The 576716-nt window shown below is 44.1% G+C and overlaps 2 protein-coding genes across 6 annotated transcripts; one reads left to right on the plus strand and one right to left on the minus strand.

The window, feature by feature from the left end:
- Window positions 1–35727: 35727 nt before the first annotated feature.
- On the minus strand, window positions 35728–434096 carry PDE1C (phosphodiesterase 1C). Of its 5 annotated transcripts, none has more exons than XM_062179213.1 (18): window positions 335944–336060; window positions 315781–315807; window positions 152804–152917; window positions 150243–150425; window positions 148904–148970; window positions 143703–143819; window positions 139754–139894; window positions 127746–127846; window positions 124774–124902; window positions 116775–116876; window positions 116093–116213; window positions 104161–104242; window positions 101248–101368; window positions 98679–98851; window positions 89880–90110; window positions 84240–84317; window positions 59000–59068; window positions 35728–37782 (listed from the first exon to the last, which is right to left on the minus strand). In XM_062179213.1, the coding sequence occupies exons 1-18, from the start codon at window positions 336042–336044 to the stop codon at window positions 37613–37615; spliced, it is 2127 nt and encodes a 708-aa protein (XP_062035197.1). In that variant the 5' UTR covers window positions 336045–336060; the 3' UTR covers window positions 35728–37612. The 5 variants fall into 5 exon arrangements, with proteins under 5 accessions (XP_062035197.1, XP_062035196.1, XP_062035195.1 ...); XM_062179209.1 differs by lacking the exon at window positions 35728–37782 and adding an exon at window positions 49476–49554; XM_062179212.1 differs by lacking the exons at window positions 315781–315807; window positions 335944–336060 and adding an exon at window positions 434006–434096.
- Window positions 289763–290157, plus strand: LOC133749944 (small nuclear ribonucleoprotein Sm D2-like). Its single transcript, XM_062179321.1, has one exon. The coding sequence runs from the start codon at window positions 289792–289794 to the stop codon at window positions 290155–290157; it is 366 nt and encodes a 121-aa protein (XP_062035305.1). The 5' UTR covers window positions 289763–289791.
- Window positions 434097–576716: the final 142620 nt, after the last annotated feature.

Below are 576716 nucleotides of genomic sequence, written 5' to 3' on the forward strand. Positions count from 1 at the left end.
GACCTTAACAAAGTACCCGAGGCAGGCTGACTTATTAATGGAAAGTGATTCACTTTGACTCCTGGGTTAGTTCCCAGTCCAAGATCAGGCAGGCTGCATAGGTGTGACCTCTGGGGATGGCATCCTCTGAAGGCAGTGCAAAGTCTCACTTGGCAACCAAGGGTGTGCACTTGTTTGCCTGTGTCTCTGTGGTCTCAGAAGGCCACCAGGATTTATCATGGAGGTCCCACTCTAATAGCCCAGTTCTGTCCAATCACCTCCCCAAGGCCCCAACCTCCAAACATCATACTGCCCTCTTAGTATCATTAACAGAAGACTTTGGATATCAAAGCTCTGAGTTTAAGGAGACAAATATTCACACCGTAGTGCCCCTCCTGGAGTATTCGCCCATTGACTTCACCCTCCAGGCTGCAGCTCCCATAGTGAAAACCCATCGCGTGTTCCCACAGACCTCTTGTGCCATTCCCAAGGCTTCAACCACAGCTTGTGGGAAGGGGAATAAGATGGTGAGCAGCTAGCTGGTTGAGCCATACATGGTGCAACAGGCCACCACATAGTCTTTAGGAAGCCAAAAGCAGCTCCAGGTTTGAGGCTAACAGGATTGTATCACCACCAAAAGCAATTTTTGCCAAGGGATCGTCACTCAGAAAACATAGCTGCACTCTGATTCTACGAGTTTCAGGATAAACATGGGCTACACCTGCAAACATGCCCACAGTGTGTGTTCAATAAACTGTCTTCTCTGGAAAGCCTTCACCATTTCTGACTTCCTCGGGTTGGGGTAGGAAGCAGATGGGCTGCAATAGAAACCACACCCCGACTGCGTGACGTGGATAAAGTCACTAGCACTCCGAGTCCGGGGTCTTTATTTTAACTCCTACTTTGTCTTCTCCATAGTCTGAGAATTAAATGAGATAAGGTATGGCATGGGGCTGTGTAAACTAAAATGCCTTGTCCAGCTATCACATCGGCTAAAGTTAAGATGCACTTGGAGGAAGTAGGCCTTTTCAACTCACACCCCGATCCCATGGGTGTGGAACAGGTAGCAATTACACGGCATCAGTGCACAGCCTCTGAAGGGCTTCAAGGAGGGAGACCCCATCACTTGCATAGCCATGACTCAAAGACCAGATTTCATTCCCTGGAAAAAATGGCCTCAAAGGTTCCTGCTCGGAATGGTGAGAGGCAAAACCAACCAAACATAACAGACCCTGGGGTGATCTGGATTGGAGTCAAACTTCCCTCATTTCTTTTGCCCCGTGTAGCCCTTTTCTGGGAAGGTAGAGATTTAACCATGAAGATTACCTTCAGATTGAAATGGTTCTCGGTACAATGTGAACAGCTTCCCTCCAACCAAACAGTAGTTCTAGCACAGAGATCAAAGGTGTCACATGGTAGCCCACTCAGGAAGAAGACTCAAAGCCGCCCCAGCAGAACTGGTGAAGTAGGTGGGCATTTGGTCATTCTGAAGGCATCACCCCCTGGGGCCAGGTCACCTGGGAGGAGGTGGCGCTGCATGTGACACACTTAGCTCTCTTCCAAAAGCCCCACACGGGGCCTTTCTTCCAGCCCAGACACCCTTTAAGAGCTGTTGCTGAGATCACACAGCCCACTTCCCATAACTAATTATCACTTGTAGAGGCAGAAACCAGGTGATGAGGATTGAGATAGGACCATAAAGAACTCAAGCAGGGTTTCCTTTTAAATACAATTGTTAGGTAGGAAGTCAGTTATGAGCTTATGTGTGTGTGACAGGCCTAAACAGAAGACATCTATATGCATCTGCATCTCAAAGTCATCCTAACAATGTTTCAGGGGAAGCCCAGATTTCGCATCCTGCCTGCCCTGCCCCCTTCTACCTGATAACCTGCCAGGTGGAGGCCCTCACCCCTCCTGCTTCCTGCCTGATAAATCTTCCACAATCTCCCAGGTGCAGCCCAGTATCTGCATCTCAAACACCCTGCTCCCTTCCTCAGGTCTGATAATATTTGCATCCATAAAGTCCTTTGTGTCAGACCTTCAAGAGAAGTTTTTCTATTTACATCCAAAAAGCCCTTTGTTCCAAGAGGAGCAGAGGTGGGGAAGCAAGACCCATCTCCTTAAAAACCCCCAGCCTCAACTGGACTGTGCGCTCAGCTCTCTGCATCTTTGCTGAGCCGCCCGCCTGGCCTGGCCTGGCCTGGCCTGGCCTGGCCTGGCCAGGCCTGGCCAGGTGTACTCTCCACTCACCCATGCAGCCCCGCTCTCCCCCAGTCTGAGCGACTGGGCACTCTCTCTCAGGCTCTGTCTGGAGAGGTGCCCATCCGTCCTTACAGATGTTCCTTCCTAATAAACCTTGCTGTTTTACCTCCCACTACTCTCTGTCTCACGCCTGAATTCTTTCTTGCGCGAAGACAAGAACCCTGCAATTCCTCCAGTAACACAATTAGTTGAATTCTCTCTCCCCAGCCTGTGTTGTCTTAAAACACGGGGTGACAGAGATACCATGTGGTTGTGAAAATCACTTCAGAGCAATTATTTTTGCTAGCTGAGAATCAGAGGCTAGTAACATGACGAACTAGATTCGGTCATTTTGTGTACGTGAGGCTCCCTTGCCACTCATAATTTGTAAGTGTGAAAGTGTTACCCACAAAGCTCCCACTGCAGTGAGTGAACGCACGGGCAATGCATGAACTGAGGGTATCTCCTCTGGGTCTCCTGCACACAGCCCGGCCTTCCAGTTGGTCATCACGCGTGAGCTCTGCAGAGGCTCGGAACACCACAATGACCATCACTCTTGGCTCAGAAATCCGGACAGAGGCGTCTCTACAGGCCAGTGTACTTGGGAAAAATCAGCTCTGCACTGCAAAAGCCAGAACAGCTTACCTCTCTCGAGAGGACAATGGGTAACTCCTGGCCTGGAGTAGCAGGTCCTTCCAGCCACAGGAGATTCCTCCAGGGAAACTGCAGGAGACTTCCTGGGAAGGAACCACAGACCGTTGCTCTTAGCCTAACCCAAGTGAGGCCAGGTATGTGCTTTGAGGGTTGAGTTAAAACAGTAAACCACAGATCATGTCCTAATCATTGCCACGTGAGAGCAGACAGAAAGCAAGTTTATTTTTAGTATTTATCAATACTATATATACAAATACTATTTGTATAACACTAAATATACTAATTCTCTACTATAATACTAAATATTTTAATCATGTATTAATTGTATTTTAAATTGTATTTATCACAATCACTGCCTAATAATGCCCTCCAGGAAAGGAAAAGTGTGCTCTGAGCCCTTGGGTTTTCTGGTCTTACGCCCATATCATCTCATTTAATCCTGAGAAGCAACCCTAGGAAAGCCAAGTATCCAGGAAGACTGAGTTGGAAGTGAAGACAGGATCCCAGCTAAGCTCACCGAAAGCTGTTTATACACGCATCACATAGAACTGTTCTGAAAATCCTCCTGGAAGCAGAGTCCAAGAACAGGGAATACTAAGTCCAAGTACAGGCAAGTTTCCTTTCAGTGATCTAGAAAGGGGTAAATTATTTAAAAGTGGTTTCTAACACCCTTTTATCTCAATTTTTGAGTCAGTATATAAACAAATCATCCAACTTTTCAACACTCCAAATTTAATCACTGCAACCAGGCTCAGTGGTTTGGGGAGGTGAGGGTATTATTTTTGTCTTCCCACTCTACTTAAGCTTCCATATTATCCATTCTCTACTTTGCAGCTAAGTGGCCATTGTCAAACACAAAGGACACAATTTCAGACTCCTCCTTCGTGTCTCCATCTCACTAAGAATACATGCAGAGACCTCAAGCATGGCCCTGGCCCCCCAGCATCCTCTGGCCTCCAGTGACACTGGCCTATACCAGGACTCTCCTCTCCCTTCCCTCCCAGCCTGTCCCCAGCCTCTGGCCCCTTACAGCCCTGTGAAGTCCTGCTTACCCTCCGGAGCTCAATAAACTGCCCCTCCCTCCTCTTTTTGCCCAGGTCAATTTCCTTCATTAGATCAGACCTCCACCTTACCTCATTAATCATTTGCATTCGTCACTGACTGTTCCCATAAGTCTTTGGGGACCAAGTTCATGGGCCTTTGGGGCTGTCCAAACTATTGTTCAAACCAAAAAACTGAAAGTGAGTTGAAGTCTAAAACAGGTAGAGCAATCAAAGACAGCCAACTATGGGCATAATGACAGTCACCATTGCTAGCTTCTACATGTACAGAGAAACTCAGTGAAGTCCACCTTCCTGACATACACAGGGAACGCGGGCATGACAAGAAGGATGAACACGTCCCGGGGGGGGCAGTAAGCCAACAGTAACTTCACATTAAAACAACTCTTGGAGGTACTTCCTGCCATTGTAGTGCAAAGGATCAAGTCTTAGAGACTGATCCACACTTAGAAACTTGATTCACCAAGGCATAGGAAGGTCACTCTGTATTGTTGAGTCTTTTGATAAGAGACAAATGCTTTTCAGACTCTTCTTGTTCATATTATTTTTTGGCAAAGAAAACAATCCAATGTCTTAAATTGTAAATTATAAAATACTGTATTCATTTTACTATATTTTTATTTCTCTATATATTTATAACCAGTGGTTAAGCCACTACCTTTGAAGCTGGTATCCCATATGGGCGGTGGTTCACATCCCGGCTGCTCCACTTCTATCCCACTCCCCCACTCCCCGCTAATGTGTCTGGGAAAGTAGTGGAAGATGCTCCAAGTACTTGGGCCCCTGCTTTACCCTTGGGAAACCGGATGAAGTTCCTGGCTCCTGGCTTCGGTGTGGCTCAGTCCCAGCTATTGTGGCCATTTGGGGAGTGAACCCGAGGATGGAAGATTGATCTCTCTCATGCTCTCCCACACCTTCTCTATAATTCTACCTTTAAATAAGTAAATATTTTAAAAATGCTTGAAGGGTAAAGAGCAATGGTAAATTTTCCCCTAGATTATTAAGATTACTGTGCACTGTCTCGGCTTGCCTGGTCATTTTTATCCCAAACTACCATAAAAAGTAAAGATTGCCTATCTTTAGATATTGGGGCCAAGCCAAAATATGTGAATGTGTGCTGCCTAGGGTAGGGACGGGAGAAGGGAAGGTAGGCAGATTCACTTATTACCAGTTCACAGAAATTCCAGAAAGCAGGAAGAGATATTAATTAAATTCAGAGAATAGAGCTCCAAGTCCAAAACCAGGAAGTTAACTAATCATTCTAGAGGACTATGCAGGAAAACAAGGCCTAAAATGAATAGGTTATCAATAGCAAGAACACCAAAAAATGCAGCAGGTTCTCAATGTAGATACCCAGTTCTGGACCAAAACATGTTTTCATTTACAGTAGCAGATGCTTTCCTGGTACAGTGTCAGATCCTTAAAGGGTCTAGACGTTTTCAGGAGCTCAGTCTATTTTAAACCTTAAGCAAGAGAGAAAGTGGTCTAGGCCCTGGGCCAGTGGTCTTGGGACCTGAAATGAATGCCAGCATCTTTACGACTGACCAGGGTCTGCACTCTATGGAGCAAAACGAGAAGCAAAGGGAAGAAATGCCACAAATTGCTTTCAGAAATGATGATCTAATGCAAAGATAAGAGAGAAGGTAAGAGCAGGCGGCATGGCCTTCTGAACTGTGTAGTCTAAGGTTCCAGGACCTGACTCATGGGAGTCATAGCACCAGCCTTGGGCTCACCGAGTACTCTTGCCTGGTAGGAGCTTGGTCTCCAGGCACCAGATGCACTGCCTGGTTGCACATGTGGTGGGGACAGAGGAGACTTCCCCACCCAACAGTGGAGGTGACAGCTCCATGGGCATATCTTAGGCCAGAACCTCTGCAGCAGAGATGGCATGGCATTAATTTTGGGAGGAAAGCTTAGTCAATGGAGAGGAAATAACAGGTCCTCCAGGAGCTCAAACTGGGGGGACTGAGGACCACGGGGCAGGCAGGAACAGGATCATGAACACCATGGCTCTCTGCTGCCGTGCCTGTGTCCATGGACAGGGACAGAAGACACAGGGAAGAGAATACCCTGGCCCTGTTAAAAAAAAAAAAAGAAAAAAACATAGAATTTTGTGACTCCCAACTGAGTGAAAATCTACAAAGTCCCTTCTCCCTGAAGTTTTGGGCTAATGGTTCAACCATATCCAAAGGGAAAGGAGTGCAGAGTTTCAGGCTGCTGGCAACCTGTCTCTGGATATGCGAGCATCAGTTTCAGAGTGCTGGGAACTGGGCACATGGGGGCCCAAGTCATATGTTCCTGTTGCAGGCAAGCATTGTGGAAAGAAGAGGAGGAATCCCCGCCCTGTACCAACTGCCTTTCAGCGTGAACTGATATGGGAATCATTATGCATTGCTGTCAAGTGTCTCAGAAAGAAGGAACCACAACCCATCCCACTCTTTCCCAGTCCTTCTACCCCACAGGAAATCTTATTTGCATTGTCCAATGCTTGGGGGAGCTTTTTGTTCAATAGAACTCAGAAATGTGTAGAGTGCATAAGAAATGAGGTGCTGAGTTGGAGGGTAGGTCGTCCCAAGCCTGTCCTGCACATCTCGGTTTCTACCCAGTAAACCTAGTGACCTTGAAGGCAACTCCTAGAACTTTTCTGATGAAGGTGAGAAAGCACAGAGCTAGGTAGTAAGGCAGCTCTGGGCTCTCCTTCAACTGCCTCCCACGTGAGCATCCTTGGATCACACTCTATGGAGAGGGATACAGGCTTTCATTGTGTATGTAATGGATGAGTTTTAATATACAAGTTTGCAGTCTCTGTCTTTGCTATACCCTGTGCATTTCTGAACAGGAACAATGTCCCTGGCGACTCCTCACTCTAAGCAGCAGCCAGATCTGCAGCCAGTCTCCTATAGAGCAATGCAAGAAGCCAACACTAAAAAAACTAAATAGCAAATCAACAGGGTGTAGTTCTGGAACAAACACACATCCATAACTTGTAACTGCGTCCTTATAAATCCCCTCCCAGAGCTTCGCTCTAGCGACTCAAAGCAGAGAGGGAGCTTTTAGTTTTTTCTCCATTTATGTATTTGCTGAAGGAGCCATGTACTTTTGCCAACAGTACAAATATTTATACTTTTTAGTACCTGAAAGCATTACCTGCATGTAGTGGAGTTACAAAGAATCAGTTATTGACTTTAGCAAACCCTGACTCTGAAATAAAATCCCTATCAGCCCCAGACACAATTTTGGAGAAGAAAGAGAATACCTGAGTATGGCAGCAAGAGGTTTAGAGATGCAAGCTGGGTCAACAAGTACTCAGTTGCATGGTTGTGTGTGTGCGTAGATGCATATAAAGCTGAGCCCCTAATGGCCTTTCCAGCCACTTCCATGCACAATGCACTTAACAAAAGGGAGAAGATTCTGGGGCTTTTTGTTTATAAGCTCGGCTCTGATGGATGTGGTACAGGAGGAGCAGAGATCACGTTCCCCACTCAGAGATGACTGGCTCTCAGCAAGAGTACCTCCTATCACAGGGCTTAAGTTGCCAAAGGACATCCACTTACGTGGACTAGCACTGACCAGTAGAATTCCCTGTGGTAATGGAAACAGTTTAGGTCTGTACTGTCCAGTATGGCCGGCACCATGGCTTCCTGTGTACTCACAAGGTAGCTAGTGAAACCTAGGAGCTCAAGGTTGGATTTTACTTCATTTTAATTAATGTAAAGAGCCACAGGTGGGTACTCGCTAGTGTATTGAGCAGCACAGGTTTAGGATGTTAAGTTCCCTAATTTGGGAGGCTGTAGTTGGAGAAAGAAACAGCCATCCTAGCAATAGGTCTGAATATCTAGAAACAAGGGACTTCTAGTTGGAAGATATTGTCATGCCTTCCTGCAGCAGAGACATTAGGATTTAGGAACTTCATAAAATTACAGCAATGGAGTGTGATAGGAAGAACAGCAATGCTTGAGAAGTTATCATCTGACAGCTCCAGCCCATTTCTGAGTACACACCGAGAGGCTCTGGGTCTGAAGAGAGCCAGACTAAATTCTAGAACAATTCTGCAGGTGCACAAAGCTGAACTAAAGAAGGATGAAAAGAAAATTCAAAGGCATTTCCAAAAGATCATGGGAAAATGGAATTAGAGGTTTATTTTCATGCAAAAAAATTTAAATCTATGTGTAGATTTTTCATATATATTGTCCACGACCTTTTTGAAGATCGCCATATACTATTCCCTGAATACCTGCCCCATGCCAGATGCTGCAACAGTGTTCTCTCACATCACCATCACAACAATCCTACTCCCAACAAAGAGAAAAAGTCTCAAAAAATAAGTATCTAAGGCCTACGTGGAGAAGAAGCACAGTACTTGGGAAGCAAACTCTGGTCACCTGCACCAAAACTCCTGGAAAAGTTCTGTGTCTTCTAATAAGAGACCCAGTGTTCTTATAAGACACAGTTCTAATAAGAGACTCTCGTGGGCTGCTTTTGTATTTGGCTCTCTTCTCTCTTCCCTCAATTTCTCATCCCCTCTCAGTAAGCCCCAGCCTCGCCCCATGTGAGCTTGGCTGTCCTATTTCTCTCCAGCTCCTCCACCCCAACCCCAAATTTTCAGTGGTTACTGTGGGTATCTTGCTCTCACTTCACGCTCAAGGTGTTAGTGATATGGATAGGAAAGTAGCTAACACCTGTGCTGCAGACCCTCGTGCACCAAACCTCACCCCTCCCACACAGACCACAGCTGCTGGGGCTTTGCTGCTTAAGACCTGGCCCCAGTTTAAAAATAACCAATACTGAAAGGAAAGGCCACCATCAAACACACCATACACTGGAGTAGGGCAGAAGGTTTATTATTGGGTGGGGGAACCCAACAGGCTGCAGCCCAGTACAGGAGAGAACCAACAGCCTGTACTGGAAGAACAGGTCTTATATAACTTTGCAGCCATAAGGAAGTGGGAACAGCAAACCTTGCTATGGTGGGGGTGGAGCTGATGCTTGTGATTGGGCCACCTGGTCACCTGACTTCTAGTAAGCCAGGCTGGCCTTAGGAAGAAGGTACAATTTTACTAATGGATATAGCTGTCGGCTGCATCCCCACAATGAACTTTAGTTCATTATAATCTCATTATAATAAAATTACAAATGATTTAGTTCATTATAATGAAGTCACCACGGCCACCACTCTTATTCCCAACACGAACCAGACGGTGTGACTCTTCTATTTCTAACAAAGGGTAAGGAAATGGGTGGCCCTCAAGCCCTGCCCCAAGCCCCTCCCTCTCACCCCAGGTGCCATGCCATGCTCCCCCATCAAATAAAAGGAGGGCCATCCCATTGTTACCTGTGGCTCTTTCCCTCTGAGCTCAACAAAATGAAAGCCTAGAACTAAGCTTAGCCAGGGGCTACCCCTATAGCCTTTGTTCTGGAGCTAAGGTCTCATCAACCTCACTTCTTTTAAGCTAAGTTTTCTTGGGTTTTAAAATGCTAACAGCCTCCTTTGTCCAACAAATACTTTCAGGCAGTTGGAAAAACAATATCGCAGAACTGGGTCTACTGAGCTGGATGGGTAACAAGCAGTAAAGTAACAAGAGCCCTGCCTGACCTGCCTGGAGGGTGAATGGGGCAGTCCGGGGAAGAGAAGTTGGCAGAGTGGCCCCAGGTGGTGGGAAGGGTGGGTGATCCCCGGGAATGATCAAGGCTTCCTAAAGGAACTGGGCACAGGATGCAAAAACCAAGGGGACAACGATAAGGCAGGAGTGTCTTTAAGGCTCCTACTCCTTGTTTCTAAGCCCTCGGCCCCCACCTGCTCTTCTCCTTTCTGGGACTTCCAGTACAAAAACACGAATGGCTCTTCTCTATCGGTGTGGAAGGTTTTCCCACATCTCCTTCTTGTTCTGCCTGCCTGGGGAACTCGACTGGAGCTTTCGGTCAATAACTCCTCTGCCTTTATCTGTTCTCATCGGCTTGCACACAGCGTTCTCTCAGCCAACTATCCTACTTTTCTCGGCTACTAAACAAAACTTGAGAGGTAATGGATTTGGACTGGGCAATATGCTGAGCCCAACAGACCAAACCAATGTAGCCTAACGTCAGAAACTAAGCTCTGGTTGGTCACCCCAGCTAAAGCACTTAACCGGTTACAGGGCCTCCTATAAACTAGTGGATTGCCTAAGCCATAGCTTATTAAGTTCTCGTCAGGACCACACTTCTATTATCCTAGAAATGCTATCAAATCTGAGTGCTCTGTTCTGATTCTGGGAGATGTACAACTCACAAGTCATGTGTTGTCCTCTCCTTAAACTCTACTCGACACCGTTGCCTAAGAAACGGTCCCTTCTAACATACCCAGCCGCTGTAACTGCACTTTAATGCTTTGTGCTCCTGCCCTCCTGTTTCTGGAAGGCAATTATGCTTGTTTCAAAGTCAGGTTCTATCTACACCACTAGATTGGCTTGACCTGTGTGAGCTTTCCAGCCTGACATCCTTCTGTTGGTTGCTTTGCTCACCTTTTTCTGTGGCTGAGCTCACGTTGTCTGGGGGCATAAACAGCCAGCTTAGCTAAGAACTTAGACCTAGGGAACTACTTGAGCCCCAGCTTATCTGGCCTCCTCCTGCTGACTTGGGGGAAGCAGAGGGCCTCTGCCAGCCTCGTCCTGGGTTCTGCATGTTGCCCCTCTCCTGACAACTGTCCTGGAAGCCCTGTATCTACAATGGCTGTCCCTCCCACCCCACCCCCATCCCGGTACCTATTATGCCCCGATGGCGGCCGCTCCTGGCTGGGGAAGGAGCTGTAGCCTAAGGAAGGTAGATGAATCCACAGCTGGTCTCTGTGCCCTGCTCCAGCCAGGCTTGAGCACGGCTGCATCTTCCCACTATGTCAGTCAATGTCTTCTGTCGACCACAAAAGGCTATGGAGCCGTCAGTTGCTCACATAGGAGACTAGATGTGGGGGCAGGGGAGAGGGGGAGCCCAGGTAAGCTCTTCTCATCCTGCCTTCCCTGGCTACTGCTTTCTGAGCCCTTGCACTCAAAATCTGCATGCTGGCTAGTCTCGCTTCACCCTCTTAAGTGCTTCTTCCAGGATCCTTAAAATTTCAGGGCTGTCTTTAAAAAAGTTAAAGAGATATGGAAGGTGGGGGCGAGCTCCTCACCTGCTGGCTCACTCCCTAAATGGTCACAATAGCCAATGCTAGGAGCCAGGAATTCCATCTGGGTCTCCAACATGGGTGGCAGGGGCACAAGGACTTTGAGCACCTGTTTTCTCAAGCATATTGGTAAAGGAGCGGCACTGGAACTGGAGCAGCAGGGACTGGAGCCCATGCTTGTATGGGTTACTGACATCACAGGCAGCTTCTTAACCTATCATACACAATCGTAATTCCTCTGTCATATAGCGTCTTCAGTTTCATGTTCAGTAGGGGGAGCCAAAATCCCAAGGTAGATTGCTCTCTTACTACTGTCTTGTCTTAAAGTTTCACAGGAAAGACGGTTAATGGAAGGGAAAAGAGTAAACAGGGATGAGGGCCAGAGCTGTCATCCACTGGCTCAATCCCAAACACAACCCAGAATAGGTCAGGCTGAAGCCAGGAGCCTGGAACTCTGTCTGGGTTTCCCACATGAGTGGCAAAGATCCAAGCACTTGTGTCATCTGTGTTTCCTGGCACGTTAGCAGGAAGCTGAATCAAACGAAAGAGCTGGGACCCAAACCGGCACTCAGATACAGAATACTGCATTGCAAGCAGTGATTTAACCCATCAGCCCCCTGAGTCGCAACACCCATCCCTGGTAGCCTGTCTCCCCCAAGTAACTCCTAGCAAACAGAGCTCAGTGGATACAGACACAATTTAAGACTTATTTTACTTATTTGAAAGAATTAGATAGACAGAGGTCTTCCATCCGCTGGTTCACTCCCCAGATGGCCGCAACAGCCAGAGTAGTGCTGATCCAAAGCCAGGAGCCAGGAGCTTCCCCCAGGTCTCCCACATGGGTGCAGGGGCCCAAGGACCTGGGCCATCTTCCAGTGCTTTCCCAGGCCATAGCTGAGAGCTGGATCAGAAGAGGAGCAGCCGGGACTAGAACCGGCACCCATATGGGATGCTGGCACTGCAGGCCAGAGCTTTAACCCACTGTGCCACAGCACTGACCCCAGACACAACTTTCTACCCCACCTCTGTTTTTAAATGTGCTCTGCCTTGTGTCTCCTCACCTTAGTTTGGGAGATGTCCTGACTGTCCAGGCACCTCTGCTTACAAACGCATTGAGGTGGCAACGGAGGCTCACTTTCGGGCATTAAAATGGTCAAACAGTCAAAATTCTATCCTGGCAGCGGCCATACACATCTCTCCCCTGCTGTGGCCTCTGCAGGGGAAAGCATGGACAATCTCCTCGCTCTCTCGGCTACTCTCTGCTTGGCTCCAGCACATCACAGGCTGAGTCCTGATTCCTCCCAAAAACTATGAGAGGCTTCTCCAGGGAAAACTTTTGAGAAAGCTGAAACTTCTATTGCACAGTTCACAGTACTGACAGGAAATGGCAGCTCTAAGCATCTGCCACACAGCAGCTTCAAACCTTAGTTTTCCTCAGCAGATTTCTCTAATAGACCTCTTCTTCGTCACCCTCTACTTTACCCTTTGCTGTCCTTATACGTGAGGGATGGACTGATACGTATAAAACCTAAGTTTTTTAGATAGCCTTTTCTTAATTTTTTGAGAGAATTAGACAGTGAGAGGGAAAAAACAAGAGTCCTCCATCCATTGGTTCACTCCCCAAATGGCCACAATGGCCGGAGCTGTGCCGATCGGGAGCCAGCAGCCTCCTCCTGGTCTCCCATGTGGGTTCAGGGGCCCAAGCACTTGTGCCATCCTCCACTGCTCTCCCAGGCCATGGCAGAGAGCTGGATTAGATTAGGAGCAGCTGGGGCTAGAACCGGTGCCCATATGGGATGCCGGTGCTGCAGGTGGAGGATTAACCTGTGCCATGGAGCCGGCCCCCTAGATAGCCTTTTTAAAAAACTTACTTGAAAGGCAGAGGGATACAGCTCTCCAATCAGCTGGCTTATTCTACAAATGGCAACAATGGCTGCACCTGGGCTAGACTGAAGCTAGAAGCCAGGAGCCCCATCATGGTCTCTCACGGGTATGGCAGGGGCTCAAGTATGTGGGCTGCCATTGCTTTTCCAAGCACACAAATGGGAAGCTAGATCATAAGTAATGCAGCCAGGAGTTGAACCGGCACTCTGGGATGCTGGCATTGCAAGCAGTAGGTAGCTTAACCAGCTGTGCCATAACTGGGTAACTTTTTGAAAGCCTTATACTAGTGAACTTATACTCCAGAACGTGAGTAAATTTCACTTTGCCTACCTGATGGAACCTCAGCCCAGGCAGAAAGGAAAACGCCATCTTCAAATCCTCCGCATAAAGCACAGGGCACTGTGGGTGACCCTGTGCCTGGCTGGGAGACCGCCTGCCTGGCCCACGCAGGAGGTTAAGAGGGCATGGCACATCATGCCTCCCCGGAAGGACCCCACGACCTGACTGCTGGTGGGAGGCAGGAGCCCCAGGCACATTTCCCCCACCCCTGCTTCCTGTTGAAGGGCCTTGTAACTGTCAATCAGGTAAACAGCTCCCCAGTGTGGCCAGGCCCATTAGGACCACCTGGAAGGCTATGTGGGCTACATGACCTTCAAGCTGATTGGAGAAGCATAGTGGTGCCAGTATCGGCTGTATCCTATAGAGTTAGTGTTGCCCTGACCTAGCCTCGCCCCCTCTGCCTGCTCTTTAAAAGCCTGTGCCTGACTGTTAATAAACAGACATGTTCACGGAAACTTGTCTCCAGTGCTTCTTGTTGAAGCCTGCTGTCGCCCGCCATCCCAGCAGTGCAGGCCTCGCAGGACGAGCCCACAGGGCACACACTTCAGGCCCCCCTTCCATCCTTTGGTCCTCCAGCGTGGCACATAGACTAGTCTGTGGGGAGGGGTTTAGGCCTTGCCACCCTTGCACAGTACAAGTGGCAAATGCAGCAACCTCATCTCTCCAGACCCATGGGAGTCCCTGGGCCAACACAAAGGCGGCCAATTTCCCTGATCAGTAGTAGATACTGTTAGAGACCTAAGACAGCTAAATGCCACATTCCTTAACAGGAGGGGAGCTACAGCTGGAATTCCCAAACTCCTCCCAAACTCCCAGGGCTGTTGACCCTTCACTACTGAGTTACTGAAAGCTAGTCAATGCCTTGCCAGCTTAGTTCTAAGAACTGTCCATCAAAAATGAAGGAATGTCCTTCAACAATCACGTTGAGGTCAAAGGACTGAACTACACCAATGCTAACTTCCTAAGGGTAACTTCCTGTGGTTGTGCAAGATGTTTGCACTGGGGGAAAGGGGACAAAGGGTCCCTGGGTGCTCTCAGTCTTGCCTCTTAGAACTGTGTGAATCTGAAATGCCCATAAGTAACAGCTTAAAAGGGGATAGGAGATCAGGACTCCTATTTTCATATACCTGTTCTTACTGTGTCTTCCAGAAGCAAAGTCAGATTAATCCTAAAGAAACCAGGCCAGACTGTCTATTCACACCTCACAAGTTTGGTGCACATGTTGTGAATTGCTTATGCCTTTCAAAGTTAAACTGTTGCATTCTGAATACTCGAATCTTGTATCATGCTCTGAAGACTGAGAAAGGGGGAAAGTGACTCCTTGAACAGCAAAGCTAGCCCTTGGAATTTTTTTTTGACAGGTAGAGATAGAGAAAGGTCTTCCTTCCATTGGTTCATTCCCCAAATGGCCGTTAAAGTCGGTGCTGTGCCGATCTGGAGCCAGGAGCCAGGTGCTTCCGCCTGGTCTCCCATGCAGGTGCAGGTGCCTAAACACTTGGGCTGTCCTCCACTGCCTTTCCGGGCCACAGCAGAGAGCTGGACTGGAAGAGAAGCACCGTGACTAGAACCCAGCGCCCATGTGGGATGCTGGTGCCACAGGTGGAGGATTAGCCAAGTGAGTCACGGCGCCAGCCCCGCCCTTGGCATTTTCAACACAAGGGACTCTACAACACAGGACTATGGAGCAAGGACACTTTATGATCTGAACAAAAACAAGACCTCTAGTCCTGTCTGGTTATCTTGTTGTCTGAAAGTGTTTTGTCCAAAACAGCCCTCTTGTTAGCTAATAGGCGTGACTACTGATTCTCTGCTAACACAACTTTGACTTCAGTCTGGCCTTGCCTTCTCAATAAGGCTTACTAAGACATCCAGTCCTAGAACTCGCCTCCTGGCAGCACCCAATCCAGAGCTAGTTTGTTTCCCCCAAACTCTCTTCTGATCCCATAAGTCTTCTCACCCCTTACTGAGATGCTCTGGTCTCATGGGGTGCATCCTCACTACAGGCAATGGGTCCAGCTTATTCAGTGGTGGGGATGTTGCTGGTGGAGGGTGTGGGTCTATCACTCAGCTGGCTTGTCATGCCTGCTGCTTGGCCTCCTCGGCATGTCTTTATGATCCATTCAATGAGGGTATCCTAGGTAACTTGAACCTGATGGTGCACCTTTACATTCCTGGTTCTCCACCTTATTAACCTCCCTAAAGGTGCTGCAAACTCCCCCTAGCAAGACCTAGGAGCTTTGGGGACAGGGGGCTCACCAGCCTGTCCCTCCAACTGACAAGGATTATCCCAGGCCAACCACATCCCCAAAGTAGATAGACGAAGCCTGTCTTATCCAGCTCTGGTTTGCTTACTCTAGAAGTTATTTCATAATAACTTCAGTTCTAGAACTCATTCAATCATGTATTTCCTCATTCACATATTTAACTCGGTTTCATCTCTGAATTCAGTACCTAGGGCAAGACCCGATCCCCAGCTCCTCGGACTGCACACCATTGTGGATGAGGCCCCCATGCAAGAATGCTGTTGGCCCACTACGTGTGATGCTGAGCGTCGGCTCTGCAACCTGCAAGGGAGGGGTGAAGGTGGGGCTAAAGTGACATCAGGAGGATTCTGGAGGAATTGCCAGGAAGTGAGACTTGAGCTGGGTTTAAATCACTTGGTAGAAGAGTGGGGAAGTAAGGATCCCTTCAAACCTAAAAGCTGAGAGGAAGCAGAGAAGATGCTTGGCAGCCTAGGGCCTAAATCCTTGCAGTCCAGAGCCTGGAGTTCAGTCTCTAATCCGGTAGCCTTGGTTCAGTTTTGGGTTTTTTTTTTTTTTTAACTTTTATTTAATGAATATAAATTTCCAGTGTACAGCTTATGGATTACAATGGCTTCCCCCTCCCATAACTTCCCTCCCACCCGCAACCCTCCCCTCTCCCGATCCCTCTCCCCTTCCATTTGCATCAAGATTCATTTTCAATTCTCTTTATATACAGAAGATCAATTTAGTATAAAGATTTCAACAGTTTGCACCCACATAGAAACACAAAGTGAAACATACTGTTGGAGTACTAGTTATAGCATTAAATCACAATGTACAGCACATTAAGGACAGAGATCCCACATGAGGAGCAAGTGCACAGTGGCTCCTGTTGTTGACCCAACAAATTGACACTCTAGTTTATGGCGCCAGTAACCATCCTAGGCTGTCGTCATGAGTTGCCAAGGCTATGGAAGCCTTCCAAGTTTGCCGGCTCTGATCATATTTAGACAAGGTCATAAAAGACAGAGTGAGGATAGTAACCAATGATCCTAAGAGTGGCATTTACCAGGTTTGAACAATTATACAGCATTAAGTGGGGAAGAGGACCAGTTTTGGGTTCTACACTGTTGACTTGAGATCTGACCTGAACCATGTGTCTTTGCTTTTGGGGGATCTTCCTTGCTCACGTGAAAAAGTAAATGACCAATGCAGCCTCCACTGAATTTGTCTAAGGGCTACATATGCGTCTTTAAGTTTCCAGTACTGATCATGGCAAAGAGGCACAAAATCAACAATAGAAGTCTTGAGGCTGAGGGGGGCTCTCCATCCCAAAGGACAAAGGGCATCTCCCAGTTAAGCTTCTCTAAATGACGGCTGTCCAGTATGAAAGCCATGTGGCCAGGCCTGGCCTGGGAAAGCTTAGGTTGAATGGATTTCCAATAGGCTCTTGGGACCTAATGGAGGAAGAAAACGTGCACTTTCAATACAGTGCATATCCTCTAAGATTCAACAGTAGTAAACTGATCTGTCAACTGAGTCCTCGGTACTCAGTAGGTGACTCGCCTGCCTCACACCAAGTGTGCCTGAGTTAGGCTGCAGCCCTGCCTTTCTGAATCACAACCAGAATGGTGATGGAGGAGGCAGGTTCCAAACCCTCCACTTGGTCTGGTGAGAAATAATGGGGCCAGGTCAATGAAGGGTACTTCCACTGGACCTTGGTATATCTTGTAATCCAGGATGCTTAGCTACATGATGGGGCAAGTTTTCCTGACTGAGGTCACTTTGGGACACAAGACATGCTAAACTGTCCTCAACTCTTCCAAATAGAGCATAACCTAATTGGAGAGCACAAACACACACCTAGGGGAGGGGCTTCTGGCGTGAGACTCCTGTGGTGCAACAGCCCCGTCATTAGCTATGCCTCCAGTGGCAACTTAACCTCTTAGCTTCAGTGTCTTCATCTATAAAAGTAAACAACCTCACCTGGCTCAGACAAGTATCTAAGGCCATGCACTTAAAGCCTCTGGATCTGGAGTAGGTATTTAGCTTGTAGGGGTAAAACATGCTCATCTCATATCAGAGTGCTTGGGTTTAATTCCTGGCTCTGGCTCCTGAATTGACTCCAGCTTCCAGTGAGTGGAGACCCTGGAAGGCAGTGATGGAGGCCAAAGTGATGGGGTTTCTGCCACCGACATGGGAGACATGACTGGCCCCTTCACAACTTTAGCTTGAGCATTTAGGGAATAATCCTATGCTTAGGATCTCTGCTCCTTATTCAAAATCAAAACAAAACTTAAAGCATCTGGTTCCTTTACATGTTAATTTTATGTTACTTCACCTCCCCACTCTTGTCACAACCTTGACAAGAGTTCACCAGTACTTCGTGCAAACTCGCCTGTGTACACACACTAAGATGCAGACTTTTGGCTTAAACACATCAGGAATGTTTATCTCCAACCTCCGTTTTGAGGTCATTTCTGCTATTCCACTGCCCACCCCCTTCCCCAACTCTCTTCACCAGGCTGCCAGAGCCACTCTTCGCACTATGCTGATGCTCTAGCCACAGCCTTCCCATGTTACTCCCGCTCCATCACTCCTCAGCCATTAACCTCTAAGCTGTGACTAGACCAAGGTGAACGTTTGAACCTGAGCCCTTCCACCTCTACAGTGTAGGACAAAGGAACTACTCTCTGATCAACTGGGCTACATATTGACTAAGTACCCCCTTGTTTCTGCTGGAAAGTGAGTACCTACACGGTGCTGAACACTTCATTACCTACTGCAGATGTGTAGGTTGAATCATTGCTGTCCTTGATGAGCGAGGAAAAACAGTAATGTGAGTAAAGTCCTTGTAATAAAGACAAGCACCTGAGACATGGAGCATGTATAGAAGAGGGCTGAGTCTACACTGCCTGGGAAGAAGTGAGTAGATGGCAAAATCTTAGAGGATACGTGGAAAACCCAAAAGTGGGAAGGAAAGGGGAAAGGACACTGTATGGGGAGGGAATGACAAAGGGGACATAAAAACGGCCTAACAGATGAGACAATCTAACCCCTACGTCAAACGAGAGGAAGCTCAAACCAGAAAACCCAGGGTGTCCTTGGCTACAGCTGAGGAAGTTGCCCTTGACCAACTAGGGACCATTGAATAGCATGAGAGGAAGGAATGCCATTGTGACTTCAGACTCCCCATAGGTGGGGTGAGGTGGGGGTGGATTGATTGGGATCAAACATGGGGCAGGAGGAGGGGTTGATGGGGGGAGTAGGACAAGGAAACTGGGGAAACACAATTTGCCCAGCACACAGAGGCTGCCAGACCCAGGTAGGAAAGCAAGGTTGAGGATCAATGGGTCAGGGATTTATTTTGTCTTAAGAGCCCCGACCAATCAATGGATGGGAAATTACCTAGATGTTAATTTTTTAAGACTTACTTGAAAGGGGAAGAGCTTTCCATATGCTGGTTCACTCCCCAAAATGGCCACAACAGCTAGAGCTGGGCTAGTCCAGAGCCAGGAGCTTCTTTCGGGTCTTCTGTGTGGGTACAGGGGTCCAAGGACTTGGGCCATCCTCTGTCTTCCCAGGTACACTAGCAGGGAGCTGGATCGGAAGTGGAGCAGCCGGGACTTGAACTAGTGCCCATGTGAGATGCCAGCACTATAGATGACAGTTTAACCTGCTACACCACAGCACTGGCCCCAGATGTTAATTTTAATACCACTAAGTATAACATCTGGGGGTAGAAAACTGGCACTTCCCAGACAATATCCCCAGGAGTGCCTCACTCACCGGTTCTGGTGCCAACCCTTCTCCAAGTTACCCTCTTGCTACGGGGCTGACCTGGTCCATGTTTCGCTGGAAGAACGGGGGAGAGTTGAGGAGGGAAGATACTCCTTGCCCCAAATGACTTTCTGCCTGTTTTCCCACTGCTCTTCACTTCTTCCCATTCTGAGATTGACAAAGCACAGTGTTGCTGAGAAGGGACGTGCCCAGGTGTGGACGAGGAAAGCCTTATAACGTGCATCTGCTCAAAGACTGGCCTTCTGGGGGTCACCAGCAGGCAGATGTTCCCACTCCCTCTCAGATGTTACCATTCTCAGTACAGGGGCCCAGGCATGAGTGGTGGAGGAGGAGCTCTGATGCTTCATTTTCCTAAGACACTTGGCAAGACTCATCCTTCCTGAGTCTTCACTGCCACGCAACCTCACCCAGCCTGTGGTGGTACCAGTTGTGATAAATAGGTCATCTTGGTGACTTCATTTAAAGGTAGACAGATGGGTCTTCCATCCACTGAATTCCCAAATGCTCAAAACAGCCAGGTCTGGGTTAAATCAAAGTTGAGAGCCAGAAAGTCCCATCTGGGTCTCACCCACCTATATGGCAGGAATTCAAGCATTTAAGCCAGTCACAAGCTGCCTCCCAGGGTGTGCATTATCGGGAAGCTGGAATTGGAAGCGGAGCTGGGACTCGAACCAATATAGCATGTGGGCATCTAGAGCAGCATCTTGACTGCGTGCTAAATGTTCTAAGTAGTTAATCTAATGCTTGACCAGCCTGTGGCACCAGTAATCTGGTTGTCTAGATGCTATGTTGTAGGTATTACGTAGATGTAACTGACCTCTCGATCAGATTCGAGTAAGCATTATGAGTGTGCTCTCATTAAGAAAGTGGCCTGAGATTCGGGGAACCCAAGTTCTCTGAGGTAGGCAGTAACTTCCCTACAACAAAACTAAGGCTCTGGCCCTGTAATCCTCATTCCTGGTCACTGAATTTCCTACACTTCTGTAATTCGGTGATAAAAATGTCTCATGTACTTCCCAAATTGCTAAAATCTTGGCCACTAAGTTGCTTTTCTCATGTATGAAACCATCTGGTATACAATAGAACCTTCCCCTCTCCAATCATTGGAAATGAAGACCTTTTCAGGGGGCTTTCCTAACACAGGGCTTCCCTGAACAAGGGCTGTGAGGAAGGCACAGTGGGGCACAAAACTGATCATGGCATAGCTCCTGCCATTTAAGAGCTCAACTCCGGGGGAAGCCAGGGCCTGTTACAGAACGTCAGCATCATCGATGTGATGTCTGAATGGTCGGAAAAGCTGGGTAACATGGTTCCCCTTGACTTGGAGAAATGGCCCAAGATACTGGCCAACCAGTAATTTGACTGTTGGATTCTCCAGTCCAAACCCTATTCTTGTTGCTCTACCTTAATACCAGTCAGAGTGCCTAGGAGCCAGTTTCCAAACTGGGGACCAAGGAACTCTGGTATACCACTAGATACTGCAGACTTCTAAGGGAAAACGTAGCAGGAATCCAGGGAGGTTTCTGTCCAATTCCACGACAACTTCTCCTTCCAGGTAGTTCTTCACTTCACCACTCACACAATTCTTCCTGATGATCTATCTCCTCACAACTGGGTTTTCAGCTTTTACCAGGTTAAAAAGCAAGTATCTCTCACACACACACACACACACATACCATAGGGTGGTGGTGCCCAATCTGATTCCAGGATTCAAGATGTGCCTGTATCCCTCAGTAACTGTACACAAATTCAACAATACTTAGTAGCCATTTTAAGAAAAACACCATGTGACTAGAACATAAATACTCATGTGTTTTGGACCTAACAGCTTAAAGTAGAACAAACAGGACTGCTTGGCACAGTGAGTTGAGGAGCCTCTGCAGACAGAAGTCTGGCTGTTCAGTGTGGTCCCCCAGCCAGCACCTTCACATCCTGATGCTTGCTTAGAGGTTCTGAATCCCCACCCAAGCGAAGCTGCATCTTCCCAAGAGCCCAAGGTGAGCTGTACACATAAATGCCAGTTTTCCAACATCCAATATCTCAAAGCAAGTGTCCAGGCCTGCCACTGATCCACACCACAAACAGTGTAGGTGACAGTCAAACTTCAGATTCTGCCCTGGACACACTTATAATGGACCTTGAATAATTTTGGGAACTTTGAATACTTGTCACCTGCCAAATCAGAATGGCTATTCCCAGTTCTTCGGGGTGGCATACAAAGTTGAAATGAGACGGCCTTTAGGCTTTGCCCTGGAGCAGATGGCCAGCCCAATAAGCAAGCTTCCTTTTCCTCTCTGCATCTCTGGCTCTACAACAGAGATTTTGAATTGGTTGTAGAAAAGGAATTTTATATACAACTGTTGTCAAGACAAACCTACAATGCCAAGCAAATGCAAACATATATACTTAAAAGATCTTATACCAAGGGTGCTGCCTACAAATGTAACGGTTTGCCATGGGGGTTTGTGTCCCCACAACCAGGGTAAACACGGAAGGTCCATGTGTAGAGAACTAAATATGAGGCTGGATGTGAGGTTGGCTCTGATTTTTCTTTTTCCAAGATCAACATGGATCATTCTCTTAAGGGTCTCCCAGCTGGGGGTACTCGGTCTTAACTCTTCCTGCATCCATCATATGCCTAAGGCAGTGTGTGATGCATAAAAGGGCTCACATCATGTTTGTTGACGCAAGTGCAAGGTACCAAGTTAGCCTCCTTGCCTCATCATCCCGTCCCTAAGAGTGGCTTCTCTTCCTATACACCACTGCCACCTGCTGGGACCACTGTCACATTGCAGTTGCCGGCTAACTGATTAGATTACTGGACAAGCAGCAGCAGACCCTGTGTCCTCTGTGTGGGAATCCTCCAAGTAAGGTTGAGGCTTATTTTGCTGCTAAAAGTTCTTCTAGGAAAAAAAAATGACTAACGTTCTAAGTGCACGAGATAGTCATATGTAAAGAGCATGGTGACACTATAAACAGCCACTTGTATGTGGAACATGGCAAAGTGTCAGCCACAAGAACTGAGACAGAGGCCAAAACAGGTTGGCCTTCAAGTATGTTTAAAGTGAGCACATAATGCATCTGGTGTTCTAATTATAAATTAATTAATTATAAATTAACTATCTATAGCTGCATGAAATACAATACCACTACCATTGACCTAGTTTGGGCTCTGCCTTTATAACTTTTCAAACCTGGAATCAAGAACTTAGCTGGCTGGTGCCGCAGCTCAATAGGCTAATCCTCTGCCTGCAGCACTGGCAGGTTCTAGTCCAGGTTCTAGTCCTGCTCGGGGCGCTGGATTCTGTCCCGGTTGCTCCTCTTCTGGTCTAGCTCTCTGCTGTGGCCCAGGAAGGCAGTGGAGGATGGCCCAAGTCCTTGGCCCTGCACCCACATTAGGAGACCAGGAGGAAGCACCTGGCTCCTGGCTTTGGATCGGCATGGCATGCCGGCCGTGGTGCGCCAGCCACAGCGGCCATTGAGAGGTGAACCAACGGAAAAGGAAGACCTTTCTCTCTCTCACTGTCCACTCTGCCTGTCAAAAAAAAAAATTGGCCCTTAGTGTGTGCAGGCTGACCACCTGATGTGATAGTTCACTCATGGATGTCATGGAGCAGGAATGACAAGTCTAAAACCTAAACTCACACCTACTTCTGCCATAGTCGCTCAAATACTGATCTTGCTGCTCGTTTGAGGCAAGAGCAGGAAGCTTGAGTCTTGCTCACCAGAGGGTCATCATAGGTTAGTGAGATAACATGAGTTCTGAAAGGCACCTCAGATGGTTACCAGACTTCTCTCCTTTCTCATTGGGCTGGACTTCCTCTTCCTGGCCCTGTCCTGGCCTCGTCTCTCCACCCTATCCACCTTGCCTACCCTAGGTGATGGGGTCAGCTCTAGTGGGTTTTCAGTTCTCTCCTCCTAGCTACTCAACTGAGCAGCAACCCGGGAAAGGATGTGTGGAAGAAAAAGGATGAACGTTACTTCACCTGGCACAGGTGTTGCTTAGAAGCCACAGTTGGGACAGGTGGTTCTGAGAGGCCATGCTGAGACGGTTTCCCTGTGGCAAGTACTCCAGAGGCCAGCAGCCCACCAGTTCCTTGGGGCCGTGGCAAGAAAAAATCAAGGGCTTGGGACTCAAGGACCTTGGTTCAATTAAACTGCTCCCAGCTGTGTAGCTTCATGCAGGGCACAGAACTCCTCAGCCTCCATCTTTGTCCTGTGTAGACCTGGGAAGTCACTCCTGCCTTGGGCTGTGGTGAGGACATGATGGACTGACATGGAAAGCCTGCAACACAGAGCGTGCCCCACTGGTGATGCTCAGAACGTGGTGCTCCTTGGGGTACACCAGGTTCCCCTCTTGCTCGCCTCCCCTGCTTCCCTGGGCCAGGTACATACACACACACCTCATCCACACACCTACAGACGGCCCCACCTGCTTGTTTCTACCCTCAACTCCTTGGCCTCGAAACCCAGTGATGGATTTCTACTTGGGCTATACCAATACCTACTGATCTTTCCACAGGGTTCACCATGACCTCTTGTCCACTGATGTTGGCAAATGGCACAGTCATTAAGTCTTAAACACATACATGTGCACATGCTATTTCTAGAGCAAATCTTACTGGTGATCTCATCAATGGATAAGGTCTCAGTTCTGCACCAGACAGCCCAAGGGAAAGTTAAGACAGAGCAAAACAGCCTTTCCAGGAACCCTAGAAAGTTACGCTGTGGGTGAGAGGATGTCCTTGTTTTTTGACAGAGTTAGACAGTGAGAGACAGATCTTCCTTCCGTTGTTTCACCCCCCAAATGGCTGCTAAGGCCGGCCCTGCGCTGATCCGAAGCCAGAAGCCAGGTGCTTCCTCCTGGTCTCCCATGAGGGTGCAGGGCCCAAGCACTTGGGCCATCCTCCACTACACTCCCAGAATAATTAAGGAATGTTCCTTCCATACCCAGTTTGCTTAGAGTTTTCATCATGAAAGGGTGTTGTATTTTATCAAATGCTTTCTCTGCGTCTATTGAGAGAATCATATGGTTTTTCTTCTGCAGTCTGTTAATGTAGTGTATTACGTTGATTGTTTTGCGAATGTTGAACCATCCCTGCATACCGGGGATGAATCCCACTTGGTCTGGGTGGATGATCAATGTGAACACTAATAAGCCTGCTTCTCCATCCACACAAAAATAAACCTAAAGCATAACCCCAACCCAAGTCCTCTTGAACTCCCTATGTGTTGTTCCCATGGGACTCCTTGCAAGGCAACAGGTTTTTACTATTATATGGGGGATATGGGCAATGAACTAACATTACCCTGCGCTCTACTGTTGTAATGCTTTGTCAATGTTTTCATTCTTCAACTAACTTACCAAGTGGTGAATGACTATGATACTAAAATCACCTTTCACTACTCTAAGTTAAGCTTCATAGTGTGTGTTGCAGTTGGGATGTGGCCTATCCCCCAAGGGTTAATTTGTTGGAAGGTTGGCCTACAGGTCATCATGTTTTGAGACAGGACTAAGTGGAAGGTGTTAACTAGCTCCACTCCTCTCCTGCAGCTCCTAGCAGAGGGCATCAGTGATAGGAGGTCCTTGTCAAAGTTGGCATCATCCCTTCCTTCAGCTTGGAATTTTGAGCTAAATAAAATACACATCAAGGACCCAGCCTCTGGTATTTCATTACAGTAATAGAAAAAAAGATGTGGTCTACTTCAAAAACAACTCAAATGTCTGGGTTGAAAGTCTTTCTCCAACTTAAGTAGCTTCCATTTCTTTGCTTAGAATAAAATTGAAATAGGATCTACTTAAGCTGTCATAGTTCCTGATTACTATGTGCTTATTTTTGGCACACTACCAGAAAAGAGTGCAAAGATCTAAGGAACACTACTATCCATTTCCATAACCTTATTTATGTGCAACAGTTGGCTGAATGCTAAAAACAAAACATGATATTCTTCTAGAAGTGAGTGATAATGGATCCATGAACTAATCGTGGGGAAAGGCCTCTCTAAGATGAATTTCTATTAACATGCTGTGATTTTGTTTAATATATCAAAATGGATAACTTTACCTTCATAATTAGGTAATCTCTGTTAGATTCCAGGACCAAGTCTTTTTAATCTTAGATCTCCTGGTACTATGACATCTTACCTTTTATTCCATTTTTCTCTTGCCTAGGTATGCGATGCTTGGAGATCACATAAGGTGACTTAACTAGACTTAACTGGATTTCTTATTTTACATCTTTAAATTCTAGAATCTTTCCCCATCAGCTCTCAGTCCTTCGTCACCCCTTCCTGCAGTCATCTGCTGGTGGTGGTTGAGCCACTGCAGCTTTCCTTTTAATAGGCTCAAATTCCTGGTAAGTTGAGGCTTTTAAGGTTACATTTTTAACTGAATTCAAATAGCAGTTTCCTAGTAACCCTCCAATAAAATGTGGCACAGATGTACAGTTCCTCTACAATATAAGATCCCTGCTTTCAAAGCTTAATTTCAGTCTTGGAGCATCAAAGACAATGCTCTAACTTGTGTCCTTCTGAGCTCCTGACTAGGAAATCAAACTGCCAGTTAATTATTATAAATTCCCCAAGTGCTAAAAAGAACAAATGACTTGCATACTTACTTATACACTCTCCTTCCCCAAAACATCCCCCATCCCAGTGGCTAGTGCCTTCACTTACCTTGATTTGGGCAACCACTGTGGAGTTGCCATTGACCCTTGGCCCTCACGCCCCATCTAAGTTGTTGATTATACTTCGCAGGTTCATGGCCGAATCTGCCCTCCCCAATGCGCCCTCATCTGGCCTCAATTCCTCTTCCTTGCTATGGTCTCCTTATTGGATTCTTGGTTTCCCTTCTCTACCCATTTCTACCCACTCTCTGCTTGCAGCCATAATGACTCCTGTAAAATATGAATTTTAACCTGTTGGCTAAACTTCTTGTTAGTCTTTCAATCACATCTTGCATCAAACTTCTCACCCCAAACGACCTCCCTAAGGCACTGTGTGATTCAGCATGTGTCTGTCCTGAGGGGCTCCTCCTACGCCCATCTCCTGGTTGTTGACTGCTCCTGTATTATGGGTGCTGTTCAAGTTGCCACATGTGTGCTCTCTGCTCATGTTCTTTCCCTCCTTCAAATGTGCCTGAGGCTGCCTCCTGCAGCGACGAAATGAGGGTCGGCAGGAGTGTAAAGATAGCCCGACAGCGTGCTCTGAGTGTTACAAACTTGATGTCAACTGAGGTACCCATATCTGCTTCAGTTTGACTTGGAGACCCAGTTTATGAACTGGGATGCACTTGCATCTCAACTCTAGCCTGAAAAGAAGGCAAAGCTAGAGGCAGCCACTTAGGCATCATAACCAGCATCTTGCACTAGGCTGTGTCCCACATCCGACTGCTGACATTGAATTCCTGGCTCCAGCTTCTGAATCCAGATTCCTGCTAATAGAGAGCACTAAGGGCTCAGGTGTCTGGGTTCCTGCCACCTCTGGGGGATCTGAATTTGAGTTCCCAGCTCTAGGCTTTGGCCCCAGCCACTAAAGGCATCTGGGGATAGAACCAGCAGCTGGGAGCTCTTTCTGCCCCCCCCCCCTTTTCTTTTTAACTACCATGTAAACACCTTCACTGACACTCCCATGAAGCGGGACCCTATACTTGAGGACTGACTTCCAGGATCAAAAGAAATAGTAACTTAATGGCAACCTAAAGGGGTAGGGCTCATTTCTCTCATGCACATCTAAGAATTCAACGCAAGGCTGACAAGATGGTTCAGCAATACAACCTGGGATCTGGGCCCTGTGTATCTTCTCGGCTACATCTGGCAAGCTGGGTTCCTTTTCCCTACTTGTCACTGTCTGGGTGCCTACCCCAGGTAGGCAAAGAAGAGCTGGAGGAGAAATCGTGTCATTACTCGGGGCTGTGCCTTGTGGCTGCTCCCAGATGTAGGACAACTTAGGAGAACCAGTACTTAGCCCTAATGGCTTTCTTTTTTTATTGTATTATTTATTTATTTATTTTTGACAAAGCAGAGTGGACAGTGAGAGAGAGAGACAGAAAGGTCTTCCTTTATCATTGGTTCACCCCCTAATGGCCGCTGCAGCCAGCGCACCGAGCTGATCTGAAGCCAGGAGCCAGGTGCTTCTCCTGGTCTCCCATGCGGGTGCAGGGCCATCCTCCACTGCTGGCCGCTAATGACTTTCTTAAAACAAGCAAGGGACTGACACCGCAGCTCACTAGGCTAATCCTCTGCCTGCGGCACCGGCACACCAGATTCTAGTCCCGGTCGGGGCACCGGATTCTGTCCCAGTTGCCCCTCTTCCAGGCCAGCTCTCTGCTGTGGCCCGGGAGTGCAGTGGAGGATGGTCCAAGTGCTTGGGCCCTGCACCCGCATGGGAGACCTGGAGAAGCACCTGGCTCCTGGCTTCGGATCAGCTCGGTGCGCCGGCCGCAGTGTGCCAGCCACAACGGCCACTGGGGGGTGAACCAATGTAAAGGAAGACCTTTCTCTCTGTCTCTCTCTCTGTCTAGCTCTGCCTGTCCAAAAGAAAAAAAAAAAGGCAATGGGAAAAATCCTGGAACCAGAGGCTGGGTCAGAAGGTTGGCACACTGGGAGTGATGAAATTAGTGTTGACAAAGTTTGAGCCAAATATAAAAGGCATGGTCATCCTTACTTGGAGCTATTATTTGCTATTGCGTTTGTCTCCCAGTATCTCCCCAAACCATCCTTATCAGTTAGCTCCTAAGTGTGCATACATGTTAACTACAGGACTAAGAACCTAAGTCCTGCCTTTGTCAGAGGAACAAACCTGTATGGAATACAGTGGCTCTACTATCCTTGGGAATGCAAAGCTGCACAGCCTGCTTACCTTCTTGAAATCTAAGAAGATTCAGCACTTAACCAGCTAGAAGCACCATGAAGATCCTCTGAAACTCCTGCCTCTCAAGGACACCAGGAGGCAGTGCAACCTCATAAGTGACTGATGTATTGAAGTTCTGTGTGTATCTCGGTTCTGTAACTCAAACCAGTAGGACTCAAGCGTGTATTTCACCCAAGTTCTGGAGTCTGTCATCCTGAGCTCAACCTCATTTCCAGAAACCAGTAAGGCATGATGTCCTTCCAGTGGCACCTGACTTATTTGACTAAACAACATTCATATTCTTTTCAGATGGGAAGCTGTATACTGAAAACACACCTGTGTTGCCTAACAAAACATCACCCAAAGCATTGTCGGCCTATTTTGGGAAATGATGGGATCACACTGATACTTATTCCCAAAATTCTGCATGATTGTGAGATCTCCAAGGTCGAAGTATTTGTGGGCAGAGTAGCTTAGATAAATTGCCTACCCTTGAGCTTTGGGGGGTGGTGTTCAGTTTGTGGGAAAATGAAATTGATAGGCTAAGCGTCCACTCTGAGCTGATCAGTTAAGATGCTTGTGTCTTACGTCAGTATCTGGGTTCAGTTCCCAGTTCTGGCTCTGGACTACAGCTTCCAGCTAATGTGGGCTGTGGGAGGCAGTGGTAATGGTTCAAGTGATTGGGTTCCTGCCACCTTCTGGGAAACTGGGTGGTTTCCAGCTTCTGGTTTTGGCTCTGGCCACTGCAGGCATTTAAGGAGCAAACCAATGGATGTAAACAGTGTCTCAAGTACCTCAGTTTTTAAAACAAGTTTATTCTGGTGCCAAAAAACTAAACCATGAAAACCTTAATACCTATCTTCCATAAATGTTCTGATACTCATATATTCCTTTATTCTCTAGAAACTGCGTTGTATAAAGAGTAGGGACTTTTGAAGAAAGCAGCAATTTTAAGAAAACAATAGCATTGAAGCACTTCTGAATCAACTGAAGTTTCAACAGTGAAAAAAGTTTAATTGCAACTAATTAAGATAAAGGTAGAATAGGATGCTAACTGACCTTAGCAGAATGACAACTCCAGTGGGTTGGAACCGATGGCATGGAGCTCTGTGTTGAAGGCTCCTGAGATTACTTCTGGGGTTGGCGAGAAAATTGATGGTTTTCTGTGAGATGAGGACTGGTGATGTCTTCTACATGTTTACATGCTTATTTCTTACTCCCATTATTGAAGATCTGCTCTATAAAGTACTGACCACTGATAACTAAGGTCATGAACATGAAAGAAATGGGGCTGTCCCTGCTCTCCAGGAAACAATGGGGAAAACTGACTTGAGTGCCACCAAACACTGGCAACAGGACATCAAGGACTAATAGCGCAAAAGACCACTTTTCCTCAAAGTTCATGTCCCAGAGAAAGTGAAATCTGCTATACCTTGGAGAACTAGGATTTCAGACAAATGTGGAGAAGGAAAGCTATGAAAATGGAGTCATATGATCAAAACAGATTAGACTTGCCTCAGACATGTGAAGGTGGGTGATATGAGACAGCACTGACGGTAGAAAATGCATTGCTTCATGAGGAACCTTATCCCCTGGATAAAGGCAGTTAACCTATACCCCCCACACACACATACACACATGTTCATTAAAGAGAATTTCCCCAGGAACATCTACATGCTTCCATGGCTTAGAATGTTAGAATTCAAATGTTTAGGCACTTGTTGGCCCTTCCTGCAGAGCATAGTGGGGACAAGAAAGGTCTCCTGTAATGGGAATGCCTAGGTCTGTCTAGTCTTGGGAGCTCACCTACAGGTGCTGAATCTCAATCTGCAGGGGAGCCCACTAGATGAGACAACAGCAGGCAAACTCCTCTCGGGAGAATGCACATATCAGCATACTTGTTGTTCGTGTTTCTCTTGATGTCTACTGCTGGCCATTGGAAATGCGATTTCTGGTTCTCGGATCTGATGGGGGATCTTGGTATTCCCTCCCACACCTGTAATGGAAAGTCCTAATTCTAGAGGAAGGTACCAGGATGTGGCAGAGCCCCAGAATAACATGTAAAAAAAACCATGAAGGCTGGTTTAGACAAACGATCAGCAACTTTGAGGATGGGGAACTAAAAAAATAATAAATAATATAAATAATAAAATAAATAAATAAAAATAAAAAAATAGTGATAATAGAAACCTAAGTCGAGACTTATGGCACCTCCAAGACAGCCAGATAACAGTGAGTTGGGAGTGCAAATACAGGATGGAGAGTAATAGCAAGAGAATGCATTCAGAAGTTGAGCTGATTAAAATAGGTGACTAAAATCCTGAGGGGGAAATAACTTCTGGGGAGAAACTTAAGACCCTAATGGCATGATTGTGGGCAAAGTGTTGTCAGGAGTAGAAGTGGGAGACACCAGCAAGGCAAGGAGATGGGAGATGGATCAGGAGGCAAATGGTAGGAAGCTCCCAGGTGAGACCTGGTGAACCTTCTGTTGGCTTCAGGAATTTCAAGGGCTGATATGGGCCTCCTTGGAATCTCTTCTGTATCTTCTCTGACCAATTCTGCAAACCCTTTATGAAGATGTAATCACTTTGAGTCTCTACTAATCGGTAATAGTGAAGTCTTCCCACACAGACTTATTCTAAAAGTTAAAAACCTATCATGGCACCTAGAATCTGACGGATTCTCAGTCTTCACTGAACTTTAATGTCTATTGTATTGGATCAACTTTTTTTAAAAAAGACTTGAAAGGCAGAGGTGGAGAGAAGTCTTCCATCCACTGGTCCACCCGCCAAATGGCCGTGACAACTAGAGCTGTCAATCCAAAGCCAGGAGCTTCCTCCGGGTCTGCCACTCAGGTGTAGGGGCCCAAGGGCTTGGGTCATCCTCCACTGCCCTCCCAGGCCATAGCAGAGAGCTGGATAGGAAGTGGAGCAGCTAGGTCTTGAACTGGCACCCACATGTAATGCTGGTACTGCAGGCAGGCGGCAGTTTCACCTGCTAGGCCAGAGTGCTGGCCCCAGGATCAGTATTCTTTAATTTCAAATTTTCAGCTACTTTGTATGCGTCTCATCTGCTCAGTATCCTTCCTACATTCTATGACTTTGTTTAGAATATTCCTTACCCAGTGATAAGAGTAAAAAACACTTAGTTGAGTGTACAAAGCAAAACATGTCAAAAACCAAAGAACCCAAGTTGAACACTAACATCTGCAGATGAGAAGAACATTCTGTAACTATCTTCTGTTCTCCAAAACCAGCTTTTCCTGTTTCTCTAAAAAGCACACAACATCCTCAAGTCTCTTAGACCATGCTTAAAATATCTGAACCAGCAAACGGACTCTCTCCACTTGTGGTACACAGCCTTCTCTGCTAGGCTGGCCTGACTGGAGGCTGTGTTAGGTCCAAGCCTGGAAATGGAGTCCTCTCTCCTTCATGGCCCCAAACTGCGAGCTCTACACATCCTGGCTTCCAACTTGGCAGCCAACAGGAAAAATGGAACCTTGCAAATGACTTAAGTGGCCTTCCGTCTGTCTTAGGGACAGGGCTTTAAGTGCAGATCCTGGACTGAAAAAAAGGTGATCTCTACTCTTCCCCCACAGGGGGAGAAGGGCCCAATGCCAATAACAGCAGGAATGCTGGAGTGACTTTGTTATTGCTGAAGTTCAGTGGATGTGCTTGTGTAAGGACAAGCTTGTGGCAGGAAGTGAGGAGTGGCATTCTACATACCTGTGAGTGATGATCTTGGTTCTACCCTTGAAGATGGTGCTATGATTAGATGAGGGGGAGAAAACCAGCAACCAAGAATCCTGGGCAGCTGGTGATGGAAGAGATACTTAGACTAATTCCTTTCCTGCAGGGATTGCTCCTGCCTAATCATTGGATTGTGTTAAACAAGATGTTCTTTCAAGGCTGCTCTGGGGCCTTTGTGCTTAGAGGAGTGGACTGTTGTCTGGCAGAATGAGTTCATATGCTTTGAATATGCCCAGAACTTGTATGGTGAGGTGAGAAACTGATACTCGATACAACGTTAGGAACTTAAAGAACAATGGGGAAGAGAAAGTTCTGGTAGAAGTCTACACTGGGGTGCTTTTTTCAAAAATTTGAATATCTGCTGCTCATAAAACTAAAGCGTTGTTGGTTCTGTGTTTAGCTGTCCTCCTATAGGTTCCTATGGACTCTTTCCAGCCACTTTTATTGTATTCAGTACTTTGGGATGGCTCTGTAAACAGATGAAGCCAATAATGTATTAACAGTACCAACTGAGAGAAAGTATGGTTAACTGAGGTTACTAAAAAGAAAAAGCAATTCAAATCAATTGGCAATCTACAAAAAGAGTTAAAGATTTTAAAAGCTATTATTAAAATTGCTATATTGGTCTATTATGCTATATTATATGTGTGTACATATTGTATGTCCACATGGGGAAATTTTATTAAGAGTTTTATTTTAAATGGCTTATAGATAAGATTGTCCATAAATTTAAGCTGCTAAAATCAATCAAAGATACATTTTAATTTGTGGGACCTGAATCTGTGTATCATATGTTTTAGACTTGTTGGTAGAAAGAAACTAGAAACATTTTAGATGGTTGTGCTTAAGTTTACTGGCTAAACAAACTACACCATGTTAGATATTTAAGAGGTGTTTTCAAATACATGATTCTTAAAATTTATAGAAGGCATTGGACCTTCTGGTAAATGTTTTCTTAAGTTGTTATCTAATGGTTGAAACGGTTTGCTAAGTATTCATGTGATATTGCTATTGTCAGCAAGCGATCTAGGACTTGCTCCCTCATTTCTCTATTCTAAGCCCAACTTGTTCTTTCATTTCTCTATTCTCTTCAAGGTAGGAAACTAATTCTATTATGAAGGAATCTGTAGGATGCACAATTTAATCTTTAGACCTTATAAAAGAGATGGCTAACATTTTTCTGCAATAGCATAGCCAAAATAAGAATTCAAATAATAATCTCATAGCTAGATTCACTTCGCCATCAGTGAAGTATACAGTAAGTAGAAAAAACCTCCCTTTCAGACCAAAGGGAAAGAAAGTTTTAAAGTGAGAATATAATTTTCCTCATGGGCATTGTCTACCTTAGAAAAACTACTACAGAACATGCCTGTGACTATAGACTTGTAGTTCAGGCCACCGAAGATTAGAGATGGGAAACGGGCACTCCCTTGACTTGCATCCTCTGGTCTGCTTTAACACAAACCAGGAGGAAAAGAAAGCTAGGCATCAGAAGCAATGGGTGGCAGGCCTATTAATGGCTGATCTGTACAGTGATCTGCCCTCAAGGAGACCCAACAGGCCAGTCCACTGCAGTGGCTTTCAATGTGGTAAGCCTGGGCTTCAGCAGAAGTCAGCTTGTGAAGAGCCCTGGCAGCTCTGCCAAGAGTTGGATCACTGGAAATGGACCTGCCCTGGAGTCGAAGGATGCCCAGGTCAGAGCCACAGATCTTATTGGCTCTAAGCTGAAAAGCCCTTCACTCAGCCCAACTTCCAAAGTGACCACTGCAGCTGAGGGGATGGTCAAGTAGGGTCAGCAACATTGCAGGCAGAACTGTAAATTTCTTGTTAGAGATGCCACCTGCCTTTACCTGGCCAGCTCTCCTCCCAGCCCAGCCAAGTAATGAAAGTCAACAGAGTGCCTTCCCCTAGGAGGTTCACACCTCCCTTAGGATATACCCCATGTGAAGAGATAGATAGGTCTGGGCCTCTTAACTTACAAGGCCTAAAGCCCACCAGATTATTATCAAGCCCCTTCTATCAGGTTCTATTTGCCTCTCAATCAGAAAAATTACTTGTAGCTTAGACAGCACCTTTCTTAGCTCCTCTAATAATGACTCTGTCCTTTGTTCTAGGCCCTGTCTAGTGCACTTGGGCCTCATTCCTTTGTAATCATAACCTCTACTCTACCACCAATGGCTCTACTCCCAACCTGTGTGTACTGATGGTCCTCTTCCCCACTTAATGCTGTGTAATTGTTCAAACCTGATAAATGCCACTCTTAGGATCATTGGTTACTATCCTCACTCTGTCTTTTATGACCTTGTCTAAATATGATCAGAGTTGGTGAACTTGGAAGGCTTCCATAGCCTTGGCAACTCATGACGACAGCCTAGGATGGTTACTGGCGCCATAAACTAGAGTGTCAATTTGTTGGGTCAACAACAGGAGCCACTGTGCACTTGCTCCTCATGTGGGATCTCTGTCCTTAATGTACTGTACATTGTGATTTAATGCTATAACTAGTACTCAAACAGTATGTTTCACTTTGTGTTTCTATGTGGGTGCAAACTGTTGAAATCTTTATACTAAATTGATCTTCTGTATATAAAGAGAATTGAAAATGAATCTTGATGCAAATGGAAGGGGAGAGGGAGCGGGAGGGGGGAGGGTTGCGGGTGGGAGGGAAGTTATTGGGGGGGGGAAGCCATTGTAATCCATAAGCTGTACACTGGAAATTTATATTCATTAAATAAAAGTTAAAAAAAAAAAAAAGAAGTCTACACTGGGGAAGATCTGTGCTTTAAGTAGCTGCAGCCAGTGAGAAATCCTGCAGAGAGCAGCTGCCTCATAGGGGGCTGCTGCTACTGCCTTACTTTGAATCTAAGTAGTTGCTTTATGCTGTGCTGTCATCCTAAACCTTCAGAAACAGTCTGCTCTATATACCTGTTGTCGGAACTTTGGAAAAGTAATGCAAGTGAGTGTGGAGAATATATAGGGTAAAAGACGGCTCTGCAGGAAGTAAGATTCAGGGAGTGGTACGGGGTGTAGGGCATGAGAGCGAGAGGTGGCCGTGATAGCTGGAAGGCTGAGAGCCCCAGGAGTATGGGGACACAGTCAAGAGGGAGTGTTGGGAAAGGGGGATGTCAGTTTTCCTCATGAATACAAAAACACACTATACAGTACAGAGTGACGTAGAAACCGGGTGCTATGGTGTCCGACTACAAACTTTAAGCTATTTATCTGAAGTTTAAGATTTAACTAGGTGTTCTAGAACTACTGACACTGCTCTCTAACTCAAGACTATTTACTGCACTCTACAAGAAATTGTAGCTAACAGTTGAGTCCTTACTATAGACCCAGCCCTCTGCTACGCTGAGTTGGGTATGACTCTTACTTTATAGCTGAGGAAACTAGAGAGACTACATATGATTCATGCAGCCAGGGTTTAATTGTAAGTTTTCTAATTCCCAAATCCAAGTTCTTAACTCCTAGGTGTACAGCTTAGTGTGGAATGATTTGAACTGGGTTGACAACACAAGTGTTAATTTGATGAGCCCTTGTTATGGCTTATTCCTATCAGCAAACTTGTTGGGGCTCTAGGCAGGAGAAAGTTACAAAAGCTATCGCCAGAATCAGAAAATGGGCAAGAATAAGTTTATACCACTCACCTTGATGAGCTATTCAGGGCTGAATAGGGCCAAACTTAGGGGAAATGCAACTTAAAAATACCAGAATTCCAAAGATGACTCAGTCTTTTTAAAATATCTTTTAATGTACTGTCAGAATATAATCAGCATGTATACATAATCTATTAGGCAAAAATAAGCATTTTACAAGTAGAGTGTTAACATTCATACACTTAAGTGTTAGCAAAGGTTGGAAACCAGAGCAAAGAATGCAGCAGAAAGGACCTTCCCAAGCAAAGTGCCTTCACCATTAGGCAGCACAGCTACCCTGACGCATCACATAAAAGTGCTGAGAAACAGATGGGGGTAGTGGCCTCATCCGATGATGTTCCCCGTGGGCCTCCTTGGGTAGCCAAATGGCTCAGCACAGCAAGCACAACATCCTCTCTAGGCAAACAGTAAATTCCTGTTGCGTTACCTTAGATCCACTAGCCTGCAGAGGGGTTTTCTGCCCAGTTACCAGGCAGGGAATTAAGAATTACAAACGGTCTCACTTAACATAGTCACAGTGGGAATTCCTTTGGTATAGCAACTATACTCCCCTGAAGTACCATCACAAACCCCAATACATAAACTGATCGGAGGCATGCTGACTAGTGAACACTGGGGTTTGTGCAACCTGAATCACTGCAGCTCATTGGCAATGAACCTCTTGCATTCAAGTCCTGAAGGTTAGCCATCAGAAGAGCTTCTTTATGGGACTACTTGGGAGTGTTGCCCTGAACACGGGATCTTTGCTGCTTCCGTATATGTATGTTACTCACCAGGCTCAGCAACTGCAGTCAAAGCCTACATGATGATGCAAAATGCATATAGGAACCTCACTTCCTAGCTAAGCAAACTGAGGGGTGTGTGTGTGTGTGTGTTTAAAGAATTATGCCATTAAACCATGGAACACATTTAAATGAAGCCAGAGTAGGATGAGGGTTAGGCCTACTGACAAACGCCTAGGTTTCCTGGTAAACCAGGCCATTTCTGAAGGGATTGAATGTTGTCCTGGCCTTGAACGTTTCCTTCACTTCTGTGACTTTTTCTCAAGTGAAAACTCCATGGAGACACACAGAAGGGATAAAGATGCCACCATGAAGGAAGTGTCCTAAAGACCATTACTCCACCAGCTGTGAGCAATTGGGATCCCAAAGAGCTTCAGAAACGCTGCCTACTAGAAGATGCAACATCTAACTTAAAGGTATTTCTGGTCTTCTGGAAGAAAGCCTACAAACAAGGAGTAACTAGGATCGTTATTTTACATTCTCTTGCCCCAGGACCACAGAACCAAGCTAATATCCCTGTGAATCTGAAATATGGGGTCTTGCAGACATAGGTCATTGAATTCTAGCATTGTCTACTGTGGGTAGAAATTATAGGAAAACCAAACCAAATATGTTCCATGTAAACTCAAATCCATAAAGGTATACTGAGACTATTGGGTATGAGATGTGATGAAAAATTAAATCTTAAACTTAGATCTGCTTTTGTAAAAATCTGAATTTTGAAATACCTGTAAACCTAATTCATAACTGGTCTCTAAGATTGCTCCACTCAGAACCACAAATCTTTTTGAATGCCCTTTGAAAGTTACATACTTGAATTTTGAGTCTAACAATTATGTATACTCTAAAGATTTTTAAAGTGCATTTCTTAAATACATCAATTAAGTCAGTATTGGGAAAGTCAGATTTTAGTTAATATGGCAATTTCACTTTTCCAAGCAGGTCTCATTGTATCTTGGTCCCACTTGGACTTTGAAATGCATTGAAAATAGCCCTTTTTACTAGCTTGTTTCTGGAATCTGATTAACACCCCCTCCTCCCAGTCAATGATCAGGTCTATAAGGGAATGACAAAACTGAACATCACATACAGCCTTCATGTCGCCTTAATGCAGTCAACGTGACAGTACCAGCTCCAACTGGTTCCAAGGGTGTTGCAGGTGTGTATCACTAAGTCCAGTGACTGCTAAGAGGCAGATGGACGAGCCCTTCTTCACTCCCTCTTATCTCCTTGACTTATTTTCTGTTCCAGTTATGGGAGATGTTCTGAATCTTTTTCAGTTTGATTCTCTGATCTAGCATCTTGTACCTTGCAGGATGCTCGTCAGTCTTCTTTGGGACTGAAGGTGCGTAGGAGCTGGATGCATAAGCAGGGCGTTTAAAGTGACGCAGAGGAGGCTTGATGACTGGATACCACAGAAAGAAAGACAAAAAAACCATTAGCCTCAGCAATGACATGGCATGACTTAAGAATTTTGGGCAACTTCCTCTTTTCTTAAACAGTGGTTATTGAATTACCAATAGATGAATAAGCCCACTATCGCCTCAGTCAGTTAAAGACAACAAATGGCCGCATACATAGCATAGAAAGGGTTAAGGAAGCGCGATGTGACACTAGGGTCACCTCTGGGACCTGTAAAGCAAAATGGAGTCCTCCGTCATGGTTAGCACTTGGCATCACGTGTAGGAACTTGGGGTTTTGGATAGTGGTGCTCAATCTGAGTGACAAGGATATCACTGAATTTTCAAGACCCATCTAAAACAACTCTGAAACCAATGCATACACGGGTCAAAGATCAACATGTCAAGCACAGGATAAGATACCCAACAATTTTTATCATTGTGGAATTGTGAACTAGATCAACAATGATACTGATATTCCTATACAAAGCTAAAATTGGAAAAACAAGGGCCAGTGTTGTGCCGTAGTGAGTTAAGCTGTCACCTGTGATGTTGGCATCCCATATGGGTACTGGCTTGAGTCCCGGGTGCTCTACATCCAATCCAGCACCCTGCTAATGGCCTGGGAAAGCAGTGGAGGAAAGTACTTGGGCCATTGTACACACAATGGTAGCAGGGACTCGAGCACTTGGGCCATCTTATGCCTTCCTAGACACATTGGCAGGGAGCTAGACTTGAAACAGAGCATCTGGGACTCTAATTGGCCCTCTAATAGGAAATACTGGCATCATATGAAATGCTGGCATTGCAGGTAGCAGTTTAATCAGCTATGCCACTCTGCCAGCCCCAGAGTTCAAATCCGTATGTTCTAGGGTTTTTTAACCCCACAAACTCATTAGAGCCCCATCCTACTAAGTGAAAGAGGTCAGTCTGTAAAGGTTACATAACATATGATTACATTTATGTGGCACTTAAATTCTTAGAGGTAGAGTCACAGATGAGACAGAAGTCTCCCATCCACTGGTTTACACCCTGAATGGCTGCAATGGCCAGAGCTGGGCTGATCTGAAGCCAGGAGCTTCTTTCAGGTCTCCCACACAGGTTACAGGGATCTAAACACTTGAGCCATCTTCTGTTTTCCCAGGCCATAGGAGAGAGCTGGGTCCTAAGCAGAGCAGCTGGGACCTGAACTGGCAACCATATGGGATGCTGGGGCTTAGCCTACTATACCACAGCACCAGCCCCCAAAGCTTCTATTTTTTTCTTATTTGAAAGGGAGTTAGAGAGACAGAGCTTCATCCACTGGTTCACACCTCAAATGACTACAACAGCTGGTGCTGGGCCAGTCCAAATCCGGGAGCTTCTGGGTTTCCCATGTGGGTTGCAGGGGGCCCAAGGACTTGTCCTGCTTTCCCAGAACATTATCGGGAAGCTAGATTGAAAGTGGAGTAGCTGGTATAACTAGTACTCCAACAGTATTTTTTTTTCACTTTGTGTTGCTATATGGGGGCAAACTGTTGAAATCGTTACCTAATATATACTAAACTGATCTTTTGTATATAAAGAGAATTGAAAATGAATCATGATGTGATTGGAAGGGGAGAGGGAGTGGGAAAGGGGAGGGTTGTGGGTGGGAGGGAAGTTTTGGGAGGGGGAAGCCATTGTAACCCATAAGCTGTAGTTTGGAAATTTATATTCATTAAATAAAAGTTTAATTAAAAAAAAAAGAAAGTGGAGTAGCTGGGACTTGAGCTAGCACCCATATAGGATAATGGTGTTGCAGGCGGCGGCTTAACCCACTATTCCACAAGGCCAGCCCCTGTGTGATGCTCTTGAAAGGACAAAGATTATAGGATGACAAGACAAAAGATGGTGACCTCTAGGGTTTTGGATGAAGGAAGAATGCTTAAATATAAGTGTACTTCAAGATTTTTATGGAAAATAGAACTAAGATGTTTGTAAGCAAAACAAAAGTATGTATACAAGGAGATCTCAAATATTCATGACTAATGCATAATATGAAAAATACGCACTTAAAACTTTTTTCATCAGAATCAACTTTCATAATGGATTTTCTGATGTATCCTTGCAGGTGATAGAGGCTTTGTAGAGCACTCAAACTATTCCATATGATACCATAGTGGTAGATACACAGCACTACACACCTCAAAATCCATATGCCTTTGTAGCACAAGGAGGGATTCTTAATGAACAGAAATAAAACACTATTTAGGAGGTCCTAGAAATACCAGAATTCAAAATGGCTAAAACACAACCAAACTGCATCACAAATAGAGGAAAGGACCTCCCGGAGGAAGGTGGTGCAATGGTCACCTAAGTAACTCTGGAATCTGTAAGTCAGGGGGAAAACTCTGCACACAGAATAGTGTACTATAATTGATCAAGTTGTTTCGGGGGGGTACAGCTTAAGAATTCTAACTCCACTCTACATACACTGGAATTGATCAAGAATGTAAGTGGAGAGTTGATGGTAAGAATGATGGGCATGGGAGTATAGATACAGAGGAGGCTGGAATAAGCTGTGGTACTGGATTAGACTTGGAGTTGGATGGATTCACCTATAGCTTAACAGATAGATGGTTATACAAATACTTAGTGATGCACACATTAGCATACACACACTTCCTTGTTCTGTCTGCTGAAGTGGTCTCAAAGCGAGGAAATGATTATAGCCTCAGAAGCTTCAATAGCAATAAGCATACCTAATGACAAGTTACTTAATACCACTCCAATAAAAGGAAATGGGCATGGGGCCAGCCTCATAGTGGGTAAAGCTGCCACCTATGGTGCTGGCATCCTATATGGGTGCCAGTTTGAGTCCCAGCTGCACCACTTCCAATCCAGCTCTCTGCCGTGGCCTGGGAAAGCAGTGGAAGATGGCCCAAGTCCTTGGGCCCCTGCAATCACGTGGGAGACCCAGAAGAAGCTCCTGGCTCCTGGCTTTGGGTTGGCGCAGCTCTGGCCACTGTAGCCAAGTAGAGTGAGCCAGCAGGTGAAGGACCCCCCCCCCCCGACCCTGCCCTGTGTAACTCCAACTTTCATATATTTTTAGGAAATGGGGCTCCTTGTAAGAATGACTGACTCTAGGACTAAAGTACAAAATACACAAAAGTACTAAAAAGCAAACACATGTACACAATGATAAATGAATCCTGAATAAAGAACTGAAAAGCCGAAGCTAGGACAACTTGAGCAATAAGATAAATCAGGCAGTGTTGGATTATAAGCCAAAGTATAAAATATCCATGAGTCCATCCTGATATCAGTGAGTGAATGTGGCATAATAGACAAGCTACCTGGAATTCTGCATAAGAGACCTACATATTTGTACCTTCTTCAAGGAAGGAGGAGCCCTTAGCATGAGCTGGTTGTAATAATATCCTTCCAAAGAAGTATCTCTGAGAATGAAGCAAGAGAGTAGCTTACAGTGAAAGAATCAACACGACCCCACCCAGGAGCCCAAGGTTGACATCAAAAGTGTTGGTAGGACGTACCTTGGATAGTACTGATGAAAACTAACATTTACCTCTGTGGTCTCTGTACAACATACAACCTCACTATAATATCACATATATCCCAGTTGAAGGGCATTCCTCAAGGTCATCAAAAACAAGGGATGACTGGGCAACCATCACAGCCAAAGGGGACCTAGGGGGATCACTATGAAGTGACGCTGGAAGGGAAAGTCACAAGGCAACAACTGGGATATCTGACTACAAGTAGGAACTTCAGGAAACCATGTGTGTATCATCTGTCTTCTGCCCACAGAAGTGCAGGTTGAAGACCAGCTAACTCCTCCTCCCTCCAGTACTCCTGCTGTAGACCTGCACCAGCTCTCCTGTTCAGTGAGAGGATATAAATAGGAATAAAGATCCACAACCGGTTACAACACATGGAAGATAGAGCAGATGTAACTAGGTGAAAGCTGTGACAGAGCCATGATAGGGTTGACTAGTTACCCCAACACTAGCTCTTGCTGGAGACCATGCCATGTAAAAAGTTAAGGAAGGATGGTGATGCACAAATGGGCCAGTTGGACAGATGGGTCAAATCCCTGAGGCTACCTTTGTGGAAAAAAAAATCTTCCAATGGTGCATTTAAGCATAGTGTCCATGATAAAGCAAAACATTAGGAACAACTTAAATACACAATCATATAAGAATAAATTAATTTGGGGTACATTCTTAAAATATAGACCTGACACTATAGATGGTATAGATATCAACAAAGTTGTATAATACTATTAAAAGCAGTACATATGATCATTACTATAAATAAGCACATGTATAGGAAAACCTGAAATACTTTCGTAAGCACAGCAGTGGTTACTTCTGAGTAGCATAAACATTTTCTTTTGGTTGTCTATACTCTAATTTTTCTATGATCATTTTAAGTATGCAATTCTCTAAGGATCACTGGAACTATTCTACAAATCACACCTAATAATTGGTAGAATTGTTCCTTTTGTGTTAATCTAGACATCTAAATAGCAGAATACTTTTTTACAGCCTCCAGACTAATAGGCATATGTATTCATTGACTTTGAATACCTGCTGGGTACTGCTGAGCTAGCATTGAAGGGAGCAAATTCTTGTCCTAGTGAGGTTACTATTCTAGTAATACCCTCAAATTTGTGAATCGCTTGAAGAAACATTTTCATGTGTAAGATGTGCTATGACTACAAGCTCTTTAATACCCACACCAACTTGGCCTTCTAACGTCCCAAAGTGCAGTAAACACATTCAACAAAAGGCCCTATTTTGACTTTGTATATATTCTATAACTCAGGAGAACAGAGTTGAAGATCTGGGGGTACCTAATTGGGGTTTCTTCTAGGTAAACAAGAGATCATGGCACAAAACTCTTTAGGAATAAACACTACTGTTACCTGGATATAGTGAGGAGAGAGCACACTTCAGATGAAAGATTGTTGGAATTGCCCGGGCTACCTGATTTACTGCTCTTCAAAGTCAGTCCCTCTCCATATTCATTCTATTTTCTCTACTCAGCATGAATCCAGCCAAAGTATTATTGAATTCCTCACATCTCAGCATGAAGAAACATTTGCCATTTGCTTAGAATCCTGACTGTCAGAATAGAAACTCTCCTTGCCATTGGAGATGCTGCAAATAGAGTTGAACCTGCTGATAGAGACCCGCTCCCCAGTGAGATGGTGGGAATAGTTATACACCTGCTGTCACTCTTGCTCAAAACATGGGAAAAGGGAAAATTTCATACAGTGCTACTCTGTATGCATTCCTGGCCTCTCCCATCTAGAGGAGAATGTGCTGTGATGACGGGGCACAACAGCAGAGCCAGGAAGAAGGCACCATCTTGAACTTAATGTGGACCTTTCTTTTAGGGTACAGGTGTGAACTTCTGGGGTACTCCTGTTTGCCCTCTGGTAATTCCTGATGTATTGGATCTCGGCCTCCTGACAATGAATGGGTACTACTCACAGCCAGGCCCAACCAGTAGTACAACTTCCCTCCCTGGTGTAGAACAACCAAGCTAGGACAGGGCCCTGAGCCCCTACCCCATACTTATCAAGTTGAACACTTCTTCCCTTTGAAGACACGTTCAACAGGTCTGTCTCATCTCGGTGATTGACTGGAGACAATCTATTTAGCTAATGAAGACTTTGACTAAGGCACTATTTCCGCCTAGAAACTGAACTTGGGAAAATCATTATCAAATATGACTAGGAAAAGACAGCTCAAGACAAATTAATACATCATTGTATCCTTATAACTATATGCAATTTTTAAAGTAAAAGATATCCTAAGAGTTCTCATCTACTTACACTCATCACTTTCATGAATTGCCATTATTCCTGACTCTCTGCCCCTTCTCCTGTTACCACCAACTTGAATTTCTTTTACTCCCTTGTACTTGATGGCTGCTTTTTCTAGGCATGGGAAAATATTATACAGAGTTATCTTTCTCCAGAAAAATTGTTACTCAACAAACTAATACAATTGTTAGTTGTGTTTGGGTATTCTAACATAAATGAGGGGTTCAAAAGTTTTGTTTATGATTTATCAGTCTGTTTCCCAAAGCACTCTTGAATAAAGTGTGCAATAGATTTGAGGAGAGGGAGAGCTTCCAGTCTCGAGTTGAACTGAGTTCAAGTTAAATTAGGATCTTCTCACCAGAACTTGATGCCTTAGATGATGGTGATCTACATTGTGAGTCCCTGAGAACAGCCGATAGACTGTAGCTTTTCTCAATTTTATTTGAAGAGTCCCTTTATCAGTAGCATTCAATAGTGTTCAACAGAAAACACTATGGTATCTGATGTAATTTATTGTTTTTCCAAATCCTAAGCCATCCTCTCAATATACCCTTGTTCTTACCCAAGAGCAAGACTGAGGAGTCACTAGTTCCCATCCACATTTGAATCTGGCCTAATTCCCTGAAGTTAAATGTGACTTCTAGTTCTTTGAAAGAACTTCAAGGTGATTGTTTGAACCACCAAGCCGAAGTGCAATGGCATATTCAAGTAGTGAACTTCTCAATCTCTAACACGGCATCCCCTCAAATGGCAACATCTTGGCCTATGGTTAGCTTCTGAATAAATGCTAATAGTAGCACCTTAAAAAAGTGTTGGGCATCTGTTCATTCAAATATAGCATCATGAAATGTGACCTTTTGAAAACATTTCCATCAATAGCTATTTTCTATCTGTACAGACACTAAACAAGATAATTTATTGCTACTTAAATGTTTCATATGAATAAGAAATATTCCTGTCATTTATGCCTAAAATCTGCTAAAACCAGTATCTACTTGTGATATTGGCCTAATCGTGAGGAGAGCCCTTGTAAAAATGCACAGACGTCACCTAAGTTCTGCAAGGAATTCCAATGTTAACCTCAGTGCCATTGAGGACAGAACATAAGAACTGAACCCTGTGGTTTTCATTTCAGGATCCACTATGGTCGCTTAAAAAAATGCATTGTGTACTAGGTACAAGGCTAAGAATTTAAGGTGAACTAGCACTTAATCACTATGCTCCTGCAACACAAGCATTACTATGACCCCATTTCTGGGTGAGGAAATGGGCTGAGTTGAAGTAATGACTTTGTGGTAATGACTCAGGAAAAAACAAGTGTCCTATTAGAAGGTCTGTTAAATTACTGCCTTCATATCTTCACTGATCTGGGCCAACCTGGAATGCTAACAGGTATTCCAAAAGTCTAGGTGATGGAGAAGAGAGACACTCAAGACTGAACTCAAGGAATTTAGGTGAAAATGTTATTAAAGTGATCATCAACCCTGCCTTCAATAAGATCTGAGAACCATGCAGGGAGTTCTTAAATCCTGTTGTGCAAGTTTTATCTCAGAGCATTGACAGTAGAACCTGTGGGGATGGGATTGAGACCACACGAGTTCTTAAAGCTCACCAGATAATTCCACCATGCCAGATAGAGTGCTTCAACCTCTAAACCTCTTCCTCATCTTCAATCCATTATCTTGGGTGCAGTTCCCACCATCCTTGGAACATAGCCAGATTGAGTTCTAGCTGTCATTTTACATGGGTACCTCATTTCAGTTCCTGTCTTTAAAAATGTAGATAATGGCCGTCGCAGCGGCTCACTAGGCTAATCCTCCGCCTTGCGGCGCCGGCACACCAGGTTCTAGTCCCGGTCGGGGCGCCGGATTCTATCCCGGTTGCCCCTCTTCCAGGCCAGCTCTCTGCTGTGGCCAGGGAGTGCAGTGGAGGATGGCCCAAGTGCTTGGGTCCTGCACCCCATGGGAGACCAGGAGAAGCACCTGGCTCCTGCCATCGGATCAGCGTGGTGCACCAGCTGCAGCGCGCTACCGCGGCGGCCATTGGAGGGTGAACCAATGGCAAAAGGAAGACGAAGACCTTTCTCTCTGTCTCTCTCTCACTGTCCACTCTGCCTGTCAAAAATAAATAAATAAATAAATAAAAATGTAGATAATGACACCCCCTTCAAAGGTCTGTAGTGAGAATGAAAACTTATGCCTGTGAAAGCAGCCAGCACATTGCTTGGCACATAGTAGTGCTCACTCAATATAGTGTCATCCCTTTGCTGAGATGAAGACCCTGTGTTTTGGGAATAATTTGGGAGATTTGCAACTGCCAGAACAATTCAGTAGCAGCATCCTTTTCCAACTATGGAATTCATTTGTTCCCCTGAAAGGCAAAAAACATTAATGAAGTCATGTTGATAGGAATCCCTTCCTTTGTAGAAGCATGACTTGGCAACGTTTGCCGAACCAGAAAATTACTCTTAAACCATGCACATTAGATGTAAGGTTGTCTAAGGTGATAAATCTAGCTTTAAAATCTTCAAGATGTGTTTCATATTAAAACCTGAAATGATTAAGTCCATTATCTATATCTTAAAGATGGCTCTTCAAGAAGATACCTCTACAGTTTCCACCTTTTCATCTCAGTACAAAGTTCAAGGGCTGGAAGTAGGAAGCAGGCAGCCTACACTCTGAGCTTGACCAACAGGAGCCCAGTTGACTGAGCTTGAACCAAGCCACCATTGGTCTGGTATGGAAAGATCACCTGGGTAGCACTTCCAGATCCCCTTGAAAATGTGTCTGTAAATAAACCATACAGTTCTGTCCTTAATCCACCTCAACCATCTACCTGTAAGTACCAGCCCTGAATGCACATGGGATCATCCAGGGAGACTTACAAAGTACTGATGCCCAGGCTATTCACCTAAAAGTGTCTGAACTAACTAGTCATTTTGGAGAGGAGCCCAAGCACTAGTATGTTTGAAATACGACTGATCCTAACTGTGCTTGGGATTGAGAACCACTATGTTGGAATGAGTTTGTGAATGAGTTGGCTTACAGTACAGTCACATGCCACATATCTGGGTCACTGACAAACTATGATAGCAAACAACATACAGTCTAGATGTATAGCAGGTTAAACCATCTAGGTTTGTACAAGTGCTATCTATAATGATTGTATAATGATGGAATCAACTAATGTATCTCAGAACATATCCCCATTATTAAATGACACATGATTATATAGGTTTACAGGAATGCCTGAAGCTGCTGATAATGGGTTCTGGTCAGTGTGTTCAGACCTGCTCCTTTACCTGTTGGCTAAGAGTTACCAACCCTTGGCCATGTACCAAAATCTGACAGATAAAAGTAAACATTCATAGGCTCTCCTGAGCGAGGCAGGTGGTGGTATGACGAGACAGGGGCTGTGCTATTACCCGCTGTGAGCACTAGGTAAATGAGTAATCCACACTGGCACTCAATGTCTGTCTTCCTTTTGTATAATGGGGAAGATAGTAACCTGCGTGGTGGTTGTAAAGACCTTTAATGGCTCACAGATGAGAAAATGTGTCTGGTACATTATGTGGTGTCCAGTATGTCACAGGTACTTGGAATACCATGACTGTAACAAAGTGCAGGAAGATGAGACGTCATTACAAATGCCTTGTAGTGGTGCCCTGTCTATAGGCTTTATGTCATGCAAAGTCATGTAATTCCCCACATAACTGAATTTTTACTACATGAAAGATTTCGCCATACAACTAAGATGAACTTAGATTTACTTGTCAATATTTGGCAGAGAACATACTACTTTGATTCACAAAGACTAATTATCCAAAGTGTATATTTCTGGAAAACCATAAAGATAAATTTTTCACACTTAAGCTATTTTATGGATCCATTTCACTGAAGTCAAGTGCCTTCCTAAGCAGAACGCAAACATTCTTTGTTCTGAATGATGCAAATGATGTGAAAATACGGGCATTCAGTCACCTTGAGCCATGCCATGAGACAGAAGAGCACTAGAAATCCCAACAGGAAGTGTGACTTGCACAACAAACCATGATAGGAGTTACAGTCCCTGAATTCTAACCTGAAAGTAATTGGGAAACTGTAAGTAGATCGGAAAAATCCCAAGGATAGTTCTGCTTAAGGCTCTGGCTTTCACTTTGCAAGGCATAGTAACTGGAGTCACTTTGGAAACTATTCTTGAACCTTTGGTTCCCTGGTCTTATAGATACATCTGCTTTGTGACTTACTACATGGAAAATTCTTAAAATGTCACAAGAACAGGAACAGTGTATATGCACACTTACAACCTCAGAACTTGAGCACAGTACTGGCAACAGGTGGTGCTGAGAAATATTTAAATGAATGAACAAACTACATCACTCTAGGTAACCTTCATAAACCTCCCATTTACTAAAGAACAAGTGAATCACTTAATATATATACTAGCTGGCAGAATTGACTGGAATCTTCCAAGCCAAATTTTTAAGAGATTTATTTACTTGAAACTCAGAGTTACACAGAGAGAAAGAGGCACAGAGAGGTCTTCCATCCACTGGTTCACTCCCCAGTTGGCTGCAACAGCCAGAGCTGCACCGATCTGAAGCCACAGGTCTCCCACATGGATGCAGGGGCACAAGAACTTGGGCCATCTTCTACTGCTTTCCCAGGCCATAGCAGAGAGCTGGATCAGAAGAGGAGCAGCTGGGACACAAACCGGCACCCATGTGGGATGCTGGCACTGCAGGTGGTGGCTTTACCTGCTACTCCAGAGCACCGGTCTCCAAATACTTCTCCTGTTTCAGCAGCAACATCTTGATAACTAGACTTGCTGCCCTTGTTTAAGAATGTCGGCAAGTCCCTTTCCTCAAGTCGGGGCCTGAGCAGATCTTTGTTCTTATTGAAACATGATGACCTTAGCTCACTTCTGCATGCTTCCCAACAGAGGCACTGAGGTAGGGTTCTGCCTTCCCTGAGTATGAGACAGGGAAAAGAGACAACCTAATGAAACCAAAAAAATCAGCTCTCTACTTGGTCAGGTGTCTGGGACCCGAGCGCCTAATACTGAGGAAATGAAGAATGAAAAATATTCCTCTTTTGTATTATAGTTTATAGTTCTCATTCTATCTGCCCTGGCCTGCCTAAACTGCGTGCTTCATGCTGGTTCAATGGAGAACAGTCTGAAATGACAGCAAGTTAAGTCTGGTGCTGGCTTGGTCTCATCTGCATGTGCATCTTCCCATGTGGGCACGTGAAGACTAGAAGCTTAGGCTACTCAGTAGTCTACACTAACGGGGACCATTATCACTAGAGGCCTGTGAAGATCAGTTCCTCCGGGTTAGAGCCCTGCAGGGTGCTAAGTCAAAGAGCAGCAAATAAGCTTTGAGCCAGTTCTGAGTAGGCGAAGCCTGCCATCCCTGAGACGGAGACAATGCTGAAAGACTGCAGACCGGGCAGAGCCCCTCCACACCCCGACTGTGCTTGAAGCTGGTGCTTGGGGAGCTGAGCTCATCCCCAAGCAGAAAACAGGAGTGAAGCTGCAGCACGGACTCTTCTGCTTCATTCTTTACTCACTGGTAATGAATCGCGCAGAAAATGGCACAGACCTGTCACCTGCTATCTGCCAATTTAGAGGAAGCCATTGATCTGTTCATGCCTCGACTTCCTAATTGACGAAATGGAGGTAATAGTATCTTCCTTTGAAAGTTGCTGTGAGGATTCAATGAGACAATGTTTAAGAGCCTAGCATCTCCCCTGATGTTCATAGACACGCAGTTTACATCAAGGTATCTGCTAAAACCCCACATTAAGGAGAATCAAAATCCTCAGTTTAGAGGTTAATCACTTAAGATACACATAATCTTTTACAAAAACCAACATAAGCTTCCTAAAATGTCTTCTGAACTTGGAGTTGATCAGTTTTCTTCTGAGGAGTCCTCTGGATGGATTCTCTTATCCGTGGTCTCCTAAAACAGGACACAAAAACAAGGTCATTGTGAGCTAGCTGGTATCGGAATGCACACGCACTTTCTACAGCAGGCAGTGTAATTCAGAAGCCGAGCGCATCTACTGCCAACACTACCGTGCACGCCAGCAACTGTGCGCAGGGAGCAGCAATTGGCTACATCTGCATCACTATGTGACTATGGCACTGTACCTTTCCATCTAAGATCATTTTCAACCAAGTGATGTGACAGGTGCCCTGGGGAATCCCCTCAGAGGTGCATCACTGGCCAATCTTCATCGTTAGCAGTTGTGACTGTCAGTGGTGCTGGGGCTCTCGGCTACTCCTCAGGTGAAAGCCGGCGTCTCCAGCTTTCCATCACTGATGGCCCACCTAGGGAGTGTGACTGGTGCACAGGTCCCATAGGGCAACAGGTGACAGTGGCTCTAGGAAAAAATGGCTGCAGGTGCTCTCACATTACCACTCAAGAGGCACGGACGTGTAAGGAAGCTGGGTGATGCCCCCCAGAGCTCCAGGATGACCACCTCGGGAAATTCCAGAAACCACAGAAGCAATTCTTAAATTCTTAAATGGTCCCTAGTGGCTTCTGGAGTCAAGTGATTGGCAGAACTTTCATCACACCAGAATCCTCAAATTGCCAACACCTATCGCGCTGAACGCGTTACAGAGAAAACATTTCACTTCGTGGAAATGTGTATAAAATGTTCGTGAAAACCAAAGTTGTCACAGAAAATAGCTACAGATTTCTCAATGCTCTAATGTAACATGCTTTAAACATACAGAGAAATGCCAAGCACCACACTCTGAATACAATTTAAACAAATCTTAACATTTCCCATATTTGCTCAAATACTTTGAGATTAAATAACTGGCATTGAAATGCCCAAAATACACCCTCTGATACTTCTCTCTCCCCCCCAAATTCTGATAGAATTTTGGTATCATTCTATAAATACATGCATGAGATTGTATTTTTATCCATAAATTACTGTTTTAAAATAAGGTAGTAAATACTGTTGGAATTTGCTTTATATATTTAATATATTCATATATATTTATATTTAATATATTTATATTATTTGCTCAATAAGCATTTGCAACAGCAAAAATTGGAAAATAGGAAACTTGTACAATAGAATGCTATACAGGTATTAAAACAGATGAAGTTTTTCAAAGAACTAGCTCTATATTTTGCAAGAAACTTCTGCTATCCTTAAAAGTGTTTAAAAAGGTGCCCCTTGCAAGGACTGTTGCTTTTTGTTCAAAGCAAACTTAAGTAGTTTACTCACCCCCCATTCTATTTCTGGTATTTGGGGACTGGCTGCTATTTTGTCTTTCATTCTTCATCTTTGTCTTCCCCAAGTTGACCTTGATACACCTTCCTTGTTCACCTGGGAATTTAGCAGCTTAGGCTGGTGTAACATACTGTGATACTGAGGCTTATAAACAAGCTTATTGAGGTTCTGTAGGCTATAGTACAAGATCAGGGTGCCAGCATGGTTGGGCTCTGGTGAGGGCCCTCTTCCTCGCTCAGTTCAGACTGCCAACTTCACTGTTCATGTCACTCTCCATTCCCAAGCCTCTGAGAATCGCTACTCCATCTTCCATCTCTATGGGTTAGTCTCCTCTGGATATTTTATATAATGAAATTATGACATAGCTTTGTGCCTGGCTGCTTCGGAGCCAAAAATTCTTCAAATTTCACCAGTGCTGAAGATTGTATCAGTTCTGCATGTGTGTGAAGATTCCAATTTCAACCTAAATCTCAATACTCATCATTGTCCATCTTTGCATGTGAAGAAACCTCATGGTAGTCCTGACCTGCATTTCCCTAAGGGCCTATGCACACTTTTTTCTACAGATTATTGACCATGTGTCAATCTTCTTTGGAGAAATCTCTTCTGGACCTTTGCTCACTTTTTATTCAGGGTTTTGCCTTATTGTGATTGAGCTGTTGGGGCACTTTATGTATACTAGATATTAACCCATAGTTAGATTCATCATTTATAAATATTTCCTCCCATCATATGCATTGCCTTCTCACTGTATTGGTGAGGTCTTCTGATACACAACAGTTCATTTTTTTCTTAAAGTATTTGAGAGAATTAGAGAAAGGTCTATCCACTGATTCACTCCCCTAATGGTTGGAGCTGGGCAGACCAGAACCCAGGAGTTTCTTTTGGGTCTCCCATGTGGGTGCAGGGGCCCAAGTACTTGGGCAATCTTCAACTGCTTTCCCAGGCCATTAGCAAAGAGCTGGATCAGAACAGGAACAGCTGAGACACAAACTGGTGCCCATATGGGATACTGGCACAGCAGGTGGAGGCTTAGCCTACTATACCACAGCACCAGCCCTCTAGTTCTTCACTTTGTTGGAGTCTAATTTATCTATTGCTTACTTTACTTGGCCTAATGAGTTTTATAGTTATTGCAACCTGATCCCTTCAACTTTCACAATCAGGACTTATAATGACACTTTTGTCTGCTCCATGATCATATTGGGGATGTTATGACCTTGATTACAAGGTTGGTTTGGCCTGGTGGAAAAACTGTCGATGTACTTGGACCTGTAGGCTGGCAGCTTCCTGTGAAGATGAAGCTGTAGCTCTCGGCATCAGGTCAGCAGGAGTTAGTTCAGCCCCTCTGCCTCATGCTATATATCCAGGCTGTGTGTCTAACTCTGTCTCCCTGTGTTCCTCAAGCACATCTAGTGCTTTGTTCTTTCCCGACTCCCCTCAATCTGAGCCCAGCTGTCCCATGGCTTGATCCTGTGTGGTCTTTTGCAAGCGTTCTTCCAAACATTTTAACTTTCCCCATCCTTGAATGTGTCTAGAAGAATGTGTATCAAAGAACGAATGCCTTGGGACATGCTGACTGGAGTTCACAGCTCTTAGCAGCTGAATTTGATTAGACTGACTACACACTAGATCTGAACATGCAGATGGTATGGAAAACATAAGCCTGACATTTGCCAAACCAGGTCCATTGGCTGTGAAATCGAAGGTTTTATAAGGCTATTTACTTATGGTAGTTAAAGTCTCTCATACAGCTGTGTTATCAATACAAGCTCCTCTGGGTGGTATCGTGTGTGGGAGCCAGCCAGGTATGGGAAGAGGGCTGCAGGGGCATCAGAGTCACAGGGAGGCAACATGTGATGCTCCTGGGGGAGCAGGGAGGAGTACAGAGCTGGCTGTCGGAGCAAGCAAGGTGAACAGTGTCTGCTAGCAGTGCATGTTTGGTTACATCAGAACCTCCCCCTTCACTCGACTTGGGACTTCACTCCCCTCAACTTGAGGTAGTCAGAACTCAACCTTATATGCAAATGAGGGTCAAAGACAAGGTGGCCAGGAATTGCTCAACGGCCATAGCAGTCCAGCCCTAGGTGTGCATTGGCAGTGGGAACCAAGGCAGTTCTGCAGATCTTTGTATGTGACCAAAGATTCATTGAAGACGCCACCTGATCAAGAAGTATGACATCAGGAGATGCACACATCAGCACTTTACAGTGGGTTCTTCCAACGCTCTAGAAATAAGTACAATAACCACTGCAGGGGCAAGATGAAGGGGGCCTCCAGAGACCACAGAGCAAGGTCTACTCGGTACTTCAAAGCAAGTTGGGGTAGGTGGAGCAAGTCCAAATTCTAAGTGAACCATTTTTTTTTTTTTGAGAATGGTTCCTTTATGTATAGTCATAAACTAAGAAACTGCTCACTCACAAAGCCCTGTACCCAGCCTTAGAAACATCACTGAGCACCTGACAATGCACAGCACCTTGCTGTACTGGGAGAAAGGAATGATAGTCTCCACTCTGGAAAAAGCCACTTACCAGTAGGTACAATGACACAAATTGCTGTGATGCAATATTAATTCCACCTTGATCTGTGAGAGCTGCGAAGAAGTATTAGCCAAGGAAAACAAGTTCCAGGCAGTCAGAGGTAAAACTTGAGGGCCACTGAGCAGAACAATGAGTCCACTTGTTGGACTTGGGTAGGAGAGCCATGGAAATGGAGCTTGAGAAAGCAGGTAGACATCGACTATGTCTCACCAAAGTTAGTATACCACTGATACTAAAAACTACTGCGTGTACAAATGAGGGAGGGAAATGATATCAATTAAATCATGGCGTTAGTGGCATTCCAATTTCAGAGGAGTTGCAAAGCAATGTGACTCACAGAATGGGAGAAATTGGGCAATTTCCAGGAGAAACTTTAAAAGATGACGGAGCCAAGATGACTAACTTCAGTCACAGAAAAATACGAGAAAACGAAGGACCACGTTTGCAGCAGACTGAAAATTTTCAGTGGTGAAGGAACATGACGGATCGGTAGGTAGGAGAGTGAGGCATGCTGCCATCTGCCGTGCCGCCAGCCACTCCTGTAGCTACGTGACTGGCTCCCAATTAAGAAGTGCCATCTCGCCAGGGCAAGGGAGAACTTCTGAGTCCCCACAGGCTTCAAGTCTGACCAGGGAGCTGGTAAGGGTCTGGGAGACTACATTAATTGCTCCCCTCCCACTTCCATCTTCCTCCAAAGTGGCAGACTGAGTTGGCTGTGGTGGAGTTTCAGCTGAACTTCATTGACTTGGAACAGTAGGCAGTTCTGCTGCTGACAGAGGCTGCCAGGCACAGGACAGCTCACAGGGAAAAGAGCTGACCCCTTGTGCTCATGACTGTTGGGTCACAGAGCTGAGAGAGTTATGGGCTACAGCTGGGTTCCCACATATCCACCAGAGCTCCCTGCATACAGGGCACAGGTCTCGGTGAAGAGACCAACTGCAGAGTGGACTGGTGTCCTGGACAGTGCATGCACCTGGCTAAGTTGAGGTATGCTGGCACCATGAGCTCACTCTAAACTCTGAATTGCTGGTTCACTCTGGCACACAGAAGAGCTGGGACTGAACATACTGGCCAGCTCCAACATCCTCCCCTTCTGACTGTAGGCAGAAGTGCTCTACTTGCCCATCTTGGGTGTAGCTCTGGACCCTTGCCCCATCCAGAGCTCCCTGGCTTCACCCAGCACACCTGGAAATCAAGTATAAGCAGTAAGCACTCCACCAAGCCTCACGGGCACATTTCCAGGAATGAAGCCTTCAGTTAAAAACTCATCTTCCAGAAGAGATTTTGATCAGATTCCCCAGATTTGCGCTATCAATGTAGAAACACAAGAAACACGAACAAGGAAGGCAATGTGCCTCCCCAAAGGAACACACTGATATATTAACACTAGGTTGAGATTGATAAATACCTGAAGAATTCATAAACAATGATCATACCTTTACTTAAAACATTAAAAAGAAACAAGAATCTGTACCTGACATGGAAAATCCTGCAAAGAGATGCTGGGGCCAGGGGATGGCAGAAATACTGAAATACTAAAAATGAAGTATTCAATAAGCACAACTTAAAGGCAGTAGACACCCTTAATAGACTTGGAAAGGCAAAAGAAATATCCAATCTAGAAGATCTTCTGAAATATCTTAGACAAAAAAGACAGTGTTTTGGAATCTATAGGATACCATAAAAAAGCCAAGCCAAACTCCAAGTTGAAAGAAATAAAAACTAGGGAAGAAATGAACAAAATAGAAGTCAAACTATACAAATGATCAGTAAAGGGAAAAGCTGTCTTCCTGGAAGGGGTGTGGGAATTGAACCAAAATCAATAAAAACAACAGAAGAAATGTTACTGATAACACATACAAAGCATTGGTAAGCATTATTATAAACAGCTATATAAACTAGAAAACCTAGAAATTGATGGATTTCTAGACACATAATTCACTAAAACTGAGGCAAGAAAATAGAAAACCAAAATAAACCAATAATCCAGATAGAGATTAAATCAGCAAGAGTCTCCCAACAAAGAAAAGCCCAGGAATGGATGGCTTCACTGTTAATTCTTCCTTAAAAGTGTGGTAGAACTCAAGTTAAACTATTCAAACAATTTGTTTGGAAGGGTTCCCTCCCTTTATTATGAGGCCACCATTATGTTAATTCCAAAAGCAGAGAAAGATACAACCTAAAAATTGAGACTAGTATCCCTGATGAGCATAGAAGGAAAAATCCTCAACAAGATACTAGTAAATTGAATCCAACATTTAAAAGATAATTCACACAGGCCAAACAACATTTATTCCAGGGATGGTTCAACATAAGCAAATCAACGAACATGACTCAGATGGAAAGAAAGCACTTGATAAAAAGCAACATTCTTTTAGGATTAAAAAAAGAACACTGTGTATAGAAAGAACATACCTCAACATAATTACAGCAATATATGACAAACTCAGTCAGCATTATGTTGGATGGGGGAAAGCTAGAAGCATTTCCACTAACATCCAAAACCAGATTAAAAAAGGCCTATTCTTGCAACTATTATCCAATACAGTTCTAGAAACTAAGCAGAACCATTAGGCAAGAAAGGGATACCAATTTGAAAGGAGAAAGTCAAATTATCCCAGATGACATGATTCTTTATATAGCAGAACCAAAAGATTCCACTTAAGATTACTAGAACTTAGGATCTGACAAGGTTGCAGGATATACAAACAGCATTCTTAAATACCAACAATGCTCTGCCTGAGAAAGAAGTTAAAAGTGAGTCACATTCAGAATACCCACAAAAGTTAAATAACTTGGAAATAATTTAAGATGAATGTAATCAAGGATATAAAAGCTCTACAATGAAAATTACAAAACATTAAACACCAACATGGAAAAACTTTATATGTTGATGGACTAGAAGAACTAATATAGACATGTCCATACTATCCAAAGCCATTTGGACTCGATGTGATTCCAAGGACTTTCTATAAAAGACCTAAAAAACAAAAATCCTAAAATTCATATGGAAACACAAAAGGCCCCAAATAACCAAAGCAATCTTAAGCAATAAAAACAATGCTGGAGGCACCACAATACCAGATCTCAAGACATAGTACAGGGTTGTTAAAATCAAAAAGCCTGATATTGGCACAAAAATACATGTAGACAAATGGACTGGAGCAGAAACCCTAGGCATTAATCCACACATCTACAGCCAACTAATCTTTGACAAATGAGTTAAAGTCATCTCTTGTAGCAAGAATCTCTTCAACAACTGGTGTTGGGAAAATTGGATTTCCATACACAGAAATCTGAAACAAGACCCTTTCTTTACACCCCATACAAAAGTCAGCTCATAATGGATCAAGGATCTAAACTTAAGACCTGAAGGCATCAAAGTACTAGAGGAAAACATAGGGGAGATACTGTAAGACACTGGTCTAGGCAAAGACTACCTGGATAAAACCCCAGCAACACAGGTAATAAAAGCAGAAACCAACATGATTACATCAAGCTAATATGATTCTGTGTAGCAAAGGAAACAAAGAAGCAACTGGCACAATGGGAGAAAATATTTGCAACTGATACATCTGATCAGAGATGAATACCCAGAATACATAAGGAGACCACACTACACAATGACAACTCGGTTAACAAACAGGCAAAGGATATAAACTGGCATTTCTTTTTTCCAAAGGATTAACTAGAAATGGCTAACAGACATGTGGAAAAACTCAGGCTCACTAGCCATCAGGGAAATACAAATAAAAACCACAATGAGGTATTACCTCACCCCAGTTGGAATGCTTATCCAATAATCAAAATAACAAATGTTTGCAAGAATGTTGGGGGAGGTACCCCAATTTACTGGTGGGGAAAACATTGGTACAAGCATTATGGAATAATGGTATGGAGATCGTTCAGAAAACCAAAAGTCTCCCATATGACCCAGCTGTCCTTCTCTTGTTAACATATCCAATGAAAATGGCCTATGAAAGTTACCTGCACTCCCATGTTTATAGCAGCTCAATTCACAATAGCATATATATGGAATCAACCTAGATGGCCATCAAATGATCACTAGATAAAATGTGAATATGGCTGAGTAATATTCCATCATGTATAAAGAATAGAATCCTGACATTTGCAAAAAGATGAAACTGGAGACTATGCTAAATGAAATAAGCCAGACCCCAAGAGACAAATATCATGTTTTCTCTAATTTGTGTTAGCTTATATAGAACATAAAAAACGTGTCAACATCAGAAAATAGGGTTTTCTTAAGTGGTGCCTTACTTGGTTTATGTGTATCACATGGGTTAATGTCTTTTAGAAGTGTTTGGCATTAGCAAGAGTGAAATGAGGATACATACTAGAGGAATAACTCGATATTCTCTATGGAAATAACTTTGACCATAGTGTTCCAAAACCTAAGTGCATACATGTTCCTTGAGCCACTAATCGATAGGATAGAGTCTTGCAGATGGAATTGAGATTTCTAACTCCTTACAGATGCAAAAGACTGATATATTTTCATAAGTATTCTTACTTTATAAGCTATATAAATGGCAAGTTAGGAATGAATAATGTGTCAGAATCATAGACACTTTAGAGTAACCTGAAATGCTTAAGTTTTCTAGTACGTATTAGGTGGAAACCCCTATAGGTCACACGCTGCTTCCATAGTTCCCAGAAGGTTGGCTGTGATTACCTGCTGTGTGTCAGGATGAGGCTAAACTTACAAGCATTAATGGGGGGGGCGGGACTTCAGAAAGTTGATGGACATGCTCACAAATCTCCACACTAAATTTCATAAATCTCTTGAAGCCCCTTCATATTTCTGTTCTTTATTCCCCAAACATGAGAAACCAGAAGCCCTAAGAAGTTGAAGTATGTATTCACACAGCTTGAAAATGGAAAAGTTGGAATTTGAACCCTAGTTTCTGAGCACAGACTCGCCCTCCTTCCCTTGTACCAACTGCTCCTCAATGGCAAAAACAAGGGACTTCAAGAAAATCATAGAAAATGGAATAAAAATATAAGTTTAGGAGCAGGTGCCTAGCCTTGTGGTTAACATGCCCATGTTATACATCAAAGCACCTGGGTTAAATTCCTGGCTCCAGCTTCCTGTCATTGCAGACCCTGGGAGGCAGAGGTGTTGGCTCAAGGCAGTGGTTTCCTGCCACCCACATGAGAGACCTGGACTGTGTTCCTGGCTTCCAGCTTTGGCTCCAATGCAGCCCCAGACATTGCAGGCATTTGCGGAGTGAGTCATCAGGGAACCTCTACCTCTTGTCCCCTCAAATATTTTAAAGATGGTCATTTTAGTTAAAAGTATAGGCTTTTCATAATGCCTATTCATGAACTTTCTAGAGATTGCATATTTCTATAGCAAGTACATAAAAAAAGAGCAAGGTTCTACTCTTTGGGAGAGAATGTGTACCTCGACTGAAATATGTCCATTTCTGGTAGAACCTTTATAAACATGGATATCAGACCATGTTCTGGAATAGACTGGATAAGTATGGGGTCAAATTCTGCTTACCACTGCTACCCTCAACTCCTAAAAACCAATCCTTTCCAGTGTCTGGTTACTAAGACAATGATGGGATGTCTCTTTACCCACCTGGCAAGGTGAGACGACTTGTGGAGTTAGTGCTTGGGGCTGGTGAGCCATGAGAATGCCGCTTTATTCCTGTAAAGAGGGGAGAAAGGGTGAGGAAAAATAGGATCATAGACAGGTAGATGCTCATGTGAAATGTTACCAAGTGATCCAATGGTTTAGAAGAAGACCGGGTGAGGATGTGGGGATGGGGCATATTCTATGGTCCAGAAAAGCCAGGGACACTGTCATAACCTTTATGCTTACGGTCTGTGATTGGCAGGTGGGTATGTTGAATGCCAACACACCAAGTGGGGCTGTATCTTGGCTGTACCTTGGCATCAAAGCTTTCCAAATATGCAGTGCCTGGGTAATCTTCTGCCCTACCTAGGCACCCAGAGGAGCCTTGTCTGCACCCAGGTGGAGAGCTGGTAGCTGAAAGAGGGCACCCTCTGTATTCAGAGTAGAGGACTCGGGTTCTGTCTCCATCTTGTTCCTCTAAGATCTCATGTGCTACAGGGCCTCAAACACTGAGCTGGCTGGCTCAGTCTTGGATTCCCATCTACGATATGAGTGAAGATGCAATTCCATCAGTGTTCTGGTGAGGATTGAAGGAAGCAGGGCACTTCCTGGTACCTGGAAACCATGAGTGACTGCACCAATAACGAGATCTGGCTCTCCTAGCTGCTGGCAACAGAATTCCTAGTAGGAAGGGATTATCTTTGTATAAAGAGTTCAATTTTCATGAGGGAATGAAAAGGCAGACCCTAGGGTGGGATCAGTAAAGGGAGGGTAGAATAAAGGGAAGGCAGCATTCTTCTGTGAAAGAACATGTACTTCTGGGGCCAGCGCTGTGGTATAGTAGGTAAAGCTGCCACCTCCAGGGCTGGCATCCCATGTGGGTGCCGGTTCTAGTCCCAGCTGCCCCTCTTCTGATCAGCTCTCCACTACAGTCTGGGAAAGCAGTAGAAGATGGCCCAAGTCCTTGGGCCCCTGCACCTGCGTGGGAGACCTGGAAGAAGCTCCTGGCTTTGGATTGGCACAGCTCTGGTCATTGTGGCCAATTTGGGAGTGATCCAGCAGATAGACCTCTCTCTCTGCCTCTCTATGTAACTCTGACTTTCAAATAAATCTTTAAAAGAATGTACTTCTTACCCACAAATGTATGTATACCCACTACATGCAAACATGTACACATGTATATATGTGCATACTATATAACATGTATACATAAATGTATAGACACATAAAAATGCATATGTAACACATGTATATACACATGTGCTATATTCGCACATAGGTGTTTAGGAGAAGATAGTGTACATATAAGCATCATTCGCTCATCTGGCCAGCCAGAGTGGGGAGAAAGTCCCAGGAGCCCAAAGCCAGCCACGTGGTAGATGCTGCAGTGTGAGGTGGCAGGCAGAGTCCTAGCACAGCATATGCATGAGTCCTCTCAACCTCCCCACACTTCTACGAAAGCCTGCTTTGCACGCAAAGGCTGGTGGGAGTAGATCACCCTCTCATGGAGTAAACTGTCTGCCAGTACCATGGCTGGGCATGGGTAAGAAGATAATTCACAGGCTGGACAGCATCAGGGGAGCAGGCAAGTGGTGAGCATTGCTAGAACTGCTGTGAGAATGGGTGAAATACAATGGGGATGGGGCCAACGCTGTGGCTCACTTGGCTAATTCTCCGCCTGTAGCACCGGCAGCCCATATGGGCACCGGGTTCTAGTCTCGGTTGCTCCTCTTCCAGTCCAGCTCTCTGTTGTAGCCCGGGAGGGCAGTAGAGGATGGCCCAAGTGCTTGGGCCCCTGCACCCGCATGGAAGACCAGGAAGAAGTACCTGGCTCCTGGCTTCGGATCAGCACAGTGCGCCGGCCGCAGCGCGCCAGCTGTAACAGCCATTTGGGGAGTGAACCAACGGAAGGAAGACCTTTCTGTCTCTCTCTCACTGTCTGTAACTCTACCTGTCTAATAAAAAAAAATAATAAAGTATCAGTCCTGACATCCTGTGTTACCACTTCTATTGGCAATGGTAGGAATAGCATTAATAGCCATGGTAAGGACTGAAACCCAAATGTCTTGGACTTACACAAGTTTAACTTGCAAACAGTGAGGCTGGCTCTGAAAGGACTTCATTGCTGCATCTTCTTGGGTCTGATGGATCCCTGAATGTCAGAGTTAAGGGAACTTAAACCTGACTAACATTGGTTTAGAATCCCCTGAGAGCAAATCTTCCAGGGTCCTTCTGTGGACCCTGAAGCAGAACCTCCAGGCAATAGACCCAAAGCTTGTCTAATGACTAGCTGTCTAGGACACTTGGATGGGAAAGACTTAGCCAAAGTGGCTCCCGAGTTGGGGCTGCCTGACTGCACAACTCTAGCGAGTATCATTCACACTGTAGCCCTCACAGAGGGTGGCAGAAGCTTCTATGCAGCAAGCCAGCCCTGACCAGGAGCAGTATTGAGCTGTGAATCTGTGCCTCTGACCTCATGGTTCAGAGCTGTTCCAGCTTCAGAAAGGCCCAGGGCCCCTGTACCCACGTCTGCTCTGGAGTCAGCAGTGACTTGTGTGCGTCCTTCCAGGATGAGGCTTTCGACTTGTCTCGGAGGGTTTCTCAGTGGCACTGCTGTGACCCTTGTTGCACATAATTCCTTCTAGTAGGGGCTGCCTTGTGTGCTATAGGACATTTAACAGCCTCCCAGCTTTGGTCTGCTGGATGTCAGTAGCATCTTCCCGAACATGACAATGGAGATGTCCTCTGGATTGTGACAAACGACCTCCAAGGGTATAATGGTCCTCAGCTGAGAATTGCTGTCTTGGCATAGAGACATGACTTGGGTCTCCTACTCAGAGCAAGGACTCTTGTTACCATGAGCTAGGCCTGGTGAAATGTCCCTGTGTCGTCATCTGACACTAACACTCTGACAACAAGGACACTCCCATATTCAGGATTTGGAGATGGAGGTGTAATCTGTACCAAGTTGCCCAGTGCTGGGGAGGGGAGACGAGATGTAAGCCCGGACCTCATCTGAGTTTAAACCTGGAGAAACTTCTCCCCGTGACTCCTGCTGCTGCTTGACCAACCCAGTACCTGGGGTGCCTTCAAGTCTGTCTCCCAAGGATGAGAAAAATAGAGTATTTTAATAACAACAAAAGGCCTCGCCAAGCCCTAGAGAGCTGGCATTTCCAGGGGGGAGGCCCACAGACCTGGATATTCTGAGTTCCCCAGGTACTGCCCTCCTCAGACTAGGAAGCCCTGGTGAAGCAGAAATTGGGCACTCTGCCTTCCAGGGGTACTGTTGTGACCTGGAAAAAGCAAGCTTCGGTTGCCTATGAGTACTTCAGAGATGGCAAAGCACTCACGACAACAGGCTCTGTTATGAACTGTACAAAGCACTTATGACTACAGGCTGTTATGAACTGTACAGACAGCTCAGTGCTGCAGATTGTCTGACCAACTTCTCATGCCTTTTCTTATAAAACCTGTGATCTTCCAAGAGCCCACCTACAGCTCTGGTGATCCTTTGAGGGAGCTTTCCCTTCCTGGGGGTGCAGATACCTATGATGTAGGACCCCTGGGAGCCTTGGGACAGTGAGAAGGGAGAACTTCAAGGCCTCCTAGAAATGCCATTCTTGTCTCTGTAGCATTGATACATCGGGAACCTAGTGCAACCATCCCCACTTCTAACTATGAAGCAAACGGGTAGCTGGCAGTAATGCCTAAAATCAACCTGATGGACCTCTGGGAGGAAGGGGAGAGGAAGTTCTGAGTTCACCTGCTATTGGCTCCCAGTTCACTGGGATCCTTTCCCTGAAATGCTTTTCCGCTCCATAGCCAAATCACGTAGCACTGGCCCTTCACCTAGAGATGCTACTCCATGGGTTGGGGTATGGCCTGGGCATGGGATCTGCAGCCCTGAGGGAGAAGCACTGTAGGCAATGAGGAGCTGGCGAGAGATGTTCTTTCAGCTGTTGGGGGGAGAGCAGCCTTCTTTAATAACCAGTATACTTTATCTCCCTGAACAATGTGACTCTCACAGTGGCTTCTTTCCACTTTTCATTTTGGTTTCTGGGAAACTCGCATTCAATGCATGACTGGATTCTTGCAACTCCGGAGGCTGCCTTAGCATGTGTACATGTGTGCAAATGCTCAAAACAGTTTGCTGTGTCTACTGGCTCCCCTTTATACCTCTGGTCTTACTCTGCTTTCTTAATGAAAAGATCTAGAATCTGTCTTCAGAGCTCTGAAATACTTTATAAATGCAGTTAAAAATTAAACTACATCAGTGCTGACAACTGCATTTCATAAATTTTAACATTTCAGAACAAAGTATACATATTGAAAGTACTTTACAAAGTGAAATAATACTCATATTAGGAAGAAAGGGGTGGGTGAGTAGCTGATACATCATCTTTGGGAAGCAAGCACTGTAAGGGAAAATACTTTATCTTTGACCCACAGTGCGTGTTGATCTTTTATTTTTTTATTTATTTATTTATTTTTTTGACAGGCAGAGTGGACAGAGAGAGAGAGACATAGAGAAAGGTCTTCCTTTTGCCGTTGGTTCACCCTCCAATGGCCACCGCGGTAGCGCGCTGCGGCGGGTGCACCGCGCTGATCCGCGATGGCAGGAGCCAGGTGCTTCTCCTGGTCTCCCATGGGGTGCAGGGCCCAAGGACTTGGGCCATCCTCCACTGCACTCCCTGGCCACAGCAGAGAGCTGGCCTGGAAGAGGGGCAACCGGGACAGGATCGGTGCCCCGACCGGGACTAGAACCCGGTGTGCTGGCGCCGCAAGGCGGAGGATTAGCCTAGTGAGCCGCGGCGCCGGCTTTTTTTTTTTTTTAATCTTTTATTTTTTTTATTTTTTTTTATTTTTGACAGGCAGAGTGGACAGAGAGAGAGAGACAGAGAGAAACACAGTGCGTGTTGAAACTATAAACAACCCAACTGGGGACAGGGATGTGTGACTGGTATCTTGTGACAAGTGACTAGCTTCTTGGGTTATTTCAAACTAATGTCCTTGACTGGTTCAGCTGAAGGGTAATGAATCCAATTCATCTTCCGTGAGGGGAAGTGACACCCAGGCCTTCCCAGCCTTGGGAAAAACACACATCCCTATGCCTCAGGACATCTTGAGGTTATCGCAAAACCCCAGAGACTTGCAACTTACCCTCAATTAGTCATTTCCCTTCCACAGAATGGGATGAGCATGGCCAACTCAAGCTTGCTGGGAAAAGGGTGACTGAAGAGCCCCTGAGACCAAATATCACCATTATTAATGGTCTCACATACTAAAGCTGTTGCAACAGATTCCACAGCGAATAGGCAGAGATTAAACTGCATTAGGAGATTTTCTGTTGACCTATTCTACATTCTCCATCTCTTAGCATTTTGCAAGTACTTGCCTTTTATGATACCACACACCCCTCTGATCACTGTCGCTAAGCATCTCTGCCAACATACGCTTTGTGTTCCATGTAGGCTATGGCAGAGGGCAACATGTCACTGCCTGCTGCTCAGAGCAAATCAGGACATTTGCCCCTTTACAACCTTGAAGAGCGAGCACAATTCTGTGGTCTGTGTCTCGGGCAGTGGCTTAACCCACTGTGTCACGTGCCTGTCTTCAAACTATGCTGTCTTTCTATCTGAATATACTTTGGAATTGGTCATACAAATGAGGATCCCTCAAAGTTTCATAACTTTGACCCAGTAACTACATTTAGAAACTTATCCAATGTAGATATTCAGAAATTGGACAGAGATCCATTGTTATTAATAAACAGAAAAGATAGCAGCATATATCCTCATCCAGTAGTAGAGAGGTAGTTAAATTGTGCTGGAGCCATAGCAAAAGTCCCTAAGGAAATGCAACAAAATATTGGCAGTGATGGGATAGGGGGATAATTACAAGTGACTACTTCTCATTGTACTTTCTCTACTTTCCAAAATAAGTTCTATTTTCTATTTTAGAAATAACTTAGGAAATGTCTCTTGAGTGCAGCCACTCTGGAGGAACATCACACTTCCCGTTGTCAGGGTCCCTTGGCAGGAACAATACTGCAAGGTGGGGCCAGTACAGAGTGTAGTACTTGTGTGATTCTCATCACCCCTAGGGGGAATCTCTCAGCGAAAGGTTTGCAGGAGCTAGGCTAGATGCCACACAGAACCTAAACCACTTGTATCCCCACTAACAGGGCTGTGTGAGTGCCTATTCCCAAGGCAAATGCCTATGTTCATGGCTTGAGAGCAGGAAAATACTGACAAAACTAGCCCTTTCAAAAGGAGAAAGTGTGGAATTCAAAAGCCAGCTTCTTAAATCAAACACACGAAAGCAATGCTAAAGCCAGGAACACAGATTTTTCTAGACCTCCAAGGAACTTATAACCCAGCTACTTATTCCTCATAGTCAAAGACGACAGGAAAGTGCTACAACCATCCTCTGAGTACTCCTCAGTGCAGAGGAACTTGGTGTCTGGTACTGTATGGTGTTTGGCGGGGAACACAAAGAGGCAGATGGCTTAGATGGGACAGAACATGGACAAACAATGAAAAACACTAAATAAACAGACTTCTCATTTTTCAAGTTCCAACAAAGAGGTTAACTCATTGTTTATTTGGTAATCAAAAGATCACACAAGTATTCATTACTAGATGCTAGGGAGAAATTATACATTGAAGGACTGGTAGGCTCATTTGTGCAATGAAGATTTACAATAAACACATCTCTAACTTCTTGAGCAGCTTAGCACACTGTTCTACCTGAATCCACAGGACTTCAGTTTGCATTTGGAGATCTGATGCTATGGCATTTGAATAGGCTATTTTAATACTCAGCAGCATCATAGGGAACAGAATGCTTCCTGATAATAGATGGTCATTCTCTTCCCCTTCTGTACAAATGCAAATTGCACCTGCATTTTATCTGGCAGAAGATTTTACATCCTGGAGGTACATTCTACCACAGCTGTAAAATGAAGACAAGTCCAGGTTTTTTCTTAAGAGCATTCTCAGAACACACCAAGATCCCTTTTCCTTCTCTGGGTTGAGGTTTGGGGTTTTGAATCTGCTTGCCTCTTTTGATTCTTAACATTCTTGACATTCAGACACTTCCCATCAGCTGACCAGCAGCAAAATCTAAGGCTGAGGAAATGAGTGGGGTGTTGCATTAGCATATGACTTTGCCCTTATCAGCAGGTGGTCTATAGATACACAGCGAGAGCATAGCATCCTAAGGAGAAAAACCCTATGACAGCAAAAATTGCTCACGCTAAAGGAAGGTAATGACACCATTAGCCTCAAAGAGACCTACTTTGCCTTGGGTCATTGATCCCCTATATTCTTCCTTTCCCCAATCCATGTCCTCTGTTGCCTCCACTCTCACTCCTCACCCCCATCCCCAGCCCATTCATGGCATCCAATACTTCCTCAAGTGGATTACACTGCAACAAGCTTCCTTTGTTTTTCCTTTTTTTTTTGCTTCTCTGTGCTAAAATGATACTGCAAACAAAATGGCTTACCTGGACAGAAGCAAAAGAAGGGACTTGGGAAAGATCGAAAAGAATGGGAGAAGAGAAGCAGGGGAAGGCAAAGAAAAGGATGAGTATAGTTAAATCAGATAGGGTGGGTGCAGATCTGGCTGTACAATGGGTACAAGAGTGGCTAAAAATCTGAGCTCTACTAATGAAAGTAGCAAATATTTTTATTTTTAAAAATCTTACAGCATATAAAACTGTATAAAAATATCAGCAAGAAAAGGAAAAAAAATGTGTACTCTATAATTCTCTGTAGTATCAGCTACCAGACAATGCCTATGGCTGTGTTTACTATAAATTGATGTACATTGTTGTTATTTCTATGCGATCACATATATGGTTGTGCACAAATCCCTACCCGGAGATGGATCATGATGGAGAAGCAAAGATACTTCAGGAAGTACCAGTAGGGTAGGGCAATCTCCCTAAATCATCCCATACTCTTTAGGTTGTAATGGGCTTTTAGTTCCAATGAGCTACTATGCACCATAAATTGAAAAATGCTTCTATAGGTTTAGGAGTCAGTTCCATGAAGAACGCATGGATGGGACTTGAGTCACAGGGGACTTGATCAAAGCTGAGAGGGTGGGTTCTCTTGTTATCAACTCTGACCTGTCACAGCCAGCACTTAACCCTGGATGGAGCTAAGTCCACACATGGGATGCTGAGCAAGTATGCCCTGAATGAGCTCCTTACTTCCCCAGGTGACCAAGGCTGGGTCCAGGTTCCTTTCGAGAAGTCCATCATTGCTGCTGTTAATCCACTTCTGCTTGGCAACAGAAGCCAGAGCAAATCTGAACTTGTCTCAAATACGTCTGCTGATATTTTAAAGATTAAGTAGGATGGGAGTATTATTTAAGAAAATAAGAGGTTGAACTGGACATGTACAACCCTTTCAGTCCAGGTCTCCAATTGGACTTCCATCCCTGTAAATTCTTCTTGCTTGCTTTCCCTGAGGAGCAATTGTTTCTAGAAGTGACTGGTGAATGCCCAGATGCCTACTTCCCATTCTTCCAAACTCTGAGTCTAAGCTCACTTATCAGATTAACTGTCTGATGTTGATGGCTCTGGTGCCCTTCTAATTCTAGGATCACCTCCTCATCCATCAGTGTCCTTAATGAGGGCAAACCTCGAAGACACAGCCTTGGCAGGTGACGTGTCTCTTAGTTTCCAGGAGATGTCTCATAGGAATACTGTCACTGCACAAGTTTTATCAAGCTCATTTTCTAAGTAGTAAAGCCTTTAATCATAAATCACTGAAGTACAAGTATCATTTTACAAGTATCATTTTACACTCATTCACAAATAAGGACCAAGACAGAATCGTTGTGGCAACATCACTTTCTTGACTGTTGAACTTGGCCATAGCTGGGTGCCATCAGTCCTAAGGGTGGTAGGGCAGAACGGAGAACTGCTTCCTTAACTGCACCTAGAGGATTTCCTATCTGCTCCTATGGAGTTTTCATTTTTAAAACTTCAGCACAGCTTCTAATTCCAGAGGTGTTTCCTGTACCCTGATGTCACTCCTTTAGGCAGAGCGTTCTCAGGCAAATCCTGACTGGGTATGATTCTTTTTCTTAAGGTAGAGAATTCAGACTTCACTCTGACAAGTGTCCCCTAAGTTACCTGCAATTTCCCATCTCTTAAAAGCTCGTGTGGTGAGGGTATGACTGTACACAGCTAGAATATAAGCCTTGTCAAAAGTGATGTGCTTGGTATATGGGCGAAGCTGGACACGTTTTCAGGAACTGAACTTTTTATTCCTAGGTGGGTAGTGGCACTCCATTGAACAACTCTGCATGTGTTTCCAGAGGCTGGCTCTGTGCCAGGCACAGTGGTGGGCCAGTACTGCAACTCATGTCAGGCATATGGGCATTTAAAAATTAAGAGAACAAAGTTTCCAACTGGGGGGAAAAATGTTGGCCTGAATTCCCTAAATCTGCTTTGAGAAACAATATTGCATACATAGGTTTCCAACCTCAGAATCTTCCTTCTCTTGAGAAAGGTTCTGTGTGTTTTTTCTTGTTTCCCCATACTCCACAGGGAATGTTACAAAGTGATTTCTGTCATAGAAGTCTCTGCAGCTGTCAAGAAAACACTACATATCCTTATCTACTTAAGATCGTTCTACCTGCCTACATAATCTAGCTAAACAAAAGTGATCCAAGAGCATAGAAGACTTTTATTCCCAAAATGCAGATCATAAGACTGCTCTCCAGTGTCTTGTCTGTTCTCGTATCCTGTGACACATGGTTCTGAACTTCTCGCTTTCAGTTCCTAAAATCATGTATCCAGAAGGAACGTATAATGGCTTAAATTCTACAAGTGAAATGAACACGTCCATCAGGCAATTTGGCTTTTAGATGTCTAGATACTTTATTTAAATATGCTAGATCAATAATGGATCCTCCTTGATAGCCTTTAAAGGTCTCGATGAAATGGACAGTAGGGGAAAAGTCATAAAATTAGAATTTTATGGGTTAGAAATGAGTTTCTTGTCTGCCGCCATAATTACTTGGGCTCAGAACCTAAGAAAAGTTGGCAGGAATTAAAAAATGGGACAGAGGCTTCTGCAAGGCTACAACTTGACTATAGAGCTATTCGGTGATGCTGGGACCCAAACTCAAGGGCTGACTCCATTTGTCCCTTTTGAAGCATCTACGTATAAAAGAACCCATGGTTCAGCAGTAGTCGGGACTGTCCCAATACATGGGGCAATTCTTAAATCAGGTGTGGAAGCCCAAACTTTGTAAACCAGTGTAAAAAGCCCTCAGCGCAGTGGAATGATGTCTGTCCCATGTTGTTAGTCAACTGGAAGAAAGGTATTCCAAGAGAACAAAGACCACAGAAAAACAAGCTAGAGCTTTGGAAATATTCTTCTGGGCAATACTGACTCGAAATGATCACTTCACTGTTTTATTAGCTCCACCATCAATCCATAGCTCAATCACATTTTCTATTTGACTAAAAAAGTCAGGTCTATTTTTTTAACGTCTCTTGAAACACTTAAGGATTTACAACTTAGAATGGGTGACTGGGAGCTTTCACTTCTTGTCACCGAATGGTCTTGGCTGACTTCGAATACTGAATGGAATGCTCTTCCCATTCTTTTCCCACTAATTAATGACAGAAAGCAAAGGAGAGCTATTTCCATCTTTATTGGTACTAGGAAAAATGGCTATATTCCTGTTTCTTTTCAAAACACTTTTAGTGTTGCTGACAGATTATAAAATGGAAGCTGTAGAATCCATTCTGGCCAAAAAGCTCCTGCTACAAAAATACAGATTACAAATGAGGTAAAAGTTCTGTGCTTCAAGGTCAAGAACTGAATATACCTGGTTTCACTGATGTCTGAAAAGTGTTACTGAGACTGAAAAAAGCTTACTGATAATTGAACAGTTTTCAGACTGATGTCCATGGGTTGACTGCAGTTCATAGACATGTTTGATCGACCAGCACAGTGTATGTTTGAGTTGGTTGCCAGTATGTGAAAATCTAGAGGTGGTTTACATAAAATCCTAGGTATCTAGGATCCCCATCCCTATGGAGCATAAACCCAGCAGCTGACTACCAAGTGCCCCCTTTTGAAAGTACCCACTCACTCCAACTCTCGCCAGTTCTTCACAGTACTCGCTGCTTCTCTCTTCCTAACACTAAAGTCTGCTATGAATTGCCACCTCTCGTAACAGTGACATTACATGTCTCACTTTACTTATTTACTTGATGTGCTAGGCTCCTGGAGTCATTTGAATGTGTGACCAGATCTACTGTGGTCACTGGTAGGAAAGCAGAAAGGGCAACAGAAAACTGGTATTACAAGGCAAAGAATAAATCAGACAGAACAAATCTGCTCAATTATCAGTATGTTACTAGACATTCTATACAACAAAGTTCTTCAAATCTTTGGCGAACATTTCAGCAAGCCGAAAGGCCTTATAGATTCTGTAACTGTCTCTTCAAAAACATCAATATTTTAAAACATCTATTTTCTTTTTAATCTAGAAATTAAATCTGCAATGGGTAATTCACTTAAGACTACTGCCTTGCTCACTTCCTAGTATTAATCCCACTTCATAGCATCGTCACACAATTTGCTCTTGGGAAGAACCTGAAGACTCCTTAGTGACCCATAACCACTTGAAGAATCTTTTATCCAATCAAGCCGTTTAGACTCACAAAGTCACCGTATGCTTGCATACCACTGGATTTCACTTTTAATCCGATCTCACAGGTTGTGTCTCTATCCTCTTTCCACACCACACCTACTACTTTCCATTTGTGCTATCAATCAGCTCCTTCTGGTATTTTTAATGACTCATGAAACGAAATGAATTACTGGCATAGCTCCCTGGTACCAGTTCCATTAGCACATCCCTGAATAAAGAACGACAGTCGATCTACAAGTACCCAGTAGAAGAGGAATAGCCAGTGGTCAAAATTTCAGTAACCATTTAGCTATGAATACTACCCAAGGAAAACAATGGGGTTCTTGCCTGAACTGTATGATCATCAGCTGAAACATTCAGATTTATATTAATGCACAGGTAAAATAAGCATCAAGTAAAGAATTGTTTAAGGTCATATCCTCTTAAAAAAAAAAACAACACAGAATTTCATAGTATACAAATAGGAAAACACAGGAGCATGTCTAAATCTGGAAAGAAAGGGAAGAAAATGAATGATCCTGATTCAGGAAAAGAACCAGACATTAAAATCATCTTAGCTTTGATGAAGGCCAGTGTGGCTAAATCCATCATCAGTAGCCAGTGTAAAAATAACACTTAACGTAACGGCATTGACAGTAATAAAACGGCAGTTACTGTGTCGGTGGCTTTTCCAGGCCTCTCTCAGCACATCCAGGATGTCCATTCTCATCAGGCCAGACAGGTGCCTTGAAAGCCAGGCCACCAGCAAAGGATTTTCAGGAGGTCCCTTCACGGTGTATCTCTGTGCAAAAAATCTCAAGTTGTTTTGTTTGCTTAGGGGGAAATCCCCCAGAGTTCTAAAACCTCAAACCAACTCCCAGAGTCCTCCCCTGGGAGGAGATGCATGAGAGAAGGCCAAGTGTCGGGGGCTTGCTTTTGGTCTCTGTGGAAGAGGGAGAATGAAGAAGCTCAGCTAAAATGACGAGGGGCATTGGAAGCCTCTTTCTAGTGTGTATGAGGTCTGTTTTACTCTTCTGAATCTGAAAAAAAGAAAAAGAAAAAGAAAAGTGTCAATGCTGCCTTGCCCCCCCCCTTCCAATTCCACCCTTCAAGTCTGAGAAAATTTGGGGGAACAAAAAACGTGGGATCAAGTAAACATTTCAACCCTGATAGTGGCTGGCTGTCTCTTGCAGTTCAGCCCACAAAACTTCAGTGTAGAACTTTGAACACAGTTATGCATAATCTTTCCAGTGGCTCCAAATAAGATTATGAACACTTGGTAGTGCCACGTAGGTGTTAAACCACCTCACTTTGTAACTGAGATGACTGTGTCCCCAAATCTAATCGAATTGTTTCAGGGGTCAGTGGGGATGAAACAAACCAGATTCATGAAAACCTGACTATTTCCATACTAAAAGGAAGTATTGCTTCTGGGCTACCTGGCCTCGAAGCTTTCCAAAGGTACTCAAACAAAATATGTCCCAGCCAAAATCATTGTGCAGATGGTTAAATCGCCTGACCACTCCACTAGGACCAGAAATGAAAGGGATAGGAGAAGACAAAGATGGAAATGTGACTAAGCCAATGGAAATAGTTCTGGAAGTTTTTCACCTAGCATGCTCTACCCTGTGTTATCTTGGTCTTGGATAGAATGTGAAACTACTCCAGTTTGTTATTCTCATTAGTGTTGCACACTCTGCTACCTCTCAGGCTCTATCCTTTGTCCCCTCCCTTTGCCTTCCCCCCTCCCTGACTCCAAAGGGATAGGAGAACCTGGGTTAGACTTAACCTTGGGTTACACCATCATCTAACATGCGAGGAGTTACCTCACAACAATGAAAGTTTCTCATTGAGTTTTAAAGACTGATATTCTCCTCAAGACTTGGCTAAAATCAGGCAGAAAACTAGTTAGGAGAGCCCCTTCTGATCTACTGTAATGACCATCCTCAATTTTCAAAGGCTACTGATCCAGGCCTCCCACTGTTCCTCTATGGCTATTCTGGTCCCAATACCTTATTACACCTATCCTCCATTAGCACCTTCACCATCAGATAGAGAAAAGCCCTGACCAATCTCTTCACTGTCATACAGCCCTAAAAACTTGCACTTGGGGAAGGAGGTGAAACAAAACTGAGCCCTAGAAGTTCTCCATCAGTTCTGAGAGTCTGCGCAGTTCAGTCTACACAGGAGTTGCAGGACAGGACATCCTCCTTAGTGGCCTTGCCATTATCAACCTGAAGTCCTATGGAATGAGAATCTTCCAGATACTCATCGTGGTAGTGACTGCCCTTAGTGATGCCTCCAGGTCCTCAAATACAGATGCAGATCTGTTAAAATATGAGGCTGAACTTTGTTTTTCTGGCAACCCATTGGTTGGAAGGGAAGCTCAAGTGATAAGTAACAAGGACTATTGTTCGTTAATGCGTAACAGTCGACAAGGAGAGTAATGCACTTGCTGTCCTAGGAAGCCTGGCTTCAATTGCTGTACAGACTGCTGAGCCATAGACGGAAAGGGGTCCATTGAGAACAAAACTACTGAGAGTAGATCTTTCTCCCTTTCTAAGAACTGCTATTGGGTAAGACGATGGAGGCTGGAAGGATGGGTGGGTTTATGAACCCTCTGGTGTGGATCTCCAAATCGCTCTCCACTCCTGGGTAAAGAGATAGAGGCAAGGAGCTAGTCAAGGGGTGGAGAGACAGGGTAAGTAAAAGAAATGCGTGTTACTTATGCCTGTGTATGTTGTCATTAAGTACAACCAACAGCAAAATAACAAGAGGCACACATTCTAGATTTGTGACCCACTGATCACCTTTCCCAACAAAGGCTTTCTTAAAGCACCTGAATCCCCTGGGGCAGCTAAGTGATGCTAGGCTCCCTCCGGCATCTGAGGGATGGTGTGCCCCACCCCAGACTGCTGACTCCGGGCAGCGGGAACAGCTCAAAAGGTCGTTCATCTTTCTCCTACTTTTTGCATACAGTGCAATACCTGACACATGGCATATATGCTCAACAAATAGTTTTTTTTTTTAAATCAAAAGGAAGCAGATTGAATACACATGAAATGAGTAGGATAGATAAAAATATAGTAAAATAAGAAGTTTCCCTCCGTTTCTCCTAATTTTGACTTCCAAAGCAGGAGACAAAAGTTTTAAAGCCATAAAGAAGATGACTATTATGTTTTAATCAATGTCAAAATGACAAACTATCTTCCCTGTGAAGAAGCTTATGAATGGCTTACTGCAGGAATCAAATCCCAGAGGCTCAAATGCTGTGCACTTCTCTGCACTACATGTCCTACATTTGCTTTGTGTCTTAAGTCTTGTATTTGTTTCCAATTTAGAATTTAAACTGAAGTTGACTAAGCATCACTAAGACTACAAAGTCTATGAAAATGAGGACCATGAAGACAAAGTGTATGGGGCAACTCAGACACACAACTGTCTTTATGACTTCTTTGAAATCCACTGATTATAAAAGGTGGCTTTCTAGATTGCCACAAAGAGTAGTTCAATTAACTTAAAGAGTGACTTATTAACTGAAACAAATGACCCTGTCCAGTCCTAAGTGAATTCAAGAAAACGTCTAAGTTCCATTCCATTATTCCCCTCTAGAGTCAAGACTGACACTTCACAAGTGACTCAATCTGGAAGCACAATGCATGGGGCACGAAATCCCAGAAATGTATGTACTCTAAGCATAACAGACTGTTGGAGTAATGCCATCTAGAAATGGGAGATGCACTTAAGGCGGTCTGACCTTGCGTATTCCCATGCTTCCCATGTGACGCCTGCAGGTAAGCAGAGTTGCTGCAGGTGGATCTTAGAGAACTGTTTTAAGAGGCTTAGGGTTAACATGACTTGACTAAAAATGCATGTAGTCATCACAGTACTTATTCCTGAATCATAAATGGAGTGTCAGTGACTCAGCTCTCATTAGAATCTGGCACTGGGCCTCAGTTATTACACATTTTGTCTCATTTTTCTTGGGTTTGATTTGTTTTTTCTATGACTTAATCACCCAAACTCAAAGAAGTAACTGATTTGGCTAAGAATGGAGTTGGTATTCAAAACCAGAATTTCAAGTACTGGGAACTCTACCGCAGCTGCCTGCCAACATACTCAGCTTTCTATGAGAAAGTGATGCATTAAACAACTGAACAAATCGTAAGTTCTTTAATAGAAAAATAAGCAGAATAAACCTAGTGAAACCATATCCAATTGTAAATTTCAAGTAGCATTCAGACATACGAATGGATCCTGGTCTTGTTTAATAATACTAAAAATATTTACAGGGCCATCATTGTGGTGCCGTGGGCTGAGCCACCACTTGTGACACAGGCATCCCACATTGCAGTACAAGAGTCCCAGCTGATGCAGTTCCAATCTCGCTCCCTGTTGACGTTCCTGAGAAGGCAGAGAATGATGGCTCAATTACGTGGGCCTCTGCCACCCATGTGGGAAACTTGGATAGAGTTCCTGGCTATTTCTGGAGAATGAACCAGTGAATGGAACCTCTTTTTTTTCTCTCTCCACCTTTCAAATACACATTACAGGTCACTTTTTTATTCTAGGCAAAGATCATAGACTTCTGTACTAAGTACATGGCAGCTATTTTAAATTGCCATCTTTAATGCGTACATGGTTTCTCCTTGCCCTAAACAAGAGAATGTAATTACAGGATTACTTTGTATTTAATATCATAGCAATGCTACAGTTCTTAAAGCACTCTGCTAATCTCAGCATAGATAAATAAATAGACGAGATTTGTTTGAATAAAAATTGGGAAAATTTTGTGCTATTGTCCTACTAAAACTTGATACAAAGACTACGAACACTAGAAAGGTTGGTAGTTCTTAGGTTTGGCTCTGTCCTCTTTCTTGCCCTTTGCTTTTGATCTGTGACATCTGTGCTATCACTGAGAATAATGATGGCACTAACTTTTCTTGAATAAGTTTACAAAGAAAGGGCATAAAGCATATGAATAACTGTCTCTGCTTTTCTGTTCTACACTGCCCAAGATATCTTACTTCTAGTACTACTTCAAGAACCAATACACTAACACTATCAAGTGCCCGGGGCCTGGCCCATTGTCACGGGTAAGGAGACCATCGGCAACTCTGACAAGTGGGCAACCGTGACTCACAGAACAGGTGAGGGTATAGTTAAGCAGCCTGTCTCCATGCAAGAGTTCTGTTTTGGATCAGTCTGAATCTGTGAAGCCATGAAGAAGCCAAGGAAAGAGACTAAGAAAGGCGTTCCAACAAGAGAGGCTTGGCTTTCATCTTGACACATTCTGGTTGCTCCACGTGGGTTTCTGTCATCTTAATTAGTTCAGGAAAAGTGGCAAGAGCTTCAGAATGAAAAAGCATCATGTTTTCACTGTGGCCCCAAGGTGTAGGAAAAATGGCGCATACTGTGAGGTTCTAAACTTATGAAACGGACGTTGTCACTTATGGACCATGATGACCTTTGATGCAGAATGCTAAGAATAAATACACAGGAGGAATGTTTGAATACTTATGGGACATTTTTAACAACTCTTACAAGCATGGAGCTGTCCAGACAAGAAATGGCATGAACAATGTAGATAGTACTAGTCCTGGTTTTGGCACTTATTTCAACGTGAACTAAAGATCTAAATCTACGACCTGACACCATCAAATTACTAGAGAACATCTGAGAAAACCTGCAAGATATTGGCACAGGCAAAGACTTATTGGAAAAAACCGCACAGGCAGCCAAAGCCAAAATTAACAACTGGGATTGCATCAAATTGAGAAATTTCTGTACTGAAAAAGAAACAAAGTGAAGAAACAACTGACAGAATGGGAAAAATTACTTGCAAACTATGCAACTGATAAAGGATTAATAACCAGAATCTACAAAGAGATCAAGAAACTCCACAACAAAACAAACAACCCACTTAAGAAACGGGTCAAAGGCCTAAACAGACATTTTTCAAAAGAGGAAATCCAAATGGCCAACAGACACATGAAAAAATATTCAGGATCACTAGCCATCAGGGAAATGCAAATCAAAATTACAGCAAGTGTTGTTTTAAAGAATCTTTTGTCAACCTAATTGTTTATTTTGACATGTATTATTTTTCTACCCTTGCATGAAATCGGACAAATCAGATTTTCTAGAGAACATTTCAAGATTACTAAAGATTTTAAGTCTTGAATATCAGTATCAAGGAAAACAGTTTTCCCTTATAGCTTCAACATCTTAATCCTCTGTAGAACTGATTCCTTAAACACTGCAATGGTACATTACTAGTGTAATGAGATGTCTAGAAGATTAAGTGTAACAACAAAACCTTATATACCAATAATTACATTGGAAAAGTTGTTTCAAATGATTAATTTTATCATTAACAAAGAATGCATGATGTATTCTACTTGACATTTCTACTCTGTAGCTATTAAATTTGCAGGGATTGAAAGGATGATTGTAAAAAGTATGAATTGACATTAGAAGTTTTCCTTAGTTTAATAATTCAAGACCACCTATCTTATGTATATATCAAATTTTTGTTGCTATTTTGGTAAAACTATGAATTTCTACACAGGGGCTGTGGTGTTCAGTGTTGCCTCATTCCCTTAGAACCCACCATGAGGATATCTATTATAGGCACCCATTGTAAATCAATGAAATTCACTAAACTGAAAATAATTTTTAAAAATGCCTTGGTTTGAAATAGATGTTTGTAAGCAAAAGAGCTAACTTTTATGATTCACTATGACTCATCAACACTGCTGGGACCATGAATAAGTAACAGACTTTGTACTTCCATGCTCTGTGCTCCCCAGTGGATAAGTCAAAAGGAACAATGAGGTTTTCCAGGTTCACCCATTTTACTACTTCTCAACACATCATGGGTTGAATGACTTCCCTCCAAATCAATCCAACAAACCAATTAGATTGTATTTCAGCATCACTGAATTCACAGAAACTTATTGTTGAATTAACATAAAATCTTCCCAAATTAACTAGAAAATGACGAATATATGAATCAATGTTTAAGCAGCAAAAAGTCTAATTAGGCACATAAGAGACTCCTAAACATATTAAACTCACTCCTGTTAATTTGCTATTTGTTAATTTTCCTTTGACAGGGGCACTGGAGTGGAGGGTTTAGATACTTTGCAAACTACCTGACAGTTGTAAAAGGCTTAAAAAATATCATGACTGTTTGTGCTGACCCAAGACTTGAGTATTGTTGATGTTCCACGTATTAAGGCAAATACAAATGTTAAGTAAACGAATTCTGGGAGTTTTTGTGAACAAATAGCTAAAGGAAATGGTATGTTAATCAGACTGTGTTATGACTTAATCGGCACCAAGAGCATCTCTCGGATGTTTGGTTCCTTTACATTTAAGGAAAATAACCCACAAGATGCTGGATTGTCTTGTCAAAGGCACAAGAATTTTACTAAGGGAATAAGCCCAATTTTTGTCAACATAGTACAACACAGTGAGATACCTTCCAGAAGTGGGAAATGTTATTCCCTGAGGTGGGAGGGGGGAAGAAAGCATGAAACCCAAAGGATGGGTTTAACTGTAGAAAGTATGTCATCAGCAGACGTTAGTCATCAAACATCCTCTGATGGCCACATTTATTGTTGGGGTCTTAAGCCTGAGGCTGGCCCCTGACCAGCATGGAACAGTACAAGCACTCCCCGACAAGGTGAACGGGAAAGGTAAGGTCGACTGGTCAAGAACACAGCAAGCACCTGTGAGTTCTGTCAAAGCAGGAACTACTTTATTGAGGAAGTGTGCAGGCTTATACGGCTTACAAAAGACATGCGCAGCAGGGGAGCCAATCAGTGAAAAGGTCATGCAGGCATGGGTGGACCACGCACAGGGGCACCTTAAGCAAAGTATAGGGATCATGCACTGTACACATGTCCAGAACCAAAGCAGACCTATCCCTGCTGGTGGTCTGATCTTACATGGCTTAACCACAGCAGCCGCAGACACACCCCTTGAAAATCCGCCAGGCGCCATATTGTAATGGAGGTTTTAGGCAATGCCCAACAAGTTTATTGGGAAATCATCACTAAAAAGTTAAGCACTGCTATTCTAAATTCATTTAAAGTAAGTATCTACAAGGATTGAAGGATATTTTCTGTGACTACACTGTCCTCAATGTGAGAAAAGAACAGATAACCAGTGCACCTGGAACTTGTCTCCATCCTTGGCCTGTTTTGTACAACATATGGTCATGGCATACCTTTGGGAGTATACTGAATCTGAAAACCTGGTCGGTTAAGGTGGACCAAAGATGAGGATGAAAATGTTGATCACTTGCCTTAAAGATAACAAGGTTTTTGTCAAGGAAATGGTATCCAAAGTGTAATCGAGGATGACTGAAAGTGAACAAAAACAATCTACTCCAAGGTATCAACATATTTAGGTGATTGTGTGGATAAAATGAGCTCAGAAGGGACCAAAGAGGTTTGCCTCTTGCACTGTCATGATAACAGGACACATAAGGTGACCGATCACCATTGTTCCTGCAGGTCCTTCTCAATGGTAGAGACTGGATATTCTACCTCAGAGTTGATCAACAAACTCCTCTTACATTATCAGCATGGCAAACAAGTTTCTGATAAGATTTGACTTCCTAGTGTGATTACCTTCAGGGAAGAAGCCAACTGAGCATGTGGGCACACAGGTGACACACTTTATAGTATACCTCAATAAACCAGCAATCGCTCTACGCATCAGTCATAGGTATTCACTTTGGTGCCAACCAATCTTCTGCAGAGTCATCAACTCTGCACTTATTATCCGTGTGCACCTCCTTATTCTGCCTCTGTACAGAGCTCTTCCTGCTGATGGTTACACACATGCTAACCTCTCCAGAGGAAGGAAATGTGTCCCATGAGATAGTTGTATATACTGAACAATGACTGACCCACAGATTGAATTTCACTCAGTAATCCCAAGCCAAGAAGTTCAAGGTGCCACAATTTCTTCTAAAGTTTTTTGTTTTTTTAAATTTGATAGGTAGAGTTATAGACAGTGAGAGAGAGACAGAGAGAAAGGTCTTCCTTCCGTTGGGCCACTCCCCCCACCCCAAATGGCCGCTCCAGCTGGGGCTTCACCGATCTGAAGCCAGGAGCCAGGTGCTACTTCCTGGTCTCTCATGCGGGTGCAGGAGCCCAAACATTTGGGGCATCCTCCTCTGCCCTCTTGGGCCACAGCAGAGAGCTGGACTGGAAGAGGAGCAACCAGGACTAGAACTGGCACCCATATGGGATGCCGGCACTGCAGGCAGAGGATTAACCAAGTGAGCCATGGTGTTGGCCCTCTATTAAGGTTCTTAAATGTGGTATCCACAACCTAAACTGGGCTAGAAGTTTGAAATAAAATGCCCATGAAGACCACTGTCCTCTATGAATTATGAGCCCCTTAGAATTCTAACAAATCATATTGACTGCTCCTTAGAAACTGGTTTTTCCAAAATTAGGAAATGGATCAAATGAGTGCAAAATGCCCTGTAAAGTCTCCATGTGTGGCGAATGAGACCAACTCAAGTCTGAGTGTAGTCAGGGTGATCACTGTGTTCTAGTGTTGTGGCTCTGCAGGGAGCCAGGCACAGGGAACAACTACAGGTGACTACAGGAAGCCCTGTGGGAAGAAATAGAAACTGGAACAATGTAGTAATAGAAACAGGCATCAACCACAAGAAAGGTTTTGGGGAGTCTGAAATAGGGGCAGTTTCTTGTTCTGGTATATGACAGCCTAAGGCTATTATCCTGAGTAGCATGGGGGAAAATATTTGGAAGAAAGAATGAGGCAGGTTTTGATTCCAAAATGAGACAACTGTAACACAGGTGTTGGTGGAGCTGTGAACATGGACAATGGTCTCAGTGTCTATACAATCAATGAACACTGCCTCCTGAGTAATGCAGTGTGCCAACACATTTCCCATTTCTCAAGTCTCTGCACGTGAACCTAAGATAATGTCTGAAGACCTACAGGTGTCTTAATTCTACCTGCAACCTGCTGTTGGCTCCCTCCTTGGATCTGTAGAGCAGGGTATAACCCTGCATTTGCCCAGACCCCATCGATCTCTCACTGCATAGAAAGATGTGATTCCCCAGCCTTCAGGCAATGAACATTTCTCATTAAAACACAACGAACAGTAACTTGGTAAATGATTAAAACAAAGGATACCTAACAAACGCAATCATTCATCCCAAATTTACTCATAAACCATCAATCCTCCATAAATACAGGTTCTGCATCTGTGGATTCAACCATGAATTGAAGAAACTTGAAGAAAAATTGCATTTGTATTGAACACAGACTGAGTCTTATATTATTCCCCAAGCAATATAATAACCATGTGTGTGGTGTTTGCATTGTATTAGGTAATGAAATTAATGATTCAACATGTGGAAGGATATGTGTATGTTATATGCAAATACTATGCCATTCTGTATAGAAGACTTGAGCACCTTTGGATTTTGTAATCTATGGGTCAGGGAGGGGGCCTGGAACCAATCCTGTTTTAATACTGAGGGACCATTGTACTCCATTCCAAACTAACTTGTTAGAAATCGGTTCTACATAAAACAAAATGCTCATTTCTCCAGGTGACTCTTGTGAGCCCTGTAGTAAGTTGTCAGCATAAGATAACAGGCTTGTTAAGAACCAAACCATAGACAAATTTTTCTAATACATACAAGAAACCTTTTGATCACAACTCGTTTTTCCATGTATCTAATAAGAATATTGGCTCTACTGCTGCCTCCATTTTTCCTATACTGAGATCCTAAGGAGGAAAACATGACCCTATTAATAACAGTCAAGTGTGGCTACAAGAAAGACCAATTCTTAGCTGACAAAGGTGTATCCTAACAGCCACAGTAAAGTACTGAGGCAAGGCAAGAAATTAGGCAAATACACAAATATAAAACCTTCTTATATGAGCTTTATCTTGCTTTCTCTCAATGTTTTTAATTAAGCTTTTACTGTGAATTTACCAAATGATGTCAAGGATGTTCTAATGTGTTCATATGTGAATGGTGGATCTTTGCAGTGTTCAAACACTTGCATATTTTTAATTGTTTTTATTTCTTGTTGACTTATTTTTTTGAAGCCGGTCAGAAAATGAGTGCTGCAGGGTGCTACACAGTGCTTCAGTAGGCTCACAGAGATCATGGGCAACTGCAATGTGTTCATTCTGCCAGGACAGAATTGACCATTTCAAGTGTCCCCTGTTTCCCTCTGGGCATGGCCAGGCTCATGGAGGTTGGGAATAACCAACTGGGGTCCTGGTGCCATGGGAATTTGGTCTGAATGTTTACACTGTTATAACTATAAACCATGGTGGGTTGGAGCACCCTGGGTGTACACTGCTCCAGGACACTCCCTCTCAAGAATCAAAGCTAGTCACCAGTGACACTGAGGTTGAATTGAGGGTAGGGTCATTAAAAATAATTAAATTGACTCTGCCCTGGTCATCGGACATAACAGGAACCACTAAAAGGAAATGTTGCAAATGTATCTGGTCATTTCTATGTTTTTAAAACAAAATCAGAATATGCACAAATATGCATATTCCCTTTTTAAAGTTTTTCTTCAAAGAGCTTTAATGACAAAAAGGAAGGAGTAAATGAGACTGATCAAATTCTTTGCTACTTCATGTTGCCAAGAATTAGCTTTTAGTCTTTAAAAAGAAAAATCGGAGTTAGAGGGAGAGACAGAACTTTAGTCTTGGTAATGGTTTTAGATTAAAATCCTGCAAGTCAATGAAGCTCAGTGCTCTAAGTTCTGCTGACATCAAACCAGTGATGACTGATGTCATGTTAGTTCACCAGTGAGGTTCACAAAGTTGACGTAAGTCTAAAAACCATGCCCATGCTCCCCGGAAGCAGAAGACTGGGTTATGGAGGAGAAAGGGAGTGGGAGGCAAGAATGTTTCTCCGCTTACTGAAGCCCATCCAACACCAACCGAGAATCAGAATCCTGCTCACTAAACAATATTTATATAAGAGAATTAGGATAAACATTATTAACAGAACATGTAATAGAATCAACTTCAACTTTCTCTCAAACTAATTTGTTTTAAATACTTAGGACTAACTCACTTTAAAAGGAGCAGATAAAAAGGACTTTATGAAGGTCTTAAAACTTAACAATGTCCACCTGACAACATTCCAGCAGTTATTTGTAGCACTACATTAAAAAGCAACAAGAGTCAATATTCCATATTAAAAACATGAGACTTGATTTACTTGGGGCTTTTATGCTGTAGAAATTGGAGAGCAATGGCCAGCTGCTGGATGCAGAATGGGGCAGGTGTTAAGGTGCTGGGTTTCTAGCTGACGCTGTTCATTCACCATGCATTTCCTGGCTTGGGTTGCCTTGGTATGGGTCCAGTGAGATCTAGCAAAAAGCCTCTGGTATCTGAACAACCCATAACAGAAACTAGAAGAGGAATTGCCACTGGGAATTCCATTTTATCTCTAATTCACTTTTTAGTCACAACTACTCAATGAGGGCATGCTTATTAGGTGAGTGGTTTATATTTGTATAAGCAAGTTAGTGACAAATTGCAGGTTTGTGTTCCCCACATACTATTTAAGACGCCTGGAGCATTACTTGAATAGGTCTTAAAAGTTTGGAAAAGTGATTTCATGCCTGCATGTAGAAAGAATGTCATAACAGCTTAGAGCTGAAACCCAAAGGGGTTGCTTCCTTTTTAATAGCTGTGTAAGCAGTTGTATGCAAATCCTTCCTGCTCCTCAACCTGATTACCCAGCATTTGTTTTTCAATGGTATTTTACCCAAACCACTCAAAGAATAGCTTCGCATAAAATGTGATGTCTCCTGGGAAACAGGATTCAAAGAGACTCTGGGACTCTAACAAAGCACTCCCTGGCAATTTTCACCATAACTCAATACCATGTCCATGTATGGAGGATAACTAAGAATAAGCCCATGTTATAACTGAAACAATGAGGTTTGTATAATTGGTGAAGACTGGCTTCTCAATGAGGGTCATGAACTTTCAAGTTTCAAAAACAGAATATTTATGCAAAACAAAACAATGTTCACAAAGCACATTACAGTGTAGCGCCACACTAACTTTGAGAATGGACAATACTGCCCTTAAGACTTATTTTTCTGGCCCAATTATATTCTATGACCATATATGATGTCTCCCAACATAGCAAACAGGTTTTTGCTTTCACCAAAAGTAATAGCTCATTCAAGATTAAAAGTGAAAAACATTGAATGCTTTCTACTTATGCTGCACAACTAACAATCAAAAATTCATACATTAGTGGTGTGTGCTATTGCATTCCATCACAACCAGCATGTCCAATGTGAACTTTTTAATGACATTTAGGATGGAAAAATTAAAGTAGGAAAAAACATTAAACATTTGTAATGAAGAAAGTATAATAGATGAAACTGTAAATCATTGAAAAATAGTACTCTTTACTTGTGAACTGTGTGTTTTCAGGATTATAAGACTATTTTAACCGTATTTGTTCTAGCTTGCATTAACTTCACATCTTAGGGAAAAACGTAATAGAAGTGATACTCTTACCATCTGTTTTCTTTGAATCATTTCCGACGGTGGAGTGATCCTTCTTCTCTGTCTTATTTTTACTGTCTTTCAAGTCACCTGAAAATAATAAACAAGACAAACAGTACATGTATGCACCTGGTGGGGGGAGTTAAATACATTTGAACCTGTCGCAGTCCCCCCAAGATCTTAGTCACGAGGGAGTACATGTTTGAGTGTAAGTATCTTCTGTAACCACATGGTAGATGCCAGGGGTTGGACTAGATTGTGATCAGAAATTCAGACTTAACTACAACCCTGTTCTACAGGAACTTCAAGTCAATGATGTTTATCCTACTGGAAACCTTTCTTGTGAAGCTGTGGAGTGAGGACAACTCTGGGTTAAATGTAAGCTCTACCATTTACCAGCTTCTCAACTGCTCTGTGCCTCGGTTTTATTATCTGAAAAGTAGGGGTAATATCTACTTTATGGGTATGTTATAAGGGTAAATGCATTCTAAGCACATAAGTATTGAACATGGCATACTTCATTCAATGACAAGTATTGCTATTTTTTGTCAGTTACAGAGAGATCTTCCATTTGCTAGCTTACTCCCCAGATGGCCACAATAGCCAGGGCTAGGCCAGGACAAAGCCAGGAACTTCATCCATATCTCTTATATAGGTGGTAGGGTTACAAGCACTTGGCCCATTTTCCACTGCTTTCCCAGGCTATTAGAAGGAGCTGGATCAGAAGCAGAGCAGCTGGGACACAAACCAGTACCCTTATGGGATTATACATGCTATGCCATATAGACTGGCCCCAGGTGCTGCTATTCCATAGAGCTATAAGTGGTAACCTAATGAGCTTGTCAAAGTATAATTTGTAAAAGTTAAAGCATTATTTACAAATGTAGAATGAACACATGCCAAAATGTGTTTATTTCACCATCTCCTTCATAAATGAGTTAATCAGAGTGGTTCTAGGCACACTTAAGGAAGTAGGTATTAAGATTGTTAAACAAAATTAGTTACATTCCACAAGACAATCACACCCTGTTCGCCAAGAGCAGGGATTGCCAAGTTATTGCCCATAGGCCCATCTACCTGCCACCTGTTTTGGTAAGTAGAGCCTGACTGGCATAGAGCTGTGCCCACTCATTTACAAATCTATGGTTGCCTTCTTACTGGAACTACGGTGTTAAATAGTTGCAACAGAGATCCTGCAAAGCCAGAAATATTTCCCATCTGACCTTTTACAGAAAAAAATGTGCTGCTCCTAAGATAGTCTCATATTCCCTGGGCTTCTTTTCATTCTTAATTCTGGAATGGGATGATCTATCTAGAAGGATTAAAGAGAAATTTGGGCCAGGATCTAAACAGGAGAGTTGAAGTAGAGGACATGGGTACCACCTTATACCACCAATGTCTAAAAGAGAAGCACGCTTTCAGAGGACCCATAGAACAGCCTCAACACGAACTTTTCCTGCCAGGAATAAATTGAAGCGTGTACCACCCTGTAGTCCAATGAGTTCCCTACACACAGAAAAATGGTCCTTCCCTAACTGAACCTTCACAATCCTAACGCACTCTACCCTCACTCTTTCAGGTTGCTCTAAACAGGAGCTTCACCCACAAATGTAGAAAGATCAGGATGGCTTTCAAAAGTTGGCAGAAATGGTGTGATTGGCTGTATGCTAGCCAGCAGCCCCTGGCAGCCTGGCCTCTCAGCCAGAACTGGGAAGGCTGTGGGAGGAAGGTGCCTTGATGGAGACCAAGCCTTACAGATCCTACAATAGCCAGCAGGGAACCAGTTCTAGAACCTCTCTAACCTGAAACATATCTTGGGCAACACACACAGAAGGGGGCGGGGAGAGTGACACAAGCTTCTGTGGCGATCCTTGAATAGAATTCCCACTAGGTAACTTCCCATGGGTTGGATATGCAGTAATGGCCGATGGGTGCTGTTACTCAATAAACAAGGGGGAACAAAAGAGCCTTTCTGGACAGTTATAAATCATCTTAATTAGGCTGCAAACCACCATTATCCTTCTTTATTGTTTTAAATTGATTGCTTTTCCCACCTCTCATTTAATACTTAAGGAAAAGGATAGACTGTTGTTTGCTTTGGGGAAATCTACACAAGTACAAAATCGAGGGGGCCCCATTGAAGACTCAGGCTTCTGCCTTTCAGGATCACCCCAGAATTACCTCCAACATAAGTGATTGACACCTCTGCCCTGCAGAACTTCTGTTTCAGCCCTTTTGTAAAATTTGTCCTGTCCTGTGACTGCCTTGCTTGCTCATTGGTTTCTCTCGCTGATTAGATGAGAAATTGGCAAACCAGGTCCCCTGGACCAAACCTAGCTCAACTCCATGCTTTTGTGAGATCTCTATACCCTAAGAATGGGTTTTACAGTTTTAAAAGTTTGAAGATAAGAGATGAATATTTTGTGATGTGAAAACTACCCAGAATTCAAGTTTTTCATTTCTAATCATTCTATTGAAACGGTCTTGCTCACTTGTGAATATATTACCTTTAGCTTCTACACTGGAATGGTAGAATCAAATAATTACAACAGTGGTCATACGGACCTCAACGCATAAGATATTTACTATCTGGCTCATTTAAGAAAAAGCATGCCAACTCCTGGAATAGAAGGCCATCACTGCTGTTCCCAAGGTGCTTGTGATCTATTTCTGATTCCCCCCATTTCCCTGACTGTACAGACTCCTGCCAACAGTATGGGCATGCTACTACAAAACAAGACTGACACTCACATAGGCATGAGTTGAGCCTGAGAACTCTACATAATGTTTTCTGCATATCAAGCAGGTGATTCAACTCCTGAGTCTCAATCTCCCAGTCTACAAAATGGGAATGAGTGTCTCCACCTCACAGTTGTTAAAACTCTGAAATGACTTCATATAGATAAAATTTCAAATCTGCCTGACACATGTTACACATTCAATATTTCTGTTAAGAGAAAATATTGGCTCACTTTACTCAAAAAGAAGAAATCCATCCTGCCTCTCCAACCTCCCCGTCTGTGCTCCCCTCTAAGAGCAGCAATCTGTTGAGGAGGAACTGGGTATTCTAAAGTGAGTCCAACCACCCATTTTAATCCGTCATTGAGACGTGTTTTCCACAAGAGATGTCTTTTCTGTCATCCCAGAATGAACTTGATGATGCATTGGGGCAAGACACATCCTGCACCTGCCTGGCTTCACCAGTGTCTGGCAGGGTAAGCTCATTTCAGGGCAGATGTATAAAGAAGCCCAGGTGCTCAGCAGAGCAAGTCTGTGTCTTCCAATTCAACTCTGGCTTCAGCGGATTGTACATCTGCACCACCGTCTTTCTCATGTTGGCATCTATCTCTCCGTTGGTTCAAAACTCAAGACAGGAATTAAGGGCTGGTTTGTACTCAAACTTCAACTGGTGTACCATAATTTTTTTTTTGGACAGGCAGAGTTAGAGAAAGAGACAGAGGTCTTCCTTTTTCTGTTGGTTCATCCCCCCAAATGGCTGCTATGACCAGTGTGCTGTGCCGATCCAAAACCAGGAGCCAGGTGCTTCCTCCTGGTGCAGGGCCCAAGCACTTGGGCCATCCTCCACTGCCTTCCCAGGCCACAGAAAGCTGGACTGGAAGAGGAGCAACCAGGACAGAACCAATGCCCCAATTTGTGTACCTTAAATCTTAATTAAATTGAACATTTTTTCTAGACCCAGATGCACTTGCATATGAAGAAAACTAGTCAAGAGTAGATTCTAGGTCCATGTCTGGTTGGGACAATGCCCTTTCCTACATCCTAAGGTAGTCATGGGTTAACTGAGATAAGTTAACTGTAAAAATACTTGGAGGGTGTTGTGCTATACATGTTCTACATATTTCTCATTTACCTAGACTCTTGGGCATAATAGCTCCAGGTTGAATACACAGGATGCCTGGCCTCCAGGCAAGTGAAGGAATGACTATGCAAAGAGAACTCAAAATGACATCTGATATGCAGTCAGTATGGTACTGCCCTCTTAGCCATGGCTTTCTTTTCAGTGGCTTCTTAGCCATGGTCAATTGTGGTCCAAAATTATTAAATGAAAAAATTCCAGAAATATTTATAAGTCTTAAATTGTGTGCCATTCTGAGTAGTATGATGAAATCTCACTCCATCCTGCTCAGGAGATGAGTCATCCCTTCGCCCAGCTTATCCACGCTGTATATGCTATGCTACCCAGTCATTAACCTAGTAGCCATCTTGGTTATGGCATCAACTGTCATGGTCTTGGTATCCCAGTAATTTCATTCAAATTTCACTTTACTTTAAAATTTCCACAAAGTGCAAGAGTAGTGCTACAAAGAAGGCATCTGGGCATAAAACTGGAAATAACTGGTACCATGTGGCAATGCTGCAGGGCACATGGAAAACACAGCATACATGAGGTTTGGTACTAACCAATTTGGGGCATCAGCTGGGGTTTTAGGGCCTATACCCTGTGGCTAAGGAGATCTACCTTGAACACTATGTCATCTTCACTATCTGTGTGCCTGCACTGATGATTAAAGGCTAGGAAGAGGCCCATGGTGTGAGCAAGTGTTATACAGACACAGTGTATCCAGTCAATAAGATGGTGTTACCTGGCGCAGGCCACTGAGAGTGGAGAAGCACAGCTACGACCTGAGCTCAGGTCTACTGTCAGGATACCTAGCTATCTGGTCACAACCTTGTACTTGGAAGCTCCAGACTCCAACCTTCTGGCCCTTCCTGAAACAAGGGAACCAATTCCACACCACTGTGCATTCATCCTCTCATTCTCCCTGGCTGAAAACTCTGACAACTGACCAGCAAACTTCATTTAAATCCAAGCTTGGACACCACATGAAACCTTCTCTGACGTCTTTAGTGCCAACACAGCTAATGTTTTTAGGCACACTCTCCTTGGGCATCTTCTCCCATGCCAGTAAGGTTACTTGTCTGTGTGTCCCTACAGTTACTGGTGAAGATGTCTACGCACCTAGGAGATCATGGGCTTTCTATGGCTTTTCCATTTCAGAATCTGCACTTCCAAGCACCAGGCTTGGCACATAGCTCATCCCTAAACATCTATAGCAGTAGGTATAAGAAAGCATGAACTACCAGCACACTGTGGCGACCAGCTCACTCCAGTTTGCCTGTGACTTTTCTGGCTTTAAAGCAGAAAGCACTGTGTCCCAGAGAGCCTCGAGTCCCAGGCAACCTGCAGGGCTTGGTCCCCCTAGCCTACACACTCATACACATATACACACATACAGACTTAAGACCTGGTCCTCCGGAAGTAGAGAGGGGCTAAAACATGAAAAACTGAGTTTCTCCATTCTCCCCGGTGGGCAGCAAGCCCTTAGGCCGGGGCAGGGGTTACTGACTGTAACTTCTTTCAGATGAGGAGACAAGCATGGCCTCATGTCTCCACGACAGCTGGGAAAGGGCCAGAAAAGTATAAATCCCGCTACAGAGTGGCACAAGGGAGGGGGTGGCTGCTTCTGATGGGATCCCGAGGGTCCCGAGGCCCAGTGCAGTGCAATGCGGGGAGCTGGAGGACCAGGAAGCCGTGCTCAGTGAGCACTCCCTGGGAGAACTGGCTTTTCCAGTGCCCCCTGTAACACTGGTACCACATAGAAAGCCTGTCACCAGGGCACCTGTGCTCACCGTTCTGTGCCTTTTCTCCAGAGGCCTTCTCAGCTTTGGCATTCTTGCCACGAGGGTTGTCAGTTTTGTTTGCACGAGTTCCATTGCCTTGATTCTTGGCATCCCCAGATGTCTTTTTCTCTGCTTTGCCAGATGCGCCCTCTTCAGCCTGGCCTTTGGCTTCCATTTCCTTCTGCTTCTCCTCAGCAGCCAGGCGAGCCTTTTCCTCTGCTTCCTTCTTGGCCTTCTCCTCTGTGTCCATGCAAATAGGGAGGGCAGAGAAAAGAACATCGGACACATCATTAGCAGAAATGTCTCTGAGAATCATTTTGTTCCAGGAACTCATACCCCAAGATAACCTAAGGTCTTTACTGAATGTGGGGTTATATTTTTGGTTATTTCAAGTCAGAATGGATTAGTATGGATATCTAGGAAATCAACAAAATAGGTTAACAACGCCATCATTTCTGAAAATAAGTTAGAGGGGGCAGGACCAAAATAAACCAATATTATAATAGGCAACACGATTAATAGCTTCTGTTAAATACATCTCCCATACCTAGTGGTTGGATAAATGTTTTTCAAGGATTATTTCTTTCCATCATTATCTCCTGCTACTGTGACCCTACTTTACAAGTGTGGAAACTGAGGCTCGGGGTGCCAGCACTGGTTTAGTGGGTAAAGCTGCCACCTGAGATGCCAGCATCCCAAATGAGAACCAATTCATATCCAGACTGCTCTACTTCTGATCCAGCTCCCTGCTAATGACCTGGGAAAAGCAGCAGAAGATGACCCAAGTGTTTGGTCCCCTGCTACCCACATGGGAGTCACAGATGGAGCTCCTGGCTTTGGCTGGCCCAGCCCTGGCCATTGCAGTTATTTGGGAGAAATGAGCCAGTGTATAGAAGATCTGTCTTTCCCTCCCTGTGTAACGCCGACTTTCAAATAAACATTTTTAAAGACATGGAGACTTGGACAGATTGGCCCACTTCACCAAGGCTGCAGCAAACGTAGCTTTATGTAGGTGTGGTTAGGATTGTGAGCTAAAACACGATCCTAAGTTGAAAAACACAAGTTCAGGGAACATAACCACCACTAGAACAGTACATCTTCAGGTCACTGTAAAAGAAGGAAGAGAGTGAGCGCCTATGGGAAAAGTGTGGTTGTCAACTGTCCACAAGATGAGCAGTGACCTCTAGTTTGGTCAGGTACCTGGTCCCTGTCCTCCACTTGAGCCAAAAGCGTTAATTATGTCATTTCCAAACCTGAATGTTGCATTTGGCTGAAATAAGTGATTGGCTTTGTGCTTAACTAAACACAGCAAACTTGGAATAGCAATTATGAAAAGATTGGTTAATTTATTCAACTAATATTTGAATAACTGCACAGTTAAGCACTACTTTAAGTATTGGGAATCAAGCAGCAAGGAATACAGACTTAGAGAAGCCCATCATTCAGGAAACGAATGAGCCCATTCTGGTGGTGAAGTGTTCGCAAAAGCAGAGCAGTAATGATGGGGCGTGACCACCACAGGAGAGGGAGGTGACATTAAGGAAGAGAAGCCTTTTTTGTGAGAAGGTGACGTTTGACCAAGTCTCAAGTGATGGAAGAGCTTGCCATCCAGTCATCTGGAGAAACAGCATTTCAGGGAGAAGAGCTAAAACATGCAAAGGCCATTGAATTACCCAGGATGGCTAAGGTAAACTTGGCAAGGAGTTAGTGATGCATGATAGGCCAAATGATCAAGGGGCAGGAGAGGCTGAGATCTTGCAAAGCCTTGAAGGCAGTGAGATTAAAGCTGAGCTGCAGAGCTGACATAGACCTGACAGGGATCAATTCTCCTTAAGACACAGATTTAGTCTGCATAGCATTGGATTCAGTCAAAAGGTCTTCCACACCGTGCCATCCAGCTCTGTGATGGAAAGCATGGCTGCATTTGTCTAGATGTGCAGAAACCTGCCACATCGCATTCTCAGCAGTCTCTTTACTTCCCTTGTGCTAGTCTTGGTCCTGAAAACAGTCAGCTTTCAGACTATAGCTTCATCTTTGACGGCAACCAGAGGTTGATGCATTCTACGGCTTCCTCTATTGCCGCTGCTAAGGTGCCCCCAGTCCAAACCGGTCTAGGTTCATGCATTCCCAAGGCTTGAGCATGTACTGTGGATGCCCATCCTGTCTGTCTGCATCTTAACTTCTCTTGCGTTTGTAGTTGCTTACCTGAAATGCCTGCCTTAGTATACCATGAAATTTTCATTCTTCCATTGACTATCCATGCCTCCACCCAAACCAATGCCCTGTCCTCACCCCCAAGAAAATCAGATTCTGGAGAGAAGGGGCCAAAAATAAGGTATGCAGTGTTTCCCAGGTGACTTTAACATGCAATCATGGCTGAGAAGCATAAGCACTGATCTAAATGCTAACTCTTGGCCACTCAGTATTCCATGACATTCTCCTTCCCAACAGGATGTACTTCTAATTTACATTGGAAAGATGAGGAAAGATTTCCTTACCAGTAACATAACTCTGCGTATATTATAGATAGTCTGACTTTTATCAAAAAGTATAACTGAAGAATGAAGAACTCCCTTACAAAGAAGGTGGCAAAACAGCACTTGCAGCAGACTCTGGGGCTTCACAAGGTCTCTAGGTTCTCTTCCAGACTTTCTTCCTTCCTTCTTTAGTGTCCACCCCTGAATTCCATGCTTGGCAGAGCAACTGGCACACAAAACACAGCCATGAAGTCTGTGTTGACTATGGAGTGACTTAGCCTTTCTGCCAATGTGACCTTAACTGGAGATACCTCTTTTTCAGCAGTCTGCACCAGCATAAAATATAGAACTTACACAAACTCTCAGGTCTGTTCTGAAAGAGTAAACCATCAATAAATGATAGTCTCTTTAACTGATAGTGTAGGTGAATAAAAAGCTCTTCTGATTACAGAGAGGGAAATCAAGGCAAGGAGGAGGAGAATGCATTCATATTCAAAACTTGCTGTTGGGGAGAATGATGGCTAATACCTTCACAGAATTCCAACTGAATCCATGGCAAGCTTTCAACATTCAAAATAGCTCCACGTTAAAAACAACTAGCATAAAAACTGAAGCCGTTAAATTCTGGTTTGCTACAAAAGAGCATAAAATGATCTGAGCAAGAAGAATTTATCTGACAACTGAGTCAGACCAATTTTCCACAGGGAATCTGGAAAAAAAAAAACAACCCTGGGGGGGGGTAATATTTCAGAAACAAATTTGATTTTGTTCAGTTGCACTGATACCAGGCAATTAATGTTTAAATGAGTGACAGTTCTGATGGCATCATGATCCAGTCCTACACAAGCCTGCCTTGCTGGCTGAATCCTTTTTTTGCAATAGTCACACTACAGCAGGTGGTTCTGCAATGTTCTTCAACTTGACTTCCACCTCTACCTTGTATCTCTGAAGTGGCTGACCCAAGTGTGATCAACCAGCCAATACCCAAAGAGGTACCACTCTAAACAAGTAGACAAAGAGAAATCTGTCAACAAGAAGTAGGTCTTTTCCAGTAGAATCAGATTTCCTTATGCTTTCAGGGTGATGTTATTAGCACAGATACAATTTTCCTCCAGTGAGGAAAAAGCAGGTGAGAACAACTAACTTGGACATGCTAATAATGGCACGTCCACTGAAGATCAACCTTTTGGGTCTTTGGTTTAGCATCTTTGGCACTTGCAGGATAGTAGAAAGCAAATACTATGGTACAATTCTATGACATTTTGATTCTCATTTCAAACTACCCATAGTGATACAACTCAATATGAAAATGGCCAATAGCAAGCAGAAGAGTTAGGGTGGAGTAGAGGCCTCGCAGCCTACAAATTGTATTCCTCCTAGTAAAACCTTGGTTCTGTCCCACATTGCATATGTGTATAGTCTCAGAAATGCATTGATTTCATCACTAATTTGAAACCATAGGCTCCTAGTCAAAAGTGGCATTGACCTGTTATTCCTTGATAAAACTTTCTGAAATGTCTACTTAAATACCTCCTGGGGAACATGGAGTGGTGAAGAGAAAAAGAAACTGGGGTAAAAAATATTACACACGAATTTTGAATAGGCAAGTCTCAAACTAGAATGATAGAAGGCGTTTCTAGTTAAGGTGTTCGACAGAAACTTAACATTTTAAAGTAGTGGTCCAGCTGACTAAAAGTTAATATTAAAAGCTTGAGGCTAGCATTATAGTGTGAGTTAAGCTGCCAACTGTGACACCAGCATCCCATATTGGAGTGCCAATTCAAATCCCAGTTGCTCTGCTTGCAATCCACTTGGGAAGGCAGCAGAAGATGACCCAAGTCATTGGACCCCTACCGCTCATGTTGGGAAACCAGGATGGAGTTCCTCACTCCTGGCTTCAGCCTGGACCAGACTTAGCTGTTGTGGCCATTTGGATGGAAGATCTCTGTCGCCGTCTCTCTGTTGCTGTGCCTTTCATATCTTAAGACGTAAATGAATCCAGTAGTTGTATGATGAAGTAGAGTAGGGTAGAAATTATAAGATATTTTGAAGAATTAGCATCATCAATAAAGGATTATTATGAATTACCACCAAGAAGGTAAATATCTTCATGGAGAAAATGGAGGCAATCACTGAATGGAAAATGGATCAACTCATTACATTTCTGAGAGAAGATTGGGTAAACAATGTTCTCAGAATCCTGTGTGTTCCCTGATGGCACACATCAAAGATTTTGTTTTCATGTTGACTGATGAAGGAACTCTACAGCTAGGGAACGGAAGTTAGGCTCAAAGATTTTTCCAACTTACAAGTTCACAACACCATGCAATAATGAAGGCCCAGATGTCTAAATGCTCAGTAATAGAATGGTTCAAATATGTATTCCCTAAAACTTAAATCAGAGTATTCAGTATCAGGCTAAAGTGTTTAAAGAGGAAATAGAAAAGTAGAATAAGACATTATGACACTAACTTATGGGGAAATTTTTACTTCTACATATGTTTAGTAAAGCACATTAAAAAGAATAACAGTTTCATTAGTTCTGCATTGCTGGAGAGGCCATGAGTGATTTTTACTCTTCACACATTATATTTCAGCATTAATAACACAAATGTAAATGCTGAAAATACTGAATGAAAATAGATCAGTATTGATCAGACTTGCACATTTTTATATAGAGATAATATAGGAATAATATTCCTAAAAGCTATTCTAAAATATTTAGTCTCCCCTAAGCATAGGTTCTGACCTAGCTAGCTTTGTATATCAGGTTGGTTATAGACATTTGAATTGATTGCATTTCCAGTGGGTGTAATAACAATGCATGTTCAGGTGCCTCATAGAGAGCAAGTTTGCTTGAAATAAAGAGCAATGAGCAAAACAGCCTGAGGTCATCTAATCAAACTGACCACTGATGGTGACACAAATGCATAACAGGTTTCTCATTAACACCAGTCAACATTATTCCTGGGAGACTCTCTCTGCCATGGACCATGGCTGGAGGTACAGGTGCTGCCCAGGGGTCCCCTCTCTTCCTCCTCCCCTCTACCCTTCAGGCACTCCTCTGACCCAATCATGATGAATTTTTCTCAGAAAACCCACATTCACACATGTTTGTAGGCCGTCTCTCAGCTAAATATACCCTGTTCCTATTTGTGTGCCTGTTAATGTCTGCACTTAGAAGGCTTATCTTTGTGTGAGGCAAGAACCCAGAATAATGATCAATACAGCCTTGCCTACACCACAACCTCTAATCTTCTCCTCCAATTAGTTGCAGTAGTAGTAACTATTTATCAGGAACTCAGTGTGTGCAGGCTCTGTTTCCAGTGCCTTATCCATGAGGGTAGTTCCAAAAGTGTGTGGGAAAATAGAATTAAATAATAAGTTTATTTTGGTGCAAAAAAAAAATCCATGCATATGGTTTCATAATAGGTATTCTCCACAAACTTTGAAGACCCTTCCTAGGCATAGAATTCATTTTTTTTCATAACAAAATAAGCTTATCTTTAAATTCCATGTCCACAAACTTTTTTTTGAAGTACTCACATGTATTACTTCTGGTCTTCACATCCACTTGGTTATATGTATTAGCATTTCAAAACTGGAGTCTCAAAGACTTGACTTGATTTTGCCAAAGAATATCTTGCAACTTGAGATTTATTTCTCCCTTTTGCCACTAACCGAAATTTGCCTTGATAACCAAATTATCCTCACACAAAATATGCGTAAGTCAGGCTCTGTGCCTTGGTCCTATTCCCATTCCCAAGTCATCATCTTCAGGGGTCAACATTGGGCATCCTTCGAGCCCTGGCTGCAGGATGCCTGCCCAAACACCCCAAGCAGGACTTGGGCAAGTCCTTTTATGCTTCTGGAATAGCTTAAGCACAACAGTATCCACATAGGAAATACTTCAACATTATTAGTTTGTCCTTTTTAAAGCATAAATCTTCACTTAGTAAAGGAACCCTCTAACGCTTCCCTGGGTTCTTGGTTTCAGAAGATAATTTTAGGAAGCCAAATAATTGCAAACAAATTATTCTGAAGTACCTCTTTAAATTGCATGTTGTCAGGACTCGGGTTTTCAAATGTAATGAGCATAATTGATGATAAGTGTGCTGCTTTTGAGATGATGAAGTAGCTGCCACTGCTGCTTGCAATGCCTGCCAACGGGGAGGATTTAAATGTTTTAAGCATTTGAATGGACTGTGAGAGTTTGCACTCAAAATACAGAAGAGGTGTTGGCTCCCTCCATGGCCCAGGGTGCAACATCTGTCCTGAAATGATAAGCGTCCAGTTATGCCCCAAGAGTATCATCAACCTAAATCCTTCGACTCGCCTGGAGAGAACAGCTGCTTGGATAGGAGTTTGTGGACCACTCACAATGACATTTCTCTGAATAGCCCCAACAACGAGGCTGCATCTCCTGCACAAGAAGCAGACGCCCACGTACACGGTCCCAGACTGCCAGCCCATGCCCTTCTCCCCGCCCTTGGATGTGAACCCCAGACTTCATGTGTGGGGAAACTTCATCCCCAAATTCACACTTAGGTTGTTGGTAGACACTCTGCGAGGTAATGAGGACTAGAAAAGATCAGCAGGGAGCAGCAGAGGGTTGGGGAGGGGAGGTGGGGTCCATGGCTTTATAAGAAGGAACACACACTTGCACTCTGGCCAGGGGATGCCCTCTGCCATGACAGGAAGGCCCCGAGCTGATGCTACCACCACGCTCTTGAGTGTCCCAGACTGCAGGACCAGAGGCAAAAGTAAAGTAGATCTTCTATATCAAGTATCTGGCTCAGGAATTTAGTTAGAGCAATAGAAAACAGACTGCCCACTCTACCATTTCCACCTGTCCGACACCAGGAAGTTGAAAGTATACGGCTTTATGTTTTGGGAGAAAGTCCCTTTTGCCTCTGTGTGTGGGGCTCAGGGCTGCTTGGGCTGCTAACAAGTACAAGACCTGGAGTGAATGCTTATTCTTTGAATGAGTCTCTAGTAATGTATCACCTCCTACTACAAGAGTGAGCTGGGAGGAGGATGTCTGTTACTTACTCTCTGTGCCCCGTGCTGAGGATCGAGAACTGTAAGAATGGGCCTGTGACAGATATTATCAAAAGCCGATGGTTACTGCAGTCTCGCCTCTAGATCCTCTGGGATCAGTTTCCTCACTGAGCCCCAAGGCCACCCACATCTGTGTCCCTCCCTGGAAACAGGTATCACAGCCTCATACCTCTTATCTCAGGTTCATGCTACCTGTATGTGTTGTCTCTCTACCTAAAACACAAATACGGTCGTGTAGTATGTTCTCTCTCTCTCTCTCTCTCTCTCTCTCTCTCTCTCTCTCTCTTTTTGACTGGCAGAGTTAGACAGTGAGAGAGAGAGACAAGAGAGAAAGGTCTTCCTTCCGTTGGGTCACCCCCCAAATGGCCACTATGGCCGGTGCACTGTGCTGATCTGAAGCCAGGACCCAGGTGCTTCCTCTTTGCCTCACATGCGGGTGCAGGGGCCCAAGCACTTGGGCCATCCTCCACTGCCCTCCCGGGCCACAGCAGAGAGCTGGACTGGAAGAGGAGCAACCAGGACAGAACCCGGCGCCCATATAGGATGCCGGCACCACAGGCGGAGGATTAACCAAGTGAGCCATGGCACCGACCCCAGCGTAGTATGTTCTGATCATGTTATACACACCCAATAAATGCATGAATGGATGAACAAATGAGTTTGTTTCCAAGAAACAAGATTTCCATCTCTTTCTGTTTATAGCACCAAGAGCCATGACTTGTCTGAAAACCAGAAAATGCTCGCTTCAGGGAATTTCATGTTTTACTTGGAAGTTAGAATTAACTCACAAGATCAGTTCCATGGTCCAAACAATGAGTGACAGGAAATTGTGACTATGAAGGGAAGATAAAAGTGCAAGAAAGGAAGTAGGTCCTTGTATTCCAACGTAATAGCTAAGGTGGCTATTGGCAGGCTTTACTTAGGTGGAAGAAGAAATCAATGCCTCACAGCTATACCACATGACATAAGGTCATCTAGCAGAAGCCAAGAAAGAGTCATCCCAACACCCTGCAGAATCCTCGCAGTGGAAGCACAGTCACGCAGCACAAAGGGAAGAAGCCCGGAGGGCTGCCAGATTCTGCCATGCACTGCGTATCAGATACATGAGGATCAAAGGATGGCAGATTCCAGTGTTCAGCCATTAAAATCTGCATCCGCAGCAACTGTCCGATTTGCAACACCTACAAATTGGAAAGCAATCCCTCATTTTATGAATGATGGTTGAGTTGCCCTGGACAAGTCTCTGGAAGACCCCAATAGTACAGATTACCTTTGGGCACCTTGGCCCTCCATCGCTCCCGATTGATGTGCACCACTTCCGTCCAAGTGGCTTTAAAGCTCTTATAGTCGACAGGGATGACAGAACTGTTGATGGGGGCACTTCCTTCTGACCCGGAGCTCTTCACGGCTGATCGCTTTGCATCTGAGCTGATGCTGTTTAAACTAGAGGGAAAAGAAATCATTCCAAAAGGGAAAGTTAGTCTTAGCAAAATGTTGGCCAACGAGCAAGTCCCTGAGAGGAGTGCTTAGTACTCATCAGGTTATTATGAAACTCCTGGGTCTTGCATTTATAATTATCCTATCTTCCATATGTCACAGGTGGAAAATTCTATATCCTCAGTAGGAAAATTATCACAATTGTAGCCTGTATTCCTTATATTGTTCCAAGACTTAGAATCCCCTCATGTGAATGTTCTAGTCTCTGAAACTAATGAATTTGAACTTGGACTTCTACTTGTTTCACAGAACACCTACCTGTTCCTACACTGACCATCTTGCCAAGTTGCCCAGCAACTTGATTCTCTTTCTCTCCAGTTCCACCTTCCCTCTGAACCTAAGCTCCCTAAATGCAAGAGAGGTAGTGTTTACTTAAAACTTGCTGGGGCAAAATGGATGCAACTGGAAACCATTATAATTAGTGAAATAAGCCAATCCCAAAAGGACAAATAACATATGTCCCCCCTGATCTGCGGTAACTAATAGAGTACCTAAAAGGTAATGTAGGGGCCGGTGCTGTGGCATAGCAGGTAAAAGCTGCTGCCTGCAGTACCAGCATCCCATATGGGCACTGGTTTAGTCCCAGTTTCTCCACTTCCAATCCAGCTCTCTGCTGTGGCCTGGGAAAGCAATAGAACATGGCCCATGTCCTTGGGCCCCTACACCCACATGGGAGACCCGTAAGAAGTTCCTGGCTTTGGATCAGCTCAGCTCTGATTGCTCTGGTTGTTGTGGTCAACTGGAGAGTGAACTACCAGATGGAAGACCTCTCTCTCTCTCTCTCTCTCTCTCTCTCTGCCTCTCCTTCTCTGTGTAACTCTTAACTTTCAAATAAATAAATCTTAAAGTAATGTATAGAAGTGAAATTGACACTTTACGATGCAGTGAGTTTGAACAGCCCTTGTCTGGTCTGTTGAAGTTTTCTTCTATACTATTTGTTGAACACTTTACTTAGTATAGGACTAATCTTATGTGTATAAAGTTAATTGAAAAACAGGTCTCAGTAAAAAAACATATGAATGGGAATAGGAGAGGGAGGAGGAAGAAGGATGGGAGGGCAGGTAGGGTAGAAAGAATCACTATGTTGCTAAATTTGTGTCTATGAAATTTGAATGCCTTAAAGGTTTCTGGTGGGGGGGTGGTTGCTGGGGGAAGGTGGAAAAGTACAGCTAGCTTGAAGATCAGGTGATGCCAAAGATACTACTTCATGTGAATACTGCTTTATGCTTCAAACATGGGCAACTGCTAATACCAGAAAATACCATCCTCATTGACAAAGTGTCTCAGGCTTCTACAGGCTTCAGTGACTGACATGAATGAAAATCCACAGACCAGGAAGGCAACAAGGCAAGAGCTTTGGGGTGGTGGAATTTGGGCAGGGGGCTTCTGTTTTCTTCACAAGCAATCTCAAGGGTCCATCCATCTTTAGCATCCCTGGGGTGTCACTGTCCTAACGTTCTTCTTGCTTTCCCTTCTCTCTCCACTGTTTGCTTCTCTTTCATCTTCCTGCATTCTTTCTCCTTCATGACAAAGACCAAGGTTTTGCATGAATGACGACTAGTAATAATAATAACAGTAGTAGTGGCAGTAATAGTAGCAGAGTTAGCAATAGTTGTAATAATACTGATAGTAGCAAAGCAATAGTATTACTAATATACTAACAAACACCATGTGCCAGGTTTATTTAGCCTTCCTCTATGCCAGACCTTGTTCTAAGGGTTTTTATATACTGAATAACTCACCTAAGCCTCCCAGCAACCTATGTGTATACAGTGCACACTTTCTCAGAGGGCTAACTGAGGAAGTTTGCTGCAGACGCACAGTTAGCAAATGAGGGCTCAGGATTTTTCACGCTGGCAGTCTGGCTCCAGAGCCTGAACTCCTTATTGATCTAGGCTCAATACAGTGATGGCAACAACAAAAAGTGATCAACATTCAGGTTCACTTTTCTTTCATTCTCTTTGGTAACCTAAAAATGCAAGATGCATTTCCTGTACTAATTCTTAGCGGTGTTGTCTTTTTTGTAGATTTGGGAGCAGGGACCATCACGGGGGGTAAATGGGAAGAGACTGGCATTGCTGTAAGCAAAGCCTAGGAGAGAACGGGGTGGAGAGGTGGGAGGGCACCAGGCACACACAGGGCATGATTTGGACTCTGTGTTCCCCATATTCCCAGCCTGTAGAGTCCAGATAGTACAACTTCAATTCCTCTAAGGAGAGACAGACTAGTCTCATACGAAGGAAGAAAGAAAGTACCAGTGTGAAACCTACCCCCGATCCCCACCAAGAGAATTCTATCCTCACACACAGACCCATCTCTAGCCATCAGGCTCTTCCACTGACCTTGAACGTCTCTGTCCCGTCCCACTGGTTTGGGACGTCTCATCAATTAACGGACTCACAATCTTCTCGGTCATGTCTGTGAGCACAGTGAAGGTGGGCTCCACGATGAAGTCGATGAAACCTGAAGATAAACAAATACGGCTCGACTGGGCCTGTACATATATCCCCATTAAACACCAGTGGGGCTCTTCTTCCTTTTAAAATCCACCTGCACAGGCACTCCAGGCCAGACTCTGACAGTCGTACTCAGTTAGCACATTCTCTGATACAGACATCATGAATTGGCTCAGTGTCTTAGGTGACTCTTCAATAGCTAACTCAATGAAGTGTTTAAAAGACACATGTGTAACCCTCACTAGGTAACCATGAAAGGACCTGGCTATGACTAAAATTACTAAAACACCTTGCCTGCCTACAGGAGAGATGAAGTGATCACGAAATGACACCTGGAGCACATGGAAGGCCAGAGCAGCCCAAGGAGGCCACAGGAAGCTCGATGAGAATATTTCCCTCCACTGAGAGGCCACTGCACAGATGAATGGTGACTGTGATGTTCGAATGAGCCCCCGGGGCATGGGTAGAGAAGACATCTCTCTCTGGGGGAAGGACATGGACTAAGTGAAATGAGAGATGGGAAACAACAAGATGTCTCAGCAATGACTAGGGCTAAGGGTTCTTCTGGACTCTGGGAGAGTTTAAGAAGGCAGATCACCACTGCAGCTCAGGGAGTGATGTTCCTAAGCACCATGCTAAGGAGTTAGAGCTTAGAAAAGCACTAGGGGCTTCTGAGGATGTCTGGGAAGCATTGTAATTTTTTAATGTTCTTTAAGAAAGCTAATCTGGAAAGATATATGGGAAAGGAGGAAGCAGGAGGGATTAAAGATGGAAAAACCAAGTTATTGCAATAGCCAAAAGGAAGGGGGTGGGGACTAGCACTAAGGGTAAGTCAGGTGGGAATGCAAATGAGACACAGATATCTATGAAACAGGGGTGGGGCTGCCTCTTAGTGAGCTATGTCGGAAGCTCCAACAACAAACTGGGAAAATGTGGCAGGGGGAAAGGAGATGAACTGAGTTTTCGATATGCTGACTGGAGACACAACCAGGTAGGAAAGGCACACAAAATTGGAGGAAAAAGATTGGATACTGGGAGAGGACTTGTATCTGGAACTATCCCTTTATGACATCCCCAGAGATAAAGCTGAAGGTGGGCTAGAGTGAGTTTCTCTTGTGTGAAACAATAAGCAAAAATGAGCGAGAAGAAGTTCCTGGGGATTGGTGGTAGCTGATTGCATGGCAACAAGAAAGTTGGAAGCTAAATACCAAAGGAAGTACTGTCTACCCCTATCAGAAGGCTGTTTGGAAACCTATGAACACATATTTGGTTTGCTTTCACAACAAGTAGGTGGGCTGATAGTAACATTTAATGCAGTGAAGGATGTGAAATTACACAGGAGTTGACAAAACAAGAACTGTCTCAACCAGAACACCAATGGTAAGGGAAATAGTGATTGTCAAGATTGTTGGGAGGATAATTGCAGTATAATTCTGAGCTGGAACTAAGTGTTGACACCATCTTCACCTTTTTCTCTCCCAAGGTAAAGTTAACACATCCAAACCAGAACTAACTCATCAGTCCTACCCACAATTCTTATAAATGGGATCCTGACCCAACCTCTTAATCTAAATTCCTGCCTTGACCTTTCCTTTGCAGCCTGCCAAATCCTTCATACCTTCCATGCCCTCCTCCCTCCTGGAGCGTGTCTGCTGCTGTCTTGGCTCTGACATTTGCTGTCTTTTCCCTGGAATCCCTCAGGACTCACCCAGCTGGATTCCTTGACTCTCCAGTCAATCCCCATAGCCACCAGCATAGAAATCTTTTCTACGGGGGTAGAAAACTTTGATGTAAAGGATCTCATAGTTATTTTAGACTCTGCAGGTCACTTTGCCACTATCAGATGACTCTGTTCCAATGCAAGAGCAACCATAGACAACATGGAAATGAATGGACTTACTTGTGTTCTAGCAAACTTTACAAGAACAGGTGGTGGCTACTACTGAGCCCACAGGCTAAAAAGTGAATTCATGTTTTCCAGCCTTGCACAAAATTCTTCATGTGTCTCATTTCCTTCAGGGAAATAGAAATTCATTCTACTAACACAACATAAAATCTAGGTCTGATTTTCCTCTTTGAGAAATGTCTCATCACATCCTGTTCCTGCCATACAAAATTCCTTAGAATTCCCTGACCATATGAGGCAATTTTTAAATTTCCCCACTTTGCTTTTGCCTCCCGTTCTGCCTGGTGTGCTGTTCCATCCAAAAGCAAACAAAACTATGGCAGAAAAATCAAATCCTTACTAATATGAATAATTTCAGAGTCTTTAAAGATGGAGATCACTGATACTGAACTGTGACATTGTACCCCCATAGCCTTGGATTTCTGCAATGCATATATATTACTGTAATTGGCAAAAAGTTATTGCCCCCTAAAAAGTCTTTTAGAATGTTTCCTTCATTTTTAAAAGAGCCAATCCTGAAAGTAGGGTCATCCTGGAAATGAGCTGTCCTGAAAACAGGGCTAAGAGGCATCAACAAGGAGAAATGCCATGGCAACTGCTGAATATGCCACACAGAATGGAAAATTTGAACCAGAACATGCATACTACCAAGAGTACTTGTCATCTTAGAAAGCTGAGACGCTGTCTTCTTTCAGCAGGGAATGATGGGCAACCTTCTCACAAACCAGCCATATCAGGAAGAATGGAGAGTGTGACTCTATCAACCCAATGGGCCAAAGCTATGAGCACAGTTTGGAGCCAGTTTCCCAGGCAAACAGTCATTGAGAGCATCTGAGCTTGCGTCTACAGACTTCCCATCCAGCAGCCCAGCTCAGGGGTTGGCAAACACATACCTACTTGTGACTGAGCAACCATGGTCGACTTCCGGTCACACAGAGGAGAAAAGGGCAGCCCCAGCTCAGCTTCTCTGTCACCCTAGAAAAACAGGAAATCACAGTAAATTAAGGAACAGCAAGCTGAGCCACCCAGCTCTTAACAACCTCAGCTGCCACAACAGCCACTGGTCTTTATTTTAATTACTATTATATTATGCAATAAATCCTATGGGGCCTGCTCCTCTGTGTTTATATATATATATATATATAGAGAGAGAGAGAGAGAGAGAGAGATTAGATATATAAAAAAGGCTGAAATCCTGGAGTCCAATTATTCTAACTGCAAAGGCCCATGTTGCTGTAAAGAAAGCTTCACTGGGCATCACTAACAATTGTCACGGAATATAAGGCAATAGGAATTGTCCTGTAGGTTAGAGCCAACACTGTAGCCAGAATCGGCATTCTCTCAAGTTGGCCTGGGACAACCAGTGGCCCTCCTCTAGCCAGCGAACTCTCCCCATGGTGGGCAGTTCCAAAACTGTAATCTATCTTCTTGAGTCACCTAAAGCCATACACAACTAGAATGTTTTTCAGTTGTAATTCAGTCCATAATGAAAAATGGATCAAAAAGAGCCACAATAAATTTCTTGTCTATCCAGTTGGACAATACAGCATGATTGGTCACTGAGATCCTCTGAAAAGGCATTGTTATAATAGGCAAGTACTTTGGAAAGTATAAATAGTGATGGAAATGAGTTTTGGAAACCTGAATCACCACTTCAGTCACACACCTAGAGGGAAGATCTGTCACTCTTCCAGCGCTGAAGCTGTGTTCGCTCATCTCGCTGGGAAAGAACCTGCTCAGGAGGATGGCCACTGACATATGCTTGAGTACTTCTTCCTCATTCGAGATCTATAATCATAGGAAAGCTACTGTCTCTTCCTTACATTTGTTTTATCATCTGCGAAATATGCAAAATAGCCCTATCTCATAGGAGTACAATGAGGAGAAAACTATAAAAGTGCACATACACACATGTAATGGTTCATTTAAAGAACTGTTATTTCAGGGCCAGCACTGTGATACAGTGGGTTAATGCCCTGGCCTGAAGCGCCAGCATCCCATATGAGCACTGGTTTGAGACCCAGCTGCTCCACTTTTGATCCAGCTCTTTGCTAAGGCCTGGGAAAGCAGCAGAGGATGACCCAAGTCCTTGGGCCCCTGCACCCGCATGGGAGACCCAGAAGAATCTCCTGGCTTCAGATTGGTGCAGTTCCAGCCGTTGTGGCCAATTGGGGACTAAACCATCGGATGGAAGACCTTTCTCTCTCTCTCTCTGCCTCTCCTTTCTCTGTGTAACTCTGACTTTCAAATAAACAAATCTTTAAAAAAAATAAAACTGTTGTTTCCAAACAGGTAGCTCTTAATATTTAGAAAAACATTTAGTGAATTTATCATCTATACATTCTGAGTGTAACAAAAGTTAACAGTAAGCAAAAAGTAGTAACTTGCAGCTAGGCTTAGTTGAAAACTGAATTCTGATTTCTAAGGCAGGCCATCAAAGTGAAAGTTGGCCATCTCACAGGGGCACAGAAAAGGAATGGGTGTTAGAGGAAGCAGAACAGGGGGCCATGATGGGAGCTGGGGATGCCCAGGGGTCACAGGGACAGTTGTGGAGTGCTGGGTTCTTTCTGCACCCTCTTCCTGCATAGACATCCATGGAACACAATGGCTTCCTAGTTCCCGAGGAAGCCCTGCTCAGTGCTACTCAGTCTCGCAAGGGCACTGATAGAAACAGTTCCTCCTGAGCTACTTCTCCCTGGCCAGGACAAAGAGAACTTTAGCGTGCTGATGATGCAGATTCTAATGGAATAGTGGGCTAGCTCAGCTCAAATAAACCTTTCTTATTCCATATGTAACAGTGCTACCTGCTGTTTTATAAGTTCATCATAATGGGAGGGGGTGAAAAGAAGTGGCTGGATGCCCTTCACTTAACTACTAAGATGTAAGTATTAATTTGGATTTCATTACTGAGAAATTTGATATTAAACAACTTCTGATTCCATGTACTTGGCCATACCCAAATCTACACATCATTTACATCTACTGGATTTAATTAAACTTGATAGACTCATATATTAAGAGTATTTTTGTACTTCAAAAGAAATAGGAAAGTGAAGAGGCAACCAACAGAATGGGAAAAATATTTGCAAATTATGCAACTGATAAAGGATTAATAACCAGAATCTACAAAGAGATCAAGAAACTCCACAACAAAACAAACAACCCACTTAAGAGATGGGCCAAGGACCTAAACACACATTTTTCAAAAGAGGAAATCCAAATGGCCAACAGACACATGAAAAAATGTTCAGGATCACTAGTCGTCAGAGAAATGCAAATCAAAACCAAAATGAGGTTTTACCTCATCCCGGTTAGAATGGTTTTCATACAGAAATCAACCAACAGATGCTGGCAAGGATGTGGGGGAAAAGGCACACTAATCCAATGTTGGTGGGAATGCAAACTGGTAAAGCCACTATGGAAGATAGTTTGGAGATACCTCAGAAATCTGAATATAGCCCTACCATATGACCCAGCCATCCCTCTCCTTGGAATTTACCCAAGGGAAAATAAATTGGCAAATAAAAGAGCTATCTGCACCTCAATGTTTATTGCAGCTCAATTTATAATAGCTAAGACATGGAATCAACATAAATGCCCATAAATGGAAGACTGGATAAAGAAATTATGGACTACTACACAGTGGTTAAAAAAAAAAATGAAATCTGGTCATTTGCAACAAAATGGAGAAACCTGGAAAATATCTCGCTGAGTGAACTAAGCCAGTCCCATACAAATATCATATGTTCTCCTTGATCTGTGACAACTAACTGAGCACCTAAAAGGAAACCTGTTAAGTGAAACTGACACTATGAGAAGCAATGACTTGATCAGCCCTTGTCCTGACTGTCGAACAGCTTACTACTTTATTAGTATTTTCTTTTTATACTCAATACCATTGGTTGAACTCTAACACAGAATTATTCTTAGGTGTTTAAATCCAACTGAAAATTGATCCCTGTTAAAAATAAGAGTGGAGGGGCCGGCGCTGTGGCACAGCGGGTTAATGTCCTGGCCTGAAGTACCAGCATCCCATATAGGCACCAGTTCTAGTCCCGGCTGCTCCTCTTCCCATCCAGCTCTCTGCTATAGCCTGGGAAAGCAGTAGAGGATGGCCCAAGTCCTTGGGCCCCCGCACACACGTGGGAGACCCAGAAGAAGCTCCTGGCTCCTGGCTTTGGATTGGTGCAGCTCCGGACATTGTGGCTAACTGGGGAGTGATCCATTGGATGGAAGACTCTCTCTCTCTCTCTCTCTCTCTCTCTCTCTCTCTGCCTAACTGACTTTCAAATAAATAAATCTTTAAAAAAAATAAGAGTGGAATAGAGAGGGAGATGTACAGTTCAGCATACATTCCCTCGGACTTACCCCTAAGGGTAAAGCTAAAAACTTGCCATGGAACTGCAAATCCCATTAAGTTGGCAGGTACCAATGCCATCTTACTAGTTAAGCGATCAGTTTAAGTTCATAACTGATCATAAATATAGGATTGTCAAAGGAATCACATAAACAAGACCAACGTCTGCTCATAATAATTGATAGAATTAAAAAGAAGAGAATGATTCGACATGGGAAGCAGGCTATACAGCCCACTCATAGAATGGCAGATGCCCTAAACAGCACTCTGGCCTCAGAATCAGCCCAGATCTGGCTAAAAAGCCCTTGAGAGCATTTCAGGCATGGAAAGCCAAGACACTATGGCAAAAAGTGACCTAAATGAAAGATCTCTGAGTGAGATCCTCTTGGAAAGAAGGGGCCATCAAAGAAGGAGGTACCTTTCTCTGAAGGGAGGTGAGAACTTCCACTTTGATTATGGCCTTGTCTAAATAAGGTTGGAGTTTGTGGAGTCAAGAGGCTTCCATAGTCTTGGCAGCTCATGATAAGACCTCAGGTGATCACTGACATCATAAATAAGAGTGTCAATTGCTAAATCCAACAGGAGTCACTGTGCACTTGCTTCCCATGTAGGACCTCTGTCCTTAATGTGTTGTACTGAGAATTAATGGTAATACTAGTCTTCAAACAGTACTTTATACTTTGTGTGTCTGTGTAGGTGCAAACTTTTAAAAATCTTTACTTTATATACAGAAGATCAACTCTATACTAAGATAATTGAAAATGAATTTTAATGAAGAATGGGATGGGAGATGGAGTAGGAGGTGGGACGGTTTGGGGGTGTGAGGGTGGGTACATGGGGAAGAACCTCTATAATCCAAAAGTTGTACTTAAGAAATTTATATTTATTAAATGAAAGCTTTCCATAAAAAAGTACTTTGAAATATTAGTCATTGAATTTCCGTTGGAGGACAGATACACTTAAGAATTGAGAAAAGAGGCCGGTGCCATGGTTCACTTGGTTAATCCTCTGCCAGCATCCCATATGGGCGCCGGTTCTGTCCTGGTTGCTCCTCTTCCAGTCCAGCTCTCTGCTGTGGCCCAGGAAGGCAGTGGAGAATGGCCCAAGTCCTTGGGCCCTGCACCCACATGAGAGACCAGGAAGAAGCACCTGGCTCCTGGCTTCGGATCAGTGTAGCTCTGGCCGTAGCAGTCATTTGAGGGGTGAACCAATGGAAGGAAGACCTTTCTCTCTCTTTCTCTCTCACTGTCTAACTCTATCTGTCAAATAAAAAATTGAGAAAAAAAATTGTGCCGTAAGTAATGTGAGAAATAGGCTTCCCCTGGTGAACCCTACTTGACTAATGACATGGTCTGACTGTAAACTCCAGGCTGTTGGAAGATGATACACATACTTTCCTCTTTACTAAAGAGGTTGTCCTTTTTAAAAAAGGATAAAAGTTTCAGTTGTCACTAAGGATTCTGCTTAACTAGTTCATTTTATTTTCTTTCAGCACCGATCAGAAAAATAACACCCAGTGGTATGGGTTAAGATAATCCCAGCTGATGAAGCCAGGTAGCTGATAGGCATAAAGGAAGTTAATATGCATTGAGTGAATGGAAAGACTAATTCAGAAATACTCAAGTTCCTTTGGCCACTCAGATATGACAGACAGCTAAAGAGCAATTAGAGTTTTTGTCAAAGGCCATCTTCATTTCCTGTCCACACAGTTGGACTACATTGCCTAGAATCTCTGCTAGTTAAGTAGTGCTAAACAACAGAACAAGGGAAGGAATGTATTTCCACCACAGTTCTAATGTATAAAATCCTCCGTGCCTATAGCTCCAAGCTCTTCTGCCTTTTGCTAGTTTGCTGTAGACAAGTACCCTTGGATGATAGACCATGGGTCTAAAATCACTATCGTAGAATTGCACACCATTAAACACTTGTCCTAAACTTCACATGAGTTAAGTGACAAGCTTCCATTTATGAGTGCTGTCACATGTTTGAGGATTTGTTAGAGCCGCTTGATGGAAGCAGCAAACCAATCAAAAGAAACAAGGCATTTGTCATATCAAAAAATTTTTGAAAGTCTTACTTGTACTTAAGTTTACAAACGAAGATGGCATCTCAATCCAAGAACTCAAGGTTATAGAGGTAGAACATCCCTAGTCCAAAAATCCATAATCTGAAGTGTTCCAAAATCAAACTTTCTGAGAACAGGCACGTCATAAGCGAGAAAGCTACCCATATGGCTTCATCAGACAGGTAGCAGTAAAAATGCAGGTGCACTAAAAATATAACACCACTTGGGCTATGTTTGTAAGGTATTTATGAAATATAAATGAAATACATGTTTAGATATGGGTCCCACCCCAATACTTCTCATTAGGCATATGCAGAAATATTCCAAAATCTGAAAAATGCTGAAACTTGAAACACTTCTAGTCTCAAGCACTTGATCTTAGCCAAAAGGCCGAGAAGTGATAGTCTGAAGCATCTGAAATGCATAATATGGAATACTTAACCTTCACCTCAAGTGAATTTCTTCAGATGAAGTAAAGAAAATTTTGAGAGAGGCAAGAAAAGCAACAAACTGAACCAAATGCAGCAATGTACATTCCCCTTTCCCAGGGGAGGAAGGCACACATGTTAGAAGAAAAGTGATTTTTGGATTTAAGATAGAACAGTAAAATTTGAGCCCTTATAAATTATTACCTCAAAACTATGGAGATGGGTAGGTGTCATGGCACAGTGGGTTAGGTCACTACTTGGGACGTCTGCATCCCATGTTGAATGCTGGTCCAAGTCCTGGCTGCTCAGCTCCACCTCCAGCTTCCTGCAAATGTACCTGGAAGATCTGGGCCTGGCTCCCATGTGGGAGACCTCCACTGAGATCCTGACTCCTGGTCTTGCCCTAGTCCAGATCTGGCTACTCCAGCCATCTGGGGAGTGAACCAGCAGATGAGTGATCTCTCTGTGACCCCCTTTCCTGCACTCACACCACTATTCCTCTTGTTCTCTGTTGCTCTTCCTTTAAGAATCTCTCAAAAATGTGGAGACTGAGAAATGCAGCCACAAATACTAGGAAAAAAAATCTAATCTCAAATCAAAACTACTTGAGTAAGGGTTGTCAACTGCTGTGGGTGTCATAGATGAGGCCAGACACTAAGAGGCTGGGTGAAGGACAGAGTGAGTGGCATGGCCAGTGCTACCTACTGTTGCCTTGGAAAAAGCAAAGGGACAGACACATGCCGCTTCATAGGAGCCCTATAATAAACCAGGGATATTCCAAGGGAACTTGGCTGGCTAATGGTCTGGCTTCTTCCTGGTACAAGTCTCCTGCGAATAGTTCTTCCAAAGAGAATGCAATTCACTTGAAGATGGTAAATAATAATGAAGAAAGAAGGGAGAAGGAGATGGAAAGAGGAAATGTGTGAGGAAGTGGAGAGGGAAGAAGATTAGGAAAGTGAGAGATGGTGGGGGCACTGGAGAGTATCACCACTAACAGTCGCAGTAAAAACAAAAACCTTATAGAAAAGATACTTGGACTAAAGGAACAGGTGAAAAGTTATACGGGGAACACTTATAAGAGAACTGATAACACCAAGAAAAGACCAAACATATCTCTGTGACCAAGAAGAAGTTCCTGCAGTAAGCAAGAGCCAGGGCTCAGGGGAACGAGCCAGCAGCACATGGGAAGAGAAGCTTTGCAGTAGCTTCAGGGAAGCTCACACTGGGAGTAGCACAAAGGCCCACCTGTCCTTGAGGAAGACACATGAAGGGACAAGGAATCGGGAATGAAAAAGGCAGAAAACAAAGTCGGTTACACAAATGCCATTCTCAGTCAACCTTGACCCATGGTATACCAGCAGTAGAAAAGCTGACAAGCTTACAAAATGGGGATCCCATTCGTGCTTCTAGAAGGAGCCACTGGAGGAACAACTTTGTCCAGACCCAAGCAGGGGTGGTCAACCAGGACCACAGAGCCAGCACTGAGCAGGGCCAAGACCAGGGCTGTCAAGGTGTGCCTTTGCCAGACACGTTTCTTTTCTACTTTGAGAAAGAGGCTTTGAGAGTGCCCCTATAAACAGCCCACGGTTCGTGAAGTAGAATGCTCATTTGAAAACTCCGGACAAAAAAGAAACAATACAACCAATACAGTTACAAGGAGTTAAGTTGAGAATGGAAAGGAGGAAAGGGTGAGAAGGCAATGAATAAACACTGAGTTCCTTATCTTTTTATAGATGGGGTATAAACATGTCACTTGAATCTAATATTTAGAGTAGTAGAGTAATACAGTAACATTTAGTGATATTTAAATAGAATTTAATATTAAAACCAATACAAGACTAAATGAGTTAATAAAGCCACCTTAAAATCAGGTGTTGGGAAGAATGTTTGGAAAGGTAGAAGTTCACTGATTCTTTTGGCAGGAAGTCAATTGATAGTTCTTGCATAAAGAAATCAGAATTGGTGTTTGGAGTAGCAGCTAAGATGCCACTTGGGAGGCCTGCATCCCACATCCAAGTGACTGGTTTGAGTCTGGGCTCCACTTTTGGTTTCAGCTTCCTGCTGACGCACATGCTAGGGGAAAGCAGATGAAGGTTCAAGTACATGGGTCTCTGCCACCTGTGTAGGAGACTTGGAGTTCCTGGCTTCAGCAACTTCCAGCCCTAGCTGCTGCATGCATTTGGGGAGTACCACTGGAGGAGAGATCAGTTTATCTGTCTCTGCCTCTCAATAAAATGAAGTAGATGAAACCATTAAATCCTCTATTTAATTCTCAAGTTAACCATTAGAAAAACTAAAAACATAAAATTTCCAGATCATCAGAAGATAGCAAAATAGGAAAGCAGATGACAAAAACGACATAGTGAACTACTCCAAAAGAAACGCACAAAAACAAAGCATGATACAAAATGATTGTACCTAAGGCAAATGTCCTCATTTCAAAATGCTAATATTGCCAATTTCAAATAATAAAGAAAAAGAACCTTAGACTAGCTCATTAATAAATCTCAATTTCAGTTGGTTTTCCATATAGCTGGTCTGCATTTATAGATTCAACCAATCATACAACAAAAATACTTTCTTAAAACCTGCATCTATACTGCATATGCACAGACCTTTTCCTTGTCCCTGAACAATGCAGTATGATAACTACGAGGTTTTAAGAAATCTAGAGATGACTTACAGTACATGGTAAGCTGTACAGTATATTTGCAAATATACCATTTTATATGAGGGGCTGGAGCATATTCAGATTCTGGTATCTGAAGGGAGTCCTGGAATCAATCTCATAGACATTGAGACAACTCAGCACACAGTGTTTAAATTAGACACACCCAAGCCAGTGTCTATGGAATATTAAAAGGTGATGCAAATACAATGTCAACAGGAGTTAAATCTGAAGTTAGTGAATTGACCATCCAAGTTAGAGTTGAGAAAAGAACAAAATAAACTCCAGCAGAAGAAATAAAAATAAAACTGAAAACAAATTAAGACAGTATAAAACAAAACAAAACTAAATACAAGTGCAAAACTTCAAAGGGAGAAAAGAATACAATATGAGAGACTCTAGAAAGTTTGTGGAATTAAGACTGTTGTGAAAAACTAGAATTCAGTTTTTTTTTTTTAAAAAAATTATTTATTTGAAAGACAGTTACAGACAAGGAGAGGCAGAGAAAGATCTTCCATGCGCTGGTTCAGTTCTCAAAGGGCCATAATGACCAGAGCTGGGCCAGGCTGAAGCCAGGAGCTTAATCCAGGTCTCCCATGTAGATGCAGGGGCCCAAGGCCTTGGTCCATCTTCTGCTTTCCCAGGCACGTTAGCAGGAAGCTGGCACCCATATGGGATGCTAGCACTGCAAGTGGCGGCTTTTATCTGCTATGCCACAGCACCAGCCTCTGAATTCAGCTTATATGCATTTTCCATCATCTTTTTGTCAATCCATAGTATATAAAGTAAAAAATAAAAATGGGGAAATAACCATCGGCAGAGAAATTTAAAAATAATTGGAAAATGTGTGCAAAATATAAAAATACACAGCAATACAAAGGAAATGAACCTCTAGGCTTTTATAACCAAGGATGGAAATTTATACTTTAATGTCAGTATTTCATTGAGAATTACCCTGGGGTAGTGACTTGAATTTTATAAAATATGGTCATAAAACCGAGGATATAACTTAGTGTTTTAGGTAGGCATGGAAGATCTGGTTCATTGGCATTGGCGGTTATGCCCTTATTTTGAAATATCACCTGACTTTCCAAATGTCACTTCTTAAAAGTCTCTACCAGACTTCCCATTTGAACCGTCCAAATTAAAATCTACAATGAAGATCCAAGGCAATATTTCTTCTATATGGGTTACTTACTATGGCTTATGGCATCTGGGTTAAAATATTGAGCCAATAAAAATAATTTGTGGAATTATAATTACTAAAAAAATAGTTCCAGTCCAGTGAGCTAACATTCTGTTCCCAATAGGCGAAAAATTCAATATGGTTATTTTCACAGTGCCTCTAGCACATTTTCATTCAATTTAAGCATATGTGTATGCAAACAAGGTTTCCCTTATGAGGAAAATTGTTCACATATATAAGCAATCCATATTCTATCGTAATTAAAAACAAAGGATCATTTCAATACCATAAGCTTACATGAGCTGGCTATGAACTATCCTTTGACCACAGACTAAACAATCTTAGTACTTTGTAATAACATCCACTCACAGCTATCAAAGGAAACATCTGATGAGGAGAATGGCTATTTGGGTAAAGTCTTCTCACTAGTATTAGGAAAACAGAATTTGGGAAAATGGCCCCAAACAAGCCCTCAGTGAAAGGTGATTTTGTAGTCAGTTTTGTAGATAGAACAAGATCACTCCTCTACAGCCATGGGTCTCCCAGCCCCCACCAGAGTACTGGGTTCCCTTGGAGAAAGGCAGTCCTGTCTCAGTGTCCACAGGGGATTGGACCCCTTGCTGATAGAACCTGCAGGTGTTCAAGTCCCTCCTATAAAATGGTGTGCTATTTGCATAGAGCCTACGCCCATCCACCCAGATACTTTGTCATTTCTAGATTGCTTAGAATACCTATATAAATACTGTCATATATGTTTAAGAAATAACGAGCAAGCCAAACATGTTCAGTACAGGTGCAATTTTCCTGATTTAAGGTTGGATGAATCTGAGGGTGCAGAACCCAGATTTTCAGAGCAAACTGTACTCTGAAAGGCCAAGAGATGACTTTCCAACTGGTAGATGACCACGTGCTGAGCAGAGTACTTGATGTTATAGGCATTTAACAGGGGTGCAGGTGTTGATGGGTATCCACAGACAGGGTGAGACAATCACAGGGCATTTACTGTTGGAATGGAACAACCTTACCATAAATCACTCTCCCTCCAGGAAACAAATCAGACATGCCCGTAGGGAATTAGAGTGGTGATCTGATTGGTCCAGGTCACAAACGTGGTATAATAGAAACCCCTATTAAGGTCTTATGGCCTGTGTTTGATACACTGTTAATTCCAGCCCTACTTCATGGCCAATATGCACAGCTGCCAAAGGATAAAGCAAACACAGGTGTCTTTGATTATGCCCACACCCGAATCCTAGGAGCACGAATCATCACGACAGTAGATCTCTTGTAAAAATCTATGTAGCCAATGTAGGAGCCTGTTTGTTGTCAACTTAGGGGGATGAAGTTGAGACTAGAGTTAATAAGTAGTGTGTTATGCAATACTGGCAGTCTCTGAATCGATGCTATCAAACCCCCTTCTTTAATGAACAAGAATTAAGGGTATTAACTATAATTTAGATCTCATAGATCACGCCTTCAATCCCAGGCCCTCACGTCTCGAACCTGTCTGAACAGCAGCTCTTCTAGAGGTGATGTTCGTGTGTGCTGGGATTTGAGATTGCCATGCTGTTGCTATGCTCTTATGTCCCTTTCTATTGTTCTACTTAATTTTTGTTTATTTGTTCTAAAGCAACATGTATTTGTTAAAGACTCTGCCTATCCTTGTAGACAGCATGATTCTGGATCCTAGGATGCACTGAAGTTTAATTTGGATAGTCTAGTGACTTCCTGACACCAAATTGCCACATTAGAATTTGATCTCATGGGCTTGCCTACTTTAATGAAACACCCCAACCAATTATAACAGACCAGGATTAAAGGCTAACACTCAAATCCCACAGTCTCAGAGGGTGATGCCAAGGTAACCACCATCTTGTTAACCCATTAGAAAAAAAAGGCCTCCCGAAACGACATTTTGACAAGAGACTGCCGCGAGGAAACACTTTATTTCCAAACAGAAATGCACAGGATAAAAATACCATAATGGCCTGAGTATCACAATCTAAGATTAAACCTTACATGATCAGGAGGCACAGAAAGCTGTGGCGCCCTCCTTCTCCAGGCAAACTGGAATGCACAACTCTTAAGACAGCCCGTGAGGACGACACAGCAGGACAGTACCTGTCTGAAGAACTCCTCCAGAAGGGACATTGTCCAGCGATGGTGCAGGTCCCAGGCTTTCGCGGGATGGCTGATATCCGCCGTGTGCAGCATCAGGGATAAGGCCTTTGGTTTTTCAATCCTGTAACCCAAAGCATCCAAACATGAGGAGCACACTCCTCAGAGCCTCAATAAGAGTTTTAAAAAGTCATTTTTTTTTTCTTTTTAATCCCTCCCATTCCAAATCAAACTGTACTTCAGCTAAACAGAAGGAAAGGTACCATTTCATCCTACAACTGGAATTCCATCAGCTTGGTCTCCATGTTGACTGAACTGGATACTTGTGACTCAAACTCCCTTACAGAATGATGATATCGGTCAAAAAACAGCACGAATCCAAGTGCCACTGACTCTTATCTGCTGCCTTGGCATTTAGTACATCTTTGAAAATGTAGTTTTCCACAGGGAAATTTTTCAACTTCTGATTGGGACAAACTAATGAGCACTAGTATTTATTTCAGTTCCGATAAAACACATGAAAGAGTGGCACAGACAAGTTCCACGCTGTGTTCTGCAAACATCACCATTCTGTGGTGACCACTCAACAAAGTTACACTGAAGGAGACATGCTTTAACAAGCGCAAGAGCGTGAACAAGTTCCGGTCCCAACATCTTTGAAAACACATGCCCCAGGCCCACTTACGCTTCTGGCTGCTGCAGGGCAGTCTTCATGGCTTTGATTTGTTGGAAATGACAAGACATATCAGTGGCCATCACCATCTCGATGACCAAGGTCCGAAACTCCCTTTCAGGGACACCCATGAAGAAAAAGGATTGAAGCAAAAAAAAAAAAAAAAAAAAAAAAAAAGCAAAGTAAAAATGAGTAGAGACTCTTGCCACTTCTAATCAAGCTCAGCTGATTTTTTAATTTTATTTTTGAGAAGACATTTTAATCTGCATTATAGTCAATAAAAAGTTCAACAAAAGGTAAAAAGATAGTATAACAGGAAAATAGGCAAGGGCTATTAAAAAAAATGAAAACCTACCAATTTCACTCAGACTACATTGTAAAACAGTCACAAATCAGTAAAACTACAGTAATATATACCTCCTATGAGTTTGACAAAGATCTAAAACAGTTGAATAAAACACTGTACTTGGAGCTAAACTGATACAAGGTCATTGCTTGAGTTTTTTGTTTTTTTTTTTTACAGCTCTCACATATAAAGTAGGACATGTTGTATTTGTCTTTCTGTGTCTGACTGATCTCACTCAATTCTAACCATTTTGATGCAAATGATACTTTGTTTTTTTACATCTGAATAATCTATGTATGTATATACATTTTTAAATTTACTGGATGATGAACATCATGGTTGATTCCATATCTGGCTATTGCAGACAATGCTGTTATAAACACAGTGGAGCAGGTATCTCTTGGATACAATGAGTTCATGTCTTTTGGGTATATACCCGGTACTGGAATTGCTGGATCATATGGCAGATGTATTTCTAACTTAAAGAAATCTCCAGGGCCAGCGCTGGGGTGTACTAGGTAAAAGCTGCTGCCTGCAGTGCTGGCATTCATATGGGTGCTGGTTCAAGTTCCAGTTGTTCCATTTCCCATCCAGCTCTCTGCTATCTAGCTCTTTTCTACTGGGAAGGCAGTGAATGATAGCCCAAGTCCTTAGGCCCCTGCATCTGCTTGGGAGACCTGGAGGCAGCTCCTCGCTTCAGATCCGGACCCGGCTGTTGGAGCCAATTGGGGAATGAACCTGTGAATAGAAGATCAATCTCTCTCTGCCTCTGCCTCTATGTAACTTTTTTTTTAAGAAATGCAAACTGAGGCTGGCACTGTGGCACAGTGGATTAAAGCCCCAGCCTGCAGTGCCAGAATCCCACATGGGCACCAGTTCAAGTCCCAGCTGCTCCTTTTTGATCCAGCTCTCTGCTATGGCCTGGGAAAGCAGTAGAAGATGGCCCAAGTTCTTGCACCCACGTGGGAGACCAGGCGGAAGCTCCTGGCTTCAGATCAGCTCAGCTCTGGCTGAGCTGGGGTCACTGGGGAGTGAACCAACAGAATGGAAGACCTCTCTCCCTGGCTCTACCTCTCTCTGTAACGAAATAATTCTTCAAAATTTATAAAAAAAGAAATGCAAACTCCCCACACCATTTCCCTCAGTAATTTACATTCCTCCCAACAGTGTATAAGAGTTTCCCTTTCTCCACGTCCTCACCAGCAACTGTTGCTCTCTTGTGGAAAACAACCTTCCTGCATGCAGTGAGGTGATAGCTCATTGTGGTCCTCTTTTGTATTTCCTTAATGGCTAATGATATTGAGCATTTTTTTCATATCTAAAATCAGTTAATTATTATTATTTTTTTTTGACAGGCAGAGTGGACAGTAGAGGGAGACAGAGAGAAAGGTCTTCCTTTTTGCCATTGGTTCACCCTCCAATGGCCTCCGCGGTAGGCGCGCTGCGGCCGGCGCACCGCGCCGTTCCGATGGCAGGAACCAGGTGCTTATCCTGGTCTCCCATGGGGTGCAGGACCCAAGCACTTGGGCCATCCTCCACTGCACTCCCTGGCCACAGCAGAGAGCTGGCCTGGAAGAGGGGCAACCAGGACAGGATCGGTGCCCCGACCGGGACTAGAACCCAGTGTGCCGGCGCCGCAAGGCGGAGGATTAGCCTGTTAAGCCACGGCGCTGGCAGTTAATTATTTCTAACACTTCTAGTCTACCTTGACTGTTTTAGGTGGGCTTGAATAAGAAATACATGAAACTTCAGGAATAAGGAACTTGGTTGTTACGTGGCACAGTGGGTTAAGCCTCCTCCTACAACACCAACAGCCCAGATGGGCAGTGGTTTGAGTCCTGACTGCTCCGCTCTCAATCCAGCTCCCTGGCTTAGGAAAAGCAGCGATATATGTCCCAAGTGTTTGGGCCCTGCCACCCCTGTGGGAGACCTGGAGGAAGCTCTAGGCTTTGGCTGGGCCCAGTCCTGGCTGTTGTGGCCATCTGGGAAGTGAACAGGTGAGTGGAAGACATGTCTGTCTCTATCTTCTCCCTCCCCCCTTAATTCTGACTTACAAATCTTTAAAAAAAAATCCATGGGATACACACATCATTTGGGAAATGGACTCATAGGGAAAAACCCCAATGAAACCGAAAAGTGTAAAAGTACACACATTTCAACTGAATTCAAAAGTTTGGAGACATAATCACATGAAAATAATTCTAGTAGGTAGACTGATAATTGACATTACAAATTTTGAGTATAAATATTCCACCTATTAAAAAGATAAGACTTTAGTTTTAGGGCAGTTTTGGGTTTAGAGAGAAATCAAGCAGAGCACAGAATTCCCATATTCCTTGTCTCCATTGCAGTTTTCCTTATTAACAATTTGCATGAGTATAGTGGCTTTGTTACAACCAGTGAGCCAATACTGATACAGTAACTACAGGCTACAGTTTGTATTAGGGTTAACTCGTCATGGGGTGCAGTTCAATGGTTTTTGACAGCACATGATGCCAAGAATCCACTATGCAGTAACATATAAGATAGTTTCTGTACCCTAAAATCCAACGTGCTCTACCATACTTGCCCCACTTTCCTTTCCCCTGAAATCCCAATTTTTTAAATCTCAAGTTTATTGATGTCTAGTTTACTTAGAATATTCTATTTCCATATAAAATATACAATTCAGTGAACTATTAATTGAATAAACTTTTGAAGATATCATGCAATCCTGAAACCAAATACTTCCTGTCACCCTCAAGCCAAGCCCCCAGTTTGATTTCTCCCTAAAATAGCTGACATTTTCTAACTTTGTATATTTGAGGATATAGGAATATAACAATATACATATACTCACATACTACATGTAACAGACACTAGATACATACATACACGTTCACATGTAGGTGTGTGCACAACAAAATACAGCATGTAACCTTTGTTTGACATCTTTACTTGCCATGATGACTTGCCATTTACCCACGTGGTGGCTTGTCAACAGCACATTTGCTCTATTGTACCCCAACGTATGGGTAGACCATGACTTGTTAACCACTACCAACTAACAGACATTTGGGTTCTAGGATTCTAGTGTGGGGCTATCATACAGAAAGCTGTCCTAAGTCTTTATTCATGCACAAGTCTTTTTGTGAGCACATGTATTCATCTCTGGGGCAGATACTTAGAAGTACAATGGCTGACTTATAAGTTAGTTGCATTTAACTTCAAAAGAAATTGTCAAACATTTTTCAAAGTGACTGTGTCACTTTATATTTTAACCAGCAATGTGTGAAAGTTGGCTTTTCTGTACCAATTATTGTCAGTCTTCAATTTAAGCCATTCTAATAGGTAACAGTATCTCATCACTGGTTTTAATTTTGCATTTCTTTGATTAATCATGGCATGTATCTTTTCATGCACTTTTATTTGTGCAACTTTTTTTTTAGGGGAAACTATTGTTTCAAACTCCCCCTTTTATAAATTACTTTGTCATTTTATTTCTAAGTTGTAAAAATGTATAATGGGTCTTCAAAAGCCCATGGAAAATGCATATTATGGAAAAAACCATGCATGGATTTCAGAAACTTTTTTGCACCAAAATAATTCTAACTTCTATTTTTAAAATTTATTAGAAAAGCTAGTTACAGATTTTCCATCTGCTGGTTCAATCCAAAAATGGCCACAATGGCTGAAGACAGGAGCCAGGAACTTCATCTGGATCTCGTACATGGGTGGCAGGGGTGCAAATACTTGAGCCATCTTTCACTGCTGTCCTTGGTGCATCACCAGGGCACTGGATCCGAAGTGGAGCAGCCAGGACTCCAACCAGCACCCATATGGGATGCTGGCATCACAAGTAGTGGCTTAACCTGTGCCACAAGGCTGATCCTTTAATTCTAATTTCTATGAAGTTTTCGAAAGATTTGTGTAAAGAATATATAAAAGTAGATGTAAGATATATGTGTTGTGAATAATTTTTCCAATATCTTGGCATGCTTTTTTCCCAGTGTCTTCCAAGGGGCAAAGGATTCTAAGACTTTAATTAGTAAACTTCTATTTTTTTTTAAGATTTTATTTTTTATTTGACAGGTAGAATTACAGACAGTGAGAGAGAGAAACAGAGAAAGGTCTTCCTTCCATTGGTTCACCCCCAAAATGGCCGCCACGGCCGAAGCTACGCCAATCCAAAGCCAGGAGCCAGGTGCTTCCTCCTGGTCTCCCACGGGGGTGCAGACACCCAAGCACTTGGGCCATCCTCCACTGCCCTCCCGGGCCATAGCAGAGAGCTGGACTGGAAGAGGAGCAATCAAGATTAGAACCTGGCGCCCATATGGGATGCCGGCGTCTCAGGCAGAGGATTAGCCAAGTGAGCCACGGCAGCAGCCCCAGTAAACTTCTATTTATAACTTCTTAAATGTTCCAAGAGTTTTGAGTCCTGAGCCCCTTCCAACCACTGCCCAGGACTTTGATACATTTTCTTCTGGAAGTCTTGCCATTTACCTTTGACCTTTAGGTCTATGATCAAGTTTGAGTTCATTTTTAAGTACAGCGTAAGGTGAAGTCAAAAAAAATTTTTCCATATGGATATCCAGTTCCAACAACACTTATTGAAGAGATTTTCCTTTCCCCATTGAATTGCCTTGGCAACTCTGTTGTACCTCAATGGATGAGTCAATTTCCAAACTCTGAGTTCTGCTCCACAGTTATCTGTTCTTTCATCAGTGAAACACTGTCTGGATTACTGTAACTTCATAATATGTTTTGAAGTTGAGTAGTGTCAGTCCACAAAACCTTGTTCTTCTCAAAAATAATGTGTCTACCTTTCTGTATACTTTGTAGAATAACCTTGACCTATTAACATTCTGACATTTTTATTGGAATTGTGTTCAATCTATAGATACAGTTTGGAAGATATACTTAAAATAATGTTCTACATGACAAGAATACAACTCTAAATTTATTAAGGTCCTCTTTAATAACCAAGGTTAGATAATTTTTAGTGAATAGGAGCTGCATTTAATATTTATGTTAAATATTTCATTTTTGTGATACTCTAAAATTTTTATTTTATAATAGTTTGCTGTTAGTCTATAATTTCATATTTGAGTTTATCCAATTTTAGGTTTGCTGAGATTAAATCTATAAACTTACATATGTATGACCATATTTAAGAAATTTCAGTGTTATCTCTTTAAATATTTCCCTCTGTTTCACCATTTCTCTCTCTCTCTCTCTCTCTCGCTCTCTCCTGAGATTCCAGTTGCCATATGAAATTGTTTCAAAAAAACTGAAATGTTTTGGGAGCCTATGAAAGATTTATCTTATTTGAAAGAGTTAGAGACAGGGAGAGAGAGACATCTTTGATTTGCTAGTTCACCCCCAGGAGTCGGGTGCTTCATCCAGGTCTCCCATGTAGGTGGCAGGGCCGTGTGGGCCATTTTCCACTGCTTTTCCCAGGCCATGAGCAGGGAGCTGGGTCGGAAGTGGAGCAGCCAGGAAACCATGAACTGGCACCCATATGGGATGCTGGCATCACAGGAGGCAGCTTTACCCACTATACAACACCAGCCCCCAGAAGCCCTTGTTATCCCAGGCCCCCACCTAGGGTTCTAGCTGGAGCTCTGGTGTTGCCTTCAACCCTCTAATTTACCCTATCCTGTCACTCCGCAGACTCTGACATCCCTCCCACATCTACTGATGTTATTCACCCTCAAATCATTTTTAAAAATATTTTGCCTATAATTTATAACTGCCATTTGTAAGAAGACTGGTTTGTTAGCAGCTCTTCTGGTCTGCCAAAGTAGAATTTCATGTTATTTCAAGTTGAATGAAATAAATATCTGGTAATATTTATTTATAAAGTTACTAAAGTCTAATGCACTTAAAAATCAAAACAGGACAGATTACCTATTAAAACCGCCTCCTTACAGAGACACAGGATACTTACATAAAATGGTTTATGGATACTGTTAAATAGTAACTTACTAGTTAACAATACTTATGTCTTAAGGCAGTATATCTAAAAATTAAGGGTATTTAAAAATATTAGGTAAATATAGTAGAGCACTAAATTTACACAATTAAAAAGTCATTTGCTATAATTTTTGCTTTAAAGTATAGAATTCCAAAATATAAGTAGAAACAAAACATGGTGCAATGGGCTATAAAAATTTCCACTGAATCATGACTTTACTGAGATATTTATATTTCATTCTTGGAGATAATGAAGATTGTGCTGAATATATAAATGCTAGTAAAGTATTGAAATATATAAGGCTAACACACAAGTAGGTTTCATTAAGCTGAATTTTCAAGTGGTATTTGATATTTTTTCTTTTTACTAAATGCACCTATGTGCTGAATCGTATAATAACTTGCCTTGATCACAGGCAATATTCAAACCACTCAAAACTGGGACTTCATGAATACCCATAATTAGGAACACAGAGTTGGAGATAACAAAACTGGTTGCATTGCCATGTGCCAGGGTATTCCAATAGGTTCTGGCTTACACCTGGTGATTGTGGGGTTAGATACCGCCCATGCCAGGCTTGCTATCCCAGTTGTAGACTGAAAGAGTAAGTGAAGCTTAGGAATGTAACAGAATGAAAACACAAATAATAGAGCTAAATTTCTAACAAAACTAGTAGGTAAACTGGGGCAGGTGAATGGCCTAGCAACTACAATATCAGGTAAGACACATCCCACAACCGAGTGGCTGGGGTTGATACCTGACTCTGGCTTCTGACCCCAGCTTTCTGCTGCTGTAAACTTTGAGAGTCAGCAATGCTAGCTGAAGAAATGGAGCTCCTGCCACCCAGTAGGAGCCCAGGATTGTGTTCCCAGCTCCCAAGCTTGGGGCCCCTGCTGTGACAGGCATTTGAGGCATGAACAAGCTTATTGCATATGCCCCCAAAATGTGCTAAGTATTCGTAATCGATTACTTATTATCATCTTAACCATATTGCAGAGTAAATGCCATCTATTTTCCAGGGATGGAATCTGAAAAAGTTATAGGAGGCTGAGTGACTCCCCCAGTGTCACACAACCAGTAACTGTATTTGCATTCAAACCCTGGACTGCCTGTAGCTAAAGATACACAGTGGTACTTAGGGAACAGAATTAAGTACTCAAGATTACTTTTTTAAGCATCAAAAGAATTTCTCTAGAAGACTTCAAAATATTCTTGAAGTCCAAATCAATATTGGAAGAAAATATTAAATGATAAAACTCAGGTTTAGGAAGGTCAGCTAAAAGCACCACAAGCTACTCAGGATAGTGAACACCACATGTTTCTGACATGCCCTCAGAAGGACACTGCCTCTCTTTCAAACTTCCTTGAGAATTCGTAGCATGATAGTGAATTTCTTGACCTAAACTGGATCCATTACTCAACTCATTACTGGAAATGATCTGTGAAGATGGAAAAGTAAAAATATAATTGGAACCTAATCTTAATATTTTACAACCCGTATTACAAACATCTGAATATTTATACCAAGAAAAATCGAGAAAAGGCGAGGCACCCACAAAGAGGGCATGGGAGATCGCACACTCAGGGAGGAGGTGTGGGGGGGTGGAGGGAGACAGAAATAGAATTCCAAGCAGGATGATATTTCTCCTGCAGCAGGAAACTTCCCCTGCCCTCAGTTCTGCCTAGCCTCCAAACCTCCCCATCTGTACCTCCAGTCGTCTTTGGAGAGGTTGATCAGGATATTCATCTCCTCGTCCTCTTGCAGGAGGCGGTAGGCTGCACTCAAGTGGTGGTTCTCCAGCACCGATCTGTCATTGTAGAGGATGGCGGGGTCAGACCTGAGCACAAAGCAGCAAAAGCATGGAGGAAGTGAAACAGGTGAGATTTCTGGGAGCATTCTCACGGGCTGGGAGTCACTTTTCATCGCTTTTTCCCATGCTGAGAAATTATCTTTGCCTTAGGCCATTCTTATTAACCAAAAGCTTGAATGAACACTATGAATTATCAGATGTATGGGGGCCATTGTGCTATCAACATATGGACGTGAAATATGTGACATTGAGCCTGAGACCTCTCTGAAAACTGGCCTTTTTAAATTTTTTTTTAACTTTTATTTAATGAATATAAATTTCCAAAGTACAGCTTATGGATTACAATGGCTTCCCTCCCCCATAACTTCCCTCCCACCCACAACCCTCCCCTCTCCCGATCCCTCGTCCCTTCCATTCACATCAAGATTCATTGAAAACTGGCTTATATCCAGAACTCGATGACCTATACTAGTGACAAAACAGATTTTTAAAATGTAGATTACATCAAACTTTATGCATTCTGGAAAGGCATTAATTTTTCATTTTATTCAGTGAATACATTGTTTTATTCTAGTTGTAATTCTCTGAACATCCTACCTGGTGGGTACTGTCTACAAGCTGCCTCTAGTAATAACTTGATCTTAAAACTTTTCAATGCAAAAATACAGACAAAATTGAAAGTAAGTCAGAAATATCAGACTGAACATTGCGGCACAGTAGGCTAAGACATCTGCATCCCAAATCAGAATGCCAGTGGGAATCCCAGCTGCTCTGCTTCTGATCCAGCTTCCTACTAATGCATCCTGGGATGCAGTGGCTGATGGCCCAAATACTTGGGTCCCTGCCACCCACATAGAATTCTTGGTTCCTGGATTTGGCCTGGCATAGCCACAGCTTCTGCAAGCATTTGGAAAGCCAGCAGGTAGAAGATCTTTCTCTGTCACCCTGCCTTGCAAATAAATGATTGGCTCTCTTAAACAGAATATAAAGACTATATAACAATTGTCACTTTTCCAAAGACCATTCTATAATGGAATACAAGTATTTTAATACTTTAATGAGAAACAGATGAGCTTTTGTTAAAGAAGTTGAATACCAGAGATGTAAAGTAACAGCTTAGAGCCCACAGTGGCTACATGAGTGGCTGGGAAAGGGAGTGAGGTCTTCTGACCCAAGATAACTGCCTCTGTCATTGGCCAAACCCTGGGGAACTTCTGAAATACCTTAGAAGTGTTAGGCTCAACATTTTGTCCATAGGAGGATAAGGAGCTGGGCACAGACATAGATTTCTGATCAGGGGTCATGGGTCTAAGATGCTCGGATAAAGTTCAGTTGAAGAAGAACAATGTTTAATTTCTAAACCAAGCATAACTGAACTCACTGGAATTTTCCTACTCCTTTGGAAATAACAAAAACATTCACGTCTCAAAGTAAGGGATCTGCTCTTAGACCTGTTGAATAAACTAGGTACCCAGTGATGAGCATTTTGTGGCTCTAAGATAACTTTCCACCTCCTATAACTGAACCGTGCACCTCTGGGCTGTAACTGGCTTGGGTACTGGTTATCCACAGCTCTGCTCCCTCTCCTCCTTGGACTGGTGCTATTCAGTGTTTCCAGCCTCAGAGCAAAGGTCCTCTCCACAGACCCACATTAGCAGCTACTCCAGAGTTTCCTGTATTTAAAAACCTTGGAACAAAACCACAAAGGGCTACTTCCCACAGCTAAGAATGCTGTCTGAGAAGGCAGGAGGTGGGGACTAAAGCGAGCAGCCTAAGCCCTTTTGTCTGCTTCTATTCCACTGACATTTCCCTCCTGAACAGATCAGACCACATTGTTTTCTTTTGTGTACTCCATAATTAAATGTTGAGTTCATTAAATGCATATAGACTATTTAAAGAACACAAACCTATCTGGAGGATGCACCTGCTCTTTCAAGTGAGATCTCCAAGTTTTTACTGGATGTTAAACTCCTCCTCCTCCCACTACATTTTTTCTCTTGGCCTTACCACCTTTCCTCAGGTCCTGGCTTCTTTTTAGTCTTATATCAAGACCCAATTAACCCTACAGCCAGACACTCACTAGTTCCATGTCTCTTTTAAGAGACAAGATAAGGTTTCACCCTAAGCAGAAATGTTAATGCACTGGGTGGGACTGCTTGTCTGGAATTCTGTGCTGAGAGGAATACTAAGGATAAATTCATAGCCTGATAAGGAAGAAAATGCTAGATCAATGAGTGATGTCTGACAGATCGGGAGGGTCAGTGTGGGGCCTTGGACCTGTGTTGAACATCCCCTAGAGAGGTCTGTGTCTACCCCAGCAGTTAACAAAGAAGGTTGTACATGCTGCCCAAGGTGAAGGTGGCCTACAGGAGAAGACATGGCTCCTCCAGCCCCATGTCAGGAAGCGTGCAAGCACTGAACAGATAGCGGAGATGAAATCGGAGAGGATGAGAAGGGTATCTCGCCAGAACCTAGAGAACAAGGAGGCTTGGCTACAGTTAACGTCAACCAATACCTACCATCTCTATTGACTAAGTCTGCACAGCACCTGAGCTTTCATGTAAACTGCCTCAGCGTCTACAAGAAATTGGTAAAGTAGTCGTAGGACACTAATTAGCAGCCAGCATTGCAACGGAGAAGAAACTGACATCAAAATCGGATCCTAACAGAACAGGAGTTTCAGTAGCACACTGCTTCCTAAACTCCGTCTTGACTGAAGCTGACCAGGCAGATTTCTCATTTACAAGTTCATACGCAGAAAATCAAAGTAGAGTAACCATGCAAAAGGCAGGTGACTAACACCTTTCTTACTTCTGCACTTCTACCCCTGATCCCTGGTGCTGCCTGCCCCAGAGTGTCACCCTGCTCACCGAGTCTGGATGTGGAAGTTATTCGTGGTTCCAGTATGCTCATAGTCATGGATGGCAGCTGAGAAGATGATAGCGAAGATCTCCAGCTCCGTCAGCCAGTTCTGAAAGGGAGATTACAGAGCAATCAGATGATCTGTCTTTCTCAGATGAAGTCCTCCGCTTGCTAACAACACATCACACGTCTGCCTTCCCACCCTGCAGCTGGCTAGCTGTTGCCAAACGTGTTTTGACACACAGAAAAGTTTTTGGTTTTTTTTATCTGTGAAGAGATTGGGGTATTTGTGATTTTAAAAAAAGGCATGCCAAGCAAGGTGGAAAAAGCTGGTTTTCTGGAAAAGAAAATAATAAATAAAATAATAAATAAAAATAATAGAAGACATTAAAAGCCTATAGTACATCCTCCCCCAATTTTCAAATAAAGTTCCTAGGTAAACTCACACATATACAATGTAAAATTCCAACATAACATCAAGAACTTAGAGCTAACCTTGGCAGGCATATTCACTATAGAGTGAGATAAGATAAACTGAGAAATAACACTTTACTTTCCACCCTACGCATGCTGATTTGTTATGGGGCATGTCCCGCATACACACACACACACACACAGACACAAATGTTGGCTGTGGGTCAGTGGTATGGCAAGTATGTCTCTTGAACTAGCAGAAATTAGCATGACATGGGAACTTATTAGGAACACCAACAAATCTTCAGCATACCCCAATGTCAAAGTATCAGAACGAGGGAGAAGCCCAGCAATCTGTTTTACCAAGCCATCCTGCTAGTGATAATGCATGTGAGAGTCTGGGAACCGCTGCCATGCTGGGAGCTCCCTCCCTTGACCACTGTCTAACGGACTCTGCATTCACTGAGGCTTCCTATCCCTCTGCAAACCGCACTGTCTGACGCCCCCACAATGGACCATTCGTGACTCCTGGGCCACCCTTTGCTACACTCTGCTCACTTTGCTTAGTACATGACTGATCCTTATAAGATTCAATATGGTTTATTCCAAACCCTGAACTATGAAATACATCAATAAGGTATGAACATAAAACTGGGTTTTTCTATAGAACCTAAGCTCCACACTTTAAACACTCATTGTGAAAGAACTGTTGTCAAAATATGTGTGACCACTATGAAATAGTTAAAAATCAGTAAAAACAGAGATTCTGGAAAAATCAGTAAAACCTAGAGAGATTCTGTACTCAGTTTGCTTCATGAGTTTCAGTTCTCATTTCATCCTAAGGCAACAAAACTGGAAAGCTGTAATGGGGTAGGGTTGATGCAAGACAAATACTAGTATCCAAACTGATTAATTCAGACTCCAGGCTCTTTTCTGAGTTCAAAGATTAGTGTATAGAATGTACTTACATTTTAATCATTTTATATTAAATTACATACATTTTATGACTTTACACTTTAATAATTTATTTCAATTAACCACTAATCTTGGTCCTCATCTAGGAAACTTTCCCAGAATTATTACCTTCTTTGAGAAAGGAAGGGGAAAATGAATAACCTTATAAGAAAGCTCTCATAAGCAAAGCATGAGCACAAAGATAACCTGAAAACAACTATACTTCTGAAAGTGATTTCTAGAAGAATCCACAATGGGATGTTAGAAAATTGTGGACATCCTCAACAATATAACTCAAATACAAACTAAGGGCAAGAAGCAGAAAGATATAAAAAAAAAAAACAGACCAAGATGGAAATCAATAAAATCAGATGGAAAAAAAAATAAAGCAGAAGATAAGGAGAGGGTACAAGAAAATTGAAGCTGCAAAACCTGAGGTCCTCATCAGCCCCCTCACTGTTGGGGGACCACACTGTGGCAGCCATTGTTATAGGTGCTTTTTACATAACCCTAAGATGGGAACTTCAGATGGGCACTGACAATTGCACAGACCAAGGAATGCAGGTGGGCATTTACAGAAGAATGAACAAAATGAGCAAGTCCCAGTAGCAAAACCTTAGTCATGTGAAGTAAGGAAATGCCTTTGACTGGAGTGGGAGTTTGGGTTGAATAGGGCCCTATGATGTCAGAGTGATATAAACTCATTCAATAAGCCGTGGAAATTAGAGCTAAACTGACGCATACTGCTTCAGAAAGGATGTTTGGTAGAAGCAGAAAAATGTGAGTTGTGTTTTCTTTTTGGAAAGTTTCTATAGGATGTATAGACCCTATGGAGGTCCAATCCACAGAATTTGGGGTAAGGAGAGACAATGTTCGTGGAGAACAATGAGATGATTCGACGCTAGTGGTTGAGTGGTTAAAGCACTCTCAGTGGCATTCGACACCATTATTTCATAGAAACAGAAGGTGGGAGCAGCTATCAGGAGGGAAAGTGAGCTTCCTATCTTCATGTGGCTCAGATGTCCTAACTTTTCCCAAATTACTGTAAATGCAGAAAGTTTTATGTCAACCCACAAGAAGTCAGCAAGTTAAGCCCTGTGGGTATTTTATTTCAGAATTAGCACCCGGGACAAGGTCCAAGTCACAGATCCTACCAGTGTTTGCTTATCTACAAAATGAATGTCACAACTCATTGACAGGGACGCCTTGGCAACTGAGTCTTGCTGTGTGTGATGCAGAAGACTTAGCTGTGGTAGGGAAGGAGAAGGGAGGGGAGAGGAGAGGAGGGACCTAACAGGCCAGAGGAAACCTGAGGGACGAGGACATGAGCAATGCCCTATGGCTAGAGAAGACTGTATTAAGCTGTGACTTGGATATAGGAATAGTAGTTTCTTTAGTCATATTCTTCCAATCCGTATTAATTTTCCACTGTTACATTAGCAAATTACCACAAATTTAGAGGCTTAAAGAATACCTCCTATCTCGTGATACACAGTTCTGTAGGTCAGAAGTCCAGCACAGCATGGCTGGATTCTGAAATCATGAAATGGGCAGGGTGGCAATCCTTTCTAGCGACTCTGAGACAAATCTACTTCCAGGAGTACTCGGGGAATGGGCATAATTCATTTCCTTTGCTATGTTTCCCACTTGGCTCCCCACCCAACCCCCCATACTACCGCCTTGAAGCTGGAAATGGCTGGTTGAGTCCTTTTCACAGGAGGAACCCCTCTGACTACTTCTGCCATACCTCTCTGATTTGGATCGACTTGGGTATTACAACGGCCTACCTGGAAAATCTAGGATAACCTCTGTTTAAGATCTGGTCATTAACCTTACTGGTGCTGGTAGAGTCTGCTACACATGCCATCGAATGCAACATACAGTGGAGGTGACTCATTTCTAATAATCATAGCCCCTAATAAGATTATTTTGCAGTCTTCAGGATGTCATTTGTTGATTGCATTTACAACCAAAGGAACAAGCACAGCTTCAAGCTTCTGGGAGAAAAAAAAAGGCAAGGCAAACGTGAATGGCACCTCACCTGACAAAAAGCAATGGAAATGGCCAACAGGTGGCTTTAGAGTTCGGGATATTTTGACCTAAATTAAAAGCAGATGGAGCTCAGAGTCTAATACCTATCCCATCAATAACAGCTCTTCAGTCTAATTCTATTCAAGGGCTTCCTCTAAGAAATGAGCAAAATAACTCTGGAAGGGTTCAAGCATCTTCCAGGCACTTAAGTTAAACAGTAATGAATAATACAGATTACAATGAGTAATACTGTTGATGTTGAAACTCCAACATCACTTTATCAATGGGATGTTTTGATTCTCTATGTGTCTTATGGTTTATAAAACTGAGGTGATTTAAAGTGTTTCTCCCCCCTGGTTTGAAATGAAAGGTTAGAGTAACAACATGTTCTCCATTCATCAGATGCTCCCCACTGGTTTTGTGAGCTCATGATGAAAGACATTTGTTTTGAGATGTTTTTCCAAGGGAGAGTGGGTGGGAAATAGCTTCTATATTTAAAAATTATTCTGAATATGGCCTGGATGTACAATGAAAACTCAATAGCAAATGGCAAATGAGATAATTTAAGAACAGTGAGTAGTATGTCACGATCATTGGCTGCTAGGATACAACATTTGTTAATGATAATTTGCATCAGCACAAATACTTGGGAATTTATCTTCAGAGCTAAACAAGCTGTGTATGATTCACTTTTATATCCACATAATATACTATGCACAAGAGGTATTAAAATTAAATATATGGTGAATAGATTAGCTCCAAGTGCATTTTTTATTCCACTCCTAACCATAATACCTTGCATAAGTATACATAAGGATAATAAGTTATAAGGGATATCTTTTGGCCAAAGGCAGTACAGAATTATGGTTAAAGCAAGAATTTATCTGTATCCTAACTCTTAAGACCTATCCCTATGACTCCATTTTACTTTGGCTACTTCTTTAATATAAATTAATTTTTAAAAATCTGAAAATGCACTCATTCTGAGGTATTGAGAGTTGGGATTTCAACATATGAATTGGGTGGGGGGCAACGAAATGTAAGTGAACATTGTGCACTGGATGTCAGGATGACTCTTTAAAAGTGGTCCAGGGTGTTTGGTTTGCATCTCTTAGGTATTCTCCCTTTCTACTCCTCCTTGAATTTGCAAAGGTACATTTCAGCTATTTTACAAGCACAAAAACAAAAGCCACAGGGCAAAAAGGGAGATGAGTGGAAAGGAAACTGAGTGGCCTGTTGCTGCTGAGGCTCCTTGAACCATCCCTGGAGGGCTCTGTGGACTGTCCACACACATGCAGGGGACACCCAGCGCACCAGCCCTTCTAATTAGCCTGGATGCTCATTTGTACACATTCTCCAACAACCAGAGGTGGCTGGATAATTCAAAGAAAAAAACCAATGATATAACAAAGATTCTCAAAAACAAAAACACCTTTTTCATTACCTAATAGAGATTACAACACTAAATTCAAAAACAAGCATGTAAATATATTCATAACTATCTAAGGCTGCTAAAATGAAACAAATCAAGAACAGAGCTCCAGGTATTTAAAAAATTAGCTAACTAAAAGATAAGCTGAATAACCAGAAAAATCTGAAGGCCAAATTGGTAACCTATAAAATACAGTTGAGGACATCTCTTGGGAGATAACATTAAAAGACTAAAAGATAGGGGAAAAATGAGAAGAGATGTGAATATGAAGTCAGATGGCATAACACAAGTTCCAAAAGCAGGCAAAGAAATAACACTAAGAAATATTCAAAGAAACAATAAAATTTTTTCTATTTATACCATAGGACTAGACTGGCTAGTTCCTGTGTGGGTTGGGAGGGAGCTTGTGACTCACTTTGGTCAGCAGAAATGATGAGCAGAGTTCTGGAGTCGTAGAATTTAAGTGCGAATACAGAGTTCTTTTCTGTCTGCTATGAAAATGGACACGAGGGATGGGAGCTGTAGAATAAGCCGAGGCCCTGGAGTGAGGGAGAGGAAGCACATCCCTCAATTTGTCCTTGGGCGGGGGCTGGGGGCAGATTCAGCCTTTGCTATTTTTAATGCTCTGATACCTGGAGACTGTTTGGTCTAACCACCCTAATATAGTCCAGATGAAAGAAAATCTTGAGTGGGGAAGATATTCTCCCTCTAATATGTAACCCTATGTTTCTTAAGAGTCTATATACAAGGTCATAAAATGAAAAAGATAATAACAAAATTAAATATTTCTATATTTGATAGTAGTATTAGTCATTTTTATTACTCATGTTTAATAACTACCATTACTGATACTTGTCCACATGTGAGGTAAACATTTTCATAAAGAAATTCCAAACATTTTGAGCAAAATATTAAGCTCAATTAATATTTGGTTAGATGAGTCATAACAAAGAAAAGTGACTAGAATATATGAGAAAATGTTTAATATTATCAGTCTTAATAAAAAGTAAAGCATATATACACGCATGAAATGAATGGAAAAATATTACTGTGCAAGGGAGCAAATCCAAAGTATCATTTAGTAGTGAAACAATACAAAAAACTCTTTAATATTTATTATTATATGTGCTTAAAGATTTCTTACAGTCTAGGGAGAGGATCATAGTATATGATTAATTGATGTAGGGTAAATAACTACATAAATATCCTAATTTTATATATGCATGGACTTCAATGCTTATGAAAAAATGGAAGTAAAAGATTATCTTGGGGCCGGCACCGTGGCACAGTGGGTTAAGCTGCTGCCTGCAGTGCTGGCATCCCATATGGGTGCCAGTTCAAGACCCGGCTGTTCCACTTATGATCCAGCTCTCTGCTACAGCCTGGGGAAGCAGTGGAAGATGGTCCAAGTCCTTGGGCCCTAGCACCCACATTGGAGACCGGACGATGCTTCTGGCTCCTGGCTTCAGGTGGGTGTAGCTCCAGTCATTGCAGCCAACTGGGAAGTGAACCAGCAGATGGAATACCTCTCTCTCTCTCTCTCTCTCTGCCTCTCCTCCTCTCTGTGTAAATCTGACTTTCAAATAAACAAATCTTTAAAAAATCATCTTGCTACAAAAATTTTTTGAAATTCACGCATAGTTTTCATAACATGTATTCTCCAATAACATTTTGAAGACTGCTCATATATGTAAGAAATCGAAGATTTTCAGTGAAAGAATTACCCTCAGTAATAGTCTGTTTAGAAGTAATTTTTCTAGGGCCTGGCACTGTGGCTCACTTGGTTAATCCTCTGCCTGCAGCACCGGCATCCCATATGGGCGCCGGGTTCTAGTCCCGGTTGCTCCTCTTCCAGGCCAGCTCTCTGCTGTGGCCCGGGAAGGCAGTGGAGGATGACCCAAATGCTTGGGCCCCTGCCACTTGCATGGGATACCAAGAGGAAGCATCTGGCTCCTGGCCTCAGATCGGCATAGCTCCAGCCACAGTGGCCATTTTGGGGGTGAACCAACGGAAGAAAGACCTTTCTCTCCCTCTCTCTCTCTCACTGTCTAACTCTGTCAAATAAATAAAAAAATTTTTTTCCTTATATTTTATCTGGATTATTTTATATCATGCCTTTCCAAATACTTTCAAAGTATCATAGACTATTTTTCTTTGAGTTTTAATTATAAAAGCTTTATTTCTATAAGTAAATTAATGCAGATATAAAGTTATGTTTGTCTTACACAATGCTTTCTTGTAGACACTTGCAAGTGATAGAGCATTGGTATGCATATTTTTCCTTATACTAACTACATCAATACTAACTACATTCAATGACTACTCCCGTGTTACACTCCCATGAGTAGCATATAATTTCCTTTACATTAGTGGGTTCTAAACCTGGTGCAACTGTCCCCATTACCACCACTCTGGATTTATGTTTCCAGAACTGGAGATATTTTCAATAGCTACAACTGAAAGTGGGGATAGTGCTAGTGGTATCCAGTGGGTGGAGGCCACTAGTTAACTAATGCTAATTATTCTACAATGCATAGAACAAAGAATTATCCAGACCAACACAGCAACAGTGCTGAGTTTGAGAAACCCTGCTGTAAATCTTAAGAACAACTAGCAAGTTTTCAACCTTTCTCCATATGTATATGATGAAGGAAAACAGGTTATCTTGTTCATACACATTTGGATAATAAAGAGTTGTATACATTCTCATATTTCATTTATTGATCAAACACATTACTTCTCTTAATTGTTCATATTCTTTGTCTACTAAACCTGTATAATTTTGTTGACTTATTTATATCATCTGAATCTTTGCTGTCCATGTATTTTCTCCTAGGGCTTACTTCATTATTTTGTCTTTCATCCTACACTTTAACCTTAATGCACACCAAAGAGTCAATATTGTGTTCTACAGCTTCTATGTTTTAAGGCTTACTTAAGAAAGAAGTTCCTTTTTCAAAAATATATATACTCATATTTCCTTCTAGTATGATCAAATTTTAATTTTTGCACTTACATCTTTAATTCATTTGTCAGGTTTTTTTGGTGAATGAAGAACAAAAACATTCTGTTTCCTTCAAATGAACAACTGTTCCAAAACATTTTTGTGAACTGACTAAATTTCCCCACAACGTTGCTGTCCATGGACATGTTCTTACATTTTCACCTCTGATTCTTGCTCAATTACACACTAGACAGTGTTCCATTCTAATCAAACCACTGAGACTGTGCATCTCAAGGTCAACAATGCCTTTCATATTTCCAAGGCCAATGGTCACTTCTCCAGCCATACCATTCCCAAACCTCCACGTGTCCCACCTTCTTAAAGCACTTTCTCCTTGGTTTCCATGGACATTGTCCCACTGTCATCAGCTACTCCTTGTTAGTTACTGTTGTTGATTCTATGTTTTGCCTTTGTTTTAAACTTCCAGATGCTCCCAGGATCACGTCAGAACCCCTTCTACTTTACTGTCACTAGCTTTCCTTCCACAGTCCCGTCTGGTTGCGCATCTCTCCCTAGCCCATGTGTCCACCCGACCTGTTCCAGAAATCCGGGTTCCTTTCATTTCCTTCCTGCTTGACAGCTCCTCATGGAAGTCTGATAGGGATCTTGGACTCTTTATCTAAGTCAAAAATTGATTGCCTTACCCTCAAAATATGCCCTCTCACCAGGCCTGTGTATCAAGCCAACAATCTAAGAAGTGCTCTCGAATCTTCATTTAGTTATTCCAAATCCCAGCTACCACCTAGTCCTTATCACTCTACACAGAAGCAGAATTTTCTTCTCTCCATTCCAGCAAAGCTCTTCATAGCTCTCACAGCCACTGTGTCTCACTAGACTTTGCCAGTACTCTCCCAGTAGGCTACCCCAAAAGCCATTCTCCGTAGCAATCCTCTTATCATAACCAGATCACATCGTTCCCCTGTCTAGAACCCTTTTTTCCATTGCATTTAGAATAAAATTGGAACTCATTACCAGGCCCATAAAGCCAGACTTGGTCTGGTTCCTGCCACCTTCTCCCATCTCCTCTTGCAGCACCGTCTCCCCGTGTGCCATTCTTGCCACGCTTGCCTTATTTCTGCTCTGTAAATCCAGCCAAGCTGTTCTCACACTAAGGCCTTTGGACCAACTCTGCACTAACTGGTGACAATCTCCAGCACTCGGCAGGGCTACAGCCTCAAATCACAACCAACTCAGTTTAAATACTGCCTCTGGAGAGCTTTCCCTGGGTAGCTTCTCTATTTTAATTCTCAGCAGAGTATTAGTGGTACTTATTACTTTTTTCACCGATTTCTTCTATCTGCAACCTCCTGCTAGAAAGTAAGTTCTACAAGAATACTGATGTAACCTCACCCTATGTCTGTCTGTCTGAGCTGTTACGACTGAATGCTATAGACAGATAGTTTATGAATACTGGAAATTAACTTCTCACAGTTCTTGAATCAAGATTCCATCAAATCCAGTGTCTAGCATAGACTCACTTCCTGGCTCACCAACTAAACCTGGCTGTGCCCTCACACAGCTGCAGAGGGGGAATGTGGCTCTCTGCGGCCACCTTTATAAGGCACTAATTCATTCATGAAGGTCAACCTCCGTGACCTAGTCACCTCCCGAAGTCCACATGTCCTAATAGCATCACATTAGGGGTTAGGATTTCAACATAGGAAATTTGGATGGACACAAACATTTAGCCTATAGCATCCTGGAAAAAAAGATACCCTAGCACATAATAAGTATACAATCAATACTTGAGTTCATTTTTTACACTAATCAGTTGCACTGATAAATTTGTTTTCACAAATACCACATGTAACTGTAACTTCAGTAGATATTTCAATTTGTACAGTAAGAAATACCTTCCCATATTAAATACATTCCCACATATTAAAAATTAAAATTAAATTATCCTCTAAGGTTGTGAAATACGTTACATGAATTCCAGACCCAGGCTATGTTTGTTAAATCCTGTTGGACATTTGACTGGTATTGTGTTTTGAATTTATAGATTAGTTTGAGGGAAATTGACAATTATACAGCACTGAGGCTTCACTTTAAAACTATGGTTTTTTCTCATTTAAATGGAGACCTTTTAGTTTTTAGAGTTTCCTTTTTATCAGTTTTGAAATTCTTTATATATTCCTACATTTAAAATATAGATATATAGATATATAGATATATTTACAACTATAAACTTCCTATATCAAGAATAGCTTTTTTTAACTTAAATTTTATTGGTCTTTTATTTGATCTCAGAAAAAAAAATCTAAATTAGATCTAGATATCATATTGTATTACCTGAGACCTCAGAGAAATATCAATAACAGAATTAATTGTTAATTATTTTCTTGAAAAGTAGAGATGGAGATGGACCACCTCCAGTTCATTCCCCAAATGCCTCTACAGTGGCTGGAGCTGGGCTAGGAGCCCAGGAGCTCAGTCCAGGCCTCCCATGTGCATGGCAGGAGCCACATACTTGAGCCATCACATGTTGTTTCTCCCTACAGCCCACGTCAGCATGCCTCAGTAGAAAGCTGGGGGCAGAAGTGAGCCAGGACCTGAACCGAGACCCTCTATTATGGGATGTGGGTATGTCCCAGTTGGTGTGCCAAACACCCACCCCTGAAAAGCAGCGTTAATGTGGACCTCTTTATTCTACTCTGTGCTTTCACAGAACTACCATTACATGTGACATTTGCTCTAAGTTCCTGATATAAAGCCCTTAGCAAGCTAACCAGGTTTCCCTTGTAGTGCTTTATGTAATTGTTTACTTATTTATTTACTTATTTGAAAGGCAGAGTGACAGAGATGGAGAGAAGGAAAGAGAAATCTTTCATATGCTGTCCTGAGTGTCAGCCAGGTCTCCCATATGAGGGCAGCAAGGGCCCAAGGACTTAGACCATCATTTCCTGCCTTCCCTGGCACATTGGCAGGACAATGCATCAGAAGCAGAGCAGCTGAAACTCCAATACCAGAATACAAGCATTGCAAGTGGCAGCTTAACCCACTGCGCCACAATCCTAGCCCCGTGTTTGTATAATTCTAAAAATTCCTTTATAAATATTTGTAAGAAATAAGTTCTTAATAGTGAAGAACTGAAAAGATAGAGGTTTTGGGAAAAGTCTTCAATGTTTTCATAACAATAATTCCAACTGAAGCAGAGTATTTAATACTTTTGGTACTTTATTCCTAATCATCAAATATCCTAATCATCAAAGCACTTCTGTAAGTTGAAATGCTTTTCACCATTTTAAAAATGAGAATCTTGACTCAGAGCTCAAGTAATTTATCATAGGTCACAAAATCTAAAGTAATTAAGCAGGGATTTAGATCCACCATATCTAGCTCCAAAGCCCTCACTCCTCCCACCATTTTCTATTTTCAATCCAGTGAGATATGAGACAGTCCTTCAACACTCCCTAGTGGAAAAGATAACAAATGGGCCTTGGGCTTATAGGCTAATTGATAACCATTCACAGACTGTCTCTCTGGATGTCCACTCTGAAGGAGACTTCAAAATATCATAGAGACCTGTTCTTGTCAGTGGAAACTTTGTTTTTTAAAATGAGTGACTTATATCTGGGCCAAGAAGGTATTGGCACAGATAAGAGTTGGACAGACCAGCTGATAACATGGACTACAGAACAGAAGCACAAAACATCTTGAGCTGAAATGTTGGGACAGAGCAGGGAAGAAAGGAATCAAATGGTTAGAAGTAAAGATGAAGCCTGAGCTTAAAATATACCAAATTCATATAAATAAAGTGTGAATAAATAAAATGTATAGTGGTTTAAGACAAAAACTCACTTTATGTAACATAGTTGCCATGTCTACTTGGTACAATTTCAGTAGTTGTGAATGCCATTGTTAGTATAGCAGAGGCTAAGAGAACCACTCTCCAGATCTGGAAACATGTATTTGGCTTAGCTTCTGTAATTTTATTTTAATAAGGTATAACCTAGTGAGGATATGAGTCATAACCAGATAACGATTTCATTAAATAGGATAGAGAATATTCCAGAGGCAATAGGGAATTCCAAGTTCTCCATTAAGGATAAATAACCCTTGGAAATAGGAAGTCCACAGGACAACATTCTCTTGGGGGCTCAACCTCATCAGGACGGGAACATCTACGATTTCCATCATGACACCTTTTGCATATTCTAAGAGTCCCCGGCTGTACTCACCGCTACTCCTGTCTTGTAGAGGAGGTAGTGCACAGTCTGCGTCACGTCAGCCGCGTGCATCAGGTTATGGTAAGGATTTTTATGCTTGCTGTATCCCACTTCTAGGGCTTCCACAAACGAGACAAGGGCAGAAATGGGGATCTGAAAGACAGCAGCAAGGGTAATTCACTACAGACCCAAAAGATGTGAACTCACTGTGTCAGACACTTGCTCTACCATGTTCACAATAGCCAAAACATGGAATTAACCAAGGTATCCATCATCAGATGAGTGGATAAAGAATATATATATATATATATATAATATACATACACATATATTGTATTTATATATGTATATACATATATGTACATATATTATATATGTGGAATATTATTCAGCCGTAAAAAAATAATGAAATTCTATCATTGTGGCAAAATGTTTGGAACTAGAGGGCATGTTGAGTGAAAAAAGCTAGATGTGGAAAGACAAATACAAGATGTTCTCCCTTATATGTAGGAGCTAATTTTTTAATTGCCTGTCATATTTCAGTTTTACTGCAAATATAGTATCTCCTCAAGTCTTGTTTTAAATCTTTATCAAACAAACTGATACAAATTACAGACTACCATACTTTAAATGCTCTGTGGTTATTTTAAAATGTATGAGTGAAGTTGAGCACCTTTTCATTTGATTGTTTATAGCCCTTGCCTATTTTCTTGCTGGGCTATGGTGTTCTTACTTTTCATTTGTTATATTCTTTATTTAGTAGAGTATTAAGCCTTTGACTATAATGTAAATAAAAAATGTTATCTCAAAAGATAAATAAGATATGAAGTTTTAAAAAGATTCTATGGCACATTGACTGCGCCTTTCGAGAGGCACAGTCTATCAATTAGGACTTCACACAGTTAATGCAAATCACTGGGGAAATTATCAGATCATCTGAAAACTGAACAAGAAGCCCCAGATTCAGGAATAGTCAACTCTGAAAACTGTTCTTTGTTCTGCAGTTCAGAGACCTGGGGGAATGACACACAATCGGCTCAAAAACATTGACATGCAAAGCCATGGTTTTGGAGGCACACTTTTGTTGGGGACTATGCTACTTATACTTCTTGGTCCACATCTCCCCACAAATACTCTTCTCACCTAATCCCAGGGAGAAGAGGTGGTACACAGGACACCAAAGAGTTATAAACAATACCGAGGAACCTAGAAACAACACTAAGAATTAGCACCAGTTTATGGAATCACTTACTATTTCTGATGTAGTATCAGTGAAATGAGAGCTTCCCAACTGCGAGTCGCCAATAATGAATTGCAAAGTAATAAACATTAAGAACATAGCTTGTTCCTATTTCCTTATATAACAGACTATCTCATTATGATTTGGAGTTTTAAGGCTTTTTTTCTTTTTCATTTCTTTTTTTCTTTTTCATTTCTGTTTTTCATGTGACCAATACATTCAACTTACATTTTTTTGTGTGTTTTAAGATTGACTTATTTGAAAGGGAGAATAAAAGAAGAAATCATCCATCCACTGGTTCGCTCCCCAGGTGCCCCCAAAAGTCAGGGCTGGGCCAGGAGGAGCCTGAAACTCCATCCAGATCGCCCACATGAAGGGCATGAACACAGATGCTTGAGCTACCATCCACTGCCTCTGCAGGCACCTGAGCAGGAAGCTGTGTGGGCGGCAGAACAGCCAGTACTTGAACCAGGCACTCTGAAACAAGATGCAGGTGGCACAGGGGACAGCTTACCCCGCGGGATCACAACACCTGCTCCCAACCGGTCCTTTTAAAGGACATGGTTTTCAGAAAGTCAATTTTTCTATCAATACTGGGGGCATCTTGTGCCTGTTTTATAATTTCATACTTTAAGATATTTGTATACTTTCTTTCTCCACACAAAGGAGATATGCTGCATAGTATATGTTCATTCATTTCCCAAGGAATAAAAGATGTGGAGCTATCAGAAAGTCAGGATAATATCTCCAACTAGCCTAATGGTTTTTTCACCTCAAATACATAAAGTATACTTGGCTTCCTCTTCTATGTGGCAGAGAGTGAAGAACAATTGCAAAAGGCAGAACAAAATAACGGGAGCCTGGAAAATGCATTGTCCTCGTCTCCTGGATCAATTCCAGGGTTTAGGGTAGGTTGTCTCATTTAAAGCTGGGAGAAAAGGAGACTAACAATGACCCTGGTAAGAAAAACAAGGGCAATGCTTCCAAGATTCCATGACTGTTTCCTTGGGCACGTTCTTCCAGGATTTCCATTTGTGGATTTAAAAAAAGTTAAATTTTGACATGTAAACACTGTACATATTTACAGAGTACTCTGATGTTTCAGTACATGTATATGTTGTCTAATGTTCAATCAGGATAAATAAATTTATTTCTTCAATCATTGAACCTCTCTTTATAGTAACATTCAAAATCCTATCTTCTACATAGAAGATTATCTGTAGTCACTCTACTGTGCAAGGAAATCCCAAAACTTCTCACTCCTATCTAGCTACACCCTAGTGTCCATCAATTAACCTTTCCCCACCATTTTATATTTCCTCAACCATTTCCTCACCATTATATATTTCTTTAAGATTTTATTTTTGAAGTCAGAGTTACAGAAAGGGAGAGATACAGAATTTTCATCTGCTGGTTTACTTCCCAGATAGCTACAACAGCCAGCCCTAGGCCAGGCCAAAACCAACAGTTTCTTCTAGGTCTCCCATGTGGAAGGGAAGAGCCCAAACACTTGAGCTGTCTTTTGCTGCTTTCCCAGGCCATTAGCAGGGAGCTGGATCAGAGGTGGCGCAGCTGGGACACAACAAGGCACCCATGTGGGATGCTGGCCTCACAGGCACCACACTGGCTCCTTCACCATTATACTTTTAACTTTGGTGGGATCACTTTTCTTTTTAGACTCTACATATGAAGGAGATTGTGTGATACTTTTCATTCTGTGCTTAAAAAAATTAAATATAATCTTTAAGGACTCAAAGACAAACCCATCACTTTTAAAATGAAGATTCAATGAACACGGGCATCTTGAATTCTTGGGAGGAACACAGGCAGTGAGAGGGCTGTGTGTGCACAGGAGCATTGCAAACGCAGGTGCAAAGGGCCCCCAGCAGCTGCTGAATTCTCACACAGGCTCTGATGCAAAACAAATGAAGGACTTCAGGATCCTATCCGGAAAATCTGCATGGTCATTTAAGACATACATATCCAAACCCACAGCCCTAGGAAAATGTTAAAGAACCTTGCTGTCCAGATAAATGAGTATGTTGTAGAGGAAAAAGCCTGCATTTTCCAGATGCTCATCTCTCTGATGTGAGAAGTGAGGAGCTGAGCCATCAGAGGTAGGCAGATGGATACACAGGTCAGCTTGAGAACCTGGCTCAACTTCAAGAGGCTGCAGTGTTAGAAGGTCGAGGGGCTGAACGTGGGAGGTGATCTGTGCTCTTTAAAGTTGAAGAGTTAATCAGAGCATGAGTAGCTGAGAAACACCAGTGATCTCTGAGATGCTAAAACAGTATTTGTTTGAATGAGCCAGGCGGTAGGAAAATGAGTTTACAGAGCCAGTGGGTACTTGCTCTGCCCCCATTACTGTGTCTCTGGCAGCAGTGGTCCATACTGCACACGGTCAGATGGAAACGGGACTTGTGGCAGCAGCTTCAGGGTAGCAGGCCTGTTTCAAGTCTGGGAATGCACTTTCAGGAAGACAGGGATCCACATGGGCTCCGCAGACTCTCCTCTGCCAGGAAGACCCACCACCAACGGTATAGCAAACAGCACCCCTGATGCGGGAACTCACAGCAATGGCTGTCCGTACTGTGCTCCCCGAGTTACCCAGGCCAGTTTTCAGACCACATGAAACAATTCTCTGGGTCACAGCCTAAATGTGGCGTGAGGATAGGCAAAGCTGAATAGTATACTTCTTTACCTGTTGAGTTAGATACTGACCTTGAAACGGCTAATCAGGTCATAGCGTGTGAGTAATTCATAGAAAATGAATTTCAGTGCATGATCTCCACTGGCCTCATTGAGGGAAAAGACATCAAAGGACCACTTGTCCACATCCTGCAGACCATGGGCAGGAGAAAGAACACATTAGCCCCCACTGAGTTAGACAGCCATCAGACTCCCCCCCAACTCCCACCCCACAGCCCTCCCCAAAGGATTTCACAGCCCAAGACTCCAACGCCCTTTCCATCACACACAATTTTTTTTTTTCAATCTGGCAGTCCTCCATAGCATTTACCATAAAAAAAAAAAAAAAACAACTAAACAGACTTCTAATAATAGTCTTAATTTACTGAGAGCCTACTCTACAGAAGACATTATGACTGGTGATAAAGATGCAATTTTCTGAAAAGAAGTGGTAGGTATTAGTCACATTCTATAGACGAGAAGTGGTTGCTATGTACTTTCCATAAGACCCATCATGAGTAAGTACTAGGAGAGCAAGTGGGAGCAAAACACACACTTGCTCACTCTCACTTAACTTAAAGCCAAGCTCGGGCTTTCCATAAAGCCCACCAGCTACAGCTGCTTACCAATCAGAGCCCAGTGTACTTCCCGACCCCTGACACCAGTCAATGTGTTCCTCTTGGTCTACAGTTAAGAATATCAACTCCTTTCAAAGAGTTCAGAAGTGTGCATCAAATAGAACACAAAACAAGAGGCCAATTCTGTCTAAACTGCTGGAGTGTTCATTTCATGTGACAGAAAAAAGGCTACCACTTCTAGAGTCACCAGTCCAATCTAGTCCTCAGATCTGTAAGTCACTTGACCAAAAAAAAGGTAAAAGTCAAAGTAAGACTGAACATGCACCTTCTACATGAGCCATCAAGTTCTTTTGTCCACAAACAGCTACTCCAAAAATAGAAGCATTTTTGGTGCCTTTTACTTATTCTGCATTACTAGCTGCTGGTGGAAGTAGCAAACAACAGTATGTTGCAGCAACAGCTAAAAAACACTTAGTTTTTCATCTTGAGTCTCATTTTCGGAAATTAAAGATAAAAAGATGTTTTGGGGCAGGAATTAGCCCAGCACATAAGGTGCCCATGTCCCATAACAGAGTATTTGGTTTTAGTACTAGTTCCAGGGGCAGGTGCTGTGGCATACAAGGTTAAGCCGCCTCCTGTAGTGCCAGCATCCTGTATGGACACTGGTTCGAGTTCCTGCTGTTCCACTTCTGATCTGATCCAGCTCTCTGCTAACGCACCTTGGAAAGCAGCAAAACATGGCTCAAGCACCACTCTTGTGGGAGACCCTGAAGAAGCTCCTGGCTTCAGCCTGGCCCAGCCCAGCGGAGGCCATTGTGGCTATCTGGGGAGTGAACAAGTAGTCTCTTTCTCTCTCCCTCTCCCTCTCCCTCTCAAAAAAAAAAAAAAAAAAAAATACTGGCTCCATCTCCCAGCATCACCCAAGCATCCTGCTAATACAGACCCTAGGGAACAGGGGTGATGGCTCATGCATGAGGGGTCAGGAATGAGTCCTCGATTCCCCGGCTTCACCAGGGCCCACACTCAGCTACTGCAGGAATTTGGGAAGCAAACCAGCAGGGAGGGGGTAGAGGGGATCATGTTCTCTCATTCTTGTTCACATACTCTCTCTCTTTCTCTGCCCATCTCAAGTAAATAAAAATATTTCTTTTTTCTTTTCTTTTTTTTTTTTTTTTTTTTTTTTTTGACATGCAGAGTTAGACAGTGAGAGACAGAGACAGACAGAAAGTCTTCCTTTTTCCATTGGTTCAGCCCCCAAGTGGCCACTATGGCTGGCGCTGCACCAATCCGAAGCCAGGAGCCAGGTGCTTCTTCCTGGTCTCCTTGCACCCTGCAGGTGCAGGGCCCAAGCACTTGGGCCATCCTCCACTGCCTTCCCGGGCCACAGCAGAGAGCTGGACTGGAAGAGGAGCAACCGGGACAGAATCCGGCGCCCCGACCGGGACTAGAACCTGGGGTGCCGGCACCACAGGCAGATGATTAGCCAAGTGAGCCATGGCACTGGCCAAATAAAAATATTTCTTAAACATGAAAGATGATTTAATGTTCCTAAGACTTTCACAGACTATTTCGGGTTAAATCATGAAAAGGAATGCCACTTTGGAGTAGGTGCTGTGCAACATGAATTTACTGGTTAAATGAGAATTATCATAAGTTACACTGAAGCATTGGACAGGGATAAGGAACACGTATTGACCCAAGGCTGACAACGAGGATCTGTGTAAGAATGCACTGACTGAATGCAGGGTGTCCCAAGGTGCCCTGCAGAGATGCTGGCATCACTGACTCCCACTGCATCCCAGCATGATCCATCCACCCCAATCCAGTTCCCCTCTACATATTCAAGCTGTCAAAATCATTCAAGGCCAGTAAGAGTCTTCCTCCCAAATCTAATGCCACTTGGTGGTAGATCCAAATAACAACCCCATGGACAGCTCCGAGTGATCCTACTGCCAATACATGGCACTGTAGCTCAGTGACTCAAATCTCGCCACTGAAGACCCTGCTAGGGCCAGACCAGAGTCAGCAAGGCCAGTGAAGATTAACCTGAGCCTGATGCTTTGCCTCGGTTACTGCAATCGGCTCTGCCATGACTCTTGGCCATGTCTGAAACTTAGCCCTGGGAGAGGCCACTGACAACTCGAATCTCCAGAATGAGTAATAAGGATAACAGCTCTATCTCTGAACATGTGAATGCTTTCAAAGTAAAAACAAGTTCTATTCTGATATCAGGACTTGAAATGGGAACATAAATAAGACAGTGAGACACGTGTCCTCTTTGGATCCTCATCTTGGGGAAAGCTCAACGGACCCTCAAATTTTAATGTTTTTCAGAAGTCAGTTGGAAGGCTCAGTAGAACATGGATTCTCCAATGGAGAGCTCTGAATAGCACTGGCATGGGACCCTAGAATCAGCATCTAACTGGCCTCAGACTAGTCTTTAACTTTAACCAAATTTTGTCCAAAGCAAATCCCATTGGAAAAACCACATGAGCTTCCTGTTCATCCGAGCTAAAGGAGGCCGGAACCTCCTCACTTCCTCTCCCTGTCAGCCTGGAGTCTGTCCAAGGTGGCACTTCTGAGTCACAGCACATGACAGACGCCCTCTGGAGCAGGGAGCATCCTGGCATGTCCAGTAAACCCAGCCCAGAAGGCCGGAGACAAACACCTCAAACTGTAAACTCATATGTATCAAACAAGAAAAATAGAACAAGATACAATATATTCCAAACCTAGAGATGAATAGTGGCTAATGATTCTGACTCAAATGTCATTTTTGGCCATGTTCATATATTAACCACAAGTGAACATGTCAGTAGCGTAACGGTTATTTTAGTGAATTATATTCTTTGTCTTTGGGGAAATTTTCTGTAATAGAACAAAACAGTAGTGATCCCACAAACTGCTGGAAGTGGGGTTCAAATAACCTTTTTTCTAGCAGGTACTTCATACAAAGAGGGAAAAAGAAATCTCTGATCTCTTCAATTCACCTCCAAACCATTGCAAATAAAACCAGAGTCTGGGGAAATGAAAAAAATATTACATTGTACTTTAAACTTCCTCAGTAAAAGAAGTAGCAGCTTTAGCCTCAATGCACATATCGGGGAAGAGAAGCAACTTCCAGACACAGAACATAGTGCTTGTCTGGATCATCCAAGTCCCCTTCCCTCCCTCAGGATGCGTGCATCTGAGAAGTCCTTGTCCCTAAGTATAAAATGACAATGTGTGCATTGTTCCATATTCTGCACAGAAAAAAGTCTTCGCTTAGGAAGAGACTGTCAAAATGTTTACATCAGTATACCCATCTGCATTTATGTTCACGATAAAGGAACAAATTAAAGATAAAAGATGCCATTTAATGTTTCTAAGAAATGCACTGAACATTTCAGCTTCAATCACAAAAAGCAACGCAACTTCCTACTGAGTGTTGAGAAACATCAGGTCTCACGAAGAGAATCCATCAAGTAAATGGGAAATACTGCAATAAACTACACTGATGTATTGGGCATTGGAGCGGGGGTTAAACGGGAGTGTTTTAAAGCATGGGTCTTCTCACTGTTTCCTTTCTGAGTATCCTTTCTGCTTTTAAGATGAGTTAAGAAGAAGCAGAAAATGTAGACAGAAAAAGAGGTGAAAATGGGTATATATTTGGTCTTTCAAATTCAGCTAAAGAATGTCTGAGACAAGAAAAAGGATGATGAACTGATGATCCTAAGGGGCTCGTTCCTGATAGCACACTAATCAAGAAGCACTCCTACCACCAATTGAGTGAATAGGTAACTATGTTCTGAAAATAACCTTAGATAATAAATTTTTCAGGTTTTAGTGAAAGACACAGCTTTAGCAAGGGTCAAAGAACACAACGCGTGAGTGAATGGCCAACTGCACGTGTAGGCACTATCCACACACAGCCTCACCCTGGAATTCAGGAGCCAGATCAGTCAGCACCTCTGGAGTACACCCAGATCACCTGATCTGAATGAACGCTTGCTCAGAGCTATGCCTCTGCCTTGAGCAATAGTCTGTACAACTCCAAGAACTTGCCTGACCACAGAGTGACTCTGTCGAATTTAGCCCATTCAAACTGAAACAGCTCTGGCTTCCACAGAAATATTTGACTGGCTGGAAGTTTCGGGAAAACAGAAGGGTACAAGGTCTCTGGGTCCTGCGTTCATACCGTGAAACGTCAGCATTTACTATGTGCTGCACATTTCAATATCAAACCTTAGCTCTGTCTAGAACTAACTGTCTTTAATAAAAAAAAAAGTACCTTGCTAAGAGTTTCTATAAAATAGACTTGAACTAGGTAGTCACATAATGATACAACCACCAGAGATCTTCCAAATGTTGAATATTTCTATCTATAACACGTTTGAATGCCTATGGCCAAAGTCAGATGAATTTCATAATACCAGATCACTGTAAAAAGCTTAAACTATTCCAGGGAGTAGAAGGGAATGAAACAGAATTTGATTTTTAAAATACTAGGAAGATGAAGGCTAAAAAGACAGTAATATCATTTAAAAAGAAAATAATTAAAGAATAAGGAATAACTGGGAAAAGTACTATACATGAAAACCTCTTTTATAACAACAAATTTAACTGCCCTCCTTATGAAGAACCACACACACTGTAAAATCTTCTCACTGGTGTTACCTTTAATGCTTCAATAACTGCTGGTGGGTAGCTCAGTCCAACCATGTTTGATGTCCGTCTATACATTCTGGAAAAAATCAAAAGGAAAAAGATTTAACATGGCATTTTACCAATCAAGATCAGCAGCGTGCAGACTCACGCTGAGCACTGGGGAACAGGGAAAGTCATGGCTACTGGTGTCCCAAGGAACCTAAAACTCCTTTGGCATTTTTCATAGTCAATTACATGGCCGATCCGTTAAACTTAAAAAATAATTAAAGCAACCATAAACACATAAACCATTGGGAACAAAACAATAAGATTATGTGCCCCAGATTAGAAATCACATTATTAAAGGAAGTCATTTCAGCTACTGGAGAGAATCATAATATGGCATGGGCAGAACACAGCACCTGAGTGTGAATGAAGACCTCTGAACAACTTCAGAAAAGCCTGTTCATAGGAGAAGTTAAAAATGAGTAAGAAAACAGTCCTGGGTAATCGGTGAATTCATCAAGGCATTTCTAAAGCCAGTAATTGTGCCATAAGGGTCATAACCTAGTTTTGGAAGATATTTCAGAATAAAGGGTATAATTCCAATTCAAACAACCAAACAGGTAACAAAATTGAAGTCCCATGGGGAATTTGAATGCTTTGAATTCCTGGATCAGCAACCTGAAAACAGCCCCAATGTGTTCTACATACAGACACCATAGACACATCTCAAAGCACTTTGTATGACGATTTCCTTATTTCAAAATTAGACTGGGTGTGAGATTTAGTCGAAGATGCAGATGAAGTGCTCATGTCCCACACTGGAGTAGCTGGGATGATACCTGACTCCAGTTTCCTGCTAACACAGACTCTGGGAGGTGACAGTGACAGACAGCTCATGTAATTGGGTCCTACTCCCCGTATTATGAGCTGTAGACTGATTTCCCATCTTCTGGCTTTGGCCTCACCCAGCCCCAGTTAATGAAGGCATTTGGGGAGTGAGCCAGTGGATGGAATCTCAGAATCAATCCATCCATCCACCTCTTTCTCGTTCTCTTTTTCTCTCTATCCCCTTGCCCCCTCCCCATATCTGCCTCTCAAATCAATATTTTATATAAATAGAAACTGAACTTAAATCTTTTCTGTTTAATAAATTCTGAGCAAAGCCCAAGGCTTGTAATAATGATGCTACAGAGATTAAGAGATGTCTTCTTGCCATTTATCATACAAGACTGCATTTCCACCCAAAGTTCAGAGTGTTCACAAAGCTACCCAAACTACACACTGGAGCAAAGCTTCCAGCTGCCAAGCTCTCACGTGACTTTTGCTGATGGCACTGCTGAATGGCCATGAATGACCCTCTTACCTCTCCACAAATATCCCAGCCTGCACTGCGTGGACGATGCTCTTGAACCTGGGCTTCTCCTCACTCCTTCTGAGCATCATGCCCATCTGCCGGGTGAAGGTGGAGGCCAGCCAGTCTCGGACCTCAGAAGGCACGGCATCCGACTGGATGTCACTGAGCTCATCCTCTGTATCCAGGAGTCGCCTGAGCACAGGAAACAGAACCAGGGTGCACGTTCAACCCGAGGCCGGAGTCTCACTGAAAAGAGCTGCTCCTCTCTACCCCAGCTGCACACACAGGCACAAAGCACCAAATTAGGTGACACCCCCAAAACACAATGCCTTGTTGGTCAAGCTTATTCCTACTGCTGATATTTCAAGATGGCTCCCTCTACACGCTGAACAGAGGAACGAGGAGACCAGAGAAGGCAAGTCTATAAGCGGCGCGGGCTCCAAGGGCACCCAGCATCTTTATTTCTAGAATATCTGTGGTATTTGAGGTGAATTTAACCCTTCCACTTACAAAATGCATTGAGGGGGCATGTGTGTGACCTAAATGTCAGTTAAGACTGCTTCCTGTACCTCAGTGCCTAGGCTTTGATACCTGCCTCTGGTTCCTGGCGGCAGCTTCCTGCTAATGCAAACATGATGACTCTGGTTTCTGGGTCTCTGTCACCCATATGGGACACCTGCATTGATTTCCAGCTTGGGGCTTCAGGTGCACCCAGGCAGGTATTAGCAGGGTAAATCAACAGAAGGGAACATTGTCTCTCTCTTTCAACCTCTCAATTGCTGTGTGTGTCTGTGTCTATGTCTTAAATTTTTTCAAATGTATTCAGAAGGGGCCTATAATTAATGCTACAGGGCCCACTTATATATTAAGTTATTTTTGGGTGTTCTGGCACAGCAGGTTAAGCCATTGCTGGGGTTACAAGGCATCTCCTATGGGTGTGCCAGTTTGAGTTCCAGCTACTGCACTTCTAATCCAGCTCCCTGTTAATGTACCTTGAAAGCAGTAGATGATCCTGCTACCCACCTGGGAGATCTGGGTGAAGTTTTAGCTTCAGCCTGGCCCAGCCCTGGCTATTGCTGTCATTTGGGGAGTAAACCAGCTGATAGACAATCTAACTCCCCTCCCAACTCTGCTTTTCAAGTAAGTAAATAAATATTTAATAAAGGATACTTAAAGAATTTGCAAAGTACTATCCTAATCACAGCGACTCACTTCTCTGAAGTAATGAAAACAAGTAATGTCAAATTTCTAGTTTTCTGGGATGTTACGGAAACTTAACAGTCTAAATTCAAGCAAAATTTCCAAAATACTGCAGCTCTATATTTGAGCACAATAGTTTCAGTCCTCTGATAGCTGTGTTCATAAAATAAAACATCAATTTTTAAAAAAATTATTTGAAAGTCAGATTTACAGAGAGTAGTAGAGAGGGAGATTCATCCGGGTCTCCCACATGGGTGCAGGAGCCCAAACACTTGGGCCATCTCCTGCTTTCTAGGCCATTAGCAGAGAGCTGATCAGAATAGAGCAGCCAGGACACGAACTGGAGCCCATAGGGGATGCTGGCACCACAGGCAGCAGTTTTACCCACTGCACCACAATGCAGCCCTCTAAAATCAAGGCTTATACTTTTACTAAATCCTACTAAGAATAAACAATAAACAACAAAAGCAGGTGTCAGTGTAAAAGTGATTTCCCCCTTAGATATACTGACTGGAGGAAAGGGAAGAAAACCTAACATTTGGGGGAAAATGTGACATCAAATTTCTTTAAATTATGAACAAAACATATCACAAAATAAGAAGAAAAAGAAAAGAACCCTACAATTCTTAGTTTCCAGTGAAATACTTGCAGATTGGAATTGGGCAAAGCAAAGTAAGACATCATAAATACTGACAAAGAAACTTGTCTCATAAAAAATTATGTTAGCTCTTTCATATTCAACATTTGAATATTTTTTCAAAAGTAATTTTGTCACTTTCAAATGTGTTCCATACCTGACACCACTTTAATACTCTAAGATAATCCAAGCAGCAAAAGTGTTCTAGAAAACTGACAGTGCACATAAGACCGGGGGAAAAGCCATTATAATCCATAAACTGTACTTTGGAAATTCATATTTACTAAATAAAAAAAAATTAAAAAAAATTTTTAAAAAAGACTGCAGAAGGAAAGCTGTGAGCTTAAGAGCACACGTGCTTCTCCCTCTACTCCGGGGCCTCCACTATGAGACGGATGGCGTGAATTAAAACATAGACATAACCTGCAGACTGACACTAACAACGTCCTGTAACGATAGCAGAACTCTACCCTGGGTAAAAACGGTACCAGATTTTTAAAAGTGACTTGTTCTTTTACATCCCCTCACTTCCTAGTCAAGGGCCACATGAGAGAAACTCTGGAGGAGAGGAAGTTCAGCGGGTGAGGGACTCATTCAGCTCCATTCCCTCTGGTTGCTGAAACTCAAGACGAGCGGTCTGAGTGGGAACCCCTCCTAGTCACAGGAGGCAATTTGGAAAGCCACTGGGCAGGAAACACAGCCTCCCTGCACCGACCCCTTGTCCTCAGCCCACCTGGTTTCATCGATGTACACAGATTCCAGCACTGTGGCTGCATATTCCAGATTCTTCTTCAGATCCACCACGGAGGCCTCCCCCCTTTCCAGCTGTTTCACCAGAGACCGTAACCTAGGAGGAAAAATGACTGTGTTAAAACTCAAAAAGTGAACAATGACCCTGTAGTGGTAGTGACCCGTCTTGTAGTCACCACAGGGTTTTATTTATTCTAATACATTTGAAAAAAAAAAAAGTTACAGGGACAAGGAAGCAAGTGACAAACCCAATACATATACTTTTGTCACTGTTAAATCAGAAAGCATTTTTCTCCTGTGCCCAGGCATTGACCATCTGCCACACATTCACCAGTGTGAGTTTCTAAATGATCAATCATTGTGCCCTTTTTCCAGACTTCTAACTGGTTGTAGTAAAGGATGGCCAGCAGCAACATCACCAACACCTCCTGAGCTTCTGCTCTGTGGAAGGCGCTCTGTCCGGCAATGGCCACAGATGTTCCAAGACAGGTGAGAAGACTGAGACCTCTCATGCTACCCTAGAGAACTAACAGATGACAGCTCAGTATTCTGGACAGGAAGCCTCTCCCTAAAAGCAGATAAATACCCTCACTAAAGCAAATGATGACAGACAATAAACGGAGTCACAGACACTCCAAGAGAAAGCAAACGTTCTTAGGTTTATATGAACATTACCTGCACAGAGAAGGACTTAGCATACATGGGAGCGGGCAAAGGCCTACAGATCATCACAGTGTTAGTCATTGCCCCATGGGTATCGTGGCACAGTGAGTTAAAGTGCCATTTGGACACCTTCATCCCATATCGGAGAGCCTGGCTTGAGTCTCTGACCCAGCTTCCTACTAATGCCTCTGGGAGGTAGCAGATGATGGCCTAAGAACTTGGGTTCCTGCACCCACACGGGAAACCCTGATGGAGTTCCAGATTCATGGCTGCAGCCTGGCCCAGCCACAGCTGTTGAAGGCATTTGGGAGTTGAACCAGCAGATGAAAGATTTCTCTGTTTCTCTGTCACTCTGCTTTTCAAATAAATCCTGTTTGTAAAAACTGTAATAACAGTTAACATAGTAAATACCACATAGATTTGGAGACTGTAACTCCTCAGGCTCTCTGACAGCCAACAAACAGACCTGGAACACAAACAGGTTTAACTCGCACTTTTCAATGTATCATCTATAAAATGAAGAACCAAACACCAAATTTCCCCAGATGATATAAACATTAAATGAAATCAATAGAACATGGGACTCATGGTGGTTTTCTAAAAAGGCAGTTGTTACAATTAAGGTCCTTGTTCTTCGATGACCTTGATCATCACTGGTAACCACACTGCAAAATTTTAGTGGGATCTTAGAATTGTTGTCAAGTCTGTTTCCCATTGACTTATACAATCCGTTCACCCCTTCTCCTGACTTCCAAATATCCCCAGAGTTGCTTTCATGTGACATACTAGGATTACTTGCAATGTATAAACGATGCCTCTCCTGATCTCTTTGAAAATAACCGACAATAAAGACTGAGGAAAAAACCCTGGGTCAACCTTTAAAAGTTGTCAAGTGGGTACACCATAGAGAAGAAATCCCAGGCAATTCAATGATGTAAAATACAGATGAGGGGACTGACAAGTCCGGTAGAGGCAAACTTCAATCTTCAACAAGCAAAAAGGAAATGTGTCAAGGGGAAAAACAGAGATCCCTGCAGGTTTGGGGGCCGTGGGCACCCTGCGATGCCGTCATCAGCCCTCGGAAGTTGCCTGGATTTCAGAGGCAGCACAGGACAGGGAGTTGGCAGGGAAGGGACCGCCAGTCACTCTCATAGCGGACAGTCAGCCTGCCAAAGGAGGGGGAGATGGCAGCAGTGAGCCCTGTCTGCTGTTCCGAATAAAGACTGGAGCTCTTTAGCAAAACACATTCCTGGCTAAATCTGCCTCCAGTCCTGACTCTCACCTCAAGGGGCCCACCTACCCCCTTAGGCTGCCTGAGCTCTCGATTGGCAAAGTAAAATGAGAATACATTTAAACTGTTAGGAAATTTTTCTCTTCATTTGAGGCTTAGAGATTCTACCAGGAATTGTAATGAATCTCTAACATGACTCATTATAATTCTTAAAACTTTAGAAGAAAGGATGAGCCAGAAAAAAGAGTGAAAATATAAGACCAACAGAAGTCGGAACAGAAGACCCCAACGAAGTGTAATAATAGCTTCCAGAAGAAAACCAAAAGGAGCAGCTCTATTAAAGGAGTTTTGCTGGCCCAGACATAAGCCGCTGTAAATTTTTATTTCAAAGGAAGAATGTGAACATCTTTAGGAAAAGGAAACATATTGCTTACAAAATAGCAAAAACTCAGTTTGGCCATAGACTTGTACCATGCCAATCACCAGAAGGTAATTGAATAACTGTCAATTTTTGAGAATAATAATGGTGCAATTCAAGATATTTGTCTATTCATAGAGCTGCCAAGATATGTGAAGCCAATGAAGACATTCTCGGGTATCAACGAATTCAAAATGTTATCACTTGTTTGCTTTCCAGAAAACAAAACAAAAAACTTGAAGGCATATTCTAGCACAGTGTTCTTCCATGGACTCATAAGTCGAATGGTTCATTGATTTAGAAAGCCAACCTTCCAACATGTACATAGTTTAGAGATTGCTGGATGAAGTGGCAGCTGAAATGTAATGTTAACAGTTCAAGAACTAAATATAACAATGAGTTGATTCTTCTTTTCCTAAGACAAGTTAATAACTGTTTTATTTCTTATTTTTTAAAGATTTATCTATTTGGAAGGCAGATTTAGAGAGGCAGTGGCTGGGCCAAGCTGAAGCCAGGAACTCAGAATTCCATCCAGGTCTCCCGTGTGAGTGGCAAGGGCCCAGGTACTTGGGCCATCTTCTGCTTTCCCAAGCACATCATCAGAGAGCTGAATAAGATGTCAAAGCACCCTTGAACAGGACTTGAACTGTTGCTCATATGGTATACCTCACAGGAGGCAGCTTATCCCACTGCACGATCACACTGGCCACAAGGTCTTATTTCTAGTATTAGTCCAATGTCACTTTTGTGAACTAAAAACTAGTTGTAGCCGGTCAGAAAACAAGTGAGGGTCAAGCACTGTGGTGTAGTGGGTTAAACCGCTGTCTGTGGTGCCAGCATCCCATATGAGTGCTGGTTCAAGTCCTGGCTGTTCCACTTCTGACCAAGCTCTCTGCTAATGTGCCTGGGAAAGCAGAGGAAGATGGCCCTAGTACTTGTGCCCCTGAACACATTTGGGAGATCCAGAGAACGCTCCTGGCTTCAGCTTTGCTCAGTTCCGCCACTGAGGCCATTTAGGGTGTGAACCAGCAGATGGAAAACCAGTCTCTTTCTCTAACTCTGCCTTACAAATAAATAAATCTTAAGGGCCTGGTGCTGTGGGGTAGTAGGTTAATCCTCCACCTGCCGTGCAGGCAACCTATATGGGGGGGTTCGAGTCCCAGCTGTTCCTCTTCCTATCCAGCTCTCTACTATGGCCTAGGAAAGCAGTAGAAGATGGCCCAAGTGCTTGGGCCTCTACACCCACAAGGGAGACCCGGAAAGAAGCTCCTGGCTTCAGATCAGCTCGGTTCCAGCCGTTGCAGCCATTTGGGGAGTGAACCAGCAGATGAAAGACTTTATCTATCTCTCCTTCTTACTGTCTGTAACTCTAACTCTCAAATAAATAAAATCTTCTAAAAAATCTTAAAAAATTGAAGCTAAGAACATTAAATGGACTATGGGTTTGTATCCATACTAGTTAACCATGCCCACTGCTGGGAAAGTAAAGCATCAAGGGAACCAGGATGTGAGAGCCTCACCTCCTCTTTCAGTCCAAGAGCAGGAAGCTCAGGAAGGAGGCACGGTGCTCCCTGGGAAAGCACCACGTGACATTCTTCTCAGCAGCACAGATCAGCAGCACTGAGAGTCAGCTCCCCAGACAGCACGCTGGGGGTTTCTCCTGGTGCAGTAAACAGCAGCGCCAGGCAGACACTGGGCAGTCACATCTATGTATTCACTGTGACAGTCCCACCCAACAGGAAGCTCTAAGCAGAGTGGCTTCAATAAAACCAGGAAAGGAATGAGATCTTGAGATACATGAGATACATGAGAGGTACCAAAATTTATACCAACCCATGCCTTTCTAGTTCATGAGATGAGCAGAAAATCCTACCATCATCCACAACATCCAGGCACAGAGTGAGGGGAGCCAGGACCACTGTCCCTCCCTCCTGCCCCCAAACTCACTCTGTTCATGGGAAACACACAGATAGCATTCACCTCTCCCTTTCTGAAGGATGAGTAAACATTAAAAAAAATCCATGAAAGAAATTCAGCAATAAAGAAAAGAATACAGCACTCAAAGTGCAAGGAAAGAACTCACTTTGGGGGAAAACACTAAGTAATGGAAACAAGTAAAGTTTAGGGGGCATCTGTGTGTTCAATATAAGATCTGGGCACCAAACATGAGCCAATTGAGAGAAGAAATTAGACACAAAGCATGACAATAGAAAAATGGCGAGAGCTTTTTTAAAAGGCAGTAAATGGAGACCAGCTCTCTAAGCCTAATGCCCACATCAGACACAATCAGATACAGCTGTGAAGGTCCTGTGTTCTGTTGCTACCACACAACCCCTAGAATTCCAGATGTGCTTTTTGCCCAATAGTGTTGAGCTTTACCATAATGCCCAGGGCCTTGCTGCTCCACTGGCTCCTCAGTCCTGCCAACCTCCGCCTCCTTATCCTTTCACATGGAACTCCTGCCCTGCCCCACCTCCCCCGACCCACCTCTTGGTGAAATTGCAATTTCAAATGAGTTCTTTTTTACCACTTGCCAATTAACAGCCGCCAGTCTCAAAATTCCTGATGCTCCTAGCAATAAAGACCCTTCTTTATGATCCTTCATAGTGCACCTTTCCCTAGATCTGAATCCATCTTAAGGAGGGTCGCTAAGGGCGAGCATTGAGGGCAGCAGCGGAGGCACCTGCGTCTGAGCAGTGGCTCCATTCTCTGTGCTGGATATGTGCACCCTGAGAGGTGGCAGATATTGGCTCAACTGGGTCCCTAACACACATGTGATAATGCTGGCTTGAGTTCCAGCCCGCCCCCCCACCCCCAGCTTCATTCACCCTGGCCTGTTACTGACATTTGGGGAATGAATCAGCAGAAGGGAGTGCTCTGTCTCTCGGGTGTGTGTGTGTGTGTGTATATATATAAATTTTATATTTATGAATATATTGTAATTATACATTTTATAACTACATAATTTTGAAGAAAAAAAATATAGAGAGAGAATTTTAAAGTGGGTTGTCTGGAAAGTAGCCAGGTTGCCTTTGATACCTATATTACAAAGGATTGTTAAACTTGGATAGACTAGCTAGGGCAGGAAGGCTCAGTTGCTTCCTCTGTTTTCCTAGTACAGTGTGTCTGAATAATTTTCCTTGTGAATTCATTCCACCTAAAAGGCCAGTGTCTCCAAGGGCCAAGTCCAACAGTGGTAGCCTGTGTTTTGGGGAGGATGGCTATCTGGCTTTTTAATACTTCTCAAAAGGATATTTAGTCTAGGTACCTAACAGCTTATTTCACGAGCATTCAAAATAGATGCACAAGGAAGGAAGGGAAGAAGAGGAGGCGGGAGGAAATCTACAACAACAAAAGTAATAAAAATAAAGATCCTCTCCTGAGTGAGTGTTCGCGGTTTCCAGCACTCCATCCATTTCTGCCACTGTGGCTGCCAGATAACAGTCTCAGGATAGAAGTGCAGCACCATTTTAGGAATAGCTTATGCTTTGAACGTTGGCAACACGCCTTTGTGTAGGCAGTGCAGAATCTCCCTGTGGATGAACCCACTGCAGTTTGACAGAACTCCTTGTTCTCGATGCACTTCTTTGCTGCGAGACAAGTAATGAAATGTGGCATCGCCTCTGTCCATCACTAGTCCTGACATGGAGCTCCCCCCAAACCCATGCCAACAAAGGTACCAGAAGAGGGAAGACCCAGCTGCTATATTTTGGAATGTGAAATGCTGTTAGGATGAGAGAGAAGTGTTTTCTTTCTCCTAAAGAGATAAGCCCTGGGACCCACAGGGTGGACTTCGTCAGGAAGCAACTTAGTGGCTCAATTTTGTAACTCAGAAAGCTGCCCGACACTGGGCCTTGCATTGTCCTCTATCAGGGTGAAGTCGCCGAAAACCCTTCACTAGGAGGTACTTCTAGGACAGCGCCAGGAAAGCACAAGCAAAAATCAAATGGAACAGGAAAGTGTTGCAACAGAAACACACTTTCTGTATCTGTATGTTCTGCTCCTACCCATGGTTATCCCTCTGAGGATGGATAAGCAGCTCCTAAAATGTCTGTGTGGCCAACCACGGCTGTTGTCTGAGACAGGCTTTGCTCAGTTTGAAAGAACACAAAAGGGAACTGGATCTTCTACAGCACTTCCCCTGCGTGGCCTGAACAATCAGGAGCTCTGATGTCACACTTGAGTAAAACCCTCTCCGTTTCAGTTTCTCCCATCCAGGGGTTTGTCGGAAACCTGCCTCCCCCTGCGTCAGTCCCATCCTCCGCCTGCCATTCCCTAAAGGCCAAGGCGAATAACTTACAGCTCTTCCAAACGGAATGCCCAAAGTGACGTTCAGGCTTAACGTCACAGCCACCTAGTGCTGCTATCGCAGCGATCTCCTGGTTATCTGTCTGTTTCTATAATCAATGCTAACTAGCGAAGACGGCTGCACTGGATAGGAGCACTCGGCATTCACTGAGGGCTTCCTGTGTGCAGGCACCGAGATAGCTCCAGCAAACCAAAGTGGGAAACGCAGTGCCTCCTCAACTAGGAAAGACGGAGGGTTCATCAGCACCCACAGGGCAGCCCCAGCAGCTAATGGCAGAGGTACGACAGGGCTGCGATAGCACCAGCGAAAGCCATCTGCACCTGGCCAGAGCCTCCCCAGAGGTGGTACCAGAGCTGACGTCGAGGCCAGCCAGACCCCTGAAATGGGATGGAGGGGAGGGAGAGGCTAGACTGAGAGCAGCCTGAACCCTGGCCTGCTTAGGGGATCCCCTGGGTGTCTGGAACTCGGGGGCATGTTGAGATGGAACTTCTGAACAAGGCAGCAGCCACCCCATGGCAGGCACAGTGCACCAAACCACAAAACCCATCTTCTCCTGGAGGTAAAGGAAAACCCACAAAGCATTTTCTAAAGCGAAGGAAGAGAGGGCTGTGATAGAATCTGCAGGGAGAAGGAGCCATGACAGAGTTTGCCCTTGAGGAACATCAGTCTAGCATCAGAGAGCAGGAGCACAGGGAGGGAGTGACCGGGAATCCTCGTCATTACCGTGAGGCTCAGAAGACCCTGAGCAGGACAGTGCCCGCTCCCCTCCACATGATGGCATGTGCACAGGAGCTGTGTGGGTTGGCTGGGAGCACGGATGTTGCTTTCATGAATTTTAGGAAGAACTTGTTTTAGAGTATGTGGCTCCTCATTTAGCAACAACAATAATGACAGGCAAGAATAGCTGACTTACGTAGCTTTTACCTTTTGTTAATGCCTTAAATAAAACAAAGTTGCATTTCTACAGTTCCCATTTGCACTTGCTTAAAGCAGGTGTACAATGTGAAATTATTAAACTAATTACTTAACAAGAATGCAGTACCTAGGTTCACTTCTATATTTTCGCATACTTCTGTTAACTTATTAATAAGTGAAAAGATCAGTAAAGCTACAGACAATTTTGAATAATATCATTAACAAAATTAACCTAGTGGGGAGCTAGTGAACACTACACTCAACAGCTACAGAACACACCATTTCTCCCAATATACATATGCATACATATATGCACACATATTTACATGCACACATATGTATGGGTATCTGTATGCATCGGTATATACATCTCCCAGTATATAATTCTCCCAGTACACATGCAGCAGGTATCTGAATTGACAAGGTGCTGGATCGCAGAAGTCTCAAATTTCAGTTAACCCCAACAGTGGAACTGACCTTGAAGTCAAGAACAAAATGACTGAAAATATTCCAAATATTGGAACATTTAGGAATATATTTCTAAATAACCCATGGGTCGAAATCTAAATCATAAAATCTTTTTAATTAAACTTATATATTTACTTTAAAGGGAATCAGAGGGAGACACAACAGAGACAGACAGAGATACATAGGTATGTAGATATTGATTGATTTATCTTCCAACCATTGGTTCACTCCCCAAACACCCGCAACCCTTGGGGCTGGTTCAGGCCAAAGTCAGGGGCCTAGAACTCATGACCCGCTTCCCACATGGATGGCAGTGACCCAAATACTTGAGCAATAACTCACTGCCTTCCAGGGTACACATTAACAGGAAAACGGAATCAGAAGCAGAGCTGGGATTTGAACCCAGGCTTTCTGATACAGGATGTGGGCTTCCCAAGCAGCGTCTTAACCACAGTGTCAGATGCCCACTGTGGAAAATAATTCAACCGGATGCTAATGAAACTATGACTCATCAAAATTTGTAACATGCAGGTACAGTGAGGGAGAAATGTATAACCCTAAAGGTATCCACAAGAAAAAGAAATCTGAAAATAAATGATCTCATTATCCATCTCAAATTAGAAAAAGAACAAGTTAACACAAAGCAAAATATAAGCAGAAAATAGCAGAAATGATGAAGAAAGGCAAAAGCTGGTTACCTGAAAAATTTAATAAAATTGATAAGCAAAAAAAGAAAAAAATACCAACATCAAGAATGAAAAAGAATATTATTACAGATTCTACAGGTATTTAAAGGAATATCCTAAATACTTTTCAGATACACTTAAAATTCAGATAAAAGAGGAAAATTCTATAAAAGTTTAATCTGTTGAAACTGATTCAAGAAAAAAAAATCGGGGCTGATGCTGTGGTATAGCAGGTAAAGCCACCACCTACAGTGCAGGCAACCCATATGGGCACTGGTTCGAGTCCTCACTGTTGCTCTTCCAATCCAGCTCTCTGCTATGGCCAGGAAATGCAGTAGAAGATGGCCCAGGTCCTTGGGCCTCTGCACCCGTGTAGGAGACCCAGAAGCAGCTCCTGGCTTTGGATCGGCCCAGCTCTCTCCGTTGCAGCCATTTGGGGAGTGAACCAGTGGATGGAAGACCGCTCTCTGCCTCTCCTTCTCTCTTTGTGTAACTGACTTTCAAATAAATAAATCTTTAACAAAATTATGAATAGATCTGTATCAAAGAAACTGAATTAATATTTTCTCACATAGAAAACTACAGTCCTAAATCATTTTACCATCAACTTCACCTAAACAACTGAGGGAAAAACAATAGTCTTATAGTCTTCCCAGGAACAGTCAAAGAGGAAACCATTTCCAACTTATTTGACGAGTCCAGAATATTCTTGATTTCAGAAGCAAGGACATTGTAAGGAAAGAATTGTAGGACAACATCTTTCATGAACAAAAACGCAAAAGTCCTAAGCAAAAAATAAAGAAGATAGCAAATACTGAGCAAACTTTCAAAAACATGCAGAATTCAGGAATTTATAATTAGTGAATAAATATAATTCAATATTTTACCAGGAACCAAAGAGAAAAATTATATGATCATTTTGATAGTCAAGAGAATTTTAGAAAACACCTGTGTAATATAAATCATAGCAAAGAAGAAACAAAAGTGACTTTCCTAACAACGTCAACAAAACATCAATATCAGATAATAGTTTCACTGTAGTAATCTTTTCACCATGTATAAGTATAGCAAGATAAGTACATGAAAATATGCTGTACAGTTTAAATATATGCAATAATAAAAATATAGTAGGCTAAAAATAAGTTTCCTAAATGCGATATTGAGTCTTTGAAAAGCCACTGCAAGCACACACAGAGATATAAAAGGCTTTCCTAGGGAGCTCGATAATAACATAGGATGCCTACTTCTATTAAAAGATCATGTGGAGAGTATTTGCCAGTTCAATAATGAAAGAAGAAATGGAAGACATAGGATTGGAAAAAAAATACCACTGTCACAACAGATGAAATAATGCATAGACCAGGTTTCTAAAAGAATTTGCAAGTAAGTTATAATGAAGAAAGATGTTCACTTCATAAGCTCCCTGGATATAGAACCATAAACAACTAGAAAAGTTACCATTTACAAAAGTATTAAAAGTAGAAAACTTGCATAGAAAGCCATAGATATTAGAATTTTAAATGACTTAAATGGAGGGATAACCTATATACATAAGGCCCAACATCTTGCAAGTATGAATTCTCTCTATAAATTCAACCAAATCTCAAATTCTTCATAGATCATTTGGGGGAAATTGACAAGCTAATTCTAAAATTTACTTGAAAATAGGAAAAATAAAATATAGCCAATATGGCTTTGATTAAAAAATGTAAAGAACAAAACTGAAGGATTTATATCCTCAAATATCTGGGTTTATTACAAATACTTAATTCTGGGCTTGCATTCCTCTACCACAACACTTGGGGCTGGGTCAGGCCAAAGTCAGGAGCCTGGAACTCATGCCTCGTTTCCCGCACAGATGGCAGTGACCCAAATACTTGAGCAATAACCCACTGCCTTGTAGGGCGCAAGATAGCAGGAACATGGAATCACAAGCGGAGCTGGGATTTGAACCCAGGCATTCTGACACAGGATGCAGGCTTCCCAAGCAGTATCTTAACCACCATGTCAGATGCCCACCTTACAACCCCAGGTCTCTTCCTCTCAACATCCAACTCGCAGGTGCAAGGCCATGAACATAGATTTTTTTTTTTTTTTACTAATGTAAGCATAACAAAAGTAGATAAGGAAATCTGCTTTAAGAAAAGAGCCAATTACAAAGTGCTTTTGGGTACCCTATTCTACAGGAGACTTCCATGCATTAGCCTGGGCCCCTTCTTTGGTTGTGCAGTGGAGGGTATTGCTATACCTTCTTGGTTGCTATGGATTTTCTGATGTTCACTTTCCCCTGTTTTCCTGAGGCTATGCCATGGAGCAGCTCTGCACAGTCTGCCAGCTTCTGCCCCACAGACTGAATCCTACGTGTGTATGTGTGTGCACGAGCGAGGAAGCAGGGAACTGGATGCACACGCAGGCCAGCTCGCTGAATGTGAGCACTAGACAGAGGCATTGCTTGCTCCAAGAAAAGCCTTGTGTTTTGACAATATTCTAAGATGCTATGATCCAAGGTTGCATTTTTAATCCATTTTTAGTTTATGATATTGATTTTGTTTCGCTGGCCTCCTTGTAGAAATATAATGCCATGCTTTAGAAAAGGGACACCTCCCAGTCATTCCTGGCCTTATAAAGAACTATTTTTTTAAAGGCCAGGTTGCCCTAAACTGGTTTTACTGCCTATTTTTACTGCCACTCAACTCACACGTTTAAAAGGAAAGCCTGTTTCGAAAGAAAGTGAGATTCACAATTCTGCTACAAAAATCATCCCTGAAGGGAGACCTTGTCTCTGCAAAATTTGACTTTGGGTGGGTAGAGCTTTTGGGGAAAGATGTCTAAATAAGAGTGAACCACCTTTATTGACCATTGTTCAATAAAAATAAAAAGAATGAAAAAGAAATCCTAGCACATCATTCAGAACCCAGCATGGGCTACGCTGAGGACTTGGAAGGGAGGATGGGGGAGCCCTGAAGAGGGACACCCCAGAAGTCACTCCTCACATGCAGCTGGTTGCACAGAAAGAATCCCCCTCACTTTGCTGATCAATGCGCCACTTCAACAGCGTCTGTCTTCATAGGCCAAAGACACGGAAAGAAAAACACTTCGAATAGCGGTAATGAGGAAAGGAAGGTGAGCAGAAACAAGAAGGGTTTGCAAGATTTAGGACAGTGGTAATTCATGTGCAGACACACAGACACATCTCTGCAGGTCCAACAGTCAACCCAGCCCACAGAGCCTTAATTTCCTTCCCTAACTCGGCTCCTTTCTGCATCTGGATTGTATCTTATTGATAGGATTATCAAGAGGCGCTACAGCTCGCTCACCCAGCAAAACCACAGGACTGGCACCGCACTAAGCTATGGCATGGTTCAGTAAGATCAACCAAAGTCACCTTTGTCCCTCTTGAGATTTTTTTTTCATAGTAACAGAAATAAAATTAATGGATTAAAACCTTTCAAATAGTGTCTAACAAGATGTCAAATTAGCACAGTACATGTCCTCGAAATTCATTTGAGAAAATTACAGAAAGAAAAAGCCACAACTCAAAGACAATAATGAGAAATGTTGAAGGTGACTTGAAGCTGCCTTTGTGAACACGGGAGCCCACGGATCCACTAGTTCAATGTGGGTTTCTGAGACATCACAGAACGAAACCACGTGTGGAAGGACATGCATGGAGCCCTTAGAGGAACCGGACTAGAATTAGAACTTATGCTCTGGCTACCTCCCATTCTCTAGCATCTGGTCATATGGACACACCTTTAGAAGAAAGCTGATGGAAGATGTACTCCAGCTGCAGGCCTGAGAGAGGGAAGAAGTCAACCCCTGCCCCATCTCCAAAATGTGACCTAGCCTCAATACTCGTTTTATCTGCTAAATCCTTACTCACTTTCCTGATGAGGTCAAAGAGAATATTGCATATTAAGGTGGCTTAACTTTATAATCCTATTAAATTAAGTCATAATCATATTCATTATGAGAAGTTCCCAAATATTCTGATAAAAATGAGACTTCTCAAGGAAACTGTGCTGATTGGAAAAAGTCAAATCCAAACCACTATACAGGATAGGGTGCCATGTACATAATGCTCTGGGATGGCAGAATTATGTAGGACAGAGGAGTAGTTCCCAGGGTTGGTGCAAGAATTATGGGAGGGGGCTGTGTGTAGAAGCCCAACCAATACCGGGAGCCTAGTGGCAGTGAAATTATTCTGCACTTTGACTGGAGTAGTGGATGCACAAACCCACATCAGTAAAACTGCACAGAACTCAACACACACACATGTGAATGAGTACAGGAAACTGGAGGAAACAAAATGTGTGGATTGTGCTATGTCTCTGTCATGGTTAGGAAATCATGGTAGTTTTCCAAGATGTTTCTACTGCAGGAAATGGGGTAAGACCCGTGTGAGTATTTCTCTGTATTGCTTCTTGTAATAATGTTAATCTACACTTAAAAGCACGTTCTGCATAACAATGCTTCTGCCAACAGACAGCTCACAACTCTGACAGTCTATCTACTGGTTATGCCACAGCCGTCTTACTTTGTATAGGTTCATGCTAGGATGCTTGTACTACACAGTAGCCAAGCAAGTCACTTGGTAACAGCTTTGGAGTAGGAGATGGGTGGGGATCTGACCTGGTGGTACACTATCATTCATGGCCTTCTCTAGTGCATTCTTTTTTTTTTTTTTTTTAAAGATTATTTATTTATTTGACAGGTAGAGTTACAGACAGTGAGAGGGAGAGACAGAGAGAAAGGTCTTCCTTCTTTTGGTTCAATCCCCAAATGGCCGCTATGGCCGGAGCTACGCCGATCTGAAACCAGGAAGCCAGGCGCCTCCCCCTGGTCTCCCATGCGGGTGCAGGGGCCCAAGAACTCGGGCCATCCTTCATTGCCTTCCTGGGCCACAGCAGAGAGCTGGACTGGAAGAGGAGCAACTGGGACTAGAACCCGGCGCCCATATGGGATGCCAGCACCACAGGCAGAGGATTAACCAAGTGAGCCACGGCGCCGGCCCCTTCTCTAGTACATTCTGATAACTATGTCAGAAGCACACAACTTTTCTGTTTTTCTACATATTAATAGAAAAGGAAAATTAAAGCTGGAGATATTTCATCCAGGCATTACCACCTCCATCACCAGTGCTGCCTTCCTTTCTTGGTAGGTGAGGAACGGGACTGGTTTCACTTTTCATTCTATTAAAAGAACTCACCCCCTCTTTAGTTAGAAACACACAAGCTTGAAGAGAGCTCAGGTAGCCAAACAAGGTAAATGCTAACATAGGACCCAATTCCTACAGCTATTTGGGAACAAACTCCTCCCTAGTTAGCTATCGACTGACTGTCAGATGTTCCAGGCGTGCCGATTTACAGAGGAATTAGCAGTAATAGGAGCAAACCCTGATGAAGCAAGATGGGCAAAGCACTCCACGTGCCCCTCGTCAACTACTCCTCATTGTTCACAATGGTGACTTTTGCCGTTTAGAAATATTATCAGGTGCTCTGGTTTCTGTCCCAGGTGAGCAGCGAGAGTCTCCATTGCAGTAAGACCTCCTCATTTAGCATTTTTAAAACCTCCTAAATCTCAGCACACATTCTATAAGAATATTTTAATGACATTTGAACCTACATGGTGTCATAATATATTCTATTATTGCCTGTAAAAAGAGGAATTCTTTCCAGAAGAGCTTTGTTGAGCTTTAGGTGCTGGCCTGGGGATTAGAAAACGGAAGAAACAATTCCTTCAAGTGATTCCCTGTTAGAGGCAAAGGAGACAGCAAGGGAATCACCAAATGTTCAACACTTGCTATTGACGCTGGAAGTGTGCAGATTTGTGAAATCTCAAGGAGAGAGTGGAGGTAGGGCTCACACCTACGCCATCCGGTGTTTGCCGAGAGGACGGGTTCTTGCTGTACACCCCTCCCCCTTGTCCCAGGCTGTGACCGCGAATGACAGGGCTCAGCAATGCCCCCGACCTGGCTTCCCAGAGGGGCACCTGTGCTGTGCATGGCCTGATGGAGCCAAGGGCCAACTGGAGAGGGTTTGACATCCGATGATGACAGGGCTTTCCACGGAGCCTAAAAAATGGCTGAGCTTGGTTCAGCCACGGTGTGAAATGAGAACAAGACGAGCATTGAGCATTTCCTGGAGTCAGGGCTGGTCGTTAAATTTTAGTCTCCACAAACAGCCCAAGCCACTTCTGTATGTGACTTTCAGCTCCGGGCTGTCTACTACCACTGACTGCGGACTAGGCGTGGATTCCCTCCTCCAGTTTTTCTTAGCACCCACGCTCATTTTTTTCCCCAGAAAAACAGATGCCACTGACACTGGAATTGGAACACTCAAACCTGTGGCCTGGGTGATCTTCCATTTTTTTACTTCCCTCACCTAAAACCCTGGTTTTTCCCAGTTCAGGAATCTGTACCATTTGAACACATGGAGGTGCCCCAGGGAACAGTATTTGGTGTTTCCGTTCCCCCGCCCCCACCACCAACTGCCATTCCCACCACGACATCCCCAGGGAAGCAGCAGAAAGAGGAATCTCAGGACAGAGCCATCTGTGACATGAGCCAGTGTCTAGGTCACAGTACTGAGGTAGGAGATCATGAGACGGACTGACAGGAGAGTAGGGGTGGAAGGATTTTGCTCCGTTCTTTTTTTGAATTCAAGGAGATGACCTCACAGGGGACTCTGAGCACCCCAAAGCACTGTCCCAGGGATGCTACATCAGTGTAGAAGCAGCTGTTATGTGAGACAAGCTCCAGTCTTAGGTTCCTGAGTCTTGGTTCCTGGGCCAGGAGCAAGAAGGCATCGAGAAGCCCCATGCCCTGCAGAGGAGGCGTGGGAAGCCACTGCTAGTGCTGACTAGGGACCATGCTGATTGGGACTATCATGGACACCACCACAGCTGAGGACCAGAGGGTCATCCTGCCTTGCCCAGAACCAAATAGGAGTTACAGCCAGACCTCCGTAGGAACCACGGTGCCAGGAGAGGCTGAGCAGGACTAAGCTGACAGGATACAAAGACTGGCTACAGATAACATTTCCTGAGACCTAGAAGTTAGGATGCATCACTATGGAAATGAGAGGTGCCAGAGGATAATACAAGACCTATGTCCTGATGGAGAGTGAAAGGTAAAGAAATAAGAAAATCTGAAAGTCTAGGCAGAAAAGAAAATTGAACCAGTTATCAAAAATGATTTCGAATTATTAGATTGAATGGGGTTTCATGAACTAGATTATACCAAAAAAGGCTCATTACAGACCCAGATTCAGAAAAGTAGGGCTGCCCACTGAGACCCCCAGAGATAAGGCACTGGTGTACAGCATCTCTCTGCTGTGGAGTCCGGCCAGCAGGTGCCATGTTCCTGAAATCCACAGGTCCAGGCAGTAAATTCAGCAAACCAAAGATGAAATGACCATTGGAAATAGAAATGAGACCATCTTCTCCCCATTTTAGTGCTCAACATATTGCTACACATTAAGATACAAAGGGAAAGGGCAGATGACACAGAAGACTGTCCATTCATGGAAAAAGAGTAGTAAACCATGGCATGTGACCACCACCGAAGGTTTTCTGCTTTATGAACACTTCATTAGTTTCTTTGATTCTCTCCTTTTGCCAGTTTTGTGAATTCTTACATCACTTATCTAGAGTTTCGTAAGTGAAATGAGATAATCTCGGATAACTTGTTGTACTTCATTTTTACCTCTGCACTGATGGAAAGGTTTTTAAGTATATTTCTCTTGACTCTGAGTAGTGCCTTTCTATAATAAGTTTTCTTTCTCTCTGGACACTCTGATGACCACTCAACAAAATTTACGAGGACAAACTGGCCTAGGAGGGGGTTGCCAAATCGCAAGCATGCAGTTCCATGCTTGGAACACTGTCCATGAGTTAGTAAGCACAGACCTATCGCAACCCAGAAATTCTTTCACATTCACAGGCTTTCAGTTGGAAGAATTTCTGATCAAGGTGACAAATTGCCTTCCATGTATTCATTTTCTAATTCTTTCTGGTACTCAGAGAATCAATGCGTTGTTTATCCACCTTGGAGCCTTCTCACCCACCATGCTGCTGTGTAATTTCTCTTGGGTTTTATTTAGCACGTCTCCTAACGTCCTTCTAGGAAACGGAGGGTTTGTTGTGGTTTTCTGCTGTTAGCATGCAGAGTGTGACACGAAAATAAAGTCTGCTTTGGTTCATGTTCTTTTAAAAGTATTAGAAGATTCTAAATAAACTGAGCATCTCACAAATAAAAAGTGTGCTGTCACTGGCGTTTCCTTTTATAGATTTTCTTGAATTTTAAAAGTCTTCACTTTATTTATATCTCAAAACGAATCTATGGTTACTGTTGGAAATTCATAAAATAACTATTAGAAAATAAGAAAAATATCAAATTGTATCATCTAGAAATAACAATTACTATATCAATATATACTTAACACTGTACATAGGTGCACAGATTTTTTAAGTGATGACTTTCTAAAACCTTCCCTACAAAATTACCTGAGAATAGAATTTAATACTTTATGAATCTTTTTCCATGGTTTTAAATGTTTTTCTTCAATGTACCTTTTAAAGCACAACCCACTAATACAAGACATTTGGGTCGTTTCAAGGTTTTGCTATTATCAACTTTAAGAGAAATTTTTATAACTACTTCTTGTGTACTTTTTCTGCTTTTTAATTAGGACAACTTAGGAGTCTTATCAGAAATAGAGGCAGTGAAGCTTCATTTTTGATGCATCTTGTTAAGTTTCTGAAAATGTCTATCAACCTCTTCTTTTTCATCAACCAACTAAACATGAGCACATGCACTTCTCCAAATATTTGTAGAAACATAGTAAGACTAATCAAAAGAAAAATGTTGCATTGGTACACATATTTGTCTTTTTCTTTTATCCCTTGGATTCTTAAAGGAAATTCTGGAAGTGGTTAAACAAAGGCTTTAGATAAGAGAATTATTGCTACCTAAATAAATGGTTCCCTCCTTCTAAATATATTTTAACAGACAAAGCTGTTTACATTTCTAATATATAGCAGTAAAGGCACCTCCTAGCCCTCTGCCCCTGTCTGGATCTCTAACTTCCCATCCTCTGTGTGGTCCAGCTTCCTGCCAGGATGCCCCAAGCAGAGCTTTCGGTTCTAGTCCTTACCCCGAGCATGGACTCCCACTTACACCAGTCAGTCTGACTGCAGACAACACAGCACAAAGCATCAGTGAATACTGACAGTCCTAGGAGATCCCAAAACATGCAGTTATTAACAGAAGTATTGAAAAATAAGAGCATCAGAGATCTCATTTCATGTGTAATAGAGGCATTGAGACCCAGAGAATAAAGAGAGGAGGTGAGAAGGTCAGGGAAAGGCAGAGGCAGCGAGAGATGGAGTGATGCAGATATGTGAACTGTCACAGTGAGTAGGCATGCGTTCCTCTCAGTAGAGCAAGGAAGTGGATGAACCTATTTCCTATTTCATTTTGCCCAACGGTTCCAGGCTAAATCAGCTCTGGAATATGTTCATCGTTGCTGTCTAATCCTCAGGCAGTTTTTGTCTCCCACACCAAATGAGCAGTGTCTGGAGACATTCTGGTTCTAACACTAGGAGGGTGCTACTGGCATCTGGTGGGTGGGGGCCAGAGTCACTGCTGACCATCCCACAGTGCACAGGGAGCCCCCACACAATGAAGGATGACCTGCTATGCCAGAAAGCTTTACTCCAAGAAAAGTCAAAGTTCAGTTATCCATTTTCAATGGAGACAAGATATGCATAAAAAAAATCCCAATGATAAGTTTAAAAACAGAAAATCTCTAGCAGTTCACAGGTACTCTATCTCCACCCACTTGTATCAATTACAGACATGCTGCAAATTCTCTTACCAAATGCTTATTCTTCCTTATCTGAAATATACTGTTTTTTTAAAACATTTTTCTATCTATTTGTTTGAAAGGCAGAATTAGAGGCAAAGGCAGAGAGACTTCCATCCACTGGTTCATTTCCCAGATGGCCGCAACAGCCAGAGCTGTGCCAATCTGGAGCCAGGAGCTTCTTCCATGTCTACCATGCAGGTACAGGACCCAAGGATTTGGGCCATCTTTTTCTGCTTTCCTATGCCATAGCAGAGAGTTGGATCGGAAGTGGAGCAGCCAAGACTCGAATCAGTGCCCATATGGAATGTCAGTGCCGCAGGTGGCGGCTTTACCCTCTATGTCACAGTGCTGGCCCCAAAATATACTGTTCTTAAAGTTACGTCTCTGCTCCCTTCAGAGAAAGGTACCTCCTTCTTTGATGGCCCCTTCTTTCCACTGGAATCTCACAGAGATCTTTCATTTAGGTCATTTTTTGCCACAGTGTCTTGGCTTTCCATACCTGAAATGCTCTTACGGGGTTTTTAACCAGATCCAAATGCCTTAAGGGCTGATTCTGAGGCCATAGTACTGTTTAGGCTATTGGTCATTCTATGAGTCTGCTGTGTATCCCACTTCCCATGTTGGATCATTCTCTCCTTTTTAATTCTATTATTATTAGCAGACATTTGGTTATGGCCCTGTCTAAATAATGTCAGAGTTTGTGAACTCAAGAGGCTTCCATAGCCTTGGCAGCTCACGACAAGAACCTCAGGTGATCACTGATGTCATAAATAAGTGTGTCAACTGTTAAATCAACAACTGTGTAACTGTGCACTTGCTCCCCAGGTAGGACCTCTGTCCTTAATGTGTTGTCCTATGAGAATTAATGTTAAAACTAGTCTTCAAACAGTACTTTATACTGTGTGTGTGTGTGTGTTGGTGCAAATTGTTGAAATCTTTACTTAGTATACAGTTGATCTTCTGTGTATATTCTTTTATATTTATATTCTTTTATATTTATATTATATTTTTATATTTATATTATATTTTATATTTATATTCTTCTTTTATATTAATAGTAAGCTACAATTTACCATTGAAACATAACTATCAAATAATAAGTATGTAAATACAACATCTAACTGGAATGTACCGGGGCCAATATCATACAACTTATTTTTTATACTTCCATTTTTTTCTTTTTTCATTGACTACAATTTCTAAACATTTTTTTCCTAACAATAGTGCTACTAGAGGGGGTCCTAGTCATAGTCTATTCCTTAAAATGTTTATTTATATAAAGTGAAGAAATCACATATATACAGTTAAGAGTATAATGACACTTCCTCATTGCATATATCTTTGGATACTTTTCTGTTTTCTATGAAAGATTTTAGTTTAGCACTTTGACACAAATATATATACATAGAATCCCATGACCCCACTATCTGCAAAACCTTCAATTTCTTTTCAAAAAGTTCATTTCTCTTGGGGAATTTTTTAAATGGTTTCATAAAAAAACACAGTTCATTATTAGTGCTTCAATTGAGTTAATGACTACTTTAACTTTTGCACTAACATTAGTTAATGAGATGACACTTCTCCCTCACTCCTACCCTCATTTATTCCTTATTTTTCTTTTAATTTTTACAATGACACAGTTTCAATCTACTTTATAATCACAAGCTTAACCTTCCACTAAATAATTAAACAGGTAGTAAGTAGAAAACTCACTGTTCCTTGAGAGTATAGGCAAGGGTTTTAAACAATTTCAAAATGTTAATTTTTGCCTTGTTCATGAAATATAATCAGCTATTGTTTGAGGTATAAATTGTTAATTTAAAACTCATTAAATTATTAGTTTATTATGATGTTTTAAATTATCTGCTTCAGGGTCTGATTTTCAGTTTTAAAAATCTAAAAATGAACTTTTTTAGTGATTCCATTGTTTAGCAAGTTCTAAAGATGCATTTCCAAGCATAGTTTGAAATCTTAAAATCTATTAATGCAACCAATAAGTAAATCAGAGGACAAATCCTAAATGATTGTTCTGATATATGCTAAAGAGAAATTTTATAGAGTTCAGTATTTTTCCTGATTTAAAAAAATAAACATCTCATTAACTAATGTTAATGCAAAAGTTAAAGTAGTCATTAACTCAAGTGAAGCAATAATAATGAACTGATATTTTTATGGAACCATTTAAAAATTTTCCTAAGAGAAATGAACTTTTTAAAAAAACTGAAGCTTTTGCAGATAGTGGGGTCATGGGATACTATGTATAAATAAATTGTGTCAAAATGCTAAAATAAAATGCTTCATAGAAAACAGAAAAGTATCTGAAGATGTATGCAATGATCAACATGTTTTAATAAATTCTAATTTCTTTCTTGCTATTAACTAGGTTCAAGAAACGTACTTTAACAAATAAGCCAAAAGTGCAAAGAAAAAAAATGCTGTAATTTATGGGCAGAATTGTTTAATCCAACCAGTAAAGGATTCCAAATATCCAATGTTTTCATCCGTCACTACCCCAGTGGATTGCAAATTTCACGAAAGACCATAGGGTCAGGTTTTTAAATCAATCCCTACATTAATATTTGTTATACAATCTGTCAGTATTTAAGCACTAAGTATATATTATGATCAGCCTATAGAAGTAGCAGAAATTTAAGAACTTCAACATCAGGATAGACCATTCATTGGCCAAAACTTCAAAGTGAGAAACTTGGAATGGCAAAATTTCCTTAAGGGTGATTTCTCCAAAGATAGCAGCCTAAATCAAACAGGAAAACAGTAGGTCAAATTCATTTATTACAATCTAATCATATTTTACAGCTGCCCAGGGATGTCTAGGAAATTACATTTACAATTTTAATCAAAGGGCCAACAGTAATGCTTATTTAATGATCAGTTCTTTAGTTATCTCTATCATTGAGATAAATATGATTGAGATAAGGCAGGAAGTGGTCATTTCCCCCATAAACTTATTCTGACCTTCAATCTTGCTTTCCCTAATTATAACTGCACATCCATAAATAGAGCAGTGATCTTAGGCTCATCAGAAAGTTCAGAAACAGTAAAGATTTTTATTGTTCATGGGCTACTTTCTGAGTACACAAAAACATACAAGGATCTTTTGTCACCCTAGCACCACATCAACCCAAGAGAGAAGCTGAACTGACAAAATAACCCAGCCTGGATTGACAAGACTGGGCAATAGGAAGAGAAGCCATTTTAACTCTTAACTTGATAAGCAACAAAGAGAACCACAAAACAAAAGGAAAGAGCAAGAGAGACAATTTTTAAAAATGAGTAGTACTAAGGAAATCTTGATTAAATCATATGGTTTTGTTGGTTTTGGTTTGAATTGTTTGAAGGACACCACTTAGGTGAGACAGATTAAAATGGATCTTAGAGACTTTACTCATTAGGTACAACAATGACTCTGGATTTGGAGATATTGCTCTTGCAATGTGCAATTTGCAAGCAAATAACTGACAGAAAAAAAAAAAAACTATAGCCACTTGAAGAAATCTCTTATATGTAGGGGCCATGACAACTGTTAATTGTGAATATTCTTCAGATTTTCCAAAATGGAGATAATCACATCTCCAGTCGCTTTCATCCAAATCCTGTGCATCCAGACACTTAAAACAAGGAGCAAGGTTTAATATAGAATTATTCTCTTACTGATCATGCTAAGTTCTACTTCAGTTGACTGCAGAAACTGCTAAGAACAGATAAATTTTGTTGTACTTAATTACTAACAGCATGCTAACATTTTTGCGTTACAGTGGAAGTTTATGCTCAGACTATGGTCAATCTGTAATTCTCATGCCTTTTCCTTTGCTTTAAATAAACGAGCTGTACTGTGAAACATTTTCAACAGAAACCCCCATGTCTTTGGCTAACTGTACTGTTGAGTCAACATTTGTTGTTGCCAAATCCATGGAAGGTGCTACCTGAGACAGGAAAGAAGCAAGAAGCTCACATCTGGGTGAAGAAGACAGGTGTTGAGTGACAGAAGGGGTAGCCAACCCTCGAGGGTGTCACTTTGAACCTTAAGGCCTTCCGTTCCAAAGTCTCACTGCATCATTTACTAGTTGTATGACCTTGGATTACTTTTTAGACTTCTCATTATCTCCATTTTTCCTTTGGTAAAACAGGGATAAGAAAAGCGCTCTCATAGATGTGGTGGTAACTGCATGAACTAGCGCCTGTAGAGAGGTTAGCACAGTCCTAAGTCGTCGGAACTGCTGTGTGTATAAAGGTACATATGCAGATATATGCTTTGTGCCAGGTACTCTGCTTGCTCTATAAATACCCATGCTGCAAGGCAGAATGAGCAAAAATTAACTGAAGGACAAGGACAGACACTGAAAATGAGCCAACCACCTTCAGATATGGGGTGCTAGTGTGTGAGTGGGTTGCACTGCTTATTTCACAGAAATAATTTTAGAGGGTGGAAAGTTCTGAACCTACAGACAGGAGCAAGATAAATTCCCTTGTCCAAGGAAGTAAAGAGTCAGAGAAATGCGATCTAAAATCTATTACATGGAAATCCTGCCGCCTCATCTGAAACCCTGTGCCAGACCCCTTCCTTCCCAAAACATACCACCTCCACAGGCATGGCACGCTGTCACTCCCAGCTCTATACAGAGACTACCACCAAGAAAAACCAGCAAGTGTAAGGTTTTTAATAAATGAGAACCTACAAAACTTTATGGGAAGCAGGTGTTTGAATCCCATTTTATGAAACATGAGCCTAATGAAAAGGGTGATACGAACTTCTGAGATGTTGTACTGCCTTTGAACAATGATGGGAATGTAATTACATATCCCACAAACTAAATTAAAAGTCTCCTGTTAGCATAAAGCTATTTATACATTTATTTATATCCATCCCTTTCATTTCACTCTTCATTGAAAGTTAATGTATTGCAACTCATCAAAAGGCAATTTATTTGAGGGTGAAAAGTAACATAATAAAAGAAACAATAAAATCCATGAATGTGAAAAATATCCCAAAGATCCAAGCAGATTTATTATACATGGTTGCAGAATATGTCCTCCATGATGGCATTCACAAAGTGAGTTCTCTGTGCAGAAGTTCTTTGGAAATATATTTGTGTAGAGTCATTTACTTTCAATGTCAGAAATCCTTTGGGAAAATTACTAGTTCAAGTCAAGAAGTATTTACATGCCACCAAATAACAGAAGCAAAATAAAACATTATAGGAGAAACAGATGGTATAATGAAAAAAAGAGGAGGCAAAGACAGAAAAATACATAAAACACTAAAAACAGTGAAAATGAACCCAGTATGCACAGGATGATTGAGGAACAGGGCACATATCTTGCTTTCATTTAGCAACTCTCAGTAGGGAAACCTGTAACAAAGTGACACGCAATCATTAATAATACTGTTCTATTACCTAGGTATTGTTCTTCAGGTTCTTTCCATTGTGAAAAGATTCAGTAGTGTTTTAAAGCTGTCACTTGTTGATGGAAGAGTTTCTCTTTAATTGCATCATTAATCTCAATGTTGAGTTTTGAAGGTGATGTGCAAGCTCATTATCTAGGTGGGCAGTGGAAGGCCAAAATGCCTCCCACTTGGCCTCACACACACAGGAAGCGTGAGTGCTTCCATTCAGTGTGCACATTGCATTTCTCACCGTTCAGGGCACCAGTCGGTATGCCTTTATCCGTGGCAGTACTGTGCCAACACTCATAAACAAGGGAATGCATGCTCACAACACCAGGAGTAAACACTCTAGTTTTGCTTGGATAACCTCATTAAGTCCTCAAAAACAAATCTACTCTTAATAGCATTATTCTCATTTCACAATTGCATAAATTGGCTTAAAGACTTCACACAACATTCAGAGGGTCATAAACCTAGAAAGTGAGGGCATTTGATTCCAGAGCAGTTATCTGGCAAATAACACAGAATGGATGAATTAACAAATGACTGCAAATGAGAAATAAGGCACGCTACAACAAATGAGACACCATGATCATATTTCTGGTCAACCTTCTAGTTTGAGAAAGAATAGTCTTAAATTTCAGTCTGTAAATTTCCCACATTACAATTAGATCCCAACAACCATGTCTGGTGTTATGGACACTGTCACTCAATAGATAAGCTGAGGTGACAGCATTGTATCATGGTAGCCTAAGCCTCTACCTGCAGTGCAGGCATCCCATATGGATGCCAGTTTGAGTCCTGGCTGCTCCACTTCCAATCCAGCTCCCTGCTAATGGCCTGGGAAAGCAGTAGAGCATGGCCCAAATGCTTGGGTCTCTGCATGCACATGAGAGACCTGGAAGAAGCTCCTGGCTCCCAGCTTTGGATTGGCCCTGCTCCAGCTAGTGAGGTCATTTGGGGAGTGAACCAGCAGGCAGATGGAAGAAGTCTGTCTGTCTGTCTCTCTCTCTCTCTCCCCCCCCCCACCTCTCAAATAAACAAATATATCTTTAATAAAAAGTAGATAATGTGAAATGATCAAGAGAAAAATCAGTGCAGACTGTTTACTAAGGACATTACACACTGGGAGCCTTAGTTTGCAAACTGATCAAGTTAACCCCAAAATGATTGAATTATTTTATTTCATTGATTCTATTTTCATGACACGTTGTAAATACAGGCCAATAAGGTAATAATGTCAAAATTCTATCTGACAAGTAATAGATGGAGATACTATGGCCATTGTGTCACCATAAAAACAAATTGCAGCAAATTTCTCTCAAATGTTACCATAACGCTCTTTTGGATGTGTCCCCTTGGCTAGGGTACTGTCCCCAGTAGTTCAGCAGACACTGCTCCAGGTGTTGAAGTGAGGGTATTTTGTAGATGTGATCAAAGCCTACAACCAGGTGACTTTAAATAAAGATGATGCTAGGGACTGTGGGTGGCCCGTTAGGAGCAGCGGCCTCCCTAAAGAAGAGGAAGTCCTGCCTGTGGAAGGGAGCTTCGGCTCTGCCTGACGGTCCGTGGTGCCTTCCCGAAGGCTTCCCTGCAGCGTGCAGAACCCCTGTTTCCTGCAATAATCCTCTTGCTGCCCATCACACACTGGCTCTGCTGTCCTGGGTGAGACCTGCCTGATATGATTGCTCTTGTATCTTTGGTGCTGAAGAGCGGTGGCGAATTGAGTCAGTACATCAGCCTCTCCTCAAATACACGCGTGTGGAAATAATACAAAACCCAGCCCCAGTTAGCACTTCCACCCACAACTTTCATGAAAATCAATTGAAAAAATAACGAGACACAGAGAAGTGAATCTTTAGCATTTTCATGGGAAATGTGTCTTATGAAAAACCATGCAAAGATTTCAAAAATTTCGCAAAATATACATGTCTTTAAATTCCATTTCTCATGAACTGCTGAATACTCTTGCTTATAGTCTTAATAAACACCCTAAATTCTTCTCTTTTTTTCCTTTTTTTAAATATTTATTTACTTGAAAGTCAGTTACACAGAGAGAAGGAGAGGCAGAGAGAGAGAGAGAGAGATTGAGAGAGAGAGGTCTTCCATCTGCTGATTCACTCCCCAATTGGCCACAATGGCCAGAGCCAAGAGCCAGGAGCTTCCTCCAGGTCTCCCAAGCAGGTGAAGGAGCCCAAGGACTTGGGCCATCTTCTACTGCTTTCCCAGGCCATAGCAGAGAGCTGAATCAGAAGTGGAGCAGCCAGGATTCGAACTGGTACCCATATGGGACGCTGGCACTGCAGGCAGCGGCTTTACCTGCTACGCCACAGCGTAGGCCCCAGTTCTTATCTCTTTAACTCCAGTGACTGTCAGGTAGTAGAAGGTCAAACAAATGTCTTACTAGGGAATGAATGAACGGGTTGATTTTTGTCTTGTGCTTTATCTCGCATAGTCACCACTGCAATCTTTGAGGGCAAAGTATAAAACATAGAGTTCCTGAGAAGTAGCCCCTTGAGAATCTTGGATCCTTCATAAGTTTCACATGAACTTTGCATTTTTATGATAGTAATTTGCACCCACAAATTCTGTAACTCTCCCACTCAGACCTCTGTTAGAATAAACCCTGAACTAGAAAAATATCGATATCAACAAGAAGGAGAATAAGCCAAGGATAATTTTTGAAAAATGTGACCTAAGTCATTGGTCGGTTACTCAGACGTCAGTTTCTGATTATAACTAGGTAAGTGGATGGATTGGGTCATCATGGCTGTTCCCACACACTGGCGATCGGAGACTTAAATCACTGTTGGAGAAAACAACAGCTTTTTTTTTTTTTTTTTTTTTTTTTTGACAGGCAGAGTGGACAGTGAGAGAGAGAGACAGAGAGACAGGTCTTCCTTTACCGTTGGTTCACCCTCCAATGGCCGCTGCGGCTGGCACACCACACTGATCCGAAGGCAGGAGCCAGGTGCTTCTCCTGGTCTCCCATGAGGGTGCAGGGCCCAAGCACTTGGGCCATCCTCCACTGCACTCCCGGGCCACAGCAGAGAGCTGGACTGGAAGAAGTGCAACCGGGACAGAATCTGGCGCCCCGACCGGGACTAGAACCTGGTGTGCCAGTACCGCAAGGCAGAGGATTAGCCTATTGAGCCGCGGCACCAGCCAAACAACAGCTTCTTAGACATCCTCCAATATCACAAGTGAGCCAAAGGGACTCTCTGAAGGAGACTCCAAACCTTTGACCCTAACTGCCTAAACTGTGTTTGACTTCAGGGCTTGTTCTCTGATTCTGCTCCACCTGGGGAGGTCATGGGGACTCAGCACAAGCTCTGATTTGGATAAATCCCCTAGGGTGTTGACTCCTCCAGTTCATTAACATCAAAGGGGACCCGAGAGGGAAGAAGGAAAAGAAAGTCCTCTTCACTCTCAACTGAAGCATTCATTGAATCCTTGCAACCCTATGAAATAGGTCACGCCATATATGATCAGTTCTAAGACATTTAATTTTCACATTCTAATATCTGTGAAATTAAAGCACATTGTATATTTCATAGACTATCAGAGCTTCTGTGGCATTGGACTAGCTTTCTTGGAAGTTCATGAACATGCACGGTGCGTTTGACAACAGCATCATATGTTTTAACTGAAATGCGATGTTAGCACTCCACTGTGCAGACAGGAAAGCGACACACAGAGCATCTTTCCTCAGCTCACACAGTGAGTGACAAGTCAGGATCTGAACCCCAGCTGTGTGGCTCAGGAGCAAGGTTTCTCAAAACTGGCACTGTTAATGTTTTGAACTGGAATGTTTGACAGTGTCCTGGCTTTGAGATGCCAGTAGCACCATCCCCAAGGTGCAACTACCAAAAATGTCTCCGGACCTTGCACAGTGTCTCCTGCAGGGCAAATCACTCTCAGCTGAGACCTGCTTCTCTACGAACCAACAATCTCTATGCAATCCACACACACACACACACACACATACATATATATAGATATGTAGATAGATATAGATATATATATGTATGTATGTGTGTGTGTGTGTATATATATATATGTGATTTCTTTAATATTGGAAGCATGTCCAAAGTAATTTCACCGCAGTCAGAAACAAGCTGGGTCCTCCACTGAAATCAGAAATATTTCTTAGTTTAACTTTCCCCTTGGAATGGACCTTTCCAATTCCTGCTTTTTTTCTTAGCACCATCCTTTAGGTAGCATTCTTCCCATCTGCTTGCCATGTCCCATTTCTGTTCATTTTGTCTACATTTTTAATTTCAGGGGACTGCTATGGAAGTGCTGATGGCATTGAGTCTCCTGTCCCCTTGGTGCTGCCTTGTACCATCTCCACCCCGCACCCCAGGTGACAGGTGATGAGAGCTGCTTACCTACTCCAGCTTCGTCCAAATTAGAAAACCAAGCAGGGACTTCTCAAAAGCTGGTAGCAGGGTGTAGTCTAGGAAACTAAAGGAAATTGTGTGACGTACTTAGGGCCTGATAACAGGACTGATGATCTAGTCTCGGGAGTGCAGGAGTGGAGAAGCTGTGTATGCGGTGGGCGAGGACCTGGCTTCCAGAGTCAAGGGCCCTGGCTTTCAGTCTCAACTCTGATTATTGTTCAGTAACTGTAGGGCTTCAGCTACTTGATCTTTCTCTGTCTCAGGTTTCTCCTCTGTCAAAGGGGAAAGTAAAGCCACATCCCATAGCAGCTATACGGAATAAGTGAGCAAAGAACCTGGGGGTGGGGCAGGTGTTATGGTACAGTGGGTGGGGACCCTGGGATTCCCACATCCTATGTCAGAGAGCCTGGGATCAAGTCCCACCTCCGTTTCTGAGTCAGCTTCCTGCTAATGCACACCCTGGGAGGCAGTGGATGATGGCTCAAGTTTTTGGATCTCTACCACCCGTGTGGGAGACCCTACCTCCTGGTTTTAGCCTGGCCCAACCCCAGCTGTTGTGGGCATTTGGGGAGTAAACCAGCAGATAGATGATTCTCCTGTCTCTCCCACACTCCACTTCCCACCCTCTTTCTTTCTCTATTCCGTTGTTAAAAAATTAACATAAGGGCCAGCATTGTGGCACAGTCAGTACAGCAGGAACTGAAGGGTTACTGAAGAGGTAGAAGCGATAACAGACAAAAATATATAAATGTAAATGTCACCATGATCAGTATCAAGAATAAAAATCGATGAAGCCTCTTAATTCTGAAGCAACAATGAGAAGAAAGAACTCTAGTTAAAATCAAATTTATCTTATGATTTCAGAGTCTTGGTTGCTACACAATTATTACCACCACGAATATTCAGAATATCTTCATTTGAGAGCAGAGGCAAAAGTAGAATTACTGTGGAGGAAGTAATGGTGTATTAAAATTTAGAATTTCAATACAAAACAAACCGATTTGGTTTAAACATCCCTATTGAACAGCAGAATTCATCTGAGAGACTGTTCTTGAGAAAGATAAGAATTAGCTGGCTAGAAATTCTATGGAAAAGATGTTAGTGGGTTTTCTATTTTTCTTGATGGGCAAAACATGTTTAACAGGTAATAACTGATGACAGCCTGTTTCCCAGATAAACACAATTAGGGGAGGCTGTTGCTTGGGATGGAGCTCCTGCACTAGGCACCAGCAGATCAGACCTAAACAAGATGGAGTGGCTCATGCTAAATGGCACATGAACAATCTCAAACTGGAAGGAACCAGATCTCCAAATAGATCAACTTTTCCTGAAAACAGGAGATTTCAGTCTACCTGAGTCAGGGTCATAATAAAGAAACCCTTACCAAAAAAGTAATCCGAGATACCCTGATGTGAACCAATCTGATGTTTGTTCTCATTGTTCTACTATCACCCAATGGGAATTCTCATTCTGTTTCATAGAAGGGAGCATGTCCAATATGATTCATGAATTACAAATAAAAGCCAATTAGGCCTACAACGACATTTGTTGTAATTTTGTCTTCTGACAGTTACTCGTGTTTGCCCACACAGTTGGGCCCAATTTTTATCATCTTGATTCCACATGACTGGCTATCCAGGTGTTTCACATTTCAACCTGTAGTTTGGATGATCAAGAGACACTGGGGCTCTGGAACTGAGAACTCTTCCCAGCTCTGCTGACTGAACAAGTGAATCCCAGGATGCCAGCTCACCGGACCTCAACCTTCTTCCCTGTAAAGGAGTGGAAAGGGCTCCTCATCTTCCTTGCAATGTAAGAATGCAAGAATTTGGGCTACCCTTTGTCTCACATTATTAATAAGGCAATAGCCCAGTTTTGAGTTCACTCACTTTAGTACACCATGAATCACATGAATTTCCAATGAACATTTTTCACAGGAATCTTGACACTGCTTAAAAGAAAATTCCCAAAGTATAAAGCAATGCTTTGAGACAGTTGTGTCTGGCTCCATTTTATTAGGGAGTGAAGTGGGGAAAATCACATCAATAATATACTGTGGCTTGTTTGGGTCATGTAACAGGAGGGAGGTTAACAGTAACCTTCAACATTGGGCCAGAAAGACAAAAGCCAAAATCTGGAGTCGGGGGTGGGGTGGGGTGGGCAGTGGTTGCACAGAAAGTGTGAAGTTAAAGACGTGACGATGGATGAGCCTGGAAACAGCAGACCAATGACAACAAACCATGGAGAGGGCAAGAGTGGAGGGACTGGAGGTTTAAAAGCAACTCAAGTAATCAAGTCTGGGACCACAAGAGCAGCAGTCTGGGGCAGGTCCAAGAGGTGGTGCTACCAACCTGCTTTGCAGGATCAAGGACACACTGGCACGGGCTTCACAGAGCTCTCCAATCTGGGGTCATAAAACCAGTTCAGCTGGGGCTGGGCAGCAGCTCTTATGTGCTGTCTTCTGTCTCTTTTCTTGAACACAAAGAAGTATTTTGAAAAAGAACCCGCAGAGTCCACTTCAGCGTTCTACTGTCTGCCTACAGCTCAGGGCTCTATGCCAGCTACAGACACAGCAGGTATATTTTTAATTCATCAATTATCCTCATTCCTGTTCATGGACACACCACACAGTTAATTTGGTTTGGTGCCAAGGCAAAAAAAGAAAAGGGAGTTGGGGGAAGGGAGAAAGGAAGAGAAGCAGCAAATAAAAATACATACACTAGCTAAAAGAAATGCACACAAATGTAACTTGGCCTGGCTCAAAATCTCTCAAATGACTTTTAAGCAGCCCCAATCCAATTTACAGGTTAGATTCCAAGTTAGTTCTGTATTAAATAGGAAGGAATTACACAAACATTTCCAAAACAACTTTAAAAGAAGTTAAAGACCAAGATGTTAATTAAAATACTATTTAGAGATGGTAGAAAGTATCAATAGAAACCCCACCACAAAAAGACTATCTAAATACACCAAAAGTTGTACTTTTGAAATTTATCTATTAAGTAAAAGTTTTCTTAAGTAAATAAAAATAAAAAATAAAAGACTATAAATACAAACACAGACTGAGAACTTTGTGACAGGTACTTCAGGGAAGAATTTGGCAATGGTACATCAACTTTAGTCATCTCTATCCAAATGTCAACATGCACCTTGCCTCTTCTGTTTATTAAACGTGAATGATACACTGCAGATAAGAATGAGAACCCAGTGAAGCCAACAGCAGCCCTAACGTAGTATGTCTTGTTTAGCTGTAGTCACTCCTCTAAAGACCTATGTTCAAAGCGAGGCTTTGGGGATAGGCAGACTGAGTCTTCTTTCCCTGTTATCAGCCGTCCTCTGCAATCATCACACAGGTTGAACAAGCTACCAAATGCATTGGTAAGAAACTGCCTCAAGAACAACTTTGCAGCCAGCGCCGTGCCTTAACAGGCTAATCCTCCTCCTTGCGGCGCTGGCACACCGGGTTCTAGTCCCGGTTGGGGCGCCGGATTCTATCCCGGTTGCCCCTCTTCCAGGCCAGCTCTCTGCTGTGGCCCGGGAAGGCAGTGGAGGATGGCCCAAGTGCTTGGGCCCTGCACCCGCATGGGAGACCAGGAGAAGCTCCTGGCTTCAGATCAGCGCGATGAGCCGGCCGCAGCGGCCATTGGAGGGTGAACCAACGGCAAAAAGGAAGACCTTTCTCTCTGTCTCTCTCTCTCACTATCCACTCTGCCTGTAAAAAAAAAAAAAAAAAAAAAAAAAAAAAAAAAAAAACTTTGCTAAAATATGTAGAATGTGATTACCTCAAGTTTTTCTTCTATTTTAAATGCTGCCTTCAGCATTTGTGCCAGTGAAAACTGCAGTTAGAGAGGATTCCAGTTTAATTAGGAAGGGCGTCACTATTTCTCTGAAGCTGTGAGAGAGCCTGCTGGAGAATGAACACATTCGCAGAGAAGAACCACTAGTGTGGCAATGATGCGTCTGCCCGGCCCAGGTGTCTCCACTTCTCCTAGTTCCGCCCACTTAACCTCACCGAGATACAGGATCTGAAAGTGCTGGACACATTGCCTGACCTAGAAGGCAGACAACAATGTCCATTAATTCGATTCAAATATTCCCTCACTCTATTATCTCTCTGGAGCCAATCGACTTACTATGACGGTGAGATTTAAGATGCTCAAGCCCTCCAATAAAAAGTCAGCCTCATCACCCTGTAGATTCTGATCTGTGGGTGCTGGGCCTGTCCTCTAATAAGATCCTGCTTCAAGCAACAGAAGCTGTGTTTTCCTGACCCAACTTCTGCCAGAGTAGCTCAACCTAAATGCTCCCCCGCAGCCTCAGACCCAAGTTTGACCTTGATCTCCAGGGTTCCTAACACTCAGGTTCCTACTTCCGAGGCAGTTTTTGCACCTGCTTGCCAAAATATTGCTACATCTTCCTAAAAATCACTGCCTGTCCAGAGGGCCAAATCGCCTCACTGTGAAAATCTGCCCAACTACCACTTTTACTTTTGATCAAATTGGCCTAGACTGATCTAATTAAGCGCTTCCTGGAGTAATGATGTCTTTGTATGCTTCACATTTCTTTGCATCCAAAGACTAAGTTCTCTAGACCTGATCGGCCTTAAATATCTACACTAACTCCTCTGTATCTAAGTTCCTAACCTGTAAAAGAATAATCTCATTTTCCACTACAGAGGATACAATGAATATTACATGTATCTCTAAGACACATCACTGTCTGACAGCTAACAAATGCCGTGTGAGTGCTGTCAGTATTTGTTGGGGACAAGAAATATCTTTGATTCACATCATAGTTATGTGGATGAGATAGATTAACAAGAGAAAATTGACACAATTTATTTTTTACAGGAAATGGAGCCTTTCGAAATGAAGAGCCAAAGAAATGAGGGGCTGGCACTGACACAGAGGTTAAAGCCCTGGCCTGAAGCGCTGGCATCTCATATGGGGGCTGTTTCTAGTCCTGGCTGCTTCACTTCTGATTCAGCTCTCTGCCTTGGCCTGGAAAAGCAGTAGAAGATGGCCTAAGTCCTTGGCCCCTGCACCCATGTGGGAGACCCAGAAGAAGCTCCAGGCTCCTGGCTTTGGATCGGCGCAGCTCCGGCCGTTGCGGCCATCTGGGGAGTGAACCAGCAGATGGAAGACTTCTCTCTTTGTCTCTACCTCTCTCTGTAACTCACTATCAAATAAATAAAATAAATATTAAAAAATCCAAAGAAACGAGTAAGTATACATATTTTATGCTTAGATTTCACAAAGACTAGAGTCACACAGGATACGATGTCGTGATCACCAGCTGGGGTTGTGGGAGATTTAGCGAGGCCTGTTCAGTCAGGTTCTTCTCTCTGACCCCAGGTCCCATGTGAATGGGAGGGAAAATCTTCAATGAGGGCCTCATGACCTACTCAAGCATAGAAGAGTGGGACAAAATCACACAAGAACCTTTGCATACCTGCTGTTTGCTCATATGCCATCATTCTGGGACAGTGTGTCCTGAATCACATCGTATTATTACTAACATTACTGACTTCCTGCAGTACATATGTTAAAGAATCCCTGAAGGTGGAAACTGCCTATCTGATCTCTAAAACCTCTCAGACTGGAGTTGTTGTTGTGGTACAGTGGGTCAAGCATCCCACAGCAGAGTACAGGTTCAAGTCCTAGCTACTCTGCTTCATGTTCTGCTTCCTGTTAATGCAGAGTATGGCCCAGGTACTTGGGTCTCTGACTCCCACTTGGGAGACCCAGGGCTCTTGGCTTTGGCTTGGTCCAGATTCAGTTGTTGCAGGTATGTGAGGAGTGAACAGGCACATGGAATCTCTCTTTCAAATAAATAAATAAATCTTAAAAAAAAAAAAAAAAAAAAAACCTCCAGGCCTACATGGTGATTTTTATACCTCCAATCATACTTGTTGAATAAAATGGAACTACTGAGTATTTTTAAAAGTTATCTATAAATACTGTGATACTCTTGCACAGCTGTAGAAAGGATGAGTATATAAATCAAGATACCTAATAAGGACATAGAATTACTTTCAAAGCCAGGAATTCAAGAATCTCAAGCCCACACTGCAGGTGCCAAGGGCCATCTTCCTGCCAGGCTGTTTTCCTGATAGGAAAATGGACCATCCACTCTGACCTCATGTCATGTAAACTCTGACCTCATGTCATGTGAATTTACTTCTCCCCTGGCAAGGTGTGGGGAAGTCTGGCATTGTCCATTCATTCCCCCATTGAGCAGCCCTGTGCTACACTGTGTTAGAGTAGGGAGACCACTGTAAATCAGACAAAAAGCATTCCCTGACACAGCTTTCAAATGGGAGATCAGGACAATAAACAAGATTGCTTCACATTAGATTGTGTAAGTGTGAAGTTGAGGGGCAGTTGCATCATGTGCCCTCCAAGGACAGTGTCAGCTCCTGCCCCATTCATTCCTACCTCTCTCTGGAGCCACTGGGCCCATGTTCCCCATGACTTGACCACTGAAGGGAAACATACAGATTCTTGGCTGCGAGAGGTGTGACAGTTATTCTGCTGCTAATTCCCATGTGAAAAATACATACCCAACGGCCTTCCTGGGAAAGAATCCTACTACCAAGTGTGGACAGAAACTTAAAACAGTCCTTAGGAGGCCCAGCAGCTCCCAGTGAGGCAGCATCCTAGATACAGGTAGAGAGGTACCTGTCTACAGGTAAAGAGCCCCAATCTTGAAACCAGTTCCATCTCAAATACAACCACAACATAAACAGAGGCCTAAATCTGCTAGAGACAATGATCTTCTATGCAGACAGAAGATCCACTCGATGATGTGCTCTAAATCCTCAGGGCCAGTTCTAGAGTAAAGGAGCATTTTTATTGCCGTCAACTTCACTTTAAGGTTTTGAGGCCCCTTCAAGACTTTATGACTTTTTGCCAATGCAGCACAGATGGGCATTGCTCTTTAAGGCAATTAGCGTCACCCTGAGTATGAATGAGTGAGACCTGAGAGCCTCTGAGCATGCTGTTCCATTATGCTGCCGCCACCAAGCCTTTGCACACAAGTCACAAAGTTCTGGCTCTGTGAATAAGCCCACTGAAGAGACATTTTACTTAATGACATTCATTGTCTTGAGATTGGATTTGGGTAAGTTGCTTTTCCACGTAGCAATCAAGAGGAGAAAAACCAACCATGACAAGAGACGTGAAAAGTCACAGAAATCAATCAATAGTGCTTTTCCCCCCAAAACTACTATATTAAACCTTCGTTAAGGAGACCTAGTGAGCTATTGATCTACATTCACAATTCTCCATGTTCTTTTCAAACAGTCACACTCTACAGTAAAATATTCCTCTTCCATCATGATGTTTGGTAATCGATTCACCTTATGAAATGATCTATTAAAATATATAGACCTGTTCTGTGAAATACCCTGTGAGAAATGACATATTAAGTAGTTTAGATTCAAATCACTGCCTGAATTAAACCATACAGAAATAATAATAATGTGTAGTAAATAACATCAAGTGCCACCCACAACTGCATATATTAAGAACTGTCAAAGATATGTAATATCGAAGGCCCTTCTAATCAATACCAAGCTGCAGGAGATTTGCAAGAGGTCAAGGTGATTAGCCTTCCTTAATTAAAATACAAATACATTTATTGATTCATTGTATTAAATAAATCCTTGAAGAGCCACTGATTTTTTAAAAATACTTTCATTTTCTGTATCAATGACAAATATCAATTAAATGTTAATCAGAACTCCCCACCTCACTGTAGTGGTTTCAATGTTCTAAGGTTCATGTAAGGATGGCAAGGACATTCTATGCACAACTTTATCCTGTCCTGGCTTCAGTGTTTTGGAACTAGAACACCTCTCACTAAACAAGCAAAATTTGTCATAAACCACCAACTGAGGCAAAAGATTCTATATTTATGTATAGGTACATATCAATGGATGGACACCCCGGCCAGTTCTACAGCCCCAAGAAAACCCAAGCAGTTTCTCCTTATCCACTGTAAAGAGAAAGAGTTGCTTAGCTGTGCATGTTGGGAAGGGGGTCTGGAGCTCTAACTCTTCTTTTGAAGACACTGAACCAGTCCCTCAGGTTTCTTCATGGCTTCAACTTCCATACCCTTCTGTTGTTCTGGGGCAGGAATGAGCTTGCCTATGCTCCCTCCCTCCTGGAAGTCAGCACCCTGCTGTCTTTCCAGCTTCAGATTGTTGACAACATCTGTTTTCTTCTGTCATTTCACATTCCCTTTTGTCCTTGTGCACTTAAGCCTTCCTAACTGCCTTAATATCTCATAGAAGGGTTTCATGAAGGAGCAGAGGTAGACCCATGTGTTGAATCTGTCATATTTAGCCAGAAGTTTCCGCTCTACCATATTATACTACTCCAACCCAAATATATTTCAGCCAAAGTAGCTAATGTCCAAGATGGAAAAGGCTGACATGAATTAAAGTGAATGCCATTTGCTTTTCTTCTTTCCGGTTCCTCTGCATCCATGTATCAGGTCATATACAAATAATAATAATCAGCATAGCTGTAAGTAAATCACACTAGGGAGCTTACAGATAAATTCCAGTGCAAATTTTAATATCTGGCCATTTTATTATCTTATTAAAATATTTAAATAGGAAACTAACAGTGCAATAGCAACAGTTGAGTCATGGTATCCAGGTCAGAGCGAATATGGTAGCCAGGCATGGTTGTTAGAGAGCACACAACCAGAACCATGCTGCTTGGGTTCCAATTCTGCCTCTACCACTCACTCGCCACCTAACTTAGGACAAGTTATGCTTTGTGTGCTCAGCAGCCACACCTGAAAATAGGAAAAAAAAATAATGCTTCAAATGGTGCACTAAGCAGTAAGATAATATCTGTTAACCACTTAGAATACCATCTGGAACGTGGTAAATACTGCATGAGTAGTTTAGGAAATGAATGAATATAAATAGCAAATAGTTTTCTGCCTGAGAGGTAAACAGATCCTGTCCCTACTCCACACTTTTTAAACCAGGAATTAGCTCCATGACCCTAAGAAAATGAGACGAAACCACAAGGTAAAAAGAAACAAAAGGAGTAAAATCTGTGATTCTAAGCATCCAGGAAATTGGGCTTGATGACTTACCAACACTGTGAGAGCTTTAAAGGGAAACTTTGGACTAAACACTGGACTGTTACCTTAATTTAACTTAAAACCCAACACTTGCCTAGGCACAAGTCCACTCCACCTGCTTGGGGGCTGGCTTTGCAGGGCTCCATGGGGTAATGGGTGAAAATCCTAGTCGCTCGGTGAACTGGGGCAGCCAGCTCCAGTCCCCCAAGCTCCACACAGTGGGCACAGGTTGGGTTTTCCACACTGCTCTGGCCAAGTGCATTTCCTGCAAACCAGGTTCTCTCCTGCTTGTCTGGAGGAAGATTCCTGTAAGATAACTGCTCTCGCTCTCTCGCTCGCTCACTCATGCTCTCTCTCCAATGCCCTCTGACCTCTTCTACTCTTCACTTTCTCAAATGGGATCTGTCCTGAAAAGCCCAAAGCCTAACCCGGAAATGGACCATATTTTCTGGTCAGCCATTCAGACCAGGGCTAGGACTGGCAGCCTGTGTGGGGCTCCACGGCCCACCCCACACCCTGAGACCCTGCTTCCCTCTAAATCCCTGGCACTAGCACTTCCTCTGCTACAGGATACCCATGGCAGCAGCTGAATCCCAACCCTCTAGAGAAACAAATAATCCAGGATGCTCTCTGAACGCTTTCTCAACACCTTTTCTTACTTTTCTCCCCCTCCCCCTAAACCAGGGGACTCCTGGTCTCTGTTCAGCAAAGTCTCCCCCTCAGAACCAATTGCTCCCTGTACCCTCAGCACAGCAAACCTGTGCTCTTCAGGAGTGAGGCTGGGATGGCTTGTGGAAAATTCTCCTGAGATAGAGAAAACCAAAGGAGATCTAGCTCAGGGTACAACAATCCTGTTAAGTCTCTTTTTTTAAAGTACCATTATTAAGAAATATTTCATGCATATAAAATAATATGAAAATATATGCAATTATAAAGAAAAATAATCACCCAGCTTAAGAGAATATAGCAACAATTAAAAGTTTCTCCCCCAGTTATATACATGGTCCTGACTCCTCCAAAACTATCATCATCCCTAATGAACTCTTCTTGGAATCCAACATGAGAGCCATAGCACAGCCTCTCCAGAAAACCTGAGATGATACTGCTCTGATTGTGTTTGTCATATTCCTTGACATCCTGCCCAGCAGAAAACTGAACCAGGCAAGGTTCAGTCCAGCAAATACATTAACCCTTCTTGGGAGTGTGATTTCTTATCTCCATCCATTTAATTAACTCATGTATACACGTGTCCTTGATTGGGTTTTCAATAGAGTAAAATCACTCAAGGAATCAAATCCACTTAGAAATGCTCTCGCAAAGCCTCAATGAACTAAAACTACGAAGACTCACTGTCCAAGTCACGCAGTGATGTTGATAAGCTCTCGCCTGCCATCCAACCCCCTTCTCATGCACCTTTGGGAACTGATCAGGCTGGGAGACATGAAGTACATTCTCTAGACTCTCTGGAAACAAGAGTTCTGGATGTGATTTAGTTGCCTCTAAACAGACATTCTTATGTGAGATGTGAATTCCAAACTGAGTGATAGCGAGAATGGATGTTGAAGCCAGGTGAGTGCTTGGAGTTAGCCTTCCTGATAGCAATTTCCTGCTCTCTAGGGAGTGAAGTGAGGCGATCCTGAGGTCAGGAGTTGGAACAGCGGCTTCCTGATTCCCCCTCTTTTTGTGTGTGGTGCAGGGAGTCATGCTCTTAAGGGTCAGCTCTGATATTCTATCAGGAATCAGCCCTGCAAGCAATGCCAAGAATTCACCCTGCCTATCCATCCAACCATTCTGTAAACATCCAACTCCTCATTTTAAAACATTCTATGCTCAAAATAAATACAGGCTTTTCTCCTGCATTCAACTTGATTCTAGCAGACATGTGGAGTAACGAGTGGGAGGTTGACAGAGTAAAGCCGACGTGACAACGAAACACCATTTCAAGCTTTCATCAAGAAAACAAGCAGAACCACATATCTGTTTTTTTGTTTTGTTTTGTTTTTTGTTTTTTGGTTTTTTCTTTTTTGTTTTTTTTTTTGTTTGTTTGTTTTTGTTGTTGTTTTTTTGACAGGCAGAGTGGACAGTGAGAGAGAGAGACAGAGAGAAAGGTCTTCCTTTTCCGTTGGTTCACCCTCCAATGGCCACTGCAGCCGGTGCACTGCAGCCGGCGCACCACGCTAATCTGAAGCCAGGAGCCAGGTGCCTCTCCCAAGGGCTTGTGCCATCCTCCACTGCACTCCCGGGCCACAGCAGAGAGCTGGACAGGAAGAGGAGCGACCAGGACAGAATCCAGCGCCCCAACCAGGACTAGAACCCTGTGTGCCAGAGCTGCAGTCGGAAGATTAGCCTATTGAGCCGTGGCGCCAGCCACATATCTAGTTTTAAAAGACTGATTTGAAAAGCCAAGAGAGAGACAGAATCTCTTCCATCCCCCTGGTTCACTCCCCAAGTGCCTGCAACAGCCAGGGCTGGGCCAGGCAGAAACCAGGATCCAGGAACTCCATCCAGGTCTCCCAAGTGGGTATCAGGGGCTTGAGTACTTGAGTCATCACCCACTGCTTCCCAGGAACATCTGCAGGGAGTGGATGGTGGCCAGGACCCAAACCAGGCACTCTCATAGGGGATGTGGGCATCCTAATGTGGCTTAACTTGCTGCACCATAACACCCACCCCATACCTATTTTCAAATAAAGTATTTACTTCTAATCTCATGCAATATTGCTTCTACTAATAATATTTATACTGTTATCCCAATAGCTATGTATTGAACATAACTGGGTAATAGTGATTCTATTATTAATCATTGTAACTCTTATTTCTGGAGCCTTTTTTTTGTACCAAGCATTTTATGTTCTTACCTCATTTGATCCTCACAACCATATGAGATACATTATTAATAACTCCAATTTCCTCTCTTATAAATGGGAAAGAAAAATTAATAATTTTTAAAGATTGATCAGCTGATGCATGGCAGGGCTACAACCTAAACTCACCTCTTAATCTCTTTATTATACTACCTCTCTTTGTCACTGATCTTGATGAGCATAAAGAATAAAAAGAGAATGCGCCTTGATAATACTGAGCTTTTCTTTAAGTACCTTCTGGTATGATTCCTTGGCCCCTCTCACAACTATTGCAGATTATCTGGGATAGACTATTAACAGAAGAAAATACTCTGCAAGCATCGGTGGAATTGGGCTGTTAAAATATAAAGTCTCATTGCCCCAAGCAAGAATGCTCTCTAAAATTACAGCCAGATTTTGCTTATAATTTAATAGTCTTTCCCCATCATTTGCATAGTGATAAAGTTTTTTTTATAGGGTTTTAATTCTGAATTTATATTCCAGAAGTGTTATCTGGAGGCTGTAATCCTACTAACTTTCCTGAATGCCTGTTTTTCTGAATACATAGAAATGTTTATTTTCTTTAAGCAGCACATTCCAGAGGTAAAATGTATTCTGCAGACTTTAATCTATGCACAAGCCATCACAAAACTTCCCTGGCACATCTTTCTCTTACAGATAATCAAATTACATTTGGGCATTTGAAGCAAATGAGGATATAACAAAGTGATGTGGGTGGACAGAATGTATGAGCTGCATCCTATTCATGGAACATTTTTACAACTGTATTGGCTGACAGCTATGCTTAGAGAAACCATTGAAGAAGCAAATAAAATCATTCACTCCGTGGTTCAAAAGGAAAAGGGGACGTTAATCTTCAAGATAAAATTGTACAAACAAGAATGAGTTTCATAGGGAAAAAAAGACTCATTACAAAAGTCTTTGAAGGAATCTGAGAAGCATCACAATTTATAATGACTATTGGGAAAGTGGAGCCACCACTCCCAGAAGCAGAAGCCTCTATGTGCCTTTCTTTCTGTTTCTGTCTTTCTATGTAAAGACGTTTCTATCAGTTTGGGTGCATTTTCATGAGCTGGAGTCTACATTTGGGAAACCAGGACTAAACACAGACCAATGACATACGCTAGATCAACGTGGCCATAAAGAGATGGGGGGTACTGAGAGCAGCTGATACTAACACACTTGAGGGGAGTCTCTGAGCAAAGAAAACCTAGAGAGGCTTTAGAAGACAGCCCCCAAATCAATTTCTTCAACAGCAGATGCTGTCTAGTGCATCCAGTGTCTGATTCAGGAAGGGGTCTCAACTGGGTCACACAGCATGATGCAGGCACAGTGGTTTTCAACACTGCCTGCATGTTAGACTCATCTGGAGGAATTTTAAAGACCAGGGGAGCCCGAGTTCCTGACCAGACTAGGTAAATTGTAATCAGGAGAGTGGGAAATGGGAGACAAGTGCCCTCAAATCACCAGCATTTTCAACAGTTTGACAGGTGGTTCTTAGATGCAACCAAAGTTGAGAGCCACAGGTTCAGGGTGAGCTGCATGAACCTACTTAATCATGATTAACTATTGTCTTCCAAGTAACATAGAAAAGCCTAGAAAAGCCAGCTACTATTATACAAGAGAACTTGAAAAGTTCATGAAAAATTGAAATTAAAAGATAAGTTGAAGCGTAGGTGTTGAGCCTAGCAGTTAAGACACCTACAACCCATGTCAGAGTACCCAGGTTTGATACCTGGTTCCAGCTCCTGATTCTAGGTGCCTATGAATGCAGGCCCTGGGATGCAGGACGATGGCTCATGTAATTTGGTTCCTGTCACCCAAAAGGGAGACTGAGATGGAGTTCCTGGCTCCCAGCTTCAGCCATTGTGGGCATTTGGGGAGTGAACCAGCAGATGGGAGCTCTATCTCTATCTGTCTCCCTGTGTATTTATCTGCCTCTTAAATATCTTTTAAAGTTTGTTTTGATGCAAAAGTTCTGAACTACATGAATACGAGGGATCTTCCAAAAATTCGTAGAAAAGTAACACTATGGAATTCAAAACTTTTTGCACCAAAGTAAACTTGTATTTTAATTCTCCTTTCCCACAGACTTTCGGAAGTACCTGTGCACAAAATAAACATAACGTTTTGCTTATGAGTCATTGAAAATATTTTATACTATTTTTGAAGAAAACAAAAACTTGTAAAAATATTGAAAAACTAAAAACCACAGGAAATCAGAATTAGGATTTGGTTTCAGCAAAGCCGAAGGGAGGTGCAGCCACGTCCAGTGGTTACACCAAAGCCGAAGGGAGGTGCAGCCACATCCAGTGGTTACACCAAGGGAACTTCTAGTAGCAGTGCAATAGTCCTGACTTCCTGAAAGCGAACTCTTTCTGTTACTCAGGGTCCCATTACTATTTGAGACCAATAGAAACTGGAGTTTTAAATCGGGCTGTGAAGGTTTCTACCATCCTGGCTTGCACTATCTGGCTACAGCCTCTTTCATAGAGGAAAGCAAACAAGGTCTCTCCAATGAACAGTGAAGGAGCTTGTCTTAATCCATGGCAAAGCCAAGTAGAAGAATGGCCCTGAAATGACGAGCACTGCCCATGCCTCCCACCATGTCAGCTTTGATTCCGACATGAGGAATACAGGGAAGCTGCTGGCTGCCTCCAGGCATCCCTTCTGGCACCAGCAAATCCCTGCCTAGCAGCATCTCAGACCATGCTGGTCAATAAAGCAATGACAGCCTCAGGCCCCTGGCGTCTGTCAAGGACCACTTCCTTTCCTGCTCCAGCAGCCGCTCCTTCCTTGGGGAATCCCCAGGGTTGAAGCCTGAACCAAGCTCAGGAGGAGGAGGATGTTTTTACTCGGATACCTTCCCCATTCAAGGGGTTAGCGGAGGCCCATGTCCTGCTCTGCCGCTAGAACTAACAGGAAAGTCGAAACACTGCATTTCCCCCCAGGGAAACCACTGGTGCCCCATGGAGACAATCTGGCCCTGTTACTAAAATAATTCTAGAAACCCAAAGAGTGAAGTCCAAACACAGGACTGTCAGCAGAGAATGAGAAGAGCTTTAGGCGCCAATGAACCACAGTACACTTTCTGAAGTATAATTTTTTCAGATTACTTTTGCCAAGTCAGCTGCTAAGCACTGCACCCTAGGGCTAAAGTATATTAAAGACAGAAAATAGTGAGGGAAAAGGTGACACACCATCGATCCAAGCAAAAACCATACATTGTGCGAGGCAGAAAGAAGATGGAACTTAGGTAAATACTTCAAAAGGTTGTGAGGAAAATGGAAATATCAGTTTTGGGTAAAAAAAATAGAAATCCATGCATAATTTTTTCATAATACACACTTTCTGTGAACTTTCTGAACACTCCTCATAAGTATTCCATCAACCCCAAACTACAGTAATCAATGAGTTTTGCCACTACTGTTATTTACACAATATTAGAGCTAACACAGAAAAATTCTTTAATTCAGATAGCAATATAAAATTTCCAAATACATAGCTCAATCTGATTTTTAGAAACGACCTGGTAGAATATACCATGTGTTTGAAGCAGCTCTCTAAGAACAGACATTCCTATGAGAGAGAGGGAGGGATTAATTACAAAGATCAGAGGTGAAGAATTTCTTTAACAAGAGCCTAACCTGCTCGTGCACACCATGGGAGGCAGTGGTGACAGCTCCAGCAACCGGGCTCCTGCTGCCCCCAGGGACACCTGGACTGTGCTCATGGACTCTGCTCTAGCCCAGCCCCAGTCCTTGATGGCATCTGGGGAGCAAACCAGCAGATGGAAGCTCAGTGTGACTCTGCCTCTACAATAACTTATGCTAATAGTGTATCTTTAAAAGTATCATTTCTGGAATGTACATGTAATGATAAAAATAGTGAGTTAATGAATTTTTATCTTATATCCTCCCCTTGTGACAAATGCAACAAAAACTCAAATGTTAGCTTTATCTATTTGCTCTTGGTAAGACAACATCTATACATTCTCAAATACCCAGACACTGAAATAGGGAAGAGAAGGCATCCCTGGCAGATGGGAATGATAAAAGTGTTGTGTATTGACACAAAATTCCTGTTTAATTGAAACCAGTGCTTGACTGACAGGCCTGTTCTCAGCCTATGTCAAGCCGTTATCAACAGGGAAGGGCCCATAACACCTATTGCAGGTGTTGGACAGCAACAAGCAGCCTCTACATCTTCACTTTCACCACACCCAAATCACATCGGTGCTGATACTACAAAAGCCAATTCTAAGGTTGATTTCTCCCAGTCGGTGACAAGCATATTTTCTTTCCTAGATATTTTAAAGAAAAGGTTTATCAAGAGGAAACTCAAACATACATTCTTAGAAACCACACACCTATTAGTTTAATGCCATTCCTTCCAAGGGGGAGGAGACAGGGACTGTTAAAATTGGTAACACATCATTTATCTCCAATGAGGCAGCAGAAATATATATGAGAGCAAGTACAGAAGCAGGTAGGGCCAAAGAGTATCTCCTGCTAAGTGCAAGTACTAACCCTTAGGAACATGATGATAACAAATGAAACATTTAGAGCCTCAGGGACATAAACTCTTATCTCTCATACAAGTACAATACCTTTGCTTCCCCAGTGTAATGGTTCATAGCAGATTAGAAACAAAGAATTCAAAAGGAGGGAGAGTGAACTACTAAAGTTAAGCATACAATCAGTGCTGAGAGTGAACTACTAATTTTAAGCATACAATCAGTGCTGAGACAGAATATAGACACTAAATAGCTGACAAACAAGTGAATAAGTGAATGACAAGAGCCTCAGGTGATCACTGATGACATACATAAGAGTGTTAATTGTTAAAGGAACAACAGAGGTCACTGTGCACTTACTCCCCATGTAGGACCTCCGTGCTTAATGAGTTGTACTTTGAGAATCAACTGTAAACCTTGTTCTCAAACTGTTGTGTGTGTATGGATACAAACTGTTGAAATCTATGCTTAACACGGAGTTGGTCCTCTGTATATAAAATCAAACTAAAAATGAACCATAATGAAGAAGATGGGAAAGGGAGAGGGAGAGGGAGGTGAGATGGAAGTGGGGATGGGAGGATGGGTATGGTGGAAAGAACCACTATATTCCTACAGTTGAATATGAAAAACTGAAATTCATTAAATAAAAACTTAAAAACAAGCTATCCAGGACTGTATTTTGTCCCCTAAGATTTCTTTATGTAGCAGTTATGCTCACTACTATTTGCCAATGCTAATGATACCATTAAGAAAATCAAATTTTAGGGGCTGGCACTGTGGCGTAGCTGGTAAGGCCTCCGCCTGCAGTGTCAGCATCCCATATAGGCACCAGTTCAAGTCCCAGATGCTCCACTTCCTATCCAGCTCTCTGATATGGCCTGGGAAAGCAGTACAAGATGGCCCAAGCCTTTGGGCCCCTGCACCTGCGCAGGAGACCCAGAAGAAGCTCCTGGCTCCTAGCTTCGGATTGGCACAGCTCCAGCCGTTACGGCCAATTGGGGAGTGAATTAGCGGATAGAGGACCTCTCTCTCTCTCTCTGCCTCTCCTTCTCTCTGTGTAACTCTGACATTCAAGTAAAATAAATAAATCTTTAAAAAATAATTTTATTCCATATATTATGCTTCAGAAACTGTACATGAAACATACTTGTAAGAATTTTAACTATCCAATGGTTCTCGCTAATGACATTTGAATTAATAAATGTTTTGTAAAATTCATTAACATTGTTCTCCATTGCTAAGCAATGTCAGATAGTGTTTCTCTATTTCACTGCAAATTGATTTATCTATAGAAGTATTTTATGCTCATTTAAAACAATCACCATTATGATAAAGAAAAAGCTCCTTTCCATTGTTCTTAATTATCCAGACTGAGATCCATATTGATTGAGTACTCTAGATAACTCACTAGCACATTTTCTGTTATGAAAATACAATCTGATGCCTACTGTAGGGCTTGTGAGCAATTATGAAATTCTTGCAAGAATGTCATTTTGGAAGATGAACACATTCCTGATTCAACATTGATTATTAATCCAGTATTCTGGAAAAAATCAGTAAGCATCTAAAAACTGTTAAAATTGGTTGCAGAGGCCTAGGATTTGCAATTTCAAAAATCATTCACAAATCTAGCTAATTACAAGTAATTTCTCTGCAGTTCTTTTTTATTGTTGTTGTGAAACATCTCAAAAGGGAGTAGGAATATCAGATAAACTGAATGTCAACAGACCAAACAATTTAAACAACACTCAATTGTATTGATGGAAAGCCCTTTTACTTTAAATTTATACTTAGAAGATCTGTCTTTTAATCATGTGTCCAATGCTAAAATTATCTGAATCTATCTCACTAATGCAAACATTGACCAAAGTTGGCTGTAAAACTCTATAAAATTCTATGTTGAAGATGGAGGGATCTGGAAAACATCATGCTGAGTGAATTAAGCCAGTCCCAAAGAGACAAATATCATTTGTTTTCCCTGATCGGCGACAACTGAGCACCAAAGGGGAAACCTGTTGAAGTGAAATGGACACTATAAGAAACAATGACCTGATCAGCTTTTGTCCTGACTCTAGATGTACAATGTAATACTTTATCCTTTTTAGTATTTGTTGTTGTTGTTGTTCTAGTACTAGTGGTTGAACTCTGTAATTAACACACAATTATTCTTAGGTGTTTAAATTTTAACTGAAAAGTGATCCCTGTTAAATTTCAGAGTGGAAAAAGAGAGGGAGGAGATGCACAATTTGGGACATGCACAATCAGTCTTGCCCCAAATGATGGAGTTACAAATGTGCCAGGGGATTCCAATACAATCCCATCAAGGTGGCATGTACCAATGCCATCTCACTAGTCCAAGTGATCAATTTCAGTTCACATTCGATGGCTTGGATAGGTCTAAGAAACAAAGGGATCACACAAACAAGACAAGTGTCTGCTAATACTAACTGATAGAATCAAAAAGGGAGAGAAAGATCCAACATGGGAAGCGGGATACACAGCAGACACATAGAATGGCAGATGTCCTAAACAACACTCTGGCCTCAGAATCAGCCCTTAAGGCAGTCAGATCTGGATGAAGAGCCCATGAGAGTATTGTAGGCATGGAAAACCAAGACACTCTGGTAAAAAAAAAAAAAAGAAGAAGAAGAAGACCTAAATGAAAGATCTCTGTGAGTGAGATCCCAGTGGAAAGAATGGGGCCATCAAAGAAGGAGGTACCTTTCTCTGAAGGGAGGAGAGAACTTCCACTTTGACTGTGACCCTATCGGAATAAGATCAAAGTCAGCGAACCCTAAAGGCTTCCATAGCCCTGGCAACTCATGACTAGAGCCTAGGGAGATTACTGACGCCATGAACAGGAGTGTCAAATTGTTAAGTCAGCAACAGGAGCCACTGTGTACTTACATCCCATGTGGGATCTGTCCTTAATGTGTTGTCTAATGTGCAGTGATGCTATAACTAGTACTGAAACAGTATTTTTACACTTTGTGTTTCTGCGTGGGTACACACTGATGAGATCTTTACTAATTATATACTGAATCGATCTTCTGTATATAAAGATCATTGGAAATGAAAAAAAAAAAAAAACCTTGTGTTAAATTGGAAATGGCATAGAAAATTAATTAATTTTTAAAAAAATATTATGTAGGATCTCTGCCTTTAATGTGCTGTACACTCTTATTTAATGCTATAACTAGTACTCCAACAGTATTTTTTTTTTCTTCACTTTGTGTTGCTATATGGGGGCAAACTGTTGAAATCGTTACCTAATATATACTAAACTGATCTTTTGTATATAAAGAGAATTGAAAATGAATCATGATGTGATTGGAAGGGGAGAGGGAGCGGGAAAGGGGAGGGTTGTGGGTGGGAGGGAAGTTTTGGGAGGGGGAAGCCATTGTAACCCATAAGCTGTACTTTGGAAATTTATATTCATTAAATAAAAGTTTAATAAAAAAAATTCTATGTTGAGTCATCTTCAAGCATCATAGGTGGTTGTGGAGTGAATAACTGAATGAGTATTTTGTCTTACAGGTATCAGTGATGCCATGGCAAATGGTCTCTTCAGAACCTTAATTACAGCTACCGGTCACCAATGAAACAGCGTCATTCTTAGCACCACTGCCTGCACCGAAGTATTTGTAGCTCCTAGTGGTGTGTTCTAGGTATTGCACAGGAAAGTTCTGAAATGGCATCCAAGTCATTAAGGAAGAGTCCAAACTTTAAAAGCCAAGATATCTGCAAAACTTTTCATTTAAAATTCTTACTCTAAAACCATAGGAATAAAAATATGTAGGTGGCTACACTAATTCATAGTTTTTCAGGTCAGCTGCTTTGGTTGTATAATTTCATGCAGAAGAAATCTTCCTCTTCTTTATCCCCCACCCCTTCTCTCTCTCTCTCTCTCTCTCTCTCTCTCTCTCTCTCTCTCTCCTTCTTCTTTCCTTCTCTCCTCTCCTCCTCTCCTCCTCTCTCCTCCCTCTCACACACACACACCCCAAAGGAAGCAGCTAAATTATTTGCATAGTTACTCAGTTTAATATAATTGATGGCAAATGGGTAAATAATATCACTGAGTGTTCAAGATTGGTATCCAAAAGCTGATAGAAATTGATAAGTTAAAATGAGAACAATGTTAAAAATAAATCCTACTATTAAAAGAAGATTTATTTACTTGAAAGTCAGAGACTGAGAGAGAGAGAGAAATCCTCCATCCATTGGTTTACTCCTGAAATGGTGACACTTACCAGGGCTGTGCCAGACTGGAGCCAGGAGCCTCCTCTGGGTCTCCCATGTGGGTGCAGAAGCCGAGGCACTGGGTCATTCTATGCTGCTTTTCTCACGCACACTGTCAGGGAGCTGGATCAGAAGTGGAACAGCTGAGACTCGAACTGGTACCCATATGGGATGCCAGCATCACAGGTGGTTACTTTACTCACTATGCCACAATGGCAGCTCCAAACCCTATAATTTTAAAAAATACTGAGGGATAAGATCTTCCCAAAAGCCTGAGGGGTCACTGTATTTCCAAAAACATCATGGAGATATTCACAGATATCTTTTATGACATAAAAAAGAAGTGAATCTGAGGGTTGAGAAAAACAGAAACAAAAGATTTCAAAGAGGAAGAAATTGGTGAGGGAGGGATGAGAAAGAGAAATAAATTGTTTTAAAAAGATTTATTTATCTGAAAATATGACAGAAAAGACTTTCCATGCACTGGCTCTCTCCCCAGATGGCTACAACATCTAGGGCTCGGCCAGGCTGAAAGCAGGAGCCTGGAATTATATCCTGGTCTTCCTCGTGGGTGTAGGGGCCTGGGCACTTGGGTTACTTTTTGCTTCCCCAGGTGCATTAGCAGGGAGCTGGATTGGAAATCGAACAGCTGCGATTCGAACAAAATCTCTGATATAGAATGCTGGCATCACAATCCGTAACTAACCCACTGTGCCACAACACTGGCCTCAGCAATAGATTTTGAAAAGCAGTTTCTTAGCCGGCGCCGTGGCTCACTAGGCTAATCCTCCGCCTTGCGGCGCTGGCACACCGGGTTCTAGTCCCAGTCAGGGCACCGATCCTGTCCCGGTTGCCCCTCTTCCAGGCCACCTCTCTGCTGTGGCCAGGGAGTGCAGTGGAGGATGGCCCAGGTCCTTGGGCCCTGCACCCCATGGGAGACCAGGATAAACACCTGGCTCCTGCCATCGGATCAGCGTGGTGCGCCGGCCGCAGCACGCCTACCACGGCGGCCATTGGAGGGTGAACCAATGGCAAAAGGAAGACCTTTCTGTCTCTCTCTCTCTCACTGTCCACTCTGCCTGTCAAAAATTAAAAAAAAAAAAAAAGAAAAGAAAAGCAGTTTCTTGCTCTACTTGTTTCATCAAGAAAAACCTAAGACAAAAGATGGTAATGATCTCTTTTTTACCAAATGGATTAACGAAATATGATTGAAACCGACCAAAATACTAGGCAGAGGAGAAGAGGCAAACCCAAGACAGCATGAGACAGAGGCTATCACACAATGAAGAGAGCACCCAAGACCCACTGGGATTCACAGATGGAGGGAATGTGGTCAGCAGGCCCCACCTGGAGAAAGCATGCACCCCCACCATCTCAGACATGTGCATATAGATTCTGTGAAATGAGCAAACTCCCCCAAACGGGTCTGTCAATGGGCAAAATGTCACACCAACAGTGTCCAGCTCTGGCTGCACATTAGAGTCAACTGTGGGATTTAAAAAAAAAAAATACCAATGCATAAACTCCACTTGGAAAGACTGATCCATTTGATTTAGATTAAATATGAGTGTAGAAATTATCTTAAAGTAGTATCAGAAAAAAAATTGAACTGCCATCTATCTGATGCCTAGTCCTGGGCATTTTCTTCTGTGCCAAGCTGCCACCTTCCAGCCCTGGCCAATCCCACAGTTCTGGAGGAGTGGCACTGCGTGGGCTGTGTTTCCTCCTCTGACATACTCTCAGGTAAATGAAGACTTGTTGCCTGGGATGAAAACAGACGTAGTAAATGGGAGAGCAGATGGGAGAGGCTTGAGTCAGTTTTTCCCCTGAATGATTTCCTAGCTCTTCTGTGCAAGGTAGATTTGATGACTCATCCTCTTCCAAACTAGGAGAATGCATGTGTGAAAGCCTGCAGTCAAGACAAAGAATGGAGAGTGGAAGACATGCTGACGGTCCAACACTGCTAGGCTAGACAGCCTGAGTGGATGGAGGGGCACAGGCGGGGCAGGAGAAATACCAGGGGCACCTGAGGATCTAGAGATGGATCCAGAGACCCCACACAGAAAGCTGCCCTGGAACATTCGAAAGGATTAAGAGGCAGAGATGTCTGGAAGGCAACAAGACCCCATCCAGTGACGGGAGCACGAACCCCACCAAGTACACCTTGCTCCATCACTGGTCCTCATGCACTGAACACTAAGTTTTGAAAAGGAATTACTGGTGCAAGTGCATGAAGCCAGTCACTGTCTGTAAGCAGATGAGACCAGAGTTCCACCAAGAACACAATGAACTGGGTTCTCTGGCCACAGCAGCCCACCCGTGACTTCGTGCTGCCCTCTCTCCAATGCCTCGCACCTGCCCATCCCTCCCCTTACAAGAACAGACCATGCAGGTGCCTTCCAGTCCATGCCTGCAGACACAAATTCCATGTCCAGGGCAAAGAGGAAATTAATACCAGCTGAAGTCTCACTTCTGCATGGGAGGGATGCAGAAATGCAAAGCACCAGTCTCTTAGTGGAAACAGAGACATTTCAAAACACAAGAAGGCCCTCCAACGAAGCTGCCACCCAAGCAAAGAGCAGCCACCCAAGGCACAGGAAAGCAAAGGTGATCTGAACTCTGGCTTCCCTGAAGCTTTGGAAATGAGGCCCTTGGACAGTCCTCCATGCACACTGCCTCAGAGTGATGCCAAAGCCCAAGGGTGGTGAGCAAGCAGGAATGGCTGCTGAGAGGGAAGCCCACTGACGCTAAGCGGCTGGAGGACGGACCAACCTCTCACCAGCACTTGCTCCACCTGCTGGCCAAGTCCATCACCCCTAGAAGCAGCTAAGCTTCCTGCAACAGACATGTCCACTGGTCCAAACCCCACAGAAGTGGTGGCAGATGATTTTGCAAAAGCTACAACAGCCTCTGAGGGTCCTTCAGCTAAGAGGATCTCCCCTCTGCTGGAAACCTCCCCTGCAGTCGCCTACACATTGGTCCCAGAATTGAATCCAAATGTGTGTCTGCTCCAGTGATCTTCCTCAGATCCAGAGAGGAGACAGGGAGTGTTCCTATTCTGAATTAATGTAGAAATAACAGATGTTGTTATGCTGCCAACACCTCTTCCTATCCGTCCTAATCGAAGCCTTTCAGACACTTCAGCAAAAGAAATTTGGACTAAAGGAGTCGGAGGATCAGTTTCTAATTTTATCACCACCACTCCTTAATGACCCTGACCTTCTGAGGTCACGGCATTTGGCATTTTTTTATCTTATGATAAGAATGTTAATCCCTTAGGGTTCCTACATTGGTCACATAAGACGATGTATGAAAGTGGTGTTTTATGTGATCTTATTTGATCCAACCATGCAATACTGCTGATACTATTAAAAAAAAAAAAGAACAAAGAACCAGCAACACTGATTCAAATATCCATGAAGCAGACAGCTACCCATGTGAGCATGTAAAGAGAGGCAGAAAATCTTCCTGGGTTTTCTTTCTGCATTCATGTCTACAGACAGTAGCCACACATTCTCCTAAGAATGGAGAAAACAGCTCCCCTTCCCCATCAAGAGCAGAGTGGGGAAACCACACTGGCAAAGCCTGATGTGCCCCATAGACCTCAGCATCCGTCGAGCCCTCATCTCAAAGCTCCAGAGGGAAATCAGAGGCCGTAGCAGCATCCAGCTTTGTGTCAACCTGAATCACGAACCCCTCCAAAGCTCTCTGAGAAAAGTATTTATTTCAGGGCTGCCAGCTTCCACCATGTGCCCCTAAACTTGACTTTTACCAGAGCCCAATTCCTTCATACTACCTCAGAACAGGGTGCATTCTCAAAGTTATAATTAGCAAGAATTTATGAATCGGCTGAATGGTGTTTCAGCCACCTGAACAGCCAGAAGAAATACACCCTGAAAACTGTCAGGAGTTGACACTACGCCGAAGGGGACTGAAGTGGATGTACGATCCCTGTTGTATCATAGATAATAGATGATGCCGGGCAAATTAAGCAGCAATGAAAAATATTAGTGGAATCTAACATAAAATTCAAGATCATCCCTCTTGGAAGTAACTCATTTCAAGAGGTAGGAAATAATTACCTTCTTGAGGCAATAATAAAAAAAGTCTGGTAGTTTTGTAAAGTTTATTTAGTTTTATTTAAAAGAGAGAATGACAGATAGATATCTCCCATCTGCTATTTCAATCCCCAAACACCTATAACAGGGGGCCAGCACTGTGGCATAGTGGGTAAAGCCACCGCCTGCAGTGCTGCCATCCCATATGGGCGCTGGTTCAAGTCCCAGCTGCTTCACTTCCAATCCAGCTCTCTGCTATGGCCTAGGAAAGCAGTGGAAGATGCCCAAGTCCTTGGGCCGCTGTACCCACGTGGGAGACCTGGAAGAAACTCCTGGCTCCTGGCTTTGGATCGGTGCGGCTCCAAGCATTGTGGTCATTTGGGGAGTGAACCACTAGGTGGAAGACCTCTGTCTCTGCCTCTGCCTCTGTAACTCCACCTTTCAAATAAATAAATCTTAAAAAAAAAAAAAAAAACTATAACTTCTAGATCTGGGTCAGGTGAAAACCAGGAGCCAGGTGTGCCTTCAGGGTCTCCCTAGTACTTGGTGGCAGGGACCACCTGCTGCCTCTCAAGATGTACATTGGCAGGAAGCTGAATTGGAAGCAGAGGAAGCGCTCAGTCCCAGACACTCAGGTAAGGGATGTGGCCATTCCCAGCAGTGGCTCATCCCACTGTGCCACAGGACCCCCCTCCCCCCGAAAGGATGGTCTCTCCCGGTTTAAGTCTATCTTCATAAGTAATTGCTATCCTTAGGATGCTTTCCAACGGGGGGCGGGGGGGGATCTGTATCGTTCTCACTTAAATTTTGTCAAGTAGAGCTGATCTCCATCAATGTTAACAAGATTATCTCATTCACTGAGTGAATATGTTTTTGCTAATAAAGACTAATAATTTTATTCTTGTCACTAAAGTGCTTTTTAAAATAATACTAAGGGGGTAGACATGTGGCACAGCAGTTAGGACTCCCGCATCCCTTATCTGAGTGATGAGTTTGAGTCCCTGCCCTGCTCCCAATTCCACCGTCCTCCTAATGTGCACCCTGGGCAGCAGCAGGGATGGCTCAAGTGCGTGACTTCCAGCCACCCACAATAGCAGACCCAGACCAAGGACCTGGCTTCTGGTTTTGGCCTGGCCCAGTTGTTAGGGGCATTTGGGAGATGAAACAGCCAATGGGAGACCTCTCTATATCACAAAGGCTGTGACAGGAACAGCGTGTCAATAATGCTTAAAAATACAAATGCGCATAACTGTTGGAGACGGAATGGCTACAGCTGCTGCAGTGAGCCGAGAGCAGGCTCCCAGTCTAAAGGACCATGGACATTCTCTATGCCTTACAGGGTGCAAATTCCCCAAGCTAGGAGAATCCCCTGGGCAGGCCAATCCCCAAAAAGCAGAGCCTTTTCTTTGGCAGTTCAGAAACCTCTGGACCTCAGGGGACAGGCTGCATGTGTGAGAACTACAAATGCTACAGGATTCATTCCATGTAAAGTGACAATTGAGCGCCATATGCCTAGGACACATCTTCCAAATTCAAAAGGGCAAACAAGGTCTGGCCCAGCAAGGCCCAACACACATGAGATCTGACCTTGCCCCAGAATCATTGCTCACCAGACACCCGTGGGAGTCACACCAGGGAACTGTTCTATGGGAAGTCGTGTTCAATAAAAAACTCTGCTGGTTGTTGACTCACTTTGTATTTTTTCATGCAACAGATAAGCTGATTTTGTATTACCCTTGGCAACACACCCAGAGACATGAAAATCCTCATGTTCTACCAAAATAAAATCGTTACACAAATGTTAAGGTAAAGCAAGCCCACCAGTACTAGTTTCAGAAACATCAGTAACCAGCAGAATAAACCCTTGGGTAACGATTCATTCTTCCAAAGTACTTAACTCTTTCTCTCCCCAGAATTTGGTTTCTGTACACCTGGGGACCTTCCTTCTGGAGACACATGAATGAAGATTTCCTCAAAAACAAAGGAAAACTATGCACTCCACTGGCTGAGAGTGTCAAATAATAGAATCAAAACTCAGGGGACTCTGTCAAATCCCTATCAATAAAAGAACAGCAAGTTCCGAAAACTAAAGTGAAACCCCTGAGACACAGTTTCTTAAAGATCCAGATAAGAGTCTGTATTTATTTTTTTATCAGGCAAATATCAAGTGGGACAAAATTGATATTTGTTAAAGTCTCTCCTACTCTTCACTAGTGTGTACAGTTCCAGTCACCCTGTGGTCACGCAGAGCTCTCCAGAAGAACTGAGCAGCCTCACTCTGTGCCCACCTACCTCCAGACCAACCGTTTCCCCTCAACCCTTCTCTCCTGGTCATTAAGACTTCAGTTGAGTTAAGTGTTCCCTTACAAGTCAGCAGCAATGAGAAGGAGACATCATCCATCTGCTGAGTCACTCCCCAAATGGCTGCAACAGCCAAGGTTGGAGTCAGGCTGAAGCCAGGAGCCAGCAGCTTTATCTCTTGTGGTCTCCCACATGGGTGCAGGGCCTGAAGGTCTTGGGCTGTCTCAACTGCTGTCCCAGGTGCTTCAGCAGGGAGCTGGATCAGATGTGGAGCAGCTGGGACTCGAACCAGAGCCCATATGGGATGCTGGCACTGAGGGTAGCAAGTTAACCCACTATGCCACAATGCTGGCCCCAAGAAGTCTTCCTCTTTAACTTTTTATGTCTTCCTTTTTCTCAAACTTTTATTTCCATTTGAGTTCTTCAGCAAATTTTTATTCCAACATATTATTATGACTAAAAGCCTTTAAAGACCATGCAAATCTACAAAATATCTATCAATTAAAACTTAATAATTGGGCCGGCCATCAAGGTGGCACATACCAATGCCATCTCACTAGTCCAAATGATCAATCTCAGTTCACAACTGATCACACTGATAGGTCTAAGAGTCAAAGGGATCACACAAACAAGACTAGTGTCTGCTAATACTAACTGATAGAATCAAAAAGGGAGAGAATGATCCAACATTGGAAGCGGGATACACAGCAGACACATAGAATGGCAGATGTCCTAAACAACACTCTGGCCTCAGAATCAGCCCTTAAGGCATTCAGATCTGGATGAAGAGCCCATGAGAGAATTGTAGGCATGGAAAACCAAGACACTCTGGTAAAAAAAAAAAAAAAAAAAGAAGAAGAAGAAGACCTAAATGAAAGATCTCTGTGAGTGAGATCCCAGTGGAAACAACGGGGCCATCAAAGAAGGAGGTACCTTTCTCTGAAGGGAGGAGAGAACTTCCACTTTGACTATGACCCTGTCGGTATAAGATTGAAGTCGGCGAACTCAAAAAGCTTCCATAGCCTTGGCAACTCATGACTAGAGCCTAGGGAGATTACTGGCGCCATAAACAAGAGTGTCAAATTGTTAAGTCAACAACAGGAGTCACTGTGTACTTACTTCTCAGGTGGGATCTGTCCTTAATGTGTTTCCCAATGTGAAGTAATGCTATAACTAGTACTGAAACAGTATTTTACACTTTGTGTTTCTGTGTGGATGCAAACTGATGCAATCTTTACTTAATATATACTAAATTGATCTTCTGTATATAAAGATAATTGAAAATGAATCTTGATGTGAATGGAATGGGAGAGGGAGCAGGAGATGGGAGGGGCACGAGTGGGAGGGAAATTATGGGGGGGCGCCATTGTAATCCATAAACTGTACTTTGGAAATTTATGTTTACTAAATAAAAAAATAATAATAATTGGGCCGGCGCCACGGCTCAATAGGCTAATCCTCCGCCTGCGGCACCGGCACACCAGGTTCTAGTCCCGGTTGGGGCGCCGGATCCTGTCCCAGTTGCCCCTCTTCCAGGCCAGCTCTCTGCTATGGCCAGGTGTGCAGTGGAGGATGGCCAAGTCCTTGGGCCCTGCACCCCATGGGAGACCAGGAGAAGCACCTGGCTCCTGGCTTCGGATCAGCGTGGTGTGCCAGCCGCGGCGGCCATTGGAGGGTGAACCAACGGCAAAAGGAAGACCTTTCTCTCTGTCTCTTTCTCTCTCACTGTCCACTCTGCCTGTCCAAAAAAAAAAAAAAAAAAACTTAATAATTAATTATTCCATAATACCATATGGCTATAAAGGGTTTTTTTTTTCAATAAAACTCTGGCTTGAGTTATGATTACAAGTATTAAAAACATGTAAAATTTCAGATAGTCATTAAACAAACTAAATTTTTATTGTAACTCTCAGTGAGCTAAATTATAATCAAACTTCTCTATATCTAATGAATGAGAAAAGAATAGAGTGCCAAAAACTAATCAGACTAGAGGCTAATGTACTATTTTATTCTAGTTAAAAGATAGAAATTCAAGGCCAGCATTGTGGCATAGCAGGTAAAGCAGCTGCCTATGACTCCAGCATCTCACATGAACACCAGTTTGAGTCCAGGCTGCTCCACTTCTGATCGAGCTCCCTGCTAATGTGCCTAGGCAAGCAGTAGAAGATGGCACAAGTCCATGGGCCCCTGAACCCATGCAGGAGACAGGGAAGAAGCTCCTGGCTCCTCACTTCTGATCAGCCCAGCTCTGGTTATTGTGGCCATTTGGAGACTGTACCAGCAGATGGAAGCTCGCTCTCTCCCTCATTCTCTCTCTCTCTCTCTCTCTCTCTCTTTGTAAACTCTGCCTTCCAAATAAATAAATTTTTTAAAAAACAGTTAAAAGAGATAGAAATTCCTTAAAATTTTATAAGATAAAATGTGAAAGGTGACACTAATTTGCTTAAATATTTCCAGTTAAGATTTGATAAAACAGATTTTATCTTTTATTAGTAAAATACTCTGAATTGAGGGGGGGGAATCACATACAAACTGAATTTAGTAGCATCTTGAGAAAACATTCCATTTAATTTAAAAAAATTTATTTTATTTGAAAGGCAGAGTTACAGAGAGGCAGAGGCAGAGAGAAAGGTCTTCCATCCACTTGTTCACTCCCTAAACGGCCACAATGGCCGGAGCCATGCTGGTCTGAAGCCAGGAGCCAGAAGCTTCTTTTGGGTCTTCCAACTGGGTGCAAGGGCCCAAGGACTTGGGCCATCTTCTACTGCTTTCCCAAGTCATAGCAGAGAGCTGGATCAGAAGTGGAGCAGCCAGGTATTGAACCAGCGCCCATATGGGATGCTGGCACTGCAGAAGGCGGCTTTACCCGCTATGCCACAGTGTCAGCCCCTGCACTTACTTTTAACAGAGTCACTAGACTACACTGTTTGAGCTATTCAAAGATAATATCCTTAGAGAAGGATACATCCTGGAGATCAGTAGTGAGGATAACTGACATCTAAATATGCTGGGGGAAGCATTCTTAGCACCCCACACTTATCCTGCTGGTTCCTTTGCCCCGCTCGCCTATGACTGTCCCTAAATGGGGATACATGTTTTGACAGTGATAAGAATATGAAAGATGCAGTGTCCTTTAACTGAATTTAGAGCTTCCCAACCACTCATACTTCATCCTTGAAAGAACTATTAATTACACATAGAAACATAAGAAGTCCCACAGGGCTGGATTTACCATTAGAAGGCTACCCCTTTGTGGGATGCCCAACAAGTTTCTGGATCCTGAAGCCAAGAAACAGAGATGTGGATAAGAGAGGAACAAGATTGTCCATTTATGTAGTGAGAGAAGGGCAACTAGAAATTCCAATGCATTCTTAGGTTGCCAAAACTAGGAATGGCTTGTGTTGAAACTGAAGATCTGGAAACTGATGCCATTAAAATCATCCATACAGGGTGGGTATCTAGCCTAGCTTTTAAGAATTGGTTAGGATACCTGCACCCCACTGGAGTGCTTGTGCTTGAATTCCAGCTCTATCTGTTGACTGCAGCTTCCTGATAATGCAAACCTAGGGAGTCAATGGTGATGATACAAGCATTTGTGTCCCTGTCACTCATGTGGGAGACCTGGATTGAGTTCCTGGATCTCAGCTTCAGTCTGGCCCAGTCCTAGCTGTTCGAGGCACTTGGGACGTAGACCAGTGGATGATGAAGTACTATCTTTTCCTCTCCCTCCAACCCACATTGAAATACATGTTGCACACACACTATAACATCTTCATGCTTTCTCAGAGCATGTGAGTCCCATGTACAAGATTCTTGAATTAAACTGAGTTAAAATTAATTCTTCAAAAAGTCATACGTAGTTGTGTAAGGCAGAATAACAATCCTTTGTTCACATGCCAACCCTAGTACCTACAAATGCACAGCAAAATAGAATGTATAAATATGATTAAGATTATGAACCATAAAATGAGGAGACAATCCTGTATCCTCAAGGCTAACCCCCTCTAACCAGTGAGCCTTTCCCTGCTACAGCTGAGCCAGAAAAACAGGCAGGAGAGTCTCAGAGCATGAGATGCAAACTCTCACTGCTGGCTTTGAAGATAAAGAAAGCAGATGACAAGCTAAGGGATGTGGGCAGCCTCTGAAAGCCAAGAACTACCCCTGGCCAATGGCTGGTGAGAAAAGGGAATTCAGTCCTACAGCCCCATGGAGCTGAAACTTGCCGGCAACGGGAATAAGCCTGGAAGCAGATTCTTCCCCCTACCCTCACCCCATCTCCAAAAAGGCACAAACCCTCAATTTTTACCTTGTGAGACTCAAAACAGGGAAACCAGCTGAGCACAGCCATTTTCCTTACAAAAACAATGGGAAGAGAAGACATTCACATTGTGTATGCCACTATGTAACTTGTTACAGCAACTATAGGCAATGCACACAGTGGTCATTTGCTGCCTTAACAGCTATAATAAATTGTTTTTGAAAAATGATTAACTATAGGCTTTTATCTGGCTCTTTGTCAATTATGTTCATAACATCAGACTAGTTTATTATTTCATTATTTCTAGTTTTTAAATACCTCATTTGATATTTTAAAACAAAGACAACTCTTGCGTTACTGTGGTTAGAGATCTGCAATCTTATTAATCATTGACAGAAAAAAATGCTCTAACAAAAAAATCATAATCATCAAACCTCATACCATTTGAGGTACATTCTTCAGTTCTATAAATATTATACCAAGTATTAGTATTGCCAAATACATTTGGTTGCCTAAATGTGGAAGAACCAAGTTTTAGAATGCAAAAGTTTTAAATTTTTTCAAGTGAGAGAACCCTAGGGGCATGTCAGCAATGTTTGGAAAGACTTGGGAATAGTGTCAAAGAGAATTAATAAACAGTTTTATGCAGCCACTAAATCTGTTTCAACAACACATATTCAGATTCACACTCACTCTCACAGGATGACGGATGCTATCATTTTCCAAGGCCCAGATTATAAACTATCACATAATTTTTCTTAAAACATTCTTGGTTTGTCAAAATGTTGGGACTTTGAGTTACCCTTGTAACTAGCTATAATATCTTAACAATTCCATTAATAAGTGCATTAGATAAAATATGTGACAGATGTATTAGTTTTCCAAAGAAACCAAACCAACAGGGTATGTGTGTGTATGAGGGATCTTCAGAAAGTTCATGGAAAATATGTATTATGAAAAACTACATATGGATTTCAAAATTGAATACACCAAAATAAATTTATCTTGTAAATATCCTTTTCTCACAAACTTTTTGATGTCCTCTAGAAAGAGAGACAGAAAGAGACAGGAGATAGGAATTGGTTCACACTGCCATGGAGGCTGGCAGAGCCAAAAATCTGCAAGGTTGGCCAGCAGGCCAGATCTGGAAAGACTCGATGTTGCAGCTCATGGCCAAAAGCAGTCTGCTCACAGAATTCTCTCTTCCTCTGGGGAAGTCATTCTTCTCTAACAACTTCAATTGATTAAATGAGACTACATGTAGTTCCTAGGGTAACCTGCATTTGTTCAAAGTCTACTAATTTAAATGTCAATTGCATCTTTAAAATATCTTCTTGAAGTTGACACATAAAATTATTAATCATTACAACGTGTGCTCAGGTGTGCTCAGGTTATATTTGAATGAGTCATGATTTACTTCTATTAAAGAATTAAACTTTAAGAACTGGAAGGCCTTTGAGGACGTTAGGCTGGGTCTTCTCCACTCCCAAAGGCATGGCTGGTTCACCTTCAAGAACAGCCAGGCCTTCATGGTACTACATTAACCACCATACAAAAAGCCCCCAGCCCTCACCACTGACAAGGAAAGAGCTCCAAGAATTAACCTTACTGAGTGGCATCGATGATATTAATGTAGGGATGGTAACCACTGGCCAATATTGCCACAGACTTGTCCTGAAGCAGCTTTTTTTCAACACTCACTCAAGACATTGATTGATCATCTCCTAGAACCAAATCATTGTAGGAGATAAAATTCAAGATTACTCAGGGAACTTAAATGTAGTGGAGGGGACAGAATACAGTGCATCAGTTCAACATATGTGTTTAAGAATAAGATCAAGTCTAGATACTTGGACAATTATCAAAGAAAGTCCACTCTAGCTATATTACTGGAGAAAATGTAAGATCTAAGGATAATGGTGGCAAAATGATAGCAGATGATAAGAGATGTGCCTTTATTTTAGAATCACATCATATGAAAGACTAAGCTCAACACTTAGAATATCAGCCAGAAGGTTCTTACTGTTCCCAATGTCCAGTGCTTGAAATACTGCTAGTTCCTCAACCACAACTTCTCCCTATGAGTTTTTATTTTAACAGACATATAAAAATTGGGCATGTTTATGGGATACTATGTGATGCTTCATTGTAGGTACACACTGTATAATATCCAATCAGGTAAATATATTTATCCCTACAAGCATTAAATTTTTTTTATAATGAAAGCATCTAAAACTTACCTTCTAGGCTTTTTAGTAGAAAAACAGACAATGCACTAACACAGTCTGTGGTTAGCCCCAGGATGTCTTACTCCTGTCTAGCCACAACCCAGTGCACATCAACCTTCCCCCATTCACCAGGATTTTTTAACAACCCAGCTCACCATACAACAACTTGACGTCTTCTCAAACACACATGATAAAATGCATTCCAATCTCTCTAGAGTTGTCAGTTTCAGTGAGTCAGGTGAGAACACTATCCTTATCCACTGGGCTTGACTAATAGGCACTGTCTCACTTGGTAAACATGGCTGTCCTGGCTGACTGGCAACCAGGAAAGGGAGCTGTAAATAATAAGCCCACATCAGTTCAGTTCAGCTTCCCTTTAGTACAAGTTTAGATACTGGCTGAAGAAAACACTATCTTGCCTTTTTTTTAAATTACTTCAAATGACAGCTGAATTTTATTTTATTAATATCCTTGGGAAATGATTCACTCCTTTGCATTCACTAACTCCATGAAAGTGAGAAATCAACCACTATTCTTGTGATGTTAAACACAAAACAAGAGAAGGGATCTAATACTCCCATGTACTGGATAGCACATCTCTAGAGCTGCTTCTCGCACACAACTTTCCTTACTTGTCCCTGCCTTAACATTCCCACCTTGCCCATCATTTATGCTTTTTGGCAGCAGTGAGGAGGGAAAATTTTTGGGGGGGAAGTATTTTTGTTTTTCTTAAATTTTTTTCCATTGTATTAAAATCTAGTGCTCTTTTTCCAATCATCTAGATCCTAGGTATTTGTTTACTGTTGGACTGTGATCCATATTGCTAATCACAAGCCTGGTGACCAAGGGCCATGACAAACTCTGAAGCAGGGCACTACCAACAGAAAGCTTCCCAAAGCCAATGCAGAAAATCCATGCAGCTTGCTAGAATGCCCTTCATTTACAGGGACTCCTAAAATTTGTGTGACAAACTGGTTTGCTTCTCCCGTGTGTATTGGAAATTGGAGGCTCCAAAGGGTGGGCAAGGAAGACAAGCTGTCTCCAGCAGGACATTATTACGGACAGGAGAAAACCTACATGGAGCACACAGAACAGCTCCACAAATTATAAAACCTGGGGTCTTTCAAAAGGAGCCACTCTACTCAACTGTTCTGTGTAGTCTGGGCCAAAAAACATTACTTTGCCATTTCTCCTCCTTTCCCAGATATGTTTTCACTTTCAAATATTTCTGAAATTGAAATCTCTCTTAGAACTGGTATGTATCTTTTTTTTTCTCTTTTTAAAAAATGCCTATTTATGTATTGTTTTCACTGACTTGAAAGGCGGGTGGAAAGGGAAAGGGAGAGAGAGAGTCTTCTATCCACTAATTAACTCCCCAAATGCCCACAACAGCCAAGGCTGGCTCAGGCTGAATCTGGGGGCCAAGAACTTCATCTGGATCTCCCATGTGGGTGGCAAGGACCTAAGTGCTTTCTTCAAGAACATATTAGCAAGAAGATGGGTCAGAAGCAGAGTAGCTGGTACTCAAACTGGCATACTGATATGGGATGCACTCATTCCAAGCAGTGGTTTAACCCACTAGGCTACAACACCTGCCCCATGGTTCTGTCTTCTGTAGATGATATGACTATTACAGTTGCAAAGATGTCAGAAGCATAGTTAAGTCTCTGATAACCTCTATACTGGCAATCACATACCTTAAAAATGACTGCTCCTACCAGACATAGCTAGTATCATCCATAAAAAGTTATCCATCTGTTAGACCAATGACATTCTTGGAAGCTGGCTTTTTCAATTTTTTCATATCTTTAATTCCTCTGTGTTGACACAATACTCTTAGAAATATCTTAAACAGTTTATTATGATTTTTTCAGGGTTTTCAGCATAATTATAAAATACAGATGAATACAAAATGAGTCTTTGCATGGAATGGTGTTTATTTAATGAAATTCAGTAATGGTTTAAATTACAAATCAGAATAGAAGAAATGAGGCCATTAATATACATAAATAGGTTGAATTGGGTTTGCTGTCTTCTGGATTGAAAATTTTCAAATATTTTATAAAAACTGTCACCCCAGGGGTCAGAGCCATGGCAGAATAAGCCTCCACCTGTGGCACCGGCATCCTAGCAGCATCATTCAAGTCCTGGCTGTTCCCCTTCCCATCCAGTTCTCTGCTTATGGAGTGGGAAAGCAGTAAAATATGGCCCAAGTGCTTGGTCCCCTGCACCTGGGTGGGAGACCTAGAAGAAGCTCCTGGCTCCTGATTTGCCCAGCTCTGGCCATTGCAGCCATTTGGGAAGTGAGCCGGCAGATAGAAGACCTCTCTCTCTCTCTCTCTCTCTCTCTCTCTGTTACTGTACCTCTCAAGTAAATGAAATCTTAAAATTTTTGACCTCAAGTTAAACATTCTTATCTCTGAATTTGACTTGCAGACAATCCAGAGCATCTAGTTCAGTGGAGAACCACCTTCCCTGAGACAGCCTGCCCAATCAACTGCACACCCGGGCAGAAGGATCACCCCAAACGCAACCAGCTGCTAGTTCACTTTCTTAGCAGGTTTCCTTCTTCCTGATTAACTGACTTCCCTGCTTCTTCAAAGACCTGCCACAGATGCTCAGATGCCTAAGAGTATCACTTTGTAGCTCCCACAAGAAAAAAAAACATGCACAGCTTTCTTTTCTTATTTAACAAAATGCACAGGCCTGAGCACACATATGCTTTTTGACAACATCCCTTGCTTTATTAAAAAATAGTAGTAGTAGTAGTAGTTCTCAAGATATCCCTCTACAAGTTAAAAATTAAAACCTCATTTGAATATTTATTACACTTCTATGGGGCTGCCACTGTGCTGAATCCACACTCCCTGTGAAGATAAAGAAGATGCAGGTTTCACACCCAAAGGGCTCAAGAGAGGATGGCATGAAAGTAGAGGTCTTATCAAGGATTCACCATAAATCCTGTGCAATGCATTCTCCTAGACCATCACAGTATCCAGAAATTGAAACACATTTCCATAACCCAGCTTACTGGAGATAAACGGAAGCACACACCCATTACATATGCAGAGTAGAACAGAACCGACACAGTTATCGCCACAGCTCTCAAACACATCAGATGAGGGACCTCCCCAACAGAAGCGTTCTGTACATTTCAGAACATACAGGCCAAGTGTGCATGCACCTACATGCATTCTTCTTTTCACCCTGTTCCCTTTGTCTGTCAGGAAATACATATTTGAAGGAAAGAGTTATAGAAAGAGCCTTGGGTCCACCCATTAAGTGAATCATCCCAAACATTATTGTCCTATTAGAAGAGACAAGGAATCTGAAATTCCACAAGATCAACCCACAGTGGACATTACCCAGATAACATAATTTAGTGTAAATTCCACAACATTAATTAAAACTAACAAAATTGAAAACTTGAAATAGTATTAAGAGGGCTGGAGTTTTCAGTATTTTCATGAAGCACAGCAGGACTTGACTGCATGTTATTAGTCTGCTAGGGATGCCAAAACAAATTGCTGTAGACCGAGTGCCTTTAACAATGGGAATTTTTTTTAATAAATGTGAATTTACAAAGTGCACCTTTTGTATTGTTGTGGTTTCCCTCCCTCAACCTCCCTCCCTCCTGCGGCCCTCCCCTCTCCCACTCCCTCTCCCATCCCGCCCTTCATCAAATTTCATTTTCAATTACCTTCATATACTGAAGATCAACTTAGTATATACTAAGCAAGGATTTCAACAGGCTGCACTCACACAACCACACAAGGTATAGGGTATTGTTCGACTAGTAGTGTTGTTTTTAAGTTTCATAGTAAAACACACAACAATGGGAATTTACTTTCTCATAGCTCAGAAGCCTGGCCATTCGAGATCAAGGTGCTGTCAGGTGGGTTTCTCTGGATGCCTCCCTCCTTGGCCTCAAAACGGCCACCTACTACTGCCCTCACGGAGTCTTCCCCAGTGTGTGCACTTCCCTGGCGGCTCTTATTCTTCTTATAAAGACATCAGCCCTTCTGGATTAGGTTCCCAGCCTATGATCCCATTGAACCTTAGTTACCTCTGGAAAGGCCTGATTTCCACAGTAACAGCAGGTGTTGGGGCTTCAACAGAGCAATTTTATCCACATTTTTCCCTTCAGTCCTTAACACCTGGTAGCCTCCACGAACAGCCACTAGCATTTCTTTCGAATAAGGATCACTGGACCCAGAAATTATCCATGAATAGACTAAGAAGAATAGACTTCAGATCTCTCATGGCATGTGTGGTAGTTCAACCACCAGCTCCTGCTTTACCTAAGTGTCCAGTCCACAAGCTGCAGTTACTTACCGGGAGTACTGTATTTTTTTGTTGTTTTTTGTTTGTTTTGTTTTGTTTTTGTTTTTTTTTTTTAGTATTGTATTTTTGATCTAAAGATACAATAAACTTCACACTGCTCCACTAGGCTTTGGGCAGAGGGAAATCTATATCTTTGAACCTCCTCTCTGGGAAATGCCTCCAGAGGGCCAAACTTTTTTTTATGGTTAAATGCATTGAATTTTTGTTTTTATTTTCTGTGTTGATAACTTTAGAAAATTTTTAAAAAATTTTTAAGGTAAACCAATTTCATGTATTTCACATATACAGATTTAGGAGCACAGTGATACTTCCCACCCTGGCATCCCTGCCACCTATGTCCTACCCTCCCTCCTCTTTCCTTTCTTATTCTTTCCTTTAATTTTTATGATGATCTACTTTCAGTGCACTTTATACTCATAAGATTAACCCTACACTAAGTAAAGAGTTCAACAAAGTAAAAAAGAAGAAGAAGAAGAAGAAAACACACTTCCTCAACAACAGAGGCAAGGGCTATAAACAATCATTGAATCTCAAAATGTCAATTTCACTCATATGCACTATATTTTTTGTACTCTGTTAGTTACCATGGTTCAGGGAAAACATATAGTATTTCTTTTTGGGGGACTGGCTTATTTCACTAAGTAGAATGATTTCCAGCTGCATCTGTTTTGTTGAAGACAGGATTTCATTCATTTTTATGGCTGAGTAGTATTCCATACTATATATAGTATATATATACCATAATTGCTTTATCCAGTCACCAGTTAATGGACATCTGGTTGATACTGTATCTTAGCTATTTAGAATTGAGCTGCAATAAACGTGGGGGTACAGATAACTTTTTCATAAGCTGATTTCATTTCCCTCAGGTAAATTCTCATGAGTGGGATTTCTGGGTCACATGATACAGCTATTTTCAGCTTTCTGAGCTATCTCCATACCATCTTCCACACTGTCTGCACTAGTTTACATTCCCATCAACAGTGGATTTGGGTAGTTTTTCTCCCACATCCTCACCAGCATTTATTGTTTGTTGATTTCTGGTATGAAAGCCATTCCAACTGGGGTGAGGTGAAACATTGTGGTTTTGATTTGTATTTCCCTGATGGCTAGTGAGCCTGAGCATTTTATCATGTGTCTGTTGGCCATTTGAATTTCATCCTTTGAAAAATGCCTGTTCAAGTCATTTCCCCATTTCTTAACTGGATTGTTTGCTTTGTTGTTGTTGACCTCTTTATTAATCCCTTATCAGCTGCATATTTTGCAAATATTTTCTCCCATTCTGTCAGTTGCCTCTTCAATTTACTGTTTCCTTTGCAATGCAGAAGCTTCTTAGCTTGATGTAATCCCATTTGTCTATTATGGCTCCAACTGCCTGTGCCTTTAAGGTCTTTTCCAAGAAGTCTTTGCCAATGCCAATGTCTTGCAGAGTTTCCCCAATTTTCTCCTCTAGTAATTTGATGGTATCAGGTCAGAGATTTAGATCCTTGATCCATTTTGAGTTGATTTTTGTCTAAGGTGTAAAGTATGGGTCCTGTTCATACTTCTGCACATGGAGATCCAATTTTGCCAACACTGCTAAGTTGAATAGACTGCTCTTTCCCCAGGGATTAATTTTAGCTCCTTTGTCAGTGATGAATTTGTTGTAGATGTGTGGCTTATTTCTGAAATTTCTATCCTGTTCCACTGGTTTACATGTCTATTTTTGTGCCAGTACTAGTCTGTTTTGATTATAACTGCCTGGTACTATATCTTGAAATCTGGCATTATGAGTTCTCTGGATTTGTTTTTGTTAAGACTGTTTTAGCTATTTGGGGTCTCTTGTGTTTCCATATGAATTTTAGCATCTTTGTTTTTCTATATCTGAGAAGAATATCATTGGTATTTTGATTGGGATCACATTGAGTCTAAGTTGCTTTTTTAAAAAAGATTTATTCATTTATTGGAAAGTCAGAGTTACACAGAAAGAGAAGGAGAGGCAGAGGGGAGAGAGAGAGAGAGAGAGAGAGAGAGAGAGATCCATCTTCCATCTGCAGATTCACTCCCCAATTGGCTACAACAGCTGGAGCTGCACTGATCCAAAGCCAGGAGTCAGGAGCTTCCAGGTCTCCCACGTGGGTGCTGCTTTCCCAGGCCATAGCAGAGAGCTGGATCAGAAGAGCAGCAGCCGGGACTCAAATGGGCACCCATATGGGATGCACCACAGGCAGCAGCTTTACCCGCTACACCACAGCACCAGCCCTTGTAAGTTGCTTTTGGTAGTATGAACATTTTAATGATATTAATTCTTCCAATCCACAAACATGGAAAGTTTTTCCATTTTGTTGTATGTCTTCTATTTCCTTTTTTAATATCTTGTCATTTTCATTTTAGAAATCTTTCATCTTCTTTATTAAATTTATTTCAAGGTATGTAAAAATTTTTCTAACTATTGTGAATGGGACCAATCTTTTTTTATTTGAGAGGTAGAGTTATAGACAGAGAGAGAGAGACAGAGAGAAAGGTCTTCCCTCCATTGGTTCACTCAATATGGAACCAATCTTATAAATTCATTAAACTTTTTTGTTTTTTTAGATTTGTTTATTTATTTGAGAGGCAGAGTTACAGACACAGAAAGGGAAAGACAGAGAGAGGTCTTCCATCTGCCGGTTCATTTTCTAAAAGGCTGCAATAGCCAAAGATGGACTGATCTGAAGCCAGAAGTCAGAAACTTCTTCAAGGTCTCCCACATTGGTACAGGGACCCAAGCACTTGGGCCATCTTCCACTGTTTCCCAGGCCATTAGCAGGGAACTGGATTGGAAGTGGAGCGGCCAGACTCGAACTGGTATACATATGGGATCTCGCTGCTGCAGATGGAGGCTTTAACAGTATAGCACCAGCCCCTCTTCAAACATTTTAACATTTTCATTAGATGAGCTCATATTTAGCAGATGGCTTTAGATTTTTGCCTTTGTTTTTAAACTTGAGGCTGAGTAGCCTTATCAATGAGGGTAAATTTTCAGTTTTGTTTCGTTATCTGTCAGAAAGAAGGGAGGAATTGACTTTGGGTGTACCAGGGTGCTGTGTGTTTCAGTGGAAACAATTTAATGAAATGACACCGGAAAGATGAATTTTGATATATCACACATGACAAATCAGTAGTCACATCAAGGTGTATACAAATTACCTATTCAGGGTTTAGGGAGGATTGTCAAGATAAACCACCCTACATCAGATCCCTGTTAGGTAAAATAAGTTTCCTAAACCCCAGAATTACTGCCAAGTCTGTTGGAGCAGTGACCCAAAGTGTGAATAGTGACAGGTGCAAAGTGTCTATGAGTGAAGGAAAAGTTATCTCTTCACATTTTGAAAATAGGGAATGAAGTGTCCAAGCAGATATAAAATGTGTTTTTGTGTTTTCACAAATAAGGAAACTGAGGCTTGCTGAGAATTAAGAGACTCTGGGTCCACAGTTACCCAAAACCAACATCTATAGACTAAACTATAGCTCTGCTCTAACCACAGCCATCAACCAGTAGTACTTGGCTATGCTAAGTCAAGCTGCCACAGGTACCTGGGAAAAGAACGGATAGGTAATGACTTTAGTAAGCCAGAGGGACAGATGCTTGGCAGTCTTCACAGTACATACAAGCCAGGAATAGACCAGGAATCAGATTGTTCGTAACAGAGAAACAGATCGCTAAGACACACATCAAGATTAAAAGCCATATACCAAGGGGGAAAAAAAGACAAACTGAGTTAGTTAGGGTAATGCTAGTGGCAGTGACAAACACCAGGCACTCAGTGACTTCGAATGACGGTTACTACTTGCTCTCCTGTTCCTGCTCAGTAGGTGGCCTTCCAGCTGTTGATCTGGTACCCAGGCTCATTCTACTTTGTAGCACCACCTTACGCCACAGCCTCTGAAATTCCTGAGCCAGGGAATGGGTGAGAAGACAGCCAGGAAATTTCTCCTTAAGGTCCTTGATCTGGGAGTCACACAGGTCACATCCACTCAGGAATTAGATCCATGGCCCCACCTGGGTGCAAGGGGTGGGAAAGGCAGCCCCTGGCTGGGCACCCCACATCCCGTTCTACATGATGGAAGGGGAGCATGAGCCTTGGTAGCACATCAGCCACTTGGTTATAGATGTGGGGCCTTCTTTAGCCTTACAGACCTCACATTCATGAGTTTTGCTACTTATTATGGCAACAGAGGAAAGTAGAAGTCATATTTGGTGAAGCAGTAGTGTTGCTTAACTTCAAATGGCAAAGTTTCAAATCATCACAGTTTAAAAACACTCCCATCAAAGTACTACACATCAAGATACCCAATACCCCATTTCTTTACTTCTACTCTTGCTAGTTTGCTCTTGGTTGTTTTTCCTTTGTTTGCCTTTTTTTTTTTACAAATGTTCAAAACAGGAATTATTACCTTATTCTTTTATTTTTTATGGTTACATTTGCTTTGAGAGATCATGAAATGGTTGAAAACAGAGACTTGCCAAGAGCCCTTTTAATGGTGTCATCCAGGAGATTCTAGAAATGTGTCAAAATGCACTTATCATTGTGTGGAACTCCTGTGTCAAAATTCCTGGGACGATGAATAGATATTTTCTGTGGGGTAAATGGCTTGAAATGAAAACTTAGTCCAAGTTCATAGAAGAAACCCAGCCAACAGTCCTCCTGGGGAAGGTGCTCCTGTATGGAGCTGCTGAGTGGCCAGACACTTACCAGTTTCTAATTTGGGCCCCTTGTCATTTCAATAATTTTGCTGAGGATCTGCCCAGACCAAGTTACACAGTGACACAAATCATTTTGCATTTACTTTGAGAGGAAAGAATCTGAAGCTTCCCTTCCCTTTCCCAAGATTGCCTTTGCCTTCAGAAGGAAGCATGAATTATTTCAGCTGTAGAAATGGGATATAAATGGTGGAAACCATTAGGCTAAGTTATGGCGGCCCGGTTATGGGTTACTGGTTGAATCATCACAGCTTCAAACCTGTATTCTTGTAGGTCCAAGGAGATTCAGGCAGAACAGCCAAAGATAAAATCAGTAAACCTTCAGTAAAATATGCAAAAACTTTAATCTCTTATTTTAAATGGCTTGAAAGTTAATGTTAACTCTCTGCTTCTGATAGTGGCCCAGAGCTTTTTAAAATTTATTTAGTTGAGAGACAGGATCCTATCTGCTGGTCTATTCCCCAAATTCCTGCAGTGGTGGGAGGGTCAAAACCCGGAACCAGGAACTTAATAATCCCAGGTATCCCATGAGGGTGGCAGGAGCTCAACCACTGGAGCCATCACTGCTCCTAGCGTCTGTAATAGCAGGAGGCTGGAGTCAGGAGCTAGAACCAGGGACTGACCCAAGGGCGGCCCTATGGGATGTGAGTGCCCGAGTCAGGATCTTAACCACTAAGCCAGACACTTGCCCCAGCCATACAGATTTACTATCAATCCAATGGTATGATATCCTTGGAATACCTACTCTATAGGAAAATATGCAGGATACTATAGCAACTATCAAGAATAATGAATAGCATCTCCAAAATTGAGGCCCTTACACTTCTAGATAGATGCATATAAAAAGTTAAAGAACAGGTGTCGTGTGGGTTTAAGGTTCAAGCAAGTGCAACAAACTGCAGCTCTTACAGGAGTCTGGAGGAAGAGCCCCTTGGGTCGGCCGGATTGTCTTGTCAATTATCTCTCTTGTCAAGGGACACAGCAGGGACAGGAGTATTTTTCTTTCCTAGAAGCCTGACTCATATAAATAGGCTTATTTAACTTTTTAATTGCTTGTTCTCAAACTCCATTCATTTACAACATTTCATTTCTATGTGTAAAGTCCTATGCAGTGTGAAAAGCAAGTGTTATCAGTTCAGGTGTGAAACTTAAAGCATAGAGAAGCATGGTGGTAACCCCCTGGAGAGCCACGGTGTACACAACCCAGAAGCAAAGCACAATCTCAAAACTCAAAACACATCTGAGCACCTGGGATTTGGCACTTCGAGCATGAGGATAAAACATCAGTTTTCCATTGGTTCTTCCTAATGTCAGCATAAGGCGGCTTGTGGCTCTCACACACAAAGATAAGCCCTGGCACCATCCAATTCTGTTAGTCAATGGAATCTCTCTAGCTGGTCCTTGAAAATAGCTTCCGATAAGACCCCCCAGTAGCCTTTGGATAACCCAGCCCCTTCATGGGACAGAACAAACCACCACCTCCACTGTGGCACTTAGTTTCTCATAGTCAAGATGCAGAACAGGGACAACTGGGAGTGACTGAGCTTCTGGGAACGGTGCTATCACTGGTAGAAAGCATCGTCTCCAGCAAGCCACTGAGCAGTAACCAGGATCCGATGCACTTTATATTGTTTATCAAGATGTCATCCCAAGGCCAAATAACTCTGAAAACCAACTGAATTTTATCAAAAGTAGTGTTTCCAAGCACAGGACTCCAGACTGACACATGTGAAGGCCAGATGTGCCAGTGAGTGGTCTAAACCTTAAACCACACCACGGTGACTCAATGCGAACCCTCTTCTGGTTTAAAACTTAATATTTCACCAAAAAGTGTACTTTTACCCAAACATCTGCAGGGCCAATTACCTTGCATTCATGCTACAGACAAGCCAAGTGACACAGACAGAAAAGGCTTAACTGCAGTTTCCTCACTCAGGTTTCATCCATCTACCCTAATGAGCCCTCAACCAACATTGCATAATAACTTCTACTAAAAATTGCAATCACATTTGGACATGCTTTAGCTTTTGTAAACACTTGCTTCAGGCTCACAGGTACATCTGTCATTAATGATCAAAATATTCTTTAGGAACTGTGGGTAAATTTTTCTTTTGTAAATTGAGCAATTTAAATATGAAGTTGAATATATTCATTTTTATGGAAACCCTATGACTCATTCTTTTGAAAAGTTGCCTTTTGCCATCTGAACGTTCAGCTTTGATTAATCTATCTTATAACTCTCAATCTGCATACATTGAGTCTGTCCGAAAACTGCCCACCACAGCACCTGGCAAATGAGTGCAGTTGCTATTCAGTGAATGTTCTGGTTTGATGGTCCTGCTGCAGTTCCAGGAAATCATCAATATGACTTACTCTATCATAGTGCACCTAGACACACCCTGTTAACATGTACATGGTTACAACCTTGGAATAACCTGGGCATATTAGGTGATTTTACATGGAATTTCTAGAGAAATCTCTGGATTGGGTTAAATATGTCCCTTCATGCCTTCGAGCCACATTGAGGATATTCTGAAGTGCATGTTGAACAGACAATTGTAACGAGTCAATTTCTAGACCCTTGACTTTTATGTTTAGTTTTTCCCAGAACAAGGCTGCTTCTTGTAGCCAACACTTCTTTACAGTTCTCCTTCCTACCACTTCTTGCCCAAATATGAAAACCTCAGGAGCAACCAACAAAATGACAAGACAAAGCCTAGCTTAACCAAGGTATCATAACCACACTTGCACCTATTTCATTAAGAAATATATTGCTAGTTTCGTAATTTATATGCAACATTTAAAAAATTCTAATGGGACCTCACTGTGTCTGTCTTTGTCTCTTTGCCTCTCAAGCAAATAAATAATAACTTTAAAAGCAAAATATGGAAGACTGTATTTTTTCTAAAAATTTATCAAGTATATCTGTCAAAATGCTGAAGTACTGTCTCTTTTTCCGTCCAGGATCCTTGTCAGTTACATTTCTCCTCTTTCTTATTTCTTATGTTTTTATTGAGGTATACAAATTTCACGTATTTCATACATACAGATTTAGGAACATGATGATACTTCCCACCCTACCCTCCCACCCATGTCCCCACCCTTTCTCCTCCTTCCTCTCTTAATTTTTACAATGGTCTACTTTCAATTTGCTTTATACTCACAAAATTAACCCTACACTAAGTAAAGAGCTCTACAAATAGTAAGAAGGAAAAAACACGGTTCCTCAGCAGTAGAGACAAGGGCTGTAAACAATCATCGACTGTCAGAATGTCTTTCTCCTCTTCTAAGTGGCTCCTACTGTATTTCCCGAAACAAGATCTGCACATTCAATTCCGGCACCTCCTTTCTCAATCTTGTCTAACCAGTTAATACTTCCAGTCTGCCTCCCTCTTAGAAATAATAAAGAAAGTGCCACATTCTTTTTCATAGGCAGGCATTGCTTTGTCTATAGAAAGAACAATTACTTAACAGCGGAGTTTGCACTGTCAGCCTATGTTGAAAAAAGAAGTCTTCCAGTAGAAAATAAAATGCATCCAAACTCTTCCCTGCTATCAGATTACTATTATCTCAGCTGTATAAAAATTATGTACACTATTTAATATGCATTTACGTATACATGCATGTATACACATACATACTTACACATAACTGAGTTTGGAATAAATGCAGGGTAAAGTTACTCTGAATATATCTGAAAAATATATAAAGGACTGAAATTTCTGTAAGAGGCTAGAATGAGTCTAAACGCATAGTTCATATTTATTTTATATGTTGTCTCAGCGTGGGGGGTATATACTCCCACTCATTCCCACTCTGTTCTGAGAAAAACAGCACATAATCCCACTTGACAGAGAAGAATACTGTGACCAAACGGTACAATGTAGTGAGATGGGTCATTAGCGAAATTAGTGAGTTCAGTTGTTAATCTGTATTTTGGATCACACCAGGATCTCAGGGATCTAGTTGTACTCTTCTTCCCCCATACATGTCTAAACATATGTGTAGATAAATATGCATTCATAAACATATAAACACACATGCCACTTCACTCAAACTCAGGCAAGAACCAACATCAATAAAAGTATCCAGGAGCAGACATTTGGTCTTGTGGTTAAGACAACCGCATCCCACATTAGAGTGCCTGGGTTCAAGTCCTGACTCTGACTCCTGATTCCAACTTCCTGCCGGTGCAAACCCTGGAAGGCAGGGATGATGACTCAAGTTCCTGCCACCAGGGGGAAGTTGGATTGAGTTTCCAGCTCCTGGCTTCATTGGAGACATTTAGGAAATGAACCTGTAAATAGGAGCATGTCCTCTCTCTGTCTCTTTGCCTTTCAGATAAATTATTAATTTAAAAAAATCTGCCGAAATCATTCTTATGCCCCATCGATACAGGAAGTTAGTGAATACGTAAATAGAAGAAAGTGGTTATCTGCAAACATAAATAATCAGATTCCTGAAATAGTCCTTAAGCCCAAGAGTTCAAATTTCAAGCCACAAAATTCACAGCTAACAATCTCTGTGAAATCTGGAGAAAACTTAAAAGAAAAAAAATAGTATACTATCTGCCTATAATACCCAGAGTTGCATAATTAAAATCAAACTCTGGCCTCTAATGTTAAAGAAACTTCCAGCATCTTGTCTTCAAAATAACACAAAATAAAGCACTAGGTTCCCACTGATCTCTCAGGCCTCTTGCTGAAAGCAAGCAAGTTCCCACAAAAGGAGACAAGATCAGATTCTTCAGTGTTGCTCCTAAAATCTCTTGGAATGTTCCCTCAGCAGCACCCGAGTATAAACATCTAAAAAAGCCAAGTTACCTCTCCTGGGACATGCCAACCCCAGGGAGGCTACCTAGCATAAGGAGTCCTTTGCAACAGTTGAAAACTGACGTTTTCCATCCAACACATGCCAGGCTGTCGAGACAGAAAACAAGTTAGCAACAGCCAGTCTCATGGGCCACGCTGAACTTGCTTCTTCTTTACCAATTGTCCCTCAGGGCCCAGGAAAGTGGATGGACTGGAGAGGAAGGGGTCAGAGGAGGGAGAGAGAAGGCAAAAAAAAAAATGAAATTGTCTAGCCTTAAAACTCTCTGGTCAGAAAATCCAGAGAAGTCTCCACCAGGGGAGAGGTGAAGAGATGGAGATGTTGATCTTTATTGAGCCTACAAGGGAAGCTGGATGACAGAAATTAAACAGACACAGGAGATCACCAAACCAGCATGCTTCAAAAAGTTCATGAAAAATGCATACTAAAAAATCTATGCATGGATTTTTAAAAAAAGATTTTCAACAAAATAGCTTACCCTTTAAATCTACTTTTCAAGACTGTTCTTTGAAGTACCCTTGTATGTTCCCCTGGGATTGGTCTGAGCCCACTGCTTCTACTCCCACACATCTGATGTGACCTCTGAGATCCCTCACAGGTCCTCCAGTCAAGGCCTGCACATCTACACATGCAGGTCAGGGGCTTTCAGAAACAAAGCACAGGTGGTATTGGAACCTATTAAATCGGCTTCTGGAAAGACAGGTCTACTTGGCTTATGACCAGGGTCCACAGCCAAGTTAACAAATTTGACATCTTTAAGAAATATCTTGATTATGGTACCATTGAGTCCATCATTTTTCCTTTTAATTAAAGCATTTTTGTTAACTTCTCACTACAAAAGCAATGCTTTAGAAAATATAATTATGAAAAAATCCAAATGCTCACCCTCACCATGGAGATAAGTATTATTAACTTTCAGGTATAAAAAAAGAGTAATAGTGAAAACAAAATGCCTATATTTTATAACCACATGCTAGATATCATATTAAGCATTTTACAGGTATTATCTTCAATCCTCACAGCAAAACTTGTAAAAAAAAAAAGTATAAAATCCACTTTATGTATGTTTGACATCAAATGCTATACTGAGTCACTGTTATATTACTCAGCAAATATTTGCTTACATAATTTATTTCCTAATTCATTTATTTAGCAATGAAATTATCTATCTTAAAATCTGAAGTCTTCACCGGCGCCACGGCTCAATAGGCTAATCCTCCGCCTGCAGCGCCGGCACCCCGGGTTCTAGTCCCAGTCAGGGCACCGGATTCTGTCCCGGTTGCCCCTCTTCCAGTCCAGATCTCTGCTGTGGCCCGGGAGTGCAGTGGAGGATGGCCCAAGTCCTTGGGCCCTGCACCTACATGGGAGACCAAGAGAAGCACCTGGCTCCTGGCTTCGGAGCAGCGTGGTGCGCCAGCCGCAGCAGCCATTGGAGGGTGAACCAATGGTAAAGGAAGACCTTTCTCTCTGTCTCTTTCTCTCTCACTGTCCACTCTGCATGTCAAAAATTTTTTTTAAAAAAAATCTGAAGTCTTTCCATTCAGAAACATATTTCCCAAGTAATTCAGACCTCTTTATACCTCTCAACATGGAAATACAATGTTCTTATATAAATTCTGTCCATATCTAGTTGAGTTTTTCTTAGAACTGTATCTTAATGCAATCATGACAGCATATTTTTCTTCCTCTTATATTATTGCTTATATATTTGTTCTAGGTTTCCTATAATTCTGAAAATTTGTTTTACTGGCAAAGATGATCAAAACAGATTTTGCTACTAAAGATTAAAAGTATGGAGGCAGAGGAGGAAGTGGTAACTATAAGTTAATTGGAACTGGTGTCCTTACAGGACACCAGAAATGGGTGCATGAAATGCAGTAAACATCAAGCAACACCTCCTCCTTGACTCAGTTTGAGGTGAAATTGGGTGTTTAAGGGTTATAGAAGAATTTTCTAACCTCTGACCTTAATTTGAAGGAGTTTACAAATCAGTTGGGAAATCAGAAGTTCGTGTATGAAAATCTACCAGAACCTACAGAGATAGTAAATACTAAATCATTTAATATGACTTTATCTATACTAAGGATTTAAAAAAATATTTCTAGAGAGCCAATGTGATGGAAAATACAACACCAAAATAAACCAGCCTACATATACACTGGGTCAGTACACAGTTTGCAGATAAGAAAGCCAACACAGGGGTCAGCACATCCCATGGCTCCTTACTAACATATACCCTGGCTAGCAGCATATAATGGCTCAAGCAATCTGGTCCCTGCCATTCATGTGGGAGACCTAGACTGAGTTCCTCGCTCCTGGCTTTGACCTAGCCTGTTACAGGCATTTGGGGAGTGAACCAGCACAGAGAACATTGATCTCTCTCTCTCTCTTTCTTTCTCCTTCTCTCTCTCTCTCTCTCAATAAACATATCATTTTAAAAGAAGCCCAAATAATGCCGGCACCACGGCTCACTTGGCTAATCCTCTGCCTGCAGCACCGGCACCCCGGGTTCTAGTCCCGGTTGGGGTGCCAGATTCTGTCCCGGTTGCTCCTCTTCCAGTCCAGTTCTCTGTTGTAGCCCGGGAAGGCAGTGGAGGATGGCCCCAGTCATTGGGCCTTGCACCCACATGGGAGACCAGGAGGAAGCACCTGGCTCCTGGCTTCGGATTGGCGCAGTGCGCCGGCCGTAGTGGCCATTTGGGGGGTGAACCAATGGAAAAGGAAGACCTTTCTCTCTGTCTCTCTCTAACTCTGCCTATCAAAAAAAAAAAAAAAAAAAGCCCAAATAAAAACCAAGATGCCTTAATATAAAACCAAAATACCAAGCCCTGATATTTACTATACTCTAGCATGGTTATTCCAACAAAAGCAGTCACCAATATCCCACTGAAATCTTGGGGGGAAAAGGGGAGAATAGACAATACAACTGCAATATTGCTTCTTAAGCTTAAACAACATGTGTTTCTAAGAAGTAGAAAAGCCGAAAGTGTGGACTGACTTTTTCCTTGAGTATTAATTTATTCAACTGTTCTAGATACAAATCTCCTTTCTTCAGTGAGAATTTGTTGTAGTTCCACCTTTCCTAAGAAATGAAAATTGCCACTGTTGAGCAAACAACTTGCAAAGCTATCTATTTTCACTGAACTTACTAAGACTCTTTGCCCTTGCATTGAATTTCTATGTAGTCAATTTCCTCCATGCCAGATCTGAACCAACATCTTCATTATAATCCTTGAAAGAACAAGGGGGAGAGAAACTATTGAAAGCGCGCACACACACACACACACACCCCCACACACACACCATAGAGAAACAGCCTCATCACACAGGGCTGCACACTATGGTCTTTCTTTTTCCATTTGGACCCAGAAAGGGAAGGCTGCAGAGGGATCAGAAGGAATGAGTTACTGTGGAGTGAGTTATTCTGTGTCTGAGCTCAACACTTTACTGGGTCTTCCTCACAGTGACCTTCGGAGGGAGGCATATTATTGTATTTCACAACTGGAAAATTGGGACTTCTGATACTTACAGCACAAGCGAGGCTTGGGGACATAAATCTGGGGTTCAACACTGCCAGCTCTGCTGAGTGATCCTGAGAGCTATTTCACCAGGCTGGGCTCAGTTTTCTCATCAACCACATGGGAGAGGGCCATGGAATGGGCACGTGGCAGAGTGGTTAATCTGTCACTTGGGACATCTGTAACCCCTATCAGAGTTCCGGGGTTCACACTCAAACTCCAGCTCTTGGTGCCAACTTCCTGTAATGCCCAGGAGGCAGCAGGTGAGAGTCAGAGTATTTGGTCCCTGCTACCCACACAGGAGACCTGGGCTGAGTTCCTGGCTTTCAGCTTTTGCCTCACCCCCAGCTCCAGCTGTTGAAGGCATTTGGGTAATGAAGGACTGGATGGGACACTTTCCTCAGTGTTTAAATATTGTTAAATGGGAAAAGGGTTCTTTGAGGAGGGCTCTGAGGACTTTGGGTATCAGGCACTTAGCACAGTGCATGGCAAACAGCAAGAATTCTGTAGATGGCAGCCATTATCGTGATGACCTGTATTGATTTATCCACCTGCCTCCAGCCCCACTCTGGATTATCCTGCTGTCTTCTCTGCCTGCTTTTTGACCTGAGGATTCCTGCCAAAGATGCAGTCCCAGAGCACCTCTTTGGCAAGCTTCTGGTTGGATAAGGCATCAGGAGGCACCTTGAACTTTCTGAGTTGGAGTCTACTTCCTGTCTAACCCTGACTGATACCCAAACTCAAAAATCATATACTGGTAAGTGAGGGACTCAGCCAGCACCATGATCCATTGCCATTGCCTTACAAAGCCCTCACAAAGCTGCAATGGTGGCTCACGATGTATTATTATTAAATAATCATTCATAGAAGAGAGAGGAGCTGGAGTGAAAGTATAGGGAACAATTACTAATAAATGTATTTGGCAAGTTATTTGATATTTAAAATGTTCTCGGCCGGCGCCACAGCTCAATAGGCTAATCCTCCGCCTGCAGCGCCAGCACCCCGGGTTCTAGTCCCAGTTGGGGTGCCGGTTCTGTCCCGGTTGCTCCTCTTCCAGGCCAGCTCTCTGCTATGATCCGGGAGTGTAGTGGAGGATGGCCCAAGTCCTTGGGCCCTGCACCCGCATGGGAGACCAGGAGAAGCACCTGGCTCCTGGCTTCAGATCAGTGTGGTGTGCCGGCCACAGCGGCCATTGGAGGGTGAACCAACAGTAAAGGAAGACCTTTCTCTCTCTCTCTTTCTCTCACTGTCCACTCTGCCTGTCAAAAAAAATTTTTTTTTAAATGTTCTCTATCTCATCACAAAAGCCTCAGCCCAATGGCATAAGGTGGCCCAAACCCAATTCTGCAGGTAGCACCAACTACAATCCAAAGTATAACCAGCACACTTATTCCACAGTCCTTCTGAAACTATCATAAACATCAAACTCTGGAAACAACTGGTATCAAAATACTCCTAGAGCCATTTTGCAAGCCATCATTTTCAACCATGTTCAGTTAGGACTTGACAGAAGCCACATTAGCAGGTCTCATTCCTCCCCCTTCCCTGCCCCAGCAATTCCAAGCATAATTGCTAATCAATCCACAGGGCATGAATAAGCATATAATTACTCAGTTAAAGAGTAATTATACGGCATTTATGTGTACCCTTCGAGCTCAAGGGATGTTGCATGTGTTATCCAAAAGGGGCGTACTGTATGTTTTCAAAGACTCAAATTTGTGTTTGCTTCACTGTTTGCTTTTTGCTGTTCCTGCAGATTTTTTTATAGCTTTTGTTTTTGTGCAGTTTTGCTGCGTGAAGCTTAGGCACATTAGATGGAACATTCAGAGCAATGCACCACAGTGATTCAAAGGGCTATGTAATGACTTTTGATGATTTGAACAATTTTATAAGTGACCCCACATTACTAGTGATTCACTGCAAATTTCCCATTTTGGAGCGCGGCAATAAAACAGTGGTCCTGACAATTGCTGGCCATCAAGAAGCTTGAAGCTGGCAGGGCAGGCACAGAATACGAGCTCTGAGAGCCGGACGCTTGCCAATTCCAATAATTATATTCTGCCAATCTCAATTCCCAGCTTCAATGTCAGCTGGATACAGGACTTTTACCACTTCCTGCCCTGAACTGGGTTCCACACAGCCAGCCAGCTTGAGAGGTTTGTCCCAGATGCTGGGGACTTCCAGCCTAGGTTAAGTGATGACTGACACAATTCTCCATAGTAGAGAGAAGGCGCCCTGGGAACCTGTTGGATTCGTCTGGGTTCATGAGAAAGAGGCAGCCTCGGGCATGCTGCCTCGCCAACCGGGCCCCCTGAATGTGCCTTCTGCCCATCCATGTCTGGCTCCTTTGTGGAGGAGCACTCTGCATTTACACTCCTCTTTCCAGTTCTTCCCAGTTGCCAGCCCAGATGCAGCTCTGTTTCTTGCTTAGCATACAACAGGTCCAAAACAGGACTCTACTCCAAAAAGTTCATGGAAAACTGAATCAAAAGATAAGCTTATTTTGGTGCAAATTTTTTTCTGAAATCTATACATATGATAGGTCTTCAGAAGGTCATAGACAGTGTGCATTATGGGGGCAGGTGTTGTGTCACAGATGGTTAAACTACCACTTGCAATGCCCACATCCCATACTGGAGTGACAGTATGGGTCCTGGCTGCTTTGCTTCTGTTCCAGCTTCCTGCTAATGTGCCTGGAAAGCACCAGATAATGTTGCAAGTACTGGAGTTCCTGCCACACACGTGGGAGACCCAGATGGAGTTCCTGGCTCCTGGATTCACCCTGGCTCAACGTAGCTATTGTGCCATTTGGGGAGTGAATCTGTGTATGAAAAATGTTTCTCTTTGATCACTCTGCCTTTCAAATAAAAATTTTTTTTAAAAAAGAAAATATATATCATAAAAAAAAAATCTGTGCAAAGATTTTTCCATGAACTTCTTGAAGAGAGCTCATAAGTATCTGACAAATGAGTGAGTAAATTAACAAATTAATGGATGAACTGATAAACAAATGAATGAGCCCCCCCAGGAGGCCCTGAACCATAGCTTATTTATGGACCTTATTTCCCACCTTATTTATAGACCTCCCTCACTGCTCCATACCAAGTTCTGTGGGCATCCTGTACCCATCAGACCTGACAGACGCATCCTAAGAGTGGTCTGTGGCTCCACCCGGCTACCCTGCTGCTCAACCACAGCCACAAGCATGGGCCCTGCCTTCCTCCCCTCAGCTGCAACATCAGTTTGTCTCACCATGGGACCCAGCCCTGTCCTCACAGACCTTGCCTTTCTGCCTGTTCATTCTGTATGCCAGACCCACTGTAGTCAGCCACTGCAGAAGGATCTACACTTAGCATGTGGTAGTTGCTCAACAGATGTTCACTGTCATTCACTGCCATCAGTATGAACAATGGAGCAAACATTGTACCCTCAGCTGACAGCAGCATTAGAGATTCCAGATGCATCTGTCAACTCATACCCATACCTCTTTCCCAGAAATCATTTGAATTTGGAAAGAATAGCAAAGTTAAACAATGCTATTAAGCCAAAACACAGCAAAAAAAAAAAAAAAAAAAAAGCAAAGTCAGGGAATTGTTACCACTTAGGAGAAAAGGACAGGACATGGAGTTCAGTCCTCATCCTTCCTAAAGCCAAGGAAACTTGGGCCAACAGAGGAGATGCTCCTAAGAGAAAGCACAATGCTAATGAACATGGCCCAGTGTGTGGGTCATACATGTGGCTTCTGATTCCTTAGGTGGGAGAAGGAAGGCGAGATCCTGAGCAAGACCAGGGTGAAGCTAGCTAGAATCAATATGTGTCCAGAGAGAGAAATGGGAAAGTAACATAAAGCTGGTATCTCATCAGTTCATTACTCAGAGGTATTTGGTGCCCAGGAGTTAACAGCCTGTCAAAGCGCTCATGACACCTCTCTATGATGGCTGAACTGTGATCTTCCAAATTCCCATGTTGAACATTCAACTCTGTGTACCCCAGAATGTGACGGTGTTTGAAGATAATGTCTTTACATACGTGATTACATTAACAGGAAGCCATGAGGATGAGGCCTAATCCAACACAACTAAAAAGAGAAAGGTGTGCATATGCACAGAGGGAGGACCATGTGAGGATGGCCAACTGCTATCCATGAGAGAAACCTCCGGGTCACCAACACTGCTGGCCCTTGGTCTGGGTCTGCCCACCTCCGGAACTGTAAAAAAAAAACGAACTTCTGCTGCATAAGCCTTGAGTATTTTGTTTATAGTAGCCCTAGCTGCCTAATAAATCTTCAGATGCCCGACCGCACAAGGCCACATAACACAGAATGATGGGGCTAAAGAGGGAGAAGCCCCAGGTGAAACCACTGGGCCAGCACCAGGTTAGAACCAAAGTCCCAGCACTGCACACCCCCTGCAAGGACTGTGGCTGGATGAGGATCCCTCCTCTTGATGCCCTCTTCCACATTCTAGAGATGCTGTTGGCCACATTAGCTTTGACTGCCTCACAGCCCTGTTTTTGAAGACCAAATGAGATGACCATGTCAAAAGAGTGCTACAAAACAGGTCAAGTTTTACAGCCATTCTTTGTATTACTGTCACATGCAAGAGAAGTTTGGCTGTTAATCCTGAGGTTTTAATTCTGGGAAATCTGGGCACAAGTAATGGCATTGCCTATTTCAGACAAGATAGTACAGACTTCTCTTCCTGTTCCTCCCAAATGGAAGTTATAGGACTTAAAACTATGATAACTAAAAAGAAACACTGGAAGGGCTCAATAACCAAAGAATAAGAAGGAAAAAATGAGTGAGTTTGAAAATACAGCAATAGAAAGGGATGCCCAGAGCCTAGAAAGAGCAATCATATCATTGAAGAAGAGAATGAAAGTGGTGCTGAAAATACATTATAAAAATAATAGCTAAAACTCCCCACATTTGGTGAAAGGCAAACCTACAGATTCAAGAAGCTGAGAGCATCTCAGATGAGATAAGCCCAAAGAAATAAACACTAAGCATACATAACTAGCTTCTGAAAACTAAAGACATAGTATTGACAAAGGGGGAAAGGCAAAGCTTGATGCTATTCTGTGCTGGGAAGCCTTTGTATACCAGAATGTTTTGTCAAAATTATATATCACGTAGAAATATAAAATAATGTAGTGTTTACAATGTGTCATATACTTGTAAGTGCTGTGATAAATAGAAAAATGTTAACTCATTAAATTCTCCAAACAATCCTATGATTTAGATATTACCACATTTTCCAAATGGAAACTGACCCAGAGAAGCTAAATAACTTGCCTATAGTCACACAGCTAGTAAAGGGGAGAACCCAGAATTTACATGCAAGCCTCCTGCTCCATAAACTTTACTAGTAACTACTACGCCTGAAAGTGGAATAGAATCATCATAAAGTCACTTATGCATGTAGTCAACGATCAAAATGCACAGGTATTTTATAAACTAAATAATCAAAAAAATCCAGGATTTGCTTCCAGATATTTTTTGTTTGCTTATTTTTGCTTCATTAAAATTTTGTATAAAATACACTAAGGCTGGACATTTTAGCGTATGTAGACCTCAATATGAGCAACTTCCATTGATCAGAATTCAGTTTATACTGAAGCTGTATTAGGGGAGAACAAACATTTTTCTGCTAGAATCATATAGTAAACATATTAGTAGTTGCTTTTTAAAGCTGAAATTCAGCAGTTAATCCCCTTAGCCTACTGCTTTTATTAAACATCAATGCTAATGGTTTTTTTCCCACATACCAATGTCCCAAATGGTTTTACAAAGACAAAAATTCTCAAGACAGATAAACTCAGGTCTCTTCATTATTCTATTAATTAAAATGGAAATGCCAGGGGAAAAAATGAAGGGAGGGAGGGAGGGAGGAAGAGAGGAAAAAAGGATGAAATTAGATAGCAAAACAATAAAGTATACTTGATAACAAAAATCTCTCAAATTTGAAAATGGCACAGGTCTCAAGATAAACTTGCTTCTTCTAGGATTTATAGGCCAATATTATCTTTTTGTTCAAACATGGAACCGTTTCCAGAAATGTGGTTTCCTGTAGAGCAGACCAACAGAAAATTGAATTATTTCAGTACACTGAACTACACAAATTCTCCCTGTAGATGGCAGCACCATTTACAAATGGTATCTACTCTCAGAATGGAGGAGGCAGGGGCTGGTGCTGTGGCATAATGGGTTAAGCCTCCACCTCTGGCACAGGCATCCCATATGGATGCCAGTTCATGTCTCAGCTACTCCACTTCCAAGCTGGCATCCCATATCCACATCCAAGCCGGCACCAGTTTGTCCCAGCTGCCCCACTTCCAATCCAGCTCTCTGCTATGGTCTGGGAAAGCAGTAGAATATGTCCCAAGTGCTTGAGCCTCTGCACCCATGAGAAAGACCCAGAAGAAGTTGCTGGCTCCTGGCTTCGAATCAGCCTTGCTCTGACCATTGCAGCGATTTGGGGAGTGAACCAGCGATGGAAGACTTCACTCCCTCCTTCTGTCTGTAACTTGGCCTCTCAAAAAAATAATTGTTTAAAAAGCAGAGGAGATCATGTGTACATACAGATACATATGAAGGGTCCAATAAGTGTAACTTTGATAGTGATAGGTAGGGAAAAAAGGAGACAGGGAAGGACTCTAGCCCCTGGGTTTATGCCCCTTGAATCTATTCTGTCTCACGCCTACAGTTTGTGAATCAAAAGGTGAAACTAATACCTCAAAGAACCTGCCATGTGGCAACTGAGAGAAAATGGACATGAAAGATCTTTTGGGAATAATAAAAATTTTTTAAAACCATTGTGATGATGGCTATACAACTCTGTCAATTTACTAATAAATACTGAATTGTGTAGTTATAATAACAAGTGAATTTTATTATACATAAATTAAACCTCATTCAAGTTGTCCTAAAAAAAGAATATCCTACAGGGTCTCGCCCATTGTCTTCAGAATAAAATCCAAGTTCATGAAAGCACAGAGACCATTAATAAGGCGCTTGCCTATTTCCCATCTTTTCTGGTGTTCTCCTGTGTTCCCTGAACTCACTGACTCACCATTCCACATATGTCCTGTCCATGAACAACTTGAAGTTTCCGGAAAACCTGGAGTGGTCTGGAACCACACACCCATGCATCTGGCCTCCTACTGTCTTTACCTGTGTCATAGAGTCTTCCTCGCCCTAAGTGTCTGACAAATTCCAAGCGGAGGTTCAAGACACAGCTTACCCTGACCCCTGTCTTCTAGGAAGCTTTTAGGACCTCCTGGGTAGAATCGATCATTCCATCTTGCATCCCCCAAGGAGAACTCAGACATTCATTATTGGCAAGCACTTCTTCCTCAAAAATGAGAAAGACATCTGCAATTCTATCAAATGTCCATGAAAGTCCAGGCCTTTCTATCTCAGACCCAAAAAAGGGGAGCAGCAAGAAAGTATTGAGGCGAGGGAGCCACAGAATAAACTTATACCTTGATGACCGCACATATGTCAAAGAACTATGTTAGAAATAGTGCAAATAATGGGATTTTTAATAGTAAAAACCAAAAGCACACACATATGAAAGAAGACATGCTTTGGAATGAGAGGACCTAAGTATGAACCCTGGTCTGTCATGTACTAGTTGTACAATTACACAAGTTATCTAACTCCCCAATTAAGCACCTAAGTGAAGTGACATTTATTTGCAGATTCTTGTAAAGAATGACTGATATTAGCCATATAAAGTCACACATTTAGATGTTACTTCATTTTCACTCCCTACCTTATTAAAGCCATGGGGTCGATAATTAATGCTATTGAAAACCAGATGTGCTGAGAGCCACATCACTGATCTACACACATTTTCATGCTGACATCAGAGATGGCCAAGTAAAGAGCATCGCAAGTGAGAGGGATGCACATCTAGTTTCCCTCACAGCATCTCCACCTGCTTTCAGAACCATGTGTCTGCAGATGTCAGGCCATTAGCCATCCAGAAAATATTAACCTCTGCTAACACTGTCTAAGAAGGCAGAGAAATGTAACCAAACTATAGATAGGGTTCTTTGAAAGGAAAACTAAGGTGTTACACACAAAGAACCAATACAAAGGGGCAGCTGTTGGGTTCAGTGATTAAGACACTGCTTGATACATCCACCTGCATCCCATGTAAGAGTGCCTGGATGCCAGAGCCAGCTCCACTTCCAGTCTAGCTTCCTACTGATGTGCACCCTGGGAGGCATAAGGCGACAGCTCAAGACTTGGGGTCCCTGCCACTCACCTGGGAGGCTCAGATTCAGTTTTGGCCTCTTGGCTTCAACCTGGTCCAATGGCTGCAGACATTTGGGAAGTGAGCAAGCACGTGAAGATATCTCCCTTTTCTTTTCTCCTCCTCCCCCTCCTCCTTCGCCTCCCCCTCCTCTCCCTTACCCTACCCTCCCCTCCTCTCCTCTCCTCCTCTCCCTCTCCTTCTCTCCCTCACTCTAACTCTAACTCTTAATCTATATCTTTGCCTCTATCTCTCTGGCTTTCAAATAAGATGAAAAAAAATGCATTCTTTTACTAACTCCATCATTTGGGGCAAGATTGATTGTGCATGTCCCAAACTGTGCATCTCCTCCCTCTCTTTTCCCACTCTAAAATTTACCAGGGATCACTTTTCAGTTAAAATTTAAACACCTAAGAATAATTGTGTGTTAATTACAGAGTTCAACCACTAGTACTAGAACAACAACAACAACAACAAATACTAAAAAGGATAAAGTATTACATTGTACATCTAGAGTCAGGACAAAAGCTGATCAGGTCATTGTTTCTTATAGTGTCCATTTCACTTCAACAGGTTTCCCCTTTGGTGCTCAATTGTCGCCGATCAGGGAAAACAAATGATATTTCTTTTAAAAGAAAAACATCTAATGTAGGAAATGAAATAATATATAACTTTGTGCTTCCATAACAAAGAAAGAATTATGGAATCTCTATTTGCAATCCAGTGTAGCAAAAAAGAAATATATTTAAACATTGCTCGGACAAATGTTGAATGATACGATGAAAGAATGAACCAGCATAGAAGAGGCGAATCTGTGATCTACAAGGTGGAATTCGTGTTAGAAAAGAACTAAGAGGAATATTGTTGGGTTCTTAATTTCAGAAAGTTAACGAAGACTTAAAGTCAGTTCTTAACAAGAATGTAGAAGGGTGACCAGTCCAAGATGTTCTAAGATGAACACCTTCTGGTAGACACAGAGTTTCCATCAAGTATTTGCTACTAAGTCATCCTTGACTAGATCTTACCATATCAAAACCACCAGGAAGCATCTGAAGGTCCACTTTGGAAATCAGCAACCTATCACAACTCTGTTCTGTGCAACAGTCCCTCACATAACAGTAGACTCCTAGCAAGGCTCTCCCTAGGGCAGTCAAAGAGAGCCTTGTAAAACATATCAAATTATAGTATGCCCACATTTTTCAAAGGTTTTCCATTTTCTGTAGAATAATAAGCAAAAGTTTCCTCATGGACCCTACAACCCTCATGCCCTGGCCTGAGTCTTTATCTTCATCATTTCTCCTTCATCATTAACCATAATCAAGCAAGTGGTTCTCAAAGTGTGATCCCAACACAATAGTGTTTCAGGAGATGGAAATGCTAAGCACCCTAATCTAATCTTTAAACATTTTACACATGTATTAATTATCACACTGTACCCATAAAGATGCCTAAATTTTATGTGTTGATTTAAAAGGAATGTGATCCTAGGACCACGTAGCATCACCATTACCCGAGACTGGTTCTACACACATGCAGATTCCCAAGCCTCATCCAAGACCTACTGAATCAGACACTGGGTCTGAGGTCCAGCAAGCCATCCTTTACCAAGTCCTCCAATGATCTGCAAGCAGGAAGTTTGAGAACCACTCCTCTAGAGACATTAGCCTTTCTTTCTGTTGCTGAAAAGTGCCAACCTTGTTTCCACCTTGGGCATCTCCTTTACCGCAGTTCTGCCTAGAATGTGTCCCCTGCCCTACCCCACATCACCACCTGGCCTGCTCTCTCACCATCCATTTTACAAGGACACCACCTGACCCAAGTTACTCTCCATCATATCCCACTGCTCACTTCCATCTGAACAATCTGATTCATCTAGCTGATGCAGTTAATTAGTTTTCTCTCTCTCTCTCTCTCTCTCTTTTTTTTTTTTTGACAGGCAGAGTGGGCAGTGAGAGAGAGAGACAGACAGAGAGAGAGAAAGGTCTTCCTTTGCCATTGGTTCACCCTCTAATGGCCGCCGCAGTCAGCCCATCAAGCTGATCCGAAGCCAGGAGCCAGGTGCTTCTCCTGGTCTCCCATGCGGGTGCAGGGCCCAAGCACTTGGGCCATCCTCCACTGCACTCCCAGGCCATAGCAGAGAGCTGGCCTGGAAGAGGGGCAACCAGGACAGAATCTGGCGCCCAGACCGGGACTAGAACCCAGTGTGCCGGCACCACAGGTGGAGGATTAGCCTATTGAGCCGCGGTGCTGGCCAGTTAATTAGTTTTCACTCTGTACTCTCAAACACATACCCCTGGTGAGCAAGCACCTTGTCTTTTTATCAACCACCTACTGAATTGCACACAATAGCTGCTCACCAACTTCTAAATAAATTAATGAACAAGTTTGATTTACACTCATTTAATCTAAGGTTAGAATAACAAAGTTCAAATAGTGATAAAGTTCCAACATTGGGGCTGACATTATGGCAAGTGCATTAAGCTGCCATTTGTGACACCTGCATCCCACAGGAGAGCACAGTTCAAGGCCTAGCTACTCCACTTCTGACCCAGCTCCCTGCTAATGCATCTGGGAAAACAGCAAATGATGGCCTAGTTCTTGGGTTCCTGCCACTTGTCCCATGTGTGAGACCTGGATGAAGCTCTTAGCTCCTGGCTTTGGCCTGATCCAGACCAGGCTGTCACAGCCATTTGAGGAGTGAACCAGCTGATGGGAGATCTCTCGGTGTCTCTCCTGTCACTCTGCCTTTCAAATAATAAGTAATCTTCTTAAAAATCTTTAAAAAATAATTCTTTAACAAATTTCTAAAAATAAAAATCCAACACTGCTTTATTATGTCAAGTAGTATGCAAATTGCCTAGTCACGGCATGCCAGTCCCTGAGTTACACTTTTTTCTCATATTTTCTCCTTTATGTCTCTAGAGCTCAAGAGAACAGAAGCATCACCATCCTGCTCTGGAGATGAAGACGCTGAGATGTAACGGAGTTAAATCAACTGCCTGACAATTCCAAGCTGCTCATTAGCAGAGCCAGGGTTCAGACCCAGGCTGTCCCAGGCCACAGCTAAGACCCTTTACTGCCACCCTGTACTTCATCTCATGAGAAGGCTTCTGCCACGACACTCTGCATGGATTTCAAGGGTTCCCAGGAAGGAATCAGCCTTCCCAAGTCAGATCTCCCCCTGATAGAAGCTGGGCACAGAGGGAGCCAATTCTGTCATTGGAGTCTCACAAAATTATAATGCCAACGGATGGGTACTTAGAGAGTGCGCATTTCAGAAGACTGAAATTGAGTGCAGATGTTTAGAAGATTGACGTCAAATCAGGAAGCATTAAGCAGACATTAAGGCAGACCAAACTGGTCTTTTCAAGAAGCTGGGGCCAGAAGGGGGAAGTGTGGGCTTGCTAAGTAGGCCAGGTCACTCACAGGAGGGCCCACCAAAGGCTCTCAGATGGCAGGAAGAAGGTAGAGTCTCCTGCCTAGCCCTCTGCAGCACCCGCTCAGGCAGCCCTGGAAAGCAGCACTCCGGAGTCGTGCCTTCACCAGTAACTGATGCTGGAGATGTTGGGGCTGTCTTGGAGCTCTACTTTTTCAACAGAAATCACCGGAAGAAATCAGTAAGATCCTACCTTTGAAAGGACATTCTCACACCATCCATCCATTGGTTTCCAGGGGAGCCAACAGGATCAGATATTTCTTTGAACCCAACTGTGCCTTTACTTTCATGTAGTGGTTTCGTCCTATTGCTCCTCATGAAATCTCATTCTTTAAATTCCTCTTGAACTCTATGTGTCTCCGAATGATGGTGCATGTCTATCCATACCTGCTCAGAGGACTGGTGGGAATGCCAAACCCTCAGGGAAAGGCAGCAGGATACGTTCACCTTCAAAACTCCAGCACTAATGGTGGACATCATTATTGAACCCCAGCCTCAGAGTCCTCCTTACACCATCAATCCTTCTCAATACTTCGAGACTACATGCCTCCCCAAGCATGAGTAACTGTACAGAAACAGAGAGGTTCATGAGGCACTGCAGATTAGCAATTAAGAGTTAGACACAGCTTCACTTCTTGCCTTTGTTACTGTTCTAGTTCATTTTGTGCTGCTATAAGGAAATCTCTGAGACTGAGCAATTTATAAAGAAAAGAAATTTATCTCTTGGAGTTCTGGAGGCCAAGAAGGTCAAGGTTGTTGAGGGGACTCCATCTGGTGAGGGCCTTCTTTCCCCTTCATCCCAGGGCAGAAAGGAGAACAAGAGAGATTGAATTTGCAGCCTCAAGCCTTTCATAATTGGCATTAACTCATTCATGAGAGTAGAGTCCCCATGACCTAAACACTCACATACAGTCCCACCTCTCAACACTGTTCCAGCAGGGATTAAGTTATGACCACGTGCTTTAGAGGAATGCATTCAAGCCATCCCAGTCACTTACCAATGGTGTGACACTGGACCACTTGTTCACGGACCACTTATGCCCCTTAGCAAGAATGTAGCCTTTGTTACACCTGCTCAACTTCAAAAAAGAAATGCCTCATGATTTTTAGCTCTACGTATGGTGAGCCAGCCAGCCAACCAGACTGGTGACTTTTTCTAGCTCTTCATTCTGGGGTTCTGCTAGTACAACACTGGGCAGATACACTTCATCATGAGATTCTAGGCATGTCAAGATAAAATGCAAGTCGAGAAGTACGAGGGATTAATAATTTAGAACAAAATTATTTTCAAGAAATAATTTTTAGTTTTAGGAAATATGGAATGTAGAGCTTTATCTTGTACATAATGATTTAAATTCTGGCTTAATTCCCACCTACTAACATAATTATGATGATTAATCTCAACACAAGTACTTTGAATTTGCCTAACACATCCTAGATGATAAATGTCAAGGATTCAGTAAATCCTGGGAAGCAAGATTACTAATTTTTTCTACATTTCATGAGGCCTTTGGGTTAACACTCAAGGAAAACAGACAGGTAGGTTTTCACCCTTGTAGTCAAAAACAGCTACACCTATTACCAGCTTGCTTTCTGATGACACCAGTTTCCTATTGTTGCTGTTAACTAATTATTACACAGTTCCTGGCTTAAAACACCACAAATTTCTTACACTTCTGGAAGTCAGAAGTCTAAAATGGTCCCACTGGGCTAGAATCAGGAGATCAGCAAGGCAGCCCTCCTTCCGGGGGCTCTAGGAGAGAATAACTCTCCTTGCTTTTCCATCGTGTAGAATCCACCTACATTCCTTGGTTTGTGGCCCCCTGCTCCACCGCAAAGCCAGAAGAGCATCCTGAAATCCCTCTGGGTCTCTGTGACACTCTCCTTCTCTTTAATCAGTAGCTTTCAATTACATTGGGTCTCCCTCCTCCCTCCATTTGTCCCTCCTTCCCTCTGTAACTGTGCCTTTCAAATAAATAAATAAATCTTTTAAAATAAATAAAAAGCTTATAAACTATGATCTATAGTATATGTCACTATCTCAAATGATAATACTATCACTGCTTTAGCTATAAATGTATACCCTTCTCATTTTAAAGCAATTCTAAATGATCATGCCTACTTCCTTAGCTTACAGAGAGCTGATTTGAGTCCCACCTCTTCTACTTCTGATCCAGCTTTCTACTAACGCATTCTGGGATGCAGCAGACAATGGCTCAAGTACTTGGGCTCCTGACACCCACATAGGAGACCTGGATGGAGTTCCAGGCCAGCCCTGGCTGTTGTGAGCATTTGGGGAGTAAACTAGTGGGATGGAAGACCTCTCTCTTTCTGTTTCTCTTTCTGTTTCTCTCTCTCTCTCTCTCTCTCTCTCTCTGTGTGTGTGTGTGTGTGACTCTGCCTTTTAAATATTTTTAAAAGAAGATGAAAAATATAGATAATACAATTGTGAGAACCAATAAGCATAATAACTATGCTAAAATTCTGTTTTCCCCCCCTACTCCCCCCTCCTCTACCTCCTCCTTCTTGAAAGCTTGTAGAGCGAACATAATGGGTCCCTCCTGGTTAACAAAACTCTGAGTGACCAGCTAAAACCAACAGATTCTGTCTGAAAGGAGGCTGTGAATAACATACAAAAATAGTGCATCACTGGAGTCAAGAACCAACTCACTATAACAATTGCAGTGTCTAGATGACAGGTGTAAGGGAGTTCATTATGCTCATCATTTAATGTGTCTATGTTTGGAAAAAAAAGTCAAAATTCAAAAAAAATGCAAAAGTTGAAAATGAAGCAGTAAGATAGGAAAATCAACCATTTTTAAGATTCTTTTTAAAAGTTTAGATTTTGAGAAATTTACATAAATTTGAAGATTTTCATTCAGTTTACCTCTCCATATACAGTCCTATTACCCCTAAAATTTATATAAAAGTTTCCATTTGAGAAAATGGAAATCCATACTGCTTCCTCCCTCTTCTGAATTAACCAAATGGGGCTGCTGCAGAGTTAAATTCTGTAGGGAAATTTCCTTCCACAGATCATGTCACACTGACATGCACAAAATAGCAATTTAAATATTCTAAACTCATCTCCCTCTCTGCGTAGCTCCTTGTCATCCTGTGAGTGAGAGTACAAACTGCTCCAGGTCTAAGCGATGACAGAAACATTTCCCAGTCGCTCCTGAATACAGAGACTCAGAAATGGGTACAATGAGTGTTCTAAAGCCTACACACTCCGGAGTGAATTTAAATTTCCCAAGATGATGAATGATCAAAAAAAAAAAAAAAAGAAGACTTATGAAAGTTTCTACATAAGATTCAGGAAATGAAAGCCTTGGGAGGAGAGCATGAGGGAGGGAGACCAGGAGGAAGAAGATGCAGAGGTGGCCTTTGAAAGAAAGAATAAGGAAGGAGGAGGGAGTGTGGGCAGGAGGGAAGAGTGAGGGAATTATCACTATGCTCTTAAATCTGTTTACATGAAATACATGAAATGTGTTCACCTTATACAAATTTAAAAAATTTACAAATTAATTCTTAAAACACCACAGAAAATCTCAAGCCAAAAGAAATGCTCTGAAACATGCATGCCATTTATTATCGTTGCTGGTAGCCCAAACATTTTGTTGTTTTTAAAAAGTGAAATGTGAATTAAAAAGTGTCATGTTTGACAGAGAAGGAGACACCGGTGTTGTGATGCAGTCGCCTGCAAGGCTGGCATCCTGTATAGGAGTCTTGGTTTGAGTCCCACCTGTTCCGCTTCCATCCAGCTCCCTGCTAATGCACCTGGGAAAGCAGCAGAAGATGGCCCAAGTGCTTGGACCCCATGAGAGACCAGGATGGAGTTCTAGGCTCCTAGCTTCAGCCTGACCCAGTCCTGGTGGTTGTAGCCATTTGGGAAGTAAAACAGCAGGTGGAAGATTTTTCTCTTTTTGTATCTCCCTCTCTCTGTAGCTCTGCCTTTTAAATAAATGAATATTAAAATATAATTTAAAAAAAAAAACACAGGAAGGACACTGTCATGGCTCACGGTCCCTCAGTGTCCCCAAAGCATTTAACAAAGGCCTTTGTATTCATTTCACTAACCATGAGCACTGACTCAGAAATTAAAAATCCCTCTGATTCTAACTCTACTTACTTAGCTTTTAGGAGCAATAACAACAACAAAAAGAGCCTCTCTTGGTGGAGATGCCAGGAACTTCTCTACGTTGCCCTGGATAGCATATTTCATTCTCTGGATCCAATGCCCACTTGCCTCCCTCCTACTGCACCCTCAGACACCCTTCTCCTCTCACTGTGGCACCAACCACCTATTCCAGATTTCTGGCCCATTTTTGCCTCCCTGTTTTGCCTGTCAAACCAGCTGGCCATCCAGGTCTACCTTACAGCAATCGCAGAGGTTCCCTTCCAGACGGCTGCCATTCACCGTGCACCTCTGTGCTATGGAGATGTCTTCTTCCACAAACCTCACGAAGCAATCTTTCAGTTTCAAACTTTTCTTCTGCAGCTTCCTCATCTCTCTTGGCCTTCAGAGTTAAAGAAGGTTGGAACACCATGAACTGTGCTCATAGGAGACGGCAACTTCATTGACAAATGTTTTGTGTGTCCTACCTGTTCCACTGGCCAACTGGCCATTCCTCCATCTCTCTCCCTGTCCTTGGCCATTCTTATTCCCTGATTAAGCTCTAGATTGGGTTATGTCTTAAGGGAGTGTTGTGGCTGGTTTAATTTTCATATCTAGACCACTAAAACTTCTGCCACATCAGCAAAACTACCTACTTTCTGGCGACAAGAATGTTAAAAGTAGAACTCGTAACTTCCCTAAAGAACTTTTCTTTTGCATTCACACAAGGTCTGGCTTTCAGCCTATCTCAGCCTCTTTTTAAAGAATTCTTTTTAAAAGGTGTTCATTTATTTGAAAGAGGGAGGAGGAGAGAGAGAGATCTCATCCCCAGGTTCATTCTCCAAATGCCCACAGCAAGGTCAAAGCCATGAGTCAGGAACACAGTCCAGGTCTCCCACGTGTTTGGCAGGGACACGATTACTTGAGCCATTATTGCTGTCTCCCAAAGTCTGCCCTCAAGAAGCTAGAATCAGAAGCCAAAGCTAAAATTCAAACACAGGTACTCCATTGTGGGATGCAGGCATCCAGAACAAATTTGCTAGACCAAATGCCCACTCCCTATCTCAGCTTTTGATGTGCCTTCCTCTCTAAGCTTCACCATTTTTAGCATTTGATTTAAAGTGAGAGACCATGAATGTTTGTTCTACTTGAACACTCAGAGGCCACTGTAGGGTTATTAACTGGCTTAATTTCCATATTGCGTATCAGGGAATAAGAAGGGCCAAGGACAAGGAGAGAGATGGAGGAATGGCCAGTTGGCCAATTGAACAGCTAGGACAGACACAACATTTATCAATGAAGCTTGCCATCTCCTATGCACACAATTCAAGGTACCCTAAACAATTGAAATAGTAACATCAAAAATCACTGATCACAGATGATCAAAACAGATGTAACAATGATGAAAAATCTTGGAAAAATGCAATTACCAAAATATGTCTGGAGACACACAGTAGGTCATGCTATTGGAAAAATGGTGCAGACAGACTTGTTCAAAGCAGGGTTGCCACAAACCTTCAGTGTGTACAAAACATATTATCTGTGCAGTACAATACAACGAAGCAAGCCTAGGGTCAGTTCTGAAGAAAAAAAAAAAACACACAGGCAGGAGTGAGTGACCAGACCATATAGAAAGTAGCTTTAGGAACCAAACTACATAAAAACCACACAGGCAGGAGTGAGTGACCAGACCATATAGAAAGTAGCTTTAGGAACCAAACTACATAAAAAATTATAAAAAAAGAAGGGGCCTACTTATTATTTGCAGGCCGTCAGCAAGCAGATGAATATTGAATGAGTGGATAATCCAACCAAGTTGGGTTGAGGAAGGCACTCAATGCATACAGCATGCTTTACAAACTTAGCTGCTCACAGCCCTCTGTAAAAACAGAATTGCCAACTTTTCAATGGCCATGCTTGTCACAGAGAGATTACTAACTTCAAAATGGACAAATCTGGGTCACCACCCTGCTAGGAAACCTGGAGCTCTTACAAACATAAAAGGGTCTTACTTTTAGTATGAATTCAGTAAAAAAATAGTACGTGGGTGAGTTACTGACCACCACACACTGTGAAAAGTATTTTGCATGTGTTGTCTCATGTAGCCTTTATGACAAAGTGATCAGTTCCAGTCTTAGTGCCTTCCTCTGTGAAGAGATCAGAGTCAATGTCAACAACATTTATCTCCAACCATCTGAGCAATTTTAAATAATGCTGATGCCCAAGTCTGCCTCTCAAAGATTCTTATTTAAGAGTTCTGACCTAAGAATTTGGACTCTTAAAAGCTCTCTGTAAGCTAGGATTTGCATATAGATTGAGTGTGTCACCCAAAGGTTCGTGTGATGGAAGCCTGGTCTGGTGGTGTTGAGGTGGTGAAGGCCCTAAGAGGCAGGGATTAGGGTAAGGCGGATGGGCCATTGGGGTGCCACTCGTAGAAGGGATGGATGCAGCTCTTGCAGGACCCCAATTATTTCTTGGGGGTTGCTATAAAAAGAGTGAGACTGACCCCTGGATCTCTCCTGATTTCTATCCTAATGTGATCTTTCCCTCTCATATGTGCTCCCACCGTGATGCCACTTACCATGTCATGACACAGCCAAGAGGCCCACACCAGAGGCTGAATAGATAGGGCTGCCCAATCTTAAATTTTCAGCCTCCAAAACTGAGCTAAATAAGTTTCTTCCTTCTATAAAGAACCCATCCTCACTTATTTTGTTATAGCAACAAACCCAAAGACACTGGATAATCCCAGTGTGCAACCAAGCCAGCATTGACAATCATTATTCTGGAAGCACCATTTTCCTATAACTAACCACTTTGCTGCACCTCTTGGGCAAGATGTACCCTGAACAAGACAAGTGCATTTCTTCCACACAAACTATTCTCCTATCACATTCTGGTGGCCCTAAACACTCACTCATTCACTGGGAAGTTGAAAAAAGAAAACAGAAAATAGATACACACTGTGACCAGAAAGAACTAATAGTCTAACGTCTAAACAGATGAGTGAACCTACAATAATAATTCAGAGTACTCACTATGCTTTAAACACATACATAATTGAATGCCTACCATCAGCACAATGATAGGCCCTAGAAACAGAGCAAGGGGAAGACACAGGCAGCCATCCTGACCTGACAGTTTTGATAAGAACTATACTGACATCCTGGCCTGGTAAGAACTATAACACAGGTAAGTTTTGGGTGCTATGGAAGAAAAGGAGTGGTCTCCCTCAACAGTCTTTCCTTGAATCATCCTTGCAGGCTGCAGGAGTACTGGACCTTCCAGGAGACAAGCACAGAGGGAGGGTAGGAGAGTGAAGAGGTCTTGCTAAGTCCAGACAGAATTGAAACAGCAGAAATGCAAACACAATGTTTCTTAACATGTGACGAGGTTATGTCTTTATTACACACATGGAAAACACCACAAATTGAAAATGGATTTAATACACTGAATCTACCACACATCCTAACCTAGCAAAATACACTGTAGAGGATCTATTGTTCACCCTGATGATTTCGGGGCTTACTGCGAGCTCTGCTCACTGGCACCACCCAGCACCACTAGAGATCATCACACCATCTATCACCAGCCTGGGAAAAGACCCAAATCCAACACTTAGAGTTTCTGCTTTCACACCACCATAAAGTCCAAAACTTCCAATTCAAACCATCCTCAATCAAGGACTGTTTGGACTGAATTATCTGCAATGCCTTGAAAATGTTGCTGTCCTACGCTCAGCCTAGGAATTCAGGAAAAGTCTCCATGAGAAAGGGACCACTGCACTGGCTCTTCAAGCAAGAGGAAGCCACACGCAGGTTGGGAGTGTGGTGAGAGCATCCTAGGGGAAGAGAAAAACAAGAGCAGTGGCATGGAGGCAACACGGATGGTGAACTGCATCGCATAATCAGATCCTTTACCTAGTCCCCTCCTGTACCATCCTTCAGTTACTCTTCCTCCTCTTTCCCTTCGACTGTCTGTCCCTGCCACACCTTCAATTTCTGGCCTTTTCTTTTTCCTCTCTGTTATCCTTGCCTTTTAGGCAGCCTTCTACATCTTTGACCTACCCCACCCTACCCCACACCAGTGATCCTAAAATCAGGGCTACAATACATGGCCTGGAGTCAACCACCTTGCTCAGAGGAACCCCTGCATATGGTTGAATGCACCAGTGTCACCACCTTAAAATTCTTCATAATTTTAACAAAAGGCACCAGATTTTCACTGTGCACTGAGCCTTGCAAATCCTATAGGTGTCCGGCTGACAAGATCTAGTGATCACAGACTGGATGGAGACTTTCAGAAAATAAGTCCAGAGGAAGATCACCTTTGGTGCAGTCAACTTTTAAAAAATCAGTTCAGTTTGTGGATTCTGTTACCTCAGTTTACAGAAATACTGCGAGATTAGACACAAACCATCATCTCACATGGAACGTAACCATTTTTTCCTCTCTGAAAAAGTCCAGGAAACCATCAAAACACAATGTGGAAGTCCGAGATTAGAAACTCAGGGAATCAACAAGGACCCATCAGTCCCGGCAGCCATTCACTCAACTTCCTGCTCCAGCTCTGATTCTTGGCTACTCTGAAGGAAAGATGGCCTTTACTTCAAAATACCAGCGAGGGAAATGATTGTCAGAAATCAATCCTTAGAAAAATTATGTAAGTGTGGGAAAGAGGGATCCATACACCATGAATACCTCAAATTTATCTGCTAAGGAAAATATCTATCAGCCCAGGGACAAATGCCAAGAGCAGGCTGGTCAGTCCGTGCCTACAACGCTCCTGAAATGAGAATGAGTCTTCACAGGGAAGGCGTGAGCTTTCTCATGAGCCTCCTTTGTTCAGGGCTGCATGACAGCACAAAAGGAACCCAGACCACATTTCTTTATGAATAACAGTACTTCTTCTACAGTCTGATGAATTAAATTTGTGATTGACACCAAAGAAACGGTGTTCCAGAAACTTTCAGGATTCTCTTTAACTCCAAGAGATCATGGCGTTCACTTTCAATTAAATAAAAAAAAAAATCTAAACTCAAAGGACAAGTATTCAACCTAGCAGTTAAGAGGCCACTTAAGACAACCAAATCTCATTTCAGAGTATCAAAGGTTTGAGTCCCAACTCTAGCTTCTTGCTAATGTGTACACCTGAGGAGGCAACAGGTGATGGCTCAAGTACTTCAGTCCCTGACACTCACATGGGAGACCTGGATTGAGCTATCAGCTCTCAACTTCAGCCCAGTCCCAGGCATAGCAGGCATCTGGGGAGTGAACTGACAGATGAGAGTGTGCGTTCCAGCCTGCACCCTTTCCCTAGTCTCCTTCTACCTCCCTCTCACAATAATAAATATATTTTAAAGTATGATTTAAAAAATAACTTTGAAAAATACATGAACTCAGTCTTAGCTCTGCCTCTTCCCTTAGTACTTTACTCCTCATTTATGTAACACTTGCAATAATACAGCCAACTGCCTTTATAGTGCGGGTGTAGTGGATTGATATCTGTCCCCCAAAATTCATGGCTACCTGCAAACCAGAATGTAACTGTCTTAGTTTCTTAGGGCTGCTGTAACAGAATGTCATAAGTAATGGCAGAGATTATCTCTCAGTTCTGGAAACTGAAAGTACAAAATCAGAGTGTAGGTGGGAACACGTTCCCTGGAGGCTGTCGAGAAGAATCCCTCCCCCTGGTGGTTCCCAACAACCCCTTGTATTCCTCGACTCCAGCTGCATTGCCCCACTCTTTCCCTCCTGATTCATGTGAAATTTTTCTCTCTGGGTCCTGTCCCTTCTTGTCAAGACACAGTAAGTGTATTTAGGGCTCACCCTCACAGTGTGACCTCGTTTTGACAATTAGCTCTGCAAAGAGTACTTGCAAAGAAAGTTACATACTATAGTCTGTAACTTGATTTGGAAATGAGGTCTTTGCAGATATAATTAAAGATCAAGATGTGGTCGTACAGAATTAGGATTGGCCCCAAATCCAATGACTGGCATCTTTATAAGAAGGAGAGAGGACACAAAGATGAGAATTCCATGCGAGGTAGCAGGAAGAGATGGAGTCATGCAGCTGTAGCCAAGGAAAATGAGGGACTGTGGAAGCCACCAGAAGCCAGGAAGACACAGTGTAGGACTTTTCCCTGGAGCACAGCCCCACGGCTTCCTTGATTTTAGACTTCTGGCCCCTGGAACTGTGAGGGAATAAAGACCTGTTGTTCTAAGCCCCCCAATTGGTAGTAATTTCTGTGGCAGTACTAAATAAACTAATAAGGGAAGAGAAAAAGGGTGTAGAATTTTTGAGGTAAAAATTGACTATAAAACTTAGAAGAGCTTCCATTTTCAAAAAAGAAAAAAAAAAAAACTAGGAAGAACCACTTCTGTTTCATGACAAATTCCAAACCTATGTCACTGAATGCCAGCGCTGATTCAACCAAAGGAATGTGCGTCAGGATGATTTAAATTCTATCAAAGCTGTGCCTTAAAACAGCTGTCTGGAAACATGTTTGTATGGACTAGGGATAAGACACTAGATATTTCCTTTATTTATTCATTCATTCACATATTTATTTATTTACTGGAGGGAAATTTTTTTAATGAGGGACCTTTAAATTGTTTATCAGGAAATCCCTGCTAAACAAACAACCAGCTCTTAATAAACAAGGAATCCTGAGGAAATTAGGAAAAGTAAACAAATGCAATGTGATGTGTAACTCAAAGCATCTATTCCCAGGGGCACTTAGGAACCAGGACAGGGTGGAGGGCCACCCAGCTGAGCTCATCTTGCCTAGCCTCCCTCTGAGTCAAATCCTCTCACGGTCACAGGAGCAGTGGAAGACATCACCAGAGATCCAGAAAGAAAACCACACCCAGGACTAGAGGAGAAAGAATGACCGAAAACTAAGAAAAGTGCCCCAACGTCCATAATTCTAGCTCTGCAAAGCAGTTGGATGAAATGAAGTGGCAAGGTCTTGGATAATATCCCCTCCCCTAATAAAAGTAACTTATTTGAACACCACTACATTTTCTTCCCTATAGAACATTGCCAGTGGCTCAGACACATAGGAAGTATATATAAAACAAGTTCTTTAAGATACTGTAGGCAATAAAATCCCTTCAAATGACATACAATATGGAACCATCATTTGGCCTAATTCTCTGATGCAGTTTTATAATGAACATTTGGTATACAACTTGACTCAGTAGAAAATGATAAGCATATATATGTATGTGTGTGTGTGTGTGTACATATATATGTGGTAACTATACATTCACCCTACCCCAAGTTTTTATCTGAATTTTCTTCTGCCATCTGGTCCTTTATCTCACATATCATTCCTCATCTAGAAAAACACAGGCATAATTAAGTCAGTTGTTGATTAAATTATTTAATAACCACATAGGCTACACTAGCTGGGCATGGGGAAGGGATAAATCTGAAGCAGCCTCCCCCTCCCAAAATGACCTTGCACTTGGGTGGAGGATGTAGCCCAAGAGGAAGGCAACTATGACCACATGTGGTATGGGACACAATGGGTGCTAGTGCAGGGCCTGAGGAGTACCATGGAAGGGCCTCTAATCCAGTTATTTGGTGGGAATGACTGAGAGAAGGGATTCCCAGAGGGACTACTAAATCAAGCCCCCAACCCTAAATTGGAGTTAGGTAAAGATGTCCTCTTGATATCTGGTTGACTTTTTTTTCAGTTTTATTTGTTTGTTAGAATGATGGAGACGTCGGGGTGATGGGGATGGGGATGGGGATGGGGATGGGGATGGGGATGGGGATGGGGATGGAGATGGAGATGGAGATGGAGATGGAGATGGAGGAGAGATCTTCCAACTGCTGGTTCACTCCCCAAACAGCCAGGGCTGGGCCAGGCAGAAGCCAGGAGACAGCAAATCAATCTGGTTTCCCACCTGGGTGATGGGAACTCAAGTATTTGGGCCATTATCTGCTACCTCCCAGGAGAATTAGCAAGAGACCACACTGGAAATAGAGGTGGCACTGGATTCCAGGTACTCGGATATGGGATGGGGCAACCTAAGCAGCAGTTTAAAAATGCCCAACACTTGGTTTATCTTGAGAATTATGGAAACAATATCAGTCGCAGTTGTACCAACAGAAAAATGGTTTTCACAGCTGAAATTAATAAAGATAGACTTGAATTCTATGTGTAAAGAGAAATTATCTGCTTTGGTGAGTCTGACTGTAGAACTTAATTCAGCTGCAAAATTAAATTGTCCTCTGCTGGAGATTCATAATGAGTAGCAAGATGTAGGGGAAAATGAATTTCAATTAAAACTGTACTTAAAAATTCAACACATAGCTGTGATCTTACTATACTTTTTATTTCATGTTTAAGCCACTACAATTTCCTTCTCACCTGGAGCTTTTTGCATTGCTTTTACCAGCAACTCCAAGCTGTCTTTGCTTAGCCAATAAGGCTTTCTGTTCAATCTCCTCAACGGTATCCTGCTCAACCAAGAAAAGAGGCTGTGGACAATTATGGGAACAGCTCTGATTTTCATAGATCCAGCCATTTTAATGGTATATGATCCACCTTACAAACTTTCAAAATTTATTCATTACATATACAGCATTTGTGTGGCATGAAAAAAGTTCATGTCTAAGACAATTAATTGGAATGTGGCATGTATTCTCTTATAGAAATATTTAATAGGGCTTAGAGTCTCAAGCAGGCCCTCAAGGGCCTATTACTATAGTATTTGCTCACTACCAGGCCATGGTCAAGGTCAGATACCTGGTTCTGGTGAAGTTAGGGCCTTGGAAGCAATTACAAGTGGAGTAGTTGAGACACAGTTAAGCGGTGTCTCTGGGGCTCCAGTAATGTACAAAATAAAAAGTCATAGCTTTGAACTCAAACAGAGCAGGGTCAAGATCACAGATTCAACAGCTACTCACTCTGTGGTTATCATGCGATCATCTGTAAAATGGGAATAATATAAGGGCACTACGAAGATAAGTAGACTAATAGGCAATGCAGCTCCACAACGCACGGCACAGAGCAGTGGCCACTCAGAAGCAATGGTTGTTTTCCATTCAGTCTTTGTTTACTGTACCTGTTATTCCTGTCTTGGTCTATGGAGAAAATGAGACCTCTGTTACAGGGGTGGAAAAACAATTTTGTTGTGCTGACGCTATGGTGTAGCGGGTAAAGCAGCCACCTGCAGTGCCAGCATCCCATATGGCTGCCGGTTCGAGTCCTGGCTGCTCCACTTCGGATCCAGCTCTCTGCTATGGCCTGGGAAAGCAGTAGAAGATGGCCCAAGTCCTTGGGCCCCTGCACCCACATGGAAGACCTGGAAGAAGCTCCTGGCTCCTGGCTTCAGATTGGCACAACTCTGGCCACTGTAACCAACTGGGGAGTGAACCAGTGAATGGAAGACCTCTCTCTCTCTCTCTCTCTCTCTCTCTCTGCCTCTCCTTTTCTCTCTATGTAACTCTTTCAAGTAAAATAAATAAATATTTTTTTTGAAGTTTCATGAAGTCTATGTGTCTCTGTGCACATGCCTGTGTATATGTGTGTGCATAATTGTGCATGTATGTATACATACTTATGTGTGAGCTTCTATGTTTAAAATCAGGAAATGGTAAATACATGTCCTAGTGAATAAGGCAGTAAGTATTGGTTTTCTTCATTTCTGCACCACTTCAAGCATCATGCTGACCAGGCCTCTTCCTGTCCATTAACACAGTCTATAATTCTGGTTCACAGTTCTGCCTCAGTCTACTACAGTGTGAATCATGGTGTTTCCTACAGCATTTACAGCTGACAGTACGTTAGAGGGTCCTGAGCTGATTCCAGATCTATCTGGGAGAGTCTGACGAAGGGGAAAGAGGCAATCCGCAGGTACCAGTTTCCCTGAGCTGAACAGAACAGCCTGGAAAAGGCCATGGGGGCATGGCATGTAGCACGGCCTGCTCCCCATCTCACCTGAGGCCCAGGAGGAGGAGAAGCAGTAGGCAAGGCTGTCAAGATATTCTACACAGATCTCCTCTGTGAGAGCAAGTGGAAGCAAGGAGTGGCTTCCCCTCTGTGGCACTGAGGGGGCCACCCCAGGAAGCCGCACCAGGCCAGAGATGCAATGTTCCTAAACAATGTGCCTCCAGGATGAACGAGGCACCAGTACTCAGTGTTTCCAAGAGCCGTGGACATCAAGGAAGGAAGGGTTCAGGGAGGAAAACCATGAGAACCTGTTTGAGGTTGCCTAGGAGACACCGCTGGGAATTCTCAAACAACGGGGAAAGGCTTTTGTGGGGAACAGGGAGGTAGTGCTGAGAACTCCATGGGGATGCAAGCCAGGAAAACACGCATTCCCGTGATGTGATTCATTCCGCGTCCATTGTTGGGTGAGGACGGAGGAAGAGGGCAGAGAGCAGTGTACAACCAGGAGCAAGTCTGGCATGCCTAAGTCAGGTAACAAGGCGACAATGCTCCCAGCCACAGGGGGAGCCAGGACCAATGATTTAATGGCAGAACCAAATAAATAAATGATCACATGATGGCTATGCAAATAACATAGTTTCTAAGTTTGATGGCAGCTGTAGGAAGAAGCACAGCTCTTTGTTAAACAAACATATAATATGCCTTTATTGTTCACTGTCATGCTAAGATGATAGATAATGATGGCTTACTAGCTAGCACTTATCATGAACTTGGGTGGAAGACGTTGTATAAATATTAATTATAGTCAATTGAAGGGTTGTTCCATTCTCCATTGGTATTTATATTGGAATATAAGGAACTTTTGATCTTTAATCCTTACACCATACAATCAGCACCCATTTGGTACACTGTCTATAGTAATTATACTCCCATTATTTTATGCCAGTTCCTCTGTTTCTTACAGGGGCCTTTCTTATCCAGTAATTATGTTTTTACTGTCTTTTTACACATGTCAACATATACTGGTTAATAGCAAAGTAACTTCACACAAGATAATATAGAGCAATGTGAGTGTATCTCAGATAGGGAACAACTATGACTCTCTGAATTTGAACTATAAGTTGATCATTCAATTTGAAAATTTAACCTAAAAGATTACTGCTGTTTTTCAGGTTTTGATTGGTTGATTTAAAGATATTTGCAGTAAAGCAATCTGGGAAATGCAAAGGATCAAAGAGTTCCAGCTAGCCTGGGGTGAAAAGGGTAGCCTGGAGCCCAGGAGGGTAGCACTGGCAGGGACTGGGAACTGCTGCTTAGGAGAAAGGAAAGTGCAGCATGAGGATCCAGGGCATACCTGAGTCTCCTAAGTGATCCAGATAGACACCCAGAGACGAGGTGGACACCCTCCATAAGTCGATTCTCCCTTTTATGTTATGTAACAGGTTATAGATACCAAAACTTTGAATATGTGCTATTATTAGAAGAAATTTTGGAGTAGGGAGTCTCAAAGAACCTTGTAAAACAGTAAGAAACATTACTAATAGTTTGAATGCCACCATACGCAAAAGCTCAAAGAGTAAAAAGTGAATGGAGCAGAAGCGCTTGGAGTTCACATTCCTTTATCTGGTGACCCTGATGAGTCTCTTAATCTCGCTCGGTCTCTTTCCTCAACAGTAGAAAGAAAATGGTGGACTAAAGGGATCTCTTAAAAAAAAAAAAATTTTAAATGCAAGGTATGTGTCCAACGCCACAGCTCACTAGGCTAATCCTCTGCCTGCGGCGCCGGCACCCTGGGTTCTAGTCCCAGTTGGGGCACCAGATTCTGTCCCAATTGCTCCTTTTCCAGTCCAGCTCTCTGCTGTGGTCAGGGAAGGCAGTGGAGGATGGCCCAGGTCTTTGGACCCTGCACCCGCATGGGAGACCAGGAGGAAGCACCTGGCTCCTAGCTTCGGATCCGCACACCACACAGGCTGCAGCGTCCATATAGGGGGTGAACCAACGGAAGGAAGACCTTTCTCTCTGTCTCTCACTGTCTAACTCTGCCTGTCAAATAAATTTTTAAAAAGTATGTCAAACGGAAGGTATGCAACAGCCCTGGGTTTTCACTCTTTGGACTGCATGCATTTTCAAAAGCATAGAGAAACATCTTTGCTAATTTAATGAAAATACTTATTTCTAAACATTATTTTCTATACTTTTCTCTTCTATATTTTTCACACAGGAAGCAGTTTTTTTTCCTGCTCTCCGAGCACTTCCTGTATTCCCTTCATTACAGGTACAGCTGCTGTCCAAGGGTGTGCAGGGAAGGACCAGGAAGGGAAAGAGCCCATGAGTCCCCTCATGGCTGGGGTCTGTTTCGTGCTATACTTAATGGACTGGAGAATTCACGCTGCAGTTTTTGCTCTGAGGACCCAGAACACAAAGTCGCATGCCCATCTGCAGCGTCTTCAGAGCCCAGAAGTCCTGTTCTACAGCACAGAATCTTTCTCTGACAGTTTCCAACTCTACAACCAAATTCATTTAAACTATTTTTAAATTATGTCTACAATGACAGCCTAATTATCCTATAAGTTTCCTTGTTTTGACCCAGCTGCTAGTTGCTCATGAGCATCTGAAGACTTTCTATGCAATTTTTTTAATTTATTTGACAGAATTAGACAGTGAGAGGGAGAGACAGAGAGAAAGGTCTTCCTTCTGTTGGTTCACTCCCCAAATGGCCACTATGGCCGGAGCTACGCCGATCTGAAGCCAGGGGCCAGGTGCTTCCTCCTGGTCTCCCATGCGGGTGCAGGGGCCCAAGCACTTGGGCCATCTTCCACTGCCTTCCCTGGCCACAGCAGAGAGCTGGACTGGAAGAGGGGCAACCAGGACTAGAACCCGGTGCCCACATGCCAACGTCGCAGATGGAGGATTAACCAAGTGAGCCACGGTGCCTGCCTCTATGCAACTTTAAAGTTGCCCAAGCAATTAATGGAATTTTATATCGACACAGAGTGAGGGCAGCTTAGAGTGTATAGGCCAGCTGGTCACCCAGTAAAGGGTACTATATTTTGTACAGGAAAAAAAAAAAAACAATAAAAGCTTCAATTCTGAGCTTTTACCACCATCCAAACAAAACAAATGTCTTTGTTTTTATTTATTGTATCTACTTGGTCCATGATCCCTCTGTCTAGGCAAGCTGCCTGTGTGGAGGGTAGAAAGACCCTTGGCAATGGGAGCAAGTGCCAGAAAACATAGGTTTCTTGGGCAGCCTGTATTACTCCAAGAGGGACATCTGTTCAGCAGGAAGGTCCCACTCAGGGCCAGCTTTCAGAACCATCTGTCTATGCTTCCGGACACACACACACACACACACACACTGTGCAGTCACTGAGTGTGAAGTAGAGAAAAAGAGGCTGCCTCCCTGACAGCAGATATAGGAGAAGACAATGAGGTGTTGTCACAGTTCCCACATTGGCTTGTTCTCACCATACAGTAGGAAAGCAGTGATCCTATCCTGTCCATTCCCCCATAGCCCCAGGTTCAAGCTACAACAGCAACCCAGCCATGAAAGGCTCAGCAACATCATCTAAGATGACATCTAAAACTAAATTTCAAGACCATATTACCTAGGTCCAGCGCTGTGGTGTAGCAGGTGAGGCCGCCTGCAGCACCGGCATCCCTTATGAGCCCCAGTTCAAGTCCCGGCTGCTCCACTTCTGATCCAGCTCTCTGCTATGGCCTGGGAAAGCAGTAGAAGATGGCCCAGGACCTTGGGCCCCTGCACCTACGTGGGAGACCCAGAAGAAGCTCCTGGCTCCTGGCTTCAGATTGGCACAGCTCCGGCCATTGCAGCCAGTTGGGGAGTGAACCAGTGAATGGAAGACTTCTCTCTCTCTATCTCTCTCTCTCCTCTCTTTAGCTAACTCTTTCAAATAAAAATAAATCTTTTTTAAAAAGACCATATTATCTGTTGTAAAAATTTCAAATGCTCAAAAGAAGTATCTTCCAAAATAATATTCATAGGGGTAATAAGATAAATGAGCAAGTATCTTTGGGATGGAGGTCCTTTCATTCCAATGTGTGGTTGCTCAGATCAGAAAGTTATAGTATAGGTCAATGAGACCAATGTTACCCAAGACAGACAGACAGATATGCACTGTGGGCTGAGAGAAAGGGCTTGTCACAGTAGTGTCTGAACACATGTGCACACACATGCACACACATGTAGAAACAGGACATGACCTACTGCTTAAATGGATCCAGTTTCTCTTTATTGCTGCACATCGTTAACTTGATGTCCGTGATGAGAAATCTGTTTAACTGTTTGAAAAATGTTATGATTTTAAAATTTACACACTAAGAGATATTTTGCAGCTTGAAAGAGAATTAGAACAAGATCAGAGAAAGTGATAGGAAATTCTCAAAAAAATGAGGAAAGAGTAGTAGTACCAGAAATCAGAGATGAGAATTATTTCAATTAAGCACTCATTCTGGTTCTCTAGCCAAACAAAAAGAGAATAATGAGAAGTGACACAGTTCTCCAAGTTTAAGAAAGGAAGCATTATCAGCTTACAAAAGGACTTTTCTGGCAGTAAATTCCAGGGGGAATTTATTGAGTGGACACATAGAGATGTGGGTGAATACTGACAAAAATCAAATGAAGACAGTTAGCAAAGAAGTTTTGAGGATGAACTTTGCTAGAGACAGACCTGGGTTCAGATTAGTGACTACAGTACTGGGCAAGCGACTTAAGCATACTAACCTTCCAAATTCTCACCTCTAAAACAAAAATGATGGCCACCTGTCTTGTCAGGTTAGCATGAGGATTCAATGAGATTACACAGGGAAAGGAATCCACACAGTACCCAGGATAGCAGGTTCACAAGAAATATTGCTTCCATCTCCCATCTCTCACCCTCACTTATGATGGGTGGGCTAAGGAACCAAATGGAGCCAAATCAGAGTTCTAATGCCTTTGAATGAAACTTAGAGAGTTTAGATATCAACACTACATGGTACCAATAAATTTCTAGTTCAATGCAACCATAGAGTTTGGAGAACCTGGTGGTACGGTGGCTGATCTGACTCCTACATCCACAGTGGTGTCAACCACATCCAGGGAGTTGGCTGCAGGTGTAGAAAGACTCAACTAACTGGCAAGTACTAAATATGCAGAAGCTCTGTGCTGCTGATCAAAGAAAAGTTAATGCTTCGGATACCATTGTCAAGTGGTGGGATTAATATCTTTTCAGTGCTTCATCCAGACAATGGGCCATCCTACCCACATTGAGGGCAGGATGAAGTCATGCTTATTAGACAAAGCCATTCTTTCTTTCCAAGAAATCATCCATGTGAACCTCTCAATGCTTATATAAAAGTCATTTGGGATTCCAGAATTCGGGGTTATACAACACTGGTGCAATCATTTCAAACTGGGAATACATAAGAATAAATGTCACCTTAAAATAAAATAAAATAAAATAAAATAAAATGCTGTGTGTGGCTTCTATAAAGTATCTTATTTTTAATACCACTATCACTAGATGGATAAGTCAGTGCAGGTATTATTAGATAGTTACTAAACATTTACCAATCTTTTACCACATGTCTGACTATGGTAGTCCTTACACATATGTTATTTAAATTAATTCCAATAATAGGAAAACAGAGGTAACGCACTGAACTATCATCAACTACACATGTATACATCTAGGAACACTATAACTTTATATTAGTGATCCGTATAGAACTGTTAAACTAAATTAAATTCTCCTACATGATCATGTGTATTGTTCATAACACAATTAGAGGACCTGAAGCAGAAAATGACCATTATTGGAAAAAGTAAAGTAATTTGATCCCCATATACAATGCTTTGAGCATAATTAACAATTTGCTTAACTCATACAAAGTCTAACAAAACACTGAAATTTTTTTAGCTAAAGGAGGAATTAACACAAATTCACTTCCACAGCCAAATTCTAGCCCCCGGCAAAATAGCTGCACATTTACTCAAATGATGAAAGCAGGCCAGCAGCACTAAGCCAAAGCAACAGTTTAATTTTAGAAACTCTCTATGCAAAAGCTACTACAACCAAGAAGGTCACAGCCAAGGTTACTGTGCCACCTCCTACGGGCTATGCTGTCAGAACCACCAAGAATCACTCGCAAGGACTAAAACATGAAGGAGACGTTGGGCTCCAGTAGCTAAAGAACAGTTTACTCAGAGCATTTTCATCAACTCACCTTCCCAAAGGCACAACCATTCACTCACTCGTTATTTGCTGGCTTCTCACTGTGTGCCAAGCACTGGGCTAGACTTGGGGTTGGGCTTGGAGTTGTCCCACCCACAGGTATAGCCCTTCTAGAATCCACAGATACTCTCAGAGCTAAGCATAAACTCTGGGGCGCAGTTCTATGGAAGTCAAAGGCTTAGAATTAAAATGCAGATGTTAATATGCAAAAATTATAAAAGCATACCATGTGCTGAAAATGCGTAATTTCATCCCACATAACTGATACACTCCTATATAACTCAAATGTCCATCTGAAGGTCCCTGCAGCCATTGACATTCAACTTCAAGGTAAGCACCATGTGACGTTAATAAACAACTAAATTTGAAGATCAGGTGCCAGCTCAGGAGCTGCAGAGTGAAAGGTAGTCATTCTCAAGCAGAGATGTCAACCTTAAGACATCGTGTGTTTCTACACTGGCCCATTTACAATTTCAAAACAATTATGGTGAGACACACCTTAAAGTTCTGAGGTGTTAGGGCAGCCACACACACGGAGATGACTCCTTCGACAGTTGCTTACTGAGTGTCTTCTATACACCAGGAGTCAGGCAGAAGAAATGGAGATCCCAGTAGTGGTCAGGACAAAACTAGGCACAGTGCCTTGCAAAGAACAAGTGCACATGCAGGGGCAGGAGGTTAGAGAGGAGGCTCACAAACCAGCCCCACCACTTCCTGTGCATGCCTTGAGGAAGGCGTGGAGCCCCTGTGAGCTCCCACCTCCTGTCTGTGAAGACAGCCTTCAACATAGCCATCGCACGGTCACCGCCAGGCCTAAATGGTCAAGTTACGGTGTTAGGCCGTCCAATCAGATGGCAGTAATGTGAAGCTGGGCTTCACTCTCAGCAAAGCAAGGACCCTCCTGTGCCTCACGCTTCCTCAGCTGTAAAATGGGCGTGACAACAGTGTCATGTAAGGTACTGGTCAGGAGTCAGCGAGTAAGCTCCTGCGAAGAGCTCACAACAGTGTTTGGGACAAGTAGACAGTAGAACCCTCATTAGTGCCATATTCCTGATGCTGTAAGGAGCCTAGAGGGTACGGGGGTAGATTCTGGAGGGGAAGTAGGATTTCACCAGGAAAGGTTGAAGGGGATGGTGGAAGGGGTGGGAGAGGTGAAAATGGAGCACGGGGCAGAAAGCACAGAGCAGACAGGAGAGTTGGCTGAGAGGCCTGGAGCCCACGATAGCTGTCCTCATCCTCGGATGTCCCTGTCATTAGCTGCACCTGGTTCATGCAGCTCCTGAGCCACTTCCCCACCAGAAGCATGGGGAGCAGGTGTCTGAGATGAGCCCTGGTCACACATATGACCCTGAGGACTCTCCACACTCACTCCTTGCCCATCACCACCTGTCAATCTCCATTCTCCACCTGGGTTGGCTGGCACCCTTTTTTGAAGCTACTTAGCTCTAGCTCTAGCTCCAATACACCTCAACACCTAGTCATTATGGGTTATACTAAATGCTTTTATTATAACATTTTCATATGGCATGACTTTTTACCCATCTGATTCCCCAAGAAGGTGTAGTAATTGTTATCAAAAATAACAAGGTACAGGGGCCAGCATTGTGGCATAGCCAGTAAGACCACAGTCTGCAGTGTTGGCATTCCATATGGGTGCCGGTTCGAGTCCCGGCTGCTCCACTTTTGATCCAGCTCTCTGGTATGTCCTGGGAGAGCAGTGGAAGATGGCCCAAATCCTTGGGCCCCTGCACCAGTGTGGGTGACCTGGAAGACACTCTGGGCTCCTGGCTTCAGAGCGGCACAGCTCCAGCTGTTGTGGCCATCTGGGGAGTGAACCAGCAGATGGGAGATTCTCTCTCTGTCCCTCTGCTTCTGCCTCTAACTCTGCCTTTCAAATAAATAAATAAACAAATCTTTAAAAAAAAAAAAAAAAACGATGTACGAATTGATGCTCTCAGTGTGTATGGGTGGCGAGAGAAAGTGCACTAAATGATGAAATAAAGTGTAGAATTACATACAATACTATCAAATTTGCAAAATAAAAGAATGGATTCTCTAGTGCCACTACCATTATAATTTGTTATTATTGTGTATGAAGACTCTGTGTGTAATACATCTCCCCGTGTTGGCTGTGAGCTCCTCTCTGGTTGTCCTCTGCATACATAGCCTTCCAACATCCACCAACCCACCACCCACAGGAGAGGTCCTGCCCCCACAACCCCACTGGTTAAGGGACAAATACACCCTTATCTCCACTGTGTATATGAGGAATTTTTGGGCCTGTAGAGTCATGAGTGGCCAAAAATCAAAAACTTGAGGGAGAGACTCAAACAAAATCCATGTCTGCAAGTCCCATGCAGCAGAACATCCTGTCAGTAGCAGCTGGCACAGGAAAACAAAACAGATCTGATTCAATGCTAGAGACCAACGCTGAGAACCCAGTGAGAGCTGCAGTGGGGACTACAACAAGTAAGATTTCTGAAACACACAAACAAACATGATTGCATTATGCACATCTATAATAAGATTTTCCCTTGATACCAGTGAAGCTGTTAGGCAGGAAGTCATAAATTGAGCCTATGTGTGTGTGAGAAAGGCCTGAAGACCAGTATCCACTGTGGAAGCTCCAGAAGCCCAGCATCTTACACTTAAAGATCCCACCCGGATCCTGATGACCTTCCAGGGGGTCCTGCCCCTTCTACCTGGCCTGATAAACATCCTTCCTCTAAGGCTGGGCAATGCCAGCCAGGCTTCCCCTGTCTGATAACATCAGTGGGAAAACTCAGAAAGGAATTTTGTGTATTTACATCAAGTAAGTCCTTTGTTGGGGAGGAGAAGAAGGAGAGGGGGAGGGAAGGCAAGACCCATCCCCTTAAGAACCCCACCCTAAATGTGAACTACACACTCTCTCAGGTCCTGTCTGGAGAGGTGCCCATCTGTTCTTATGGATGTCCCTACCCTAATAAACCCTGCTATTTTGCTTTCTACTGCTCTCTGTCTCATGTCTGAATTCTTTCTTGTGTGAAGACAAGGACCTTTTGCTTCTCTGGTAACAAAGCCACCCTACAAGCACTTGCACATGTGCCTGGGTTCCAAATAGGAGAAAAGTAACATATAGAAAAAGAAAATCACTCCTTACCATCCACAGATAGCCCTTGCAGGAAATCCCTGCTAACCAGCACGGAAACAGGAGGCACAATGGGGCTGAGCAGCTGGTGGCCAGCAAGAGTTAGTTCCCTGGTGGAATACAGGCTCTACCACGTGACCTTGGGCAAGTTACTGCTCTTCTGTAGGCTTCAGTTTCCTCATTTCTAAAAGTGGGATGATCCAGATACCTGACCTACTAGTCTACTTCAAGGATTAAGTGAGATTATTGTTGTAAAGTAACTAAAACAGTACCTGACATAAAAAGTGCTCAAGGATAAGTTCTGTGTTTGTTATTCCTATTATTTTTAGAGATAAAAAGCCACAGCCAGAATGGCCAGAGCATAATCACACACACACACACACGCGCACGCACACACACATCATGTCATGAAGAACTACTTGCTACTTCTTAATATTTTACACAGATTTCTATTGTATGATTTATCGCAGATACTAAGATTAGTTGTGTACAGATCAGTCTCTCTTCCTTCAGACAATGTGCTCCCTAAAACAAACCAAAAAAGTGTCTTATTCAATTTTATAACCTCAGTGCTTAGAAGGTGCTCATATGTATTTGTTAAAAATTTCAAAGTGGAATGAAATTTTTTAAATCATTTAGGCTCACAGAGTGATAACTGCAAGCAATATCTGAAAATTGAAATTCAGCTCCTTTTCATTGTGTAGCTGTCTTTTCAGATAGCTCACCATAAAAGCAATATCTATAAATAAAGATAACTTGTGCTCAGAGGCCCACTAATGTGCTAAACCATCAGCCCAAGAGCTTCTCTCGATGTTCACTCAACTTCATTTCTGCAAACTTTAAGCCTGCACATTCGACCAAATGAATTCAATTCATCAAGAATGCCAGCCTGCCACAGAGCTACTCAGATCTTATCAATAGGTTCCCTCTGGAATGGGGAAATACCAACAACCAAAACAAGTAGAAGGAGTGCAATCAGTTCTTTCTCAAAAAGTAGAGAGGGGGAGGACATGCGTGGAGGAATTGCAAATGGAAAATCTAACTTACTTCCAGGCACTATGATAAAATTCTCTGAATGGGATAACAACTTCAGCATCTCTGCCAAGTCAGCTGTGAGATTGTGAGTTCCAAGGCACATCAATAACAAAGCTCACTCCTTTTCTATGTAGTGCAATCACATCTGTCTTCAGACGCAATCGCCTGGTTCAGTATGAAACGCTCTACAGTACAATGCTCATTGTCTTTAAATGTAAGTCCCATCCTTCATGGAAGCGAGACCCATGCCTTGCCTAAAGCTAATAATTTCTTTTGGATAAAGTATAACTTTGGGAGTTAATAACTCTATTAGGTCACATGGCCCATCCATTACCACAGTGTAGCTCTGGGTGGATTCTGCTATTATAATCATTCAGTCCAACTTATTTGCAAAGCATGGTGTGTGCCTGCAGAGCCAGCACACAATGGTTCTAGAAGTCACTCGCTCAGGCTCTAGCAGCTGCTCACTGAGTGCCTACCGTGTGCCACACACAGTTCCAGGGGCCATGGCTACTGAAGAAAACAAGACCAAAAAATGTGTTTGTTCTTAGGGGGTTTAACATTAGTGAGATGTTAGTGACAGAGACAGGTAAAGAAAAGTGTGAAAGCTAAACAGAGAAGATGATGTCTTACAAGGAAACCTCAAGAAGGTCTGGTGACGTGAAATACGAATAACAAAAAAGGCACATCCATGCACACACTGGCCTTGGCAAAGGCTTTAATTCCGCTCTTCTGTTCAGACTTCCATGCAGCTTTCTGGAAGAACCATATTGATTTATTTGCTGGAAACACACAGCTAGAACAAATGTAGGGAACTGGAACTCAATTCTGTGCACCCACATCATTAGATCATTAGAGAGGTCTGGTCAGACTTCTGAGGGCATTCAGACAAGCAGGGAACACCAGTTATTTCATTGCCTCTGAACACAAAATGGTCCTCAAGACATCCGAAAACAGGAATAATATAAGTAGACCACAGAGATGTTGTGTTATCCTACTAAAGATAATACCCTCCCCCAAACGCCACCTAAGAAGGATGAGCTCCCAGGCCTGAGAGGACCACCTCGGAGTCCATGAACGGACTGGACACTTGGAGTCAGGTGCTGCGCTCTCTCCCTTCCTCAGCAAGAGAGCCCCCATCTCACCCAGCATCTAGGACACTCAGCGTCGAGAGGACCCCGCTCCCAACGCCAAGAGCAACACCCAACCCAGACCTGGTCAGTTTACTCAGTGAGACCCCTCCACATGAGCTGGTAATGGCGATGCCTGTGCTTCGGATTTGGGCAACAATGACTAGAGATGTTTTCTCTCTACTGGACACGAACCTGGGATGATGTGAGGCCTTCTACAACAGGTGAGCCTGACAGAGAACGGAGCCTATGCAGAGAGACAAATGTGGGAAGCTGGAGAGAGAGAAAAGAAGTCTCAATGTCTTCATCTGAGAACCTGTATGAAGCTGTACCTAAATCCAATACACTGATTCTCAAATTAATTAACTAATAAATTACCTTTTTATTTCTTAGCCTAATTTAACATTTGTTTTCTATTACATGCCACAGAAAGCATCCAAATATATACAATAAATTATCCTTAATACTAAATTATTGTATATAGAGCTTAATGCTTCTATTGTAAATACTTAACACTTCTATTGGAAATAAAACTTAATACTTCTTAATATGAAGGTACTTCAAAAAGTTCATAGAAAATGAAATTAAGAGATAAGTTTATTTTGGTGCAAAAAAATTGAAATTCATTCATGATTATACAAGGAGCACTTTTTAGAAAAATTCTAGATAGTCAAAGAAAACTAGGGTCTCTTTTGATTTCCATTAGTCTACATTTTTCTTTTTGACACAAACTAAGCTTTCATATTGGTACCAGTTCCCAGGAAGGATCAAAATGAAAAGCTACTGACTCCCTGACCACAAAGTATATAACCCACAATCCATCACCATTCCCAGTGTTCTGCAGATTCATATCACTTTACGATTTATGGATACTTTTTTTTTTTGACAGGCAGAGTTAGACAGTGAGAGAGAGAGACAGAGAGAAAGGTCTTCCTTCTGTTGGTTCACCCCAAAATGGCCACTACAGCCTGTGCGCTGCGCTGATCCGAAGCCAGGAGCCAGGTGCTTCCTCCTGGTCTCCCATGCGGGTGCAGGGCCCAAGCACTTGGGCCATCCTCCACTGCCTTCCCGGGCCACAGCAGAGAGCTGGACTGGAAGAGGAGCAACTGGGACAGAATCCGGCACCCCAACCAGGACTAGAACTCGGGGTGCCGGCACTGCAGGCAGAGGATTAGCCAAGTGAGCCGTGGCACCGGCCAGTTTATGGACACTTTTAAAACACAACACTTCAGGTCCATAGACATAGACTAGACTAAAAAAAATTTGTGGCTCACAAACTTTCATTATTCTTCCAAGCATAGCCCCTTTTCACTGAGTGCCCATGAACCTCCTCTTCATCTCACCTCATTTTAAGTTCACAAATGGATGAGCAAACTGTGATTTTTGACAAGTGAAGCAACCTTCCCAGTAAGTGAGCACTGGACCCAGAACTCTCCCACTCCCCCAATCTGTCTCTTCAGGAAAGCATAAAAGAAGGGGCACCGCCAATCACATTAGAAGAAGCCACACTGAATCGCCTGCCGTGCTGGAAGGGCGTGATTCAGAATAAACACTTTACCACTAATCACACAGCAAGACTCTCTACTGCTGCTAGTCTATCAAGCTCTTCCTAAACGTGGTTGCTTTAAACAGAGTTTGCACAATTTCAGTACCTGTATTTGGTGCTCGATTTGCAGATTGGTTACCTGCAGACACACTGAAATATTCAAGCAAGACTTAAATCAGACTTTTCCAGCAAAATAGGAGGTAGCTTAAAGTATCCATGGAAAACCTTTTTTTTTTTTTTTCAAAAGTCAATACCTGAAAATATCATTACTGCCTCTTTTTAGTTATATACTTTAAAAAAAATACCTACAAAAGGTGGATTTTCTATTTGCAGATCAGAAATGGGTCTATTGTCTGTTGTGCCTTTTGGTTCTGAGTGAAGTCAATCAGGTAACAAGAAGCACAGGAATTTCATTTATTTAATCTTCAAATAAAATCACCTAAAAATGACTTTTTAAATTTTTGCAGGTAATGGATTTCTACTTCCTTGCCTGAAATGATTTCCCTCTTGTTTTCCTGGCAAGTTAATTTGGTGAGGCAGTTCCATTTTAGAGGAACACTATTCTCCAGAAGACTCAATATTCTCTGTATTGGCTTATCAATTTGGGGACATTACCTTATTCATCTGAAAATACAAAACTTTCCCCCACTATCCATTTTGGAGGAGGTGCTTGGAAGGCAGAAGACTAAAAGAAAAATGCTTTTTGTGTTAGATGCTTTCAGGGGAAATAAACCAAAGCGTAGGTCCCAGATTTCTGAGACACCACAAGTAGACCTGGGTTGGAGGCATTGGTTTCAAGGAGAGCCCCCCTGCTGAGCCAATCATCTATAGGTAATAGAGAATTACAAGACCAGTTGGTGGAATTTTACTTAGGCATTTTCATAGGCACAGCAGAAAATGAAATTCCACAAATGGGTAAGTGGGTATGGGGGAGAAAAGAAGCTGATGCTTGCAATATAGTACACTTGTTGCAAACAAAGAAGAGGAAGAAGGAGCAGCTGCTGCCCACGGAGCTACCAAAGATGGTCAGAAAAAAAGAGGTGTCATGGTGCAGAGAGCTCAATGCAGAAATCAACTGGAGCAGGTGTACAGCCAGGGCTCATGTCCTAGCTCTGGCTCCTGTCCACAGTTTTCTGCCAATGCAGACCCGGGAATCAGGGATGGTGGCCCAAGTAACTGAGCCCCTGCCTCTTTTGTGGGAGACCTGAATTACTTTCCTCACTTCTAGCTCTGGTCCTGGCCAGCTCTGATCATTTTGGCCATTTGGGGAATAAACCACTGGATGGGAGCATGTTCTCTCTCATTCTCATACTCATTCATTCTCTTTCTCTTTCTCTCTCTCTCTCTCTCTCTCTCTCTCTCTCTCTCTTTCATTCCCCCCAACCTGTCTCTGTGTATATGCATGTGTGTGTTTCACTCGTTCTCTCAAATAATTTTTTATTATTTAAAGAAATAACTGTCATCTACTTCAGATATTTGTTTTTCTTGTCCACACTATTTTTATTTTCATACAAACACCCCCAGTACCACTTTCTCCATTTCCAACTAGCTTTATAACTCCATAGCAACCTCAGAAATCAATGCACACATTTAAAACCAACTAATCTTTGACAAAGGAGCTAAAATAAATCCTTGGATAAATGAAAGTCTCTTCAACAACGGGTGTTAGAAAATTGGATCTCTGTGCAGCAGTATGAACAAGATCCCTACCTTACACCTTATACAAAAACCAGCTCAAAATGGATTAGGAATCTAAATCTAGGACATGATAACATCAAATTACTAGAGGAGAAAATTGGGGAAACCGTTGCAAAACATGGGCATAGGTGAAGACTTCATGGAAAAGACCCCAGAAGCACAGGCAATCACAGTCAAAATAGACAAATGGGATTACATCAAGCTAAGAAGATTCTGCACTGCAAAGCAAACACTCAGCAAAGTGGAAGGGGTAACTAACAGAATGGGAGAAAATAGTTGCAAACTATGAAGGATTAATATCCAGAATCTACAAAGAGCTCAAAAATTCAAAAACAACAAAACACACAATCCAGCTAATAAATGGGCAAAGGAGTTCAACAGGCTTTTTTCAAGAAAGTAAATTCAAATAGCTAAAAGACATATGAGAAAATACTCAGGATCACTAACCATCAGGCAAATGCAATTTAAAACCACAAGAAGGTTTCACTTCACCCCCAGTTAGAATGGCTATCATGCCAGAAATCAACAAACAATAAATGTTGGTGAGGATATGGAGAAAAAGTACCCTAATCCACTGTTGGTGGGAATGGAAACTAGTACATCCATTGTGGAAGATAGTATGGAGATACCTCTGGAAGCTGAAAATAAATCTACCATATGACCCAGCAATTCCACTCTTGAGAATTTACCCAAGGGAAATGAAATCTGCAGAGAAAAGAGTTATCTGTGCCCTGGTATTTATTGCATCTCAATTCACAATAGCTAAGATATGGAATCAACCCAGATGTCCATCAACCAAAGACTGGATAAAAAAAACATGGTACATATACACTATGAAATACTACTCAGCCAAAAAAAAAAAAGAATGAAATTCTGTCTTTTGCAACACAATGAATGCAACTGGAAACCATTCTGGTTAGTGAAATAAGTCAACATAATATATATATAAATATATATATAATATATATATAATGTTTTATATATATTATATTATATATATTATATTATATATTATATATATATATATATATATATATATATATATATATATATATAAACATTGTTGTGGCATAGCAAGTAAAGCCACCGCCTGCAGTGCCAGCATCCCATATGGATGCCAGTTCATGTCCTGGCTGCCCCACTCCCAATCTAGCAGAGATTGTAGTAGATTGGAAAAGCAGTAGAAGATGGCCCAAGTCTTGGGGCCCCTGCACCCACATGGGAAGACCCAGAGGAAGCTCCTGGCTCCTGGCTTTGGGTTGGCACAGCTCTGGCCATTGAGGCCAACTGGGGAATGAACCAGCGGATGGACAACCTCTCTCTCTCTGCCTCTCTTTCTCTCTCTTTGTAACTCTTTCAAATAAATAAATAAATATTTTTAAAAAAATACATTTTCCATGATCTATAGTAACTAATGAGTACAAAAAATGGAATGTATATGAGTAAAATTGACATTCTGAAATCTGATTAGTTTTTATACCCCTTGTCTCTACTGTGGAGGAACAATATTTTTTCTTCCTTCTATTTGTTAAACACTTTGCTTAGTGGAGAGCTAGGCCTATTAATATAAAATAAACTGAAACTGTGTCATTATAATAATTAAAATAAAAGAAAAAAAGGAAGGAGGGAGGGTAGGAAAGAGGAAGGGTGGGAGAATGGGTGTGAGGGAGGGTAGTGTGGGAAGTATCACTCTTCTCCTAAATCTGTATATATGAAATTTGTTCCCCTTATATAATAAACAACTATAAACAGAAAAAAATGCATTGGCATAAAGTCAAAAGTGAAATTTTTCTACTCACCTAAAATTGTATTTTTGAATGTGAGCTGTGACCTCCCTATTACAAACACAATGGGCTTAAATGGCTATACAGTCTCAACAAATGTGAGCCTTCCTCAACTTAAGTTGGCAGAACCACATTTCAGTTTTACAAAATACAAACGCACACTCTCCTCAAGCATTTTGATACAAGTATGTGACCCCTCAGGAAAGCAAACAAGGAAAGCATTAGCAAGTCACCCCTGCCATGGACGATGCCTGTGTACCTGCAGGGCTGGGCAAAGGGAGTACACCGGTCTGGCCTGTACCTTCATAATCACGTGGGTGGGCAACCAAGCCTGGGAAAATTCCCTGAAGCACTGCAATCATTGGTAAAAGGACAAGACACAAAAGTACTATATGTTGCTGAGATGCTAAAAAACGAAATACTGAAAAATCACCTGCTTAAAGGCATTAAACGTCAGCTCAGTAAGATCATTCAAAAACATTTGAAGTTAGACAGTCAACAAAACAAAAACTTCTAGTATAATCTGACTCCAAAGATCACAATAGGTATAGGCATTTGGTCTGGTAGTTAACACGCCTGCAACCCACGTGCAAGTACCTGAATTCTACTCCTGGCTGTGACTCCTGTCTCCAGACTCCTCATAATTCACACCCTGGGAGGCAGCAGCGATGGCTCAAGTGGTTGGATTCCTGCCACCCATGTGGGAGGCCTGGATGGAGTTCCCAGCTCCTGGCTTCAGCTTGGCTCAGCCCCGGCTGTTTCAAGAATCTGGGGAATGGATCAGAAGGTGGGAGTTTCTCTCTCTCTCTCTCTCTCTCTCTCTCTCTCTCTCTCTCTCCAAGCCCCATTTCCTCTATCTCTGTCACCCTACCAAATAACTAACTAAATAAATATGTGCACGAAGTTTAAAAACAAAGATCCACACCATCACAACAGTGGTTTCTGAAAAAGTGCTATTGGTCCCGTGCCCATCATCTGATTTCTTTAGAAGCACTTCTGAGAATTTTGTTATACTATTGCATCTTTAGGAAATACATTAAAGTCCTTTTTAACCCTGAGATTCACGTATTGTCTAGGTTCACTAAAAGAGATAGGGTTTGTAGCTCTGCACAGAACAATTACCATATCCACTAAGCTTGTTTAAAGCTTAGTATTCTAGGTGTGCACATTTGAAACTCAGAGACAAAACAGACATCACAGAATCAAATAAGCAATCAAATGGGAAATGGACAATCCCAAGTGACCCGCTAGACCGTAGGCAATTACAAATGTGATAATGCTTATAATGATGGCTCCCGGAATGCACAGACGAGCAATAGCATTTACCTCTGTAAGTGTAAAGTCTCTCTGTACTTAAATTCAATGAAGTTATCTAACCACTTTCCTTTGTTGGTCAATGTGCTACAGCATACTATGATAGTAACACATGGGTTGGACTAGTGTTTCCCAGAATTAATTCCCAGATCTTCCATTGGGGGCAATTTACCCAACCTAAAGTTTCACTTTCCTGCTAGGAGAAAACAGACATAAAATATAGTATTTTATTTTTTTTTATTTATTTGACAGATAGAGTTAGACAGTGAGAGAGAAACACAGAGAGAAAGGTTTTCCTTCCATTGGTTCATTCCCCAAATGGCCACTACGGCCGGAGCTACGCTGATCCAAAGCCAGAAGCCAGGCACTTCTTCCTGGTCTCCCATGCGGGCACAGGGGCCCAAGCACTTGGGCCATCCTCCACTGCCCTCCCGGGCCACAGCAGAGAGCTGGACTGGAAGAGGAGCAACTGGGACTGGAACCTGGCGCCCATATGGGATGCCGGTGCCATAGGTGGAGGATTAACCAAGTGAGCCATGGCGGCAGCCCCAAAATATAGTATTTTACAAAAGAAAGGTCCTAGTATTAGTTTTTAACCAAGAGTAGGGGCACATGTCTAGTCCTCTGTCAACCCTTCAAAAGAGAATAAATCTGAAATAGAGTGAAAGTCAAATCATAAACGTATGGGAGACATAAGGAGAAACCAGATTAAAAGTGAAAGAAATCCATTTTCTAAATCAATTACATGAAGTCAGTCTGGTTGCCATCCTCACCTTATCGACGAATAACATTAGGAAGCCAGAAAGCTGTTCTCCTGCTCAAGAAGCAACCAGGTTACTGAGGCAGAAAATCCCAAATCTCTATTTTATGCTGAGATGGCCTGGAGCAAAGTTCACAATCGACAGTGCCTGACTTCTCTACCAATGTGGCCATAAAAGCCAATCCAATCTCATGCACGTTCAGTTGTCTGCATTATAAGATAGCATGTCCCTTGGGGCCAGCATTGTGGCACAGCAGGTTAAGTCACTGAGGCAGGCATCCCAAAGGAGCACCAGTTCAAATCCCAGCTGCTCCGCTTCCAATCGAGTGCCCTGCTAATGTGTCTGGGAAAGTAACGAAGGCAAGCCCACGTGCTAGGGATCCTGCCCATCTGTGTGGGAGACCCGAATGGAATTCCAGGCTCTTCTATGGCCATTTGGGGAATAAACCATCAGATACAAGATAGGATAGTGCTCATTCACTTGCGCGCTCTCTCTCTCTCTCTCTCTCTCACTCTGCTTTGCAAATAAATAAAAACATGCATCTTTTAAAAAATACAGCATAGGGCTGGCGCCGCAGCTCAATAGGCTAATCCTCTGCCTAGCGGCGCCGGCACACTGGGTTCTAGTCCCGGTCGGGGCGCCGGATTCTGTCCTGGTTGCCCCTCTTCCAGGCCAGCTCTCTGCTGTGGCCCAAGAGTACAGTGGAGGATGGCCCAAGTGCTTGGGCCCTGCACCCATGGGAGACCAGGATAAGCACCTGGCTCCTGCCTTCAGATCAGCGCGGTGCGCCGGCCGCAGTGCGCCAGCCACAGCGGCCATTGGAGGGTGAACCAACGGCAAAGGAAGACCTTTCTCTCTGTCTCTCTCTCTCACTGTCCATTCTGCCTGTCAAAAAAATAAAAATAAAAAAATACAGCATATACCAATGCTAGAAGCAAGCCTAAATGAATACAATTCACAGAGAGAGAGAGAGAGAATACCAGTACAAACCATACAACTTACAGGAGATTCTAGGTCTCCAGCCCAGCCCGCCCCGTTACTAACATTTTTAGTGCCAGTGGCTAAGCTGATGCTTTATTTCCCTGCAAGTTAGGGGTAAAATAAAACACAGGAGACAGAAACTAAAATTGCTGTGATTTCTCATATTTCCCTCCCTCAAGCTCATGGTAGTAAGGCACTAGAAACAATATTGTGGCTTTTTATTTTTAAACACAAAAGTGTCATCAGGAAAAAGACTGAAATTTTTGCATATACATTTTGCAACTTGGAAATTTAAATCTTCAATACATTAATAAATACATAAATCATGTTTTAAATAATTATAATTTAGATGGAGATTATAAGCAAGGAATATCAGTAATTGCATATCAATAGAGAATAAATCTGTTTCAAGAATGTATATGGGGCTGGCATCATGGTATAGTGGGTAAAGTCACTGCCTGTGCCTCCAGCCACCCATATGGGTGCTGGTTCATGCCCCAGCTGCTCCACTTTCCTGATCCAGCTCCCTGCTAATGGCCTGGGAAAAGCAGCAGAAGATTGCCCAATTGTTTAGGGGCCTTGCCACCCATATAGGAGAACTGGATGAAGCTCCTGGCCTCTGGCTCTGGCCACCGCAGCCAGCTAGGGAGTGAACCAGCACATGAAAGAACTCGCTCTCTGTCTCTCCCTCTCTCTGACTCTGACCTTCAAAGTAATAAATAAATAATTTTTTTTAAATAAAGGGCATACATGTACTCTAATCCCATCATTATGGCATTTTTTCTTTTACTGCAGAGAAGAAAATATAGGAGATTCTGTATGAAAATCTTAACACTAGTTCTTTGCATACTATAACTAGGGCTTAGGGCTGTATTAAATTTTTATATCTCCTGTAAATAAGACATAGTCAGGCATAGAGTGATGATTATGAACACAGTCCTGCAGTCAGCTTGTCTGGGTTCAAATCCTACCTCCAACCCTAACCAGCTGCTTGACAATTTTCCAGTTATATAGTCATTCCACAACTCTGCTTCCTTGTGGGTAAGTTGGGGATAAGAGCAGCACCTGCTCTGTTACGTGGTAGAACTCAACAGTGCCTGACCCCTCACCAAGACTCACTAATGCTGCTCATGGTGACATTCTAGTGTGTGCTACTTATATGACAAACAATAACACTGAGAACAATTAAGTAAAGCACCTTAACACTGACAAGGATTCCAAAAGAATTCAATGAGAAAATGTAGTCAGCCCTTCTCATCTGTGGGGTCAACATCATTCAACTGAAGATGGTAACTACTTTCTAATTACATCCGTTTTGAACATGTACTGAGTTTTTTATTGTCATTATTCTCTGCACAATATAGTATAACAATTTTTTGTATAGCATTTTATTGTTGTGGGTGTTATGGATATCTAGAGATTAAAATATATAGGAGGATTGCATATATTGTATTATACAAATATTATACCATTTTGTATAAGGGACTTGAGCATCCATGGATTTGTGTATCCAAGGGATCGTGGAACCAATCCCTCACCCCCCTGAGGATAATAAGAGAAAATTCCAATAGTCTTTTCAACAAAAGGCGCTGGGACAAGTGGATACCTATATACAAAAGAATAAAGTCATAACACTACCTTTAGTACTGCATACAATAAATATAATACTTTATGCAAAATTCAGTCACAATGGAATATAGACCTAACTGTAAGAGTTAAAACTGTAAAACTCTTAGAAGAAAAAAATGTGATTATATCTCTTGTGTCCTTGGATTAGTTGATAGGACATTAAAAGTATAAGTGACAAAAGAAACCTTGATAAATAAGCCTATATCAAAATTAACAGTCTTTGTTCTTTAGAGGATACCGTGATGAATATAAAAATAATGAGAGAAAATATTCACAAACCATATATTTGAAAAGAGATTAGTACTTAGCATACTTTTTTCTTTTTTAATTAATTTTTTGAAAAAAGATTTACGTATTTGAAAGTCAGAGTTACAGAGACAGAGGGAGAGATGGGGAGAGAGAGATGTCTTCCACCCACTGGTTCACTCCCCAAATGGCCACAACAGCCAGGGCTCGGCCAGCCTGAAGCCAGGAGCTCCTTCCAGGTCTCCCACGAGGGTGCAGGGGCACAAGTAATTGGGCAGTACTCTACTGCTTTCCCAGGAACATTAGCAGGGAGCTGGACTAGAAGTGGAGCGGCTAACATTCAAACCAGCACCTAAATGGGATGCCAGTGCTGCAGACAGTAGCTTATCCTGTTACGCCACAACACTGGCGCTCATTAGCATACATTTTTAAAACTCTTAGTAACTAAAAAGACAACTCAAATTACAAAATGGTAGGGCTGGGGGGGGGGGGGAGGCTTGAATAGACACTTCTACAAAGAAAATATGCAAAAGGCCAATAAGCACAGGAAAAGATATTCAATGTTATACATAAGGAAATGTAGATCAAAACCACAAAGACGACTGGTGTTTGGTGCAATGGTTAAGATGCCACTTAGACACTAACCCACTGTTGGTGGGAATGCAAACTGGTTAAGCCACTATGGAAGTCAGTCTGGAGATTCCTCAGAAACCTGAATATAACCCTACCATTCAACCCAGCCATCCCACTCCTTGGAATTTACCCAAAGGAAATTAAATTGGCAAACAAAAAAGTGGTCTGCACCTTAATGTTTATTGCAGCTCAATTCACAATAGCTAAGACCTGGAATCAACCAGTAGACTGGATAAAGAAATTATGGGATATGTACTCTACAGAATACTATATAGCAGTAAAAAAAAAACAATGAAATCCGGTCATTTGCAACAAAATGGAGGAATCTGGAACACATCATGTTGAGTGAAATAAGCCAGTCCCAAAGGGACAAATATCATATGTTCTCCCTGATCAGTGACAACTAACTGAGCACCAAAAAGGAAACCTGTTAAAATGAAATGGGCACTATGAGAAACGGTGACTTGATCAGCCCTTGCCCTGACTGTTGATGAACAACTTAATACTTTATTCCTTTCAGTATTTTTTTTTGGTTGTTCTACTTAATACTATTGGATGAATTCTGTAATTAATACACAGTTATTCTTAAGTGTTGAAACTTAACTGAAAAGTGATCCCTGTTAAATATAAAAGTGAGAATAAGAGAGGGAGGAGATGTACAATTTGGGACATGCTCAATTGGACTTGCCCCAAATGGTAGAGTTAGAAACATACCAGGGGATTCCAATTCAGTCCCATCAAGGTGGCATGTGCCAATACCATCTCACTAGTCCAAGTGATCAATTGCTGTTCACAATTGATCATAATGATAGGACCAAGAGTCAAAGGGATCACATAAACAAGACTAGTGTTTGAAAATACTAACCGATAGAATAAAAAAAAAGGGAGAAAACAATCCAACATGGGAAACAGGATACACAGCCGCCTCTAGAATGGCAAATGCTCTGAACAGCACTCTGGCCTCAGAATCAGCCCTTAAGGCATTCGGATCTGGCTAAAAATCCCATGAGAGTTTCTCAGGTATGGAAAGCCAAGACACTGTGGCAAAAAATGACCTAAATGAAAGATCTCTGCGAGTGAGATCCCAGTGGAAAGAACAGGTCATCAAAGAAGGAGGTACCTTTCTCTGAAGGGAGGAGAGAACTTCCACTTTGACTATGACCTGGTCTAAATATGATCAGAGTTGGCGAACTCAAAAGGCTTCCATAGCCTTGGCAACTCATGACAAGAGTCTAGGGTGATTACTGACGCCATAAACTAGAGTGTCAATTTGTTAAGTCAACAACAGGAGTCACTATGCACTTACTCCTCATGTAGGATCTCTGTCCTTAATGTGCTGTACATTGTGATTTAATGCTATAACTAGTACTCAAACAGTATTTTTCACTTTACGTTTCCATGTGGGTGCAAATTGTTGAAATCTTTACTTAATATAGACTAAATTGATCTTCTGTATATAAAGAGAATTGAAAATGAATCTTGATGAATGGAAGGGGAAAGGGAGCGGGAGAGGGGAGGGTTGCGGGTGGGAGGGAAGTTATGGGGAGGGGGGAAGCCACTGTAACCCATAAGCTGTACTTTGGAAATTTATATTCATTAAATAAAAGTTTTTTTTTAAAAAAAGATGCCATTTAGGACATCTGTATCCTTTATCAGAGTGTCTGGGTCCCAGTCTGGGATCTGTTTCCAATTCCAGCATCTTGCTAACGTGCACCTTAGGAGGGAGCAGGTGATGGGTTAAGTACTTGGGTCCCTACCACTCACACGGGAGACTGGGATGAAGTTCTGAACTCCTGGCTTTAGCTGAATCCTGGTTGTTGCAAGCATTTGAGAAGTGAACCAGGAGATTTCTTTCTGTCTGTATCTAACTCACTCTCTCTCTCTCTCTCTCCCTCTCCCCTCTCCCCTCTGACCTCTGCCCTCTGCCCTCTCTCCCTTCAGGTAAATAAATTTTTTTAAAAGAAAATAAAGCAAGAAAAGAGATATCAAGCATAATTTTTAAAAAACACACAATCAGATAACAACTTCACATCCACCAGGATAACAATTCAAAAAGCAAATAACAAGAGTTGGCAATGGGGCTGGCACTGTGCTGTAGTAGGCTAAGCCTCCTCTTGCAGTGCCAGCATCCCATATGGGCACCGGTTCTAGTCCCAGCTGCTTCTCTTCCAATCCAGCTCTCTGCTTATGGCCTGGGAAAGCAGTGGAAGATGATCCAAGTGCTTGGGCCCCTGTACCAGCATGGGAGACCCCAAGGAGGCTCCTAGCTCCTGGCTCCTAGCTCCTGACTTTAGATTGACTCAGCTCTGGCCAATGTGGTCATTTGGGAAGTGAACCAGTGGATGGAGGATCTTTCTGTCTCTCCCTCTCTCTGTCTGTAACTCTACCTCTCAAATAAATAAAAGAGTTGAAAAAATATGGAAAAAATAGAACCCTCCCACATTGTCAATGGAAATGTAAAATGGCAAGGCTTCCTTGGAAAATTATTTAGCCATTCCTCAAAATGTTAAATACAGACTTACCACATGACCTAGTAATTCCACACCTATGGATATTACTCAAAAGAAATGAAAACATAAACATATGTCCATATAAAAACTTACACAAAAATGTTCATAGCAGCATTATTCATAATTTTCAAAACATGAAATGTTTTGAACCCAAATGTCAACCAGTTGATAAACAAAAAGAAACTGGTATATCCATACACTTAAATAGTATTTGGCAATAAAAGGAGTAAAATACTGATACACACTACGAGGATGAATCCTGAAATCTTATTAAGTGAAAAATGTCAACATAAACATTTTTAAAAATATAACATATGATTCCATGTATAGGAAATGTACAGAACAGGCAAATCTCTAGACACACACACACACACAGATCAGTGGCTGTTGAATGTTGAGGGAGAGTAGGTAGGGAAAATGCCATTGAGTGCTAGTGGGTACAAGGTTTCTACTCTGAGTAATAAAAAGGTCCTAACCTTAAATTTTGGTAATGGTTACATAATTCTGAATTTATGAAACCACTAAGTTACACATTTACAATGGATGTACTTTATGATATCTAATTAGAGCTCAAGAGCGATTTTTAAAGAAATGCTTCTAATCCCTTGACAACTGTGGGCTTGATTTCCAAAGAACGACTTTTGAAGAGCCAGGAGCCCATAGTGCACACAGAACACAGACTGAAGGGATCTCCTAGTGTACTACTGAGGACCCAAACTTCACTTCCATTTTCATACCCCCTCCTCCACGATTTACCCCTTCAAGGCTCTCTGTTCAGTACCTGTTAACTAGGCAGCAGGCTACAAAGGTGACCACGCCCCCTTCAAGTTGATGAGTTGATTTAGAGGGGTGCCACAAGTCACACTGGATCACAAAATATATCTTACAATTCATTTGTACAATTTCATAGTGACTGAGGCCTGTGGCAAGCTGGCAAAGAAGAAGTATTGTAGAAGCCGTAATGTAGAAATTGAGCAGCTGAAGATGAATTAATGTCAACCGGCAAGCATGCTGCAGAAGGGAGGAATCGAACGTGTTCTAGGTGGGAAGGAATGTGCACAATGGGCCGGAGGTACATGTATTGTTTGAGAAATTAAAGTACGTAGCATGCAGACACGGAGTGTGATGGAGAGAGGCAAGCCGAGTTCTTCAGCAGGCCAGGTGTACCGTATTAGCTCAGAACAATGCAGGACTGGTAAACAGAAAAAGGACACAATAACACTGGTGCTTCAGAAAGCTTGTCCAGGTCAGTGAAAAACACATCCTGAAGGGACTCCAACAAGAGGCAGGTGTACTAATGTGGAGGCTACCAGAAAAGGAAGGCTGGCCTAAACTGTGCCACTGCTGATGTAGAAGGAGAAAGGCCGCAGGGCTGAGGGAGATTTCACAACTCGCACAGACAGAACTCTGTGACTGACTAGACATGGGGCAGAGGGGGACCTCGGCCTCAGATTTGTGACTTTGACAACAGGACAGATGATCAAGCCTTTCACTGAACCAAGAAACACGCGAGAGCAGCAAGTACGAAATGAAATACAGTAAACATATTCCGAGTAGATTTATTCAATTCAGGGGTCTCTGAGACTTTTCTGATGTCACGTTGGATATTAACATCTGAAAGTCCAGGATGAAGCTGGCCAAGGGGTATCAGTTGGGGAATCAAGAGCCTGAAGGAACGATACGAAGCTCTGGAAGTCACCAAGGTGCCAGGGAAGAGAAGGAAGAAGACCAGCAGCAGAATCCAGGGAACCAGGAGACCCAGACCATAGAAGTCCCAAGCCCAGGGCCCTGCCCTCTTGAGGGGTCTCCCTTCCCTCCTCGGTGGTCAGCTTGAACAGCCCAGGATCAGCACTCAAAAAGTTGATCTTCCTATTCCAGTCCCCAGATATCCTCGCACCATGTGCACTCCCGTGAGCATTTATTCCCAGAATACTGAGAGAAGTCCATGTGCCAGGAGTCACCATGGGTGCTGGTGTCTAAAGAAGCCAACAAATCCCTCACCTCCAAAAAGCCTAGTTGAGCAGGGAACAGAAAGAATGCAACACTCAGACTTACCCCTAATGGTAGAGCTAGAAATGCGCCAGGGGATTCCAATTTAATCCTATCAAGGTTGCATGTACCAATGCCATCTTACTTGTTAAAGTGATCAGTTTAAGTTCATAATTGAACAAAAAGATGGGATTAAGTGTCAAAAGGATTACATAAATAAGACCAATGTATGCAAATAATAATTGATATAATTAAAAAAGAGAGAATGATCCAACATGGGAAGCAGGATACACAGCAGACTCATAGAAAAGCAAATGCCCTAAACAGCACTCTGGCCTCAGAATCAGCCCTTTAAAGCATTTGGATCTGGCTAAAAAGCCCATGAGAGTTTCACAGGCATGGAAAGCCAAGACACTGTGGCAAAAAAAAAAAAATGACCTAAATGAAAGATCGCTGTGAGTGAGATCCCAGCGGAAAGAACAGGCCATCAAAGAAGTCAGTACCTTCCTCTGAAGGGAGGAGAGAACTTCCACTTTGAATAGGGCCTTGTCTAAATAAGATTGGAGTTGGTAAACTCAAAAGGCTTCCATAGCCTTGGCAGCTCATGACAAGAGTCTCGGATGATTACTGACATCATAAATAAGAGTGTCAATTGTTAAATCAACAACAGGAGTCACTGTGCACCTGCTCCCCATGTAGGATCTCTGTCCTTAATGTGTTGTACTATGCAAGTTAACAGTAAAACTACTACTCAAACAGTACTCTATACTGTGTGTGTCTTTGTGGGTGCAGTCTGTTGAAATCTTTATGTAGTATATACTAAGTTGATCTTCTGTGTATAAAGATAATTGAAAATGAATCGTGATGAAGAATGGGATGGGAGAGGGAGTGGGAGATGGGATGGTTGCGGGTGGGAGGGAGGTTATGGGGGAAAAAGCCTCTATAATTCAAAAGTTGTACTTTGGAAATCTATATTTATTAAATAAAAGTTGAAAAAAATAAAAATAAGAAAAGAAACTGCCAAAAAAAAAAAAGAACGAAAGAAAGAAAGAATTCAAGCAACATCAGGACCACGTGGCCAGAGGCTCCATGAAGTTCACGTTGGGAGCTCCTGGCCCAAGACACCCAACTACACAGTAAGTAAGTGCAGACTCCATAGAGAGTGCTTCTAGGATACAAGCATTAAAAGATAGGGAGAAATAAAATGCACAGAAATGAAACATGGCTGGGAATGTTTGGGGAATGTAGGTCTTTCAGAATGGCTGTAATACAGAATGGAAACCAAGAAATCCTTCTATCCCAGTAGAATGGGGAATAACTGAAGGGTTTGGAGTTAGAGAGTGTTTCGGTAAGGCTTCCATTTTGAAAAATAAGGAATAAAAATAAAATTCTGGTCCAGGGCACATTGCAAAAACGCAATACAAATATCAGCTTCTAATCATTTTGTAATAGACTGATATTCTAGACGCAAACTCTGATAACGAGAATAGTTGTCCTGGTCAATGGGTGACCAACAGCTCCCAGGAGTGTTTCTATCAATGTGCTTACAATTTCTGAACCTCTTAATGCTACCTGAAAAACTACCAAAACAGACATGCAGAAATTCTTTACATTTGTATTTGTATTTTTTCTTCCTTTTTTTCTTTTTCCTGTAGACAAATAAAGGGAGGCAATTTAATCTTATAAATTATGAATTCATCCTTCTAAAATAGAAATCCTATCAAGTGACACAAAATATCAAACATTAATAGGTCCTTTTGTTGAAATTGGGCATTTAGGGTCAGGTACTTCCACTAGCAGTTAAGATGTCTACATCCCATATTGGCGTGCCTATATGGGCACTCCAGCTCCTGATTCCATTGGGAAATTTGGATTAAGTTCCTGGCTCCTGGCATCAGTCTGGCCCAACCTCCAAACATTGCTGGTTTACTCCTCAGATGTCCACAGTTGGGAGTGAGCAATCTATCCATCCATCCTTCTATCCATCCATCCATCATCTATCTAGCTAACCATCTCTCTCAAATAAAGTTAAAAATAATAATAATAAAAATTGGGGCCTTCAACCAAGTCCCATAGGTAAAAGCACAAAATTCTGGAGACACTCTGAAATCAAGAAAGGATAAAAACACAGATACTTGTTTTCTGGAATAAAAACATTTCGTGTAAAATGGCAATTTTCCTTTTCTGAAAAGCACACTAGAGCCTCAAATCCCAGCAGTTTGTACAATGATAAACCACTTGCAAACAAGGCCCAAAAGAGCTCAGTCTGTTTCAGACAAATTTCACACAAATCTCAATGTTACTCTGAGGGGGCAAATCAAAATCTTCCTGATGACGCACAGATCATACTGGTTTGTTTCATCATGGCTGCCAGGAACACAAAAGTCAAAGCCATGTTCTTGCAGTAATTGCTAGACCCTTAGCCTGTAAAAAGTCTTGCAACCTGCAGCACAGGGGGACAGCCGTGTTCCCAGTGGCCAGATACTCTGCTGCGTAAGTGAACAGACGCAGGACAGAGACTGCACAAAGCTAGCACCTGCAGAGGTAAAGAAGTGAATTTCAGGAAGAACTGCTCGATTCACCCCTCTGTCTCCTTTTCTCACTCATACTGTGATCCTCTTCCTCTGGGGCCCTTGCTGTGACTTGATCCCCAAGATGGGGTCAAGAGGCTGCCCACTCCTGGGATTGCTCAGGACTCTCTCTGGCAGCCCAACACTCACTCATCATTACCACTGCCGCCCTCACCTGTCCTTAGAAGAAAGGATTCCTGCATGGTCTGCTCTGTGGATTATGAACTCCTTCAGACTCTTTACTTTTTCCTTAAAACCCAGGGCTCCAAACTTCTGAGAGTTTGGGAGACTTTTTCCCTACAAATCCCCACTTGGCTGACTTCTCTCTAAACAGATTCCACCGGGTGGAAGTGCCCAGCTCTGAGTACATTCTTATCACAATGGCTGTTTGGGAGAAGAGAGGAAAGCTGAGGAGCGGCAGGGCAGCCCTCTCCTGGATGAGACAGGAAACGTAGGTACCGCCCAGGTATGTGACGCCTTTTTAACATTTATGTGCTTTTTTATTTCAGAGCTGTATGCCTTGGCTAAAGCACTTTGTGGACCAATAAAAGTTATTTCAAAGCATAATTTGAAATCCAGCCACGTTTCACCCTGCCATTGTCGGTTGATATCATCAGCTGACACCCAGTCAATGCCTGTCAACAACGTTTGGAGCACACTTTGCTTAGGTTCACAGGAGCCTGGGTCTGGGGTGGAATGTTCCCACACAAGCACATTATATGCCCCTCTCTCAGGCAAAAAGTGCTTTCCCATCTTCTAGGGCTTCTAAAGTGGACTATTCAACACTCCTATTAGGATTCCGCAGTCTCTCAGTCCAACAATCAGGAAGTTTTGGTTTTTAACTCCTCATGGGGAACTTAAACAGACAATCAAGACACCTCAGGCCCTGGTGTGTGCATGTGTGTGTGTGTGTGTGTGTTTAATTCTTCCTACTCAAAGTCACTAGTATAGTGTCTGACACATAGTAGGTAGTCAGTATATAGCTAATAAATATCTCGAAGAGAGGAAAAATCAACAGGAGAAAGGAAAGAAAAGGCAGAAAAAAGCACGAGGGAAGGAAGATTTAAACAAGGGAGGGAACAAATGAATACTAAAAAATAAACAAAAAATTTCCCATGAATCCACATGCAAGAAATTAACAACAGAGTAGCAAACATGCAAAATGTACACAAATAACCATAGCACAAAGTATAAAATATGAAAGGTCCACAGCTTCTACTACTAGGGGTTATCAAAGGAAACTTTTATAAATTTGAGCTAGAGAACAGCAGGAGCAAGTCAATGCAGGAAGTAGTATTCAAGGTGGGGCTTGAGGAAAAGGCAGATTTCAGACAAGTGATGGATTCTAAGAGACAATCGATATTCCAAGGACAAGTCATGAATGTGAGAAACCATGGGATAAAGTGGTTTAAGGGGAGAACAGAGTATGAATGGACCTCCTTTAGTATCCAAGCTTATCAGCACAAGTACTAGTGATTATTAAAGGACATCATTTGGCTGAATGAATGGACAAATGAATTAGCTTAGGCCTAGCACCTCAAAATAAAATAATATGACTATGTTTCTATAATCTACCCACTAACATCAATCGCAAATCATACGTCCCTCTCCGTGAAGGACCTCATAGCAAAATCGTCTCCCATCAAGTTAAATCTACAGGAATTTCAAAATTTATTGGAATTTTTATTATTTCCACAGTGTCTGCAAGTAATTTCATTTCATGCCAGGGATATGGGAAGTCAGCACAAAATAATTTGCTACTTTCCCATCATCAACACAACAACACACTGTAATTATTCTTTCTTTTTCTTTCCATTTCTGATTTTTTTTTGACATTTGAAAGAAAACAAATACAGGCTTTGCTACTGCCCTTCCTCTTACTTCCTTGCCCCCTACCATTAAATGCACACACACACACACAGCAAAGACTGGCCGGCCCATTTGAGAAGAAAGCACTCTCCTGCTGGCTTTTGTGGTTGAGTTATTTCTGTTAAAGAACTAAGAAATAGGACAGACTGCCACATAACTGGTCCTGACAGAAATGTTAACTCTGGAATAATACGGATCAAACAAAATCAGTATAAAAGCCAGATGGATTAGTGAAAGCTTCGACACAGGGCTTGCAATGGCTGATATCACTTGTGACCTATAATGTGTATTAAAGACTATATTTGCTGAGAAACAAAGCCAACCACCACCATTACATCTGCTTGGGTTTTTGTTCCATATCTGGCAGACTTGCTCTGCAATGTGATGCTGCTGTTTTCATACTTAAATGCAAATGAATTTCAGGACATACCCTGGAAGAGCTCTTTTTCACACAGGAACTTTCACATGAATGTTCAGAACAGCCTTATTTGCAATACCTCCAAACTGGAAACCACCCAGACATCCTTCAATATGCGAATGGCTAAACAAACTGTGGTACCTTCATACCATGAGCACTGCTCAGCAATAAAAAGGAAGAAAGGATTGAAATACACAACAGTCTGGATGAACCATGAAGAAAGTATGCTGAGTTGGGGAAAAAAAAGTCCTAAAAAGGATATATTCTCCATGATTCCATGTATGTACTATCTATGAAATAACAAAACTACAGGGTTGAACAAAAGAGTAGTTAGCAGAGATTAGGGATGGAAGAGAGGGGATGGGTATGGCTATAAATAAATGCCATGGAGTGAGAGGGACCCGAACGCGCGGCTAGCACCATGAGCCTCCTCAACAAGCCCAAGAGCGAGATGACCCCCGAGGAGCTGCAGAAGCGGGAGGAGGAGGAGTTCAACATGGGCCCGCTCTCCGTGCTCACGCAGTTGGTCAAGAACAACACCCAGGTGCTCATCAACTGCCGCAACAAGAAGCTGCTGGGCTGCGTGAAGGCCTTCGACAGGCACTGCAACATGGTGAAGGAGATGTGGACCGAGCTCCCCAAGAGCGGCAAGGGCAAGAAGAAGTCCAAGCCGGTCAACAAGGACTGCTACATCTCCAACATGTTCCTGCGCGGGGACTCGGTCATCATGGTACTGCGCAACCCGCTCATCGCCGGCAGTAGGGCCGGCCCCACCCCGCATCAATAAAGCCCGCGTGTGTTTTCTAAAATAAATAAATAAATAAATAAATAAATGCCATGAAGGAGTTCTATGGTAATGGCACAATAGCATCTCTTGATTGTGGGGGTGGGTGTCCACATGTGACCAGGAAGCACAGAACCACACACACACACACACACACACACGACTGAGTGTATGAACTGAGGACATTTCAATAAGCTCTATGGACTGTGATCACCAAACAGCTATGAACAGTGAACACCAAAACATTCTCATTCTCTCATTTTCTCTCTCTCTCTCTCTCTCTCTCTCTCTGTCTCTCTCTCTCTCTCTCTCTCTGTCTCTCAGTCTCCTTTCCAAGGCAAGCACAATTCCGTATCCCTCAGTGAAGATAATCTCCCAACGCTTTTCCCCTTTTGGTGAACCGTAATGACCTGGAGAGATAGCAAACAGAACATAGATGAAGTGTTGTCTTCAAGTCCCAGCCCAGTGAGGGACTCCATCCAGAACATGTAAAATGAAACAATCATGTGGGCAAGGTACCAGCAAAACAGGAAATGCTCCCAGAGTTGGCTGACGAAAGAGGCAAATGTTCCAGAACACAATCAGCCCTCAGGGCCCCCAGGGTCAAAGCAGCCAGGGTAGAAACTGGGCTGCAAGCTGAGCCTCCTTGTGAGACATAGCCTTCCTTCCAAACACACTCTCCCACTCTCATTCACCTACTTATCTGTACACCAGAGATAAAGGTCAGACTCAGGAACAGCCTGAAGCCCAAAGCCAGAGCTCAGATGGGCGTGAAGAGGATGGGCAGCCAGCAGAAATCTCTGGGGCAGGGAGACCATGATGAAAAGCACAGGTGCATTCATGATTCAAACACAGCACTGTAGGCACTGTGCACCACCACCGGGCAACATGGCAAGCTGGTCCCAGCAGGGCCGGCACAGGCTTCCCAGAGAAGATAGACCAAAGGAGGCTGGCAGAATGGGCAGTTCTAGAACAGCAGCTCTAAGGGAGCGAATCTCTACAGCGTCAGAAATGAGGGAGTGTGAGGAGGTAGGACTGCCATCGTGCTAGGAGGTAGGACTGCCATCGGGAGGATTTCACTCCAGGGCAGGAGGACTCATCAGCTGACTCAAGCTGATCAAGCTGGCTTGCTGGCAATGACTTCTTTTTTTTTTTTTAATTTGACAGGTAGAGTTATAGACAGTGAGAGAGAGACAGAGACAGAGAGAAAGGTCTTCCTGCCATTGGTTCACTCCCCAAATGGCCGCTACGGCCGGTGCTGCGCTGATCTGAAGCCAGGAGCCAGGTGCTTCCTCCTGGTCTCCCATGCAGGTGCAGGGCCCAAGCACATGGGCCATCCTCCACTGCCTTCCTGGACCACAGCAGAGAGCTGGCCTGGAAGAGGGGCAACCGGGACAGAACCGGCGCCCATATGGGATGCTGGTGCCACAGGCGGAGCACTAACCAAGTGAGCCAAGACGCCGGCCCCGGCAATGACTTCTTCAGCCCCTGCTCTAGGAACAGAGTTCCCAACCTGTGTGTAAAGCCCAGGGCCACAATATAGGACACTGTCTTCTCTCACTGCTCTGTTCACAGGGGAGCATGCTTTCTTGTTTATCCCAAGGGGAACATCAGGTAACCTACCTCTCTGTGCCTTCTCAGGCCAACCAAGTTTGGCAACTTCTGTTTTCTTGTAATGCCTTCCCAGAGATCATCTCTGCTGGTGAGGCCCCTTCAACTGACAGCTGCTTACATAAGCTTCCAGCAGTGTAACAAAGCCGCCTGTTGAGGTAGCCGATACCCGCCCACCTCAAACACACACACATGCACACACCCACGCACGCACTCACACACACACACGCACACTCCCCAGTACAATGCAGAAACAGTAGTCTGAATGAATCAAGCACCAAATGGAATAAAGGCTGCCTCCCCAGGTAACTAGAGTCCAGATCGAATTTTTTCCTGTTTAAACTCAGCCACCTCACCATTTGGTTTGCCTGCACCACAGCCTGACCCATAGGCATGCTCCCATATGAGGCATAGCCGGCGGTAGCCTATGCTGGGGACGCATCCTCCAGAATGCCGTCTTAGCCTCAGTTCACAGCCACCACACAAGAGGATACTGTCCATCTCAGAGTTCAGAGCACGGCTCAGTCCTTCAAGAACAGCTGTCTGCTACACCAGGGGAATTCCAACTGAACCACTGATCTGGTCGTACAGCCAAACAACCTTCACCACGCACACCTGTTTCAGGGGCAAAAATCCACAACCCTGACAACACCAAATGCTAATGAGGACGTGGAGCACCAGGAACTCTCACTCGTTGCTGGCGGAAATGCAACCTGGGGCAGCCAGTGTGGCAGATTCCTCCAGAATTAAACACACTGCTATACCAACCACACTCTTTGGTGTTTTTTCTCCAATAAATTGAAGACTCACGTCCACACGAAAACCTGCACATGAATATTTATAGCACCTTTACCTATACTTGCCAAAACTTGGAAGCAACCAAGCTGTCCTTCAGTAGATGAATGGTTAAACTGCAGTGCATCCAGGTAGTAGAATACTACCCAGTGCCAACCAGAAACACACCATCAGGCCATGAAATGACAAAGAAGAACCTCAGATATATATTACTGGGTTTGTAAAATGACATACTTTCAATTTATTTTACAATCATAAACTTAACCCTCCACTAAGTAAAGAATTCAACAAATAGGAAGAAGACGAAAAGAAAGAAAGCAAGAAACACTGATCTTTACAGATGGACTAATGTCAATCTCAAAACATATTTACAGGGGCCAGCGCTCTGGCACCCTGGGTAAATCCTCCACTTCCAGTGCTGGCATCCCATATGGACGTTGGTCCAAGTCCTGGCTGCTTCACTTCTGATCCAGCTCTCTGCTGTGGCCTGGGAAAGCAGTAGAGGGTGGCCCAAGTCCTTGGGCCCCTACACCCATGTGGGAGACCTAGAAGAAGCTCCTGGCTCCTGGCTTCGGATCAGCGCAGCTCCAGCCATTGCAGCCATGTGGGGAGTGAACCAGTGGATAGAAGACCTCTCTCTCTGTCTCTGCCTCTGCCTCTCTGTAACTCTGCCTTTCAAATAGATAAATAAATAAATCTTTAAAAAATTTATATGCAAAATTAATTATGCTTTACATGTGTATGTATGCTTATATGGGTTTAAATAGATGTTACAGCATTTTAAAGGAATGTTGGTTGACCAACAGAGCAAAATGTAAGACTCCAGAGAGTCCACAAATGAAACGTGTCTGCTTCAATTTCCCTTGCAAAGGTTGATTAAAAATAATAAAAAGGCTAAAGGAATAAATTATTAGCAGACTCTGATCCTCTGTTGTGATAAGCCCCACCACTAGAGAATGCATTACAAATTATTACAGAAAAACTTTTAGAATTGTTTATCTGTTAGGCTAATGCAGTGATTACCATCTCAAATACCTGATGTTTTCAGAGCAGCAACAAATCTGATTTAGTCAGTCTTGCATGGAAACCACATTAAATCTTCAAAGACCAATCAGAAAAAAAGCATAGGCGAGTCTTCTTGGGATTCAGACTTAATCACCTTTAGGCCCTGAAGGTAGGATCAGAACATAAGGACGTCCTTAAAAAGAGGATGATGCAAAAGCAACGCTGGCTCCACTCAGCCTCCCTGCTGATACACAGCAAGGCTACTCCCGTCCAGTGGGAAGCTGTTCATCACAGAGGAAACTCCAGATTCTCCAGAAGCCACATTTTAAAGAATTACCATTGAGGGCATATTTCAGTTCACACAGTATATCCAAACGTCTGTGGCCCTGGAGGCCACATTTCAAAGGCTTGGGAGGCACATGTGGCTACTGCTTACCATGCTGGACAGCAGATCTAGACTTCTCACACAAATCTGAAAGGTCCCAAGCTTTTCCCACTAAATATTGATTTATTCATTCAAACTTACCTATTAAATCTCTTCATGCAATTTATTATTCTTAGTACTAGATGCTCCCTGGAATCAGCTGCAACAGCACTAGGAAAACCGTAAGAAACTTACCTATGCTAGGGGCCGATGTTATGGTACAGAGGGTTAAGCCACCACATGTAGGCAGGTATCCCATAGCTAAGTTCTGGTTTGAGTCCCAATTGCTTGGCTTCTGATCCAGCTCCCTACTAATGTGCCTGGGAAAGCAGCAAAGGATGACCTAAATATCTGGGCCCCTGCCAACCCATGGAAGACATGGGGGAGGCTCCTGGCTCCTGAGTTTGGCTTGGCCCAGGCCTGGAGTAAAGCAGCAGACAGAAGATCAATCTCTCTCTGCCTCTCTCTTCCCCAACCCCATCTTTCTCTCTCTCTCTTCTTCTATCATTCACTTTCCAATCAAATCTTTAAAAAAAAAAAAAAAAAGCTATGCTAAACATCAGATAGTCACCTAAAAAACAGTTCACAATCAGTTTCTTATCGCTAGTATTATTACTACTATTCTACTTCTAGTTCATACCTCATTTTTTATTTTCCTTTTTATTATATATCACCAATGTATAACGGCACCTATTTATAGTGTACAAAGTGATATTATGATTTATGAATATGCTGAATAATTAAATCACATTCATTAACCTATTCATGCCCTCAAAGATTTACATCTTTTGTGGTAAGGACATTTGAAATTTGCTTTCAGCAATTTTGAAATACACACTACTCTATCATCATTGACATCCACCACATATATATGCATAATAGGTCTCAAAAAAAAAAACCCATATTCTTCCTCTCTAACTGAGGTTTCTATCTTATGACCATCATCTCCCCCTTTGCCCCCCAGCCCTGACTCTGGAACCACCCTTCTGTTCTCTGCTTACTTTTTTAAATATTTATTTATTTATTTATTTGAAAGGCTGAGTGAGATACAGAGGGAAAGACAGAGATCTTCCATCCAATGGTTTACTTCCCAAATGGCCACAAAGGTAGGAGCTGGGCCAGGCAGAAGCCAGAAGCCTTGAACTCCATCCAGGCCTCCCACTTGGTTGGCAGGGGCCTACGCATTCAAGTCATCTTCTATTGCCTTCCCAGGAGCATTAGCAGGGAGCTGGTTCAGAAGCAGAGCAGCCAGGACCCTTAGGTGCTCCAGTATGGGATGCCAGCATCACAGGCAGCGGTTCACCCTGCTGTGCTACAGTGCTGGCCCCTCTCTGTTTACTCTGGAGTTTGACTGTTTTATATTCCACATGTAAGTGCAAACAACAGTGTACAGAGAGAGCTTACCAATCAAGATAAAATATTTACAAGTCATACATATGATAATGGATTAATATCCAAAGTATATAAAGAACTCTCAACTCAATAGCAAGAAAACAAACAAAAACATTAAAAACTGGCCAGGGACTTGAACAGACATTTCTCAAAAAACACACAAATGGCAAAAAGATGCATGAAAAAATGTTCAATGTTGCTAATCAGTAGAGAAATGCAAATTAAAACTACGATGAGATATCATCACATTACCTGTCAGAACAGTTATTATCAAAAAGAGGTGTTGTAAGAATGTGAAGAAAAAGGAATCCTTACACATGAGGAGGAACACAGATTGCTACATCCACTATGGGAATCTGTATGGTGCTTCCTCAAAAAACTAAAACCAAAATTACCCTGTGCTCTTGTAATCTTACTTCTGTTTATTTACCTAAAAGATTTGAAGTTACATTGTCAAAGACATGACTGCACTCCGGGGTTCGTTCTTTTTTTTTTTTTTTTTAAGATTTATTTATTTGAAAGGCAGAATTACAGAAAGGCAGAGGAAAAGAGAGAGAGAGAGAGCAAGTCTTTCATTCTCTGGTTCACTCCCCAAATGTCCAAAACAGGTGGAGCTGAGCCAGGAGCCAAAAGCCTCCTCCAGGTCTCCCACACGGGTGCAGGGCCCCAAGGACTCGGGCCATCTTCTACTGCTTCCATAGCAGAGAGAGCTGGATCAGAAGAGGAGGAGCCAAGACTAGAACCAGCACCCCTATGGGACGCTGGCACTGCAGGAGGCAGCTTCACCCACAGCGCTGGTCCCTCCCATGTTCTTTACAACACAATTCACAGTACTCAAGTTACATAATTAACCTTCCTATACTGTCTAGAAAAGCAAAGAATTCCAATTTCGAGTTTATCTTGCTGTTTCAAAGTGAAGAGGTGCACAGTTTTACTTAAACAATAATCTACAAATTTTAAAGAAACAATAAATTCAGAAATAGGTCCAAAGCCATCTGGGCCTGCAACAAGGACAGACGTAAGGAAGGAGAAGGAAGTGAGGGGACAGAGCTCAGCAGAGGCCACGATCCCAGCGTTTCAGAGAACAGACCTCAGGAATCAGGAGTTGCAGAGGGCGGTTCTCACATGAATGACTTTCACCCAAACACGGCCTGAGACCTAGGTTTAAAAACTAGAGTAGGCCAGCTCCATGGCTCACTTGGCTAATCCTCCTCCTGTGGCGCTGGCACCCCAGGTTCTAGTCCCGGTTGGGGTGCCGGATTCTGTCCCAGTTGCTCCTCTTCCAGTCCAGCTCTCTGCTGTGGCCCAGGAGGGCAGTGGAGGATGGCCCAAGTGCTTGGGCCCTGCACCCACATGGAAGACCAGGAGGAAGCACCTGGCTCCTGGCTTCGGATCGGCACAATGCACCAGCCGCAGCGGCCTTTTGGGGGGTGAACCAACAGAAGGAAGACCTTTCTCTCTGTCTCTCTCTCACTGTCTAACTCTGCCTGTCAAAAAAAAAAACTAGAGTAAATGTTATTAAAGGGGCTCTCAAAGCAATGGACATTGATTCCATGCTCCAATACATCTGAAAGAGCTAAAAAGCACCAAATTTAGCCATCACATTCATGCATTTTAAAGACTACCCCTTAATAAACACAAGGGTGACTTTGCTCCATTGCTCATTACTTATCCTAGCAAGGGACTGGAAACAACTGAACTGCCTGTCATTAGGAGAACAGCCTAATTAATTCTGATTTAGCCATTCTACTAAGAACCTTGTAAGAAAAGGAACATTTATGACCTGACATTAGAAACATCTCCAAGATGTGGCTGAGTTAAAAAGCAAGTTGCTGAAAGATACATAGTATATAAAATTCACTCACACACACATCAGAAATGGACAATGGCTATCACCCCTCAGGAGGAATCTGTCATAAGGATGGCTGAGGAGAGATGGGGGTTGCCAGAGAAAACTGGACACTTTCACCTTCTCGGTAATATTTTAATTTTTATAGAGAAAATTTATTCACATTTTACTTATATGGAAAAATTATGTAAAACAATGTATACTTTCAAATATGCTTAGGCCAAAAAAAAAAAAAACACCACATTCATATTTGTGCTCACTTAAGAAATGCTCACTTAAGAAAGCTTCTCCCCCCTGTGTATGTATATGCATATGTTCCTTAACTTACTATTGGGGTCATATTCCAATAAGCCCATCAGAAGTTGAAACTTCCATAAGTCAAAAATGCATCTGGGGGGGTGAACATTGTGTTACAGTTGAATAAGCCACTGCTTGAGATGCCCACAGCCCATATCACAGTGCTGGTTCCATTCCTGGCTACTTCCTGCTTCCAATCCAGCTTCGGATCCAGCTTCCTGCTCATGCACCTAGGAGACAGCACAGGATGGCCCAAGTAGTTGTGTCCCTGCCACCCACGTGGGAGACGAGGATGGAGTTCCTGGTTTCTGGCTTCAGCCTGGCCCAGCCCTGGCTTTGCAGGCATTTGGGGAATCAACCAGCATATTGAAGACGGCTCACTCACTCTCTCCTTCTTTTCCCTCTCCCTCTCCTCATTGTCACTTTGCCTTTGGAATAAAAATAAATAATCTTAAAAAAAAAAAAAAACCCAGAGGAGGAAGAAAATGCACTTCATATACTGCTAAGCCACTGAACATCCTAGCTCAGCCCCCCAGGACACTGTAGACTCTGGTGGGTTCCCCTCATGACTGCAGGGCTATCTGGGAACTATGCTCACTACCAGTGCCCAGCAGAAGAGAAAATCATATCGCCCATCACTACCCCGGGGGAAAGCCACCGTACAAAACTGGAAACACAGTTTCCACTGAATGCAAATTGTTTTTGTAGTATCATGAAGTTGAACAACCAAGTCAAAACCATTCTAAGGTGGGAATCATCTATATTTGACTATGTAAATATATCCCTGAATATAAGTTCCTTGGATTAGCTTTATTTTTTTAAAATCAGATCTGTGCAAATCTTCTCATACAAAACTGAAAAGATCAGTATGCCTCTAGGTATCCATTGATGAGATTCAACAAAACCCCCAAATGTGACACTTTTCCATACCGAATGGTTTAAGCTGAGGAATCTAAGAAACAGCATAGAGCAGGATTTCCTGACCTCGCCCTGAAACCTGGCTTTCCCACCTCCGCCTAGAGCAGGTCGTGTGGGCCTTCATGTGAGCAGCGCCTTCCCTACATTGCAATTAGGAACTGATAACAAACCTGGTTACAAATTTATAACACTAATGCACACTGTTTCACCCTCCACTTACATATCCCTAATCTATACACGTGGCTATTCTTTGTGTTATTATTTGAACTGGTCAAAACATCCTACCAGTTCATTCTTTCACAAATAATGACTTAAATAGATTAACACATCTTCATTTTATATATGAATGAATAAGTGTATAATTTTACCTATCTTGAAAATTATCCTAACAGTGCTTAATATGTGTTAAATCATTTTGCAATTCATTTAATCCCCCTTACAACCTCATCTTTTACTAATGAGTGAATAGAGGCCCAGAGAGATTAAAATGCTCACTTAAAGCCATACACTGATTCATGACAGAGCTGGAATCCAAACTCAGTTCTGGCTAACACCTTCTCCACACTGTCACAAGGGCAACTATTCTGAGCGGAGAGATTAGCATGGAATTGGGGATTGTGAAATCATAGGAATGTTAAGGGCCAGTTGTTTTTGTCACATGAAAGAACTGAGGCAAAAAAGTATAAAGGTCTGGCCCACACTGCAAAGCTGCAAAGCTTATTATGAGGAGAGACTAGAACCCAGGGCTCCTTACACCCAGCCTGGTGATCCTGCCTTCAAGAAAATCAAGCTGGACCAGGTCTTGATCAATAAATGGATCAGACCATCAGGATGCAGGAAAAGAGGCAGGGACACATGTGAATAAGTGGTATGAAAAAAAAAAAAAAAGTCCCTCAACCACAAGAGTCCAAGGACATTTATCCAGAGAGCAGCATGAGAGTGGGAGGAGACAAGGCAAAGAGAGGGCATGGGACAGAGGAAGCCGTGGGGACATTTGCATTCCAGAATAGCACAGGGCTAGTACGAGGAATACCAAGGGATTGAGTGAGTCCGCTAATTTCCTAACAGTCAGGAGACAGGTGCCAGGCCTTCTCACCTTGTGCACAATCCCTTCTCTTTGAGCTTCTGGCTTTTCAGAGGCTAGACAAGGTGGCATATAAGATTCCTCCAGGAATCCAAAACTACAGCACGATCAGGGTAGACACATACCCTTCTACGTTGATCCTGGTGCTGTATTGTGCTATAATCACAGGTATTAGAGAAACCCAGATGCTGTAACCAACTGGAAAGGCACACAAGCAGTACTGGAAAAAAGATCACATCAAAGTTGTTTTTGGAGGAACAGGTGACACCACATGGCCTAAGGAGGAGAACACAGCCACTTGCTGTCACCTGATTGACTGGCAGGCTATGTCCTAGATCAGCAGAGAATTCACACCATGCCCAGAGTCTTAATATCTCAAGTCAGAAGCTGTGCCACTATCAACAATTCCCCACACCCTGGAACTTCCCATCTGTCTGTCACCTGGGGAAACCCTGCTCCTCACAACTCCAAGGCTGGAATCAGGTTCACAGTGGAACTGTGTGAAGGTAGCTGCTGACAAGAAATAGGACCCTTGTTTTCCAAAGATACATGTAAAATACAAACAAATGCATAAAGTAATCAAACTAGAGCGTAAAAGCCAGCTCTCATTAGAAAGAGCCTTGATTCCTGAATCTCTTGTTGCAGGTAAGAATCCACCAGCCATGTTACATAGTAGGCACCATGAAAACAGTGGAGACTCATGGAGACAGTGCCCAATCAGCACCTACACACCAACCTGTGGAGAATCCCTACTCAAAGGGTAGCCAGGAACCAATGGCACCAAGGTCATCAGCCAGAGACGCAGAGACTCGGGCACCAGCCCAGGCCTGCTGGATCAGAATCAGCATTTTAACAACATTCTCCAGGTGATGTCATTAAGGCTTCAGAAGTTGTGTTTGCCAAGTTCCCAGAAGTAAGGTGGCAGAAATCATGGGTTTGCAAAGAAAGGCTCTCAAATGAGGGGAGGGCTGGAGATGGAGAAAGGCCAACCAGTCCATGAACTGGAGAACACAAACTACATCACAAAGTCATCTTCCGCTGACATCAGCTGACAACAGAAGTCCTTCCCAGGATGCACACAGTACTGGATACTGGATCTACAAGTGCAAAGAGGTAAAGGGAGAGGAGTGCTCTCTCAGTAGCACTCCAGCAAGCCGACTCGAACGTCAGTTCCCAAAGCTGTCCTAGACGCGCGATGCTCTGTGGTGAGTGTGCTGTCCCTTTGGGACTCACACATAGGTGAACAGACTTAAAGAAAAGGGAGAAGTGAGCCATGAAGCATAGTAAATGACAGCTTAATCTGCCTCACTCTGGAGTTCATTCAGTAATTTCAGGGAACCTACAGTCTGGAAGGCAGGGTGAAGACTTCACATGGAATAACTTCCAGGCCACCTTGCGCATCAGGAAACCAAATTCCCTTTGTTATTAAAGGGCCAAATGTCCTTCCTCCAGTCAGTACTTTGGTGAAGACAAAAAACAAGGCCCTGTTTTCCATTATTGCCATTTATCTACTACGAAGCTTCAAAGAGCACAGACTCTCAAGAGCGTACTGGAGTAAGAACAGTTCCCAGGAGTACAGCCAGCTTCTGTGACTTTGGGCCTTCAACTTGTACCACTGAGATAGAAGGAGGAAGAGGGCCCTGGACCTTCACCTTGAAACTCCTCCAGATTCACTTCTCTATGGGCATTTGACTTGACCTCAGACCCAAGAGAAGCCTTCAAGTGACCTGCTTCTAATTCAGGATAGAGGCAAATGCAAAGATACTGGGAAGAATACTGAATTAGTTCTAGGGGAAAAAATGGCATTATTAGCATATTTATGTATATGCATTAACATATGTCCAGGCTGGATCTGAGCATACAAGTTCATCCACAAAAGGATGCAACTTTGGTTCTTAAACTCAGCTCCCACAAATCATTATCAGAAATTTCCAAATTCTAGGTTGCCCCCATCAGTGTAGAATAAAGTCAGTTTACTGGGTCATGGTCAACACTTCTTGTGTGGCTAGAATAGAAAGGATAAGGACGTATCAGAGTTACATCACTGGTAGTAAGATAAGGATTGCTCCAAAAATTTTATTTCTGGGGCATGGCATGCATATATGAACACAGTATAAAATGTATTTCTTACTGTGAGTCAAAAACATGAAAGTCACTTGTGTCCTGGTAGTATCTGGGAACTGGTCTCTCACTAGAAACAAGGGAAACAATGCAAGGCAAGCACTGGACAAACTCCTTAAGAACTTGTAAAAGCAGAAAGAGGAAGAAATCAAGTCCTCTTTGACCTTACAAATTGGGCTGGAGCTTCTACATACGCTGTCCCCTCTGCTGTGGGTCAACCGGAAGCCACATCACACCCAAAAATCTCACAAAAGATAAGGAAAAGCTGATTTAAGCCCGCATGGGTTTGTGCCTCAGATGGAGATAGTAATCTGATGCATGAACTCCCCTTAGAAGGCAAGGAAGAAGCTGAGCAACTTGTGACTCCTTTTCCCTGGAACAGTTTTCCCTGAGATCTTCACCCTCTGCAAAGACTGTTCTCCTTTTATTCCCAAGTATGCTCATAGTAGCTCCCAGTCAAGCTCAGCTTCCACTGCACAAGACGCGAAAGCAAGAAATTAAGCAGATGTCCAAATGACTGCGTCAAAATGAGCAACAGCAGCACTGGGGATGAATTGTGATGCAAACTCCAAACGACAATCCTGCTTTTCTTACCAAATCCCAGTATCTGTGAGGTGAAACAGAGAGGCCAGATTGCCCCCAGATTAAAGAGACTGGGGTCAAAAGTCAAACCAGGCCTCCACTGAACCAAGTTCTATCATTTTCGAACCTTAGAAAGTTAGTCAGGTTTTGAAACACTCAGTTTTCTCATAAAATGGGACAATAATAAAACTTACCTCAGGAAAAAAAGTTAAATGAGATACAGGTATAAGAGCATTTAGCCTAGTGCCAGGAACTTAATAAGTATCATGCATTATTATAAATTATTATGGCTAGTATTACAATCATCATTATTATTTTCAAAGCAAAGTTTAACTTCTCCTCAGGATAGCTTGTTTCTCTGTTTGTTTGTTTTGCAATCTATATTGTATTTAAAAAGCTATGTATTTAAAAGTAGAAGAAGGAAGAAACTATATTTTGTTATAAATGTTTGTTGTAGATGATTTCTACAATGATGGGCCCTAAACTAAATCCCCCAGAGAATTCTCCATTTCTACAAGGGAAACAACCATCATGATTCTACTTTGAAATAGACTGCTAAAATCTATAAAAATCTGTGCACTGGAGAGGTTTTGTCTCTGAAGACCCAGGAGCCCAACAGCAGGAATCACGTATCTGGAGTTCATTAGCAGGGGAAGTTCCTGCCTTCGACAGCAACAGGCCCCAGCTGCTGCAGGGAAGTGGGAAAAGCAGCCCCACATTTCAGCTATAATGCACCTGGTCGATCGTGAAGTCCAACTCGAAGGCAGAGAGAATTCATCTGGACCCCCTGTGGCAACAAGCATAAAGGGCAGCCTGGCCTTCAAACTCCATAGAGGGGCCAACTCTGAAAACGTTCAACCAACTTAGCAGTGGAATGACGTTCTTGGGGTACCAGGCCAGTCTCACAGCTACCTACCTACCAGTTGGTTTCCAACACAAAGACTCCTACACCATCACAGAGTTTGCTTCAGAAATGACTTTTCCTCCTATAAATGGCATTAGAGGAACACCTTGCCTGAGAACCATACATGCAAGATGAAGAGGAAAATATATGCAAAGTAAGTACAAGAAAGGAGATGATGGAGAAGAAAGCAATGAAATATAAAAGAATTAGTAGAAAAATTCAACAAGGACAAAAGTTCTCTGTTTTTAAGATTAACAAAAGTAAAAAAACAAGTAGCATGACTGATGAAATAATCCAAGAAAGCACAAATTATCATTATCAGGAATGAAAGAATCATTGCAGCTCTCACAGACACTAAGAAGAGATAATGCAGTGGGTGACCTAGTGTCCAGCTATGACACCCACGCCCCATAGCCCAGTACCTGGGTTCAAAGCCCAGCTCTGACTCCTGATTCCAGCTCCCTGCCAACACAGGCCCTGGAGGCAATGGTGGTGGCTGAAGTGGCTGAGTTCCTGTTATCCATATGGGAAACTTGGATTCAGTTCCCAGCTCCCATATGCAGCCTAGCCCAGACTAAGCCACTGCAGGCATTTGGGCAATAGACCAGCAGAGTGGAGAATTTCTCTCTCTCTCTCATTTTCCCTCCCTCACTCCCTCCCTCTCTCTCAAATAAGCATTTAAAAACAGATAGTAAACAACGTTTTATCAATGAACTTCACCACTTGTGATGGGGAATCTTTTTTCTGCCAAGGGCCATTTAAACATTTATGACATCATCTGCAGGCCATACAAAACTATCAACTTAACAAGTAGCCTGCTCTAATTTTTTAGCCCACCGGTGATTGCCTTAGCAGAATCTAACCAATGATTTGGTGGGGCCTTATCCAGCCTTCCGGCTGGATGTTCCCCACCCTTGAAGTGAATGGATTCCTTGACCAACACAATTTACCAAGAGTGACTCCAAAAGAAACAAAGTGTGAGCATCCCTGTTCCTACTAAGCCACTGGCGTTCAGCTGTGCATCCATAGCCTGGAAGCTGCAGCATCACCCGGGACTCCTTGCAGTGTGGCTCTGCCGGCCCAGTCTGCACCTGCTCAGTCAGAACTTTGAGGTGGGCACCAAGGGAGCGCAACAACTGCTGTCTCAGCAGAGCCCTTCCTGGTGATCCTGAGGCCATGTGAGGACTGAACATCTAACCACCATCTTCCCACCAAGAAACCCAGGCCTCGATGGCTTCACCAATGAATTGTATCAAACATATAAGAGAGAATGCCACCCTACAAATATCCTTTGGGAACAGCGAAAAGGAGCTCCCATGGCGAATCCCTATTCCTTTCTGGAAGACACAGAAGATTCTTTTTACCTACCCCTGATTCTTATTTTGGAGTGATTCCTGGTTTCTCTGGTATAGGTCATTCTTAGAGAGAAGTGCCCGCATCGCCCAGGCAGCCACACTCTATGTCCTGAAGCAGGAAAAGACCTTAATTAGTCGTCCTCTTTCCTTCACTCACAAGCCTTAGAGGAGTGACAATCTACTTCTGTACAATGGAACTAAAACAGAGAGCTCACCACTGCCCCCCAGGGACGTTCACGGCTCAGTGATCTTCCCTAGTCTGCCATAACCAACCTCATGCAAGCCAGAGCAGGGACCAGGACTCGGATAACAAAACTGGTGATAAAAAAATCAAGGATCTACTCACATAATTCCTTTTAAACAAAGTACACGCCATTTTCCACATGTTTGTTTTTCATATGTGTCGTTAAGGCCCAAATTTAATCTCCAGAAATCCTTTTCAGAGCCTCCCAAACTAAGCAGAGCTGCGCCTCTGTGCCTCCATCAAAGAACTTACATTAACATTGTCTGCCTGTCTCCTTGCCATCCCTCCCTGGTGCTACAAGCTTCCTGGGGGAGAAACCACATCTCACTCTTGCATTATCCTCTAACATGTCACACCTTGCCCGCGACACAGCTGTGCTCAGGAAACACGGAGTGAACTGAAGTGTCTAGGAGTGGAGTCAGACACGTCAAAAGTCACATTCCTAAATAAAATATGCTCAACTCAATACTTGGGGTGCAATATTTTTCAAATAAATATCAGTATTTTCCATTTTTTCTCATTCATCTAACCTCTCCAAAGAATCATTACTGCAAACCTGGTAGACTGGATTTCATTTTGCACACCTGACCTACTCCTTCTAACTCTCAGGTGGGCACATGGGATCCCTGCCCACAGACCCCTGCAGTCAGAACCCAATACAGCACATGTGCAGGGACCAACAAAGTAACCTCAAAGAGACAACGGAGACGACACCAGAATTTTTGGCCGAAAGGGTTAGATTCCTTTCTTTTTATATTTTTTAATTTTTAGGATTTTTTCCAAAGACCTGAGGTTGGTTTTCACAGCCTTGTGGATCAGCGGCTGGCTTCTCCCACCTCTGCCCATGATTTGCTGGTACCATTCCAAACACTGCTCTGACAAATGAGGCCTTAACTAATGAATCTCCTGTACAAGGAGAGGAAGTCCCTAAGGTAGACCAAGTTTTGAGCACGAGATCTCACTCTTAATTATGATGAAGGGTGGGCTCGGTAGCCATTAACTTTTATTAGGAGGGAGGACATTCTATAAACAGCTGGTGTTCATTACAGTCTTAATACACACCTATAACTGGACTATACACCATGCAGACATGGCTTCATTTAATCTTTACAACAACTATAAATGAGCTACTATTAGAAGCCCATAATCAGAAAAATATTGTGCGCTTAATGATGGAAAAATCATTAAGTCAAGGAGGGGTAGATATTGGATTTTCATTTAGGTCTCTCAGACCCCAAAGTCCATGCCCTGAATGCTAATGATATAATGTCTTTTTTGTAGACTCATGGTTTCATCATGCTCCTACCATGTCTCACACAAACCAACAGCAAAAATAAGTCACTGATCTCAAAGAAGGGAAATCATCTACCCTATCAATCTAAAAACCTTTGAACATGATTCATTTTCCACACAAGAGACTAATTTAAGGAAATTTTATTCCAAGTCAAAGTAATGATGCTAAATGGGAAATGATTTAAGCTTTACAATGGCTTCATCAGAACTTCATCTGTCAAATCCCAAAATCATGATCCTGGAACACAGTTCTCAATACAGTGAAATCAGTAGGGGAAAAAGCAGATAGAAAGTAAACAGGAGAAAGCATGAAGTTAGCATGCTCAAAGGAGCACAAGGCCAGCTTACTGAACAGCTGTGCTCATGGGCCAACACGTCACATAACAACACACCAGCAGCGGCAACATGGGTACCATATTGGTATTACTAAGTACTTTCATTGCCAAGGAAGGGCATGACGCCCTGTGAAAGAGTGGGACTGGGATCTTGTTTACCACATCAAAGAGGTACTATTTGCATTACCAAAAGGGTTGGTTTTCTATCTTTCTTGATAACAGGTCATTAGTGAACCACGTGAGGAAGATGGAACCATTATTAACAACACAATACTTGAGTAATTAGTAAAATTATCACCAAATCAGCAGAATTATCAAAGCTACAGGATTATGGATTTGGCATGACAGCAGAAAGGTCATGGCACAGCTTACGTGCATACTGCACACATCAAGTTCTCTTCTTAAGCCCTTTAACTGTTCAGTTGAGTCTGTGAAACTCTTGATTATGACTGAATCCTAGAACAAGTCCCAGCGATTAAGGACGTGATTGCAGAAAAGTCCGCCCACAGTCCCACCATCTGTATTTGCAGCAAAGGGCAACAAGACCACAGGAACCTCCCTGTCCCCTAGTGGCAGAGCACTGCAGGCCAGAAATCGTACAGTGAAGCATTTACCCACAACTCCACACTAAGCCCTGCTTCCAGGGAGGATGTTCTTGCTACCGGACTGGCATCAACTTCAAGAAACAATGTTTGGCCGGCGCCATGGCTCAACAGGCTAAACCTCCGCCTAGCGGTGCCGGCACACCGGGTTCTAGTCCCGGTTGGGGCACCGGATTCTATCCCGATTGCCCCTCTTCCAGGCCAGCTCTCTGCTGTGGCCAGGGAGTGCAGTGGAGGATGGCCCAAGTGCTTGGGCCCTGCACCCCATGGGAGACCAGGAGAAGCACCTGGCTCCTGCCTTCGGATCAGCGCAGTGCGCCGGCCGCGGCAGCCATTGGAGGGTGAACCAACGGTAAAGGAAGACCTTTCTCTCTCTCTGTCTCTCTCTCTCTTACTGTCCACTCTGCCTGTCCAAAAAAAAAAAAAAAAAAAAAAAAGAAACAATGTTGCTGTCTCGGTGTAGTAAGTGGGAATCTATCTGCATTTATATTCTGACTTTTTTTATAGCTACAAATCTTTACTCAAATTACTATGATAATTTACTCTTTGCACTCCCACATGGAAGAGATGGAATTCCAGTCCCAGTAAATTTGCTCTGTTTTATTGCCTCTTAGGTAATTATATGCAATAATATCAAAATGTTCCAGTTAAGATATGTGATTTAATGCCTTCCTAGGGCTGGTAGAATATAACAGCATATAAAATTTATGATTTCTGATTTGTCTCAGTATATAGTGTGTTTACATATATCAAACATTATAAGGCCTAAAAACAACTTTACAATCTTTTTCAAAGCATGCTTCAAAAGTATTTAAAAATTTTTCCTTGTCTATGTCAAGGAACTAGAAAAGCAAGAATAAATCAAATCCAAAATTAAGAGGAAAGAAATAATAAAGATCAGAACAGAAATAAATAAAGACTAAGTAATAATGACCAACGAAATAAAGAGGTGGTTCTTTGGGAAAAAAGTAAAATTGACAAATCCTTACCTAGATCAGGAAGGAGAAAAGATTCAAATATGTAGAATCAGACCAGAGAAAGGAGCTATTACATCTGACACCACAGAAACACAGGGGCTCATTAGAGATTATGAAAAACTATACACCTACACATCTTATAACCTAGGAGAAATGAACAAACTGCTGAACACAATCCCCTTAACAAGACTGAAACATGGAAAAGATAGACCATCTGAACAAACAGTAATGATAACAAGATAGAAATAGTAGTAAAAAGTCTCCCATTAAAGAAAAGTCCAGGATCAGATAAAATCACTGCTAAACTCTATCAAATATTTAAAGAACTAATACCAAGTTTTCTTAAATTAGTTCCAAAAATATAAGACAATTCTTCCAAACTTGTTCCAAACAAGGCCAGCATTAACCTGATAATTACAACCAGACAAGGACACACACATGCACACATACACACACTATAGGCAACATCTTTAATGAACATAGTCACAAAAACTCTCAACAAAATACTAACAAACTGAATCCAATGGCACACTATAAAGATTATTCGCCATAATCAAATGGGATTCATCCAAGGATGAATGCAAGGATGGTGCAGCACTTGTAAATCAGGGAGTGGCAGTGTGGCTTAGTGGAGAAAGCTGCCACTCACGAGACCGGCATCCCATACGGGCACCAGTTTGTGTACTGGCTGCTCCCCTTTGATCCAGCTCCCTAATAGCCTCAGAGGAGCAGAGGAGGATAGGCCAAGTCCTTGGGCCCCTGCTACCCTTGTGGGAAACTTGGAGGAGGCTCCTGGCTCCTGGCTTCAGCCTAGCCCAATCCCAGCTGCTGTGGCCATCTGAGGAGTAAACCAGTGGATAGATATATATCTCTCTGTGTAATTTTGACTTTCAAATAAATAAATAAATCTTTTAAAAAATTGTAAATTAACAAATATGCTATGCCACATCAAGATAATGAAGCGCAAAAACAATATTATCATGTCAATGGATGCAGAAAAGGCACTTGGTAAATTTGGACATTGCTTCACCATAAAAACTCTGAAAAGATTAGGTATGGAAGGAACATAAAGGCCATATGTAACAAGTCAACAGTTCACATACTAAATGGGGGAAAGCTGAAGGCTTTTGAAGACCTAGAAGAAGTCAAGGACCCTCATATTCACCATTTTTATTCAACGTCACACTGGAATTCCTACCCAGGACAGTCAGGCAAGAGAAAGAAGTAAAGCACATCCAAATTGGAAAGGAGGAAGGCAAATTGTCACTGTTTGCAGGTGATATGATCTTATACACTCCAAAGACTTCCCCAAAACAACTATAAAAGTAATAAATGCAATAAAATTTGTAGGGCAAAAAAATCAACATACAAATATCAGTGCATTGCCATACCACCAATAGCCAATTATCTAAAAAAGAAATCAAGAAAGCAATCTCATTTTGAATAATTACAAAAAGAAGTAAAATATCTAGGAATCAATTAATAATCGAAGAAGTGACATATTTCTACAATGATATATTAATCTTCCATTACTACAACAGAATACCTAACACAGGCTACTGATAAAGGAAAATGGTTTATTTCAGCAAAGGTTCTTGGGGTGCAAGTTCAAGAATGGGTGGTGCCATCAGGAGACATGCTTTCAAGCAATGAAATAAAGTGTTACTTACTCTGCAATAGTTTAAATAATATAAGTTTTCTTTCAAAAAAAAAAAAGAAAAGAAAACTAAAGACTTTTCCTAATTAAGGTTCATGTCCTTGTGGCTATTGCCCTAGCGTAGCTGTTCCCCTGACCCACCTACCCCAGCCTCTCCCATGTGCCTTCAAAGACTGTCACCAACCACCTGCTTACTGAGGCTGATTTCACCCTTCTGGAAGTTTGAGCCTCTGCCCTTAAAGAGCCCCTGAAGAACAGGGTCTGCCTGCTTCCTGCCAGTTCCTTGCATGACCCAAGACTTCCACCTTGCAGCATCTCTAAGTGCAATCCCTCTGCATGTTGACCACTGAGCTCCAGTTTCCTCCCTGAGCATTTAGTGACCAACCGTTTTCATGTGCCAAGAATTCCTATATGTTTTCCCTATACTATTTCATCCTGGGCTCCTAAGAACCCTAGACAACAAATATTTCCATTTGACCAGAAATAAACAGGTTCCAGTAGGTTGGGAAATTCACCCAAGTATTGCACAGGGTTCATGCTAGGACTCTGATTTCAACTCAGATACAGGTGGCTCCAAACCACATCTCTTTGCCCCAACCCTTAAGCCTTCCTCATTTCATGGCTGAGCAAAGACCATAGACATCCCTAAAAAAAGTGAAAGAGAGGAGAAAAGAAGAAAAAGTTCTCAGCTTCCTCTGCTCCCTCCAGTTTACTTAGAAATTCTTCATTCCTAATGGTTACAACTGAAAAACAATCTGCTTAGTGAAATAAGCCAGATAAATATAAATGTATTTTCTCTGATGTGTAGCAGTTAATATAGAATACAAGAAAGATAAATATATTTTCTCTGATGTGTGGCGGTTAATATAGAATACCAAAAAAAAATGTATAGAATCGAAATGGGCATCTTGTGATTTGATCATTATTTTTAGCCTTTGTTTATACTCTTGTGGAACTGTGGTCTTTCTACTTTTTATTTGTTGAATATTATGGTTAGGGTGCATTGAGTCTGTGATTATAGAGTGCACTGAAATTATGCTTTTGCAAAAATTAAAGAAAAAAAGAAAGGAAGGAAGGTGGAGGACTGAGGGAGGGTGGGAGAGAAGCAGAGAGGAAAGTATGGTTATCTTCTTAAAATTCTACCTATGAAATACATGAATTCTGTTCTCTTTCTATTAATAAATTCTTTAAAAAAGAAATTATTTACCCCAGTCCCCTCTCCCTAACATGCTCATGTTATGGGAATAAACAACCCAGAGCTGAGCTGAGCAATACTCCAAATGTGAAGAGGCAAAGGGAAAACTCCAGGCAGTGACCTCATGAACTTGGAAAAGTCAATATTGTATTAAATCAGAGACTAGAATGGTACAGAACAAGTTTTTCTTTTATTTGATTCTATCTTTGTTATTTGCTTTTCATGCATAAAGAGTTATGCATTCATGTATGACTGAGCACATCACTTGAAAGCACTTTACACTAAGTGCAAAAATGGATGATTTATCAAGAAAGAATCTAGAGGCAAGCATTGTAATGGAGCAGGTAAAGCCGCTGCATAGGCCGCTGACGTCTCATATAGGGGCTCATTTGAGTCCTGGGTACTCCATTACTGATTCAACTCTCTGCTAACGGCTGGGAAAAGCCATCTATCCACTGGTTTACCTCTCTAATAGCCACAACAGCCAAGGCTAGGCCAGGCCAAAGCCAGGAATTTCATCTGGGTCTTCCACATGGGTGCAGGAGCCCAAATACTTGGGCCATTCTCCACTGCTTTCTCAGGAGCATTAGCAGGGAGCTGGATCAAAAGTAGAACAGTCAGAACTTGAATTAGCATCCATATGGGATGTCAGTGTTGCAGACAGCAGCTCAACCTACTACACCACAATGTCATCCCCCAAAGAGGTATTTTAAAACATGTTTCTATTTATATTATTTATTAAAGTAAATAGCAATAATAAATATTAATAGATTTTTGGAGGTGAGCATGTGGCCTTAGCCTTGTTGATTTAAAGCCCAACCCAGTAAGGCTTCCTATGCAGGGAGAGGTTATATGTAAGAAACCACCAGCTTTATTTGATTAATGATTAACAGAATTCAAATAGCTACACTTAGAATTCAATTGATCAACTAAGTCCACAAGGGAACAGTTGTCCATAACATGAAAAAAGAGTCACAGCTACTTCTGGTTCAAATGAGCCATTGAATACGCAAGCATGTGTTCAAGCAGACCAGCACCTGCCTAGGGAGTCAAGACAGATTTTTGTCTACCTTTGATCAAGTGAGGAATCTATATACTCTGGATCCACAGATTCCCTAGAAAAGGCCTCAAGCAGGACCATTCTGACAAAGGCTGAAGGTTAGTAAGCTTTGTGGACTGAAGAAGGGTACAAATTCTTTAAACATTTCTTCCATTAAGAAATGTAGTCCATGACCCCTCGTCATGAATCTGAATGGGTTCACTGATAGTTTGACAGACAGAATGATAGAGCAGAAAGGATGCTGCTCCTGTATCTGGGCTCAGGCCTTCCCGTAATCAGGAGACTAGGATTTTCCACTCCCTGTCTTGGAGAACACTTAGCCTAAGAAAGCAAATAAGAAGGCAACCACTTTGAGTCCATTGTGCAGAAAGAACCCCAAGGCCCGTAAAGACGCTCTGGGAGAGAAAAGCCATATGGAAAGAGGAGACTGAAAGAGGGGAGACAGACATAAGGAGCACTGAGCTGCTGACAGGTGAATGAAGGCGCCATCTCTATCTTGGAAATGAGAATTCCATCCTTCACTAGCTGGATCACACTCAAACCGCCCACCCACGCCCTTCCTGAATTCCTGCCCCATAAAACTGCGAGCCAAATAAAATGGTTCCCACTACTGTGGCAAGGGCTTGTTATTCAATGATAGATTAGAAGAATGTAAGTCTGTTTCATATGAAAGTATTAAAAACAGAACAGTTCAAACTGATCCTCTATTAATTTGCACTTTAAGTGACTCAATGAAGCTGTTATAAGGCAGTCTGGTTTTTTATTACAGTGACAAAATAAAAAATGCGACAGCACAGCATTCACGTCAGATACGCAATAATATGCTTTCAAAAAAAAACTGACATAGTAATTTGAATCTTGACAGGTTTGAGTTGCTCTCTTGTAAATCTCTCTCTCACTTGTCTATTTCTCTCTCCTCAAAATTGAGGCAACTGTGAAGCAGCTCGTATCCCAGGTTAAGTCCATGTGAAAGTGATAAATTACTTTTTACTACAAAAGACTATTGTACCCTCTAATCTGAGTGATTCATTTACATTCCGCTTAGTGGTTCACATGCAATTACTACCATGAGTCCAGTGAACCTGAACAAGACAGAATTGTTTCGCCAACTGGAAAAGCTCGCTATATTTAGGAAAGTATAGCAACCTCCAGGAAGCTTCAAAGTTTTAGTTCATTTTCTTCTCAATGACTCCTGCACATTGTATATTGTACATCAAAGTATAATGCTACCCCTTTGCACTATTTATTGACTTCACAGGGAAACGAGAGGGCACAGGAATCTCTCCCAGAAGATGATGCTCATTAGAAGAAGTGAAATTACAGTGGTCATCTAAAATGACCGTTGTTGAAGCCTACTGGCAGGTTTTAAGTACATCAGTGATTTTTTTTTTTATCTGAATGTAATCTGTTTAAATCTTTAATGCCAAAGTCAACTACAATGAAAAGCAGACACTGGCCTTTTAGACTGAATTGTGGGTTTCAAATACTCAGTCAAAGGAGGTCTAAACAACTCTATTTCTTTGGAATGCATTTTGCAAACTCTTTTCAGCAACAGAATAAATAGTTTGGCATTTGAAAAGCATATTCCCAATGCCTCACCCTAATGATAGGCCATAAAGCCTAGAGTTGCTAAAGTTGGAACAGTGTTGTAAAATACCACAAAGCTTTATTAATTTGTGATTTGTAATTCTTCAAGTAGAGCTCTATACAGTCATCTTGGAGTTGGCAGTACAGATGAGATGAGTGATGGTGTGTGTTAGGATACACCGATGCAACAGTTGCTGTTCACATATAACATTCAGCTCCGCACGTGGAGTCATTCTGTGTGCTTCTGGATTACCAATGTAGTTTCGATTGTCTAAATGTTTATGTTTATTGTGTGTATATTATTTATTGATTTACAAGTAAATGATTTATTAATGTTAAAAAAAAAGAAAATTACATTAACCATAAGAATTAGTACTCTTGTTTAGATTTTGACTGAATTGTGCCATTTCAATCCTAATGCTACCAGAATTCATTCAGACATTCCTGAAAACCCTAGGAAGATTTTCATGAAGGGACCTGGCATGTAAAATGGAGAGTCCATATATTAGTTTACTATAACTTAGGTTATGTCTTAATCAACTCAAGACTGAGTTGTGCACCATACAGCTCTGATACTTGTCCCTGGTGCCCTCACCAACAGCCTGGAACACTTATCAGTTTGGAAGAGCTTAGTCCCTAGAAGGAGCAGTCACTACTCATTTGTTCAGTGCCATTTCATTCTAGGCACTGTGGCAGATGCAGGAGACACTGTGGGGCATCGCATACAAGATGCTCACAAAGAGGCAGAGAGAGAGAGACGAAGGCAGCTACAGGAGCACATGCAAGGCCGACAGGGCTCCAAAAAGAGTGTTGACCATGAGATGGGCCAGGATTCAGGAAGGGAAGAAGGAACAGTATGTGCAAAGACACAGAGAAATCAATCAGCACAACGTGTTCAAAAAACACAGTATGTTATCATGACTTGCAAAATTTATCTATTCCCTGTAAGCCTCATTGGTTCCTCGGGTTCCTTTGCAATTAATACTCTTCATGCCCCCTCACTTAAGAAAAACAACAAGGACACAAATGAGATCTATAACCTTAGATAAGCCTAAGATAAATATATTTACTAAATCTCTTCCTACAAAAGCATCCATGATTTTAGAATCATGTCAATGGAAAGTCAGAGCTCATGTTTCAAGAATACAAAAGGAAGTTGAAAGTGGCAAAAGATGATGTTGGAAAATAAAGGAAACCAATGGAGGCCTTAGGTGCTGCTACTGAAATTCATGAAAGGAAATCACTGTGAAATACAAACCAAAAAAGTATATACAAGAAGAATCAACAAATAAACGATGAGACAACGTATATATTAACTTGCTTGACTGAAGTAATTATTTCACTGAGAAATAATGATGTACAACCTCATGTTAAACACCTTAAATGTATACAATAAAAAAAGAAACCAAGAAATTCCACCATGAATTATATGATTATGTGATTTTCATAAGCTCATTTCATTATTCCATTCCTTGGAGACTCCTCCCATCCTTTCCATATTCATAATTGTGTGCATGCACACATAAGCAAGCTACATCACCAAATCAGCAAACCATATCTCAAAAATATCCCATAGGTTCTAAAAAAATGGATTCCCCATTTGGAGCCTGAAGGCCGTGCCCTCAAAGACACAGTGACAGTGGTAAGTCATGTGGTACCATGCATACAATGGCTGCAAGTCCAGCAAACTAATAGCTGCGCAGATCAAGGCCAGTCCTCTGTAACCCTTCACGGCTCTTCATACCAAAAGGCCTGCAAAGCGCAGACAAGATCCAAGCCAGGGCCTCCACTTCAAACCTTCACTTTTCCATAGGACAGGGAGGGTGGGTGATAGCAGATGGTATTCTAGCTTCAATTACCCGTTCCACAGCCAAACCAAGCTTCCCTTTAAGGAATTTGTGCCTGCGATTTGAGTCCAATAGCATTTTGCCGGTGAATTGGAGAAAAGACAATTTGAGGCAAGGGAGAATTTGGAAACTAGAAGTGATTTAAAGACTGCTTTATGCTCGCTGTGCTTAAGCCTTCAGCCCCTGCCAGCCCCATCCCTCTCTGGTCACGGTTTGAGCAAAATCACTAGACAGCACGGCAGGAACATGCCTTTGCATCCACAGGATCCACTCTTACATGAAGGTTTCTACCCACGGTGCCGCAGTCGATGTCTGCAATCAATTTTTAATTACAGCAGCAGTAGTGATCAGGAGATAAAGGAGGCAACTCACTGAGAAGGAATCAAGAGAAGTTTATTATAGCTCCAGTCCACCACGAGCCAGACTTGTGTCACCACTGACTCAACCAACCATGGCCTGGAAAGTGCCCCTTTCTCAGAAAGACACTCTTACCTCTGGGATGTTTTCTTATATTTCCTCCTGTAGGAAGAGAAGCATAAACACACATCAGAAAAGCACTCGTGGCAGGCAGTGGGGGAGAAAGGGATTTCTTCAGGGGGCATGAGCATGGAGGGCGATGCTTCTCCAAGGTTCCCTCTGTGAGGCTTATGGATTTCAGAGGCCAGCTAAAAGGCAGTGGGTGTTGTTTTTACATTGCAGTTGGGTGGACAGAACCTTATCCTTAACCATGAAGAACAACAGCCCGAGAACTCAGTGGCTCTGAGTTCTCTGTGCCGAGAGGGCATTGTAGGATCCCGGTTGAAGTGGTCTTTAAAGACAGCAAGACCCAGGTTTAAATCTCAGCCCTTCCATTTACCAGATTCATGGGGTTGCTGTGGAGTCCATGGGCAGAGACTTCTACAGCATCTTTGTCTGCCACATATTAATGGTCAATTCTCTGCATGTCACTTGGGTTCCTAGTATCCCCATCACTCATTCATTCAGTTTTGAGGTCCCTGGAAGGGTGTGTCTTTTTAAATGCAAATATGTTACCCCCAGGAGATCAAAGGTCTTCAAGGAAAGGGGAAAGGACAATGACAAAGTGGGGGAGCACAGGGTGGGAGCAGCATGAGAACCTCACAGATGGCTCAACTGAGCACTTCTGCAGGAAGCAGAAGAGGCCCTGTTCCAGCTCGCCCCTGCCATTTACAGTTCTCCGTGGGTCTTGGGCAAATCTCTGGTGCGCTGAGCTTCTTAATCCATTCAATGGGGACAGTAACATCTGCCCCATCCCACCCAGGTCACAGTGGCACCCAAGGGGGAAATGGCCATGAAAGTGTACTAACCCAACAACCTCAATGTTCTGCAAGTTTGTGCCAGTTTTGGTAGACCTTGAAAGCATTTTAATATGCTCCTCCATGGAGAGGACTAGGGGAAACGAAGTGCTGAGAGAGGAAAATATTGTCTTTCAACATCTCCAGGAAGTGTACTGCTTCCCAGTTATCCTTAGTTCCACATCTGCATTCCCATTACAGTCACTGCACCCAGGCAACGAAGCCACTGATTTGTTAGTAGGGAGCTGTATGCCACATATTTGACAGCAAACAAAACAGGCACAGAGGTTTCAAACCCAGAAGCACAATGACACATTATGTATCTGGTAACTGAAAACATAATGGCAGAGTTAGGTATGAAGTGAAAAACCATGTAATGCAGAACCTACAGTGTGGTCTCTACTAGTTACATACTGATAACTATCAAAAGGAAAAACACCATGATGACAACCTCTCCCCAAACAGTGGGTTAACACATCACTTCTATTATATTTACTTCCATGAATTTTAAATAATGAGCACTGTAATTAGGAAAAACTTCTAAAACTGTGCATATATAATATATAACCACTTATAGGAGCATAGGTATTTACATAAATTAGAATATATGTAGATATTTTTATGTTTGAATTATGTCACACATATAGATGCGAAAGGCCCACTAACATCTTGGGTTAGGAGTTGGGATCTACAGCAACTACCCATATTCCAATCTTGGCTCTAGCACTTAGCTCTACAATGTAAGACCAGTTATATAGCCACTCAGAGCTTCAGTTTTCTGTCTATAAAATGGGAATAATCACATCACCTCTCCTGGGACCTTCTTATGAGAAACAAATGAGATAAATCACCTGAATGTCAGCTCCCCAAAGGCAGCCCTCTGTGAGTTCCTCACTGTATCCCAGGGCCTAAGGTAGCACCTTGTACTGCAGCGAAAGCTGATGGATGTGCACTGATCATTCTCTCATGCCTGGGCCATCACCAGGGACAGTTAACTTACACTCCCTGGGCAATAGCCGAGGGTAGAGGTCACATCTACAGGCACAGAGCACAACGAGCTGTGGGTGTGGCCCATACCCTTGATCTCACTGGTGCTGTGGTCTAATATACTTATCTAAGGAGCCCCTGGTAAGACTGAAAAATAAACCATTGAGAGAGGGCGAGGACAAAAGGCAAGGGGTAGTCAGATTAGATGGATGCCTTTAACTTCTATTCATAAACCTAACTAATTCTAGCAGCAGAAGACGTCTTTGAACATCAGAAGAAGACAGACAGCTTCCACAGAACTCTCCCAGCATTTGTCAAAGGCAAAGGCATTTGCCATACCAAGGCATTGCTGGGAATTCCAGAAGAATAATTTTTAAAAAGTGAGCATAAGTAAGAATAGCCTTGTTTTCCACATCTATTAGTAAAAGCAAGAAATACACATCACTATCCTCAGAACTCTGCAAGATCCACTCTGAAAGTATTTGAATTGCAGAAAGAAAGTTAAAATACACATCTAAAGTGTAATTTTATTAAGACAGGTGCAAGGGATGGTTCAAGAAAGCTTTGTGAAAGAGGGAGTGTTGATTGACAGGTGGGATTTCAAGAGGGAGGCAGCCCAGCAAGCAGGGTTAGGGGGTGAGACAGTAGAAGATAAGGCTGACAACAGCAAGACAGTGTTCATCAGGAAAACAGATGACATCTTGGAGGAGGGGTCACCTCTCACAGGAAGTGGCATCACAGTCCCTCTTCTGTACTCCACAAGCACACCAAAACCTAGCATACCCCATCTGTGGCTGCATTCCATTCTCGTGTCTATGACCACTTGGAAAGAACAGGGCTGCGGAGTGTGGCAGGGCTGGTTTAACATTCAGCTTCACCCTGTAAGCTGTAGAAACTGAGGCAAGTGCCGTGCTAAATCAACGTCTGGTTTCTGTACCTAAATAACGGATGGGATGATCTTGAGATAATACACTGAATTTCTCAGGTCTACAAGTAGTTTGTAAGGGGCATTCTAGAAACTACAGGTTCCTTTCCTCCCAGCTTTGAGCCTCTTGAAGTCAGAGGTCCTGCTGTGGAGCTTCACACTTATCCCGAGGGCTTCTATATCAGCTGGCATATGGTTGGCATACAAAAAAGTCTATTGGTTAAATACATAAATTATTTCCAGCTGCCATCCACATGTGTCAAAATATGGGCTGTGAATGTGGTAGACCCAAAGAAAGGGAGACCAACAACACCTTGACATCAGTCCAACTCGCCTTCCTGAAACTCACTTCCCACCTTCATAGATGCCCTCATGGTGTCATGTGCAGTGAGACCCTCCCTTCGTATCAACTTCCGTTAGACACAACCCCAAAAAATCAAGGCAGATACAATCCAAACACCAGCATTACACACTGGAGTTTCAAGGTCAAACACAAGCAAAAACGCCACTCCACAGGACAGGTGTTTGGAACAATGGGTAAGTTACTATTTGGGAGGCCTGTAGGCCATGTCAGAGTGCCCAGTTTGAGTCCTGTCCACTCTCCTTCATATCTAGCTTCTTGTGAATAGGTATCCTGGGAGGCAGCAGATGGTGGCTCATGTACTCAGGTCCCTGTCACCCACGGGAGAGACCTCAATGGGGTTTTAGGTTACTGGCTTCTGTCTGGCCCAGCTCTGGCTGCTGTGGGTATTTGGGGAGTAAACCAGCAGACAGAAAATCTATATCTGTCCCTCAAATAAAATGAAAATAAACAAATAAATCAATAAAACTTTAATTCCACTGCATGCAGATTACTCAAGATCCATCTCTGGATCATCTTGACTGGGATAAATTGATGAGGGCTGACTGAGCCCTACTCATGCTTCAGCTGTTGGCTGAGTCATCACTTCCTCCCAAAAACCTTCTGGGGCCTCCCTTTGGTGTGTTCCATGGTGGCCAGAACTTACCCACCATTCACTGCACTTCTGACTTCTCATGGTTTTGTTGTGCTATGCTGGTGGCAATAATGACAACTTGTCCACTATCTGCTAGTGTTTCTCCCTTGCCTAACATCTAGTACTCGACAAATGGCAATTGCCCAATATATTGCTTAGTGAATGAATGAATTTATGAAGAGTTTGATCAAAAATGCTGTCTTTTGACTCATGTGCCTCTGCTTAGCTGTGAACATTTACGCCACAGCTGTGGTTTCCAACACACAGGAGTAAGATGGGAGAAAGCTCGCATACATTGAGTAACTCCTCTGTTTAATGCTGGGTACATAAAGTAACTCACAAACCTACAAACCCTGGGAACTTTCACTCACTTTATATTTGACAGACATGAATCTTAAAGAGGTTAACTAACTCACCTACAGATCCAGAACCCTAAAGCAGCTGAGACAAAAGGCAAATTCTAAAACCTTCAAAGAAAACTGAGGAAATCATGCAAAAAAAAGTCAAAGGATTCCCAGTTGGAAACTTAGATACTGGATGAAAATAAACAAAACCAACAACAATAAAACATACTTTGTTCTTCCCACCCAAACACAGGAAACAAGCCTGAGAAGGAACTCAGTTTATTCTTGGCCTTTGGTTTGTAAGGACTTCAACAGAATTGTGCCCCACCACCCCAACTCACTACCTGAAAGATTAAAAAAAAAAAATCTTAAATTGTTCTATTTTGTTTTGTTTTTCAAACTTACTTTAAATTCATAACTGTTGGAGAAACTTGAAATAAGGTGGCACAAATCTCAAGATCTGTGTAGCTAGACTAGGGGATGTTGGAAGCAGAGAATGATAAGAAGCTGCTATGCTCTGGGACCTGGCAGTGGGGGCCAAGAGAGTGGCTTCTGGCTCAAAGGCAGTTCATCTTCACCAGGCCAGAACGCCGATGTCAACTCAAAGAAGGCCTAGGACAGTGCTCGCAAAGTCCGTCTCCTAGAAGGAGTTCTACCCTTCACACACACACACAGGCATGCGGGGCTGGGCTTGCTTTTGCTCTTTTACAGAGCAGCATTCCAGTAGAAGACCTCCAGTCATTTAGTTTAGTGCAAAGGTCTTCTCCAAGTTAATGTGTCCATGAAGCCTGTGACCTGCAGCTACTTAGATCACCGCCCCAACCACCCAAGATCCTCATCTGTACAATCTGGGTGACAATACCACTGCTGCACAGGGCGAAGTGAGGGGTGATGGAACAATGGTAACAGAGCACGTTACAGGGTGCGGAGTCTCCTGGAAATGGTCAAGAAAGCATCAGCCACTGCACTCATGACAATGGTATCGCATAGATAATCACCGTGATATAATCCAATCTCTTTTCGATGTTTGTTTATGGGGGATGAGTAAAGTAGAGGAAAAAGGTTAAAGATTTCTATTCTAGAATGGAAAGCTTAATACTCCCAATTTTTTTGTCTTGGACCACTGGATCCACAAAGAAAGCAGGTGCTAATGCCAGTTCCACCAAAAGGAAGGTGAGCTGAAAGCTTGCCCAGCTTTCTGTCCCCATCTCAGGGACCCTACAGCGGGTACACCCTGCCACCTGCCACGCACTGTAGCAAAGGCCCCCATTTACTTACAAGAGCCAAACACTTCCCTATTATATCATAACCTTTTTATCAAAAAGCAAAGCAAACAATGAAGCCCTTGCAGACGCATGCATGCACGCATTCTTGTGTGTATGATGGGTAGAACCCATTCTAGGGATCTGAGCTGGAAAACACCTTCCTAGGCCTTCTTTGAGTGACATTATCAGCTCAAAATGTAGGAAAAAAGAAAGTAAAACTAGGCATTTGTGAACCAGATGTCACAATAATCCTATGACATCCCAAAATTTATCTAGTAAAAAAAAATTGTTTTTACTAATAACTCTTAATAACTAATCCTGATTAACAATAACTGAAACACACTGACCCCTGCAGCTTGTCCATACAGCATCCGTAAGCACTGTGAGGGAGCTGTAACTCACTACACAGACATCACGTGCCCCAGCTAGAATTACTGATTGACCCATACTCATTTACCTCTTAAGCCAATTCAAAGACAGCTAGTCTTCACTAAAAATAAATTGCCTGCTGAAATCCAGAATGTTCTGATGGAACTGTGGACTGCCCAAGAAACAGCAAATGGCTTATATAGGTGGGTGTGTCCGGGCACATATCCAGAACAGGAGAGTGAGTTTGAAAACCTCCCCTTGGGGTAGACGTTTGGCCTAACAGTTAAGATGCCTACACTCCACACCAGAATCCCTGGGTTCAATTCCTGACTCTGGCTCCTGACTCCAGTTTCCTGCCAGTGTGTAGACCCTGGGAGACAGCAAGTGATGGCTCCAGGACTTGGGTTCCTGCCACCCACATAGAAGTCTGGATTGAGTGCCTGCCTCCCAGCTTTGCACTGCCCCACCTCTAGCAGTTGCAGGCATTTGGGGAGTGAACCAGCAGATGGGCACTCTCCTCCTTTTTCTACCCATCTCTCTCTAATTAGTTAATTGTTTTTTAAAAGAAAACCTCCCCTCGAAGGCTTCAGTCTATTGACATCTACCTGGTCACATTTTGACAAGTAAACAAACATTGAGACAGCAGCATCATGGAGGAACAAAGAGCACTGATCCCCCCTTTTTTAAAAAGTCTCCCCGCTGAGGCTTCTAGACCCTGAACTTCCTTTGACCTCTCAGCCCCAGGCCAGCATTCATTTTCATTCAAAAATGAAGCAAACAGCAAGGGCAATTGCCCCAGGGGGAGAGAAGAGACAAGGGGAGGGGGACAGCCAAGAGGTGAGAGCCAGGATGCTTTCAAGGGCCTTGATTTGCTTTACAATGGCGGGGAGTTCCCAAAGCACTGGGCGCACCTGCATGCAGATGCAACCCTCAGGTACACCAAAGTCAAACAGATGACGTGGAATTGGATTGAATAGCCCAGATAAGTGAGAGTATATTAAACAATGATGCTAAATTATGAAGCGCCCTGCAGCCTTTCACTGTCTTGAAGTGAGCACCTTTGAGCAATAGCCATGGGTACTGCAATAATGGGTCTTGTCAACAGGCTGAATACCCTAAGAATCTGGCTTTGAGAACCGGATACTTGCGAGCTGCTTCTAAGTTGATGGCAAGATACCTTCCAGTTGGGCACAAGGCAGTTTTTCTGCCTGGGAAGTTGAATATGCAACGAACACACACACACACATACAATATGCACCCACAGTATGTACTAACTGCACACACACATACAATATGTACCCACAGTATGCACCAACTGCACACACACATAACACCACAGGTCCACCTGCAGTGCTCTCCTCCAGGGTCTGAGAAAGGATGACTCATACTGCTCCAGGGCCCATCAGATTCCGTTTCCATTTCTCCCTACAGAGACCAAGGCTGCTGCCTACGCACAGGCAGACAGCTTTGGAAATCTTGGGTTGTCAATCTTCAGTTTCCTCAAGGGACAGGAAGCTAAGGCCAGATTCCGAGAAAAACAAAGTGCACTGCTAGACTCTCATAGCTAACCGCATGTTCTCAGGGCTCAGCGCACATGCATCTCAATCATGGGCCAGTGGACCAGACCGAGAGAAAATATCACAAATAACCATAAAATCAGTGAGGACCTGACCCCGGCTCTCATCCACTGGTTTTGTTTTTCATTGGAACTCAGTGTGTAAGCTGAACAGAGCTGGCAGTGTCCAGAAACTTCCACTTGATCCATCTTACATCACATATGTGAACTAATCTCATGTGCTGATACTGGAACATCTTTGTACATTTCTGCTCTCTCCTCCCAGAGATCTCACTTCCATCTTGCATACATTAAAACCTAGATTTGCAGGGCCAGCACGGTGGCTCACTTGGTTAATCCTCTGCCTGCGGTGCCGGCATCCCATATGGGCGATGGATTCTGTCCCGGTTGCTCCTCTTCCAGTCCAGCTCTCTGCTGTGGCCCGGGAAGGCAGTGGAGGATGGTCCAAGTGCTTGGGCCCTGCACCTGCATGGGAGACCAGGAGGAAGCACCTGGCTCCTGGCTTCGGATCGGCGCAGTGCCAGCCGTGGCGGCCATTTGGGGAGTGAACCAACAGAAGGAAGACCTTTCTCTCTGTCTCTCGCTCACTGTCTAACTCTGCCTATCAAAAAAAAACAAAAACAAAAACAAAAACAAAACCTAGATTTGCACATCCATGTATCTCAGTTGTTTGCTGGCCTTTCCCATATTTTTGAACAAATAAATGTCCATGAGAACATGCATATGAGCTTGGGATCTGACACCTTCCACCAAAATACATAGGGGCCAGAAGAAGCCAATAGGCAGAATCTGTTCTTACTAGCTCAAAGGAGCTATGCTATGAAATTCCACAATTGCCAAGATTCTATTTTCTCTTCTTTTTTTAAGATTTTATTTTTTATTTGAGAGGTAGAGTTACAGATAGTGAGAGGGAGAGACAGAGAGAAAGGTCTTCCATCCATTGGTTCACTCCCCAAATGGCTGCAACAGCCAGAGCTGCACTGATCCAAAGCCAGGAGCCAGGTGCTTCCTCCCAGTCTCTTATGTGGATGCAGGGGCCTAAGCACTTGGGCCATCTTCTACTGCTTTCCCAGGCCACAGCAGAGAGCTGGACTGGAAGAGGAGCAGCCGGGACTAGAAGCGGCGCTCATATGGGATGCCGGCACTGTAGGAAGAGGATTAACCTACTGCACCACGGCACCAGCCCCATCCCATGATTCTATTTTTCCTGCTTGGTGAAAGACCCAAGGCAAGACCAAAAATAAATAGATAGATAGATAGATAGATTTAGAAAAAAAAAAAAAAAAAAACAGAAACTCACTTCCAGAGAGGTACTCTTGTTTAAACTTCCTAGGGCGGGCATTTTCCTGCTAGGTGCTCTACTGGGGGAAATTGTTCTGCAGACTCAGGCCCTCTCCCTCCATCCATTTAGAAAAGGAAGCTCACAGTCGGGGCAGTCAGCTCCCAAGGACATGGATCTCCAATACGTTTAGCCAGGAGCAGTGAGACCAAATCAAATGAAGGATGCCTTTGCCAGGGTGCTAAGGTGTAGGGATCGTCTCTCTGAAGAACATGGAAAGCTAATCTGGAACAGAGCTGTCAATAGAACAATCCATGTGTCACTCATTCCCGGGAGCAAGTGTGTTTCTACTTAGTGTTGCTCAGGCAGTGGAACGGGGAGACACCTACGAGGAAAAGATAACCAAACAGCCCCATGGGCAGCCCCACCTGGAACTGCACCAACTCAGCCAGCAAATTCAGCGAGCAGCCAGGGCTGCCAGGCTCCCATGCAGGCCCCTCTACGCATTGTTCTCGCTCCCCAGCTCATGGGCTTGCAGACAGCTGTCACAATCTGAAAACCCAATCTCCGGTTCATGCCTGCTCCTGGCCTAAGCTGGGTGAGACATCCCAGCACTTGGCTTACTCTCCAAGAGGCTCCAAGTTGGGCCCCCTCCCCGGAGAAAGCTGAAACCATCATTTGGAAAGCAAGACTTTGTGAGCAGCCAAACACTATCTCCCCCTTTAGCTGAAGATGCAGGGCTCGAAGCTGGGCTGTGAGCTCATCGGTGACACCCATGACAAAACAGGGAAAGGGTTGCCAGAAAGAAAATAGAAAGTAAATGTCACACCTGTAGAGTCCAAGTAGTATGGTTTTCGCATAAATGATCTGTTCCCCTATTCATGAATTTACAGCCACTTGCTGTGTTGTAAGTACAGCAAAGCAGTGGGTGGGCATGGAGGAGATCCCTGTGACCTCCTTCCCGGGAGCCTGCCTCTTATTTAAATAAACATCAATGAGAAAGGCTGAAAACAACACTCTCCCTTAATATCTGGGATGGTGCTGCCCAAGTGGAGATAAATCCAAAGATCAAGACAAGATCTCACTCTTCACAGACAGACCCCTGAGGTTAGGGGGGGAGAGAGTTTTTTAAATTGAATTATCTAGAGAGTCGCTTCACTTCTCTACTTTATTTCTCCCCCTGGAGATTCAGCTGACACAGAAACTGTCTCTTCTTCCAAGTTTAACTTCAATGACAATCAGATTTCTCCGAGCCTTGCTGTCTACTTCACAGGGTAATTCCTTCTCTAGCTCCATCCTTAAACACCCTTTCTTCCTACTCATCAAAACCCTATTCCTGGGGGCAGGCATTTGACATTACAGGTAAGACAAGGCTTGGAACGCCTACTTCCCTCACTGAGGAGTTCTGGCTCCCCTGTGGATTGTACAAATCCTGGAAGGCAGCAGGTGATGGCTCAACTAGTAGTGTCCTGGCCACCCACATGGAGCACTAACTTTGACCTGGCCCAGTACCAGCCTCTGCATGCATCTGGGGAGTGAACCAGTGGGTAGGAGCTCCCTGTCAATCTATCTTTCCCTATCTAACAAATAAATACCTTAATTTTCTTAAAAGCTCATTGAAAATGCATAGTATAAAAAACTCTGCATGATTTTTTTTTTTTAATTTGAAAGGCAGAGAGAAACTGTGCTCCCACCACTGGTTCACTCTCCAAATGCCTGCAAAGGCCAGGACTGAAGCTGGGAGCCAAGAATTCAATCCAGATCTCTGACACAGGCGGCAATTACTTAGGCTATCACTATGGCCAGTATCTAGAGTCAGCAGCCAGATGTAGAAACGAGCTGAAATACTCCAGTGTGGAACACAGGTAGGCATCTTAACACCCATGCTGAACGCACGGCCCAAGTTCTCTTTTAATTCTCTTTTTCCACAAATCTTTCCAAGTACCTTCATGTACACAAACCTTTGGTCCTAGCACCTCCCATGTCAGACTATTCAGGAAAGCCATACTAAACTCAACTTGTTAAATATATAGGAATGCTGATGTGGCCTCATTCAGACACATATATACAAGTTTTCTTCTTTGTTGCACTGTACATGATATCGCTCATCCAGACCTGTTCTTTAATCTGCAGACCCACTTATCCAACTGCTTATGCTTTAACATATAACCCTGGGCAAGTTCTTTCATATGCAATGTGTGCAAACGTAAACTCATGATCCATATTTCCCATTCATTCTACTCCCACTCAAAACCAAACCTGAAAATCTGCTCTCCTCTTGATGACCCTGATCTAAGTGAATAGCATCCAGGGATTCAAGCTGAAGACTCGGGTACCACTCGAGATTCCGCTTTCTGTCTCCTCCTCCATATCCAAGTGCTGCTGGGCCTCCCTCTGGTAGAGCTCTCACCTCCATCCCTACAGAGAAGGGCTGCCCCTCACTAAGGCCCTTGCTGTGTGTGCAGCAGCCACGTGGCCTTCATTCACGTGGGTCTTTGTGCAAAGATCCTAGGGGAGTTTCCTGGTCTTGAGTAGCCCAGAACATTCTTTCCCAACTCCCAACTAACATCTACTTATTCTTTATATTTCAGCTTAAATTTCACTTCTTCAGAGAAGTCTTCTCTGAACCTTGAACGAGGTCTGGGCCCTCTGTTACCTCTTTGAGACACTCATCACAGTAAATAGTAATTTCTGGAAACAGTGTTTGGTATTTGCCTCTGCCTGGACAGCCTCTGAGGATAAAAGACTTTGTCTTATCTCCCCCTATATGGCTGGTGCCGAACACAGTGCCAGACACATGGTAAGTGCTAGAGATACATTTGCTAAGTGATTAAGTGATGACTGAGTGTCTTGTATATTGCATATTCATTCAAATATATAAATAAGTCATTATCTACAATTATCAATTTTATGTCTTTTTGATTGAATTACTCTAGAGTTTTCTGTCAGAATTTCACAACATAGTCACATTTCACATTGTACTCATTAAGACAAGTTCCTTTTGTTTAATAACAGCTGTCAAGATGACTTAACATAAAGAATACACTCCAACAAAAACCTGAAGAATATCAACACTTCACATGGGTTCGGTATACTTTCTCCAAAAATAGAATGTTTCATTTGTTGTAGAACTCATTTTTATTAACTAAGGGAAATCGTGATGGTCATTCTCAAAGCTGTCACAGGCTATTTTATATGTCCCATATTTAACAAGCATTTTTCTTAGTCATTTCTCAAAAAGCTGTGAGGTAGGTTAATCAAGCTCTTTCCCTCCATATGGGGAAACGGAAATGAAGGAAAGTAGTTTTCTATGATCTCATGAGAATTACAGCTAGAAATGCGCAAGTCTTTCTGCTTAGAGCCACTTCCCAAATGACAGAGGCCGGCCATAAAGCTGGGGCAAGGTGATAGGCACTGAGTTGCTAAATACTGAGTTATAATTAGCTAATCAGCACAACTGAACATGATAAGCAAATAATAAGACAATAATAAACCACATTAGTAAGCAAGTCAAGACAATGTCATTCTAAATATGAGGATCCACTATAATCTACCCAATTTTACCCTTTAATACACATTCAGAATGTATTTCAAGAAGACTTAACTCCATCTTTATTAGAAAACTAAAGACTGGAAAGTAATCCTTCAACAGAAAAAAAGATGTCTAACTTCCGTGAACCCTAGCACAGATGCCAATACCAATCAAGTAGTAGTTAATTATTGCCTTGTCTTTTGCTGTTGCTGTATTTTAACTTCTCCCACATGCAAGAACTCACCTGCCTGCCTAACTAGACTGCAAGCATCATGAGGGCAGAGCTTTTCTTCTGATAGCTTCATATCCCTTCTGAAACTCCAGTACCCAGTACACAGTCATAACTCAATAAAAACGTGCTGACCCATCCACCATGTCCAATTAAACAAGTTAAATAGGAGGGTGGAAGGACCAGTTAATATGTAAAATAGATGAAATAAACAACATTTTTAAAAACTAGTTTTTAGCACCAGCATTGTAGTATAACAGGTAAAGCCACCACCTGTGATGCCAGCATCCCATACAGGCACTAGCTTCACTTCCAATCCAGCTCTCTGCCAGGGGCCTGGGAAAAGCAGGAGATGGTCCAACTGCCTCCTGCATGGGAGACCCAGATGAAACTCCTGGCTTCCGGTTTGGTCTGGCCCAACCCCGGCCGTTGCGGCCATCTGGGAAGTGAACCAGCAATAGAAGACCTCTCTTTGTCTCTCCCTCTAACTTTTCAAAACAAAACAAATAAATCTTTTACAAAACTATTTTTAAAACTATTTTTCTAAAATAGATTATTTTTGGTGAGATTCAGGTCAATGCCCCCTTCCCTTGGGTCATCTGTCAGCAAGACGCTGACTCTGAGCCAAAGGCCTCTCCTTCCTTCCAGATTCTTCACCAATAGCTACTTGGACATTCCAGAGGCCACGAGTTCAAAAGGTCGCCCAGGCTCATCATTCTGCTTCATCCATGGCTCTTCTCTCCCTGGTCCCCGACAAGGCAAACGGAACCAAATGCACTAACACATCCAAGTCCAAATAAGCTCAGAGGAGAATTTCTCCCTCTCTTTCTTGGCTCCAAACTCAAGTTTGCTCAATTCCCACTTCAAACGTGCTCCCTGTTCCTTCCTCCTTAGAGGTATTACCCCCACTCAGGCATCTTTTCCAAGTGGCCTCCAGGCCTCAAGTATCATCTCACAATTACTGTACTAACATTCAGATCTCAGGACCAGCATGTGGCAGAGTGGGTAAGTCACCATTTGCTCCACTGACATCCCATACTGGAGTGCCGGTTCCAGTCCTGGCTGCTCCAGTTCTGATCCAGTTCCCTGCTAACGCACCTAGGAAAGCAGCAGAAGTTTGCCTAAGTACTTTGGCCCCTGCTACCCACATGGGAGACCAGGATAGATTTCCTGGCTCCTACCTTTTACCTGGTTCAACTCTAGCTGTAGTGGCCATTTAGGGAATGAATCATTTAGTGGAAGAGCTCTCTTTCTGTATCTGCTTCTTTCTCTTTCTGTCACTCTTTCAAACAAATAAATCTTTTTTTTTTTTTTTTGACAGGCAGAGTTAGACAGTGAAAGAGAGAGAGACAGAGAAAAAGGTCTTCCTTTTCCATTGGTTCACCCCCCAAATGGCCACTACGGCTGGTGCCTTGTGGCTGGCACGCTGTGCCGATCCGAAGCCAGGAGCCAGGTGCTTCTCCTGGTCTCCCATGTGGGTGCAGGGCCCAAGCACTTGGGCCATCCTTCACTGTACTCTCGGATCACAGCAGAGAGCTGGACTGGAAGAGGAGCAACCAGGACAGAACCGGTGCCCCAACCAGGACTAGAACCCAGGGTGCCAGCGATGCAGGCAGAGGATTAGCCTAATGAGCCACGGTGCCGGCCACAAATACATCTTTTTAAAAAATAGTAATTTTTTTTTAAAGATTTATTATTTGTTTGAAAGGCAGAGTGACATCAAAAGAGGGAGAGGCAGAGAGAGAGAAGTCTTCCATCTGCTGGTTCACTCTCCACATGGCCACAATGGCCAGGCCAAAGTTAGGAGCATGGAACTCCATCCGGGTCTCCCATGTGGATACAGGGGCCTAGTGACTGGGCCACCCTCCACTGCTTTCCCAGGCACATCAGCAGAGAGCTGGAGAAAGTGGACTCGCAGGGACTTGAAACAGGGCACATGTGAGATATCAGGGTCGCAGGCGGAGGCCCAGCCCACTGCACCAAAACACTGGCCCCAAGAATGAATATTGTAAAAATAAAATTCAAATATCATTTTGTTACTCTCTAGCTTAAAGTATTCTCACAATTCTTTATAATTGAAAGGATGAAAAATTAAATTCTTTAAAATACCATGCACAAAAAAAAAAAAATTCTCTGGAAAATAGGGAAGGGGACTTCCAAGAACAAATCGCTTTTTGTTGTGAGTAAAATGTGTTCAAATCCTTATGTTTACTTGTGAATAAAACAAAGAGGAATCTTTTTTTCTAATTCCATGGATCACTCGCTGGCTTCCTTTTCATCATTCTCTCTCACTGCTCCTTGAGGTGAAAGGTCACCTATGTCTCCATTCTTGGCACACACTGTTCCCTCCATTCATGAACCGCTATCCATCAACATTGCACTGGAGAAGCTGCAGGAAGACCCCACACAAAAACCTTTGAAGAAAAGTAACTGACGATCTTGAGCACTGATTTAGAGAGGAAGGAAAATGCTACCTGCACCAATTTAAGGACTAACTACTTATAAAGTGATTTGGGAGCTTTCTGTCCAGTAACTCCATATTAACCTACAACAAATAGATCCAACCACTCCCTCTTCTTTGGGGATTATCAATGAGAGGTGAGCACAGAGAAAGCTCAGTAGGACTCACATCGTAACCCCAGTCAGCACCAACAGCTTTTTCAGGAGTCCAAAAAAGCAGCTCCGAACCCTGGGCTGGTTTACTCTGCACGGATCAAGCAGCTCCTCGTTTCTCTCACATCTTTGCAAAGAGCTGATATCATTAAAAGGAAATTGTGCCAGTTTCTTCCTTGTGACTCTCAGGCTCTATCTGAGATGCCAAGCCAGCTCACTGCTGCACATCTTCCCTGGCCTCCCCTGCACTCCTTCAAAACCATGTTCATCACTTCCAAGTATTCATGTCAGTCTTTCCTTCCAGCCTCTGAACTGCCCAAAGTCAGGTGGCTTATCTACTTCTACATGCCCATAGCTTAATAGAGCAGTCAACATATAGTAGGTACTTGACAAATGTTAGTCAAGTAACATTACGTTTGCCTAAGCATTATTTACCCCCTTTTAAAAAAAATCAGTTAAAAAGAAAAAAAAAAAAACTGAGTAAGAGGTCCTAAACAAGAAATTTAAAATTGAAGACACAGGCTTCTCTGCCCACAGCTTATTCCAACCCCTACCCACCTTTCCTGTGTAGTTCAGAAGTCACTTAGTTCTGTGGACATCAGTGGGGTATTAGGGCTCTTCCAGAAAAAAACAAATTTAAAACAACCTAAGCAGAAAGCACCTGACTTGCTCCAAGGAAACACTCACAGGAGCTGGGGGCCCCGGGAGCCCCCTAAAAGACTTCCACTCCATCTTCTCACCTCTGTGTCTCTGAGTGTTGGTCTCACTGCCTTCTGCTTAGAGAAGTCTTTCTATATGAATTAACAGTTAGTTACCATGAATGCCCAGAGAAGGGGAATGAACACTTTCCATGGCCAATAGAGAAATCTCAGTTAAAGACTGTGTTCCTGTTAGGGTTCTGGACCCAGCCTGAGACCAGCCACTGATGCAAGGAGGTGAAACTCTATTGTGTTGCACCCCTATGTTGGGGTGCAGGAGATGGGGTAGGGAGCAGCAGGACCTCTCACACCACAGTAAGGGGACTGGGAAAGTCTGCTGGGTTTACAAAAGCAGTAGCTGTCGCAGTCTACTAACCTAATAGCCATTCACCCGCCTTCACTGTCATAGTGTTACATAGTGCAGAAACCACTTTGTCATCTTCATAAAACATAAAGTTTATTATACCGACTATCTCACAGTTGGCCAAAAAGAGAGTTTACATCATTACAACTATGGCCATCAACACCAAGGAATAAGTGAAACCTGTCTTATGCTCTCAACTTTAAAAAACGCAGCACAGAAATACCTTGTGGCCACCATGCAGTAGGCCAGCAAAGAGAAACCCTTGGTCAGAACCCAACCGTGCAAACCCAAGCAGCCATGAGGCTTCCCCACATCATCTGGGGCACAGAGAACATCCACACCATATGTTCCCACACTGGAAGATTCCACAGCAACATACTGATCTGGGAGCTCTTAACAGTTCCTCCCACTCCTAGAGAAGAAAGAAGTGGGACTACAGCTCCTGAGAACAACCAAGGTTGACAGAGAAGAACAAATATGGGGCTTCTGGGGATAGTGAGAGGACAGCATCTCTCCGACTGACTGAATTATGACAGCTTAGGAATGCCGTGTTCGTTCTCGCCCAGCTTAGAGAAACTGGGACGTGTCTCCAAGAGGTGGCAGGGCCACAGAGGCAGGCTAAAGAACATGCCACTCCAGCCCCCGTTGGCCTCTCTGCCTGCGTCAGTGTGCAGCCTCTCTCTCAGGCACAGAGAGCCACCAGGCTAGCACACCTAGGCTTCCATTGAGTCTAAAACTCCCAGTTCCAGTGCCAGATGGACTATTTATATGTTGCCAATGCTAGATGGCTAGGTTAGGCTTTTTTTTTTTTTTTTTTGGACAGGCAGAGTGGACAGTGAGAGAGAGAGACAGAGAGAAAGGTCTTCCTTTTGCCGTTGGTTCACCCTCCAATGGCCGCCGTGGTTGGCGCGCTGCGGCCGGCGCACCGCGCTGTTCCGATGGCAGGAGCCAGGGGCTTATCCTGGTCTCCCGTGGGGTGCAGGACCCAAGGACTTGGGCCATCCTCCACTGCACTCCCTGGCCACAGCAGAGAGCTGGCCTGGAAGAGGGGCAACCGGGACAGAATCCGGTGCCCCGACCGGGACTAGAACCCGGTGTGCCGGCGTCGCAAGGCGGAGGATTAGCCTAGTGAGCCACGGCGCCGGCTAGGCTTTTGTCCTAATCCTTTCCTAGGGAAATATGTAACACAGCTCAAAGTTTCAAGTACGTGTTGATAATGTACCACATACAGGTAGCATCACAGGCACTGGGGACAAACCAGTGAACAGAAGACAGGAGTCCCCATCCTCATGAAGCTTATATTCCAGTTGAGGGTGACAGACAATAAACAAAATAAATAAATAAATAGACAACACTGAGATGACAAGGTGTACTAGAGAGAAAGCTAGGACAGGGGATGGGTAAGGTTGGAGTATATAGACGATCGTCCCAGAACTCCGCTCACTGCCAGGAAAGACCACTGCTCACCACTGTAGAAAATGGGAGACACAAGGGGAGAGCAAAGGGGACAGGAGTGGGATTACATGTGGGTCATGGCTTTGCCGTGCTTGCCCAGTTCCTACCTCCGTCTGGATGTCCGTGCCCCATCCTGGGTGATGATGCTGCTACAACCTGCCTTCTGGCTAACTCCTGGCATGTGGCTCGGTCTCATGACCCAGACATGGACCCGAACATGTATTTATCTTCATTTTAAATGTTATTAAGTCACATCACGGTCTTTATGCTTCCTTTACCACCTACTAATTGAGCACCTACTGTGTGCTCAACCCTGTTCCAGGCCCTCAAGGTATAGCAATGAGCAAGACTCACGAAACATCTGCCCTTGAGGAACTTAAATTCCAATACAGGAAACAAACAAATTCAACAAAAACAGGAGAGAGACTGACACGAATGGGATGAGATGCCATCCTACGAAGTAACCAGGTGTGAAATGCTCATGTCCCACAGCTGGCTGGCTCTCAGACGAGTGGACGGAATTCCATCCATCTGTGGTCACTTACAAGCCCTTTCCATGAGGAGGTCACGGTAATACACTGAAACATGAGCATCATATTGTGGCTACTGGGTCTTTCTGAAATGGTCCAAGTGCAGCTTCTCTTTCTCTCACTGACAACCTTCCCTGTCCACAAAGCATACGTGCAGTCTCCAGTCTCCTGAGGGTTTCTATTTTGTGGACTGCAAAAGCATTATTCCAAGTCCTAGAAAGGAAAACATGCTTTGGTTTCTGGAGTCTTTAGTAACATAACCTAGCACTGCTGTTTCATTTGGAAAAAAAAAAAAAAGCGGTACTCAGAATGACAGTTAAAAAAAAAGTATATAATAAATAACATATCCTTTTCTAATGAGAGTGAAGCTAAAGCTCCCGTGGGATCAGTGCTGGGCAAGTGTTTCAGTAGGAAGGAAAAGCAGAGTGATTCAAAAACACAGACTGGGGGAAGGATCACCTGCACCTGCCCGTTCCACACTCAGGAGGAGGTGAACGCATCGCACTGCAATACCTCAGGGAGAGAAGTCAGATACCAAACCCAGGAAGCTCCAAGACCGCAGGTGCACGCGCTAAGTGCTTTTTCTGCATAAGTGCCCACCCCGGCTTTGCTGAGCTGACAGAACACTCATCTGTAGGCTGAGTGGCTGCTTGGAGTAGTGGTGTGAGGCTGAATGGTGAAAGCCTAAGAGAAGCACTGCCCGAGTGTATGGAAATGACCGCCTCTCGTCGGCAGGGCAGGGAGCTCAGCTCGCCGTCACCGACACTTCCAAGTTGCTCGCCTTGGATCCAGACTTTGCAGACACAACAAACTTTCTGCGTGCAACACAATGTGATAGGACACACAACCAAGAGCTTACTGTAAACACCGTTCTCCAACAGTGGCTGCGTTGCAGGCCCCTGAACTCCCAGGACAGCTTGCCAGGGAGGGAGACAAGATTGCGAAGTACGTTATAGCCACTGCTTGCAGCAGCCAGAGAAGTCAAAAACCAAATGCAATGGGCATGAAGCTCACTTGGATGACTGATGGAGCAGCGTTGATAAACGATACCTTTCAATGAGGCTCCCCTTAAAGCAACACAGCGACCCATCACTTCCTCTTGGAAACTCAGTGTCCTGGTTAGGACGTGGTCTTCCCTGAGATGACGCTCAGGTATTCAGTGCCTTTTGACCCCTTTTGTCTTCTGTTTGTGTGTGTGTGCTTTCAGAAATAATAAAGGCAGACAAACAAACAAACTGGTGCAAAGCTAGTTTTCCCATCCATGCCCTTGGCAGGAACAGAGTACCTGCAGCACAGAAGGACACTCGGAGAAAAACTATTTTTTTAATACCATACGATGCCTAATGTGTGATGAATGGAGCATGTGGTCCCCAGAAAGGTGTCTGGGAGCACCCGGATCACGGAGGAGCAAGCCACAAACGTGCACTCACTCCAGCTTCCTGCCGGGGCTGATGGGCAGTTCCTGGTTTGTGAAAGCGTCTCACGGGAAACACCAGGTATCTGCAGGTCAAGCTCCTCGGTACTCGAAACCAGAGGGAACTCAGTGAAGTGCACGGATTCCAGAGATCTCCAATCAGTCCACCAGGATCCTGGCCACGACACCCAAACCAAACGGCCTATTTCACTCTTCTAATACTGCCAGGAAACCCAGTATTGCTTCTCATTTCCACTTTCTCCAAAGCAGCCTTTCCTCCTAATAAGCCTGTCTTTTTGTTTTTCTCCTGCCAGAAAGAACCCCAAGGAAATATAAGAAGTTAAACCACACAAGGGAGAAAGAGAAGAGAATGTAACAGCCGGACTGCATGCTGAATTTGCACTGCGACCAAGCCCAGGTTTGTAGAGAAAACTCTTTGATTAAAAGTCCCTGACCATGGCCCCCAGACTTTTCTTCCCGGGTAGAAAGGACCAGAAACACCTCCTTATGTAGTGTGTTACTACCACTGATTTATCTCAACATATCTCTCCTACCCCAGAGAAAGCACTGAAGGGTTGGCGAGGCACCGAGGAGAGACAGCCCCCTGCCCGCGGCCAGGAAGGTGGCAGTGACTGTAATTTGCAAAGAAGCAGCTGTGGAACTTCTAGGGCCCTGCAGACACGGGGTGAGCCGTTGAGGCTGCGGCTGTGTAATGAATAAGGATGGGACAGGGGAATGGGACGAGAGAAGCAAATAGGTTTACTTACAGCCCTCGGAGCCGGAGCCAGATTTTCTCGATCTGTTCTGGCTGAAGGTATTTCAGAGAATTGCTCTCAAATTCTTCAATCTCCTTGGTTGGGGACTCCATAGCTGTAGAGGACCACCGCGGGTGAGGCTGGGAGAAACTGGGCTGCCCCCTCCCCGCCTCCGCGCAGGGTCCAGCAGCTCTGCCCAGCCCGGCGCCGCGCGCGCGCCTGCCTGTCACTGTCACTTTCCCTGAGCGCTCCCCTCACGCGGTCTCCAAACCCGGACTCAGAGCGGGCCTGGATGGGGGGGCGATCCTGGCCCCAGGGGTGCCCTGGAGGCAGCCACGAGCACCAGCCATGGTGCTGGGATAATGCCCAGCGACACAGATAGGGACTGCGCTCTCGCTCCAGGAGAGAGCACCTCGGGTTTGTTTGGATACTTTTTTCCCCCCCTAAACAAAACCACGGAAGCCACCAGGGTGGCAGCTGGAGGATTTGGAGGAAAGGGGACCCCTGAAGGGGACCCCTGGCAAGAGCCTGGGGGAGCGGGCGCGGGCGGGGTGGTCCCACCCCGGGCCGCGCCCCCGGCTCCGCCCCGGACCGCGCCCCCTCCCCCACCCCGCCCCTCTCCCTTTTCTCTCACCAGCCAGCCGCCCGCTCGCCTGAGGAGCGGAGCGAGAAAACTGACAAGTGAGAGAAGTCGCTGTCCCTGTCTGGGCTGGCACCGCGGACGCGCAGGGAGGGGCGCGCCGTCTTCAGGGCACGCGCCCGCCCCCGCAGGGCACCCCAGGGCACCGCAGCCCCCAGTCGGCTGCGTGGGCGGCTCCAGATCCCGTGCCACTGAGGTGGTCACGCAGATCCCGGTCTGTGTCCTCCCAAAGCCCAGGGCACGCACCGCAGCGGCGGCGTGGGTGGCAGAGTTTCTGCCTGGCGCTTCCCTGTTCAGCCTCACCTAGGTGCCCGCCGGGGAGCCAGGTGCGTTGTGAAATATTAAAGCAATTGGTAGATGAAAATGACCAGCGCCATGCTTGGAAAGTCTTGATACTAACGGGAGTTTCTCCTTCCTCTCTCCTCCCTCTCTCCTTCTCCCTCTCCACCCCACCCCCCACCCCCACCCCTCAATGTCTCATACTCCTCCAGAGTTCCCTGCTGGGTGCTGGCAGGGTGGCCGCTACTCCTGGCTGACAGTTTCAGGTCCAGGAACCTGCAGCTCACCTGCAGTGTCTCCCCTAGGTGATCCACCAGGTCAGCAAAGTAGAAGACTCTGTAAGAGTGGGGCTGGTGTGCAGGGAGAGGGGAGGATGGTGGGGAGATGAAGCCAGCAGCCACAGGCAGGAACGCAAAGGGGAACAAAGGGCCCCCCTCCAAGGGACTGCAACCCTGAGACCCCAAACTGGCCCTCAGACTCCTACGATGGCTTCCCCAGGGGCTACTTCTCCACTGGAACGGAGGATTCCTGACATTCAGGGTGCAGGTCATGGTTCTTTCACCCCCTTCTCTGCACCAACAGATAACTGCTCACTTCTCACACTAGGTTATCTGCGTGGCTCACGGAAGTTCCACTTGTGTGACCTTGACAAAAGAATGAAACAACGGTGTCTGTATCCTACATGGTCATCTGTTTGTTGATTAACGTTCATTTTCCAGGAGTTGGAAGGAGGTGAGAGTGGGGGGACGGCAGGCATTCTAGCACAGAAGTTACCGCTGCCTCAAGGTACGACGATGACACATGTTGGATCAAAAAGGACCTTGGGGCCGGTGCTGTGGTGTAGTAGGTTAAGCTGCCTTCGGCACCAGCATCCCATATGGTGTACCGGTTCGTGTCCCGGATGCTCCTCTTCTGATCCAGGTCTCTGCTAATGTCCTGGGTGGAAGATGGCCCAGGTGCTTGGGCCCCTGCCTGCATCCCCATGGGAGACCCAAAAGAAGCTCCTCCTGGCTTTGGATTAGACCAGCTCTGACTATTGCGGCCATCTGGGGAGTGAACCAGCAGATGGAAGACCTCTTTCTCTCTGTCTTTCCCTTTCTCTCTGTAACTCTGCCTCTCAAATAAATAAATGTAAAAAAAAAAAAAAAAAAAAAAAAAAAAAGGACCTGCCCACCACCTTGTCATGCTCTGCAGTCCCCATTGAGTCCAGTCCCTGCCAGGCTTCCTGGCCATGTGTACATCTTCACCAGAGGTCAGGGACTCAACAGGGACTCAACAGGACCAGGCTCCCCAAACACACACAGACGTTTGAACTCTGAGGTCTTCATGGGAATGGTTGATGGCTGCTCGCTGGAGACTTCACTGAATTATGAGAGGGGTGCCTGGTGGGGGGGATCTTTAGGTCACTGTGGTCTCACACACAGGAGACAGTTCTTGAGAGAGGCTTGCTTATTTAAGCCAAATTCTGCCCAGTTTCTCTCTCTGCTTCCTGGCTCCTGGTGTGCTCACTCCTCCACCCCTGCTCCACTAGGGCAGCCTCATCAGATGCCCAATTCACAGGATGCCTGACCCCGAACTGCAAAGCTACACACTATACACCAAAGGACACTCTTTTCTCCCCCAGAAGCTTCGCTCCAGCCTTTTAGTTAAGTGCCAAAATGTTGACTAGTGCACTAGGCAAAGACAGCAGCAAGCTGCTAATATGCTAAGGTGGAGTCTATTTACCTGACTCAAATCAGTTATGGGGAACAGTGACTTGGGGGATGCGGTATTAAAAGAAGAAAACATTTTAGCAATTTGTTTTGGGGATGGAAGACAGGAGCCTGGTCCCCATGTGAGACCCTCCCTCCAGTGTGAACCTTGGGCATCCTGCTGTCAGAACACAGACATGTGGTAGTGATCAAGACTGCATGAACAAACGTGCTGGAAACTCCCTTTGGTCCCAGCACAATCCTAAGCATTCTATGCATGTGTAACACTCAAAACAACTCTATGAGGCAGCCACAAGAAAACTGATGTACCCAGGGGCTCCCTTCTAGAAAGAGAACCAAACTGCAGAAGAACAGAGTTTGAGTTAGGGCCCATTACCTTATCCTATGGAAACTTGTGCCCATCAGGGGCCAGCGCTGTGGCACAGCGGGTTGAAGCCCTGGCCTAAAGCGCCAGCATCCCATATGGGTGCTGGTTCTAGTCCCGGCTGGTCCACTTCTGATCCAGCTCTCTGCTATGGCCTGGGAATGCAGTAGAGGATGGCCCAAGTCGTTGGGGCCCTGCACCCACGTGGGAGACCCAGAAGAAGCTCCTGGCTCTGGATCAGCATGGCTCCAGCCATTGCAGCCATTTGGATTGAAGACCTCTCTGTCTCTACCTCTCAAATAAATAAATAAAATCCTTAAACTTGTGCTCCTCACCAGATTCCCTCAGAAAAATGATTTCTTGTGTCTCTACTACCTTGGTGACTCTTTGAAGAAAGGAAGTGCTGTGAGGAGCAGTGATTGCTACCAAATGCACACTGTAATTCATGGCTCCTCCCGGGATGGCCAGGACAGCAGGACAGGCAGAGATGGTGCACAATGCTGCTCACCTTCCTGCCCACGCTGGCCTCCAACTTCTTCCTGGCCTCAATGCGATTTTCATCGAGTCAAGAGAAGCACTTTTTTTTTTTTTTTGAAGAGTAAGGAACTGTCTTTCACCAAAACTATGCAAATCAGATGGGAAAGGCAAAAAAAAAAAAAATCTTTAAAACAGTTTCTGAAATAAGATTTTGTTTCATTGTCAAAAATTTCTTTAAAACTAAGCATGTATTAGAATGTTGGGGAGGGGCCAGCATTAAGGGCATAGCAAGTTAAGCCTCCACCTGCAATGCTGACATCCCACATGGGCGCTGGCTCAAGACCCAGCAGCTCCACTTATGATCCAGCTCCCTGCTATTGTGCCCAGGAAAGCAGTAGAAGATGGCCCAAATGCTTGGGCCGCTGTGCCCATGCGGGAGACTCAGAAGAAGCTCCTGGCTTCAGCCAGGCACAGCCTTGGCCACTTACAGCTATTTTGAGAGTGAACCAATCAATGGAGGAAAATCAATCAATCTCTCTCTCTCTCTCTCTCTCTCTCTCTCTCTCTGCTTTTCAATAAATATAAATAAATCTTTAAAAAAGAAGGTTGTGGAAATATACATATAAAACTTTGTTTTATTTTACAGCCATAATAGTTTTTGGGGGCAGAAAGGGGCCTGATAGATAATCTAGTTTAGAGATTTTCAAATTTTTGAAGTAACAGAATATTTTATTTCAGATAAATTAAGGAACTCCACTGCATACTTCGGTTTCAAAAAGTGAAGATGGATCAGCTGTGGCTGCCCGAGGACAAGGTAGTTAGTTCTCAGGGCCAGGGCTCACCTCTGCTAATCAACCCAGGAACACAGAATCTAAGAACACTCAATGCCACTCCTAGGCTTGCTTTGAAGTTTACTTCCATGGTGACTTTCCAACCCAGCCTCAAGAGTAACACTCTAGGAAACAGCACAGGGCCAAAGATTACTCAAGTATGGACAGGACAGGCATACACACACAACTGACAGCCCAACAATACCCCCAAATGTACGCATGGTAACTCTGGACTGTCTACATGAAATATAACAAAAGATGAGAAGGAAAGTGCGCTCCACATCACAGGCAGAGATCCAGAGAAGCCGGAGGGCTACTCAACAAGGGAGTAGGAGTCGGGCTCATCTCTCAGATTTCATGATTCACTAAGAATCACAGTCACCGTAACCACCACCACTACCCGTTGTTGAGAGCTATCATATGCCAAGATCCACGCTGCGCACATCACAGGCTGGTTCATTTCCTCTTCAGCAAAACGCCTGAGTGTGGGTTTCCCTTTGCCCATCTATGTGTGAAGACCAAAGAGGCTCCCAGTAGTCGAATGCTTTTGCAAAGACAGCTCATAAAGGCAAACCTAGACCAGAAGGCAAAGTTCATGCTTTTCCCTTGGCTATACCACCTCCAGGCAGACACACAATAGACGAAATGTAGACACTAGAGTGAGCCAATGCAGCACAGGTGAAGTAGCCTAGAGTGCCGTGGGGGGATCAGGAAGGCTAGAAAGTGGCCGTGACGTTCAAAGTGGATCATAAAGGCAGGCAGGAAGAGGCTACTGCGTGCAAAGGCGTCCAGAAACAGGAGAAGGGGCCCAGTGCTCAGCAATCCATCAACAGTCCTGTGTGGCATGATTCTGAATGTCTGGCGAGGGACAGCAGGGGAAAATGATGGCAGGGTGAGCCAGACACTTGTGGTCATGCAAGAAGCTTGGGCTCTCCTACAGATGTCAAGGAGCCCTGGGTGGTTCTAAGCAGCAGGAGGCACAGGCACACATGGAGGGTACCTGGGCATAGCAGCAGGCCTGGGCACACATGGAGGTTACCCTGGGTGTGGCAGCAGGCATAGGCACACATGGAAGGTACCCACTGTTCTTAAATACTAACACATGATGCACTGAGGTCCGCTCTCTATGCAACTTCCCCGGGGAGCATGGAACAACCCTGGGGCAAATGATAACCAGAGCCCCATAGGAGGAAGTCAACTGGTAAATGCAAACAGGCTCCTCAAAGGAGCAAAGAAAACAAAGTCCAAAAAAGCAAAGCCCTGTCTCCCGCCAACACTCATCTCCTGGCTGCAAGATGATGACTGCTTGCTTTGACCTCCACGGAGCCCTGGATTCATTTTTCACGACACAACAGCGACATCACCAAGAGAACTGTTGACAGGAACGCTCTGCAGGCACATTTAGGAAGTGGGGAGTAGCACCAGGCACTGTCAACGGAGGCTCTTCTCGCTCACTGCCTTCCCTCTCGGGCGAGCAAGGAGCCTCTTTGTCATATAACTTTTCCTACTGATGTCTCCTCTGTCAATTTTGTGATTTGGAGCAGTCTGTGTCCCAGGACCCCGTTCACTAAGAAATTTTTTTAAAAAAAATTTTTAAAAAGGTAAAGGAAGAGGCAGTGGACTGGTTAAGTCTCCCCCAAAGTCCTGACATGGGGCTCTGCGCAGTAGCTCCTCAACCACGTGCCCAGGAAGTGGCACAGAGAGGTGAGAAAGAGAAGATGGGAGAGGAGAAAGCATGAAGTGCCAGGCAGGGCAGGCCAGCGCAGCCGTCAGCGTTTGCCCCTCTCTCTGGCAACTGCCCTGATAGGAAAGCTCACGTAAGTCTTTCACTAGCGGCAGCACAGACCAAGGGAAGGCTGAGGAGTGGCACTGACTCATCACAGGGCCTCTAGGACCAGACCCTCCTTTTCTCTGGCCTCAGCTGTGCTGGATCCCTTTCTACTGCTTACATATTCTGATTTGAAAGACACAGCCTACCCCAGGCTAACCAAGCTTTGCTTTGGCCCAAGAAAACTGCAGTAAAACTCAACTCGGACCTCACCAGGCAAGATGTGATTATAATAGACACAGCTAGGCTGGCCAATCAGAGCCACGCATCCCACACCTCAGAGCACAGCGACTGGTCCAGGGGGTGACAGGTCCCACACTGGTTCCTCATGGGGCATCTGATGTGGTTATCAGAATAAAAAAGGTCTATTGTTCTTTTCATTGTCACAACAAGCTATCAAACTTGAAGTTTTCTTGGCTCTGGGGTTATCCTATCTACCCCAGGAAAGAATACACTACAACAATGATACCAACACAGAGAACAGAACTAGAAAGACAAAGGGAATAATGGGAAACATTATTCTTGATTGCGTTATGCCTGAAGTCAAAGTTACCCATAAACTTTTAAATTATGTGAGCCAAAAAATGCCCCATCTCCTAATTTTCTGTTCAGTCAAACTAGTCAGATTTGTGTCACTAACAGCAAAAAGAATTCTGATTGACACAATTACCCCTGTGATGTGTTGTTGTAAGCAGCTAAACATTGCATGGCTAGTCTCTTGAACAATGGAGACTCTCATAAAATAGAAGTTGGGATGGACATTTGGCACAGTGGTTAAGTGCTGGTAAAGACCTGCAGCCCAGCTGGAGTCCCTGTGCTCAAGTCCTGGCTCAGGCTCCTGACTCCAGCTTCTTGCTTAATGCATACCCTGTGAGATAACAGGCAATGGCTCAAGTAGGTGGGCCCCTGCCACCCATCTGACAGAAACTAGACCAAGTTCCTAGTTTCTGGCTTTGGCCTGGCCCAACCTCAGCTATTGTCAGCATTTAAGGAGTGCACTGTTGGATGGGAGCTAGTTCATTCTCATTCTCTCTCTCTCTCTCTCATAATACAAAATAAATAAAAATAAAATAGTAGTTCCTCCTCTAGCTCATCCACTCAACAGAACATGAGGGGAAGTGAAATGGAACACTGTAGAGAACCTTGAGGTGGGCAGAGCACTCAAGATAAAGAAGGAAACTTTATTATTTTATAGTAATCAAAGCTTTTTGATAATGATGTATCCATGCACTGCCATATTACAAACATGATTCCCTCAAAACAACCCTGTGGTGAATGAAACTATTATTATTACTATTATTATTATTATTAGGTTAGAAAGGAGGTGGCTGTGGTCTAAGAGATGCACCAGCTTGGCACGGGCTGCTCTGTCACCCCCCAGCTGGGGCAGGATGATGACACAGGCTTTCCAACTCTTGGCCCTATGGTCACTCTGCCTCTTGGAACACACTACCATGCCAGCAGAATTCACTTGGCTATACTACGGAAATTGGAATTTCTGTTCATGTAACTGCTGATGCTTCAGTCAGCCACATTCTGCCCCAAATGCACATAAATCAGCAAGTTGTTCTTCCTGTTGCTGTAAAGCACATTTGAATATGGGAAACCTCAGAGCTGAGAGGGATCTTAGCGATCCCCTTACCCAAGCTCCTAATTCTACTGGTAAGGAATGAACAGCCCAATCCAGTTAAGTGAATGCACAAGCTGGTGACAGAACTGGGACCGGAAGCCATGAACTAGAACTTCCAACCCAGTGCTCTACTGTCTCCAAAGTATTTCCCCAGCACCCAAGAATGGCTTTTGCTTCCAGCTGAGGATTCAGTGCAATGGTTTCCTCATAGCAGAAGAAATACCCACTAAAAGAAGAGGCCATTGGCCAAGGCTTCCTGAAGGAAAAGGGGTCTCTTGGGGAACGGATAGTACTAGAGAAGAGAAGAAGCTCTAGGAAAGTGGAAACGTGCAGGGTGGGTGACAACAGGCGACAACAACAAACATGTTGTGATAGGTGTACAGGGGTCAAGAAAGGCACATTGGGCAAAGGTTTCTTATACAGACTAAGGTAGGTCTGGACTACTATGTTAAAGCTTAGGCTTTTTATGCTCTTACCAATAGGAAAGCATTAAAATTTGTTGAGCAGGTAGTTAGCTGTTGCAAAAAAGGATTCAAAATCAGGTTTTCAAAATTGTTTTTCAAAGGCCACCAGAAGCAGCTGGTGTTGTGCCATAGCAGGTTAAGCCACCACCTGTAATACCCACATCCTATATGGGCACCAGTTCAAGTCCCAGCTACTCCACTTCTGATCCAGCTCCCTGCTAATGTGCCTGGGAAAAGCAGTGGAGGACATCCCAAGTGCTTGGGCCTCTGCACCCATGTGGGAGATCCAGAAGAAGCTCCTGGCTTCCACCTTTGGCCTGGCCAAGCCCTGGCTGTTGAGACCACTTAGGGAGTAGACCAGCAGATGAAAGATTTCACTAAGAAAGAAAGGAAAGAAAGGAAAAGAAAGAAAGGAAAGAAAGGAAAGAAAGGAAAGGAAGGGAAGGGAAGGGAAGAAAAGAAGGCAGGCCACCAGAAGTAAAGACTTATCTCTGTACTGAAGACTAAATATCTCACAAATACATATTGGAGCATTTCATTCATTCAACAAACACTTGCTGAGTGCCTACTTTGTACTACATACTCTGTCATACTGGATATGCAAAGTTCAATCAAAATTCTCCATTCTGTATACCACGGAGATTTAATCTGATTGAGGAAACAGATACTAGGCAGATTGTAAAACAACAGAGACATCACTGTAAATGGCAGCAAGTTCTGGAAAGAAAATAAACAGTGCAGTACAAATAATGACAGAGATGGGACCTATTCATAGATAGGGGGGCATTTTGGCTGCCTATCAGTAGATAACAAACCACCTGCAACATTTATTGGCTTAAAATAACTACTAGCCAGGTTCATAAAACAAAAAAGTTCAACATCACTCATCATTAGGGAAATGCAAATCAAAAACAAATGAGATACCACATTACTTCCATGAGATCAACTGCATATAAAAGGTAGCACTGGCTGGTGAGGGTGTGGCCAAAGGGGCAGGCTGGCACACTGCTGGCAGGAATACAAATTCCTACAGCTATGTGGGAAACAAGATGGAAGCGCCTCAAAAAAGTAAAACTAGAACTGTCATGTGATCCAGACATCCCACTATTCAGTATGTGTCCCAAGAGGAAGTAAATCGGACTTCCCAAGAGCTATCTGCACTTCCATGTCTCCTGCAACACCATTTACAACAGCCAGGAAATGGAAACCACCTATGAGTGTATCCACGGATGGACAGAGAAAATGCGGTGCTAGACACAGGGGAATACTACTCAGCCCTAAAAGGACAAAACCTAGACATGCACAAGAGCATGGCTGGAACTGAGGTCATAGCGCTAATTGAAGCAAGTCAAGTGGAGGAAGACAAACACCCTGTGATCCCACTCACACATGCAATCTTGGAAAAGACGATCTCCCGAAGCTGAGAAGACGAGGGTGGTTAACAGACAATGGAGTGCGCAGGAGGGGAGAGGGATGGGGGAAAGTCATCTAATGGACATTAAGTTATTGCTAGACAGGAGTAGGAAGCCCTGGTGTTCCCTTGCACAGTTGGGTGACAAGGGATAACGATAATGCGATAATGTGCTGCCTATTTTTCCAAAAAATAGAAAGCGACATAAAAGTTTTGAATGTTTGCACCATAATGAAATGATAGATGTTGAGGCCACAGATATGTTTACCCTGATTACATGTTACACAATAATGTACACGTGTGTTGAAACATCACATTGTAGCCCATAAATAATTACAATTTTTATGTGTCACTTAAAAACTTCAATTTTTGGGCCAGCACTGTGGCACAGCTAGTAAAGCCGCCTGCAGTGCCAGCATCCCATGAGGGCACTGGTTCAAGTCCCAGCTGCTCCACTTCTGATCCAGCTCTCTGCTAATGGCTGGGAAAGCAGTGAATGATGGCCCAACTGCTTGGGTCCCTGCACCTGCGTGGGAGACTTGGAAGAAGCTCCTGGCTCCTGGCTTCAGATCAGCTCAGCTTTGTCCATTGCAGCCATTTGGGGAGATAGAAGACCTCTCTCTCTCTCTCTCCCCCTCTCCCTCTCCCTCTCTCCTTCCCCTCCAATCACCGTACTCTACCTTTCAAATGAAAAAATAAATCTAAAAAAAAAAAAACTTTAAGAAACAAACAAAATCATCATTTTCCTCTCCCCTGATCCTGTGGGTTGATGGGCAGCATTCTTTGGGCCTTGTCTGGAGTCTCTCATGTAGCTTCAGTCAGCCAGCAACAAAGGCTAGAAGAGCCAATATGGCTTCAGTCCCGGGTCTGGTGCCTTGGCAAGGACAGGTGCAAATTGGGCCTTTCCTTACGACTGGTGTGGGTTTCTTTACATGGCAGCCCGAGTGCAAGAGCAAGGACCCAAGAGGGAGGAGGCAGAAGCTGCCGCTCTTTAACCTTAAAGGCTGAACCCAGACTGGCACAACTTCCCTTTCTGCAGCAGCTTGTTGGCTGAAGTAATCCCAGGACTGACCTTGACGCAATGGGAGGAGAAATAAACCCCACGTCTCCCTGAGGCTGGGAAGAGGGAGCAACACCGACTTTGCAGCCATCTTCAACCCACCCTGGTGGAGAAGGATGGCCTCCATGAAGAGGTGACATCTGGACCAGGGCCCAAAAGAGGAGTTGGCCAGGTACCAAATAGGAGGAAAACATTTCTCAAAATAGGGGAAAGCACACAAAGATTCCGAGGTAAGAAGGAGCTTACTGGGTTCAGGGACTGAAAGGAAGGAAGTTGTGGGTGGAGTGATGTGGCAAGAGGGAGCAGGGTCTGAGGAGCTCAAGGAGGTCCCAGGTAAAGCCCCAAGGGTCCATCTAAGGATCCATTCAACTGTGGTCTCCTGGAGAGCAAAGAAATCACTGCCCCCTCCACACACACACTGCACAATTGGAGTGACCAACAACCGGCTACACTTCCAGGGACGGGAATGAGAGACTTCCGTCACTTGTGGTGCAAAGTGAGTCATTTCTGGCCCAGAAGAGACATGGAAACAAATGAATCCTCAACTAGACCTAAAGCAAACGGGAGCCCAATCACAGAGAGGCCATTAGTGTCGCGCAGTCACCTTCAGGGCATAAAGGGTTAACTTCCAGTTATCTGACACAGAGCGATCATCCCTGTACCCTCCAGATCACGGCAATGCTACTTCTGTGTGATGCAGCACACGAGGCACAGGAGTGATGCTAACTGATCTCCACAGCATTTTCAACATCGTCTCGGCCACACCTAAGGTCTATGGGAGTCCCTGTGGTTCTCATCAGTGACACCTAAGGTCTATGGGAGTCCCTGTGGCTCTCAGAAGGCAGAGGATTAAGACCCAGGAGAATCAGGATTAATGGCCCTGTGAGTCCCACCACCCACAGCTTTTAACAGACCTGTGCTAATAAAATAGACTCAGAAGACACCTTGACCCAGCCCTCAGTCCTTCATATTCACTGACTCATAGCCATCAGAAGTTGATTGATGTGTATATTTCTATTTTGGAGACATAAACAGGCTTCTCAAAGCAGGCAGTGGGACTTGATTTATGGAGAAGAATAGAAACCTACGGACACAATTTAAATGTAATTAGCATGCAGAGCAATTCTTGGCAAAAGAGTCTCAAAAGGTTTCTGTGCAGGCAGCACTCCATGGAGCTAGGTGGACACCCAGATCCAGCAGCCCATGGCTCCGCACTGCCTGGGCTGAATGCAAATGAAGAAATGAAAATTAATCTCCTCAACAGGATTTAGGAAGCACTTGGGAATTTTAACAGAAGCATTGAAGGGAAAGAGTATGGAGTCCTGGAAAACAGCGCCCATCAAGTCCATTAAACACTTGTTAGAAGCCACTCTGCTTCCGCTGTGGGCAAAGCAAGGAGAGCCTTCAGAGCCAGATGACTGCACTGAATGCGTCCCCTCTCCCACCCAGGACACAGGACATTTGTCAACACCAGGGTCTGCTACACCCATTCCAAAAACGCGGAGCTCGTGCCCTTTATAGCCTTTGTACAACCTGGTCTCGTCTGCCATGGAGGGTCCCGCTGAAACTTGGGTGTTTCCCCCAAGCACCTAGTCTATCCATGAGTCAACCTAGTAAAATAACCAACCAGTCTTCTCACCCAGCTCCAAGAGGTGCCAAAGGATGCTGCTGTCACCGGGGACTTTTGACCACTTTCCTATTCATGTAGGCAGGATTTATCTGACTCAAAGAATGTGCTGGAACTAGCTGGTCAGAGAGGGAATTTTAACTCATGACTTTTTCAAAATTCCTCCCTTCCCTTATCAAAATCAAACCAAATTAAGGATCTGTTAACCAAAGGCTGATCATCTACCACTGGTGAGAGTCACTGAATGTGGCTTCTAGAACCAACATCCTCACCAAAATGAAAAATGTGTTCATGACAGAATACTGGCGGGGAGATTGACATCGTCCAATTTAATTATGAATCTGATTAGCACTGCAGTGATAGGCTACCTCCCATGGTTACTCTCTAGCCCTAGAAACAGACCCTACTATGAGAGGACTTCCAAGATTCATGGAAAATAGAATTAAAAGATAAATTTATTTTGATGCAAAAAAATTTGAAATCCACGCATACAAGGGGGTCTTCAAAAAGTTCACGGAAAATGCATATTATGAAAACACTGTGCAAGAATTTTAAAATCTTTGCACCATAATAAACTTACCTTTTAATTCCATTTCCGTGAACTCCTCTTTTACATACATCATCATAAACCATTTAAAGAGAAAAAGGAGGAAACAAAATCTCTCTTTGAATGCTGCAGAAATTTTCAAGGAAAAGGACTTCTGAAAATGTAGTGGTTGGATTCTTTCTTTTTATTTTTTTTAAAGCCAATTAAGCAGGTGCTTAAATGTAAGAGCTTATCAGCACTTGCTCTTCAAAATGAATGCATGATTCTGGGCAAGCTGGCAGCCGTCTGGAGCCACGTCATTTCGCGCTGCCTGAAACACACATCCCCAGGCTGAGCCCCCACCCCCCACCCCCACCCCTTGCCTGGCATTTGCTGTATTTGGAGCCAGATTTGTCTCCGAGGCTGGGTTTGCCAAGCCGGTGGGAGCCCCGCGGAGGCGAAAGGCCCCATTTGTCCCAGCTGCTGCTAACCATGGCGCCAAATCAACATCCCGTCAGCCGGCGCTTTGCTGGCAGCAACTGCAATTGATAGGACTCCCGAGGCTCTGTGACGTGGCCGGGTGTTTGCACAGTAAAGGAAAATCCCTCTCTGCACCACCGGCTCTGAGGCTCTGACCTCACTCCAGTGGAGTGCGCCTGCCTGTCTTTAATCACCCGTGAAATGGTGCAGGGCAGAAGCTGGGAGGAAAGAACCCAGGGGGATGACCAGATGTGACTCATGCTTTTCACCTTTGCAAGCAAGGAACATTTTTGGAGCAGTACTCTGTGCTGGTCTGCCTCCGTGGGATGCGGGACGGAGAGTAATCCTCCCGGGGCCAGCAGACATGGATCTCGCCATGCAGCTGAAAGGAACGGCCCCATCAATAATGCACAGGCACCCATGGCTGACATATTTTTCAGCTCTCTGAGTAATTGAGCAGTTGTCAAAATATAGCGCTCAAAGGTCACAAGTGGACAGGGTCGTCATTGTTGCTGAAAGGGCAGATTTAACCCTGGGTGGCAGGTAGCCAGAGGGCATATCCAATCTCTGTGCTCTCTCCGGAGCACCGATACTGCTACTGACACACGACAGGAAGAGCGCTGGTGTAGGAATGTGGATCATAGCTCCTGTTTGCTGTGTGTACGTTGCATGCTCTAACCTTTTTGCGAGTATGATATCCCATGGAATCCTCATACTGAAATTTAAGCAACTTTCCAAGGTCATGCGGTAAGAACTGGATTTGAACTGAAGCCTGATAATGACCCACAGAGTGTGACCCTCCCCAAAGCAAGCAGGTATTTGTGGCTTAAGTTGAGAGGCTAACTTTGGGTGTCTGATTGATCGACCAAGTCCTCTAACTGCGGTTCTGTGACTTTGTAATTACTGACCTGGCCACTTCAAATCTTCTTTAAGCCGTTTTACAAACAATGAGGAGACAAAGGAGAGAGGGGACCCCTAGCCCAGGGCACTGAGAGGGATTGCATCCACCCCCTCATTGGATGGACTACAAATGGATCCCTAGACTTAGAATGGCACAGCACAGCCAAGGTAGCAGGAAAGGCCTCAGGGGTATCCAGGCACAGCTTTCACAGGCAGGCAACACTCCCTTCCCAAGGGTTTCCCGTGACAAAAAGAGAATTTGCAAGCCTGCCGAGGAATGCGTGGCATGTTGGAAGTAGCAGAGCTGGGGCCCTGGTCAGAAACCCTGCAGATCACATCTCCAGGAAACTCCATCACCACAGGCCCCTGGCTTCCTTTTGCCACAGAAGCACTTTTCCTTCTCTCCAGGGGGAGAGGAGAGATCATAGTCAACAATGTTCTCACTTGCTTCCTTAAAGCAAGACACAGTAGTTCTTTGGTGCCATTTTTAAACTTATCCCCTTCCCTTGGTCTAGTTTTGTCCCCTGCATCCAGCAAGAAATCAAAAGATAGCACCTCCCTGGAATGAGGTGTGCAAATGAGGGCAGAACAAGGGGATCTGGAATTAAATGCTACAGAGTTGAAAAGAATGCATGTAGTGGTTAAAGCGGCTGCCTGACGTGCCGGCATCCCATATGGGCGCTGGTTTGAGTCCCAGCTGCTCCACTTCTGATACAGCTCTCTGCTATGGCCTGGGAAAGCAGTAGAAGATGGCCCAAGTCCTTGGGCCCCTGCACCTGCATCGGAGACCTGGAGGAAGCTCCTGGCTTTGGAAGCACAGCTCCAGCCAGTGCAGCCAACTGGGAAGTGAACCAGCGGATAGAAGACTTCTCTCTCCCTCTCTCTCTCTCACCTTCTCTCTCTGTGTAACTCCAATTTTCAAACACATAAATTAATCTTAAAAAAAAGAAAAAAACGTATGGAATTAACTGACCTGGCAGCCTTACTGTTAAGGACACACATAATAATTAGAGCGAAATAACAACCCTACAGCATGCATCTCCTTCTGGAACAGTCCCTTCAACAGGCTTCCCAAATCAGAGTGTAGAATTCTGCTAAGTGCCCTCTGTGGTCTGTGCTCACCCCAGATTAATGAAGCATTCCTAACACCTGTGCTTATACTGCTCACGCTGTCATCCCATCCACCACGGGGGTGGTTGCATCTGCGAGGGAGCAAGCCTCTAAATTCCAGGGCCTCGGATGGCAATAACCTTGACATGCACTGGCTTTCCTCTCACCACCCAGGAAGCTGGGGGCTCAGCACCCCAGAGCAGACAAAAGCCAACTTTCATCCTGGAATTCATCATCATTTCAGAGTTTGCTTTTCTTTTTTTTTTTTTTTTATTTTTGACAGGCAGAGTGGACAGTGAGAGAGAGAGAGACAGAGAGAAAGGTCTTCCTTTGCTGTTGGTTCACCCTCCAATGGCCAGCACTGTGGCTGGCGCACCGCACTGATCCAAAGGCAGGAGCCAGGTGCTTATCCTGGTCTCCCATGGGGTGCAGGGCCCAAGCACTTGGGCCATCCTCCTCTGCACTCCTGGGCCACAGCAGAGAGCTGGCCTGGAAGAGGGGCAACCGGGACAGAATCCGGCGCCCCAACCGGGACTAGAACCCAGTGTGCCGGCGCCGCTAGACAGAGGATTAGCCTGTTGAGCCACGGCGCCGGCCTCCGAGTTTGCTTTTCAAATCTTTGTTTAGAGAAGCCCAGAATAGCAGACCAATCATAGAGTATTGGAAAGGCTTTAAAGTTTTAGGGCTCAAAGAAAGCCTTAGAGACTCTAATAAAAGCTATAAATTTTGTCTTTATTTAAATAAATTATGGATGCTATGATTTGCATATATTTAGGGGCCTCTTGAACCCTCCTGGAGCTCCTGTAGCCCACTTCCCCTGAAATCCTGCCATGGCTCAATGACATGTGTGTGTGTATATGTGTGTATGTGCGTGTGTGTGTGTGTGTGTACGAGAGAGAGAGAGAGAGAGAGAGAGATAGGGAGGGAACCTGGATGCCCTAGAAGGGAAAGATAACTAATAAAATGTATAGTCGAGATCTTCAATAGGGCAATTATATTTAAAGAGCACCAAATATATGCCAAGTTCCCTGCCAGGTATATTACACACATTCTTGGATTTTAACTCACTGTATAATTGTATAACAAGGACCGAGCCTTTCACATTCATCTCTCCATCTCCAACATTTTGCACAGCACTGGTGTCAGTTGAATACTTGCTTAGTGAATTAATTATTTCTATTTTGTAAGCAAGGAAAGTGAGACTCTGAGCAGTTAAGTGCCTGACATGACTCAAAGAATGAATGGCTGAAGTAGAGTTAAAACCCAAAAGGGCTTCAGCAATTTTCCCCTGTGCCATGGTGAACGCTTGCTATGACCTTCTCTGAGACTAAAACAAAAACATAACATATAAACAGCTAAGTGATTTGCTCTGTTGGTAGCCAGAGCTGTAGAGAAAAGGCAGAAAAAGAGGAGGGGGCCTGGGAGTGTGTCTACATGCTTGTAGAAGTGTGAACCTGCTCGTGGCCCCAGGCGCAAGGTGGCTACGGGGGCTGGAGGTGGAAGAACCCAGGAGAGGATGATGAGAAATGAGGTTGCAGGATGCTCTCCTTTGGATGGGGTCAGTCCCCTAAAGGTCCATGTCCCAGCAGCTTGGTGCCTGGTGTGGTGATGTTAACAGAAGCTAGAACCTTTCAAAGGTAGATTTTTTTTTAAGAGGAATTAATGCTTTTCTTGCTGGAGTGCCTTCTCACTCTCACGAGACGTCCCACAAGAGCAAGTTGCTGCAAGTGAACTTGGCACCTGCCCTGAATCTCCCCTGCTTCCTGGTTGGCACCCATGCTCCTTCCGTCCACAGCTGGCCCCTCTCTGCTATGTCCTTATGCAGTCAGGGGTCCTCACTAGGACACCAGCACCATTCTGTTCCAACCTTCCATCCCCCAGAAGTAGGAGCCGATGAAGTGCCAGCCCTGGGTATTTTGTTTTAGCAACACACACTAGACTAAGCCAGAAAGCAAACAGGGGTCCTGGGGAAAGAGCAGGCATAGATCATTGCAAAGACGCAAGCTTTCACTCAGATTGAAATAGCAACTCACTGCAAGGTTTGCAGCCCAGCAGGGACACGATCTGACTTCTATTGTACAAAGACCACTTTAGCTGTTGGACTGAGAATAGACCATGGAAAGGACAAGAGAAGAAGGGAGAAGCCAGCATAGGAGGCTTCCCTCAGGTACCCAGCAAAAGATGATGGTAGCCGAGCCAGGGTGGTAGCCATGGTGATGAAGTCCATCGGATATATGAGAGGAGAGAGGAGTTAGGGTCATTCTGTACTCTAAGAAGGCAGTCCTGTTTAAAGCTCAGGGTCTCAAAACCAACCTGGGGGAAATAACTCACTGTGTTACAGTCTGCAGAGATGTCCCCTTCTCTCCCAAGACAGACACTATGTGTAGCCATGAGGACAGAGGAAGGAAGGAATCCCTTTAAAAGTCCCTTAAAAAGTGTGCATTTTCCTCTCACTGAGTTCTGTAAAGCAACATGCAAAAAGTGTGTCCTGTGTCACACCCCCCACCTTCACGGCCAAGGTTGCCTGATCTTCTTTTCTGCTCACCAGGGTGCCAGGGTGCCTAGGGCCACCCTCCTGGCCACTAAGCACAAGGGCTTTCCAACAGCTTTCTAAAGGCCACCCAGATCTCACACCAAGAAGGAGAGGCCACGGATGTCCCCCTGTTCCCTCACAGCCAACAGAGATATTTCCGGTCATTCGATGTTGCCATGCCAATGTGGAGCCATCAGTTCTGGCCACAATCAGGAGTAAGCCGGGGCCTCCCTTCCAGATACTACTGTTCAGCCAGGAAGACAGCCCTGGAAGATGAAAGCAGAAATTACCGGAGGTTTTGCAAAAGGGACCTGCCACTGATGACTTGCTTCAAGGGTTTGCCATTTAAAAAATGGAAAAGCCGAGATGATAGCAAAACAATTTTTGTTAAGAAAAACTTATGACATATCTGCTGTGTGCAAAGCACAATGTTGAGTGTGGTCCTAAGTATTGTTTTGGTGAATCTTCACAGCATCCTGGGAATTCAGCATGTTTTTCTCCATTTTTCTGAGAAAGGTGGTTTGGAGAAGGTAAGCAGTGCCCCCTCAAAAAGGCCCGCTTGTCATACAGATTCCCGACTTCAAAGTCCAGTTCTCACCAGAACTGCCTGAGGGTGGCTGACCGTGCTGTCTGCCACGGCTGAGTCCCAGGATTCTCCACTTTCAATGCGGGAAAGCCCAGGACAAGACCATCGCCTGAGCTGCCTCTTCTTACTGCAGTATGCGCTTAGAAAAGCCAGTCTGCATACCTGAAAGACTACGCAGAATCAACAACTGGGCCCTAGGGGACAGGGTGGGAGACCCCTTTCAGAGGAGCGAGGTCCTTTCCCATCCAGTTAATGGCCAATTGCCTTCAATCATGAAACCACTGGAGAGGGTTTGCAGCAGGCAGAGTGTTAATCCCCAGTTGCCCACTTCCGGATCACTTGCTCCAACTGACTCTCAGAAGCTTCCCAGTTGTGCACATGCCCCAGGTCAGTTCCCTTTGGTCTGTCTGCTACAAAATGTCAACTGCACCTCTAGCTCTGGTCATTACAATTTATGCCCCTGATACATTTACCCAAAGATGCCAGTCCGATATCTTGCCAAGGGGACACCCATGGATTCAGTAGCATGGATGTGACTCAGCAGTTTAGAAGGCTGATCTCACTTCTCAGAGCCCTGGGCTGTACTTTTTGCTAGGACTTCTGCCTCATTCATTCCACAAACGTCGATGCCAACCCCTGCGTCAGGCCTAAGGCTCTTGCCTTTACATGACTTTGTACATGGTAAAAGGCCCGTTCTTCAAGGGGTCTCATCCTAGGGATCAAAACCATGACATATAAGGTAGAAGTCATAAGCCTCCTCTTTATCATCCAGTGACTTGATCAGAGTTAAACAAGGATCAGCTACTAAGTCCCAGCAGCCAAAGTGTGGTGCTGAATGCTACGTACTTTGAGCTAGGCCTAGGCCAAGAGGCCTTTGATGCTTTGAAACACTGTGGGTAGGGCAGATCCCAATGGACCTCTGTACAGCTCTCTCAGTAGGCTGGGAGTACAAGAAGGCATAATTTTTTGATTCACTTCTCAACCTCACAGATCATGGTCACATGGAAGGGAATGCTGAATGAGTCACCGTGGCCTGAGAACATGTGGGACAGGAGCTCATCCTTCTCAAGCAGCAGTGGGTGAGCCCCCTTCCCATCAGTCTCTGGTTTGTGCAAGTGTCTCCCATGGCCACAGTTTGCTGGGAAATGCTGAACAACTGGGTTGGGGCAGAAAAGTTCTTATGTCTATGTCTGGGATTTGCTGATTCCTGTGGTGTATATATTCCTACCATCACTAGTTCCAGGCTGCCAAGATGGCATCCATAAACACAGAGCTGGAAGGAGATGCACCCATCGCCTCCCACCAGCTGCCTCCAGCGCATGGCCACACAAATCCGCCCACTCAGAACTCAGCCTTTCACCCCTCTTCATCACAAGCTCTCCCAATTCTTGAATGTGGGAAGAGGGGAGCCTTGTTGTAAGAACATCAGGGGCCGGCGCCGTGGCTCAATAGGCTAATCCTCTGCCTGCAGTGCCAGCACACAGGGTTCTAGTCCCGGTCGGGGCGCCGGATTCTGTCCCAGTTGCCCCTCTTCCAGGCCAGCTCTCTGCTGTGGCCAGGGAGTGCAGTGGAGGATGGGCCAAATTCTTGGGCCCTGCACCCCATGGGAAACCAGGATAAGCACCTGGCTCCTGCCTTTGGATCAGCGCGGTGTGCCGGCCGCAGCGCGGTGTGCCGGCCGCAGCGCGCTGGCCACGGCAGCCATTGGAGGGTGAACCAACGGCAAAGGAAGACCTTTCTCTCTGTCTCTCTCTCTCTCACTGTCCACTCTGCCTGTCAAAAAAAAAAAAAAAAAGAACATCAGGGACGCACATGACATTTGGCTTAACTGTAGGGTGTGCAGTTTTACTGTGCAAAGTCAAGTAATTGATTCCTCTACTGCTAAATACGTTCAGTATATAATTTCAGAGAAGCATCAAAGCAGCTGTGAAAGAGGGGATGCCACCATCATTACATAGAGGAGGGAGCAGCCTCAGAGCAGTTAAGACATTGCCAAAGGAACAACTGAATCAGAGCCCCAAACGCTGTCCCTCCCATATCCCTTGTGCGTTAAAGAACTCCCACATCTCTCCATAGAAGCATCTGAGTTCTGTTCACAGTGCAAGTGTGACGCTGAGGCTCCCACCCCCAGGCCTTTCCCTGGATCCTGAGTTCTCCTAGAGCAAAGCCCCAGATGTATAGCACAGCATGTGCCCTGATGGTGCAACACCCACTGTGCCCTGATGGTGCTGCTGCACCCACCCCGCCCAGCTTGATCTCATTCTCCATCTTCCCAACCAAACCCAAAATCTGGCCTAACCTCTGTCCACGCTACTTGGAGTTGCCTTCACATGACACAACTCTGCCTGGGACATGCCTCCTCCATGCATAGCCCTATCGAGAGATAAGATCTGCACAGCTGCTACTGCTCTGTGACTACAGTAGTTCCCCTCATCTATGGCTTCACCATTTGAAGCTGCAGTTGGCGGTGAGTCATTGCTATGTCCAGCATATCCATATTGATGTGTACAGTACAATAAGGTACGTTGAACAAGAGAGATCACATTCACGTAACTTTTATTGTGGTACATTGCTATCACTATTCTATTTGATTTATTATTAAACTATAATGTTGTTGTTGTTGTGTCTAATTTATAAATTCAGCTTTATCATAGGTCTAGAAAATACTTAGTATACTGGTATAGAGAGTTCCATCCTGGCTATGGTTTCAGGTCTGGAAGATATCCCCTGAGGATAAGGGAGAACTCCTGAATTTATATAGAAAACAATCTTCCCTCTAGACTCCTGGAAGGCAGGGTATAGACTAAAATTGTCCTCTGGAATATATAGGACATGTATAACAAATGCTTGCTGAAACATCTTATTTCATTAAGAAAAATAGTCCTGCTACTCCAAAGCATTTTGGCTGCTGCCTGCCTGATGACTCACCATCTCGGGAAAGCAACCTCACAGCAGCAGCATTTCTCCTGAGGGGCTGACCCTTGTCAGGGGGGAAGACAGGATGAAGTCCAACAGCTCTCACAGTGTGTTCTCAGCAAAGGCTGGGCTGCTGCCCGGGAAATCTCATGGGTGCAAAAGAATCCCCCTTCCTCTTCAGTTCTTGCCCTTGGACAAAGTATGCGAGACGTGTCACCCTCAGCAACCTCCCTGTCCTAGGACTGGTCTGCCCTCCACGGCTGTCATAGTGCATGGCTGCGGGGGTTACGTGGCTTTGCCAGAACCACACCAGCCTTGACCTGAGTCAAGGAGCACCAACCACTTATTATCATAGCTCCAGAGCCCACTTTGGGCTTCCAATGTCACGGTCGTTCAAAAAATTCATGTCAATGTGTATTAGGAGAAAGCTGTGCGTGGATTTCAAAACCATTTTGTAACAAAATAAACTTTATATGAATTCCATTTTCCCATGAACAGTTCAAAGTCCCTGCCTATTTGTGTCCCTTTGTTTCATCCTCTTCGGAGAGCCAACATCCTGCTTCCAGCACAGATACTCTTCATCAGCTCAGTTCCCAGAATCAGGAAGCTGCTTCCAGGGAATCTTCTCCTTCTGCTTCCTGAATGTCTGAGACAGGATGCCTGAGACACAGACCATCCTTATGCAAATACGGAGATTCCCTCCAGGCCTTCCCCCTCGGCAAACTAGTCTGCTACCACACTGCCTACAGAATGGCACCATACGAGATCCTTTCAACTCCACTCTCCCACCTGACACGTGCCCAGTCCAGACATCTACCTCCTGCTTAGGCCAGTATCTTCTATGACACTATGTTGTAGAGAATTATTAATTAGTATCATTAAATGGGCCAGGCTCAAATAAGTTGTAGAAATGTTGGGTTATAAAATATGAAAACGGTACACTTGCTGGGTGACTTCTGAGAACTTTAAATGGCAAAGTTGTATAATGAACCTCCAAAATGAAGTTCTGGACACAGGGTTTCCCAGACTTCATGGAGCATGGAAAACCCCAACGGACCCCATCTCTGATGGATCCTGTTTAAGAATTGATGGTCTCTAGCATAGCTTTGGGAACCCCGCTCTACCTTTCTGGACTCATTCAGTCACCAAGCAGGTGAGGCACTTCAAAGCCATGGAGAGGAAACATCAGTGTTTTGGAATGTGTTTTCATTAAGCCTGTACTAGCGGGGACTCCAGGGTGAAGTCAGACAACAGAAAGTTAAGCAGAAAATGGTCTCCAAAGCAAAAGTTTACCCCTCAGTTGCAGAATCACAGAAAGCATAAATGTTGCCAAGAGAACAAACTGTTTACTCCCCTTCACATCAGTTTGATCAAGGTAGAAGCAGCACAGCCTCAGGAGTTAGATACACCTGGCTTCAATCTTGGGTCCACTCCAATTCACACACCCTAAATCTCCCTTGCAGGCCAACAGCATCATCACGTATGTCATTGATATATGCCTTAAAACTGTTATCTTTCTACAGTATAGAAAACACCCCACAATATCATGCACAAATACTCATAATTTTTGTTTTACCTACATAGAATAACTATTTCAATGACTTTATTTCAAACTTTGATATGTGTCCCGGTGAAGGGTAAATACATGTTAGTATTCTCCAAAGAAACGAAGCAATCAGAGATAGATGATGAGAGAGAGACAGAGATGGACAGAGAGATGTGCAGATAGAAAGACTTTCAAGAAATTGGCTCACGCAGTTGTATGGAATGAGAGGTCCCACAACCTGCAGCTGGCAAGGTGACAACCTCAGAGAACCAATGGAGTACTCCCAGTCAGGCCAGCAGGCTCAGACTTGGGGGAGAGCTAATATTCCAGTCTGTGTCTGAAGACCAGAAAATTTCCTTGCCTTACTTAACTTTTAGTTCCATGCAGGTCTTTAACTCAATGGGCAAAGCCCGTCCACATTAGGGAGAGCAATCTGCTCACTCTACTTCCTGATTGGGAGGTGAAGGTCACCAGGAGCCCCTCCCAGACATGCTCAGAATAACACCTGGGTCTGAGTCTCAGCTCCACTCTCAAGTCCAGATTCCTGCTAGTACACACTGGAAGGCAGCAGGTGACAGCCCAAATACTTGGGTCCCTGCCACCAATGTGGAAAACATGGATTGAACTATGCTACTTTGGCCTACTTTAGCTTCAGCTGTTGTGGGCATTTGGGGAGTGAACCAGAGAATGTGAGCTGTTTCTAACTCTACTGCTTTCAATAAAATAAATACATATTTTTAGAGATAATAATTTAAAAAAAAAATATTTGGCCAAATGTCTATGCACCCAATAGCCCAGTCAAGAGACACACAAGATTAACCATCACAAAATTCAAATAGAGCTGCTGAATTAACTAAACTGAGTGGATCTAGAATTTGAACTGTCAGAAGACCCAAGAGCCAAGCACCAAGTTGAAATGCCAAGTGACAAACTACTTCCAGTGTGAAACACCTGGATAACTGGATGAATCTTTAATTATTAATAATGTAGTCGGAGAGAACTATTCAGCAGTCTTGTCTGATGCCCACTGACTGACCCCAAAAGATCATCAGACAATGACCAACTTCATTGCCAACATTTGGAGAAGTATAAACAAGAGGAGAGCTTCGCTAAGCCATCAAAGCATCCCACACTGAGAAGGTCTTGTTTGTTTTAAAGCAGATAGCCCTACCACTTGAAAAGACAAAGATACAGCACCCTGGAAAACCTTTGCCAGCACTCCAAAAATGAATGCATAAAGGGTACAACTGAGACCACCCCAAGAAAGGGGTGGGTATACAGGAACAACAGTTGCCATGAGCACCAAACCCCCAGTGAGTGGGACTCTAACTAAAACTTCCATTCAGCTGGACTCTTACACCCCACTTTTAGCAGTGACACAAGGCGGGAACTAACGTGGCATGCAAGGAGCTAGGTACTAACAACTGCTGGGTGCCAGTGATCCAGGCATTCTGCCAAACCTGAAGAGACACTGACCCACGTAACTCCTACCATGACCAGGAAGCAGGTAAGCTTCCACATTACAGACGAGAGAACTGAAGTTCACAGAAGCTAAGTGATCTGGCAAGGTGAGCTTTTCTCCTTCGGGACAGAGAATCATATAAATAGTTGCATTTTCTCTTTCATTAAAGATGCCAGGAAACTTGAATTCAAATGATCTTAATTCAATCCTTGCTCCTTTAATTTCCTTGTCTTCTCTTGTGTTGTTAGAAGCCACAACAAACCCCACTTACAAGGGTTTGACTTAGGACATTTCAACTTTACTCAAAAACAATACACATTCCATAGAAACTGTACTTTGAAATTCAAATTTTGGTCTTTTCCTGGGCCAGTGATATGCACTGCATTACTGTCATATGAGGTTGGTGGCAGCAGTGCACACAGGTGTCAGCCAAACAGCAGGGACTGCAGCGCACTTAAGCCCTGATGCTGGGTGTATCCAGTGCAGTTTCAACTTTCAATATTTCCACTTAGGATGAGTGTATCAGGACAAAATCTCATCGTGAGTTGAGGAGCATCCATCTGCATTTGAGACTTTTCAATGTCGTGAATTCAGAGAGAAAGACCATGGACTAGTGGTTGCCAGGGCGTAGGAGATGGGCAAGAGTTTCAGTCTGGCATGATGAAAATGTCCAGAAGATGGAAGTGAGAGTGACTGACTGCACAACAATATAAGTGAATGAACTTCACGTACTGAACTAGACACTCAAAAAGGGTTGAAAGTGTACATTTACCTCATGTACGCTTTGTCAAAATAAAAATAATTTTAAAATGTTAGAAAATTATCCTAAAAAATTGATGTAGCAACAATTATTTCTCTTGACAGCACATAGAAATGATAAAACAAGAAAAATTTACAGTGTTACATGAACATGAAAAAGCTGAAATAAAATATACTAAACAAGTTAGCCCCGCACCCCAAAAAAAAGTCTTTCTGTAAAAGGAAGTTATGCACAGCTTATTTGGTTTTAGTAGAAGAAATACTTGCAGAAGGAAATATTATCTTTAACATAATGAACCCTGATCTGAATCAGGAAATCTGATGGTGCTTCAAAAATTTCCAGCACGTAACTGTGTGCTGATGCACAAAGCACTACGTTCACGCGGGTTCTGCTGCACTGTGTTAATGTTGATGTCTGGAAGGAAAATGTTGGATTCAGTGAACTTCAGGTCCTTTTCAACATTTTATAATTTTTGCAATCTTTCACATGCCTTATACAAGTCTTTGTATGTTATAGTTCAATAAATGCAAAAAAATTTTGATAAAAATAAAACAAGAAAGGGAGGGCTTCGCAGTGCGTAGGGGAAGCTACCACTTGGTATGCTTGCAACCCATATCCAAGTGCCTGGTTTGAGTCCTGGCCACTCCAGGCTTCTGATTCAGCTTCCTGCTAATGCACCTGGGAGGCAGTGACAAAAGCTCAAGCATTTGGGGCCCTGCCACCCACATGGGAGACTTGGATGGAGTTCCTGGCTCCTGGCTTTGGCCTAGCCCAGCCCTGGTAGTTGTGAGCATTTGGAGAGTAAACCAACAGAAAGAAGATAGCACACTCTCATTCACTTGCTTCCTCTCACTCTCTCTGTGGCTTTGCCTTTCAAATAAATATTAGACTTTACCTGGTACAGCAGGTAAAGTCATTGTCTGCAAAGCTGGCATTCCACCTGGGCACCAGTTCATGTCCCAGCTGTTCCACTTCCAATCCACTTCCCTGCTAATGGCCTAGAAAAAGCAATGGAAGATGGCCCAAGTGTTCGGGCCCCTGTCACCTACATGGGAGGCAGGGAAGAAGCTGTTGGCTCTTGGCTTCAACCTGGGACAGCCCTGGCTGTTGTGGCCATCTTGGGAGTGAACCAGAGAATGGAAGATCTCTCAGTTGCTCACTCTCCCTCTTTCTCTGTGGCTCTTTCAAATAAATAAATAAATGGGAAATAGGGGAGGGAAGGGGAGGAAAAAAGGGAAAAAAAAAAAAAAAACCTCTTTCTTATCCCACTTGTCAGCCTCCTAGGCATGACAAGAAGTCCCCAGGCCTATTTTTCCTTTCAAATGTTTGCCTTTGATAGGCTCCATTCATTAGCCTTTGCTCAAGTGCACCATCCACCATGCCCTTGAGAATGTTCTTGCAGCTGCTAGAGGCGCCTGCTCTGCCTCCCCTTCCCTCACTCCCCTCCCAGTGGGTGCATTCCCCTGTCTCCTCCAACCCTTCCTTTCACCCAGTCATCACCTCCTCAGTGAGGTCTTCTCTGAACTTTGCCTTGCCACGCCCCGCCCTTCATCATCATCACCATCACTGCCAACATGAAAGCAGCTGTTCTGCCTCTATATCCCCCATTTTTACATCGAATAGCAGGTGTACTCACAATGTGCAAACTGTTTTATAATATTCTTATCTCCTGTGGCAAAACTTGCTCCATTCTATCCCCCAGTGCCCAGCACAACAATCTCCCCCTTTCTGTGGACAGAAGGAAAGAAGGAAGATTGGTCAACATTTCTAAATGCCCCATCAAACCTCAGCCTGTTTTACTACACCATTCCTAAAGAAAAATTTCTTATTTGAGGAAATATGTGGTGTGAATTCTGCTATGTTTGATAGGAAAATAAATCCAGAGTTCTGGTTGCTTCAATAATCATCTAGTACCATAAATTAAGCTGCTGCCTGACGGTATATTAATCAACTTTCCCTTAAATTACACACCCATGCCATATGCCTGGAGCTGCCAGTCTCTAGTAAACTAAGGGAAAGTAAACATGATGCCTTCCTTGAATTTTTCAGAAAGTGGTATAAATATATCGATCTTGGCTCAGGCAGTGCACGCTGCCTTCTGGAGCCAGCCGTGGACTCCCTTTCTCCCTTCCTCTAGACTGACCCTCCATAACTCAGCCATTTGCCAGAATAAGACAGGCAAGCCCAACACACAGGCACCCAGGCGCCACCCAAGATTCCATGTGCATGTGCACACACATGTTCACACACACACACGTTTCTTTGCTTCTGACTTTCTTGTCACTAAACAATTCAGTCTCAGCCTCCATTCTTACCTAGTGTCAGATCTGCTGTCCCATTGTTCTCACTAGTATTTCAACAAATGTGCTAGAAGAAAAGAACTGGACAAACACATCTTAAGAAATGATTGGTTTGATTCACCATCACCTTCTTCTAACTAATGGAATTCATATGTGTAGATGGGACTGCTCACACTGGCTGTCACTTCCAACACTGATACCCCTGGTCAAACAGAACCCTAGTGCTGGAATTTAAGAGACAACACCAATCCACATCCACATGACCTTGCCCCCAGTTATAAGGTTTTTCTCTTATTTCTTTTTAAACTGTTCTTTTGAAAAATTATTACCAAAGAAAATCAACCTGCTTCTTAAACATGAATATGACATCAAACAGTAAAGTTGTTCTCACAATGGATTTCCCACACAAGGTCTTGAAATTAATTATAAAAATTTGTTTTTGATATTATTAGATACCCAAGATATATCTTCTTTCCAAGAAAGATAGAAAATTGATTGGGTATTTAGGCTTCTGAATTCTTATAAACATTGATCTATAATTTAATTTATAGTATTCTTGACAATCATAGGCAGAAAAGGAGAGGCCTTTCATTTGATTTGTTCACTCGAATCACAGTCAGCACCATTTAGACATACACTAACACAGAGCATGGTCCTTCTAATTTTTCTGGGAAATGAGGTTCCCCCCTCTCTTTTTTGTCATCCAGAGTGGTCTCCTAGAGTCCTACTGGTTACTGAGCTTGGCACATATGGGTTCAAATCCCCATTCTGGGCCAGCGCCGTGGCTCAATAGGCTAATCCTCCGCCTGCAGCGCCAGCACACTGGGTTCTAGTCCAGGTCAGGGCGCCGGATTCTGTCCTGGTTGCCCCTCTTCCAGGCCAGCTCTCTGCTATGGCCCAGGAGTGCAGTGGAGGATGGCCCAAATCCTTGGGCCCTGCACCCACATAGGAGACCAGGAGAAGCAGCTGGCTCCTGGCTTCGGATCAGCGCAATGTGCTGGCCGCAGCGCTCTGGCCGCGGCGGCCATTAGAGGGTGAACCAACGACAAAGGAAGACCTTTCTCTCTGTCTCTCTCTCTCTCACTGTCCACTCTGCCTGTCAAAAAAAAAAAAAAAAATCCCCATTCTGCCACTTCACAACTATACCCTCAGCGAGCTATTCAACCTGGTTGAAACAGCTTTCTCATCTGTAGTGAGGGTAATAATATTGTCCTCAAAGGGTTATTACAAGAGTGATATCAGCAAATCTATATAAAGCCCTGGCATGATGCCTGCCTCATTAAATGTCAACCCCCTGCCTTCCTTCCTTTCCTGTCTAGGAAGGGAAAACTGTCCAAGAAAGCTACCACTCTTTCCCAAGGGGCATGGAGTAACCACTGCTTCTATAGTGTGGCATACAGCTAATGGGGAGAGAATAGGGCCAAGGGTGACTTTGGAGGTGACTGTGGGTTAGCCTTTGTGTTTCTGCTATCGTCTGCAGGAGCTGTTGGCAGAGGCACTGGTCACTTGGCTCTTGCCAAGAACAGCTGGTGGAGAAGCTGGCTCGATACTGGACGTTCCATAATCTGCACATGCTCACAGGGAGGCCTCTCAGCAGACGCTTCACAGAAAAGAGAAGTCAGGTTTGAGGGGTTTGCCCTCAATACACAACAAGAATTGATCCCACAAAAGAACTGATCTCATCCAACAGGGAGACAGGCTCCCACCTAGACCAAATGAAACTCCACTGCCACTTCCAAGTCAGGGAGAAGTGCTTGGGCGCAGTAGTACAGGCCAGAGGATGCTGGTTTTATATAATCAAGTAAGTTCAGGGCTTTAGCAGCACACCCCTTGCTACCCCACAGGAAGAAAAAGGGACAAAAAGAACGCGAAGGAGACATGAACGGGTCAGACATTCCAATAGACACTAAGAAGCAGAAAAGCAAAGGGAGGGGGCAAGGTCGGGCTATTCCATCAGACTAGAGGATGCTACAGCCTGAATGCACAGTGAGCTGGTTCATCCCGAGGAACGCTGGGAAGACCCAAGACTGGAAGGAAGCAAGTGCAGTGCAAGGGAGGGGTGAGGACAGGGCTGTGGCTGGGCCTAAGTCTGCTTCCTGCCCCAGGGTGCTGCTGGCAGCACACATGAGAAGGTATCGCCGGATCCTGGCCTGTGGTTCTCCAAAGAGCCAGCAGCTAAAGAGCTGCTCATCTGCTTTACAGTGGAGTCTCTGCCCACGCAGAGACAGCCTGCTGTTAGTTTTCGGTACTCTTAATTAGGAACGGACAAACGACAGTTGTCACAGACTTCGGAAAAGGCTTCAACATGTTAACAGAAACAAAGCACAGGGGCTGATGTTGCGGTGCAGTGGGTTAAGCTGCTGCCTGGGACACTGGCATCCTGTGAGAGCTGCGCTTCGGGTCCTAGCTGCTCTGCTTCTAATCCAGCTCCCGGCCAACGCTCCTGGGCAAGCAGCAGGTAAAAGCCCGAGTGCGTGGGCCCCTGCACCTCAAGCGGGAGATCCAGATGGAGTTCTAGGCTCCTGGTTTTGGCATGGTCCTGCCCTGACCATTGCGGTCATTTTGGGAGTGAACCGTGGCTCAGCAGGTTATGCTGCCACCCTCAATGGGTTTCCCATAAGGGCACTAGAATAGAAATGGAGCAGCTAGGACTCACAGTGCCAACCCCAAGGAAATTTTTAATTAAAAGCTAAGTTTATTTTGGTGTAAAAATTTTGAAACCCATGCATTGTTTTTTTCATAATATCCTTTTTCTATGAAATTTCTGAAGACATCCCAATACTCTGAAAAGTTCCCAGAAAGGAAAAATAGAATCAAAAAGCATCACAGTTCTCAATTATAGTACAAGAAACTAAAGACAATAAAGCAAGCCTTGAATGTTTTGAGAAAAATATCTTTCTCGGCCTAAAACTCTATGTCTAGCTAATATTTCAAACAAGCATTACAGAAGAATACAGATGTCTTCAGATATGCAATTTCTTCAAAAAATGAAAGGTATCCCTTTCTCGTGTATCCATGGAAGACATGCTACTCCTGGAGTTCCACTTGACTTCTCTCCTTAGCTGGGTTTCCTGTTTCTTGGGTCCCATGTTGAGAAAATATAAACACTAAACACTGAGAATGGACCCAAAAGGATATATAAGTATACGGAGGAATGGAGGAAGGGAAGTGGAAATGATGGTCTAAACACTAAATCTTTATTGATCAGAATGGGAAATCAGTGGGTTATACCTAAACTTAAGAAAGCAAGAGTGGTACTATATGCATGTATCATTTTGATTTTAGAAATTACTAATTTAAAATAAAAAAAGGACCAAACCTAACCATGACTCACCATAGAATTGACTGGTCACTTCAAAAATCAAACTGGAGGTTGAAGTTTGGCTCAGCAGTTAAAACATGGTTAAGATGCCCACAATCCCATCATTCCCACATCAGAGTACCTGGATCTGACACCCAGCTCCAGCTCCTGACTCCATCTTCCTGCTAATGCAGATCTCAGGAGACAACAGAAATGACTCACATAATTAGGAATCCTCAACTCCAGGCTTCAGCTGGGATATCCGGGGAGTGAACCAGCAGATTGGACCATGTACTCTCCTCTCTCTCAAATAAATAAATATTTACGTACATCTGACTAGCTATCCAATTCAAATACAAGACAGAAAAAAAAAAAAAAACCCTTAAAACATTTCATTGAGATCTGAACTCAGTTTGTTTTCCTTCTTCAAGGCTCTGGAAAAGATAAAATTTTCATTCCACAAACCTGCCCAAGTCCTCTTCTATAACTGTAGTTGAAAACCCCATGTAACCCAAGCTGGTGAAAATTACAGTCAAACTGTACAAAACAAACAAAAAAACAATTCAAGCATGGTTATTTAAAAGTTCCTGTGCTTCTTTGACCCACAAGATTGCAGGAATTAGATAAGGAAGTCACACTTCTAGCTAAAAGTGGTAAACAACCCACACATTCACCGATCCAATCCCAGATTGCCACTGATAGGGACATGAAGAGATTTTCTTTTTTAAGAAAGAAGCCTACAAAAACACAGAAAATAGGATAACATAAAATAGCAGCAGGACCTTAGAAATGGGAGCGAGCCGAGATGAGTAGTAACTGACTCAGGAGACCCAAGAAAGGGCTCAGTAATTGGTAGCAAGCTGTTCTGGAAGGAAAAAGGCTGACCATAGGAGCACTGAAAACGTGACTAAGAATCAGATCTCAAGTCTCCTTGCTCTGCTCCCCATAGACAGGCAACGTCTTTATCCCAACGTGACTGGAAGGTTAGGAGACAGAGAGAAGGAGTACCCAGCCCTCTGTTCTTTACCTCCCCCTATGCTGACAGAGGAGCATTTAGGTTCCAGGAAAGTTATTCAAAAAGTCTTCTCTGAGCAATCAAAACCAGCTCTAGAATAAAATGCAAATGTATTAATATTGGGTATTCTGTCCTAAAACGACTCAAGTAGCTCGTGGTGAAACTGACAGCCATCAAGCATTACCCCCAGGACTCCGTCCCAACCCTGTACACAGTTCACAGTGCTGCTTCAGTGTCTACTACAAGTGTAGCCACTCAAGGAAAGTCTCCAGGAGAAAATGTTGAGGTCAAGGGGAGAGAAGAGAGATTTTGTAAGAAACAGAAACTTTGAAAGAAACTACCATCCCACTCCTTCACGTCACCACATTAGTAGGGCTCCTGTATAGTAACAGGGAATTATAGTCCAAAAAACCGCAAGCTTCAGACTCCATTTCAGGTGTGTCCAGAAAAACCCAGACTACAAAAGAAGAAAAAACACAGAGAACAGCAAAGTTTAGCTCCTATTGCCTCAGTAAATACATCATCATTCCTAAAGCACTAAGGTTTAGAATTAAATTCCACCTTAGTTCCCTTTGCTTTGTATATCATATGTTAAATTCATTGAAAAACGATTTGGCAAAAAGCATGGTCTGAAATGATAAAGTAAGTATCAGAACCATACTCAGATATGGTAGAGATCTTGGAATTATCAGACATGGAATTTAAAATACTATCATTACATTTTTTAAAGATTTACTTATTTACTTGAAAGGCAGACTTACAGAGAGGCAGAGTTACAATGAGGGGGAGGGAGAGGGGAGGGAGAGAGAAAGATAGGAATTTCCATCAGCTGGTTCACTCCCCAGATGACTGCAACAGTCAGAGCTGGACTGATCTGAAGCAAGGACTTCTACTGGGTCTCCCATGTGGGTGCAGGGGCCCAAGGGCTTGGACTATTTTCCTCTGTTTTCCCAGCCACATTAGCAGGGAGCTGAATAGGAAGTGGAGCAACCAGGATACCAACTGGTGCCCACTTGGGATGCTGGCACTGCAGGTGGCGGCTTTACCTACTACACCACAGTGCCCCTAAAATACTGTAATTAAGGACCAGCATTAAGGAGCAGCAGGTAAAGCTACCTCCTGCAATGCCAGCATCCCATCTTGGTGCCAGCTCATGTCTCAGCTGCTCCACTTCCAAACAAGTTCTCTGCTAACGAGCCTGGGAAAAGCAGCAGAAGATGACCTAAGTGTTTGGGCCCCTGCCACCCACATGAGACAGAAACTCACCCACATGGGAGACCCAGATGAAGCTGCTGGCTCCTGGCTTCAGTCTGACCCCGCCCTAGTTGTTGCGGCTACCTTGGGAGTGAACCAGTGGGTGGAAGAGCTAGCTCTTTTTCTCTGTCTCTTCCTCTCTCTCTTAAATGTGAATTTCAAATAAATAAATCCTTAAAAAAAATACTGTAGTTAATGTACCAAGGGCACTGATGGTAAAAATGGATAACATACAAGAAGAGATAAGATAATGTAAGCAGAGAGACATAAACTCTCAGAAAGAATCGAGCAAAATGCTAGAAATGAAAAACGCTGCAATAGAAATGAGGAATGCCTCTGATGGGCTCTCAGTAGAGGAACGTGGCTGAGGAAAGCATCAGTGAGCTCAGATACATGTGTGTCAACAGGAACTTCAAAACTGAAATGCAAAGAGAAAGCAGAATAAAAGATACCATGGACTATCCAAGGATCGCAGGATAATTACAACACGTACAACATGGGTAACAGGAACGCCAGGAGGAGAAGACAGAAATAGAAAAATACTTGAAATAATGGTTGAGAATTTTCCAACATTAAGGACACCAATTCATTTATGTGGGAAGCACATAGAACACTAAGCAGGATAATACCAAATACAGCTACACAGACCTTGCCCAAACCACAGACAATGAAAGGCAATGGGAAAATCTTGAAAGGAGAAAACAGAGAGTAAAATATTCACCCGCAAAGAAATAAGAATAAAAATGACACTGTACTTCTTGTCAGAAGCCATGCAAAAAGAGAGTAGAGTAAAATACTTAGCAATAAATAATAATAATAATAATAATAAACACTCATCAACTTGGAATTCTAAAGGCAGAAAAATTAGGATTCAAAAGTGCAGGAGAAATGGACTTTCTCTGACAAACAGAAGCTGAGAAAATGTTACCAGTAGATGCACCTTACAAGAAATTTTGAAAGAAGTTCTTTAGAAAGAATAGTTTGTTTTAACTTGGTCAGAAACTCATATCTTCATGAAGCAAGAAGACCATTAGAGAAGAAATGTGAAGATAAAACAGTATCTTATCTTTCTTATTCTTATCAATCTAACAGATGAAACTTTATTTGAAATAATAATAGCAACTCTGTGTTGGTGATTATGGCTTACACATAAGAGAAATGAATGACAGCAATGTTGTAAGAGATTGAGAGAAGAAGTAAGAATTCTCTAAGCAATTCAGTTAAGTAACACAATGCTATTTGAAAGTGGACTTGGATTAGTTATAAATGTACATTGTCAACCCTAGGTTAACCACTGAAAGAGTTTAAAGATGTATAATAAAGAAGAAAATGGAATCATACAAAATAATTAAAACTAGAAAAGACAGAGGAAAAAAAACAAAGAATAAGGGCAATGAATAGAAAACACCTATGAATATTGTAGTCAACAATCCAATTCTTTCAGTAATCACTATAAAATGGGCTTTAAATATGCCAGTTTAAAAAAGAGATTGTCATAGTGGATTAAAAAAAAAAAAGGAAAAAAGAGCCAGCTCATTCTTTGTTGACTACAAAAAAATAAAGAAAAAAAACCTACATCTCTACCCAAAATAAGGGAAAGGATTAAGAAGGAATTCTTGGAAACAAAGGACATGATAAAAACGATTAAAAATTCACCTAAAGCATTATAATATACAGTGAGGAAATCTCCAAAAGAGTTAAGCTAAAGAAAAAAAAAAAAAAACAGATACACGCAGAAAACAAAAAGCTCAGAGTATCAATCCAGTTGGTGGTAAAATCTCAAAGCATCTTTCAAGCTATTATTAGTCCAGAAGAAAATTCTGGAGAGGTAGTCTACACAACTTCAACCCTTTTCTAAACATTTGTTGGGCACTTATTCTATACCCGGTGCAATGACAAATGCTAACATTTGGCCCAAAGCTTGCAACAAATTGACCCTTCCTTGTTCTAACAAGCATTTAACGTGCACAGCATCAAGGTTCATGTTTGCTCAAATGATTATGATATCAAAGTACCTGGCTCTCATTCTCAGCTTTGGCTCCAAACTCCAGCTTCCTCTTTCTTTTAAGATTTTATTTTTAGGGACTAGCTTGCTGTGGTACAGCAGGTAAAGCCATAGCCTGGGGTACTGGCATCTCCTGTGGATGCCTGTTCAAGTCCCAGCTGCTCCACTTCCAATCCAGCTCCCTGTTAATGTGCCTGAGAATGCAGTGGAAGATGGCCTGAGTGCTTGGGTCCCTGCATCAACACAGGAAACCTGGAAGAAGCTCCTGGCTCTTGGCTTCAGATCAGCTCAGCTCCGGCCATTGTGGCCATTTGGGGAGTGGGTCAGCAGATGGAAGACCTCTTTCTTTGTAGCTCTGCCTTTCAAATAGGTAGGTAAATATCTTAAAAAGAGTTTTAAACAGAATATATTATTTTTGTTTATTTGAAAGGCAGGTAGAGTGACAGAGGGAGAGACAGAGAGAGAGAGAGATCATCCATCTCCTGGTTCATTCCCCAGATAGCTACAAGAGCAGGGGCTAGGCTAGGGTCCATCCAGATTTCCTAATGGGTGCCATTGTCTGCTATTTTCCCAGGTTCATTAACAGAGACCTGGTTCCAAAGCAGAGTAGTGCTCCAATATGGGATGCTGGCCCCATGGGTGGCGGGGTAACCCACTGCACCACAATGCCAGCCCTCCAGCTTCCTTCTAATGTAGACCCTGGGAGGCAGTAGGTGACAGCTCTCAGCCACATGGGTGACCTGGATTCAGTTCCTGGCTCCCACATTGGGCTCAGTTTGGCAGTGGCCATTGCAGAGTGAACCAACAGGAGAACATGCTTTCTTTTTTTTTTTTTTGGACAGGCAGAGTGGACAGTGAGAGAGAGAGACAGAGAGAAAGGTTTTCCTTTTTGCCGTTGGTTCACCCTCCAATGGCCACCGCGGCTGGCGTGCTGCGGCCGGCGCACCACGCTGATCCCAAGGCAGGAACCAGGTACTTCTCCTGGTCTCCCATGGGGTGCAGGGCCCAAGCACTTGGGCCATCCTCCACTGTACTCTCGGGCCATAGCAGAGAGCTGGCCTGGAAGAGGGGCAACCAGGACAGAATCCGGTGCCCCGACTGGGACTAGAACCTGGTGTGCTGGCACCACAAGGTGGAGGATTAGCCTATTGAGCCGCGGCGCCAGCCAAACATGCTTTCTTTGTCAATCTCCATCTCTGCCAAGAAAGAAAAAGGAGGGGTGGAAGAAGGGAGGGGGGCAGGCAGGCGATGGAAAGGAAGGGAGGTGGAAACATTTTTAATATTCCTGATTCAGAAAACCAGGCTCTGATTTCCTGCTGCACCTCATATTGTCAGATGTCAGCCCAGGGCCCTTCTGGCCTGGTCCACACCTCCAGACCCAGCTCCGCATGCAGTGCCAAGGCATGGTGATTTTAAATGGCAGCTGAGTCATTCGGCACGGTGCGCCGGCTAACATGGGCATCTGTGCCAATGTTCGTGCCTTCTCTCCGGTTCAGCCTTACTCCTGGCACACGCACCTTCTGATTCATCTGCTCTGCACTACAGGACGCTCGGTAAAATAAGGCCCTTTGGCCAAAGGAATATGCATGGACTTGGCCAAAATATTAGAGGAGCAGAGAAATGAAGAAAAATGAAAGAGTCATTTGGGGGTACAAATTAAGAAAATGCACCAATATTTATGTACAAGAAGTCTCTTCACAGTATTGTTTATGATACCAAAGAAATATAAAATAAGAAACATCTGAAAACAAGGAAATGGTTGTTTACATCATTACGCATTCATATGGAGGAAGGGATAACACAAGCTTTAATAACCCAGACAGATTTGTACAGGTGCACATGTGTTGACTGTGAGAACAGTGAAAGGTTACAAGATAATACCTACTTTTGATGCCGCTTTTCTCTTGTTCAGAACCCACAGGGGCAGGTGTCTGACCTAGCCATTGGTTAGCATGCTCACTTCCCACATACCAGTACCTGAGCTCAACACGTGGATACAGCTTCCTGCCACCACAGACCTCAGCAGGCAGTGGTGATGGCTTCAGTGGCTGGGTCTCTGCTCCTTACACGAGAGTCTCAGTTTTGGACTCACCCAGCCCCAGCCACCGTGGGCATTTTGGACATGAACCAGCAGATGAGAGATCTCTCTCTCACATTCTCATTCTCTCTCCATCTCCTTCTGCCTCTACCCCACTCTCTAGCTATATTCTCTCTCTCTTTCATTTTTCAAACAAAGAAGAGCACACACGTCCCACCCACTAGGTCTAGATCAGGTTTTCTCATGTGTACTCTGTTGCCATGTGGGATTGGGCAAGTCTGAGTGGGGGAGATGGCACTGAGCATTGTGGGACATTCTGCAGCATCCACAGCCTCTGACCCCTAGGTGCCAGCATAACTCCCGAGTCCGGACAGCCCGTGATGTGTCCAGACAAGGTCACGTGTCCCCCCGCTGAGAATGAGCGGTCGAAGTGAAGAAGACAAGAAGGGCACACGGCCCGGAAGTCAGCATTTCCTACTCACCCCACTGTCTGTGCCAGGGGGTAGCATGGATTTGCCTTTGCTTCTCTGCAGAGAGAAGAGGGCCTCCGAAATGTCCTTTCAGATGTCTATGGCATAAACGTGTGTTTCTTGGGGAGATAAGATTTTAACAAACACTGCAGAATCAAGTCAAAACAAAGCGTTAATAAACCCAAAATGTACTCTTCCTGTGGACTTTGAAGAGTCCACACGTAGATGTACTCTAAACAGAGGCTTTTCTTTAACTTGGAGAGTAGCAGCATCTTTGAGGTGGGGGGTACACGTAGCAATCCGCAAGCCCAGGGTTAGGCAAACTGGGGCTGGGGGCCAAATCCAGCCACTCCCCATCTCATCAGCAATCCAAGTGCAGGTGTTGGCTTCTGCAGTTTACATACCACATTGGCAGGACTGAGGGGTTGACACCGAGACTGTCAGGTTTTCTGTGGTCCAGAAAAACCTAAAATATCTACCACTGGACCCACACAGCAGGTGTTCGCTGACCCCGCCTCCTGTGCACAAAGGCCTCAGCTGGTCTCCCGGCGCCACGGCATCACCCGTTCCTTCACTGGATGGCTGGGAGTGTGAGTTGCTGGTTGTTGATTAATTCCAGAGCTGACACCTGCTCCTGTGTGACCACCTTTGTTCCCAGTTCTGCTTTCTAGGGCAACATAGGCAATTCTGCTTCCCTTTCTTCCCATTGACTCCCTGCTGCCTTCTGCCACTGCACATCCAAGCCATCCACAAACCCTATCAGCTCCACCTTGAAGACACAAGTGTGCCCCATCCTCCACTGTTTGAGAAGCTTCAGTTATCCCTGGCCAACCATGGCCCAAAATTATTAAATGCAAAATCCCAGTAAGAAACAATTGATAACTTTTATGTAATTTCATTATGGTATATTTTATAATCATTCTACTTTAATTACTATTGCTAATCTCCCACATTTCTAATTTATAAATTAAACCCCATCACACGTGTGTATGTATTTATATGTATATATACAGTGTATATACTTACATAGCATGTACAGGGTTTGATGTTACCTTCACTTCAGGCATCCACTATCTTGAAATGTATTCCCTGTGAATAAGCAGGGGCTGCTACATCTAGAAGCTCATCACATCTCACTTCTCACTCATTCTACCACTCTCTTTCATTCTGATTCTAGCAATAGTTTCTAATTAGTTCCCCTGCTCCTCCCTTCACCCATCCCAAGTGTTCCCTCAGAACAGCAAAGTAACCCCTTTAAAACGCAAGTTAAAGTATGTCTCTCACTGAGTAAAAGCTAAAGTCCTCACCAGAACCTACAAGGCCACCCACAACCTCTGGCCTCCTCTATGAAACCTCTCCCAACCTCCACTCCCCACCCCGGGCTGCTCCAGCCCAGTGCCCTTGACATGCTGCCAGCAATTCCCTCCTCTAGGCCTTTGCACCTGCTCTTCTCCCAGCTGGAATTCTCTCCTGCAGGTCTGCATGACTCACTCTCTCACCTCCTCCAGGTCTCTGCTCAAATGCACCTGCTCAGGGAGGTGCTCCCCACCCTTCAAACATTTCCTTTCCCTGCCTGACTGCTCCCTATGGCCCTGTCTCCAAGTGCCATACTAGTTTTCCTTCCTGGCTGTAGAATGGGAGGTAAATATAAGCTGGGTCCCCCATCTGGTGCTCACTTCTATATGTCCAGCACATGGCCACATTTGAGCAATAGCTGAATATCAAGCATGCAAGTCCACCACCATCAGTACACATCCTCTCCAAATACCCTGGCAAACGTGTATGCTTTAGCTTTCTTGAAGCAAACCACAGAGAGCTGATTCAGGCTGGAGTGGTGCACCTGCATTCCCATCTCCTACCTCACAAGAGCCGTGAGATGCTCCACAAAGCGTATTCCTTAGCTCTGCAACCCTGCCTGGCCACAGCCTGGCCCTATGGAGAGGAAGCATCAGAGCAGCCATCATGACCGACCCTCTCAGGCCTTGACACTCCAAGACACACATGGGAACATGCCCAGGCTGGGGAGGCAGAGTATTTGCTCCGTTGAAAGGGAGTGGGCAGTTTAGACCACGCTCAAAGTGAGGGACGTGGATTTACAGGACACATGTGTGGCTGAGAGGAGGTGCTCCACACCCAGGTCAAGAGGAATCACCGAACATCATGGACCTGTGAAATTCTACCATTCCCAACAGTGCAATTAGAGGACATCATGTTGCATAAAATGAGGCAGAAACTCTATACAAGCACTCCCTTATATGTGGGAGCTAAACTCCAACAGAAAAAAAAAAAAAAAAACAGAAAACAAAAACAAAGAAATGCCTAATGCCTTTGGGTATACATGTTGCTGCAACATACTTTTGTCAAACTTTGTTTTATGTCTTTGTCAAATCAGTGGTTAAGAACAATAACCTACTACAGTTTTAATTATCTGTATTTAATTATCTGTAATTATTTTAAAGGTACTATATATTAGTAAAATGGTCATTTTTCATTTGATCATTATTCATAGCCTATATTCCTGCTGAACTATGGTATTGTTGCTTTTTATCTGTTGAACTCTTTATTTAGTGGAACATTAAGCTTTTGACTACAAATGTCAATGTTACGTCAGTAAGAGAGAAAGAGAGGAAGGGAGGGAGGGAAAGAAGGAGGGAAGGAAGAAGTCCACAGCTTTCTGCTAAATGATACATGAGAATATCGCCAAGAGCGCCGAACATGGCCTAAGCACATGGACAGACATAATGTTCGTTGTGAAGTCCTGATGCTTCCTAGGAGAAACTACAGCCACTACGTAAGAATGGATATTTCTCTCGTCTGGCCAATAGAAGGCATTTGTCCCACCCCGCCTCTCTCGCCAGAACCTTTCTGTCCTCATCTGTTTCCCTGCCCAGCCTCTCCCTCTCTTTCATGTTATTTGTTTTTTAAGATTTATTTATTTATTTAAGAGGCACAGTTACAGAGACAGAGGCAGAGGTCTTCCATCCACTGGTTCACTCCCCAAATGGCCGCAACAGCTGGAGCTGCGCCAATCCAAAGCCAGCAGCTGCTTCCATGTCTCCCATATGGTTGCAGGGGCCCAAGCCATCTTCTACTGCTTTCTCAGGCCATTAGAAAGGAGCTGGAACAGAAGCGGAGCAGCTGAGACTCCAACCGGCACCCATACGGGATGCGGGTGATGCAGGCAGAGGCCAAACTTACTACACCACAGCGCCAGCCCCTTCCACGTCTATTTAAAGCAAGTGTCTAAGCTCAGTCCACATCTCACTGTAACAACGAGGCCTGAGAATCATCAGCCATGAAGATGGTGCCAGTAACGCCAGCCAGGGAGACTTCCAGCAGTTTCATCTGGTTCAACTCCCGAGATGGGGCGTGTTTTCCAATCAGCTCCATCTAAGGCCTCAGAGGCAGGCAGTGGGAATAACAGTCAAGCTCATTAGAAGATGACTTTATCTGCCTGGGAAAAAGAAAGAATCCTAACACCACCCTTGAACTCAACAGAGAAATTCCAGAAACTCTGGATACAGCTACACATTGCCTACAAGGGAATCCTCTCCGTGAGACACACTCTCATCAAGCAAGCCAAGTTGTCAGCTGCTGTAGAGGGTACAAATTAAACTCCAAAGTGGGGCCCAAATGGTAAAACAGGCTCTCAGAGTAGTGAGGAGACAGCTTGAATTGGGCACTCTTTGAAGGAGCTCAAAGGAACCAAATCTCTTGAAATTCTGCAAAAATATAACAAAACTGAATGAACCAGGAAATACTACAGACACATGTATGTGTGTGTATATGTATGTTTGTATATATGTGTGTATAGTGATATATACACACATATCATCACTTCACAGTCCCTAGATTTTCAAGCTTTGAGCAGAGGGGCAGATATAAAGTAACAATCAGGATATGTGTCTGAGACGCCAAAGCCACTTGGTTTGATTACAAGTCCTAAATCTTCTAGAGAGTAGCACCACATTTATGACATTCAGAAGTCACAAAGGTGTGTGGGTTTAGGGGTGTTGGCTATATTAAACTTGTCAGAACGCCCATCGTGAGAAATTGTACAGGGAACAGGACTAGACTGATGTGGCAGGCAGAGATGGTTTGATCACCGCCAAGTAACCTGAGACTGTTGAACCAGCACTGGGCAGTGGAGGGGCAGAGGGTGTTTCCTCTGGAGCCACAGAGGTGTTGGGAACCAGCAGCCCAACAATCCAAAGTCTGTCAGGGAAACCAAGGGTCAGACCAGGAGAACTGTTTCCCACAGCTAGAACTTCAGGGAAGAAGTCCAGAGCTAAGGAGACATGTAAGACCAAGACCAGCTTGGGATACTGTGTGGGCTGCGCCCCCACTGTTTGGTGCTGCTCACTCGCTTTAAAGGCCCCCACGCAGACAGCACAAGATGACGTCACCGTGGCTTGAGGGAGAAGCCGAGAAAAAACTCCCTTCAGTGATAAACTCGCATAAGTTACCTTTGCAGGGTACTACAGAGACCAAATAAGTGAGGCTGGTTTGCCCTGCTGTTCTGTAAAGCTCATTTTGGTATCTTTACCCAGAGTGAGAGCCACTCACATCTCTGCTGTAACTCGCTTATGGCTATATTATCCCTCATGTGTGAAATTGGAAGTCTGTTCCCAAACAGATGAGTCACTCTGGTAATCACCAGGAAGCCTCTGCAGGGGAGAGAGAACATCACTCTCAGGGAGGTTGTGAACCTGCCTGTGGGTTCTCCCTTGACTCTCAGCGCTCACCTCCGATGGGAGTGGGGAGCCCCACACCCAACCTTTCCTAGCTCCAAAACGTTTTCCTTCCCTGCCTCTGCTTCCTTGGGCTCTTTTCCTTCTCTCCTTTATCCTTCTTCAACTTCTTTCTTCCTTTTCTCCTTTTCCATATTTTTCCTCTAAAGTTTATTACATGAGACATAAGAGATGCAACATCATTTTTTTTCTTTTTTTAATTAATTAATTAATTTAGTAAATATAGGTTTCCAAAGTACAGTTTCTGGATTACAATGGCTTCCTCCCCCCATAATTTCCCTCCCACTCGCGCCCCTCCCATCTCTCACTCCCTCTCCCATTCCATTCACATCAAGATTCATTTTCAAGTATCTTTATATACAGAAGATCAATTTAGTATATATTAAGTAAAGATTGCATCAGTTTGCACCCACACAGAAACACAAAGTGTAAAATACTGTTTGAGTACTAGTTATAGCATTACTTCACATTGGACAACACATTCAGGACAGATCCCACATGAGAAGTAAGTACACAGTGACTCCTGTTGTTGACTTAACAATTTGACACTCTTGTTTATGGCGTCAGTAATCTCCCTAGGCTCTAGTCATGAGTTGCCAAGGCTATGGAAGTCTTTTGAGTTTGCTGACTTCGATCTTATTCTGACAAGGTCATAGTCAAAGTAGAAGTTCTCTCCTCCCTTCAGAGAAAGGTACCTCCTTCTTTGATGGCCCCTTTCTTTCCTCTGGGATCTCACTCACAGAGACCTTTCATTTAGGTCTTCTTCTTTTTTTTTTTTTTCCCAGAGTGTCTTGGCTTTCTATGCCTAAAATACTCTCATGGGCTCTTCAGCCATATCCGAATGCCTTAAGGGCTGATTCTGAGGCCAGAGTGCTATTTAGGACATCTGCCATTCTATGAGTCTGCTGTGTATCCCGCTTCCCATGCAACATCATTTTTAACAAATATTTTGCCAATGGCCCCAACACATTTTATTAAATTGGCTATCCTTTCACTACTAATTTTTAAAGCCGCATTCATTATAAAGAAAATGGTTACATATACTTGGGTCTATTTCTGTACTTTTATTCTGTTTTATTCATCTCTTGTCTGGGCATACCTAAGTCTGTACACAGTGTTTTAATCATTATAGCTGTAAAATACATTTTCCAGTAGTGAAAATCCTCTCGTTATTATTCTTTGTTATTTAAATAATTATCCTCCTATTTCTACTTCTATAAGAGACTCCCACAGAAATTGACAAAGCCTTTTAAAAACCAACTTATCAGGGCCAGTGCCATGGCACAGTTGGTTAATCCTCCACTTGTGGCACCAGCATCCCATATGGGCACCAGTTCTATTCTCAGCTGCTTCTCTTCCAATCCAGCTCTCTCCTGTGGCCTGGGAAAGCAGCGGAAGATGACTCAAATGCTTGGGACCCTGCTCCCACGTGGGAGGCTAGGAAGAAGCTCCTGGCTCCTGGCTTCAGATTGGCGTAGCTCTGGCAGTTGCGGCCATCTGGGGAGTGAACCAACGGAAGGAAGACCTTTCTCTCTGTCTTGACCTCTCACTGTCTGTAGCTCTACCTCTCAAATAAATAAAAATCTTTAAAAAAAACTTATCAAACAATGTATTGGATTTGTCATACTGACCCATCTTTGCATTTTTGATATAGATTTTTACTTGGTCATGATACTGCTAGATATCCTTTAATGATGCTTTTAGAATTTTTACATCTATCTTAAGAAATGAGACTGGCTAGTAGCTGTCTTTTTTCTTTTTTCAAATTTTTTTTCTGGCAGATAAGTGTATAATTTTGAAGTACACTTTCTGAGAAAAATTGTAACCAAAATTTGCGAAGATGAGCTCACTGTATCTTCTGATTTCTAAGCTTGATGAGGCCAAACCATCCTAGTGAGAAAGATAAGTCTACAGAGTCAACAAATCAAGGCAATCTGCCGTGTCGTTGGTCAACAAGTGTGGCAACTGAATCACTATGGATGCAATGATAAATGTGGGACATTTCTCCATCTTTCTTTCCTCAAACCTTTGCCCTTTTAGCTTCTTCCCTGTCCCATGCAATCTAAAGAAAGAAAAGAGGAAACTACATGGGCAGAGTCTGAACAAAACCACCATCAGAGGCAAGAACTGCACCTCCAAGAAGACTGCCCAGTGCAAAGGGTGACTTGTCTGTACACAGATGCGTGGGACTAAGGGACCAAGATGGCGGGGATAAGATACTATGGATGAGAGATGCTGGCTCAAGTAAAAGTGTGAGAAAATCCCAGGAGACTGTGGTTCTGAAAAGAGAGAGAATGAGTTCAGTAAGATCCCTAAAACAGAGGCCAGCGTTGTGGTGCAGTGGGTTAAGATAGCATCCCATATGGGAGCACTGGGTCAAGTCCCACCTGCTCTGCTTCCAGTTCAGCTCCCTGTTAATGCACCCAGGAAAACAGAAGATGGCTCAAGAGCTCAAGTCCCTGCCACCCAAGTGGGAGACCTGGATGGATTTCCAGGCTCCTGGCTTTAGCTTAGCCCAGACCTGGCTGTTGGACTCATTTGGAGAGTAAACCATAAAATGGAAGATCCTTCTCTCTCTCTCTCTCTCTCTCTCTCTCTCTCTCTCTCTCTCTCTCTCTCTCCATCTCCCTCTGTCTCCCTTTATCTCCCTTTCCCTCCTTCTCTCCCCCTCTCTGTCTCTTTCTCTCTCTGGAGCTACCTCTTCCCTTCTGTTTCTCTTTCAAATAAATAAATAAACCATTTTTAGGAAAACAAAGATCCCTAAAACTTAGAGAAAAGTGAGTCTAAATGGACAGTTTTGTTCTTAAGTGTGACCTTTCCCTGGGATACAACTACAGAGTGTCTTAGACCTTGTGGTAGCATCAATCCACTCCCTTAGTCAACCATTCCCTCTTTTATATCTGCACCTATGATATCTCCCACGGGGTGCTCATATGGTATTCATTTTCCAGAAGATTTGATGCATTTCTCTTCCTCCCAGTACAAAAGAGTGCCTACCGCAATGCTCCTAAATGTGCTCAGCAAACCCCACAAGACAATTACATCTGCTACTCTCCTGGGGATGGGAGGAGCGAGTCCTTGCTGCCTCTGATTAAAGCTGATGCATCCTAATAACCACGAAGCAGGCAGGAGTTTGTCAGATTTATTCCAAGTGAACTCCATAATGACCTCCCCTAATAGCAGGGAAGCCACTCACAACAGGCACATACATATGTAAAACAGCAAAAGAGAAAAAATCTGGCACCTGTACTTTGCTCTCCTGATTCTACCACCCGGGGTGAGAGGGATGATGAGCTATCAAAAGTGCAGAAGGTGCAGTCACCTTGGAAAGCTGGAAGCTGAAGGAGCCCTGAGCTAGACAATCAGATGCCAGTACAAGAGAGATTAGTCTGAAAGTTTTTTAGTTCACACCCCTATTAGGTGACTTTTGTCCTCTTTTGCTATACTTTGTATGAAATTGAAAAGCTTGTGTCCTTTATAACGACACAGCCCCCTCTTTCCAGAGCTTCAGTTCATCCCTAGACAAGTTCATCAGCAGTCCCCTATAGACCATTTCACAGCAATAAACTCAACATCCAAACAGAGTGTTAACACTCCTCATCTCACTTTGACTTCCTAGGCCATATGGGGGAAGCACTTCATTTTGCAAGTTATTGCTCCACTATGCAAGTGAAAATCGTCACTGCTCAGCTCCCCAGAGTATGAATACACAATTACAAAAGGCAGAAATCAAAATCCCCACTTGGTATGCATCTAGAAGCCGCTCAATGGGAAAACATCCTTGAAATTCTGCCTCCCTTGATATGGTCACCTTTGCCTTCCAGACAACCATTCAGAGAATTTTTTTTTTTAACGCCAAGAAAAAAATGTTGACCTCAAGCAGGTTGGCTGGCAAGGCTTTACAAACTATTTGAACAAGAGCTATTTGACAAAATTCCACTAATAATAATAACTATAAGAAAATTCTCGTATGTAACTGAAACTATATATTTCATTTGGTGATTTCATATTCAGATTGCCATTGCGTCTCAAGGCCCTAGAATGCAAATCTATTACACTCTTTCATAGATGATACAACTGGGGACCACAGATATTTCAAGACTTGCTCAAAATGGTTATGAAAGTCATAATTGGAACCTCATCCTTCTAACTCCAGCTCCATCTCTTGGACATGTAAATTTTTCAGTCTCAATATTATAACAATTGTCCATTCTATCATATATGTGGGCACACACATACATATACTTGGACACATATGTGTTCTAGGACCTGTAGTAATGTCTTCTCTTTCATTCCTAATACTGGCAATTTGGGTTATCTTCTTGACTGATCTGGCTAAATCTATATTTCCTATGGCAGGTTGCAGTCAAGAGTGTTCAAAATCCACTGCTCATCTTTTCTTCCTGGAAGACTAAAGAAATTCTGTAGTGGAGTGAGAAATTAAATTGGACATCATTCTTTAAATATGAGCAGTGGGATAAGGGATGTTGTGAACCCAACCCCCAAAAGAATTCAGGCTATTCTTCCCTCCCTCTCTCGAGGGGATGCCAGCTGGATTTCTATACTTGCAGGCTGGTTTCTGATATCTTGGGGAAGAGTCAGGAGGACAATGCTTTAGGAGAGATTGTCCCAGGGAAGACAGAATATTGGAGCAATGAGAGGAAGAGGGATGAGGGCTTGTCTTTTTCCTAAGAGCTGGATGGCCAGAGTCTGGGAAGTCACGTGAGTGTTTTTGGGAAATAAGGGCTGGGTAGAGGGAAGAAAGTGAAGTTTGACTTCAGTCAGTAGGGAGCAATCCTTTCAGTGTCACCACAGACAAGCATAGAAGTGAAACCTTAGAGTCGTGATGAACCAGTTTACAACTAGAACACCTAGAACAGATGGAGGAAGACTGACGATGGTGACCATCATGGACGTGAGGCTAGGTCTTCCTACTGCCCAACAGACACATACGTGCTGGGTTTCTGCATGTTTCAGCAGAAGAGAGAGAATCCCAACACAAATGAGTATTAGGATTCTTCCCCAACTATAACTAGTAGGGTTTTGATCTAGGTTTGATTTCATTTAGAAAAATACAGAGGCCAGCATAATAAAGCAGTGGGTAGAGCTGCCACCTATGATGCTTGCATCCCATATGGGTGCTGGTTTGAGTCCTGGCTGCTCCACTTCCAATCCAGCTCCCTGATGATGGACCTGGAAAAGCAGGAGAAGATTGTCCAAGTGCTTGGGCCCCAGTACCCACATGGGAGACTTGGAGGAAGATCCTGGCTCCTGGCGTTGGTATGGCCCAGCCCTAGCCCTTGCAGCCATCTGGGGAGTGAACCAGTAGATGGAAGAAATCTCTCTCTCTCTCCCTTTCTCTTTCTGGTTCTCCCTCTGTCTAACTCCAACTTTCAAATAAATAAATACATCTTCAAAAGAAAAAGAAAAACAAATGTGACATTACTTGTACCTCTAGGTCATAAAGTATTTTGCAGCTGTTCTATTCGCTTGGTGCCACTATGGTAGTAGGGCAGACTTACGATCCTCCACTGAACTCTGCTGAAGCACAGATGACCCCAGGATGGGGCAGAGCGGAGTGATAAGCAGCAAGGCAGACAATGGGTGGGAGGGTAGCCAAGGCGTGGGGCCTGAGGAGCTAAACTGTACCAGTCTCAACCACAAACTGGAAGTGAGCTTTTGTTCCTCCCTCCCTCCCTCCTCCACTGAATCCCTGACTCTCACGTGATCATGGATAGCCTTGAACCGCCTCTGTTTATGCTAAAATTCCAAGTGTCAAAACACATCGCGGGGCTTCTCAGAGAGCTGGAAGCTGGGAAGGAAGCCTAGAGCTCTCCAATGACTAAGCCCAAACTGGCAGCTGGAAACATACGACAGGACCCGGAAAAGCCCCAGGTTAATCCCAAGTCTTAACTACAGCTCCAGGCCTGTCTCACTTCAGGCTCCTGCGGGCAGCTGCCGCAGGGATCTTAGAGAAGCAGCAGCTTAATGAGAAATGTCCCCATGTCCATCATAGCCAAAAACTAAATTAAAACGAGGCTGATAAATTTCTAAACACCAAAGGCTTCAGATGGATGGGCAACTCAATAAGAATATAGAATAATTAGTGAGCAAATTGCCCTCCCACACTTGCTGGGTGCCCCTGCTGATAACAAGCCTCAGGATCCTGGACCCCCACATCACAGGAACCTTATTAGATGCAAAGGTGGAACTATCATGTCAAACACCTGTCCCAAATATGATTTAGAATATTAGACTCATGGAAAAGTTTGCCTTTGATAACTCGAATAATGGAATCAAAGTCATGGTTAATAATTACTGGTTTTGTTTGCCTAGAATCCTCTGTTCACTGGAAAACTACTTCCACAGATGAGAGCGATCTGAAAGGATTTATGATTCATAAAATGCCACACCCCCAATGTTCTAGCTATATGTATTCATTTAATCATCACTAAAAACCTATAGAGTTGGCATTATAATTATCTCTTTTTAACAGATGGAAAACTCAGATAGAAAAATAAGGCAACTTCCCCAAGGAAGAGTAGCAGAGCCAAAATTTGAATCTAGGTGGACTGGCTCCAGGCTCCAGGCATTTGACCACTAGATGAGACTCCACTTTGCTCTTTAATCTGTAGAGAACAGGACAAACAGCAACCTACTAATTATATCTGTTGACAAAGAGGAATTGACTAAATAACTAAAGAGAAAATAAGTAATATCAGGTCTATGAAAAAGTCATGCATTACAGAGGTTGAAGAGCTGAAGTTTGATCATTTACAGGAGTATGTTTATGACAATAATCCAACTATGGAAGCAGAACATGATTTTAGATACTATTTGTCATGCCTAATACACTACAGAAAGGTATAGTCTATGAAACAGAATGAAGTATTAAGAATAAACTAAACTACAACTTTTAAATTACATGGAAAAGAGAGGTATTAGGTAAGATGAAGAAGACTTACAGCAAAATGAAAAGTACAGTGGCTGAATTAAATCCAAATTAGAAGCAGCAAAGAATAGAATTAGCCTTGAAGAAAATGAAAGTAATATGGTGATTAATTTTATGTGTCGACTTGACTGGGCCACAGGACACTCCAACATTTGGCCAGACATTATTCTGGGTGTGCCTGTGTGGCTTTTTCTGGGTGAGATTAACATTTGACCTAATCGATTGAGTAAAGTGGGTTGCTGTGAGAAGGCCTTATCAAGTCAGTTGAGGGCCTGAGTAGAACAGAATGGCTGACACTGCCTTCATCCCCACTGTCTCGAGCTGGAGCACTGGTTCTTTCCTGCCTTTGGACTCGAATGAAACATCAGCTCTCTCTGGGTCCTGAGCCTGCTACCACGGTCTTTTCAGCATTGCCAGTTAGCAGGCTGAGATTTGGGACTTGTCAGCCTCCTTAATTGCACAAGCTCATTTCTTATAGTAAATCTCTTTCTATATAGGATGCATCCTATGGGTTCTATATCTCTGAAGATCCCTAAGACAGGCAGTAATATGGAAGATCAACATAAGGGATCTTCAGAATGTAGAGAAAAGCACTGAGAGACAACCTTAATGCAACAGGAGTTTCCAGGGAAGCAGGACTAATAATCAAAGACATAACAGAAGAAAACTTTTCACTATTAATATAAAAATGCTACGACTATCTACCAGGAAAACTGAACATAGAATCAATAATAACTCAGAAAGAAAGGTTGTAAAATACATGATAAAAGTAACTTTATCATATACACACAATAAGTTAAGCAATGTAATAAAGGAGAGTAGAGTCTTCTCATAGTGACAATAAATAGATACTTAAAAAATAAGCATAACAGGAACCAAATAAAAATTGGTAAGAATTGCAATATGTAGAGTGCACCAATTTCTAGACTGTAACACTCAATATTACAAAGATGGAAATTATCCAAAAAACTTAAAATAAATGCAATTTCAAGTGGGTTTTCTGAAAATAGGTCAAAATGACCCTAAATTTTACATGGAAGAATAAATGTACACAATCAGTGGATTAGGACATTTCTTGTAAAATAGAAGAATAAAATAAAAGTAAGCTTACTGACTAGACATTAATACATATATTTTAAATCTACACTAAATAGGATAACATGATACTAATGCAGGAAAAATCAGACAGATTAATGAACTAGAATTGAAAGTCAAGAAAGAAATTAAGTAAATTTCAGAATTTACTGTATAACACTGTGGCATTTAACATTAACAGAGATAGACTTTTAAGACTGGATACGGTTGGGGCTGGTATTGTGGTACAGTGGGTTAAGCCACAGCTTACAACACTGGTATCCATATTGGACTGTCAGTTTGAGTCCTGGCTGCTCCAATTCCCATCCAGATCCCTGCTAACGTACTTGGAAAGCAGAAAAAGATGGTCCAAGTGCTCGGGACCCTGCCACCTACATGAGAGACCCCGGTGGGGTTCCTGGTTCCTGACTTCAGCCTAACCCAGCCTTACCATTGTGGCCACCTGGTGACTGAACCAATGGATGGAATCTCTCTGTCTTTGTCTCTGTCTGCCTTTCAAATAAATAAATAGATATTTTGGAAAACAGTTGTTATTGTGGTAGCTATATCATAATTTAATAAAATTTTAACTTAGTCCCTGTCTTATGTAAGACACCAAAATAACCACCAGTGTACAGAAGCTATAGATAAATCCAAATGGAACCACATGAATGCTCAGATACAACTTAGGGAGCTGTTTATATTGTATGTTAGCAGAAAATATTTTCTAAGCATCACACATAAAAGGATTGAGAAAAGTGACAACATAAAATTAAAGTGAACAGTATACAAAAGGAAGTTATAACATGTGTGACAGATCATGTCATAATTATTTTCTTGTGTTTTTAATTTATTAATTTAATTTTAATTGGTTTTTAACAGAGTCGATGCAATTTGTAGATACAATTCTAAGAACACAAAAACATTCCCTTCCCCCTTCCTTCCCTCTATCCCTACCCCATTTCTCTCTATCCTCTTTCCCTTTCCCTTTCTTTCTTGGCTTTTGAGATAACATATTTTAAAATTATATTGCAGTAAAAGGACTTAATACTTCACCAAAAAAAAAGTTTAACAAGTAAAAAAGCAAAAAAGACCCTAGTTTAGTGGGAATATAGACAATAGCTATAACAATAATTAAGTGGAAAAATAACCATTCCTCCCATATATAGTAAATTTTAAAGTAATCACAGATCATTTAAATAGCAGTACAACATTTATAGCCATGGGTTTGACAAAGTTATAAAACGTTTCATAAAACTATATTTTTTAAACTTTTATTTAATAAATATAAATTTCCAATGTACAGCTTTTAGATTACAGTGGCTTTCCCCCCCATAACTTCCCTCCCACCTGCAACCCTCCCATCTCCTGCTCCCTCTCTCATTCCATTCACATCAAGATTCATTTTCAATTCTCTTTATATACAGAAGATCGATTTAGTATATATTAAGTAAAGATTTCATCAGTTTGCACCTATACAGAAACACAAAGTGTAAAGTACTGTTTGAGTACTAGTTATAGCATTAATTCACATTGTACAACACATTAAGGACAGAGATCCTACATGGGAAGTAAGTGCATAGTGACTCCTGTTGTTGACTTAACAATTTGACACTCTTGTTTATGGCAACAGTAATCTCCCTAGGCTCTAGTCATGAGTTGCCAAGGCTATGGAAGCCTTTTGAGTTTGCCAACTCTGATCTTATTTAGACAAGGTCATAGTCAAAGTGAAAGTTCTCTCCTCCCTTCAGAGAAAGGTACCTCCTTCTTTGATGGTCCTGTTCTTTCCACTGGGATCTCACTCGCAGAGATCTTTCATTTAGGTTTTGTTTTTTGTGTGTTTTGTTTTGTTTTGTTTTGCCAGAGTGTCTTGGCTTTCCATGCCTAAAATACTCTCATGGGCTCTTCAGCCAATTCTGAATGCCTTAAGGGCTGATTCTGAGGCCAGAGTGCTGTTTAGGACATCTGCCATTCTATGAGTCTGCTGTGTATCCCACTTCCCATGTTGGATCAACAAAACTATATTTTCAACAATACTGATACATGCAGACATTTCTTTTTCTTTCTTTTTTTTCTCTCTCTTTTGTTTGTCTTTTAAATCTTAGCTCCTACATATAGAGGAGAACGTGTAGTCTTTATCTTTCTGAGACTGGCTTATTTCACTAAACAAAATATCCTCTAATTGTGTCCGTTTTGCTGCAAATGGTAGGCTTTCATTATTTTTTATAGCTGAATAATATCCCATTGCGTGTGTGTGTATATATATATATATATATATATATATATATATATACCACATTTTTTATCCATTAATCTGATGATGGAACCCTTGGTTGGCTCCAAATTTTGGCTTTTGTGAACAGTGCTGCTTTAAACATGGTGGGATTGCTGGATCATATTTCAAGTCTATTTCTAGGTTTTTTTTAAGAAATCTCCACATTGTTTGCTACAGTGGCTGTGCTAACTTATACTCTCATCAACGATGTATAAGTGTTTCCCCTTCTCCATATCCAACAGCATGAGAAAAATACTTGCAAAGCACCTATCTGACAAAGGATTAATATCTCAAATATCTCAGCAACTTAAAAAAACTCAACAGCAAAAAAAAAAAACAGCCAATCCAGTTGGGAAAACTGGAAAAATTGGCAAAGGACTTCAACAGACATTTCTCAAAAGAAGAAATACAAATAGCCAACAAATATATGAAAAAATGCTCAAAATCAGTAGTCATCAGGGAAACGCAAATCAAAACCACAATGAGATATCACCTCACCCCTGTCAGAAAGACTAAAATCCAAAACACAGAGTAACAAATGCTGGCAAGGATGTGTTGAATCTTATCAAGTGGTTTTTTTGTTTGTTTGTTTGTTTTGCAGCTCCCTGCTAATGCACTTGGGAAAGCAGAAGATGGTCCAAGCGTTAGGGTCCCTGCATCCATGTGGAAGACTGTGGAAGACCCAGAAAAAGCTCCTGGCTCCTGGCTTTAGACCAGCCCAGTTCCAGTTGTTGCAGCCATTTGGTGAGTGAACCAAAGAGTAGAAGAGCTCTCTAACTCTTCCTTACAAATAAATAAGTAAATCTTTTCTTTTATTTTTTAAAAAAGAGACTTGGGTCCGTAGTTTTCTCTTCATGTTGTGTCTTTGTTTGGTTGTCAAAGTAATGCTGGCCTCATAAAAAGAGTTTGGAAAAATACTATCGTGTTCAACATTTTGGAATAGTTTGAAGAGTATTGGAATTACTTCTTCTTTGAATGTTTTGTAGAATTCAGTAGTGAAGCCATCAAATTCTAGATATTTCTTTGATGGAAGACTTTTGATTATTGCTTCAATCTCATTGCTTGTTATGGGTCTGTTTAGGTTGTCTGCATCTTCTTGATTAATCTTGGTAGGTTATGAATTTGGTAGATATGAATTCAAGAATTTATCTTTTGAGATTTTCCAATTTCTTTGTTTGTAGTTCTTCATAGTACCTTCTTGTGGTCCTTTTATTTTGCCTATCTTCTCAAAAAAACAATCAATTTTTGTTTTGTTGATCTTTCCTACTTTTTTTTCAATATCATTTACTTCTGCTCTGATCCTTATTATTTCTCACCTCCTATCAATTTCGAGTTTGGTTTGCTCTTGTTTTTCTAAGTCTTCAAGATACAGCATTAGATCTTTCATTTGAGACATTACTCATTTTAAATGTAAGAACTTAATGCTATTAACTTCCCTCTTAATACTGCTTTTGCTGTATCCCACCGGTTTTGATACATTGTGTTTTCATTTTCATTTATTTCATGAAAAATTTTTATTTCCTTTTTAATATCAATCATTCAGTAGCATGTTGTTTAATTTCCAAGTATTTATGAGCATCCTATTGTTTTTCTTGTTGATTTCTAGTTTTATTCCTTTATGGACTGAGAATATATATTGTATGACCTCAATCTTCTTAAATGTGCTTAGACTTTATTTGTGGCCTAGTATGTGATCATGTTGGGGCCAGCGCTCTGGTGTAGTGGGTGAGGCTGCCACCTGCAATGCTAGCATCCCATATGGGTGCCGGTTTGAGTCCCAGCTGCTCCTATTCCAATCCAGTTCTCTGTTGTGGCCTAGGAAAGCAGTGGAAGATGGCCCAGGTTGTTGGGCCCCTGCACCCACGTGGGAGACGCAGAAGAAGCTCCTGGCTCCTAGCTTCAGATCAGCCTAGCTCCTGCCATTGTGGCCAACTGGGGAGTGAACCAGCAGACAAAAGATTTCTCTCTCTCTCTCTCTCTCTCACTCTCTCTCTGCCTCTCCTTGTCTCTGTTTGTAACTCTGACTTTCAATTAAGTAAATAAAATCTAAAAAAAAAAGAAAGAAAAGAAAATGCTTCATGTGCTGAAGAGAAGAATGTACATTCTGTAATTGTTGGGTGAAATGCCCTGTAAATGTCTGTTAGGTTCATTTTCTCAATAGTACATTTCAACTCCAATGTATCTGCATTGATTTTTTTGTCTGAATGATCAGTCCATTAATGAGAGTGGGGTGTTGAAGTCACTTACTATTACTGTATTGGAGTCCATCTCTCCCTTTAGGTCTAACAGTATTTTATGTATATATCTGGGTGGTCTTGTGTTTGGTGTGTATATATTTATTATAGTTATGACTTCTTGCTAAATTGAAACTTTTATCAAAATATAATGGCTTTCTTTATCTCTTTTTATGGTTTTTAATTTAAAGTCTGTTTTATGTGATATTGGGATAGCTATGCCTGCTCTTTTTTGGTTTCCATTTGCCTGGTCTATCTTTCTCCAACCCTTCACTTTTGGTCTGTGTGCATCTTTGTTTGTGAAGTAAGTTTCTTATAGGCTGCATATAGGGGAGTTGTGCTTTTTTATCCTTCAGCCAACCTAAGTCTTTTGATTGGTGAATTTAGTTCACTTACATTCAAGGTTAGTATTGATAGATAAGAACTAACACCTGTCGTTTTGTTGACTGGATGATGATTCCACCTACTGTGTTAGTGAATTTGGTGGTGTCATGTGTTTTCCTGACTTTCCTTCTAATGCAGGATGCCCTTCAGAATTTCTTGAAGGCTGGTCTGGTGGTGGTGAATTCTCTGTTTTTGCTTATCTGGAAAATACTTCATTTCTCCTTCACTTTTTTTTTTTTTTTTTTTTTTTGACAGGCAGAGTGGACAGTGAGAGAGAGAGACAGAGAGAAAGGTCTTCCTTTTTGCCATTGGTTCACCCTCCAATGGCCACTATGGCCGGCGCACCGCGCTGATCCCAAGGCAGGAACCAGGTGCTTCTCCTGGTCTCCCATGCGGGTGCAGGGCCCAAGCACTTGGGCCATCCTCCACTGCCTTCCCGGGCCACAGCAGAGAGCTGCACTGGAAGAGGGGCAACCGGGACAGAATGCGGCACCCCGACCGGGACTAGAACCTGGTGTGCCGGCACCTCAAGGCGGAGGATTAGCCTAGTGAGCCGCGGCGCCGGCCTTCTCCTTCACTTTTAAATGATAGCTTCACCGAATATAATATTCTTGGTTGGAAGCTTTTTTAAGACTGAATACATCATCCTACTCTCTTGTGGCCTGCTGATAAGTCTGATGTAAATCTAATCGGTTTTCCTTTATAAGTAACTTGAAGCTTTTCTCTTACTGTCTCCTTTTTAACTTTTGACATTTTGAGAACAATATGCTTTGGAGAAGACCTTTTTTGGTTGAGTCTGTTTGGGTTCTTTGAGCTTCTTGTGTCTCTTTCAAGATATGGGAAATTTTCAACTACCATTTCCTTTAGCTGGTTCGCAATGCCTTTTTCCTTTTATTCTCCTTCAGGAACACCTATAATATGAATATTTGGTCATTTAATGGTATCCCATATTTCACATAGACTTTCACTCTTTTTCATTCTTTTTTTTTTTTTAAATCTGATTAGGTTATTTGAAAATTCTTATCCCTGAGGTCAGAAATTCTTTCCTCCACTTGATCTATTCTGCTACCACAGCTCTCATTGATTGAAGATTTCAAGTCCAAAATTTCTATTTGGTTCTTCTTAATGAGTTCTGTCTCCTCAGTAATATTTTCATTCATGTCATTCATTGACTTCCTCATTTCTTTAATCTATCATCTATATTCTCTTGCATCTCATTACATCTCCTTACAATCATTTTTTAAAGATTTATTTATGTATTTGAAAATTAGAGTAACATAGAGAAGGAGAGGCAGAGAGAGAGAATGAGAGAGAGGTCTTTCATCTGCTGGTTCACGCCCCAATTGGCTGCACCAACAGGAGCTGCAATGATCCAAAGCCAGTAGCCAAGAGCTTCCTCCAGGTCTCCCACGTAGGTGTAGGGGCCCAAGGACTTGGGTCATCTTCTGCGGCTTTCCCAGGCCATAGCAGAGAGCTGGATCAGAAGTGGTTCAGCCAGGACTCGAACTGGTGCCCATATGGGATGCTGGCACTGCAGGCATTGGCTTTACCCATTACACCACAGTGCTGGTCACACAATCATTATTTTGAATTCTATTTCTGTTATTTCATAGATTTCCTTCCAATCAGGGTCTAATTCTGGAGGAGTACTGTGTTATTTCGGAGGCATCCTGCTACCTTGCTTCTTCATGTTCCTTGTGTCTTTACATCTGCCCATCTGGTATATTCATCCCTTCTTCTTTCAGGGTAGGTTTTATTGTAAAAGAGTTTATGGTTTAGCTGGAAAGCCAGATATCACTTGGCTTGCTGCTTTGGTTCTAGGTGAGCCCAGGAGTGCAGTCTCTTGGTGACTTGTTCTGTCTTATTGTCAACTGTGTCTATAACTGACACAGGGACCACTCTGCTGCAGTTTGGGGGAGTAGAAGTGTGACTTTGAGATGAATAGGGTTTTCTTGGGTGTGTCTCTTTGGTCCACAGAGAGTTCAGTATCCCTGGCAAATGAGATGGCCAGGACCTTGTTCTTGGTGCTGAAGGAGACAGGGGTGGCTGCCCCCTTGTCCTACTAGCAAACCTGAGTGATGCTGGGGCTTGTAGCACTAACTGCTGTTTCTAGGACTGTGTGATATGGATGGGTCTTGCTAGGATGGTACAACTGGTTCTGTGGCACAAAATACCAACAGCCCTAGTTGTAGGACTTGGCAATGTGAACTGGACCCTGTTCCAGTCCTACAGGGTGACTACAAGGTGTACAGGAGATTTTACTCTGCAAGGTATGAGTACTGAGAGGTGGGAGGCAGGTAGGTTCTTCCCTATGTACACCAGGTGGATTCCAGTGGCACCAAGAAATTTAGAACAAATTACTGCAGTCCTGGTGTTACAGGGTTAGCAGGATCATTACCCAGATCTCCCAGGGTGGGAGTGGATTTTTAAATATGTGCTGCTTCTGGTGTTAGCCCCCAGAAGCTAAGGTGAATCCTCCTTGCTCATATAGAGTGTGTGAGCACAGCTCTGGGGCTAATGTCCCCAAACTCCCACAGTTGCAGGCTGCAGGGAATCTGTCCTTTGCCCCCTGTGTTGCCCTGACTCTGACTATGATGCTGGTGGGAGAACAGAGGTGTGCTGTACGGCTATCTGCTGCCCAGTATTGCACTCTGCAGGAGTACGGGAAGGGAAGGAAGCAAGGCAGCTTAACTGCTCCAAGCCCAGACAGTCTCTCCGTCCCCAGTCAGATCTCCAGGCTGCAGTAAAAGTCAGTGAATGACAGCAGAATTCCCTCTCAGTTCGAACTGGGAGCAGCAAGGTGCACAGCGATTTCCTCCTACCTTGGCATGTTAAGATGACGGCTCATAGCCCGCAACTGGCTGTGTGTGCCGTCTCTCTCTTCTCTCCTCTTGTCTCCCAGGGTCTTCATTGTTTTGTTTTGTTTTCACTTCTTCACTGCAAATTTTTGTCAATCAGTCCTTCCTTTGTTCTTTGCATATCCCAGAGGAGCTAAAGTTAGTACAGTTACCCCTATTCGGCCATCGTAGATCTCTCCTGTCATAATTCTTAAAATAAGATAAATATGAGATTACTTCAAAAAGTTCAGGGGAATGGAATTAAAAAATAATTTTATTTCAGTGAAATAGATTTTTTTTAATCCACACAGAGTTTTCTCATAATATTTTTCATGAACTTTTTGAAAATGCCACATAGATATTGTCAAGAGACACATAAAAAGGAGACATTCATGGGCAGGCACTTGGCCCAGCAATGCATGTGCCAGTGGGGAGGCCTGTGCCCCATATGAGGATGTCGAGGTTCAATGCATGTACTCCAGCTTCCTGTTCACGTGCGCTCTGGGAGGCTGTAGTGGTGGCCTGAACAGCTGGGCTCCTGCTATGCACATGGCCTCCTGGATTTAGTCCCTGGCCCGACTCCAGCTGTTGTAGGCATTTAGAGTGTGAACCAGTAGATGGGAGCTCTTTGTCTCTGTCTCTCTCTTGTTCTTGCTCTCTCAGACATACACACATGCACAAATAAAATTTTTTTAATTAAATTTAAATGGTCTATAAAATTATAAAAATGTTCAACTTCATTATTCAATGATAGCACTTATCCATTACCAAACTGGCATAGACTTGTAGTTGTTTTTTTTTTGTTTTTTGTTTTTTGTTTTTTTAATGATTTTGGCCTACATGGTAGAACAATGGGCAATCTCATCCAACAATAGTGTCAGCTAGTTTGACAGCTCCAGGAGACAATTTGTCAAGGCCTAGAATCAATGTACTGTGAGTGTAGGAAAGCTCTCTGATAACAGTACATCTGTGTCTAGAAACTTATTGTAAGGAAATAACCAGCTGAGGATGGTAGGAAGCCTTTCACAAAAACTTATACAATCATCAGAAATAATATTGCATTAGGATTTGTCACATAGATTATTTTTTTACCTAAAAACACTAGCTCTCTCCTTTCTGTCCCATTCCCCATTCCCTTAAAAAATAAGAATTCACATCACATATCACTATCAAAGTTATTTAATCCATAAGTTATGTTGGAGTTTTTCTTTTTTAAAAGAAGGCATGTTTGCTGCCATCAAAAGATGTTCCAGGAGAGGCATTCACAGAAAGTGCACACCACAGTGCAGAAGGGGCCCATTTGGTTTTGTTTTTGAAAAACATCTGCCCGAAGAGTCAAAGATATGAACGATCTTGCAGTGATTACAACTACGTACTGCAATGATATTTTTACATTTTTCTTAACTTTGCTTATTGTTAGTCATTTCAATATATTCATTGATGCGTATTTCCTTATAAAACTGAGTAATTCACGAATGCATTAAAATTTTTGTAATATAAAATGATTATTTTTAATTTGTTAAAATGTAACAGCTAACAGCTTTCAAGTTTCTCTTTGATGGTGTCATCATTAGTTTATCAAAAGACCAGAGTTCATGCTGATGAATTGATGCTTCTTTTTGTTTTTAAGATTTATTTCTTATGTATTTGAAAGGCATAGAGAGAGAAAGGGAGAGTCAGAGAAAGAGAGATGTTCCATTTGATGGTTCACTCCCAAATAGTCACAACAGCCAGGGCTGGGCCCGCCTGAAGCCAGCAGCCAGGAACTCCATCCAGGTCTCCTACATGGGGTGGCAGAGGCTCAAACCTTTGGGCCATCATCTGCTGCCTTCCCAGCCTCATTAACTTGGAGCTGGACCAGAAGTGGAATAGCCAGGACTCAAACCAGCATTTGGATAAGGGACACTGGCTGCTCCGTAACACCTGCCCCCTCAGTCTTGCTTTCTCAATTGCCTGAAGGCAACACTAATTTTTTCAGATTCAGAAATTCGACACTTCTTGCATTGACTCTCTTCAAGTCACTCTATATTAACTTGAGAAAGCACAAAATACTCTTATAATAGGATCACTTTTTTATTGCTTTCAAAGACTCTAAATTGCTTATATATATATATACATACACATATATATATATAAATGGAGCAGACATTGTTCCCATATAATTAGATCTAAAGATATTTTATAGTACTTTACAAAGTTGGAGAACTAAAAAGTTGTGATTCTAAACTTCTAAGTTTTTCCCTCATTGTTACCTGGAAGTAACATACTGCACACTATAATAATGAAAGTATCATTCCCGAATATACAAGTCCAAAAACCAAGTTAACTGCTTTCTTTGATTTCTTGTTATGTATTTCACATGAGAGGCAGAGAGGGAGAGACAGAGAAACACAGACAGACATCCCACTTGCTGGTTTACTCCCCAAATTCCCAGGACTCGAGAACTCTACCCAGGTCTTCCCTGTTGGTGTCAGGGACCCCAACACTTGAGCCATCACCTGCTGCCTCCCAGGGTGTGCATTAGTTAGCAGGAAGTTGGAATGAGAAGGGGAGCCAGGACTCCAATCCAGGCACTCTGACATGGGATTTGGTATCCCAAGCAGCAGCTTAACCACTGCACAAAATGCCCACCTTTGATTATTCTATCATAGAAATTTCTCTTTTGTTTTATTGTTGTTCATTTTTGTTTTAAGAAAGCAGTAGCTAAATGTGGAAATGAGAAAGGCAGAGCCAGGAGGAAAGGGCATCTCTTTCAGATTCAGAACAACTTTCTCTGTGTGTGTGTGTCTCAATACTGAGAGTACGTTTCTCCATGACAAAATACAGAGAGTATAAGACAAGGAAAATACATTACAAAGTAAGTCAAGACATGCTGCATAATTATAGGTTTCCTCCCTCCCTTTTTCTCCTTCCTCTTTCTTCCCTCCTTTTGCTTGCCCTCTCTTTCCTTAGTATTTTTGGAAAAAGTAACTGGCTAGGAGTTAGGAAATTCGGGTATTACTGACCTCGGGTAGCCATTATTCGTAATGTAATGTCAGCACAATTTAATTTTCTCTTTGGACCTCTTGTTCTTCTACCTCAAAATAATATCTACAGTCTTCTGCTTCCCCAACTTCCTAGGCACCCTTCCAAAGCACCGGTTACAAACTCATCCTGATTCTGCCATGTTTGCCAACAATCGAGCCCACAGAAAACAGACCGCCTTGTACCCCTGTCTTTTCCTCAAACACTTCTGGTGCAGGAGATAATGAACCATTCAAATAGCATCACCACACACATAATGTCAGGGAACCATCAAGCTGCCACCTGCAAGACAAACATCTCACACGGGTACCAGTTTAAGTCCCTGCTCTTCAACTTCCAATCCAGCTCTCTGCTAACATGCCTGAGAAGGCAGCAGAAAATGGCTCAAGTGCTTGTCCTCTGCTACCAAAGTGAGAGATCCCAATGGATTTGCAAGGCTCTTGTCTTCGTCCTGGCCCAGCTCAGCTGTTACAGCCATTTGGAGAGTGAACCAGCAGATGGAAGATCAACCTCTCTCTCTCTCTCTCTCTCTCCCTCCCTAATTGTGCCTTTCAAATAAATAAATCTTTTTTAAAAACTAGCAGAATATAAATTTCAGGAGGCAAGAATAGAATGAAGGATACCCAACCAGTTAGGAACATATGGCAGCAATGCAGATGAAAGATAGGCATGGCTTAAAACTGGATGGAGAAAATAGCAAACTCAAGATATATTTAGAAGTCGGGCTAGTGAGAACCTGTTGTTAGACTAAATGTGGGATTTATAGGGGAAAAATTTTTGATAATTCAAAGACTGGCAATAGTTCCCAAATTTTTAATTTTTTATGTGAAAAGTAAATAATATTGCATTCACTATGATGGAAAATATTAAGAGAGAGAAGATTTGGAAAAGAAGTTACAAGTGCTAGTCTAAATATATCAAACTCGAGATTCTTACTAAATATTCCATAGGACTATTAAATATGTTAAATTAAATAAGTTATTAAATATGTTAATTAAATAAGTTAAATATGTGAGCCCAGAACTCAGATGTCAGGACTAAGAGCAAAGTGACAGGGACAAAATAAAGACATCAATTTGACAGTTATGGGCGTACCTAAAATATCTGTAACACACGAGCTGTAACAGTTTCTGACACAGAAGAAGATGTGCCTAACAAACTGATCCTTAACTCTTCGCACTGGGCATAATCCTTAAAGCAACTATGTGAAGGCTCTGCAGACTTAACAAAGGCAGAAAGATTTTGGAGGAAATGAGGAGCAACCGACCACCATAGCATAAATCTCTGCTTTGTTGTAATTCCACCCTAACAGTTAACATAGTGTTAGGGGCAGGGACAAGAACTTGCCAGTACAAAGTCGGCCATCTTTCTGGATGAAGGAACTGGGGAAGACGCCTGCAACACCCAGTGTCACTCTCTACTTTTTAAAAGCCAAAAAAAAAAAAAAAAGAGTACAACGGTGGAGAATAAAGACTAAATTGGTCGTTTCTACCTTCCAAAACTCCCCAGGGATAGAAAAGATGAGAGGTAGGACAGAACTCTTCAGACAGAGGCTGGCTGAGAGATGCAAGAGATCTCTTGCATCTTGGGATCTGAGCCAGTTGGGGAGGAGTCAGGCTGCCGGGCTGGTGGGCTAGAGGGTCTTCATGAAGGTGACAGGATCTGGTACTCACGGAGCCACAGGGAGTGGGGACAGTACTACAGCAGAGACAGCTCACACAGGCATTGTGGGGAGAGCGTGGGCGCTTGGCGTCACCACTGACTCAGCAATAAATAACTGCGTCACACTAAATCCTAAATACACTCAGCAAAGTGAGAGTCACCAGCAAAACACCTGCAGCTAGAACTACCATACCATCCAAAGTCCCACTCCTGAGTGTACATGCAAAGGAAATGGAACCAGTATCTTGAAGAGATAGCTGCACTCCCGTGTTTATTGCAGCATTATTTACCATAGCCAAGAGTTTATGGGAACAAATGTAAAGTTTCCACCCACAGATGACTAGATAAAGAAAATGTGAGATACACCCATATATTCATCTGACAATTAAATATTCTAGAATGCATTACTGGGGAGGAGCCTGCTGAAGGAAGCACACATAGTGCTCTTTGTCTAGCACAGAACATAATGCCCAATGAACGATCTTATTTGTTTTAAGAATGAATTGGTTCAAAACGGCTCAGTGCTACTGCTCCCTTGGATTGCATACTTTGTAAAAGAATTCTTTCTCATAAAAATGTATCTTTAGTTATCAAGAGAGAGGGGACCAAAACATGCATGTCCCCAAACCAGCAAAGCCAGAGTCACTGAGATGTGGACCCATGTGGACGTAGGCTTAGCTCAGTTCTTTGTTCCCAGCATAAATCCATACTGCATCACAGCTAAAGAGAGGAAGTGTCTGGGTCGAACAGAATCCGCCCTCTTTTCCAAAAAGTTACCCCCGTGTGAAAAGACATGCAGAGTTTGCTTATTTAATCGAAGTAGCTTGTGGTTGTTTATTTAGCAGTTCTTAATAGAAAAGAAGAAAGCAATCACACCCAGGAGATTTTATTTTTAAACCGACATTTGTACACGTTGATTCTCCTTAGGTGTTCATCCTTACAGAGTCATACATTCCTTCCTTCCTTCATTCATTCATCTCTCATTCTATTCATGTATGTAGTAATCCAGGAAATGGAGTGAGAATATAATAGCGTTTTTATAAAGTACGGGTCTGTTCAATAAAGAACCCACAAAATACTAAACACAGTGTGCATTGTGAAAAGAAATTTACTTCCAGAAAACAGGTTTCATGGTGCAAAGATGAATAACAAGCAATCACAGAAACCTAAAAAACAGACCAGATGCACCCCAGCCCCATTTGGAGAAACATAAAAGTCCTCCTGTTCTTCAAGCGCTGTGCAATTGCAATTGCAGCACCCTTTGAGTTCATGCTCCATTTTCTGGCCACCACAATCAAATTAATCCCTGCCATATGCTTTGCTTTGGTGTCACCGTTATTAAAAAGCAACGTGGAGCCTGCCTGGAAAAAGGCTGATTAGCAACCACAGTTAAATAAAGGCTCTAAAATTGAATAATCAACGTGGAGAAGGATGGCCTTAATGCCTGCTGTTGTATCTCCTCCATTCCTCCAGAGAAGTAGCAGAAGGGGAGGCGAGCAAGGTCGTCCAACGTCAGGTTGAATCATTAAAAGAGCCAATAATCATTTTCCGCTTCAGTATTTATAATCCATTTCACTTGGCCTGTTATTCAAGTTTTGTCTACAGCAGTTGAAAGAGTGTTTCCTGCTTAGAAACAATACTAATAGAGAACAGGAGACAGAAAGTAGAGGTGACAATGCATTCAGTTCACCAGGCCCTCATCCTCCCTTCAACTCTCTGTGCACACGGAAGTGATTACTTATAAGTTAGAGGTTTGTATCCACCCATACTTGTTTACATCTCTGATTAAGGAACTTGTGTCATCATTTATGAGACCTTTATGTCAAGATTCCCAAGTCCTTCCACAAACTGAGTCATCTACTTTGTGTTTCACAACTCCTATGAGAGTTTAGTGCAACTGTTTGTCAATTATCTCTGGCAAAGAGGAAAAGCACAGACATAGCAGAGAAAAAAGGAAGGCCCCCAGGGATGAAATAATTTTGAATTGCTGCTGCTGTTGATTTCATTTGAGAGACAAAAAGAGAGAGAGAGGTCCCATCTGCTGGTTCACTGCTCAAATGTCCACAAATGCCAGTGGTAGGCCAGCCCAAAGTCAGGAACTAGGAATTCAATCCAAGTCTCCCAGGTGGATGGCAGGAACCCAGCCACCTGAGCTGTCTGTCACCAACTGCCTAACAAGCAAGAAGCTGGAATTGGGAGATTTGCAACTTGAATCTAGGCTCCCCAAAGTAGAATATGGGCATCCCAACTAGGGCTTTAACCACTATGCCTAACATAGACCTTCTAGTTCCAATTCTAATTTTACGACCTTTTGAAACACACGCTGTATATGCTCAGTGAAAATTTTATTGAGCCAAATGCCTGTTTTACTGAAAAAAAAAAATTTACCCCAAACTAACGTACCATGTAGTAGTAGTCTAGTCTCTCTTCTTGTCTGCAAAATGGGGATAATATAAAAATGTAACAGTTTCTTGAGGAGAGGAAAAGGAATGACAGAAGAGAAAAAGATGTTCCAACAGAAAGCACTGTTATTAACAACACCAATGGATAAGTGAATCCACATATTATCCAGAACTCCTATCTAAACCAATGTTCTTCCACCAAGACTTCACCAAGACACTGACAAAAGGTAATTTCTCACTGTTTGAATTCAGTGCCCTCTCATTTCCCCATCTTCTAGCTGATGAAGGTGTTAATAGCTGGGAAACACAGGGTACTGGGCAGAACAAGAAAAGAGAGAAAATAATTAGGTCAGAGACCATCACTCTACGCATACTCAAGAGTTGATGTCTGGGGACATAAGTAAGTAGGCATGAAGTAAATTAAACTCTCATTTATTAAAACTCACACTGTGAATGTGTGCACATTGAGAATCTTTCATTCCCAATTATACAGATGCCATGACTTGGTGATTTAACACCCATGCAGAAGCTTAAACACAAAAGTCATAAGTTAATTGTACTAAGAGAGTAAAAAGCTAATCCACTTATAACATTGCAAGCCAGACTTTCAGGAGGTGATTGGGTTGGATGGGTTTTTATGGAAGTCTCCATAATTAAATACTTTCTGTTGGCTTAATAAAAGACCCTATAGACATAGATACACACACTCCCTCTTCCCATGCGACCCTATGCACACTGCCTTGGGACCCTAATAGCAAGACACCATCACCAGATGCCCAATCTTGAACTACAAACCTCCAAAACTCTAAGCCAAAATTAACCGCTTTCCTTCACAGTTAGCTTGTCTTGAATATTTTGTTATAGTGACAAAATGTGATTTAATAGATCAACTGATAACATCACTTACGGCAAGAATTTCTAAAAGCTGACCCACAAATAATTTTTGTTATTTTTGAAGCCACTCAATTTATCCATCAAAATTATTAAATTATTAAATCTATTAACATCTAAATATTAATAGTCCTGAGCATCTCGCTATCTCAAAATTCTACCACTGGTGAGGTCTGGAGGAAAATGCAGGGCAGTGCTGGTAACAGAACGTTCTGCAATGCTGCAAATGTAATTTGCACTGCCCAACACAGTGGCAACCAGCCACAGGTGGCTACTGAGCACTTGAAACGAACCTAGTGTAACCAAGGGACTGACTTTGAAATTTTATTTCACTTTGATCAGGTTCAAGGTAAATACTCACTCAAAGTTGGTCCACCAGAAACCATTCAGCCACGCTTCAGAAACTCATCTATCCTGATGGGAATTCAAGACGAGCTCACTAGTTCTTTAGACATGCTTCAGAGACAGTCTTTCAAGCTCGGAGATCCTACTCCGTTGGAGAGTGAACCAATCAATGTAAGAGAAGAGGGAATATCTACATTTAATCCATCGGACCAAGGATCAGCTTAATGATTATCTCAAAAAGTTGTTTGCAGGATCTGCACAAAGGTTTGACCTCCTCAGATGCTCATCCAAAAATTCTTAATAGAGCCCATATTTTTTTTCAGATCAAACTACAACCAGTGTATTAGAGGAGGCTGGACTAACCTTTGCCTCAGAAGTGAGCTATGGTGGCCCATGATCTGGACACTAACCTGGGATGCAATGTTAGTCAATGAGACATGAACAGTAGTCAGCTACTGAATGAAGGGTAGAGTGTGAGGTTGCATTTGAAAATGCTTTCCTTAGTCTTAAGAAAGACACGGGGTGAAATACCACACATTCCTCTAGTTTGTCATCTATGAATGTGATGCCTGGAACTTTCGCAGCCATTTTGTGACTGTAAGGAGGGCTAGTCTGAGGACTAACCTATCTTGCTGAGGACAACAGAGCAGAGAGATGGCCAGAACTTGGGCTTCTGCTAAGCTCTTGGAGTCCTGCTACTACATGGGTATCTCAAAAAGTTCATGGAAAATTGAATTAAAAGATAAACTTATTTTGGTACAAAAAAATTTTGAAACCCATGCATATGAGTTTTAAAAGCTCATGGAAATGCATATTATGAAAAAACTATGCATGAATTTCATGAGGTTTTGCACCAAAATAAACTTATCCTTTAGGTCCATCTTCTATAGACTTTTTAAGTACCGTCAGGCTATTCTATATATGTGAAATAATAGAAATATTCAGGCTATTCTATGTATGTGAAATAATAGAAATATGCTTTTGGGCATTGGGCATTTTTGGGTTAGATTTTCTGTTGCTTGTACCACCTGGTTTCTGATGCATTTTTAAGTTTGAAATGAAAACTTTGGGGTCCCCCTGTCATCTGCACAGCTGTGTTTCCTGAGTGCTGGCAGCTCTGTTGCAGTCAGGGCAGCCTGCAGTGTTGTGGGTGTGTGCGCCCTGTGTCTCCATGAGCCACTCGCCTTGCAGTTAAGTACTAGGTAGATACTTAACAGGCATCAGCTCACTTAATCCTTGCAGCAACCTCCAAAGCAAATCTCATTCACTGCATTTTGCAGCCAAAAACTCCGAGGCTCAAGAGATGCAGTTGAAAAGGTCAGTTGACTGATAAATGTCAAGGTTCAAACTGAAGTGCAGGTGTGCGTGATGCCAAAACTCACTACTTCTCTTCCAGTTCCTGCCTCTTAGAACTCTGTGTCCCAAAGAACACATGAATTCAGTCAAGTCTTCGGGTGACCTATTTCCTGCACACAGATGCATCACTTTTCACATCATCTGTGGAAGAAAGTGATCCGCCTAAACGATCGCACTCAACCATGATTATAAATGGAAAACAATTAAAGCTGTGATCTACTTTTCTTATTTCAAAAGCAGTCTCTTCACACTTCTCCCGACAGTCAAGGAAGCGGGCTTTGAAGCCAGAAACTCCACCTCCCATCAGCCATCCCGCGGGCCCCTCGGGGACTCCCTGGCACACTAGGCTGACGAGGTGGGTGTGATGTGGGCTGCGGGGGCAAAACACATCCTCTCTGCACCTTCCCCTTCCCAGCACCGCACCTCGGCCTGCCCCGAGGGTTGCAGCGATTCTGAAAGGCCAAGGCACCTGAGCGCTTCCACCCAGGAGTGAGGTGGTGCACTCCCCAGTGGCAGGAAAGAAGCAAGCAGCATGCAGCCATGATTAGCCAGCCCCAAGGTGCACTGCGTCACGGACTGACCATTTGCTGTATTGATTACTCAGGATGGAATCGCTCTCTCCTTCTCACCTGTGGGATGCAAATATGCAGGGCATTCATTTGATCCTCATGAAGGCATCAGCTTTGAGGCCAAGATTTATGTCTGCCTTTAAGGCCCAAGTCTACTTAAGAACTTTAAAGATATCTAAGTGGGGAAGCAAAAATAATAGGATGCTCCAAATGATATTTAGAGAGTCTCCTCTCTGGGAGGTGGAGCTTATTTCCACCCACCTTGAGTGTTGGCTGGACTTAGTGACTTTATGCAGTGAATAAGAGTAAGGAGGGGCTGGCATAGCGGGTAAAGCCGCCACCTGCCATGCCAGCATCCCATATGGGCACCGGTTGAAGTCCTGGCTGCTCCACTTCTGATCCAGCTCTCTGCTATGGCCTGGGAAAGCAGTAGAAGATGGCCCAAATGCTTGAGCCCCTGCATGCACGTGGGAGACGTGGAGGAATCTCCTGGCTCCTGTCTGTTGCAGCCATCTGAGGAGTGAACCAGAGGATGGAAGACCTCTCTCTCTCTCTCTCTGCCTCTGCGCAACTCTGCCTTTCAAATAAATAAATAAATCTTTTTTTAAAAAAAAGTAAGGAAAGGGTAAAATGGGAACTGAGGATAGTAAACACTACCTTCATCAAGTGACCCTAACATAACGAGTAATGTTATGTACGTGTGTGTGTGTGTCTATGTGTGTGTGTGTGCTCAGATGGATGGATGGAGAGATAGATAGATAGATAGATAGATAGATAGATAGATAGTTATAGATAACCCCTGATACAATAGGATGGGGAAAACTTCACCTCTGTGTTTTTCTCCTAAGAACCTGTAAACTCAACTAATCGTGAAAAAAAATACCCAAAATGAAGGACAGATATTCTGAACAGTACGGACTAGTACTCCTTGAAACTGCCAAGGTCATCCAAAACCAAGAAAGACTGCAAAACTGTCACAGAGCAGAGGAAACTTAAGGAAGTATGACAACAAAATGCTATGTGTTACCCTTTAAGGATCCTTTAACAGAAAAAGAATACTGTTGGAAAAATGGTAAAACTAGAATAAAATTTGGAGTTTAGTAAATAGCCATGTGCTAATGTTGGCTTCTTAGGGTTTTTTAAGGTTTAGTTAGTTAGTTAGTTAGCTGAAAGTCAGAATTACAGAGAGAGAAAGATGGAGAGAGAGAGAGACAATCTCCCATCTGCTAGTTCATTTCCAAATGGTCACAATGGCCAAACCGAAGCCAGGAACCAGGTGCTTCAACCAGGTCTCCCATGTGAGTGCAGGGGCCCAAGCACTTGGGCCATCTTCCACTGCTCTCCCAGGTGCATGAGCAGGAAGCTGGATTGGAAGTGGAGCAGCTGGGACTCAAACCATCATCCATATGGGATGCTGGCATTGCAGGTGTTAGCTTAACTCACTGCACCACAGCACCAGCCCCGGTTTCCTGGTTTTGATAAAGGTACTACAGACATGGAAAACATAAACATTAAAAGAATCAGGTGAGGGGTAGACAGAGACACTCTGAATTGTCTTTGCAACTTTGCTGCAAATCTAAATTATCCCCAAACAAAAAGTTTATTTAATACTTCCTCCCCATATAAAGAGAATATAAAGGAGGAGGAGTAGCTGCCTTCTTTTCTACCTGATCGTGAGATACACCTGTCCATCCCAGACCCCGTGCACATATACCTTCCAGGGGAACATGGAAAGTATGTCAACAAAAAGCAATGGACACAGAAAACTTTTCAATCATAAACGTCATGAGAAAGAGAAGGAGGCAGTGGTGGAGAGGGAAGAGGTGAAGGAAAAGTAAAAGGGGGGAAAGGAAAGGGAACAAGGTGAGGTGGGAGGGCGAAGGCCCTAGAGGAGGTGTTGTCCCTGCTCGAGTGCAAAGGAGCAACACTGAAGTAGCAAAGGACAGCGGATACAGGGCTGTCCTGCACACGGACTCCAGGACGCCAAGCCCACTGCTGCCTGCTGAAATCCAAGCATTTGAGGGATCTTATTAATCAGTCATTAAAAAGAATGAAATTCTGACATCTGCAACAAAATGCATGGAATTGGAAATCATCATCCTAAGTGAAAAAAGCCAGACACAGAAAGACAAATGCTACATGTTTTCTTTCGTATGTTGAAGTTTATATAGCAACAAAAGCTCACAGAAATATATATTCTGACAAACTATGCATGGAGGTACCTACACACACATATGCACACGCAGAGAGACATGTAACTCCTATAACTAAAGTGTTCTGGGGAAGTTCAGGCTGAAGAGAGGTCCATTCAAGTGACAGATGGCCTTAAGGAGGAGGTGGCTTGAATCTGTGGCCCCAAAGGATGACCGCTTTGGGTCACCCATTGCTGGTAACTAAGCATTCCAGATGGAGAGAGCTCCCTAAGAGAACCGCTAAGCCAAGCACAGCCAACACAGCAGGGATGGGCATCAGGTTCACTTTAGTTAGAACACTTCTGGGAAGAATTCTGCAAAGAAAGAAAGAAAAAACAACTCTGTGAAAGGCATTCAGGCCTTCCCAGAGGGAGTCTTCAGTGACGCCCGCAGAGACGCCTTGGACTCCAGGTTTGTGAGCAGAGATGAACCCCACACCCAGGATGAGCTGCAGGGCCTTAAGAGATGACGGCAACAGACCCAGGGGACGGCCTGACCTAGGGAACGCGAGCCGGGCGGAGTCCTGAGAGAAGCTCCAGGACCTGACACCTCATCTGCTGTGCAGGACAATGTCGCTGACCATGACTTGATGTCACTCAGATGGAATCACGGCTTGACGCTCCTTCCTTACTGTTCCCACGTGCTGTGCTAAATTCCTCCTGTCTAGAGGCCACCATCTATTCTGCAGCTGTCAGGAACGAACAGTTCCCAGAAACAGAGATTAAATAGGTTTAACTTGTTATTCAACGAGTTGTTCCCATCTTCCCTCACCCACAGCCCAAGCCCAAGACTCATGTCCTAAGAGGAAAAATGCACTATTTCACTTTTCTTTCTTCCCTCCTTTTATCATTTCTTCTGCTGCTAAATTCAGTTCAACAAATATTTTCTATCTAGTCACAGAAGTAGACACAAATTTAAATAAGAAAGTATTTGAAATTAAGTATCCCATAAGTAAAGACTCAAATCCCCATGCTATGTAGCTGTTAGACAACGTGCAATGACATGTGTGAATCCCCAGGATACAGAAACAGGAGAGGAGACATATTTCAGCCAGGAAGGATGGAAGGGCACTGGGGATCTCTGTCCTGGGACTGCACAGAGCTACAGAATGCTGTGAACTGGCCACTGGAGATGAGCATTCCAGGCCATGAGCAAAAACACACAGGCAGAAAGAACTTGTCTGGTTGGGATGGTAAGGAGTCTAGTACATTGGTTGGGGGTCTTGATTTCAAAAAGAACTCACATTGACTCAAGCAAGAGACAGACACTAGAGGTCTCAGCTCACAAAACCGAGTTGTATTCAGCCCCATGCGGATCCAGGAGATCAAATGGTGCCTCCCTGCCCGTGTGTCCATCTTTCTTTCAGCATTCCTCTCTGCTGGGCCAGCTCGGTACTCGGGCAGGCTTTTCCCTGGGGTGCAACATGAGTCCTAGCAGCTCCAGGCTTGCATCCTATCAGCTTGGCAGCCTTACTGGAAAGCCAGCACCACTTGCCCAATGGTGCCTACAGAATCACACCACTGTTTCTGATTGGCTCAGCAGAAGCACCACCCATTGCCAACAAATCATAGTGGTTGGAGGAATTCTGGACTTCTGCCAGCCAGTAGTAGGATACAGGGCCCACCCTGGGGGCCTAGAGATAGGCCCAACCTCATTCAAACTCTAAGGGCTAGAAGTAGGGGAACAGCACTTCCTCAAGGGGAGACCAAGTTGCCATCACTGCACAAAGGGAGATGAATGCTGGGTAGGTGACAAATCTCCCTATAACTGGCATGGCCGGGGAACAGCATGGGGGTGGGTATGGGAGAAAAGGATCAAAATGAGGGGCACCCTTCGGCATCAGATGGTGGATCCTGGGATGACATGCGAAGGAGTATTGATTTAATCTTCAGGCTGCTCTCAGCTGTTTTCCCCACAGGAGAAATGGTTGATACTGCAGGCATCCAAGGGTTATTCACAATTTTCCTTGCATTCATTCTAATTCCACCACTACCCTCTCATGCTAGACAGCAACAATACAGTGAACCCAGCTCTAATTGGTTTCCAGAGAATAAAACCACAAGACAATAAATTGTTCACAGACTTCTGCTTTCTAACTATTAATAGTAACAAATTACTCTGATTTAATGACACCTCCCAACGCCTCAGTTGAGCACAGATGTTGTAGGCAATGGGCAGTCACTGAAGGGTTTTAAACAGTAGACATGGTTGTAAAAAAAAAAAAAATGCCCATGATGGCAAAATGTAGCTTGATTGGATGAGGAGATCCTAAAGGCAGGAACGTCAGCTGGGAAGCTACGATGGCACAAAGGTGCAAGGGCCAAGGACCTGAGCCAAAGGACTAGAAAGAATGAAAATGGAGAAGCTGATTCCAGGGGCACCACGTGGGATATCACTGCCCTGTTGAAGGAAGAACAGTAGCACCAGGCTTCAGCTTTCACTGACATTCTCCCAGCCCTCCGTTCTCAGCACTTGCTGACCAACAATAACAAGCACACGGAAAAGAAGCCGGCGAGACAGAGAGGGAGATTCCCCACGTGAGCGAAGTTCTACGCTGAGGTTCGAATGAGTGCTTCTTCACATCTGCTTATCAACCATGCTCTAAAATACAACAAATCATTTATCGTCGTGACTGTGGATGACGTTGATGGTTATGCATGACAGGAGTATTCCAGAATGCCTATAATTATAACAACGTTATTATTCCTAGTAACTGTTCAAAATAGGGCCTCGCATTGTATAGCAGCGTGCAAGGCATTTTCACCTGTCTCCACTCATTTTACTTTCACAACAATTCTGAAGTGAGTAGCACTGGTCCCGTTTCACCAACAGCCCCCAATCACACAACAGACAAGTGACAAAAGGCAAGCTCAAAGCTCCAGACTCTTCACAGCCACATCTAATCCCAGTCACTCCCAAAGGCTCCCTCTAAACGCCTGGTCAGAGTAAGTCTCCACCTCTTAACTCTTCACACTGGGGATCAAATTCCAACACATGGGCCCTTGGGGGCCCACTTAACCTGAATCTAAACCAGAGAAGGTGCATTTGCCATTTACGCACAGTATCTGGTTTGGGGCAAAAAGATCGGGAGTCCCTGGGAAAAAGGAAAGCCTTCCTTTTGAGTTTATATCTTTCTTTCAGTACTTTTGTATTTTTAATCACATGCATGCACTAATTCTGCCTTTTTTTTTTAACCGATGAATACACATGCTCAGGTCCCAGTAGGTCTAGGATACAGCCCATTCACAGGTGCTTTGAAAAAGCTGTCAAAGCAATTCATTTGGGTATCCCCAGAGGTTCTCAATGGGGTTGTCATCAGCATTTGGGGTAAAATAGCTCTCCTGGTATTGGACTGTCCCTTGCATGGTGGGAAGTTACCACCGCCCAATGAAGGGGCGCCAAAATTCCCACAGGTACTTTCTGTCGCCCCCTGGGGAGCTCAGCAGTTCTTCAGGACACCTGGGCAGGGGCTGGGCTTGAGAGGACCTTAAACCTCTGAGATGTCCAGCTCAGGCCAAACCCAAGCTGATGGCAAGTGTTTTCTTTAAAGCCATTGCACTCCCTAATACCAGACTTCAAACTCTCCAATGACTGGGCTTCTGCAAACGCGGCTCCCTCTCACTGGAACTTTCTCTCCCTTCACAAATCCTAATTTGGAAAGAACCAGCAGATGGAAGTTCTCTCTGTGTGTCTCTGTGTGTCTGAAATAAATAAAATTTTTAAAAGTAAAATGAAATTGACATATTAATTATATACTTAAATGTATATTCAAAAATGTTATTTCAACATGTAATCATTATTAGGAAGATATTTTACTTTTTATAAATTAAGTCTTAGAAGTCAGTGTTTAGTTTACACTCAAAGCACATTTCAATTCAGTTGCTGCATTTTCACTGGAAATACTTGACCTATATTTAGATTTCCTAAAATTTACAGTTGAAAAACTAGCTTCACATACACAATTTGTTCAGACACACTTTTAAAAGAAAACATTAGGACTTTCCAGTAACTGGGTGGGTCTATTTTTAAACTTATATTTAAATTCATTAAAATTAAATAAAATATAAAATTCAATTCCATAGTGCCACTATAGCACCACTGTCCACATGTAGCTCATGGCTTCCATGCTGGACACCACAGCTCTCTGTGCTATAGATGGGAAACTCTGTACTAAGACCCACAGAGCCTCATTTCAACATGCATCCCAGGTCCAAGGTCATTGCCTCATAGGAAGTATTACTCAGCAAACAATTGTGGATGGAAGGAGGGAGGGAGGGAAGGAGGGGAAACAGACAGAGGGAGGGAGGAAGGGAGGGGATGAATGGACAGATTATTCATTTTAGTATCACCCACAGCCAGTAGAGCTTTGAAAATATGATAATTGTGCATTTTATTTACACACAGTGCAGCTTACTAAGCTCATCACCTATTCATCCCATAAACACCCACTGAGAAAGATATTATTCCCACTTTTCAGGTGGAAAACAAGTTTCCAAAAAGTTAGTCACTGTTGACTTTGACCAGCCCTTGTCTCAGCTCTTGAGGAATAGTTTTTGTTTTTGCTTTTGTTTTTCATACTATTTTTTGTTGAATTCTACTTAGTATAGAGTTAATCATATGCATATAAAGTTAGTTGAAAATAGATCTTGGTAAAAAATAAGAATGGGAGGGGCCGGCACTGTGGTGTAGTGGGTAAGGCTGCTGCCTGCAGTGCCGGCATCCCATAAAGGCGCCGGTTCGAGTCCTGGCTGCTCCTCTTCTGATCCAGCTCTCTGTTGTGGCCTGGGGAAGCAGTAGAAGATGGCCCAAGTCCTTGGGCCCCTGCACCTGTGTGGGAGACCTAGAAAAAGATCCTAGCTCCTGGCTTCAGATGGGCCCAGCTCTGGCTGTTGCAGCCATTTGAGGAGTGAGCCAGTGGATGGAAAATCTCTCTCTCTCTCTCTCTCTCTGCCTTTGCATCTCTGTAACTCTGTCTTTCAAAAAGGGATGAGGAGTGAGCCAGTGGATGGAAAATCTCTCTCTCTCTCTCTCTCTCTCTCTCTCTGCCTCTGCATCTCTGTAACTCTGTCTTTAAAAAAAAAAAAAAAACATTGGGGAATAGGAGAGGGAGGAGGGAGAGGGGACAGGAGAGGGAGGAGGGAGAGGGCATGTGGGAGGGTGGGTACAGTGGGAAGAATCACTATGTTCCTAAAGTTGTACTTATGAAATGCATGAAGTTTGTATTCCTTAAATAAAAGGTTTCTGGTGGAAAAAAAAAAATCCTATGCTATAAACAAAGTCATTAAGATAACCTGCAAAAAAAAAAAAAAAAAAAAAAAAAAGTTAGTCATCACGTCTACGTCTACTAGCAAAGGGTAAGACCAGATGCTAAGCTTTGATTTTCTGAGCTCCTTCAACTGACTCACAGCTGCTCCTCAGTGGCCAGCAAATGTGTGTGGATCTGAATTAAACACTGCAGGGTACACAAGGAACGCTGAGGGCAGCTGGACAGGACCCTCCCCCACGTGCTACACCCGTGGATAACAGACATGGCAGTGACATAAATCCTATGCATCATTAGGGGAAGGGTCAGGACAGAACATCCCAGCACCAAAGCCGTGACAGTTAACATCTGTCTGATAAGAAAATGACAAGTAACAGTAGCTAACAAAGGACAGCTAAGGAACCATTGGCCAGAAAACCTCTGACTGCTGACCACACTGCTCCTTCTGAGTAGTTCTGAGAATTCTGCCTGGAATATGAGGATCCATCCCAAGGACATCCCCTAAATCCACAAAATCCCATTTGCCCGAAGATTTCCATCACAGCATTGCTTATATTATATTTGTGGAAACACTTGAGTAGCATCAGCATCCAAACTTTGCAACACCCTTGATTAAATTATAGCAGGCCCATTGAGTGACACTTAAACTTTAAATCTGGAAATTTAAAGGTGGGGGTGGGGGATGCTGGGTGTGTTACAATGTTAAATTTTAGAACTTGATCCTATATGAGGAAAGGTAAGTTGCATGTTTTCATAGAGGAAATAAATCAACTTTTAACAATTTGGGAAGAAAGGATAATGAGTGGTATTTTTCCCATCTTCCCTTTTCCATGAGCATGTATCACATTTATAATAGAAACATCTTTTTAAAAAAGACCTTTCTTTAAACAAACAGGCAAATGCAAGTAATAAAGCCTCACATTTCTGGATGTGTCTAGAACATGTGCTTCCACTCCTAATCACGGAGATGACCCCAAGCTACTGAGCTAAGCACTGTGTTCACCCTTTGGAAGGATGGGGCAAACGCTCGGCCATCAATCTAACTGGAAGCGCAGGGTTATGCAGATCTGCAGGGCTGAGTCCAGGCAATGGATAGAGCTCAGCTGTCAGAACAGAGCTGCTCCTGTTCCCAGAGCACCCTGGCTGGCCTCCAGCACAGCCACTTCTCACCAGGCCATGCCGCTGAGGGCTGCCCCACGCTGGGAGATATGGTTCACGCTACTCTAAGCCGGCCAGCCACATCAGGGCCTCCGTGTTCGAGTGTGCCACGGGAAGGCGAGGGCTGGCAGAGACAGCTCTGATCCCTCCCATTCCCCACATCGTGGCCTTGCCCGTGGAACACAGTCTTCCTTCAAGGGTCAGGGTACTTGAGGATGAACATTAGCTACAATGCAGATGAAAACCTCCCAACCTTGCTGATGGGCACCGAGAGGGACAGGCAGAACCGTTCAGTCTCTACTGAGGGGTCAAGCACGGTTCAGGGATTAAACACCAGGGTTCTGGAGCCAGATGGCAGGCTTTCAAAACCCAGCTCCACCACCTGAGAGCCAAGTAAGCTTGGACAAGTTATCAAACTATAATTCAGTGTTCCCATCTGCAAAATGGGCACAAGTGTCGTCCCCATCCCAAAAGATTAGTGTTAAGGATTAAATGAGTTAATGTACAGAGAACAGCTAAAAGGGAGCCTGGCCCGTAGTGAGAATTAGGTAGTGCTTAGGGCCTCATTCATTTACAAATAGGAGGGTAACTTAAACTGTCCATGGAAAAACTACAAGGACAAAAAGTTTATTTTGGTACAAAAATGTTTGATACCCATGTATAGTTTTTTCATGTTGAGTATTTCCTGTGAGGTTTGTGAAGACCCCTGGCACTGGCGGGGCATCTCCTAGTACTGGGGGAGACGTTCACAGTCTACTGGCAGGAGCAAGCTCTGTGCTGCGCTTCGAGCTCGCCATGCTGCATCTTGTCTTAGTCTGCACAGCTCTGAGCATCTCTTCTCTACCCAACACATGCGCAACAAGACAGGGATTAGCAGCTTGCTTGTGCCACATATGACAGGAGGCCCCCTTCAAACCCACACCTTCAGAGACTCAAAAACCAAATGTTCCCACAGGTGAGATACAAGCGGAGATTGAACGTCTTCGGGAAAACGAGCACGTGTGTCTCTATCAATACTTGCCCAGGAAGCTGACTTCTCCCATGGGTGTGCTTTCCCGCTGGTGTGTGGCCCTGCTCTTCCCTGTGGGTATCAGCCACACGCAGGCTCCTCCCTTCTGACTCCTGTTGCTCAGCTTTGCACGAGTCCGGGTTCCAAAGAACAATCCCGAAGCTTGGTGAATTAAGGACACTAAGCAAATAGGAAAGATGGCTGATCTTCTACCTTAGAACAGGGGAAGATGTCGCACCCCGCCTCTGGCTCCTCTGTCCTGCATCCCTCAACCTAACCACCACCTCCACCATCATGATTTGCCGTAATAACACCACATCACATTTTGTACGCTATTGGGCCCTTCCCTAAGCGCGTTCCTGCACAGCTGTCTCACTTGACCTCACAGTAGTGCTGTTGGGTAGAGAGGGGAAATATTTAGCCCTGTTATACAAACAAAGTGAACAGTTTTGCCCAATAGCATATGACTGGAGAAGGCTCCAGGTTACTTGACACCTGGTCAGTGTTCTTTCCAATGCAAAGATTCCGCAGCTTTTTTGAGTAGCAAACCCTCTTGAGAACAGTTTCAGATTCCCTGAAAAACAACATGTCAGACATTCCCAGGCCCCCTCCAGTCCGCCCTGAGTGACTGACTCCTGGTGAAGAACCTGCACTGTACTCAATGCCTGTCCACGTTAGCCCAAGGAAGAAGGACCAAGTCTGGAGCCACAGGGAGGTGGAGGCCTTGGTCATGACAACATCCTCAAAAACAAACTGTGACATCATCTTGCTGTCACTGACGTGGGATGAGGCAACAAGGAATTCACTAGAACTCTCCAGGGATTAACTGAGAACAGAGAACTTGACAAATGTGCATATGGGGCAAGCACCTGTGACCACGGGGCCTACACTGCTTGGCACGAAGTTGGAATGCAATCCAGCATTCTCACTGGATTTTTATTCTTACTGTATTTGTTTAGAATAGCATGGTCCCTTTGGTCGGCCTCTTGGAGACCAAATTTGAAAAAAGTCCTTGGCTCCCTACCAGGTCCTGGAGTTAAAAGTTCAACATGGACAGGCACAACATCTGTTTTGTTTCCAGTGTATACCTAGAGCCTGCTACACAGGCAGAGGTTATCACAAATAACTGAATCCTGGGGTTGCTAAGCCCAGGCACTACCCAGCTCCCCTCGCCCTCACACTGTCTGCGTGACCACACTCCCTGGCCAGACTCCTCCCAGGTCACAGGCCTGCTCTTGCGTTTCTTCCAGGTGACTGCTGCCTTCCAACCACTCACGCAGAGATCAGAGAGGAACATTTGGACACGGAGCACAATGGAAAGCACCACTAAAAAATGCAAATTGTTTCCCTCTCAATGCAATTTCTTATTCGCAAAGAAGAACATGTATAAAATATCGAAGAAAAAGGTAAACCAAGTCAGTTTTTCATTTTTCGCTATTTTTCTATTGGCTTGGAAAACTTGCTGTTTTGCATCCTGTGGTCCCATGAAGTGAATGCAAGAAAGTCTAGATGGGGACTGTAAGAAGCTTTGAAGAAACTTTTCTCCAACAGGAGATTCACATACTTCGTTTCATTCTTTAAGACAACCATAAATATATAAGATCCTAAAACATGACTTAACGCCTGCCATAACCAACATCTCCTGTGCAATAAATCTTCCTTCGAACCTAAAGGTTTCTTGGCAATAATGTGTGTGAAGTCCTCAAATCAGTTATTTTTAAATGAGTGACAGCCTGATCCCCACAAGCAGAAAGATAAAGAACTCCCCGACACAGGGTCCCAGTGGCCAGCTGTGCCGGGAATCGCCCCAGTTCCCTCCACTGCAGGCCAGGTATTGCCGGGGCCTGATTCCCTCACCTTTCTGGAGCACATTAGCTCTTGCAGGCCTCACGAGCTAACGATGTGCATCTCCTCCCAACTCCATTCTGTGGCCCCATGTTGGTGCCCTGATATTGCCCATGAAGGAAACATGCACACTAGAGACACTAGTAAATGCTTATACCACCAATGGCTGAATGGGTATAAAAACATGGTATATCCACACATTAGAATATAACTCAGCAACAAAAAGGAATGATCTATTGCCAGATGAAATCACATGGATGGCTTTTAAAAGCTATACAAAGCGAAAGATGTCAGATTAATAAAAGAATACATACTGTTTTCATTTGTATATGAATCTAGAAGATGCAAACTAATCTATAGAAAACAGAAAGCAAACCAGTGGTTTCCTGGGATGGACTGGGGATAGTGTGCAGGGGCAGGAAGAAGGAGTTACAGATGGGCACAAGGAAACTTTTGAGAGTGATGCTTCATTATCTTAATTGGGGAAATTGTTTCACAGGCATATACAAGCATCAAAGTTATCCATTTGAATATTTGAACAAGTGCAGCTTTTTCTGTCAATTATATCTTAAGGAAGCAGTTTTTAAAAGGTTTCCCTCTGATTAGTCCTATGATAATATTTATTTTAATTATGTTTTAGTATTAGTTACATGAAATAACTAATATTTTGGCCAGCGCCGTGGCTTAACAGGCTAATCCTCCGCCTTGCGGCACCAGCACACCGGGTTCTAGTCCCGGTTGGGGCACCGATCCTGTCCCGGTTGCCCCTCTTCCAGGCCAGCTCTCTGCTGTGGCCAGGGAGTGCAGTGGAGGATGGCCCAAGTTCTTGGGCCCTGCACCCCATGGGAGACCAGGAGAAGCACCTGGCTCCTGCCATCGGAACAGCGCGGTGCGCCGGCCGCAGCGCGCCTACCGCGGCGGCCATTGGAGGGTGAACCAACGGCAAAGGAAGACCTTTCTCTCTGTCTCCCTCTACTGTCCACTCTGCCTGTCAAAAAAATAAAAATAAAAATAATAAAAATAAAAATAAAAAAAAGAAATAACTAATATTTTAACAAGTATAAGCCAATTCTAGGTTAGCAATGTGGTACAGCAGTTTAAGCCAGCATTTATGATAGCAGTGTCCCCTACTGGAATACTGGTTCCAGTCCTGGCTACTCAGCTTCGGATGCAGCTCCCTGCACAGGCACTTGGAAGGCAGTGGAAGATGACTCAGTGCTTGGGCTCCTGCCACCCATGTGGGAGACCAGGAGGAGTTCCTAACTACTGGCTTGGGCCTGGCCCAGCCCCAGCCGTTGCAGTCATTTGAGGAGTGACCCAAAAGATCTACTTCTCTCTTTCTCTATTCTGCATGTGTGTGTGTGTGTGTGTTCCTTTCTGTCATTCTGCCTTTCAAATAAATAAATCTGAAAAAATAAATAGCAGATCCTACTTCAGCAGAGAATGAGCACTTACTTACTTGGTGATTTCTCTCACTAAGCTCCTTGAGGACAAGCACTTCCCTGAGGCCTTCCCTCAGCACGTTCCTCTCTGCTGTGTCCCCAGTTCCTCCTCCAGGACCCGTGTATCCCTCCTTCCCTGTGCTCCTGTTTCCAGACAGGGAGGGAATGGACAGGAAATCACAAGGGATGTGATCTTCCCCCTCGACAATGCGGTTGCACATCCTTGCACAACTTGCTTAACTTTTCTGAACCTTGCTTTGCTAGGATACAAAAATGAATGATGCTGACACCAACCAGGGACAGAACAGAAAGTGACTTTCTCCCCTAAGCAACATGTCAGCGAAAGACACAGAAGCCATCAGCATGGACGCTGTCTGGCATTCATGAAAGGATAGAACGCTTTGAAAAAAATAGTAATAGTCAACTCAAAGCACGGCCACACCGATGTGTGCGCTGGGAGTGGTGCTGGGAGTGGCTACGCAAGGCCCCTTGGAATACAGTTTGCTAAGGGTCAATGTGTTCTTCGAATGGGTGCTTCCACATCTAGGTACCTACCCTTCCGATGTGGTTTCTACTTACCTCGCAGGAGAGGGTGTGCCCCACAGCGTGTCTGTAGATGAAAACCCAGGAACAAGCCAACCTCCAGCAGCAGTGATGTGGGGAAACAAACCCTCACATGTTCACACAGGTGTACACACACAGGCATGCACGCATGCACACTCGGGAAATGACGACAACAAAATCAGTGAAACACCTGCCCCTGCAAAATGGGATCCACACGGCGATCTCCATTGACAAGATACCCGTCAGAGACTGCTATTAAGACTTCAGGAAGGATGCCAAAGGATAGTAGGGGTTCCCTTTGGGTCTTCTTCATTTTTATTGTTTATCAAACATTCTGTAAGGTGAAATTATTTTTATTTATGGCAGAATTCCACCTGGGGACTGGTGACCAAGGAACAGGAGCACTGTCTCAAAGTCAGCCCGGCCAGAGGGTGGGAAACACGGCAGCCACTGAAACAGGAAGCCAAGCTTGTGGGCGCCTAGCAGGCTTCTGAAAGCTTCCCCACAGCACAACTCCCAAAAGAAAACACAAGCTTCCCCTGCATTCTGTTGAGTTGGCTTTGGGAGAAAGACAACATAAGGGACATTTGGTGACACTTCGGTTTTCTAAAATGGCAAAGACATATGGCATCTCAAGGGGTGGGAGAACTCACTCTGTGATCGTTCCAAACGCTAGACGCTGGTTGCAGACGAACACCCAGCTCTGTGATGAGAAGGGGGCTGTCTATATCTGAGGACCGAGGTCGTGGACAGCCTTGCCTACTCACTGGAGCAACTGTGCCCCGAGACAGTGGCGCACACCAAGGAAGTGCAGATGCCAGGGAATGCAGAAAGCAAGAGGACCAGGGTCAGCCTGGTGCAAGCAGTGTGGAGAGCCCCACAGCTCAACCAAGCACACAGCTCCGAGCCCCACAGGGATGCTGCTGTAACTACTCATGAGTTCCTGATGCAGCCTGAGTGAAGAACCACTAAAACAGAAGCTAGGTGATAAATCTGAAGAAGAAAGAGACCATGTAGTGTAGCTAAAGCAAGGCTTTCAATTGGGAGAAGAAGAAATTACAGCAAGAAGAAACAACCAGTGGTGGTTGTTCATGCTATTAATGCCCAATGTTAGAAAAGGGAGATGGTTTTAAGATTTGTCTGCTCTACTTTCTCTTAGATAAATGTTTTGCTTTCTCACTTGTATCCTGGTTCGCTTGCACGCTCTCTCTCTCTCTCTCTCTCTCTCTCTCTCTCTCTCTCACACACACACACACACCTTCAAAGAGTTGAGGAAAATAATCTATAATTAATGGATATGAGGCTAAAGTTATCTTTTTAACCTTTGTCGAAACCACTATAGACACACAAGAAATTGCAAAATAGTACAGAGAGGTCCCATGTACCCATCATCCAGTTCACCCAACAACAACTCCCCCACTAAGTATTTACCGCAACTGTATTACATTACCAGAACAAGGAAGTTAACACAGACATACACAAGCACCTAGGCTACAACCTTATGCAGACTTCGGGAGTTTTATAGTGTTCTACATCCACTGCCTCATTCCATCCCCTTATCGTTTCTATTTCCATCTTGCAGAAAACTAAAGCCGAGAAGCTGAACAACTTTCCCAAGATAGCACTGCACAGAATCGGGATGAAATCTCGACGCTGTGCACTCCCAAGCCCAGGTGCCATGTCCCCATCCTTCAGCGTGCGCCGCCATGATCCTGGCCACTCATGGCTCTTCTGAGACTGGCAGCTACGCACTGGAGAGAGTTGTAAGTAACACGTGTCTGGCACAGCTGACAGATACTGGTTGGCGAGAGCAGAGGGCAGCACTGAGTGGGCCGAACACAGGAGAGCAGGAAGACTCAGAGATGCACCTGAAAGTTCAGAGGGTGCATGTGATGTCCTCTGTCTGCTCTGTAATACCTTCCCCCAACCCATTCCACTGGCCTCTCTCTCTCACCCCTGCAATTTCCCATTATCCCAGTGGCACCAGCACCTCCAGATTTTCTACCAGATTAAAGTACCCCCAAAGATCTCCCAGTGGCCATTCATCGCAGCAGTGCAGGGAATTAGGCCACGGGTGTGCTGATAGATCTCTTCACCTCCTACGTCAAAGCTGATTTCAATCCTCCAAGGCTGATGCGCTGTAGACTGACGGAGCAGAGCAGTCCCACCTCCCCTCTGCTCCATCTCTCACAAACCACCCTGGACTCCAGGTGAGATGAAGTTACAGCAGCTTGCAAAATACTGATCCAGAGTCCATACTGATACTAAAATGTAGAAAAGAAGGGAGGGAGAGAGATAGGTTTTACTAGAGTTAAACATCATCTAATGAATTTAGAAGGAATGCTAGGGTTCAAAGTGAACATTAATTCAGGCAAGAATCCACAAGTGGCCCAAGAGCCTTCTTTGCCTAAGTCTTTTGGGTAAAGGATATTTAAAGTCTCAAAGTATCTCCTCACAGGTGACTTAATTCCCAAAGATAAAAGGGCACCTTTGCAGAAGACAAATTGGAAAAGATAAAGTTAACCAAATGATCACACAACCCAACATTACCAATTATAGAAAAAACATCAACCCTCCGCCTCCTTATTGCTGCATTGAGAAGGAGCCAGCATCACTTATGCAGCAGCCCTGTCAAGGTGGACAACCCGAGTCACAGGCAATGATCGTTCAAACCCCAGCTAAGAATGCTCTGCACCACAAAACGCATGACCTGCTTGTTTCAAAATACCAATGTCAAGAAACACCAAAAAAGGCTAAAAAAAAGTTTTAGATTTAAGAAAACCAAGTAATGGGTGCTTCTGGAATGGAGCCTGGATCAAGAAGAAAGATCGTTATAATCAACATCACTGGGAGATTTGATGAAATCTGAATATGGACTGTATATTAGATAATAGTATTATGTCAATATTGAGTTTCCTGATTATGGTAATTGCACTATAAGAAAATGATCTTGTTCTGAAGAAATGCAAGCTAACGCTGCAAAGTCACGGTAGCTACAACTTGGGGTCAGAAGATGCAGAAAATAAAAATAGATGGACAGAGAGCTAGGTGGTAGATCTAAAACAAATGCAGCCATATAAATGATGATTCTAGGTAGAAGACAGAGAATTGTTGATCCTCTTAGTCTTACAATTTTTCTAGGGTTTCTTTATTGTCAAAATATCTTCTGAAAAACAAATGGAAGAGCAAGCATTTGGCATAATGGTTAAGATGCCATTGGGAATCTCCACATCCCATATGGGAACGCTTAGGTTTGAGTCCTGGCTCAACTCCAGATCCCAGGTTCCTGCTGATGCACACCCTGGGAGGCAGCAAGTGATGGGTCAAGCATTTGAGTCCCTGACACTCACCTGGAAATCCTGACTCCTCGCTTTGGCCTTGCCAAGTCCAGGCTGTTACAGGCATTTGGGGAGTGAACCAACGGAAAAAGGGGCTCTCTCACTGCCGCCCTCTTTCTAATAAATAAATAACAAAGTTTTAAAATAAAAAAATGAAAAAGCACATCTTAAATGCAGGTAGATGCAAGGTGACTTGCATACTGCAGCCAGAATGTTTCCCTAAGAAATGCCACAATGAAGGAAATGTAGGCCTCATTTGGGCAGACATATTAAAATATTCAAGGATAACAATAATAGCAGAACACTGCACAACCACATAATTATACAATTATATTTCAGCTCCCCTTCACACATGCTTTTCGTTTTTCATTTTTTAATTTTTGAGATAACATATTTTCAATTTACATTATATTCACAGCTTAATGCTCCACTAAATAAAGAGTTCAACAAATAAAAAGCTAAAAAGCCATAGTTCAGCAGGAAAACAGGTGGGGGCTATAAACAATAATCCAATGAAAGATGTCAGATTCACTTATATCCTAAGATCAAGCATAGCATCTGTTCTTATCAGTTTAACACACACTTTTTCTTATTCAAAATCTGGGCTATTTTAAAGAATGAGAATGAAGCTCAAAGCCAAGCTTACAATTTCGGATCCCTAGACCAAGACTGCTCTTTGATTCCCATCTTCCTGTTTCTGAATGTGCACAAAGTGAATGACTTACACTCCCAGGCCATTGGCGACAAGTGCTTGAGCCTCCGTACCTGGCCAGAGCTGTCTCCTCTTAGAAATGAGGACAAGCATGTTGGCAGCTCTTGGGCAAACAACAGTGCTTGCCCAACAGAGGTGATTCCAGGGTCAGAGGAAATTCATCCTAGCAAGTTCACTCCCAGCTACATTTCACAGAAACCAAGCAATGGGGAGCCACAGCCAGGCTACAGTTACATGGGTGTCTAGGTAATGACCATGAGCTGTGACTACATCTATAAGTAATGTTTTAAAAAATCTGGTCTCTATTCCAACATTTTTGTACCTACCATGATCCAGAGTGGCCTGTTGCATGGTTATACCAAGGCCACACAACACGTTCACTGATTCATACAAGGACCAAGGGGACAGGGCATGTGCTGGTCTATTTCATTCCCTGTAGTTCTTTTTTTTTTTTTTAATTTTTTTTTTTTTTTGACAGGCAGAGTGGACAGTGAGAGAGAGACAGAGAGAAAGGTCTTCCTTTTTTGCCGTTGGTTCACCCTCCAATGGCCGCCGCGGTAGCGCGCTGCGGCCGGCGCACCGCGCTGTTCCGATGGCAGGAGCCAGGTGCTTATCCTGGTCTCCCATGGGGTGCAGGGCCCAAGCACTTGGGCCATCCTCCACTGCACTCCCTGGCCACAGCAGAGAGCTGGCCTGGAAGAGGGGCAACCGGGACAGGATCGGTGCCCTGACCGGGACTAGAACCCGGTGTGCCGGCGCCGCAAGGCGGAGGATTAGCCTGTTGAGCCACGGCGCCGGCCCATTCCCTGTAGTTCTGATGCCCAGCACGGTATGTGGCTGCAGAGGATGCACTGAGCACAGGACTGGGAAGAGAGCCTTTGTTACCAGATTCTAAGTTAGAAATGGCTCCTTTTTCACCAGCAAGGTCAGAACCTTTCCCTAGTGCCTGGGGGCCCTACTGCATAGGACAGGAACCAATCACAGGGCACAGTTGTAAAGGGGTTCACTTCATTTTTGTTTAGGGTATCTTCATTTCACTGCAAAAAAATGTAAAACATTCATTCATCATGGCAAATTTGTAAGAGGTGACATATGGTGTTTCTGAGATATTTCCCAGGGAAGGGTCCCCTATCTGTATACCAATCTGTCTCGTTACCTCCTGCACCATCAGGACTAGCCAAAGCCCCAGACAGAAGAAGGAGGATATAACAAAGGAAGATGGACAGTGAGGGATCCAACTTCCCTGGCTGGGGTTTTATAGGGATAAGGACAGAGGGAAAGACTGTGTGTCCCCCTCTGGAGGGATATCTGCTCACACCCTGCGGGTTTCACATCCAAGTCAACTCAGTGGCCCAGAGTTGAGGAAAGGGGAATGGGGTTAAGCTTTTCCTTAGGTTCTGTACGGTCTAGGCAGGCCCCAGAGGTGTCCACAAGCTTTGAAGCCAAACTTCAGAAGTTACCTGGAGCTGTGATGGGGTAAGTTAGCCAGTGAGACTGACATGGGGCAAAGTAGCTAAGGGCTAAAGGCTGGACCATCTAAGAATCATAATGTGCCTTTCTGTGGGTTCCAAAGCACTGTAGTGGGGAGAGGGCCAAGGGAGTGCCTATCACTCCTAACACCAGAGGACCCCTTCCTCAGAAGCCATGGGAGTTACACAAACCCAAAGACCACCTTGGAAGGGTAGGGGAAGCCAAGGGACATCTGAACAAGGGAGTATTTTACTTAAAGAAATGCAATCATCATCACCCCAAGATAGAAGAAGGCACTACCCAAACAGCAAGTCATATTTGGCTTTTAATCTAGGGCTCTCCTCTCTGGTTCCCAGAAAATGGGAGCCCTGAAGGAAGATCAGCTCAAATAAAAGGCTGCACTTTCTCATCCATTCTTGGCGTAATGAGAGAGTTCTGACCCCATTCCACAGGCATCTTCATATTGTGATGTCAATCTATAAAATATGTTTTTTGGGAACTCCCCTTTCCCTACAGATCGATAAGGGAAAGAAAAAAAAAAAAACTCTAGTAAAGGAAATAAAAAAAATTGTAGCAAGATGGGGTAGGCAGTGTGGTGCTGTCGGTTCAGCTGTGACTTGGGATCTCCACATCCCATATGGGAACGCCTGGTGTGAGTCCTGCCTGCTCCACTTCTGATCCAGCTCCCTGCTGAGGCACATCCTGGGAGGCAGCAGGTGATACCTCAAGTATTGGGGTCTCTGCCTGCGTGACTCAGCCCCAGATGTTGCAGGCATTTGGGGAATAAATCAGTGAATAGAAGATCTCTCTATCTCTCTCTCTCTCTATCTCTCTCTCTCTTTCTCTCTCTCCTTCAAATAAGTAAAAGAGTAAATAAATCAGCTTTATTTTAATGTAGCAGAGGACTCTGATGAGGGTAGCTACGGGCTAGCAGGCTTCCACCGATCATGCCTCTATTTGAGGTGCCTGAAGACCGCAGTGCATTTCCAGTAGCATTATTGCCGTTGCCCTCTCTCCCCACCAGGAATCCAGTGGATACCTGGGATGCACTGAATTTACAATTCCAGCCCCGAGAATTACATGGCCTTTCTCATAGCACTTCATCACTTAATCACCAAATGCACTTTGAGCATCCCTGACGTATCTGACAACCCAAGGAGCACACAGAAATAGCTGCTTTTCCCACCAGCAAGGTCAAAACCCTTCCATAGTGCCATATGTAGGAACTCACATGTATCTGCTACTCACAAAAATTAGTACTAATGTGAAACACAGACAAGGATGATATGGGACACGCTTTGTGGAGGGAACTGAGACGTGTCCAGAGAGTCCACAAGTAGGAGGACCAGCAACCCAGCTACAGAGGTACCCAGGGTCCCCAAGGCCTTGGGCTTCACCCCTGTTCTCCCCATCAACCTCCACATCGCTGCTGCTCCAGCCCCTATTGCTTCTAAGTGCTGCTTTGCACACTAAGCACTCTGTTAAAAGTCTCTTCCTGTGAGTTAGGGTTATGTACAACAATGGTCTTGTGAATGAAACGAGACAGGAGAAACACATTCACCATGCTCCCTGCTCTGACTCCTGGGAGTTGTTTTGTCCAAGCTGATCACAAGTCTTTAGGCTTCCTTCCCTTCTTTAGAGAGGGTTTTCAGAGACTCCCTGCACACGTCCAGGCTGTGGGTAGCACGGGGCAGAGGTTCCTTTGCTCATTAGGAAGCCTAGGGAAGTTTACCCACTCTGCACTCTGGCAGGAAACTGTTGATGGAGGCTCCAGAAGGTGTGTCCCAGCCCTCCTTTCCCACTGGACAGCACCGAATCTGCCCCACTCTTTCCTGAGTGGTTAATCTAGGATGTTTAACTCACACTTTGTAAAATGTGTTGCTAAGAGTTGTGATCTAGGCATATGCTGAGGGTAGATGACGCCTCAAGTGAGCTCCAGTCCTGGGGGTGGAAGGTTGGATGCCCCATCTGCCCAATGCAAGTGTGCTCAGGCTTGAAGGAGGACGTACTCCCCTGGGGAAGTTAGCCTTGGGACAGGCCCACTGGCTGGAAAGAAGAGGATTTCCAGAAGTGAACCTTCTGTCTGGAGCTCAATATTTTTGTGTATTTCCCTAGGGTGATGAATGTAGTCATACACTGAGTATAATTTAAAATTCTTCCATCTTTCATTGTAATAATTTCATTGACTCCAATGCCTCTGCAAAATTTCTTGTAGGCAACAAAAGTGTGAGCTGTTTCATGTTTGCTCTAACACTAAGGATGATGGGGAAAGGCAATGCCCGATAGAAAATATAAAATCCAATATGGAAATACGGGCTCAAGATTTCTACGCCAGGGAGCCAGCACCGTGGCTCACTTGGTTAATCCTCCGCCTACAGCGCTGGCATCCCATCTGGGCTCCGGGTTCTAGTCTCACCTGCTCCTCTTCCAGTCCAGCTCTCTGCTGTGGCCTCGGAAGGCAGTGGAGGATGGCCCAAGTGCTTGGGCCCCTGCACCCACATGGAGACCAGGAAGAGGTACCTGGTTCCTGGCTTCGGATCAGCATAGCTCCAGCTGTAGCGGCCATTTGGGGAGTGAACCAACGGAAGGTAGACCTTTCTCTCTGTCTCCCTCATTGTCTGTAACTCTACCTGTCAAATAATTAAATAAAAATCTTAAAAAAAAAAAGATTTCTAGGCCAGGAGCACTGGAGCTATGCCCAAGGTACCAAGCTACTGTGGTGAGACAGGAGAGGACAATGGCTGGGAGACTATATTAAGCTGGGTCCTCTAAGAATCCCATACAAAGACAGGAATAGACACATGAGAAATTAATTAGGAGGAAATCTATAAGAAAAAGTGGGTAAGAAGCTAGGGGAGACTGAGAAAACCAGGATGCAAATCTGACTCCCAGTTAAGGAGAGACGGAAGCAAGGAAGGTTGGGCAGAAGCATCTAAAGAAAAGGAAAAAGCAGTTGTAAATAAAGTTCAGCAAGGTCATCGGGAAATCCTCAAACTAAAGTCACCATCTGCAGAGTCCTGTGTCTCCCAAAACAGCTGACCTTAGGACCCCTGCCATGCTCAGTCACGTCCAAAGAGAACTCGGGATGTACAGCATTGGCCATCATGGGGTCCAGTATCCCCACTCAGCAGTCAGGGCCATGGATCAACCACAGTCCCCGTGGTCAGACATGTGAGAGGGCACATTCTAATGACTGTCACAGAAGCAAATACCCCTCAAAATGCCAGTGAAAGAACCAAGGAGCCCTCAAAAGGAACAATGTCTACTGGATTCATGTACACTGTCAATTTCTAACACTGGAAAATCTCTTTCCAAAAACTTACAAAGGGAGATCTAAACCTTTCTCTACAGAAAGACAAAGTTGCACTAGAAAACCCTCTGAGCTTTGAAAACATCATAATCCATTCTTTCATTTTTCCCCTTGGAAACTTGAGGAAGATCCTACTGACCGGATTAGTGCAGGATAGAGGGAAAAACCACCAGGAGGCAACAGCAAGTCAGAGGAGAAGGTGTCCTTAGAAGTTCTCAGTGGGTGACCGACACATGATGACAGAGAAATCTGTGGGACCAGACTTCCCATGAGCTAAGTGGGAATTTTAACCCATGACTCATCCCAGGGTGGGGTCCAAAGCCACAGGGGACGTGACCCCAGGCCATGTCATATCATCAGCCAGATTGCACATTTCCTGAAAATAATCAAGTCAGAAACTGACTTCTTGGCAGCAGCCCCTAGTGGAAAAATGACTGCCAAAAGCCCAAATGAGGACGTATTCAATGATTTAATTCTGCATGAAAAAACGCAATCCATTAAATGGAATCTGACAAGGCCTTAATCTCATCTGTAGCTGAGGGTGTTGGCTCAATGTGGCTCTGCTCTCTGGAACATATTCTTAGCAAGCTATGTATAGAATCTAGAAAGCCTTTGCCAAGGCCCAAATAAGTCCGTTCTAAGTGGGAAGAGAAGCACATCAAGCCCTTGGTAGTTCTCTAGGGAGTGAGTGTTATCCTTCCAAATAAAAATGATCAAACCTGGCAACTCAACCTATGTTGGCAGTGCCATCATTCAAGGTAAATAGCCCAGTGCCCAGTGCACTGAGTGACTTCAAAATTCCCGTTGCTGCTCAAGGAGGGCAGAATTTCCACTAGTATCCAGCCCCAGTCATGCAGTGGCCACGGGGCTCATGTCCCTGGGCTGGCCTCACGGCACAGCCCAGTCAAAAAGACAGCACTGACAGGTGGAGAGTCACTCCACTCCAAACAGGGCTTTGCAAACTGACAGAGAGGGAATTAGAGGCTGTCACCTTTGCTACCCCCACAAATTCTAACAGCAGTTCCCAACGCCAGTGTTGTTATTTTACTGTTTCCATGTGAAAAATGAGGAAACTGGGAATCCAAACATGACTCAAATCCTGCAGTCTAGAAAAATGTTTGCAAATTCAACCTCGGATTCCAAAGCCCTTGTCTCACCATTCAGAAGATGCTGCTTGTTAGAAACGCAGATTCACAGGTTGCACCTACTGAAACAGGATCTGCATTTAACAGGATTCTCCCCCAACCAAGGAATCCATTTAGACATAAAGTGGGAAGAGCAGTGCCTTAAAGGGCTTCTATCCAAAAGAGGTGGGTGAATTGAAAACACAAGTCTAGACTACAAAAAAGACTTAGCGCCACAGATGAGGGCCAGTGTTATTGGATATACATCAAACTATATATCCAAAGTGCACACCCAAATTAGTACAGCAAATCACACAACCTAATGTGTACACCAGAGGCAGGGGAAAGAAAAAGCTCTCGGCCTGTTCTCTTAGGTCCTCCCGCGACAGGTGCACAGATTCCTTACGACACTTGTCTATCTTCCTTAGCCCCAGGCTCAATTTATTCTCTTTTCTTTTTTGGAAAAACCTGGACAGAGCAACAGGTTCAAAGGCACAGAACATGAGGAACCAGGAAAAGAAGTACCGAGTGTGAGTTAGTTCCCAGGCATGGAAGCCTTTGCGTTGTGTTACAGTCTCCTCTCTCTTCCCTTGAAAAGTCTCCAGTTTTGAAGGCAGACTTTTCATGCCAGAAGCTTAGTGGAATTCCAGGGCCCACAGTGTCTGCTCCTGGAGCCACAAAACCCAAGTCTGGGCCTGTTTGCTCTGGCTACAGGCTCCCAGGGCTGTTGAGCAGAAATTCCAAATCCAAACTTCCCGAGCAGATGCCACCTTCTGGACAGTGTGCTCTTCCCTTTCACGTCTGTTATGCTCTTTAAATCCTGCCAGCAATCCTGGGGAGTGGAACTCTCTATCCTCACTTAAAAGAGTTAAAAACAGAGGCTCTATTAGGTAAGCAGTCTGCCCAAATTAACATAATATAATAGTTTTAGGTTCAAAGGATGTTAAATATCACCCTGGCCAGTGGTTCTCTGACTGGTCCCTGCACCAATAGCATAAGCATCACCTAAAACGTATTAGAAATGCACATTTCAGGGCTTTGCTGGGCCTGGCTGTGAGCCCAACAATTGGTTTAACAAGTCCAGTTGACTGCAATGCACACTTGAGTTTGAACTATCAGAACCACTCTTCTAGTCCAACCTCAGTTGTGAGAGTCAAGAAACCAAATTTTGCCACAAAAAAATAAGTATGTATGGTATTGGCTATGTTCCTTAACTTAACTGAATCCTTTTACAATGCACACATATGAGAGTACTTTGAAAAGTTTATGAAAAATGGAATTAAAATATGTTTATTTTGGTGCAAAAAATTTTGAAATTCATGCATAGTTTTTTTCATAATATACATTTGCCATGAATTTGTTGATGATCCTTCACATATCAAAACATCACATTGTATGTTGCAAATCTGTATAATTTTTATTTGTCAATTATAACTTCATAAAGCTGGCTAGAGGGAGAAAAAGAAAACAGAGGTTTAAAGAGATGAAGCAATTATTTGCCAGTAGTCAGAAAACTGGAGCTAAAACCCAGGAAAGCCACTGTCAGAAGTTGGGTTTTCCTCTCTGTGTAGCTTAGCTCCTTTCATGAAGAGTGAGAACCCTCAGGACAACCATGCACTAAACTCTGTTACTTTCCAGCAACATTGGCTGGACTTGAACCTGGATGGGAAGGAGGAGACTGTCCCTTCAAACCCCTGAGCTCTATGGAACTTTCTGCTCCAAGACAGAGCACTTGCCTCATCACCAGCACCCAGCAAAGCAAGGGATGACTGGGAGGAGTGTTGGGGGCCACATTCAGAATTGAGAGGTCATCACACACACACACACACACACACCTCAACTGTCAACTTACACGGCTTGGAGAAGAAACGTGGTGCCTCTCATTTTCCGAAACCTGTATTTCCATGTGTGTATCAAGTTGTCACTTTCATGGGCAGGCCTTTAAGTCACTGTGTGAGATGCCCACCTTCTACATTTGAGCACCAAGCCAGGCCATTCCACTTCCCATCCAGCTTCCTGCTGGTGCCACCCTGGGAAGCAGCAGATGTTGGCTCAAGTATTCATGTCCCTGCCACCCACACAGGAGACCCAGACTGAGTTCCAGGCTCCCAATTCTGGCCCGGTCCTGCCCTGGCTCTTGTGGGTCCCTGGGAAGTGAGCCAGAGGATGGAAGATCTCTCCCTATCTGTCTCACTGTGGGTCTCAGCCCCTCAAATAAAATGAAAACAAGAATTTTGATTCCGTCAGCAATATGCTCCAGCATTATTGGTCACTGACATAGACTGGCAGTGCTGGCCACCAGTGACATCCCAGGGTGTTTGCAGGACCAGCTTAAGGATGGCAGCCTGGTTAGAAGAGGAGGCCCAGGAACATGTCTTGAAGCTGTAGTTCAAACACAACCATACTTGTTTAATACGAGCTTATAGGTTATATACTTCTTTTGGGTGAGATCCCAAGAGCTGATAGAGATTAGGTAGGACCTAAAGTCCACGTAAGTTACCCCTTGCAGCTGTCCTTGGTAACCACTAATGTACAAGCAATGTGAGTTTGAATTGAAATTCAATCAGAATCACAGGTTACTCCGCTTCTTGTCTGCTACAGCATCATTGCATTGCCAGGGCCATGCCTGCCAATGTCAGAATAGCTGTCATTGTTTTTGTCCTAACAGAGAGCCTGGAAGACAATAAAATATATAAATTCTCTAAATTTTTTTAAGAAACATACCATTTATAAATTTATAAATGCTTCCTACCACCTTTGGAAATGGAAGTAGAATTTAACTGTAGAGGAGACTGTACCCTCTGCTCTAGAAATGACTACTTGAATAAATTATTATGCAAATATTAGAGTGGAGTAGCTTGTATATATTTACCCCTACCTACTAGAAAATGCCTAGAAATGACTTCTGGGAAAAGTGGACTAAGCATCTGACTCCTCCATTCCATGTTCTTTTTCAGATTTATTTATTTATTTATTTGAAAGAGTTACAAGGAATGGGGGAGAAAGAGAGATCTTCCATCCACTGATTCACTCCCTCAGATGGGTCCAACAGCCAGGACTGAGCCAGGCTAAAGTCAGGAATCAAGAGCTTCATCTGGGTCTCTCACATGGGTGGCAAGAGTTCAAACACTTGGGCCATCTTCCACTATTTTTCCCAGGTCATTAGCAGGGAGCTGGATCAGAAGTGGAACAGCTGGGACAAGAACCAGCACCTGTATGGGATGTTGGTGTTGCAGGCAGCAGCTTTTCCCAATATGCCACGGTGCCAACCACAATGCTCCCCACCAATTCCTTTGAGGATCAAAGTTATTAGAATGTGTCTGATGGGGGCGGCATTGTACCACAGTGGGTTAATGCCAGCATCCCATATGGGCACTGGTGTGAGTCCCAGCTGTCCTACTTCTGATCCAGCTCCCAGGTAATGCACCTGAGAAGGCAGCAGAAGGCAGTACAATTATTGGGCCCCTGCTATCCACATGGGAGACCTGGATGGAGTTCCAGGCTCCTCTTGTCTTTGACCTAGCCCAACCATGGCTATTGTGGCCATTTGCCTACTGAACCAAGAGATGAAATAGTTCTCTGTGTGTATGTGTATCTCTCTGTCTCTTTCTCTGTAACTCCTCCTTCTGAATAAATAAATAAAATCTTTAACAACAAAAAAAGAACATGTTTGAGAAAAACTGTGATGGTGCTGAATGAAGCAAAGTGTCAGGAGAGAAGAGACACCCCCAAGAGGTGTCACCAGGAAGAGGGGGTCTCCCTTGGTGATGGGGAAAGAAAGGCAACCCTCTGTGGGGGGCCCCATTTCCATGGCAGGTGACAGGAGGCAGAGCAGGGGAAGGGTTGGCTCAGAAGCCTCTGGCAGTTATCCTGGGGACACTTGGGAACAGTTAGGGAGAAGAATCCCAAGACTGGACTTCCTGGTCATTTGGTACATTAAGTTTATTGATGTTGCCATTTGAGTCTTGTTTGATAATAAGGCCTGATGGCCATATTCATGGGCCCCTCTGAGTATGAACAAGGACAAATAGAAGGGATTAACTGAAACTATCGCTTACTCTGTATCATTCAGCAGTGATGAGCCTACAGTGTTTCTGTAGAGGACAGATGACTCCAACTCACAGGAACCGTGTGCTCCCTTCTCAGCAAACGAGAGTCTCCAAAAATGGGGAGGCATAGGACATTTGCAATCACACACAGAGATTCCCCCAACTGTGTATGTATGTACATGTACATACACACACATGCATGCACACACATGCAGCCGAGTGGCTACAAGGCTCTGTATTTCAGAGTCAGACAGAAATACTCTACCTTTCACCAACAGCAGAGGGAAGTCTGTGCCCTTGGCGAGGGCACTGATCGCCGATGTGCCCCTGTAATTTAAAAACTGTAGAGGTACAACAAAACGCTTCTCTTATCTCACTCCTTGAGTGACATGGGGCAGGGGAGGGGAGAAAAGCAAGGTGAACACACGTGTGATTCGCTCTGTACAATTACTTAAAATCCAGCTGTAGTTCATTCCTTTCTTTGCAAACCAAAAGGCATATAGAACGCAAAGGGTATTATTTTAAGGGTAATCTTGGTTATCCTCTAATTTATTTATTGATAGTAAGCTGTTCCCACACTTGAGTACCTTCTTTGTAATAATTTATACAAAAGAAATCTCACTACCAGTGAGTTACCACAGTTAAGGACAAATGCATAAGAAAATATTAGCCATCTGATGTTCACATTGAAATAAACCACCTTTTTTGGAAGAAATGACAGTTCCAGAATAGCACAGTTGTATTAAAGGTATCGACAAATAAATAACCCATGTCATTGGGTTTCTGGCCTCAATTGCTAAAGGGTTGGCACATTTGTACCTCTGGGCACCTTCCCACTATACCAAGTATTAAAAGTAACCAGAAATAAGTCCTGAGCTTTAAACGTATATATATAAAACCAAATCTCTTTCAGGAACCAGGACACTAACATATGATACAACTAGCAGATCAAATGAAGTTCATGACCACAAAAATATTCTCTCTTAAAGAATGCAGAGAGCAGATGATGATAAAGGTGTTGGACGAGCAAACCAGACATTGTTTTCATGAAAGTTATTCTTCAGATGATGAGCCTGGTTTAGGTGGAAGGAGCAGCTGTGAGAACATTGGATGTGAAGGGATTGACTACAAGAGAAGTTCCAAGGCCAGGACACGCAGACCAGAAAGCCATCCACCAGCCCCTCTCCCCCAACGGCCACGACAGCCAGGTGCAGAGAATCCCAGGCTCACAGGACGTGCAACTCTCTAGTTCAGGAAGTTTCATTTTATTCAAAACCTCACAATACAATTACCAAACACTTTCTAGGAATAAGAAAAGCATTTGCCTGCAATTCTCGTCTCGCCAATGCATCTGTCACATTGTATAAAGAAATCCAAACCCCTATCCATCACTCCCTTTCAAAACTCATCTATAATTCAATCTACACTAAGAACCTTCTCACAATGAAATGGCTTTTACTGAGCGATTACACATATCACCTGGATGCAAAAAAGAGCACATTTTTCAAATATATTCCATGGACTCCAACAGTTGTCTGCATTGTTTATGGGGGGAGAAAAGCAAGGTTTAAATGTTCTACCAGCCTGGTGAAAGTATGAACGTCAGGTGGAAAGAAAAGTGAAAAAAATAAGATGAAAGGAGAGGAAGAAGCAAGGTGGAAAAAAGAATCAGTTTTAATTCTGGTTTATTTCAAAAGGGAGTTGAAAAGACAAGTTCAGGAAAAATCCACCTTTTTACACCATATTCATATCCAGATTGAGTTGTATTTAATAAGAGTGAGAAGGTAAAGGACAGAGTTATAATGAAAATGGAGCAGAAAACAAAGAAGCTTTGGTAGGAAAATACAAGACTAAAAGATGAACCAAACAGAGTGAACAGGCACCTGGCAACCAGCACAAGAAAACTCTCACTTCAATTCAGCTGGCAGCACCCTTCATCGCTGCTAAAGACACAGGGCTGAATGGATTCCCACCCCATGCTTTCTCTCAGTACACTTATCTCCAGGCATCAGCATCCTTTGAAGCGAAAGACTCATCAATCCAATTCACATTGCCAGCACCAGTAAATCCGCAGCATCTAAATGGCAATGGCAATTCATACCAACAGCAACTTAACTCCTGATAGGATCTTCACCACAATCAGGAAAATCAGCCGGAAGTCTAGCAAGCATTGATTCCAACACTTTTTCATAGATTCTAACTGACTCAGTGCAAAGAAGTGAAGTCACTGCCCAGCCACGCTGAGGATCGATCCAGGGATCCATTCGGACCAAAGTGACTCCACAAGCAATAAGGACAAACAACCGCAGCCAGCAAACCTGAAGGATGTCTTCACCAAGGCTTCCGGGCTATCCAGCTGCGGCAATTCATCAGCCAGGATTTCCTCGGGCGGCCGTGGGTCGTGGACGATTGTCGGGCGTGGCTTCTCCTTGGCATTCCCCGTGAGCCCGTCGATGAGGGAGTTCCACAGACAGTTCTGTGACTTGGAGCCTGAGGCACAGGGAAAGAAGAGGTGCAGGTGAATTACTGACTCCCTGTGCTGCCTTCACCAGCTCAGGATGTCAAAAATAGCATGTGGAGGGGCCAGTGCTGTGGCGCAGCGGGTTAAAGCGCTGGCATCCTATATGGGCACTGGTTTGAGACCTGGCTACTCCACTTCCAATCCAGCTCTCTGCTATGGCCTGGGAAAGCAGTAGAAGATGGCCAGTTCCTTAGGCCTCTGCACCCACATGGGAGACCTGGAAGAAGCTCCTGGCTCCTGGCTTCAGATCAGCGCAGCTATGGCCGTTGCAGCCAATTGGGGAGTGAACCATCGGATGGAAGACCCTTCCCTCCCTCCCTCTCTTCCTTTCTCTTTTTCTCTCTCTTCCTCTCCTTCTCTGTGTAACTGTTTCAAATAAATCTTTTAAAATAAATAAATTAATTAAAAACAGCACATAGAAATGTGTTGTATTTCTCATCCTTTTCCCCAACATGAGAAGGCTCTGGGAGATACTGAGCAGGCAACGAGTGGAGGAACCAGGAGTTTTTTAAATTACATGCAGAAAGTAGGCAAATACTCTGAGAACTTTGACTCATAGCTAAGTATTAAGGGTATATCCTATCCCACTGCGGTGGTGATCAGCCCCAGACGCTAAACATGGCCACAGGTATCTACTTAGATGTTTATTCAGCAACTGGAAACATAAAAGCCACAACCATTTTAGAGAACAGTGAGATGTTCAGACACATGTTTCCCCTATGACCTTAGCTTATCTGAGGCCCAAGTTAGAGGACTCCATTCTACAGAGACACCCACCACAAAGAGGGCCCAACCTCCAAGAACTGGGGTTCACCAGCAACAAGTGAATTCTTCTGCAATACCTAGAGCCAAGGAAAACAGTGCTGCGTGTTTGTTGGTTCCTACTCTCCAGACACTTCTAACATACAAATGTTAAAGGCAGCCACTGCGTGAAGATGGCATCACAAAAGTACAGCCTGATCAGCCAGGAGTCAAGGTCAACACCAGCAGGAATGTCACGCTGAGAGTATGCCCCTTGATGGGATGCAGTGAAAATGGTTCTTTAACCTTGGTGGTCCTCCTCCCTAACACCCAGGGTGTTAAGTATGGCCCAGCCTCTGTGAGTTTCATGCTTTAACATCTGACCTATACGCACATACCAGGCACAGCTAGTTCTAGACAAGCTTGGCGTCACGCCTTGGCGTCCTGCCTCCTCATCACTACCCCCAGCTCCTCAGGAGGCATCTTCCAACAGGGATGCACTTTTCAAACACAGACCAAACAATCCAGAGTCCACACACCCAACTACCTCTTTCCCAGGCCTTTCATGTTCCTAGCTGCTATTTACCCACCTTAATCCCGCCAAGGCCAAGTACCAGACAGCCAATTCCAGCAGTCCGCTGGAATTACTCAACCCAGGCATCTTAAGGCTGCTTACCCTGCTTCAGCTGTTCCTTCCCATGGAAATGATAAAAACGGTTCTTGCTCACAGTTCCCCCCTCTCCTTCCACTCACAGATGACCCCAGAACTTCCCCACATGACCTCACGACATGAGGTAGAGGCCCACTCTTAGAAATTACCAGTGTAACAAGTCATCTCCTGACCTGCCAGCCTTCCTATATCTAAATAATGATAAAAACTACTCAAAACACCAGTCTGGTTAGGAGAAAATATCAGCCAGTATCAATGGGGGAATACTCCGCAAAACACCTCATCAATACTATTCCAAACTGGCAAGGTTATTGAAGAGTGGGGAAGTCTTAACTGACTATCCCTGCCAAGGGGAACCTAGGAAGACAAGACAAAGAAATGTAAGATGCCATGCTTGATGGGATCCTGGCCCTCAGAAAAGACATTAGATAAAATCTAGAGCCATGCGAGCAACACATAGACTCTAGTGAACAATAATAGATCAGCATTGGCTATAACCGCTATAAATGTGCCATGCTGCGGTAAGAAGTCCACAACAGAGGGAAACAGGCATGGGGGCTCTTTACATTATCTTACAAACAGGCGCGATGTGGGATCTCTATCTCATAGGAGAGCTCCTTACAGTGTTTTTGCAATATTTCTGTAAATCAAAGACATTCTAAAATTTAAAATTATAAAAATAAAAGTAAACAAACAAAATAAATGCAATAAATAGTGAATAAACTCATAAATAACTGTTATAAGAGACGTCTATGGCAAGTTTTTTTTTTCTTTTTGAAAGCAGAGCCTGCGGGCATCACCATTACCACGTTCAGAGTGCCTTTGGCTTCTGCTGGTTAGGCTCCTCAGATGAAAGGAAGATTTAATCATTGCATCAAAATACTGCCAGGTCACCTAACCGTGCACCCATGAGGCTGCGTCCATCCGAGAGGTGGCTGGCTTTAGCTCTACCCCACCAATGCAGGGGTGGTGCCTTTATCTAATCCACACAAAGGCTCCTTCTGGGGCATAAGGGATATGCATGAAGAAGCAGAGAATGCACTCCATGCACGGGGGGATTTGTCAGGGGACAGAGGTGGGTGCGCAGTTGAATGCCTCCATGGGATCCTGATCAGCCCCCTGCAGCCAATCCCTGAAGAAATCATCCTGGTTTATCCTACTTGAAGGACAGCTCTGCCACAAAGATAAAAAGAACTTCATATCCGAGGGGAGCACCTCACAGGGTGCCCTGAGCACTCACCAAAGCAACCCACGAGTGGGCAGAAAACACTTTTAATGATCATGGTCATCACTGGTTGAACTCTGTAATCAATGCACAATCATTCTTAGGCGTTTAAAATTAACAGAAAAGTGATCTCTGTTAAACATAGGAGTGGGAATAAGAGAGGGAGCAGATATATAGGTTGGCACATGCTCACTCGGACTTACCTCCAATGGTGGAACTAGAAATGTGCCAGGGGATTTCAACTCAATCTTACCAAGGAGGCAGGTACCAATGCCAGCGCACTTGGTAAACTGGTAAGTATAAATACACAACTGATCAAAAAGATAGGGTATGTGTCAAAGAGATTTCACAAATAAGACCAGTGTAAGCAAATAATGAAGGATAGAATTAAAAGGGAGAGAATGATCCTGCGGGGGAAGCAGGACACACAGCAGACTCATAGAATGGCAAACGCCCAAAACAGCACTCCTGCCTCAGAATCAACCCTTGGGACATTCGGATCTGGCTAAAAGGTCCATGAGAGTCTCACAGGCATGGAAAGTCATGACACGGTGGCAAAAAAACAATCTAAATGAAAGATCCTGGTGAACAAGACCCCAGCAGAAGGAACAGGCCATCAAGGAGAGAGAGGCACCTTTCTCTGAAGGGAGGATACGGCCTTGACTAAACAAGTTCAGAGTCGGGGGCTTCCATAGCCTAGACAGCTCACAGCAAGAGTCTCAGGTGATTGCTGATGTCATAAATAAGAGTACCAATTGTTAAATCAACAACGGGAGTCACTGGGTACATGCTCCCCATGTAGGATCTCTGTCCTTAATGTGTTTTACTATGAAACGTAAAAACACTACTAGTCGAACAATACCCTATACCTTGTGCGGTTGTGTGAGTGCAGCCTGTTGAAATCCTTGCTTAGTATATACTAAGTTGATCTTTAGTATATGAAGGTAATTGAAAATGAAACTCGATGAAGGGCGGGATGGGAGAGGGAGTGGGAGAGGGGAGGGCCATGGGAGGGGGGAAGCCACAGCAATACAAAAGTTGCACTTTGTAAATTCACATTTATGAAATAAAAAAATAATAACTATATAACAAACAAAAAAAAGAACTTAATACTTTACCCTTTTAGTGTTTTTTTGTTTTTTGTTGTTTTTTTTTTTTTTTTTTTGACAGGCAGAGTGGACAGTGAGAGAGACAGAGAGAAAGGTCTTCCTTTGCCGTTGGTTCACCCTCCAATGGCCGCCACGGCTGGCGCGCTGTGGCCAGCGCACTGCGCTGATCCGATGGCAGGAGCCAGGTGCTTCTCCTGGTCTCCCATGGGGTGCAGGGCCCAAGCACTTGGGCCATCCTCCACTGCACTCCCTGGCCACAGCAGAGAGCTGGCCTGGAAGAGGGGCAACCGGGACAGAATCCGGTGCCCCGACCAGGACTAGAACCTGGTGTGCCGGCGCCGCTAGGCGGAGGATTAGCCTATTGAGCCGTGGCACCGGCTTCCTTTTAGTATTTTTTATGTTCTACTTAGAATTATTGGTTGAACTCTGTAATTAATACACAATTATTCTTAGGTGTTTAATTAATGCTATAACTAGTACTCAAATAGTATTTTACACTTTGTGTTTCTGTGTGGGTGCAAACTATTGAAATCTTTACTTAATATATGCTAAATTGATCTTCTGTATATAAAGATGATTGAAAATTAATCTTGATGTGAATGGAAGAGGAGAGGGGGTGGGAGAGGGGAGTGTTGTGGGTGGGAGGGAATTTATGGCGAGGGGAAGCTATTGTAATCCATAAGCTGTACTTTGGAAATTTATGTTCATTAAATAAAATTTAAAGAAAAAAAAATTATCATGGTCATGATCAACCCCCTTGGGGTGTCTAAACTGTTTTTGTGTTGAGAGAAAATAAAGCTCAGGAAATAGATGCCTCCATCCCTGAAATACAAGACAGCTTTTTAAAAAAAAATCCTAAACCTGTATCTTAATAAGATCTTGTCCTATTGCCGTAGGGTATGAAGATCTGCTATACGTCAATGATGTCTGGTTGTGGGAAGAAGTCCAAGAGCAGCAGGCTGTTTTCTGACATTCATCAAAGTGAAGGCCTTACGATAGACTCCCCACTCCTGTCTCTTCAATCCTTCAGTTACTCATTTGATAAGAACATAGTGAATTTCTTCAACATGCCGAGTTCCACTCTAAGTATGAACAGATAGCTGAATGAGACTGTTCTCTTGGAAACCGGTCAACCCACAAGCAATCACAGGAAACCAGAAATACAGCAATAAAGAGAAAACAGAGCTACAGGAGTCCAAAGAGGGCCCACCATTCTGCCTCAAGTCCCTGGGGAAAGCTGCCCAGAGAACACGGCATCTGAAGTGGGTCCAAAGTACGAACACGTCTTCAGCAGGTAGAGAGCTGGGGAACACAGCATGTGCAAGGGCTCAATGGCATAGCAAAGCAGCTTATTGAGGCTGGAGCAAAGTGATAGTGGCAGATACATCGAAAGACTGTCTGGTAAGTGGTAAAGTACCTTGAATAAAATGCTCATCATTTTAGAACTTCTCTTACAGGCAAAAGAACAAGCAAGCAAGCAAGCAAAACCAGCATAAGGTTTTTAGGCAAGAGCATGATGACATGACCATGTCTGTGTTTCAGAAAGACCAGCAAGCTGTCCAGCAGTGAAGCTGGGAGAAACAATAGGGTTACACGAAGGGCTCTGGGATCCCACAGGGTGCCAGGCACGTATGTATAGGTGAAATAACAGTCTTACATGTATATGTGACTAGCTTTTAAGAATATGTAAATATGACAACTAAACTAAAAATTCATTCAAATGCATTAGTGAATGCATAATAGCTTTTTCACTATTTTCTCAGTCAGTGACCTGAGAGGACCATGAGATACTTTTCCATTAAGGGGTCCAAGACGGACAAGCGGTGACACTTCCAAAAGTTGTACCAACAGCCACAAAGAGGCACTGACAGGTGTGAAAGCAGACTACAGTAGAAGCTACCAATAGGAGCCACTCAACATCACTCATCCCCAACTTCATGTCACCGGCCCAGAAACCACACACACACTTGTGCAGGTTTCTTTGAGGCTGTGACTAATCACCAAGGTCCTGGCCAATGAAACGGGGGGGGACGGATCCTGAGGCAAGTGTTTCTTTCTGAATACAAAATATAAGTACTCAAGGAGGGGCCAGTGGGCACTGTGGCACAATGGATTAAAACCACTGCTTGCAATGTTGGCAGTCTATATCAGAGTGCTGTCTTGAGTTCTGGCTGCTCCACTTCTGAAATAGATCTCTGATAACGTGCCTAGGAATGTAGTGGATTATGGCCCAAGTACTTGGGGCCCTGCCACTCATAGGGAGACCCAGATGGAGTTCCTGGCTCCTGGCTTTAGCCCAGCCCCGCCCTGGTTGCTGCAGCCATCTGGGAAGTGAACCAGCAGATAGCTGGTGCCTTTCAAATAAATAAATGCATCCTTTAAAAGTTAAAAATATTCAAAAAGAGGGAAAAATAAAGTTGTCCCTTTAAACTTGACCTTTCCTCTTTTTCCTTTGTCCTCTTTCTTTTCATGCTGAATGGTAGACATGATACACCCTCCCACCCGCAACCATCCCTTCTCCCACTCATTCTCCCATCCCATTCTTTATCAAGATTCATTTTCAATTATTTTTATATACAGAAGATCAACTTGGTATATACTAAGTAAAGATTTCAACAGTTTGCACCCACACAGAAACACAAAGTATAAAGTACTGTTTGAGTACTAGTTTTACTGTTAATTCACATAGTACAACACATTAAGGACAGAGATCCTACATGGGGAGTAGGTGCATGGTGACTCCCTTGTTGATTTAATAATTGACACTCTTATTTATGGCGTCAGTAATCACCCAAGGGTCTTGTCATGAACTGCCAAGGCTATGGAAGTCTTTTGAATTCATAAACTCTGACCTTATTTAGACAAGGCCATAGTCAAAGTGGAAGTTCTCTCCTCCCTTCAGAGAAAGGTACCTCCTTCTTTGAAGGCCTGTTCTTTCTGCTGGGATCTCACTCAGAGATCTTTCATTTAGGTTTTTTTTTTTTTTTTTTTTTTTTTTTGCCACAGTGCCTTGGCTTTCCATGCCTACAGTACTCTCATGGGCTTTTTAGCCAGATCCAAATGCCTTAAGGGCTAATTCTGAGGCCAGAGGCTATTTAGCACATCTGCCATTCTATGAGTATGCTGTGTATCCCGCTTCCCATGTAGGATCATTCTCTCCTTTTTAATTATATCAGTTATTATTAGCAGACAGTAGTCTTGCTTATGTGATCCCTTTGACACTTAATCCTATCTTTTTGATCAATTATGAACTGAAACTGATCACTTTGACTAGTAAGATGGCATTGGTACAAGCCACCTTAATGGGATTGAATTGGAATCCCCGGCACATTTCTAGCTCTGCCATTAGGGGTAAGTTCGAGTGAGCATGTGCCAAACTGTACATCTCCTCCCTCTCTTATTCCCACTCTTATATTTAACAGGGATCACTTTTCAGTTAAATTTAAACACCTAAGAATAATTGTGTATTAGTAAAGAGTTCAACCAATGGTATTAAGTAGAACAAAAAAATACTAAAAGGAATAAAATAGTAATTTGTTCCTCAACAGTCAGGACAAGGGCTGATCAAGACATTGTTTCTCATAGTGTCCATTTCACTTCTACAGGTTTCCTTTTAGGTGCTCAGTTAGTTGTCACAGATCAGGGAGAACATATGATATTTGTCCCTTTGGGATTGGCTTATTTCACTCAGCATGATGTTTTCCAGATTCCTCCATTTTATTGCAAATGACCGGATTTTTTTTTTTTTTTTTGACAGGCAGAGTGGACAGTGAGAGAGAGAGAGAGAGAGAGAAAGGTCTTCCTTTACCGTTGGTTCACCCTCCAATGACCACTGCAGCCAGCGTGCTGTGGCTGGCGCACCGCGCTGATCCAAAGCCAGGAGCCAGGTGCTTTTCCTGGTCTCCCATGCGGGTGCAGGGCCCAAGCACTTGGGCCATCCTCCACTGCACTTCCGGGCCGCAGCACAGAGCTGGACTGGAAGAGGGGCAACCAGGACAGATTCCAGTACCCTGACTGGGACTAGAACCTGGCGTGCCAGCACCGCAGGTGGAGGATTAGCCTGTTGAGCCACAGCGCCAGCCTGGATTTCATTTTTTTTTACTGCTATATAGTATTCTATAGAGTACATATCCCATCATTTCTTTACCCAGTCTTCTGTTGATGGGCATTTAGGTTGATTTCATGTCTTAGCTATTGTGAATTGAGCTGCAAAAAATATTGAGGTGCAGACAGCTCTTTTATTTGCCAATTTAATTTCCTTTGGGTAAATTCCAAGGAGTGGGATGGCTGGGTTCATTTCTTCATTTTTTAAACTATTTCTGAAAAACTCAAGAAATGGAAAAGCCCCGGCTTCTCTTGACCTTTGCGAGTTCAGAAAACAATTACTGCTGTGGAATAGTCCATGATTTGTGCTTTGTATCTTTGTTCAAGAAAATTATAGGAACCAGTGATAGAGAGGATGCTCTGCTTGGAAGGTATTTCTAAGCATAGACCTGAGTGGTCAAGTAGAAGGCAAATCAACCACAAAAACTTAGGGATCTGAAAACATTGAAGACAGATAGTAAATGGAGATTGTGAGAGATGAATGAGCAGAATCATTAGGATTTGGTAACTAACTGGGTGTAGAGGATGGAGATGAGAAGGCTACCTAGACAGATTGAGGTTTCCATCTGGGAAGCCAGTTATGATGTAATACCATTGGAAAATACTGAGGCCAGAGGAGCTTGAGGGCCTACAGCCCAATCATATTCCCAAAAATCATGTATTAAGATAGAAAATATAGACAAGGGTCCTCTCCATATTCAGGACCAGAAATCATCCAGATGATAATATAAGTAAAATGAGAACACTGCGTTTCAGTACTCATTCTATCACTTCTGAGCTAGGAAATATGTTCACAGCATGACCAAGTAAAAACCCAAACTCAACCGGTGATAAGAAAGCCAAAACAACAAATGCCTCAAGAAGAGAAACAAAGTTTCACCTCTGCTTGGGGGTAGTCCAGCCAGTATTGCATTTTCTACAAGCTGTAATTAAGTAGAACTTGGGCTTCATGCACAAAGACCTAATTATAAAAAACTCATTTAGGCAGCCTCACCTATAATGTGGCCCTAAGGCACAAGCCCCAGAGGTGGCTGGGAAACTGGCAGGCTACACTTTAATCTCTCTCAGAACACAAATTATTGACAATAACCTGCTTCAGATGAACAACAAAACACAAGATGGGAAGACTTCAGAATGCTGCTTATGCCCAAGGGCTGAACCCACTGGTTCATACCAACCACCAACAGAAGGGGACTTGTGTGGTGTCTTCCAGAATCTGGTACAGTGCTGAGCACTTCTGAGCTTGGTGTTGCGTGCTGCAGACACACAGAAACCTTAACACCATTCCTGCGCTCCAAAAATTCTGGGGAGGCAGAAAAATACCGAGTGGCTACTGACTGATATAGACCAGAGGCAAGCTGTGTGAAACTGCATCAGTTTTCCTCTAGTGCCTACCTTCATCCTTTCCATGAACACTGTCAATAAACATAGTCAAGGTCTCTGAAACTGACAAAAATTTAATGGGTTCTAGTTTACCCACATGGGTTATCTCCAATTTTCATTAGCTTGGAACTAATTTACATTACTATAAATTGAAGGAAACTGATAAAAATAAAAATGATTCTTATTTATAAAAATATATTATGTTCCATGAAATGTAATTAATGATTACCATATAGAGTCATGGAAGCATTACGTTAAGTAAGCTCGTTCAGGATTCCTGATGAACTTATATATTGGTCTGTTCTTTGCATTCTCTTCCAAACAAGTTGCAACATCTTACTGGTTTCTTCACCAATTAGTGAGTTAAATAAGATCTTTGGTTCATGTTCACTCTTTTGTATGAATTTTTTTTAACTTTTATTTAATGAATATAAATTTCCAATGTACAGCTTATGGATTACAATGGCGTTCCCCTGCCATAACTTCCCTCCCACCCACAACCCTCCCCTCTCCCGCTCCCTCTCCCCTTCCTGTTCCCCTTGTATGAATTTTTAAAATTATCCTTTAGCAATATCAAAGTCCCCATGCTGCTCACTGTACTCCCTTGAGAAATGCTCCTATAATTAGCCTACCTACATCCAGTGGTCACTTGAATTAACTATGGTACATTCATGTCATGAACTATTAACTGCAGAATAACATCCCAAAGAGGAAGATCTCTATAAACTGATGAGTGATTTCCAAGATACATCGCACATGGAGAGGGGAGGGAGGAAGTGAAAGCAATGAGATTATTTATTTTATGCTAACTCTTGAATAAGAAAGAAGGGCAAATATATCTCTTATGTTATCAAGAAGACAAAAAAAAAAAAAAAAAAGGGCCAGAAACCATGAAGATGATTAGGTACAGGAATGGTCTGGGAAAAGGGAGGACAGATTAGAGGGAAGACAAGGATTCCACATGTGGGTCTAACTTTTACTTTTGAGTCAGATAAATGCTTTAATATTTAACAATGAAATAAAATCAACAAGGAATTTTAAAAATTTAAAAATTAAAATTTTTTAAATTACTGAAATTGAATACAAACAGAAACAAATAAGCCTAAATATATCCCATAATAGTTGCATAACCATAATGGAAAATAAGAACTTAAATATTTTCTGAATATAGTACTGAGTACTGTACATCCTTAGAGAAATCAATTCTAAGCACACATACACATAGCACAGAAATCTCCAACTTTCTGTGGTAAGTCTATCAGTGGTACTCATAAAGTTGTGATTCTAAACTATGTCATGTATATTATTGGATACAGTAAATGAGCAACCATAATAAAGTGTTGGGAACCAGAGTTTTTATGTCAAGAGAAATAACATAAAAATAGGCAATGGGAGATTATGAAGAAGAACCCTGAGATATTAGATTTAAATAATAGCTATCCATATGAATTTATTATAGTTAGATCATAAATGTTTCATGAATTAATGATGTATTATTTTTCTTTTCTTTCTTTCTTTTTTTTTTTTTTTTGACAGGCAGAGTTAGTGAGAGAGAGAGATACAAAGAGAAAGGTCTTCCTTCTGTTGGTTCACCCCCCAAGTGGGCCACTACAGCCGGTGCGTTGTGGCTGGCGCACTTCACCAATCCAAAGCCAGGAGCCAGGTGTTTCTCCTGGTCTCCCATGCGGGTGCAGGGCCCAAGCACTTGGGCCATCCTCCACTGCACTCCCAGGCCACAGCAGAGAGCTGGCCTGGAAGAGGGGCAACCAGGACAGAATCTGGCGCCCCAACCGGGACTAGAACCCGGGATGCTGGCGCCGCAGGCAGAGGATTAGTCTAGTGAGCCGCGGCGCCGGCCAATGATGTGTTATTTTTCAAAAAGTAAAAATAAAACTTTAAATAAAAGATGAGCAATAATCATTTCAACACTTTTCAGCAGAAAAATACATCAGAGGAAATACACTAAGAGGAGTGAGCAGAGATCACCACCGCATACAGAGGGACGGGGTCTTCCTCGGCCTCTGCTGAATTGCTTCTAGCATAGGGTCTCGCCCTAGTGTCATCCTCACAAGCAGACCCTGAGTCCCTCGGAAGTGATTCAGGAAGCTGTGGGGGGCCCATCAGGGATCGAGGACAAGCCAAGGCCCAGGGGGCAGGATGCCGACATCACTGTGGGCAGATTCACCGCGGTTCCGGCTTCTGTAAACATGATGCTGTAATCTCTGTCCGACACACATTGTTCCAGACGACCCAGTGCTGTGCCTGAGATTCCTGTCTTAGCCTTCTGCCTCCCTGGTCAGCACACCCACCCAGGAGTCCTCCTCCTCCCAGGGGTGTGCTTGTTACATACAAACCAAGCAATCCAAAATATACATCCTCAAGATCCTCCTGTATGGGTCCCACACACTCGACCACTGTCCTCCTGCCCTACTTGCCCAAGGACCGGGTACCCAATGACTGAGAACAGCCCCAATGCTGCAGAGCCCCATGAAGTTATGCCAGCTCGCCAGTCCAAAGGCTGCTTGCCCTGCTGCACCCACTCCTCCCCATGGAAACCACAGGAGGGCTCTTGTTCCCAGTGTCCTGTCTCCCCCCTGCCTTGGGACCAATCCCAAGCTGCCCCCGTACTGTGATGTGCCCCTGCTCTTGGGATCTGTGAGTAAAACAAACTGTTCTTTGAATGTCAGTCATCCACTGTTCTTGGCCTTACTATAGCCAAGTAATAATAAAACCATCAAAATAGAGCAGCTGGGTCCGGGTTCTGTAGGGGAATGTCAGAGGAGCTGGGCTTCATGCTCAGAACCACCCCCTAAGGAACGGAAACAGAAGCATTCACCTGGAGTCTCTCCTTCCCCCTGGACAAGGGTATCCCCAAAGGGTATCACCAGATAGTCCCTAGGGCATGGATTCAGAAGTAGCAGCAAAGACAGAGCTTAAAAATGCATCCAGGAGAAGGTGAAACCAGGCACATAGAGGTGTCCAGTCTATGGGCTGTTCACCCAGTGTCCATCTCCTAGAAAACAAACCCAGTATCCTGTGTGTCACTCACTCCTGCCTTTGCACCACCACAGTGGCCCCCTGCTACATCTCATCCCAAGTCAACCAGGCCTGAGTTTTCTGGAGCAAATACTCTCCTCTTGGAACTCAGCAAGTAGAAAAGAACTCTTCCTCCGAGTCCACAAACGTGGGCAGAATGCTCTCCAGGGGCGCTGGAAAGGTCTGCTCTGACACAATGCAAAATAGAAATTCCCCTGCTCTGATTTATTTTAAGCTGATTTTGAAAGCATGAAATGTTTCTGACTAAATAGAGGCAAAAATACGGAAACAGAGTCACTCGGCTCGCTCTCAATAATGTCAAAAACCCCATGAGGGAGATCGTAGGTAACCCACGGCTTCAGAGAACCAAAAATAATGCGGCTCAGGTGCAGGGGATGAGCAGCCCCGCTCAGCCCCCTCCATCTCACCTGCTTCTCCCCGCCCCCTCCCTTGACTTGTTTCTAATTCAGCGCTGATGACATTCTCCTTTCCCTCTGTCTCTGCCATAAATCCTCTTCCTTCTCGCCACAAAAACAACTTTTCATGTACCCCATAAACCCTCCGGATTGATTATAAATCCTCCAGACTCATAAACTCTGCTCGCAGCATCTGTAGCCCTGAGCTCATCAAGAGACCAAGGTGCTCGGGTCCAGAGGTAAACAACGTTGCTTCAGTGTTTGCTGTGAGCCGAGCATCGTCAAGATGCCTTCTCCTGTGGCATCTTCTTTCATCATCAAATCAACCCTGAAACATTAGTGAATACCAGGACATCGAGGCTCTAACAACCCCCTCCCCGCCAGTAATCTAGATCATAATGTTAGAAAAGAAGGTATTGCTTGATCCCAAATTCCTTTTGTCGTAATGCAGGGTGTAGATCAAGCAGAATGGTCTGCATTTGTGAATGTGAACTGGACAACCTTCCACAGAGACCAAGACTCACCTTCTACGGCCACAGACAACCTTTCCAAATGTTCTGCATGAAGCAGTTTGCAGCTTTGGAAGAAGCAAGTTCAGCTGCAGGAGATGATAAACAATGCAAGGTGAGTTTAATGGGTTGAGGAAAGACAAGAAAGGGAGAAAATGCGATGAGAAGACTCTAAATCAGAACTAAGTGCGGATTCATTCTGCAGGGTGGCTAATGGCAGCTGCCTGATAAATGGTTGGCAGGGGCTGAGGCGACATGGAGATGCCTGCCAAACCTGACAAGAGACCTATCAACTCTGCCTGTGTAAAAATATCCAGAGATCATGCTGGCTAAGAAGTTAGCGTCCTACAGAGCAAAGAGAAAGGAAGAGTTTCATTCTCCAGAAAAGGCAAGAAAAAACATTGCTGGAACCCTCAGTGGTCCTCAGAACATCAGTGACATATGTGTTATAAATGCAATATATAAATGTATTATATTTATGGTCATCTTCCCCTCTCTGGGAAGAGAAAGCTCCTGAAATTCCCCGAGGGAGTAGGACAGCGGGCTGGGACTCACTGGAATCAAGGGTATACACAATGAAGTCTGCATCAAGAGCCTTATGCTTCCTAAAGCAAACAACAATGACAGTACACAAAAATAAGTCACAATAATGTTTGATTGTTTATTTGAGAGGCAGAGAGAGAGACAGATGACTTCCCATCTGCTGGATCACTCCCCAAATGCCTACAAAGGCCGGGACTGGGCCAGGCTGCAGTCAGGAGCTGGGAACCCAATCCAGGTCTCCCATGGGGGTGGCAGGAACCCAACAACCTGAATCGCCACCTGCTGCCATGGACAGGAAGCTGGAACCAGGAGCAGTGGCAGGATGCGAACACAGGCACCCCAGAACATGATGGAAATATCCCATGTGGCATCTTAGCCACCAGCCCAAACAGCCACCCCTCAAGAACGTTCTTAACACCTTAAATAAGTTACACAGAGGTTGTTCACTTTCCACATACTGATATTGTAGTTTTAGAAACTTTTTAGGAACTCTGTCTCCTGGAATTTCAGAGAGTTAAAAACTTAACTCCATTTCATACACCCCAGGAGGGTTGGGGCAGGGAGATCCATCATCAAGATATAAGAATCCAAATTGAATTGGGATGGCATAGTCTAAATTCTGAAATACATTCGAGCTTATTTCTGAGTTATCCTGTTTGATTAACCTGTCTTCTTGTCAGTAACTGGGTCACATTTTTTTACTTATAGCTTTATAGTATCTATTAATATCTGGCAGTTCAAGACCTCCTTCTCTGTTTGGCTATTCTTACTTGCTTAATCTCTATTTAAAATCATACTATCAGTATCTAAAAGGAAACGTCCCTTTTGAGTTTATCATCTATTCTGAGATGATATTTAACCGAAGTGTAATTGATCACTCATGTGACTTAGCAAAAGAATCCTCTCTACAGTTTGGTGTGCTCACATTCAGGTATGGGATTAGGCCTTCTATATGGCAGGGTGGTGCATTTCTTTAAGCAACACCTCTTGTTCCCACTTAAAATAGCTCTCCTCATGATACTTTGGAAACATGTGCTCCATCCCTCATTCCATGTGAGTCTGATCCACTTTCAGCTATGTTACTCCATGGCCTGGCCTCAGCAACTAGGTGAGGTGTGGGTATGTGACCCAAATGTGCACAGTCACAGCTCTTTCCTGGTATTTTCCTACTGAAACCAAAGGCAGCGGCCTTCCCTTCCCTTGGATAGCCAGGGCTAGCAGCCATGTCCTGAATCATGGAGAAGCCAGCAAATGAAACTTATTCCCCCAAGGAGAGAGAATGAGAGAGAGAAGAAAAAGAAAAAGGAGGAGGAGGAGGGAAGAGGAGGAAGGAGGGAGGAGGAGGAGGAGGACAGATAGAGATCTTTCATCCACTGGTTCACATACAAAATGACTGCAATGGCCGAGACTGGGCCAGGCCAAAGCCAGCAGCCAGGAGCTTCATCCAGATCTCCCACATGGGTGGCAGAGGCCCAAGCACCTGGGCCATCTTCCTCTGCTTTCCTAGGCTATTAGCAGGGAGCTCAATCAGAAGAGGAGCAGCTGAGACTAGAATTGGCACCCATGTGGGATGCCAGCATCCCAGGAGGCAGCTTTAATCACTACATCACTGCATCCACCCTTAAATATATCTTTTAATTTCATTTTCCACAAACTTTTCAAAGTACCATCACATAAGCCTGGTATTTGTGTTTAAGTTAAATGCCACAAGGAATTGCCAACATTCCAGACCCATTAATGTCTCACACACTTGCTACTTTATGAAAGTGATACTAAAGAGAAGATTTAGAAAATGTGTAAAATAAACTGTGCTTCATCTTTAATTTGTTGTCTTGGAAAAAGTAAATCAACATCTTTTATAAGCAAAGTATAGGAAAAAATTCAATAGGCACAAAAAAAGGAAATAATGAGAAACAGTCAAAGAATTCACAGAGTCCTTAGGGATTGAACCTGGATTAGTAATGAAGATTCCAGATAATTTTATACAAATCTTAAAGGGAAAGTCTATATACATCTGGAACACACATTCAAAAACTTTTCACTAGCAAAGCCAGCTTTCATTGCTCAAATAAGTTCTATTTGGTAATATTGTATTGTTATTGTAGAATACTTACCAATTTGCTCTGCTAATTCTATTTAAAGCTTTTTGCAATTATATTCAAAAAGGAGATAGGCCTTTTGTTTCTTCTTTTACACACTTTTTATCATGGGACTATCATAAACAAAATTGCCTATAAATATCTTGGGAGCCAAAGTCTTTTTAGGAAAATAATTACTTCTCTCAAATTTTTGTTATTTCTATGTTCAGTTTATTTTGGAATCAGTATTTTCCTTCAGAAATTACCATTTTATAGAGATATTCAAATTTGTTAGCAGAAATTCATCTCTTCCATTTTAATTATTATCTCTATATTAATTTCAATGATCTATTAATTTACTAATTTATTTTCATTTCTGATTACTTTTAAGTTTTATTTATTTGAAAAGTAGAGTTGCAGAGAGGAAGAGGCAGAGAGAGAGAGAGGTCCTCCATCTGCTGGTTCACTCCCCAGATGGCCACAACGGCCAGAGCTGCCCCTGTCTAAAGCCAGGAGCTTCTTCCAGGTCTCCCACGCAGGTGCAGGGGCCCAAGGACTTCGGCTATCTTCTACCACTTTCCCAGGCCACAGAAGAGAGCTGGATCGAAAATGGAGCAGCCGGGTCTCAAACCAGCATCCATATGGGATGCTGGTACTGCAGGCTGGGGCTTTACCTGCTACGGCACAGCACCGGCCTTTCTGATCACTTTCTAGAGCTGTTCTGTCCAGTACAGTAGCCATTAGTCATATGTTATTTCAATTTAGACTAATTAAAGTTGAATAAAATTTTTTTTAATTTTTAATTTTTTTTTTGACAGGCAGAGTGGACAGTGAGAGAGAGACAGAGAGAAAGGTCTTCCTTTTTGCCGTTGGTTCACCCTCCAATGGCCGCCGCGGTAGGCGCGCTGCGGCCGGCGCACCGCACTGATCCGATGGCAGGAGCCAGGTGCTTCTCCTGGTCTCCCATGGGGTGCAGGGCCCAAGCACTTGGGCCATCCTCCACTGCACTCCCTGGCCACAGCAGAGAGCTGGCCTGGAAGAGGGTCAACCGGGACAGGATCAGTGCCCCGACTGGGACTAGAACCTGGTGTGCCGGCGCCGCAAGGAGGAGGATTAGCCTAGTGAGCCGCGGCGCCGGCTAAAGTTGAATAAAATTTAAAATCTACTTCCCCAACCACAGCAGCATATTCCAATGCTGCACAAACCCACATGACTAGCAGCCACCGGACTGGTCAGCACCAGTATACAAGTAGGACATTCATGTGCACAGAGTCTGTCAGACGGTGTGGACTAGAGGTTTGCCAATTCCACTGCCCTTTCAAGGAGGCAGCTCTAGAACTGATAAGCTCTACTGCTTTTCTTGCTTCCAAGTCATTTGTTTGACTTTTTATTTGATGTTTTTGATTACGGTACTTTCAGTTCATAGGGCTTTTTTTCCCTCATTATTTTTTAAATTGGAGAATCTGTGTCCACAGCTTTGGCCACAAGCCATCAATTCAGCAGGTCAGCTTCTCTCGGAATGTATTTTCCAGAAAGACAGCAATGGAGTTTTTCATTTCCTTTTGGATCCATAAGTTGTCTATTTTTAAAAGGGATTTCAAATGGCTATTTTTGCTTGTTGTCATGTAAGCTTTTCCTCTTTACTCCTTTACTTTTTTATATTTTCTAGATAACAACAGGATCTTAATATGGTAACATTATAGCCGGCGCCGCGGCTCACTAGGCTAATCCTCCGCCTTGCGGCGCCGGCACACCGGGTTCTAGTCCCGGTCAGGGCACCGATCCTGTCCCGGTTGCCCCTCTTCCAGGCCAGCTCTCTGCTATGGCCAGGGAGTGCAGAGGAGGATGGCCCAAGTGCTTGGGCCCTGCACCCCATGGGAGACCAGGAGAAGCACCTGGCTCCTGCCATCGGAACAGCACGGTGCACCAGCCACAGCGCGCCTACCGGGGCGGCCATTGGAGGGTGAACCAATGGCAAAAAGGAAGACCTTTCTCTCTGTCTCCCTCTACTGTCCACTCTGCCTGTCCAAAAAAAAAAATATATGGTAACATTATAACAATATGGTCAGATTATGTTTTGTGTAATCTAATATTCATCTGATTATCGAGGTAATTTTTACAACTATGTCATGGATACTTCATGTATAAAGGGACCACCTCTACCTGTAGAAGTCAAGGTATAAAACTGTTACATCTTCACTTTGTCAGTAAAAAACCTTTGCTTTGCTCTTTGAATTCTACTTTTTTTTTTGACAGGCAGAGTGGTTGAATTCTACTTTTTATAAAGTTAATATAGAAAGAGTCATCTTCCTTTCCTTTGTAGTTTCCTGAAACATTCTTGCTTATGATTTAGTTTCAGTTTGCCTGTTGAAACAATATATAGTTCTAAATACTTTAATACAGATTGGGAGACTAAGTTAGTTAGCTTTAAACTTAAAGTCATATATTCTTATATTTTCTTATCTTTTACCAACATATAACCTATTACACGGACTCCTACTTAATGAGATAATGAAATGACCTTTCCCTACTTCATCTTTCCCTCTATTCATTTTCATTATAGTATATGAATTTTTAGATTAGAATGATAGATTGTTAAGACTCTTCACTGAGGGATCAGCACTGAGGCATAGCAGGTAACAGCCATCATCTGCAGCACTGCCATCCCATATGGGCTCTGGTTCGAGTACCGGCTGCTCCACCTCTGATCCAGCTCCCTACTACAGGCCTGGAAAAGCAATGGAGTATAGCCCAAGTACTTGGACTCCCTCACCCCCATGCAAGACCTGGAAAAAGCTGGCTCCTGGCTTTGAATCCACCCAGCTTTGGCCACTGCAGCCATCTGGGGAGTGAACCAATGGATAGAAAACCTCTCTCCCTCTCTCCCTCTCTCTCTCTCTCCCTATAAACTAAAGCTTAGAAGACTCTTAACAGATAAGAATTGTGTTTCATATTACATTTTATGCCCAATACATATTTGGACTTATGTTTTGGTGCTCAGTTCTTTGACACAAGCAATTTATAACCTAAACACTGCCCAACAGTATAGATGTGTAATCTTAAATTTTTTAGTACATATATTAAAGACAGATTATTGAAATTAATTTTAATAACATATTTCCTTTAAACCAATAAATCTAAAATATTTTCATTTCAATGTGTGATCAATGTATAAAGATTAGATTTTTTTATACTTCTGCTTTTCAGAATCCAGTGAACGCGTTACACTCAGAGAACATTTCAGTTACGACTATGTGCATTCCAGCTGCTTACCAGCCACAACACAGAGGACACAGGGCTCTAACATTTATTTTGATTCATGTTTCACTTGGCTTAGGTATAACTGTGAATAAGCCTTTCCCAAAATGACATGGTGGCTAATGAGATACACACAAACAACTTAAGAATAGATTTATTGAATTTTCATTAAACTCTGGACAAGTTTCTCTATTGTTTTCTGATATTTATGAGAAAATACTGTGAAAGAGAATTAGGAACCAAGCTTTGATAGTTTCTCTTGTAGGCTAACATTTTACTTTGTAAATCAAAAATGTTCCAGGTAGTACTGAATGTTAAATGTGTGTTATTTCTATTGATGTTTGAATGTATTTTTCTTGAACATAGTAAGCCCTTTCGAAGTCCAGCTCCTGGCTGGATTGCCTTCTATTTAGGCAATTTGCCTTCAACTTTGTCTTTGCTGCTTCTGTTTCAATTGTTTGGCTTTAGTCTCAGAAAACACATGATTCATTTTCTATATTAGTTCATTCTTCTCTCAATTCCTATCATCTTTTCTCATCATTTTCACCTACACAGAAGTCTCAAGCTCATCTTCCAATCATTGACTAAAACACTTTCGATGTCATTTCTACATTTCAGTGTGGATTTTAACTTCTATGTTGTCACTTTCTTTGCACTGTTTCCTTTTGTATCCCTAAATCTAAGTAGCCTCATTCTCTCATTATGACTTCTGCTCCCACCTCATAGGGGCTATGTTTTCTTGCTTCTCATGGAGACTGCAAAGTAGCATTTACATTTTCCCTTTTGGTCTTCTATATTAAGTCATTTTTCCCGAAAGCTATCTTCCTAGGTCTTTAGGTGTTTCACTTCTCTAGTTCTTCACATTTTGTTTAGTGTTATTTTTGATGTATCTCTAGTTTAGTTATCCTGGAGTGCAAAAAGGGTCACAGAGTTTGTGTTTTCTACAAGGCAAGGTTGGAGGTTAATCTAGGTTTCACTATACACTTGGGCTGCCAGATAAAATCGGCAGAAAGAATCACTAATATCACATTCATATTCAAGCAATAAACAATGTGTATTGCAAGCCTTAAGAGTAAGAAGAATGGTGCCCAACCTGCCTCAAAGCAAAGCTCTGTGTCTACCCTAACCCTACGGATGTGCATTGCTCCTATGTAATTTTCAAAATCTGCTTGGAAATTCATCTGGTACAGTGGATCACTGTATAGTGAGACCATTAATTCCAAAAGAAAGAGCTCCATTAATCGCTGTCATACATAAAAAGAATGAGTCTGTTCAGCAGAGTAATGATGTAGACAAGATTAAAGGAAGACTGTTTTCAAGAACTTCGACAGCATTCATTTAGTACACTAATTAAAACAGAAGCTTATCTATTAAGAATGCAATCTATTTGACAAACATTTTGTTAATGGCTTGTGTAAGCTGAACAGTTGAGTTAGAAGGTAGCATTTTTTTAATGTTTTCTATAATTTACACTTTCATTAATTTAATACAACCTCCCCCATAATTGAGTGAAAATTTTTCAATGCATACAAGTATGCTAGTGTCTGCAAAGCATGCAAAAATTCAAGTTTTACCATCTGCTGGATGATTCATTTGTAAATCTGCCTAGTATTCCTTTGGGAGGTTCCAAGGCTGGCTTTTAAAGTCACTGTAAAATTTGGTGGGAATGATTTCAATGATTATGGTACATACAGAAGTACTCTTAGCCTGGAAGCCTGTGCCATGTTAATCCCAGGCATGTTTAAATGCAATGTGTGCTGTGATCATCACAAATAAAATTGTTTGAAAGTAATTGCTTGAAGATTTGGAGTTTTTAACAAGATTTCCAGAAAAACAGAGGCTTCAGGTAATATATTGATCTCAGAAGAGATTTTTTCTACCCTGGGCCCAAATGAGCCATAACTGGCAATAAAATAAAGACAATGGGTCATCTGTTATTAGTAAGCTCCTACAGGGGAAGAACTGTGACTTACTCATTTTCATACCTCTGCATCCAAAATGTCTTTCCAAGCGTAATTTTTGTATCTTAGAAACTGAGAATCAAGAAACTACTTTGAAAACATGGATTATCACTTCTTTTTCATCATGTGTCAATTACATCATGCATGGGTTTTTTTCTTCCATTTCTGCTTCACAACTCGACCTCCCTTCTTTAAAAAAAAAGAGTTATTAATTTATTTGAAAGCAGAGTGACAGAGAGGGAGAGAATGAAAGACAGAGAGAAAAAGGGCTCTTCCATTTGCTGGTTCACACCCCAGGTGGCCACAGTAGAGTGGGTGGGGTTGGGCTGGTGGAAGCCAAGAGCCAAGAACCCTAGATGGGTCCCCTGCTGGGGTGACAGGGGCCCAATCACCTGAGTCACCTTCCGCTGCTTTTTCAGCACGTTAGTGGGAAGCTGGTTGGAACAGTAGCAGCTGGGACTCGAACCAACGTTCCCATATGGGATGCTGGCTCCACAGATGATAGTTTCCAATATGAGACTTTAGTATTTCCATGCTGAAGTACAGTTTGATATTCACTATTCATAAAAACTAGATTGACCTTACTTCTTTTCTTGCTGTACTGGATCAGGGAACCTAGTTTCATCAAACACCCTGACATGAAAACTAAGCAATTTTTTCATGAGTCCCAAGACCTGAAGCTGCAAACATGAGAATTTTAACAGTACTCCCAAGACGCACAGCTTCAAGGGAAGTCGCTCAAGGCTTAGTCTACATGATGAACCCCCTGGAGTAACACATTTCACAGCCAGGGCTTCAACCCAAGGCTGAGACAAGGCCTAATGCTCCACAAATATTTTCTGAAAAGGAGACTTCATGGAAATTTGTGACCGGTAAATTGTGGAAAGTTCTGTGAATGAAAACGCATCAGATTTCATTCTAGCAATGTAACTGAGTGTAAATCTCTAACAACTGCCAGGGAATGAGCAGATCTTCTCCCCTTGTCTGGAGTTGGAACAGAAGTGGACTCTTCCCATCCAGTCTGCTCTCAGTCCAACTGAACACACACACTACACCCTGAATGGTATAGGAACTCAACGGCCTTTAAAGATATGCTTACAATACAGTGTGAAGTAAACAATACTTTCATGGGGGGAAGTATAAGGGGCCCTCAAAAAGCTCATGGAAATTTTGCACTATCTTTTAACTCCATTTTCCCACAAACGTGTTGAAGTCGCCTCATCTAAAGATGTCAAATAAAGGAGAATGTGGTTAATTGTGTCCTAGGAGTCAGGCCAGGATTTATAGAAGAGGTGGCCAATCACCAAGATTTTGAGGAAAGAATGGTTTTTGAGGTGATAAATAGGTAGGAGAGAAGGGGGTATTCCCAGCTCCCTGCTAATGGCCTGGAGAAATCATCAGAAGGTGGCCAAATGTCTGGGCCCCTGCCATCATGTAGAAGACCTGGAACAAGCTCCTGGCTCCAGCCTGGCCCAGCCCTGGCCATCTGGGGAGCGAACCAGCAGATGGAAAATCAATCACAATCTCAATCTCTCTCTCTCTCTCTCTCTCTCTCTCTCTCCCTCCTCCCCCTCTCTCTCTTCTTCTCTTTCCCTCCCTGCCCTCCCATCCCATAACTCTATCAGATAAATAAATAAATCTTAAAAAAAAAAAAAGCAGGCCGGCGCCGTGGCTCACTAGGCTAATCCTCCGCCTTGCGGCGCCGGCACACCGGGTTCTAGTCCCGGTCGGGGCACCGATCCTGTCCCGGTAGCCCCTCTTCCAGGCCAGCTCTCTGCTGTGGCTAGGGAGTGCAGTGGAGGATGGCCCAAGTCCTTGGGTCCTGCACCCCATGGGAGACCAGGAGAAGCACCTGGCTCCTGCCATCGGAACAGCGCGGTGCGCCGGCCGCAGCGCGCTACCGCGGCGGCCATTGGAGGGTGAACCAACGGCAAAAGGAAGACCTTTCTCTCTGTCTCTCTCTCTCACTGTCCACTCTGCCTGTCAAAAAAAAAAAAAAAGAAAAAGAAAAAAAAAAAAGCAGAAATATTTGGAGCAGGGGGAACAGCATGTACAAAGGTGTGGAGAGAAACATCAAAAGAAGGCATTAGTTGAGTTTTCTGGAGCTTAAATGACAACTAGGGCATGACAGAGGAGCCCAGCTGGGGCCGGATTCTGAAGGCTCTCATGGGTATGCCAGGGTCTTTGCCTTGAACCTGAAGGCCATGAAAAGACATAGAATAACTTTTTAAATTAAACCACTTTAAAAGAACTGTACATTCAAATGCTGTTGCAAAAAATTATAGAGATCCCACATACCTTTCATTCAAAATGGTAACATCTTGTAACACTACATAGTACATAATCTCAACTGGATGTGGACACTAATGCTGTCCACTCACAGAACACTTCCACCACCAGAAAGATCCCAGTGCGGCCCTGTGATAGCCATTCATTCTCCTCCCCCTCCCCCACCTCCTCTCGTAGTTCTTGTCAGCCACTAGTCCTTTCCCTATGACTATGTCCTTTCAAGAATATTCTATAAATGGAATTATACAGTGTGTAAGCTTTAAGGATCGGCTTTGTCCATCACTAAAAACCTCTGAAGATTCATCAAGGTTGTTATATCTATCAATAATTTGTTCCTTTTTATTGCTGTGCAATAGCCCATGGTATGGACGGATAACAAGCTACTTAACCATTTAGCCATGAGAGTGCATTTGGTTTGCTTCCAATTTGAGGCTAGTAGGAATGAAGCTACTGTAAACGTTCCTGCCCGTAGTCTTGATTTTTCTGGGATAGATGCCCAGGAGTGCAACTGCTGGGTCTTATGGTAGTTGCACAGTTAGTTTGCTAAGAAATCGCTCAATTTTTTTTTTTCAGAATGGCTGTATCAGCAGCAATGTACCAGTGATCCCAGCACTTGGTGTGGTCACTACTTTTATTCTAGCTATCCTGATGGGTGTGTAGTGATCCATTATTGTGGTTTTAATTTACATTTCCCTGGTGGCTAAACTGTTTCCCTGGGTGTGTTTACATGAGTTTATTTGCCATCTCTACATTGTCTTTGGTGAAAAGTCAATTTATGCCCTTTGACCATATTCTAAATGAATTGTTTGCTTTTTTACAGTGGAGTTTTCAGAATTCTTTATATAGTCTAGACACTAATCCATTGTTGGATATGTAGTTTGTGAGCATTTTCATGTCTTTAACCTAATAGAGTCTTTCATAGATTTTTAATGTTGATGAAGTTCAATTTATCAGTTTTTCCTTTTATACTTCATGTTTTTGGTGTCATTTCTTATCCCTAGGTCCCAAAGATTTTTTTTTTCACAAGCTTTATAGTTTTACACTGAAATCCACAATCCATTTTGAACAATTTTTGTTCACAATGTGAGACAGGTCAAGGTTCACATTTTTGACAATGGATGTGCAACACTTAGCAAAATTTGCTGAAAAAGGCTGTATTTCCTCCACTGCATTGCTTTCGCACCTTTGTCAAAAATAAATTGTATATATTTTTGTGGATTCATTTCTGGGTTCTGTATACTATCCTATAGATTTGTGTGTCTGTCCATTTACCACTATCACTCAGCCTTAATTATCATTACACACTTGTACTGATTCCTGATATTGAGTAAACTCACTCCTCACATATTTCTTTTTCAAAATTATTACTTGTTCTAGTTTAATTTACTATATCCATTTTGAAACAATCTTATTTATATTTATAAAAGTCTTGCTGGGATTTTGATAGGGATTTTCTTAAATCTATATATCAATTTGGGAAGAATTGATACCTTTACTCTGTTTGACCTTTCAATCATGAACATAGCATGTCCCTTCACTTATTTAAATATTATTTGATTTCTTTCATGAGCACTGTATAATATTCAACATATGAATCTTATTTATATCTACATCCTTCACCTTGTTTTGAGAAATTATAAATATTATTCAATCTTAAGTTTGGTGTCTAGTATATGGGAATATACTGATTTGGTATGTTTAGCCTATATCCTACAACCTTGCTGGATTCTCTTAGTTCTAGGAATTCCATTAATAGATTCCTTGGGATTTTCTTTCTTTAAAGATTTATTTGGGGGGGGGGGGCAGTACTGTGGCATAGTAGGTTAAGCCTCAGCCTGCATTGCCAGCATCCCATATAGGTGCTGGTTCAAGTTCTGGCTGCTCCACTCCCAACCCAGCTCTCTGCTATGGCCTGGGAAAGCAGTGGAAGATGGTCCAAGTCCTTGGGCCCTTGCACCCACATGGGAGACCCAGAAGAAGCTCCTGGCTTTGGTCTGGCCCAGCTCCAGCCTTTGCGGCCATTTGATAGAAGACCTCTCTCTCTCTCTCTCTCTCTCTCTCTCTGTAACTCTACCTCTCAAATAATCAAATGAATCTTTAAAAAAAAAAAAAAGGAAGGGTTTTAAAATTCTATTATACATTTTTTAGAAAGATTTTTTTATTTACTTGAAAGGCAGAGTTACAGAAAGGAGGAGAGATCATGCATCTGCTAGTTCATTCCCCAAATGGCCACCACAATCAGGGCTGGGGCAGGCTGAAGCCAGGACCCTGGAGCTGCTTCCAGGTCTCCCACTCCAGCACAGGGCCATCTTCTGCTGCTATCCCAGGAGCATTTGCAGGGAACTGTATTGGAAGTGCAATGGCTGGATCTTGAACAGGTGCCTATATGGGATGCCAGTGTCACAAGCAGAGGATTAACCTTCTACACCACAACACTGGCCCCAAGAGTTTCTACATAGAACATCAAGTAATCTGCAAAAGAGACAATTTTATTTTTACTTTTATGATTTATATGCTTTTATGATTTCTTCTTTTTCTTTTATTGAACTGGCTACAACTTCTAACATGATATTAAATAAGAATGGGTAAACGGTCTGAATAGAAATTTTTGCCTTGCTCCTGATTCTACGAGAAAAACAACCATCTTTTACTTCTAAATATGTTAGCTACACATTTCTATTAGGGGTGGTCTTTATCAAACTGCAGAAGTCCAGCTAAATTCATACATTTCTGAGAAATTTTTTCTGTAGGATGTTGAAAATTGTCAAATGCTCTTTCTGCATAGATTCATATGATTGTGTGATTCTTCTTCTTTAGCCTTGTAATATGGTAGATTACGTTGATTTTAGAACAATGAATGCTCCTTGCATCTCTGGAATTAACTAATTTGATTGTGGTATATATTTCTTTTTATATATTATTGAATGTTATCTGCTAATAGTTTGTTTAGGATTTTCACATCTATATTCATGAAAGACATTCATCTGCCATTGTATCTTTTTGCACTGTTTTTCTCTGGTTTTGGTATCAAGAAAATACTTGTTTCACAAGTGAATCAAGACGTATCTGCTGTCCTTTTATTTTCTGAAAGAGATTGTGTAGAATTTTCTTTAAAATTTGGTATAATTTCTCAGTCACACACTTGAGAATGGAGATTGTTGGGGGGGGGCAGTTTTAAATTACATATTCAACTTCCTTAATAATTATAAGGATATTCAAATTATCTACTTCAAAGTGGATGAGTTGTGGTAGTTCCTGTCTTCTAAGAAAGTGGTCCATTTCACCCCGATTGTCAAATTTATCTGTATGGAATTGTTCAGAATATCCCCTCTTTACTCTGGATGTCTGCATGGTCTCTAGTGACGTCCACTTCATTCCGTGTCGTCTCTGTTTCCCTTTGCCACTCCTGCTGGAAGGTTTTCAGCTCTACTGATCTTTCAAAGAACCAGTTCTTGGTTTCCTGATTTTCTTTATTTCTTTTGTTTCAGTTACACTGATTGCTGCTCTTATTTAATTTCCTTCTGCTGCTTCACTTGGGTTTATTTTGCTCTTTTTTTATGATTGTACAGTAGTAATTTCGTAATTTAGTATTTTTTCTCTATTTTTTCATGTTAATGTGATATTAATATAAATACAGCAGATTCAATATAGTTCCTAGATACAATTCTAAGAATATAATACTGCCCTCCCTCCCTCCTTCTCTTTTTTTTCCTTCCTTCCTTTTAGTTTGTGAGATAATAGATGTTTAATTTGCAATACAAGTCAAGGGCTTGATGCTCCACCAAATAAAGAGCTCAACAAGTTAAAAGTAAAAAGATACTAATTCAGCAGGAATAGAGGGGCGATAGGAATTTAGATCATTCAGTTTGGGCTTCTTTTCTACTGAATATATTTAGTGCTATAAATTTTCCTCTTAAACCTTTTTGAGCTGAATACTACAGGTTTTATGTATTGAATTTTTATACTCATTTAATTCTATGCATTTTTATTCTCCATTAAGACTTCCTCTTTGACCCATGGATCATTTTTAAGTGTGTTAATTCCCAAATGTTTTGAAGTTTTTTTTAATTTTTCTTTTATTCATCTCTAATTTGATTTCATTGTAGTTAAAGAACGCATTCTGTATGACTTCAATTCTTTTAAATTTCTTGAGTTTTTTTTTTCTAAGATCATGTCAGTATACATCCTGTTGGTACTTTGAAAAAACTGCTCTGGGCCAGGGCTGTGGCGTAGGGGTAAAGCCACCACCTGCAGTGCCGTCATCCCATGTGGATGCCGGTTCAAGTCCCGGCTGCTCCTCTTCCAATCCAGCTCTCTGCTGTGGCCTCAGAAAGCAGTAGAAGATGGCCCAAGTCCCTGGGCCCCTGCACCCATGTGGGAGAACCAAAAGAAGCTCCTGGCTCCTGGCTTTGGATCGGCGCAGCTCTGGCCATTGTGGCCAATTGGGGAGTGAACCATCGGATGGAAGACCCCCCTCCCCACCTCTCCTTCTCTCTCTTTGTAGCTTTCAAATAAATAAATAAATCTTTAAAAAAATAAAAATAAAAAAGCATTGTATCTATGAAATACATGAAATCTTTTCTATTAATAACCACTTTGGAAAACAGTTGGGTAGATTCTCAGAGTGTTGAACCTAGTGTTACTACAGAACCCAGTAATTCTATTCCTAGGTTTATATCCATATAAACTTGTATATATATATATATATATATATATATATATTCGTAGTCAGATTATTTGCAATAGGCAAAATGTAGAAACAACCCAAATGCCCATTAACTGATGAAAAGAAAAGTAAAATGTGGTCTATCCATACTATGGAATGTTATTCCACAATAAAAAGAAATTGTGTTCTTTTTGTTTAAAGATTTATTTGAAAGTCAGAATTTCAGAGAAAGAGGAAGAAACGGAGAGAAAGAGAGAGATCTTCCATCTGCTGGCTCACCCTCCAAATGGTCACGATGGTCAGGGCTGGGCCAGGCTGAAGCCAGAAGCCAGGAGTTTCATCTGAGTCTCACACATGGGTACAGGGCCCTAAGCATTTAGGTCATCTTCTGTTGCTTTCCCAGGCACATTACCAGGAAGCTAGGACTCGAACCAGTGAACATACCGGGTGCCAGCACTGCAGACAAGTGGCTTAACCCACAGGACCAGCCCCAGGAATTGAATTCTTTTTTTTTTTTTTTCTTTTTGACAGGCAGAGTGGACAGTGAGAGAGAGACAGACAGAGAGAAAGGTCTTCCTTTTGCCGTTGGTTCACCCTCCAATGGCTGCCGCAGTAGGCGCGTTGCTGCCGGCGCACCGCGCTGATCCAAAGGCAGGAGCCAGGTGCTTCTCCTGGTCTCCCATGGGGTGCAGGGCCCAAGGACTTGGACCATCCTCCACTGCACTCCCTGGCCACAGCAGAGAGCTGGCCTGGAAGAGGGGCAACCGGGACAGGATCGGTGCCCCGACCGGGACTAGAACCCGGTGTGCCAGCGCCGCAAGGCGGAGGATTAGCCTGCTGAGCCGCGGTGCCGGCCAGGAATTGAATTCTTAAACATGCTGCAACATGAATGAAACTTGAATCTATTATGCTAAGTCTAAAATTCAGTCACAATAGACCACATACCATATGAATCCATTTACATAAAATGGCCAGAATCAGCAAACTTTTAGAAGCATAGAGTAGAGGAATGATTTCCTAGGACTGGGGTCATGAATCTGAGAGTAGAGAGTGACTACTATTGGGCACAGAATTTCTTTCTGGAGTGACAAAAATTCCTAAAATTAGATTATGCTGATAGTTGCACAATTCCCTGAATAAACTAAAAACCATTGAAATTATACTTTACAGGGATAAAAAAATAGTAGGTGAAATATAGTTCAATAGATGTTTGTAAAAACAAAATAGCAGCAATTGTTCTTATATTCTTGTTAAAGTTTGATTGCATATCACATAAATAATGGGTCATCGCTTTTCCCTGTTTTCATTCTTCTTTATGAGTTCAGTTGTCTTTTCCCTAAGGTATATCCTTTTTCTCTCAGCCAAGACATGTGTGTGGTAGAGTCTCTCTGAGTTTTTTTGTCTTTTTCCCCTCATGCTTTTTTTTAAGATTTATTTATTTATTCAAAAGTCAGAATCACACAGAAAGAGAAGAGGCAGAAAGAGAGAGAGGTCTTCCATCCACTGGTTCACTCCCCAGATGGCCGCAACGGCCAGAGCTACGCCAATCTGAAGCTGGGAGCCAGGAGCTTCTTCTGGGTCTCTCATGTGGGTGCAGGAGCCCAAAGACTTGGACCATCTTCCACTGCTTTCTGAGGCCACAGCAGAGAGCTGGATTGGAAGTGCAGCAGCCAGGTCTCAAACCAGTGCCCATATGGGATGCTGGCGCTTCAGGCCAGAGCATTAACCCCGGTGCACCATAGCACCAGCCCCTCCCCTCATTCTTACATGGTATTATGTCTGTGTAGAATCCAAATTTGACAGTGCTTTTTATCATAACTACACAAATATTATTTGTCTTCTGCCTTCCAAATATGCTGTTAAGAAGACTACAGTGAGTCTGATTATTAATGCTTGGTAAATGTATCAGGATTAGATATGTCTGAATAACAGAGATGCAAAAGCCTGGTAAATTAAACAAAACAGAAGGTTGTATTTCTATATGTGGGCATTTCAGAACTAACATGTGCCACAAAACTGCCAGTTACCACACTACCAACCCTCAGTGTGACAATTTTCACTGTGGCCCAAATTGACAGGTAAAGCTCTAGGAATCATATTTGTGTTCCAGGAAGCAGGTAGAAAGAGATAAAAAAAAAAAAAAAAGTAAAACGGGTGCACAAATGTGTTATTGAGGTTTCCAGTTCTTTGTTTTGTTTTGCTTAACTTTGGTTGTGAGCTCATATTGAGTTGGTCTTGTTTTCCGAGAATAACTTATGACTTAGCTTGCATTTAGAAGATTTGTACATCTGATCCAGCCATTATGAACCCAGGACTAATTTTCATTCATTTTTTAATCGGAAAAGCCCCCTGGACCGTGAAAGTAGATTCAGTTTCTTAGGAAAGAGTTCATCTAAAGAACCAGAAGACACAAACAAATTCGTTCCTTACTTGCATCTTGGCTTCCTGATCCCTCTTCCACTGAGGTTGGTAGCTTGTATTCGAATTACTTTTCACTGTGTAGCTCACCACTCCCAACTTAATGACTACAGAAAACAACCACCATTTATTTGTTCTCAGTCCTACAGTCTGTCTCCCTACAGCCTGACGACAGTGTTCTAAGGACAAGCCTTTGAAACAGGCAGCAGGAGGACCCTGCATCATGTTTGACAATCTAACTTCACAAGTCACAGCGATCATTTCCACTGCACTTGCCGGCCACCCAGATGAAAGGGTGAGAATGCAGGCTTGGCCTCCCAGTGGGAGGCGCGTCAGCATCACATTGCAAGAAGAACATGTGGGATGGGAGATAGAGTTGCAAATATTTTTGGAAAACACGATCTTCCATATGTCTTATGAGTCTGAGTGTAGGCACAAGTGTCAGATCCAACTTCCCATGATGCACAGCCTAAGGCCTTATCTCATTTCCCCATGTAGATGCTAAAACATGTGCTACCAGATTCCATGGACTTAGCAGCACCACCCTCGTGCTGCAGAGTCAGCATGTTAAATCCTTCCTTCCTTCCTGCACCAGTGAGGAACCCTTTCTTTACTTTGTTTATGCACTTAAAAATTTTTTAATATTTTACTCAGCATATCTATGAGTTTGTTAAAAAAAAAAAAAAACACCTGGGAAGATTCTTGGGCTTTTCTAGTCTCTCTTTAGCTGGAACCAAAACTTTCATCTTTTAGTCAAAGGAGTATCCATTGAGAGGGCAGAGGAAGACATACATGGAGCCCAAAAGCCAAGCCATGTCATCCTTACCCTCCCTGGGGTCACACAACACTCAATTTGAATAAGATTTTTTAATTATGTAAACTAACACACAAATAGAGAGGGTTAAATGTTTGTCATGATCTCCATGAGGTACAACAATTTCCATCCAGGGAGAAGAAACTGATCTGCACTTAAGCAAAAAATCAGTTGAAAGGAATAGAAGGTGAGGTACTGGGAACAAGGCAATAGAGGGATGGTTTCAGATGCTCTGTAGAAGAAACTTGAGAAGTGCCTCAATTCCTGAAAGGAAGGTGGAGACAAAGGACAAAGAAAGGAAGAGGTGAGGCGAGATCACGAGATCACGGGGTGGCTTCCGGGACTGCATGGGCAAAGCGGTCTTTCAAAAAAGCATTGGTAGGGACAGGCACTGTGGCACAGTGGGTTAAGCCACCATTTGGGACACCTGCATCTCATATTGGAGTGCTGGTTCGAGACTCAGCTGCTCCACTTCTGATCCAGTTCCCTGCTAGTGTGCCTGGAAAGTAGCAGGCAATGGTTCAAATCCTTGAGTTCCTATCACCCACATGAGAAGCCCAGACGAAGATCCTGACTCCTGGCCTCCTGGCTTCAGTCTGGCCTGGTCCCAACCATTATAGCCATTTGGGAAGTGAACCAACAGATGGAAGATATCTCTCTCTCTCTCTCACTCTCTTTCTCCCTCTCTCTCCTCTCCCTCTCTCTCTCTCTGTGTGTGTGTGTATGTGTGTGTGTGTGTGTGTGTGTGGTGGAAATACGGCTTAAGAGACTATTTAGAACAGGATCGTGAATTCAAGCTATCCATATACAAGTGCAGTGAATACTGTGGTCTCTCTCACTGATCCCTTCGTCTTTAATCGAGTTCTGCTTTGACCAAGAGCCTTTGGTTTGCTGAAGAAGAGAAGAGAGAGACCTCTGAGGCACCTGAGTCTATGTCAGAGCAGATATGAAGACAGCCAGAAGCATTTAGAGAGGAACAATCAACAGAGGTGGAGGTGAGGGCCGGGAGAACCAACTCTGCAGGTACTCACAGAAATAGCAGGGAATGCTCTGAATTTCCACAGGGTACACAGTAGTGAGCTGAGCCTAATGACCCACATCTCAGTAGACTGAAAGGTGCTGACATCTGGATTACCTACCATGCCCAAGCTCCTAGAATCTACTGACAGTATTAACAGTCAGTTTGCTAACCAATGGCCAATATATTGGAGACCAGGAGATACACAATCATCCCTCCATATTCATGGGTTCCACACCCTATACATTCAAACAACCATGGCTTGAAAATACTTTTTCTAAAGTATCCATATTGAACATTTACATACTTTTTTCTTGTCATTTTCCCCCTAAACAATACAGGAGAAAAACTATTTACATAGCATTCATATTGCATTGTATATTACAAGCAGTCTATTGATAATTTAAAGAACATGGGTGGATAGCAGATTATGTGGAAATATGACACCATTGTATAGAAGTAACTTAAGCATCGTGTTTTTGCTATAAGGAGATAACTTTCAAAAACCCAATCAAACACTTTCTAAAAGTGAAAAACAAATTGAGTCTTAGTGCCCACACACACCCTGCACACACACATATACACTCCAGTCCATCACTAACCATACCACCAACTCTTTCCACTGTTGGAAGGGTTCCTACAGAGAGCTCATTACCTGATAAAAAGGATGTCATAGAGGAGATTCGCGTTTAGATGGGGTGATGAACCTTGGACTGAATCACTTATAAAATCTACTCTAACTTGAAAATTTTCAAATCCAAGGCTGTGGGTAACATGTATCTGTTGACTGAACCAAGCAGATTTGCTTAGCTGATAATGGTTGTAGTTGAGTAAGGGGAGATAAAGCAGTAGAGCCCCCTGCTGGGTAAGTAGGTGAATCTTGGGTGACCACAAACTGTGGAGTAACTCTGTGTGGTTCTGGAACACAAATGCATTAATAACAAAAAGCAGAGTTCAAGGATGACCCAGGCATACATATACATATACATATGGGTCTACATAAAAAGCTGCTGTGTCAGCTAAGCATCTTCACGATAGCTTTCCTGGGCCAAGACTAGGTGAGAGGTGACTTTAGAAAAGGAAACAAGGGGGGAGGGGGGGGTCTGCTGTGGCATCACAGGTGAAGCCATCCCCCACAATGCCAGCATCCCAAACGGGCACCAGTTCATATCCCAGCTGCTCCACTGCCCATCCAGCTCCCTGCTAATGTACCTGGGAAAGCAGCAGAATATGACCCAAGTGCTTGGGCCCCTGCCACCCATGTGGGAGACCCAGAAGAAGCTCTTGGATTCTGGCTTTGGCCTGGCCCAGCACTGCCCATTGAGGCCAAAACAGGAGTAAACCAGCAGATGGAAGTTCTCTTTCTTTCGCCTCTCCCTCTCTCTCTGACTTCCAAATAAATAAATAAATCTTAAAAAAAAAAAAAAAGAAAGAAAGAAAAGAAAAGGGAAAATGAGGAGTAGATTCAAAAGATAAGACAGCAGTGCCAGTTCCAAAGTCTGGGTGGGGAATATTTAGTCCATCTTCCCCTAATCGCCCCAGCCCCTAGGCTCCTCCACTAAGTAAAATGATGGTAATAAAAGCATCCTATTATTTATGAGGGCAATTGACATTTGCTCTGTCTTATACATATGAATGTGATTTCATATATAAACAAGACCAAGACCCTGCGCTGCCCTGCACCCCACCCTCTGCCTCCAGCTCCTCCAGCACACAGCCCTTTCAACTCCAGCAGGGCCTCAGAGTCACCAACAGAAGGCACTACAGCACACGTTGCTGGCACCCACTCCCAGAGTTCTGATTCCATTCTAGGAGGGGAGCTGAGAACTAGCATAGGGACCCCACTTGGAGGACTACTGAACACGACTGTGGCCACCCAGCCGTTCAGATACTGAAATTCCAGAGTTGCTGCTGTTAGAGACAAGTTGCTGCTGGGTAAGTGGGAAAGTGGGGAAGCGACGCTCTTTTCTTGAGTGCTGATGAGGTAGGAACTGAGTACTGCCCAGGATCTGAAGGGTTTAGAAATACTTACAGTTGTACAAAAGCAATCATGAAATCTCCAAATTCAATTCCTATTATTTAAAAGTTCCTTAAAAGCTTTATTGATGTACAATGGTGCCTCCCTCTGCACAGTCTCTTCCAATACCTGGGCCCTCCTTAACAAAAGCTCTGTCCATTGCACTGAACCTGGAAGCCAAGATGCACAGAAAATCTGGGCTGCTTCTGCCGCACTGTGGCCATGTCTGAGTACTACACCGGCTTTTATTCCCTCACCTGTGGGATTGCCTGTTTTTAAAGATTAGAAGTTAGGGGGCGGCACTGTGGCTCAGCAGGTAAAGCTGCTGGCATCCCATATGGGTGCCGGTTCTAGTCCTGGCTGCTCCACTTCTGCTTCAGCTCGCTGCTATGGCCTGGGAAAGCAGCAGAAGATGGTCCAAATCCTTGGGCCCCTGCACCCATATGGTAGATCCAGAAGAAGCTCCTGGCTCCTGGTTTCGGATCAGCCTAGCTCCGGCCATTGCAGTCATTTGGGGAGTAGGCCAGTAGATGGAAGACTTCTCTCTCTCTCTCTCTCTCTCTCTCTCTCTCTCTCTCTCTCTCTCTGCATCTGCCTTTCAAATAAATAAATAAATCATGCATACAAGCCTAAACTAACATTGTCTTCTCCAAAAGGACTGCACGGAGTCCACCCCTCCCCCTGACTGGCTGAGTGAGCCCTGCTCCCACTCCCCCAGCTCCTTTTACAAAGCCCTAGCAATTTCCTCCATATGCTGTGGGGAGCTGTTCACGTCCCTCCCCCTCTTTTTATTTTTTTTAAAGATTTGATTTATTTATTTGAAAGGCAGAGTGACATGGAGAGAGAAAGAGAAAGAGAGAGATCTTCCATTTGCTGATTCACTTCCCAAATGGCTGCAATGGCTGGTGCTGGATCAGGCCAACCACAAGGACCAGGAACTCCATCTGGGTCTCCTGCATGGGTGCCAGAGGCCCAAGCATTTGGACCGTCTTACAGTGCTTTCCCAGGCATGTTAGCAGGGAGCTGGATTGGAAGCAGAGCAACCATGACTGGAACCAGCATTCCAATATAGGATGCAGGCATCACAGGCCAAGGCTTAACCCACTGTGTCACAAGGCTACCTCAGTAGCTGCTCTTCTCTGTTCCCCTGATTAGACTGTGAATGCTTTCAAGACAAACCTACTCATCTATGTATCTCCAGGGCCTAGCACAGAAAAGTGCTCTACAATATGTGGGGTAAGAGGGAGGAAGGGAAGGAGAGAGGGAAGAATGGAGGGAGAGAGGGAGGGAGAAGGAAGGAGGGAGAGAGAAGGAAAGAGAGAGAGAGGGAAGGAGGGAGGGAGGGAAGCAGGTAGATGACTCTAGGTAAAAATATGGGGGTACTTCAAAAAGTTCTCTGAGAAGCAGGCATTTGCAGCAGTGGTCAAGAAATTTCTTGGGATGCCCGCATCCCGTATGGGAGTTCCTGGGCTGAGTCTCAGCTCTGCTCCCCACTCCAGCCTCCTGCTAATTCACACCCTATAAGGCAGGAGGTGATGGCTCAAGTACTTGGGTCTTTGCCACCCATGTGGGAGACCTGGGTTGAGTTCCTGGCTCCAAGCCTGGCCCAGTCCCCAGACGTCGTGAACATCTGAGGAAATAAATCAGAGGGTAGATATCTCTGTCTCTCTGCCTTTCAAACACAGACAATAAGTAAATAAGTAAATTTAATTTTTAAAAGTTAATGGGATCAAAAGAAGCTTTTTGATACATGCATAATTTTTTCACAAAATACATTTGCATGAACGCTTTGAAAGTCCCTCTTACACACACTCACAATGGCCCACACTTTAAGCATGGTTTTGGGCAGGCACTCGCTTCATATAGTTTATCCCAGATTATTAACGCCAACGTCCACATCAGCTGCTCCAGCCCCAGCCAGCACTGAAGGCTGGGCCTCCAGGACCCTGGTCCCCACATCTGCTATGACCAACATCTGTTCTGATTGGTCAGTGACCGTGTCACACGGTTGTACACTCACCCCTGCGTGTGCCCATCCACAACTCAAGAAGTTCTAGAATTGTCTCAAAATTCGGGGAGAAAAATGTGGCTTCAAGGGGTAAAGCTACCTGTCCAAGCTCACAGAGAATTCAAAACTACTGGACACAGAACCCAAACCCAGGACTGACCCAAAGCCTCCGAACATAACACCTTCTGAGGACTCTCCCACTAGCCTATGGGACCTGGGGTGGGGGCTGTTTTGGAAGGGAGGGGGTTGGGGAGTGGGTGCAGCTAGTGGACAGTCACTCATGCTCGTGATGGTAGACTGAGAAAGAGCAACGGGACCGCTTCAGGCCAGGAACTCTTACTCATCTTCATCCACCAAATGTCTGTTCCTGCACCAGGCACGGTCTCCTCGCAGCTCAACCACACGGGGTCCTGGGCCTGCAAGAATGACTGTCTCATGAGACTGACGGACAGACACCTGGAGCAGGCATTTAGTCTGGTGGTTAAGACGTCCACAGCCCATGCTGGAATTCCTGGTTCAGTCCCTGGCTGCAGCTCCTGACTCCACATTCCTACTCATGCAGCTCATGGAAGGCAGCAGGGGCCGGGTCCCTGCCACTTACATGGGAGACCTGCACTGCACTCCTGGCTGCGGCACCAGCCCATCCACAGCTGCTGCAGGCATCTGGGGAGTGAACCAGATGTGGGAGTGCACTCCCCACCCCAACCTCAAAGAAATAAAAAATAATTTAAAAATTGTTTTTAAGAAGGCCTCAGGGAGGAGGCTTCTCAGGACTGGCCTGAGAGGAAAATGCCCTGCCAGCATCCCAGATGCGTGGACTACAAAGAGCCTGTTCCCCTGCCAGCTGCTCCATCCTGCAAGGCCCAGTGACGTCAGCAGCCCCAGTCTCCAGGGGTTTCTGAAGCTGCTCGCCTGGCTGGGGCCTAGATCTGGGCTGGGGAGGGAGCTCTTTGCAGCACGGTCCTGGTTCCTAGAGGCCATCTCCAGCTCCAGGAGAGGGGCGAGTGTGCAAACCCTTCAAAGCCTACCCCAGAACCAGGTCCAGCTCCCTAGACAGCCTCAAAGACCCTCAGGGCTCGACCTTGGGCTGCCTCTCCAGTGAGTTCCCCCAGACTCGAAGGCTCTTTGTGCCTACCTGTTCCCTCTGCAAAGGAGCTGTCCCCCATCCCTTCCCCCCACCCCGGGTAACTCCACGCACACTTCCACCTCAGTCCGAGCACCCCCTCCTCAGGGACACTGAATTTGTCCTATGCAGCAGCCCAGTCCTAAGTCCCCAGTGCACGCTGGCCTCTCCAACGGCTGTCACCATTTTGTGAGCCAACATTCCTGCCTTCTGCCATCAAACCTTACACTCCTTGATGAAAGGGGTCTTGTTATGATCAGAATTTGTGCCCTTAGCCTACAGACCAGCAACTACTGGATTAAGGAATGAGTCAATGAATGAAAAATGAAACAGCCGCTCCACCCCACCCCCCACCCCTTCCTGTCTGTTTACATACTGAGAGGACACTTGCAGATGTCAGAGGGAAAAAAACCAAAAGGTCAGCTTTTCCCCACTTTCTCCATAGTAAAATTGTCCACGAGGTCCACTCTCCCAAGGGGATTTGCCTTTCCAGTCTTCAAATTTGTCTCTTATTTTAGAGAATGTCTTCCACAGTGAGCTGGTGGGAGAGGGGGTTTGGGGAAGGTCTTCCCAGCCAAGGGACCAGACGTCTTGGAGGTCACTCTAGTGTAGATCGACACAGCCTGCTCCCTGCCGATGCCGCAGCACCTGCACTACCCAGCAGCAGACCCCAAGTCCCCAGGTCACAGACATGGCCAGCGCCAGCCCCTAGACCAGGAAAATAGCTCACCCTGCCCGCTGCAGGCAGAGACCATTCACACAACTCCAGCCCCAAGACAGCTGCCCGCACACAGCTGCCAGTCTCGTGCCATCTGGTAGTGCCCTGGGCCACACGGTACCTTACAGCCAAAGTCTCCCTTCACTCCTCACTTGTCTAGATGCTGCCGTTCTCCAGGGCTTTGAGGGGAAAACATTGTCCATGTCCTGTGAATCCCACCCAAGGCTCCCTCCTCCTCCTGTCCCACCCCTACCCCAGGACACAGACTGCCTGTTGCTCTGTGTGCTTGGGCTGTCGGGCGGATGCTCCAGCCGAAGTCAGGCTGATCAAAAGCAGAAGCCAAGGCAGGAAACCATGGAGCAGGGCCTGTAGTAGGACCCAGAGTCCCACAGAACCCGTGCCACCGTGCTACTGTGTCCTTCAGCACAGCCAGCCTTTCCCTCGCCTCCCGGAGCCCATGCCTGCTGACCCCGCCCCTGCGGGATACAGCGGTGCCTAATCCCAGCACACAGAAGGGCTTTAAACCTGCCCTGCTGGGAGCAAAAACTCGACAGCACTGCAATAATCATCCATGCAACAGTCAACCACACAAGCCCTTGCCCTCTTCCCAAATGAACACTTCATTCACTGGGTGCTTCCACCACGGCAGCGTGAGATGAGTGTCCACCAGAGGGCGTGGCACAAAGCAATGCATAGTCTGGGCTAAAAGCCACCTCATTGTCCCTTCCCTCCTATTTGCTACAAAATGTGTAGTCACCGACACCATGTGACTTTTTTTCCAAGACCTCAGACAGGTTTTTTTCCTTCCTTTTTACATACTTTTTCAGAATGAGCTCAGCCCAATGGGCTTGCCACGAATTACGTTTTTCCTGTGTAGGAATTTCCGCCCTGTGCCCTCACTCATCTTCATCACAGTGACACAGCACCCCTGAAACCGCCGCAGTGCAGAGGGTGTGGACGCCAGGCACGAGAGAAGGCCCCTCCTCGGCTGCGAAGGGACTCCTGTCCAGCTTCCTAGTCGCGGACCGTGTCCCCTTCCTACACCTCGTGACAAGGGTGGGGAGCGCCTGTGGAGGTGCAGCCTGCACTGCGCACACGGCGTGGCCAGGTGACGGCTCCACCTTGTCAATTTGCCTGACGGCTGCTCAAGAGGTGAAGGAATAAAGGGAATAAAAGCAGGTTCGTCATCAGTGAGCTGTGGGCTGGAACATTTATTTTGGAAATAATGATTCCAGGTAGGAGGGCAATGAAAGATAGGGCCCATGAGAAGCGAGTGTTTTATTACACGACTTCTAAACGGTGAGTGCTTCATGCTCTTCCATTACCATACAAGACTGCGGTTCTATAAAAATCATATCCAGGAAGTAAATCTAAAGGTTTTAAGACTCCCAAAAAAGACCCAAGAAGACAGAGTTTAGAAGAAGCTTATAGATAAATTAACTATACTTTCAGTTTTACATGATAAAATTGACGAAGAGATAGAACTTTGGTGCAGTGGTTAAAATATTGTTTAGGATGTCTGCATCTCACATCAGAGTCCTTGGGTTTAAATCCTGGCTCCACTTTTTTTTTTAAGATGTATTTATTTATGTAAAAAGTGAGAGTTAGAGAGGTGGGGGTGAGACAGAGAGAGAGCGATCTTCCCTCTGCTGGATCACTCCCCAGATGGCCGCAAAAACTAGTGCTTGGTTAGGCCAAAGCCAGGAGCCAGGAGATTTGCTAATATCACCAAGCCCGCAGGACACCCTCGAGTCTGTCAGGGCTCCCCAATGTCACCACGCTGGGCTAAAGCCAGGGAGCCAGGTGCTTTAAAAAACAGAAAGATTTATTTATTTGAATAGCAGAGATACAAAGAGAGAAGGAGAGAGAGAGGGAGGGAGGGGGAGGGGAGGGGGAGGGAGGGAGAGAGAGAGAAAGAGAGAGAGAGAGAGAGGGAGAGAGGTCTTCCATCCATTGGTTGAAATAGCCACAATGGCCAATCCAAATCCAGGAGCCAGACACTTCATGCAAATCTCCTGCATGGGTGCAGGGACCCAAGCACTTGGGTGATCCTCCTCTGCCCTCCCAGGCACACCAGCCGGGGGCCAGATCAGAAGTGGAACAGCCAGGACTTGAACCAGTGCCGCAGTGCCAGCCCCGATGAGATGCTTTTTTTATGTATGTATGGACGTCAACAGCTACAGGCCCTTCACACTCTCTCTCACTTCATCCTTTTTTTTTTCTTTTTTTTTTTTTTTCTTTTTTTTTGACAGAGTTAGACAGTGAGAGAGAGAGAGAGAGAGAGAGAGAAAGGTCTTCCTTTTTCCATTGGTTCACCCCCCACGTGGCCAGCGCTGCGCCGATCTGAAGCAGGAGCCAGGTGCTTCTCCTGGTCTCCCATGCGGGTGCAGGGCCCAAGCACTTGGGCCACTCTCCACCCTACTCCCGGGCCACAGCAGAGAGCTGGACAGGAAGAGGAGCAACCGGGACAGAACCGGCGCCCCAACCGGGACTAGAACCCAGGGTGCCAGCGCCGCAGGCGGAGGATTAGCCTAGTGAGCCGCGGCGCAGGCCCACTTTATCTTCTTAAAAGGCCAAGGCAGTGCACTCGGAGGATATTCCCAGAGCAAGCACCACCACTCCCAAGCTCTAACGTGACGGGGATCACCGAGGGATTTGCTAAAAAGCAGACTGATTGAGTAGGTCTGGGGTGGTGGTCCTGAGGCTCCAGGTTTCTAGAAGCCCCCCAGCGATGTCAGTTCTGCTGGAAGGACCAGACTTTGATCAGTAAAGTGCAAGAGCAAGTTAGGAAACCACAGTCCCAAGAATTGGAAAGGCAAGAGCTAGGAGTAGGAGCTCTGTGAAGGGCTCCAATGGAAAAGGAAGCAGTTGAAGACATCTCAAGCATCAGGGCTTTATCCTCCTGACGGGATCACAGAGCAGAACCACACGGAGGAAAAAGGCTCTGGAGGAGGTCTTGTGAGCCCTCCAAAGAGTGAAACAAGATTTACTTACGGGAGAAGCGCGCAAGGGGTCTGGCATTCTTGTCTCCGGCTTCATTTGCAACTGGGAAAAGAGAAAGAAACACAGAGGATATAGTTAGGAAGGAGGCAAGTGTGTCTGCCGGCTATGCCCAGCCCACAGCAGATCCTCTGAAGGCTTTGACATTAATTTATATTTGAAAGTCTTTATACGTGAATAAAAACAAGTGTAGTCCCTCTCTCTCTGGATTTCCAGTGCTGCTTTTTCCATGCCCAGATGAGGCCAAATGTCTCGATCATTTTGATGAGCACCTATGAGCAGAGATGGAGAGGTCCTTGCTGACAGCTAGCTCCATGCTGGAGGAGCACCCGGATTGCAGTCCACTTACTTAGAGGCGCAGCCACATCCCGAGCAAGTGGCCGTCCCTCCCTCCATGCCTCTCCTCATGGGGCCGTCCTCCAGCACACAGAGGCACCTGAGAACCAGGAGCGAGCCTGGCTCTCCTGGGTCCAAAAGGGCAAAGCCACAGCAAGAGGTTCAGAAAATAAGGATAAAGCTGGGGTTTTGTTGTTGTTGTTGTCATTAAGAAAGATGTTAAATCTAGACATTACCAGACAAGGGAATTCATCAAGAGGGACCCGGAAAACTGTCCAGAGAACAGCCATGAAAACCTCGTGTCCAAGCTCCCAGCAGGGCTGGCAGGAATCATCCCTGACAACTCTCATTCTGCAGAAGGAGTCATAGTTAACTCGCCCTATCGTTTATGAACTCCTCTTTGGGGATGGGGGGGCGGGGCAGGAAGAGATCAGTCATTAAGTAGAAACACAAGTTTCACTCTCTTCAAATATCACTTTTCACTCTCACGAAGAATACGCGCTGGTTGTTTTGTGTATACAGAGTAGATCTACTTGAATGAACACCCAGACCAAGCAACAGGAAAAACCTGTTCATTTTAGTTCAGGAAAAAAAAGCACTGACTGCATGGGTAGAATAAAGGACATGATAATGAAATCATTAACGGACGAGGAGTGGTAATCCGAGGACAAAAGAGTAACTGCTTCCTAACTCGATACATACATCGTTTTGCAAACAACCCAAGGAGACCAAAAAAGTTCCTTTCCCCCTCCCCAGATTTTTAAATTCACTGCACATGAACTATTTTTTTTAATTAATCATCTCATTGCAGGCTCTTTGTATTTCTGGCATTAGATTGCCCCTTTGTGTCCCCACTCTATTATAAATATGACACTACATGACAATGACCAGCAGGGGGAGGTGACATTGCATCCAGCTTCCACCATGTCTTACCCCACAGCCTTTCAAAAAAGAAAAAGAAGCCAAAGAATTCCTAAGCTCTGTCCCCAATAAACTGTAAAAGGAAAGGGTCTCAATACAGGGTCCAGGACTTCTAAAGGCAATGGGTATTTTCTGGCTGTATATAAATAATTCACATTCACAGACCTGCCTCCCAGCATGGCTACAACTAAAACACTTCAGAACAACCTGCTCTGCCACTAGCAGTCTTTAGCCACAGTTCCAAATCCTTACATGGATATCATCAAAGTTAAGCATGAGATGCCTAGGTTTTTATAAGAAGTTAGGAGGCTGGCGCTGTGGCATAGCGGGTAAAGCCACTGCCTGCAACGCCAGCATCCGATATGGGCGCCGGTTGAGTTCCAGCTGCTCCACTTCTGATCCAGCCCTCTGCTGTGGCCTGGGAAAGCAGAAGAAGATGGCCTAAGTCCTTGGGCCCCTGCAGCCATGTGGGAGACCTGGAGGAAGCTCCTGGCTCCTGGCTTCGGATCAGTGCAGCTCTGGGCATTGCAGCCATTTGGAGAGTAAACCAGCATATGGAAGACCTCTCTCTCTCTCTCTCTCTCTCTCTCTCTCTCTCTCTCTCTCTCTCTTTCTGCCTCTCCTTCTCTCTCTGTGTAACTCTAACTTCCAAGTAGATAAATAAATATTTTTTAAAAAGAAGTTGGGGGGCCAGCACTGTGGCGCAGTACGTTAATCTACCACCTGCGGCACCAGCATCCCATATGGGCGCTGGTTCTAGTCCCAGCTGCTCCTCTTCCAATCCAGCTCTCTGCTATGGCCTGGGAAAGCAGAAGATGGCCCAAGTCCTTGGGCCCCTGCACCCATGTGGGAGACCTGGAAGAAGCTCCTGGCTTCGGATCAGCACAGCTCCAGCCGTTACAGCCATTTGGGGAGTGAACTAATGGAATGAAGACCTTTTTTTTCTCTCTCTCTCTCTCACTGTCTGTAACTCTATCTCTCAAATAAATAAACAAAATTTTTTTTCTAAAAATTAAAAAAAAAAAAAACAAGTTGGAAAATCTCAAGAGTTTTCTATAAGCAATGTTGTCCTAAACGAAAAATAGAATAAGAAAGGAGGAAAAGCACATGGGGACGAGGAAGAAGGACGAGCCCCAGCTGGTGCAGACATGAGTTTCTCTGGTCCTTGAATTCAATTTCTTTCCTCCTTAGACACCGTACATCTCAGAAGAAAGAAATTTAGCAAATTTTTTTTTCCCAAAACATCTCTTGTGCAGAAATTGGCTTCTTCTAAAGCAGGATTGCAGGGCTGAGAACACCGGGAATCACCCCAATGCTCATCTGGAAGATTGCTCCCCCCAGGGTCTCACTGCACATGCAGCCAAGGCTGCTGCGTCCTCTTGTGGCCAGGGACTCCCTGCCCACCACCCTCTCCAAGGATGGGAATTGCTAATCCAGATCTGAGAATCAAGAACTAGGCCAGCAGGCCACCAGGAGGAGCCCTCTAGGCAGAACGAGTGCCATCGCCACTATCAGTGTTATCTTCCTACACACAGACCCCCGGCCACACTCCCCTGCTAAAAGGTCTCCCAGGATCCACAAGACACAATCAGCTCAACTGGCCTGGAACCAAAAACCCAGCCCCAACTCACTCTTCCACTATACTTTCCAGATGATCTTTCAGTCCTCAGCCACATGCACTAAACTGGCGATTCCCAAGCACGCCCTCTACACAACCTCCCCTCCTGCTGTGCCCTCTCTCTGGGACATCCCTTCCCATGGCTCCACTTGGCCAACTCCTACTCATGCTTTAAGATCGGAAAGAGCCCTTCACTCAGAAAACACCGCCTGACTCCCACCACACCTTCTCCATCCCATCAAGCTCAGCACACCTGCCTCCCCTTCCAGGCCCACAGTTCTCAAGCTTCAGCAGGCATCAGGAGCACCAGGAAGCTTTGTTAAAATACATCTGCTTGGGGGAGAGGGAGCGGGAGAGGGGAGGGTTGTGGGTGGGAGGGAAGTTATGGGGGGGGGGGGGGAAGCCATTGTAATCCATAAGCTGTACACTGGAAATTTATATTCATTAAATAAAAGTTAAAAAAAAAAGAACACTAAAAAAAAATACATCTGCTTGTTCAGGGGGTCTGGAGTGATACAGTGGCTGCAGGGATGCAGCAGCCTTGGGACCACACTTTTGAGAACAGCTGCTCTACACTCTAAGTTCCCTTCCAAGGCAAGGAACCCAGCTGTTCATTTTCCTATTTGCATCTGTTTAAACAGTGGCTGCCATGCAGAATACACTTGGTCAATACTTTTATTATTTCATTTTATTTTTAAGATTTGTTTATTTGAAAGGCAGATTTATAGAGAGGCAGAGAAAGAGAGAGAGGTTTTCCATCCGCTGATTCACTCCCCAGGTGACCGAAACGGCTGGAGCTGTGCTGATCCGAAGCCAGGAGTTTCTTCCAGGTCTCTCACAAGAGTGTAGGAGCCCAAGCACTTGGACCATCTTCTACTGCTTTCCCAGGCCATCAGCAGAGAGCTGGATGGGAAGTAGAGCAGCCAGGACTCAAACCGGCGCCCATATGGGATGCCGGCCACTGCGGCTTTACCCGCTATGCCACAGCGCCAACCCAGTCAATACTTTTAGAACTGGGGTAGACAGGACAGAGACAAATGGCTTCGTGGATCCAAGGTCTCAAACTGGCACTCAGATGACTCCAGAAAGTTGCCAGTGTGTTTTGTTGGATCCCACAATGCTTTCCCATGTTTTTAAACACTTACTTCTCTTCATCTTAGAAGATTTCAAACATAAACCACATACATACCAGTATTTTCTTTTAAATAACTGGGGTGACTGGAACACAAGGCCCCAACCCATCAAAGAGCAATGGATCAGCCCTGCGATGCCCCCAGAGGATGGTTCTGCCTCCTGCATGTCCAGGACACAGCTGCTCCCCGACTGGAGCTGCGCTTTCTGCACTCCTGGCATGTTGCAGAGGGAAAATGCAAACAGGATTTCTCAGAGGGCTTGAAAAATGAAACTAGAGCTCAGCAGAGACCAGCACAATAAAAAGTAGCTGCAGCCAGGCTGGCTGAGCCCTCTGTCCCCAGTCTCCAAACAGCCTAAACACACTTGATGGTCCACTGGCACACTGCTGGCCACTCAGACACACTCGGGCCGCTGGACCAACTGAGGAGGCTTCGTGTGCTGCTGTTTCCCTGGCATTCTAAAAAAGCAGGCAACAAGATTTAGTCATAAAGTAGATGTTCCCTTTATCAGGTACAAGGTCTGCTCATGTTAGATGAGATCTTATAAAAATGACTATGTAAATTTATGGAAAGTTATCCATCCATGCCATACTGCTATGCAAAACAAACAGGGTCCAGATCAGTATGTGTAATGGATTCTATTGATATTGAGATGCACATCCAGGCTACATGTGGATATAGGCAGAGACCAGGGAGGGGTGTTTGAAGACACACACACAATTATTTCTTCTGTGTGAACTCATTTGGGAAGATCTGTAAACTTTTTCTTATTTTTCTTCATAAACTTAACAGTTTATAATGAACATGTGCCATGTTTATAATCAGGAGAAGTATTTTTATTAAGAGGATGAGGGGAGGCAGCACTCTGGCGTAGTAGGTTAAGCCTCTGCCTGCAGCACCAGCATCCCATGTGGGCACCAGTTCAAGTCCTGGCTGCTCCCCTTCCAATCCAGCTCTCTGCTAATGGCCTAGGAAAGCAGTAGAAGATGGCCCAAGTGCTTGGGCCCCTGCACCCTCATGGAAGACCCAGAAGAAGCTCCTGGCTCCTGGCTCTGGATTGGCCCAGCTCTAGCCATTGTGGCCATTTAGGTAGTGAACCAGTGAATGGAAGACCTCTCTCTATCTCTCCCTTTCTCTGTTTGTAACTCTGCCTCTCATATAAGTAAATCTTAAAAAAAAATAAGAAAAATAATAAAAGCATGGAAAACAGTAGGCTGTTGTTCTTTCTCAAATATATATATATATTCTCAATATATATATATATATATATATATATATATATATATATGCCATAGTGTTGTGGACATATGTATACATATAATCTGTTTCAGACTCAAGTGTGAGAGTGGAATTCGATCACAGAACCCAAGGCACCTGCTATCTTTAGTCCAGGTGGACTCTTTGTAAGACTTGAAAAATACATTGCTCCCTCCCCCTCTCCAGGGGGTTCTGCACTCTCTGTCTCAGTGATTTGCAACCTTAGCCACACTAGTCACCGGGGAACCTCACAACATCCCGAAGCCTAGGCTACAACCAGACCAAATGGGGCCTCTGGAGGTGGAAGCCCAGCATCAGGATTTTTTCAGTTCCCAAGTGATTCCTCTGAACAACCAAGAATGGCAAGCACTAACATGACAGTTGCAAGAATCCATCAAGGCAACATCCAGGGAGTAGGGGGTAGTGCAGACACCTTCAAAAAATCATCACCCCTTTTTAGTTCTTGTCGGGTCGCTATTGTTTTGTCATTAAAATCCTCAACTGAGGCACCCTTCTCCTTTAGAAAAAATTCACCAGTTCACCCTTGCAGGGATTGTAATGGAGATGGGCTAGCAGATAACTCTTCACATGAAGAAGGTTCTTTATAAAAGGGTTGGCCCCAAGTGGCCTCTACCATCACCGTATGTGTACTGAGTGTGCATCAAACTAGACTCGGCGAAGGTTGCAACCACAGATGCGTGTACGCAGCCTTGACATACAAGCAAGTGAGGAGGTTAGATATGTTTCTCGGTGCAGCTTTATCCAAGAGTGATTCGCCAGGGAACTGACAGAACAGCGATGATACTGCAGGCACTGCGGTCCCATACCAGGTCCAGTGAGTCAGAATCCCTGCAAGTGGGATGGGACTCCAGCTTTTAAACAATGCCTCAGAAGCCATTAGGGAACACTAATGCCTGAGAAGAAGCATCCTAAACAAAGTGCCTCCCTGGTGCGCTTGCTGTGTGCTTTCCCTCCCAAAAATATCCAGAAACAAATCTCAAAATAAGGACAGTTCATGAAGAGCAGTGGGACAGAGGGAGGCGAGATGGGAAGTCAACTCAGAGCATGGAGTACCTGACCCCCGGGCATCTAAGGAGGCTCCCATGTCCCAGCTGAGCTGTGTACAATGCAGGCCATCAGAAAGGACAGGAGAGGTAGGTAGCATGGGCCAAGCAGTTGTGGTGGTGGCCTGAGCAGGTGCATACTGCTTTGTAACCAAAACTAGCACCAAAAACACTGCACCCTTGTTTTGGAAGCCCTAGCACCTGGGTGAGCATAAACGCAGCTGGGGAGCTGGGTGCCAGGGCCAACAGAGTGGCAAGCCCAGGGAAGAGCCTGGCTCCCTGGGCGGAACTGTGCCCAGCACACTGGCTTGATACAGCTTTGCCACAGCTCTGCGTCAGGTTCAGGGGCCCCCGCCAGGTGAGCTGCTTTGGAAAATGAGACACAGAGAATCCCCAGAGGAGAGTTTTGGAATGAGGTTCAAGGCCCTTTCCCCAGTTACTGTCGAAAATGAAGCTTGGAATGGCTCACAGGTATCTGACCTCAGCTCACCTTGCTTTCAATTTGTAAAGACCCAAACAACAGCAAGAAAAACATGATGGAAATACTGGGGGAAAAAAAAAGAGACTTGACCCAAGTTCACCATTAATCAGCTTTCCTTAGATGTTCCCTCTAAGTATGTCTTCCAAGGCCAACTCTTGAGACCACATCTTCCTACTAATCCCTTCCTTTGTTCCCCATCTCCTTCCCCTACTTTATTCTTCCTCCCTAAAGCACTCACTACCTCTTCCAATGCTCTATATTTTAGTTGTGGGATTTAGTTCCTGTCCCCATCCAATACAGTGTAAACCCCACATAAGCATAGATTCTCTGCCAGTGGAACCATTGCCAAATCTCAGTGCCCAAACACCTGGCATACAATGTTCATTGATTGAATCAATGACCAATAGCCTACCAATCTGACACGTGCAGTGCAATAGAGGCCAAGAATACTGGGAGGAGAACTAGGAAGGGTCAAGGACATTTCTCTCCCTGAGCACTCAAACATGCTCTCCAGGTCCATTCAGTTCTTCAAAATCTGAATAAACTGCAGATAGCAAATAAATCTGAAAACACCAGTTGTGGGTCCCTGCCTTCACACTAAGACTGCCTCTCCCATTTAAGCTAGAGAGGCTCAGAAATACTGGGTTGGGGCAGGCATTTAGCTCCCAGTTGCTAAGACACTGCTTGGGACATCCGCATCCCACATCAGAGAGCCTGGGTCTCAGTCCTGGCTGTTTTCTAGTTCCAGTTTCCCTACTACTGTGCACCCTGGGAGGGAGTAGGTGATAGTCCAGGTACTTGGGTCCCCACCACCCATGTGAGAGACCTGGATTGAGTTCTCGGCTCTCAGCTTCGGCCTGGCACAACCCTAGCTCTTACTGTCTTTTGGTGGAGACCAGCAGAGGACAGATTTCTGTGTCTTTCTGCTTTTTAAATTAAATGAAAATATGGAGGCTGGCAGTATGACGCAGTAGGTTAATTCTCTGCCTGCAGCACCGGCATCCCATATGAGCACCATTCTAGTCCCAGCTGCTCCTCTTCCAATCCAGCACTCTGCCGTAGCCTGGAAAAGCAGTGGAGGATGGCCCAAGTGCTTGGGCCCCTGCACCCTGTGTGGAAGACCGGGAAGAAGAACCTGGATCCTGGCTTCAGATTGGCACAGCTCTGGCCATTGTGGCCATTTGGGGAATGAACCAATGGACGGAAGACCTTTCTCTCTGTCTCTCCCTCTCACTGTCTGTAACTCTACCTCTCAAATAAATAAAATCTTTTAAAAAATAAAGCTGCGGCTCAATAGGCTAATCCTCCGCCTGTGGCGCCGGCACACAGGGTTCTAGTCCTGGTCAGGGTGCCGGATTCGGTCCCAGTTACCCCTCTTTCAGTCCAGCTCTCTGCTGTGGCCCAGGAAGGCTGTGGAGGATGGCCCAAGTGCTTGGGCCCTGCACCCGCATGGGAGACCAGGAAAAGCACCTGGTTCCTGGCTTCGGATCAGCTCAGTGCACCGGCCGCAGCGTGTCAGCCGCGGCGGCCATTTATGGGGTGAACCAACGGAAGGAAGACCTTTCTCTCTGTCTCTCTCTCTCACTGTCCACTCTGCCTGTCAAAAACAAACAAATAAATAAATAAAGTAAAATGAAAATATGTTCTAAAAAGAGATAGTTGGTAATCTTTTGAAGACCACAAAGTTATGAGGCAGAACCCCCATCAAAATCCTGGGTATCTGGCTCCAAAGTCAATGTCTTTTCCACTTGGCTTCTTTGCCTTCCTCGAAGGGAAGACAGGTAGGAGCCATGCTTCAGAAAATTCTGCACTCATAGAAGAGCCAGACTCACTCTACTACGCCTCTCACCCCCATGAGAGGCAGGCACCAGCCTGCAAAGCATGGAGGTAGCCACCTGCCTGGCACCTGGTACTTGGCATAAGCCCAGGAGATTGTCAGTAGAGACAGGCTCTTTCGTGAGGTTAGCAAGGGAGACAGAATTCACAGCAACAGGATACAGAAGAGGGAGAAGCTAGTTCAGGGGGAGGAGCTTCATTGCCATATTCACTCAAAAGCTGCAGCTACCGGGGGTCTCTTTAACCCTAGTAAGCCTTACCCAGGTCGGAAATAGTAAAAGGAGAATAGAAACAAAAATCAAAGACTGCATGGCTTGTCTAAGATCAGCCCAAGCAAAATGAGCAATCAGCAATGCCATCCACAGGGCAGGCGTTTGGTGTAACAGCTGAGATGCCTGTGCTCCGTTTCAGAGTTCCTAGGTTCAATCCTCATTCCAGCTCCTGATTCCAGCTGCCGGCTATCGTGAACCCTGCTGGTAGCCGGTGATGGCTCAAGTACTTGGGTTCCTGCCACCCGAGAGGGAGACACAGATTGAGTACCTGGCTGCTAGTTTCCGGCCCAACCTCAGCTGTTGCAGGCATTTGGAAAGCGAAGAAGCAGACGGGGGATTACTCTCTTCTGAGTATATGCGCGTGTGTGCACGTGCATATGTACACATACACGTACCTTGCAGATAATTAAGAGAAAAAGAAATGTCACCCATGTCTTCCAGCTCATGTCCAGCATTCTCAGAGAAGGCAATGAGCCACACCCATTTAACCCCACGAAGTGATTTGTCAAGGGTAAAACTGCAGGTTTGGCTTCCTTTATCTCCATTTGGAACAATAAAGATTGATGCTTGACAAGCCTGGAATCTGTTTCAGGCACAAAAATGTGTAACTCTGATTAGTGATGTCTGAATCAAGTCTGTGTTGAGAAGGCTTCTGGTGCCAAGCCTGGGCTTGACAAGATACAGCAGACCCATTACCAAAGCCTGCACACTTTGGGGTAGGGGAGGGCTTGGGGGTGAGAGGTGGGGGGAGTGGAATGGGTCAATGGGAGAATTCCAGCCAGGCTGGATGAAGTATGCAAGAAGGTAGTGTGCCTGGTGCTGTGGCGCAGCAGGTTAAAGCCCCAGCCTGCAATGCCTGCATCCCATGTGGGCGCAGGTTCATCCGGGCAGCTCCACTTCCAATTCAGCTCCCAGCAGCTAATGAGCCTGGGAGAGCATCAGAGGATGGCCCAAGTCCTTGGGCTTCCGAACCCATGTGGGAGACCTGGCGGAAGCTCCTGGCTCATGGCTTCGGATCGGCTTAGCTCCAGCCATTGTGACCATTTGCCGAGTGAACCAGTGGATAGAAGCTTGCTCTCTCTCTCTCTCTCTCTCTCTCTCTCTCTCTTTCTGTAGCTCCTTCAAATAAATATTTAAAAAATAAAGAAGTTGGTCACAGAATGCATAATTCACACACATAATTGAGTTAACTGAACACATAATACATTGGAGTTGCTTGAAATGAGAGATGCTGTATAATACAATACACAGGCTAAGCACTACTCATTTGTCACCTAATTTTACCTTCACAGAGACCCTCTGAGGTTATTACTACTATCTCTAGAAAGAGTAGAAAGAGTAAGAACTAGGCAAATCACTCATGATGAAACAAATAGTCAATGGCAGGTGTGGACACTGAGTCCCATACTATCCTATTCTTTTTTTTTTTTTTTTTTTTTTTTTTTTGACAGGCAGAGTGAACAGTGAGAGATAGACAGAGAGAAAGGTCTTCCTTTACCATTGGTTCACCCTCCAATGGCCGCTGCAGCTGGTGCACCGCACTGATCCGAAGCCAGGAGCCAGGTGCTTCTCCTGGTCTCCCATGGGGTACAGGCCATCCTCCACTGCACTCCCAGGCCACAGCAGAGAGCTGGCCTGGAAGAGGGGCAACTGGGACAGAATCCGGCGCCCCGACCAGGACTAGAACCCGGTGTGCCGGCGCCACAGGTGGAGGATTAGCCTATTGAGCCGCAGGGCCGGCCCCGTACTATCCTATTCTAAACCCGTGGGCTGCCCATCTGACTGCTAACTTCCAAGCATTACTCCTGTTAGTTGAGCCTCATGGCTGTGAAATGCAGGCCTGGCAGGAGAGTCGTGGCCTCCCCTCCACCTAGCCTTGAATTAGAAGCAGCAAGCGTGCAGAGCAAAGCCCTGGGAGCTCCTGATTATGACGGGGACAGAGCTCAGCAATGCAGCTGGAATCCGTGTCCCCGAGCCATAAGAGGCAGCACCACTGAGCCTGTTCCTTCCTGGCTTCTTTATTCAGAAAGGCTCAGCATTGCCTCACTACACCTTCTGGGCCAACACCTCCCGGGCCAGTTTGGCTGTCAAATCGACTCTGAATCAAGTTCTTGCATAAAAGCAAAGAAAACCAATCTGTAGTGCTGACGCATCAGGGCTGATCATTTGAGAATGGCAGGGATGGAGCACCTCCCAAGCCCTTGCCTCCTACAGGAAGACACACCCTCAGAGAGGGCAAGGCTTGCCAGCCGGAGGGCAGGCCAGTGCACCTGCTGTCTCAGCACAGGGTGTGAGGAAACACAGAGCAAATTCAAAGAAGCCGTTGGCAGCCTGAGAAGCCAGCTTAAAAAGCATTGCATCTTTTGCCATTTTTTTTTCCCTCTCACTGGGAGGAACTTGGGACTATAAGGAAAGACTCATATGATCTATTTCTTTCTTCCCTGGTTCTAACTTTATACACTTGCTTACTTCTCTGTCTTTTCCCTTATTCCACAAATTATGGCTTATTTATGCTTTGCATAAAGTATCAATTATTCATGAAAGAAAGTGAGACACTGAGAAAAAGTAAAATTTGCCTATTTCAATCCCATTACCCAACTCCTCTTTCTTTTATTTTTCTTTTTTTCTTTTTTTTTTTTTTTTTTGACAGGCAGAGTGGATAGTGAGAGAGAGAGAGAAAGACAGAGAGAAAGGCCAATTCCTCTTTCTAAACTGCCAGGTTTGGGGTTGACTCTCCCTGGTTCTCTGCCACTCAGATCCAACAATCAGCCACTCAGCTGAGTCCCCACTGAGCCCCCCCCACCCCGCCGTGCCCTCTGTGCTAATACCAGGTCAGAAGTCACCTCATCCTCCAGTAGAGTCCAGCTGAGACCCAGAGTCCTGGTAGGGAGCTTCCTGGTGCACATCCATCCACTGGTGGCCCTCTGGCTTTAGCAAGGGGTTTGGGATTTCTGTGGAAGTCACCTGGCTGAGCCATCAGGTTCTGACCCCAGGGAACCTCAGGTCTCCCTAGGGAAGCATGTCTGCCTTGCTTCCCAGCCCCGCCTGCAAACAATGGAAATGGGGATTTACCCGAGAACAGAGGCATCTGATCAGGATTTACATTCAGGAGCCTGTGTACCAGACCAGCCCCAGCCTTCACCCCAGAGAGTCGCTGCCTGCTGTGGATGGAAGCTCCCCCTGCTGGTGGTGGCCTGGGCAGCCCCGGCCAGCCCTCCTGCAAACCAACACACACGTGGGCCTACAGAACCACTGGCCCGTTGGGGTCCCCTGCTATTCTGGCCTCATTAAAAGGCTACAGTTGAGCAAATCAGGAAACGGCCAATGACTAGAAGTTAAGAAGCAAACATGCATAAGATTAAAACGTGATGTCACGCCAGCAGCTCAAGCTGTAAACCAGTTACAATCTACCCAGATTAAGGCAAAGAAAAAAGGTGCATCAGAGACAAAGAAAGGGGCCAGCACTGTGGCACAGTGGGTTAACCCACCCACCCCCCCCCGCAACACTGGCATCCCATATGGGTGCTAGTTCCAGTCCCGGATGCTCCACTTCCGATCCAGCTCCCTAATAATGTGCTTGGGAAAGCAGCGCGTGACGGCTCCTGCCTCCCTCTTCCAACCCAGCTCCTGGTGCTGCGCACCCCAAGAGGCAACCAATGATGGCTTAAATACAGGGTCCCTGCCATCCATGAAGGAGACCTGGCCCAGCCCCAGATATTTCAGGCATTTGGGGAGTGAACTAGCATATAGGAGAGCACTCACTCGCTCACTCTCTTTCTCTCTCTTATTCTCTTCCTTTCAAATAAAACTAAAAACTTTTTAAAATAAATTTTTAAACCACCTTGTCCGACTCTGCATCTTGTACACAGATCCCTTCAGCATCTGAAGCAAGTGAGCGTCCCGCTCATGCCCGAACTCCCCCTCGCCCGCCCACCAGGGAGGAGGAGCGTTTCAGCAGTTCTCCAAGTCGGCAGGCAGGAGGCTCTTCTGGGTAACAAGGGCATCTTTCTCACAGTCCTCATTCTGCCCCTCCCAGAACAGATCTGATTCCCTTTCCTTTTCAAACATCTATTGATGAGCATCATGGCCTAAGACCCTTAAGTGCTCTCTTCTCCAAACTGACAAGTCCCGGCCCCTCCTATGACAAAAATATCCAAAGACCTTTCCCATGAACGTCATGGCTCTTAAGGCATTGCCAATGGAGAAGAATGTGCATTTATTTTTAAAAAGCCTCAGCAACCCATTGCTTCATGCCACAGTGTTCTGCAGGCTGAGCCAAACCTCCACCTTCCTTTTCCAGACTGATGGATTCTCAAAAGTGAGGGAGGGCCGGCGCCGCGGCTCAGCAGGCTAATCCTCCGCCTAGCGGCGCCGGCACACCGGGTTCTAGTCCTGGTCGGGGCGCCGGATTCTGTCCTGGTTGCCCCTCTTCCAGGCCAGCTCTCTGCTGTGGCCCGGGAGTGCAGTGGAGGATGGCCCAAGTGCTTGGGCCCTGCACCCCATGGGAGACCAGAATAAGCACTTCGGATCAGCGCAGTGTGCCGGCCACAACGCACTGGCCGCGGCAGCCATTGGAGGGTGAACCAATGGCAAAAGGAAGACCTTCTGTCTCTTTCTCTCACTGTCCACTCTGGCTGTCAAAAAAAAAAAAAGTGAGGGAGCCCTAGGAACTGTCCCCTGCAGGGTACACCCTAGAGCCACGCACACAGACTGTGTTCCAGAAGGCAAGCATCTAACTCCACAGGTTTCAGACTCGACCAGGTGTGCAGCCGTCCCCTGGCCCTTGTGAATGTGCAGACGCTTTCCAGTCTGTCCGGAGCAGGGCCTGAGGTTCTGCATTGCTGACAAGCTCACAGGCGATGCCAATGGTTGTGGGCCAGGAACCATACTCGGAGTCGCAAGGTGCTGCAGGACAAAACCCACTTTGAAACCCAAGAGCCAGGTGCACTCCTTGGAAATCCCGGGGTGGTTTTGAAGATGGGCACTTCTGGATTGTGACGTTCAGGTCCCTTGAGCATGACTTGGGAACCCACCTAATGTGGACACTGACAGTGCGTGCAGGGGAGGCAGAGAGTGACAGACACTCACCCTCTTGACAGGCATGAAATGAGCCAAGCTGGAAGATCCCTGCCCACCTGGGCAAGCCACCTGCAGGGCACAAGCCCAAAAGGCACAAAGAGATCCTGAGAGCTGAGAAAAGACATCAGCCTCACAGCCAGGGCCTGACATGAACAGTTCCATTCTGATTCCAAGCTCCCATTAGTGCCCTGAGCTCATGAGAGCTGGCATACATGATGCACACACGTGAGCATGCGTACACACACACACATCAGCTCATGTGTGCACTGTCAGTGCTATTATGTCCAGCAGCATAGATCATGGCATCATTACCAAGTGGCTGCAGGCAAGATCAAAATGCATTAGTATAAAGAGCTGGACTTAAGATATCATGCCCACAGGCCAGGAACCCAGATACCCACTAGACTGAGATCCTCTCGGCAGTGCCACGTCCTTTTACACTCTCCCTCCAGGCTAGCACAAGGCCCCGCCCATGTAGGGTGCCAAGAAAAGGGCAGGTGAGTCAGTGGAGGGAGCCAGGCTGGGCCGTGGAGGCGCAGAGGCACGGGGGCAGCTGCGGCTAAGATCCCTCCTCCTCTGCCCAGAAGCAGAAGAGCCTTTCCACCAACTAGTTAAAGACTTGCTTATAGCTTGTCATCTCACCTTCTAAGCTGGCTCAAAGTTGGGGAACCACTGGAGGGCGTTGGGGAGGGTGACAAACTGGAGGCAGGTGTACTGGGCTTGGCAATCAGGGCATTTAAAAATAAAGGAGCTGAACGCCCTTGGGAATGGTTCCCTTGGGAATGGTTCCTCGTGAATCCCTGTGGCTCACATGCTATGTTTGGGGACTTTCATACCAACCTGCATTAGACTCTCGCCAGATGTGCCACCAACCCAGAACTGTTTCTCCCAGAAATCGGCTCTGCCCCCAAGTTTCCCATCTCAGTGAGTGGCACCACCATCCCTCTCTCTCCTCCCCACTGAGGCTGATCAGGGCAAGAATGTGACGTGACCCTGACTTCCATTCTTTCATCAGCCAATCCTTAGGCCTTACCTCTGTAATAGACCCAAACCCCGAGCACTCCCACAGCCCCTCTCCAGACACCCGGCCCAAGCAGCCAGCACCCTGCTTAGGCGCCCCACAGAGCACAGCACTCCCTGTAAAACCTCCCAGCACTTCTCGTGTAGCTAATGACTTAACTGAGGCACAGAGAAATTAGGTGACCTGCCCAGGGCCTCACAGCCGGCGAATGGCCCAGCCAGAGAGCAGTATTGTGGTGCACCAGGTTAAGCCACCACTTGCAACACTGGCATCCCATAGCAGAGTGCCAGCTCCCAGCTGCTCTACTTCTGATACAGCTTCCTGCTAATACCCCTGGGAAGGCAGTAGAAGGTGGTCCAAGTACTTGGACCCTGCCACCCAAGTGGGAAACAAGTATGGAGCTCCTGGCTCACGGCTTTGGCCTGACCCAGCCCTGACCATTGTGGCCATTTAGGGACTGAACCAGAGGATGGAAGATATCTCTCTCTCTCTCTCTCTCTCTCTCTCTCTCCCTTTCAAATCAATACATAAATCTTTAAAAATGGCCAAGCCAGAATCCTGCCAATGGAGTCTGATTCCAGGGCCTTGCCCTAAATCCCTATCACCCTGATTTTACAGATCTTATCACTTACACAGTGGCCTCCTTCTAATCTTTTAGGACCCAGCCCAAACAGCATGTCCCCAGAGAGAACTTCCCTGCCTATCCATGCCTCACACATGATCAATATTTGGAATTGATCTATTTACTTATTTATTTATTCAATTGCATATTTCTCTATCCCCAACACAAGAGGATCCAAAATCCCCACAGGCAGCCACCAGCAGTCTCATTCTCTGTACCCCAGAACTCAGAACCTTGCCTGGCACAGGTCTCCCTCAACACATCTGAACAAGCCCACTGCCTGGCCCATGTTACCGGCTCACCCCTGAAGGCACTGGAATTTCTGACCCTCCAACTCCGCGTCTCCTGCAATAATCTGCAGGTCCCTGATGGCCTACACTACAGGAGACAACCCATGCCCAGATGTCGAAGTCCCGCACACATGACCCCATAACCCTCCAGACTCGTCCACCTCTCGTCCCTTGCCTCCACACACCTGCACTCCAGCTGCCCCGAGCTGCTCTTCTGGTGGGTCTCATGCTGGACACTTGCGGGCTCCATCCCTTTGTTCTGATCATTCCCTTGAACCGTGTGCCTTCCTCCACTTTTTCCAAATAGCAAATACTCACTCCTTCTTCTAGGCCTAGATATAACTACCCATCCAGAAAAACAAGTACATGGGGGATGGCACCTGTCCCTTGGCTCTAGTGCCCATCCCAGTAGGTAGATGGCCAGCTTTAGAGTCACGTTCCTCATAGATGAAACTGACTCACAATCACCTCTCAGGGTTGCCAGAATGAGAAATGTGAAACACTCAGCTTGCACGTGGTCATAATGAGCTGCTCAATAAAAAGCAGCCACTGGGACAGGCATTTGGCCCAGTGGTTAAGACAGCACCTGAGATGCTCACATCCCATAGCAGAGCACTTGGGGGTTACAGTCTTGACTCTGCTTCCAGCTCCAGCTTCCTGCTAATGTGCCCTCGGGGAGGCAGCAGTGTTGCCACAAGAACTTGCGTCCCTGCCACCTGTGTGGGAGACCCAGATTGGGTTTTGGGCTCCCAGCATTGGCCTGGCCTAGCCCTGGCTGTTGCAGATATTTAGGGGATAAACTAGCAAATAGAAAATCTCTCTATGTCAAGCTCTGTCTCTGTTTTTATCCCTCTGCTTGTCAAATAAACAGAAATAATTTTTAAGAGGCAGATGTTGGTGGTGTGGTTATTATTTGTTTAAACACTAACTTTAATAACAAACATGTATCCTGAAAGTAAGGGCATTTTTTAATGCCTTTTGCATCTTCCTTACATAAAACATGAATCTCAATAAACACTGATTGTATAAATGGGCAAAGAATTCTGTTCCAGATGCCTCTGGGATCCCAGGAAGTCTACTCTGGTCCTTGTGTTTTATTATTTACAAGGGGAGAAACAGAGAAATGGACGTAAGTGGCATGTTCAGCACTTTCTATATTTGGGAGGCAGAAAGAGCTCCTGTCTGCTGATTGGACTCCCCAATGCCTGAAATGGCTTCGACTGGGTCAGACTGAAGCCAGCAGCTGGGAACTCAATCCAGGTCTCCCGTGTGGGTGTCAGGAACCCAACTACTGGAGCCATTGCCTGCTGCCTCCCAGGGCGGGTATCAGCCAGAGCAGCAGTCAAGATCTGGTGCAGGAACTCGAACCCATGCACTCTGACTCAGAATGCAAGCATCCCAACCAGCATCTCAACCAAATGCCTGCCCCAGCCTTTGGTTTTATGTTAGAGAAATTAGAGGTGGGGGTGGGGGAGACCCAGCTCTGGTCTCGGGAGGAGGTGAGTGAAGACAGGCTGGCAATGACAAGCCCTTCCTGGGCATCTGACTGAGACTTGGAGCATCAACTCCATTATTTAAAAAATAAAATAAAAAAGAGATCAAAATACACAACTATATATTTGTGAACCAGAAAGAAATGAGACAAACTGACCGTTACTGGTTTGCAAAGAAGGCAGCTGCTCATCACACACTGGCAACCTGCTAGACTTGTTACACTTGCACAGGGCCCCCTCTGACCGCACTCACTCCAGGAAGGAACGCTAAGAAGGTGAGCCGCTGCACTTCTGGAATGTACCCTATAAACAAACTTCCCCGGGACTCTTCATCAACCTTTGTAGAAGCTTCTACACAGGCCATCTTTCTCCTCAAGGCACCCAGTGCAGGCACGTGTGCAGGCACACGCCCATGTGTGTGCACACACACACAGCCTCCAAAGGGAGCAGTCTTCGTTTTCTCTCCCAAGGTTTTTCTGCTAACGAGCTCAGAGTCGGACGGCCAAGGATTCTAATAATTGCTGCTATAGCGAAGTCCAGGTTGGAAGGATGCAGATGTTACGTGGGGGATCAGAATCGGACTCTCGGAGGAAATTAAATTTAAGCTCGTGCTGAGATGTCAGAAGTATACTGCCTTGGAGTCTCCAAGGGGACCACATGCCCTCAGCTCACCCTCATACTGAGCCCTGCAAAACCGAAGCTCATCTGAAAGACCCAGGACATGCACAGACAATGGAAAGATTTTTCTACTGCCTTGAAGTAACTGGGTGTCAGTGGAACTGTATCAGGAGAGACAGTTTTAACTGTGTGACCGTAGACTTTTTAAAATTCATATTTATTTATTTATTTATTTGAAAGGCAGAGTTACAGACAGAGGGGGAGAAACAGAGATCTTCCCTCTGTCTCTCTCTCACTGTCCACTCTGCCTGTCAAAAAAAAAAAAGAAAAAAGAAAGAAACAGAGATCTCCCATCTGCTGGTTCATTCCCTAAATAGCTGCAATGACCAGTACTGGGCTTGGCCAAAGCCAGGAGCTTGGGTGGACTTTTTACATCCATTGCCATTTATCACAACTGAGCACAGTGAACAAGCTCTAGATTTAAAATCCCAACAGCCTGGCTTTGACTCCCAGCCTCTACCTGCCTGGCCCTGACTCCCTCACTTGGGCTCTCTGGGCCTGAGCTGCTCATCTATAGAATGTCTTTAATGTGGGATGAGTTTAAGTTACCCATATCCCACGTGAGAGTGCCTGGTTCCAGCCTCAGCTTCACTTCTGATCCAGCTTCCTGCCCGTGACCCTTGGCAAAGCAGCAGTGGTGGCTGAAATACATGAGTCCTCGCCACCCTTGTGGGAGACCTGGATGGAGTTCTGGCTTCCTGGCTTCGGTCTGGCCCAGTCCTGGCTGTTGCAGGGACTTAGGAAGTGAACTGGCAGATGGAAGATTCCTCTCCCTCCCTCTCTCCCACCCTTCCTCCCTCCTCCCCCACTCTCTGTCTTCCCCCTGTCCCTCAGCCTTTCAAATACATAAGTAGTATTTTTAAAACATAGGGCCAGATTTGGCGTAGCGGTTAAGATGTCCACGTCCCATATTGGAGTGTCTGGGTTCAAGTCCCAGCTCCACTCCTGATTCCAGTCTCCAGCTAATGCACACCCTGAGGGTCAGCAGATAATGGCTCCAGTACTTGGGTCCCTGTCACCCCTATGGGAGACCCAGACGAAATTCCCAGATCCTTGCTTCAGCCTGGCCCAGCTAAGGTGGTTGTAGGCATCTAGGAGTGAACCAACAGAATCAATATATCAATATCTCCTTCTCTCCCCTCTTCCCCTCCCTCCTCCCTCTCTCTCTCTCTCTCACCCCCAATCAACTTTTAAATAAATAAATTTTTTAAATAATAACACTAGCCCAGTTGGAGAGATAGCAAGGTAATCTCAGCACAGTGCATTCTGGGAGCACAGAGGAGGGAACACCATCAGGAAAGCCCACCCCTACCCCCACCCAGCCTACCTGAGGTCCCGTGTTAGCTCTTCTTGTCATACCCACTCCTTCCTTCCTGCCATTCGTGCTACCCATGAGCCTCATAACAGAATAAGGATGTGTGGGTAGATAGTTTAATATCCGTCTTCCCTGACAAACTTTTGGTTTTGTGGGGCAGGGACTAATCTGTTCTGTTCACACTCACACTCTCAGGACCTGAGACATGACTGGTATGTGGCCGGGGCATCAAAAGACACCATAAATAAATGAATGTTGCCAAACACCAGAACGTTCTCTCAAGAAGATGTGATATCTGCCCCCAAGAAGGCACCCAATGAGCCACCCCCACCCCCACTTAGTAGACCTAGATGTGTGCTCCCCTCCCACTGCCCAACTACAGGGATGTGATAGCATAGGACATCCAAAGTGCTACAGCTTGAATGTGCTTTGTGCCCAGCAAAAGCCAGGTTAAGACTTGGACTCCTATACCCTGGTATCGTGAGGAGGTGGGACTTCTTTTTTTTTTTTTTTTTTTGACAGGCAGAGTGGACAGTGAGAGAGAGAGAGACAGAGAAAGGTCTTCCTTTTGCCGTTGGTTCACCTTCCAATGACCGCCACGGCCAGCATGCTGCAGCCGGCGCACCATGCTGATCCAAAGCCAGGAGCCAGATGCTTCTCCTGGTCTCCCATGTGGGTGCAGGGCCCAAGCACTTGGGCCATCCTCCACTGAACACCTGGGCCACAGCAGAGAGCTGGCTTGGAAGAGGGGCAACCGGGACAGAATCCGGTGCCCCGACCGGGACTAGAACCCGGTGTGCCGGCGCCGCAGGCAGAGGATTAGCCTATTGAGCCGTGGTGCTGGCCGAGGTGGGACTTCTAAGAGGTGATCAGGTCATGGGGGCACCATGCTCGTGAAGAGACTAATGCTGCTCTCATAGGACTGGGTTAGTTCTCACTCTTGAGGGATGGAATAGTTACTGTGAGACCAAGCTGTCACAAAGCTTGTGTCTTGTCCTTTCCCCATGCACCTGCTGACCCTCTTCTTTCTGCCATAAGTTGAAGCAGCACAGTGCCATGCTGCTGGACTTCCCAGCCTGCAGAAAGATGAGCCAAAATAAATCTCTATGTTTTGTAAATCAAGCATTCTTAAGCATTCTAGTATAGTGACAGGAAATGGACTAAGACACAAGGTTGGGTCATAAAAACACTACTACTCGTACCTTGCTCTCTCCAGGATTGTGTGCTCCAGGAGAGCCAGGAAGCCATGCCATGAGGACTCCCAAGCAGCCCCGAAGACAGAGCCATGGGGAGAAGAATGGAGGCCTCCTATGAGAAGCCAACATCAACTCGCAAGCCAAGTACGAGAGCCACCCAGGAAGCATGTCCCCCAAGGCTCAGTCAACCTTCAGCTGACTGCAGTCCAGGGACATCATCAGCGAAGTCCCACGGGAGACCCTGAGTCAGAACAGCCTCACGGAGCTGCCCCCAGATTCCTGCCCCATAGGAACTGTGTCCGACAGCAAATCTCTGCTGTTTTCAGCCCTGGGCTTGAGCCATAAGCCGGCACTGGAAAGAATGAGAGAACCTTCCTTGAACAGGGCTTTGGAGCAGAGAGAGAGTTTCAACAGGCCCAGAAGAGAGAACCATGGTGTTTCACATGGAGGGAATGGCATGAGGCAAGTGCCTGGGGCAGCCTCCGGCCAGGAGATAGGAAAGTGTCTCGGGGCGGCAGAACACAAGGCGCCAAAAGTGGCACTGCAAAGGGAGGCTGGGCCGAGGTCCAGGAGAGTTCTCCAATGTTATCTAAAGGGTCTGCACTCTGTAGACGGGGGAGCAATTATTTCCATTTATAAACGGGATAAGCAAAGCTCAGACAGTGTAGAGGCTTTATCCAAAGGCAACCAGCTAGGAATTGGCAGTCCTGGAGTTCAAATGCAGGAAGAAGTCACACCAGAGCCAGGGCCTTTTCAGGGGCACTCCATGGCTCCTCAACAGGGGCCACAAAGACCCCCACTGGACTCCACACAGCCTGACCCAGAGGGGCCCCGTGTTTCTGCCCTGCCTACTGGATGGCGCAAGGCTAAGCATGGAGAGCCCATGTCCCCCTACCCCTGTCATGTGGAGGGCAGCCCAGGGCCACCCCTCTGCCCAGCAAAGAGTCCTGGCAGCCTGAGCCCCTCTTCCCTTCTGGTGCCAGCTCTCCTGGGCCTCCCACATCCTAGCAACCGTGACGTCGCTCTGCACCCCCAGGTGAGCCACCCTGTCCCTGGGAACCTCCCTTCTCTCACATGGGACAAGCAGTGGCAGCACTCCACACAGCTCGGCCCGAGCTTCCGACACAGCAGCAGAAGCTGGGCCAAGCGGACGGAACGTGCTTCCAAGCTCCAAGCCCACCATGGAAACCCGAGGCTATTTTGCTGCTGTTTTGGGAGGGGGGCGTGTTTAGGGCCCTGAAGACCACATCCTAGGAAGAGAGCTCCTGGAAAAAGAGAAAGGAGAGTCACGTTGCTAGAGCAGGCGCCCCATAGCCCTGGGTTTTTTCCACGTATCTCTATCCTTACCACTTCACTCTGTGAGACGGCCATCCCTAGCCTCTTTTTCCAAATGAATAAACAGTGGGCCAAAGAGGTTAAATAACTTGCCAAGGGACACAGAGCAGCTGTTGTGTACAGCAGGGCAGGTCGTGCACTGCACAACTCTCGGCAGAAGTCACCATAGATTTGTCTATTTCTCATGAAGATTCTCCAACAGAAAATGACCTCAGAAGGGGCACCTATTTCTGATTTGCAGAAAGGCACAAGGGGTCAGCTGTGGTTCTGCAGGAGTATCCCACTGGTCACTGCTGGCGACCCGTGATGATGTGACCCCGTGTTGTCTACTTTCGAAGCCCTGGCTCTTTCTACCATCCTTGGGAGTACTCCAAGCATTCCCACATCAAATTGTAAGCAAACAGTTCAACTGGCTGAGGTGGAATCATAAACACCTAGGACAGCCCAGCTGGAGAAACTGTTGGCAGTCAGCACTCTGGCCCCAGGTCCTCCCTTTTCCATTTCTCACTGGAAGGACACAGGCGCAGAGGGAGAAGCTGTCCAGGATCACTCAGCTGGGTGCGGCACCACCAGGACTTGCACCTAGAACACCCGGAGGCAGGTCTGGCCCCGGCTCCAGCTGTGCTGCTCACAAGCATGGACATCAGTGCCAGGTTTCACAGGCTGACAGCTTTCACTGCCTCGCAGCAGAGTCCCCTCCTGCACTGGGAGTGGAGGCAGTGAGAGAAGGGTCCCCAGGGACAGCAGCCTGCACCTGCCAACCCTCCAAGGTTCCAGCTGAAAGACAAAGGAGTTGGAAGGTGGGAAACTGAAGGCCGCACTCGGAAGCCTCTGGGTTAGGAGAGAGGAGCAGTCCCCTGTAGGCCTGTGGGTCCTGGGAGGGACACGGTTGTCAAGTGGAAGCTTCTAAGCCTCCTGGGTGGCTCTGGTGGCAATCAGTGTCCACCTGGAAGGGAAAGCTCAGCTCTGCATGGGCCCCTGATGGCCCTGGAAACCATGGTGACAGCCCCCAAGCGGCCACTCAAGTCTGTCTGGGCCCCAGCCTGGGTGACAGGAGCCAAGGGAGGAAGAACACAGGGAGGAAATCCGAGCGCTTAATGTGCTGTTCCGTGAGAGATGCCAATTAAAGTGCCTCCTCTTTCTGACGCTGCCTGCTCAGCCCCCATTCCCGTGTGGTGGCCTCATTGACAGCCCCTTCCAGCCCACCAGGCCCAACTTGCCTTACAGACAATGAAGCCCAAGTTAGAGGCCTTAGGACCCTCCAGGTCATGGAGACCCTCAGCTCCCAGACACTGTCATTCAGGGAGACTCATGGAACCCACTCAGCTGGCCCTTCAGGGCTGACACTGGTAGAGGACGTTAAGACATCACCAAAGAGGGCAGGTGTTTGGCCCAGTGGTCAGGATTCCTCTCAGAATATCCACATTTCAAATAAGAGGGCCTGAGTTTGAGTCCCCACTCCTATCCTCACTCCAGCTCCCTGATGAGCACCCTGGGAGGTAGGAGAAGATGGCTCTAGTACTTGCATCCCAACCACTCACATGGGAGACCCAGACTGAATTATGGACTCCTAGCTTTACCCTGGCCCACTGCAGCTGGTGCAGGCATTTGAGGAATGAACCAAATGTCTCCATCTCTCTACCTTTCAAATAAATAAATAAATGATGTACATAAAATGAAATTTACTGAAAATGGTCACTGCAGCTTTGTGTGAACCCAGCCCAAGATTTGTCTTGCTGAGTCATTGACCGTGACCATGCATGCAGCTAGTTAGGAGTGGCACAGGGATAAGACCCAAGATGCCCACCTCCCAGGATTCCACAACTCACACAGTCCAGGGGGCGCTGACTCCCAAGTTCCCTCCACATTTGCTCAAAGAAGCTTTAGGGTAACTCCAGGAAGAAAGTTTCAGTCCCTAGCAGATCTCTGTGCAGCTATATTATGGTCTGTCACTCTTCCATTATACACGTGGAGCCTGATTTTTATATAAGACCAGCTTCCTTCTTCACAAGAGTGAAGTAAATGGTAAAGGCAGCAGGTAGGGATACTTATTTAAAAGAGAAACACATTGAAAGAGGATGTGTTCATCTCCTGATGATGTTACCAACTAGTTTTAGCCCCATTTTGCAAATGAATAAGATGAACATGCAACACTTTGGTCATAAGGTAGGAGTCACAATCAGCTGAAATATTCCTTAGAACACAAAATAACTTATGGACATCACACCCAACCCAGCACCACACAGTAGAATTGGTCAGCTCAGAGGATCCACAGTTAAAGGTGTTAGGAAAATGTTAAGCCTAGAGCGACAGATTATAGGACAGATTGGCAATACAAATGCGTTCGCGCGCAAACACACACACACACACATCATTTATAGAAAACTACGAACAAGTTTATGTCAATAAATTTAAAAAGTCAAAATGGACAAATTCCTAGACAAGACAGATTCAACAGAAGATAGAGAAATATTATCTGAATAGAAATAGAAGTAAAACGTGTAGTAAAACAGTGATCCACCATAGATATGAGAATGAAAATACCTGATCCAGATAGTTTTCCAACCAAATTCTATCAACTATTCAAGGAATAGGTCTGTCAAAACTTACACAAACTCTACCAGAGAGTCAAAACCATTCTCTAAAACTGAAATGGACAAAAATGATAAGAAAACTATAGGTCAATTTTTAAAAATATTTTCTTTATTTGAAAAGCAGAATGGCAGAGAGAGAGAGACACACACACACACACACACACAAGAAAGAGATGGAGACACACAGAGAGAGAGAGATCTTCCATCCACTGATCAGTGACCAAATGCCAGCACTGCCAGGACTTGGCTAGGCCAAAGCCAGGAGCCAAAAACTCCATGGTCAGGAACCCAAGTACTTGAACCATCACTTGTTGACCTCCCAGGCACATTAACAGGAAGCTGGTTTGGAAGTGGAGTAACCAGGACCTGAACTGGCACTTGGATATGAAATCCAAGCATCCCAAGCAACCACATAACCCACTGAGCCACAACACGTGACCCTACAGGTAAATTTTAAGCGTAAGCAAAATAATAGTGTACAAAATGGCAGCACATTGAATGCAGAAAAGGCATTTTTATATGGCTTGCACAAATGACGCTTACCACAATAGTGTAGAAATAATATCAAAGAATCTATCTTATAATTTAGCATACTAACAAGTTACAGAGTAAAACAAAAGATCATCTCTCAACAGAGGTAGGTTGAGTCTTTGAAAACATTCAAGACCTGTTTGTGATTAAAAGAAAGAAGTCTACATAAAATCTGAGGTCTGGTTCCCACTGAGAGCACCCTCCAAACAAATCCTACTGACAACAGCCATAAACCATGGACAGAAAGCCTGGAACACCTAGTGGGAGATACTGAAAATGACAGTGGCAGGCACATGAAGGGCAGAGAGCAGAACACAAGCACACCAAGCTAAGGGTAAGTTTTCCACTGTCTCCTCCGCTATCTTCTGGCCTCGCCGTGCTGGACAGCAACATGAATAAGGGCACACCTAGATGAATCCTTCTAGTATACACTCAAGAGTGGGAAACCAGTCTCTCAGTGCACAGATGCAGGAAATCACCCCTGTGCACCTCAGCACCCAGCAGCCTGGGAGCTCTAAAGCTCTGAAAGAGAAGCATCTTCTCTCTGGCAAGAGGAACTGCGGTCCCGAGAGAGTGGAGCAGGTTTCTCCCCTCCCCACCCCGCCTCTCTGTCTTCCTGCCTTTAAGATTTTATTTATTTGGGAGAGAGAATTGCAGACAGAGGGAGAGACAGAGAGAAAAGTCTTCCATCCACTGGTTCACCCCCTAAATGGTCAGTCACATCGGTCACAACAGATCTGAAGCCAGGTGCTTCTTCCAGGTCTCCCATGTGGGTGCAGGAGCCCAAGCACTTGGGCCATCTTCAACGACTTTCGCAGGCCATAGCAGAGAGGTGGCTCAGCAGTGGAGCAGCTGGGACATGTATTGGTTCCCACATGGGATGCCAGTGCTGCAGGCAGAGGCTTAGCCCACTACGCCACAGCGCCAGCCCCTGTCCTCCTGCCTTTTGGCCAAGGATTCAAGCAGTCTTGGGAAATGAATAGCCGAGAAACTTAAATAAAGCCCCAGCTTTCTGACCAGCGATGTCAGAGGAGAGCCTACAGGACCCCAGAAGCAGGAGAGATAATGTGGAAAGAAAACGAATCAATAAAATTATACGAATTCCTGGGCTCATGTCTGAGCAGTGCATCAGTCAATCTGACTCTAAGTACTATACTCTAGACTACACTAACAGATTCCAAGAATCAAACCCATAAATAGACCAAACCCATCCCAGACTGGCTAGTGAATGACACACATGGGACAGATCTGAATAGCACTGCAAATACTTTGAAAGCAAAACTGACATTCTCGTCACAACCCACAGAGTCCAGATAAAACCTCATCTGAACCCAACTCAGTCACCTGACTGCTAAAATTAAAGTACCAACATTCTGTGCAGGATTTAATAAAATACAGAGTCTTGTAAAATAATATTTAAAGTGTTCAGGATAAAATTCATAATTACATATGGAAAACAAAAAGTCTATCTTAACACTCAAGGGAAGACAATTGCTTGGCACGTGTTGACATGACACAGTTGCTACAGCTGTCTGATAATGCTATATATATATATATATATATATAGAGAGAGAGAGAGAGAGAGAGAGCTACTATAATGCTCAAAACAACATAAGAAACTAAAGAATACTCCAGTAACCTAAAAATAAGCAGCAAAACAAAAGAGGGAATAAACAAAATTAAATAACAAAACGGCAGACTTAGAATCATGCATTATAATAATACAATGAATCTAAGTCATCTAAACACACCAATAAGTAAACATAGATTGTCACGTGGACTCTAAAATGACCCAACTACATGAAGTCTACAGAAACTCATCTCAAATATTATGCTATAGGAACATTAAAAGTATTAAATATATATTACATATATGTTATATAAATATATACATTACATATATTATATATATATATATGTACACCATGCAAACACTACTCAAAAGAAAGCAGTGGTGGCTGTATTAAGATCAGACAAAAAATTTAAAAAAATTAAAAATCAGACAAAATAGACTTGAGAATAGAGAATAAACTAGCAGAGATAAAGGGCATTATATAATTATAAAATAATCAATTCACAAAGGAGATAAAAGTTATAAATACGTATACAAGTAGTAACTGAACTTGAAAACACAGGCAGCAAAAGTTACAGAAGAGAAAGAAGAAAAAGATAACTCCAAATTTTTTGTTGGAAGAATCAATACAAATCTCTCAGAAATAAATAGAACTACTAGTCAGAAAATTCACAAGGATATAAAACTAAACAATACCATTAACCAGCTATTTATAGAAAACAGTACTCAAAAATAACAGAATAGAGCATTCATTAAGATAAACCAAATCTTGATTCATGAAACAAAACTTACCAAGCCTAAAAGAATTTAAAGTAATACAGAGTATGTTGTTGGACCAAAATAACACTGACTGGAAATTGGTAATATAAAAATCATAGGAAAATCTCTAATCACTAGGAAATTAAACAAAACACTTATAAATATCCATTAGTCAAAGAGGAAATCAGAAGAGGATTATATTTTGTACTAAAAATGAAAATACAATTTATCAAATTTGTAGGATACAACTAAAGCAGTGCTTTAAAAAATAGCATCAAATGATTTATCAGAAAAAAAGGAATTTATCAAATAATATAAGCATAATAAGCTAGAAAAAGAAAAATTAAACTCAAGTCAAAAAGAAGAAAGGAAGTGATAAAGAGCACATTCCAATGAAAATTACAACAGGAAATAAAGCAATCGAACCAAAAACTGATGAATCTATGGAAGGAATGAAGATAAAGATACACAGAAAATAAGATAGAAGGCAAAAATTACCTATATTGTGAATGAAAGAGGGCATATCAACAAAAATTCTATAGACATTGAAAAGATAATTTAAAAACTACTATGAACCATCCTGCACACATAAATTTCACCACCTAGATAAAATATATCAACTCTTCAAAAACTTTAAACTACTAAAACTCACCCAAAATAAAATGTGGTGGCTGAGCGGCCTGTAAGGCAGGATGCCTACGTGCTAGAGTAAAGGTTGCTTGCATGCCTACGTGCTGGTTGCTTGTGTGCTCTCCCAAACAGCTTTAGATAAGTGTCTATGTGAAGGCACTAATGTTTAACAGGGCCAGTTCCTGCTCCCCTGGTAAGGCATGTTTACTCTGAAGTTTCCTGTTTTTGTGGGTCTGTATTGTGCTGCTCTTTCGCCATGTTTAGACTTAAGATAATGTTTGACTATGTACTGGGACAGGGGATGGGTACATAAGCAGTGGAAGAAATGTGTTTAGCGCCTCTCCACCTACATCTGTATTGACAACCGAGTGGCGTCTCAATAAACCGTGATCGAAGGAGGATCTTCGTGCCGTTAATTCTGTGCCTTGCTGGTCAAGGCTCGCCGCAGCTGGTGCCGAAACCCGGGAACTCGAACCAGACGCGTAACATTGCACGACTGGAGAGGTAAGATCCAGAACTTCACACGGGAGACGGGTCGACGTCGAGGAAGGGTATGTTAGAAGAAGTTCTCCTGGTTATTATCATTTTTGCCTTCTCTCTTATCATTGTTTTAAGACTCGCTGTTATAGTTCTAAAGTTGTGTGCGGCCCAGAGTAAAAGGAAACAGTGCCTTTTAGAATCATAGATATGGGTACTACCAATAGTCATGAAAGTGAAAATTTCGTGGATCCCATACAAGCATTATTAAAAGAAAGGGGATTAAAAATTTCCACAAAAACAATAAAGACAATTTTAGAAGATATAGACAGGAAAGCCCCTTGGTTTGTTTACACTGGAGATATTAATTTAAAATGTTGGGAAAAATTAGGAAAGGATTTGGAGCAGGCTAAAGAAAAGGGGTCGCTTAGGGCAGGAACCTTTCCGTTTTGGAAATTGGTACATTCCTGCTTACAAACTGGTAAAAATGTGGAAATTATCAAACAAGGGAGAAGAGCACTAGCTGACCAGCAGGATAGTTGGTCGGAACAAAGTATTGCAGAGGAGAGGGAACATACCAAAAGAAAAGGCAAGGTAAAAGATGAGAGATCTCGCAAGGAAATGAAGAAATTTTTGAGCTCAGAAAAAGAAAAACCTTCAGCACCTTTGTACCCCGCCTTAAGTGAGTTTGAGGATCTTAGATTGGCAGAAGAGGAGCAGTATGAAGAAAATTTGGATAATGATTTCACTGAGACTGAGGAACAGGGCGCAGATAATAAAATTCAGGCTGCTAGCGTGCGCCCTCCCCCTTATGTTAAGCACAGTAAAGGCAGTCATTTTATTAAAAGGGAAACGTGGGCCCAATTGGCATCAGCCTTCCCGGTATTTGAGGAACAACAAACTCAACGCCGATTTCATGAGCCTATACCATATAAACAGTTAAAAGATCTAGTGGAGGCCGCTCGCCAATTTGGTTCCAACGCCGCCTATACTTTAACTTTGTTAGGACGATTAACCACTAATGCTATGACACCTTCAGATTGGTTTGAGATTGCACGAGGCAGCCTCAGCACGGGACAATATCTCGATTACAGATCCATTGTTACCGATGCTGCACATACACAGGCTAGACAAAATGTGCGGGATGGTCAGCCGCATTGGACAGCAGATATGCTTTTAGGACAAGGACAATGGGCGGCTGATCAAACTCGCTACCCCCTTGAAGTATACAGACAGATTAATGACATATATCTCAGGGCTTGGAAGACTTTACCCAAAAGAGGTGAGGTCTCGGGGAATTTAACAAAAATTATTCAAGGGTCCAATGAGCCTTTTTCAGAGTTTGTGGGTAGAATGATGGAAGCAGCGGGAAAAATTTTTGGGGACGTGGAGAGTTCAATGCCCTTAATTCAGCAGCTTATATATGAGCAAGCTACTAAAGATTGCAAACGAGCCATAACTCCATGGAAAGGAAAAGGGCTAGAAGCCTGGTTGAAGGCATGTAGGGAAATTGGGGGACCATTAACTAATGCTGGGCTTGCTGCTGCTATTTTAACTGCAACAAAACGTAATAACAATAATGGTGCATGTTTTAAGTGTGGGAAAATTGGTCATTTTAAGAAAAATTGTAAAGAACAAAAGGAGCATAACAATCCTGTGCGACAAATACCTGGCACTTGTCCCAGATGCAAAAAGGGGAAGCATTGGGTTAATGAATGTAGGTCAGTAAAAGACATTAACGGACAACCCCTCGAGAAGATAGAAAAGGAGTCAAAAAACGGATATCGGGGCCCCCGTCCCCAGGGCCCGAAAGCATATGGGGCACTACAGGAACCTTCCATGCAGCCACCCCCGAAGTCCGCAGAGCAACCGCGGGCTCCGCAGGGCTGGACCTCCGTGCCACCTCCGGCTTGGTATTAACACAGAGCATGGGAGTACAGATAATAGATACAGACATGCAGGGCCCATTAGAAAAGAATACCACAGGATTAATCATTGGACGATCATCATCAACGCTACGAGGGTTAATTGTTTTACCAGGAGTAATTGATCCTGACTATGAGGGTGTTATTAAAGTAATGTGCTACTCCCCTTTTGGAGTAATTTCCATTTCCCCTGGCGATCGCGTAGCACAACTTCTGATACTGCAATCAGGTCATGAAAAATACCCCGCCCGGTCACATAACCGTGGCGCATCTGGTTTTGGATCTACAGGAATCGATCTCGCATGTCTAAGCATGGAATTAAATGACCGACCAATGTTACAGATAGAGGTGGAGGGTAAACATTTTTCAGGCTTAGTGGATACAGGAGCAGATCGTAGTGTTATGAGCAAACAATTTTGGCCAAAGGGATGGCCTTTGCAGCATGCCTCTCAAGACTTGGTAGGATTAGGATATCGACAGGCTCCAGAAATAAGTTCTAAGGAACTCCACTGGACAGTCGATAAACAACAAGGCACCTTTCGTCCCTTTGTGGTAGATTTACCTATAAATTTATGGGGTAGGGATATACAAACCCAGATGAAACTCATATTGACTAATGAGTATTCGCAGACTAGCAAAAATATCATGGCAAGACAAGGATATATGCCCAATAAAGGGTTAGGGAAAAATCTTCAGGGTATATCAGAACCGGTGGAGTTAGTTCAAAAAACAGACCGCAAAGGCGTGGGTTTTTCCTAGGGGCCACTGAGGAAAAGCTATTACGTATTCCCTGGAATACGAATAAGGCAGTGTGGGTGCCCCAGTGGCCCCTCAGTCGTGAAAAACTCGCCGCCGCTGGAGAACTTGTGCAAGAGCAGCTGATGTTAGAACATATAGAGCCCTCAGTATCACCCTGGAATACTCCAATTTTTGTCATAAAGAAAAAATCAGGCAAATGGAGGCTTTTGCATGATCTGCGAGCAGTCAATAGACAGATGCAATTGATGGGACCAGTACAGAGAGGACTGCCTCTTCTGTCTTCCCTTCCAAAGGGCTGGCCTATGCTAGTGGTAGACATTAAGGATTGTTTCTTTTCCATACCTTTACATTCTTTAGATCGAGAGCGATTTGCTTTTACTCTCCCTTCAGAGAATCATGAAATGCCTGACGCAAGGTATCAATGGAAAGTGTTGCCTCAAGGCATGGCTAATAGCCCTACTCTTTGCCAATTATATGTTAATCAGGCTATTGCACCAGTGCGAAAACAGTTTTCACAAGTCCGTATCATTCATTATATGGACGACATTCTTATCACAGCTCATTCACAGCAATTAGTAGATAAGGCCTTTGCATTGCTCTCCTCCTGCCTTAACGCATATGGTCTTTCTATTGCCCCAGAAAAAATACAACAATCTGATGTGGTGCAATTTTTAGGAGCAAAAATTACTACAACTTCCATTCGGCCACAGAAGCTCTGCATTAGCACTCAAAACCTATGCACACTGAATGATTTTCAAAAACTGCTAGGGGACATAAATTGGCTACGTGGATATTTACCGCTGACCCGAAACGACCTGCAACCTTTGTTCTCTATTCTGGAGGGCAATCCAGATATTGCCTCTCCTCGTCAACTTACTCCTGAGGGCGTTAAAGCTCTGCAACTCGTAGAAAAGGCCATTAGTAAAGCCCAACTATGTAGGTTTGATCCGTCTAAAAAAATTACTACTATGCATTCTTGCTACGCCCACTACACCTACTGGAGTGGTGTGGCAAAATGCTCCTTTATGGTGGATACATGGTAATTCAGCGGGTGTAAGAACATTGCGGTATTATCCTGAATTAGTAGCTCACTATGCTCTTCTGGGTCTCAAGTTTTGCACAATGCATTTTGGTAAACATCCTGATGAGCTGATTGTGCCTTATACTCAAATGCAAATTGAGACTCTTGCCGGTACCACTAACGTTTGGCCTATTGTTCTAACTGCCTTCTCAGGTGTAATTGATAATCACTTACCAGCGGACAAATTATTAACTTTTGTGCAGCGAAATTTAGTTTACTTTCCTAAACTTACAAAGAGCAAACCCATTCCAGCTGCAACAACTATTTATACTGATGGTTCCAAGACTGGTCGTGGAGCGTATGCTACAACTGATTCAGAGCCTGTGATTCTTCATTTTCGCCCTAACGCCCCTCAAGTGGTAGAGTGCTTAGTGGTATTGACAGTATTTCGCACATTTTCAGATGAACCCATTAATATTATCTCAGATTCCCAATATGTGGTAAATGCTGTCCGTTCACTAGAAGTTGTAGCTCATATACAGTCGCATAGCACGGTAGCCCCAATATTTCGACAAATCCAGCAAGCTATCCTGGTTAGACGTATGCCCTTTTTCATTGGCCATATAAGAGCTCATTCTGGCCTCCCTGGACCTATGAGTAAAACTAATGCCAAGGTAGATATCGCAACCCGTAATAGTGTCTTTGTATCTCTGACTTCTGTTGACCTAGCAAAAAACTTTCATGCCTCTTTTCATGTTCCAGCTAATACGCTGCGCTTGCGCTTTCATATCTCCAGAGAACAAGCTCGGCAAATTGTAAAGGCCTGTCCAGATTGTGCAATATTCCTCCATCCGCCACATTCTGGTGTTAATCCTAGGGGACTAAAACCTTTATCCTTATGGCAAATGGATGTTACACACATCCCAGAATTCGGTAGGCAAAAATACGTACATGTCTCAGTGGACACATATTCTGGTGTCATTCATGCCACTTCCTTGTCTGGGGAACGTGTAGCACAGGTGAAACTTCATTGTCTGGAGGCTTGGGCAGCTTGGGGAAAGCCTGCCCTCATAAAAACTGACAATGGGCCCGCTTATACTTCAAAAGGCTTCGCTACCTTTATGTCACAAATGCAAGTAGCTCATAAAACTGGCCTACCGTATAATCCTCAAGGCCAAGGCATTGTGGAGCGCGCTAATCGCTCCCTAAAAGAAACATTGCAAAAACAGAAAGGGGGAATTGCACTCCATGCAACCCCCAGAGAACGCCTCGCTATTGCATTATACACTCTCAATTTCTTACATTTTAATACAGAGAATGAATCAGCGGCTATGAGGCATACAAAAAATCCTGTACAAACTAGCCAAAAGGTCATGTGGAAAGATGTACTAGATAACAAATGGTATGGCCCGGATCCTGTGATACAGAGATCCAGGGGAGCAATTTGTGTTTTTCCGCAGGAACGACCAGACCCGATCTGGATTCCAGAAAGACTGACAAGGAGAGTGACAGATAAGAAAGAAGAGGAACGACAAGAGAACACGAGGCATGATAATGAAACGTCTGACATGGATACTGATGGGACTATGGTTGACATTTCCCATGACGATATCAAAGGATGTGACCCTGTGGGCCATTGCGAGAACATGGCCAATACCTAAGCCAGTGTTCTCTAGTGATAAGATGTTTCCTCAATTGTATAATAGAGACTGTCAGTTAGAAATACCGTGCAAAACACCACAAAATATGCAACAAATGCGATATAATGCCACTAATGTTACCCTCTATAATAGCTTGTGTTTTTCTATGAACTCGCAGAGTCCCTGTATACAGATTCTTTCATATAACCTTAGTTGGATATATGATCCCTTTAAATATCTAAATCCTGACCTCTCGATCCCAATGTTGCTCGAGGCCCTTACAAAGATTGCTCTAGGGAGCACAAATGGAACAGGAGGAGGAGGTAATAGCACCGTGGCTAATGTCACTACACTCCTGATCACAGCCAACATAACAGTCCCTTTTTTAATACAGACAGGAACCAATTCCAGTGCTTCATGGAACATATCTAGACCTGTACCAAAGTGCATCACTCGGGAATTCAGCTATCCCCCGCGATTTGGTGATTGCACAGAAAATGTAGAAACCCAAGAACCGTATAAATTTTCTCCTAAATTCAAATTATATCAGAAACCCAGAGCGGGCAATCCTTTAGCCTCCTGGGTATTGTGGAATAGACGTGGAGCTAGTATGGATTTGTCCCCTTTGGCAAGGCTTGATTCTATTAATATAAGCCTCTATAATGCTAGTGGCAGTTATAACATAACTAGTCACGTACTCAGTAACTTTACATCGCATTCTTTGCATAATATGAGCCTCCTGTCTAGTCATGTTTGTGTCGATCCTCCCTTTATTTTTCTTTTGACAGATAAACAAGATAATGGGACGATAATAGAATGTGCAGGAAATGATACATGCTATTTAACCCAGTGTTGGAATGGAACTCAGAAAACTATGGTAGTAATGCGTGTACCTACCTATGTTCCTATACCAGTAGTGGCTGACCCAGAGGAATTTCCTCTGGCAGTTTTGTTTCAACAGCCACGGGACTTTGGGGTTATAGCCATTGTAACGGCAATTGTCGCCTCTGCCGCAGCGGCTGTTACGGCGGGAGTGGCCATGGCTTCCACTGTTCAAACTGTGCAGACTATTAATGACGTCGTAAAAAGATCATCAGACGCTCTATTTGTCCAGGAACGCATAAATGATCATCTGGCTTCAGGGGTGCTACTATTAAATAAACGCATGGACTTGCTGCAAGCAGCTATGGAAGATCTTTTTGAAGTCACCAGCCTAGGTTGCGTTCAGAGACTGCACCATATGTGTGTTACGCCATATCCAGCCTCTCTAAATGAGTCAAGAAAACTTGGGTCTTATCTATCAGGGAACTGGTCTATGGAATTTGGGGAACTTCAGCAAAATCTTACTATCATGATTTTGCAGCTGAATGAAACTAGAGCATCTGTTGTCACTCTGAAAGGGTTTTCTGATTATATATTACAGGGGTTACAATGGTTCAAAGAATGGGTGGGGGTTGGATTGTTCGGAGCTGTATTACTATCAGGGCTATTGTGTACTCTTTTTGTTCTTTTCCGATTAGTACGGAGCCGCAAGCGCGAAAAAATTGCTCTCCTGCAAGCAATGGCCGCAATTGAGGCAGGCAGTTCCCCCGCGGTTTGGCTCAGCATGTTTAAAGAAGCTTAAAGAATGTCCTTGCACTCAGGGGCCATAGTGCCATTGCACCTGATAGGAATTCTTTTCATCTGGGATATTGCCTTAGCACTCCGAGAGCTTTTGCTCATTGCACCGGAATGGGAGTATCCCTGAGCACAGGCGCCCCTTGATCGGCCAGCACATCATGAGGTGAAGGCCTGATCGGGGATAAGACCTCATTTGCTGTAAAAAACATAAAAGGGGGAACTGTGGTGGCTGAGCGGCCTGTAAGGCAGGATGCCTACGTGCTAGAGTAAAGGTTGCTTGCATGCCTACGTGCTGGTTGCTTGTGTGCTCTCCCAAACAGCTTTAGATAAGTGTCTATGTGAAGGCACTAATGTTTAACAGGGCCAGTTCCTGCTCCCCTGGTAAGGCATGTTTACTCTGAAGTTTCCTGTTTTTGTGGGTCTGTATTGTGCTGCTCTTTCGCCATGTTTAGACTTAAGATAATGTTTGACTATGTACTGGGACAGGGGATGGGTACATAAGCAGTGGAAGAAATGTGTTTAGCGCCTCTCCGCCTACATCTGTATTGACAACCGAGTGGCGTCTCAATAAACCGTGATCGAAGGAGGATCTTCGTGCCGTTAATTCTGTGCCTTGCTGGTCAAGGCTCGCCGCAATAAAACAAATTGTCTTATAGCTACTAAACAAGTTGAGCTGGCTGCAGTGCGCCAGCCGCGGCGGCCATTGGAGGGTGAACCAATGACAAAAGGAAGACCTTTCTCTCTGTCTCTCTCTCTCACTGTCCACTCTGCCTGTAAAAAAAAAAAAAAAAAAAAAAAAAAACTTACGAAAAGAACACTTCATTCTAATTTTCTAATTGATGTCACTGTTGAATTCTAGAAATACAAAATCTTAAAAAAAATTAATACAAATTCTACAAAATCTATTAAAGAAGATAGAAGAAATAGGGAGAATTCTCAATTCACTTTATATGCAAGCATTACTCTGATACCAAAGAGAGTAAGGGGTAGCAAGTAGGGAACTACAGACCAACATCTGTCATGAACACAGGTACAAATACCTGAATAAAACATTAGCAAATTGAATACAGCAACATGTGAAAACACAGGTGGGGTGTGTGCTTGGAACACAGAGATGACTCAACATTAGAAGAATCAATCAATGTGTCTCACATTAACAGCCTAAAGAAAAAAATCATTATCCTATTAACTGATGTAGAAAAACGGTTTTGACAAAATTCAACATGTATCCATGATTTTAAAAAAAAAAAAAAAAACTCAGCAAACTAGGAATAAACCTGAAAAAGGGCATCAACAAAAAACCTACAGCTAAATTCACACGTACACAGAGAAAGACTGAACACTTTCCCCTACATCTGAGAATAAGGGAAAACACGCACCCATCCCTTCTTCAACATCATATTGGAAGCCAAAGCCAGTACAAGAAAAAGAAGGATGAAAGACGAGGAAAGGAAGGAGGGAAAGAAATACTTTGTTATCTATCTAGCAGACATGCACAGACTCTGAGTGCTAAAAAGGAAGACATAAGTAAAAGAAGAGGTATAATGTGGCCATGTTTTGAAAGACTCAACACAGTAAAGATATCAGTTCTCCACAAACTGACCTACTGATGCAACACAGTTCCAAGCAATTTCCAACAGAAATACACAAGCTGATTTTGAAATGCATAAGTCAAGGTAAATGGGCTAAAACAGCAAAAACATTTTGAAGAATAAAGTTGAAGGAACCACACTCTCTGATTTTAAGACTTAAGCCACAGGAATCAAAATAATGTGGTGTTACTGAAGGAATGCAGACAGTGAGAACAGTACAGAGGGTCTAGAAAGAAATCCACACAAAGATGGCCAATTGTTGACAATTGCGAGAGCACTTTAATGGACAAAGTTTGGAAGTGCCTTACAAAGCTGAACAGACACTGTAACACAAATCTCTCTCCCAAAGGAATGAAAAAGTATGCTCACACGAAATGCTCTACACAAAGCTTGTAGCAGCTCTGTTCATACCAAACACTGAAAACAACCCAGATGGCCTGCAGTGGGTGAATGGATGAACAAATTGTGCCGCAGTTAGACAACAGAACGCTACTCAGCCATATACAGCAGCGTGCTACTGACAGAAGAAGGAAACAACTAGGACGAACGTCAAAGTCATTGCACTAAGTGAAAAACCAAACAGTCAAATTACAGCATCAGAAAACATCAGTGATCGCCAGGGGTTGTGGACAGGGTTTAAATACACAGCGATGAGTACAAGGGAGGTTTTTTTGGGTGCTGATGGAGCTGTTGGAGCTGTTCCATACCATTACAAGTGGTAGTAATTAAGTGAACCTAAACATACCTTAACATTTACAGAACTGAACACCAAGAAATTCTACGTTGATTTAAAAAAATAAAATTCAAATCTCACAACAACTAAACAAATTCTCAGCAAACTAAAAATACGAGGAAACTTCCTTAACTTGATAAAGAGAATTCATCAGGTATCCAGAGCACACATTCTTCTTAGCAGTAAAAAACAAGAGGATTCCCTTCAAAATCAGGATTGCAGTTTCAATAGTCAATGTCACCACTTCTGTACAACCAGGGGTGCTAACCAACAGAGATCGTAATTTTCACTGAGGAAATCCAGGAAAATCTGCAGACAACTCATTAGAATTAACAAGAGTTCAGCAACATTGCTGGATTTGAGTTTAACAGCAAAAACTTACACTGCATTCCCTCACAGCAGCAATATACAATTAGAAAGCATAACTTTTCAAATGACCATGGCAATCAAATTTACAAGGTTCTAAGAAATAAATTTATCTAACCCATCAAAACCATTATTGAAGAAAATTAGAAAATTGTATTAAAATACATTATAGCCAGATCTTCCCCGTGTTTGTGAATAGGAAGACAATAGCATAAAGATAGAAATCTGAATTTTAACTAAATAAGTATTCATAAAGTATTTAAAGCAATGCCTGACACATAACAAGTGACATGTTACTGTTGGATAATTAAATCAAAATTCCAGCAAGATTTTACATGGGAACTGACAAGCTTGTAAGGCAATGTCCTACATGAAAGACCTCAGTGGGTGAGACCCCAATAGAAAAAATGGTCAGGGCCGCCACTGTGGCCTAGCAGGTAAAGCCACTGCCTGCAGTGCCAGCATCCCATATAGGCGCCGTTTTGAGACCCGATTGCTCCACTTCCGATCCAGCTCTCTGCTATGGCCTGGGAAAGCAGTAAAAGATACTCCAAGTCCTTGGGCTCCTGTACCCACATGGGAGACCTGGAGGAAGCCCCTGGCTTCGGATTGGCACAGCTCCAGCCATTGAGGCCAATTGGGGAGTGAACCAGTGGATAGAAGAACTCTCTCTCTCTCTGCCTCTCTCTTCTTTCTCTCTCTGTAACTCTTTCAAATAAATAAATAAATCTTTAAAAGGAAGGAAGGAAGGGAGGGAGGGAGGGAGGGAGGGAGGGAGGGAGGGAGGGAGGGAGGAAAAGAAAGAAATGGTCATCAAAGAAGGAGGTACCTTTCTCTACTGACAGTTTATGGACTCAAAAGGCTTCCACAGCCTAGGCATCTCATGTCAAGAGCCTCGGGTGATCAGTGATGTCATATGTAAGAGTGTTAATTGTTAAACCAACAACAGGAGTCACTGTGCACTAACTTCCCAGGCAGGACCTCTGTCCTCAAAGAATTATGAGAGTTAACTGTAAAACTTGTTCTCAAAGATTTCTTTCTTTCTTTCTTTCTTTCTTTCTTTTTTTTTTTTTTTTTTTTTTTTTTTTTTTTGACAGGCAGAGTTAGACAGTGTGAGAGAGAGAGAGAGAGACAGAGAGAAAGGTCTTCCTTCCATTGGTTCACCCCATAAATGGCTGCTACAGCCGGTGCGCTGCTGCGCCGATCCAAAGCCAGGAGCCAGGTGCTTCCTCCTGGTCTCCCATGCGGGTGCAGGGCCCAAGCACGTAGGCCATCCTCCACTGCCTTCCTGGGCCACAGCAGAGAGCTGGACTGGAAGAGGAGCAACCAAGACAGAACTGGCACCCCAACCGGGACTAGAACCCAGAGTGCCGGAGTGCCGGCGCCGCAGGCAGAGAATTTGCCTAGTGAGCCACGGTGCCGGCCCTCAAAGCTTTATTTCATTTTAGTGTATTAAGTGGAGGATATTCTCATGTCTCATAAGTTTTAGTTATGCCTAAGTATCCAACTCCATTGCTTGTTTTCTTAGGTGCTTCCTTAATTAATATAACTTGTTCTCAAGGACTTACTTTAATATATTAAGTGGAAGATATTCTTATACCTCATAAGTTAAAGTTATGTCTAACTGCTGGCAAAAGATGTACCTTTCTTGGGTGCTTCTTTAAAGCTAATTGAGTTTCTAAAAAAAAAAAAAAGTGAAATTAACTTCGAAATGCAATGACTTTAAACAGCCCTTGTTTCCACTGTTTAAGGAACAGTTGCTTTTTTGTTTGTTTGTTTTTTTACATGCAAATTGTTGAACTCTTCACTTAGTATAGAGTTGGTCTTCTGTATATAAGGTTAATTGAAAATGGATCTTAGTGGAGAATGGGACTGGGAATGGCGAGGGAGGAGGAGGAGAGGTGGGAGTGGGGGTGGGAAGGTGAGTACAGTGAAAAGAATCACTATATTCCTAAAGTTGTACTTATGAAATGCATGAAGTCTGTATTTCTTAAATAAAAGGTTTCTTTGGAAAAAAAAAATAAAGTGTGCAAGGTAGAACAATGGTCCAAAAATAGCCACAGCAGTCTTGGAGAACAGAGGAGGGAGGAGGGTAACGCTCATTCTATCAGATATTAGCACTTCATTAGGAAACCATTAAGACAATGTTTCCATTGGCCCAGGAATAGAAAAATGGAATAGAGAGGCCTGAAATGAGTGCTAAATGGAAACTCAATGTATAGCAGAGAAAGCATTACAAATTAGTGGATGCAGGAACTGGTTATCTATCTGAGAAACATAAAGCCTTAATTCATACCACTTATAACTTTCAGTTCCAGGTGGAATAAGACCTAAACATGGAAAAGCAAAACTCGGAAAAGAAAATATGATTTCTCAGGACTGTTTCCTCGGGATTTTTTAACCAAAATACAAAAATTATGAATCATAGGGGCTGGCAGCAGGTGCAGCAGGTTAAGCCACCCCTTGGAATGCAGACATCCCGTAGCTGAGAGCCAGTTCCAATTCCAGCTGCTTTGCTTCTGATCCAGCTCCCTACCACTGCACCTGAGAAGGTAGCAGATGATGGCCCAGGTGCTTGGGCCCCTGTGATGCACCTGGGAGACCCAAATGGAGTTCCTGGTTCCTGACTTCAGTCTGGCCAAGCCCCAGTTGTTGCAGCCATTTGGAGAGTAAACTAGCAAATGAAAGATTCTCTCTTCTCTTCTCTTCTCTTCTCTTCTCTTCTCTTCTCTTCTCTTCTCTTCTCTCACTATCTTTCAAGAAATGTCAATAATTTTTCTAAGTGTGGAGAGATGTTCTAGAGGACAGAGAAAGAAGTGGGAGGAGGAAGGGTGTCACGGGGAGCTTTTACTAGATTTGTCACCGGGACCATCACTGGAACCATCTACAAATATTCAGTTCCGCTGCACTGGCTTCAGGCAGGGCAAGCCCTGTGGTTTGCTTCTGATAAAGACACGTGTGCAGCAGCGTCACCCCGAGGTGGAACTCCGGAGCCAGCATGCAATGAAGGGCCTCTCCTGCCCTTCATCACCCCTCTCAGTGAGGGACCAGGGTGCTTTCAGCCTGGATCCTGCAGCAGGCCTCTACCGGCCTCTCCTCCACAGCGTGCCGTGAGAAGTAACACTTGGCCACTTAGACACAGGGCTGCATGTTAGAGCAGCGTCAGCTAAGCCCATTCTGCCAGCGCTGCATTTTACTCCTTTACCTGGGTGATGTGTGTAAGGATCCACAGTAACTATTCACCATACTTTGTGGGCCTAAAACAGTCCTTAATTTTTAAAGATCGGTTCATGATAAGGAATTGCTACCTAGATGAAGGATAGAATATATATGCCTTCATTCTACAAATATTAAATTGAGGGGCCAGCGCTGTGGTGCAGCAGGTTAACGCCCTGGCCTGAAGTGCCAGCATCCCATATGGGTGCTGGTTCGAGACCCAGCTGCTCCTCTTCCATCCAGCTCCCTGCTATGGCTTGGGAAAGCAGCAGAGGATGGCCCAAGTCCTTCGGCCCCTGCACTCACATGGGAGACCCGGTAGAAGCTCCTGGCTTCAGATCGGCGCAGCTCTGGCCATTGTGGCTATCTGGGGAGTGAACCATCAGATGGAAGACCTCTCTCTCTCTGCCTCTCCTCTCTCTGCATAACTCTTTCAAATAAATAAATAAATCTTTTTTAAAAATATTGAGAGTTTGCTATGTGCCAGCCACTATACTAGGTGTGAGGATTCAACAGTGAACCAAAACAAGTTCCAGCTTTTGAAGAGCTTATGAGAGAGAGGGGAGCAAACAGCTTCATGTTTAATATGTCAGAGTGTGGGGCCAACGCTGTGGCGCAACAGGTTAACGCCTCTGTGTAACTCTGACTTTCAAATAAATAAATAAATCTTTATTTAAAAAATATGTCAGAGTGTGTTGTTTACTGTAACAAAAAGAAAAAATAGAGCAGGGTTCAGGGGACAGAGCAAGACCAGGACCTGAGACAGCACGGTCCTGGAAGTCTCTGATAAGAAATCACTGAGCAGAGCAGAGAATACATCTACCCTCTGGATCCAGGAGTTTCACATCCTCAGCTGCAACCAGCTGCAGATTTAAAATATTAAAAAAAAAAAAATGCATCTCCTAAACATACAACCTTCTTCCCTTGTCATTTTTCTCTGAATCCTGCACTAAAGGTATGTACATGGCATCTACACTGTATTAGGTATTCTAAGTAATCTACAGATGATTTGACAGCACAAAAGGGACTTGCACATTTGCAGATTTCAGTATCTAGATGGGGTTCTAGAACCAATCCCCGAAGATACTGAGGGATGACCGTACAGGGGTTTTGAGAGGGAGTGGCAGAAAGGGCAAAATTCTTACAAAACCAGCAAGGAGGCCCTGTGTCCAGAGTCGAGGGTGAATGGGCAATGAGATTGCGCAGGGCCCTCTGCAGCATGGAAGGATCCCACAGGATTTTGATCACAAGAGGAATATGATCAAGACATTCAGGCCGCTGGGTGAAGAATCTTTAAGAGTACTGGCCAGCATTGCAGTACAGCAAGTTAGGCGACTGCCTGCAATGCCAGCATCTCATACAAGCATCGGTTCAAGACCCTGGTGTTCCACTTCCCACCCAGTTCCCTGTTAATGCATCTGGGAAAGCAGCAGAAGGTGGCTCAAGTAATGGACCCCTGCCACCCATGTGAGAGACACAGATGGAGTTCCTGGCTCCTGGCTTCAGGCTGATGTGGTCAATTGGGAAGTGAAGCAATGGATGGATGACCCCCTCCTTCTCCCTCTCTCTCCCCCCTCCAATCCTATGTTTTAAATAAATCTTTAAATTAAAAAAAAAGTTACTGAGTAGAAGTGAGAGATAGTACAAGGGTCAGACAAGAGGAAACAGTGACAGGGCCAGCGCTGTGGCATAGTGGGTAAAGCTGCCTCCTGCAGTGCTGGCATTCCACATGGGCACTGGTTCAAGTCCTAGTCCTGATTCAGCTCTCTGTTATGGCCTGGGATAGCAGTAAAAGATGGCCCAAGTTCTTGGGCCCCCACACCCAAGTGGGGGACCTGGAAGAAACTCCTGGCTCCGGACCAGCACAGCTCCAGCTGGGGACTGAACCAGTGGGTGAAAGAACTCTCTCTCTGTCTCTGCCTCTCTGTAACTCTACCTTTCAAATAAATAAATAAATCTTAAAAAAAAAAAAAACACAAGAGCAAACAGTGGCTTGGTCAAAGAGGAACACTGCAGGTGATGGGAGATGATCAGATTTGGGGTTATAGGTGGGAAAACAGAATTGGCCCGTGGCTGCCTCTACAACATAAGGAAAACAGGCAAGTCAAAGACAACTGTAGAACATGCAGCCTGAGCAACTGAAGAAGTGGAGATGTCGTTAGCTGAGTAGAAGAGACTGCAGGAAGAGCAGTCTCTGGGAAAAGCACTAGAGCTATGTTCTGGCTGAGCTGCCTATTAGAATTCCAAATGATAGTTCCATTATGTTCCTAAAACTGTGCATATGAAATCCATGAAATCTGCTCCCTTTATACAAATAAAGTAAAATAATAAAAAATTTAAAAAGAAGTCCAAATGATGATATCAAACAGGCATTTAGATATACGACCCGGAGTTTAGAAAAGTTCAAGCTACAATTATCAGCATGTAGCTAGTATTAAAAGCCATGGACTATATTGGTTCATGTACAAATTAAATGTAGCAAAGAAGAGAACCAAGGACTCACCCTGGAGACAGCACAGCAAACCTAGAAGGAACCCCACAGAAGAGCCAAGACTAGTATCTTAAAACCAAGTGAAGAAAATACATTGTATGATGGAAAGAGTGGGCAAGTGTATCAAATGCTGCTGTGTATCAATTTGATGGCTCCTGGAGTTAGTCATTGTGGAGTTCGTTTGTGATCTTGATAAAAGCAATGTCACTGGAATTGTGGTGGGGAACAGCATCAATGTAGAACAAAGAAGGGAAACTGAGTCAGCACGTATAAAAATTATGTTGCGAAATTTTTCTACAAAAGGCATCTAAGAAATGGGCCAACCACCGAGGAGAAAGTATGTCCATACAGGGTTACTTTTTATTTTTTTAAGATGAATGTAATCAGAGCAACTTTTCATGCTAGTGAGAATGATCTGGGGGAAAAGGAAAAGTCAGTGATACAGCGGGAGGCAGAGTCCCAGCGATGGTGGGAGAAGCTAAGACCCTTCACACAGTGAAGATGCTGGCCTTAGTCTCGGCCTATCTGCCATGCCTGGACAGAACACGTGGGTAGAAGTAAGGAGTGTTGGATACAAGTGCAGACTGTGTGCAGCTGCAGGAAGAGGCAGAGACACAGCAAGGGAGCCCATGGAAGTCCCCTTCTGACTGCTTCTGTTTCACTGGGGGACTAAGATCCAAGATCATCAGCGGAGAAGGGAAGAGGGAAAGAGTTGTGAAACTTTTAAGGATAAAAGAGAGAATATAAAATAGTTGTCTCTCAGAATGGAAGAATGCATTGCTTAAGATGTGCCAAGCTACACAGGTTCCGTTATGAGATTTGTGCTCATGAATTTTTAAATAAGACGGTCAGCATGGCTGTGTTCTTCTCAGCCACATTCAGCTACAGTTGAGTAGGCAGAGCACTGATGCTTTACCTGGCTTTGAGTGTCTGCTGGGCCAGCTGAGTGGAGGGAGACTTGGAAGGGTATGTAAAGCAGTGGTTATAACGTGGCTGTGTAAACAAGATGAGCACTAAGGAACTGAGGGCCTAGAGGGCTGATGGACAATGGAAAAGAGAGGTTCCAGAATTTGGAGTTCCCAAGGATGGAACAATTGTTGGAGGAGGACTTCCAGGAAGCATGAACTGGAAGGAAGGAAAGAAAGAGTTAATGAGCTGCTGTTAATGGGATTGGTAGAAGGAGTGCACCTGTTGATAATGACGAAGTGTACGGTATGCCAGCGGGAGTGAGTGGCTAAGGAGGGACGAGATTATTCCAGGTGAGGAAGTCAATTAATAGAAGAGTAGGGTATGGAGAGGATCACCTACTTGGGATACCAAAAGCAGCAAAATTATGACAAGGGGGCCAAATGCAAATTACTTGCAGAATAACTGGGAATGGTGTTTGGCTAAATGCATCAAGGAGAGATGGAGAGTGGCACAGACTGGTGGCAAGAGCTTTCAAAGAGCTGGCAGGGGCCTCTCAGGAAGAGGCAGGGACGTGGGGCTACAGCAAGGGGAAGTTCAGCTAGGAGCCTCTGCGCCCAACAGGCCACAGGAGAATCAAAGGGTAAGAGGAAGAAGTGACCTCCAAAGACAGCTGAGTCGTGGCTGGAGCAAGCAGAGAGCCCATTCGGAGAAATGACTGAGAACATAAGAGATTTTGCTAATGACAGTTCCCCAGGGCCTATGGGAAGGTTTAGAGGAATAAGAAGAAAGGGAACACACACGGGATGAGCCCAGAAGATGGTTATGGATAACCCAGGGCTTGCCAGAGTGCCTCACAAAGGACTCCCAGCAAGGGCCAGTTCCTTAGGCAGAGTGCGGTGGGGGCAGAGAGCTCAGAGTGTAGTGGAACTTGCCTGGATCACACACGCTACGTACACACTCTGGCATGATGAGCATGGGCAGGGCTTGCTTTTCTGAAGAATGAATCAGAAGCAATGAGCGCTCTACCAATGAGCACCCCCAGAGATGGCTCCCCACACAGGGCCTGCCTTTCTTCCTGGGTGGGATCACACACATGGTTCTGAGGAGTACCCAGCACCCTTGCAAACCAGCAGTACGGGGTGGTGTTTAGAAGCAAGAGGAAGCTGATGACTCTGGTTAGACATGGGGGTGGAAATTATCTGTGGTTTTCAATGAGTCACACTCTACTTGACGCCCCTGTCACTGGAACTGACTCTGGGGAGGCTCCAGATGCCTCAAACTCACACCAGAAATGGCAGCACAAAGGCCCCACGTCTCTGCATAGACCTGGAGAAAAAACTCAAGTCCTCAAAAATATCAAGATTAGGGCAGGAGGTGCTGACGGTGGGCCTGGCAGAGTCCTCCCAGGGAGCACTCCTGGGCAGGCTGTCCTGGGCTTGACCCCTACCTTTTTGCTGGGAGAAGACATCTCTGTATGTAAACATGGGGATGATAACATCTGCGGCTGGGAGCTAGGAAGAGCAAAGCCTGCTGAGGTATTCGTACCACATCAGCACTAGTTGTCTTCATCGCCGTTTTTCTTTGGAGGAAAAAATCTGGAACATCCAGACCTGAGTAAGAGGACATGGGAACGATGGCTCGCAGATGAGGTAGGACATTTAGACCTAAGGGTTTCTGAACGGGCTGTAAAAAGAGTGATGCATGGCCGGCGCCGCGGCTCAGTAGGCTAATCCTCCGCCTTGCGGCGCCGGCACACCGGGTTCTAGTCCCGGTCGGGGCACCGATCCTGTCCCGGTTGCCCCTCTTCCAGCCCAGCTCTCTGCTGTGGCCAGGGAGTGCAGTGGAGGATGGCCCAAGTGCTTGGGTCCTGCACCCCATGGGAGACCAGGAGAAGCACCTGGCTCCTGCCATCGGATCAGCGCGGTGCGCCGGCCGCAGCGCGCCTACCGCGGCGGCCATTGGAGGGTGAACCAACGGCAAAAAGGAAGACCTTTCTCTCTGTCTCTCTCTCTCTCTCTCACACTGTCTAACTCTGCCTGTCAAAAAAAAAAAATAAATAAATAAATAAAAAAATAAAAAAAAAGAGTGATGCATGTCTCGAAAGCCTTTCAAGATGAGGATGCGCGTGCAGTGGGTTTCCAGGGAGACAGGCTTTACAAAAGCTACTGCGAAATACACTCCTTCGACAAGGACGAGAAAACACCTGCTCCTGTTCTCAGTGAGCCCTTCTCCCTCCTGACAGAGGACGAACAGGAGGAGGAAAGGGCCTAAAAGCCCCACACGAGATTTGTGGAATGAATGAATGGATGGATGGATGAGCAAATGCTGTGCTGTCGCTTTATGCAGACCTGTGGGAAAAGAAGAGGGGAGGACTTGTAAAGTGACCACGTGGGGACTCAGGAGGAACGTAGAGGCAGTCAGGTACACAGTCACAGGGCCTGAGACAAGTAACCTCTGGATTACAAGGGCCCAAACTAACTCTTTTTATTAAAAAACAAAGATTTATTTTTTATTTGAAAGGCAGAGTTACAGGGAAAGAGGGAGAGAGTGGGGGAGAGAGGGAGGGAGAGAGGGAGGGAAAGAGGGAGGGAGAGAGGGAGGGGGAGGGAGAGAGGGGGGGGGGAGAGATATCCTCCATCAGCTGGTTTACATCCCAAGTCACAAATGGCTCAATGGCTTGGCCTGGGCCAAGCTGAAGCCAGGAACTAGAAGCTTCATCTAGGTCTTGCACATGGGTGGGAGGGGCCCAAGAACTTGCACCATCTTCCGCTGCTTTTCCGAAGTGCATGAGCAGAGATCTGGATCATGACACTCATATGAGATGCCAGCATCACAGGGAGCGGCTTAACCTGCACCACAACACCCGCCCCCAGCCTGACTTTTCAAACTTGAAGTCCACCCGTGGGTGATGCAGCCAGTGTCACCCAGGAAGGCTGCGTTCCTGAGCACTTAGCTTTCCAGCACCAACTGTCCTGGCCTGGCCTGCAGCACTTTGAGAAGAGGTATCTGTGAGCCCTCACACTGAACAAGCAAAACAGAAGCCACTTTTATTTCCCCCTAAGCAGAGTCTCCCCTAGCCTGGGGCACAGTTTCCCAGTAAGAGTCCTGTGGAACACCAGTGCCACAAGGCAGTGCATGGAGGAAAGAGACCTTGTCGGACAACACTGGGAACCCAGCAGACAATCTCCCCATCGTGAAGATACACTGAGTGCATGGTTGCAGGAAAAGCTCATGCTGGGGTGCTGTCAAGAACCCTGAGGGAACACAGCATTCTTAAAACACACCTGGGCTTGGCCCAAGGAGTTCAATCCCTAGCTCCAACTCCTAACTCTAGCTTCCTGACAATGCAGACCCTGGAAGGCAGTAATGATGGCTCAGTCAGTCAGGTTCCTGCCACCCATTTGGGAGACAACAGATGGAGTTTCCAGCCCTGGCTGCTGTAGGCATTTAAGGTTCAGTATCTCTCTCTCTCTCTCTCTCTCTCTCTCTCTCTCTCTCTCTCTCTCTCATAAATAAGTTTTAATGATTAAATAAATCCTATGTGACTTGAGAACTCCCTTTTCTTGTTCAACCGTGAAACATGATTCCCCCAGCTGTGGGTGCTTCTACAATGCCTGCCCGGATGCAGTCCTCCAAGAGGGAGCTCAGGGGGTTCCATCAGCAGGGAAGTCTGCCCAGCCACCCCCTAAACACGCCCTAAGCTACAGCCCTGGGCTCTGAAGATGTAAGGGATGCCGCATTTACACTCCACCAATAAGCAAGTATGTTTAAAAGGCAATCAGAACGCAGAAGCACCACAGACGAAACGCTGTGGAACCCCAGAAGATGAGTGCCTGGGCAACTTCGCTGAGCCAAGAGCATCAGAACGAAAACAGACCCTGGAGACCGTTCCACCTCCAGGCTCCCCTCCAGCTGTTGTGTGCGTGTCTTGGACCATCGACCGACACCTAAGGATTTTAGGTCTCACTGTGACAGGCGTATTTTATGCCTGCTTCTAACTAGAATTTGTTTCCATAGATCCATAGGTTGAAAGACAGGAGATACACTACCTCTACAAAGACAAGGTAGGAGCACAGATGATGAGGAAAGACCTATGGGTAAGAATGTTATCAATGAGAGCAGACAATTGTCTCTCAGTATTTCATCATCTTACCCCTGCACTGGAACCACATGAGAAGCTTTGTTAAACACACATTCCCAGCTCCAGTCAGACATTCTGGGTCAGAAATTCAGGGGTAAAGGTGAGGGTGGGAGTTGCCTTTTAAAGAGGTTCTTCCAGGGGCTGACACTGGGGAGTAGCAGGTAAAGCTGCCACCTGCAGTGCCTGCATGTCATATGGGCACTGCTTTGAGCCCTGGCTGCTCCACTTCCGATCCAGCTCTCTGCTATGGCCTGGGAAAGCAGTGGAAGATGGCCCAAGTCCTTGGGCCCCTGCACCCACATAAGAGACCTGGAAGAAGCTCCTGGCTCCTGGCTTTGGACTGGCCCAGCTCCAGCCATTGAGGCCACTGGGGGAGTGAACAAGCAGATGGAAGATTCTCTCTCTCTCTCTCTCTCTCTCTCTCTCTCTCTCTCTCTCTCTCTCCCTTTGAAAACAAACCTTTTAAAACACACAGGGCTGGCATTGTAGTGTAACAGATTAAGCAACCACCTGCAAAGATGGCGCCTATCTGGGCACCAGTTCATGTTCCGGCTGCTACACATCATTTCCAGCTCCCTGCTGATGGCCTGGGAAAGCAGCAGCAGAAGGCCCAAGTACTTGGTATGCTGCTCCCATGTGGGAGACCCAGAAGAAGCTCCAGAGTCCTGGCTTTGGATCGGCCAGCTCCAGCCACTACAGCCATTCTGGGAATGAACCAGCAGATCCAAGATCACTCTTTGTTTCTCTCTCCTTTTCTCTTTTTTTTGTTTTTTGTTTTCTAACAGGCAGAGTTAGACAGTGAGAGAGACAGAGAGAAAGGTCTTCCCTCCGTTGGCTCACCCCCAAAATGGCCGCTACGGCCGGAGCTGTGCCCATCCGAAGCCAGGAGCCAGGTGCTTCCTTCTGGTCTCCCATGCGGGTGCAGGGCCCAAGCACTTGGACCATCCTCCACCGCCTTCCCGGGCCACAGCAGAGAGCTGGACGGGAAGAGGAGCAACTGGGACAGAATCTGGCACCTCGACCGGGACTAGAACCCGGAGTGCCGGCGCCACAGGCAGAGGATTAGCCTAATGAGCCGCGGTGCTGTCCCTTTTCTCTCTAACTCCTTCAAATAAATAAAATAAATCTTTAACCACACACACTCATCATCATCAACATCATCAGGGCAAGGTGTTCAGCCTAGCAGTTAAGTAAAGGGCATACAGGTTGTGAACCAATGGATGGAAATTCCCTTTCCAACCTCCCCCCACATACACACAAGAATGGATGGATGGATGGATGGGAGGGAGGGAGGGAGGGAGGGAAAGGAAGAAAGGGAGGGAGGGAGGGGCTGGCGCTGTGGCAAAGCAGGTTAAAGCCCTGGCCTGCACCGTATGGGCGCTGGTTTGTGTCCTGGCTGCTCCAATTCCAATCCAGCTCTCTGCTGTGGCCTGGGACAGCAGTACAAGATGGCCCAAGCCCTTGGGCCACTGCACCCACATGGGAGACCCAGAAGAAACTCCTGGCTCCTGGCTTTAGATTGGCACAGCTCTGGCCATTGTGGCCAATTGGGGTGTGAACCAGGGGATGGAAGACCTCTCTCTCTCTCTCTCTCTCTCTCTCTCTCTCTCTCTCTCTGCCTCTCCTCTCTCTATGTAACTCTGACTTTCAAATAGATAAATAAATCTTATTAAAAAAAAATTCCCGGGTCAACACAAACTCTGACCACACACACCATGAACACTCCCAAGGGTATCTGGTTTTCCACACTGCCTGTCCCACTAAGGAGCTAGCATCTCTTGAGCAGAGCCATTTAAGGGAACAAGGCTGGGTGCTCTGTGCCAGCTCATGGAAGTCCTCGGAACGCCCTGTAAGACAGGCCCCTTTATCCTTGCTTTTGAACAAGGAACAGAGGTTAGAGAGGTGACATGAGGAGGCCAAATCTGCATACCCAGCACAGGACAGGGCAAGAGCCCAGCAATGTCTGCGAGACCATAAAGGCTGTCCTCCTCCTATGCCAAGGGTGCTCCCCAGGAAGGAAAATGTACCATTGCAACATGAGCCTCCGAGTCTCCTCGGAATTCATCACGCTCATTGTAAATAAAGTCGGTGAGAGCCATGGTAACCCCACCTGGTATTGCCAGTCCAACCAGCCTCTTTCTTTACTTACCTTTAACTGAAGGTACCTAGGATACCTCCCAAGCCTGAAATATCTTACATGTATAGAATAATTACGCAAAAACAGTTAGCTCCTTGATTGCCCAAAGCTGGCCCAAAGGCAGTATCTGGAGAAGCTCGCACATTTCTGCCAGTTTTGCTCTCTGGGGTCATTTTCTGTGCCTGCTCCAACTTCAGTCCTTGTTCCACCTCCCCATTCATGGCCCTCCCCTCCCCCACTCCCCTGCCTTCCGCTGAGAGCACTTAACACCAGCCAATCACAACTCAGAGAGCCTTCTGTCTCCCTGTCTTTTCTCTTCCAGATATACCAGTATCCTGGCTCATTCACTGCCATAGCAAAACACCATAATCTGGGAGGTTTATAAACAACAGAAATTTATTTCTCATGGTTCTAAAGTCCAAGATCAAGTACCAGTAGATTTAGTGTCTGGCTAGGACCCACTTTCTGGCTCAAAGACAGCATCTTCTTGCTGTGTCTTCAAAAGGCAGAGGGGACTAGCTAGCTCTCTGTGGTTTCTTAAGGGCACTAATACTATGCATGAAGGCTTTGCCTTGATGATTTAATCCCCTCCCAAATTCCCCACCCCCTACACCCATTTAGGGGTAGGAGTTCGACACATAAATTTTGAGGGGACACAAATATTGAGACCATAGACATCAGCATTGATTCGTATTCATGATGAAAGAAGACCTTTACCCTCTTAAAGCCAAGTTGGAGACAGGTGTGGGGGGTGAGGTGCGTACTCTCCCTACTCCCAATCCAACTACGTGATGCCAACAACATCCAGGAAGTTTAGATGCTTATACAGAGAGAACACTGCCCTAATTAGTTATTGGTCTTAGTGGTCAATGGTTATGCATTTGAAATCATCTTAGAACACAGGGAAGAAGCACTTGGCAAAAGTAAGCCTCCCCTGAAATGTGGGAGCATGGAAATCTGTAACCCCTGGGAAGTTGTTCACTGACACGAAATACTGCAAAGTGCAGGGAAGCATACTCAAGAAGAATAAGGGCTCTGAAGTCCAAGTTCAAACCTTGGCTCCTTAATTACCAGCTGCATGACCTCAGGTATGTTAACTTCCCAATGCCTCAGTTTTCTCAGGCGTAAATGGTCTTAATCATAGTCATGACCTCGTAATACTGTTATGAGAACAAAATGAACTAAGTCATGGTGATAACTTCTCATCACAATACACGGGGCACAGTGTATACATAAGATGTCAAGAAATGCTGGCTAGAATTTTTATCAAATGCATCTCGTGTCTCCTCTGTGCCAAGCACAATTCTAGGCAGTGAGGCTGAGGAGATAAAAGACAGTTTCTGCCTTCAAAACATTCAGGGGGAGAGGCAGTCACGTAAACAGGCAACTATGACCTTACAAATACTATCACAAAAGTACAGAAATCCAGAAGGAATGACTAACGCTGTTTAAGAGTCAAGGTAGGCTCCTGGACGAGGTGCCACCTGACCCATTCAAGGCAGAGTAGGACTTTATCAGATGAAGAAAGGTGCCGAGTGTGTCCTGTCTGGGAACAACTAGCAGAGGTGCTGTGTGGGAGAAAGCAGGAGTGACAGACCAGGGCTGGGGAGCCAAGGACTTTATTGGCCAAACTCGGGATTTTTTAATTTATTATTGTCGACCTCTCCCACCAAAATGTCAGTTCAGCCAGCACAACAGCCTTTTCCTTGTGCATTGCTGTGTGCTCAATGCCCAGGACAGACGCTCACACATGTTAAACGCTCAAAACCCATCTGTTAAGGCAATGAACAAACTCTGTCCTGTCATGATGGGTGGGTCGGAGTAACATCCTCAGACAAGGGGACCATAGTTGCCCTGGAGGAAGAGACCAGTGATGCAGTGAGCACCAAGAAATTATGGTAGTGAGGACCTCCAGGAGGCATGTCAATGGGGTGGGGAGGAGGAGACAGACTTCATAGCCATTTCCAAAGTTTCACCAACCCAACCCCATGAGTAACAGTACACTACAAGGCTAAGGCAAGGGCTGGCTGTTAGTTGAAGGAAGACATGTTGTTATTCAAAATAAGCTTGGGGGTTTCGGGCAAGGGGTGTAAATATAATTGGTTAACATCATCCATGTTGAGTTTGAGGTCCCTGGGGGGCATCTAAATAGAGTCCATTGGCAATGGGATCTAGAGTTGGAGAGAACAATGAAGGACTCCGTACAGAAATCACTGCAGTGGGGAAACTCCCCATGTGAGAGAATTTCAAGTGGAAGAGAAAACCAAACCCTTTTCAAACCAGTGTGACAGTTATTGGGTCCAAGAATGGGAATATCACTGAATTACTGTGTGTTTTTCGATGTACAAGCCAGACTGCTGGCTTTAACTGGATTTATAACCCAGCAGGGGAATCGAGAAATAAACACGAAACAGGGACTGAGAAACAGCATGGGAAACTGGAACAACAGCTTGATTCTACCCCAGCAGGGACCTCCCAGAACCTGGAAGAAAGACTACCCAATGAACCACAAGATACAAAGCCCGGGTGGGGAGGGGGATCGCAACACTGGGACAGAGGGCTGCCAGGGGAGCTGGGCTCTGCAGAGACCTGGAAGGATGGGCAGGATTTACAAGAGGGAAAACACAACCTCCACCGATCGCCATCAATACTTCTCATCAAAGAGACATGCCGGGAGCCTCTGCTGCAGCAAACACTCTGACCCAGTTGTTGTACTATAATTAACTTTGAATCATCCTGGTGGGCAACCATGTCACCACTCGGGAAGAAAATCCTCTGTGAAAAGCTTCCTTTTGTTTTTGCACTTTGTGCATAAATGCCACTGCACATAAGACAGGCAGGCATGAGCCAGGTTGGGTAGGAGTATCAGGAGAGTGGTTTATGGTAAGGAAGAGAAGCATCCGTAGTCTTGAAATGTGTGAAGGACGGTCATGCAAAAGAGGTGCCAGTGGACAGGGGCTCCTGAGAGAGACGCCAGGACATTATAGAGGTGCCCAGTAGTCACAGACACCTGGAATGGAGTGGGCCACCTACGAGGGTGACGAGGTCCCCGTCACTGCTGCCTGTGTACAAGCAGGGCCTGGACAAGCCTCTATCTATCGGAGATTCAAATAAGGCATGGCAAGACCATGGCAAGATTCTAAGCTTCTGCAATTCTTAGTCAAACCACTGGAGTCTTTTCACTGAAGGAGATGCTGTAAATGCTAGAAAATATGTCTAGGAGAACCACATGGAGAGGTTTGCCTTTCCTCACAGTGGTAAACGCAAGCCTGTAGAAACAGACATGTAACAGCACCTTGGAGAAGCTGCTGGGCAGAGAAGCCCAAGCCTTACTCGGAGCTTGGGAAATGGACCCAGGCTTGAATGGCAGCGGTCTTCCACCAAGAGCTGGAAACAAGGGCATCCCCCCAGGAGCTGCAGGAGGGCACTGAGGGAAAGAGAGGCCCCTTAAACACCAGCCTACCTCCGTGAAAAGGCTGCTCAAGCCTGTGGCAAGAGAACAAAAGATGCCCCAGAGCAGCTTCTGGGAGTTGATCTTGAAGGGCCTTCCTATTACACAGCTCACTATTTTTCTCAATTCTACTTGTGACTAATTTAAAACCTTTTCTTAACTAAGTGCCTCTCACAAGCATGATCTCACATATCCTCCCTACAACACATGAGATGTCATTATTTCAATTGTACAGATTTGAAAAATCCATGGCACAAAAATAAATCAATCATCATGTCTTAAGTATAGTGGAGTCATACCTTTGGTGGCGGTGAGGCTCTAAAGTTAGCTCAGTAGGCAAACACCACATACATTCAAGGGTTGGCTTTGAAACTCCCTGGATTCAACTGTAAAGTATAGTCTCTTTAGTGTTGCATACACAATCCCAAACAGTAGGCAAGATAAATGCATGCAGTAAGGTGGGGTATTTAACAAAGGATCTAAATGCAAAATGCAACCCTGCAGGTCTTCAAGTTATATACAAAAGAGGGAAAAACCTGAAGGTAATCAGCTGAGTTCCCACGCAATCAGACGTGCATATGTCACCACTGTACCACATACACAGCACGGTAAACTCTCACTCTGTAGTAAGACAGGTGAGGAGCCCCAACTCAGCTCATCTGTCAGCAGCCGAATGACACGACAGCTCCCATGTACCAAGTACCTGCCAAGCGCCGTGATGATCACTTTATTGAATCTTTCCAACCCCTGCCTATAGGGGATCCTGCTGCTATTGCTCTTTTCACAGATGACACGTCTAAGACTGACAGGGAGAAACAACCCAGCATCACACATGCAGCCAGTAAGTGGCAGAGCTGGAGCCAGAGGTCTGTCTGCCTAAAAAGCATGGTTGTTGACAAGCAATTCTACACTCAGGTGTGCATCACAGACCCCTGGGGAGGGAGCCTATTAAAAATGGAGTTTCCAGGGGGCTGGCACTGTGGCATAGTAGGTTAAGCCTCTACCTACAGCGCCAGCAGCCCATATAGGCACTGGGCTCATGCCTCGGTTGCTCCTCTTCCAACCCAGCTCTTTGCTTATGGCCTGGCAAAGGGTGGAAGATGGCCCAAGTGCTTGGGCGTCTACACCCGCGTGGGAGACCTGGAGGAAGCTCCTGGTGCCTGGCTTCAGATTGGCGCAGCTCCAGCAATTGCACCTATTTGGGAAGTGAACCAGCAGATGGAGGACCTTTCTGTCTCTCCCTCTCTGTCTGTAACTCTACCTCTCAAATAAATAAATAAAATATCTTTTAAAAAATGAGTTTCTGGAGCTACCATTGAAGCACAGAGGGCTAAACCGCTGTCTGCAATGCCAGCATCCCACATTGGAGCAGCTGTTCAAGTGCTGGCTACTCTGCTTCCAATCCAACTTCCTATTAATGCACCTGTAAGGCAACAGAAGATGGCCTATGTACCCCTGCCATCTATGTGCGAGACTAGGGTGGCATTCCTGGCTCACGGCTTTGGTCTGGTCCCGCCATGGGGAGTGAACCAGCTGATGGAAGATATGTCTCTGACTCTCTCTCTCTCTGTCTCTCTCTCTCTCTGTCTCTCTCTCTCTCTCTCTCTCATTGTCCCTCTTCCTCTGAAACTCTTTCAAATAAATACATAAAGCTTTTTAAAAAATGTTATATCCTGGGTCCCCATCAGACCAAGTGACTGAGAATCCTGTCCTTTCCCAGCTGATCCTGACACACTTGGAGGCTCTCATTCCTTGCCTAACTCACCTTCTACTGAACCACATGTCAGTGCCAGCGCCCAGTGCCCTGGGGACTATCAATAAACTATCTGATGAGGATCACTGATAATGCTGTGGCCACATCCTCCCACCAGTCACTCAGCAGCAACTCACACCTGAGGGGCCTCGGAACCACGCCAGCCGTGGGGGTTGGTTTTAATGATTCAGGGAAGAGTAAAACCCTCGAAACTCTGAGACCTTTTCCTGCAGGAAGTCTGTCTCATCATTTACCCAAAAAAAAAGCTTTTCACTGAAAGAACCCCTCAAAGGCTGACGACAAGTTCAGGTTTGGCTGCAACACACCACGGAGGCACAGTCATGGGCTTGCATTTCTGAATAGACCCATTCTGCTCCTTCTGATTGAAAAGGCACATGATCCAGTGCCAGATGGCGACGTTTGTACAAGTCAAGCTGGATTAAGTCAAGAGCTTTAGTAAAGCATGATGAAGATAAAGGACAGATTATCAACACACACACACGCGCGCATGCATGCACACACACATACACACACGCACACACACGCATGTGCACACACACAGATGGCTAATGCCAAATTTCTAAAACAGTGGCTGCCTATCCCTGGTCCCTGGTCTGTCTGAGTCCCTACCAGCTGCTTAAACTCCTGTTTTCACCCACATACAGCTGACAGATCCACAGTCCAGGGGGACCTGAGCGAAAGCAGGAGACTCAGGATCAAGCCTCTCAACCCTCTGCCTGCACACTTGCTGCGGGATTGGCCACTCATATAAGCAAGCACGAGCATCCAGGAGCTTCGGCTCAGCGAAGGACATCATCTACTCTATTTTTCAAAACAGGCACCTGGGCATTCTGCATCCTTTGCTACTTTTCCCTCACCTTCCATACCTAACCCATTACCAAGTCCTGTGAGTTTCACCTCTACTCCATCTGCCTCTTTCTAGGCTTTATGGCCAGGGTGCCCGAATTCCTACAGCAGCCACCGTGCTTCCTCTGCGGGGCACTGCAGTAGTGTCCTAACTGCTCCCCCACCTCGAGTTTCTTCCTTGTCTTTCCCCACCTGCCACGCCTGGCTCAAAGGAGGGTACCGCACGACCCGACCATCAACCAAAGACCTGACTTCAGTGCTCATAACTGCGTGTCCTTTCCCCATCCTCCACCCTGTCTGCCCGTTGCTGTTAAAACAAAGTCCACACCCCTGATAATCACTTACGGAGGCTGCTCATGGGCAGCACTCATGGGTGTCACCGGCTGCTCCCCTCGGCACCCTCTGCACTCTGGTCAGGGTGAAATCCTTTCCATTGACATCAGGGCTGACTACCAATCAGATCTCAGTCCTGGGGTTGAAAAGACAATGAATCGATGGCCAGTATCTCCAGGGCAGGTCGCATCTTGTATTTCCTTACACAGCCAGGATACATCAGAATTAGGTTTTCAGTAGATTGCAATGTTCAGGAGTTGGTAGTCTAATTGTACATGACACACCTCACTTGAGTCCCTCCTCTTTGACTATACTACTCTATCAACTGCTCTCTTATTTGAAAATCATAATAAGTGTATAAACAATGCACAAAGCACATTTCCCATTCAATTCTTCATTCACTCATTCAGTAACTAGTGAGTGTCTATGCTGGGCCTGACATAGTGTGAGATCCCAGGATTATGGAGCATAAACATGAAGGCAGTCACAGCTCCTCCCCTGGGGAGAACCTTACATTCTAGTAGGAGGACAGACCTTAATGAACTATACAGTTCATTATCTGACGATGGCTTTGTAAAGTGCCACGAAGGAGAAGAACCAGCTACAAAGACAGTATATGTGTGTGAGTGGCTGGTCTTAAGGGAAAAGGATGGCTTGTTTGGGAGATGGTGCTGTGGTGCAGTGGGTTAAAGCCCCGGCCTGTGGCGCTGGCATCCCATTTGGGTGCTGGTTCAAGTCCCAGCTGCTCCGCTTCTAATCCAGCTCCCTGCTAACGCACCTGGGAAAGCAGCAAAGGATGACCCAAGTGCTTGGGGCCCGGCACCCACATGGGAGACCTGAAGGAAGCTCCTGGCTCCTGGCTTTGGATCAGCTAAGCTCCAGGTATTGAGGCCATTTGGGGAGTGAACCAACAGATGGAAGACCCCTCTCTCTTTCTGTCTCTACCTCTCTGTAACTCTTTCAAATAAATAGATCTTAAAAAAAAAAAAAAAAAAAAAAAAAAAAAAAAAAAAGGATGGCTTCTTTGATAAACTGATACAGAACCGGAGACCTGATGAATAAGTGAGAAATAACCCCACAGCCTTGACTGCAAGGAAGCACTAGGGCAGAGGGCATGGGATTTGCAAAGGGAAAGGGGATGAGCACCTGAGAAGGCCGGCATGGCTGCAGGAGAGCGGAGAGAATGCAAAAGCAAACCCAGGGAGACCAGCAGGGCCAGAGCCTTGGCACCTGGCAGGCAGTGCTGCTCTCAGTACACGTTTCCACTCTGTCCTGGAGACTTCTGTGAACTACAATATGGACGAATTACTAGGAAATGGAAATTCAAAGAAACACAAAACAGAAGCCCCAATTTTTTTTACTGAGAGTTTTAACAGGCATAAAATTGCTCTGCCAGTTACCATCAAAGTTTTTGAATGTTTGATGCTAATTTGTATCCTTCCTCGTGCCTAATGGTAACCGCTCCCAGCACGGCACGACACTCCATGCTCTGAGCGGCATGGTGCCTGTGAGATCCCATAGGGCCTGGAAGCCCAGGTGTGGCACATTTGGAGCGGTAGCTGCTGCAGGGAGAATGAGAGGCAGTCGGGACTATTGTAGGATTTTATTGAAAAGCAGGCACTTTAGAGAGGATGCTAGTTAATGCTTGCAATAGCTATGAAGTAGGCATCTATTGCAAGTGAGAACTGAAGGTCATCTCCAGCATCACGATTCACATTTGTAAAAACCCAGGAAATCCAGACTTCCCGAAGCCTTATTTAAATACAGCCCTTGGGGCCGCCTTCTTGGAGACCTTATAACACAATCTGTGTTGCAGCTTCCATAAACAGCCTTTCTCTGCCATCCACAGGCGATCTGGCCCTTAGCAAAGGCTCAGGATGATCCATCAGTGTTCAGGCCTTCGGGGGCAGCCAGCTGCCATTCTCCATGCAAACACCTCCCAGTGAATGAAATCTCCGAGGCAGAAAGAGAATCACAATTTTCTCATTTCTCTTCAACTGACGGACTTCCAAGGGGCCCTGATGACTTTTCAGAGTCAGTGAGTCAGCCGGTGCCGCAGCTCACTGAGCTAATCCTCCGCCTGCGGCATCGGCACCCCGGGTTCTAGTCCCGGTCGGGGTGCCAGATTCTGTCCCAGTTGCTCCTCTTCCAGTCCAGCTCTCTGCTGTGGCCCGGGAAGGCAGTGGAGGATGGCCCAGGTCCTTGGGCCCTGCACCTGCATGGGAGACCAGGAGGAAGCACCTGGCTCCTGGCTTCGGATCGGCGCAGTGCACTGGCCGCAACACGCCAGCCATAGTGGCCATTTGGGGGGTGAACCAATGGAAAAAGAAAGACCTTGCTCTCTCTCTCTCTCACTGTCTAACTCTGCCTGTCCCAAAGAGAGAGAGAGAGAGAGAGAGAGAGAGAGAGAGAGAGAGAGAATGAGTTTATGCACTGGAGCAAGAGAAGGGTTCAGGGAAGGCTGAGGTCAGCCCAGTTCAGGACAAAGAGACCAGAGCCCATATAGGCCTCCATCCTGTGCCTACATAACACCCCTGCCCATTGGGTAGCCCCCACGAGCTTCAACTTCCTCTCTCTACAAGATGGAGCCAACAATCTCTGCTCTGGTTGAGATGGTTTCAATATAATTCAAACCAACAGCTCTGTGGCAAGCAATCAGGCTTTGAGACAGACGCCGAGGTCACAGACACAAGGAGATGATGCATAAATGACAAGGACCAAGGTTTCATGGGAAACATGACCCACAGACACACAGAAGGCAGCTCCAGAGGGGGCATGTCCACTCAGAGGGCAGGAGACAGGGATCTGAGAAAGCTCCCTACAGGAGGCAGTGGTTGGCTGATCCACTTTAAAAACTGGAGAAGGGATTTTCCAACACAAGCCGGGGAACAGCATCCTAGGGAGAGGGCTGGGTTGGATGTATTGAGAAACCACAGGCAGGTCACTGCTAAGACAATGTAGAGGATGAAGGAAAGGAATAAGGCCGGACAGAGGCAAGGGAGTGGCGATGGGCTGTGAGCACCCGTGAACAGGAAATGAGGTAGCACGGTCATGCCCGAGGAGCTGGGCTGGACCGGACCGCAAGAGCATGTGTAAGTGTGGCCACTGTGGCTATTATCATTGCAGCTGAAAGATAACCAGAAGGCAGCTTTGTCCACGTGACAGTCCTGCATGCTTACCTCCAGAAACAAGATAAAACGGGTGGGGGGAGGGGGGACACTGGGAAATCCCAGGTTGTGCAGGAGGGACCAAAAGCAGTTGACATTTGACCTCGCATGGACTGACAGGTCCAGGAAACTCAGGTCCTCAGCACATTCCTGAACAGGTACAACACCCACAGGTGCTGGCCCTGGGTGGGAAAACATAACTACCCTCTGCTAGACTTCCTGAGAGAGCAGGGGGGAAAAATACACTCTCCCTCATTCCACAACTTTAAAATGTATCCAGAAAGCCCAGTGAGTGCCTTCACTGGCATCACCACGTCCCAAAAGCAGAAAACAAATGATGCTTTCTAGGTAGATGCTGGAGAAAGACAGATCCTGATGCTTCCTCTATTGTTTATTATGGGCAGAGCCAATGGAGGGGAATCCACCCAGAGAGAACGTGTGCACGTGTGTGCATTGCATGTGTGTGCACCTGTGCAGGTGAGAGAGAGGAATGCAGGAGAAAGCTGAGAGACTCCTCTACGAGAAAGCCTGCACCGCACATGGCTCCAAGACCCCACAACCAACTATGCTTCCAGCAAGGTCCCCCGCCACCACTGCATAATCTCAGAAGACACTGGCAGCCACGGAAAGTCAGATACACACCCTTCAGTCTGAGTTGGAAAAAATACATCAAAGAAACAGCTTCCCTTTCTTCTGAGCAATCTGCTGAACACAGCCAGTCTAAAGTCTAACACTGAACTTTTCTCCTCTACCAAATTGTTCCCGGAAGAGCTCTGGCACCGTGTCTCTGTTTTGGAAGCAGAGGTTGGCAAGAGCCCATAGCATGAAGCTGGGTGGCTGACGTCACTTTCCAAAGCTGATAGGAGCATTAATGAGTTTGTGGGGGTTAAGACCACTCAGATGGGAGACACCAAGATAAACCATGCGTATTTATTTCTAAACCACGGGGGTCCTGCCCCACCTCCAACTCTCTGCTCACTGAGACAATACAGACCCAAGAGGGGGAAATGAACAAGGGCTTTGAGCTGCACAGACCTCAGTTTGAATATGACCAGACCTCACCCCAAATTCTCAGACTTGAGCATGCATGAGACCCACCCAGAGAGCGTGGTGAGACACAGACTGCTCGGCCTCACCCCGAGACTTTCTGACTTAGCAAGGCTGCTGCAGGCCCAGGAGTTCGCATTTTGCCCAAGCTTCCAACTGAGGCCTGTGGACCCCACCTTGAACAGTCCTGAGTCACTACCTCTGTGGCATTTTCCAAGTCACTTAACATCCCTGGGCCCAGGTTTCCTCGTCTATTAGACCAGCATGACAATATCCTTCTCCTGGAATCTCTGTGGGCATTGCACTAGAGAACTGTTCTTCAGGGATTTCACAAGTGGAATCTAGACTTTCTACAGAAAAGAAAAAAAAAGTGCCAGGAGAGTACTACAGGCAGAACTCTGGGTCCCTGAAGCCCAAATCTGAAGAGAAAAGCACACACACACACCTTCATAAGTTAAAATATTGTGAGGTCGATTGGACCTCCTGGACTCGTGGTGCAGCTCTGCTTCTAATTCCAGTTTCCTGCTAATGTGTACCCTGGGAGGCAGTAGGTGATGGCTCAAGAATTTAGGCCACTGACACCCATTTTAAGACTGTAAGGATTGAGTTCCTGGCTCCTGGCTTCAGCCTGGCCCAGCCTCAGCTGCTGCAGGTAAAGGAGTGTGTGTGTATGTGTGTGTGTGTATACATATATGAAATACATATACATATATATGACAACCAGAATAAAAATATTTTTAAATCCTATGAGGGCTCTCAATGCCTTGAGGTTTACTTGGTTTTAAGAAGAAAGGATGGGCTGGCGCTGCGGCTCAATAGGCTAATCCTCCGCTTTGCATCGCCAGCACGCCAGGTTCTAGTCCTGGTCGTATCCCGGTTGCCCCTCTTCCAGGCCAGCTCTCTGCTGTGGCCCGGGAAGGCAGTGGAGGATGGCCCAAGTGCTTGGGCCCTGCACCGGCATGGGAGACCAGGAGAAGCACCTGGCTCCTGCCTTGGGATCAGCGCGGTGCGCTGGCCACAGCGCACCAGCCACGGCGGCCATTGGAGGGTGAACCAATGGTAAAAAGGAAGACCTTTCTCTCTGTCTCTCTCTCTCTCACTGTCCACTCTGCCTGTCCAAAAAAAAAAAGAAGAAGAAGAAGAAGAAGAAGAAAGGATGAGGATGCAGAGCCCACGAGCAGCCCTGATCTCCCACTTCACTGTCATTTAGTCACACAACACTCATTAGATGGAGCCCCAGTTTTGTATGTCGGGCACTTGGGACTGACCAAAACAGGCCTGACTCCTGTCCTTGAGAATATTACGGGAACCAACACAAGCAAATCACTACAACGCACTGTCTTAAGTAGCCCATTAGAAATCCGATGCGGTGGGCATTTGCCCTGGCAGTGAAAACACCCGTGTCCCATACTGGAGTACCTGGGTTCAAGTCCCAGCCTTACTCTGCAGCATCCTTCTAATGTGCACCAGGGGGGGCCCAGCTGATGGCTCAAGGAATTGGATCCCTCTCACCCACCTGGGAGACCTGGATTGAGTTCCTGGCTTTTGGGCCTTTGGGGAGCGAACCAGCAGATAGGATCTCAATTCTCTTTTTCTCTCCCTCTCAAGCAATTTTTCAAAAAAGGGAAGGAAATATTTTTCAGTGCCATGGAAGCCAAGGAGAAAAGGCTATCTCCCTGTCCAGCCTGCAAGGAAGTAAAGGACTGGGAAAGCTTCAGAGGCTGACGCAACAGTGAGGGGCCATGAGGTCCACATAGAAAGGATGCAAAGAACAACTCAGGCAGAAACAAGAGAACAGAAGCAGCGAAACAGGTGGCAAGCATGGCAGTTAAGTAGCTCAACCTGTTGTGTCTGTATCATGGACAGCATTGGCAGAGCCTAGTGTAGAATGTGAAGAGCCTAGCGGACGATGGTGAAGGAAGTCGGGACACACTGGGTGTTTAAGCAGAGAAGTGACGCAATCATCCTTGTGTTTTGGATAGAGCTGTGGTGACCACATGCAAGGGGATTGGAGGGCAAGAGTAGAAGCAGGGAAGCCCCTCAGGACACAGAGATGGGAAGTCTGGCCCAGAGTGATTGCAAAGGGAAAGAGATAAGAGAGAAATCCAAGAACATCTTGCAAGAATCGCTCCTACTAGTTCCACTGTGTTTCGCCACTTCCCTAAGCAAGGATCAAAGACAGAAATAATCCCTGAGGACCTGAACATATGAACTTTAACAGAGTCTCCCAGGTTTCACTCAAGTGGGCACAAGATACATAGGCAGCTTGTTTGATGATGGTAAGTTTGCACTGATACCCTGTTTGGATAAAGATAAGGGGCACCCTCAAAGCCCTGCAGTGTGGCCATCCAGTCAGGTGACCAGGGTGGAAGGCCCAAGGGAGAGATAGCTGAGCCAGCTGCCTGGGGCAAAGCCCTGGGCATCCACATCCCACCTCCCCTTCCTCCAAACCGGAACACAAGGACTTAATGGCAGCCAGCTCACCTGTCACCCACTGAGTTTCACCTGGCCACACACTAGCCTGATGCTTGCCTGGCTCCCTGACCCTACTTTGGGCCTGGCCAATCCTATGGAGCAATGAAAGAACCACTGGATACACAGCAACGTGACCTTGAGCATGTCCCTTTTCCTCTTGGTGTCAGTTTCTTCATCTATAAAATGGACACAATACTAACTGCTCTACCTCTAGCATGTATTATTATGAGGATTAAATACAACAGGGTGTATAAAAATGCTCTGTGAACTAACTGCAAGACATCATAAGGTACCACTGAGGCTACTTCCAATCCAGCCTCTTACTGCAGCTTCTTGCTTTGTCTCCATATTCTTTGAGCCAGCTCCCATTCCTTTGCTCATTCAAGATTTTGAGGTTGATCACTGGGAAGCAGGGTTGCAATTCACCTGTCCACCTGTCCAACCATTAATCTTTCCATTCCGTGAACATATATCCAGCATATGTTATACATAAGGCTTGTGTAGCCATTGAGAAAGTTAGGCACACACAGTTCCTGACCTCACAGAGCTCACAAAGAAGCCTGGCAACCAAAACTCAACTTCCAGGCACCTGTACAAGAAATGAGGAAAGACTGCGGATGAAGGAAAAGTTGATCTGGGATTTTGATGAAGCTAGAAAAGACAAAAGGGGGGTTGGGGGGGGGGGGGTAAATAAATGAAAAAAAAAACTTCTCAAGGGTTGCCCCAATACTTCCGTGGCTTCCTATATTTGGTTCACCTGTACTCCTGGGGGCTCAATGAGGGCTAATTTACATATAGAAATGCTCCACAAACCAACTGTACATATACACACCCCGGCTCCCCTATTCACTGTGTGACCACAAGCAAACTCTATGACCTCTTTGTGCCTCAGCATCCTCATCCATTTGTGGGTAGATAAGGATTGTACCTAAAAGTAGTGGGAAACTTATATGAGCTAATATTTTTAAAATGCTTAAAACAGGCCGGTGCCGTGGCTTAACAGGCTAATCCTCCGCCTTGCGGCGCCGGCACACCGGGTTCTAGTCCTGGTTGGGGCACCAGATTCTATCCCGGTTGCCCCTCTTCCAGGCCAGCTCTCTGCTATGGCCCGGGAAGGCAGTGGAGGATGGCCCAAGTCCTTGGGCCCTGCACCCGCATGGGAGACCAGGAGAAGCACCTGGCTCCTGGCTTCGGATCAGCATGATACGCCGGCCGCAGCGGCCATTGGAGAGTGAACCAACGGCAAAAAGGAAGACCTTTCTCTCTGTCTCTCTCTCACTATCCACTCTGCCTGTCAAAAAGAAAAAAAAAAAAAAGCTTAAAACAGTGTCTCACACCTTACGAGTATTATTATGTTGCAATAATAAATTATTATTACCATGATTATTGCTGCTGCTACTACTGCTGTGATTAAGCAATCATGAAGCAGAAGTAGTGACTATCTTTTGGGAAGCAGAATATACAATGTTATTCAAGTTCACATTCACTTCAATTCCCAGACAAGCTGACAGCAACAATGGCTCTGCCAGGTGCTCATTGACTTTGTATGGCCATATTGTGTCTCTGGGAGCAAAACCAAACAGCCCTCAGAGGAGCTGTCCTGGGACCAAGGAGGTGGGTTTACCAGCTTACATGTTGTACACCTCATCCACCTGTTTGGACAAGATGGATAATCTCTAATGAGACAGACCAAATAAAAAACACCAGGACCCGCTGTGGAGTGGTCAGGAGCAGCAGATGAATGAACCACTAACCCAAAAGGTACAAATGCCCCTCTGTGTTCATGGCCCAGCTTCAAGTCTCTGCTCCAAGGAGGACACTGACTTAAAGTCAACAACTAAACCTGAACCTGGGCTCTGCCATTCACAAGTTGGAGGAAGATAGGCAGGTTCCTGACCCTTAAGACCCTTAAGTGTTCTTAACTATGTAACAGAAACAACAAAACCTACTTCTCAGAGTTAAGTCACATAGTAGGACAAGGTCTAGCACATCATATGAAACAGTCTATTGCCTCTGGTATGCATATTGGCCTAGCACTGTGAACCGGCATTCAAAACAAGAAAGTTTGACAAGCACTCGCTCATCAAAATATTGTCCTTGCACTTCCCTCCTTGCCCATGAGGGCTGGGCTCCTGCAGGCAGCATGAGCTGGGGCTGGATGGTGTGCAGAGGGACAAGGGAAAGGGCATGCCCCTGGTGAATTCTCAGTTAACAAGCAATGCTGTGCCCAGCACAACCGAGCCAGCCAAGGGAATTCAAGACTTTGGAGATCTCAAGTAATCATCAGGTTTAAAAAAAAAAAAAAAAACACAGCCAGGCTATGGGATGAAACTGCCTCAACCTGTGGACAGGCTCACACATGGAAGCTCAGGAGACCCAGCAGACAATAGCAGTCAACTGTGTGAAACTTCATTTTTAACAAGTCTGTGGCCTTCTATGAATTTTTATCCAAGGTTTTTTTTTTTTTTTTTTTTAATTTAAAGGAAATTTCTTCATGCCCTCAAAGAACCCTTCAGAAGGTTCAGCCGCTTCTAGGGCTGCTACACCCAAGTCATTTAACCTCTTGGAACCTCAGCCTTCTCCTCTGTGAAATGGAAACAACGGGACCTCCGTCTTGGAGAAACTGCGAGGACTGTGGGAGAGAACATCACCGTGAGGCGGGCACGGGGCAGTCCTCAGGAGGCTCCTCCCATCTCACTTCCTGGTGTGGAGTAGTGGATTAGCGCACAAAGCAGAAAGTCAGGAAAGGCCTAATGCAAGAAGAGATATTCACAGTCCTGTGTTTTAAACATTTCACATGGTTTGTGCTTCCCAGTTCCCTAGACCTCCAAGAGATGGTGTCAACATCATTCTGCCAAAGGCAAGTCTTGATCATCAACTGCCTTCCCATACATACCCTGACCAGGGATTAACAGAAAGCTAAAGCTGGCACAGGGCGGCAACGGAGACCTGAACTCAGCGCTTCTCTCTCCTGCCCCTTTTCTTCCTTTCCCTGTCTTCCTTCGTTCATCACATCAACCTAAATTCACTGACGTGCTGGCCGGGCTGGACAAGCATCTGAAAGGGGCAGACCAAATGCCTTAACGCGTTCAGCGCCCAGGCACGTCTCCGCTCTAGGGAGGACAGTGATTTGGAGCCAGGTCACCTGGATTAAATTTGGGCTCTGTGTCACGCCCACTGGGGGACGTGGGGACTCACCTGGGATGGTGACACATTCCTGAAACTGGAATTCCGATCAGACTTAAATCCTCATAGTTTTCTCACTACTCTGGATGGAAATCTCTTAAAATCAAAACAAAACACTGCTCCTAAAGAAGGAAGGGTTCTATTTGTCCACCCCATCCATGCCCAGGGACATTCCTTGAATAAACACCATCACAACCCTACTCTTGAGGTCCATAGATGTGGGCCCAGTTAACCTAGAGAAAGAGAACTCTCTTAAAGAGGCTACCTACCACCTCCACAAAGCCTCCTGCTTCCAAGCAAGAGTCAAGGTGATTTGTTCTGCATGCTCCCTTCTCAACCACTCCACTCACAATTCATCTGTCAGATGTCACTGGATAAACACACAACACAAACCTGTGCTGTGTCCTTTCTTTCACACAGCCATGGATCGAGGCTCAGAAACTCTTTGTCCTACCTAAATATGGGGCTATTTCCAAAGATCCTAGTCCCAACCTGATGCACTTAGCATGAGTCCTGGTGTCGGGAATTTATGGTTTTGAAGTTTCTGAATGGTTTGTCACTGCATTTCTTTTTTTTTTTTTTTTTTAATTTAACAGGTAGAGTTAGACAGTGAGAGAGAAAGACAGAGAGAAAGGTCTTCATTCCGTTGGTTCACTCCTCAAATGGCTGCCATGGCCAGAACTATACTGATCCAAAGCCAGGAGCCAGGTGCTTCCTCCTGGTCTCCCATGCGGGTGTAGGCACCCAAGCACTTGGGCCACCCTCCACTGCCTTCCCAGGCCACAGCAGAGAGCTGGACTGGAAGAGGAGCAGCCGGGACTATAACCCAGTGCCCATATGGGATGCCGGCACCACAGGTGGAGGATTAGCCAAGTGAGCCACAGCGCTGGCCCCCTGTCACTGCGTTTCTTAAAAGTTTGGGAGGGTACCTTGTTCCTCCTGGTCTGGTGACCTAGGGGATAGGTTCCAAGACAGCCCTGGATTCATGAGACACCTTGATGGAGTACTGATCCCTGGTTCTACCCCTCAGGCCAGCCCAAGCTGTTGTGGGCATTTAGGGAGTAAGACAGCAAATGGGAGTGCCCCTCAACCTTGCCAACAAATAGCAATGTGCTCACTCACTAGTTTGCTCACTCTCACACGCTCGCTCGCTCTCTTTCTCTCTGCCCCTCAAAAGAAAGAGAAGAACAGTAAAATGTGACAATACTTCTCTTTCTGGAATCCCAGGGGGGTTGAAAAACATGTAAAGCACAGCACAAAGAGGACACAAGAAATGTTAAAGTAACATGAAAAGTTGGGGCTTTATATTAATTTGCTTCTACTGTGTCTTTCAAAGCAACCAGTACACAGCAAGTATGTGTCGCGTTGTTTGTGTGAAATAAAGACAAATGAGGTTGGTCTCCCATCAAGAGGCTCCAAGAGAAAAATGAGGAAAAACTGCCTGCAGTGAAATCCATTAGGTTGGGTTTAAAATCAATGATTTAACTTTCAGCCTTGCAGAGTTCTTTCCCATGAGAGCTGAAAGAGGCAGTGAGAACACAAGTCACCCCCCTACTTGCTGAGCTTATGTTGTCACAACAGCTCTCCTGAGAGCAGTACCTGGAGGCCCCAGGAAGACGCCTACTAGATGTTCATCACAGCGTTGTTTACACTTCAAACACTGACAGCAAGGAAACAGTCCACAGTGAAGACTGCCTTAAACCAGTGTTGCTCACACTTGAATATGACACAACCCTGACCTGAGGAGGGAAGACATGAGGATTCGAAGCCAGTAGGTCTGGCTAGGGGTGAGCAGTCTGCGTTTCCAACAATCTTCCAAGTGAGGGCAATGCCCACAAACTACATTCTGCATACCAAAGCCTTGGTTAAAATAAACTGTGATAAACGTATACTGGAATAATGTGTGCCTCTTAAGATCATGTGGATATATACACATGTGTGTATACATGTATATAAAATGTGAATATATATATTGTACACACACATATATGTGCACACACACGGTAGAAAATTGAGGATGTATTGTTAAGTGATAAAACTTATCCAATTAAAAGTTGAAGATGTAAAAGTTACAAAATATGCATATTTTATTCTACTTTATATGCAAATTTTTGCATGTAAAATAATTCAAAATAATTTATGATCAGCCCTCCATATCCATGGGATCCACATCTGTGGATTCAACCAAGCTCAGATCAAAAATATTCCAAAAAAGATTATATATACTAATATGTACAGATTATCATTCTTGTCTCTATTCCCTAAACAATGTGGTAATACAGCTACTTCCTTAGCACTTCCATTGTAGTAAGAATCATAAGTCAACTAGAGATGATTTAAAGCAGACAGCAGAATATGCACAAGTTGTGTTGTGTGCAAACACTATGCCATTCTATATAAAGGACTTCCACATCCCATGATTTGGGAACTACAAGACAGGGTATCCTAGGACCAATACCCCATGGATACCAAGGGACAACTGTACCCCCAGGTCTGACAGAATCTAGAGCTTAGGTAGTGGGATTTAGACTAATTTATTTCAATGCAACTGTAGTTTCTAATTTTTAAAATAATAAACAAGTAGCCTGGAGTAATCTAAAAGAAAAAACCTGTAAGAAGTTTTGAGGCCTGGGAAAAAGCTTTCTGTCAGGATTATTAGGAAGAGCGTGTAGCCACACAATCACGAAAGGAAAGCAGGAAGAGACCTCTCAGGAGGTCAAGCTGACTTCAACTGTGACCGCTGTAGCCATCAAGACACCCCTGAAGGTGTCCAGAAAAGGAGGGTGGTCCCCAAAGTCTTGCTGTGAGGAAGAGACTTGTGTGTGACAAGGCAAAATGTCCTAGGCTGGGGTTGGCTGGGCACCGTACACACGATGCCACCTGGCTTGGAGCCCTGAAACTCCCACAGCCTGTGGCCCTGAAAAGCCCGTGCAAGAATCCAATAGCACGAGGGGCTGAAGCAGGAGTACAGGCTTTGGAGCCAGTGCACCACATTCAAATTCCAGCTTTGCCCTCTGGCAGGAGTCTTTGACCCACCCTGTGCCTCACTTTGCTCAAATGCAAATCAGAGGGGAAACAGGGCTGTGCTGGGGGTTACATGAGATGACCTTGAATAAGCCCCCTGTGGAGCGTTAGCCATACTGGGCTAGCCCTCTGGATGACTTGTCAAGGGAACAGCAAGCAGGAATTTTGCATTCTGTTTGCTTTTTGTTTTTTAACCTCAGGACATACGATTGGTACTAAATTATAATCTTTCTTGAGGTCTTTTGATGGTTTTTGTCCCTGCCTGGTAACTTAATGCCAATCTGATTGTCAAGTTTTTTTTTCCTTCAAAATTGTACTTAAAGACGAATGCCACCAGTCCCTTTGGGTTTTCCTCTCTTGGAAGCCCCCTTCTATGCCGCTCTGCCTGGACATCCTTGATTCTAATAAATACTTTTAAATTGCAAAAAAAAAATATATATATATATAGAGAGAGAGAGAGAGAGTCTTTCTTTTAAATGAGGTTCTGTGTGGATATGATATGATATTGTAGAACAGATAAACAATAAAAAATACCATTTTAAAGAAAATGTGTGAGAGAACAACTATAAAAATAAGAATATTTTGGGCCCGGTGCTGTGGCATAGCGGGTGGAGCTGCCGCCTGCAGTGCCAGCATCCCCTGTGGTCACTGGTTCAGGTCCAAGCTGCTCCACTTCCGATCCAGCTCTCTGCTGTGGCCTGGAAGAGCAGTAAAAGATGGCCCCAGTGCTTGGGCCCCTGCACCCGTGCGGGAGACCTGGAAGAAGCTCCTGGCTCCTGGCTTTGGATCGGCACAGCTCCAGCCATTGCAGCCAATGAGGGAGTGAACCATTGGATGGAAGACCGACCTCTCTCTCTCTCTCTCTCTCTCTCTCTCTGTGTGTGTGTGCAACTCTGAGTTTCAAATAAATAAATAAATCTTTATAAAAATATGAATATTTTATGCAGGAATGCTTTCTAATTTCAGAAAGAAAGATGATGCTATGAAGTAGATAGCTTTGATCAGGGGGAAATCTATTATATTGGAGGAAGCTACAGTACAAGATACTGAGTTGAAGTTAAATAAATGCTTGAAAATGCAAGAAACTGGCAGTCTCACAAAAATGTATGACAAATAGAAGCTGGAACACCTGTTACAGGTTTTGTGTGTGTGCACATAAACAGACACACACACACACACACACCCTCTCAGCTTCAGGGCCTCCACCTATGCTAATGGTAAATGAAGGCAATGCCTGCAAAGGAAATGAACCCTACCTGGAGGTGCAGCCTCTCCTATTCCACCTGGCTCTACCTCGGGCAGCATGGTGTACAGGGGCATCTACAAATCCAGGGTGGAGCAATAACGAGGAGAATGGCAGGAAATAAACTGGACCTTCTGGCTGAAGAACTTCTGGGTGCAGATCATTTATGTTTCTTCCATCAGGTTAAGTGCATTAAGTGCCAATAAATTATTTCCTTTCTCTGATCTGTTCTTAACAACAGCCTCAGTGGCAGAGAGACCTGGCCTGAGAAACAGAGGAGCTCATTAACTTGGGCAACAAGCTTGGAGAATGCAGCAGTTGTAGCACCCTGAAGCTTAGCGCTCTCTCCCCTTCTGATCAGTCAGGGAAATGAAAGGTGAACAGTCCAATGGTTACTCCATGATACTGAATATGGAGTAATTAATCAGTAGGTTTTACAGCCCTGCCTTTGAGATAGAGATGGAGGTTGAGGTGTTTCAGGTTATTAAAGAAGTGCCCTAGCACCTGGCAATGGAGAAATCTATTTCCACTTGGACAGACCCAAGAAGTGACTCCTCACACAAAGCACTCAAATAATATTTGCTGCAATGAAACAACAGTACTTGCAGTCACAGCAATGCCAGACATAGGACAAAGGGTGTCCCAGTCGGGGAGCTGGCAGCACACAGCCTCCCGTGAATCAGGGAGGTAGGCAGCTAGTTATTTGCAATGCACAGTAGAGGAAAGCAATGCTGTCAACCCAAATTAATTTATAAATTCTTGGTCTTATGCTTTAAGCAAATGCATACACAACAACTTTGTATAATTACTGACTTCTGAAACAAAGGGGTGGCAGTGCTACACCCGAGGATATAGGTCAACAACCATTTCCTTCGCCACAGCGGATACAGGGTTATCACAGGGAGGACCTGAACTACATTTCAGAACCTGCTGGATTTCCTGTGTGCTCCCTTGAATCTGTTCCTTAGTAAGGTGGGACTGTATTCCCTTCAGCTTCTGTCAGCAGGACCGATGAGCTTGGTGACCGGCAGAGGAAGACAGCCGTGAGAACTGGAGATCAAGGCTGAATTTTGCCTTCACAGACTTGTACTGTAATTCCTGGGGGCATTGCAGTGAGCTAGGAGTTCCCCCTTATCCCTAAGTCTGCTTTCCAAGGTTTCAATTATGCAAGGTCAGTGGAGGAAATAAAATACATGGAAAGTTCCAGAAATAAACAAGTCGTAAGGATTAAACTGTGCGCTGTTCTGAGTAGCAGAATGAAGTCTCACACTGTGCTGCTCCCTCCTGGGGTCTGAATCATCCCTACATCCAGCATGCTCATGCTGTATACGCTACTTGCCCATTAGTCACGTAATATTTGTACTGGTTATCAGTATTGCAGGGCTTGTGTTGATGCTACCCTTATTTTACTTAACAACATCCCTCAAGTGCGCGAGTAATGCTGGCAGTTTTTTAACAACATAATGTTATATTGGTTCTATTTATTATCAGTTATGGTTAATCTCTTGGTTTAACTAACCAATGAATTAAATTTTATCATAGATAAGTATGATTGGGTTAAAAACATAAAATTTGTGAGGGTGCTTCAAAAAGTTTAAAAAGACCAGGGGGAATAATATCTTGGCTTTTTAAAAAAGTGTATTTATTCATTTATTTGAGAGGTAGAGAGGCAAGCAAAGAGACAGATAGGGAGAAAGAGGTCCCATCCTCTGATTCATTCCCAAATGCCCACAAAAGCTGGACTAAGTAAAACCAAAGCTGGGATCCAGGAATTCAATCCACGTCTCCCGTGTAGGTGCAGGAATCCAATAACTTAAGCCATCAAGTCTGCCTCCCAGGGTTTGTGCAAGAGGAATCTAGAGTCAGGAGCCAGAGCTGGGCATCAGGTCCAAGTATTCCAACATGGGTCTAAATGTCTTAATTGCTGGTCCACACGCCTGTACCCCAAATCTTTGGTTTTATTAAACAGTGCTCACTGTCTACCTATGATCACTTACACATGATGTTTTCCCACAATAAGCAACACATGACACTGGCCAAATAGGAATACTCTTTTGTTTAATCTTCTATAAACCTCACTTTTACAAAAAGTCTTCACAAACTGCCAGTGGACACTTAAAATGTTTTCCACAAATCCTACAAAACCAAATATGAAGCTTCTGGCACCAAATGATATAAAGCCACAAGTCTGATACTCCTGAGTTCGCATAAATGGCAATGAAGACATACAAAATAAGAAGTCAAGAGAAAACTAAAACTGAGTAAGTGGAGTACCAGGCCCTGGGAGAAGCTGACGGCACTGGATTAAAACTCTAGCTGCTGAGACAGTTCCTGACACAGCCTGGGTCTGAGGGAGAGAACAGAGACCGTTGTACAAGAGAGAGACAGGCGCTTCAGAACTCCTCCTTCATCTCTTGAACTGCACCCCCCAAAAAACACACATACACCTCTCAAATCTAAGCAGAAACCATAGACTCGAGAAAATACAGCATTGATATGGGTAAGAAAAGATTTGATGGTAGCACAACACGTTCGTCTTAAATAAAAGCAATATGTCATCGAGATAAATCCTAATAGCAATGTACGCTGGGAACTGTGGCTTGTCCATGTTCAGAGTACCTGAGAAGCAGGCACTAGGAAGAAACAGGGACCACATCAACCAAGCAGGACACACCAGTGGATGCCCTAATAGAGACAGGAAATTAGACCTGTAACAATGCACACCAGCATGTCCCAGGTGTGAAAAGGCGCTGGACCATACAGGAAAAAAAAAAAAAAAATGTAGAAACGTAAGAAGATAGAAAGTAAAATGCAGCAAGTTGCAACAAGGACAAAAAATGAGGAGAAAAATTGAAGAGGAAAAATGCAAGAAAATGAACTTGCAATCACAGTAATAATATACACATTGGAAACAGTTTAAGAACCAAATTGATATTATGGGAAATTTAATTGATGGGGTGGAAAACAGACTTCCTACATTCTTCTAGAATGCAAAAAAAAAAAAAACACAAAAAGTAAAGTAACTCTAATTTTGGAAGACAAAGATGAGAAAGTCAATATAAGGATAATGGGTGTTCCTGAAAGAGAACTCAGAACAGATGGATACGAAGTAGTAATCAAAGATACAACAGAAGAAATCACTCTTCATGAGAAGAAAACTGTGTAAGAAGATCAAATAGGTCTTTGGTTTCCTAAAAAGTCCAGTAAGAGACCCACATCTATTCATATGCTTGCAAAACTACTTAACTACAAGGATAAATTTAAATTTAAATTAAATTTAAAAACCTATAAGGACCCAGGCAGATAGACCAGTGTGCCTGAAAAGGTAGCCAGGCCTCAGATTTCTCTAATGCTAGACTAAACCTAAGAAGATACTGAATCAATACCTACAGTATTTTGAAAAAGGAAAAGATTATGATCCAGTAATTTTATGCCACCAATTTATCTGCCATGTTAGAAAGGGTTTAATTTTTTATTTATATAAAGGGGACAAATTTCATGTATTTCATATACACAGGTTTTTTTGTTTTTGTTTTTTTGTTTTGTTTTTTGTGTGGGTTTTTTTTTTTTGTTTTGTTTTTTGGTTTTTTTTTTTTTTTTTTTTTTTTGGACAGGCAGAGTGGACAGTGAGAGAGACAGAGAGAAAGGTCTTCCTTTGCCGTTGGTTCACCCTCCAGTGGCCGCCATGGCTGACGCGCTGCGGCTGGCGCACCACGCTGATCTGAAGCCAGTAGCCAGGTACTTCTCCTGGTCTCCCATGGGGTGGAGGGCCCAAGGACTTGGGCCATCCTCCACTGCACTCCCGGGCCATAGCAGAGAGCTGGCCTGGAAGAGGGGCAACTGGGACAGAATCCGGCGCCCCAAATGGGACCAGAACCTGGTGTGCCGGCGCCACAGGCGGAGGATTAGCCTTCATATGCACAGTTTCAAGAACATGATGGGGCCCAGTGCTGTGGTGCAGTGGATTAAGACCCTGGCCTGCAGTGCCAGCTTCCCATATGCTCACTGGTTTGAGTCCCAGCTGCTCCTCTTCCCATCCAGCTACCTGCTAGTGCATCTGGGAAAGCAGTGGAAGATGGCCCAAGTCCTGGGCCCCTGCACCCATGTGGGAGACCTGGAAGAAGCTCCTGGCTCCTGGCTCCTGGCTCCTGATGGGATCAGCTCCGGCCATTGTGGCCATCTCATCTGCGGAGTGAACCATTGGATGGAAGACCTCCCTCTCTACTTCTCTCTGTAACTCTTTCAAATGAATCTTAAAAATAATAATAATAATAATGACACTTCCCACCCTACCCCTCCTCCCTCTTCACGCTCACCTTCCCTCTTCCTTCCAGAAAGAGATTTTCAGATGCTCAGGGCTTTTAGAAAGTTTCTTGAATTTTCATTCAACTGTCTAAAGATTCAGACAAAGTAATAATGTCAGAAAAAGAACAAAAGTGATTGACAGTGAGAAATAAAGCTAGTCTAAAAAATAGGCAATTGGCAGAAAAACAGATCTGTAACTGGATTCCAGGAAACAGGCTCCAGGGCTGTTTTGAGAGTAATGGGAATATTTTCAAAGTCCATGCTGCTGAGAGTGGCAAAATTCTGTAAATTTACTAAGTATCATTGATTGTACTCTTAAAATGGGTTAATGTTATGGTGAACGATACCTCAATAAAGCTGTCTAGAAAAAATTCTATATAAAATCTTATCAGATATCAAGACTGAAACCAAACATGTCATTCACCTTGCTACTAAAGGTGCCATTTCACACTCGACTGTGACCATCTGCAAAGGCTGAAGGACTTGTTTGAAAATCTAAAGGTAACTACCAATAGATTATATACTATGTGGACACCAGGAAAGATAAAAAAAAAAAAATACATTCTGTATATAAAAAACAAAAAATAAAGAAAAGAACCTAATTTCTTGGTCTGAGGAAAACTATCAACATTTGAAACCAAAATATTTTATGGGAACTGTATAAAAATATTTTATGGGAACTAATTCTTTTTTTAAAAAGATACAAGGCATTTGTACCGAGTTCTATGTTTAATTGTCAACAACCCTTCCAGGACTCCCACGTGGGTGCAGGGGCCTAAGCACTTGGGCCATCTTCCTCTGATTCCCCAGGCCATTCCTTAGCAGAGAGCTGGATGGAAGAGGAGCAGCCGGGACTCCAACCAGTAAACATATGGAATGCCTGCCTTGCAGGCAGAGGCTTAGTCTACTATGCTACAACGTGGGCCCCAATGTATTAGATTTTCTATAATGGAAACTATAATATTTAAATATGCTGGGGAGATGTAAAGTTAGATAAGCACCTGAGGCTTTCTTTGATGTTGGCTTCAAACAAAGTCCTCTGGCAGCTTTGCTTCTGGCCCTTGCTGATCAAGGCTGATTAAGTAACCTTTAAAAGGTTACTTAACTATATGTTTATTGCAATAGAAAAGTAACATATTTTTAAGTGGAGGAAAATGTTGGTTATACAATGGCATGCACAGAATGATCCCATAGCAAACAGTGACTGTGTGTTGATGTGTACCCACACCCAACAAAAATACCCAAAATGCTAGTCACCAAAATGTCAGAAGTCTATTTGGGGAGATTTTAATGCTTGGTCTAGTTGAATTTCTAAGAATGCGGATAGGGGCCAGCATTGTGGCATAACTGGTTAAAGCTGCCGCCTGCAACGCCTGCATCGCCTATGGCCACCAGTTTGAGTCCCCACTGTTCCATTTCTGATCCAGCTCCCTGATAATGCGGCAGGGAAAGCAGCCAAGGATGGCCCAGGTGTTTGGGCCCCTGAACCCACATGGGAGGCCCAGCTAAAGCTCCTGGCTTTGCTTGGCCCAGCCCCAGCAGTGCAATCATTTGAGGAGTGAACCATCTGATGGAAGTTCTTTCTCTCTCCATGTCTCCCCCTCTCTCTGTAACTGACTTTCAAAATAAATAATTTTTTTAAAAAACAGTGAGAATATTATATATTTATACAACATTTAGGGTGGGTGTGGTTCTGAACAAATTTAGTCTCTTACTACTCAACAACTTCTAGGAGTCAAGACAAAAAGGATTTATGAAGCTGTGACCTTATTTGTGACAAAAACAAAAAGAAATGTCCAACAACACAGGATCAGCTAAGTAAATCATTGAACCTTGGGGTCAGCACAGTGGCACAGGCATCCACATCGTAGCGCCAGTTCGAGTCCTCCCTGTTCTGCCAGCTGCTTGCTAGTGCACCCGGGAAGGCAGCCTAAGAAGGCCACCCAAGTGGAAGACCAGGATGGTGTTCCTGTCCCGTGGCTTCAGCCTGGCCCTACCCTGGCTGTTGCAGTCATCCAGGGAATGAACCAGAGAATGGAATATTTCTTTCTGTCTCTCGCTCTCTATCACTCTGTCTTTCAACTAAATAAATAAATTTAAATAAATATTTAAATATGAAGTTTTTTTTAAAGATTTATTTTTATTTATTTGAAAGTCAGAGTTACAGAGAGGGGTCTTCCATCTGCTGGTTCACTCCTCAAATGGCCGCCACAGCCAGAGCTGAGCTGATCTGAAGCCAGGAGCCAGGAGCTTCTTCCAGGTCTCCCACATGGGTGCAGGGGCCCAGGACTTGGGCCATCTTCTACTGCTTTCCCAGGCCATAGCAAAGAGCTGGATCGGAAGAAGAGCAGCTGGGACTAGAATCGGCACCTATATGGGATGCCAGCGCTTCAGGCCAGGGCTTTAACCCGCTGCGCCACAGTGCCAGCCCCAAATACAAAGATTTTTTAAAAATAAATCACAGCACTTTAAAAAATCTAAAGAATATTGATATGAAAAGATAATAACTATACATTGTCAGGTGGGAAAAAAAGTAATAGAGTAACGCTCTCATATTTGAAAACCATAATGAATAAGCACGTGTCCATTCAAAAGTTAAAAATGCCTCCTTCAGGAGGACAGCCGCTGAAGCAAGAACAGTGCTTCTCTACAAGCTGATCCTGCAGGATTGTGTGTTCTCACGGCTGATCTTTATTTTGTCAGTTTTCCCACAGTCAACACGTACAACCTGCCTGTCTGCTGAAATAAGAACAATCACAGTAACACCACAGGAAACTGTGCAGCATTTTCTCCTTTCAAAGAGCATCGGCATGTCAGTCCTCTTCCTCCTTAGCCTGGGAGGAAGCACCACGGATCCCCATTAATGGAAAAAGACGTGGCTTGCCATCACCCAGGGGGATGATTACAACTGCTATGACAACAAGGGGAGGATGTGATGTCACATAATGATCCAGTGACTCTGAGGCTCCCGTCCCCAACACAGAGCTCTTACTGCCAGCTGCAAACCCAGCAGAGACCTCATTAAGGGCATCTGTTCAGTAATTACTACAAGTTCCCCTCATCACAGATCCAGCTCTGAAAACAGCCCTACCACGGAATTGCAGTCTTCCACTGGTCTGGAGCTCAGACTGGCAGCCGCCAGAGAGCCAGGGTCAAGTTTCAGCAGAGTCAGTAAATGCAGCCTTGATCAGCAGGGGCCAGGAACAAAGAAGCCACCAGAGGACTTTGCTTAAAGCCAACATCAAAGAAATCCTCAGGTGCTTATCTAATTTTGCATCTCCCCAGCATATTTAAATATTATAATCTCCATTATAGAAAATCTAATACATTGGGGCCCACGTTGTGGCATAGTGGACTAAGCCTCCACCTGCAGGGCAGGCATTCCATATGTTTACCGGTTCGAGGGTACGAGTCCTGGTTGCTCCTCTCCCATCCAGCTCTCTGCTAATGGCCTGGGGAATCAGAGGAAGATGGCCCAAGTGCTTGGGCCCCTGCCCCCACGTGGGAATCCTGGAAGAGGCTCCTTGCTCCGGATCAGCCCATCTCTGGCCATTGTGGCCATTTGGGGAGTGAACCAGTGGATGGAAAACCTTTCTGTCTCTCCTTCTCTCTTTCTGTAACTGTACCTCTCAAATAAAATCTTAAAACATCAAATCTAGTACACTTCTAAACCACAGAAAAGAAGAGCAAGTAGCAGTGACTGCACCACAAGCCAGAGGGTCCTTGGCCACAGCAGAACACGTAATGTTTCCTCCCACAGTGAGCATGAAATCTCAAGACCCGGGCACTGGACTCTGCAAAGAGGAGGGACAAGCCACTCTAGAGGAAGGAGCAAGCAGAGCCGGTCTCAACTCCCAGCCCTAACACTCACCCTCCAAGCCTCAGCTCCTCACCTAGAAACTGAGGATACTCAGTCACAGGGTTGTTGACAATTAAACACAGAACTCCATCCTAGTGCCTCGCATCTTTCTAAAAAAAGAATTACTTCCCATAAAATATTTTTACAGACAACTAGACGAATAAGTCAATGAATTCACTGGTCCCTTAGTGAGTCTCAAGTGGACCAATGGAAAAGCCCCCTAACTAGCCTCTCTCTGGCCCTTCTACTGCTCACCATCATCATTGCTAACATGACGCTGTTCTTACACATGCTGTTCTCTCCTCTATGAATGTGCCCACAATTATTCCCCACCTACCCTATCCCCAGCCTCATCCAACTCAGTGGTTCCTAAATAAGACTACACTTCTGAATCTCTGACAGAGGCTTCTGGATCCCACCCCCCAGCTATGGGGCAGAAACTCCAGAGCACAGCTCCCAGAATTCGTTACTGTGCTCTTTCTCTCTGGTTTTCATGCAGCCAGCCCTGCCTCTGTAAGTATCTGAGACCTACATGCTGCCTACTTCTTCAAAACGCGGTTCAAAGGCTCTCAGACATCACCAGCAGGATTGCAAAATGCTTCAACCATTTTGGAAAATAATGGGGCAGTTCCTTGAGTAGCAACTAATTTACCATCCAACCCAGCAATTCTGTCCTAGAAATCTACCTGAGAGAATGAACACACATGTTCATGGAGTTGTATGCAAATGTCTCTAGCAGCATTGTCCATAATAGCCCAAAACAACCAGGGCTTCCACTGCGAATAGGCACAGCAGTGTCTATGTCCATATAACGCAACACTACTGCACCAGAGAAAACCAAGTGAGGTACTTACGCCTGGTGAGGTCGGCTTGACTATCAGTTTACTAAAAATCACTGAGCTGTACCCTTAAAATGGGCAACTTTGATGGCACATAAATTGCACCTTAGTAAAGCTGAGCAAAGAAGAGAAAGGGAGAGAAGAAGAAGCCGGGGAAGAGTGAAAAAAACGGAGCCCTGGCTTTGGCCAATTCTGCCGGCAGTGAGAACCTTTATGAATCCCTTGGCAGCACTTGGCCCAGGCGCACTCCTTCTCATTGTCCGTCTCCCCACAAACCCACACACCTCTCAAGGATGTCTCCCTGTATGTGCAGAGTAGTGCATGGGCACTTGACAAATGTGTGTAAGACAAGGAACAAATGAGTGACCTATGGTGCTGAGATAAACTATAGAAAACATTCTGGTCCTAAGAACTTAGCATCAGTTTCCCTCCCTCACAAGGTCATATGCCCCCTCATCGGGAGGCTAAGAGGAGATACTGGACGTCCCAAAAGCTCTTGGTATTTTTGCCAAAGTCTTGTGCCACAGGTGTAAGAAGGGCCCTTCCTCTGACACCTCCCATGCACAGTCAAGTTCAAACATAACCATTGTAGCTTCAGATACCCTGGATTCGAATCCAGGTCTCTGCACTTCCCTGGACAAAGGTTTTTATATCCTCATCAAAAGCCAAAGTATTAGGAACAGGCATTTAGCCTAATAGTTAAGAAGCCCACGCCCTACACAGGAATACCTGGGTTCACTTCCCAGCTCTGGCTCCTGACTCCAGCTTCTTGCTAATGTAGACCCTGGGAGGCAGCAGTGATGGCTCAAATAATTAGGTTCTTGCCACCCATGTGAGACACCTGTATTGAGTTCCTGGACCCAGCCCAGGTCATGCCCAGCCCTGGCTGTTGTGGGCATTTGGGGAGTGAACCAGTAGATGGGAGTTCTCTCCCTCTGTCTCTTTAGTTATTAGTATTTTAAAAAACAGAATGGATAATTAAATGAGTTGGTGCTGACAGAGTCCTTAGAATTGTATGAGACATAGAGCAAACGCTCAGTTACAGAGAGAAAGACCATAAGTGCAGTCATCCCCACACACCTACAGGGGACAGGTTCCCGGATCCCTGCCGATCCCACTCCCTTCCTTGTATAAAACACTGTGGTATTTACATATGGCCTATGCACATCCTCCTGTGTACTTCAAATCATCTCTAGATTACTTATAATAACTAGTACAACATAAATGCTATGTAAATAGCTGTTACCCTATGGTGTTTAGGGAATAACAAGGGGAAAAGTCTGTATACATTTAGCACAGACACAATTTTTTGTTCAAATATTTCCAATCTTTGCATGGTTGAATCTACAGATGCAAAATGTTCAGACACATAGGCCTAACTTTATGTATGCTGTATGTGTCTGTGTGTGGCAATGTGGGTGTGTGGATGTGTGGGGTGTGGGGGGTGTGTGAGAGAGAGAAAGAGAAAAAGAAAGAGGGACGGGAAGGGGAGGGGACGGGAGAGGAAGGGAGAGGAAAAAGGTTGGTAAGTCACCGCTGCCCAAGTGGGCTATGCTGTGAGGTGCTCAGATAAGTTCCAGCTGGCTCATGGGGCACTGAGGGTTAGGGAAGTAATATGAGAAACAAAAGAAGGCCTAAGAACTGGCAGAGATGGAGAAAACTGAGCAATTTAAAACATCCATATATACAATGAATTTTTTAAAGTAGGTAGGAGGACAACAGGTATTATCCTATTTACATATCCACACGGAATATTAGGTGGACCTGGGATAAGATATTAACAGAGGCCATGTCTGGATAATGAGGTTTTCTTTCCTGGGTTCCTAAAACAAATCTGGACAATTTTTACAGAAAAATAAAATAAATTTGGCTGGCACCGTGGCTCAACAGGCTAATCCTCTGCCTTGTGGTGCCGGCATACCGGGTTCTAGTCCCGGTTGGGGTGCCAGATTCTATCCCGGTTGCCCCTCTTCCAGGCCAGCTCTCTGCTGTGGCCCGGGGAAGGCAGTGGAGGATGGCCCAAGTCCTTGGGCCCTGCACCCGCATGGGAGACCAGGAGAAGTACCCGGCTCCTGGCTTCGGATCAGCACGATGCGCCGGCCGCAGCGGCCATTGGAGGGTGAACCAACGGCAAAAAAGAAGACCTTTGTCTCTCTCTCTCTCTCTCTCTCTCACTATCCACTCTGCCTGTCAAAAATAAAAATAAAAATAAAAATAAAATAAAGTTGTCTTCATTTGGTTGAAAAAGGAAGTAAGCAATTAGTTAAATGAAGAGTGTCCAGGCCCCAAGGACCCTCGACCCCTCTAGCAGCCAAAGGTTTGTCTGGTTTGTTCCAAAGACAGCATTAATCCTCAGAAGAAGACAGGAGGCCCAGATGCAGAGGAGGGATGCTGGCCACACGGGAGCGGCTAGTTATCACACTAGCACCACCATTCAACAAGCACTCATGGGCCGACTGCCCACAGCACAGCCAGAGTGCCACGTGATCATATCACCTCTGCTTAAATGGCTAGCTGTGTCTTAGAAAAAGAACAAAACCCTTTGATGGGCCTGCAAGGCCTCACACAGTCAGCCCTAGGCTCACCTCTCCAGCACCTTCTGATCCATGTTCCTCCCCCACCCACACAGCAGCCCACCTCCACCCTCTGCAGGCCGTCTCTGCTCCCTGAAGCTCTTCCACCCTGACACTACATTCTGCCTCTTTGAAACATTTCTCATCTAAATATCTGGCCTCAGGAATGACCCAGTTGAGAAAGGAAGAAAATGCATCTTGTTGGAAAACTGAGTGCCCCGGAGCCCAGCAGATGGCTGGGATCTAGCTCGGCTCCAAGTCCTGCTGCTTGGCTCTGTAAGAGAGGCTGGATTCCCTGTCAATACTTAATGACTCAACACATTTTGAAAATCTAAAGTAACTTCCAGCTGTTCAAGAACGATGGGCCATTATACACAGCGGGCCTTTCTAGGAAACTGAACGAGTGACTTCGAAATAGAAATCAGCCACTTCCCCGCTCACTGCCCAAATCCTGTCAATTTAGACGCCCTGGGCCCAAAGTCAGAGCAAGACAATGCTTTCTCCTGAGGCCTTTCAGGGAGATGAAACATCAAAGACCTGGAGCAGGGGTGAGGAGGGGTCCCCCAAAGTTTGTCATTACAAACGTCAAGCTGAACTGAGTAAGAAGAAGAGGCAAGAGAAAGGAACAAACGTTTTGTATGCGCCTGTAACCTGGTCACGTGTTGCGCATTATTCCTACTTGACAAGATCAAGGAGACTCAAGAAAGGTAAAGGAAGTGGTCAGACGCCTCATCAGCAGGGAAGATCAGAGCTCAGTGATGCAACTTCTGGCTCGCCCAAAACTAAAGAATATTCTTTTCACCATATGCACCACAACAAGTTTTTGAGATGGTTTCTAGGAGCCAAGATGCCTAAGGAACAAAATACACAATTCAACAGGTCCAACACAGCATTGCAAACAAAACCACAAAAAAAAAAAAAAAAAAAAACAGGAAAGCGCCCTAGAGCTGAACTGCACTGAAACCATCAGGCATCAGCTTGACCTTGGGCAACCACTTCTTCACTGTCCGATTTCAACCTGAAAGCTGAATGACACTCTGTAGAAGCCGTTTCTGATGCTGGTAGTTACTAGCAGAGCAAGCCCAAAATGGCTCAGCCTTCTATTTTTCTCTCCATGTTCGGGTATAACCACAGCTGAGCCACTCCATGGAGTTACAGAGCAGGGACAAAGCACAACCTTGGTGAAGTGGCAAGAAAGGATGGAACTCAGTTAATCCCTCCAAGTGATCTCCTCTCAGCACAGCACACATGGCCCAACACTTGGATGGAGCTGTGAGGGATCTGAACCTCCGTCCAGCACATGTGGCCCTCCACCATGTGGAAACCAGCTTCTGGGAGCAGCTCTGCCTCCGAGCCTGCCCAGGGCCCTGGGGGAAAGCCTGGAGCTCAGGCTAAGCCCGCCTGTGGGCAGCACAGGAAGTGCCAACTAGCACTCCTCACAGCAGCTGGCACCGGTTACCCAGACCCAGCAGGAGAGCCCTTGGCTGCGGAGAGACAGGCCCCAGACCCACAGCTGATTGGAAATCCTCCCCTCCAACAAAGGCAGGCTCGCAGCTGGCCAGCGCCTGACATAAGTGGCTGTTGCAGCAGCCAGGACAGAGTGGTGAACACCATCCAGGAGTGCAGCTGGGAGCCTGGGAGTCATGCCCGCTCCCTGACTTCACAGCCTCTCCATCATCACACCAACAGCTCCCAGTTATGGGGCTTCTAGGGCCTGCTGGGCCCTACACTCTTCATCCTGTCGAATCCTCCCAACAACTCAACCAAACAGGAAATGCTATCCCCACTGACTTGGGCCTGAGGCTCAAGGAGGTGCACGATCTTTCCCACAGCCACAGGGACAGGAAGTGCCAGGGCTGGGTCCAGAGCCCCGGCCTTTGGCACCAGTGCTCTTTCCCACTGGCATCCCAGCCTAGGTGAGCAAATCGTCTAATCAGGTCTGGCAGTTAGGGACTCACATTGCAAAACCATCACACGTGACACACGACCTCCCAGGGGATGAGAACCGGCTAAGGAGAAGGGGACACTTGGAAGCCCACCATGGATTCACCACGAACAACTGCATAGCATCAGCAGACCAATTCCCAGGGACAAAAAGCGAATATGATTGTGCAAGAAATGCCAATTTTGAATAACAGAAAGCAGAAGACCAAGGCCATCCTTAGAGTGTTGTAAGGGAGGGATAGTAATATCTGGGTGTTTAATCAAGCAGGACTGAGAACTGGTTATGATTATTTTTATGTTAATAATATTGTGAAATGTATCATTTGGGTATGTTATGAATATGAATACAAGTATACTACCAGTTGTATAGGATGCACTCTGTGCCAGATAAGGTATATTAACCCTAGGATCCTAACCATTCAACATCCCAGGGAGTAGGCAACATAATTATTTTCATTTAACAGATGCACACATGAAACACAATCCAGAATCCACTTCTTCACATACTGTCTCCTCTCAAATTGAGCAATAGTTTCTTTTCTTTCTATTGTTTTTATTTGAGAAGTAGAAAGATGGACAAAGAGTCAATCTGCTGGTTCACTCCCCCAAACACCTAGAATGGTCAGCGCTAGGCTAGGCCAAAACATAGGTGTCAGGAATCCAATTACTTGGGCCACCACCACTGCCTCCGAGGGTCTGGCTTAGCAAGAAGCTGGAGTCAGGAAAGCATCGGACTCAAGCCCTCTGATGTAGGACATGTGCATCTTTTTTTTTTTTAAATTAATTTATTTGACAGATAAGCAGTGAGGGAGAGAGAGAGAAAGGTCTTCCTTCCATTGGTTCATCCCCCAAATGGTCACTACCACCAGAGCTACGCTGATCCGAAGTCAGGAGCCAGGTGCTTCTTCCTGGTCTTCCACGCGGGTGCAGGTGCCCAAGCACTTGGGCCATCCTCCACTGCACTCCCAGGCCACAGCAGAGAGCTGGACTGGAGGAGTAGCAACCGGGACTAGAACTCGGCACCCATATGGGATGCTGGGGCCACAGGCGGAGGATTAACCAAGTGAGCCATGGCACCGGTCCCAGGACATGTGCATTTTAACTGCTAGACTAAAAACCACCCACCCCAGCAAGCATTGCCTGAGCAGGACCTACACTTGGTGCTTCGGTATCTATTATCCACTATTCACATTTATTCTCTGTAGCAAACAGATATAGTAGCATGAATTGAAGTAAAAGAGGTTTCGTATTAAATCACAATGGAGCTAACCCTGCAAGCCAGCAGAAACACTTTGAAATCTCTACCCAGCCCCATTCCCCACTGGGATGTCAGTGTTAGAGTATAGTGTTTAAAGGCCCCACAGTGACATGTTGGTTTTCCTTTGGTTCTTCCTCAAGTCTAGCCCAGTGGTTTCAAACTTCACTGTAAAAAAACTACACAAAGTGGTATATTCAAAAAGCCTATTATACTTACTTCAAGAATAATCTGGGGGCCAGGGACAGGACACAGTAGGTTAAGCCACTGCCTGTGATGCCAGCATCTCACACGGGCACCAGTTTGTGTCTCGGCTACTCTGCTTCCAATCCAGCTCCCTGCTAAGGCACCTGTGAAAGCATCAGAAGATGGCCCAAGTGCTCAAGCCCCTGCACCCACATAAGAGATGCAGATGGAGCTCCAGGCTGAGCCCAGCACTGGTGCTTGTGGCCATTTGGAGAGTGAACCAGCAGATGGAATCTTTGTGTCTCCCTAACTCTGCCTTTCAAAGGTCTTTAAAAAGTGATAATAACAATCTGAACTCTGAGCTCTTGTCTAGTCCTCCATGCAATTTGCCTCTACTGTACCCTTCACTCTGCAGAGCGTTCTCCACCAGAAATCCCCAGTGTTCCCCATGTACCTTTGCCCTGTACCTTCCCTACCCGGGAAGGTCGAGGCAGCCATCAGGGAGTGGCAGGAACCAAGGAGAATTCATTTATAGATGGAGGAACTGAGGCCCAAGTTAAGTGACTCACACAGGATTGAAGAGCAAGCTAGTAAGGAGCTAACTCCCTCTCCTGTGTCTGAGGCCGGTGGGATTTTTCACTCAGCATGGCTCCCTTGCCCGCCCGCACTGCCCAGTTCAGTGTTCCATTCAGAAGGGTTTACTACCTGACCATTCACAATTTTGAATGTCTCACATGTGCCAGGCCCTGTGTTGGAAGTTACAGCCATGTTATGACGTTCATGGGCCTTTCCCCCATAAAAAATAATTTCCAAAGATTTAAAATAGAAGCAGGCAGGGATTTCAAAAATCTTGCACCAAAATAAGCTTGCCTTTCGATTCCATTTTCCATGAACTCCTTGAAGTCCTCTTCTGTATGTTAGGATTGGGTTGGTATGAAGTATACTCATGGTATTTTTTCACTTCTTGTTGTGTATTACATAAGAACACACAATGAGATCTACATACATACAAAACTTTAAGTGTATCATAGGCATGATATTGGGTAGCAGGTATCCAGGGCTTATTCATCTTGCTTGACTCAAACTGTAAATTAAGAGATTTTATTATACCTAAAAATCTGGTTTTTCCTTCTGATTCTAAAATAAAGGGAAGGATCTTCAAAAGACTGTGGCCTGCTGTGCCCAGTGGGGAAGTCCTGTTAAAGGCTCGACTTGCAATATCTCATTTAATCTTCCAGCCCAGCAAGGGAGATACTAGTATTACATCCAGTTTCTACTGTAGGAAAATTGACCTTAGCCATACCATGCCAGCTCTCTAAGACCATAACAAAACGAAAATGAGGTTTATGCTTGACCCCCCCAAGCATCTAACTCCAGAGATGGTTATTTTCCAGGCTCTCCTAAATCCAGTTTCATCATCCTAGTCCCCTCTTCCTGCTGTGTAGCCCAGATCCCCAATCCACACTCAGGGTTGTTGTTCCTGCACTGCTGTTCTCCCCACCAGCTCCAGCTTCCCATGGTCCCAGGTCCGTGGTGGCTGGGAGACATGCCAGGCACACTGGGTGGCCCAGGGAGGCTCAGCAGCCATGGGAGGATGGGTGGTAGCTCAGTGCACACGTTGTTCTTATTCCCATCTAGAGTCAGGGGCCTGCACGGTTGTACCGGGCACATGGACTGCCCACCGCAGAGAGGGCGCCCACAAGCCCTCAGGGTCACACCACTGTCCCTCACCTACTCCCACTTAGTGCCAGCTTCACTCACAGCACGATACCAGGCAAAAGGAGGGGACACGGAGCAGTCAGCCAGCAAGACAGCCAGACAGCATGGCACTTCCTTCTTCTGGCCATGGTTTACCCACAGAGAAAGTCTTACTAGCTCCATTTATCCAGAGGAGGAAATGCAAGCCCAGGGACACTAAATGGCTTGCCTGGCGAGCCAAAGAAATCTTTGTGTGACACCAAAACCCAGAGTTTCCCACTGCAAAAGCAGTCTCTCAGCTGACACACCCCTAAAGCCGCACCCCTCAACCATTCAACAGACAATCCCATTGTGCAGAGCCCTGTTGTCCAAGCTTGATTTGTGAACAAAAGCTGTTCTTAAGAGGGCTACATGTGCTTCTATCAGCATTAACTTTCCCTACTAAGATGTCTCTGCAGGGCTTGTTAGAGGTGAGAGAGCAATGTTCGCACATAGACTTTACTCCACACCCACCACAGCTCCCTATCTAAGGACAAAGCTGCCCATTTTTCACAGAGGAAAACTGAGGCTCAGGATGGTGCAGACCTGCCCAGGATGCAGGGCCGAGGGAGAGGACAGGCACACACCCAGCTCCAGGACTCCTTTGCACACACTACTCCACCCGACTCTGGTTTGGGTCTTCTGGAGATGAGAGGAGGAAGACAATTAGGTCAAAGCGTCCTGGGAGGTGGCTTCAAAATACTGTAACGCCCCCCTCCTGCCTGCACTGTTGCTTTCTACAGTTTCTGTTTCCCGCAGTTGACCATGGCTTAAAAATATTAGATGGAAAACTCCAGAAATAAATAATTCATAAGTTTTAAATTGTGCACCATTTTGAGTACTGTGATGAAATCTTGTGCCATCCCACTCCATCCTGCCTGGGATATGAATCATCTTTTATTTTTAATTTTTTTATTTAAAAAAATTGGGGGACAGCCATTGTGGAGCAGCAGGTTAAGCCATAACTTGGGACGCCCACATCACATATCAGAGTGCGTGGATCAAGGCTCGCCTCCACTTCCGATTCAACTTCCCGTTAATGCACCTGGGAGGCAGTAGATGATAACACAAGTTCTCAGGCCCCTGCCACCCACACAGGAGTTCCAGATAGAGTTCATGGCTCCTGGCTTCAGCCTGATCCAGCTTCAACTCTTGCCAGCATTTTGGGGACAAATCAGCAGATGAAAGATCAATCCCTCACTCTCCCTCTCTTTTTATCACTCTGTATTTTGAATAAATAAATCTCTTAAAATATTTTAATTACAAAATATTTATTTATTCTCGATTTATTTGAAAGACTCGGAGACAGAGACACAGACGGAGAGATCTTCCACGCAATAGTTCGCTCCCCTAAATGCCTGCAATGGCCAGGCTGGACTAGTTTCTTAGTTTCCTACATGAGTGGCTGAGACCCAAGCACTTGAGACATCATCTGCTGCCTCCCAAGGTCTACATTAACAGGAAACTGGATTAGAAGTGAAGCTGGAAACTTAGCAGCATCTTAACCCCTGCACCAGACACCCACCACTGGGTCATCCATGGAATCCACAGTGTGTGCCATCTGCCCATGGGGATGTACATGGCAGTAAGATATTTTGAGAGAGAAAGACCACAACCACACAACTTTTCTTTCAGTATGTTGTTATCACTGTTCTATTTTATCATTGGTTATTGGTATTGCTCTTGTTTGTAAATTGAGCTTTATTATAGGCATGTCTGAATAGAAAAAAAGCATAGCATATGGAGCATTTACTACTATCCAAAGTTCCAGTCGCCTACTGGGTGTCTTGAAGTGTATCTTCGGGGTGGGTGGGGAGGAGTACGGTATCTTACCTTGGATTTCTAGTGTGTTCTTTGCCCCTTCTCCACCATCACCTCCAACCAGGCATACAAGGCCCAAAGGTCTTGCCTCCACCTGGACAAGCAGGCAGGCAGAACACAGACAAAGCACTCGGCCAATGGAGAATGGAGAGCTGTACAGGCTGAAAAAAAAACTTCAGCTCCATGCATGGGGGAGAAAGACCTGCTCTCTGCCACCCTCGGAGCCCAGTCTGCCCGAGGTCCCCTGGGAGGAGCGTCCACCAGCAGGCCTCGCCAGCTCATCATGGGTACCTGGGCCCCAACAATCCAAGAGAGGACAGGAGACCTTCAACTCCGAGGCCCTCAGGCCTTGGATGACTGTCAAGGGACCCCTTATTTTCCTCCTCTGGGACAATCCAGAGAGAGACACACAGGGCAGGGCAGCCACGGCAGTTGCTACAGGAAAGGCATCCCTCCGTTAGCAACACCTCTTCAGTACTGGCCCAGAATTTTCCACAACACCTCCATGTGCATTTTTTTTAAAGAAGCAGCTCCTCTGCCACTTACGCCACCAAGTTCACATCCTCCCAGCTGCAGGTTCCCCCCCCTCCTTGCCTTCCGACACCTTAGGGGTCTTCCCCAAGGGGACGAGGGAAAATGATGGCCCAGTACCATTTTCTCACCTGTGAACTGAACAGCGCTGAGCATCAAAGAGATAAAGTGGGGCCCACTGGGGTGGTTTGATCCCAAAACAAAGTGCTTTTGATTTTTGCAAGCCAACTTCACGTTTCAATAGACAAGGCTGTTTCTTGGTATTTCAAGCAGCCTCGGGGAGAATATAAGTCTGTGGGCCTGAATCGATAACCAAACCCCAGAAGGAAAGTTCTGAGAGCAAGAGACAGCTACCCCACTCACACCCACCACTCGATTCACTCTCGAGGGCGCATTCCTAAGTAGCCCCTCACTAGAAAACCACAAGTGAACATCTACACGTGGCCTCCACCCGATGCTCAGAGCCGCTCGCTGCCATCCTAAACTCAGTGTTCCCTGGGAAGGGATTGCTCCACAGTCAGTGCTCTCTGGATGTGGCACCCGTTCAACCCCATGGTCTTGTTTCTAAGACCTCATGACCACAGCCCCATTTTATAACCTGAGAAAATCAGAGAAAGAGGACACAAAAGCGTTTGCACCAGAACGCAGAGGGGCCAGGTAGTGGCAGCTGGACAAGTCTTGTTCGTTGAACCTGACGTCCCCAGAGAGCAGCGACACTGCCCCACCTGTAGCAAGGGTCCCCTTCCCTTCTGGTGTTGCTGCAGCTGGGGGCGGTGGGACAGATCTGACAGAGATGAGTGCTGGGCAGGTCCCCAAGCTTGAACAGAAGGAAAGCCCCCTACAGAGGCAACCCGTCATGCACGGAGCAGGGCAGAGGCAGTTTGAAACCAGCTCTGCCGATTCTGGCAAATTGCTTCCACCCAGAGTCTGTGGCATTCCTTCTCCTAGAACACGGGTCATAAAGGCTGCTTTCAGAGCTGTGGGGAAAGCTGATGAAACAGGCCCAGGACAGCAGCAGCTCAGAACGCAGACCACACCCTGCAGCGATTCATTCCGCGGGGAAGGCGGTGATCGGTTCCCCAGGGTACCAGCAGCCAGGATGGGGCGGCTCAGGGTCCCAGGCTGTCTTGTCATAGCTCCACGGGGCTACTATTGGTGTTTGGACAATTCTCCATGCACGGCTGTCATTCACACTGCGGAATGTTTAACCCCTCTGACCTCTGCTCACCGCCTGTGGAGCCCCCAGCATGGTCATTATCAAAAGACCAAGCACCCCAGAGGGGATCCACTCCGCCCAGAATCGTGCAGTCCACAGAGGGCAGCTTTGTCAGGGGCCCTCCAAAGAGAGCCGATTGCCACAGTGGCAGCTCATTCCTCCTCGCCAAGAACCCCGGAGCTCCCCAGTGGCCTCTCTCATGCTGTGTAACAATCTCCTGAGCTTCCAGTACCACAATGTGAGTTCCTTTAATAAAACCCCTTTCCCTGGAAGTTCTGCCTAATGAGCAGATTGGAAGAAGTGGTGATTCCTCATGGCGGAGGGGCAGACACCTGCAAGAAGGAGAGCCCCTCATCAGGGTTCTCTCCCATGCTAGGAGGGGCCAGTCCATCTCCCCTACACTGCTGCAGTAGGTGATGAGTAAGGGTGAGCTACAAGGTATCTGCCCATTCTCAAAGCAAGTCCTCAGCAGATGTCTTGAGGATAGGAGTCCTCTACATGAAGATATATTCGCAACATACATGACAGGCTTGCAAGTGTTACATGTGTGGGAGTGCGTGTGGGTGTGTACAAGGGGACTTCCAAAAAGAGGCTTCCATAGCCTTGGCAGCTCATAAGAGCCTTGGGTGATCACTGACGTCATAAATAAGAATCTCAATTGTTAAATAACAACAGGAGTCACTGTGCACTTGTTCCCCACTAGGACCTCTGTCCTTAATGTGTTGTACTATGAGAATTAACAGTAAAACTAGTCTTCAACAGTACTTTATATACTTTGTGTGTGTCTGTGTGGGTGCGAACTGTTGAAATCTTTACTTAGTATAGAGTTGATCTTCTGTAGATAAAGATAATTAAAAATGAATCTTAATGAAGAATGGGATGGGAGAGAGAGTAGGAGGTGAGATGGTTTGGGGGTGGGAGGACGGGTATAGGGGAAGAATCACTATAATCCAAAAGTTGTACTTTTGAAATTTATATTTATTAAATAAAAGCTTTCTATTTAAAAAAACTTCATGGAAAATGGAATTAAAAAGAAAGTGCATTTTGGCGCAAAAAAGTTTTGAAGTCCATACATAGGAGCAGTCTTTTTTTTTTTTTTTTTTTTTTTTTTCTTAAATTTTTGACAGGCAGAGTGGACAGTAGAGGGAGATAGAGAGAAAGGTCTTCCTTTTTGCCGTTGGTTCACCCTCCAATGGCCGCCGCGGTAGGAGCGCTGCGGCCGGCGCAACGCGCTGTTCCGATGGCAGGAGCCAGGTGCTTCTCCTGGTCTCCCATGGGGTGCAGGGCCCAAGCACTTGGGCCATCCTCCACTGTCTTCCCCGGGCCACAGCAGAGAGCTGGCCTGGAAGAGGGGCAACTGGGACAGGATCGGTGCCCCGACCGGGACTAGAACCCGGTGTGCCGGCACCGCAAGGCGGAGGATTAGCCTGTTAAGCCACGGCGCCGGCCTAGGAGCAGTCTTCTAAAAGAGTATGGCAAATGTGCACTATGAAAACCTATGCAGGGGCCAATGCTGTGGTGCAGTGGATTAAAGCCCCAGCCTGCAGTGCTGGCATCCCATATGGGCACCAGTTGGAGTCCTGGCTACTCCTCTTGTGACCCAGCTCTCTGCTTTGGCCTGGGAAAGCAGTAGAAGATGGCCCAAGTCCTGGGCCCCTGCACTCATGTGGGAGACCCAGAAGAAGCTCCTGGCTCCTGGCTACGGATCAGCTCAGCTCTGGCCGTTGCAGTCATTTGGGGAGTGAACCATCGGATGGAAGACCTCTCTCTTTCTCTCTCTGGCTCTACCTCTCCTGTAACTCTTTCAAATAAATAAAATAATTCTTAAAAAAATAAATAAATAAATAAAAATAAAACCAAAAACCTATGCAAAGGAGCCAGCGCTGTGGCGTAGTAGGCTATGCCTCCACTTATGACACCGGCATCCCATATGGGTGCTGGTTTATGTCCTGGCTGCTCCTCTTCCTATCCAGCTCTCTGCTGACGGCCTGGGAAGGTATTAGAAGATGGCCTACAGGCCGGCACCGTGGCTTAACAAGCTAATCCTCCGCCTTGCAGCATCGGCACACCAGGTTCTAGTCCCGGTTGGGGCGCCAGATTCTATCCCAGTTGCCCCTCTTCCAGGACAGCTCTCTGCTATGGTGCGGGAAGGCAGTGGAGGATGGCCCAAGTCCTTGGGCCCTGCACCCGCGTGGGAAACCAGGAGAAGCACCTGGCTCCTGGCTTCGGATCAGCACGATGCACCAGCCGCGATAGCCATTGGAGGGTGAACCAACGGCAAAAAGGAAGACCTTTCTCTCTGTCTCTCTCTCACTATCCACTCTGCCTGTCCAAAATAAAAAAAGAAGAAGAAGAAGATGGCCCAAGTCCTCAGGCCCCCACACCAATATGGGAGACCCAGAAGAAGCTCCTGGCTTTGGATTGGCCTAACTCTGGTCATTACAACTATCTGGGGAGTGAACTAGAGGATGGAAGACCTCTCTCTCTGTCTGTAACTCTGCCTCTCAAATAAATAAATCTGGGAGGAAGGGAGGAAGGGAAGAAAGAAGTAAGGGAGTAAGGGAGGGAGGGGAAAAAAAGAGAGGGTGGGAAGGAGGGAGAAACCTATGCAGGGCTTCCAAACTTTTTGTGCCAAAACAAGCTTACTTTTAATTCCACTTTTTCCCTGAACTTTTTGAAGTGCTTCATACATATATACACACTGGTTTACATATCATTCATCTATATTAACTGCATTATATGATAATATGAGGTATACTGAAACAATCGATACGCGATACTTATAATTATTGGTTATAATTATCACATTGATTATAATTAATGGATATTATATACATTAAGAATTCTTGAAAATTCAGAGTAAATGGTAAACTCTACTGGAAGAAAAACCTGCAGGCAAAGGACATTAAAAGAAAATTTTACAAGGGTAATAAAATAATTTGTGGAATCAATGCCATTTTCCTCCTCTCCAACTAGCAGCATTCTTCAGAGTTGCAGTATGGGCACTTAGTAGAGCCTGTGAGTACCTTGATGCAGTGCAGGTGGGAGTGGAGCTGTGACTCTGTCCGGTGCGAGGTTTAAAGCTCCCAAAAATATGCCTACTCTTGGATCAAGCAGTTACACTTCCAGAAGTTTATCTTTAAAAAGTATTGACACATGTACTGAAAGAATGAGCTTTTATCATTGTTCATTATAAGAATTAAAAGAAACCTAAACAGCCAACAACAGGAGGCTGATTAAATACTTTATAAATAGTATGAAACAAGGCTAAGAAGATATTAAACAACAATTTCCAAACACAATTGCATTTCGCTTCTAAAAATAGTGTGTATGCATATTAGCAGTGAAAGCATACATAAGAAATATTAGTATTTACCATTGAGTAATAAAGTTACAAGTGACTTTTTATTTTTATTTTTAAAGATTCATTTATGTTTTTATTGGCAAGGCAGAGTGACAGGAAGGGAGAGACAAAAAAATCTTTAATCCGCTGGTTCACTCCCCAAATGACCACAATAGCCAGGTCTGGGGTTGCCAAAGCTAGGAACTCTATCCAGGTCTCTTACATGGGTGGCAGGGACCCAAGTTCTTGTGTCACCTTCCACTGCCTTATCAGGTGCACTAGCAGGGATCTGGATCAGAAGTAGAACAGCTGGGGGCTAGCAGTGTGGTGCAGTGGGTTAAAACCCCAGGCCTGCAGCACCAGCATCCCACATGGATACAGGTTCCAGTCCCAGCTTCTCTACTTCCCCATCCTGTTCCCTGCTAATGTTCCTTGGGAAAGCAGCAGAAGATGGCCCAAGTGCTTGGGCCCCTGCACCCACATGGGAGACCCAGAGGAAGCTCCTGGCTTCAATGTGGTCCAGGCCTGGTAGTTGCAGCCATTTGGGGAGCGAACCATTGGATGAAAGACCCCACCACCACCTCTCTCTGTAACTCTTTCAAATAAATAACTCTTTAAAAAAAATACAAAGAAGTGGAGCAGCAGGATTCAAACTGGCACTCCCATATTGGATGCCTGCATCTCAAACTGAGGTGTAACCCACTGTGCCACAAGGCCAGCCTGGACTTTCTTCTTGACTGACTATATTTTCAACAATTTCTATGTTGGCCTGACATTTCTCATATGTCTCTTATAGCACTTACTAGTTGCTACTCTGTGAAATGGCTATGTGTGAGCATATCACATGGCCCCAGGAATACAAACTCCTGGAACACAAATTCCAAGTCCGATTTATCTACAGAAATTCCCCTTGATATGCACTTAGCGCCTTGAAGGATTGCAACAATCACCATTCACTGAACGCTTTCCACGCGGCAGGTGCTGTGCTGAACCGCATCTTTAAATACAGTAAAATGCAATGAACAGTTTGCAAGGGAAGAGGGAGGGGAAGACCAGACGAGAAGAACACCTGAGCAGCAGTCCAGCAACCGGAGCTGGGCTCCCAGCTGGCAGCTCTCGCACCCCAAAGTGACCAGCTCCATTTGGGGTCCCTCTGACCACCAGACCACACGGACCTGCTCCATCTCTTCTAACAGGGAGGACAGGGATGAAGAGGAGCAAGATCACACCATGATCCTGGATTTTAGAAAGTCATACTTTTTGGAGGATAAGATCTTGTGGGACAATTTAAAAATCATTTTTTTGAAATTTTTCTTATCAGAGTCAAGAAAAAAAATCAGTGTTAATGTGACAATGACCTTCGAAGCAAACACTTTTGACCAGAGAAACACTCCTCGGCACCCTCCCCCACACTCTGGAACTTGTCATATAGTGAGTTGTACCAGTAGGTGCCCAGGTAAGGTGTGAGCTTTGGTCAACGACCCCAGGACCATGGGCAGCACAGAGAAATTCCAGTGGGTGGACAGTGGAGGCAGCGGCACCTGAAAGCCGACATATGAGAGACAAAAAGGGCTGCTCACAGCCGAGCTCAGGAGCGACATTCCCAGCTGCGGGCTCAGCCTGGGCCAGGGTACTGCGGGATGGTGCTCGGCGTGATCAGTTCACACCCCAGAATACTTGGGCCACTTCCCTAGCAGCAAATGTGGCTCAGAGATGCATTCCTGGTCCCAGGTTCCTCCTTGCCACTAGGGGTTTTACTGTTACAGCTCCCAAAAGCAAAAACAACGCATGCCCTCGTTTTCAAAGGCTTTGCGATTAAGTGCAGGTTTAAAGCCACAGTAATTCGAGCATTCCCCCAATGTAGGAACATCGGAGTAGATCCTAAGCACCTGCCCCTGCCCTGCTGTTCTCCAGGCTGACATTCCAGGAAGAAAGCCTCCTAGGCACCACCTGGGTCCCACAGCTCTGCCCACGTCCCAGGAAGATTAGGCTGCCATCCCCTGATGGGTTGTTTCAGAACAAGCACAGCTCCGGACCAATTGTAAAAGTTTCAAGAACCAGCTCCTCCAACGCTAGCCTCCTGTGGGCCAGCCCTGCGGTCCTGCTCCCTGGACACGGGCCAGCCCCCTTCATCAGCCCAGTGGGTGAAGAGTTTGGAGAGAAAAGAGAACAGGAGCCACAGTGAGTGCCGCAGGCAGGACAGGGAAACCCCAGCAGGCAGTTCACACAGTTCAGGAAAGGGATGTATTATCCCTGCCTGCATCCTGCCCCCTCCCCATTCATCTTTTCTGAACCACCCCCCAACCCCTGCACGTCTTTTCTCCTTTCAACTTTGCTAGAAGCTATGGTACAATCTCTCCCTCTCTCGCCCTAAACCTCCCTGTCTCTATCCCTCTCCCTCTCCTGGTCTCTGCACCTGTGTCATTTCCATCACTGTCTCCACGCCTCTGTCACCCTGTCTCTGTCCCTCCTCTCTCGGCTAATTATTCACAACCTGCAGTGCAAGGAGGTGTGACCCTAAAAACCCGCGGCGCGCGGGGGGGGGGGGGGTCAGAGCCGCCCGGGTGCGGCTCCCCGGCCCTGCTGTGCCAAGCACCTGGGGGCCCAGTCCGATCCCCCCCCCTCCCCCCGCCTCCAGCTCCCTCGCCACCACCAAGCCAGGGTCGGGCAGGGGAGGAAAGTTCTCACCGATGGTGAAGCTGTAGCCATCAATGCTGAAAGTGGCACTCCGGCATTTTTTGAAGCCCTCCTTCCTGTTGCTGGCGTCGGTCATGGCTCCGCCGGTGGTGTCCAGAGGGGTCCCGGGAGGCGGACCGCACAGTCCGGCACCCGCGCCCCACGCAGCGGGTGTCCCTTCCCCGGCCGCTCCACGCGCTGTCCCCGAAGAGCCGCTCGCGGAGAGCCGAACGCTCTAGGTGCGGGCCGGGAGAGCCCCAGCGCCTGCTGCTGCGGTGGGCGCGCGGCGGGGTCAGTGAGCCATCGCCCCTGCCGGCTCCCTAGCAATGCACGCTGCGGAGCGGCTGTCAACCCCCCGGGGCGCACGCTGGTCAGGACCGAAGGTGTCCGGGTCCCTGCCGCTCCCTCTCCGCTCTCTGGGAGCCGCCGGAGCCAGGGCGCCACGCGCTCCTCTGTTTGCTCCTTGGCTGCGCCTTCCCCTCTCTGGGGGCTGCCGGGGCTTGGGGACCCAGGGGAATGGCTGAGATTGGGCGTCACGCTTGTTCTAGATGTGTTTTCTCTGGCAGGCTGGGGAGCTCCCCGAAAGCACATCAACAGATGGAAAAGCAAACATCTCCTATGGTCAGATGTTGCCAAAGTTTACTCCAAACAAGGAAGCAGGAAAGTCGCCACGCCCACTTCCTCCCAGCCGCCATCCCCAGACCAGCGGGGCTGATAGCGTTGTCCACAGTCCCTGCTGGTGCGGGGATGGTGGGCGCACGCTCCGCACCCAGGCTCAGCGTGTGCAGTTAGAACCCGCCCTGCCGATCCAGTTCACACAGTTTGCCCCCCCCCCCACGCCCCTTTTCCAAGCTGGATTTGCCAAGCGGGGTGGACTCCTGGGCTTTTCAGAGGTGGAAGGGATCACACCAATCCTACAGCTAAGGCACTTGCTACAGAAGAGTAAACTGAGGCGAGAGGGCTTGAGGACGTGGCCTTAGGATGCGGAAGCTTCACCTTCAGATGCCCAAGTCTGGTCTTCCCGGCGCCTTAAAGGGCCGAGTTGGGCAAAACTTAGCCATTCCCTTCCACCCCATGCAGTTATTGTGGGTTTAAGGTGGCAGGTGCCAGCAGCTTGGGAGTGAAAAGCGAAAAAAAAGATCTGAGCCAGTCCTACTGAGGATTCCACCGCGTGACAAGTGGAGTGATGTGCTATATTCAGCTACTGTGGGACTACACTTAATTTAACCTCATTTTTATGATGGAATTTGACACAATTAGCAAACATTTGCCAGTAATGAGTCGACCAGGTATATTCCTAACTGGTTCCAATTAAGAGGGCAGTGGATCTACTCATTTTCAGCATTGAATAAAAATTAGAAGCCGACTAGCGCTGTGGTATAGTAGGTTAAGTTAAGCCTCTGCCCGCAATGCTAGCATCCCGTGTGGGCAAAAATTCCTGTCCTGGCTGTTCCTCTTCCAGGCCAGCTCTCTGCTGTGGCCCGGGAAGGCAGTGGAGGGTGGCCCAGGTGCTTGAGCCCCTGCATCCACGTGGGAGACCCAGAGGAGGATCCTATTTCCTGGCTGTGGATCGGCCGAGTTCCAGCCCTTGTAACCATTTGGAAAATGAACCAGTGGATTGAAGACCTCTCTCTCTATCTCCCTCTGTTAACTTTGCCTCTCAAGTAAATAGATAAACCTTGGAAAGAAAGAAAAAAACTATAAATCCTCTCCAACAATGGGAGAAAAAAAGGCATAGAAGTGCAGTATTCTATATACAATTGCAGGAGCCCATAAAACCCTCAAGCCCCCTAGAATCCAGCTAGTGCACATTTCAGAAATTCAGTCTTCTTCCATTCACCATATTACCATATTCTTTTAAGGTAGTGGTTAAAAAAAATTTACTTATTTATCTGAAAGGCAGAGAAACAGAGAGATCTTCCATCCACTGGCTAGTTCCCCAAATGGCTGCAACAGCCAGGGCTGGACCAGGCTGAAACCAGGAGCCTGGAACTCCATCCCAGGCTCCCAAGTGGGTGACAGGGGCCCAAGTACTTAAGTCATCAACCACTGCCTTCCCAGGTGCATTAGAAGGGAACTGGATCAGTGGCCAGGACTCAAACCTGCGTTGTGATATGGAATGTGGGCCTCCCAACCTGCTGTGTCACAGTGACAGCCCCTGGTTTTGTTATGTTTTGTTTTTTAACAGCACGAGTATAGTGGCATTCCAGTTACAAATTCTCTCAGGGAAAATCCGCCATCACATTGGTGCTTTGATTAGGTAGAGGGCAAGATTAATCAATCATAAAGGGCAACAGGTGCCACGAACCTCACGTCACACAGGACGACACATCTCAGGATGGAAGCCAGGGTGCTTCCGGCAGTTCTGTCTTTGAGACTGACACTCAAGTCTGGAACTGGCTACAACATAGGTCTGAAGTCTGGCTCCCCCACATCCTGGCTACGTGACCTCAGGTAAGGCGCTGGACTGGTCTGTCTCAACTTCCTTGTCTTGAATGACGATTAAGTGGAATCAACCTAGGCACACAGCAGGCACTCACCAGCTAACTCCTCAGTTCCACTGGGTATACACCAAGGAAAATTCTCCTCTATAACCGTAATAGTTTTAGTTATTGTTTCCACCATTAACTTTATAAACAGAATATATATGTGTGTATATATATGTGTGTGTGTGTGTGTGTCAATATGCAGCCACAGAAAGTTTCTCGGATTCCCCACCTGCCTCAATTTCCCCCCACATTCCCAACTCTTTCACTGAAGCACCTGCCTTCTTTTGTGCCAATGTGAGTCCCCACATGGGGAGGCTAAAAGCCATGAGTTAGTCTCCTGTAGTAAATGATCAAGGATACAAGTCTGACATGATGGAAATTTTTTCAGAACAGAAAAGCTTCTAGAAATATAATCTATAAAAATAATAACAATGTGCTCATTTATCTATGCCCTAACGTCTGGTAAAAATAACTTGCCTGAACAATTAGAACTGTTTTTAAACCGCTTCTCCCCAGAATCATTATCTCGCTCCCTGGTTTTAGAGATTCCACACCTACAGAACCACTAAATGCATCGCTGCAAGCCTTCCAACAGCCTTCACGGTGCAGGGCTCTTACAGCAAGCCAAGTGAAGTCGAGCACGCGTGTTACGTAAGCCGAGAAAGGGTGAGTTCAAGCCTGAGACCCAGAGCAGCGTTGCTCGTGCTTGCTCTTTCCGAAACGTCCCCTCCAGGATGCCCGTGAAGTCAGAAAACTGACCCACGACACCCAAGCAGATGTGCCAGTCGTCTGCTCTCAGAGCTGGAGCAGGAGTCATCAAATTAATGCCTGAGCCCAAATCCAGCCTGTCACCTGTTTTCTGAAGTCTATGAGCCAAGGATGGCTTTTAGATTTTAAACGATTGAGACAAAGTCAAAAGAATAATATTTTCGTGGCACATCAAAACTATATGAGATTCATGCTTGAGACCATGTGGTCTGCAAAGCCAAAAGTGGTTACCAAGTAGCCCTTTACAGAAAGTCT

This window comes from Lepus europaeus, chromosome 20 (genome assembly GCF_033115175.1).
Source record: "Lepus europaeus isolate LE1 chromosome 20, mLepTim1.pri, whole genome shotgun sequence".
Taxonomy (NCBI): domain Eukaryota; kingdom Metazoa; phylum Chordata; class Mammalia; order Lagomorpha; family Leporidae; genus Lepus; species Lepus europaeus.

What these genes read in the sequence shown, in the direction of transcription:
- PDE1C (XM_062179213.1), bottom strand. Translation starts at nt 336,044, where the DNA reads ATGGAGTCCCCAACCAAGGAGATTGAAGAATTTGAGAGCAATTCTCTG. An exon ending in ACCTGATTAGCCGTTTCAAG is followed by an intron (nt 139,895 to 143,702) that starts GTCAGTATCTAA and finishes GCTGTCTTTCAG; the next exon opens with ATCCCCATTTCTGCCCTTGT. An exon ending in ACGGGACAGAGACGTTCAAG is followed by an intron (nt 98,852 to 101,247) that starts GTCAGTGGAAGA and finishes TTTTCCCTCTAG; the next exon opens with TTTAAACAGCATCAGCTCAG.
- LOC133749944 (XM_062179321.1), top strand. Translation starts at nt 289,792, where the DNA reads ATGAGCCTCCTCAACAAGCCCAAGAGCGAGATGACCCCCGAGGAGCTG.